At 42.0% G+C, this 576716-nt stretch overlaps 1 protein-coding gene across 1 annotated transcript; it reads right to left on the reverse strand.

The window, feature by feature from the left end:
* Positions 1-66176: 66176 nt before the first annotated feature.
* On the reverse strand, positions 66177-426847 carry SETBP1 (SET binding protein 1). Its single transcript, XM_055323892.1, is given in 7 exon segments — positions 66177-67038; positions 89832-90002; positions 166106-168925; positions 168928-169564; positions 243649-243702; positions 407400-408056; positions 426678-426847. Coding segments are annotated over 6 exon segments (4791 nt in total). The 5' UTR covers positions 407886-408056; positions 426678-426847; the 3' UTR covers positions 66177-66415.
* Positions 426848-576716: the final 149869 nt, after the last annotated feature.

Here is a 576716-nt window from a genome sequence, read left to right on the forward strand (position 1 = left end):
CTCCTGTACAACAGCAGACAGGACACATTACATGTGTGAGGCTGGTACTCTTCTACTTAGTGCACTCATGTACTTCAGTTCCTACCAGCATTCAAATGGCACAGTTCCCAAGAATCAACCATGTTCCTTCCCAAATTTGTTTATGGAAGTCAGGCTTTTCATTGTAATTATGCAATTCAATAATATATTATTTAAACTAATGGAATGTAAGTGTGAAATAAAAGGAGATATTGTTTCTATGAAAAGTCCGTTGGTTTAGAAAGACTTGATAAAAGCAAGTCAAATCAGGGGTGGGTGAAAAATTGTAAGAGTAGGGGCAAAAACATTAAAGTCTAGAAGTGTGCAAAACTCAGATTGTATCTATGTATTTTTAACTTTTCACTTCTTTAAAAACAAAAGCAAAATAAAATTGGAAATTGTATATAATGTATTTAGATGTAATTTATGTAAGAAGACCATGTGAAACTCCAATTAATGAACCCATAAAAAAAAGTCCTTGGACTTATATTAAAACTAGTTAATTATCATTTTAAGCAAAATGGATAGCATTTATAGTGTAAGTATTTTTCTTACAGTTCTTCTCTTTAACTAACTTTCTGAACATAGAAAACACAGGTTTGAATTACATTAGCTGAGGAGGCTTTTATTATGTTTTCTATTGAAACTTACCATTCAGAAAACCTTTTTGTTTACATGCTTTCTCACTAGATTGAGAGCTTCTTAATGTCAGGAACCTGGCATTTTGCCTGACACATCATGAGTACTCAATAAATTATTGTTGAATGAATGAAAAGAAATCTGTAAAGCAAATTTATAAAAATCAAAAGGAAATTGTATCTTATGATCTTCATGCAATTATTTAATCCAATTCATTCAAAGAAGTTATCAGTCTCAAATATAAATAGTCAGTTTAGAGTTCATTTTCTCTCCCTACACAACTACATATGCCCAACAGAATTTGGACCTCTTTAACACTGTTGGTTTAATACCTCTTTAATACATACATACTTGTGTGGGTGCATGTATATAAAACATGGTCCTATAAATTTAACTAAATCTCATTGTAATAAAAAATCAGTAGAAAAAAATCAGTCTTTCAGCATGGAGATATTCTGTCTTAACTATTACTATTTTCCTACATAGTTTCTGTAATATGGCTATGATACAGCCTACCATGACCTAGGTATCTAAAAAGACAAGCCCAGATTTAACCCTGTGAATTTCATGCACAGTACAGTATATTACTCATAAACCAAGTTTTTAACCTAGACATTTTATCTGGGAAGCATCCACAATATCCATGTGAAATCCAACATCCTAGGGAGAAGCAGGCTCCATGCACCGGGAGCCTGACGTGGGATTCGATCCCGGGTCTCCAGGATTGCGCCCTGGGCCAAAGGCAGGCGCCAAACCACTGCGCCACCCAGGGATCCCCAAAGGGGTCCTTTTACCACCATCCTTGTCCAGTTAAAACAGAATGAACAATTGAGAAGGACCTTCATAGTTCGACCTCTTCAGTTAAGTGATTTGACTGGTCAGTTATTTTTAGGGCCTCATCTAGCAATTATGAAAAGAAAAGAATAAAACACCTGCTGTATTGTTTATTACCTTTGGCTTCACTTCTGTCCCTACTCTCTCACTTTGGGGAACAGGTGACACAATCCATCTTGGTGCAAATGTCAACCATCTTGTCTCTCAACTGGAAAGCTAGAAGTGACAGCTTGGTATATTAAGAGGTCTCTGCCCGAATAAATTGATGTCAAGTTTTATTACACATAGACCAAGCTATGAGGCACAGGACAACCACTCAACGACTATACAGTGAACAAATAAATGGTATACAGCAGTATTGCCATTTCTTGAAATAAAGACAGAGGCAGGGAAAGTATGTGTTCTCTAGAATGCTGAGGTCTACCAAAGAAGACAATACACATAAATGAAGATATATGGTGGGGTCTTTGTGGTGTTAAAAGAAAGCACTTCCTTGTCCTTAAGGGCTGGAGCATGGGTGAGGTTCCCCAAAGAAATGCCTCCTGGTAGCACCAGGACTTCTGAAGATTTAAAGAAACAGAGAACTGGAATAGAGTAAGCAGCCTCAGGGAAGTGGCTCACACTCATAACTTAGTTTAAAAGAGAGAAAAATGGATAGGGAAAGATTTTTTAGTAAAAACCATTCCCAACAAGTAAAACAAACAAAAAGATATAAATCAATATCACCAGCATTTTAAATACTTATGTAAGTCTGTGCTAGATTTTAGAAGAGTACTTTTGAAACTAACAGTTTCAACCCAGTAGAGAATTGTAAGATCACCATTAAAAAAATAGAATAGAAAATACAAGAATACCTCACATATGGTAAAGGTAAGATATATACTTATTTCAGTTATGGATGTGTGGGATATTGAGTCACAGTGTAATAATGTATTACTGTGAATTACAGCAGAAGAAATTTAAAATACTGCTCTAGAAAGTTTTTTCCAAACTTGCTAACAATCAAAACCATCTAAGAGTTGTAAAAAACATACAAATTTCCAGGTCCTATCCTAAAAGGAGGGGTCCAAGAAGAGTCTGTGGAGGCTGCCCCAGAAAAACCTACAGTCCTGAATCACTAACTCTATTTAAAATGAACAGGTGAGAAACAGAAAATTAACAAAAGTGAGAGAGTGTGGTACAACCTAAGCATCAGGACCCACAAGCATACGTAAGGAGTGATGAGAATGGGAGAAGTTTATCATAGAAGACTATTAGAGAAGGTTCACTGAGCATCTACTCTGAGCAGGATGTAAACTTACGAAAGCCATTGATTGCAATTTGGGCAGGAAGAGGGAAAACCCTTACATACAAAAAGGTTGATGCTGACATAGGTACCAATAACTGAGAAAAAAATGAGATCTCGGGATGAAGTCCACCAGGAAGAGACTCATGATGGAGGTAAGACTTAACTTGGCTGAGCCTAGAGGATAATTCAACCAAAGGCTTCTGGAAGAAAGAGTGTTTTACTTGCATTGGGCCCCAATTGTTAAGAACATGATAGTCGTTAAACAAGTAGACAAAGTTAGTGGAGGGAAAAGTAAGAAGATGAGCCGAACAGGTAGTTTGGGATGGTAAGATTAGTTCCTGCCCTTTATATTGAGAAATGTAAAACAAGTAGAATGGGGCCCCCCGGGTTGGGAATAACCCTGACAGGGCGATTAAGTTTTTCCATTCGTTCTCCTGGCCTCTGCAGCAAAATTACACAGAAATGTAAAAGAAAGCATCCAGAGATATACTCTCTAAAATACTTGACCATGTTCTCCTGGCTGTAAAAGGCTGGATGCTCAGGTTTAAACAACAGATTTAGAAAGTGATTTTGTTTTAAGACCATAAGGAGAGGCACACACAGCACTAGTGTTAACTCCCTCCATCGTAGCTATGGTTCTTGACCCTTTGCTGCACATTAGAATAATCTGGGAGACTTCACAATTCTCAGGGCTTGGGCTCCTTCCTAAGGAAACCAAAGCAGAGTTTCCAGGGCTGGATCCAGAGCATTTGTGCCTTTGAATAGTGCCCCAGGTAACTTTAACGTGCAGCCAGCCTTGAGAACCATTGAAATGTGAGTCCTAAAATCCATACTGCTAAAGCAGAGCAGAGTTTATGCTCTCTTTTTTGCTTTTCAACAAAAGAAATCAGACTGACATCTATTTTTTTTCCAACCTTGCCTCAGGCTGTAGCTGCAGTAGAACTATGGACAGCAAAGATTCTTTTCCTTAACTCTGTAGGCAAAACCAAAGATGAGCTTTTAGGCTGAAGCTCCTGACAGCTGCTCCTGCTCAATGTCAATTATACTAACCTAGACATCCACCCCTTCCAGGCACACCTCCCCTGTGGCACACCATTGTCAGACTTTCATATTTAAAATCTTCAGTGGCCCTCAATTCTTTAATGGCAAAGCCCAAACTCTTCATCTAGGCATTCCTAGCCCTTCCTGATCTGGCTCTAAACTTGTATTCAAGATGTTGTCTCAATATTCTGGCTGCACAGGTTGCTGCATTGTTCTGTACTAAATGGAAACGCCATATTCTTGTTTCTACCTTTCCTCTCAGTTTTGCCACATCTGCAATGACAACAGTTCTGTTCTTACTCTCACTTCATCGTATGTCCCTACTCAAAGTCCAGTTTAAGTTTCTACTTGACTATCAATAGCCTAACACCCTACAACTTCTATGAAGCTTTTCCCCAGTACTCCAGCATTGGGAAAGATGTCAGATATAATGGCACAAAAAGAACTTCAATATGTTCAGTGAAGAAGCTTTATTGTATTTAGATCATTATTCCGTATAATTATGTGGTCTGGTTGCCTAGGACTGAACCCTACTTCTTCAACCAGTTTATCATTTGACTTCTTTAAGCTGCAGTTTTTCACACGTAAAATTGGGGAAATAACTTTTAGATTAAATCATATAATGCAAGAAAATTCTTTAGCACAGGACTCAGCCCCTAATTGAATATTAAGTGAATTCTGGTATTTTTGTTTGTCTGTTCATATATTCTTGTCTCTTTGGCAAAATTGTAAGATCATCTGAAGGTTAGCTCTATTTCCTAAATTTCACTGCCTGGATTACAATACTATACTAAAAACAGTATGCGATTTGAAATCAAAGCATCATGTATGATTTGGCCATTCTATTTGAACCTCAATTCTTTAATGTGTAAAATGGGAATTATAATAATAATAATGGTACTTCTCATGCTTAGGAGATTAAAGGAAATAATATACCAGGAAGTTCTTTGTAATCTTTTAAGTACTATTAAAAATATATATATATATATATAGTTGTAGTTATCTTAGGGAATCTATACATTTATTGAATGTGACATCTAAATTTGAGATTAAACATGAATAAATACATTTACTTATTGAAAATATAGTATCTTTGTGTGTTTACTTAAAAATAAAAAAGTAGATGCAAAATCCATGTCTTAATTTCTTCATGTGTAATATAACATTAAACAAAGGGATCGTTCATGTATTCTTATTTTGTGTGTGTGATTTCAAATTTTCTACAATGAAGTGTAGTATATTTAGATTTAAAAATTATTATCTAAAAAGAAGAGTCCTGCGGCGCCTGGGTGGCTCAGCAGTTGGGCATCTGCCTTCCACTCAGGGTGTGATCCCGGGGACCTGGGATCAAGTCCCACATCAGGCCCCTTGCGGGGAGCCTGCTTCTCTCTCTGCCTGTGTCTCTGGCTCTCTCTCTCTATGTCTCTCATGAGTAAATAAATAAAATATTTAATACATAAATAAATAAAAAGAAGAGTCCTAGGGGCATTTGGGTGGCCTAGCAGTTGAGTGTCTGTCTTTGGCTCAAGTCATGATCCCAGGTCCTGGGATCGAGTGGCACATCGGGGTCCCCACAGGGAGTCTGCTTCTCCCTCTGCCTGTGTCTCTGCCTCTCTTTCTGTGTCTCTCATGAATAAATAAATACAATCTTTAAAAGAAATAAAGAGTCCTAGAGACATAAAACTGTATCCCCCAAATGCACATATATGTATGTGTATGTATCTTTTGGGGTGAGTAACTGACAACATTCTATGACCATTTCTTGCCAAACATACATTTCTGTTCATTGCTCATCATATTTCGAAAACTGAAAGGACAGAATAAGTAGAATGGAGGCACACACATGAAGCCTTATTTGAGCTTTACAATGAGATTATTACCACCACATTAAAAAAATTGAAAATACAATTGAAAAAATACAAAGTTTACGAATGCTTTTCCTAGAGAAGCCTAGCACGTGACAGCAGCACTTACTGGCCTAATGTGGTACAGTAACCAAGCTCCCTCAGACATCATGACAGGTTAGGTGACTTTATAACTGTGTGTCAAGGAGGCTGAAAGGAGATCAAGGACAAAGAGCTTGGGGTCGCTTTTTGAAAGTACTGGAAAATATAAATCTTTGTCAAAAGTAATTACTGTGCTCTTACAGATAGTAAAATATTACACATATTTCCCTGAAAATCAACATATCTCCCTCTTTAAAATGCAAATTTAGAAAACAGGATTCTCTCCTGTTCATTCTCCTATAGATATGAGCTATATAGGCATATTAGTTGAAAGCTTATATAAGTTATGGAAAATAATAGCTATATATTGTTCTTCTTTAATTTGGGGAACTTTGAAGATCCTTTTAATCCTTTAATGTGGGCTATGAGTTACTGAAGGAGCAACACACTTAGATGGACATTAAATAATATGGGTTAGAGAGTCTTAGTGTATTGGACAAGCTAGAGGGGGTGAATATATATTACAACTTAAGGTAAAATTTTTTCTGTAGAAAGAAACTACAGTTTCCATCCTTTTTCCAAGGAGTCTGTGACCCCAAAGGGTATCCAGGACAGTCCTGGCTTATGCCTGTTTATTTGATACAGTTTTTTATTAGCATCCCCTTTCACTCTCAAAATTGTCACAACCCAGAAGATAAATATTTGGTCACTCTAGTTAAGGTCCATGGATCAAGGCATTGTTTTTGTCTTTTTTGAAATGAACTCATGACTTCTTTGTCAGGAGGGGCAGCTTTGAGAGAAGTTTCATGAAATTCTCTGAGCACAAATAATAAAATGCTTGATTTAAATTCCCTCATTGTATATCTTTCTTAAATTTTGAAACACAGCAGCTGAATCAACCTGCCCAGTGGTTTATCCACCACTCCAAAATATTTGTGTTCATCTTTTTCTTAGTTGTATTACATCTGGGTAAAGACTAGAAATGGTAGGTGAAGAAAATATTTGACTTTTGTTCTGTGCATTTGTTCAAGTAGCATTAATAATTACCCATTTAATAATAGTTCTCTGGTACTGGAGAGGGAAAAAAAGGAAAATATGCTCTAATTTGTCCCATGGCTTATAATCTATTTGAGGAAATAAGACACACACTTATTAAAAGACAATAAAATTCACGAGATACCACCATACACCTATTAGAATGGATAAAATCAGGAACACTGACAATACCAAATGCTGGCAAGAATATGGAGCAAGAGGAACTCTCATTCATTGCTGGTGGAAGTGCAAAATAGTACAGCCACTGTGGAAGAGAATTTGGTGGTTTCTTACAAAACTAAACATTCAGCAATTGTGCCCCTTTGTGTTTACCCAAAGGAATTGAAAACTTATCCACACAAATATCTGCACACAAATGTTCATGGCAAGTTTATTCATAATACCAAAACTTGGAAGCAACCAGATGTCTATCAGTAGGTAAATAAACTGGTACATCCAGGCAATGGAATATTATTCACTGCTAAAAAGAAATGAGCTACCAATACATGAAAAGACATATATGAAACTAAAATGAATATTACTGAGTATTGGAAGCCAGTCTGAAAGGGCTGTATACTGTGTGATTCCAATTATATGACATTATAAAACTATGGAGACAGTAAAAAGATCAGTGGTTGCTAGGGTTTGAGGGGACAGATGGATAGGTTCGGGACAGATGGATAGTTTCAGCACAGAGGATTTTGAGGGCAGTGCAGATATTCTATATGATACCTTAATGATGGATACTATCATTTGTCCAGACCAATAGAATGCACAATACTGAGATGTAACATGAACTGTAGACTTTGGGTGATTATGACACACCAGTATAGGTTCATCATTTGTAACAACTATACCCTTTGGTGGGGGTTGCAGATAATGGGGGAGGCTGTGCATGTGTGTGAGTAGGGGATATATGGGAGATCTGTATACCTTCTTAATTTTGCCATGAACCTAAAACTGCTCTAAAACAGTAAAGTCTTAATAATTTTTTAAAGACAGCTAATGAATGCTAGGTAGATAATTAGTGATCTAAGACTTTGAAGGGAGAGCTCACTGTAAATTAGAATAGTTAAAAGGACTGATTGTGATGAGTTTTTGAGAAACCTTGAATGCCAGCCAGGGCTATGGGGAGAGATTATCCTCTAGACAATGGAACGCCTTTGGACATTCTTAAGCAAAAGCTAGAATGTTATAACATAACTTGAGAAATAACTCTAAGGCATGACTTCCTGAAAATAAATTAATTCCTTAGTTTGCCCAAAGACAGTCACAATAATTTTTAGGCATTATAGATCCTTCCCAGCCCCATAGCACCTGTCTGATTGCTTAATCTTTCCATTTCGGCTTTCTGCAGGCAGTTACTTAAGTATATTTTGAATCCACATGGACTTGTTAGTGCTTCCCTTATCTTTCTTTCTAGAGGAACTCCTCAAGGCCAGGCACAATGTCTAATTCTATTGTGCTTCTCTGAATATTTCTCTATCTCTCCATCTCTCTCTCTCTCTCTCTCTCTCTCTCTCTCTCTCTCTCTCTCTCTCACACACACACACACACACACACACACATATACACACACACACCCTTATACATACCAAATAGAAGCTAGTCCAAGCCTTCATGCCAGTAGTAGATGTAGGGTTTTATTTCAGCTTAGAAGTCATTTCTCATATTCAAATTAGCAAGAGAGAAAGTCTATTGGTAGAAATCATAATTGTCTAGGAGGGAGAAAATCCACCAGTGTCACAGTGGGAACTCTAAGTAAAATCCCTTGTCCTACTGGATTTTCAAGCAGTATTTGACAGAGCTGTATCATTCTCTTACTATTCTTAGCTTTAAATATTAGAGAACTCAAAGACTTAGTTCTTGGTTGCCTTCTCTATTCTCTTTTCCCTAGTGAACTCATTCAATCCTATGGCTTTAAATACTATTTATACTGATAATGTCTGAATTTATATCTCTACCTTTGACCTCTCTCTCTGATCTCCAGACACATGTGTCCTCAACTACCTATTTCTTATTCCTACTTGGATATTTGATAAGCAATTCAAGTTTTATGTGTTTGAAATGAAACTCTTGTTTCAGAGCCTTCCACCAAAGTCCTTATGCTCTCACTCTATTCCCTGTCTCACACATGGCATCTCTGTTCTACCAGTTAGTTTCTCAGACTAGAAAAACTTAGAGTCATCCTGGTTATGAGTCATCCTTGACATCTGTCTTTCTCTGGTGCCACATATCCCATCCATCAGCAACTTCTGTAAGCTCAACCTTGGAAATATATTTAGATTCCAGACCACTTCTCTCCACTTCCATTACTGCTTCTCTAATCTGACAGCCATCCATTTTCTCCTGAATTATTTAAATTGCCTCCAAACTGGTCTCTGCTTCCATCCTTGCATTTGCACAATCTGCTCAACACAAAGCAGCAGAGTAATTCTTCTAAAATATAAGTCAGATTACAACACTCCTCCACTCAAAACCCTACAGTGGCTCCCATCTTGCTCAGAGTAAAAGCACAAGCACCTATCTTCCTATAATAAGACACTAATATCTGGCCCTGCCACTGCTCTGACCTCACTTCTACCACTCTCCTCATTGTTTTCTTGGCTCCAGCCACTAGTTCCTTAGTCATTTCTCAAACGTCCCAGCTAGATTGAAAATAGCACCCTACCCATTCCTGACTCTATACATTTTTATCCTACATCGTTCCTTTTTCACATTCTTAACCCTGCTTTACATATTATCTATCTATCTATCTATCTATCTATCTATCTATCTATCTATCATCTATTTAGTGTCTGCCCCTATTAGAGTATAGGGATATAGCTTCATGGAGGACAGGATCTTTTAGAAATCTATTTTGTATATAGCTATATCCCCAGGGCCTAAAAGATTACCTGGAACATATTGGATGTTCAATAAATACTTGTTGAAGAAGTTAATATGTGAATGAATGAACAAATACACAAGCAAACTTTATAAAAAAGTAAACATTTTGTTTTGCTCATGCACAGAGACACTAGCTTTGTTAGTGTTCTAAAAGTTGTCACACCAAAGACCTATGCTAACATGTAAGTAACTACCTAGGTTTTATTTGTTTGGTTTCCAAAAAAGATTGTAAGAATTGGCATGCCTACTTGACTGCTCCATACCCTCTTAGGACTTACTAATTTTATCTGTGATCTTTTCTACTGTGAAACACTAAATAGTAGAACAATAAGAGACACCAGGGATTATCTGGTCCAAATGAGCATTTCAGAAGAACAGAAACTGAGGCTTGGGCTCATAAAATAACTTCCTTGAGGTTACAGAGCTAGTTAAAAGCAGAGCTAGAATTAGATTTCCGATCTACGATGTTTATGCCTACTGCTTTTTTTTTCCTACCACCACAAGGATAAGGAATCTCTCTCTCTTTCTCTTTCTCTCATTGTCCTTGCTACCATTGTTGCTGATGAAAATTCAATTGCAACAGTCTTCAAAGAGAGCCAGATTCTCAAGTGCATTTGAAGCTCAGTGATGACTTTCTCAGAGAGCAAGAGGCTGTTGATGGGGTCCCTTCACTTTCAGAGAACAGAAGAGGCAGAGATTCATCTGTGGGCATTGGCAAAGCTGATGCTTACTGACGAGGCCCCAGAATGGAAATATCCTGCTTGTCCTTTTAACAGGATTTCAGCCAGAGATTTCAGGGAAAAGTACTGCAGCCTAGTGGGCTGTGAATATGAGTGGAAATGTCAGAGCTATGAATCAGTTAACACATTTTTATTTAGCATCTTCCTGTGAAAGAAGATGAGAAGACATGGCTCCTGCACTCAAATTTCTTACCATTTCAGAGCAGAGTCAAGAACAGTACAAGAACCTGTTAGATCTTAGAGGTTCTAGCACTTTAGACTTGGAGAGCATGACCTGGATAGCAAGAATGGGGGTGGTTTTCATGGAGGACAAAATTTTGTCATAAAGGGTAACTGGGATTTAAGTAGTTGAAGAGGAATTTGGTGCAATGCTTTCTTCTCTTCTCTTCGAATTTAAGAAATACATTAATATCCTTCAGCTCATGGGACCCTGAAACTCTAGGGTATATTTCCCATTCTGCCCAGAGAAATCAATGTTCCAACCTTTGAAGTAACCCATGTTCGCATGGCAGGTTAGATCCAAAGTCCGCAAGACTCCCTCCCAGGACACTTTCTAATAGAATGCTCTACTGGAAGACTGCTCCTGTGTATCTTCCTCTGCATTCTGAAGATGCAGAGACTAACTTAGTCTTGGAAATTTTCAAGGAGATCAAACTTGGTGCCTGTCCTAAGTTCTAAGACATAATTTAAAAAAAGAAAGTTTAAGGCATCCCAAGGTGTCAGTTTCCTCTTTGTTGTTTATAACCCAAATGTTTTAACAGCCCTGAGGTGCCCTCCACCTATGAGGCCCTAACTCTTTGAGGCCTATCTACGAAGGGTACACAGTTGACCTGGCCCTGCTGATGAGAAAAGCACAGATGTCTACCATCTGGTCAGGGGTCCTTGTGCATGTGCCAATTTCCTGTCACTGACAGCCAGCCCTTGATTGATGGAATTTGGTACTCCATCTTTTTTTTTTTTCTTAGTACAATATAACCTCATGAATTCAGATGGCACTTAGCCAAAATGAGAGAATTTGAACTTGGGCAGGGGTAAAGTTTACCATCAATGAAATGAGGGTCTGTTAAATAAATTACCAATGTAAACAGGATTGTAAAAAGGACAATTTAATCTACTTACAAGAATAAATTGTTTTCAAGCACTTAAGTTGCATAAATTTACATACAGTGTGCTAATTACAAATGATTGATAGCCAGTCATTCAAACACATCTGGTAAGAACCCTGTTCTCTAACACTTTACTAGACACTAGATTGCATTACTTAAAGTACTTGAAAATAGTTCAAATATATTTTATATATGCATATAGGTATTCATAGACACTTGTATAACACAGTCCTTGTTTTTCATCAAGCCATATTCCTGGAAACTACACCAGAAAGGATTATCAAACACAGATCACTGAGATCCAGATTGTATTTTCAGATAGGAACGATGTTATGATTGGAACTGGCGTGCCAGACCCAGGGATCACACCAAGTAAATCGTGTATTCAGTCAGCATTCGCTCATAACAATCTAAGCTACAGCATCTGCAACTAGAAAAGACAACTCATATTTACTGAGCAGCTGCTATATCCAAGTGCTTTACATGTGTAATCTCAGTACATGACCATTATGGAACTACTGCCTCCATTTTCTGGGAAACAACATTGAAACTCAAAGAGAATGAGTAAGTTATGCTTAATTGCATCATCATAATCAATAGAATTGGAAATTAAATCTAGGTCTGATTCCAAATTTAAGTGACCCTTTTCAAAATGTAGTATCTATAATCCTTAAAACTGTTACATTGCACATAGTTATGTAAAGTTTCTGTAACCTATAGGAAGTCAATAAATGTAATTGCTATTTTCTGGGGCATAGCTGGAATTCCAGTCCTCTATAAGGACACTGCTAAAACAAATCTGCCTCCTTTTATATATGCAAACATGTTTGCCAAACTTTAAAATGTATATAAATGTAAGATATTAATTTAAACATAGTTGAGGTATCTTCAACATGTTACTTTTTTCTCAGTTGTTGGTATCCATGTCTTATTTTCCCCAATAGACATTTTAAGCTCATTAAGAGTAAGGACTAATATCACTAATATCTTTGCACCTTACCACTGTTATTTATCTTACTACCTAGAATAAAATCTTGGCCAGTAATGGCTTAGATGTGTTCATGGCATGACTTAGTAAATGAATGAATTCTTTTTTTTATTATAAGTTATAATATACCATAAATTTAAAATCAATATGTAGCTACAATAAATATTTGAGTGCAGTCTTTAAGTTTACTTTAAATATTAGAAAGTTACTGATGGTGGTAATGGGGAGAGGGGGATTAGGAATGATATGGGTCTCTAAGGAATTTGGAAAACAAACTTCTCTTGAAAAAATTTTCTATAGCCAGTAAATCAATCAAAATTAATCCCTTGACTTCAGAGCTAACATTATAAGTAAATAATAGTAACAGAAACTTTATTGTAGTAAGATATATATAGAAACTGTCCATTTTAGCCATCTTAAAAAGTATTTATGTATTTATTTTAGAAAGGGAGAGAATGCATGTATACAAGTGCAGTGGGGATGGTAAGAGGAAGGCAGAGAGAGAGTCTCAAGCAGACTCTGCACTGATTATGGAGTCTGACCCGGGGCTCAACCTCATGACCCTGAGACCATGACATGAGCTGAAACCAAGAGTCAACACCCACCCAAGCACCCCCTGACATCCCCATTTTAGCCATTTTTAAGTGTACAGTTCAGTGGCATTAAATACATTTGCAGAGTTGTGCAACCATCATCATCCATATCCGGAATATTTTCATCCAAAACAGAAACAGTAATTCCCCATTCCCCTTCACCCAGCCCCTGCAACCTCTATTATACTTTGTGTCTCTAAGAATTTGCCTTTTCTATATACCTCATGTAAATACAATAATACAAATATTTCTTTAGAATTGTATTTGCTTCATCTAAATATTTGAAAACCTCATTATCAACTTTAAGATTGATAAATTAGAGGTCAAAAATATCTTGGCCCTGGTCCTCTTATTCTTTTGTTTATTAGTTTCATAGGTAGAATTCAGTGATTCATAAATTGAATATAATACATAGTGCTGATTGCATCAAGTGCCCTCCTTAATGCCCATCACCCAATTATCCCCATCCCTCCACCACCCCTCCAGCAAGCCTCAGTTTGTTTTGAGTTCAGTGTCTCTTATTATTTACCTCGATCTCAATTTTCATCTTATTTTATTTTCCTTCCCTTCCTGATCCTCTTATTTAATATTTGTTTTCTTCTCTCCATGTATTTGATAATATAAAAGCAGGCTGACTGGCACAGATTCAGTAAAGGGAACCAGAAAGAAGTCTAGATGTATAAACAGGAACAGTTGCCTTCATGCTTGTTGTTCTGAGTGATGTTCATATTCATCAGTTGATTATATGGGCATGAAAATCCGTTTAATATCATCCTTTCACCCTCCCCCCACTCCTCACATCACCTCTTGTCTTTTCCTTCTCTTATTATGTTATCACTGAGAACAATTGAATGAATAGATAAAATGGATAAATGGCATGTTCATTATGCCAGTGTTAAATAAGAAAAACAGCAAAAATGGGTGTCGGCATGCCGGGAATCATCAACATTTCTACTTATTCAGACTCTTCCTTTTACTAGTTCACTCAAACTTATTTAAAAGGTGCTGAACCAACCATTAAAATCACTCAATGTACTCTGAACAGGTCACCAGCCACAGGAACTTAAAATGGAACTAGCCATCAGCTCCTGCCATGAAGTGCCATCTTGTTTTAACTCTGCCAAGGAGCCTCCATTTTCAGCAGAGCTTTTGCATTACCTGTTCTCCCTATTGAAAAAATGCTCTCTTTGTTAATGTCATGCCATTACTCCTCATCACCTTTCCTTGTACTGGGGTGAATAATTCCTTTGCCTCCTTAGAAGTTAAACACTTCAAATATTTATAGGCTGTAACTTGAAAAGTTTTGGGCTAATGGATCATGTTTCTACCTGAGGGACTCCTTCATTTTCCAGAATTACTGTAGGCGCATAATCTTTAATCCTCCATTATTTCTGATTTCTCCAGGTTAAGCATCTGTGGGCGGTAGCGAATTTAACTGACACCTCCAACCTGCCTTTTTAAGATAAAGACTTTTCTCCCTTACATTTAATACTTGAGCTTTCAAGAGAACAAATTGGCTCAGTAGTTTCTGGTGTAGGAAATCTGATTTGGCCAAACAAAACATTAAGAGAGAGGAGATGCAGCTGCTGCTTGCACTGGACTACAGGTAACTCTTCTTACAAAATATTGTCAAGTTTTACACTATTCAGTGAATAAGCAGCTGTAAATCATCAAATGAGAGATTATCCATGAAAGGGGATTGCAAAATTTAAAAATGTTATAAAAATAAAAGTTTTATTAACATTGATATCAATTGTTCCAGGTTGTTTGGATATTTGAAGTTTTATTTACTTACACTAAAACTTAAAAAGAGTAATTGTGTTGGATATTCATAAAATTTATGGATAGAATTTATTCTTTTACTTATAACATAGGGCTATCCCAGTGATGAGTAGCTCACATTTATTGAAGTTCTCTTCCATGTCAGTATGTAGGGCTAAGTATTTTACAAAGATTATATCAATGCCTACAGTATCTCTCTGAACAGGACTTTATTTCCCTAATGTTCAAGTGAGCAATTTGGAGCTTACAAGGTTGTTACTTGAGTTACTCAACTAATGTGGACGTGAACCCTGTCCAGTTCAATGGCAATAGCTGGGTTTTCATTAGTGCTTTCCTTCTCTGTGATATTATAATACCCTTCGGATACTGAAGTGCACCTGTAACTTTTCCCTTACCTAAATGGGTGCAGCTTCCAAGTTTTGAGTTTTCATATGCGATCCAGGAAGTGTTATCTTCCTCTTCTACTGTCAAGCTGTGAGATCTCCTGTCTTCCTCCTGTTTCATGACAGTACCCTTTATTTCCTTCTGATTTGATTCTGCAGGTCTGCTAAGGACTTAGCATCCAGATGAACATGGGAAAATTGTGCAGTAAATAAAAGTCAACCTGCACTGAGTGAGGGACTAGGAAGACTGTCCTGAGTGAAACAAGCTACTGCATAAAATTGTTTAATGCACATGCAGCTCTCAAGAATGCTGTAGGGGGTGTGGAAGCTGCATTAAGTAGAAATTGGACCAGAGCTTTTCTGTGGGCTTCTCAGTTGTTGTTTTTTTTTTTTTTTAAGATTTTATTTATTTATTCATGAAAGACACAGAGAGGCAGAGACATAGGCAGAGGGAGAAGCAGGCACCTCAAGGGAAGCCTGATGTAGGACTTGATTCTGGGACCCCAGGGCCACGCATTGAGCCAAAAGCAGGTGCTCAACTACTGAGCCACCCGGGCATCCCAGCTTCTCAGTTTAGATGTTTTACGAATCTATGAGTGAAATTCTTGTAAACATGTCAGAGAAAACTGCTTGTTCATTGATTCATTAATTCTTTGCTCAACACCTTATTGGACACCTTCTCTGAGCCAATCACTCTATTCTGGAAGTCAAACATAGTGGGGAACAAAACAGAAATGGTCACTGTATTTAAAAAGAACATTTTCATGGGGACAGGGGGCTCAGGCCACAAACACATAAATAACCAAGATCATAGCTGAAGAAAGTACAACCTGGGAATGTAACAGTGTGATGGGTCTTGGAAGCCTCTCTCAGTAGGTAACATTGGAAATGAGTCTTGAATGACAAGAAGGAACAAAGACATGAGAGAAGACCTATTTAGGCACTGAAAACAAAAAGTAAAAAATTTCCAAGGCTGGAGTAAGCTGGCCTTTATGAAACAGAAGTTCAGTGCTTCTGGAGCTTGGAGAAGGAGAACACAGAAGCCAGATCACAGAAGGACTTATAGTTCAGCCTCCACACAATGGAAAACACTGGAGAGTTTTAAGTTGCAAGAAGACATGACATGATTTATATTTTTTAAGAGATAAGTTTGATTGCTGTATGGAAAATAGATTTGGTTACCATGTACAGCTTTCTAGGGGTTGTAAACAGCTTTGTGAAGCTAAACTTTGACCAGGACACTCATTTTATCTGCTTAAAACAAAACAAAACTACTCAAAAGAGTGAGTTCCATTTTACTTGACAAAGTCCCTAATCCACTCAGTCTGGGCATGGTAATATCCTCATGTCCAAGGTGCCTGAGGGCAGAAGTTTAAGATTTTAGCCATCTTGTATTCTCAGTCCCTCAGAAATCTAACTGTGGTGAATTACTCTGGAGTGCACAAGGACTCTTCTGCCTCACCCTGAGTCCTGGCCCAAACCTTTCCCACTTCCTCCCTGAGGCTGGAAATAGTACCTTTTACTTCATTAATGCAAGGTTTAGACCTCTTGTTAAAATGCACATGTCTCTAAGGGGAGTAACTTGGAATTTACCATCATTGGCCACTGTCATCTCAAATTGAGAATTAGGAATTGAGGACTAGAAAAGTGAAGGCAATGTGCATTGAGGACCTCTGGACCTACAATAATGGGACAAGACCAGATGTAGAGGACAGGGGACATCAAAATCAAAAGCCCCTGAAGAAACAAGTTGCCCATAACTGCCATTCGCTTTTGCTTTGTTCTAGCCTTTTCCTCTGTTTGAATGTTAGTTCTTCTCTTTTTCTTCACAGTGCTTGAGTGACTAATAGCCTCTTTTGTTTATGGGAAGAATTAAAGGGAAGATTGCTAAAGCTTGTACCTGAAACCAAAACACGAAGATAGAGTTGAGTCTCCTGAGAGCCACTCAGAACATCTCAGTTAGTAGCCAGTATGCAGTGCAGCAAAAAATCATATGTCTTGTGGAGTGAGGAATACCAGAAAAAGACTAATTCCTTTTAAAAATAGACAGTTTGATACAGTGGAAAGAGCACTGGGTGAGACACTGGAGACCTGTTTGGAAATGCCAATTCTAGTATTTACCCATGTGAGACTTTACCAGAAGGAGAGCTTATTTTAAGGAATTTACAGTAAAGTAATCAATATACAATGAATTAACCCTCAGAAAAATCCTCAATTTATCAAATAAATCTCCAGTAGATTATCTGGCAGTAGGAAAGCAAACCTCTAATCACCCAAAGCTAGCTACAGCTGTGTAAATTAAACCTCAGTCATGTATGTGTATGTATATATGTGTGCATAGTTATACATGTGAATGTGCACAAAGTTGTGTGCATGTGATATATAGATATATAGATACACACATTCACATGGGTACATATCTGCACACATAAGCAAGCCTGTTTTCCTATATACATCTGTATACATACATGTACATGTGAGTTTCAAATAAGCCTGTATGATATATATATATATATATATATATATATATATATATATAGGTTTGAACTTCTCTTTAGTAAGGAGACTCCAGCTGTGACAAAATAACTGGTACCAGACTCATGTACCCACCAAATAATTATAATATCAGGATAGATCATATCAAATTATTTGCAGACTTTGAGGAGTAATCAAATGAATGCCATGTTCCTTAAGAGAATACAGCCATGTTGCACTACTAGGTATTTACCCAAAGGATACAAAAATACAGATTTGAAGGAGTACACACACCCTAATGTTCACAACGGCATTATCAACAATAACTAAACTATGGAAAAAGCCCAAATATCCATCAACTGTGAATGTATGAAGAAGATGTGGTATATATACACAATGTAATATTACTCAGTAATCAAAAAGAATGAAATCTTGCCATTTGCAATGACATATATGGAGCTAGAGTGTATTATGCTAAGTGAAATAAGTCAGAGAAAGACAAATACCATAAGATTTCACTCATGTGGAATTTAAGAAATAAAACAGATGAACATATGGAAGGGGGAAAAACAAGAAAAAAGGGAGGGGAAAAAACATGAGACTCTTAGAGAACAAACTGAGAGGTGATGGAGGGAGGTGGGTGTGGAATGGACTCTATGGGTGATGGGTATTAAGGAGAGTACTTGATATAATCAGCACTGGGTGTTGTATGTAAGTGATGAATCACTGAATTCTACTGTTGAAACCAACATTGCACTGTATGTTAACTAACTAGAATTTCAATAAAAATTTGAAGGAAAAGAAAGGACCTGCCGTGAACACATTGGGTTTATTTGGGTCCTGAATCGTAGTTCTAGGAAAATGTCAGTTGATTGGCTTGGGTTGGATCAAGAACAGATACCTGGCCAATCATTTGTGATAGTGGGGGATGGGCTGTCATAGTACAGCATCCTGTGTAGAAAAAAAATGACTATTCTTTTTTAGAATGGGTAGTTTAGCAATGACTGCCTGCTGGCTAGAGGGCATGTACAATTTTTTCCCCCATAAATTAAACCTTTTTTAGCTACATAAAATTTGAAATGTTTAAACAGCAAAGAATATCCTAAACAGAATAATTATTAGGACTAAGAAACATTACAAAAGAAGTATCTGGAAAATGCCAACTCCTCTAAAATAATATGAATTTAGGATTAAGCTAATAAAAATAGAAGTTAAAAAAAGAGAAAGAATGAAGGCATAGAAGATGATACCCACAATCACTCAGATTTTTCTCCCTAAGGATGTTTTCTAGGCTCTCATGCAATAAAGAGAAGCCCAAACAATGAATAGTGACTTTAATAGGCAAAGGAAACATATTCAGAGTCTGGCCTACTAACCTAACTAGGATTTTGGAGCAGGGTAACAGAGAAAGGTAAACTTCAGGAAGAACATTTCAAAAATCTTTGTGGAAATAGCCCCCAGGTCCTGGGCCAAACACTGGCCTGTGCAGATGCAACATGAGACCATAGGAAGCCTGGGTGATAGCAGATACCAGGCAGTTGGGAACTAATCATAGATTACAGAGATCCCACAGGGGAGTGGAGGTACTTTGGGAAACACTTTGGACAATTAGAGATCCTAAAAGCCCTACTGTATAAGGCCCATGCCTTGAGAATAAGAAAAGGAAAAAAAAACTGAAATAGATCTGCTGTACCAGAGCTTTTACCAGGCTCTGAACAAAATCAAAGGGATTCACCAATAATTTAACCACCTACCAGAATAAAATTTAACTCCCTTTAACAGAAGATAATATAATCCAAAACTTCTGTGAAACATTATTTAAAATATCCAGCATATCGGGGATCCCTGGGTGGCTCAGCAGTTTGGCATCTGCCTTCAGCCTAGGGCGTGATCCTGGAGTCCCAGGATCAAGTCCCACATCGGGCTCCCTGTGTGGAGCCTGCTTCTCCCTTTGCCTGTGTCTCTGCCTCTCTCTCTATTTCTCTCTCTCTCTCTCATGAATAAATAAAACCTTTAAAAAAATATCCAGCATATCATCAAAATTTACTAGACATACAATGAAATAGAAAAAAGTACCTGATGATAGATATAAGACAATGAACAGAAACAAATACAGAGGTAATTAGATGTTGAAATTCACAGACAAGGATGTCAAAAAATATGTTAAATTTTCAAAAATAGAGGGGAAATGGATGGAATGGAAAAAGAAAAGCTAAAATATTTCAACAATCTATTAAAAAATAATTAAATGAACCCTCTACATGTACAAAAATAACAGTATCTGAAATTGGAGGGGGTTAATAACATCCAGGACACAATAGAAGATCAGATAATTGAATCTTAAGAGAGGTTGTTAGAAAATACCAAAGCTGAAGCACAAGAAGAAAAAAGCAATAAGAAAGAGCAGAAAAGAATGTATAAGATGAATTAAATTATCTAACATGTGTATTGTAATCATTGGAGAAGAAAAGAGAAGGAGAGTAAAGAACCTGTATTTGAAAGAAAATGGCCAAGAACTTTTTAATACCGATGAAAGATACCAACCCACAGATTAAAGAGCTCAGTGAGCCATAAATATGTAGGCATGATATACTCAAACTTTTAGAAACAAAATGAAGGAGACCATTTCTATAGAGACAAACACTGGAAGGAATGCAGAAGGGAGCTTAATTTCTTCAAATAACCTTTATATGCTACCTTGCTGAGAGCCTTTGGCAAATCCTTTTGACAATCTTTAAATGTTTGTTATGATAAAATAGGATAGTGGATTATGTGCTCCTTTGGAAGGTACTCAAGAGTTGCCTCAGTTTTACTTCTTTCATAAAGTCTTTAACCATTTCAGCATCCCTGATTACTAGAACACAACCAAGTATCTCTTATTTTCTTGATCTCTCTGATCATGCTTCTCAGTTCCAATGCTAGTTCCTTAAGGATGCATGAACATTTCACATAGTTCCTCAGGAATTCCGTATTTCCTTAAGGATGCACAAACATTTCATATAACTCATTAAAGGCTTAGCAATACTAGAGTAAATTATGCTCTCTATGAAATTTTGTTACATTGAATTAATTAAATGTATTAGTTCTCATAACAAAGAAATATAAAGTTTGCAGATATTTTTTTCACTTGTATAATCCACACATTCTTTCTACCAATATTTATTATGTTACTTCTATGTGTGAAGCACTTGTATCTAAAAAACAATGTGCCATTGTTCCATAAATTTTCAAAATGTACATAAAATAGGCCAAATAAATGCCAAATTCAGTATCCTGTTAAACATTATTATCCATTTACAATATCTATTAGCCTTTTAAAATTTCAATACCTAAGTCTTCTATAATCAATTGCAATTGCATGAATACACAATAACTTTTTTATTAAATCTAAGTTTAAATATTTGTTGTACAGCCTTAATTTAAAATCTGACCCTCTTTCAAATGGAATGCCTTTATGAAATTTAATAAAACATGAAGGTCATAAAATGTATTAAACTGTTGTACTTTCCATTTTTAATTCTGAACAGGCAAGATTAAAGAGAGTAGCTTGCTTTCTTAAAGCAAGGCAAGGCAGATTGGAAGAAAAGATGATTTCTCTTCTTCTGGGCCCTCACCCTCAGGAGGAGTCCTATCAACTATTGTAGGGAAGACTGAATACAAAACAACAGAGGAACATACAGATGACCTCCCCAGAATCTCCAAGCCTGAAGATTCCATAACACATTCTCCTGTTGTGCAAAATGAGTCCTAAGAAATTTTAACAAATAGTGAGATCCCAGCTGCTTGTAGTTAAAATATCATCAAAAACCATATGAAAGATCTGTAAGAAACGAATACTCCAACTAGAGCAAGACGACCTCCTCAAAGCAGGACTGACATGTTTATGAGACACTGGATTTTTTGGGGGGAGACTTGAGAAAAAAAAATTATTGTTGGTGTTAGCTATTAAACTATGTTTATTCATTCCTTAATGTCCTCTCTAGCTGATTGTTTATGGTATGAGGGCACTTGATAGACAGTTAATATGTACCAATTAAAGGAACAGATATACAGACCTCTGCCACATTTTCTCATGAATATGATTCAAATCAGAAATGCTTCTGACAATTTTGGTCCCTTGAAAAACCATGTTTTGTTTTCTTTTTTCAAAATCTTCTAAAGAAGTTCACTGAATAGCTTGGTTCTCAAACGTTGGTTATGACCCAAATTAAAGTTGCTGATGCTCTACAAAATGGCTTGGAAACCTCCCCAGAAAAAGAAACAGTCCACCCTCCCTATTCCCAGCCTCTTGGCTAACTGCAAAAGGGCAAGGAATGTGGAGTCTTTTATAAGAGGGAATCCTGCTCTAGAATATTCTCCACTCACACCACCCAAACTCTGGTGAGGGGTAGAGAAGTGCACAACACTTTCTCTTATTAGTTAATCACCAGCTGCCCATAGTGGGCTGGCAATGCCATTTTCACTTTTGGCCTGAGGGTTTGAGGACAAAAAGATTGACAGGAAAGGAAGGAAAAAATAATAATATATTCACTTGTTGATCATTTGTGATATGGCAGGCATTGTTCAGTAGAATATGAAGATGAGTAAGACACTGCTGTCACTGATTTGGAGAGATTACTCCTGGCAGAGAACTGTGCTGTTTAGCTTTCATTTGCTCCTCCTGATTCACCACCCACCCTCTTCAGTATCCCAGAAGACTGAGCAGTATAGACCACATCAACAGGTTCTCTTGCCTTCTGCCTTCTGATTAGTTCAGTTCACGCAGAACCTTACAAAAGACATTGGAGAGTGAGAGAAGTTGGGGAATATTTATTCCTTCAGCTCCCTACCTTCTTGGTCACTTAGGCTAGCTGTATTCCTCAACTTAAAGGCACAGCTTCCGTCAGCAGTGCTCCCAACATTCTCTCTCCTTATGCTTCTATAACCACAAGGCTTCCCTTGCTCCTTCAGGCTGACAGGTGGTAGCACCACCCCTGTTACTGGACCAGGGTATTGCACTATCCATTGTATTTCGCTGTACTCTGCCCACACCTTTGAAAATAGTTCTTTTATTTCACCGTCCTCAAATGTCCAATTTTATTGTGCTACTTGTGACTGATCCAAGGACTTTTGCTTACTTGTTCTGTGATCCTGGCCAAGTTATCTGCCCTCCCATCTTCTGGACCTAGTAATACATATCTTGTACAACTATTCTGAGGATTTAAGAAGTATACAGAGCATCCAATAACAACTGGTTGCTTCATTCAGGCATGGGAATTACTCATATTCAAATATGTATATTTGGCCAAAATAAAGAGGAGGCTGGAGGGAAGGAGAGAATGGAGGTGGGATGGGGAGAACATTCCGCTATATAATGTGGTGATTCTGTAGCCATTTCCCTTAATAAGTGTCTGTCTCACATTGGTCTCAGTTCTCATGTGACCCTTATTCTCTTTGTTGACTGGGATTTTGCTGTCTTAAAAGTTGTACTTTGTATTCCACATAACCCCTAAACAAAAGCCAACCACTTCTCTGGTGCCCAGCCAAGGAACAGTTCTCTGATGGAAAAAACTGGCTGAGTTGAACTTACTGAGAAGTTGTAAATTGGTCCTCAGTGTGGTGTTTCCTCAGGATTTCAAGATAATTTTTATTTTGAGTCATGTTTTCTAGCTCTAGAAACCACTTTTTAGATAGAATGCCTCTCAGTGTAAGCGTTCAGCCATAGGGAAGCTGTCATTCTACCCTTAACTATTTACATGTTGGACTCCACCACCAGACTGCTGTTCTTTCTTTGTCCTTGTAGATCCAATCAAAATAGATACTCCTTATAAATTGACTGAACAAACGAGTGAAAACATGAAAGAGTAGAGCCAGACCACAAAAGCTTTACAAAATCATCAATTCCTAGGAAATATTTGTTTTCTCTTTTTCTCCCTAATGGAGAGCTGGAATGCAAAGTGGGTCCAGGAAAGCCAGTGGCTTACTTGGCTGCTCACTTACGGCCAAAATATGGATGCTATAGTCCATTAGACCTAAAGGATGTGAGTTAGAGGTTTGGGGATGTGAATGAGCAGTTCTTCGATGGCTGCTCTCCTATATAAACTAGGCAAATTTCATAAAACTAAACTTTTGGCCCTTCCACATCCTTGATTTATTATTTTTTAAATGGAATACATCGTACTTGCTTACATATATCTCATCGCTTGCTTTATTGTTACTTTGATCTAAGATGGCTGCAGGTGGGTATTGTAGTGTTGGTACAACCGAGGTGATATGAAAGGCTAGCTGTGTAGCTTTTGTCTGTCTCCTTTTCCTCTATCTCCTTGATAGTAGACTTATAGTTTCTTGAGGTGTATGTAGCTCTATGTCCACATGCAGGAGTATTTTTCTTGGAATAGAGAGGTCTGAATATCAATTTCTACCATGTAGCAAAGTATACATTTTCTCAATATCCCTTTTGAATCTTTCTGGGCCCCAACTCCTAGGATGGCAAGCAGTTCTAAAGAGCCTGCAGTTTGTAAACAATACTAACAGGAAAACCCTTCTAGAAGAAATTTTTAATTCACTTTTTTGATTTATTTATAGAGTTCTTTTCCTGCCTGCATTTGTAGCTAGCTGGCTGATATATGTTAGCCAAGCATATCTGAATAAGCCCTTAGTGTTAAATGACCATGATTAAAGAGAATATTCTGCTCTGAAATTGAATAATTGTATCAATCCACTGGTCCTTCAGTAACCTCAAGACTTTGGGACATAAATCTTTGAGTATGTCAAACCCTTTGTCCTCAGTAAATTTATGTAACCTTGATCTATCTAGAAAATCAATTCACTTTATCTGGAAAATTAAATCTCATTTATTATTTAAATTACCTTTAGTTAAATTTCTGACTGTCATGTGTTATTCACTTAACCATTCATTTATTCAACAAATATTAATTGAATTCTGCTTCATAGTATTGTTCTAGGTACTGGGGACACGGTCATAAATAGAACAAACACAAAAGCAAGTGAAAGTCCCTGCCCTCGTAGAGTTTACATGCTAGGGAGAACTGATGAAAAATGAACAGTGCAAATATACGATCATGTGATATATTAAAAGATATGAAGTGCTATGGTGAAAAATAAACTGGGAAGGGGATAGGAATGACTTGAGTAGAAACTTCCAGTTAAAGACAACATGGGCAAAGTGCCCAAGGTGAGGTGTGCCTGGTATTTTCATTGCCAGTGTAGTATAAGGAGCAAGGCAGAGAGAGCAATATTAAAGGTGATGTCTGAGAGGAAATGGTGTCAGAATGATGTAGAGCCTTGCAGGTCTCTCTGAGGTAACTTTGTCTTTTACTCTGAATGTAATGAGAAGGCCCTGGAGGGTTTTGAGCAAATGAGTGACATGATTTGATTGATATTTTAACAGATTCATTCTGTTGAGGTTAAAATGAAGGTTCAAGGTTAGAAGTTGAGGAAGTTTGGAGAGCCCTACTATGATCTGACCAAAAGATGAAGAAATGATAGTGGTTTGAATCAAGAGGAAGTGGTAAAGGTAGTGAGAAGTGGTCATTTGAGCCAACAGAACTTGCTGATGCATAGGATTGGAGTTAGAGAGAGTGAGAGAGGAAGGATGACATTGATGTTTTAGGCCTGCATAATCACCAGGATGATGCTGTCACTGAGATGGAGACAACTTCAGAGGACACAGCTTGGGGAGAAGGGTCAGATGTTCAGTTTTTGACATACTAGGAACTTCCCAGTGGGTCCAATGTTGGGCTGAGAAGGGAGTCTTAGGAGGCTTGCACCTAAGGACTACAAACCGTGAATGGGCAGTCATTCCATCCATCAACCAATATTTTTAAATGATTAGCATGTGCCAGGCAGGGTTCTAGGCTTTGGGTCTGTAGCAGTGACTAAGGCGCAGACAAATCCTCTTTCCTTAAAGGCTTACATTATTGTGGGGGTATACAGAGGTGATGGATGGATGGATGGATGGATGGATGGATGGATGGACGGACAGTCAGATTGATACATATACACAGAATAAATTCCAAAAAGTGATAAGTTCTTTGAATAAAAATAAAATGGTTTAAAAGAGAGAGAGAGAGAAAGTTCCATTGCAGCCTTGCAGAAACTCTTTTAGCTGAAGTGACCCAAAGAAAATGACACATGAACTGAGTTCTGAATGATGAGAAAATGCCAGCCACACAAGATGTGAGAGAAGACATTCCAAGCAGAAAAGGTACTAAATCAAGATCCTGAGCTGATGGTGACCCTAAAGTATTGAGGGGGATAGGAAGAAGGCCAATGTGGCTGGAGGGTTATGAGTATGGGACAGAATAGTGGGGGATGTTGGGAAGAAAAATTTGGGAAAGATAGGAAGCGCCAGGTCAAGTATGACCTTACAGGCTACAGAAAAAGTTTAGAATTAAGTAAAAACACAGGAAAGTTTACACAGGAGCCCAAATCTGATTTGTGTTTTTAAAGATCTTTCCAGCAGCTCTGCAAAAAAAGACCTAATGGAGAGGCAAGAGAGGAAGAATGGAGATCCACTAGGTGGCTATAAGAGTGGTTATAAGGACAGCCAAGTATTAGGGTGTGGAAGCATATTTGACTATTTACATTTATATTTAAATCCATTAAGAATAAATACAATGAAAAATCCGGTTCCTTAACCACAGTAGCCATATTCCAAGTGTTCAATAGTTATATGTGGCTTCTGGGTTCCTTACTGTACAGCATAGCTATAGAACATTCCCATAATCACAGAAAGTTCTGTTGGACAATTCTGCTACAAAAATAAAGTTACAAGACTTGATATTCACAAGCTGGTATAGCTATAGATGAAGCCAGTGTGATGATTTGGTGCTAAATAAGTCCTTAGGGAAGCAGGAATGGACTAAATGCATTAGATTCAAATAGTCCAAGAACTAGAGCAAAAACTGCTATTAATGTGATACCTTTCCTTGTTTTGTTTGGAATATTGAATTTCCCCGACTAATGCATCCTGACCACATTCCACATTCCTTCTGTAAATATCCTCTTATCTCGACATATTCGTAATAAGGATCTAGACCTTTATTCTCCCTATATTAGTCAGTTATCCTTTAGATGCAGCTACTAGAAGTCCACCCAAACTAGCTTAAATTTAGAAATAGAGTCATAAAGGTAAATGTGTAACTCAGAACCCAAAAGGTGTCACAGGACCTAGAGGGTTGAGAGGTAGAGCTTCTCGTTGCTGCTTCATTTTTCTCAATCATAGATGAGCATCTGTGCTCATATATCTGTCACATAAACCATAACAACCCCCAAATTACAGGAACCCCCAAGGTTACACAGCCTTATCATTGAAACACTGAACACTGATTAATTTAATGTATTTAATGTTTGAGTCTTTTTTAAATTCTGAGAGACACTGATTATCCCAGCTTGTCCTGGTACCATCAGCTGTGGCTAGGTTTATGGAGCTCCTAATACTGGGATTGAATCTTTAGGAGGAGGCTCTCTAGGAGATGGGTATGAATGAGGAGGAAATGACAGGTGGAAGAGTGACAAGCACTTCTGCTAGCATCTCCTGTTTCTACTCTGTACTCCTGAAACCAATGAAGATTATACCAAAGCTATAACAAGTCAGATAGGCATCTATTAATTACACATTTATTTAGCAGTAAATTTGGCATTCTAGAAGACATGATTTCTATGCTCCAAGTGTTTACCAAATGCTAGGCATTACTGAAACAATACTTGATTAAGAGCCAGGAATCAACAGGAATGAATCAGATAAGCAGCCTCTGGCCAGTGTTGCAACAGATAAAGAAAGAAGGCCCAACAGAATTGTAACCTCACAAAAATATTGATGGAAATAGCTGTTCTTGTATCCATCATCAATCAGACCTTCTCTGTCTCATCAATAATACCTTGAACTGAATTCAAGTGGCCTCTTGTCATTCCTGGAGCATCTGGACAGGTGCTTAAAGACAGAGCATGATTTCTTCATCCTTCACTCTGTTGCACAGTTTCTGGCATATAGCAGCTGTTCCATACATGTAGTTGGATGCATGCATGGTGGACAGATGCATGGACACATGGGAGAATGGATTGTTATTGATACATCATTAAAAAAGTTTAGCATCACTATGAGTCCTGATTAATTGTTCCTAGAGAGGCCAGATCCTCCTCTTCATCCATGAATCATTCTCTCTTACCAGTCTCTTGCAAGAGCCAAGGACATGTATTGGTATTAGACTTTGACATTTGTATTACGTGGGTACCAACAAAAGGCTAGCAAAGAGATCATACCCACACTGGCCTGAGGAGCCAAATAGTTCTCAGTATTTTTTTTATGATAGTCACACAGAGAGAGAGAGGGGCAGAGACACAGGCAGAGGGAGAAGCAGGCTCCATGCACCGGGAGCCTGACATGGGATTCGATCCCGGGTCTCCAGGATCGCGCCCTGGGCCAAAGGCAGGCGCCATACCGCTGCACCACCCAGGGATCCCTAGTTCTCAGTATTTAAAGCAAAATGAAATATCTTCTTCTGGGGGTGTAAGTACACCTTTAATTTCAAAAATATACCTTTCCCGAAAGTTGAAGGAGTTAGATTGTTTATGAAAGGCAGGGATTCCTGGTTTCGGTTTCTCTGTTCAGTATTGGCCATTATGCAGGGTTTTGACCTGTGCTGGACTGTTGCTGAGTAGTAAGCATATCTTACCAAAGGCCAGGAAGCTGCTAATTAATCCTACAGGAGACCGTGGAGGCACATTTGCCATTCATCCAGCAAGTGCTATTTAAGTGCCTGTTGTGAGCATCTGAGTGTACTTGAGCTAAAGAGCTCATGGCCTAGGTAGAAGGAACACGACAGCAGGCCAGTACACCACCAGCCACACTCCGTGTGAAACTCACTCACCCTAACTCTACTGGTCAACTAGCTTTTAGCTAGGGGACCCTTTTGGAGGCATTGACACTGAGCTTAGAATGTGTTCAGTGCCTCCTGTGCAAGGCACCACGTATACCTTCAGCAGCTAAGCTGGCATTTGTTAAGGTAATGTGAGAGTGCAGCAAATAGACGGGAAGCACGCACTTCGGGTCATTGAATCCAAACCGTGCTCTCACAGCCTGTTTTCTGCACAGCAGGCTTTGGCTCTAATGACTCTGTTTCTCATTGAACTCCTAGGATAGCAGTAGTCTCTGTTTCCTTTAGTGTCTTGCCTGTCTCTCCTTGGGGGAAAATCAGCTACTTGTGCTTTTCTCATTCTAATGAGCCTCTAGGAGTTGGGAGCAAATGCATCTTAGAGACATGAAGAGGACAGAATAGAGCTACCTGCATGGGGAAGAGGTACAGAAATGTATGGTGGTGCTTAATGTAATGAGCTTCCATTCCATGGGCTTTTATGGAGTGCCTAGGCTTGGGACAAGGGAAAATGGGTGGGGTGGGTAGTACAATTCTCTGAGAGCTCGCCACATCCTCGGTACCAAGACAGGACCATTCTGTGAGCCAGCTGATTTTATTTTCCTCTCTCAGTGAGGACACACTCAGCCTGTGTTTTAGATACAAGAAATGGAGAAGTTAAGAAACTTGCCCAAGTCACCCAGCTAGAGATGACACTGAAGCCAGAGCCTTCTGTCTATACCAAAGCCTGAACCCATTTTCCACTTTTCTGTCTTCTGCTGCTGAAAAGGCAGAGCAATGATGCAAGTCAAACCTACAAGTGATGAGAGAGCACTGTGTAGTTTGACAGAAAGGAAGTAGCAGAGAATCCCAGTGGGGACCTAAAGAGGCAGGAAGATGGGCTACAAGAGACTTGAGTTCAAGGCTTAATTCTACTTTGTTGCCCTCTTACAAAGCAAGGCAGAGGTGGCACTGAGCACTCTGTGGACTGTCCTCTTCTGTATTCCCCACCACATGAGGCCAACTCCTCACTGCACTAAAGGCTTCACTTATCTGCCCCTCTCCCCTTAAAAGCTTCACCAATTTTTGTATTTGTCAGTTAATTCAGTAAGCATTTATTAAAGCCCTACTATGTGCATGCTATGCATGCGTCCTGCTTTAAGAAATTCACAACTAGGGCAGCCTGGGTGGCTTAGTGGTTTAGTGCCACCTTCAGCCCAGGGCCTGATCCTGGAGACCCAGATTGAGTCCCATGTCAGGCTCCCTGCATGGAGCCTGCTTCTCCCTCTGCCTGTGTCTCTGCCTTTCTATCTATTGGTCATGAATAAATAAATAAATCTTAAAAAAAAAACCCAGAAATTCACAACTATTCAATGTCAAGGATTTATTTTCATGTGTGAAATAAAATATATATCAGATTATTCACTGCAGCATTATCCGAATAGCAAAATAAAGAAATGGTTCAATAAATTATAATACCTTACATACAAATGACTGTTCTGTAGCTGTCTTTAAAACTGAGGGGGGAAATCCTCCATGCTATATTGTTAAATAAAAGAGTGAGTGGTAGAACATTTGGTGTGCTACCATATTATACCATGTGTATAATACATGCATATACATGTATGTTTGTGAACTGTGCAGGGACATACAAAAAGCAATAACATTTGTTGCCTGCAGGAGAGAGCTGGGTGGCTGAGGAATAATAGAATAGGAGGGAGACTTTTCACTATACAGGAGTGCTTTTCAAACTACCAATAGGGCAGGGGGAGCATCAATATTTTGCCCCTCATTCATCACAGTCGAGTATGCAGTCTTATTGTGCATATTTGCATACAGCTTGCTCTGCATGTAGCTTACCATGGGAGTTTAATGACATCTGACTGGTTTCTGGCCTTTTCCTGGACTGGAGTTCACTGTTTTTATGCTTGGTTGACAATGTCACATTGCTGTAAAAGTTCCTAACTTTCTAATTCTTACTCTGAATTTCTCTTATGTACCAGAAGCAAATAGTTCATGGGCCAGCACTGCCATATACCTTTCTGAACTTTGACTTTCGATATATCATCTATCCAAGGAAACCTTTTTTTTTTTTTTAATATCTAGTGACCTATCCTTAGCAGAACAACCTTGTAAGAAATAAGGATAGATTTGGTGATCTTGAATTCCTTTGGATTCTCTTTTCCAGCATTAGCTCTCTGCAAAACCGTGAGGCTGACCTAGGGTAAAGTTGGCTCTCTCACTATTCTCTGACAGATGAGCCTTGCAGCCACTCCCCTTCCTCTTTGAGTTCCTCCCTATCCCCTCTGTGACTCTTACTGTGGCTATCAACTCACTCTTACACAGATGTACAGTCCTAATACAGACATAAAGTATTTCCTTTCCCATGTAAACAGAGGAATTGAAAATACAGTTTTTCAAACTGAAGGAAAAAAGGCATCTGGATTGGATGACAGATATCATTCTTGAGTATTTTTAGCTGGCCACCACTTACCACTAGTCAGCCCCCAGGGAAAGTATATGAGGAGACATAAAAAGCCGGGAGAGATGAGGAGGTAGGGGGCAGGACCATTGATGACAGGTGTGGCATGGAGTTGATAGGCAGGAGACTCTAAAATAGGGAATAAAGGAAATGAGACTAGCCATTGTAGATTCACAGAATTCAATATATTGGTGATCACAACTAAACTGGGCAGAGTCCTCTTAAAAATCCATATAATCACCAGGTCAAAAGAAATCAGGCTGAATATTTTAACTTGTTTAGAGGGAGAATGCATCAGAAGTGTAGCAAAGTGGAGTCCCAGGGAAGATATTGGCAGTACCCATCCAATCCATAATCAAGGGAGAGATGTCTGGACTCAAGAACATAATCTACTAGGTCCTCCTGGTGGCCAGAGTGTCCCTACTGCAGAGATGGTAGCATCAGCCTTGACCTACCACTTACCACTGCAGAGCTCATCCCCTTTGAGCTCATGACATATGGATCAAGCAATCTGTTAATACAGTTTGCAATGCCATGTGTCTTTGCCCAGAGGGAGAGAATGTGTTGCCTTTTCTGTTGTATGGCTCATTATAAATCACTAAGCTGGCTCTGTGCTCTATATTCCAGACTCTTGTAAACCTGAATAAATGTGAATCTACTCTGGGGATGCAGACCCACTTTTGGTCAAGAGGAAAACTGAAGAGTATAAGCACATAAGGCTAAAGAACTGGCCATGAGCTGTGGTTATATCAACATGGTGCACACCAAGACCTCATAGCAGCCAGAGAGAAAAGGCTGAGGAATCAGCATCACAATGACTCTCTCAAATTTCTCATGTTCTTTTGGTCAAAGCAGAAGTTCTGGACATAATCCTCATCAGGCTTCTGTATCGGTTTTGATTTGGCACGGCTCAACAATGGAATGGAGTGTATCCAACATGTGATTACACAGTCACAAAAGCTATATATTTAAGGCCATGTTAAAAGGCCCCATGTCAAAACAGCCAAGACAGAAAGTCATATACTTTTTTTAAAACCTGTTTTAATTTTTTAAAAAATTTAAGAAGTAACCTATGTACATATTTAAAATATTAAAATGTATTTTTAAAGTACAGGCAGAAGTCTCCTACCCTTGATGTTTGCTCAGTTTCCATTTTTCCCCCAAAAGTAACTCTTGAAACTAATTTGCTGTTCATTCTTATAAATATTTTGGTATGTGTAAGCCAAAGAGAGGTATTTTTTTTCTTTCTTTCTTACACAAAATAGCATACTCTAGGCTTTTTTTCTGTATACCCTGATTATCTTTTTATTAGTATATCTTGGTGGTGTTTCCCTATCAGTACTAAAAGCTTTCTCTTTCAGTAATTCACATCATTCTCAGGGTGGATAAGGCAAGAACACAGGATTTGGCATCAGATAGACCAAAATTCATAACTTGCTATCTATGTGCCTTTGGTGGGTTTCTTGACTTTGTAAAATAGGGGCAAAAAAAATCAGTTTTTATGAAGCCTAAATATGTGTGGGCACCACATACCTGATTTCAAGCTACACTATAAAGCTTAGGAATCAAAACAGTATTGTATTAGCATAAAAACAGATACATAGATCAATGAAACATAATAGAGAGCCTGAAATAAACACATGCATGATCAATTAGTTTATGACAAAGGAGCCAAGAATATACCATGGTGGAAGGATGGTCTCTTTAATAAATAGTACTGGGAAAACATACAGCCACATGTCAAAGAATGAAACTGGACCACTTTCTTTCACCACACATGGGAATCAATTCAAAGTGAATTAAAAACTTGAACATAAGACCTGAAACTATAAAACTCTGAGAAGAAAACATGGTGGGTGAGCTCCTTGACATTGGTCTTGGCAGTGATTTTTTTGGATTTGAGGTCAAAAGCAAAGGCAACAAATGCAAAATAAACAAGAAGGATTACATCAAGCTAAAATGCTTCTTCACAACAAAGGAAGCCATAAACGCAATGAAAAAGCATTCTGTGGAATAAGAAAATATTTGCAAACCATATATCTGACAAAGTGTTGATACCTAAAATATATTTAAAAAACTCATACAACTTAATAGCAAACAATCTGACTAAAAACTGAACAAAGGAACTAAATAGGCTTTTTTTTTTTTCGAAGAAAAAATACAGATGGCCAACAGGTACATGAAAAGGTGCTCAACGTCACTGATCATCAAGAAAATGCAAATCAAAACACAATGAGTTATCACCTCACACCTGGTAGAATGGCTATCATCAAAAAGATAAGAAATAAGTGTTTGGAGAAAATGAGTTATCACCTCACACCTGGTAGAATGGCTATCATCAAAAAGATAAGAAATAAGGATATGGAGAAAAAGGAATCCTCGTATACTATTGCTGTAGCCACTGTGGGAAACAATATGGAGGTTTCTCCGAAAATTAAAAATAAAGCTAATATATGATCCTGCAGTCCCACTTCTGGATATACACCAGGAATTGCAGACAGGATATCAAAGAGATATCTGCATTCCCATATTCACTGCAGCATTATTCACAATGGCCAAGACATGGAAACAACCAAGCTATTCATCAGTAGATAAATGAATAAAGAAAATCTCTCTCTCTCTCTCTCTCTCTCTCTCTCTCTCTCTCTCTCACACACACACACACACAGAGACACCCCTACCAACATATACAATGGAATATTATTCAGCCATGAGAAAGAAGGAAACTCTACCGTTTGCAACTGCATGGATATACCTTGAGGGCATTATGCTAAGTGGAATAAGCCAGACAGAGAAAGGCAAATACTGCACACTATGTGTGTGGGGCTGGGAGGTGTAAAACAGAAAGGGAGAGTAGAAAAGTGGTTGCAAGGGCTGGGGGTGGGGGAAATAGGGATAGGTAGGTGAAGGGTACAAACTTTCAAAGGTAGGTAGGTAGGTAGGTAGATAGATGATAGATAGAACCCTTAGCACATCATCAGGGAAATTAACATTGAGAGGAAGGAAGAAAAGAAGTGGAAGGAAAGGTAGAAGAAGAGGAGAAAATATCCCATTTTAGCCTAATTTCCATGTTCCTGCAATTTAGCCAGTTGGGCACCAGATAGGTCCGTTATCGCCAATAAACTCCAGTTTCCTCACCTCTAAGTGAATTACTAGATAGTTTATAAAGTTTTTTTTTTACAATTAAGTTAGAATTTAGCTCTGAAAGAAATCATTAGACTTTGCAATTGTTAAATATTTATTTAACATGTTTTATTGTGAGTCTACTTGTACAACGTTATTAGGAAAATAAACATGAAACATATTTCCTTTCCTTAGAATAATCTACAGGTTAGATATAGACAGGGAAAATACAAAGAAGGGAGCCAAGAAGAGGAAAGGGAATACAAGTTTTCCCTCAATTCTAATTTGAAGAAGGCATTCAGAAGGTTCCCACTAGGAACAATGGGGTTCGCAATGAAACCTGTGCTAATGGTATGGTCAATGCCACTTAACTCCCATAGCTAGTATGTGCAGCTGGCAGCAAAGAAGGCCTGCCTAGTGAATGAGTTTTTAATTTTTATCTCAGTGATGTATCGGGTGGGAGGGATTATCTTGGATCCAAGGCAGTGCAAGTAGTAACACATATTCTGAGAAAATCTGGGTCATTCCATAGATTAATTCACAATTCAGTTCAATCTCAGTTGTTTCACATATATGAAGTACTTGCGCATACTCACTGTGTAAACTTGGGTTAAGCCTTTCACTTTCTTAATGCCTCCGTGTCCTTATCTATAAAATGGGAACAATAATAGAAACCTATTTGTTAGGACTATTGATAAGATTAAATTAGTTAATATATGCAAAGTATTTAGAATAGTACCCAGCACCTAGCAAGTCTTGTAAAAAATATTTACCATCATGGTTATTGTTAATTAAAGCCAAAAACTGTTCTAATTGCTAGAGGGCATATGAAAATCTAGAAGGTAGCATCCTTGCTCTCAGAGAGAAGAATCTATATGAAGGGTGAAGCCACTGTCCTTTAGACTTAACATTTGTCCTATTGGTCTGGGGTCCACTTATGTTCTCTAAGATAAAATACTTTTGATTTCTTCAGGAAACAACTGCTCCCAGGTGATTAGGCTCTCTATATCCTGACTTTAGATTAACTTAAATCTTTTATATTGTATGTCAATCAGCTATTGTCCACAGGAGGTAGAGAAAGCTGATCAGCACTTTCTTTCTTTTTTTTTTTTAAGATTTTATTTATTTATTCATGAGAGACACAGAGAGAAAGAGGCAGAGACACAGGCAGAAGGAGAAGCAGGCTCTGTGCAGGGAGCCCGACATGGGACTCAATCCTGGGCCTCCAGGATCCCACCCTGGGCTGAAGGCGGCGCTAAACCGCTGAGCCACCCTAGGCTGCCCTGCTCAGCACTTTCTAAATAGACTGAAGAAACCCTAGACAAAATGGGTTTCCAAACCATTGATGCCAAAATACTATTATTGCATCTTCACTTGGGAATCCAGGAAGATGAAACACTCAGTACATTCTTTCCAGGATGACACAATGCATACCAAGATGGGCACTGGCCCACTTCTGCAGTTTTGAGTAATCTGTAAATACCACCCCATGAGGTTGAAAAGAGTAGTGATTATTCTCCTCAGAAAAACATTTTTCTTTTTTCTTTTAATTATTTTTTTAAATTTTATTTCTTGGTTTCAGAGAGAGAGAGAGAGAGAGAGAGAGGGCAAGCAAGCATGAGCAGGGGGAGAAGCAGACTCCTCGCTGAGCAAGAAGCCTGATGTGGGGTTTGATCCCAGGACCCTGGGATCATGCTCTGAGCCAAAGGCAGACGCTTAACCAACTGAGCCACCCAGGTGGCCCCTCAGGCAAACATTTTTCAAGACTTTTTTTAGAGAGATATTAGATTCACAGCAAAATAAAGAGGTAGTTCGTGCAGAGATTTCCTGTATACTTCTACACATCGATAGCCTACCACATGATCAACATGCCAACCCACACCAAAGTGGTACATTTGTTAGAACTAATAAACTTACCTTATGATGACATCCAGAGTCCATAGTTTATATTAGAGTGCACTTTTGGTGTTGTACATTCTACAGATTGGGACAAATGTATAATGACATGTATCCATGTATCATTTTTACTGCCCTAAAAATCCTCTGTGCTCTGTTGGGCAAATTCTTGATGGGTCCTTTCATGTAGATGAAATAAAATTACTTATTTGATCAACCCTAAGATAAATTGCCAATATTCCAACTCATAAAGTTTTTTTCTTTCTTACTATTGTCAAGCATTTATTTTTCCTAAAAGGAAATAACAAGAAAAATGGATGATTCTACATGTTATACATTCTTCAGCCTCTTCCAACTTCTGCCCTCCCCCCCAAAACCATTAGAAATACAAAAAAAAAAAAAAGGATCAGGAGTCAACTAGAGCAAAACCAGCTGAAAGTGGTTGGTTTGCAGTAGGGTTTTTGGGACCAATTGCTATGATAAATGTTCTTTTAAGTAGCCAGTTCTGCAAAGGATATAGACTGTTTACATATGATTAATTAAGAAATAATTATCTTTGACTGGGGGAATATGAGACAATAAATGGACCATAAAAGCTAAATAAACACTCAGCTGCTGCCTTTAGTTTTAGTTGGTGCCAGGAATATTTATGACTTTTATAAAAGACATGATAAACTCTCCCCCCATCCACCCACCATTTCCAAAATGCAAAAGCATTGTGAAATCACTCTTGACACTTGTTTTTTCCATGTTTTCTGCCTGTGGATGTGTCAAATCAAGAGAGTGTACTATTTCACAATCATCATGATACTTTCATTTTCTTCTCTTGTTGAACACCATTGACTTAGAGGTCATCACCAGAGGTCATCACCTCCACCTCATCTTCATCTCTTACCTGGCCTATAGAAATGAGCCAGTAAAGATTACCCAATGCCTAGCTCTTCCCATTGCAGCTCATCTTGCACATTGCTGCCAGTTAAATCTGCTATGGGCATGGCATTCTCATGCTCAGAAACAAGCAAATGCCCCCAAAAGCTCAATCTTTTTTTCTTTTTCTTTTTTGTCTAGGGAATAAAATCCAGACTGTTTAGTCTGGCCTTGCATTTGATATCTTTCATGAATTCAAGCATTTATCATTGAATCCTCACATATGAGAGGCACTGTATTAAGAATGTAAATACAAGTAGTATGTGTTCATTGATCTATGGAACTTATAGTTCCAGTAGAATGGGGGGACATGTAAATAAATAAGTGCAGCAAAGTTGAGTTCCACCAAAAAATATGTACTGGGTGTGGTGGATGCACACATACAAAAGAGCATATAATTGTATTGTTTTGGAAAGCATAGAAAAGTTTCTATCAGGAGGTTGAAACTTCCAATGGGAATGTTGAGCTGACCCACATTGAATGGTGGTGGGTGATTCTCTAGAACACAAGGTAGAAAAGGGGACCCACGTGGGGGGTATAGTATGAAAGAAGAAAGCAAGTTTGAGGGTAGCTAGAAGCTTGTTGTGTGGACTAGATAGGATAAGACAAGAAAATAAGTTGGAAAAAAAAGCAGATCACACAGGAGACTATTTAAAGAGGTGATAATTTTCCTATTATGGCAAAGGCAATCCTTTGGTCTTAAGCTAGGAAGTAACATGATTGAATTTTCATTTTATATATGTTCTCTGATCACGGGTATGAAGGAGGAATTAACAGAGGACAAGGAAGATGGTAGGGAGACTGGTTAGAAAAACTTTCCAAGAGTCCATATGAAGGATGCTAAGAGCCCAAATAGTAAAATTGCAACAACACATTTGAGAGCATTGATTTAGGAACTTGATGGACCTGGGATGCTACTTAGAAACTATATGACCCATGACAAGTCATTTAGCCTAGTCATGCCTTAGGTATCCTCAGCTCTGAAAAGGAAATAATGTTATCTACCTACCAAGATTATTATGAAGATAAGCTGAAATAATTTTCAAAAAGTTTTTAACACAATGTCTCATGTACAAAGGGACTCAGTAAAACATAGCCAGTATAGATGCATAGCAATGATGATGAAGGATGCAAAGATGTGACAGGCACTAAAGAAGTAGAATCTACTGGATAGGACTTGGCCCCTGATTTCATGTTGAGAGTTAAAGAAAAAGGAATCAAATATTATACTTCTCTTTTTTACAAAAATTGACAGGTAACTAAGGGGAAGGGGAGATTTGGGGGAAAAGTGATGAATTCGAGTGGAAATACGTAGTGAGTGGTTTGATAAAAGCATATTGAATTCAACTCCAGCATTTAAAAAATTGGGTGGGCGAGAGAAGCCCAGGTATGGCCAGGGAGATGGGAGAAAGGTGGAAATGAGGAGGACATGGAAATCAGAGGATGAGAGCATTTGAGGAAGAAGGAAGGGCATCATGGATAATATGTAATATAAATGTAAAAACAGAGATTACATAAGAAAATCATGGGTTTGCATTCATTTGAGTTAGGAAATTAGGAAGTCATTAATGACATTTCCTTGGGTTGTTGTGGGCCAAAAGCCTTGCTTGTTTGTTTTTTTTAAATATATATTTTTTATTCATGAGAGACAGAGAGGCAGAGACATAGGCAGAGGAAGAAGCAGACTCCCTGCAGGAAACCCAATTCAGGACTTGATCCTAGGACGCCGGGGATCGTGACTTGAGCTGAAGGCAGATGCTCAACCGCTGAGCTACCCACGGGCCCCCAAAGCCTTGTTATGACAATTGAGAAGCCAGCAGATAAAGGAATGATACAAGACAAGTACAGAATATTATTTGGAGGAGAATGGGGAAAAAAAACAAAAAGATAAAGCATTGAGAGAGGGTTTTAAAAGATAGGAAGGGTAACTAGAAAATACTTATAGGTGTAGGAAATGAGCAGTGGGGAAACAGTTTAAAAATACATGCAAAAAAGGAAATAACTGATGAATGAAGGCAAGAGAAGAATTCAGAGCACACACAGGTGAAGGGATTAGCTCTGAGTAGGTGATGGAATAGCTCTTCTTGTTGATAAAAATATGCCGATATGCATGGCACCTGTGGTAGGCAGAATAATCTCCCCACAGAGGTCCATGTCTAATCCCTAGAACACGTGAGTGTATCATGATACGTGGCAAAAGGGACTTTACAGATGCAATTAAGGTTACGGACCTTCAGATAGGGAGATTATCCTGGATTATCCAGGTGAACACAGTCTAATTGCATGAGCCCTTAAAAGCAGAGAACTTTCTCTGGCTGAAGTGATAGAGAGATGGCAGAAAAAAGAAGTTGGGGAAATTCGAAGGATGAGAGGGGCCACATGGAAAGCATAAGAAAAAATGTAGGCAGGCTTCAGGATCAAAGACTAGCCCCTGGATGACCTCAGTCCCCAAATCACAGGGATCTGAATATGGCCAGAGCCTCAGAAGGAAACACAACCTTGCCAACACTTTAATTTCAGTCTAGTGAAACTATACTGAGGACCCAAATAATCCAAACAGACCCAGGCTCTCATACACAGAACTGACTGCTAAGGTTTTGATAGTTTGTTAAGGCAACACTAGAAAATTCATACACCAGCTGATAGCCTACAGGTAAGAGGGAGGGTGGAGGTGGAAATAAGTGCCCAAGGACAACCAGCCCCTTGTACCTGCTTTTCAGTTACTTAACCAGCAAGGCTTTTGACCTGCCCTGGTTGTTGGTTTTTGCTGATTTGTGGCACAAAGGTGTGGGCAATGATTGTCCAAAGTTATGCTAATGCTGAGAGAGCAAGAGCAGAATATAACCTTTCCCTCCAATTTTACCCCTCACTGCTCTCTATAGCTGAGTCACTCCCAATGTATCAGTCTCACGAGGCTTCCTCACTTGTGATTGTTATTAGTTCCTGGAATTCATTATCATTAGCTTTTCACATCTACAGCTCTTCAAGAGTTGATTCGCTGTGGGAGGGAGCCAAGAACTGCCCTATTTCTCTATCTTGGCAAAATGGAATCCTTGGATCTATTCTGTTTGCCAGGATCTTATGACCTCATCTAATCAGATACAAGCTTCACATGATAATATTTTACTATGGTTTAACAAAGAAGCAGACTAAATCATAATATATAAATAATTGCCTGAGGGAACACAGCTAGTAGGTGACACAGCCAGTTGGTCCTAGGTGTTCCTAAAATATGATACCTGTTCTCTTAGGGTAGCATGCTGCCACAGAAATATTTGCATTTTAAGTCTTCTCACTCAATACAGAAAGAGATGTTGATCTGAGGCAAAGGTATTTCAAGTATTGGAGGTCCAGAAGAATTGAGAAGGTCATCATATCTTGCTGACAGCTTCCATTGTGTGCAGAGAAAACACTGACAATCATGTTAGGAAAACCAAAGGTGACTACTTCTAGAACTTTCTTAAGCCCAGGGTAAAGAATTATTCATCGTTCCCTATAACAATAATCTTGGATGATTATGGATAAAAGTCAGAGGCAGCTCTCTTCTTAGGATGGAGCCCAACAAACTCAAATCTATCAGCTGCATGACTAACTGAAGTTTCTGTGCCTTAGTCTTCTCATCAGGAAATTTGGGATATAATGTTTTTGGATTTTTTTTCCTGGCAGATGTCTGAAAAAGATGATCCCTTAGGGGCCCTTTAGCCCCAAGATATGGAATTTTCTGAATTTCAGTTGAGTTTTACCAAGGCTGTGCTGTAGACAGTAGGGTCTGCCATGGAAGATCTTCCCAACTGGGAAGTGAGCTAACCCGCTTGCATTTTTCATTTGAGTAAATCTCACTTCTTAAACATTTCCCTTTACTTAATGCAGCTTGACAAGCAGCAATGAACTTCCAAGTTACCTCCCTGTGAATAATGTCCTATTGCCTATCTGCATTGTTGTTGCATGTCACAGAGGAACTCCATAAAGCTAACATATGACCCAGGTGTCAAAATACCATTTCAAGAAATAACTTGGAAATGAATTTTGATCACCAGGACACAGTCTATCCACTTAGCCCAGGGAGACTTAGTGCTTCCTGTGGCTCACTTGGATCTGAAAATAGCATCCTAAAGCAAATGTGGAGGAAGTAATTAATTGTGTAAAATAACACAGAGATTTTACCCTGAATTGCAGAATTGCCTACATCTCAACCCTGTTGGGACTTTTATAAGAGCGATCTTTTCCCGTGGTGAGAAAATCTAAGCCAGCCATGAAAATGACCACTGGCCAAACTGTCCCTGGCCTAAGGAAATGGAGGAGGCAAATCCTAATGAGACATTAAACATAATCTTTCTTCTTTTCTTCCCCCATGAGCTTTTAAGTCTAAGGAACTGTCTCCTTCTCTTCCTCTGTCTTGGCCTCTTTCTTTCCTTTCTTTTCATTTTTTTTTCTTCTCTAGGTTTAGGATCCTTATTCTACAACTTTTACCGTAAGGTTTTATTGACTTAGATCAGATCATCCCTAAGAGCAGGTTTGAATGGGGGAGACCTGGAAGAGGGTAGGAAGACGTTAGTTTTGCTTCAGTGAATGCCCTAGAGAAAACAGAATGGAAGAAGCTTATAAAATAGTAACTATGATAATGAAGTTAATAGGTAATTTGATATTATATTTGGTGAGAACTAGGTCCTTCTGACACCAAGACTCTAGGAGTCTATAAAGAGCACTACTATTCAGGTCACTACTACTGCTACTGCCAATACAAATGTTATTATTACTACTAACCATAATAATGAAAATCCATCTAAATTACTCCATTATTTTGTCAAAGTGCTTTTATATTTTTAATTTTATTTGACCCTTACAAGTATATAAGGCAGGTAGGTAAACTATGGTATTATTATCCTTCACTTTGTTGACACTGGAAGCAGCTGGCACTCAAAGAAGCCAGTGATGCCACTCAAATGCACAGTCCTGAGAATACTTAGGACTAAACCAAGCCTCTTGATTCACTGTTTGGGCTCACTGCATTATACATTACTGTAAGGCTTCATTCATAATAGGATCTTTTGGGGAAACAAATTTTGAGGATCAATGGTTAAAGAGGTAGAGGAGGGAAAAAGCATACAAGGGTTAATCTGTAATTGGAAAGGGGTTGAGTTTTCCCCACCAGAGGCTGCTTCTCCTGAGAGATACTTGGGGGCAAGGGAAGATGGGTAGCTGTTGGGAAGACCACAGGCCAAACTTTGCAACTATTTCTCCTGGCTCAGCATTCCTTCTGTGTGCTGTCAGCAAAAAAGGAACAGACAGAGGTGATGTTTTCATTGAAAATCAATTCGCCCAATGTGCACAAGATCGCCACAACAAGGCCCCCAAATGGGCCAATTCCCTGCGATTTTCCGCAGAATTACCCTCCATTCGTCTTCATGGTCAACTAAGCTTATCTCTTGGAGAGAACAGAGTCCAGGGTGACTGAGTTATACTCTGATGCCAACTGTAAAATTTCCTGTTGTCCTGACAGCTTGTGAGACATGCAGGGAAATGCGGCATGTGCTGGAGATGCTAACCAGAGTGTCTGACATCAAAGCATCTGAAGTCTGGTGCTAGGTAAAGAAAAGGATGAGTGTGTCAAGCCTAGATCAGTTCAACTATCAGACTGCCAAGAGAAGGTTAAAGACTTTGGGGAGGAAAATAAAACAGACAAAAACCAACAAAAAATTCCGTTCTCCCTTAGAAAGAAATTACACAGTTTTAGGATGGTGTTGGCTGAAAACCTAGATGTCCTGCTGCCCAAACGAAACAAGTAAGGATGTCTGAATAGTCCTTTAAAGTCTACAAAGAACTTGTACCTGCAGGATATTATTTGGGTTCTATAATATCCCTAGGAGTAAGTTATAAGACATTTTATCCCTGTCTTCCTTGTAAGTAAACTAAAACAGAGTCTAGAAGGTTTGTCCAAAGCCACAAATGAATTGGTTATGGAGTTAGGCCTTATACCAGGCCTCTTGACAGTTGTCTATTGGCTTTCACGCCCTTCCATGCCCTGGCTGTTTTGTGTCATGCAAACTAGTTCTTTCCTCCTAGTTCTGTAATATATGTAGTTAGTGACTTCTCATAGGGCATTGGATGAGGCATTGGCAGGAAGTCACAGTTCTTGATTTTCAGCCATTGACTGCCAGACTGCAGTGCAGGGAATGTGGCACTGTTTTAAGAATGCATTCTGATGGAAGTAGGGCCAGGAGCCATGAAGCATAAATCCTAACTATCCAAAGGCAACTCACTCTTTTATGTGTATTGGGGCCACATCTACTAGCCCCAGGCCTCTTCTCAGGACTGCAGGTCCTCCTATTTTTAGACATGGGCAACTCCGGAATTCCTGAATCATGAACTTACGCCCTTTGCAGCACTGCATTCTCTCCTCTCAATCTAGAACCTTATATCCAGTTTGATTTTTCCAGTTTCCCTGTCACTACATTAAATAATTTATTGTTACTTCTCTGACTTTTGATTGATTGACTCTGTCCAAGTACCTTCCTTGGACCAATATTTTTGGCTCTACCTTAGACCTACCACACAGTTTCTCTACTCCTATTTGCTCTGGTTCTTAGTAAGTGCTTGACTTTTAACTGGCTAGGCCCAAGAACTCTAATTTGTTCAACAAATCCTTGTGGGACACCTACCAGACATAAGCCCGTGCTGTCTCAGCAATATTTGGAGAGACTAGTGCCTTTATTCTTGGTCTTGCGAAGAGAGAAGACACTAAGGCATTTTATCTTAACATCTTGTCCTATTTCAGCAGTTCCAAAGCAGAATAAATGGAGCTGGATAGCATTCCCCACTTGGAAGGATGTTGGTATGACTGCTTAATAAGAGTTGGAAGGAGGGCTCTGTTGCAATTCTTCATTTCCTTTGTCTATTATTGCAGGTTTTCATTAACCTTTGAGGTTTCTTCATTTTGTGGTTTGCATTTTAAGCATTTTCTGGTTTTGCAACTACCTAGCAAATAATTCCTTTTGATCCAACTGTTTCCCTCAATTACTATTATATTTAACTCTTCTGTGAAATAGCAAACTCCACACCCCCTGGATATCTCAAACCATGGTTCCACCCATCTGTAGCCCTTATGGTTCAGGGTTTCATTTAGGAACTGAGCTCCATGTATTTGAGGAAATGGTCCAAGAATGCTAGATTCTGCTTCTCTCCCCAGCTGGACAGGTTCTCTTCCTTCTTCTAATCCTGACTGAAATGAAGAAGAAACAAGGACAAAAGGGGAAGGAAGGAAGGAACATATATCTCATAGTATATATCCTCCCCTCCACAAATCCTGCCTCACATGTGGATTTCTGCATTGTCCAATTTAGGATGATCTTTGACTCCCCTAGTCATTCAAATACTAGCACTTTGGGGCACCTGGGTGGCTTAGTTAAGTGTCTGCCTTCAGCTCAGATCATGATCCTGGGGTCCTGGGATTGAGCCCCACATTGGGCTCCCTGCTCAGTGGAGAATCTCCTTCTCCCTCTCCTACTGCTGTTCCCCCTACTTGTGCTCTCTTTTTGTTGGTCAAATATATAAGTAAGATCTTTAAAAAAACAAATACAAATATTAGCACTTTGTAAATTTTAGTCAAAGACAACCCTGGAAAAAAAAAAAAACAAAAGACAACCCTGAACAAAAATATAAATTAGGCAATTTTAATTTTGGATTATAGTATTGATAAAATAGCTAATACTTATGGAATACTAATTATGTCTTAGAAATTATTTAAAAATCATTCATTATCTCATTTAATTTTTACTGCAAAAGTTTGAATTAAGGGTATTATGTTTGTCTTACAGAAGAGGAAGCTGTGGTTTGAAAGATAATGTAAGTTGCCTTCTCAAGGTGGCACTGTTAGGAAATGGCAGAATGAGACTGAATCCAAGTCTTTCTTATTCTGAGGTCTTGGATTTCTCAGTATATTAATGCAAATAGATAGTCAGAGGGTGCCATTGCCAATTCCTGTGAGCCACCTCCTTACCTTGTAAATAGCTCAGGAGCCCTCAGTAACCCATGGCAATCAGACAAAAGGCCTGGATAAGGACCCTCTGTTGATCTATATGTTGCTTCTATCTAAAAATTATTTTTTCCTACTTTTTAGAGAAATATATCCATGGAAGTTAGAGTATTTCCTTCCCAGAGTCCTGGGGCATGTGTACCCCCCTTTAAAGACCATGGTCTCAGCCACAGGGAACCACTGAAGGTTATTCAGTGAGTGGCAGGCTGTGGAGAAGGACACTATCATGAAAGTTTCAAGAATGGGAGGGGTATGAGGGTTAATGGGGAGGGCAGAAGGCTATTGGAGCTGTTTAGGCAAGATGTGGAGAGGCAGAGGTGATCTGGAGAGAGAAGGAGATAGCCAGGTGAGATTTTTGGAGGGTGAAATTTAGGAACTGCTGGCTGCTTGAATGCAGGCAGTACAGTTTATTCCTGTCAAGAATATTTGCATTTTAAGAGAGGCTGCCTGGGGGAATTGTAGGCTACTTCCAGGGCAAGAGGAGATGTATTTTAGGTAAGGGTTACATCATCCTGTTAGCTGTCACCTTTGCCTGAGTGCACCCTTGCCTGAGTGCACCCTTGCTGCTCACCTTGCAGAAGCTTCTGAGGGGTTTTGGAGGCTTGTAAGTCCAGCTCCTTGGAGAGCCAATCCCTGAGACCCACTGGGAAAGCACAGACCATTCTCATCCTGAGCGCCACTCAGGGAAAAGGATTAGCAAAGAATTAGAGGCTGCTTCCATGACCCTTTCTCTACTGCCAGGGAATTCTCTGCCAGGCTGAAGGGAGAGTCTACATACAGGGCAAATCCAGGTTGATTGTCCCCTGTCTCTCCTGTTAATCGCACACTTGTGAAATTATAGTACTCTGGAAGCCTCAGAATGATAGAAGTGATAAGAAATGACAGCCATGAAGTAGCATCCAACCAACCTCTACCCATTGCTCTAATCTAATCTAATCTAATCTAATCTAATCTAATCTGTTATCTAAGAGAGCAAGAGGTGGTCCTGTTCACTGTGCTGCTTGTAGCACCTAAAGTAGTGCCTGCCCTTCAGTGGGCTACCCACAGAGATTACTACATAAGTAAATTAATGGACCAATGACAAAGTCTTTCTGTAGAGATGCTCACTTCTTCCCACCTCAACATTTCCAAAGGCAGTGTGTCCACTGTGTCCCAAGATGGTATTTTGCATTGTTCAATGATTATATTAAGAGCAAATTTTTCTTGTCCTTTAATAAAATATTTCTCCTTGTAATTCTCTGTGGTCTTGGGTTTGCACTGGAGGGACTCAGAACAAAGCTACCTCCTTTTCCACGTAGCACAGCTTCAAGTCCTTGAAGACAGCTATTTTCCCACTGAGATTCCTCCTTGGGCCAACTCCAGCTGGTTTATTCAACCATACCTCTCAGGTATGATGTGGTTTCCAGATTCTTCACCCTCATCATCCAGTCCTTCGACGAAAATCACTGGTGTATTAATAGGACAAGTCATCATAGTAGTAGCAAGTTTACCAGTAGCAACTTACATAATATTGCCAGGCATACTAATAATGTTTTCCACTTGTGGTTAATAAAGGACTTTCACAGCTATTGTCTTATTTTACTCTCATGGTAACACTGGGAGGTCAATACTACAGTCTCTCACTTTACAGAAGAGGGAACTGAATATATCGCTTGCCCAAGTTCTCATATCCAGCACTCTGCCTTCAAGCCAGTGTGCAATACTCTTTCTGCTACAACATGTCTTTTTTAATGTGTTGCCAAAGACTAAATACTCCAGATGTGGCCAGGAACACCACAAATCTTCATGGGAAAAGAAGAGAAGGCAGAAGCAAGAGCAAAGAGCTGCCTGGCATGGGAGGCAGGTGGTGTGTGAAGGGCTGCTGGGCAAGGCTGGTGCTGATGGCTGGTGGTGCCTGTGCATGCATGCGAGAACCCCAGGGAGTTTTCACTTCTCTCCTCCTTTCTCTCTCCTTCCATCTCCAGGCTAAGCACCCCTCTGAAGCTAGGGGGGAGCCCCCGAAGCAGGGCAGCTGAGGAGGTGCTCACCTGGGGCCTGCCGCAGATTCCTAGGCCCTCTCTGGGCACTGGGTCTTTCCCACTTCCCCTCTTGAGTCACCATGTTGTGTTAGCCCCTGGAGAACACTTTTCTGGATTTCCTCCCAGAAAATTTAATTTAACAAATTCATAATCCCTCTTTCAGTTCTCAAAACATACCACCGAACAGTGTTGGGCAACTGAATTTTCCTGCAAATTTCCAGCAGGTCAAAGCTTACGAAGCATAAAGCACATCTGACTGAACTGGACAGCCCAGCCTACCTGTGCCGGGAGAGATCAGCCCACCGTGGGCTGGATGTGCAGAAACACAATGTTCCCATTCAATGGGGGTTTCAAAGTGTTTGTTTCCTGGAATGGGGGCCAGCAGCCCAAGTGCTGTGGCTGGAAAAGGCCTTCAGGATTTATGAGCCTGCAGAAACTCTGTGTGCTGCTCATGTAATAAGAGGGAGACAGAACGTTCTGTCACCACGTCAGGTTCTCATGCACCAGGTCTTCTGGGAATGTTTCCCCAGTCTGAGAATTGAAGGCAGATGGAGGCAAGTTCTTTGGTTCACTTGCACCATCTTCTCTCCTCAGATGCTCCTCAAATCCAATGAACCAGGAGGTACTCGAAGAAGAAAGAGCACAAAGCAAACAAACACTGCCCAAGGCACAGCCTTCATACAAAGGCTATTCTGATGCTGGTTGCCCCAGGTTGACACCTCAATGGCTCAACTGCTTAATGGGTCAATCAACAAAGACACAGTGATCATCCAAAGGGGCTGGGACTGGCATTGGAGAGGACGGATAGAACAAAACCCTTAACAGAGGCTGTGCTTCTATGTATGTGCTTACCTTGGGCATGAGTAGACACCCGCAAGAGTGGAAACAGTAAGAGACAGTTAATTATTAATCAGGACTAGATCCCCTGGCGTTAGTGCCTACCTGCTCCAGGTGGGCAGAGGAGCAACTGCTTTCATCTGGTAGAACAAAGGATGGGATTCCAGAGGCCAGGGGGCTTTACCTGGATTGGAAAACTAGGCAGAATGGAAACATCCAGGGGCCAGGAAGAACAGTCCAGACAGTTGTCCCCTGCTTTTCAAAAGTTTGTTATATCACTTGGCTTCTATGAAAGCCCTATGTTAGTACCTGTTTTTGCTAGCCAAAAGAAATCCAAAGAGGATTTTCGCTTTTGTGAAAAAAGAAGTGAAATGCAAAAGTAATATTCATTGTTTTGCAGCCACCGGTTATGGTTGCAGAGGCAGCACACACCCCGAGGCGTGCAGGCGGCCCCAGCAAGCACTCTCAGCAATCTTGGCATCAACTGCCAAGGCTTTAAACTGTGTCCGGATGCTTTGTCTTGATTGATTTCTGTGCAGCCATTAGCAAGATGTGTCCTAAGTTATCAGAAAAGCCTCAGAGAGGTTATTTTTGGGGTCTGGGAACGCTCAAACATTTCTCTGTATAAATTAATGGTTAACAGCTTCTTCACTTTCAGCTGTTTAAACTTACGAACAATTTCACAGGAACACCTTGCTTTTAGATAGTGGGAGACCTGTAAATACAGCCTAATCAAGGAGCTAGAAGCCCCAGCGACTGAGGGCCCCTGAAGCATGGCATGAATGTGAATAGGGTAGGAAGTTATAAAAATGAGATGGGGATTATTGTTCCCTCTCAGGAGCTGAGTAAAATGCTACCAGGCAACTTTCCTAATGAGCTGAATCATGTGTACACAATCTGTGTTTTAACTTCCTGGTGACCAACAATTAAGTTAGTCTCTGCCAGGGGCCAGCACACTCTTTCTTTGAGGGTCAGGCAATAACCATTGCAGGCTTTGCGGGCTGTATGTTCTCTGTTGTAAGTACTCTGTGGCAGTGGGAATGCAGCCACAGACAATATGTTAATGAATGAGAGGGGCTGGGTTTAAATAAAACTTTATAGATGGATACTAAAATTTGAATTTCATGTAATTTTCATGGGACATGGAATATCATTCTTCTTTTGATTTTTTTTCCAACCCATTTGAAAATATAAAAGCCACTCTTAGCTTGTAGGCCACACAAAATAGGCAGCAGACTGGATTTGGCCCACTGCCATGGTTGCCAACTCCTGGTCTAGGGAGAAAGAGTATCGCGCTAGTGGCAAAAAAAAAAAAAAAAAAAAAAAAAAAGGAAGGAAGGAGAGGAAGATGGAGAAAAATGGTATTTATTAAGTACTGACATTTACCTCTCTGTGAGTTTAAAGTCATTTGCTCTTTGCTTGCTTCACATAGGTAAGTGGTTCTTAAAAAGAACATCTCTTAAAAATATTAAAAAGGAATGTATTTTTTTAATTAAGCCCTGCTGATGGTAATTCATAGCTACACTGGTTTGTGAATGTTTTATCTCAATTACGTTAGCCATCATTGGCTACACTTTCCCTGCGGGCCAGCACCTGTGCTATGGCCACTGTATTTATATTGGCTCCCACAGACTTTTTTATGGAGTGGGCCTATGGTAATTTATTATTGTGTTGAATCAGCAAATTTGAGAGTATTCTATGGGCACAGTACTAAGTATTAAAGGGAACACATAATGAAAATATAAGACTTGGACCATAAACCATAAACCAATCTCTCTGGAATTTTGAGTCCTGGTTTATTGTTTTTAAAATGTATCATAAAGCTCAGCAATTTTAGCCCCAATTTTCTTTCTTTTTAACATAATGATGCTTTCCTATTTATTCACTTCTATTCCCCACTGATCCTTTCTTCCTCTTTGGTGACACCTTCCCACACCAGCCAGTTTGATCTCTCTGTTCCATGATCATAGCACATGCATAACTTACAGCATGTTTGCTTGTATTTTCTTTCCCCTATTTGTGACACACACCAGAGGTTGCCTCTTCTTTGCCCTTTCCAGCAGTCTACATCCACACTCTTAAGGTCAGGCTTGGGTCCTATTTTCACTTAGATACATTCTTTTTCTCCTTTTAACTCCTCCAATACTTGGGTCCTGGCCTAGTCATTTTCTTTCATTTTGCATGTCAGATCCACAGATGAAGGTGGAGACAACCTTAACTTGTGAGCAGAGATGACTTCTTGGCCGGTAAGTTCTAGCCAGTAGTTAGCACGTGGCCACTGAGACTATACTTGAGAATATAATCATGCCAAACCCTTGTGTCATTAAAATGACAATTAGAGGGGCACCTGGCTGGCTCAGTCAGTGGAGCATGCAACTGTTGATCTTGGGGTTGTAAGCTCAAGCCCCACATTAGGTGTAGATATTACTTAAAAATGTTTTTTCATCTTTAAAAAACTAAAACAGTAAAAATTAAAAATAAAATGACTAGTACTAGAGAGAATAGGAATAATAGGATGGAGAGAGAAGATTCAGAGAAGAGTGGGTAAGGGAAATGGGCAGGAAATCTTAGAACACATACTAACATGTTTATTTATTTATTTTTAAAAAGATTTTATTTATGTATTCATGAGAGACACACACACAGAGAGAGAGAGAGAGAGAGAGAGAGAGAGAGGCAGAGACACAGGCAGAGGGAGAAGCAGGCTCCATGCAAGGAACCCTACATGGGACTCGATCCCAGGTCTCCAGGATCACACCCTGGGCTGCAGGCGGCACTAAACCGCTGCACCACCGGGGCTGCCCACTAACATGTTTAATACAACAACAAAACACAAGATGGAGTGATGTGGAATTAGAAAAGCTGTCTTCACCCTCATGTCTTTCTAGAAGTTCAGGGAAACTAATTTCAAATAAAAATTAGAAACGTAACAACTTTTAAATCTTTTAAAATCTGTTACAGTAAAAAAGAGAATTAAGAGATAAGAATGAAAATATGCCAGTAAAACATGCCCACAAAACAAAACTCCAGGCCGCTGTTTCAAAATGAGCTAAAAGAGAGGAAGAAAACATTACAAGATACAAAAAAAGAATAGCATGAATTAGAAACCCTGAGAAATGAAGAGACAGGACTCAGGGACAGATTTGAAATCAATAAAAACATGTCACAAATGAAAATGAAAGCAGAAGGAATACCTGTGTGAATGAACACAAACAAAAATACCTGAAGAGAAATCGAAGGTTAAGTGGAGAAAAACATTTAAAAGAAAAAAGGAGTAAAGCAAAGAGAGAAAAAAGGATGTGTGATAGCATGACTAAAATTGGAGCTACACAAAAGAAGATCCTGGAAGGTAACAGGAGTCATCGAAGAAGAAAACCAAAGCCAGGAAGCAGAATAAAGAATCCTAAAAGGTAGGGTTCAGAAAAGCTTTCCTCAAAAAAACATTTTAAGTCACATATTTAAGAGAATAGTGACCAACACCTAAACATATTCTAGTAAAATGATTGGATGTAAAGAAAAAGCAAAAGCAAGGGACTTAAAAGGAAAGAACATTAGATCATAATTTTCAAAAGTAGCATTTCATGTCCGAGGAGACAGAAGAGTGTCTTTGAAAGACTCAGGGAAAGAAGGTGCGAGACATGAATTTTATACACAACAAATGGACTTTCAAGTGTAAAGGGCACCACCAACCCATTGACCTGCAAGGACTCAGGAAATTATATTCCCAAGAATCTTTTCTTAGGAATTTGCTTGATTTTGAGCTTCAGACACCAAAACTGGCTGAATTCCAGTGATTAAGTATTAGATAGCTACTTTTAGAACTAAGATTAAATGTGTGCCAAAAGAGAACAAGTATATGTGTTATGTTCTGAAACTGTGGACAGAGAAGAGCAATAAAGATGGGAAGAAGAGAAAAGCTCAGGCCATTTTTTCCCACTTTTTAGAAAATCGTATTGATGATGGCATTACGTTGTTCTACTGAGACTGTGGTATACATGATGTCAATTAGAAAAAGATGAATAATTATGGTTCATAGATTTTGTTTGCCTTTACATCCTTAAGATTCTTTTTTTTTTAAAAAATTTTATTTATTTATCCATGAGAGACACACAGAGAGGCAGAGACATATGCAGAGGGAGAAGCAGGCTCCATGTAGGAAGTCTGATGTGGGACTCAATCCCAGGACCCTGGGATCAGGGCCTGGGCCAAAGGCAGGTGCTCAACCGCTGAGCCACCCAGGAATTCCTGTCCTTAAGATTCTTGATATGAAAGAAGAACGTAGATGTAAGTTTTAGTAAAAACTCTTCTGATTCAGATTCAGGAATTTGATTTAGAAGTATCAGCATGAACACACACACACACACACACACACACACACACCAAGTTCATACTGATATTTTCATTTCAAATCTATTTTAGATTATTTATCTATCTATGCCTAGTGCTCAGAATTTGGCCTTGAAATACCATTTCTCACTTAAAAATGAAGCAATGCAAAACAAGAGCTCTTAGAGAAATGGCTTAAGGTCTGGACAGAAAAAAATCACAAGATGAGCTTAGAACATCTCATCACATCAGAATGCCAAGAAGCTATCAAAGCCTACTAGGTTATATGAAACTGCTGGGGTTAGACAAAAAGGATTTAGGAGCCAACTTGAAGAGACTCCAACTGGCCACAGATGGGCCAATTTGAGCTTTAATAATGAAAATCATTGCAATGGAGTGAAACCCTTCAAATATGTTTAAATCCCTGAGTTCAAAATAATATTTAACAAGACCAGTTGGTCACTTTTGGAGGATGATAGGAAGGAAGTTATTATCCAGAAAATAAAAGGAAGAATCAAATACTTCTTTTGCTTTTCTTATATAAACTGTACCACCAGGTGACTGAAGAGGAGACAAGGGAAAGCACCTCTTTATAAAACCATGCCAACTCATCAGTGGAAAGTAATGATGTTATTAAAATGTCACCACTTTTCAATTCCTAATAAATTAATAGCTCTAGGCATTGAGCATCAATAGCTGTTAACATTGCAGAGAGACATACAGACATTGTGTGCCTCTTGATGAATGGATACAATTCCACCTACAATCTTTTCTAAGGGATTAGACCTGAGTCCAGCTATTTCTGGATATAGCTCTGGATCTATTGCCAATTTGCAGGGAATTATGAGGACAGAGGAACATGTTGAACTATACCAGGAGTATGCAGCACCCATATTGTGGCATCTCTGCAGGTCGGTAGCCAAGGTTCTTCAACAGGATCATGGAAAGAAGAGTAGGGATGAATGGGAAACATGTAGATTCAAAGAGATCTAAAAGATGTAACGAGTTGAAAAATTGGGGAAGACTAACTGTTCATGTCTAGGAAGGTACACTTAGCTGATGAAACCATAAAGAAGTTCATTGAATTGATTTCTATAAAAGTCAGGAGACTTTTGGAGGAGGGATGGGCTGAGTTGGGATGTGGATCATGGAGCACTTCTATGGTAGCTTAATAGTTTCTATTTTTTGACCTGGGTGGTGCTTATAGAGTGTTTACCTTACAATGATTCAAGAAACCATATTTGGTGTGGTTTCTGTATTAGTGTTTTATTTTACAATAAATAGTTTTAAAAAATAAAATGAAATGTCCCCAGAGACCTAAAGAGTTTAGAGAGCCTTTGGGAGCCTCATGGGTATTTCTGAACATGTACATTTCCTTGGTCACCATGAACACAACAGTGTATAACTGACATTCTTCTAAGCCAAAGGCTCTCACTTGGGCAGAAAAAGAAGCAGAGTCTCTTCCCCTAGCTGTGTGGGTCACCACCACTCCATGCCAGCCTCCATGAAGATGTTTGTGCCTGGATGGGTGTGAGAGGGTAGAAGGTGGTGATGGAAAAAGCAACAGAAGGTGTGTACATACGTTGCTGTACCGAGGAAAATTCACTTACTTAAGAGCAATACATTTTAGTGTTTTGAGTCAAGATAACAGTAAACTATTAGGCACAAACAGCTTCTATTCAGATTGTCACAGATATTGCAGGGAAATAAATATTGGTTTGGAGGTACAGTGATAACATTCACAGGCACCAGCAGCCCCCATTTATCCTCACCACTGGCTCTCCATGTGCCCACTTCAACTGGCTTTGTCTGTGGCACTTTGTCACTCTCCCTCACCCCTTCCAGGTGAAGAGTTCCTTTCTGAGCTCTCAAGTCATTATTCTTCCCTCCCCATAAGCTCTAGGACATGGGCATGCTAACCATGGTGAGACTTGAGGAACACCAAGGGCGTGTATGGTAGGGCCAGAAAAAGATCAGACTGGGACTCCAGGCTGGGTTCCATCATTAATTAGTAAGCATGTGAATATGGCTGATTCATTTCAGCTCCCTGTGCTCTGTTTTACCATTTGTAAATGGGGGGACTTGAGCTATGATCTTTCTAAGGTTTCTTCCAAAATAGCAGTCTATTATTAATTGAAACAGTCTTTGGCATCAAGAAAGAGAAACACATTACCAAGTGTGACATCACTAAGATTATGGTCCATTATAGAAAAGTACTTGGCTAAGAGCTAACATGTACAAGTTCTAATCCAAGCTATGCCTTTAATAACTGTGTATTTAAAAAACAAGTCCTTTATCTTGTTGAGCCTGTCTCCTCATGCTAAAATGTGAATAACACTTATGTTTTAAGACTTTAAATGTAAGTGAAAAGACAAATTACAGACTAGGAAAAAAATATTTGCCAGTCACATACCCAATAAAATCTTATGTTTAAGATATATAAAACATTCTCAAAATTCAGCATTAAAACAAATCTAATTAGAAAAGGGGCAAAATTCATGCATAGACATTTCACTGAAGAGGATATACAGATGGCAAACACATGAAAAGATGTTCAGCATTATTAGCCAATATAGAAATGCAAATTTAAACCACAATGATTATCATTGTACCTATCAGAATGGCTAAAATGGAAGGTAGTCAGGGATCCCTGGGTAGCTCAGTGGTTTAGTGCCTGCCTTTGGACCAGGGCACAGTCCTGGGGTTCCGGAATCGAGTCCCACATCGGGCTCCCTGCATGGAACCTGCTTCTCCCTCTGCCTGCCTCTCTGCTTCTGTGTGTGTGTGTGTGTCTCATGAATAAATAAATAAAATCTTTAAAAAAAATAAAATAAAATGGAACAAACAAACATCACATGTTAGCAAGGATGCAGAGAAACTGGATTATTCTTACATCATTGGTGGGAATGTAAAATGATATATCCTCTCAAAAAATCATTTATCAGTTCCATTCAAAACTAAAAATGGACTGACCATATATAGCCCATCAATCAGAGTTTGGGACAATTTTTCCAGATAAATTAAAATTTATTTTCACACAGTTACTTGTATATCAATGTTCATAGCAACTTTATTTGTAATAGCCCAATGTTCTTCATTAGAAATTACCCAAATGTCCTTCAATGGGTTCATAGTCAAAAAACCCCAGTATGCCCATTCTGTAGACCACTACTTAGCAATGAGGTGAAACCCACTACTGAACACATGCAACTTAGATAAGCCTCAAAAAAAAATTATGCTAAGTGGAAACAAAATGCCAATTCGAAAGCACGGGTATAAGTCAACTACTCGGATACTGTGGTATACTGGAATTAAACAATTGAGAAATGAATGGCAGATGATAAGAACCAGGTTTTTCTCTGTTGGAGTGGGAGGGTACATATAAGCAAGAGAAGAAGGCTAGAATGATCATGTGATAATTTATTACAGTTAGAGATATAGTTTAGACTCATGTTTAGCTTAATAGAGATACAGATGGTGGCTTATAAAAATATTTGTATATAGTGTACATACACAGGTTAGTATATACATATATATTTCCTTGCTTTGCCAGCTGAGAGGGCCAAGTAGTAATGGCACACCAATAGCGATATGAAAACCTAGTGCCCATATCTTGGCTTCTAATACCATTCTTGAATAAAAGAAACTTAGATTCTTAGAGAAACAATTAATTCTAGGACTGGTACAGGAAATATACGAGATGAGCCTGGAACATCTTATAATGCCAGGAAGTGAAAAAGTGCCACCAACTCCACCTTCCCCCACCAAAAAAGTTATGCACACACAATGATGAGGATATGTCAAAGTAATATAGGAGCCAATTAAAAGAACTCCCAATGGCGATAATTCTAATAATTTAAGCAACAAAATAAACCAGTTGGTATTAGAATATAACACAGAATATAAAATCAATATCCATGAGTCCATACCAATATAAATCAATCATTGAATAAATGGGTATAAAAGACAAATTCTATATAATTTCACTTACAGGAGATATCTAGAGTAGTCAAACTCAGAGAAACAGAAAGTAGAATGCCAGGAACTGTGGAGAGGGGGCCATGGGGACCTGCTGTGAATGCATAACAGCGTTTCCATTTTGCAAGATGAAAAAAGTTTTGGGGATGAGTTGCACAACAATGTGAATATACTTAACACTACTGAAGTGTGTGCACTTGAAACTGGTCAAGATGCTAAATTTTATGTCGTGTATTTTACCACAATTAAACTTTTTAAAAAGATTTTTAAAAAAAGACATTTTTGGAAAAACTGGTGGAAGCTGAAGCCTGTATTTCAGCTAATAACATTGTTCCAAAGTTAATTTCTTAATTTTGGTAATTGTACAATGGCTATGTAAGATGTTAACGTGAAGGGAAAGCTGGGTGGAGGCATTAAATAGAACCCTGTACTGTTTTAGTAACTTTTCTGTAAGCCTAAAATTATTTCAAAATCAAAAGTATAAAAAAACCACTCTGTGCATAAGAATTTCAAGTAATTTATGTAGATATGCAGCCCCAAAGGAGAGAAGGATAACTTCATTTCTTAAGTGTGGGTTCCATGTAGTAAGTTCCTTCCAAGGAACAAATTATGAAAAAGGATGAGGGGTGGAAGCAACTTGCCAGCCAGGTGGTCAAGGTTAAAATCAGCAGTGATGTCTTGACAGTATGTATACTTTACCTCCGTGGTCATCCTCTCAAGAACATATGACCCCAATCTAATGAGAAAAACACCAGATAAACCCAACTTAAGGACACCTTGGCCAATACTCCTCAAAATGGTCAAGGTTATTTAAAAGTAAGGACAGTCTGAGAACCTGTCACAGCTAAGAGGAGCCTAAGGAGACATGACTAAATGTAATGTGGTCTCCTGGAGAGGATTCCAGAACATAAAAATGTGCATTAGCTAAAAACTAAAGACATTTAAATAATGTATAGTTAATAATAATGTAATAATTTGTTTTATTAATTGTGACAGATGCCACACTATAAGTAATAATGTTACTAATAAGGGAAACTGGCCTTATTACAGGGTTTGCGGAAACTCTCTGTACTATCTTGGCAATTTTTTGTAAATCTACAACTGTTCTAAAAATAGACCCTATTTTTAAAAGGCTACATATTGTATAATTCCATTTATGTAATATTCTTGAAATGAGAAAATCGTTGAGCTGAAGTACACATTAGCAGTTGCCAGGGATTAGGATGGTGAGGGAGGGAGTGGTCAGCAGAGCGAAATCTTTGTGGTGATGGTTTACTGATTGTGGGGGTGATTACACAGGGCTATCCATGTGACAAAACTGCACAGATCTGTACGCGTGCGCACACACACACACAAGTGAGTTCATATATAACCGGTAAAACCTGAATAAGCTCAGTGAACTGTGCCAACGTCAATTTCTTGGTTTTGTTATCATACTGTGATTGTAGGGGATGTAGGGGATGGGGTTGGGGGGAGGCAGTTGGGAGAAGGTTGTTCTGGACTTCCGTGTACATACCTGGGCATCCTCCTGTGAATCCATAATTATTTCAAAATGAAAGTTCCTAAGGAGACCTTCTGAGGCATCAGATGTCTACCTGCTTAGCAAGTGATATTCACAGGGATGTGAATCTGAAACTACTTGATGTTTGCACAGGCTGGTGTCTGGTTGTATTAGGATTGTCCAGAGGAGGAATGGAACCAATAGATTATATTTATATACAGACAGAGAGAAAGAGAGACAGAAAGACAGATTGATTTTTTTATAGGAATTGGCTCACGTGGTAATGGAGACTGAGAGGTCCCACAGTCTGCCATCTGTAAGCTGGAGACCCAGGAAAGCCAGTGGTGTCCTTCAGTCCTCACTCGAAGGCCTGAGAACCAGGGGAGCCAATGGCATGAATCCCAGTCGGAGGGCAGAGGATGAAATGTTCCATCTCATCAGTAAGGCAGAAAAGGAGGTGAATTCCCCCTTCCTCCTCTTGTTCTATTCAGGCCCTGGTGGCACTGGATGAGGCCCACCCACAGCCGGGAGGGCAACCCACTTAACTCCGTCTACTGATTCAAACACTAATCTCACCTGGAAACACCCTCACAGACACACTCGAAAGAAGTGTTTCACCTGGGCATCCTGTGGCCCCTCAGGCTGACGCATAAAATTAACCATCACAACTGCTTTCATTGGTTTCTTACAACTGTCTAGTTTGGGGATGGATTTAGGGTCTTCTGGAGTAGTATTAATGAATGCAGTGAGGGAAAACTTGGGAGACAGGTCTTGGGGTTTCAGGGGCACGGGCAGCATGGATGGTCTGAGAAGCAGCAGCAGAGATCATCTCTACATTCCAGAGATACACAGATCTCATTTTTTTTTCCTAAGCTTTTGTTCTTACAAAAATGATTTTGCGAGAATGAGAAAAGGATGCCTATCTGGTACAGATGCCAGAGCAAGGGCACAGAGCTTGACAAGCAGTGTGCAGGCTGGATTTCAGTTCCAACTTACTTTCTCAGCCAGGGCTGCTTGTGCAGAACACAACCTCTACAACCAGACATGGTAGCTCTGGCTAAGGATTATACTGTGTCATAGGTGGTATTATTAAGAAAAGTAACCAAACGGATGGTTTGAGAATTTGTAGGTTGTGGTCATGAAACTTCCCAGAGGAGGTGGGGTTTGAACTTGAAAAGATGAGAAGTTGGGCAGATAGAGAATGGGAGCAGGGGGTTCATGATCTAGATTTGCTTGCATAAAACTGAGTGGTACTTTGTCTTCCTTACTCATCCTTGTATCTTGGAGGACTTGGCAGGGTGCAGATAGTGAAAGAAAGATGGAAAAAAAGGAAGGGAGAACTTGATTATAGGTCCTCATGATTCTTTTTTCCTACCACTGATTTCTTCTATACCCTCACATCCTTTGATCAGATCAGGATAGGATAGACTATGGTGAGGTGACAACCCCAACATGTCATTGGTTGTACACAATGATGGGGGATCAATGGAAACTCAAGGTGGGACCTGTTTGGAAGGCACCGAAGTGACAGCATTGGATACTCTATACTGCAGATACCCTTGAAAATTTAACCTCCCATTCGAGAGTAAGCAAGCGAAACTCCAGTAAGTTTTGCACGTGGGCATAGAACTCTTCAGTGACTGGGCAGAAATACATCCCAGGTCTCTTGATTCTTGTTTTATTGCTCTATCCACTAAAAACAGGAGAACGAGTTTTAAAATATCAGTTTTAAAATATCAAGCTTAGTAGTGACAGAAGATGTGTGGCTTCTGACTCTTTGGAGATTCTACTATTTCTAATTTGTTACTCTCCAATTTAGCATAGATGAATGTCAATAACACTTGGAACCAGTTTTTCCTTTAATTAATTCTGCAAACAAAAGCCCCCATGACACACTTAAGCCGAGTACGGCCACACTGTATAGCAATTAAAATCCTGAATGTGGGTATTTCCCATAAAAGTGAAGGTGTTACTAGCAACAGTGGGATGCATACCACTGTTTACCCCCTTCTTGACCCCTTTCGCACCGGGTCATTATCTCATCTAACCTATGAAGAGCCTTCTGTGACCTTGGGCAAATCCTTTAGCTATTCGTATCCCATTGTCTTCACTCCCTATCACATGTGTGACAGGTTAAAAATTTTGAAGTCATAACTGATTTCCAATATGCCCTCTCTGCTACTGGTGTCCTTCCCCAGTACAGGCAGTGTGGCTGGTTTGGGCTCAGCACCTCAGAGCATATATTCAACAGCAGAAAGCAGAAGGGGAAAAAAATGAAAAAGACTTTTTTCCCCCTGGCTTTTTAGTTTCAAATGCCTAAAAACTAGGGATGTAGAAAGGACTTGGGCACAGAGAAACAATTTGGATGGAAGGCGGAGCAAGGTTTTCCAAGTGAACCTTTCTTCCTCCCCCTCTAGATTAGAAAGTGGAACCTTTAGGCCTGAACTACAATTCTGCTCTGCTGGTGCAACAGGGGCTTAAAAATTAATAACGTTGAGTTGCAGAAAAATTTAACGATATCTATTCCTTCCACTCATCTGTTTGTAGACTGAGATTCATACCAGCCCCATGTGTGAACCCATCTGACTTTCCTGAGAATCTTTGTCAGCACATTGCCAATCTGTGGTCTGATTAAAAACCTCCAAAAGATGGGCCAATCCATTCCAAAGCAACAGCTTTGTCCCTGCTGGTGGGAAGAGATTAGGGGTACTCTGGGAAGTCATTGCTGATTTCAGAAATACCACTGGTCTAATGAACCCAAGTTAGAAAGAGGACTCTATAAGGTTTTAAATTTTCCTGGTTCAGTGCAAGATAGTTGGCAGAGAGGGAAAAGAGGGCAAATTCTACTTTGTTAGGAGTTGCTGACTAAATTCTCTGAGTCTTAGGAGGCTACCTAAAGCACTAGTGCTCTGACCATCCTGAGGCTGCCCTGATAATCTCTCCTGACGACTTTCATTCATTCCACCAGACTTCTGTTATTCCACTGTGAGTGCTACAAATACTGAATGTTTCAATAAATGTCACAGCAGGTCCAATTGATAGTTAGGGATCAGAGCTGCTCCTGGTATTTCCTATATGCCTTGTTGACTTTTGGAGTGGAACATCCGATTAGATAAAAAAAGAATGAAAAATAAATAACTATATATATATATATGTTTAACATACTCTCCAAGTGGAATGTGTAAATTATACTTTAAAAGGGCCTTAAGAAACAACTTGACTCTAAACACAAAATTTGAACAGAGTGGGAAGAGAAGAAAGTGCCAGCCCGGGGGCTCCCTGCTTCTTCTGAGACCCCATCACTCTTACCAGTTGCCACATTTCACTTAGAACTGCTAGTTCGCATTTCACACAGGCCTGTAAGTTCCTTCAGAACAAGGCCTTCTTGCTTCTGGCCCTTGCCCTCGGGGTCTTGTTCAGACTGGTAGACTTTGGCTAGGTGATCCATAACTGTCTGTGGTTGATTAAATAGCCTTTCCTATCACTGCAAACTTTAAATCCAGCCAGGGATCTATCCTTCAGATACCTGACATCTTGGGATATTTAGTAAGAAAGCATAATCCCCATCCATAATGTTCTAAAAATTTAGGACAGGATGGGTCTCCAACATTATACAACAAACTTTGATTGCTTTCAGCAGAGGTCTGACTGGTTCTTTGAATCAGCCGTTGGCTTTATGTCCAGGTGTAATATATTCCGAACAGTAACCCAGTAAATCAGACTCAAAATCTTACACCAAATGTACTTCCCAGATTCATGCAAAAGGTAGAGGTTTGGTTAGAATTTTCTCAATGATTCTATATCCAGTTTGTGTGAGCAAAGACCCCCCAAATACTATTAAACTCCTTAGTGATGTGAACCAGATGGAAAATAAAACAAAAGAATTCACAACTCATGTTAGACTGAATTGAATGTCTTTAATTTCACACAATGAATAACATATGAATAGGATTAACTTTTTTTTTTTTAATAGTTAAGTGCTCTATACTGTGCTAACCTGATCTGGTAGCGAAAAAGACTGAGCTTTCTTTTAGAAAAAATGTTTAAAACCCAACATCTAAGACCATGGAGGAGCATGACAGTAAAGCATGCCAGATGTATCTACGCCTCAAATAACAGCAAGTCCGTGTTCATTTTAAATGTACAAAAATGCTTTATGAATAAAAACTGTTACAAAAAGAACATTTCAAACAATGTACAATTTTCTTGCCTCTATATTCAATAAAATACAAATACATTTTTTGTTCTAAAATATGTTTACATACAATCAAAGTAGAACATGCAAATTACACTTTAAAAAAGGCTTTTAAAAACCACTTATGAATACAAACTAAAAATTAGCCAGCACGACTTGTAAGACAATCTTGTGCCCCATTTTTTCTTTTGAAATATATATATACATATTTAACACATCATGTGCATTTATTATTATTTAAGAAATAGAATTTTTTAAAAAAGGAAGAAAAGAAAGACACCAACCTAGGTTGGAACTGCCCTTCTGTGTGGACCGGTGGCAGCTCTTCTCAATCCTTCCCCCCCTGTAGTGTTTATTATACCTGGGGAAGTGGGCAATCGAAATCCAGGAAGTTTCTTCCTTGGTTGATATGTGCTTCTAAGACTGTTCCCCAAATGACCGAGTCCCATGGGAGAGAAGACTCATCAGTGGGGCGAACTCTCCAAGAAACAAGAGGCAGAGGGAGCCTTTTATTGTGGAAAGAAACTTTAAAAAACACCAAGAAAATGCTACGGTATATTACAGTTTGAGTTTCTAGGCACTGTGATGACATTATCTGTAAGCTCTGGCATTTGGACCATTGTGATACTATAGGGTAGTGTTGAGAATAATGTCTATATTTATCTACTTTTACATGATGAGAAGCACTGAAAATCCTGCAATGTAACACTTAAATGGCTTTTGAGGCATTTCGGCTTCTGCCACCCCGTCTCTCTCCATGCTACAGTTGGCATTTAAAGGCTTTGGAAATATATGTATGGACTTTAGACAGTTCCCAGGTAAATCTTCCTAGTGGTAGGGAAAAAATATTCTCCAAAAAACTCATTATCTGGATATTATTGGGTAATAAGCTGTAGGAGTGGGATTTTCTACTAAAGTACTAAAAACCAAATCCTTCATGATCTGCATGTAGTACATCACCTTATACTATAATTCTGTCACCACCTGCTTATCATATTTATAGAGCCAGCAATGTGCAGAACACAAATTCCGACTGCCATCGAACATGGCCTCCCACTCCGGACAGCAGCCAAGTTAGCATGCTAATCCTCTGTCAGCCCTTAGTCACCTACTCTGGGCTGTCAGTGGCTGTTGAGTCCCGGTCCTGCCAAGTCACACACCAGCTCCTGACATGCTCTCCTTTCTTTTGACCTATCTTCCTTGGGTTGTAGCCAGAGCCATGCTATTAGACGAAGTTAGACTTCGGTATCTTTCATTTGAGATGAGGGATTGAAAAGCAAGTGGCTCCTTGGCCACTTAGGAAGGTGGATCAGAGACCCATCATCACCTTCAGGGAGGCTTTTTCATCTCGATTTCATCCTTTGCTCACCCTCGATCAGACTCCCTAGAAGTGGGTTCATACCTGCTTGCTGAAGGAAAGTATTCCGGGGAGTGGGGGGACACAACAAAACCCAAGAGATTGCTCATGAAATAACTTGTGGGGGTGTTTATGGAGTCCCCTGCATCCCGAATGACTTCACCTCTAAATGAAAATAGAGCCCTGGATGGCAGTATTGACTGGCTAGAGACTCCTCGATCTGGGTCAAGATTGCTGGGTTCTCATCCTGGGTCTGAGCCACTGAGAGGTGAAACTAGACTGGCCCAGTGTTGAGCCTGGGCAGGAGAGGAGAGGCTGGTGGAAAGGCATTAGTTAGAGAATAAAGAAATGGTTGTACCAAGGAGATGAGGAATGGAAGGTATAAGAAAAAATAAATAACGTGACACTGAAGTGGAGCTGGGCAAGTGAGAGAGGAAGCTGGCAGGTGCCAGGACTTGCTTCCACCTGAATAGCTGGGCTATTCAGCAGGTCTCACTCTGGGTCCTCTGCAGTTTTCTAGTCTATTCTTAGGGGTCATAAGTATAGAGGATTTGAATTTAACTCACATGACAACTGTAGAACTGAATTTACATAGAAGCGACAAGCCTGCTGTATCCCTCCTGGAATACTTTACATTGGTTTGGAAATTCTAATGTATCCTTAAGTTATTTGAAATTTTTCTCCAAATAGAGGTTAACGTCAATTAGGGTTTGGGTCCTACATTAAGAAGCTTAGAGAGTGCCAGCTCATTCTCTTCTGCAGGGAAATTTCAACCACTCACAGACTTGGTTGGGGAAATGGTACTCCACCACCAGAAGGAGGAAGGGCAAAAGAAAGAATGAAGGACGTGATTTTCAAAGTCCGACAGGAGAGAAATCCCTTTATGGGTTTAATTGGAATGAAAATGGTTGCTCTTTCATAGCAATGGTGGGGTGAGCGGGGCTAATTTAAATCTTCCTCTCCGGTGACTTCGGAACCACTCAGACATGGCTTGGGAATGACAAATTGAAAGTGGCTGGTTTGATTTTGCTGTTCAACTTGTGTGAAATGCCAAAGGTCCACCTAGGTCACAAAGAGAAGTATCTATGATATAAGCTTTAAAGTACAGGAGAATGCATTTCTTTAAACTTACATATTGCTAGGATTAAATGTGACTGACCTAGTGGGTGGCAAACGATGTTAAGTCCAAGGTGACAGTGCAGAATAGGATGACTCTGTGGGTAATTCCAACCAATTGTTGGTGCCATGACAGAGCAGTGATGTTTGCGAGCATATTAACTTGGGATTTTAAAATTTACTCCCATAGATACCCCATCCCTTATTCTCCTGTGTTCCCAACAAAAATCCATCTCTCTCTAAGGAAAGGGGTGTTGTGTTCTGAAGTGGTAATACAATTTCCAGCCAGTCCCAACTTCCTGTAAAGCAACTTAATTTGGAGGTAAACCAGATACTCTAATTCCCATTAGAAAATTGAATTCTGTCTCTCAGTGTCTCTCTTTTTATAATCTACCATGCCAGGTGTTTGATGTCTTGGGGAAGGGAAGGGGAGGAGGAAGGGAGGAAATTGAAAATACTTATTTGAAATTTCCACATCTGACTTTTAGAAAAACATCTACGGCAATGGAATAACTTCATATTCATTCTGAGTCTTCTTAACATGTTTTACTTGAGTTGTGGAAATGGGTGATAGAGATGGAATATCTGTCCACGCTAAACCGATGGCTAGAGTACAACTTGGATGAGAAATGTACAGTTGAAATTGACCATTTAAAAGACGATTTGTCACACACAGTTTGCATCCATGCAGACTGATAGTTTTATAATTACATTATGTACAAAAATGTTTTAGTTTATTAAGGCAACCACAATTTGGATACTTTGTCCAAGGTGGCTTGATACAATTGGAGTGGCGATACCCTTTGAGCATTTTCTTTCCTTTCCTTCTTTTCTTTTTTCTTTTCTTTTTTTTTTTTCAGATAAGAACACTTACTCCTGTTTGCTTTTAAGAAATAATCATCAAGGGATAATGGACTTGTTTTATTGTCTTTTTGTTTGCTTTTTTTTCAACGACCTATGATAGTTATTTGTATGAGAATTCACATACCAAGGCATTGCTAGACGTTTGTCTTTCTGGTGGGTCTGGGGTTTCTATTTTTGGTGATTTGTCAGTTATTCCATTTGCTGTGGATTATTAAAACCATTTTCGTCTGCCTATTCTCTGCTGATATGTTTTAAGTATAAAAATAACCTGGTTGACACCCCGGCCAACATATCCTCGGCTGCTCGAAATCACTTATTAAAAAGGCTTTATCAATACTGAGTATCTGTCTTACAATGATTGGGATTCAAAGCCAAGTTCCTTGGGACAGCATGCCAAGGGTGAACATTAACAACACGCAAAAAGCCTACATTATTCCGGTGTGTACCAAGGAAAAGAAGGCAGCAAGTAAGTTAATGAAAAGGTATATGGAAGTACAACGGGACAAGGAAAACTAGGAGGAACAGACTACGCTAAGTATCCGTGTGTGGCACAGAGGAGGCATACGGAAGGATATGGACGCATGTCCAAGGTTGCCTATCACTAGAATTCCACCTTCTGATGACGAATCCATCTGAGCAACTGTATGGTTAACGGAAAGATTCAGGTCACCTGAAGATGATGTTGGTGCCCCAAAGCCTAGAGCCGAGCTCGGAAAACCAAACTAAAAGGCAAAAAGCAATGACACGGAAATGGGTTACAACAAAGCCAGTCGAGAAATCTGCAGCTTTTCCTCCCCTTGGAATGTTTCCTAATTGAGGATGCTTCCCTTTCCATTTTCCTGGCCAGCGCGCTCGGGGCGCGGGCGGGCGGGCGGGCGGGGGCCGGGGCCGGGCCCGGGGCCGGGGCCGGGGGCGCCGCCCGCTGTCTCCTCCCCCGCGGAGGGTCCAGCCGCCGCGCGCGCGGTCGGGGCCGCGGTGCGGCGGTGGGGCGCGGACGCGCGGCTCCGGCCGGCGGCCCCCTGCTCGGCCCTCCCGAGAGCACCGGAGGGCTCGACCCCGGGCGTCCCGAGAGGAGGGCGTCGGCGTCCCTGCGGCGCGGGGGGCGGCCCCCGCCCCGGCTCACGGCACCGCCGGCGTGTGGGCCCTCCCCACCCTAGGGGAGGCCCTCGCTCTCGCTCCCTCGGGACTTCCTCTGCCGCTTGGCCTTCACCTCGTCCTCCGGGGGCAGGGGCGGCTGCGGGGGCGGCTGCTGCGGGGGCTGCGCCGGAGGCGGGGGTTTGTGTTTCCGCTTGCCGCCTCCTCGGGGGGCCTTGGGCAGCGGCGGCGGCGGCGGCGGCGGCGGCGGGGGCGGCGGGGGCAGGGGCGGCGGCGGCGGCGGCGGCAGGGGCGGCGCCTCCCGGGCCATGTGGATGACCGCCTCGATGGTGGCCATGATCGTGTCCTGGGCGGCCGCCGGCTCCAGCGCGAGCGGGCTCAGGCTCGGCTTCTGCCCGCGCTTGCTGGGCAGGTCGATACATTTTTCCAGCACCGGCATTTGGTCCCTGGAGTCCTCGTCGAACGGGGTGGGCTGCTTGCGGGGACGGCCCCTCCTCTTCTTGACGAAGTTGTTGCCTGTCTTTGATTGTCTCTGCAGCCGCTTGGCCTTCAGGATCTTGTTCACGTGGTCCAGGTTCTTCTTGGTGGACAGGATCTTGGTGTAGTTGCACATCTTGCGCACCTCGCACTGGATGGCCTCGATCTCGCGCCGCTTGAATCGCTTCTTCAGGGAGGAGCTGGCTGCGGGAGGGGAAGAGAGGACAGTGAGCACCAGAGGCACGCTGCCCTAAACCCGGCCTGGGCCTGTGCGCCCGCACCCCGCGCTGCCCTGGTGTGAGGGCTCTGCAGGAGCCCTGCTACGGAGGGGACCCGCCGTCTACTCCTTCCCTTTTCGCCACGAAAGTGGAGAATGGTAAAAGACAAACACCGGTGGAATGACTTACGGGTTCGCGGCCTTGCTGGGTATGCCACTTTAATCTTCACAACGGTTCTGTGAAATACTCTGGTTTCCGTTTTTTAGGACTTAGAAACCCAGGCCGGCATCACGTAGGAAGATCTACCCTGGAGGTCAATGTCCGAATCAATGTTTCCATTACCTTTCCCTATTATAACTTTTATTTCTTATTCAGCCCTTTGACATTTGATCTGATTCAATTTAGGATTAGGTTATGCTTTCGCTTTTTGTAGAAGAAGCCAAATGGAGAAGAAAAAAAAAAAAAAAAGACAAACAGTCCTTTTTAACAGCAGTCCGGATCATTCGTGTGTACTACCAACCTCAAAAAAGAGATGCCTCGACCTCATCAGGAATATGTGGGTGAGTGAACCTACTTATCTCTAACCCTCCTCCACTGACGGAAGGGAGGGTTATTCTCTGGGACACTCTGTGTGGGATTACACCACCTAATTGTTGCCCCCGATGTTCTGGACTTGTCAAGTTTCCTGGTGGTGTCCAGCTGACCAACTTTTACCAGTTTAACCCCTGGAAACCTCAAGGGAAATCAGCTAGCCCTTTCTGAATCATTTACACTCCTGCTACTGGGCTGTTTGTTGTTTGCAAAAGAGCCTTTTTCACGTCCCAGTGGCCAGAGGCACCTGCATCATCAGAGTCAAACTTACAGTCTCTGGAAGTCCCCAGTCCTGCCACCACTAAATGGCCTTCAGAACTGCTTCATTGGGAAGTCTGGACATTTGGAAGCTCAAGACGTAGCAGACCTCCCCTCCGTTAGGTCATTCTTTCTCCCTGTGCTGTTCTTGAGTAGGCACATATGTACATCCACGTATATACACACACGTGCGAACACACACACACATACACACACACGGGCCCTCACACACACTCTGCTGCCCCATCTTCACACTGGCCCCTCCCTTTTTATGAACTTAAGAAATGTGTCCTTACTTCATTTTTTCCTGCTGTGATACATCCTGGATGCTCCACCCCAAAGATGCCCATGGAGAAGACGCTGGCTCTACTACACATTATGAGGCCACAAGGAAATGTGTTTCACTTTAGCATCATGGTGTGTTTGTTATTCCATGTTTTTTCAACCAGCAGAGAAGTGGAATAAATCTCTCAAGGGAAATAAGGAACAAAATACTGAAAACATGGATCCCACTCTCGCTTATTCTTGGGCACTCCCACTTTATTCCTTTCCCTTGCTTTCCCCTCTTCCTCTCCCAGGCTATGCCTGACACAGACCTCCAGGAGGGGATTATTTGAAGTTATTTACGCCACTAGCTTTATGGACTGGGAAGCTCTGAGTTCCACAGGACAGGTCAGAGTGTTACTGCTTTTGGCCCAAGGTCATTTAAGTCTTACTGAGCGATGAATAACTACCGAACAATCTTTAAAATAAGTTATAAAGATCAAAATAGAACAAAGCCAGAGTGAGCTTCTGAGTACAAAAATAAAATGTTTGTAGTTAGTGTTGTGAAAGAAAAACGTTGCTCGATTGTAAGTTCTCAGATGCAGGGACCAATTTTTGTCCATTTTTTACGTCCCTCACAGAGCACAGCAGGGTGCCTTTCACATGGACAAGATTTAAAAATTGTTTTTGGACTGATGAATCACACTAATCATTGCTGCCTTCTAGTCACAGTCTTCTCTAAAAGAGATCTAAGTTTGGATTTTTAGAGTAACCACTGCAGGTATAGTGACAGTAAGAGCTAGCAGGCCTCTGTGTCCGAGCTAGGCAATCTACCTCGTCCACACACTTGATGAGTAAATGAGAATGAGTCAAAAGTGCTCCGCAAGACCTCTGGCATTATTCCAAATACAAATTCCACTTGCAGCTTACCTTCCCGTTCTCTTATATCATCTTTGGGGGAAGAAAACGCGATGTGATGTATAATATAGCATACAGGTAGAAAGTAAGACATTTTAGGCAATTAGCTGGCAATATTTGACTGAGTAAACCTTGAGCTGGAAACTATGAGCTGCAGGTCATTGGAGATAGCCAGTGCTTGTCTCTCTCAGGGTTTTCTTTTGAGCATGAGGTGCCAAAAAACAAACCAAAAAAGGAACCTCATAGATAATACCATATTCGGTAATTTGTTATATGCTGCACAATATTGTATTAAACTTTGGCACTGAAAAGTGATTATGAAATAAGTTACCTCTGAGTAGTGTAAACGTACCAAATGGTACGAAAAATATCATTACCAACTCCTTTGCACCCACCATTCGCTTACACCATAGATACATTAATATTTTATTTTTATTTTATTTTTTAAGATTTTATTTATTTATTCATGAGAGACCCAGAGAGAGAGGCAGAGTCGCAGGCAGAGGGAGAAGCAGGCTCCCCGTGGGGAGCCTGATGTGGGTCTTGATCCCAGGACCCCGAGATCACAACTCGAGCCGAAGGCAGATGCTCAACCACTGAGCCACCCAGGTGCCCCCTAAACATTATTTTTTTAAAGAAAGAAAATATTACAGAGTCAGCTAAGTTAGTGCTCCCCTCTCCATTCCCATCCCGTCCCATGGTCGTATTTAGACTTTTACTGCATGTGAATGAAGCCATATTAGGAAAAATTACCAGGCTGAAACCACCTAATGCTGGCGACGCTGTAAGGAAATGGGGACCCTTGAATGCACTGTTGGTGGGAGGGAGTGTAGACTCATCTAACCCTATTGGAGGGCAGCTGGGCAGTGAGCACGAGACAAAAGATGGGCTTTGCTCAATGCCCCAGAGACTGCTGGCCAGGCTGCCTCCTTTACTCATTTGTAACAGGAGGCCAAGGATGTATAAGGATGTTCCTTGAAGCTCAGAAGCCTGAAAACAATCTCAATGTTAAAGAGATAATCAATCGTGATATTCAAACAATGGAATATTATACCTATGTCAAGAGGAAGAAGCCACACATAGTGTATCAATGTGGTTAAATCTTAAAAAAAAAAAAAGGTGTTGAATAACAAAAGTAAAAAAAAAAAGTACTTGTAAATATACTAGTTATAAAACTTTAAAAGCATACAGATCCCTTGAATTTTGATTTCAATTTCAATGTCCAGGTGTGGAGGTTTAAGAAACTATAATACAGAAGCTCAATTGTGAGCCAGAGACTAGCTGGATGAGATTTCATGCTTTCTTCTATCCAAAGCTACACCGTGGCACTTCAGTAAGCCTCTAGAGGAGTGCTGGCCAGTAGAATTTCCTATGGTGGTGGAAATGTTCTCTGTCTGTGCTGCCCCATTTGGTAGCCCCCAGCCACATGTGGCTACGAAGCACCTGAAGTGGCTAGTGTGACTGAGAAAATGCATTCTTAATTTAACTCGCTCCATGTGGCTATGGCTACTGTACCGTAGGGCAGCTCAGCTTTAGTCCCGGCCAGCACGAAACAGAGAGGTACACCAGGTTTATTCAGTAAAACACAGACGTACGTGGGAGACTCTGGGCAAAACTCCTGTGCCTTTAACAAATAAGATGCAAGGAGAGAAAGGCAGGGGAGGGAGTGGAACTGTAAATTAAAAGAGATGTAAGAGCTAAAATGATCTTATTTAACTACTGTTTATTTTCTTAGGTGTGATAATTGCATTATGATACTTTTTTTTTAAGCACCAATCTTTTAGAAAGATTTGCTGAAATATTATAGATGGAGTCACATGGTATCATCTGGGATCAGCTTCAGAATAACCAGGAAGGGAGGAATTAAGTAGAAGTACTGATGAAATAAGAGTGAATTGATATTGTTGAGGCTGAGTGACAGATACACAGAGGTTTATTATGCTATCCTGCCTACATTGGTGTATATTTGGTAATCCCATAATACATGGTTAAAAACCCATAAACGGTAGGCGGCAATAAAATGTCTGTCTTAGAATCTTAGGACTGTCGGGTGTTCTGGTTTTCACTCTCTTGGGCTCTATCACACCTAAATAATTTTTGATAAGGATAAGAAATGTCCTCAGTGAAAGGCATGCATCATCCCCTAGAAAATTCCTGCTGGGAGCTGCCCTCCTGGCTTAATGGGATGGGAGAAGGAATGAGAGATCTGGGTTTTATGCTGTGATCAACTGAATAAACATATCAGGACCCAATCTCCATTGAGGCCATCAGGTGTTAATACTTAATTTCCCTCTTTCTTTTTTACATTAATAACTTTGGGGGAGGGGTTCATAGCTACTGAATATCTGAATTTTATTTTGTCCTTATATGTATAATCCATATATTTCAGCTCAGGTTTGTTACCCCTGCGTATGGAACACAGAAGAGTGCAGGGCAGCTGGAAACCAGTTGGAACGAGGATGAACCTCTTAGCCCCTCCGGATCTCTTCTTCTTCATCTGTTGTGTTCAATGGCTCTCAAAATTCCCTTCTAGATTTAAAGATTGCTGTCATTCTTTCCTTTTCTCATTATCAATCGCCTCCCCAAATGTGAGGTGGCTTTCTACAACGTTTATTCCCTCTAATGATTTTGAAACCCTAGTGGTGGAGGGGGGAGGACTTTGGACTTGGCAGAGTATGATATTCACAAATCTGTCTCCTTATTGCTTATGATTTCATTGTCCCTCTAAATGTTTTCAGATTTTTCTCTCTTCAAATTGTTTCATTATTAGACAGTAATTTCTGGGCTCTTGCAGCAAAGATTGATTCCATATTTGCTCTCTTCTTCTAATGGTCCCATATCTTGCCTGTTCTTTGTTAGTTTTAGAAAATAATTATGAGTGGCCAGGGCAAAATGAAAATTCATGTCTTCATAACTGCAGAGCAAATCATCTTCTAGACCTTTCTCTGTATTTAAAATCATCATACAAATGGTTGATGTGGTTTTGGGGCCTAGATCTAGCTTTTCTGTCTTTCTCTTTCCATTATCAAAAGATTGGCTCATCAGCATTTGTTGATTTTGTTACATCTTTTATGATAATCAAAGGCTAGACTTAGCACTATGTTTTGCATTCTGACTTTGTGGACACAAGGCAGGCACTGTGAGGCAGACAAAGGTTAACAAGGCTTCAGTTATACAGAAAGGTCCCCTCAAATAAGTGCTAATGGTTTGCTACTTTGTGCAAAGTGCAACTTTGTTTTGCACGTGCAAGACACACCCTAGTTTACAAGAAAGTTTGGGGTACATCAGAGAGGGGAGTAAATTCATCTCTAGATTGATTAGAGTGTTTCTTGCTGTTGAAATATCCTGGCCAGGGGGTAGAGTGGGTAGTACTGGGGATTTATGAACTGTCTGGAGTTGCCTTCCAGGGTGGAAAGGACTGGAACACTATCTTCCCTCAGTTAAGGCAGAGAGCAGAATGAACCACACTGGATGGGGATCCAAGTTAAGATCCTTCCAAGGCAAAAGCCGCGTCTTTTCTTTGCACTCCCAGAGTCCCCAGTACAGGTCCATTCACACAGCGGTACATGATCTGGTATACGGTACATGCTCAGCAAATACAAACTGAAGGGAATTCACTTGTTTAATGCTCTCCCATGGAATCGTGTTTTTTTTTTTTTTAACTTTGTACTTAACTCAGTAATGATCTCTTGTTTTCCTAATGCTGCCTTTTATTTTTTTAATGGGATGTATGAAGCAACTTGCCTTGGCATGCACATGTTCTTCCTTTTTCCTTAGAATTTAACCTTATAGAATCCCAGCCTTAAAGGCTCTTTTAAAAAAAAGATGGCACATGGCCTCTGCTGGTGAGGCCTCTGCAAGGCAGGGCACATCTGAGTAGCTGCTGGTCATCAGCCTAAGTGCTAAAGTACTGCTTTCCAGTTTCAAAACTGTAATTTAGAATTAAGAGTTAGCAGATGTGGGAGATTTGTCACACTATAAAGGTGCTTCCATTCTGTTTTTCAAGTCATCTTAATACAGTTTGGGGTTTCTCCGGAAATATGACTAGCTTGTTGGAAGCACAGTACCTGCTTGATTCTTGCGGCACAGCTTCTACTTTGGGGCTTTATTGTGAAGGAACTTATCTTGGCAGCAATGGCTTGGGGGACTCTGGTTTTGTTTTGCTCTTACTTCACATTCTCCCCGGACCAGTGATGGTTGGAGGGGAAGTGCGCCTTTTGGCTGATGGAGAAATGAAGCATGTGGGGTGCATGTTTACATGGGGAGCTCTGAAGAGGCAAGAGCCACCAGGGTGCCTCCCCTAGATTTTCTGGGAGGCATTATTGGCATTAGGGGTCCAGGAACTTGCCTCACACTCTCCTGCCTCTGCAGCCCTGCCCTTACTGGCCATACCTTCTGTGCCTCTCCAGCCCCCATCACCTCTTCATTCAGCCACTTCCTAGTGGAGTGCACATTCCCCATGGAGGAGACTATCTCCTCGGCTATCGGAAAAACATATTAATAGTTTTTTAAAAATATTTTTATTTATAGTTTCTCTAAAAAATAAGAGCTAAGTTAAGTATTCTAATGCTTAATATTTGGAGCAACTGTGATGTCCTTATTTGGACTGTAAATCAGATGGTGTGTCACCTGTCACAGTTGGGCAGGAGGTACCCATGAGAAGGAGAGGCCACATTTATTTAAAGGGTTGACAGGCATCCCATCAGTTTATTACCTCTGGGTTGTTGCCATGTCCCACATTCAAAACGCTACGATAGGTCAGCCCTCCTGATTCATTTTAGGAAATCAAGGTCTTGAAAAAGAAAAAAAAAATACTTTGAAATAAGATCAGGAATATCCATTAAATAAATTATATGCCATGCAGAGTTTTACTGGTTTCCCTTAGCAAACTGTGTAAGAATTGCCATTTTCAGAGATGAATTTTGGCAATTTCTTGTATATAAAAGACAAGGGTTCTAAATGTTCTCACCTTTTCTGTGCTGTCAATGGGCTGTCAGTAAGAAACACAAACAAAAACTTAATGTCTCATTAGGGCAAAAGGCAAGAATGTAACTGCTTTTAGGAAGAAACTCATACTAGAGGCAGCATTTTTGAAAACTGATTGAAAATGTTTCCACTGTTTGGCAATTTTGTTGCTGAAACGATGTATTGTAACATATAAAATCCCTTACTTAGGTCTGCAAATTAAAAAATCCTGTAAACAGAGTAAACTTCCAAATGCAGAGTTTCAGAGATTTGAACTCATTAAAAAATGCAATGCCTTTTGATATGCAGGACCATCTGATTGTTAAGAAAGTTGGTTAGCCAAATTTCAACAGTAACTTTTGCTTAATTGATGAATGAGATTGAAAAAAAATAGTACTCTGATTTAAGCAAAATCCTTTTGCATGTATGTTTATGTGAAATATTCTTTTAACCTACAACATCTTCTAACAAGTATTGAAACAAAGAGATTTTGGAATCAGAGCTTCAAATTGCTCTATCACAAGTGTTAATAAAAGATCCAAGGTTTTCCAAAAGAAGTATTCGAACTCATTCAATTGGCTCTCCTAAAGCATTATTAGAAATATTAGAATGACTAAAATTTTGATGATAGTGAACGTATTTTCGTTTCATTAATAATACAAAGATGAAATTTAAAATCATTTTAACAATATGATTTCAGCTTTATCTCAACCTTTTAAGATGTATATTTTAAAAGATGAGTGCATATATTCTGAATATTTATTTGCATGGGGTAACTGTTCCAAATTATGTTACTGATATTACCACATGATCAAAAACTGGGGCTGCTTTGAAATTGTCCTTTCTTTTCCTAAACTCCCGAGGAGTTTATTGACCCAGTATTTAATACTCAGAGATTTTTAACTTTCTTTGAGGGCACAGTGGTGTAAGAAGCCTTAAAGCTTCTGGAAGACACACGGCATATGCTCCTCTTCATACCCCAACTGACAAAGAGCACAGTGCCTTTTTCATAATAGATGCTTGCTTAATATTTCTTGCTGGATTATTTCACATCATAAGCTCCTAGAGATCAAAGCCTGGATATCGTTAATCTTTATATTCCCTAGAGCAGCTTTAACTGAATCACATGTAATCCGAAGAGTGTCCTCTCCACGGAGAGCTTCTACAACGGAGCTTGTTGCAGGCCTTCTGAGGTCCTGCTGCCTAGGTTTTCAGAATCCTCAACTTCTCTAAGCACGGGAGAACTACGCCAGTCATTTCATGAGCTGAGTGTTGGGGAAACCACTTGTGGCTTTGGACAGATACAGTGGGTGGTCACTAATGTCCAGAGAGAACCTGCTCTGAGCAAGAACCCAGTGAGTTCGCTCAGGAAGCCTCTAGGAGAAGTAACCAGGAGGCCTGAGAGAGCTGGGTGAAGGGAGGGACTCGGAGATCAGGACAGCAGAGGCGCCTGGCTCTGTCCACTCAGGTGCACTGCGCCACGTATTCACTAGTAGAAACTATCCCCAGTGGGTCCACGGAAGAGTCTTTCAAAGCTGGGAGACTTTCTGGGGATGATGCTTGAGAAGGGCCACAGCGGCTTCTTGGTTTTTGGCACAGAGAGAATTGTGAGTGGTGGCAACTCTGAAACAGGAATCTGAGGGCCACTTAGGCCTACTCTGTTTCTTTCAATTAACTTTGGCTTTTGTCTGTTGCATGTGGCTCAAGCCCCAGCAGACTGACTAGACAAGTTGAGAGGCTGGAGAGAAATGCAGTTAACGCCAGAAAGTTTGACGCTACATCTGCTGAGTCTCACAGCACGCCAGGTGGTCACACGGCGGGGGTGGTCGCACCCTCTCAAAGGGCTCTTTATATTTCTTTTTTCTTTCCTCTCAAACGTGGCATAACTGTATCCTTAACCATAAATACCATCCCTTATATAATACACCAATTATTGTAGATGTGTGTTCGTACTTGATGGTGAGAGATTTTTCTCTTTTAAATTTTGAAAAAAAAAAAAAACAAAGAAAAGAAAAACAGGGAAGAACAAAGAATCTTGCAACAGACAGGATCTTATGGATCTTATGAAAATGTTCACATTTTTAATATTTAGGCTCAGATAAAATTTGCCCATGCTAGAGCTTTAAGAATTCCATCAAATGGTAGGTAATCCATGCTTTATTTTCTTTTTGCTTTTAATAATTGCATTTGTTTACTTAAATACTCAGGCTTGTTATTTACGACCTGATAGAAAACATATTGCCTGGGACATTTTGAGAATAAGGTTCTAGTCTAGACTTTTCACCCCTCAATTCTGTGCTTCCAGACAAATATCTTGACTTCTTGGCAAGACCCTTACTAAATAAATATAATCCTCTTTAAAAAAAAAAAAAAAAAAGCCATACACCTCCAAGTCTTCTCTGTTCCAGGTAAGACATCTCACTTCCTTCATCTGTGTTTCATATGAAATGAATTCTAGACTATATTCCATTTTGATCATGCTCCTCTGAAGATTTCAGCATCTGCCAAATCTCATCTTAAATATTGGTGCCTGGAATTGAACTGATTTTCCAAGTATGAAATGATTATGCAGAAAGATTGGGTTGATTAATTTCTGTGATCAAGGCACTATACTTCTGTTAATGAGAGCTAATAAATAAATAAATAAATAAATAAATAAATAAATAAAACCTGCAAAGCCACCCCCCCCCCCCAGCAACATCACACTGTTGGGTCCTATTAAATAGAAGCTCAATTAACTCCCCCAATAGCTTTCACATCAACTGCCACCAGACCTGGCCATTGCTATGTGGAATTGGTTTTTGAGCTTAAATACAAGCTTTCTATTTAAATTTGCAAAGTTTAATTTTATTGGTTTTAGTCCAGTGTTCTAGTCTGTTATGAAAAGTTTTGAATCTTAATTTTGTTTTCTCAAAGACTGCCCAGATTTGTAGAATTTCCAGAGGGTTTGAATACTCTCAAAGTTAAGGTTAAGTTAAGGTTAAGGAGTCCCTTTAACTCCTTCTGGGCAAGATTCAAGTGACTTAAAATGCATGCTATTGTTTTTCTCTTTATTGAGGTTTTTCAAGGAAAAAAATGGCAATTTACCCAAAAAAATAACCCTGTATTTTCATAAAAACAACAAGGGATATATACCCATTGCTTGAGACTTTCACATATTTTTGTGTCTGTCTGGTTAGCAGATGATGGATGTGTCACAGAAACAATGACTTTGCATTGCCTACAGGTGTGTGCCCAACTCTATTATTTCTGTCAGAGAGGATATTGCATCTGATGTTGGATTGGGGGAGGGAGGAGGGAGTCTTACATTTTTCTTTTATCCAGAGGCAATTCCCCTGCCTTAGTGAGAAGAGAAAAGGAAAGAAAAAAAAAAAAAAAAGACAAAACAATACTTGGTGTGTGTCTAGTGCTTTCCAATATCTGCTGGAATTCAGTTTAATTAGATACTCTTGTAAAAGCCACTGAGGACTCTCATTTCAATATTAATCTTTTTGGTCCCCTCTGCATTGCTTGTATCTTTCTGACAGCATCTCTTCTGACAGCATAGTCTGTCCTGTGTTAAGATTATGGGATTCATCTGCATTTCTCTCTCCTTTTACACTGTGTTTTAAGGAACAAGGACCATGCCTTATCCATTCTTATTCATTCTTGGAAGAAGCACTGGCTGAGCCTATCCCGTGCCAGGCTCTGTGCTAGACACTCAGTTTCATGCCTCCCGCCTCCCTGTGACCAGCACGGAGCTCAGCTGACTTACTTGAATTGAAATCAATCTACGTGACTTGACCTACACCAACACTTACTGTCTATTTTGTAAAGGCTGTGTGTGAAATATGAAAGGATTTATTGAAGGGGATCCAAATCACTGTAAATTAAATTAGATCTTCACATATTTCAGCTGTTCCCTACTGTCCTCAGAGCACCATTAACTGTTTGCAATACATAGCTATGACCCAAAACATGGAAATACTGTGAAGTATATAGATTGATATCCAAACCACTCCATAGGTGAAATGGAGATTCAATGCCAAAAATAAGTTTGGAATTTACTAAGTGCCTTTAAGAAAAGCAGCTTGAACATTTAAGCCAACAGGTTGACTAAACTATGGGGCCCCTGAAAAAGGGAGACATGTACACATTATATGTTACTTATTATCTAACATCAAAAACATTGGGGCAAGGGACAAAGAGACAGACAGACAGGAACAGAGAGGATAACTGGTCTTCTCATTCCTGAACATTTGGATCAGAATTACATGGTATAATGTGGGGGAGTGGTCATATGTTTTCTTGGCAAATATCTATACATTCAAGTTCTGAGTGCTATGCCTGTAGTGTGTGTGTGTGTGTGTGTGTGTGTGTTAAGTTTTTGAATTACCTTTTTTTTTTTTTAAATATAATCTTGGACAGACTCAAGGCAGCAAATACTTCTTCTTCAGTTTAAGATTTGACAATTTAAGAGGAAAAAGCTCATTCATCATCTTTCCCTTTTAGAGACCATAAATTATTGGCTCATATACCATGTGGCTTGGATTCTAGGAAAAGTTAGTGTAAACAAACCCAAGTTACAATGCGTGGAGTAAGAGAGTGAGTCATAAACAAAACATAGACATATGCTCTCATATAAATAAGGGCCTGGATCATCAGCTTCCCAAAGTCTGCTTCCCATTAATTACACAACAAAATGAACTTTCCATATGTAAAGCCCAAATCACTTAACTCTGGCATCACGCATGAGACAAAGACCAGGACTGTGGCTATTTAGGCACTAACCAACCTGGATTTCAAAGAAAGGAAAGTTCTCTCAAAATACCTTTGGGTATTGGAGGCCAAGAGAATACCTTGGAGGGGTGTTTTTGAGCTTTGGAACTATACCTAGCCACCTAGGAACGCTGCATGAGGCTGGCCCGCATCCCCTGCGGAACTGAAAGGTATTATCGGGCTTACTCTCTTTTGTTCTGAGCTCAGGTCTTCACAGGGCAAGCCTCAGGTCCAGGCCACACAGGATGTTCAGACATCACTGGGATCAATGAACGGTTGAAATCCCTCCATTAGTTAACATTCTCCCTGTCTTTGGAAACTGTGCATTGGTAGCAGAAATGTGTGTTTCTTCATTATTGCATGAAGGTTATCTGGTCTCTCTGAGTTGAAAGAGGTATCAAGGAAACATGAAACAATTGCTGGGGAAGAGGATTCAACAAGTGGAAGCTCTGAGAGAGGTGAAAGCAGCTGGAGTTCCCTCCCCGTGCTCCTTTCTAAAGCAGATCTCGTAAAACACACCAATAGAGTGAGTTACAAAGGACATTTAAGTAACCGCTGTCATGTTTTAGGAGTCCTGGGTAGGGGTGGAAGGTGGAGGTCAACAAGGACTTTCATTCTTTGCTGGGGGTGGGGGGTGGTGGGTGTGCTGGGTTGTGGATCATTCAACATTTACTTCAGTAACATCTACTTTGTATCACACCATAGACTACAGGTGAGACCATGCCAGGTAGCGTTCCTGCCATCATATGAAACTAAAGTAAAGGGGAAGAAACCCTTTTTTTGGAGCCCCTATGGCGGGCTGCAGTATGTCACGTTTCCTCATTTAATTGTAATTGCAACTGCATGAGGACATTACTACCTCTGTCATACAGAGATGAGAATGGGAACTTTGGAGGTTAAATGGTTTTCCCTGGGGGTGCCCATCTTTGAAGTGATGGACTTGGCCTTCAAGCAAGGGCTGTCCTACTTCCAAGCCACTTTCGTCCCAAAGTTCCTTTAGGAAGCAAAGAAGACAGGGAACTAAAGAGAGAGTAAGAAAGCCTGGGTTTCCCTGTTACTTTTCTACTGTTGACTGCATTATAGTGCCAAATTTCTCTCAATTTCACAATCTCAAAGGCCTCTTCCAACCTCCGAATTCCATAGTTAAATAACACAAGATGTTACTACAGACTACTCATGCTACTTCTGCTAGATTAGGCGTCCCTGTGCATTGTTTTGATCCTGTCACTCTAGTTCAGATGCCTTTGGTGATTCCCTATCGGGGGCCAGGCTGCCAGTATCATGAGTGAAGTTGGTCAGGACGCTGAGGGAGGATGGGGGGTGGCTGTGGGGTGGGATGAGAAATGAAAGAGAATACGGTGCTCCTAATGGGGCCGCTGTTATTCTCTATCAGTCAATCATTGCCGGGTAGGACTCTGAGCCCAAAGTCATCAGATGGTCTGAGTTTCAAAAAGCCTGAAATCTTAATTATCAGGCAAATCTTCTGATGTTTACAAATTAATTAAAAATTATTATCCACCACCACCAGCACCCCCCCCCCCCCGTAGGCCAATCTGCAGATAGCTATTGGCCATCACTGCCACTCACAAGGGTCACTGTGCCTCATTCTAGAATTTCAAGTACTCCATATTCTGATGCCCATCCTCTCTTCCAGGCTCACTGTCATCATCTCCACGTATGCTCCCAACTCGAGATGTTGTAAACCTACCCTTTCTGCTTATTTAATTCAATCCAGCCCCACGATGCTCTTTCAGCTCTTCTCTTCCCAGATCATTTTACTCTCTCCCTTGAGTTCCCCAGCATCATTTGGTTGGAAATTAATAACTTATCAATTACTCAATGATATCTCTGTTAGCATCTGAGATTATTATTCAGTCCATTCACTTGTTAATATTAGTTGGTCATCTCATGTTTTGGAATCAGGCCTTCCCAAATAGTATGAAGGTTCCTAGGGCAGGGGCTAATCTTATGCCTGTAGGTATCAGCGTGGCAGGTACTTAAACATTATTTGACAATTGTAATGAAGCCTTATAGAAGTTCCAGGAAGATGAACTTGATACAGCATTTAATATCCTCACAGGTCAGGGGGGCTTTGACTGTGCCCTGAGATAAGGCTATTTGGAGTAGGGAGTGAGTATAAAACTTCTAAAGATAGTTAACGGATGTTATGATCTGAGTCATAACACAACTAAATTATGACTTAACATGATTAAATCATGACACGGCATGACTTCATTCTTCGCAGGACAGGGGCCATGGCACAGTGATACATTGTTTTGAGTATGTGATTGGTGTTCTCATCTGCTCTTTCTTTCTTACCACTGCCTAGGAGGAAGAAATTACTTTTCCCATTTCAGGGATGGGGAAACTGAGACTCAGAAGTCTCAGGAAGACTCAGCGACTTACCTAAGGGAAGGAAGGAATTAAGCCCTGCAAAGCTGTACAAGAACCTGGCCCTTGAATTCCAAACCCACTTCCCACCACATAACTATGTGGTGGCTAGATTTCCTAAACTCCCCCACAGGTGAGGCTTGTAGTTCAGTTCATTTATCTGGACTCCATTTCCTCATCTCTGTCTGCCACGGAGGGGTTGGCAGAGGGCTCTTTGGGGCTAGTCTAACCCAGTCTCGTCTGGTCGACTCCAGTTTAAGCAACAAGAGAAGGAGATGCCCTGGGAGGATGATGTGGGTTTATTCAAGTAGCTCCCAGAGGTGGAATGGAGAGGGCTGATGGGTGAGTGATAGCTGGGCCTGCTGTCTGTCTGTCTGATCATCCTTACTCTGCTTTCTCTCACTGCCTCCTTTCTCCTTATCCCCCGACTCCCTCTGTCTCTGTTGTAGACTGACTATAGCCTGCCTGGACCACTAAAGATCATTCTTAATGACAGTCATTACACAGTTGTTCCTCATTGCCCGAGGCCATTTCCACAGCAACGAGCAGGAAAGACCTTGCCTCCTTTTCCAACAGCAGGGCACAGTATGCCAACTTCACTGGAACCAAGAAGTTTGTCAAAAAACTCTCCATTAATTACAGGAAACCCATCGCACTGTCTGCCCCCCACCCCCCCACATGAATACAGTTGCTTTTAGCGGCCACTAAATTATCTCGCCACCATTAAACCAACAATCTAATTAGACCCGTGGAAACGGAAAGAGCCAGCGAATGAGGCAGGCGCATCACTTTCATCTCAAAACTGATCATAAAATATTTGCGCCCTTTCGTTTCTGGTCACATAAAATCTCCCCCTAGTAGAATGTCTTTTCATTCTCTCCGATTTATAAAGAGAAGCTTGAATATTTGATATAAAATGAGTATCTTAATAGAAATCGCTTCACGTATGGGAGGTTTTCTTTCCCACATTTCGTGGAGCGTGGAGTCCTCATTACAATAATCGCACCTGACTCCCCCTGCGTGTGATGCCTCACAGCCAAACCTCCCACTGGGCTTCAATGAAGGTGGGAATGATACCATCACCGGGAAGAAGATAAAATGTATTATTATCATTACTCTATTTTTAAGAGGGTCTGACTGTGGCAAGAGGTGGTTGGGAGCGTAATCTGTACGAAGCTTTCAGAGAAGATAAATTGAGTTAAATTCCTCACAGACATAGCACTTTCAAACCTGTTATTACACCTTCTGTCTTTCCTAAAATCTCAACTCTGGAGGGGAAAAAAAGTTAAATCAAGTCCAGACATGTTTATTGAGGATTTACTATGCACCCAGCAACTGTACAAGGTTCTTGACACCCAAATATGATTATGAGTTGCTTAACAGCCTGGTTTTGCTTCCCTTATTTTCATCCTGCATAACACAAGGCTCTGGGAATTTATGAGAGACTCGATCCTCATCAAAGAGGACAAAACTGAAATAGGAAATACAATCGCCACTCTTGGGAAACCAATACTCTGGCCACAATGCAAGACTCTTATATATAAAATAATTAAATTACAGCCTAGCGTTCCATTGATGGAATGGGTGAGTGGGTGATAGCCGGGCTCATCCCCCACATACCAGAGAAGAGCCGAGTGAAGGGAGCCGCGTGCACAGATTCCTCCTTCTCTTCTCTGAATAAACACACACCCATGTACTGCACTTCTATGCCACAGAGGCTGATTCTTTGACTCAAAAATAACCTCCCCTCGAGAATATCCTGGTGGATTAGCTAGGAGCTGGTCTGCCATTACTGAACACAAGATTCTGGAGGCCCTGGAGTCTCTTGCAGGTAGCCACTTCTGGCTATGAATGTTGAACATTCGTAGGATGGTTTGCTGTTTCTGGTACTGATATGGGAAGTAAAGGCAACTCATTGCCTCTCAACTCGAAGGACTATAATGCTAACGTATGTGTTTTCCTACACCAGATGGTTTTATGCAGCAAACAAACGGTTGTTGTTCAGTTCATTTTGACTAATATTTAATGATTATCTATTGTTTACCCACCTGGGTACTAGGTGCTGGGGTTTTAAAGTTGAATAAGATCTGACAATAGGGAAAGGGATGGTCCAGCATGGGACACAGGCAGGAGCACAGACACCATATTAAGTGTAGGGCTAAATCATCAAGGGGCTTATAATAGGGAACTATGGAGGACAGAGGATGTGGCATCCAACTTGGCCAGGAGGTGGTTCTCCAAGTGGCCGGGAGGAAAGCCTTCTTAGAGTTGAAGGCACCATACTGAGTCTTGAAAGATAATCATGACTTAGCCACTTACATGCCTTGAAGGATGGGTGAGGGAGAGAGAACATTCCAGCAGAGAAAACACCTGATGGCAACAGCAATAGCAAACATAGCGGTGGTTACAACAGGGCTCATTTACTAACCTGTTGCTGTGCACCAGGCACTCTGCAGAGATGTTCACAAGGACTATCCCATCTATTCCTCACCACAATCCTCTGCACCAGGTAGTATGCTTTCCCCCATTTTACAGATATGAACACTGAGGACCAAGTTCAGGCAAAGCCTAAGTGCAGCCTTGAGATCTCAGTGTAGAGGATCTGAAGCAAGAACACATGCATTCAAGTACAGCAGTGCATGGCCTGGGTGTGGTGTGAAGAAAACTGGGTCAAAACGTAGAACCAAGGCAAATGTTAGGGTGCACGTCTTTTCAGGTTCCTAGGGTATCATTTTACCGGGCTGCCCCAGGATTAATTATCTGAGGCAATGCACTTTTGTTGGATTTGCTACCCACTACGGATGGCAGGCTCAGATTCTGCCAGGGAATATCTTAACTTGAAGATTTTTGCTCAGAAAATATGCAAATGATTTCTGACTGGTAGAAAAGCCCAGAGGTTATGGCTCATGGCCCATTAGGACATGAACTGAGCAATCTCGCTTGATGGTTTTTCTCCATTGCTTATGCTCCTACAACATCCTGTCCGACTAATTCTTCTTTGGATCAGCTTTACCACCATGTTGGTTTCTTTGTCAAAGAGTTGAATGAATTTTTGACGTGAGTTTTAAGGTTTTTTTTTTTTTTTTAAATCACACTCTGACCGTGGAATTCCATAGTCATCAACATTATTAACATTTCTGGTTATTAACATTTCTAAGGAGTTGTGGTTGGAGCAGAAGGCAGGGGCTAGATTCTGGAGTGTTTGGGGTTTCTCTGGGATATTTATAGCTGTGGCCATGGGACAGCTCAGTTGCTCTAGGATGTCCATATGCAATCAGAAAAGAGCTTATTTCCTCCTTTTTGGGCAAAAATAAAAAGAAGTTTGGGGGGTTTCTCAGAAGGCCTTTGATGTGATGAGAGCTTCAGGGAAGCACAGAAGCTTCCAACCCTACTGGGTCTCTTTGTGGCCCAGAGCCAAGGGGAGGGGAGCTCTCTAGGCAGAGTCATTCTGTGCTGCTTCTAACATGGGTTTGTAGGCAGCACATTTCAGGCAACTTCAACAATTCATTTTTAAACTAAAGCTTTATTTTTGCTAGATCTTTTCTGAAGGTTTTCTACTGTATATTTTAAGTGATTAATCTGGCCTTGTAGAAATTTATTTTACAATTTGAAGACTTCTTCAATTTCTACACTTACAGCCCTTGGATGTCCCAAATCCTACTAATTTGTACATTTATTTGCTCTATTTTGGTTTGAAAGACAAGACTTTTGGCTGAAATGGTACACTATTTTAGTTAGGAGCATCAAATGATGATTCCACATGAGCACAAAGCAAACAAATAATTTTTACAATTCTTATTGCAAAAGAATTCATTACTTTTTGCACCTGAATATGATTTCTTTATTCTGGGCCCCTCTCCATAAATGGCAGTTGGTTAATTGAAAAATCAGGCATGCTACAGTTTGGGGGCCAGAAGCAATTTTCATGATTATTTTGCTCCAGCTACTAGAATACTGGATTTCTTTCTAATTCCATTAGAATTAAGAATTTATTCTTTTATTTGGGAAGGTGATTTTTCAAGCTTATGGTATTGCATCTTGATTACAGGTATTTGTCAGTTTGACGGGGCTGAGTTTGGTTCACTATTAAATGGTTTACCTAATACCAGTCTCTGCCTTCAGAAGCCAAATGTCCAATATGCTTGTGAAATTTATTTAGTATTTTGTCCTTTATTTATTTTATTATTATTATTTCTTAAGCTTTTACTTAAATTCCAGTTAGTTAACATATGGTATAATATTAGTTTCAGTGGTACAAGTTAGTGATTCAACACTTCCATATATCACCAAGTGCTCATCACAGCAAGTGCACTGCTTAATCCCTTCACCTATTTTACCCATCCTTCCACCTAGTATTTCCACTTACCCATAGGCTCTGGTAGTTGTAGTCAAGGCAGATCATATAGTTTTAGAGAATAATGGATTAGCCTTGATACAAAACAGATACAAACTATGAGCTGTGCTTACCTGCCTCCTGCTGTTACCTCTCGCTGGGCCAGGCCTTGAGCAGTTGAGATTTGGTGATAGCAACCCTGATACATGTCTTTTTTTTCTCCTTGGATTTAAGATGAGAGGATATTGAGGGTGTGTGTGTGTGTGTGTGTGTGTTCTGATTTCCAGGTGCAGAACTGTAGAGGTTTTGTTTCCTTGAGGTTTTACTGAGTTCCTAAAGAATTTTTAATCTATTTAATAATGTAGCCTCATCTTAAACACAAAGGTAAGGGGCACATTTCAGTAATGAAATCACAAATTCTCTTCACTTTGCATGACCTTCCTGAGAAGTTAGTTCAATATGTAGGAGAGCAGAGAAATTAGCCTGACTTATTCAGGTATGGATTATCTGATATGGTTATTAAATCATGATTGGGACAGAGCAATAGAAGTTTCAATTTCAAATTATGCATCACTTTAAACAAACTTTATTGAAGCCTTTACTGCATTAGCCCTAATTATTCACAATGATGATGCAGTGCTCGCTTGAATCAGACCCAGCTCTGTGGCCAGGGACTGTGGCTGATCGATAGCTATTGAGCAGTTTGATCACGAAGGCTGACCTGCTTGAGCACCGGTGGCAGCCATGGCCATCCCTCCCTCCCAGTAGCTCACAAACTGACATGTTCTCCGTCTGGCCTCCCTCTCCTGCAGCTCATCCTCTGCCTCTTCCTCCAAATCAATAACTTTATAATCAGCATGCTTCCCAGACTCTGAGAAGCTAAAAAATTGCCTTAAACAAAACACACACACACACACACACACACACACACACACACACACCCTACCCACCCATCCACCTGCCCCTCCATATATCTACACTCAAGCTAGAAAAGACATGTTTTCAACCTCTGACCCACATCCATTTCTTCCATGTTATAATGTTTATAAAATAAGGTAGAGAATGTTTTGTTTGTTTTTTGAACAAAGATCACCTATTTAAAAAAATACTGTGAGGACTCTAGCCTGATTATTTGGCAAGTATTTACCAACAGCCTACCACATGTCCATCAAATGTTTCCCATTTGATGGTTAACTCCCATGATGAAGCATGTTTTTCTCAGATGTCTGCCACCATGTCTGGTGCTGTATAAGCACACAGCTACTGTTTCACCATGATTCATTACACTCAGTGATTAATTATTGAGCATCTACTATGTGTCAGGGGGCATACCAGATACATTAGCATTCATTACTTGAAAAGGAAAGGAATTTCTAATTACTTGAATTCTTTCAGTACATTTTGTATCTCTAGACATGACTTCTTAAAATAATTTTGCTTTCTAAGACACTTAGTTTTATGCTCTTTTCCTCTTTTCCCCCACTTTGCACTTGTCTGGGTCTTCAAAACCACTCTGTAGAAATGACCTATTGAAAACAGACCAGAAGTACTTCCAAATTACCTTGCTTATAGCGAAAGATGAAAAAGAGACCCTAAATAAAACAAAAATGAAGTGAATTGTCTCAGCAGAAATATCTATGACTAATGCACAAGCACACAATTGAATGACATCAAACCAAGATACTGCTTACTAACTTTCTACTGTGTGTCTGTGTATGGTTAAAGCATCAAAAGATGAGTTTCACTTGCTATTCCCTAAAAGAAGTAGGAATCCATAATTAGGGAGAAAGAAACCTGCCTTTGCTCATGTTGGGCCCATGACAGAAGGGAGAATCCACTGGAAATCAGGCAATAAATCAAGAAGTTTGGGTTCCAACCAAATTGCATGACCTCAGGGCAGTCTCTGAATCTCAGGAGCAATCATGTGTGAATCACATATGAAACAGGGTGTTGGACACGAGCCCAGACTGTGTGACCCTAACTCTCTTAGGTTTGTGGGAAGCCATGTATCTGTGGGGAGCAGAATCTAAGGAAGGTCTGGCCTCCAGCACCTGGAGAGATCTCTGGCTTGTGTTCTCCCAAAAGTTCTGCTTAGCAGCCTGAGACCCGGAAATGGACCAAATCTGAAATTCTCATGAGGGTCTCATTTTAGCACTGCCAAAAATAAACAGCCCATTCCTGCATCCTGAAACAGGAGAGCTTTGGCTCAGCTCTGATTACCAGAGAAGCAGGTTTAAAAGTTTAATACTCACCTGTTTCTAAGCCTGTTTGGCCTACTTGTAAATGACTGGGGATGCAAATTGAGGAGGGGAGCCTGTGAAAGCATGGGGTCCAAAGAATACACTCTCTCACTCTGAATAGAAAGAGCTGAGGGGAAGAAATGGGGGACCACCTGTCTTTTGCCCCTGGGAAATATCTGTGCTTGGCAAGCAAAGGCAGAAATATACAGGCTAATTTCTAAATCCATAAACGGAGCTCTCCAGAGCTTAACCAACAAGGTTGGATAAGTAATTATCTGGGTGGATAGCGTGGACTCCAACCCAAACCTTTCACTCCAGCCAAGTGGAGTTCTGGGCTTGGCACCCGCTCCCACATCCAGGACCATGTCCACTTTGCTCCCTCTGCCTGGACACCCTCTCGCAAAGGCTCTACCATCCTTGGGTCAAGTATCAGGGTAGCTTCTCCCTCACTCACCCACGACCTTCCCTCTGACCTCTCCCTGTTCTCATTGCAGGCACCGTTTACCTGGCATTTCCACCAAGAACTTCTCACTTCATGCCTAGCACATGAAAGATGGGTAGATTCACCATCACATCTGAGAGACTCTCCCATCCCTTCTAAGCAAGATTTCCCAAAAGGCTGAGGAGAGAATAGCATTTCCAAGAGATGTTAAGAGCTAGGGCCAGAAAAATGGGTTCTGTGGTCAGATACAATTGTAAAATTCTGTGTCTCTCTTTCCTGGAATGTCACAGTGCACACACTAGTCAATTCAAGGCTCTGAGAAGCCATGTGGGAGGGAAGCGGGTATAAAGCAGCATTCCCTGTACTCTCTTAACTATGCAAATACCTTTTATCACAAGACACCTACTAATGTCTTGCAGAACTCAGTTTGGGAAATGTCACTCCAAATATTTCCTTCTATAGTTTCAATCAGGCACATTTTCTAATTACCAGTAATTTCCATCAAGGAGGTAGGTATGAAGACCAGTTGAGTTCTTTGTTCAAAGCAACCTGCTTAGTGAGAAGATGAGTGTAGAGTGAATATCAATAATGAGTCTTTTCCTGGGGTTCCAATTGTAATAGGCATTTCTAAACACTACAACATGCTTAACATTTACCAGTGCATGAATTCCACAACGGACCCTCCTGTGTGCCACGAAAATAGCAAGCACCTAAATCATGGATTCCACCCCTGAGGTCTGTACAGTTTCGTTGTGAGAAGAAGTTAACAGGGGACAGTTCTGTAGTCTCTGGGTAGGTAGCAAACACCTACCCAGGTGAGACCCTGGGTGCTGTGTGCCTTCAGGGGATGCTGGACCTTGAAGTTCTGTAGGATGTGGGCAGGAGTCAAGGAAGGCTGTCCTCAAAGAAAGGTGTTAAGCCACGTCCAAGGCTTGCTTTCTTGCCAGGAGGGAGAGCATGCAGGGGTGTTGGTGCAGGCACTGGTGGGAGATTATGTGGGGAGCCAAGGAAGGCAGAGCATCTGGGATGTCTGAATAAGGAGTTTATATTTTATCAACTGCCAGTGAGGAGTCTGGTGACTATTGAAGAATTCGTGATATCATGGGGTAGATGAATCAAGGCTTCAGAGAAACTCTGATTATTGACTCCCAACCCCTGTGAGCCAGGGAGCTGATCAAATGCAGTGGCCCACAGCATGGGTGCTGGGCCTACGTTGGCATCCTCACTGTCCACAGGTTTGTGGGGCCAGGCTCTTGATGCCTGGCTTCCTCTTCTGAACTGAAGGCATAGGTAAACCTCACAGGCCTCTTTTAGAAGTCACCTAAAATAACATATTTAAAGCCCTCGATGCAAAGATTAATAAATACATCAAGCTCTCAATGCTTGGTGAGAAGTCATTAATACTGTTATCATTCAGTTGCTCCTCATGAGCTTTTGCCCCCAGGTCCTAAGCTTATCTCTTTCCTTTCTTCCCACTTGAAAACCCAGTAGGGACACAGGCTGAGTATCTATGGGAGGTTGGCTAAGCAGACAACCTAGATGGCACAGCATGTTCCCCGTGGGCCTTCTCTGTGCCCACCTTCATGGGGCTAAATCCGAAGCCTCTGCACAGTGCTCACCTGCATCAGACGTGGCTGCAGATGCAGCAAGGAGTGATAACACCGGGCTCGGTGGGATTGCCACGCTGTCCACTGTGGCTGGCTTCTTCCTGGTCATCATGGTGGACGCAGAGCCCTCGTTCTTACTATGTGGTGCCGTTTGGTCCACTTTTAGGTGGGGACTTGGCATCCCTATGAAAGAATAAACCCGAAGCTTACAGTTACTTGAAGGAATAGGAAAATAGACAATAGAAAACCTAAAAGTGAGCTGAGGAAATTGTTAGAATCACCTGACCTCCTTCTGGTACACCATGAATGAAATTTTAGAACATTTAAAGAGAAAAAAATAAATATTAGCAGCATGACTGGTTTGGGTTTCATGGCTGAGATTAGTGGTGACAACATTCCTTGGTTATGTGGAAGCAGGGGCACAGGCCCAATGGAGCAGGAGAGTCCAGCAGGTATTCCTTTGTCTTCGGTGGGTCAAGAAGCCCATCCCTCAGACATTGTGTCATGTGCAGCATGACGGGGACAAAGGGGCCCCATTCTAGCTTCTCATCTCATCTGACTGGGGACACAAGACTAACGGAGTAAGAAAAATTGGGTGACACATAAGGGCAGGCTTCACGTCCTAGGTGCTCGGGGACCACTAAGGCGTTCGGGATTCATGTGGGGACAAGTGAGGAAAGGCTTTCCAGAGCTCATGCTAAAGCAGCAAGGAAGAGGGAAAAGCTATTCTTAATCCCATGAAGAGAGTACACTAAATTCTGGGTGGGAAACGAAGATGATTCGGACGAGAGGCCAGGCTGCCGGAGCACAAGTTGCATCGTGGGGGCTGCTGTGTAACGATAGTCCCCATGGCCCAGTGAATGTTGATTTGGAGGCTTTTCAGTCTCTGGTCCTAATAAGCATCAGAAATCATGTCTTTGTGATGCCGAAGAGCACCTCTTGTGAAGCGCCTCTGTAAAGGCCTGGAAATGTGCTATGTAACAAATTACAGAGCGATTCTGGAACGTTGCTTTGTAGGCCAAGAAAATCCAGGCTCTCTTAATTTTTAGCTATGTGATCATAAGCAAGTAACTTAACGTCTCCAAGCTTTAAGATTCCTCGGCCTACAAATGGGGTGGAACAGTATAAGCTCACAGGGGTGGCTGAGAGTATCCCTCAATTGATTAATGTAAAGCACTTAGAGCGATGTCTGGCACACCGTCCATGACCTGTAAGTGTGTTCTGTTACTGTTACTCTTACTATTATCACTGTCTGCCCCTAGCCTGTTGCTTCATTGTGGCAACTGGAAGCAGCTGGCAAAGGCTCCCCTCTCTTCCCTGACCCGACCAAGGACCTCTGGGCCCCTCCTATGTCCCCAGCTGCAGAAAAGTGGCTCTCCAACTGGTCCAAGCCTCAGGCCAGAGGCTCAGGGTGTCTGAATCTGAATGTCAAATGGTCAGCCACACAGAATTCTTCATTTCTAGGCTACCCGCCACTGAGAGCAACAACAAAAAGGGCTTTATCACAATAGCCCTTGACCCTTGTTCTTCCAACCCAACCACTGTGAAGTGATTCAGTCCTCTCCCAGAGTAACGTTATGTTGCTGCCACCATGAAAGCAGCTCAGATGGGGCTGGTGGCAGCCCTGTGAAGTGGGTAGCACAGAGCGACTAGTTTCTTAATTTTACAGATGAGGAAAACACATTTCTGAGAGGTTATGAGATAACTAACTAAACTCACACAGCCCTAATGTTAGGGCTGGGAGTCTGCAAACAGCCAGATGCTAAATCCTTGGCCTGTGGATCATCCTGTCCTAGCTGGTCGTCTGTTAACACCTGTCTACCGCCCTTGTCTGCCGACAGCACCGTTCACATCAAGCATGCCTAGGCACTAGCCTCACACCTGGAAAAGGCACCTATAACCACCTAGGGAAGAAAGTCATATTGACATTTTCATTTACCTACTATGCCATCCCACCCTCTGAAACCATCGCCTCTTCTGTTGTGAATAATAATGCTGTTTATACTTTTTGGATTTTATATTTCATAGCATTTTGACAGTGGAGGTAGACAGACATCAAATTCGGTGACAGAAAGATTGCAAGGCATCAAGAAGCCAGGAAGGGCTGCGAATGTGGACAGCCTGCCCATTTGTGAAATATGCAGGTGTGTCAGGGATGGGCGAGGCACATCACTATAGTACATGTAAAATACACACAGAATCACCCACCAGGAGATACATCCAAACGGGTAACAGTTGCTATTCTCAGGAAGGAGGCAACAGGAAAGTTCGGTGAGGAAGAGAGAGTTTTTACCTTTACTCCCTTAGCCTTCTTTATTGTTAATTTTTTTATTGTTAATATTTTTATTGTTAATATTTTTAAAGCCACACACATATTAAACTTTGTTTCCTTTGAGAAAGTTAGCAGACTTGTGGGAAAATCAAGAAGTCTACGAGAGCACAGGCTTTGGGGCAGAATGCTATGCTTGGACAACTGGCTGCAAACAACCTCAACTGGGGACAGCAGGCCTGAGTCTGATGAGAGTCCCCCAGTTTGGTATGCCATGCCATTGGGGTCACGCTCCCCTTGAACGAAGGCAAGTGTGCCTTCATGGCACACCTCTGCAACTCCAAGCCACCACAGAGTTCTGTTGGATAACAGCTCCTCTGGAAAAACCCACTGATATGTCATCTTTGTACCTGTGGACACAGGTTGGGAAGGTAATTCTTTGCCCAGATTATGACACAGACCCATTTAGGGAACAAGCTGCAAACAGGATTAGCAGGAGGATATTTAACTCTCACTTGGGAACAAACTGATTTCAAGTCATTTTTGTTGTACCCATTTTCATGCAAATGTTCACAATCCAAATTAGTCTCAGTCCACATCATTTCATTAAAGTTCATTCGATCATACCTCTATTGGGCATACTTTGCTATTCAAGTGTTTATGTTAAAAGTAATAAAATGACACTTAAGAACTCTATAATTCAAATTGTCACTATTAGCTGTCTTGAAAACCCTCGATAATTTAGGATTTTCTAGATTATTGTACTGTTTGTCAGTTGCCATCCAATGAATTTGAAAAGCAATTAGGAAAAAAAGAAAAAAGAGCCCTGATGTTTTCTCAGACATTTTTGGGTTTTGAAAGGATTATGGAAACAATCCCAGAAATAGCATACATGAGCAAGTATATTAGATAAGCTTTCAACAAGGACTAATCTAACAGCACTTGGAATCCACAAAATCTGCCTGAGAGCAGAGGGCTTGGGGTACTGGAATGGGTGACTCCTCCCAGGGACACAGCACTGGGCAGGCTGGCCACCAGAAGTGTTTGTTTCCCTTCATTCCAGGCGGCAGCTGATGCTCCACGGAGAGGTGCCGAAATGATCGGACATAGTTCTCAGAGACCTGACATGAGGGCAGAATGCTGGGACATTTGGAAAGTTTCTTCCCAGCATGGCCCTAGCTTTCCATCTCTCCATGGGAGGGAGACGTGTGAAGCTGGAGGCCCACCAGGATGAGACCTAGAGATGGCGTTGTGCTGACTGGACCACGGAGCTATGTTACTTCAACTAACCCTGGGACCTGAGTCCAGATGAGCATAGCTTTGATGTGGGACAGGATCACTTCTCAACCTCACATAGCAGACTGTGGAGAGCACATACGGGGTGTGGGTCCAGCACATCCGTAAACCCCAACACGGAACAGATTGTACTCAGGCGTGCATATTTGGAGGCCAGTACATTTTTTAAAGGAGGAAATAACAATGCTAATAACTATGTGGATCCAACATCTGTTCACAATTAAAAGACAGAACCAAGAGGAAATATTTTTTAAAAGTTAAACCTATAGGAAAACATTCTGCTAATAACCTGTTGACCTCTATTGATACGTTTTTTAAAAAGCCTTTGAAACTGGGCTGTGGTGTATCGAGGGACAGTCACTCATTTTCAAAGGTAATTTCTCATAGACCACTTATCCCCTCAAACCTCTACCTGCACACCGTGTTTGCATTAGGGACTTGATTTATGGATTCCCACTCCTCCGATGCAGAAGCTGACTTCCTGTTGCCTTGGTTACTTGGAGCTTAGTTCAAGGTTAAAGTACTCCCAAATCAGTATCAGTGGCAGGCGCTGCATCTAGCGGCCAAGTTATTGACTGCCCCAGGATGCAAAAAGGTCAGAGACCAAAGCACTGTTTACTGCCTTAAGGGTGAGTCAATAGCTTCAATATTTTGATTCTGTTCCTTCCAAAGTAGTAGTTGCTGTTCAATTACCTCTTCCTGGGGTTGTTCAAGGTCACAGGGGTCATGGAGGAAAAGCAGGGTCTGTGTTGGCTGACTTTCCCAGGATCCCTTTAATGAGCTCTGTGACCTTGGATAATAAAAACCAGCCTCACCTTAGAGTAATTTGTATGTTGCTCTAGGTTTACAAAGCCACTTTATCTCATTTTCTTTAGGGGGAAAACAAACAGAAAATCTTTGTAAGATGAGTACTATGTATTCCCCTTTTCTAGATCAGAGAAAGGGGGTCTAGAGAGGGTGCATAACTTATGTAAAATCATACAGTTGGTAAGAGGTGGGGAGATCTAGATCCTGACTCCTTGATGGGTCCTCATGTCACAAGTTCTTTAATATAGAGAGGCTAATGGAATAGTCACCTAGGGATCATATGTAATTCATGTTGTAAGACCCACTATAGAGAGCAGTAGATCTAGAAAATACTATGTAATTAATATAGGCTTGTTGAACACCTTAATTAATATTTTAATTATATGATTTGCAAATGCAATTGTTTCCTGGTGACAAAGCTTAGACTGGAATAGTGGGAGAGCTTGACACCACTGAGATGGTGGTTGGGTTCATCAACCACCTCTCTGGCCCCCTTCACACTGCAGAATGCAGGGCTTGGCATGCACTGGGAGGTATATTATATTGAGCAGTCAGTGGCTTTTAATCTTCCAAAGAGCTTTGACATACATAATGCTATTTGCCCCTTGCAGCATCTCTGTGGATGACAAAAGGCAGATGGTAAAACTCCAAATACATAGATAAGGAAACTGAGCCACAGAGGACCAGATGATTTGCCCTAACTCACATATCATGTGTGCCGAAGTGGTGCAGAAATCCATGCTTCTTGACTCAATTCAATGTTCTTTTCTTTCCCTTTTGGGTCAACAGTAAATGCCATATTTTTGCACAAGACAAAACTCTTGAAAACTTGATAATAATTCCCATTCTCATAGCTTGTTGCTAGATTGATCCATTGCTCTTTTTTCTTGTTTGCAAATGAACTTCACTGACGGCACACAGGGGGATGTATATTACAGAAGAAAATGAATCAAGCACTAGGTAATACCTTTAGAACTTGGGGAAAAAATATTTTTCTGTGTTGAAGTCAATAAGAATGTTATTTTTGTTGCATTATCATATTCATTAATTCAACCAGTATTTATTGAATGTTTACTGTACCAGGGACACAGCATTGGTCCAAACCGCTAAAGTCCCTATTTTCTAAGAATTGCATTCTAATAACCTTGGCATAGCTTAAAGGTGGCTATTACTTTTTATAAGAACACAGAAAGATCCTAAGGGTTTTTTTAAAAGATTTTATTTATTTATTCATGAGAGACACAGAGAGAGTGAGAGGCAGAGACATAGAGGGAGAAGCAGGCTCCCTGTGGGGAGCCCAATGTGGGACTCGATCCCAGGACCCTGGGATCATGACCCGAGCAGAAGGCAGACGCTCAACCTCTGAGGGCACCCAGGTGCCCTCTTAAGGTGTTTTTTAATCATCCAAAGGCAGCGCCTCCACTACTCAACTCATATGGTGTCTGAAGGATAGAGGTCCAAGGACCCAGATCTCAGCAAAGAGAGGACACCACCATGAACATTAGAAAAAGACATTGGCTTCCTATGTGCACAGGCATCTCCACCACACCGGGTCCCAAGGGAGGAGCACCAGCTGGATTTCCACCCCACCCTCCCCTGGAGCCCAGTGTCGTGAACAGTGAACAGCCTGTTCAACCATAGTGACTCTTTCACCATGTGTTTTGTGTCAAATGAGTTTTACTACATTCTAGGACCTTGTGAGGTGAAATTCAGGCAAGGTTACTCTTGAATAGAATGCTATTCAGTGAGTGTAGATTTAATCATCTTAAAATCCACAAATATTTGAGTGCCCACTAGCACAACTTGGCAGATGTGAGTCCTGTATTTGCACAGAAAGTTTAGAAGTGCAGAGTGACATAGGACAGAAAGATTTACGAAATGGAAAACCAAATAAGACCGGAAGTCAAATGAGTCTCTCAGGAATTAGGAGGAAAATGAGATCTCAGTGGGATCTGAGGTGGTCTATGCTCATCTATTTATTCATTCAACATTCACTAAGGACTGTTGCGTGCCAGGCACCATTAAGCACAGGGAACGAGAATAGTCATCCACTCAGGAAGACAGAAGACAAAAGTACAGAAACCCTGGTCTCCATGGGCAGAATTCAATCACCAGGAGTGGAGGGAGGCTCTCTCTATCTCTACCAGGCCTGGGAAATGACAAGAGTAGAAGCAGGAATAACAAGCCTTCTTTGTGCAACTGAGACAAGAGTGCTTGGGAGGAATCATAAAAACCAAATACTGGGAGATATGGTTGGAAAGGCAGATGGGAAAAATGAAATGAAACCTACAGCTTGTTGTTGGGTAGAATTAGAGCCTCTCTTTCGTATGTCCTATCATCTTGGACAGACTTTTGGACATTCTTGGAGTCAACTGAAACATTGACTATAGGTCAGGAACTGTGTCTTACTTTGTTAGTGATTCCCCAACACTTAACTTGACAGATACTAGATGCTCAACGGTGTTGGACAGATGAATGGACAAAGAAAACACATCTATCCTAGGCCCAAACCTTCTGGGGGAAGCTGCCCCCACTACTTTAGTCCACAAACAGTCCTGTTTTCTAAATCTGCTATTTCCAAGTAGTAGAGAGTAGAGGTAAAGAATGCATTTTTGGAATAAGACTACCAGCTTCACCAGCTGTGTGATGTGGGACAGGTTATATCAACTCTCTGCCTCAGTGTTCTTATCTGTTAAATGAACCCGTTGTGAGGATTAAATGAGATTATACATTATAGTAGACAGAAAACAAAACCCCAGCTCCCCAGAGACGTCCATATCCTCATTCCTAGAAACTGTGAATGTAACATGGCAAAGGAGAACTGAAGATAGAACTAATGTGGCCAGGGGCACCTGGGTGGCTCAGTCGGTTAAGCATCTGCCCTCAAGTCATGATCTCTGAGTCCTGGGATGGAGTCCTACATCCGGCTCCCTGCTCAGTGGGGAGTCTGCTTCTCCCTCTGCTCCTCCCCCCGCACATGCTCACTCTCTAAATTAAATAAATAAAATCTTTTTTTTTTTTTAAGGAATTAATGTGGCCAATGAATGCCCTTACACAGGGAGAGTAGCCTTGATTACCAAATGGTTGAAATGGAATCAAAGGGTCTGTTAAAGTGGAAGAAGGAGGTGGAAGAGAAGAGTTCTAGAAAGAGATGTGATGTTGGCAGCAGGGTCAGTGAGATGCTACGTTGGTGGCTTTGAAAAAGTGGTGGCTTTGAAGAAGCTTTTTCCGGAAAAAGCAAGGAAATAGATTCTACTCTACAGATTCCAGAAAGGATACAGCCCTCCTGATACTTTGACTTTAACCCAGGGAAATCCATTTTGGACTTCTCACCTCCAGTAGTGTAGAGTAATATATTTGTGTTGTTTAAGTCACTAAGTTTGTGGAAACTTGTTATAGTAGTGACAGAAAACTAACACTCATGGTGCCTGGGTGTAATAAGCAGTCACCTGCGTCAACTATTATTATTATTATATTTTAGCACTATATTGTCTTAGTTTTCTAATTAGAAACTTATTTCATATGTTCAGGTTACATGTGTCCCCTATAAGATTTAAATTCTTTAGGAAGCAGACTTTATATGCTTTTCTCCCTATCTTCCTAGCATACAACTGACACAAATAAAGTAGTCAGTGGACACTGAGAGTCAATAAGTTGTATTAGACACAGATAATTTGTCAATAAGTTGTATTAGACACAGATAATTTGTTGATATGAGTCTTAAGAGACCAAGGTTCTAAGACACTGAATTATTGCAGGATTTGCCCCACTTCCTGGATCAACTTGAACAATCTCACTGAATTTCATATTCCCACTGGTCAGAATCTCTTCTAGCTCTACTATTCTGATTCCGAACTTTCTAGATTCAGAGAAAACACTAAACAATCTAATTAGTTCTTCCGTCTCTTAATTCAGGAGTGCAGAAATGGGCTGAGAGGATAATATTTTACCCATTGGAACCTCACAGAGCTTTATACCTTCACAGTTTTGGTGTAGTAAATTCTAATCATGTATACATAAGTCAGTCTCTCCTGATCCTAGAGTGAAACGTTCATGTCAGATGAAAGGTGTTTTCTAGAAGCACCCAATGGTATCATCCAGAATGGAAATATAGCAAATATCAAAACTGCAAAGACATACTGAGTATGAGGTTTTAAATCTTTCTGAATCTCAGACATCAGAACCTCTTCTTGGTATATATATATACACACACACACACATACATATGCACAGAGGACACATTTTGCAACCAGCTTAAAGTTCGTAGTTACTTCTAAGCTCAGGTTAGAACCCTTCCCTCTAGGTTGAATTCCTACACACACACACACACACACACACACACACACACACGCATGCACGCCATAGAAGGACAAAGGGCAGACAGAATCAAACAGAATGCTGATGTAACTGTGCTCCCATGTTTAAAAAAAAAATGTGGAGACAATAGAGTGGTAGCTGTTCTCTGAAAAATATAACAAAGGGACTTTCGAGATGTATTCACTAGGGAAGAAACAATGCATACATGTAATTAAAACCAATTTAATACTACAGTGCACCAAGTATGCTCTTGTTACGTCCTTGGAGATCAAGTGGCTTAGGAATTTGCTACTGTAATGTACTTAAGCACGTCACAGGCTTCATCAACAGATAAATACAAAGAAGCTTAAGTAAAGTAAAACTGAGGCAGTTAAGAGTTAGTCTGGTCCTTCCTGAGCAACTTATCCCCAAACAGGGGATAAGATTTGGCTTTCTCAAGCATCTCAGAGAGAGAATGACAGAGCCATGACTCTGACCCCCCGGCCTTACTTTTGGCCTGTCTCAGGCCAGCATGTTGGCACTGAGCTGCAAGGGTTCCATTCTGAGACTTCACAGTAGCCATCCTCTTGCTCTTCTGGTACACATCTCTTAGTCTACACTCACAGGGCAGCTTACAGACAGACCAAGCCAAAAACTAGAGATTTGATCCAAGCTATAAGACCACTGACTCTGGGAGATTCTCCTTAATATAAAGGGCTTAGTAGTCAAGGCTGGTTAATATAAGCATCTTTTGTAGGGTCTTCCTTTTTACCATTGCAGTGTGGAGTCGCAGAGCACATCTGCATGGTAATACAGATCTTGATGCTAACTGGGTCACCTTATTTGCATTTTGATTACTGCTTATTTAGAAGCCACATTGAGAAAAGAGCTTGATATCAGGAGCTTAAGTGCATGTGTGTCTATAAATACATGTATAAATAGATAAATGCATATTTACTGGTTTGTGAAAGATCAGTCTGATACGTACTCATTTCTCACGGACATATCTGTGGGAGCCTGACTATGTATGGATCTTAGGATTATAATGCAGTTATAGAATCAAATTACTCTTCTCAATGCAATATCATCCACTGTATAGACATCCTGTGTCAGCTAGAGATGTCAGTTTAACATATATCCAACTTGTTAAGTAGTCATCCCTTTATGTTTGGCAAAATTATATTGTTTTAAAACCTTTACCGGACCTCTTCCTCAAACAACCTACTTTGTTCCACTATTTAAATTCACCTTATAGAATGCAAACATAGTGTGACTGTGTGCAGGCATACACACGTGGACACAGAATGTGTACTTGAAAAGCTCTCTTCTTTGCAATAGAAGAAAAAAATCGCAGAAACTCAGACCCATCATTAGATAGATCTCCTAATCTTTATCTCTAGTAGTTCAGTCAGACGAGCTAATACCATGATGATGGCTTTGAAATCTCTTAGGAATTGGATGAGGAGAAGTGATAGTGATGAACTCCCAGCTAATAAACACAGAGTGCTTATTTCGGCAGAATGATCAATTTCTAGATGTCCGGAGGCTTGTCTGATACAGTTGATTTACTCATCCTCGCTTACCTCACTAATAAAGCCAAAGTCCGCCATCAGATTACAGAGGTGCCGAGGATTTCTTAAAGGGGCAGAAGAGAGAGCTAAGGTAGTATTCATCACATCCCTCTAAACATCACTCCCGCCCACCATCCTCGAAACTTCAGCTGCTTCTTCACTGATACTCTGCACTCAATAGACTTTGGGCTAGTACAGTAATACAGACAATTAATTTGTTACCTTGTTAGGGGAAATTTAATGCAATGATCTAAAAGGACTGTTACATATTGTGATAAACTTTAGTGCCTCCGGGCGGCTCCCCTCTCATTGGGCTCATTTCACATCTCATCCATTATGTAAATGAGATTTGGAAATAGTTGAGTTTCACTAATGTAGCTCAACTCTGATGGATTGGAGAGAGTCAGTCCTACTGAAACTAATGAGGTTAAATGCACCTCAACATTTCTTTCTACTAGGGTTGATTATGCAAGCCTCTATTCAAGAAATGGGATGTGGTGCACTTTTCCCCCCACCATCCTCTAAGGAAATCTCACTGTCACCAGACCCCAAAGTGGCCCAGAATATGTCTGGTTTGGATGATGTTTGTGTTGGTTCCAACCGGTGCATGGCTGCACAGACAGAGCTAATGGACAACATGTCATTACATGCAGCAGGATTGAGAATAGGATTTCAGATTTTTTAAAAGGGGGTATTTCAACAGTTAGTGCATCTGAGGAGATCCCTTGGTCATCTAAGGAAGAGTAGGGGGAAATTTACAGACATGGACAATGGGGATGAAAAGTCCTTGGTGGGGCTTGAAATCAGAGAAGGAAAGTCAGTCGTTGGGGAGGTCTGGAACTGATGAAGGGACTACTCCATTTGAATCAATCATTCATAGGGAATCTAGTCTTCAGACAGAGATGAAGAATAAGGACTTCACCCAATGCTAGCAAATTGAATTTAAATAAAATATTTTAAAAAAATGAACAAGGTCTTCTGCATTCTGGATTTCATTTGGAAGGCCAAGAAATGGGATTCCAAAGACTGAAGACTGTGAGATGCTATTTAAATTAAAAAAAAAAAAAAAGGAACAAGCATTTCAGGAGAGGCAGCTTCAAAATATCCAGAGTCATGGAAGCAGGAAGGTGAGGTTTGATTTTCAGAATAAAAAATATCTGTGGAATTTTTTAGTCATTCTTTAAAAAGGAAGGGAGATGTTGGATGAGGAAAGTAAAATGAAGACATGGAGGCAGAAACATTCTGTCGAAAAGGGAATCAGAATCCAAATGTGCAAGCCGGTAATTGCAGAATATACTACTTTCAAGGAAAGGAGTCTTAAGGTGGTGAATAAGGCTGTGACCTGGAAGTCAGAAGTCCCTTGGTTTAAATCCCAGCTCTGTTGCTTAACTAGGTATTTGACCTTGTTCAAGTTATTTAACCTCTCAAAGATTCGATTTCCTTATTAAAAAAAAAAAAAGTTTAATGAGCCACCTACCTCAGAGGGTTATCGTGGGGATTAAATGAGATAATACCTATAAGATGCTTTCTAGCACAGTGGCTGGCACTGAGAATGGGCTCAGAACAGGCCAGCCAGGAGCACAATCAGGAAGCGTGAGACATCTACAAGGTGATTAGGACGGAGGCCACCAGATGCCTGAATGAAGGACAGGCGCCTTGGAGGAGAGATTGCAAGCTAAGTTATCGCTCCATTTCCACCTCCTGACTAATGCTCAACTCTCTCAAAGCTGGGATCCCGGTGAGAAAGCTTCTCGACTCTTAAATATTCAACCTGATGACACATTCTCTTGTTAGTAGTTGATGATGAGGAAGCAGTTTTGTTCTTGTGTTAATTAGTTCAGCAAAAGTTTCAGTGCCTAGTGTGCGAACATAGCAACTCCAGGTCCTTTGGGGGACCCTTAAAATACAAGAAACAGTCCAGTCTTTGGGTCGTCAAATATTTAGTTAAAAAAAAAAAGATGCAGGAACAAGAAATTTAAACAAAAATAACAATCTCCCCTGAGCTGAAGAAGACCACCTGCATTACCTTCCCTGGCACCTGGGGCCACACTAGCATATATTCTAGAACAATATTTCAAGATGGAATTTATTACCTGTATAATCATATACAAATATACATAATTGATCTGATTAAGAATAAGAATATACATTAATATAGACACCACAACAAAAGTAACAAGGTTAACTGGTGTGATCATTTTTATGGAAAAAGAGCATTTCAAAATGGTTAAAAGGGTGAGCTGTGAGCCCACATTCCCTGTGTTCAAATCACAGTTCTACAAGCTACTGGTTGTCTGAACCTGGGCAGCTTATTTAACCTCACTGTGCTTCAGTTTTTTTGCCAATAATGAAATTCATAAGAGTTGCCATCCCCCAGTTCGGTGTGAGGACACAAAGATAAGTCTCCACCCTCAAAGAGCTAGAGGCAAATATATAAATATTAATTTCTAATACTTTCTGATAAGAACAGTGGCATCAGGTATAAGAGCCATGACTAAGAGGGGGGGATGAGTGGCTTCCCGGCTGGGTCAGGAAGGGGCTTCACTGGGAGGTGATCTTTGATTTGGGTTTTTAACGGTGTGGAAGTTTTGGCTGAAAGGGTACAAGAGGAAGCCCAGGAAAGAGGAGCAGCAGGTGCATAAAACAGGATGGCATCTCTGGGGAAAGGCAAGAGTTCTTGTGGGGCTACAGCATAGCTTCTAGAATGGGCAGATGATGTGACAGAGGAGAGGGGCCCAGAGCAGGCTGGGAATGGTGCCAGAAGTCTGGATTTCACTTGGGTCATGGGGGGTCATGAAGGATTTCCACGTTGGCACACAAACACCCAACCATGGAGAAAAGGTGGCTTATTCTCTACCCCAGCTTGGATTAGGAGGAAAGAGGCTGCCCCTGGAGTGTTTCTGATCAGAGAGCCAATGGAAGATATTTTAAAATCAAGGATGGAAATCGAACCTTTGATATGGAATGGTTAACCAGTGTGCCCTACTGTGGACAATTCCCATATTCTTGCCCTCTGCTTCTTTTTCCCTTCCTCAACCTTAACTAGGTAAATTCTGCATTAGACACTCCTCTCAAAGCCCTATGGGAGAGACACTGACAAGTAGGTGGTGAAGACATCCAAAGCCATGTTTAAATCCTCTTTTTTTGTAAATCAAATCTTGTTTTTTTCATTTGGACAGCTGGAGGTGGACTCTTTGGAAGTTATAATATATTTACCTGAAGATAAGTCCCCACCTAACGTTATGTGTTCTGCCAGTGTGGATTTTTCTACACCTGCATTGAGGTTTCACTTTTTCTTCCTGTCTTCACGGGCTGGGTATTTGCTATACTTTTTGAAGGAATTTATTCCCAACGCAAAATCTCCTTTTGATGCTCAGATCTCAGACCATTAAAGAAACTTTGAACACAGGAAAGAAAGTGAGAGGCTAGGGGAGAGTAAAGCAAGTAATAGCAACAAGAGGGAGTGGACATTTCATCAGCATCGGAGGACAGGCCAGCTGCTGGTCTCATCAGGAGAGCAGAGACAGCCAGCCAAAGGCACAGGTCTGCCCGGGCAACCAGGGTCAGTTCCCAAAGAGGTGAGTATCTCACAGCTTTAAACCAGGACATGCTAACAACTTGTTAAAAAAAATAGTCAAGGGGATCCCTGGGTGGCACAGCGGTTTAGCGCCTGCCTTTGGCCCAGGGCGCGATCCTGGAGACCCGGGATCGAGTCCCATGTCGGGCTCCCGGTGCATGGAGCCTACTTCCCCCTCTGCCTGTGTCTCTGCCTCTCTCTCTCTCTCTCTCTCTGTATGACTATCATAAATAAATAAAAAAAAATTAAAAAAATAGTCAAGATTATTATTAGCTGGCACAGAGGCCCCCCAAAATTCTTTTACTAAATTCAAATTTCATGGCTTGTTTAATTTGTAAACTGAAGTCAGTCTAGCAAGTTATAAATACCACTGGATTGATATGTGCCGGGAATATCCATGTGTTTATTCATTTATCCATTTGTTCATTCATTCAAAAAAAAAATCTACTGAGTCTCTACAATGAAGAAGGAACTTCTGAAGACCTTGGTAAAAATGCCAGTGCTGTACAACATAAAGGGCAAGAATTAGTCTAATAATTGAGAAAGGGCAGTGATTATTATCACCCTAACTAAAGGCAAGCCACACCAGGGTGAAGCTCTGAGCATGCAGACACAGGAATGGTAAGCCATGGGATGAGTTTAGCACAGGAACAGCCCACACTGATGGGTGAACGTGCAATAGATAATGAGCCATGTTGCATTGATATTGTCTGGAACAGTTTGCACACTGTCCCAGTGATTCATTTAGAACCACACTACGTGGGAGCTTTCCCAACAGGGGTGACTTCATGTGCTCACTGCAGGGTTTACGGTCACACAGGAAAGCTGGCCTCAGAGGTGGCATTCCCAGGTTCACGATCTTTAGCTCTATGACATTGGGCATGCTGCTCCTTTTTGTCCTGAGGTTTCTTTATGGCTTCTAAGTCCCTTCTGATTCTGCATCTTGGGTAGACAGAAGGGTTTCCTGTGATTTTTCAACAGGTGGGAGATCATCTGGCCATTGTAACAGAAGATCTAAGAGCCACTTCTATTTTTGAGAATCACTTTTATTTTTGAGAAGACAACAGAGCTCTCATTTCTATCAGATAAACCAAATAAAATGCAGTAGTAAATGGACATGAAAAGGCGTGGGAGCATAATCAGGTCTAGGCTCGTCAGGGTGCTTCTGTCATGTGTCCCCCACACAGGGTGTTAGGCGCCTCATGGTAACAATGACTCAGGAGGCCACACCTTAGAGCCGCCTTACAGGGAAGCTCTTTTTAATGAAGTCCTTTTGGTTACTTCAGGACTAACTGCCCTTGCTTGAAGATTAATTCCATGTGTCACTTTTGATCTAAACCTCCCCACAGCCTGATGAAGTAGATAATATTAACCACATTTTATATGAGAGGAAAATGAGGCCCAGAGATGTTAAGAAACATGCTGAGGGTCTCACAACAACTAAATGTTAGCAGGAATTTGAACCCATGTCTCTCTAAAGTGCTTTCCCTTAAACAGTCTTCCTTCCTCATGGCTATTAGGAATACAGAATGACACTTTAGGGTCTGGGCTCCCAAAAAGTGACAGAGTGAGAGGTTTCCTTTAGGCAAAGGTTTAAGAAAAGAACTCTTCTCGGCAAATTGCTTACTTCCTAATTTTGTCTAGCTAGCCCTGGGTACACGCAAATAATGGCCCAATGTAGGATTAAGAAGTCCTAGAACCTGTTGAAAAAAGTTTGCAATGAATGTGCCAGGAGACTCCAACTGTGGAAAATCTCCATGAACTCAGAGCTTAAAAAAAAAAAAAAAAAAAAAAAAAGCTTCTATGTTCAATATCAAGTGAGAATTAAGCTTCCTTAAGAAAACCCCATTCAGGGAGCAAATGGAATGGCCAAGAAGGGCCAATAAAGCAAATGCAAGACTTTACAAAAGTTTAAAAAAGAAAAATTCCCGGACTGTATTTCTCAAACTTGGAAATTATTACATTTCCCAACTAATAAAACTGACAGTAAAACATTATTTTTCCGGCCTTGGTTATATAATAAGTGGAATGTGTTTGTTTTTATAAGCACCATTTTAAAAATAATCAGTTATCTGAGGCAGTTCTTTGTCAAGCCAGGAATTTGCTTGAAGGATGTCCAGCGTACAGAGCGACTGGGGTCCAGGCTTGGGCAGGTGGAAGCTGTCTCTCTCCAATGGGCTCATCATAGGCTCGCCTGTCGTTTAAGAGGATTACAGGTGGCAAAGCAGTCGTCTTCCAGGCTTCCCTTTAACATCTACCAGGGGGCCATATTCTCCTTTTCATCTTTGGGCCGATGCCTCCTCCCCACTGCCCAGGGTTGGCTCCTGCTTCTACCTTCCAGTAGGAACTCAAGTGGCCAGTAACCTTCCTTTACTTCCATATCCCTGACCTTGCAGGAAGCACTCCACCTACACTATGGTTCTGCTGACCGTGCTTACACTCATTTTAACCCTTGGTTACATGACCTTTTGAATGCATAGAACCAACCAGTCAGATACATCTTCAATCTCTGCTCAGTTTTGAGCAAATGAATTAATTTAAGCCTTAGATTCCTTGTGGGTAAAATGGAAATAAAGACGAGATCCTTTATGGAAATTGCCGTGGCTTCCAGGGAGTAAAGATCCATCAAGAATCTAGCATACTGCCTGGCTCCTAACACGCACACTGTTGTTAACATCATCATCATCATCGTCGTCGTCATTATTGTTATGCGCAGTAATCCTGACCTTCCAATAAGATAATTAGTAAGTTGGGAAGAGTCTGTGTCTTGTATTTCTCAGATGTTTCTAATGGTGTTTACCCAGCAAAGGGCTAGTAAGAGATCACATGATCAATGAGTCTGTGTTTAACGGAGCTGCATCCGCACTTGCAAAGAGCGTGAGAAAGACACACAGAACCACACCACTAATACTACTGCTTGAAGTAGAAACAAGATGGTGTTTTTCCCCCATCTACATAAAAAACATTCTACAATTCTATGAATATTATAAATAAGAGGATGCAATTTTTATGATTTGAGGAATCACAGCAGAAATAAGAGCTATTTATTATTCCATTTCCAGAGAGTGAAACACAGAGAAGGAGGTGTTTAACTGTAAGTAAGTGTCTTTAATTCTCAAACACTATGAGGGTAAAAGATGTTAAGGGAAAACCACTTAAAGTCTGCAGTTGGGATGTCAGAATCACAGACTATCAGGGCTGAAAGATCACTTAATGGATTCTATCATTGCATTGATGAGGAAGTGGAGGCTCCCAGCAGTCATGCTGTGTACTGTTGGTGACACTCTCTCAGCCTGGACCTCTGCACCCTGGTCCTCGTCCCCAGTCATTAAGGGCAGCCAGGCCTTCTATGTTATTTGCCTGCCCAGGTGCTTGGCTTCCAAATTTCTTTGCTTGTTTTGCCTAATGACTGTGAAGGTCCCATTAGGGGATGAGATTAAATGAGATGGGGATGGAGTGAGGTGGGCAGACTTCTGCAAATTAATCTGTGATTTATTTTTGATAGTAACTTTGGGAGAGAAAAAGCTAACATAGGCTGTTGACATTAATAGAAGTCACATATTAATAGAAGACACCAGGCTATGGTCTATCCTTTGAAAGGAGAAATAGGTGGTGGTATCCTTAGCAATGAGGCAGCATCTGGCCACCATATTAATAGGTGATGTCTTTGGAGCCACTCTTTGTCTCTGTCACTACCGGGAAACTATGCCCAGAGTCTAAAGTCACCCCTCCCTACAGAAGACCCCTCCTTCTGAGGGGGTTCCTGGGTGCCTACCCATAACGGTATAAGTGTTCATTATGATACAAAACTTTGGGAGTTTCAGGTTTTTGAAGCTAAAGGAAATCTTAGTGATCATCGTCCTGCAAAGAGAGGAGCCTGGGGTCACCAAGTGGGATCCATTCTGCAGATCCTCCATTTTACCCTCCGTCAGTCGTATTTCCCAGCATGTGGGGTCTGGGAGATGTGTGCTCATGTCTGCTGCAGCCACCTCTCATTTTCCTCTCTGTCCTTCTAAAAAAGTGTGCCCTGCCTGGGACTATTCTGTGGGTGTGCCTCGTCCTGTTTCCTCCCACCTCTCGAAGCATGGTGCATTGACTGGTTGTGCTGAAAATCAACTCAGAGTCCTTTTATCTCCACATTAAGCCCCCATATCAAGCTCTTTTTACATGGAAGTTGTCATAGGCTGGACCTGGTCTAGTGACCATTTGTAAGGAAACAAAGGAAAAGAGACAAGGCTCATGATGGCAGCTTTTGGAGGTGGCTACAGTAATTCCTACAGAGGAGAAAAAAATTAAAAGATGGTATTTCCACGCAGCCGTGAAAGGAGAGGAAGGAATCCTTCCTCTCCTTGAACAATAAAGGCTCCTGATAATTTTAACCAGAGTCGGCTCTGAAAAACCTGTAGTTGACTGTGAGTCACCAGCCCTCCAGGGAATAGGAGGTGGGGACGTGTGTGCGCACGAGAGCACGCGGGCACGCACACCAGTGTGTATAATCTCACAGTGCCCAGAGCCCTGGAGATTCTGGAACACTTCAGTAGCACAGGCCAGATTCATTAAAAACCCTGGCTACAGGCCAGCAGTTAAAATTGAAGCAGCATATTTATTGCATTTTGTTCAAATAAATCTGAAAACGTGTGAATCATATTCCTTGGAGAGATAGGGAGAAGAAGTAAACAACATCAGGCTAATACTTACAAGCCGTGGCGGAGAGAGAACAAAGGTACAGGAGGCTCCTCCGCTCCAGGAACTCTGCAAGGTGCTCTGTGAGATGCCAGGTGGGGGCTGGAGGGGGGCAACCTGTCCGGCCACTTACTGCACTGGCTCTGCGCTGGCCTCGTTACCACTTTGGGGCAGGTGGCTCTGCCCTCTGCCCTGAGTTTCTCCCTTGCACCCGGCATATTTCGTCCTGCTCCGTGCACCTCTGTTGTTCCCCAGATGCCACTGCTGCTGCCATCCTGCTTTTTGAACGGCAGCTGCAGAAATTAGATTCAATTTGGGTTTTCCTAAAAGAGGATATGTAAGGGAAAATCTCCCCCGACCACACCAGCCCAGTTCGTAGGAAGCTCGGCAAGAGCTCAGGCTAATTATTTGCCTCTACAAGCAAAATAAGTAGCTGGTCAGCTTCATCACGCCTGGGCTGTTATTTTCTTTTGTTGTCTGGTATATTTTGGTAATGCTCTGAGGGACTGTCTGTGTTAGGGAGTAACTTCCTAGTGGGTGGACACTGTGGGTTGGATGGTGGGGCTCTGGTTCCTTAAGTATAAGTGATAATAATTCCTTTCATATGGTAATTATGAGGGCTGAATGAAAAAACACCGTATAAAGACATCTAACTCAACAATATAATATTCCCATGACCAAATGCCAAATCTCTTTACTTTCTCTCTGTTACAGAGATGATTTATGGGCATAAGTATGTGTATACACCAATCTATTTTTCTCTGTTCAACCCAAGATTGTTTTTAAAGCAGAATTTTGCAAACTGACTCCCTCTCTCATTGTCTTTCAGTCTATGTGTACTCATTGGTGGGCAACATTGATAAATGGAGATGAACAGGTGTAAACGTGGTCTAATACTCCTCTTTTACGTCACACAAACATGGCTGTTTATATATCTTCAAAAGCCCTCTGAGCCTTCTGGGGGCCTGGATGGGGTGGTTGGAAGCATGTCATGATCACCCAGAGAAAATCAGGTATATATCTGTTATATTTTAAGGCCTTGGGAAAGGCAAGAGTTCTTCTTGACACTGTGTAAGGGTAGGTTCTTCAGTAAAAATTTCATGGTGACAGTGGCAGAGGCAGCTCAAGACCCAGGCATCAGTTTCTAATATATACATGTGGGAAAGGGGCAGGCCCAAACAGAAGATGACCTGATACTCCTCCTTAAACATCCAATCTGACTCAGACCCTCAAGAGAGTGGAAATGACTCTTGAGAAGTTCATCTTATTCAAGCATTTTAATGCCTGCACCATCCTGGAATTGGAACCCATGTAGCTCCTTCTCTTCTGGTCTGGCCAGGTTCTGAGCCATTCCTTTCCACTCCCTCTCTGTTCCCTGCAGGGAAACCTGCAGGGAGGTGACTCAGCTTCCAGAAGCTTCCTTCCCATGCTCTAGAATGTTTGAGCACTGATCATGGAACCCTTGATGCCATGGCAAAGAGGCCAGAGAAGGCTTCCTCTAGTTGTTTGAGGCATGTGTTCCAGTTTCTGAAACTCTTTATCTCACAACTGCGCTAGTAACGGTAATAGCAAATACTTATTTGCTAATTACTATAACTATTACTATTACTAGAACACTCTCCAAGACCTTTACATGTATCAATTAATTTCATATTTACAACAAACCTATGTGGAAGGGTTATTATATTTATTCCCATTTTACAGAGGAGAAAACTGAGACACAGAAAGAGTGAGCAATTCATCCTGTTACCGGCACAACTAGCAGGTGGGCCGGGTCAGAATTTGAACACATGCAAGCTAGCTTCAAAGACTTAACTATTAAGTAATACCATACAATCCTGGCTTCCTGGATACTTGACCCTCTTAAGAACTAGACACTGTGTTTCCTTTATGTTTTGGTTTCCTGAGTGTGTTCAAGGAGAAAAATTCAGTAAGTAGCTAGTAAATCAGATGGTAATAGGAAGCTAAACCAACTCTGCCTGTTAAGTAAGAGCACTATTTATTAATTTATTCCTATCTATATCAACCATGCCTTTGCTTGGGTGGGCTTACGTTGAAATGTGCTGCCTTGGGCAGCCCCGGTGGCCCAGTGGTTTAGCGCCACCTTCAGCCCAGGGCATGATCCTGGAGACCCAGGATCAAGTCCCATGTCTCCCTGCATAGAGCCTGCTTCTCCCTCTGCCTGTGTCTTTGCCTCTCTCTCTGTGTGTTTCATGAATAAATAAATAAAAATTAAAAAAAAAAGAAATGTGCTGCCCCAAGCCAACAGCAGGAGGACGTACCCTGAATTACTTTTCCCGTGATGTGGTGGATGTACCCTGACTCATTAGCACATCCTCCTACTTTGCTCTTTTGGTGCAGAATGGTAGGTCAATGTGAGGGAAGGGGCAGCCAGTGAAGCCAACCAGAACAAACAGGGTGACATGGTAATGAAACTGATTACTTTGAGCCTCTGAACCTCCACCTCCTTTCCATGGACTGTATGAAGTCCAGTGGTTGCTTAATGCATGGCCACAGGCTGTATTCACTAATGCCCTCAGCCTCCATTTGGGCTGCTGATTGTACAGCAGACACCGGCTTTCCATGTGCCTCCAACTTTGGAGAATTTGAGTCCCAAAGCTCAGTGATTCATTTTGCTGTGCTGCCTGGGAATTCAGGGGGGAAAAAAAAACACAACAACTTCTGCCAAACATCGTTTACTTGTTGAATGAAAGAATGAATGGATTATTGAATTAAGGCAGAACCTAAGAGGAAACCAAGTTGTTTAAACACATCTGTGTATCCCCAAGTGTCTTGGACACCACATGCCTTTTTCTGAAAGCAAATTTAAAAACATAGCAGGGAGAAACCTGGTGGGTGAGTTGTCTGTCAACTACAACCATCACAGCTTTGGGCTACACGGCGTGACTGGGGATGCCCTCCTGACTGGCCAAGGGCCAAGGCTTGAGTGACTGCTACTCCTAATTAGATACTGTCCAAATAAGTTGTACCTCAGTGGATCCAGCTCTAGAAAAAAATCTTTTAAAATGCCCATTGGGCTGAGGCAACCAGATTTTCATAGAACACCTCATGAAATGAGTTATCAAAGGTAAAACAGATAGGTAGGTTTAAGTCCAGAGGGGTGAGCTCTTGGGGCTCCTCAAGCCATCTTGGCCAATGGAAATGGTAGTAGGGTTGGGCATCTACTCCCTACTGTGGAGATACCCATGGTATTCTTTAAACCAGAAGCTGTCTGAGTTGGTTGTGAACTTGACAGAAGCTATGATGAGTTAGCATGAGCCTTTCATAAATACCGACCCTAATGGCACTATCCAGGATCACAGTGCCACTTGTATTAATCATGTTTATTTTTTATTTTTTATTTTCCATCTCTGATGACATTTGGGGCTTCACTGATCCTGGAGAGAATGCCTCTCCCAGGGCTAGCCAATTCCCAGAGATAATAAATGACCTTCCCCACAGCATGCCTTTCATGTGCAAACCCATCAGTCCCAGAGCTGATATCCTCCAATTACATCCTTTATGGAGCTTTCACAGGGTGAGCCACTTTCCCCCTACCCTAATAGCACCCTGGGGCTAGGTACCAAACAAGTAGGGGCAATCTCTACACTCTAAACTCTGCTGAAGGGATCCCTGGGTGGCGCAGCGGTTTGGCGCCTGCCTTTGGCCCAGGGCGCGATCCTGGCGACCCGGGATCGAATCCCACGTCGGGCTCCCGATGCATGGAGCCTGCTTCTCCCTCTGCCTGTGTCTCTGCCTCTCTCTCTCTCGCTGTGACTATCATAAATAAATAAATAAATAAATAAATTAATTAATTAATTAATTAATTAAAAAAAAAGAATGCTTCTAAACTCTGCTGAAATCATTCAAACCAGCCAATACCAAGGCTGCCTATCCTGCCTTGACAGTTCCTTCCCATAAAGACCACAATAAAGGCTTTTGCCCTGGTGCTTGATACCATATGGTTCTTCATGCCACAGACATGGCATGATGTACTTCCTGTTTCTAAGATATATGTGAGTATAATCTTCCTCCTTCATGACAGTCATTTGCCTATCTGTGTGTCTTACCAAATCCAATGGAAACAAATCCTGAGTGCATTTTCACATACCAAGATTCACACCTGTCCCTCAACCTCTCAACTCCCCTGGATTAAGCTGGGGAATTCAAAAGAGGTTCCTTTTTTTTTTTTTTTTAACTATTCCTTAATAGACACTGGGATCTTTATTTTTTATTTTCTGCCAGGATATTTATTTCACTGGGAGCCTTTTTTTTTTAAAGTTTACAAGTGTTTCTAACAACATTATCTGAAGCCACAGCAACAAGAACTAACACGTATAAACCATGACTATGTGCTAGGCATTTTCCATGGATTACTTTCTTTAATTCTACAATCACCATCTGTGGTCTCCAGAGAATAACTGATTGCCCAAGATTACACAGCTAGACAGAAGTGGCACTCAGACTTCAGCAATCTGACTTCTGAGGCCACACACAGGGCGAATGCATGCTAAGGGGCATCTGTGCCTGGGAAGTGGAGTTTCAGGAAAGCGCTGGGACCTAAAAGGTATGGTCCTAGAATAGAGCTGAGCAAAGAACCAGCTGTTGGTCAGCAGGCTATCTGTTACCTGGTTCCTGAGAGAGAGAGATTGTTACCTGTATATAAATCAAGTATGACATTGAGCATACTGTTTGGTTCAGCATTTTTATTTATTTTTTTCCAAGTAAGACTTTGTGGATGAAGGCAGCAGAGTGGTGATTTTCCACCATGGTACCATTTCCTTGTCTTGCTGTCACGCATCAGCACTAGGGTTGAAGCTGTGAGTATTCCTGCACTAGAGAGACTCATCTATACAGTCTTGCTGGTTTGTATATTTAACCACTGACCGAATCATTTATCAGGTACCTGCCACCATGGTCCATGCAAAGGTCACAACCCATGTCCCTCCTCCACACTGGAACCCTGTATCTCTAACAACACATCACTGTTCCCACCAAATGAGAATCCTCCCTTGTGATTTATCTTTTCACATGTGCAGAGATTACCACCAGCAGATTATAGAACCTCTAAACTAGGCTGCATATTTCTGTGGCATCCCCACAGCATCCATCTCAGTAAAATGCTTGATTTGGTCACATGAAGTTCACATGTAATTCTTTAGCATCCAGTTATAAAATTAACATTTGCCTTTTCAAGTTACAGCCTTACCAACACTACTGTATTGTACACCTAAAATTTTCTAAGAAGGTAAACCTCATGGTAAATATACTTATAACAACAACAACAAAATAATAGTAAAGGAGGTGGGGGGGAACTTTGGGAGTCGTGAGTAAGTCTATGGCCTCGATGATCACAGTGCTTTCACTGGTATATATTTATCCCCACACGTAGCAAATTATAAACATTGCATTTGTACAGATTTTTACACGTATGTTATACCTGAATAAAGTGGTAAAAAGAAATAAATGAACAAAAGCTTGCTATAAAGCTTAAAAAAATAAATAAACTAGAGCTTTGCCTTCCTTTGGATTCTAGCCTGAGTCCACACCAGCTATGGCAGCCCTGACAGTTCTCATCTGTAGAAGTGAATGGGAGCCAACTCTGCAAGGTTGTCGTGAGGAATATGTAAGGCCATGCACTGGATTTAGCATAATGTCTGGCACGTGGCAAATGCTCTCCTAGCTTTTGCTAGTATTATTGCTCCGGTTGTCATTGTCAACAAACTCAGTAGTTCGTTGGCAACTAAGAGGAGGAGTCATCCCAGGAACAGCTCTCTTGGTAATGCCCATGAGAAGCATCAGAGATGTAAGCTGTCTCAGGACCTTGTTTTGATAAACTTCTGGGCTGCCTTCATGTGTACTTAGTTATTTGTTTAAGGAATGAAAACACATTTTAACATCTGCCTGATGCAAAGAATGTTCCGACACATACCGGTGTCGAGTTCCTAAAAAGTCACAGAAAAAAGTTACAAGAAGTGTGTGTGTGTGTGTGTGTGTGTGTGTGTTTACGTTTACACACAAACGTAATTTGGGGATTATCAGCCTTTATGAATTTACCAGATCCAGGCCTCCTCCCATATTGAGAAGAATTGGAAGTGAGCAGTCTAGAAGGATGTGAATCTACCAACATGCTGGGAACAAAAGCACCAGACAATCTTTAACCAAAGTGCTTTGGGACCCAGGTTAAGCCTCTCTGGGTGCTTCACTGAGCCCCAGTCTCCAGGAGGTACAGCAAGTCGTGACCAAACAAGTAGCCCGAAGCAGGGCAATGAGGGCCTGCCACACGTGCAGGGGGGAAGGCCCACGGAGAAGACGGGCACGGCGAGGGGGACAAGATGCCTTTTATAACTCGGGGTTTTTCCTTTCCTCCTCCTCCCACCGAGCTCAGCAACAGAGCCTCAGAGGCCGGTGAGTGCGGTTAACAGGCATTGATCTGTGTACCAAAGGAAAGACCACAACCGATCGGAGGAAAAAGACATGTGATTAAACAGTTCAGTGGCAACTGGAAACAGAAACACGGGGCCAGCAGGAGGCCAGAGCAGCGGGCCGGCTGGAAAGGATGCAGCTCGGACGGAGCCTCAGAAGACCTGAATGGGGGGCCCAGCTCCGCCTCGCAGGCACACAACCCGGCCAGTGACTCTCTGGGCCTTTGTCTTCACACCAACCAGACCAGGTTAGCCATTTCTAATCTACGTCACCCACCATTTCCAAGACAGCCCCACCGAAGATCCTGGATGTGGGCATTTCTGCGAAGCACACACACAGAACCTTGAATTATCATCACATGGCTGGAAGCAAAGCCCTCCCTGACTCATAAACATCATTAGCCAAGGGCCTGAGCGAAGCCGTGAATAATAATGAATGGGACCAAATAACGGCAACAGAAACAAGAAATCCCTCAAATGAGACACAGCAACAAGCGTGTTGCAATCTCCCACTGCCTCTAACCCCTGCTACCACAGAGCCACCCACCCAGGTTATGTGATGCCCCCCAGAAAGCAGCGCAATCACCGTCTTCGCACCACGGGGGGCGCAGCTCCAGTCCCCGGGGCGGGGCCACACGCCTGCAAGCCCGAGGCCGGCGAACCGCTAGCCTGGCACACACCTGGCCTGCCACGGGGAACCTGGCAGCCGACACCTGCTGCTGCAGCTACCACCAAGCCTCCTCGCTGGCAAATGCCAGAGAGCATTTTGTGAGGTTGGCTGTGGGGCCTGGAGCGGAAGCGGAGCTCCTTCTGGTGCCCCGTGGGAAGGCCTGGTGGCTGGGAGCGAGCACGGCCCTCCTCGCGTCCTCCCTTCAGAGAACATGACTTCCCGGGCGCCCTCATTAAAGAGTGTTGCTGTGGGATCCCCAGGGGCTCAGCAGTTGAGCGCCTGCCTTCGGCCCAGGGCATGATCCTGGAGTCCCGGGATGGAGTCCCATGTCAGGCTTCCTGCATGGGGCCTGCTTCTCCTTCTGTCTGTCTCTCTCTCTCTCTCTCTCTCTCTCTCTCTCTCTCTCTGTGTCTCTCATGAATGAATAAATCTTAAAAAAAAAAAAAAAAAGAGTGTTGCTGCTGCAGTGCAAGGTGGCAAATGCTTCCCTGGTCTCTTCCGGCCTCTGGTCTGGGCAGTGGGCTCTGGAGTCAGGCGGCACATCCCGCCCCACTAGCCTCAGGCTGCCTCGCCTTCCCCCCTCGGAGTCAGAGCTGCCGTGGGAGTGGATGAGCGCCCAACCCAAGCCAGCCGGTGAGGAGGGGAGGCGGGCCTGCTTTCCTGCTCCACACCTGGCTGACCGCAAAACCCACTCCAGATTGGGGGCTGATATTTCTGGCTTAGCGGGCTGTCAGAACCTTGCCTTGAGCTGGAAGAAAGAGAACCCTTTCGTTTTGCTTCCCTTTCCACGTCTTGAGGTGTGCATTGTTCCCCCCCCCCCCCCCCCCATTTCTCTGAGGAGGAAATTGAGGCTTGGCTATTTCAAATATTCTGTCTGAGGTCAGAGTCAGTAAACGGTTGGAGCCCAAGTCCGGTCAATCAAACTCCAAAGTCTTTGCTCTTTGAACCTCCTCAAGCTGGTCTTTGGGAGAGAAAGGGGTTTTGATTGATCTTCAGCATCATTGCCTCCCTGACAGCACACTCTGAGCTGCCTTTCCGGAAAGTACGTCTGGACTTAATCCTGACAGGTGGATGGGGGAGGAGAAGCAAACACACAAGGAAGAATTTCCATCAGACCCTGTATGACCATACTGGGTCCCTGATAAGGCTACACATCATTTTAGGACCGGCTTCAGGCCAGACTCATCAGGATCTCTGTGAATTATCACTGAGACCGTATACCTACACAACTGTTAAATTAATTTAACAATAAGGCCATTATACTGAGGTGGCTTTAATGCCCTAGTAGCCTATGTAAGCAAACCAAAACCTAACCCTAAAATGCCTCAAGGTGAAGAACAAATCAAAACCTACTGGCAACGGATCACCAACAGCCAAGTAGGCTTTCCCAAAAAAGGTAACCACTTAAGTTAGAGCCGTCAAATAATTTCCTTTCTTTGTTTCTGTTTCTTCTCTATAAAAGTGTTTCACAAGGTCCCGTCTGTGGAGTGCTCCCAACCACTTCTGGTTTGGTACTGCTCAATTCAAATTGATTTTCGCTCAAATTAACTCTTAAAAATTTAGTAAGCCTCAGTTTATCTTTTAACCTACTTTTTTTTTAAATTTTTTAAATTTATTTATGATAGTCGCACAGAGAGAGAGAGGCAGAGACACAGGCAGAGGGAGAAGCAGGCTCCATGCACCTGGAGCCCGATGTGGGATTCGATCCTGGGTCTCCAGGATCACGTCCTGGGCCAAAGGCAGGTGCTAAACCGCTGTGCCACCCAGGGATCCCATCTTTTAACCTACTTGACACCCAAGAGGTCAATGAAGAAAACTAGGGAAGAGACAGAATTTGGTTTATGTTGTTCAAATCACAAGAAAAAGGGGGAAAAACACAACACAATCAAATACTAATGCCCAGAGAGCTACCGTGAGCATTCCCTGAGCCTTCAAATGAAGAAATGGTGGGTTTCTCATGAGTTCATTGAGTGTTTCAAGGGCCAGTTTTGGGGGCAATGGGGAGTTTTGATAACTTAGGAGCTCTGAACAAACCCTAGACATGCCCTCAGGAAGCTTTGGATTGATTATTGGATCCTTCCTAGAGAAAGTCTTGCCTTTCAGGACTTATGAGCCCTGAATTGACAGATTTGCTCTGATCTTAGGAGGTCCAGCCATGGCTCAGCCTGGATGCCCTTTGAGTCCTCAGAATAGTTTCAAAGTCTACTGGATCATGTTGGATTCAAGCAATGGTTTGGCCTTACTAAAGACTTTATCACTAGCTGACTAACTTAGAAGACAAAATTTCTCATTTTTGGAAGTCATTAAGTACCAATATCTCCAAGTTAAATATATGAATAAATCCTAATAATGATAGGGAAAATGGAAGAAATTCATACCTGTGAGGTGGGAAAGACTAGATGGGAGAGATCAGGAGGTCATGCCCTGATGCAAAGGGTTTTTGTAAGGACATAAGGCAAGATGGCTGGAAAGGAGTGCAGAAACATCATCTTGATGTTCAAGCTAAGGAACATAGGCTTTGTCTGGCAGACTCTCTGGGGTTGATGTAAGTTCTTAAATGGGAGAAAAATAATCAAAGTGGAATTTTAAGCATTATTAGACACCGTTTTTTTTTCCATCTCATCATTCAGCCTTTAAAATGAGTATTATTTTCAGTAAGTATATTTAGAGGAAGGCAGAAGAAGACAAATGGAAAAGAACACTCACCTAATGTAGTATACATTATACAGGATAGACTAAAGAGATAATGACATCTGAACAAATCAAATGTGATCCATTGACTGGGGTCAGCTGGAACTAGAAATAGATTCCAGAAAAGATAATGTGGAGTGAGACAGATGTAGGCTCAGGAATGAGTTGACTGGGGATGGAAGGCTAACTGTTCTACTGATGGCATGGTCAAGTCACAGAGTTTTCTCAACTTTGCACTTTGTAAGTGAGGAGGTATATAAATGATGGAAGTAAGGCATATTTTGGCGAAACTTTTAAAATTATTTTCTCCCACAAAGAAGCCCTCTGCTAATCCTCTGGAGACCAGACCCTGGACAGACCATGTATTCGTGACTCATACTACATCTCTGGTTAACCAACAAGTTTGCTCTGTGCTGCACGGGTGGCCTCGTGTAATAGAACTACACAAATAGAAGACAATTCTTGTCCTCAAGACCTTAAGGTTTAGTTGTTAAAATAAGGAATAGTTGAATTGTGTTCTCCCCAGGAAATACATGTTGGAGTCCTAACTAAACTCAGTGTCCCAGAACATGACCTTATTTGAAGACAGAGTCTACACAGAGGTGATTAAGTAGAAATAAGGTCATTAGGGTGGACTCTAATCTATATGACTGAAGGCTGTATAAAAAGGAGAAATTTAGGGATCCCTGGGTGGCACAGTGGTTTGGCGCCTGCCTTTGGCCCGGGGCGCGATCCTGGAGACCCGGGATCGAGTCCCACGTCGGGCTCCCGGTGCATGGAGCCTGCTTCTCCCTCTGCCTGTGTCTCTGCCTCTCTCTCTCTCTGTGACTATCATAAATAATAAAAAAAAGGAGAAATTTAGGGACATCTGGGTAGCTCAGTGGTTAAGCATCTGCCTTTGGCTCAGGGCCTGATCCTGGAGTCCCGGATCAAGTCCCATATTGGGCTCCTTGCATGGAGATTGCTTCTCCTCTTTCTGCCTGTGTCTCTGCCTCTCTTTCTGTGTCTCTCATGAATAAATAAATAAATTTTTTAAAGGAGAAATTTAGACACAGATATGCACACACAGGCAGAATGCCATCTGAACATGAAGGCAGATATTGGGGTGAAAGGAATATAAGAGTTTTCCAAGAAACCACCAGAAGCCAGGGCAGCCATGGAGTAGATTCTCCCTTTTTGCCCTCAGAAGAAACCAATCCTGCCAACACCTTGGTCTTGGACTTGCATCCTTCAGGACCATGAGACAGTACATTCCTTCTGTTTAAGCCACTCAGCTTAAGTTCTCTGTTACAACAGGGCTGGCAGACCAGTGCAGGGGCAGAGACTGAACACACCTACAAAGAACAATGGAAGGGCAAGGTAGGAGGAGCAGATACATAGACATATACAAAATAATAATACATATATTAGGGGTGCTGAGCAGAAAGGGGGATATTCTGATTAAGAGATTTTATTTTTTAAAGATTTTATTTATTTATTTGAGAGAGAGTGTGTGAGTGAGAAAGCATAAGAAGGGGGGAGTGGCAGAGGGAGAAGCAGACCTCCTCTGAGCAAGAAGCCTGATGCAAGGCTTGATCCCAGGACCCTGGTATCCTGACCTGAGCTGAAGGCAGCCGCTTAACAGACTGAGCCACCCAGGCACCCGGTTAAGATACTTTTTAAAACTTCACAGAGGAGGGAGGGCTTGAGTCAGGCTCTGAATAGATGTTCAAGCTTATTCCCTGACTTGGTGAGTCTGCAAGTGGTTTTACTTGCTGTCCCCTCCAATCATGTTTAGGGTACCTGCACCCCCCATTCTTTGAGTTTTATTTCAGACTCCTTTTTTATATAAAGTCCTTAGCCCAGATCCAGTGTGCAGGTTCTGGCAGCTGGTTTGTGTGATCTGGAAGTTCTTTCTTAGTTTTAAGAGTCTATTGACACTATAACCAGAATTTTATGAGAGGCCTCCTCTTAAATCAGACCCATCTTTTGGTGGGTGGGCTGAAGATTCTTCTTCTTAGTTTTTCCATCAGAAATGCCATTATGATGCTTCCTTTCACTTACCTGAAGGCCTAAGAATGTTTTGACAACCCTTTGATTTTTACAGAGTTAACCATCAAGACTTTAGTTTTAGTGAATTTCAAAGAAAAAACTGTAATTAATTAGCATCCTGAAGTTGCATGCTCTTATTATAAAATTTTCCTTTGTGTAGTGATGGCGGTTGGTATCTGTCTTGTCACAACATTAGGTTTCATTCCTTTACTGAGATGTTGTGGCAAAACCCTTACAATACTTTGCAGATTACCAGCCTTCTGCTTATTTACCTTTAAAATAGTGATTGTAATCCATAAATTTCCTTTGTCCCACATTAGTTATATGCCTGTTGTGTTCCCTGGCTATAATGATGGAGAAGCTTATCAGGATCATTCCCACTATCAATTAATGATGTTTTAAAAATGACATGGGGGAGTGAGCTGAAGAAAGAAAGCCATTCTCTAAATCTCAGTAGAAAAGTCAGGGAATTGAGCTTTACAGTCCAGAGACTCTGCAGGGTCCAGCAGTGGAGAGAAATACGTTCTCACCCTTGAGTGGAGCCCGTGATTTCACTGCCTGGGCATGTAAAGAAATCTGTTACAAGCTGGGAACAATTGACTTGGGGCTGCTGCTCTTTATGCCTACAAGAAGGAAGCATGGTAAAAAATAAGGTGGTGAGATCCAGGTTGGATCTCAGGAGACCTGATCCTCATCTTGGCTCAGTTTCTATCTACCCCAAGAGTTGGCTGAATTCTCGAGATTTCTGTTTTCTCACAGGTAAGAAAACCAGAAGATATTTTTCAGTTCAAATATTCTTCGATCTGTAACAGGCATCTGGTTACACAATAGAGGGTAGAGATTATGAAAGCATGGGTCCTGTGTCTTCTGCACACTGCATGGAATAGGATGCATCATGCCTGGGGTAAAATGAGGGTGATGTTCACACCAAGCATAGGGGCAGAAAAGATGAATTCAGAACACAAAGGGCAACATCTACTTGGAACATTCTGATTTTCATGGTGTGAATGGAAGAGAATCACAGTAATTGGCCCCTGTACTTACATCTCACTCAAAGAAGGAGAGCATGTATGTGGGATTTTGCCAGGGTTATATTCACACTTATGCCATAGGCTGCTTTGATTCACCAGGTGAAACTCGTTCTAGTGTAGATTTCTCAACTTTATAACTCTTGATATTTGAGTCAAATAATTATTTTTCCCCCGTTTTTGGTGAAGGGAGATAGATAGTCCTGTGCTTTGCAGGATATTTAGCAGCATCCCTGGCCTCTACTCACTAGGTGTCAGCAGAAACCCTTCCCCATCATGTGACAATAAAAAATGTTTTCAGACATTGCCAAATGTTTCCTGGGGGACAAAATCCATACCAGGGTGAGAACCATTCCTCTAGTGAGATACACTCTTTCCCAAAGGCTGTCCATATCTAAATCAAAGAGCATGACTTTAAGAAAGGTCCCCTCTCCTGAATTTTAAAAGAGAGACCACTACATTAAACTCTTACCATCAACAGACATTTGAGTCCTTGTGCAAATAATCTTTTAAAAATATTTTTTTAAATATGACTTTCAGATTATTGCCGTTTTATTTTTCATGACATCACTATCCCTTAGGCGTCAGTATGGAAGGGGAAGCAGAACCTTTGGTGGACTCACATGAAGATGCTTTGTAAGGATGTGGGTGGTCTTCTTCACATATTTACAGGGGGAAGCACTTGCTCTGAAGCTGTGCCCAGGGCAGACACTGTCCATGTAGTGGGCTCATGACGGGGCTGGGTTGCAAAGATTGCCATGTTCCTTGAACAAGACAACCACCCACTGAGTAGACCTGGGCTAACATACATAAATAGGTTGTAAAGGAAGGGAGTCATCATGGAAAGCAAATAATGAATCTCAATGATACTGCCACTGTTCAAATGTTGCTCAAAGTTTGGAACCATTTGAACTAGACTGTGAGCCAACCAACAAAGTCAGTCTCAGGAAACTTAATAATCATGAATTGGGAACTGAAAAATACAATGACTCACTAGTGCTATGCATGGAGGATAGTGGTTGTCCCTGACCGACAATATGGAAAAGAAAATGCTAAGTCCCTAGAAGCAATTCCAGGAATATTCCAAAAATTCTTTGACTACTGGTAGCTTTGGAGTGTGATATATCCTCTTGAGACAAGGACCTAGTCAATTGGCTCAGTACATATTAGGGTATTTCTTAAATGGATTAATCTAATTACTTAACACTAGTATCTCATATATACTAAAGTACTCATCCCACCCCACCCAACAACCCAAGTCCTTAACTACCAACCAGTCTCCAAAGAAGTGGTGAGAATTAAGGCCCCTACTGTTCTGGTCTTCGGCCAAGTTTGTACAGTCCTCTGAGGATCACATTTCCAATCAACCCCTTACAACCAGCCCGAAAAGATGAAATGAACAAAAAGAAGGCAAAGAAAAGGGAAACTCAATAGTATCTGCTCAGGTGAGGTCCTTGCTGAGGTCTGTGTGCTTTGGAGAAGGAACCACAACATGACAACAAAAACCGGAGGATACAGGTACGAGGGTAAAACCACCCACACAACGTAATAACAAGCAGCACTTAAAATTTGGCAGTGCCCTTGGAAACGATTATAGGCTTACAAACATAATTATAAAAGATAGAGGGTGTGGAGGGAGAGAGGAGGGAAAAGAGGGGATGAATAAAAGAGGTGTTCCATTCCTGGCTGCCATTAATAGCAACGAATTATAATAAATCCCAAGGGATAGGAAGAACAGTATTGAGACAAACACTAAATTCCAGGGGAGACCAGACCTGTGTTTTGAAAACAGGGCCATGTGCTTTGGAAGGAATGCTGTGTGCTTAGTCTTGTTTATAACATGGCAAAGGATTCAAGAATGTAATGTTTCTCCTGACCAAAAAAAAAAAAAAAAAAAATCTCAACCCTCACCCTCCACCACCCTTTCCACCTCTTGCCATGTTCCGATCCCAGATCTGACAGATGGGATTCTATACTGAATTTCTGGAATGCTCAGTTTGGGCCTGTCTTTCATCAGCATAGCTAGATGATGGAGTGGCTTTGTTTTTTCAAAAAGAGATCAATGTGCGGAAGTGGGGATTTTCTGAGGGAGTTTTTCAGACTTGTTGGGCTTGAGGTATTTTTAGTCAAGTTCATTCGTTCCTTCATTCCTTCCTTCTTTCTTTCTTCCTTTCTTTTTTCGGATGCAGGGGCTTTGGATGATGCACATGATCTAGAGATGTGAGGGGGAGCATCACCCTCTAACTCTGTGGGGATAGCATCCCGCTCTGACTTCATTCTGTCCTTGACAACTTTCCTGAGTAGTCTCAGAATGAGTTAACTCAGAGTGAGTGTAGTGCAGTGAAAGAGCATGGGTCTGGGATCTAATGCCTTTTCTACTCTCCCCTGGTTGCACCGTCCTGGGCATGTTACCAGACTCTCCTAAGCCTCGGTTTCCCTAATGCAAAAGGAGAGTGGCAAGATCTTCACTGCAGGATTTTTGCAAGGCTTGGATTGGAACACAACTGTAGAGCAGCCAACGGTGGGCCAGCATACAGGGGGCAATCAGAAGCGTGACTTCCTTTCCCACTGCGGTTCCCTTGGAGAATGATGGGATCGGGAGAGCAAAGCCTGTAATGCACATCTGTCCCAACCTCCTCCTCAGACTGGAGTCCCTTCCACCACTTCCCTGACACATGGGAAATCCAAGCTCTGCTTGAATGCAGCCGAGGATCAAATGAGAGGCCCACCACCTACCCGAGTGGTCCATCCTGTGTGGAGAGCTCACTGCTGGAAAGCTCTTCCTGTGACACCAGCATTTGCCTCCCTCCACTTTCTACTCAGGATACTGACATTTATGGGACCAACAAGAACAAATAACAGTTCTTGTGTACCTCCTGCATATCATGCATTGGCCAAAGGGCTTGTCAGGCATCATCGGACTTAAACCCCCCCATGCCCAATGAAGCAGAAATTAATACTGCCCTCCTTTTGCAGATAAGGAAACCAGGGTTTGGAGGGGTGATGCCACTTGCCAGAGATGTCTTTACAACAAGTGGATGAGCTGAGACTCAAGTCGGTCTGCCTCCATGTTCACGCCGTGATCCCTCAGCTACACTGCTGTCCTCTGCAGCTAGAGGATTCAGTATCACGTTGGATTCAGAGGAAGAGCTCAGCAAATGCAGCATTAGGGAATGAGCGGAAAAAAATGAGCACATGCCAAAGACGCATCCTGTTGCAAAGTAGTCAGGACTGTGCTGTTGCCACCTTCACTCTGTTCAATCCTTCAGTACCTCCTGACCTCATCTTTGTTGCTCACGCTGTCTCTGGAACTTAGCAACACAGTTAAGCGGATAAAAATGTCAAGTATGCATTCTGTGCAGTGTAAAGTTTCTTGGGGTGTGTGTACGCACGTCTGTTGCATGGAGTTTCAGTGGTGTACCCTGGGTCTAGTTATATGGATTTTTAGTGGCTACTGCTTCAGGTCTTTATTATATTCCTCTACAACTTCTCTGCTTTTTCGTATTTTTTTTCAATGAGAAAAATCATAAGATGGAAAAGCTGTAGAACTCTGAGAGATTGTCTGATAAAGGCTAAAACATACATGCACATTTTTAATTTTAAAATTGTATTTAGTGGGCCAGCCCTGGTGGCTCAGTGGCTTAGTGCCGCCTTCGGCCCAGGTTGTGATCCTGGAGACCTGGGATCGGGTCCCATGTCAGGCTCCCTGCATGGAGCCTGCTTCTCCCTCTGCCTGTGTCTCTGCCTCTCTCTCGCTCTGTGTCTCTCATGAATAAATAAATAGAGCCTTCAAAAAATATTTAAAAAAATAAATAAAATCATATATAGTAAGATTTACACAGATACATTTTGAACTTTTTTTTTTTTTTTTTTTTTTTGGTGGGAGGGAGCTTTGAAATGATCCATAGGGCTCTCCAATCCTAATCCCATTCCCCTTTTCCCCACCCCAAACCCTTGCTCTGTTTCAGCCAGGAGCATGTACAGAAAACCTCTGGGTGACACATGGGCTGCCCAGCATCTTGGCTGCTTACTGCAGCCCCTGATTTGCCCCTGGGCCCAGTTCTCATCCCTGGCTTGTGACTATGCCTCTGCCTAGTGACTTAATTCTACAGACCTAAGTGTGTATTTTTCTGTCCAAGTCCAACATCTGCACTGGTTCCCTAATAACCAAGACCAACCTCCTGTTTCATCCTCTACCAGGGATGAGAGTTTTGTCTCAGAAGCCCGGTCTAGGCGTCCTTATGCCAAATCAGATCCCTGTTGTGTAAACACCATCTGAGACCCATTGTTGGCCTTCGCACCAGCAAGGAAGTCAGAATCGAGTGCTAGTAGGAGAGGCAGGCATGCAAATATACCATTGTGATATCATGTAACATTGGACTATGGACAAAAGAATACTGGCAACTATAATCTCTGGTTAAGTAAAGAAAGACTACAAGCCTTTTGTGTTTTGTTTGTTTTTTTTCTCTCTCTTGGTTAAGCCCTATAACTCAGCTATATTTAATTTCACTATGACCAAACACAAACTCTTGATAAGAAAACTTGTAGACTGTAAGCTTCTAGTGGCAGGGGCTAATAACTATTGCCTTATTCGTTTCATTGTTAATTATTTAGCATTTCATGATGTAGAATTACGTCCTCAAAAATACTTGTGTGTCATGTTGGTGGCTGTGCATATGCAGACAATTTGAATCTATGAAATGGATCAAAAAGGTCATCTAATTTTAGCGATGCAGGCCAACTCCTAACTATTATTTTCCCATTTACTATGGAGCATTGGTAAGAGGGTTTGTCATGAGTTAGGTCATCTAACTTTCTATCCCATTGTACTTAAGTGTAGAAAAAGCCTTACGTTCATAACCCATTAAGTCAGATAAATTAATGCAAGTCATATCAGTGTACACTGCACATGTCCCAGACTTCTTTCCAGCTATCATTTAGTAGATAATATCAGGACTACAGACTTCTCACATTCCCACCCACTCATAATACAAAACATACAAAATCCTGAGAATAAATATAATAATTAAAATTCTATTTTTGTACTTCCAAAGTGTCACTCTTATGCTGTGTTCTGGATGCTATTTAATTAATTAATTAAAATTAATTAAATTCTTTCTGGATGCTCTTTTAAATGGTCAAATCAATGAATCAGAACTTACTGGAAACTTTTGCTTCTCAGCTTAAGCTAGCCACTTTAGATTTCAAAAGCAGGATGGCACATGAGGACTCCTGCTTTTGAATAATTAATAGTCTGGTTATGGAGACCAAACTTGTCTGTAAGATTCTTATCAAACAACTTGGAACTGTGCATAAGTAGGTCCTATTGAAAATGAGAGCTATGCGAGTTAAAAAAAAAAAGGAATGATTTTTACAAGCTAGAATAAATAGTAGGAGCTGCTTTATTTAGGAGTAAAACTTGAATTGAGGCTAGATGGGTGCTTAGGATAATTAACTGTTTATTACATAAGAACCAAAAGATTCGATCCACAGGTATATAAGGTTGACATTAACAGCCTAAGCCATCATTAGCTCTGATTCAGCTGGGTACCTGGAGATCTGTCCTGTCTTCTTTCTCATCAAGCTACCAAGGCTGAGAAGTCCCATTTGTAGAGTAACAAGTGTTTTCTGTTAGGATTAATTTGGAACTACTTCTCATATGACAGCAATAAATAATACTGTTATGGCCTCCTAGAACTGTAGGTAGGTACACCATAACCGACATCCCTGTGTCCAGCCTTCCCAGAGTTGTCCCCGGGGCTTGACTTCAGATTGTGCCCAGCATGGAGAAGAGGGCGAGAGGCACACTGCGGGTGAGTATTTCTAAACATCTTTCCAGTGAGGCCTAGAGAGCTATCTACAGATCTAGCTGTATATGGAAAAGGAACGGCAGTCGCTTAGATCAGCGCTGGAAGCTGTGAATACAGTCAATATGTCTACTGAATGGTACATATGTTTGACTAGAAACAGACACATGGGTTTATGTGTATACAATTTCAGTCTGTGCAGGGCAAGTGAATTCTCTGGGGTCCCTTCATGCTCACCACTCAACCTTGAGGAGAAAAGCTCCATAGCCAGCCTAAAGTAAGGGAGAGGGCCACAGAGTAGTCAAGACTGGGGCAAGCTCCCGGAGTAACTAGACTCCCCTGTAGCTGGGCCACCAACCCCACATTTTTCTTACACGCTGGTACTGCTGGAGATGCCCCCAGTGACAGCTGAGGATAGCCTTGGATTCCATGTCCCCTCTCTGCCCCTGAAATACCCCACAAACTTGCTCACTACCGTGCCCACCCACTACTGGGCTGGCTTCTTCAAAGCCCCAAAGAACTGTAAAGATCCCAATCTTCCTTCCCTTTAACTAGAGCAGGGGCTGCTAAACGGCCTCTTGCTGCCTTTTGCGTGTGGTGCTAATTAACACGATCCAAGTTACAATATGTGTTAAAGATTCCAGTTTTGTTACTTATTTAATGAGCTTTGTGGGATTTGAACATGAGGCTCAAAGTAGCAGGGGAAACCTCATAATTAGTTTCAATTACAAGAAGTTCCTACGCATTAAGACTATTTGATGAACTGCAGAGGGAAGGAACTACCGACCAGATACAAATCACTAATTTTGTTGCATTTATTATTATACTTATTTTCTTCCTAATTAGTACTGATTGGCTTATGATCCTAATTAATGCAAAGGAATTTGGAATGGTATACAATGGTATGGATTAGAAGATGCCAGCATGCACAACTGCTACATTATTGCTAATTGTTATTTACATGAGGCCTGGAAGACTAAGTAATGCAATGCCTAATTAGCATTAAAGATATGGTATCCATTTCCAATTTACACTAAGGCAATGGAGATCAAATCGTTTGTTTAAAAAACTCAGTCTTTTGATCCTAAGAATTGTGCAATTGCATGGTGACCTCCATCTAAGGGGAGACTGTTTCTTCTTTTCTTCAGCTGCATCTTGCCAGGGCTTGGCTAGAACTTTGCAAAAAAGTTACACTGGAATCCTCAGCATCACACTGGCAATGGGCTGCAGTGCTTAAGGATTAGAGCCCAGAGCCAACTGGCAAAGAGGCCAAGCATAAGGCCTCTGTTTATTGCAAGCGGAAGGTGTGTGTGCTTGCCGGAGGGTGGGATCCTGAGATGGTAGGCTTCTGGGAAGACCCAAGCCCATCATGATGTCCTGGTGACTGTGAGTGATGCCCACGGAGTACTAGGGATGCCTATTCTGGAGAACTGGACCGTCAGCCAGTATCACCCAGGCAAATGCTCCTGGCGTGACAGGGCTTGCTGGGAACAAAGAGAACCTGGAATGGAGAGACGTAAATGTCAACTCTCAGTCCCAAACACACTCCAGCAGGCCTGCTCATCCCCTTTCTTCAATCAGTCCCTAATCTTTTCCCCTTTTTCCCTCTGTCTTCTCCTCTGCTTCTTCTGTCTTAACCAATCCTCCTTGGAATGAAAAGGAAGTTTTTTTTTTTTTTTTTTTTTAAGATTTATTTATTTATTTGAGAGAGAGAGAGAGAGAGAAAGGGTGTGTGGGGGGAGGGGCAGAGAGAGAATCTCAAGCAGATTCCGCACCAAGTCGGGAGCCCAACGAGGTGCTCAATCTCATGACCCTGAGATCATGACCTGAGCTGAAACCAAGAAAGTTGGTGCTTAACCTACAAAGCCACCCAGGTGCCCCTAAAAGGAAGAATATTGAGGGAGGGGCCAATCTGTCCTACTTGGCCTTACAAGAGTCACTTCACATCTCACCACTCGAGGTTCTCAGTTGTAGGAAGCGCAAGTGCTAACATCCATGCTTCCATTCCTACCTCATGGCAGAGCTGAGAAGTTTGAATGGGACGACATGCATGAAGGCCCTGTGTATACACGGGAAGGATTCTTAGAGTCAGTGCAACCACTTTATCTTCACAGGTGGAGCTATCAGTGCCCAATGGAGTGAAGGTTGAAGCAGCACTGTTTCTCTTTTCCACTTTGGCCCTAACACGCTACAGAGGCACTTCCTGGAGGAGGTGACTGTAGGGCTGAGTGAAGCCAAGAAGGGAAGGGAAGGCCCCACACAGGGCTCCACAAAGGCAGTTCCTGTGTTCCCCAAGTTCTGAGCATGTTGTCCACTGAGGGCTGGGTTTTACTGAAAATCTGGGCCAGTGTGGGTAGAGTCAACTCTCTGTAATTCTCTGAGAGATTGTTTTGAGAAGGGTTTTCATCTCTCAGGTAAAAATCCTTCCTGGCCATGAGGCTTTATGTAAAGATGCCATTCTCTGCAGCCTGGTGAGTATATTTCAGGAGAAGGGGATGGGGGAGAGAGAGACTAACAAGGACTAACTAGTAGCTTCTTGATGTTTATTTATTTTTATATTTTTTAAAGATTTTATTTATTTATTCATGAGAGACACAGAGAGAGGCAGAGACACATAGAGGGAGAAGCAGGCTCCCTGCGAGGAGCCCAAGGCGAGACTCGATTCCAGGACCCCATCACGACCTGAGCTGAAGGCAGACACTCAACCACTGAGCCACCCAGGCACCTCTTTTCTTGATGTTTAATAGAACGTAAGCTCTGTATTGGGTTTTTGGGATAGCTCATTGGAAGTTCACTCTGGACCCATTGAATTTTGATTTCTTAAAGGTAGGAAAAGATATTTTCCTGAGAAAGATCAATTCAAATCATTTGGCAAAGTTACATGTGTGATATAAGTATGCAATATAAAATATTCACCATTTGGCCATAGGAAATTCATTATTTACTCCTTTTTTAATTAGTTAATGAAAAAAAACATGTTTAGAAAACTTAATATCGGTATGCCTGGGTGGCTCAGGGGCTGAGCATCTATCTGCCTTTGGCTCAGGGCATGATCCCAGGTCCTGGGATCCAGTCCTCACATCAGGCTTCTCCCTCTGCCTGTCTCTGCCTTTCTCTGTGTGTCTCTCATGAATAAATAAATAAAATCTTTAAAGAAAACTTAATGTCACACACTTTGTACAAATTTTTAAAATAGGTCACACCTCATTCATACAAAGCATCTACCCATACAGTATGCAAATTTGAACTGCATACATTATATGTGTGATTATCCATGTATATTATGTATATGTATATCTATGTACATTTTAAGAATGTGTTCTTCATATGTTCACTTACAAAACAACAGTAACATAGCCAGGTATGTATTTATTAGCATCTAGCTTAAGACCCACAATATTGCCAAGGCCTGTGACACTTCCCCGAATGTTACCTCCACCTCCACGGTGCCTTTGAGTAAACTTGAAAAAGTGGCTCCTCCCTTTGAGTTGAGATGTATTGTTCACACTAGGGTAAAAGGCTTGGGAGGAGGTTTCAAAGGTCTAGATTTCAGCTTCAATCCCCCTCTTGGCTGGATATCCTTGTGTGATGTACAAAAATCCACAGGCAACCCTCCTCAACCTCCTCTTCCTTATAGTTTTATCATATATACATAGATTTATGGATCCATGAATATTATAGTGCCTCTTTTTTTTCATTCTTTTGAACTTCATAGAAAAAGTCATATGTTTTTCTTGGTCAACGTCTTATTTTAAACATTCATCCAGTCTGATATATGTAGCTGTGGCTGGGTTACTAATTATCTTTGCTCATTGCATTCCTTTGTATAAATAACTTACAATTTATTTTTTTAATAATTTTTTTTAAATTTTTATTTATTTATGATAGTCACAGCGAGAGAGAGAGAGGCAGAGACACAGGCAGAGGGAGAAGCAGGCTCCATGCACCGGGAGCCTGACGTGGGATTCGATCCCGGGTCTCCAGGATCGCGCCCTAGGCCAAAGGCAGGTGCCAAACCGCTGCGCCACCCAGGGATCCCATAACTTACAATTTATTGATCCATTTACCTCCAATGGATGCTCAAGTTGTGCCCAGTGTTTTGTTATTTTAAAAATAAGGTGCCCCCTGAGCACTCTGGCATTTTTTTCTCCTTGCATTTGTGCATGGGTTCCTCTAGAGGAACGGAGCTGCTGAGAGATACACATCTTTGATTTTACTAAATGATGCCAAATTGTTTTCCACAATGATTGTACCAATTGATACTCCTACCAGCAGGGTAGAAAGAATTCTCATTGCTGTAAAACTTCTCCAACCCTTGGTCTTATCAGATTTTAATTGTTGCCAATCTGGTGGATGTGGCTTTAATTTGCATTTTCCTGATTACAAATGAGGTTGACAATTTTTCTGGTGTCCCCGTATGTGAAATGCCTTTTCATGTCTTTCATCCAGGATGCTTTTTATCAGGTTGCTTGTCTTTTTCTTATTAAACTGTAGGAGTTCTATAAATATTCAAAATCCCCCTCCTTTGTTGGTTATATGCAACACAAATATTTTCCCAGTTGGTAGGTTATCACTATCTTTACAATGTCTTTTGATAAACATTTTTTATTAAGAGAGAGTTATCAATTCTTTGTGGTTTTCTTTCTTTCTTTTTTTTTTTTTTGCCTTAAGAAATATTTTCCCATCCTGAGGTCATAAACTGTTTTCTAAAATTTTAACATGTTATCTATCACATTTAAATTATGTAAGCCACCTGGAAGTATATTTTAATATATGGTGTTTTATGTATTTTTTAATAAATGGTGGGGTAAATCTCTCCATCTTTTCTTCTTTAGGAGGACTTCAGCTATTGTGGTATCTGCTATATAGGCTCTTCATATGAGTTTTAGATTTATTTTATAAAGTAAAAAAAAAATCTTGTTGATGATTAGAATTCCACTGAACCTACAGATCAATTTGGAGAGAACTGATATTGAGATTTTATGATAATGAGTCTACCCATCAATAAATAGCTTCCCAATTTCATGTTTAACGTACTTGAGTGTAAATCTCAGTTTTAAAAAATGAAATCAGGCACATATGCTTTTGGATTTATTTTATTTCTAGGTACCATATTATTTTTCTTATTATAAATCTGAATTTCTATATACCAGCAACAAATAGAAATACACACCAAAAAGGCTTTTCAATTTAGTAACTTTAATAAGATAAATAAGTATAATATAATAATACTTTTTGTTAATTTTTATAACTTGTACCTTTATTGTTTCTGGACACGTAATAATATCATAAGCTGTTTTATTTCTACTTTTCCAAACCTTATATCATTTATTTCTTTGAATTTCCTTATCGTGCTGGTTGGCAAACCTTTAACACAGCTTTGAACAGAAGTGGTTACAGTGGGCAACCCTGCCTTGTTCTGATATTAAAGGGAAGGCTTCTAAAGTTTCACTGTTAGATATGATGCCTACTGGAGGCTTTTCCCTTGATATCAGGATGAGGGAGTTTCTTTCGTAGATTGCAGAAAGCTTTTGTCACAAATGAATGTTGACTTTTATCGGATGACTTCTATATCAATTGAGGTAATCATTTGGCTTTTACCCTTTGTTCTGTTAATAGGGGGCATCACATTAATATATTTTCTAATGTTATATCAAAATTGTATTCCTGACTTAAATCAAACTTGATCTGAATACATCCTTTCAAATTTGTGGCTACATTAGGTTTGCTATTATTTTGTTTGGATGTTCGTATCTATGTTTATATGGGGGATTGACCATGTATTTATTTGTTTTTCCCATTCTGTGTGTGTCTGATAGTGATCTAGGCTGCGTTTTGGGGAGAGTTCCCTCTTCTGTGCTATGAGCAAGTTTGTGCAAGAATGGAATTTTTGGGAGCTCCGTTGCTTGGGCATCGGACTCTTGATTTTGGCTCACGTTGTGATCTCAGGATCCTGGGATTGAGTCCTGCATTGGGAGACTGCTCGGGATTTTCTCTCTCTCTCTCTCCCTCTCTCCAACTCCCCATGCTCCTGCCCCACTTGCATGTTCTTACTCTCAAAAAAAAAAAAAAAGTGGAATTCATGGTAAAACTACTACAATTCTTTTGGACTGGGTTTTATTGAGGGGATTTAAAACTCTGGATTTAAATTCTTTACTGATTAAAGGAAAATTTGATTTTTGATTTCTTCTTGAATCAATTTTGGTAAGTTATATTCTTTTCTAAAACTGCCTGTTTCATCTAGGTTTTCAAATATGTTGGCTCTAGTTGTTCATAACATATTAGTCTTTTCATCTTAAATGCTTTTGCAGCTGTTACACCTTCAGAACGCTGGTTTTCATCTTTCCTTCTTTCTCTATTATCTTTATTTGCCTTCTGTGCTTCCCATCCTCCCTCAATTTTCTTATCATACATTCATTAGTTTTATCAGTCTTTTTAAAAATGTCTGGCTTTGTTGACTCTCTCTGTTGTATCTGTGTTTTGTATTTTATTGATTTCTGCTTTTATATTTGTGATTTCCCTTCTACTTTCTTTGAGTATATTCATTTAAAAATAACTTCTAATTTCTTAAGTTGCATGGTAAGCTTTTCTTTTGTCTCTTATTGAGCCTTTTTTATTTGCTAAAATAAATCTTTAAACTTCGAAATTTCTAAGAACCAACATAGCTACACCCTACAAGTTTCAATATGCTGTATTTCCACTAATATTTAATTCTAAATATTTTGACCCACGAGTTAATTAGAAGTGTATTTTCTAATTCCTAGCAATTTGAGGTTTTAAAATTGCCTTTTCATTATTGGGTTTTAATCTAATTGCCTTTTGTTAGACAATATGAACTGTGACATGATTCTTTGAAATTTGTTAGCTGTGCTCTATGGCCTAGCATGTCATCAATTTTCACTATTGTTCTATGTGTGCTTTGTTGTATTTTCTAGTAATTGGATGTGGCATTTATGCATATTTATTAAAATAAGATTTGCAAGTTGTTTTCTCCAACATCCTATATCCTTTCTCAGTGTATTTTTGTTTGCTTGATCCATTACAGAGAACAATTGGTTGAAAAGTTCCATTCTGAGATCATTTTGTCAATTTCTTTCTGTCATCTTTACTTTTATATAGTTTTTACATGTGTTATTATGTACATACAAGTTTTTATTTTTTATTTTACTTTTTTAAGATTTTATTTATTTATTCATGAGATATATATATACACACATATATATGTATACATAAATAAATAAATAAAATCTTAAAAAATAAAATATATCTATATCTATATCTATATCTATATATATATAGAGAGAGGCAGAAACACAGGCAGTAGGAGAAGCAGGCTCCATGCAGGGAGCCCAATGTGGGACTTGATTCCGGATCTCCAGTATCACACCCTGGGCTGAAGGTGGCACTAAACCGCTGAGCCACCGGGCCTGCCCAAGTTTGAGTTTTTAAATATTCTTGGTTTTAACTAAACAATGTATCATTAAGGTTGTGTTATGACCCTTTTGACCATTACCCTTTTGCCTTTATTTAAGTCATTTTGGTTGATATTAATATATCAGCACATCAGCTTTCTATTACTATTTATCTGATATAATTTTCCCATACCTTTATTTTCAATCATATGCCTTCATATATTTTAGGCATATGTCTTATAACCAGTATATTTCTGGATTGTGAATTTGAGGATCCGTTCTGATCTTTTAAAAATTTTTATATTTGCAGTGATTGCTGATGTATTTGGATTTGTGCTTTATCCTATTTGTGCTTTATACAATTTTCAGTTTCTTATGTTTCTTCCCTTCTTAATCTTTTTTCATTCCTTCCCTCTCCTCCTCCCCTCCCTTACCAGTTTGTAAGTTATCCCTTTAATTCAGCCTGTTCATGGCTACCCTGAACATTCTGAAATCCATATTTAATGTAATAATGTTGAAAGTTAATTATCATTAGCTTTTTCCAAAACAATAAACTTTGAGCATTTTAATCTTATTACTCTTATTACTCCTAAGCATTTATGCTATAATTATTATTTTCACTTCTCTTTCTTAATATTTCTTAACATTTCTAACATATTTTTATTGTTTTATATAGACAATATTTATATTTTTAAATTTATCCACATTCCCCACCCCACCCCCTCGCCAATTCTTTTTGTTCACTATATTTTCTCACATCTCAGACCTTCTTTCTGGGAACATATATTTCTTTCCTCCCTCCCTTTTCTTTCCTTTCCTTTCCTTTTATTTTATTTTCTTTCCACTCTGGAAATCTCTTTAGGGAGAGTCTATCCATAGTAAACATTCTCAGTTTTGTCAGACTTAAAATATCTTTGTTTTTTTTAAAGATTATATTTATTTATTCATGAGAGACACACACACACAGAGAGGTAGAGACACAGGCAGAGGGAGAAGCAGGCTTCATTCAGGGAGCCTGATGTGGGACTCGATCCTGGGACTCCAGGATCATGCCTTGGGCCGAAGGGAGGTGCTAAACTGCTGAGCCACCCAGGGATCCCCTGTTTTTGTTTTTGAAAATATTGTATTGCTGTTAATATTTTTCCAGTCTGACAATTAGTATTTTTCTCTCTGTACTTGAAAAGTAGTTTGCAGCTGTCTACTGGATTTCATTATTCCTGTAGAGAAGTCAGCTAAAGGCTAATGGTTGTTTTTTTGAAGGTCATTTATCTTTTCTTCATTGCTGCTGTTTGATTACAGTGTGTCTACCTGGAAATTTTTTTTTTACACATATCCTGTTGCAATTTTTTGGGCTTTCTAATTTTGGGGTTCCATGCTTTTCATCAATGCTGGACACTTTTTAAAGATTTTATTTATTTGGGAGAGAGCATGAGAGAGAGAGAGAGAGAGAATCTGCAAGTGCACAAGAAGGGGGGCTGGGCAGAGGGAGAGAGAGAAGCAGCACCTCCCTGCAACCCCTGCTCAGCAGGGAGCCTGATGTAGGGCTTGATCCTAGGACCTATGCCAAAGGCGGACTCTTAATTGAGCCACCAGGAGTCCCAATCCTGGACTTTCATAAGGATGATTCTTTTCTCTACTCCTACTATCTTTTTTTTTGGAACTTCAATAAAATATGTGAAAAATGTACTCTTTAGTTTGTGATTCTCTAAACCTTTGTTTATTATTTCCCACTACTTTCTGTCTGTTATACATAATTTCTTTGGACCTATCTTCCAGTTCAATAATTCTCTCTTCAATTATGACTAATTTGATGTATCTTCTCCCACTGCATATCTAATTTAAATTATTACATATTTCATTTTTAGAATTTATATTGGGGTAGTTTTTAAATCTACCATAGTCTATGATACTTACTTCTTTGGATACCTTACTTTGTGTTTTTAAACATATTAAACTTGCTTAGTTTATATTTGAGGGTGATTCAGAGTTTTGCAGACTCAGTGGGTCTAATTGTACTCTTACTTGTTTCTGATGACTCTTATAAAAGCTTGCTCCTTCATGCATTTGGGATATTGTATTATAATTCATGTTTTTAGCATCTTATGTGTGAGAATTCTTTAAGTCATAGTTTATAAATGCATTTTTTTCAGAGACAACTCACACATCTGACCGGTGCCTACCTATCATTTCTATCAATCCAGGAGCATTTTAGACTAAAATTCTGGCAGGGTCATTTTCAGGTCACACATAAAAAAGTTATCTATTTTGCTTCTCATTCATGTGAGAAATGTTTTGAGGTTAAGATTTCTCAGAGGTAACTGGTCCCTCCAACTACTGCAGAGACAGGCAAGATTCTTTTCTTTCTTTGTAAGGTGGGTTATAATTTAGTTATTGTTTCACTGAGAGTTTTGCATTATAAAACCTAGCTTTTATTAAGAGATTTTGGATCATACGTCCTACATTGTGTGGGTACTACATTTGTCTTCTATTCCCTATAGGCAGCCTGATAAACCAAAAAGTTTGGACATCCAGGGATAGGCTGATGTCCCCAGAAAATCCATCAAATTTAAGACTATTAACCTCTTTGTGTTAGCATTTTCTAATCAATTTTAGCTTCTTAGACCACCCCCCACACACAAACATACAAACCTAGATATGCATTTAAACAGATGTCTTTTGCACTTTATCCAGCTTTTAAAGTTTTCACATCATAATATTTTAAAAGTATATTTTGTCTGTTATATCTTGAAAATATAAAAATGTTTGTGATTTTAATTTAAAATGTTAATATAAAGAGATCCACTAACTTCTCTCCTTCTTTATTATCATCACTTATTTTTTCTTAGCCTCATTCAATCTCAAATTCAATTACTTAAGTAAAGATGCCATGCAATAAATAAATTGCAGCTTCTTCTTGAAAAGTTATGTTTAACTTGTTTCTATAAATATATCCAATGATGTGGAATTTTAAGCTACTTTTCTTTCTAAGTCCTAAAACAAAACTTTGGAATGTGGCACCCAAATCTCCTTTCCAAATCTCCTGAATGTGGATATACTTCTATTTTTTCTACAAAAGAGTCTACACTTTTAGCAGAACCTAAATTAAGTATGTAACCTTAAAAAAAAGGTTAAGATTTGCTTATCTTAGAGGAATATCAACAATGAAAAAGGTTCACATTTATAGGAGAACTCTGGAAACTATGTCTGGGAAAAGGGAATAAAAAATATCTCATGAGAAACAGCATATATAGCTATATCTAGCTATACATGTGTGTTTGTTTGCCTAACTAGAGATTGATTTGCCCATTTACACAGAATCAACATACACACATACGCACACTCAAAATATGCCTGTATATGCTACTCTGCTAAAATGCAATATAGTAAATGCAAATAAAGAATAGAGTTACTGATAATAAATTTGCTTTATGTATATTTTCTTATCACAAACTTTAAGGATAATTAATTGCTTGATCTTCACGTGAGAGAATCAAACCAGTCATTGCTGAGAAAAGCTGGACAGCACTCCTAACTAAAATTGGTAATTCTAAACTAACATTACCCATCTTGACCTCCCAGCCAGGCTTGGCTCCAAGTGATTTGGCTGTTTCCATAAATCACATCTCCCTCCCAAAGACGAAGATATTTCAGATATTCAAAAGAATGTGGCAGAGCTTTGAAAGAATTTTGAAGAGAGCTCCAAAACATTTTGAGCAGAAGCAGCTGCCCGAGGAGTGTGTTATCTAGTCATTGCTGGGCAGGCAACAATCCTCATTCAGGCGTTTGGGTGCCAGTGGCTTCAAGAGTCTTAATGTTTTATGTCACCTTGATCCTATATATCTCAATATCATGTATGACTGGAGAGTGATCAACAAAGTAATTTGGAAGGCTGTTCTGCAGAAGGACCTTTAAATATTAGTCTGTGGATAAATCTCTGAGCTAAGACAGTGACATCTCGAGGGGCAGTGCCCATTGGGATGGGGAAGTTTGGTTATGCACACTAGCCGAAGCATTATCACTTTACAATTGTTCCTAAGATAGACCATGGCATAATGTGTGTTTCTCTTCTTCACATTAAAATCAAAAGCCTAGAAATTGCCTGTTCTTTTTCTCTGGCAACAAGACTCTAATGGGGTATTATATACTCTGGTTCTCTGCTCCAGATATTTTTCTTAAAAGAGAAAGTCTTACGTAGCTTCTCCTGCAGGATCTCCTTGGCCATCGTTGTAAATCTGGGAGGAAATCATGGTACTTATGACAATGTAGCTGGTTAAAGGCTGAACACTGAAAATGAACAGTAGTCCTAAAAGCTGATTAAAGTACCCTGGCAGATAATAAATGGTGGATTACAGAGTGATTACTGAACAACTGATAGGCTGGCACCTAGATACTGTAAAAACTGAACAATTATACTGTAGATTTAAATTAAGACTATTTAGAAAAGAGGAGGAATCAACATCACACAAGTCACTATGACCTTGTGTGAGGTTCATACAAAATAAAAACATGATTATGCTCCTTGATGGATTCTGTGGCTTAAAAAAATCAACATTAATAAATGCATAATAATAATATCCTTACGTGCAGGGTTATCTGGGCCACTTAAAGATTTTTATTTATTTATTTGAGAGAGAAAGCGAACATGAGCAGGATAAGGGTCAGAAGAAGCAGTTTCCCCTCTGAGTAGGGAGCCTAATGTGGGGCTCCATCCCAGGACCCTGGGATCATGACCTGAGCCAAAGGCAGACGCTTAACGCCCCAGGAATCCTTATCTGGGTCACTTAAAAGAGAGTCAGAGGAATAGCAAGCACAGCCCCAAAGAAGCAAAGTCTGGACACCGTGAGACTCTAAAAAGGTACAAGTTATCCGAGAGTGAACACAACTGTACCTGCTGCTTATCTCAGAGTTAGTGAATGTTCTCTGCAAATTGAGCATGGACGGAGCTTCATATGTAAACTTCAGCTCACTACAGGCTACATTAGTAATGACCACAATTAGTAACATAATCGCCCCCATGTCCCCAGTATGTGTCAGGCACTGTTACAGCAAAGTACTTTAGATGGAGGACCCCCTTAATCTACTCCACTCCCTAATGGTGTATGGTCATAATCATAGCCATGACCACAGCACCATCTTATCATCGTATACCATTTTGTAGTTATATCATATATGGTCTTGTGGTTCTGCACCTTTTTATAAGACAGGCAGGGCAGGAAACAATCATCTTTTGATAAGTGACACATCAGAAAAGATGTGTCCCCTGTGCAAAGAAGGGCAGTGACAGGGATGCACTGTTATGCTTTGTCCCACAGCTTTCCTACCATCATGATCCATTGTCAAAGGGTAACAAGTAGGGGGTTACCTAACCAGGCTGATGGCTTACAGGTGTCACTAAGCCCAGAAGAAGCCACTCAAGCTGGCCTGGGCTGATGGCCGTCTCTGGTGTTACTTGGCAAGAGGACAAAGGGCTGCTGTGGCCACTTGAGGGCATGAAATTACCCATGCAAACCTGCTCCCACTGGAAGGGCCATGGTATGGTGGGGAAGAGCATGGACTCTGCAGGCAGACTGGCTTAGGACGAATCTTTGTTCTACTCCTTGTGAGCTCTTTGTCTCTGGAAGACTATCCTACCTCTCTGGGGCCTCAGTTCCCTGATCTGTGTAATGGGGATAACTGTAATACCTATTTCTTATGGCCACTCAGAGGAAAATGAGATTATATTCATAAAGCACTTTAGAATAACACCTGACACTTAGTAAGCCCTTAACAATGACTTATTATTTAAAAAATTATTTCATACCTTTTTAATTCTCTACTCTTACTTTGATATGACAAGAGCATCCAATCCCTACGATTCTGTACAGTAAAATGGCTTTCTTCACATTCTCTCTCTCTTCATTTTACTGTGTTCCTAACTGGGCTTTATTCACCAAACCTAATCCTACCCCGTAAGTTCCCTGCAAGGCTTGGGAGCCTGGAGGCTGAGGGTCCACAGGAAATATGAGACAAGTGTTTCTAGTAACTCGTTAGAGAGCACACGTACTGTCACTGCAAGTATAGTTGTGATTCAAGTCAAGCCATCTTGTGACCTTCCCCAACTCCCTTAATTGCTCTGGAATTTGGTGTTGTCATCTATCAAATCAGGGGTGGAAACAAAAAAGGTGTCCTCAGGCCATGGACTGGATCTGCAGAGGACACTGTGACTGGAGCCCTTGATTCCTCACTACAGCTCGGATGCCCCTTCACCAACGATGTCATACTCACTTCCAAAGCCTTTACAAGTGGAGGTCACAGAAGTCTTTAACAGTAGCCTTCATAAGCTCACAGGGAATTATATGACATACTGGGAGCAGGAATAAAATAAGAGTTAGGGTCAAATATTCCGCTGGAGGGGAAATACATAACACGCAGTGCTTTCCATCTCTATAATTATCTCCACAGACCTATCTTATTGCTCAGCAAATTTGTTATTTTACTGATATGGATGCAACCAAAAACTTGCATTCTTACTTGGTTTAACAGGCTTTTCGACAATTCACACTAACTCGGAAGAGTTGATGGTTGGAGGTGGGGAAAACAAGGTAAACCAGGGCTGTGAATGAAGGAGAAAAAAAAAAAAAAGACTCCAGGCAGGGAATACCCTAAATGATATAATAATCACAGAATCATCCAAATTAGATGTGGAGGGATGGAGCCTGTGCTACACCCCCCTGAGGCGACTGTTCTAGAAAGCCAAGGTGTGTGAATCCACTAGCCGGAGTCCCCTGCCTCCCCAGCCGCTCCTTGCCATATGCTTGCTTCCCAGGCTTTTTGCTTTTATGCATTTCAATGATGCTACCATTTTCCTCACCCAATTTGTATATTTTACACCTGTATAGGAGAATGTTATTGGAAGTGTCATTTATTCCAGAGCTGTGAAGACACAAATGGCGATTCACTTCACCAGGAGCTTCACTTCACACAATCAAGCAATTGAGGGGCTTTTACTACCTTTAACTCCACCCTCCTTCCTCAAACTTCCACTTTATGGGGTGCTTTTTTTATGCTTCCTACAATAAGCCCGCTCTGAATATAAATGCACATTTCCGATGTATATGGCACTTTCCAACAGCGTGAATAGAAAATCTTGGAAAGATGCTACAGTGAAGCAATGGCAAACGTAATACCCTGTTGTTTTTATTGCTAATTAGAAACAAAACACAAGTTCGACCTCATTGCAGGCTAATCAGCTATTAAAACAAAGCACTTCTTTAAAAAAACAAAAATCAAATCTGGTTGCCTTCTTTAGAGGCATGAAAAGGAAAAGAAAAACAAAAAAGCAACCCAAAAGGGGCCTGTGCTTTCAAATTCTCTTCTTATTCTCTGTGCTGATGCAAATTCACGGAATGGTTCCTATGTACCATGTGAAACCTGGGTCATCAGTCGGTTGTCTCCAGGCAGAGACAGGGCTGCCGTCATAACCCCTGGCTGTTCTTCTCCTGGAAAGTCCTGCTATTGTCAGAAAGATGAATTCTAAAACAACTCTATATTGTGCAATCTGCAGATTTTATTGACAAAGGTGTCAAGTCCTGCAGAACTAAAAGTTGTTTCCCTTGTCATGAGATAAATAAGCAGGTTTGCTCGAGCTCTCAGTTTTATTCAATTTGCTTAGATACAAGGTGACTGTGAGCATTGATTCCATGGCAGACCGGATATAGATTTTTTTAAGGGAGGTGCCTGTCCTGAGAGTTAGATTCACCTCTTGAAGCTGATGGCTTTGCAGCTTGGCTCACAGATCTAAGAAGAGAGAGAGAGAGCAAAGCCACCGGAACTCCAGAGATGATGCTGGAACTGGGCAAGCGGGCTGGCCAGCTTTCATTGCTTGGCCCTGGGGATTCACAGCATGCTGCAGCTGGAATCGAAGTGCTCAAAGATTAGCCAGGACAGTGGTTCTCAAACTTGAGTGGGTGTTAGAATCTGGATTGGGGTGGGGAGCTTGTGAAGTCACCAGAGGTTCTCAATCAGCCAGTTGGGGAGGAGGCAGGACAGTCTGCATTTCAAACAAGTTCTCAAGTGAGACCTGGTCTCACACAATGCTCTCACTTTACCAGAGACTCTATCGAGGCCCAGAGAGAAGTATTGACTTGTCGAGGCCCACACAGTTCTAGAGAACCAGCCTTCATATTCAGGGCCCTTGCCACTTCCCTAAGCCTTGTTTTGTGGCCCTTCAACCTGCTGCACAGAAGCATAACCTTGATCTAGAGATGAGGAAGTAGTTTCTGAAGCTGGAGGCAGGAGTGGAATGTTTGTCTTTCTGCAGGAAACGTCTATGCATTCATTCAAGGTAATAGCCTCCATCCATGCTTGAGAAAAAGGAAAAGGTCTTCGGAAACTCCTCTTTGCACTCCTGCTTCTCAGAGGAGAAGAGGAGCCAGGGAGGCTGGGGGCTCTTCAGAAATGGGCTTAGTTGTCTTACACTGTAATGAGTTTTCAGAAACTAGAATTTTTTTCCTTAGCAGAAGAATATAGCATAAGGTATCCGTGAATCAGAAAAGCTACTTGAGGTTGACCTCTATGTTATCTTCTAACTTTGAGGAGCTACGATCTATGAAATTGGCTTTTTTAATACAGAGTGTAGTAAAATTTCCTCACTCCTACCTTATTAAACCATAGTCTATAATGAGATGCAAGTTGTAATGAAATAACGCTGAGCCCCAAACACAGCCGACTGTGCAAACTGCTATTTCCTGAGTCTTCTTTTGGCAATTTATAAAACATGTGTCCTGATAATTGTATCAGAACACACCTGGTCACTGTAGATCCTCCTAACTTAACCTACTTAATTGTCTTCTCAGCATTTCTCCATATCTGAGATTATATTATAGACATAATGCCTTGCTTATTGTCTGGGCCCATGGAAACCAGAATAGAAGCTCTGTGAGAATAAAACGTTCTGTCTCCTGGCCATTGCTCTAAATACAGTGCTCATATAGTTCTGGGCACACACTGACACTGGATCAGTATCTGCTCGGTGACTGAACCCTGAAGGTTCCTTACTTCCAAATTAGCATCTACAGAGGTTTTCAGAAATATGAATTTAGTAACCAGAAAAGAACTCCTATATCTACAAATTTATTAAATAAAGATCATGAATGGAGAAACAAGATGGTCTCATATTTCCTCCCGGGCAGTCTCTCTCTCTCTCTCTCTCTCTCTCTCTCTCTCTCTCTCTCTATATATATATATATATATATATATATATATATACACACACACACACACACACACACACCACATGCACAGTAGATGGTGTTAAGAAAAGAAGGAATATTGAATTGTATCAACTGAGTTTTTTTTAACCTAGACCATGTTTTGTTTTTCTCAGAGCCTCTTGATGTAAGAGCCATTCATGATTTTTTTATATTAGCATAGATTATTTGTTAGCACTAGAGTCTGGAACACTTTCTTCCCAAATTCTTATTGCAAAACCATCAGTTCTATCAATATGACTCAAAATTTCAGATTTGTTCAATACACATAAGAAATATCACCCCACTATATATAGTGGAATCATGTAGTGTTGTGATCATCTCCATGGACCAAACTTTACTAAATTGTCTTTCAAATTATAAAGATAATGGTATTCAGAAATTTTGACTGTCTACCATTTTGTTTCAAGATTGTGCACTAAGCCTCAGGCTGAGTCAAACTTCTAATGGTCACTGCCAATAGTATGCTGTATTTGATGAAAGTAAGGCAACTCCTTTGAAGTCATCCTAGAACAAAGGGCCAAGCAAATATGAAAGGCTTAGGGATAAAGTTAAAAACAAGCAGTTTTTAATACAGAATACAGTTCCAAACAGAAAAATACTGAACAGACTAGAGTTGACTTCTCAGACTGCAATGGGAGGCAAATGCCTTGGGTCTGTAAGGCCTGAATGCCCACTGTTTCCTGGAGCTGTTGAGGTAGTGTTCACCAGATGGGAGCCCAGCCCTGCTCTGTGCTCAACTTCTAGACCAGGAGACCAGATGTGAGAGGAAAAGCCCACCTCCAGGGTCCTAACAGGCAACACCAGTCAAAAATTGTGGAATAAATTAGTTGTTCAAATCAGTACCTTGGCAGGTGAAGAAAAGCACTAATTCTGAAGTCAGACACTTATTATATACCTGACCTTAGACAAGTCATTCATTTCTCGAAGCTCATTATCCTCACCTATAAAATTGGGATAGTTCTGGGGGATGTAAAGTACAGAACGGCAACTACAGTTAACAACACTGTATTGCATATTCAAAAGTTGCTAAGAGAGATTTCAAAACTTCTCATAAGAAAAAAAAATTATAGCTATATGAGATGATGGAAGATAACTAATCTTATTGTGGTTGTCATTTTGCAATACACACACATATCAAATCATTATGTTGTACACCTTAAACTAATACAAATTTGTATGTCAATAAAATATTGGGATCATAGTGCTTACTATCAAGAGATCTGGGATAATTAAGGGATATCTTATGAAAAATGTCAAATAGCACCGCATCCTAGAGCTTTAAACAAATGTCAGCCAATGGCTCTAATTCACTGCGTGCCATCATGGGCGGGCACATGGGACCGAGCCAGGCTTGGTAAACATGCATCGCCACATCCACCTACAAAGATTCACTATACTTGGTGTTGTTCCACCTTGTTCAGAATGACAGCAAGAGAACTTTTTCTGTTTTGACCTTCAATAATGGTCCTCCTTTGAAATTCGGTCTTCTCATCTGTCAAATGGGGATAATCATATTTAGCCCCACCTACCTCAGGGGGACATTGAAGGAGGTGAAGGACACTGTGAGCAGTGTAAATACTGAATGGTATGACACTACTAGGATTCGATTCCTAATGTTCATCCTTTTGGGCTTTGGTAGTTTGGGGCTTCCTGATTATTATCACTAAAAGATATCAGATAAAATGACATTGTTTCCTCTTCAGAGTTTCGGTTTCTCTCTTGCTCCCTTCTGCAGTGGGAACTGCAAAGAAGCTGGCTGGCAATAAACGTTGATATGGTGCTTCTTGAAATCAGGACCTCTGAGGGTGAAGTTTGTATTGACACTCTTAAAATATGAGCCTGTCTCAGTGTTTTATGTCATCAATTGTGACTGTCAGTTTCCTTTGCAAGGGAAGGAATAATGGAGCTATTTTGTCCATTGCTTTTTCCAAACCAGTGTTGGCCCACGGGCTTAGTGCTGCCCAGCCTGTGGTGGAAGGGGGGATCTATTTTAGGGATACGGAAGGTTTCTTGATACTGTGTACTTAAGCCCAGGCTCAAGAATAGGGAGAGCATATGACTCTTAGGCTGAAAGGTGTACCATGTCACTGAGCTTTTTGGTATTTGAAGACTGTCTTCTGGAATCTGGGGAAGATTTTTTCCCAGGTCATCGGCACTTCTTGTTTGCAGTGGCACTAAGTGGCTCTCTCAGACAGTCTCCTCTTAGCTGGGCAGGCATTAGGCTAAAGTGTCAGGGACACTAGTGTTTATAGGCCCAACTGGCCCCTGTGAATTGAGCTTGGCTGCCCTAAGATCTGCCCCAGGTTATAGGATCTTTCTGGGAAGCCAGGTTTAAACTTCTGTGCAGGGAACATAAAAAGCACAGCTATCTACTAATAAATCAGAAGACAATTAAAGTTAAAAAGTCAGTGTTCAGGAAACATCAAGGATCTGAATTAAATCAACATATCAGGGTAATTCAAAGGCTAGTGCCTGGAAGGCAGCATTTTATTCACAATCCAATCCATCTATCAAGCAGCATTTCCCCACTCGTGGCCCTTCTTCTACAGAATGATTTGGGACATTTGCCAGCTGCAGCCAGTTTTTCTGGCTGGTGCTCATTCTTGATTGAACATTGGCCAGAGTTTCTAACCAAACTTAGATTAAATTTATATGCTGTCCTCCCTTCCTTGCTTCCCCCCCCCTTCTTTCCTCAGATATCAGTTGTGTACACACGCTTCCTCTATTTCTTTTTCTATATCCAACCAAAATAGGCCAGAACATGTCCAAAAGATATGTCTGTGGGCTCTCTCTACCTGGGGTCAGAAAGAATATCTGACAGGACATCTTTTCTTTTCTAATATCTGCTTGAGGGAACAATTTTAGAACCATTTCACTTAATGGTCACAGGAGCCTTTCAATGCCCTGAGTCAGCCTCAAAGTGAAGGTTAAGGGATCATTTCAAGGCTTGACACAGGAAAAATCTCAGAGATAACAAAAAAATGCCTGTAGTGATGATTTACTACAGATTAGAAACTCTCATTCATTCTTCATACACATCAGCTCTTTTAATCCTGATGGTAAGTCCCAGCATAGACACTATATCCCCCCATCTTACAGATAAGAACACTGAGGCTCAGAGAGGTTCAGTTTTATGCGATGGTCTCAGAGGTGGTAAGTTACAGAGTAGGGAGTCAATTCTGTAAATTGAGGTTGCAGATATATCTGATTCCAACGGCTGTATTTTCTATCTTAACCTCAGGGTTCACGGGCCCCAGAATAAAATAACAACAAATACCGAAGTACTTTTTGAGCACTTGCTATATGGTAGGCTCTGTTTTAAGCATCTTACATGAGGTCACTCCTTTGACCCTCATAGCACATTTTGGTGCAGTGGATCATCACGCACATACTGAAGATGTCCGAGACAGGACATGAATTACCAGGAGGACACAACTCATCCGGACCACTCAGTTAGTGAGTGATAGAGCTGGGGTCCAAACTAGGCATTCTGCAGCTGGTACTCCTAGCATCTACTCATCATGCTGACAATGGATTGTTTCCCTACTTGTCCTGAACAGTAGACCTTGGCCCCGAGGACATGTACCCATGTCACCATGCTTAGTCCCCACACATGGGATGGTCCACCAGTGTTCTTTTGGATGCATTCTGGTGTCAGACTAGTCATAGAGGGGCAGGTAAAGGCCAGATGACTTCCCTGCAGCCTGGCTTTCTGGAGTTTACATCAGATCACTAACATTTTTTTTTTCAATACTGGCTTTTTGTGTGTGTGTGTGGTTTAATTATTTACTCACTCAGGATCATTTGCTTTGGAGCTTCTTGAATGTCAGAGCTTCAGATCTCAAATGCAAGCCAAGCTTTGGCCTTTGCAACAACCCAAGGTTAATGCGGACTGCAAACAAGGGACCTCCAGATCCACTGAGGCTATGGTCTGCTGTTCCCTGCACCTGCTTCCTGCTCCATTGAACTTCCTGGGTCTGTGTGAAAGGAGCCCTGATGCCCCTGATGTATGTGTAAATATATATACTTACACATGCTCCTTCCCCAAAGCTGATCTCACTGCTGATACCCATATCCAGCCTACTGAAGGTGGCAATAGGGACTTGGGGGAGTAATTCCTCAAGGCAGAAGCAAAGTGGAAAGAGCTCAGGCTTGGCATCAGTACACCTGTTCTAGTCTGAGCTTGGCTAGTACTGCTTGATCTCAGCCAGGACACTTGACCCCCCAGCTTTGATTCTGCCATTTTTAATTTTGGGTGATTAAACTAGATTAGTATTTTCCAAACTATTTCTGCAGGATTTTAGTATTCTCTATGAATAAGTGGATTTGGAAAAATAAGAGTTGGAAAGTCAGATGCATTGGGAAAAAGTGACTTTCCCTCTATGGATGGATTCACATTGTCCATAAAGTGTGTTAAAAGTTATGAGATGTTGTGTTGTAGATAATTATATATTTTTGTCTACTTTGATATTTAATAAACTTTATTGGATAATCAAACTCTTTTTCCACAGAATACTTATGACCATTTCTTGGGGTTCTGGTCAAAGCTAAGAATTAGTTTTAGGATATCACACAGTCTCAGGCACATCTTCAACATGCAAACTTTAGTAACTTAATAGTTGATGCATTTGTTAAATGATTGGATAGCTAACATGAGGAAAAACTGTAAATGGTATTTAAAAGTTAATCTATTTTCATGGAAGGCAATCAACTGACAAGATAGTGGAACTGAGTCTAAAATCCATCTCTATGGTAAATGGTAAATGAATGGTCCCCACAGGTGAAATGTTGACAGGTTCTTAATGATGGATTTCTTCTTTAGTATAGAAGGGTTCTGAAGCTCAGAGAATTTCACATATTTGAATGGAAGATAACTTCTCTCTTTGGATCTGAAGATTTCCAATCCTATTTTTGTGCACCTTATTAATTTTAATGCACCTTGTGACATTAATAACAGGGCTACACATCCAGAAGTTAATAAACGGGTATTGGTCAAATCAAATTTCAACAAGTGCCTTTAGTAATCCAATTTTTAAGAACAGCCCCTCACAAGCTTATTTAGTATTTCTACTTAAGTATCTTTGTCTTACTGGGGTTTTTTTTCTCCACATAGCATATTCTGTATTTGAATGGAAAATGAAATTTATAAAAGGTCTGTGTTATGCAGATGAAACTAATCTACTCTTGACTCATCTTTCTCTTGCTTGTGATAGTTTTTATTTTAAATTTTATTCTATTTTAATAAGATCATGAACTACCCTTCTCCTCTTCTATGTATTTGTTGTTGGGTTGGGTTTTGTTTAACCAGGCTCTGGTAGATCTAATCACCTCACCTGGGTGGGCTCATGAGGCCACATCAGTCCCTAGGAGCCATCTACTAATCTGAATTGGTGGAGAACTGCCCTGGGCCTTAGTTTAAAACCTCAAAGCCTTTTATGCAGTGAAAGCACCATGGTATACAAGGTGAAGAAATCTAGACACCTCACTCTTCCATCCTCTCTCTCTCTCTCTTTCTCTCTCTCTCTGCTTCTGGAGTCCTGCCGTCCTTGACCAAAGATAGTTTGAGTAGCCTGCTCCAAAGTACAACTCTGAGAATATCAATCACCCCATCCTCCACCCCCCTGCCAACTTAAAATCTTTGGTGGTATCCCAAAGAACAGAGTCAACAGTCCAAAGCCCTCTGCTCCTCTTTTCCAGTCTCTCTAGATCACCCCTGGCCTTCCATCACCTCTCAATCCATGGGCAGCCACCCTCCTGTCAGCATCCTCCTGTCCCTAACGAGGCAGGCTGAGTCATGACTCCAGTGTTATTTCTCACTGCTGCCAATGTTTGGATCTCCTCTTACTCTCTCTCCAGCTACCTGACCCTCAAAGCTTCATTTATTTATTTATTTTTTTAAATAGTAAGTATTTTTATTTATTTTTTTTTATAAATTTATTTATTTATGATAGTCATCAGAGAGAGAGAGAGAGAGAGAGGCAGAGACACAGGCACGGGGAGAAGCAGGCTCCATGCACCGGGAGCCCGACGTGGGATTCGATCCAGGGTCTCCAGGATCGCGCCCTGGGCCAAAGGCAGGCGCCAAACCGCTGCGCCACCCAGGGATCCCTCAAAGCTTCATTTAAATGCCACCTTTTCTGCCCTTTAGGATGTCCTGACAATTGTCTTCATTTGCCCTCACTGAACCCTGGGCACATACCATCTCAGCACCAAAAAAACCCCAATGGCCTTCTCTGTCTCCATGTGCATCTCTCTGTCTCAGAACAGAGATCCTTGAACACCAGAGACTGGGTTGTACAGGCCTTTATGTATTAAGAGTCTCTGACACAAAGTAGGTAGATGCTTAAAACATATTTGCTTAAAAACAGTCACAGTTATTTGAAATTATACCAACAGTGATGTAGTCTATGACTGAAGACCAACTGGAATCACTGTATACAAAATATGAAATAAAAGTTGGCATACCCTAAGTGCATAATACATGCTTACTAATAACAGTAATTATAATGACCAATATTGATTGCATGTAGACACTATGCAACAACTTTATAAGCAGACATAGCCTATGAGTTGGAATCTATGATTATCCCAGTTTGAACCTGAGAAATCAAAGATGGAGTTATCTCTTTGGCCAGCCTCTTTCTTTCCCCTGTTCCTTCCACCAATAGCTCACTGCTCTAAATCGGAAGGTGCCTGTCACCTTTTGGCTTGAGTTCCTAGGCAAATCCATTAGGCCTGTTCCTTGATGACATCATATGAGTTCTCAGCATATGAGACTGTGATGATCAAGGAGAGAAAGGGCACAAATGTACTTTGCAAACTCTACGTCACTACCCCAAAGTGCAAAATAACCAGGTGTGGAGAATTCGGATTCTCTGACTCAAGGCAGCAGCAGATTCAGGGCATCTGCTGGTCGCTATTTGGGATTTCTCCAGGTACAGCAACACCCCAGGCCACACAGATCTGTCTGCTGCAATGATGCTGAAGGAGCGTGTGTAGGCAGAATCAGGAGGCCAGCCACAAACAGAATACAGGGAACTGCAGGCAGCAGGCGGTGGGGTTACCTTCAGAGCAATTTCATTTTCTAAACAATCAAGAGGATGTTATGAAGGGTTGGGTAAGACTTCTTCTGGGCACAGAGCTATTAAATCACAGCTTCAGAGTAGGTCCTGGGTATAGGAGGGACAAATGGGATTTCATAAGTAAAGTCAAACCAAGGCCCCAGCCAGCTAAGTCTGCCTGCTTTTCTTGGGACCGTCTCTCCAGCAGGCGGCCAGCAGAAAGGATGCCAAGGGGCCCAACCTAAAGTCCATACTTTATTTGAATAAAAGAGTCTTTAAATGCTGAGATTTATAACTTCACAGGAAAGGTTTGAGAGTGGGGGGGGGTAAGCTTAAAAGAACATTTTGTGTAGTGTTCTGATACTGCCAACAGTTTGTGGGTTGGACAGGGCACTGCGTTCCTAAAGATTAGACATAACTGCGGGCTTCTTCTTCTTCTCATTTAATAGCAAGGAAATACAAATCCTCTCCTCATGTCAGGGTTGCAATTCTTCAGACTTTTTGTACAATTTTCCTCATTCAGGAGTAACATTTTCCTGAAGGGAAATCAGAAAAACTGTAGCTTTTCTTTTTTTTTTTTCTTCTTGAAACCAAAAGAATTTAAAGATATCAAGTTTAGCTTTTTAATTTAATTTCTGAACTTTCTTTTTTTAATGAGAGAAAGAATCTTAGTGGATATAAGGAGAAAACACACGTTTTTGTGATTACTAGAATTTTGGTGGTTGGTATTTTATGAAAATGCCACAGAGCTGTACTATGAGGAATAGTAAGCATTCAGAACACCCCCCTCCACCATACACACACACACTCCTGACCTCCACCAAAGAGAAATGTCAGCAAGAAATCCAAGTGAGAGAGCTATTTTCCTTTTCACATGGAATAAAACACAGAATCTGAACTGTGAAAAGAAATGAGGAGTGAGAAATAGTTTGATTTAATAAACATTCCGAACCACCTCCTCCTAGCAGGCAAGCTAGGCCTGGATTACAAACTGAGGTTCTGGTTGCCGATTAGCCCACCCGGGCACCCTCAAAGAGCAAGTCATTATAACTCAATCATTCAGGCAGGGATTAGTGGGAAAGCTACCATCGCCTGCTTGTGTGAAAGGGTTTGTTAAGCTATTCAGACGTATCACAGAATTGCAAGATGGCCTGGAACTGCTTAAATGATCAAGGTCAGTCATATCATGGCCAGGCTAATCTGCAGAAGGCACAGTGATCACCATGGCATTTCTTTGATCCTGGATGTGCCCTCTTGCTGGTGGCACCTAATTGAAACCTAGCATGAGACAAGAAGCTCTCTGATAAGGCCACACCTAGCCAGGCAGGCCTCCTTCCTAGCCTTCCCCATGGCTAGCCAATGAAATCAAGCTGACTGGGCCCTGTTAGTCATGCCAGGTCTCTCCAAACTTACCAGTTTGTGATTTAATTATTTTATTTGCTTTTTTTTTTTATTCCTCATCTACATCAACTAGTAGACTATAAACTTTATAAATACAGGAGCCTTATCTTTTTCATTTTTATATTCCCCAAAGTTTTAAAGTATATATGTAATGACTGCATGCAATGTTTTTTCAAAGAATACTACATATATATTCCTATTTTCTCCCAAGTTGCTCTTCTCTCTTCTCCACCTGGCTAAATCCAACCAATTCTTCTAGGCTCCAGTATGGCAACACCTCCTTCATGAAGCATTGTGCTACTCCAGTCTAAAAACAAATGGTTTTCCTTCAGAGTTCTTTGTCATTCAGTTTAGCAATGTGAAGTCTAATAATTGACTTTTCTAAAATTGTGTTTCAACAATGACCCATGAAGTAGACTTTCATCTACTGGATTGCAAGGAGAAATCTCCAAACAACATGGGTGGTCGGTCACGAAGCAAATGTTAGATCTCCCCCTTTGCAGGGTGTCCTGGGAGAAAGAAAGGGCATGTGTGAAGTCAGAAGGTATGGAAGCATTTGGTGCCCGTGTTCAAGGAGGGGCAGGATGCACAGGCATTCAGCACGGGGTATGTCAGCGGGGAGGCATGTCCAGGGCTCTGAGAGAGAAGGGAGAGTCAGAGAGACTGGACCTCTACTGATGGATGGGCCACACAGAAAGCATAAGGGATGTGGATAGCTTCTAGAAGCAAAGACCAGCCCCTGAAACAGTCAGCAGGGGCCATAGTGCTAAAAGCACAAGGAACTGAATGGGTCGGCAACCTGAATGAGAGGGAACCATAGAGCCCTCAGTAAAGGAGGCAGTAAGAGCCCTACCCACACTTTGATTTCATCCCCATGAGACTTTGAGCAGAGGACCCAGCTGAGCCCCCAAGACCAACAGCCCATAGAAACTGTGAGATAATAAATCTGTGTTGTTTCAACCTGCTAAATTTGTGATAAATTGTCACAGCAACAGTAGAAGACGAATACAAATCTCAGTCTCTCTCTTAAAATGCATTTTTACGTCTGGGGTTAGTAGATAAATTGGTCTGCAAAACAGGTGCTACTGAATAGCGCTAACAAACTCTTGCTGTGACAGACCAAATGCCAGAGGATTGAAATTGCCACCGCTTTCAAGAGAACTTTGAGTGAAATGTGTATTTTGTTACTTATTCACCATAACTGTATAATCCTGACACCTTATCTTTGTCATCAAATACAACCGTGGTCCGGCTGGTGTCTGCCCCTGTGTGTGTGTATGTGTGTTCAGAAAGGGATTTAAGAGATCCCAGTAAGAGCATAATTGGGAGGGAAAGCCTGCTGTTTAAAGAAGACTTCTATAGCAATCTGCTGGTTTGTATTTTCTGTGCTTGAATATATTATCCAAAGAGGAAGTGAAAAGAAATGAACATTATTAACAATCGTGTAGTAAGCAGTGTGCTGGATGCTCCTGTGTATATTCTGCTTTTATTTGACTCTCATAAAACTCTGCCAGGTAGGTATTAATAGCCTCATTTTTCAGATGACAAAAGGAGGATCAAAAAGGCTAAATTGCCCAAGGTCACACTACCAGTAAGTGGGGGATTTAGCATCCAAATTTACATCTGAGAGCCGTTAACTCCCGAGAGTTTTTTATTTTTTGTCTTTTTGGCTCTACTAGGCTACCTTAGAAGCTGTTGAATTTATTCTTAAGCTGGTGCTTCTCAAAGTGTATGCCAAGAACCTGTGGCGGTCTGCAAGATCAACCTGGCCAATTGGTCCCTTAGTAAGATCTTAATGTCGTGTAAGCTACGAACAGAGGAAGGCGCGATCCTGATCCCCCCATGACTTAAATTTCATTTCAGTGAGTCAAGACATCCTTACTTAAAATAAAGGTAAATAATTCAAGGCTATATATAAATAAGTGAAATAAAGCAAAGACTTTAGGGTTATATTAGAGAGATGCCAGAAAGGCTAAGAAAATGACTAGGTAAGATTGGAAGCCAGATGGAAAAGAAGAGGATGTTCTGTGTGAAAGAGGCAATGTGGTGGCTAAAGACTCAGATGAAGGGCTAATTATGGTGTTTTCTGTAGGATAAGAATGAGATTTAGCAGAACTCACGGCAAGGGAATAAGCTGAAAATGATCAGGAGACAAGGTGAGGCAGTGACGGTAGGTAATGTAGGCTCTTTGAAGCCAGATAAAGAATTTTGGATTTCCTGCAATAGGAATTTATATTTATACATCTGACATCATTATTCATTTACCTATGGCTGCCTTCCTAGGTAGTTCTTGAAAAACTACTCCATTCTTCTTTTTCTATTTCAATAATTAAGATATTTATTTAGTTAGAGCCGTAAGGGGAAGATAGATGCAATTAGAGTTTTGCTCTGGGTTGATTATTGCCAAAAGGATCAACAAAATGAAAAACGAAGTAGAGGTCCCCTTGCTAGGGACCAAGATGGTGCAACTATGGCCTAATGGAAAGTCAGCCCACATGAAGGAAGTATTTCTAGGGTCTGAGGAACTTCCCTATGCAGGTGGCTCTGACGTGCTGTGCTGGTAGACTTCCTGAAAGGAGTCATGGCTCAGAGTCCTCACCAGTAACAGGAGAAGAAACCCAGGAACAAGATTCTCCTCTCTAAGACTGCCAGGACAGATTTTACTCCATGATAATTAATACCAACTGGAACTAGAAAAATAATCTTGGAAAAGCCAATGAGGAAAGATCTTTCAGCTATTTTATTTGATAAAATAGAATTTTATTTGCAGTATCCAGCAGGACTTAGTAAGTCTCCTGGAAGATTTTGTCTTCTCTCTTGCCTGATACCCAGCTCACAGCACAGTAGACTCTGACTTCCCGGTTGAGGAAGAATCAAAGAAAAAAACAAGGAGGAGAGCTGCTTTTTGCAATGGCAACTATTGGCTTTACAGCAACTCTCACCTTAGGAATATCCATAGGTATGCCAGGAAGGAAAATAAGCAAGTACGAGGTAATCCTTTGTGTTCTAAACCTATAATTAATAGCTGTCTCCTTTCCTTTAAATATTCTCAGTATGAGTGACAGCAACACTGACCAATTGGAGCACTGCAACTAGACTTACTCTGTGTGTGGCTGCCTGTAAAGTGTGTGTGGCATTTGTAACCCACACTGACTGGTTGCATTCCCCCATTGTGGTGTGGAGCTGTGGATCTCAAGCTCTGGACAACTTATTGCATCCCCTCCCCTCTCCACCCACCTTGTCAGATTCTGATCTGAGAAGAAACACTCAACACTCAGCGATTCTTGGGAAAACATTTTGGCAACCAATTTCAGCCGTGACTAATTTGTCCCCTTCCCGGTTGTTGTCCTGGCACTTGGATTCTTGTGGAGATCTTAAATAGGACAGTGTGGAAATCTGGATGGTGTTCATGCCCAATTGCTGCTGCATTTCTTTAAAAAAAAAAAAAAACATAATCCCCTCTTAAGGCAATGACACCACAGAATGTAGAAGGAAAAGTTACTGTGGTCAATTCTGGGAAGGTACTTGAGAGGAAGTTGAAAAGATCAGGCAATCAAAGTGGTGGTGGGGAGAGCGGAGAGAGGAGGGAAAATGGGGGAAAGAAGCACGGGTTGGCTTTCTGTAGCTTCTCCTAGGGAGGGTTGGGGAGGAGGGCAGAAAGTCAGTCTACATTAGCATAATGGTTATTTAGTGGGATTATGGGTGATTTCGTTTTTACTTATACATGGTTTCCTAAATTTTCCAAGTTTTCTACACTAGCAGATATGTTTTTATTTAATAAAAGAAATAATAAATGTTTTTCAAAATGCTCATTTGCTTTATGTTATGCGTGGGGAATCCATTTTTATTACTGTTGTCGGGACGTCGAAGAGAAAAATAGTATCTAGCATGAAAGGGGTTCATAATGTCAGAGAAGACATATTAACACAGATTTCTAGGACCAAAACACCTCCCCTGAAGGACAAGGTGCCCCTATATACTTTAAGTCATAATATCACCCCGTAGTATGTCTTACACATTTTAGCCACTTGATACTTTTTTAATTGTGTAATTACAGTAAATGAATGAAATAAAAATATTACAGTATAAAAGGTATATCCTATAAGAGAATCCTGGTGGCCTCCTGGTCTTACTTGGAATACAAGACATGATAAAGTGATTTAGAACAATGGTTCTTCCAGCCCATGTCCCAAGTTCTCATGGACATTCGAAAGGGGATGAGGTCTTCTGTCTAACAACTTCCCAAACTTTTGAGATATAGCCCCAAACTCATGGGTTCCTTAATGACCTGTTCCCACTCTGTTTTCATTTTCAGCATATATTACTCTCCAGATGAAAGTTTCTGTATGTTTACTAGGCGATGTATAAAGTCCCTCCAACTGTGTAAAACTTTTCTTTAGAACAACAAAGTTTTAATATTAGTTTTGGTGTTTTGTGATTTAGTGTAAGAACATTCTTATTCCTCCTTTGTGTGTCCTTTGTGATTTTCAGGGTATCCCTGCTCCATCTGGGGAATCTATTGCCCAGGCTCTGCACACAGAATCAACCTCACACCCTGGGCTTGGCTGATCCTGGCTCCAAAGAGCTCCTTCTATATAAAAAAATGAATTTTAGCCAACACCAAGTTGCTAGTGCTTTATTCCGGGCTCCACCATTTAATCCACTGGCAAGGGTTCTTTAAGGATAACTTAGAAGCTGAGTCATATTATTGACCTTGTCAAAGAGATAGAAAATCTAGTGGAAAAAGGGAGTTGATGAGAAAAATATCTGGAAACCAGGAACCCAGTACTTTCTCTGTGCAAAACTGGCTCGGTGACTTTGGACAATGACTTTAACCCTCTGGGTTTCGATTTCCTTGCCTGTCAAGTGGGAGAGCAACATCTATCTGCAAACCTCAGTGGATTCTGAAGATCAAATAAAAGTAAGGAAATGCACTTTGAAGAGCATAGCACCCTGTTCAGATGTAAGGATGATGGAGATGCAGCCTCAGGGAAAGCTTTTCATCTCTCTGTGTCCTTAGATCCTCCATCAACGAGGGGAGCCCCATCTCTGCATGGACTCACTGCCCACCTTCCCAGTCTCCCCAACCCCTTCACAGAAGAATGTGAAAACCACAGCAGAAGCTGCGTGAGGGATGTGCTCCCTCTACCCTACTGATCCCCTCTTAATGCCCCCGACTTTCTCTGAATCCTTATATGAATAGGGCAAACATCAATAGCCACTTGCTTTTACAACATGCAACTTATTACTCTGAAAGTTATTTTATGGATCCTCTCTTCCTATAGAATGGGTTTTTATTTCTGGTGATTAAATGTACGGACTCTCACTATCCTAACTGCTTTGCATATGAGTATATATCCATCTCTTATCTCCTGCTAGCGTTACATGGGTCTCTGATGATAGTCATGTTTCCTGGTACTTCATCATTTCACCAGGCACCTAGCACCAAGCTCAACACCCTTCACACCCAGCACCCTTCCATGTCAGTGTGTCCCCCCTTCCTCTAGGACACAGTTCCATATCCTCTGTATGATATCTGTGCCTCTTAAAAACCCTTCCCCACCCAACTGCTAACTTCACCCACAAGCCAGGTGCCTTTGAGAAGCACTCACATATGCCCATCTGCACATTTTCATCCACCTGGGGCCACACTCATCCACTACACTGCCACTCTCTGAGGTTCAGCTCCAGGATTTTGTCTTTTGAACACTATTATCTTTCCTGATCCTAGATACCTATGGCCCGCATTTTTGGCTGCTGGGTTGGCATGGATTGAATTGAGTCTGCATTTATTCCCTGGTTGTTTTGTGTATGCTAAATTAGCCTCTTTTCAGTATAGGATAAGGAACTTGAAGTAGGAGCCCTTCCTTGCTTTTTCTTTTCTTCTGGTCTGACTGTCCCTGGCCCTGTGATATATGCTAAGTAACTAAAGTGCTCACAATAATTTTTGAGAATAGAGGCTCTTTATGAATCAGCATATATACTTCATTTCACAAAGTAGTGAAGACTTCTGGAAAAGTAACAGTTGGGCTTTAGTCTATAATGCTTTGCACATAGTAAATGTTCAATAAAAGATGCTTTCATCAGAACTTGTGATAACCAGGACTGTTCTTTCACACATTCTCAGGAGCAGAGCCAACAAGCACCCTATGTACCATAGGGAGGAGTTTTGGAAGTTTTCAAATAGCTATTACCATGATAAAAAATTAAGTGCCTGTGTGTCTGTGAAGCAGGAAAATGGGGAGCTGGTCTAGAATCTCTTACCTCTTTTCAAATACTATAACCTCTTTTTTTTCTATACATGGACTTCACAGAAGGCAGAGTCACAATACAAAAGGTTCAGGTATTGTTTTAATGCTCCCAGAATTGGGGGTATTAGACTTAAGATGTATTAAGATTGGCCACATCACCTCCCACCAAGGGCTGACTTAAGACATAAGATGTCCTCAGAGGCCAGAGCATGGCTAGAATCACAGCAAAGTTTCATTTTATGCACCTGGAGCCTCATTCTCTCATTACGTGTTTGTTCTTTAACTCCTTCTCATCTGGATTTGGCACACAGCCCACCAAGGCTTAACCATATGAGGCATTAAATACATAATATTTAGTTTTTCTGTTGCCTTGGTGCCACCAGTATGTTCATACATATTCTCATCTCCCTGAACTCTCTGCAGCTTCTGGTCCTGAGGGCCACCCCATTCTTAAAATTCATTTTTCCTTGACTCCTTGGCTTTTCTCCAACATTTTCCAACATTCCTTCTCTGTGTCTTTCCTGATCCCCTCTTATTCTGCTCTTCTCTTTGAGGTCGGCCCCTCCTTTCTGTATTCCCTATAATTTTCTCTTGCTCTGTATGGCACTGTCAACTGCTGCCTTCACAATTCATTCCTTACACACCAACCAGACTCTTTCTCTGATTTCTGTAATTCTGTTCATATGCTACAGTTACCTGGGGCCAACATATTGGAATCATCTTTGACTTGAGCTAGACAGGGAAAGAGATGAATCAAGAATGACTCATTACTATTTTTCACTCGAGTACCTGAGTAATGATCTCTTTATTATACTTATATTGTGGGTGCCAGGGTGGGGAAGGAAAGGCTGGGTGGTGGGTACAACCCAAACAAGAAATGGATAGTTACAATATCATATGAGTGCAAAGATGGAGCAAGTTCACCCAATGCAGACTACAGAGGAAGGGAGTGGTCAAGAAAGAAAAAGTATAATTTTGTCATTTCATGACTTTTGCCTATTTAAAAAATGACTCCCCACTGCCTACTTCATTAAGCACAATCTCATGGTATGTGGAAAAACCCTCTAATTCACGAGGACAACACTGTCTTCTGACCTTATCTGTCATGATCCCCAACCGCAGATCCTAACCTCAAGACTGGAAAAAAATACTATTTCTCAAATATTTCTTGGCTCCTTCTACCTAGATACCTTGTTTACCTGGTTTCCTTTCTACATTGCGTTTGTCTCCCCACCCTGCCTCCCTTCACCTCCCTACCATCTCCATTCCCCAAAAGCCTCTTCCATCCTTCAAGATCCATCTTGAATGGCAACTACTGCAAAGAAGCATGTCCTGATTCTGCTTCTCTACACCCACTGAAAACATAGAGGTGGCTTACTCTCATCTCGGCAGCTCTGGCACTTCTATGGCTTTCTGATGGCCCTTATCATCTGGTTTCTTCCTCTGCCTTAAAAGGAAAGACTTCTGGATTATAATCTCTTTGAGGGCAAAAACATCCAGTTACTAATCCCTGAAATCTTCCCCCAGGACTGCACCAGGCTGTGTGTGTGTGTGTGTGTGTGTGTGTGTGTGTTTATCAGTCACCAAAGAAATCTTTTTTACATTTTCCCTTGTCTTTATCACCCCCTCCCCTTGACTTCAGCCAGTTTGCACTAAGTATTATATTGGCACGAGCCTATGCTACAATCCTAGCAAGTATTCAGTCTCATCACTTGTTCATTTATAGAGTGAAAGAGATGGGTTTCTGGAGGGTTCTTCCGAAGGCACCACCATCCTCATCTCTGCCCAGTGACATGCTAGTCTATGGAAAGTGCTTTATTGATTTCTCTAGCCAGAAAATGCTCTATGTTGTATCAAAGCCAAGTCTGTCGAAACTGTAAGTTCTCTGCACCCACACCTGAATCTGCATAATTCCCTAAAGCCACAAAGGTATAAATAAAAACTTCCAACAGGACAGTGGAACGTTTGCCAACTGTAGGAAGATAAATGGCTTGGGGACTTCTTGCTCCAAAGGCAGAATGGCTTGATTTCTGATTTTAATGTGGAAAAAGAGATGCTGGGAGTCTAAGATGTTTTTCTTTCATTGCCAGAAAGTTATGGGTCACAACATTTAATTTGATTAATTCCTGGTTTCCAAGAGAAAACCTTAGGAAGAACCTTGGGAGGCCCGATAAAATAAGTATGTGCAATTGTTAAGACAGGAAAGGAAAAAAAATGACTTCCATCAGAGCCCACAAAGATTGTTTCCAGTCCCAAACATGGGTCCCCAGAGGCAGCCTGGAAACCAAATTATTGTCAAATAGATGCTTACCTTTTACAACAGCTCACAGCAAAAGAAAACATATAGCTTAACATCTCTCCCACAACTCACCTTTCTAGTTATCCCCACCCCCCTTTTATTCTGTCTCTGCCTTCCCCTCTCCCTGATGCTACGCTTCCAGGTCTGAGCTTTTCTACCAATTAGATATGTATCATCGGGTGAGTCACTTGACCTTCATAAGCCTCAGCGTGCTCATCAGCAAAATGAGGTGTTTATATTACATTGTTAAGATTCTTTTACTTCAGAGTCTAAACATAAATGCAAGCCTGCCGTGTCTGTTCCCATGCAATTGGTCGCACAAGTGCTCGAACCTTTTTTCTAAGGTGATAGCTATGGCTTCAATATACACAAGGAGTGAGCTAATTTGCTGATGGGGGTCAGGTATGGAGAGTGCCACCTTTTTTGAATGGTAAGATCAAATGGCTGGAGGAAGTAGCTGGAGCCGAAGATGAATGGGGTGAGTCACATAATTTAATACACGAACCAGAGGGATCTGTTTTGAAATTTTATTGCACAGCTAATTAATTGGCCAACTTGGCCAATAACTTGATCATTCTCTTCCGAACTGCCCAATCTGTGCATGGTGTGCATGTGTTTGCACTCAAATGGCATTGTATACATTTGAGACTTTTAGAATCTGAGACTGTCAGGTCTGATCAGAACTTTTCTTACCACAGTCTCACCTGGGAAAACAAAGAGTGAAAAAGATGAAGAGGTCTTTCAGCTAGTTAGTATAGGAGACAAGACTGGGCCAGGTGCTCATAATCCTGTTAAACCACACAGCAGCCATTAGCTATTTTATCTTTCATTTCCTCCCACAGGATGACCCAGAATTCAACTTGGATTAAGATTAAACAGATTACACTTCATCAGCTTTTTACTTTTCACTCTTCCTTTTTTCCTGCCCTTAACTTTCTCCTCCCATAAGTCCTCTTCCTCCTTCTATTCCATTTGTAGAAAATGTTCCCCACACATGGTTCTTTTGTATAGTTTTCACATCATTTCATCTATGTGGTTAATTCCCTCATCTGGATGCCTGCTTGGAGAAGAGTTTTGTGTTATTTTTGTCTTGGTCAACCATTTCCTGCCCATGAATGACAACAGAGACTGCTTCCCCAAATGCCCCATGGTGCTGATAAAAGGAGCTGGCAAAAGGCAAGACAGAAGCCACAGGGAAAGGTAGAGTCACCTATGCTCAAGGGAAACCAGCAGCTACATAGCAGGATTCTGATATCTGAGAGGTGAGCTCAGGATTCATTCTCAAAATCCATTCATCATGAAGAGAGTACCTGACATCTGGGGGCTCTGGATGGCCACCTTGACTAATAATGGCATCAGACTAAGAGGTAACATAGGTAAATTGACTTTTTACTGTTTCTCCAATATCTGATGGGACTCTGGATAGCAGTGGTCAAGATGTCTAAAGTTCCTGGCATAATATTAGATCAAAGTATGCAAAAATTATTCCTAAGTGGTCAATAGGAAAAACATCACTCACACTAGAAACCCCTTCTACACCTAAGGAGAAGCTGGCTTTGGGACCATATGGCATAACTCTGACTATGTATTGTCAAACTTGGACAGGTTTGCTCTTCTGGGAATCTGCAGGTCAGTACACAAGAGATGGTGATATCTGGAAGGAGAGAGGCACACGTGAGGGCCCATTAGGCTTCTTCCAACTTTGGGAGACTGTAGATGGCACCTTCCCATTACTTATCCATTAATTGGTCCCAGGCAGCATTTTTATAAGTGGAGATTTAGCAGATGGTATCCATTTAGAAAATAGGTCAAAAGAGTCACTGCCTTCTGAAACAAACAAAGCAGAAGGACTAAAACACAGAAAAATGGCAAAGAGTCTTTGTGACTTCTAAGCTCTAGGTGTGTTGTAAGGGGGCTAACAAGACACTGCATCCATCTGTGGGGCTGGTGGGTTGGAGAATGGGTTTTCCAAGCAGGAAGAGGAAATGGAGCGTGCAGCTAAATGAAATCTCTAATTTCTGTCTCCATAATGGTAATGACTTCTATATGGTGTCTTCTATCAGCTCTTATCTCAGGGAATGCTCAGTCTTCCCCTGACTTAGCTACTAAATCTGGTCCTCAATGGGCTAAGGGATGACATCTCTACATATGCTATATCTATTTCAGAGAAGATTAGCTCATGTGAAATAGGACATTGAGATGCAAAGGGAGTGAATCCAGAGTGAGAAGGAAGAGGTGGAGGGAGAGAAGTTGTGAGAAATACTAATGCTTTTCTTTGAGCAGGACCCTCAGCATTATCCATAGAAGAGACAACTTGACTCAGGTAAAGTCTCTGGAAGGTCTCCGGTAACCTCACTCCACTTGCCTCCCACCTTTGAATGGGATTTGGTGCACTTTGGAGTATGTCATATTAAGGTGTGAACACTCTTCAGGGAGACTTGACAAACTCTGATATTGAAGCACAAGTGCTACTAAAGATAGGTTTTCTCCCCTGATGCTTTGGAGGTTCAGAAATAGGGGGGGCATTTAGAGTATAGGCAAGAAGAGGCCAAAGCTTGGAAGGGAGGGGAGTGATCAAGATTCTGATCTGCTCCAGTAAGATATTCAACAAGATGTGCAGGGACAACAGACATAAGTCATATAGACATAGAAACCACCAACGATTATGATTCACTAAAATGTTGAAGAACAAATAAACTTACGTAACACAGAGATAGGCACAAAGCAGTAGTGAAAATAACTATGAGAACTGCACTGCAGTAAAAACACAGATGGAAGCCTGTCCCTGTAGATATTTCCAGGGGGATGGCTAGGAAAGGCTGGGCCATAAGGGGGTCCTTTTACAATGGTTGGAAATTGAATAAAGGGATGTCGTCTTTCCTTAATTACTCTCTCTGCAATCATCACGTCATCGCTGTGGAGATGCCTTAGGGAAAGGCATGTAATGGGACAATGGATGTGCATCTGAGAGGAAGAGCTATGGTGGAACATATGAGTACTGAGCTGAGAACCAGACCTCTGTGTTCTAGACCTGGCCCTTAGCTACTGGGTGGCATGTGGTCAAGCTGCAGTGCAGTGGCGAAAGCCCTGGGCTTATTAAAATCATAAGTAATGGCTTTCTAAACCTGAGCAGGTCACTTGATCTCTGAGCCTCAGTGTCCTGTGTGTAAAATAGGAATGAAAATACCTCTCTCCTAAGATTGCATGGTGTTACGAGGAAATGCATGTGAAATGGTTTGGAACTGAAAGACGCTATATGAAAGAGGTCTGGCTCTATCCTGTCAGTTACAGATGGCAGACAGCACCCTGAAGAAACAGAATGCCATGCCTAAGGGCACACATAACAGAGTTGGGCCCACATACCCAATTTTTAGGTTGAATCCAGTTTTCCTTTATGACACTGTTATGAAGCCTGTTTCTTTCCACCTGATGTGGCTGGATGAAGAATGGATGAAAAGATGGGGGGAGGAAAGGGAATTATGAAGAAAGTAGTGGCCACTATGTGAGTGCCAACCCCAAGAGAGCTGTTTGGCCAGAGGGTGGGCACCTTCAGAAACACGCACAGGGATCAGAGATGGATCTCCAGCTGGGAACCTTCATGAAGTCAACCAGCACTATGCGATCCAGTCCACCCACAGAAAAATCTTGCTAAGACTGCTGAGAAACCTAATGAGCAATAATGGAAAGAGATTTTGGCTTCTGAGATCTCACTTCTCAGGTCTGTTAAATTAGGATCCCTGCTGGTAGGTTCTTAGCAATAACATGTCATCATCACTTTTTTTTTCTTTTCTTTTCTTTTTTCTTCTTCTTTTTCTTTTCTTTTCTTTTTCTTTCCTTTCTTTCTTTCTTTCTTTCTTTCTTTCTTTCTTTTTTTTTTTTTTTTGGCTAACTAGTGCCAAGAAAATATAAAATGTAAGAAGACACTCTTGTCCATGGCTGGTTTTGGACCTGTGGATCAATGTCACCATACTGGAAGAGAAAGCAGTAGTTTTTCTCATGTAAAAGTTTTATCTAGCAACTCCTATCCAAGTGGCTTAATTTGAGCTTTGCATAAAAAACAAGTACCTTCAACAAAGTCTGATTATGAGGAACAGAGAAACCCCGATGAAAACATCCTCTTTGGGCAAACATGAAGTGTGGGCCATTTATCACCTTTGGCAGGAAACATGACTGTTAATTGGTCTCTTCATTAACCAAGGAGAATATCTACCACTATAGCAACTCACAAGCTAGTGGCAATTTGGGGGCAATCCTTAAGTGGTTTCTAACTCATAACCATATTTCTTCTGAAGTCTGCTGGCCTAGAGAAATGACTTTAATTCCTCATGAATAGACTGCCCTCATCCTCACTAATAACGGACTCCCCGGGAAGGAAGAGGACAAGTAAGGGGTACACATCACAAACAGAGGAGACACCCTATACCCAAACCTGAAACAGGGATGATTCATCTTTCAAAACCAGGCTACGTCCAGAGTGCTTTGTATTATCTGGGGGTGGGGGAGCAGGAGAAATCCTTTTAGCTTCTGCAGCTCCTAGGAAAGGAGCTTCTATTTTTTTCCTCCTCGAAACTGTTCTGTTCCAAAAGATTCTTATCAATTACGTGTGGACAGGGACAAAGGGATACTTACGCACAAGTGTCAAGTTCTGTGTCAAGGAAGGTCTGTGTGGGTGGGAAAGTTAGCAAGGAAATTCCACCAGCAACTGACAAGGAATGAGCTCTTTCTAGTAGCAACCAGTACTTCAAGTTTAGAGATTAGCGGGCAAAATCGCATTCCCAGTGGACATGCCAAGAGACACAGCAGTAAGGTCCCATGGGGGCAGGAGGCTTGCAACACCTTTCTGCCAGGCTCCCTCCCCTTCATGCAGGGAAATGATGAGCCAGGGTTTCACTCTGGGGGTCAAATGCCCAAGGACAATAAGAGGACAATATAGCCTGGAGCAATGGCTACCTCATTAGGTACACTTGAGGAGTCACTGGTCAGTAGCTTCCAATGGCTCTGTTATAGATGCCTCACCTAGGGTGTGTGACTTCTGGAGGTGGCATGCCAGATAAATTAGGTGTCACGCCCATCCAGTTTTGACATTCTTGGGATCTTGGCATTTTTTAGCGAGTTTCAGAGGTTTCTTTCCAACTAGCAAACTGCACCATCAGATGGGATGAGGGCCTAAGGATAGCACCTTTAATAAAAAGCATAAACACAGTGGGTGTGGTTGTAGTCTAGGTAGCTACTGGGGTTGTCTCTGGACCCACAGTGCCCAGGTGATGACTCAGAGAGGAAAGACAGTAAATACCAAATAAAAAATATGTATCCAGTGTGCGAGAATGCCCATTTTCATTCAGTTCCTACCTCTTTTCAAACTAGTGAATGTAATGTGCCAATGACAGCAGACAACTGGAGCAGAGAGCCCAGCAATTAAAAAATAAGACAGCCTGAGTTTGGAGAGAAATGAGGCCTTACCTGGAGACAGGGAGGAGTCGTAAGAACTTCTCTCCTTGCGGTTCATCTTGAAGGCCTGAATGTCCTTTTCCCTGTATGTCCCAAAGCCTTCGTAGCTCCTCCTTTTACTCCCGCTCATGTCACTGTCCCACTTGTCATTCGAAGGGTTCATGTCACTGAACACGTCCAGGCTCTCGGATCTGGTGCTGCCACCATCCCCACCACTGCCAGAGTACCTTTTTGTGCACGAGTCTGCAGGCTCACTGCTCAAGTCACCTTTGTCCTTGGCCTGTGTCCAATGCTGGGCATCAGAAAGTGACAGTGTAGACAGGGTGTCCACCTCAAAGTTGTTCTTAGAGGCTTTGTGGCCGGCTTCACTATGCTGGTGCTTCTGCTTCTCTTTATGCTTATTCTTCTCGCTCACTAACGGGAGCTCCTTGTCTGCACTACTCAGTCGCTCGCTCAGGATGTGGCTGGAGAAGCCTGTGGCTTTGCCTGCGAAGAGACCACTCAGGTTGTCATGGGTCCCTAAGATCCGGTCTTCCTTGTGCTTATGCTTGTGTTTGTGTTTTCTCTTGTGGAGCCGACCGCCGGACAGACTGGTACTGCCAGCCTTGGGAGGATTCAGGGATGGCTGTATGTCACCGAGGCCCATGGCGACAGGTCCCTGCAGGTGGACCCCATGCTTTGCTTTATGCTTAGCCGTACCAGACATCTTCACGTGGGAGCTTGTGTGGAACTGAGGTGGTGGCACCGTTGGCCTCATGAATGGGGATGCCGCTCCTAGTGTGTGCGACAGGTACAAGGGAGCTGGGTACTGACTGTAATAACCAAGGTTCATCATAGGCATTGATGTGTAAGGCATTCCATAGGGTGCATAGTAACTTCCACTGGGAATAGGGTAGCTGAACCCTTGTAAAAAAGGCACCTTTGTCATGGTGTCATTGGTTTTTGCAGGCCTACCACGCTTCTTCTTTGACTTCAAGTCTGAAGTCCTACGAAGATAGAGCAACGGGTCATACTGGATATATGGCACCGGGTAATAGTGATCAAAATTAATCCGAAAAATGCTGGGATACGGATTCTCGTGGTAGAAGGTGTAACTCCGGTGGGAGATCCTGAACACCTGGAACTTGGTGATGAGCTCTTCCAGGTCTGCCAGAAACTGGAGATCATCACGATTTTGCAGGCTTTTCCGTTTCCTCTTGTGCTTTGGCTTCTTGAGGCTCTCGTGGGCCAGGAAGTTGTCCACCATGAGATGCTTCTGCCGGTGGCCGTGCCGGGTCTTTGTGCTGGTGTCAGACGGAAGGGTCTCCGGGTTGTCCAGGGAGCAGAAATCAAAAGAGTACCTCCGTCGGGATTCTGAACTCTTCTCCGCTTGGTCAGACGTGCTGTTGTTGTCTGTCCCGATGCCGCTGTCACTCGGGATCGTCTCCTCGCTGTGCGACTCACTCACAGGTGACAGCGTGATTTCCTTGAGTGACCCAATCTCGCAAAGGTGGGAGGGTGAGTTGGCCATCAGCCTGGGCGGAGACAGCTTCCAGGCTCCACCATGGATTCCCTTCTGGGTTTTGGTTGGAAGAGCACTGATGGGCTGGAGATTTGGCATAGTTTTCAACTCGGAAAAGTTGGTTTCAGTGCTGGCGGGGCTCAGGTTGCCATTGGACCCACCTAACTGTGTGGCAAGTGGGTGCATGGCTGCTGGTGAAGATGCCACAAGAGACTGAAAGTTGGAAGGCACGGCTGGGACATCCGGCTGGCCAGGGACAGGCCTGGGGTGCTTGATGGCTGTTTTGGGTTCCTCGGACGCGGGTGGCAGCTCTGCTCTCGGCTTCCTACCCCGCTTCTTGCCAATGTAGATGGTTCCCCTCTTGCTGACATTAATCTGCTTGCCCAACTTGCTCTCAATTGCCGCTGCCCCAGGGCTGGTCTCAGGGGGAGCTTTAGCCTTCAGGGCAATGCTGCTGGAGCAGGACAAGATCTGGTTCAAGATATTTTTCCTCTTGAGTGTTTTCATCTTATTGATGGTTTTGATGGTCTTCTTATCCAACACCCCAAGCTTTCCAACTTTTTTGTGAAATTTCATCTCACTTATAGGCTTGTCCTCTCCCGGCACTAGTTGGGCCAACTTGGCTAGGCTGCGTCGCCTCTTTCTTTTCTTTGTGCCAGGGAACTCCCGGCTGATGGGGCTGACAGGACTGGTGGAAGTCCCCTCGTGAATCGTCTCAACCGTGAGCAGGGGCTGCTTCTTTGGCCGCCCCCGCTTCTTCTTGACCGGTGTGATCACAGTAAGACTGTCTGTGTTGGTGTACAGAGGGCTGGATGGGGTGATGGGGTAGGCAGACGGCGGTTCCACCATCAGTTTATCAGAGGTGGCCATGACTGCCTCCCGAAGCATACTGGTGGGCTTTGGTTTGCTGCATGTCCACCTCCGTTTTGCGGCAAATTTGGGATGCTGGATTTCCGGCAGCTTTCTCGAGGGAGAGTGATCCGTGCATGTCGGAGGCGTCATGATCATGGGTGGCTTCCTCTGCTTAGACACACCTCCAGGAATGACTTTCTCGGCATTTCCACCTGTTTCAAGGCCAACTGAGGGGGACTCGCTCTCCATCATTTTACTCAACTTAGGGACACGGGGATCTTTCTTGTTTCCCTCAGTGTTAGAAAGTATCCTGTTAACCACTTCACTGCTCATAGTGATTCCAGAAGCCAGGGCTTTCTCTGGCATGATCTTTTCCACCACTGCTTTGATGGACTGTCTCTTTTTCCTCTTATGGCTGGTTGGATCTAGACAGGGTGCTTTGATAGGGATAGTAATCCGGACATGACTCGAGTCATTTTCGGATTACTGATAGAACTCACACCCTGCCTGGCTGGTGATGCCTCTTGGGCGTTATCTGCGGGGTAGCCTTCCCTTTTCCCTTCTGTATTGTCAAATGCTTTCTGAGCATTCTTGACCCAGTCCAGGTCTGGATTTGATATGGTCTGACTTATCACATCTTTTTTACTGGACTTTTTCTTGCTGCCTAGAGTAGGTGGTTCTGGGGGCTCCTTTGCAACTCCTCCATCTTGATCTACCAAAGGTTGAAGCCCGTTGCACTCTGCAGAGCTGCTAGGTGCAGCTGGTGAGCTGTGGCTGCCCGGGGATGGGACCACACCTCCCAAGAGCAGATCTTTGCTGCTGTTGGACAACTGACTCCATGTGCTCCCTGCACTGCCTTTCTTACCCTGGGCCTTTGCAAAGGAAGCCATGGGCTCAAGAGCAGGGATCTTGCTGGTGCTTGCAGTTTCTCTGCCAGACTCTGGACTGATGAAACAATTCTGAGTGGCAGGTCCACTGTCAGAGTTGGTGGACCAGTCCATGTGGTTCTGGCTGCTGCTTTTTTGCTGGTGCTTTGGTTTTAAGGTGTCACTGGTGACGTCCTGTGGGAGGCCTGGGTCATAGTGGAGATTTGAATGTTTCTGTGGCCGCTCGTAAGCCTGGGGGGGGGGGCGGTGAGTGGAGAAGGAGAGAGGGAGAGAGAGAGAGAGAAACAAAGATGAGCATGTTAGAGCTCTTTAAAATTCAATGTCAAAAGGCTTAATTATTTGAAAGTTGGAAACAGCCACCTTTGATTCCAGAATGCTTTTAGAACTTTTCTCATTTGCACAAGCAAAAATATGTTGTACTGATTTGGAATATTATTAAGGATGCTTTAGTTGCTGTCTTCATTGCTCCTTCCTACCTCCCCCCACTCAAGCAACAGGAACTTTTACCTATTTTGGTTGAATGCAATGTTGGAATAAGAACTGTTTAGAAAGAGATCAGGCCCTGCAGGTCACTTAGCTCAGTGCTTAATTGTAGGCATGGAAAAGCCGAAACTTGTACAATAGCAAGTCCTGCTCATGGTGGCAGAGCCCAGGAGACTTTCTGACTCCCTGGTCCCTTCGCCTAACTCAAGCTGCCTCTGATTTCTGTCCCCCCTTCCCCTCCAACTCACGTCTTTCCCTTGCTTCCTCCTACTAAAGTTCATTTCTGTTTGCACTTTACCCGGGAGATACACATCTCTGTGCTAAAACAAGTAGCTCCTTGAGAACCACCGCAGCAAGGAAACACAGCGCGAGCTGGGGAACTGAGGGGGACGTCTGAAGAATGTGTGGGGCCACGGCAGCTGTTCATGGACACAGAGAAGAAGAAATGAAGCAGGAAAGAAACGCAAAAGACCTCTGATCCTTCTGACTCAAGGAGCAGCTTGGGGTTTGGGAGTTAGCACTCTGAGACACCCCAAAGCCTGGGTTAGGCACTGACTGCTCTCTTGACAAAACTAATGGACAGTCTCAAAAGGAACCTTGAGTCTCCTGGAAGAATGTGCCCCCAAAAAGCACATTCAAGCCTAAAAAGTCATTCAAGATCACGACCTTTTGAACTTTGTCAGCTGTGCTTTCCCTACATGAATTCTAAAGGAAAGTCTCCAGACTCTGGCACTTTCCTTAGGACTGACTCTTCAGTTGGGAAAGGCAGGATATGTGCTAGAGGCCTGACATAACCAGTGTCTACAAAATCACAAAGGCAGTGGATAGTGAACACATTGTTTTGAGACATTAAAACTTTTTTTTTTAATGATACATTCATTTGAGAGAGAGAGAGAGTGAAGGGGGGGGGAGAGAGAGAGAGAGAGAATGCACCAGTGGAGAGGGGTAGAGGGAGAGAGAGAGAAACTCAAGCAGACTCTATGCTGAGTGTAGACCAGACACAGGGCTCAATCCTACCACCCTGAGATCATGACCTGAGCTGAAACCAAGAGTTGGATGCTTAATGGACTGAGCTACCCAGATGCCCTGAGACATTAAAACTTTTTAATGTAGGTGTGCTAACATCATCTCAGATAGATTTTAAGCCATGCTACCATTACAAAGATGCATTCCTCAAAGTTTATTGTAAGTCCTGTTTTATACACCCAAATAGTAAACGTATAGGATGCATTATCCTAAGATTTGTTAAAGAAGGGAAATACTAGTAAAATGAAGAAAGTTTTGGATAGTATCTCTATTGAGAAGTAAATGATGATTGGCTTAGTGGATTTAGGAAGTTTTAACCTGTAACCTGTATCTGCCTTTATCTATGTATCTATCCATGAAGCTACCATCTATCTACACTGATCTATTTGCCATTGATGCCCTAGCATTTATGCTTCATTAGAGAACATTTTTCATAGTCCCTATTAAGAATCAAAGCAGAGGTGTCAGAAAGCATTATGGGTCAAATTCAATGCAGTAAAGCAAGCAGGGTTTCCTTCACTCTAGTTCCTCGAGTCCCTGGGGTTATTTTTTGCCTCCCTGATTTTGTGAAATCTGGTTTATACTTCTAGTATTGGACTCAGTTTTTTGTTTTTTAGATTTTATTTATTTTATTTTATTTTATTGTTTTTAGATTTTATTTATTTATTTATTTATTTATTTATTTATTTATTTATTTGACAGCAGGAGAGCACAAGCAGGCAGAACGGCAGGCAGGGGGAGAGGGGACACAGGCTCTCCGCAGAGCAGGGAGCCTGACATAGGGTTCCATCCCAGGACCCTGGGATCATGACCTGAGGTGAAGACACATGCTTAATTGACCAACCCACGCAGGCGCTCCATGGACTCTGTTTTTTAAGTATCATGAGAGAATCTTCCCAGGCTAAGCCTGTAAGTTCCCAGGAGAAAATTAAGACCAAAAAATGTATTTACTTTTTTCTTCATCTTGCAATGTTTATTTTTTATTTTTTTATTTTTTTATTCATGAGAGACACAGAGAGGGAGAGAGAGAGGCAGAGACACAGGCAGAGGGAGAAGTAGGCTCCATGCAGGGAGCCTGACGTGGGACTCGATCCTGGGTCTCTAGGATCACACCCTGGGCTGAAGGCAGCGCTAAACTGCTGAGCCACCCGGGCTGCCCTCATCTTGCAATGTTTAGTGGACACCACCATTACCAACATCTACAGAACTAATCCTGCCACTTCACTTTGCCGGCTAGGCATTACTGCTGTGGACGTAGGCTGCTGTCCCATTTTCAAAAAAAAAAAAAAAGAACACAAAACAGAAATCTTATTCACAGCATAAAATATTGAATGGCACTTATCTTTTATGAATCAGAACTTTGCCAATTTGTCATTTGTGCTTTAGATTTTAGTTGGCACTGTGTATATACTCATAGGATGACAAGTCCACAAAAAGGCCTAGAAACAAACTTTCCTACTCTTTAGGGCAACAGAATAATTGAACACTCATATTAGAACATTTGTGAGGGTTCATGGTGGCACTTATTCAATGTCACAGTGGGACAAAAAAAATCTGAGTTACTGTTCTGGATCCTGGCAAAGCAGGACTTTTAAGTCACCCTGTTTTTCCTGCTCCCTCAACCCCACTTTTCTAGATCTGGTCACTGGGGCTTTATAATGAACCTGAATTCTTGGTTCCTGGTTCTCACAGTTTTGTTGTTGTTGTTTTCTATTGCCCCCTCTTCTTCTTTTTGGTACCTAGAAGAATCCTTTATTACCTCTCTTCATGGTCAACTCAGCTTGATCATAGGGAGGCCCCCTACCTTACAGAAATACTCCTATTACAAGTTTTGATGAAATCACATAGGTCATCTTTGTTGTATTTTTAGCTTAGTTTTAATTTTATATTTGATTCATGCATTAATCAAATTAATGCTGGTTTCCCTTTCTAGCCTGTATACACCATCACAGAAGTACCAAGCACAGCACCTGGCAAATACAAGGCATTCAACAAGCGTTTATTGAACGAAGGAAGGAACACACAGTTCGCTACAGGTATTTCATTTTGTCAATAGTGAGATTAATCCCCTGTATATTACAACATATTGTCTGCAAACAGAGTTACCCCTCTGGCCTAATTTCTTATGTCATTCCTTCTGCATGCACCACTGTCTCTCATAAAGACATCCATCACACTCCTTCTAATGCCATGTGCCATTTATTTGTATACTTTTCTCCCTCTCCTAGACTGTAAGTATGTTGAGGTCAGAGACTCATTTACCTTATCCGGTGTGCCCACTCCAAAGCAAACCACCCAGAAAGTTCCCAGTCAATGTTTGTTGAGTGAATAAACAAAATCATGTTTGAGATGCCTTATTACCACAACAAAACATGTCGCTGCACACAGAAGACAATAAACTGCCAACCCTTCATTTGATAGTGGAGCACTCAAATGCATTAGGTGTTGAACAACAACAACAAATCCTCCCCTAATACTTAAGGACGAAAGGCATTTGCAAGGTAACTCCTCTTCAATGCAAGTTTTACTGTTAGTTCTCCTTCATCTCCTGTGAATTATTTCACTTTCCAATTAACCTGCCATTAGGGAAGGCCATGTGACTGTCAGAGGGGTGGGTTTCACTCCACAGCTGAAAGGTGGGGCCTGCTCACTTACACCCAGGGCAGACCAGCCGCAAGTAATGCAGTTAAGTGTGCCTGGTTCCATCTGGACACTGCCTGAGCTCATTGTTTCTACCATTTCAGCTGCAATTTGCCCTGCTGAGAGGGCTCCGCCATCAAAGGGCAGGGTGGACAAAAGGGAAGCACAACAAAGGATCAGGACTAATAGGGGGAAATGGTGCTTTAAACCCAGCACTGAGATGGAATGCAGAGAAGGGGCAAGGGGGTCTGAGAAGAAGTACTCTCTAAGGGGTCCAGGAGAACACGGTATTTTCTCCAGCCTTGGCTGATGGCTATATCCCGTTGCATTTCACGGAATCCCATTTCTTCATCTGTCAGCCATGACATATTATACACACAATGGTGAAGCTGTCAGTTCCAATATGTCCTTCACTGAGAATTGAGTACTTACTCCACAGAGACAGAGATGGACATGGCAAAACAGGCCCCTAGCTCAATGCTGGCTGGGGCCAGGAAGGAGAAGGGGGGTGTTCAGTCTCCCCTCTCCCTCCTTTCCAGTCCTCTGGGATGGGATTCCCCAAGGGGGTTATTGGCTGGGGGCTTTATTGACCCGCTTAGCACACATTTCCATTTTCCTCTTAGATTCTGTGTCTTTTTGCAGATAAGACCTTAATCTTTAAGGCCTCCATACTACCCTCTGTCCATAGCAAAGGTATTGTCTAATATGGTTACCAAATAAGGGAAGACCTGATGATATTCTACATTGGGCTGATTATTTTTGTAGAAAACTTTTAGTGCCAACTAAGCTCAGCATTATCTCTTGGCTATTCCCCTACTCCCATTAATTGTTTGTGAAACATACAGTCTTTTTTTTTTTTTTTTTGCTTCTTAAAGATTCATTTATATTTGAGAGAGAGAAAGAGAGGGAGAAAGCACATGAGTGGATGAGTGGGGGGGGTGGGCAGAGGGAGAGGGAAAAGCAGGCTCTCCATTGAGCTGGGAGCCTGATGTGGGGCTCAATCCTAGGACCCTGAGACTAGGACCTGAGCTGAGGGCAGACACTTAACCAACTGAGCCACCGAGGTGCCTCCACACAGTCATTTTGAAGGTGTGGCTTACTTTTATAAGAACAGTGCTTTCCATGCTCATTGAGCCTAGATGATAAATGTTCATCGGTGAACCACCATTTTGAAAACTAGACAGATTTCTTTCCTAAAGGATATGTTTATGGAAGCAAGTTCTTCTGGAATGTTAAGAATTATTTTGTAAAGTAGATAACTATCTTCTCCCCCACAACCAATGTACCATAAATCTTATACATTTAAATTTTCTACAAGTTAGATTTTTTTAAAAAGCACTTGATTTTTGTCTACTTTGAAAGCAAGCATTAGATCGCTGCATAAAAACTTGAAAAATCCATAAAAATGGGAAGAAAATGAGTCACCCAGCCTTATCTATGGCTTATCTAAAGTAAGGGTTGTCGCAATGAGAGAAGAGGGCTATTTGGGTCTGAGAAAAATCATATAACTCATCAAAAATCAAGCATGACTTTGTGGGAGATAAACTACTCTTTTGGGTTAGCTGTGTTTGTGCTACTTTCTGCTGACACTGATAATTTAAATTTACTGTTTGTGAGATATTTTGCTTTACAAGAGTAGGAAAATATGCCTGGGTATGAAGGAATGAGGGGAGCTTTAGCTCTTAATTTGGCAACTGGTGCTTCTCAAGATGTTATCCTGGATCACTGTATCAGAACCATCTAAGTTTATTAATACAGATTCCTGGGTCCCACAACAGATCTACTAATTGCAATCTTCCAAGGTGGGACCAAGAAATGTGCATTTTAAGCATGCTCTCCAGATAATTCTGATGCACAATGAAGTTTTAAAAACACTAATCTAATGTTTTAATACCATAATTCCTCTGGGGTGGGGCTCTTCTGCGGTTGCTATGACATCTGTAGCACTTTTTTGGTGGTAAATATGCAGAAAAAACCACCATAGGCCTGTTAGGATATGTAATTTGGCACCACTGAGCATTCTTGTTTTGCTCTCTGAACTCTGTAATTTACATAGTAAGAAACTCTAACATGGTATCCTCTTTAGGTGTTCCAAGTACACTACAAGGTGAGGTTGGCACCACTGAGCATTCTTGTTTTGCTCTCTGAACTCTGTAATTTACATAGTAAGAAACTCTAACATGGTATCCTCTTTAGGTGTTCCAAGTACACTACAAGGTGAGGTGGGTCAATGGTATGAGTGGATGAAAGTACTGTCCCCCAAGAAAGAATTTGGAATGCAAGTGTTCATGATCTCCCACCATGGGATTTCTATTTCCGCAACTCATGCAGGCTCTGGGGTATCCTGGCATTAATCTCTGAGGCTCAAAGCAAGTGCTCAAGCCTGTGTAAGAACTGAGCATGGGAGACAAGGAATGTAACCAGAAACTGTCTGATGAAAGGTCCGCAACATTGGCTGTACATTAGACTCATCCAGAAAGCTTCAGAAAGAACACCATGCCTAGAATCTGACCCAGATCAATTAAATCAGCATTCTAGAAGTGGGATGTGAACAGTGGTACTTTTTTCAAAGCTCTTGATTATCCCAATGAGCAACACAAAGTTGAGAACCCCTGGATTATATCAAAGACTGGGGGTCTGGGTTAGGAACTAAAGAGGTTCTGATATTATCAGATGTTCCACTTCAGTGGTTTTCAGATGTGTTCCACAGAGTCCTATGATTTTGTAAAGACTTTTCTGAACTACAGCCAGTGGATAGGGCAAGAGAGATACTTCACATCATTCTTTTGACCTTCAAATAAACAGAGTGATCTTACAAAGGATTTCATTTAAGATAGTGAGGTAGGGAAAGATGGTTCTATCATGTAAAGAACTTTGAAAATGAGCCTTTAGGCTCATGAACAGGAAGAATGCATATACCAGTTTCCATTGAACTTGACCCCAGAAGATTTCTCCTCAGCACAGTTCATTCCTGTACTTGCTAATGGTAGGTATAGAAGAATGGTGCTAACTACAGTATTTGAACCATGGCCTTATAATCCTTTGATTCCATGGACATTATGGACTGAATGTTTACATCCTTCCAAAATTCATATGTTGAAACCCGAAACCCCAAAGTGATGGTATTAGGCAATGGGGCCTAATACCATCTGGGAACACAATGTGATAAGGGTAGAGCTTTCATGAATGAGATTAATGCTTTTATATTAAAAGACACCCCAATGAGCTCTTTTGTCCTTCACTATGTGAGGACATAGAGAGAAGGCCATCTAGGCCATCTATGAACCAGGAAGCAAGCTCTCACCAGATGATGCATCTGCCAGCACCTTGATCTTGGACTTCCTAGCCACCAGAACTATGATAAATTTGTGTTGTTTGTAAACCACCCATTCATGGTACTTTGTTATAGCAGCCTGAACAGAAGCACTACCCAGCTCCTAAACAGACACAAAGTTTCCAATTGCATATATAAAGTGAATGTGTCCTCATTTCCTGTCATATGAATTGCCCTGGGAAGTCACCTTGATTTAGTTCCCATAGGAACCATTCCTGATTTACTATTTGGGGGCTGTTTTAAGTGATACTAATGCACTCCTTTTCCTGGGGGTGATAACAGCTGGTGCAAAGACAGAAGCCCCTAACATATGCCTGCTTGAGTACATGGTGATTCTGCATAATTTAAAATGATCATTGACTTCATTCCAGCCACAATGTTATAATAGGTATTAGGCTTACCCTTTCCATAGAAGCAAATATAAAACTGAACAAAATACATGAAGCAACTGTTTTCAGGCATAGGACAATAGATAACATGTGCTGTGATTCTGGAGAGAAGGAAACCCATGAGGCCCCTATATCCCTAGTTTTTTTTCACCTGGGAGCACTTTCTGAGACTGGGCACAGAAAAGTAGAAGCCAAAGATCTGTTATCTCATTAGGTGAAAGAAACAGAGATCAGAGTTTTAGGCTGAAGGAACTAGGATTTGAGAGACAGGGTACCTGAGAAGAGAGAGCCATATAGAAAAGAAATCCCAAAAACCTTTATAAAGTTCTTCTTATGTCTTTGGCCAATTTTTAATTGCACTTGAGGGCAAGACTCCATGAAGCCCAACAGAGTTCAGCTACTAGGGGGCCACAGTGGAACACAGAGTCCTGACATCACTAGTATCCCAGGATACTAGTGATGTCAGGACCTAGTATCAGGCAGTGTTGAATTTCTGCTTAGCCAGAGTGGGGCAACTTTAATGAATATTCTAGAAACTCAGTTGATATTCTAGAAATGGTACTCCTTAAGAGTAGGATCACTCTAGGTCCATAATAGGAACTGTGTTAGCTCCTCCCTAACAAAATCTGAAAAGAATCCTCAATAGGATAAAGTGAACTTGCCAGTAAATTAACTCCCTATCAGAACAAAAGTCAAACTCTTTAAAGGAAAACAACAAAATCCAGTATCTTTACAATATAGTATCTAAAATATCCAGGACACAATTCAAAATGTATTAGACAAGAAAAGAAATAGGCAAATGTGAATCACAATCAGGAGAGCAGAGATAGAGCCAAGGCTCCCAAAATAGTCATTGTGAAAATATTCAAGTATTGAAAGGAAAAGATGAACATAACTGATGAACATGGGGGATTTCAGCATAGAGATAGCAACTATACCAAAATAACCAAATGAAAATTCTAAATTAGGAAAATACAATATCTGAAATGAAAAATTCACTGGATGAACTTAACAGCCTATGGGACAATGCAGAAGAAGAGTTCAGTAAACATGATGGGGAGACAGTAGAAATGATCCAAACTGAAAGAAGGGAGAAAGATGTAAAAAACAAACAAAAAAACCAAGGCTTTAGTGTCCTGTGGAAGAGCACCAAGAAGTCTAACATATATAATTAGCATCCTGAAAGTAGAGAAGGAGAATAGTACGTGTAGATCCAATAGCTAAGAAGCTCAATAAACAGAACAAACACACATAAAAACCATGTCTAGGCACATTGTAAACAAATGGATGGAAACCAAAGATAAATATTTTAGAAGCAGCCAGAGAATTAAAACATAAAATCATAAGAAAACTATTACAAAAATAATGTCTTTCTCGTCAGTAAAAATCAAGCCAGAAGACAATGAAATAACATCTCCAAAGTGCTAAAATAAAGACAAAACAGTCAACTTACATTTCTATATCCAGTGAAAATGTTCTTCAAAAATGAAGGCAAAATAAAGATATTTTCAGATAAATAAAAGCTGAGGGAATCAACTGCCGACAGACAGAAATTGAAAGAAATGTAAAAGGAAGTTGCTCAGGGTAAAGGGAAATAACACCAGATGGAAACTCAGATCTACATGAACACATGAAGAACATGAAAATGGAAAATATGTGGGCACATATACAACTTAAAAGATGATTGCTTAAAACAGAAATAATATTATATCATGGAGCTTATGACATTTGTAGGAATAAAATGCACAACAATAAAACAAAAAGCAAGGTGGTATATGGAAGTATGCTTGACCATGGAAAAACGTGGGTGAGAACTGCGTGGGTCCACTTATATGAAAATTTGTTTCAATAAATACAATTTACCACTGTAAATGTATTTTCTCTGCCTTATGCTTTTCTTAATAACACTTTATTTTCTCTAGCCTACTCTATTGTGATTATACAGTATATAGTACTTATAACTCACATAATATGTGTTTATCAACTGTTTATGTTATTAGGCTGGCTTCTGATTAATAGTATGCTATCAGTAGCTAAGTTTTGGGAGGGGAATCAAGAGCTATATGCAGATTTTTTACTACAGAGGGGTAAATGCTTCTAACCCTTCTGTTGTTCTAGGGTCAATTGTACATGCTTGTTAAAATTCTTATATTTGAAGGGATGTAATAATAGTTCAAAGTAGTCTGTGATACTTGGTGCACATTGTCATCTCTAGAGCAACCACTAAAAATAAAAGTCATATATTGAAAATTCCAATAGATGGGATATTACTCAACCATTAGAAACGACAAATACCCACCATTTGCTTCGACGTGGATGGAACTGGAGGGTATTACGCTGAGTGAAATAAATCCATCGGAGAAGGACAAACATATGGTCTCATTCATTTGGGGAATATAAAAAATAGTGAAAGGAAATAAAAGGGAAAGGAGAGAAAATGAGTGGGAAATATCAGAAAGGGAGACAGAACACGAGAGACTCCTAACTCTGGGAAACGAACAAGGGGTGGTGGAAAGGGAGGTGGGTGGGGGTGGGGGTGACTGGGTGACAGGCACTGAGGGGGGCACTTGGTGGGATGAGCACTGGGTGTTATGCTATATGTTGGTAAACTGAACTCCAATAAAAAATGAATAAAATAAAAAAAAGAAAATTCCAATAGAAGGAAATTTATGGAATATTAAAGAGAGCTTGTTTAGCCCAAAAGAGGGCAGAAAAGGAGGAAAAAGAATGAAGAGAAATGGGACAAAGAGAAAACATAGTAATATGGTAGACAAACTCAACACTACTGGTAATTACATTTACTCAAGATATATTAAACACTCCAAAACAACACCACCACAGTGGATAATTGTCAGGCTGAAGGAAAATATAAGACTGAACTATAGATTATTTAGATGAGATACTCTCAAATATAAGAATGTAGACAGCTTAAAAGTAAAAGGAGAGAATAAGATAAAGCATATAAACATTATTTTAAGAATGCTGGAGACACTGCATACAATGCAAAATAGAACAAAAGGTATTACTGGAGATAATTAGGAGCACTTCAAACTAATAAAAAAAGTTAATTCATCAAGAAGAGACAATACTACTAAATATGTGTGCAACTCAAAACTTTAAATACTTGAGGGAAAAAGTAAGAGAATTAAAGAAAGAAAGAGATAATTCCACAATTAAAAGGATTTTAACACTCCTCTTTCAATAACTGTTAGAACAAACCGACCAAAGAAATCAGAAAAAAATACACAGAAGATTTGATCAACATGCAACCAACTGAACCTCACAAAAGCAAAATACCTTTGCCAAAATATTCTGAGCCACAAAAGAAGTAGGTATGGCAAGTGAGCACATGCCAAAGTCCTCAAAAATCATTTGTCATCAGGGATATGCCAATTAAAACCACAACAAGATACTACCATGTACTCAGTAGGATGGCTAATATTGAAAAGATTGTCAAGTGTTAACAAAGATATGGAGCAACTAAAACCCATTGCTAGAGAGGGTGCAAAATGGTACAAGCACTTTGGAACTTGATTTGGCCACATCTCTTAAGGCTAAATATATCCTATGACTCAGTAATTCTAGTCCTATGAATTTATCCAAGAGAGATGAAAATATTTATTCACAATTAGACTTTCATAGAAACTTCACAGCAACTTAATTTTGAGTAGAAAGCACCTGCAAACAGCCCAGGTGTTGATCAACAGGAGAATACAGAATTCATCAATAAAAAGAAAAGTGTAGATAAAATCCACAACATGCATAAATCATACACACACGCTGAGCTAAAGAAGTCAGAGCCCTCAAGAGTACATATTGTAGTATTCCATTTATATAAAGTTCTAGAACAGGCAAAACTAGTCTATTATGATAGAAATCAGAACAGTGGTTGTCTACAAGGTGGAGTGGGATGTGGTTGAGTTGTAAAGGGGCAGGAGGGAGGCTTCTACGGACAATGGACATATTTTAAATCATGATAGGAGTGCAAATTACACAGCTGTATACATTTGTCAAAACTCCTTGAGTGTATACTTAAGATCTGTATATTTCAGTATATGTAAATTATACCTCAAGTAAAAGAGAGAGAGAGAGAGAGAGAGAGAGAGAGAGAGAGAGAGAGAGATGGTACATCACTGATTATTAAAAATTCCTTGTATCCAACTCCCATGTGTATGCACACACTCCGCCCGAAGCCACTCTGTAGAACTTAGGTAGGGATTTTCCTCCAGGCAGCCAGCTACTCATTGTTTCCCCTTCCTAGAGTCCTCCCTCTCCCCTTTGCACAGGGACAGCTGAGGGAGTTGATCCCAAAACAATGGAGCCTGAATCAAGGAGGCAGGTGCTTGCGGCTTCTGCAGGCCCCATTCTCTCCTTTCCTCAACTTTGGCAACATCCCTGCCAGGGGCGGGGGGTGGGGGTGGGGCAAAAAGTAGAAAGGTGATGCCTGCCTCTGCCCCAGCTACAAATCCACCTTGTCTGAGGTAAGGAAGGAAGCCTGACAAGAACCTGCTCACAAATCAAAGTTAGCGCTGCCCCGCCTCCTCTGTAAATCATACGAGATCCATCTGGGTAATGACTCCTCCAGTGTAATTCCCTATTAAGAGGCTTTATCTGGAGAGATAAGCAGCTGGTTTCCGTGTCACTAATTGCTGTCTGCTGTGATTTTAAAACATCTGCACCATTGTGCTCTTCATTTTCATATTCTAATCACCCTGAAACTTGAAAAAGGTACATCATTGATTGTTTCTATGGGTTAATTAGTACACAGTCTCCTTGTAGAGACAATTTAGAGGCAGCCAGAACCTCAATCAGGAAGTTTGTTTTAAAAATTAATAACATCGGCTGTGGCTGGAGGGACTGTCACGTTCGGGGACTAATCGGGACTCTCCTGGTGGGGGAGCCACCTTTTGTTATACTCCGTGGAAGAGGGAAGCCTACAAGGGCAGGAGAGTGGGCAGTGGTGGCAGGCAGGACCTAGGGACCCAGGACAGGACTTGGTCCCAAGTGGACCTGACCACTCTGCTGCCTCCCTCCCTTTCCAACTAGTCTGGATCCTTTCCCAGTCAGTACAAATCAGGATTGAATGAGGACTGACCAAAATACCTGGAGGTGAGAGGAATTTGTCAAAGCAATGAAAGTACGGGCATTATTTCAGATTTTAGAGTCTGATCATTGTTCCCTCTGCCTCCCCATCTCAACTATGGGAAGGAGATCAAGGGGTAGGGCAGTTGGAGTACATATGAGAAAAACTAGACCAAACTAGTGAGTGACATTGGAGTTCAGAACTTCTCAAGTTTAAATTGAGTAAGAGTCACCTAGATACCCTGTGAAAAATGCAGATTCTGATTCAGGAGGTCTGGGTGGATCAGAAATCCTGCATTTCTAGCAACTTCCAAGGTGGTGGCCAAGGTCAACTATTTGAGGTGGTTTAGACCTTCTATTCCCAAGCCCTTGACTAGAATCCCTATTCCTGAGATCCAAGGGATAGCTGAGAGGTGACAGTAGGTTGAAGGGACCTGGGGCTCTTTGCTGGGGTCTCTTTCCCAACCTCACAATTGACAGGACAAATCACATGGTCTCTTGTGTCTCTTCCTCATCTAGCAACTAACAGCAGTGCCTTTTTCTCTCTTAAAAAATATTCAATTTATTTAACCCCAAACAAATGACAGCAGTGTACCCATTTCTACCCCCACTACTTCTTGCAATCTTCCAGCCAATGTGTTCTTTGTATCTGTGAGATTGTTTCCTTTATCCATCAGTGGACACTTAGATTGTTTCCATGTAAATAGTGCTGCAATGAACAGGGGGCTGTATATATCTTTCTGGAGCAAAGTTTTTGATTTCTTCGGATAGATATCCACAAAACTACTGGATCATATGGTAGTTCTATTTTTTAATTTTCTGAATTAAACTCTATATTGTTTTGCATGATGGCTGTACCAACTTACATTTCCCACTAACGGTGCTCAAAAGTTCCCTTTTCTCCACATCACAGGTGTGAGGTCATCTATCATTGTAGTTTTGATTTGCCCTCCTCTGATGATTAATGATGTTGAGCATCTTTCATGTACTCACTGGCCATCTGTATGTCTTCTTTGGGGAAATGTCTACTCAAATATATCACTCATTTTAAAATTGGATTATTTGGATTTTTGCTATTGAATTATATATACATGCATGTATCTTTTGTTCTTTATATATTTTGGATATTAAGGCCTTATCAGATATATGATTTGCAAATATTTTCATATCTTCTCCCATTCGGCAGGTTGTCTTTTCATTTTGTTGATGGTTTCCTTTGCTGTGCAGGAGCTTTTTAATTTGATGCAGCCCCATTTGTTTACATTTGCTCTTGCTGTTTTTGGTGTCAGATTCAACATATTGTCACTGATCAATGTCAAGGAGCTTCCTGCCCATTTCCTTCTAGGGGTTTTACACTTTCAGGTGTTACACTCAAGTCTATGATCTATTTGGGGTTAATTTGTGTGTGTGGTATAAGATGATGGTCCAATCTCATTCTTTTTTTTTTTTTAAGATTTTACCTATTTATTCATGAGAGACACAGAGAGAGAGAGGCAGAGATATGGAGAGAGGGAGAAGCAGGCTCCCTGTGGGGAACCCAAAGTGGAACTCGATCCCAGGATCCCAGCAGACTTGGCTGGATCACACCCTGGCTGGACTGAAGGCAGACGCTCAACCACTGAGCCACCCAGGGGCCTCTAATCTCATTCTTTAGCATGTAGCTATTCAGGTTTCTCAGCACCATTTCATGATGAGACTGTCCTTTTCCCATTGTATATTCTTGGTTCCTTTGTTGTCAATTCATTGACCATATACATGTGTGGTTGTTTCTGGGCTCTATTCTGTTCCATTGCTCTGTGTGTCTGTTTTTATGTCAATGTCATACTTTCTGATCACTACGATTTTGTAGTATAGTCTGAAATCACGGATTGTGATGCCTTCATCAGCTTTGTTCTTTCTCAAGATTGCTTTGCTTATACAGGGTCCTTTGTGGTCTCATACAAATTTTGGGATTGTTTGTTAGCAGTGCCTATCTCAAAAGGAAGTTGAAAGGATTAAAAGTTGGTGTCAAATATTTAGTCCGGTGCCCGGCCCACAGGAGATATTTTATATATATAGCTATCATATTTAACGTATTATTCAGTAAAATACTTTTCTGAAAAGCAACATCTGGTGGAAATGGGGGTTGTGGCAGAGACTTTAACCAGGGAGAGACTCATTTAATCTCTAGTGGTACTTTCTAGTGGTACTTTCACCCATTCTAGAGGCTCTCTTAGCCAAGTCTCTTGCCATCCCCTACCCCCCCCAACCTAAACCAATGTTCAGAATTCAAGATCTTTCTACGTGGCCTCCCTGGCAGCTACTTGACAATATGCAGTTACAGGGAGCTCACTTCTGCACAAAATACATGATTCTACTAGACTGCACTTTCCTATCCTGAGCAGAAGTCTGTCTGCTTGGATATTCTGGCAAGCCAACAAGATAAGCATCGCTTCATGTTTTGGCCTAAATCTGAAGGCCATGAACCTGCAACAGAAAGTAAATGCACCCCTGGAAGGGAGTTCTGGCCCCCGCCCCTCCCACGACTCCCTGACTTTAAGGGGAAGGCTACCTTCTTGGGCCTGAAAGTGTGCTACTGTGGGGGAGGAAAATGACAAAAACTGGGCTTTCAATTTGATTGACCTACAAATCAAGAACCAGTCTCTCGGTAGGAGAGCTCGAAGTGGACTTGGAAACTTTAGAGAAAGGGAGAAAGCAGTGGGGAACTGTAGGATGGCCACTTCAAAGGCAGTTGTGGAGCTGGCCTGGTGGGACTCATGGGCGAGCAGCAACGTGGTCGCATCCATCTGGAGGGGACCCAGAGGCCTCCTGACTGAGCCATTCAGGTACCAGGGACTTGCAGAATCAGAATCCTGCTGCCATCTCCACGGTCCACCTTGGTCCAGCAGCAGGCTCTGCCCTCCCTGTCCACACTTCTCTAGGCCTCCAACCAGGTCTTGGGAACCCTAGGCTGGGCTCCTGGGGAGAACAGAGCCAAAGTCCAGGCTCAGACATGGCCTGAGACACGTTCTGCAGTGAAGGCATGGAGCAACAATCACAGATTCATCCAAAAGAAGAATTTAGGAAACAACAGTAAGGTTTTAAAAAATTTGTTAGCTCTCCTCCCCCCTGTGGCTTTGTTCTTCATTCCACTCCTTCAAAGGATCGTGTTCTTGCCTCTTCCTTGAGAACCAGTAGCATGCGATTAAGTAGCAGAATTAGCAGGGTGACATATTAAAGTTTGAATGTCATATGTATTAGAGAGTATACGGCATCTTAAGTGCATCCAGAGGCAGAGCCAGAATGGCAAAGGAAGAAAAGTGCAAGAAAGTTAAATGCATAAGGGAAATAGGTAGTTAATCTGCCCCCCTAACTCCCCGAAAAATGTATTTCTCAAACTCACCAGTGGGTGAGAATCACCAGTGGCCTGTGTTAAATAACAGCTCACCAAGCCTCTCTCTTGCAAGTTCAGAGTCATGGTTCTGGGCTGGGGCCCAGAGATCCTTACTGCAGCCCAGTTTGGTAAACACAGTGACCTAAAGGTTTCTAGAAGGAAGGGAGGTTTGGAATGGTTCAGCGCTGTTCCAAAGGGTGGGGAGCAGAGGCAAGCCCAATGTGAGGTCGTCAGTGCCAGCAAGGGCAGGACAGGGCTCAAAAGAGGAAGCCCAAAGATGCTATCTTTTGCTTGTCAGAGGGAGGGAAAACAAGATGGGAGAGGGTGGAGGAAAAAAAGTATTTTTTTTTTCTCTTTACCTCATGTTTCCTTTTTCCCTTTTCATAAATGCTTTTTACTGCAAAACTGGTGCTTTTTGCCATTAGAGCTAAAATAACCGTTGATTATAAATTGAGTCTAAAATGTCATGAAGATGCTGAATTTGCCTGAAAATCCAGCTTTTAAAAATTCCTATAAACACTGCAAACTGCGGGCATTCGGCACATCATTCATGTAGCAAGCGTCTGGGAAGATGACACTACCTCTCAGGGGCCAGTGAGGCAGGGCAGGGATGAGGGAGCTGGCCTCATGGGCAGGGGCTGCCTTGGATGCATTCCTGCCCCTGTTGTGCTATGGGAACAAGGTTATGACCCGGGCTGGTAAGAATGGGCACAACAATGGTCCTGGTGTAACAGCTGCATGGGTCCCCATGTCAGCCCAGGTTGATGGCCCTCAGAATCTCCTATTCAATCTGTGCTCTTGAACTTTCTCTAGGAGGCTTTCTGCTGAAGGTAATGTGGCATCTGTCACTTGTGGATTGTCTTTTGTCTATTTTCTGAGAGGTAGGGGAGCACAATGGTGGAGCACTTAGGAGCATGGATTCATGAGCTGAGATGACTGGGTTCAAATCTCAGCTGAGTCCAAGTCTTACTAATTGTGTAACCTTGGGCAAGTGACTTAATCTCTGCACCCTCATTTCTCACCTGTAAAATGGAAATAATGATATATCTACTTCATAAGGTCAATAGGCAAAGCAATTATATCAATCTGTGTAGAGCATATCAAACAGTGCCTAATGCATAGTCAGGGCTATCTCCTGCTCACTATGTGGTGGAGGATCCTGAGTGTACACTAGGGCTCAGGAATCAGAAAGATCAAAGTTCAAATCCAGCTTTGCCTCCTACCACCTGTGTGACCTGAGGCTTATTTCTTCTCTACTTCTAAAATGGGGAAATGTGGAAGAAGTAACACAGCCCACCTAGTAGCATTGTTTGAAGAATTAAATAAGATGTTGGGAAACGTGTTATCACAGAACACATAGTGTTCAACAAATGCCAATTATTACTGACATTATGATGTTGTTGATTTTATGATTATTGCTATCACCACCAATCGAAAACACAGTTACCTTGTAAGTGGGGTCACAGGTCACCATACCCCTTTACCTGTTGTGATCCCCATAGTCTTTTTGACAAGAGTTTTAGCTAAAATTCCTGGGATGTGATGCAGGTCTGGGAGGGGGGTCTCTGATAACCACAGTGACACTAACTAGTTTGAAGAAGAGACCAGTCCAAAAGAACTCACTGGTCATGATTCTGTAGAGTTACTCTGGGCCAAATGGCTTACCTTGGCCTATCCAGGTACACCTGGTACCTCCTGGAGTACAAATATCTTACAGTGTTAGCCAATTGTCTAGGTGTTGTAAATTGGACACACATTTACCCACTTGACTTTGTCATGATTTAGCTTAATTGGGGTTTTCAGCTTCTCCTGCACCAAAGCAGAGAAAGCTGGACATTGTACAGAGTCCTCACTGGGGTCCTCTGGGGTAGAGGTGTTGCCAGCCTATAAAGTCATGGGGACAAGATGGACTACATATCATCTATGGTGCTGGTGCTTGTCTGTGGGCAGTTGGCATCATTGAATGGTGACAAGGAAGTTTGGGTGTGGGTTGAAAATCTACATTTGCCCCCCCTTAGGTAATAGTCTAATGCATCTGACTCGGTTCATCCTAGAATTATTCATTAAGCAAACATATCTTTGGTCTCACTACAGATGAGATACAGAATCTCAGAGTTGGAGGAATGTTGGAGACCCTCTTCTCCTTTTGCAGATGAAGACAGTAAATCTTAGAAGACAATGGATTGTTTAAACTCATACAGATAATCCGAGCCAGGATTGTTCTCCTGGCCCTGATCTCTAGCTGCTCTATTGCCCTCGTGAAAACCTCCCCTATAAGCAGATGAGGTGCAAGGCACTATCAAGAAACCATCTGGTCTAATGTTATGCTCTGCGCCTCCAACAAGCCCATGTACTTTGCTGAGCCTTTTTGCACCTGCTGGACTGTCCCCCCTTGCTCTGGATTCCTGAACCTGCCTCCAAGGTGAGGCCGACCTGGAGCTTCTGCAGACCCAACCTTGTTGCTGCATTACGTCCTTCGAACTTTGCCCCTGGCCTTTTTGTCAGCTCCTTGTCAACTCTGGTTAGAGAGCATGGCCTTGAACATTCCACTTGCTCCATAAGTGGGCCCCTTCTCAGACACCTGACTCACCAATAATTATTCTAGCAGCAGCTACCCCACTGGCTTACCTATTTCTCAGGCCAGGTAATTCCAGGCTGGTTTTCAGCAGTTCCCTGCACCCAAGAGGAGATGGGGGCTGAGAGAGCCAGGAGAGCCCCTTAGGGACCATGTTATTATTCAGTGAGACTACTGTATCCCAGTGAGCATAATCACCTTGTCCTGTGACTTCCTGACAATATGGCATTAACCATCAGGCAAAAATCTTATGGTGCAAAGCTTCCTCTGTGGGCTTCAGGGTACTTAGATATATTAGGTTTTTTACTCTCTGCCTTTGCTGCTGATGCACCAACACACAAGGCTTTTAAAGACAAAGGCAGATCTCACTGGCAGCTACAGGTCAACAGAAATCCACTTTCTATAACATCTTCATTCATCCTGATGTCTTAGCCCTACCCCTCCCTCATTCTAATACCCTGACAATTCCTTGCTTCCCGTAAAGATCTTATTTGATTTCCTTTTTATTTAGCCAATCTGAGTTTCAGTGTTTGCCTTAACTAGTGGTATGACATAAGTGAGTAACTTAACCCAATGGGCATCCTTCTTTCTTTCTCTTATTGAGAAATGATCACCCCAGGCCTGCTTGCCTCTTCAGGATGTCCTGGGGATCTAATGGATGTGAAAACATTTTGGAAACCATAAAGCCCTACATAAATGCAAGTTATTGCTATTGCTTGGTTGAGAACTCTTTTAATGATTTTGGAAAGTCAAGAATGTTGAACGTACTCCCTATAATATCAGCATGAGATGTAGGGATAAGTTAGGACAAGTTTTAGTAAAACTTCAAAAATCATATTATTCCTATGAATTTGCTGAGGACGTCTATCCTTCCCTGTCGTAGCTGAAAGGGAGAGAAGGGGAAAGGAAGGGAGGGAAACAGAAAAGAAAACAATAGCCCTCTCCACTCTGGCAATAAAATTCCAGCTCCAAAGCAGGTTTTATTTAGTGTGCTATAAAAACTGTCGTTTCTCCTATCATAAAAGGAGCCTGACTACCCAGCCTCATTTCTTTGCAGTGAGTCTCCCGGTTGAGTGGGTCCCAGTTCCGGAGCAGGCTACAGCTTGCCCTCTTCTCCTCACCCCTACCCTCCCTCTCCCTTGCAGCTCTGTATGTATTGGGAAATGAAAAGCATTTTTAAATATTTTATTATGTGTGAATTTACAGGGGGGGGAAAGTATTCATTCTGGAGATGGAACTAAGATTTAATTGTCCCTCCATTTTATGGTTACTGCCTCATGGGTATGTACCAGACAGCTTGGGTAGTGTGGTTTTGAAAATAAAAAATCCAGGCAAGACTGTAGCAACTTTCTCAGCCATTAAATAGGCCCTGGAAAGTTTAGGTCATTCTGGTGAAATTAAAAAAAAAAAAAGAAGAAAAGAAAAAAGAAAAAGAAAGAAAGAAAGAAAGAAAGAAAGAAAGAAAGAAAGAAAGAAAGAAAGAAAGAAAGAAAAAGAAAACCTCGCAAAGTCCCAAGAAGGAAAAAGAGATAAGCTGTGCTGCTCTATCTCTGAAGCTCTGTCCCTCTCTTCTCTCCTGGTTCTCAAGTGCTAACTGTGCTCTTCTGAACCACCTGGGAAAACATTTGATGTTTTCATGAGGTGACTTACTAAATGGCTACCTAGATGAACCAATTTTCCTCAAGAGGCACGAGCAAGGTATCTTGGGAGTCGTTTCTCAGCATATGAGCAAAGGAGTTGGCGCTGACACATCCCTGTGACGCTATGTGTGCACAGGTATCTCCAGAGTTAACCCATGTCCTGCTGACCTGGCAAAGTTGGCTGCTGGTAGGCAAGGGCAGCTCGAGACACAGGGGCATAAAGCAGTAGGGTGAGTGTTGGGAACCCTGGTTTCTAGTGCACACACTTGCCCGTCTGGGCTTCCATTTGCCCCTTCATGAAACAAAATGGCTAGTGTCACCAGAAGATGTTTCAGGTCCATGTAGGCTTCATCACTGTAAACCCTAAAACACAATTATTATTAATTTAGGATTAAAGATGTAAGAGAGACCTCATTCTTGAAAGCCCTAAAAACAGCTGAGGTGATTTTCTCTCTCCAACTTCTTATAGGGTTTGCCTGAGCTGACTCTACAAAAAAAAAAAAAAAAAAAAAAAAGACCCAGGCTGTGGATGGTGGATGACATTTGACTCCCTGATCCCAAAGCCTGTTTATCAGTGGGAAGGACAGAATGACAAGAGCCTGGGGAACTGGGAGCTCAGAGGTGCCTAACCTCCAACCTGGCATCATTTATTAACTAGATGGCAGTTGCCCTCTTAGCACAATAGAAAGGAGGCGACAGTCTCTGGGGTCCAACATATATGCCTGGGTCATCCTGAAGTTTTCCTGTCTGTGTCTATCTGCAACCAAATAAAAAGCAGGCTTACAGGGATTTCTTGAAAAGTAGATAATTTGGCAGGAGGTGGAAAAAAGGTCTGAAGTGGGTCTCTTCAGCAGATACAGGGCTTTTATAAACACAACTTGATACTTTAGTTGCCTAACCCTCAAACCATTATTTGAGGGTTACTGGCTTATTTCCCTAAGGGTATCAAAGATACTTCCTTTTATCTTCTATATTGCATTAGCTCTTCCAGGAGGCATTATGGCATGGTGGAGAGGCAGTGTGGGTTCTAACTTACTTGGTATCTCATCTTCAATAATGGCAAATTCTTGAAGCTTTGGCTAATCATAAGGGGAGGCTAAGGACTCAATCACGTCCATAGATGGAAGAGATGAAAGCGTGTGAGGAAAACTACTTACTTACTGTTCAATGCTGAGGATTCCACACTCTGTGGTGTGTTGACCAGTCAACTTTACTCAATTCTGCCTCCAAATGCAGTAACTCTGACTTGTCACCGAGCTTACAAATGCATAATTAATTTAAAGGGCATGTTTGACTCAGGACAAATGCATCCCAAGTAAATGCCCAAATGACTGTGAGTCAATGCCATGTAAAGACTCAATTGCACCAGGACATCTGCTCCTTGGTGCAGAATGCAAAGAGCTAAATCCTTAGTGATATGGGCACACCTATCTCTGAGCTCAGTCAGTTTGCCAGTTAAATAGGCATACTGCCCTTGCCTATTGAGTGCTCAGCCATATTGTGCAGGAGAAAAGGAATTAATGCCACACAAACAGTACTATCTGCAATCTACATGTTCAGGGGAAGTTACATGTCCTCTTGGAGCCTAGGGTGTCATAATCTTTGATTTTCAGTGACTCACTTCATTTTCCTTCAATATAAAACCATGTGATCAGATAAGATGATCTCTGAAGTTCTTCCCTGAACTGCCATCCTAGAAATCTGTAGCATTGTAACACCATAGTTCCTTGCTACACACTAACCAACATGGCAACTAGCTGATGCCAATTAGAAAAGTGGCTCTTTTCAAGGTTGGGATCATTCACGGTTTGATCAACCTGTGGAATCTCTGAGCTCTGGATCAATTACCCTCCAGATGGACCCCAAAACTCTTCTCATCACTCGGAGGACACTACCATCTCTGATAAGTACCTACCCTAATGCTTCTGCTTTTCCAACATTTTATAACTGGGGATATCCTAAGCTAGAATATGTGTCAGGTAATTAGATTTCCTACCTTATGGATACTGTGCCCCTTCAGCATGAGAGAAGAGAGACACTTTACCCAATTCCTTAGTTGCTAAGCAAAGCTGAGCTCCTGAGGGCTCACTTTACGTAGACAAGGAAAACTGTCATTAAAACAGGGCCTTTGGGGGCACCTGGGTGGCTCAGTCAGTGAAGTGAATATAAAAAATAAAAAAAAAATAAATAAATATAATATAAAATCTCAGGTCCTGGGATTGAGCCCAATGGCAGTGTTGGGCTTTGCAGGGAGTCTCCTTCTCCCTCTCCCTCTGCTCATTCCCCCCAACCGCTCATTCTCTCTCTCTCTCTCATTCTCTCTCACATAAATATATCTTTAAAAAAATAAAAATAAATAAAACAGGGCCTTTGTCCTTTCAGTAGCTGTTTCAAAGAACTGAGAGAGATTTTTAACTGGGCCACACAAAGCTAAGATTTTAGCCCCAGTGACTCAGGTGAGGGGAGGAACTGATAATTACTCTAGCTCTTTAGAAAGGTAATTTGCAACTTCAGCACCTCACATGCCAACAGTGGCTTAGGTTCACCTGGTAACACTTGACAGAGCAAAAAACATCTCTCTTCCTAGGACCTTGGTGGGGGTTCATGGACATGGCTAGTATATACTTTATTAGAAAGCCCATCAGTTTTGTGATCCTACAGGTTCAAGCCCTTGTTCTCTCTCTGTAATTAGTATGTGAGGGATTCTGGGCAAGTCGCTTACCAGACTCTCTCTCTCTCTCTCTCTCTCTTTCTCTCTATTTGCCCATATGTATACTATGGGCATGAGAATGCCTTCCACAGGGGTACGGTGAGGAACAAATGAGCTCCTGGGAGAGACATCTTTTCTTCATCTTTTCATATGTATGTGCTCCTTTCTATACTGAACTATAAGCACTCGGAAAACAAGGAAATTACTTTAAGTTTCTTTATTTTATTTTTACATAGCAATGTAACCACTTATGCTTAGTAAATCTTTTCTGGTTCCTCTTTGACTCATGAATAGAGTTCAAATTCCTCTGCCAGGCTAATCAATCCTTGCAAATGGACATCCTGAAACACACGCACCATAGCAGACCCCATCGTAAAGGACCCTTCATGTGTGACACAGGTGACATAGTTCTCTCTCCGCTGGAAAGCCATTCTCTGTTCCCCTTGCATGCCTGGTTTCCATCTGGCAGAAGTCAACTCTAATGCCACCTCCTTCATAAAGCCTCACAATGCCATTTAGCCCTCTGTCTGCTGGGCTCCCATGATATTCATTCTGCATATCCTATGGGACTTAGCATGGCCAGCCTCATGGTGTAGTTACTTGTTACCATGCTACCTCCTGGACTGCAAATCTTTTGAGGGGATCCCTTACAACATTTAGCACCTGCATGGACTATGATGATAAAAAAAAAAAAATTGCACTGGCATTTCAGAAGTTGTAAAGCACTACTGAAAGCAAAGCATTTTTGTGCTTTTGATCGTGGGCTTCCCCGAGTGCACAAACCTTAGCTTAGAAGTGCTCTATGTGCACCTACTACTCTTTCTTTAGCCACCTTACCACAGCTGCTCCAAGACCTGTCGCCTCTGAAACCTGCACTGCACCGCCCCCCACCCCCTGCCCCAGTCCCTTCAGATATGTCCTACTCCCTGCTCAAGGCTCACAAGCTAGCCTCCAAAGAATTTAGTTCCAGAAAAATGTAGCCCTTGACACCCACTAGCCAGTGATGTGGGGAGAGTCAACTACCTCTCACTTCAAATAGTGTGTGCAAGTTTTGTTCCCAGCTTGGGAACTTACCCATCCTTTAGTACATTTTAGGTAGATTCTTCATAACAGGCCTGATAGTAGAGTTTAGAAATTGTCTTTTTTTAAACAAAAGATTTTATTTATTTATTCACGAGAGACACATAGAGAGAGAGGTGGAGAAATAGGCAGAGGGATAAGCAGGCTCCCTGTGGGGAACCTGACACAGGACTCGATCCCAGGACCCTGGGATCATGCCCTGAGCCAAAGGCAGATGCTCAACCACTGAGCCATCCAGGTGTCCCTAGAAATTGCCTTCTTTTATAAGTCCAGGGTTTACTGTACAAGTTGAGGCTCGATTTGAGAATTAGAGTATCTTAAAATTATGTGGCCCTATCACCTCCCTTTATGAGTAAGGAAACAGAAAACTAGAAAGGTCATCCAGCTAGTTCATGATAGAGCAAGGACTGAAACATAGACCTTGGACTTGTCAGTTCAGCTCAGTTTCCTTGAGACCATACCCCTGTTATTAGTCATGTTTTAGTAGATATATCTGAGTATATACGAGAACAAAGGGATAATAAGTTGAGGAACAATGGTATGCAAGCGAGCCGTTTGCAAAAAGGTAAGTGACTCGTTCCATGCTGGGGACTAACTTCTAGCTAATCTATTAGGATGTTCTCAAGACCTAAAGTCTAGGGAAGCCTGAGGGGAGGAGTGGCTGTTGTCCTTGAGGGCTCCAACGCACACATCAGAGGCCTTCATGGCTGGGCCTGGCAGTAGCTGCAAACCACACTGAACTACTGCTGACAACTGTCAGCCACCCATAAGATAATAAATCAACATGGATATTATTTTTAAACCACTGGTTTATCGCTATGCTTCTTTTCATTAACCTGCTTTTGATCTTACCACCTCCCATCTATAGAATTCTCCTTCTCCTGTGGGCTTAGTCAAATTATAATCAGTTTTTATAAAGACTCAACCGAAGTCCATCTTGTCTCATAAACAATTCATTCATTCATTCATTCATTCATTCATTCATTCATTCAAGAGACACTTTTTGAGCAACTACTAGGTGCCAGGTTCCATTCTAGGATGTAGGAAGGGATGAAGCTTCTACTTGAGTGGGGAGAAGAGAGATAGAAAAATAAACAGAAAACTATATATACATACATATATGTGTATACTTACGTACATATACAAATACATATGCCTGATATATATATATACATATACACATGTATATTTCCATACAAGCACATGTAGTGTGTGTATATGCATGTATATTAAATAATCAGCTGACATTAATTATTAAGGCAAAAAGAAAACAAGATATGAAGACAAAGTTTAAAGATGGGAGGATGTGACTAAGGCAGGCTGGTCAGGGATGCCCTTTCTGAAGAAGTGACATGTAAGCAGAGACTTAACTGAAATGAACACTTCTTTCAACAGCCAGTACAGGTAAAGTCAGACTCCTAGTTCTTAATTCTCTTAGTATATTTTCTTCTTATTCAGTAAATACTTACCAAACATTAACTCTGTGTGAGATTCTTTTTTTTAAAGATTGTACTTACGTATCTAGGTATGTATGTATGTATTTGAGAAAGAACGAGACCAGAAGGAGAGGAAAAAGCAGACTGCATGCTGAGCGTGGAGCCTGATGCAGGCTTTGATCCCACAACCCTGAGATCATGATCTGAGCTGAAATGAAGAGTTGAACCTTAACCCACTGTGCCCCCCGGGCACCCCTCCCTGTGAGATTCTGTGGGCTAGATGATGGGCACACAAGTGGAGAATGAGGTGGGCATGGCTATGCCCATGTGGAGCTCATGGCCTAGTTCAGGGACATGTGTCATTAGACACATAGACAATAAGGGGGCTGGGACCAGCTATGGTGCCTCTACTGCTTCTTCATCTCTGACCAAATCCAAAGTGGGGCTGGCAGGTACCAGGCCCCAGGGGAGGAGTCCACTGATAGCTGCCATAATTTCAGATGATTGAGCCAGGAAGAGTGACATTTCCACTAAGATGGAACTGGGGCATCAGTGGGATGCACCTCAGACATCAAAAGTTGATAGCTGGTGCACACACTCTCGGATTCCCATGCCATGTTATTGTAGTCAGATATTTTGGAATGCATCATTTTGTTCATTCTAAAAATTCTGTGGATTAAGGAGAGTTGAGCAAAATGGCCAGCATGGGAGATGTTCAGTTGCGAAGAACTTTTGAGGTTATTTGGTCCAACCTGGGTTCCTTTCATTGGCATTTCTGAGCAGCAGTCAGCCATCCATGCTTCAGCCACACCGGTAACACAGCACCCATGGCTCTCTTTCCATTCTTGGCAGCCCATTGGCTCATTAATGGTCAGGTGGGATATATTTCATTTCTCCTGATTCCCAGTCCAGTGCTCTTCATATTGGGATCCTCTCACAGCAGGCTTTGTGTCAGGCCAGGGCTGAGAAGGCCTTCCATGGAGAAGCCCTGGCCTGGGATGAAGGTTGAAGGGAGAAGCTGAGCTCCAGGTCACTCCAGCTGAGCCTGAGCCCCTCCTCCTCAGATGGAGCCTCACACTCCACCCTGGTGAACCCTGCCCATAAGTGCGTGCCCCCAGGAAGCATAACCAGAGCACAATGACCAGATCCAAATGTAAACACACATTATGCAGAGGTACATGCTGTCCATGTTCATTTATTTTGAAATTGTATGTGGGGGTTCATTTAATCAAATCCTGACAACTGTTTATTGAGGGGAAAGTATAGATGGCTCAGCAGCACTGGGAAGGATTTTTGGCTTTCAAATGTCTCATCTACTTTACTGAGCTCTCCAAAAATACAAGCCGGGGGCAGAGTGCTCCAGGCAGGCTATGGTGAACAAGTCCATGTAAGGGCACGTGAGCACCATGAGGCCTTCTGGGTGAGATGCAAGCCCACGGCAGCAAGAGCTAACATGTTCAGGACTGTCTTTCCTCTCCTACTTCCTCTTCTATAATTGGCTCCAGGGAGTCCCAAAAGTCACCCTGAATGCTGCACTCTTCCTCTGGAAGCACAGCACCCCAGAGCCCTGGTGTATACTGGCTTTGAATGCAGACACAGAGCAGGGACACCAGGGCACCTCACAGCCTCCACGCAGGAGACAGATCCTGGCAGCCTTAGAAACAAGGAGAGGGTGTGGAGTATCCTGGAGGACTCAGAAATCCCTGCAGCTAGGAGTCAGGGCCCCAAATCTCCTGCAGGGAGTGGCTGGGGAGAAGTCAGAGCATTGAACCCCTTCACATACTCATGGCTGGGGTAAGGGGATGGAAGATATCTCACTCATAAACTGGAATTGTAAAGCCAGAGAGCTAGGCATTTAAGTATCATCTCACCCCATGCTCAATTTTTTTTTTTTTTTTTTAGTTTTGTAATCCTTAGTTTATATGAAATCTCAGCTGGAACATAAACAAATAAAGAAGATAAAGGCCTCAGCCACCCTGGGATCAGAGGGCTGGAAATGATCCCAATTATCCTGCACTAAACCATCTCTCCCCAGGCAATGGCTCTCAAGTGGATCCTACACACCCTTTGGAGAGCACCATTCAAGACCACCAAATCAGTTAATCATCTTTCATTTTACAAATAAGGAAACTGAGGCCTTAGACAGAAAGGGCAGGTTCAAAGCCACCCTGCCAGCTCAACTGGCTTACAGGTATCTTGGTCCAAGCTCTGTCCATTTCACAAAGCATCCTGAGGAGGGTGTCCTTCCCCTGATGTCCACTCAGAGGGACATTCAGGAGGTTCACTAGAGAATAGGGCTACCTCCAAGCCATTATATCTATTAGCTTCTTCCTTTGATGGGGTTCCCTAGAGTCAACTAATAGAGCATGGTGTAGTCAATGAGTTGGTAAGTTGGACAGCAGCCATGTGTTGATGAGGTCTGGGAATGAGGAAAGCAGCTCATTCGGCAAGTGTCACTGGGCCCAGTGTGGTCCACACTTTCTGGAACAGTTTTCACCCATACGTTATTTCTCATGCCCCCCAACACCCCTATGAAGTTCAGAAGGGAAGGAATTCTCAGTCCCATTTTATACTTGAAGAAATTGCAGCATAAAGGGCTCAAACTACTCTGAGATGGAGGGAAGTCACAGCAAAGTTGAGAGTTAAATATAGATTTCCTGACATAGTTTAGGGCTCATTCAACCCCATTATACTGCCTGCTCTGAAAATATGTTCTCTACGTCTGGGCTGTTTCTTGGACACTTTATCCCACATTCCCCAAATAGGGCAACATCAATTCATACTTCATCTGCAGACATGAGGTGGTGTCTCAGTATCTGATTCCCCTGTGACCTGGACTGGAACCATATTTACACAAATTATGTTTAGAAAATTTGAGGGTTTGAGAAGAACTTAATAAATATTTGTGGAATGAAAAAGAGAGGAGGAAAGAAAGAGAGAGGGGGAGAGAGAGAAAGAGAGAGAGAGAGATGGAGGAAGGAAGAAGGAAGGAAGGAAGGAAGGAAGGAAGGAAGGAAGGAAGGAAGGAAGGAAAGAAAGAAGTATCTGAGGGCAGTAGGCAGTAGATTTTTCTCTCTGAGAAAACCAGAAGAATGTTTCATTATGGAATCAGGATTCCTGGTCACATAAACTTCAGTCACTCTGGAAATGGGAAATCAGAAAAAGGATAGGTGTTTGTAAGAAATGAGAACAGCACTGATGGGATGACTGGGAAGGGAAAGAGCATGGCTGAAGGGAAACTTCTTGGAGTCATCTAGTAGGCTGGGATCTTAGTGGGGTGAGATGGGATGAATGTCTCATCTCCTTGGCCCATTTCCTCATCTCTAAAATGAGGATCACAATAGCTATCTTGTGGGCTTATCACCAGGACAGAAGGAGATGAAAGGAGTGAAGTGCCTTGCCCAGGGCACTCAGTAAGTGGAACAGGTGCTTGTGTATGACTCTACCCAAGCCTCCATTTCCTCTGATCTAACCACATTCCATTTAAGTAAAACCCAGCTCTGGTGTCTGCCAGAAGCTTGCCCTGGTTTCTTGCTCAACCATGTCTTATCTCAAATGTCTCAAATGTCTAGCATCTGATTGCTACAATTGGTTAATACTGAACATCTGAGCCCTCTGATGGTAAATTTTATGTGTCAACATGACTAGGCTAAGGGATGCCCAGGGAGCTGGTGAAACATCATTTCTGGATGTGTCTGTGAGGATATTTCTAGAAGAGATTAGCATTTGAATCTGTAGACTGAGTAAGACTTGCCCTCACCAATGCAGATAGGCCTCATCCAGTCTGTTGAGGGCTCCCCTAGAACAAAAAGACAAAGGAAGGGTGGATTTGCCCCCTGCTTGACCTAGAATATTCATCTTTTCCTGCCCTTAGACATTGGCACTCCTTGTTCTTGTACCTTTAGACTTGGACTAAAGGCCCCCCTAATTCCTGGGTCTTAGGTTTGGATTGGAACTTCCCCAGTTTTTTACCAGCCTCAGTCAATCATGTGAGACAACTGCATAGAATACATCTCCTTCTATATATTGATGTATATCTTACCAGTTCTATTCTCCAAGAACCCTAACAGAAACCCTTAATAATTTACTATTATATGTATGGGTTTATATCTTGTTTTCTTCTAAACAATGTTCTGACACCTTGAGGATCTGGGGTCACATTCACTCTCAAATTCCCATGGTGTTTAGCATAGGGTTGGGCACATTATTAAGTACCTAGGTATACTCATTAAATGACTCACTGGTTAGTTCAGTGTCTTGTATCCTCCACTTGATACTCTCCTTTTGACTGGAAAAAAAAAAAGTGGTTTTATAATGCTTCCCTGAGTCACTGAACGAAACCCCGTACATCCTTTGGGGACTAGTCCTTGAGTATATTTCTGAAATTGAGAGAACTGCTGGGATAGCAGTCATCTGGCTTATAATGGAGCGAGGGAAGAAACAGTGGGCAAATGTTTCCTGCATGCTCCTCGGAGGATCCCCCATTATATCAGGAATCTCTGGTTGCCAACTTAGGGATACAGCAGACAATATTTCTTCAACAGGTATTTTCACAATTATATTCAAATCATTTTAATGCACACATTTACAATGCCATAATGATACCAGTCACAACCTGAGCCATTTACTTAGTAAACTTTAATATATTTTTTAATGGACTCCTTTGCTATCTATGATCCATGAAGGAATTAAAATAGGCCTTGATTTTGAAAATCAGAGCTCACTCCATGAGCCAGGTGCTAAGGCATCTATTCTCAGAATGTGAGCCTGGGTAGTCTTGGCATAACAGTGCTCAGAGAAAGCTTACTGTCAAGATCACTAGATTGAGAACTGAATCCCAGTTTCAAGTCGTGTTTCTATCACTAAATTACTTTATCTATAACATGAAGGGATTGGTCATAATGAAATTTTAGGCTCCTTCCAGATTTAATGTTCTAAAAACAAAACAAAACAAAGAAGAAAAAAACCTTACTTCAGTCCCAAACAATAACATCTGATGGCATCCATTCTTATCTGTCCATATCACCGCTACATTATTTGATTACATAGACTCTTGGAAAAAGAAAAGTCTCTCCTTCTATTTGAATCTAGAAGGTGATAATCCACTCAAAGAACAAAGACAACGCCAAATCCATTCATTTACTGCCAACCTTTACCTGCCATATAGAGAAACTGTGACCCTGATCCTGCCCAGGAAAACTAAATCAAACGAAAAATCGAACTTCAAACCTGAGTGTTGAAATGGCAAAACAAAATATAATGCATGATTTCCCCAGTCACTCAAGTATACTCTGCTTTGCCTAAAAACAGAATATTTCCTAGAGGGGGGGCTTTGCTTTATTAGACAAATTCTGTCCTTGGCTAGTGTGTTCATAATCAACAGCTAATAGTGACAGTTAGGTCTTGAATGACAAATACTCTTATCTCAAGTAACTCATGATACTGCAGTTTACCTTGAATTGACATCTGTGCAAAGCATTTACAAGTAACCAAAGGAAACCACACACAAAACACACGAAAGTAAGGGATGTCTTGGGCAGCCCGGGTGGCTCAGTGGTTTAGCGCCACCTTCAGTCCAGGAACGTGATCCTGGAGACCCGGGATCGAGTCCCACATTGGGCTCCCTGCAAGGAGTCTGTTTCTCCCTCTGCCTGTGTCTCTGCTCTCTCTCTCTCTCTCTGCCTCTCATGAATAAATAAATAAAATCTTTAAAAAAGTTTAAAAATAGAAAAAAAAAAGAAAGGGATGTCTTGGGTTGGGGTAGGGGAGATGAGGATGGCTTCTGCAGCTCTAGACACTCTACTGCAAGCTTCGGCTCTGTCCCCCATCTAAGGAAAAAAGCTATAGATACCACAAGGCCAGGTCTGGGAACTGTCTTGGGTCCTACATTGTTTTGTTAAGCTCACCAGAATGGCATGCAAGTTCTGTACTGCAAAAGGCTGAGAAAGGAGTAGAGGGAGGGTGGAAACAGAAAATAAACCAATGAAACCACACCTCCTTAGTAACTAAAAATGGAATGGGTCCAGCCATAGTATTGTGTCACCCTGACCTTCACATGGCCAGCTGTGGTCTGGTCACTGTGGGCCATTCAAAGATGTCTGCGAGAGCACACTGGAAACAACATACTGGGTTGTTGACCATGGCAGAGACATATTCTAGATACTGCTTTAGTGGCACTAAAAGGCTCTAATTTGAATAGGTAGGGGTAGCCAGGGTGAGACCATAGTCAAGCTCTGACCTTGCTGGAGTGTAGAAAAACCACTTTCTTTCCAGCTCTAGTCCTTTCCAAAAGCATTCCTCTCTGTTTTCTGGGTCCTTCCTTCACTATGTGTCCCAGTCACACACATCACCCTTCAGTTCTAATCTACCTCTATCCTTGGTCTTCTATGAAGTTGACAGTACATACTCCACCCACTTCTCTCTTTTCTCAGGACATCTACAGTGCCAATGGTTTGAACTAGGAAGTATACACTCAAATCTAACCATAAGACAGCCTTGAGGGCAGGAGCCCCAAGAAGCTCAAGGCAGGGGCCTTGAGACTTGCCTATAAATCTGTGCCTCCAACATAGCTTCTGTTCCAGTCCATGCATATAGTTAAGCAATGTTAAATGTTGGTTCAATGTCTACTAGAGAAAAGATATGGGAAGCTGAACAACGTAGAACAGGTTCTTTATGATGAAGAATTTCACTGGAGAACTCAGAGAGGCTCATGGTAAGGTCTGGCTGTGCTGGTAGGATTTAAACAGGTGAAGCAGAGCCAGGAGAGCATTACCTAATGGTGGGAGGCCCAGAGGGTGGCATCATTTCTGCACCTTTGAGGAGAAGCTGTTTTCAACTTCTCTAGATTAAACAATGCAATTGCTTTGCCTTAGCATAAGGGAGATAAAGCTCTTTGTTTCTGAGCCCACTCATTGTAAGGAAAAGGACTGAGGGGAAGCTAGGTATCCAGAAGGAGCCATCGTCAGCCTGAATGAAGGTCTCCTTATCTTTTAAGAATCAAAACAAAACTCGCAGGTACTCTGCGAACAGTTGGTTGGCAGGCAGCAGAAACAGCTTCTGGGTTCTAACCTGGATTTTCTTGAGAGTCTTTGAAAGTCACTTTAATTTTCCCTCACTGGAGAACATCATTTGTAGGATGCAAGGGCAGAGCAATGGCTCTTTAAAGGCGCTTCAGCTCTCGATTCTCTGCCCCTTCTACCCTCCAAGACAAGTCCCACTTCAGGAGCTGGTGGGATTTCGGTAACTATAGACACAGGGAGCTAAAGATAATGGGAGCAACCATATTAGACCAATGTGCCTCTTGTCACAGATCCAAAGTTTCCCTCACCCTCACCTCAAATTCAGGGCCAGGCCCAGTGGTGGTTTGATTTTATGGAAACTCTCTCACTTTTCCTCTCTTTTCAAAAGAAATCACACCTTTGGACAGCCTGTGTTACAAAGCCGTAATGCAGGTACACACACAGTGATGGGGGGGGGGGGGGAGCCCAAGCACCACATCAATACCCACGACATTCCTGGACTTTGCTTTCTCCATAACTTCAAAAAGTGGCAGATGCCAATCGTGCAGAGTGGGTGGGAAGGGGGCAGGGGTGGGGGGCAACCCTGAGCCTGGAAACTCACATGAATCAGAGGTAGAATTCCCTGTGAAGAGGCACTAGATGGGATCTGACAGGAGAAATAACCCCTTCTGGCTACCAACAACATCACATCAAATCAGGGGCTCCTGTGTGTACTTACAGAACATAACAAACAAACAAAACCCTGATGGTTTTCAGTCAGCCAGGGCAAGAGACTGCATTTCCTCTGGGAGAAGAAGAGTTGCCAGTAAGGACAGGAAGGCTCCATTGTCACAGGTCCCTATGACACTGACCTTGGCAGGACGCATGCCTGCCTCCCTGATATCTGGGTATTACTCTGTCACAAACATGGGGCAGAATTTCAATTCAGTTCAGTTTACCTGGGGGGAAATCAGTCAATAGGTATATGCTTTGGATCATCCATGAAATAGCCCCTTTCATCTTCTCAACTCCATCAAAGACACAAAGGCCTGGGAAAAGTAGATTTGGCCTGCATGAAGCCTTGAGGAAAAATGCTCCAAGAGCTCTTCAGGGTGGCCTTCCCTTCCTCTCCTTATCCTGTCACTGGCTCTTGAATCAATCCTTCACTTGAGTCCCTGAATGATGTCCTGTTATTATAAAACTGTAGTGGTGTGGATGACTCCTAACTCTGGGAAACGAACTAGGGGTGGTGGAAGGGCAGGTAGGGGGGTGGGGGTGACTGGGTGATGGGCACTGAGGGGGGCACTGGATGGGATGAGCACTGGGTGTTATTCTATATGTTGGCAAATTGAACACCAATAAAAAATAAATTTATAATTTAAAAAAAATAAATAAAACTAGTGGTGTGGATGGCGGGGTCCATCATGAAGGCTGTAGAATGAAGTCAGTGCATCTTTGTTGACTTTGAGCTTACTGCTCAACATAGTAAACATTCTTGGAGAGGACGAGGCACTGTCTGGGCATTGTCCCTGATGCCAGCAACCCAGAAGGCAGGTGTGTCACAGCCTCTAGACAACCTCATGTAGTGGCAATGAGATCGGTGCTAACTTTCTATAAATACAACAGAAATTCAGAGAAAGGAGATTGTAGTGTGGTCTGGAGGAGACTTAGAACATGTTTCCTTGGAGCAATGGGATTCAGACCTTAAAGTCTTTTAATTTCTAAGAGCTGAAAGCTGATTCTATGATCATCGTGCATAGATAGTCGAGAAATTTCATTGGAACCAAAAGAGATAAGAAAAAGAATGCCTGGCAAACTATAACATAGGGTCTTTCAGATCAATCCTGGACATGCCTCCTTTAAATCTCTATAATTTTGACATAAGATATAACCTGTCTGTGCCTTAGTTTTGTATGCTGTAAGATGGGGATAATAATAACTGTGCTGACTTTGTAGGGCTGTGGTTATAATTAAACAGTATATTGCACACAAAGCACATAACGTAATGTCTTACCTCCCATAAACTTAGCTAATGTAACTGTGATGCTAACATTAGTTACTCTAAATAGTAGGAAGATGAAAGGAGAAGGAAGAGCTGTGGTTGGACTGCTCTCAGCTTCCAGCCACTCTGAGGCCAGTCCTACAACAGGAAAGCTGTGCCACTCTGTCCCAAGGTCAGAAGGGCAGCCTGCATGAGAAAACCTCACAGCCTTGGGCCTTGACCAAGATGCTCTCCCCTGTCTTAGTGCTCTGGGCTGCATTTGGAGTCTGCAGTCAAACTGAAAGGCAGCCAATCACACATCCACGAACTGTATCCCTGGATTCTGACCTATTCCAATAATGGGCTTTCCCACCAGAGGTGGAGTGGAGTCTGCAGGGAGCAGGGAAACGCCCTCCCCTTGCACCTGCTCTCCAGATACTAACCTCTCAGGAGATAGACCCACTTGTGGTCTAATTCCCTATGCATCACCAGCAGCCAAAGAAGCTCTCCATTTCCCCTTATTTTTCCTTCCCTCCAATTGTTCTTCCCTTCTCTCTTTTCTGATAGTAACCATATCCCACTTTCAGGTGGGTGAGGCCATTTCCCTGTATGGACTCAGAACTTTATTATTCTAACGTAGGGACCCAGCAGCATCCTGGCCCCTGTATAAACAGGAAAGAATCATCATTTCCAATGAGTTGAGAAGCAGGATAACAATAAAACAGTCATGACTTAATGCTATAGGAAAATAAAAAGGGCAAAAGCAGATTTTTCTGAAAATGAGGATTAAGATTAATTTAGTGTTTCTTTTTAATTAGTCTAGTATTTTTAAGATTTAAAGCAAGTTCATGTCCTTAGGGCTGCATAAGAACTCCACAGTGCACAGATAATCAATCTTTTTAAACAGATGAGAAAACAGAGGCCTAAAAGACCTAGGACAGCTTTTTTTTTTTTTTTTTTTTTTTGCAGAAGTTGACAAGCTGATCCTAAAATTCCTGTGGGAATGTCAGGTTCCGAGAATAGCTAAAACAGTCTTGAAAAATAACAAAGTTGGAAGTTTCATGCTTTCTGATTTCAAAATTTACTACAAACTCTACAGGAATCAAGAAAGCAGGGCATTGACATAAAGACAGACACAGATGAATAGAATAGAATTGATTGTCCAGGAATAAACTCTTACATTTATTGCCCATTGACTTTAGATAAAAGTGCTAAGATAATACAATGGAAAAGAAAAGTCTTTTTAACGAATGGTGCTGGGACAACTGTATATACTGCCCATACAGGGGGAGAAATAGTAGGATCCCTACTTCACACCATCTGTAGAAGTTACCTCAAAATTGACCATAGACCTAAATGTAACAGCAAAGCTGTAAAACTCTTAGAAGAAAACAGGAGTACATTTTCCTCATCTTTCGTTAAGCAAAGCCTTCTTAGGTATGGCACTAAAACACAAGCAACAACAAAAAAGGAAATAAATTGAATTTCATCAAAGAAAAAAACTTTAGTGCTTCAAAGGTTACCGCCAGGAAAATAAAAGGACACTCACAGAATGAGAGAAAAATCTTTGCAACTCATATATCTGAAAGGGACTTGTATTTCAGAATGTTTCCTACAAAATAATAAGACAAATAACTCAATTTATTTATTTATTATTTTTTTTCAAATAACTCAATTTAAAAATGAGTAAAGATTTGAATAGGCATTCCTCCCCCCCAAAATAGGCATATAACCAAAAGCAAGTGAAAAGATGCTCAACATTCTCTCTCTCAAATAAATAATTCTTTTAAAAAATGGGGCACCTGGGTGGCTCAGTCAAAGTGTCTGCCTTTGGCTCAGGTCATGATCTCGGGGTCCTGGGATCAAGCCCCGTATTGGGCTCTGCACTCAGTGGGGAGTCTGCTTGAGGATCTGTGTGCTCTTTCTCTCTCTCTTTCAAATAAATAAATAAATCTTTAAAAATCATGCTCAACATCATTAGCTATTAGGAAAATGCACATCAAGATCACAATGAGATGCCATATCATATCTATCAGGGTGCCTATAACAAAGAAGATGGACAAGAGCAAATGTTGGTGAGAATATGGAAATATGGAAATCCTCATATGTTCCTAGTGCTGTACCTGCTTTAGAAAACAATCTGGAACCTCTCCAAAAAGCTAAACACAGTTACCATATGATCTAGCAATTCCACTCCAGGGCATATATCCAAGAGAACTGAAACACAGGTTCACATAAAAACTTGTACATGACTGCTTATAGCAACATTTTTAACGAAAACCAAAAGTGAAAAGAACCCAAATATCTGTCAGCTGATGAGTGAATAAAATCTGATGTATCAATATCATGGAATATTGCTTAGTCATAAAAAAGAATGAAATAACAATACATACTATAGCACACACACACAAAAAAAAAACCTTGAAAACTTTATGCTAGTTGAAAGAAACTAGACCAAAAGGCCATGTATTATGTGCTTCCATTCATGCAAATTGTCCAGAATAGGCTAAACTAGAAACAGAAAGTAGGTTAGTAGTTGCTAGGGACTGGAGTTGGCAGAAAAGGAAAAGTAATGGTTTATGGATATAGGATATTTCCTGGGGGGGGGTGAGATTATGAAAATGTTCTGAAATTAGATAGTGGTGTTGACCACACAAATCTGCAAATATACTAACAATCACTGAATTATACACTTCAAAAGGGTGAATGTTATGGTGTATAATTATACTTCATTAAATCTGTTATTAAAAGCAAAATAAGAGCTTAAGAGAATTACCAGGGTCACAAAATCATTGACCCGACAACCCAAATAGGATTAGACTAGTCTAGTCACTTAAATTAATTTATATCCCCATTTTCATATTCTTTTTTGTCTTTTCATGTTTCCTATCTTGTTAAGTTTTGTCTATCTTTGAAGCTATTTAAAATCAAGTCTAGAATAAAAAGAGCTATAAATAAACATATAAAACTAATCTAGCCAAATTTTAGTTCCTAACACAACTTGAGACATTTTCTTATTATATTGCATTTCTTTGTTCTTATTTAAAAAGAAAGAAAAGGAGGCCATTTTTTCCTGTGCTCTGGCAGTCTCTCTCAATGAAAATGAGATATGAAGAGTAGTTTGTCTAAAATTTTATCTTTGTGGAAGTATTTTCTCCCTTCAAATCTCACCTGGTGAACTAACTCTGTAAAAAAAAAAAAACAAAAAACAAAACAAAACAAAAAAAGTCACTCAGAACGTGAAGAACACTGAGAAAAGAGTGGATGCTAGTCACTTTAGTTGTTGTGGAGGCCATTATCAGAAGAGGGAGAAGGTGGCCCCTCGCCACTTTCCTGGAGCCTTCTTAAGAGTACAATTCTGGTGCTTCAGGCTCCTCTGAAATAATTTCCAAGAATCACAACCAGTCTCCAGACTCAGCTGGAAAGGCAAAGACTTCCAGTGTCTCCTGGAATCTTGGTGCTAGTGACCCCTCTATACAAAGCCTGGATAGTTCCTAAGAAAGATTCAGAGGTTTCATTACACAGCCACTGACCTATCTGGTCTGCAGGATTGAAGCAAGGGCATGTGGAAAGGAAAGGGTGGTCAGCAACTGAGTCTGACCACTGGTTCTGAGCGTTCCTATGGTGAACACAGTCTACACAGCTCACAGTCTGGAGAGAGAAAATCCTAAACTGCAACTCATGGTAGCATCAACTCAGAGGTAAGGGGCTGGGAAGAGTTTTCCAAAAACATCTTCCAGTTATGAGAAACTCCTCTGTCACATCTCCAGGTCAATTCATTTCTGTGTGACTACTCCTGCTGTTGGTGAGTACTAGAACCTGCTGTAACATAGCACCTCTGAAAAGCTTGATGTGGGATGATGAGCCCTTGAAACAGAGCTGGAGGAACCCAGCGAGTGCATGCTGAACACGGTGAATGCTGAGTCTCATTGAGGGATCTCTGTTATATCAAGGCTGTAGCATTCCTGCTGTGCCCAGGAATTCTTCGTGCCTTTGGCATTAGAGCCTTTTACTTGTCAGAGAACTCTCTCAGGACCCAGCATGGGAATCTGGGTCCTGGTAATTAATTAACTAATTAATTCCATCCATACATATTTACTGAATGTCTAAGATGTGTTAGGCAATGTGACAGGACCTGGGGATACATATTTCCTACCCTCCTATATTCTGTAAGAGTGAATATTCAGGCTTCTGAAACTTCCTCTTCTAATAGAGCTTTAGCAATCACCAATGTGTTCCCCCACTTCTCCTGCTCAGGAGAAAGATCTCTAATTTCACTCATCCTTTCCTCTAGACAGGCTTCTTGGACTCCCACCATCTTGGCTTGTCCTCTCTGTTCCAGCACTGGTTTTTCAACATTCCCTTTAAAGTGGTACCTGGCCACTTCTGGACCCATGTACTTCCCTAAACTACTGTCTCTCTACCATGGAGCCTGAGATTTCTGTTCTGTTCCTTTTACCTTTTCATTTTGAAGTCACATAAAACTAAGTGTCAAAGATTGCTAGCTCTTCATTAAAAAAAAAAAATCCATCACTTTTTTGGGCATGCTGTTAGATTATAATTTCCAGGCTCCTTTTAGTTAGATGGCTCCCAGAATGAATTCTAGCAAGCGGTGTATGAGCAGAAGAGATATGTGCCATTTCTCAGACAAGTATCTGGAGAAGTTGATGTCCTCTGCCAGGCCCCTTTTTGTTTTTCTATTTTGATTCAAGGAGGTAAGACCTCAGCAGATGGCAGAGCCACAAGATGGGAGGAGCTTGGGCTCCTGAATCACTACATGGAGAGGTACTAATCACTGACCAGAAACATTTGGCTGTGAACTGTCACATATTTGTGAAGTCTGTCTAGCCTACCCTAACTAATATAAATAACCAGGTCTTCTTTCAGATTAACTGTCATCAACGCAGACTGATCCCAGCCTGTGCCTGTGTGCTTAGCTCATTTCAAATAATTATAGGATTTTGCATTGCTAAGTTTGTGCAAATGGATTTAAATTTTGTGAGGACTTTTTTTTTTCTTTTTGGTAATATAACCTTCAATTATAATTCAACTTGGCATCTTTCAACATGAGAAAAACGCTCTAAGGAGGCATTTAGACCAACAGTGTTACACCTGCAACAGCTGGGTATTTGAGGTAAAACGAACAGAAGCTACAAATGCCTAGACAAGAAGTGAGCCCTGACCTCCAGGGATAGAGTGACAGGTAGCTTTGTGTTTGTGTTGTGTTTTGCATACACATGTTGTCAGAATTCCAGAAATCTTATGCATAAATGAAAAAGTAGTCACAGACGGGCCATTCATTTCACCCATGTCTTTTAAAGAGAGGTAGTGTCATAGATTTTGTAGCATAGATCCACACTAAACTGGTCTCTAAAGTAATTATATTTCCTGTTTGTAAAATTCAATTCTGCTAATTCATTCATTTATTCACCCCATCCATTCATCCATTCACAAATATGTATGGATAGCCTCCTGTAGACTCAGCACTGTAGCAAGTTTTATGCAGAATAATAAGAATTAGAAGATATGGCTCCCAGCCCTACCACCTTATAATTTAATGTGGAGGCAAGCTATATATAATGAAAAATAAATGAAATGTCAAGGACTAAATAACAACTTTAGACCATCAAATGAGCAGTACAGGTATTAAGTGTCAAAGAGTTTTCAGAAAGGAGATTGATAAATCAATTCAATTTAAGTAATACAGTATTCATTGAGCACCCACCATGTGACATTAGATGAATCTGTTCTGATGGTTGTTTTAAGATTTTAATTTCAATAAGCATTTATTTTGTGGCTCATCTATGCTAAGCACTGGGGATAAGGATGGTGCAGGAAGCTGACTGAAGAGAAAAAGAGAGTGAATGACCGATGTTAGGATGATAATGGCAATGGTATTTGTCCACTTCAAAAGCTTGGCCTATTTCATAAAGTCTTTGAGGGCAAGTGCTGCTCCTTTACATTTCTTTGTTTCTCTCTCTCATCATCTGAGTCACATCCCTGAAGTCCCCCTTGGGCTCCCTGTAGCTTGGTTTACAAGCTCTCTCACAGGATGGCTGGTAAGCAAAGGGGATCCGCATTGTCAGCAATGTCAAATAGTGATGTATTTATACACCTTCTCCTTGACATCTAGGGGCAACAAAAGGAAGATAAAATCCTCTGGTCTCCTTGAGTGAGACAGCAGGTGTATACATATCAGATAGGCACTATCCAGAGTAGGAGGGAAACAAAATCCTTTTTTAAAAAAATTTTTATTTATTTATGATAGTCACACAGAGAGAGAGAAAGAGAGAGGCAGAGACATAGGCAGAGGGAGAAGCAGGCTCCATGCACCGGGAGCCTGACGTGGGATTTGATCCCAGGTCTCCAGGATCACGCCCTGGGCCAAAGGCAAGTGCCAAACCGCTGCGCCACCCAGGAATCCCTGGGAAACAAAATCCTCATCGTGCACCTAAAATTCATTTTTCACATGGGAAAGAATGGTTATATGGAAATATTTAGTGTGAATAAATGTTTAACTGGTGTGGAATTAGTGTTCATGTTGTATGTGTGGTAACAGTACCATGGTTATGTATGGGAATTCCCTTGCTATTTGGAGATATATGCCAAAATAGGTTGCAGTAAATGATCATGTTGCCTGCGATCTACTTTTCAAATAGGTCATCAAATTTGGTAAATTTTGATGGTAACAGTATATGGATGTTCATCATATTATTCTTTCAAATTTTCTGTAGTTTTCAACATTTTCAAAGGAAAATGGTGGTTAGAAAAGGCCTATTTACCATGTGTGATATGGGGCAACTCAAAGGCTATGTTGAATGCTCCCCACCCACCTCCACCCACCCCTAGTCCACTCTGCCCCTGCCTCTACTTTCTCTGCCTCCAACCCAATTTACCTGAAGAAACCGGTTTTATTCATATTAAAATGTACACACAGCAAATGGTGTTAGCAATTAGTCAGACTATATTATGCACAGATGAATACCTAATACACATGATGGTTAGAACTGATGTAAGGAAAGAACGTGAAAGTTTACATGGGACTCATGCGTCTCCATGTGCATGAGAGAGAGAGAGAGAGAGAGAGAGAGAGAGAGAGAGAGAGAGAGATGGAGGTGAGAGTAAAGCTTCAGAGAGAGAGAGATGGAGGTGAGAGTAGAGCTTCAGAGCAGTGTTGTTCAATGAACTTTTTGCAGTGATGTAAATATTGTGCATCTGTGCTATCCAATGTGGTAGCCATTAGCCATGTCTAACTACTGGGTATTTTAAACATGTCCAATGTGACTAAAGAACTGAACTATAGTTGACCCTTGAACATCAAGTTTTAACTGCATGGGTCCACTTATACACACATTTTTTCCAATAAATAGAGTACTGTATAGTAAATGTACTTTTTCTTCCTTATAGTTTTAACATTCTCTTTTCTCTAGCTTACTTTATTGTAAGAATATAGCATATAATACACAAAATATGTGTTAATCAACTGTTTATGTTATTGGTAAGACTTCTGGTCAACTGTAGGTTATTAGTACTTAAGTTTTGGGGAGTGAAAGATTATACGTGGATTTTTGACCATATGGGGACTCAGCACCCCTAACCCTTTATTGTTCAAAGTCAACTGAAACTTTATCTAATTTTGATTAATTCAAACTTAAATAGCCACATGTGGCTAGTGGCTACCATAGTGAACTATGGAGCTCCAGAGGGACATTAGCCCATGAAAAGGATATGAATCAGAATAACTAGCTTTTATAAACAAGTTAGTAACTGCAGAGTGAACATTTCCTAGGGAATTTAAAATTTAAAAGATATGTTAAGATGTAGGGGCACCTGGGTGGTTCAGTGGTATAGCATCTGCCTTTGGCTCAGCTTGTGATCCCGGGATACTGGGATCAATTCCTGCATCAGGCTCCTTGTGGGGACCAAAACTCAAAGATATGTTAAGATGTATAACTGGTTTGGAAAGAATGAAAGAGGAAAAGTGGTGGTTCTTAATGGTACATACTACTCAGCACACTTGTCCCTCGGTACTATTTCTGAGTGTTCAAGTCACATTTATTGCAGAGCATATCAGCCCAGCATCAAATCTCTCCTTATTGTTTATACATGCAGCATATTTATCCATGGAGTATAGTAAATGATGGGCTATTATGACAAAATAGGTGGATTATAGGTGGTGGGATACATCAATCCCCAGGATCTTTCCAGGCCCTTTGAGTGGGTTAAATGCCACAGGAAAGGGGTCATGTTACCCACTTCTCTTCCTTCCTCCCCCCCCACCCCATCTCCACCAAAAGCTTTAGCCAAGAGGAAAAAGCTGCCTCGCCCAGGTAACTGTGAAGTGCTGCCCCCCCCGCCCCCCCAGGGCACAGCAGTCACTTCCCTGCAGCAAAGATGATGCTAGAAACACAAAGGATCAGGAAAAGACTCTATTCCTGAGATGGGTCTGTTTGGCCTCAAAAGCTAGAATCTCCAAAGTCTATCTCCTGCTGACTTTATGTATTTATATTTTTTTCAACTTTTCAGTGTCATCGCTCCTGTCTGAACAAAGGATGAGAAAGTTCAGTCTCATCCCAGAACAGACAGAAGAGCACAGAATCATCAGTGCTGCACACCACTGCAGACTCCGCAATGAATCCTCATTCTGGGAAGGGTAAGGTGGGAGGGAGGGAACCTACCAAAGTGAGAGGCAGCTAATACCCCCCAAAGCAAGAGAATTAAACTAAAATAACATTATTAGCTCAAGTGAGGAAGGGGAATCTTCTTAGGGTGTCAGATTAAACAGTTTTGCTCAGTTTTATACATTTAAGACCTGTCTGTACTTTATGGCCTTTGTGGAGTTAAGTGGATTCATATGTTAAATTAAAAATTGGGAGCAGAAGCGAGATTCTGATTGTTTCTAGTATTACGTGGCAGGACACAAGGGGCCCTGGAATCACAATTGGAAGGCCTGGCCTCCAATCCACAACCCTTCCTTCTGGTACTGTCCAAATGCCTGGAGCAATCATTTCAATATTCACCCAATCTCCTACCCTGAGTGGTTGTGGCAGCCCTTTGTAAGCAGGGTAGAGAATGAAGCCTTAAGCTCCTAACCTAGCAGTTATCCAACTTGAGGAGTATGCTCAGAGTTACCTGAAGGGTCAGTTACAACTTCCACAGTTGGCTTGGAGTGGAACTTGAAGATGTGCATTTCTAACAAGTTCCCTGCTGCTGCTGGTCTGGGGACCACTCTTGGAAAACAAAGGCCCCATGCCATTCACTGTATGTAATATATTAATTGTTCTTCTATGCCTCTAGGATGGCCTTCGTTATGTATCATCCTTGGGAGAATAGAGAAAAGTCAGTCACTCAAATCATTTTCTCTAAGACTTTATTGTCTCATGGATCCCAGGCCGGTGGCTAGGATCAATGGAGAGGAACATTTGAGGTGCATTTAGCACCACAATGCAGCATCAAGATACATGCCTTTGTAATGATCAACAATCTATTGCTGGAGTCTTCTTACATTTGCTCTTTGCTGTTGAATTTCTTTGTTTTAGGAGAAGTGGCCTTAAACATGAGCGATGCATCCAAATCCTCTCCAAGTCTTGTTAAACACAGATTGCTGGCTTGCTGGGCCCCATTCCCACATGCAGCATCTGGGGTAAGACCTGAGAACAGGCATTTCTAACAGGTGGGAGAGATACTGCGTGTCCTGGGAACCACACTCTGAAAGGACTGGTCTATTCGTCTCAGCTTTCTTTGTCTCCTACTTCCATAGCCTCTAGTCCAGAGGTCAGCAAATTATGACCATCTGTTTTACTAAATAAAGTCTTATTGCAACACAGCTGCTCCCATTCATTTATGTATTGTCTGTGGCTGCTTTCAAACTACAATGATGGAGTTGAGTGCTTGCAACAGAGACAGAATAGCCTGCAAAGCCTAAAATATTTACTATCTGGCCCGTTATAGAAAAAGCTGGCCATCTCCAGCTCTAGTCTTCTTTCTTTCCTTTACACATAACATTTATTAAACATCTTCCATAAACAAGGCACTTAATATATATTTTTGCATTTTACCTTCACAATCATATAGATGGATTGTGGGCCCCTTCTGGATCACTGGGTCAAGTAATTTGCCCAAGGGTACACAGAATCTGAATCATGCATAATGAAATGGTGAGGCTCCTTATTTTCCAAAATTATGCCGAATTTCAAAATGATGAGAGCAGAGCATCCAACCAAGTGGGGGGGCATTCTCAGTGCAGGGCCCTGTGTGACCTCACAGGTCACACATCCGGACCTGAGCAAGTATCCGGTTCTGACCTGGCCGGCTCTGAGGTCTGGAACTCTTGCCTGCATGGCTGATCCACCAAGCTCATACACCGTGGCCAGCATGCATTGCCACAGCCAACTAATGCAGTTTTTTTTGGGGGAGATGGAATCTTCTTTTATGAGAAACAACACCAAGTCTATTACCGATATCCCTGAACCATGCTCTCCCTTAGACTTCATTATCTTCTTGGGGGAGAAATGTCATCTCTGTATTCCCAAAAAAGCTTGGCATGTGGAAGCTACTCAATAAACATAATTACTTATCTTTAAAAAAAAATTGCTCCCCTTGTCCTAGAAAGGCTTTTTTAAAAAAAGCTTTTCTGCAAATTATTGTTGAATTAGTAGGTATCAATAAAGGCTAGAGTGAAGCCAGACATGGCAGGCAATACTCTTGTAATTCTACCAAGGAGAAAGTGGAGCAATAAAGACATTATACCTTAACCTGCCACCACCCAAAATTTCGTGGAGGACCCCAAACTACAACCCATGATCTTCTAATGTGAAACCCATGGCTGTCTCCCCAGACTTGTGGCAGAGAGCATTTCCATTTGGGCATTCATCCCATCAGTATTGAGGAGTAAGTGACAGCAGTTCAACAACATGTGCAAAGCCAAGCGAGTGATCATTTTAAAGAATGCAGCATCTCATGTTATTTGATCACTATATTCTCTGAGCATTTAATCCTTTCAAATATTTTGCAATCACTTCCTCTAATTACAGAGAAAACACATTGGAGTGATGTGCGTGCTCCGGAGCATCCCCTCCTGTTTCCTTGTCTCTGTTTAATCAAGAATTTGAATCACCTTTCAGTTTCCTAATCCTATAATCCTAAAAGGAATTTACTCTGCTCCAAACTCTGCTCAGCGAGATTCTGTACAGTAGAACCTGGAGCCCATGCATGGACTGTGAGAAGGGAGGATGAATCCCAGAGGCAGGCTTCCTTCCAGAAACTCAGAAAATTTTGGCCCCTGGAGACATTCTCTTCTAGCTAACATTCTGAAGATGTGGACCTGGGATCCCTGCAGCAGATTTACCTGGAAAGCTCGTTAAAATTCTAAGTTTCTGGGTCTCATTCCAGCCATACTAAGTTCGAGTTTAGAGACAGGGCATCTATCATCTATCTACATTTAAATTTTCCTAAGTGATTCTCATGTGTACCAAAACTGAAAATCAAGTGGCTAGCCATCTCACTGTATGTTCACTGTATTTCCATGTTACACCTAGGAAATTCACCAGTGGTTAACATTATACCCCAGTTTAAAGATTACGATTTATAGGGGTGAGAGGGTGGCTCAGTCGGGTAAGCATCTGACTCTTGATCTCAGATCAGGTCTTGATTTCAGGGTTGTGAGTTCAAGCCTCATGTTGGGTCCCTTGCTGGGCATGGAGCCTACTCAGAAAGAAAATTTAAAAAAATAAGGATTGTGATTTATAAATAGATAGACCCCATTAATGGTGTAGCTAAAGAGGCCCTTGATTACTATGGATCATTGCTGTGGGACCCAGAAAGAATGGGAAGGGGCAATAAAATGGGCATCTCCATGCTTCTACCCAGGCTAGGTTACAGGCAAAGGTGACTTGAATTACTACTCATCTGAGTTTACAGTCAGGGTGTCTGCTTCTAGAAGTCTGGGCGCCATGACTACATTGCACCCACCAGCTTTTCTACAACAGCCCGTACTTCCAATATTCTCACTTACTCTCTCCATGTAACACTGCCGTGTCCTAGAAATCTCAACATTTTAATATCCAAGTTATACTAATTCAGCACATCCAGAAATACATTAAAATCCTTTCTCAGGCCATGGGTCTGTATTTCTTGTTCAGTGAATATGGTAACCATAACTCAGATGAAAAGCTCACAGTTCAGGACTAGACTGTCTTCCCACATTACCTCCATCTAAAAAGATGACCTCGTTTTACCACCACACATCTGCTCTTGTTCATCTGCCGCTAGTTACACGTCTGCTCGCTCTTTTCTATTTACCTATTCTCTGAGAGCAGGAACAGCGTTTCCTCGTTTTCTCCTTCTCACAGATGCACCTGCAGTGTTTCTCACACAACTCAATTAATGCCATAAACTGGTAAGAGATGATGGCCCCTGCTTGATTTGAGGAACTCATCAGTAAAATGAGCTGATGTGTCCCAGACCACATGCTGGGAGGAATACGGATTTGTAACACACCTTCTCATCAGCCCCGGGTCGCTAAATAGGGCAGACTTTTTTTTTTTTTTTCTCAGAGCCTCCATATGTTCAACTCACATGGATCAATAGAAACACCATATTGTCTCCACAAAAGCTTTAGATCTTCACCCTTTCTAATATACAGAAAGTCCCAGATTGTTTTTTCTCAAATGTAGTGATGCCCCGAAGCTTCGGCTTACAGTTTGGGAGAGGGAAGCAGCCCGTGGTGAGCTTCAGGGCCACAGACTGGGATATAACTCAACGTAGAACTTAAAAGCAGAGAAACGCACCAACTCGGGAGCTCAAACACAAGCTCAACCTCCGTAGTGCTCTTCGGCAAAAGGCAGAAAATCCAAAGTTAGAAGCACACAGCTGCCCAGCTAGAAGCAAAGCAGAGTCCCAACAGGAGTGAGCCAACATGCTCTGGGCGACAGCTGGGTAAACATTTCTGATAAAGCCTCACAGTTTTGATAGAAACTCGTGTGTGTGTGATGGTACAGTCGGGTGGATTGATAGCTGCTTAAATATCTGTAAGCAGAGTATCGGGTAAGGACACTGGCCAACTGGAGCAGAGGAATAGGAACACAAATAAAGATGGTGGTGAACGTGGTACGTGACTGCCAGGAAGAAGAACATGGACATTCAGCCTGGAGAATCGAACTGTGGATGGAGAGTGGGGAGATGGAGGATGGCAGTTCTCTTCCAATACATCAAAGACTAAGGTGTGGAAGAGGGACTGGGCTCAGACTGTTTGGTCCAGTGGGCAGAAATAAGCTAATGGGTGAAAGGTACCAGGAGACAGACTTCAGCTAAACATGAAGTGTTATACTGAAAATCAGAATGGTTCAGGAATGGAAGAAGCTACTGGAAATTTCCAAAGAGGTAAAATGTCCCTTTTGTCAGAGGTAGTTCTTCATTAGATGAGAAGTCAGAACAGTGGACCTCCCAGACACCTTTCAACTCCGATTCAAAGATTCTGTGTGCTGAGAGCCTGCTCCCATCATCTCCCCCGTACCACCCTGCTCATCCCACCTGCCAGGAGTAGTCAGTGAAGTAAGTAACAATCAGTCATGGTAAGAGGATCAAATGTTACAGGAATGTAGTACCCACAAAGCCCCGCTGTGAGGGTATGTTCCTCTCCAATGCTTTTACTGATGGAGTGATGGTGTTCTCATCAGGGAATGTGTGTAGGGAGGGTGGGGTGAACAGGGAGGAATGAAGAATTGACTTTTGCCCCCTTCCCCCATTATATTAAATATTATACCAAATCTCTTTAAAGAGGTCTTTGGACTTGCCACTTGATATTAACAAATAGCTTATAATGTTTCCCAAATGTTCTTTTCTCGTTGGCTGAAATAAATAAAACTAAATATTTTAATTTCCCTGGAGAGAAGTCACTTGGTCCTCAAATTATATGCTGAACACTACATTGCTAAGTTTATAAGTCATCCTAAAATCTTAGCCACTTACCCAATTAGAAGAAAAGATGGTGATTTATGGAGAGATTACAACTTAACACCACTGCCACCTTCCCACTTGGAGGCAGCGTGGGGTTGTGGAAAGAACCCTCATGTGTGAGTCCAACTACTTTCTCCAACAACTTGCTGTGGCACCTAGGGCAGCCATTTCACTTCCTCTGTGAAAGGCTACTGCTAATTCGTACCCCCACCATCATCATGGAGAAGACTGAATACCACTTGAATACCTAATTACATTTGAGGACCAAACTCAGAGAAGGAAAATAGATTCAAAATTCAAGGTACTTTCTGCTGGTCTTAATTTTTCAAAATTCTCCATGACTTGGATAAAGACTTCTATCCATGGTGTCTGATGTAAAATCATAATTTTTCACTTATGTTTTTAACAGTGGGTTGGGTCTAAATGATCTTCTGTTCTCAGTGGCTGAAATCCATTTAGATTCTCTTGATGGCCCTTTGTTGATTCATGGAGACTTGTATACCGCACTTGATTCGTTCCTATACATTATTTAATTGAATGAAATGGGAGAACGTGTTTTTCCAAAAGCCTTAGATGACTCTGGAAATAACCATGGAGAGTTAATATTTTTAAGTCTACAATCTACATATCACTGTGGACATAGCTGACAGAAATTCTATATGCCTATAATTAATCAACATAATAATTTTCTTTTCCTCCTTATGATTCCTAACTGAGCACCAAGGGGGTCTTTCCCGCATACAAATGAACTCCATGACTATCCAACAAGCTAAGTATTACTACCTCAATTAAGGCCAGTGCTACACTGAGGGGTAAAAAGAAAAAAAAAATGATCTGTGTAAGGTCACCAGGGACATGATCAGTCTAGGCATCCCCTGTTTACTAGGGAGGCAAACTGCAAGTCTCCTCTGGGAGGAATATGTAAAACACATTTATATTTACAATTGCTTCCTGCACGGCTGGCTAAATTAATGTCATTTTGCCAAGCTTCACAAAGGAAAAGAGAGTTGCATTTCCTGAATTCTCTGGCTGGTTCTGGCAAACAGCTTGCAGAGAAGAGCAGTGACTTATTTAAGAAGATGAGTTAGGATTCTATGCGGCTGCTGAACAGAAACTCAATTGTCATTAGAACAGCTCTTTATTTTTAATTTCAGTCCTCAATCACCTCCTTGCTCTTGAAGGTCCTTTGCTTCAACTTTCAGCTTACCTGCACCTTAGGTTCTCGCTGACTGCAGATCAAGAATGCAGATCTGAAATTTAGGTGTGCCCCACTGTCTGTTTAACCTTGGAGCAAAGACATGGATAGTCTGGCATGTCCAATACGTAAGGCAGAAACTCTCAAACTGCTTAGACCATAAAGGAACAAGAAAAACTGCATTTTTCATTGTAACTGTTCACACATAGCCATGCATATTATCTGTTTCACGTACAATAAAATAATAATTTTATGAAACAAAATTTGTTTAGTGTGATGCATTTTTATTTTCCCCACCCCCTCCCTCTTTCTTTTCATTCATTTATTTATTCATTCATTCATTCATTCATTCTTTTGCTAGTAGTAACCTACTACATTAAATTCACAATCTGCTAATGGATCATAAGTCTCCATTTGGAAAAAAAAAAAAATCCAGTATAAAGAACAAAAGTGAAAGACTTTTTTGCCACTACAGAAAGGCCACATTGGGGTGAAGAAAGTACATGGATCCAGCATCCAGCAACCAAGAGTTTATTCCCATTGACCACCAGTTTTGCACCAATTAGAAAGCAGGATGAATGGGATGCCTGGGTGGCTCAGCAATTGAGCATCTGCCTTTGGCTCAGGGTGTGATCCTGGGGTCCCGGGACTGAGTCCTGCATCAGGCTCCCTGCATGGAGCCTGCTTCTCCCTCTGCCTATGTCTCTGCCTCTGTCTCTTTCTCTGGAATAAATAAAAGAAAGAAAGAAAGAAAGAAAGAAAGAAAGAAAGAAAGAAAGAAAGAGAAGGAAGGAAGGAAGGAAGGAAGGAAGGAAGAAAGAAAGAAAGAAAGAAAGAAAGAAAGAAAGAAAGAAAGAAAGAAAAAAGATAGATGAAGGCTCTTGGCCAGTCTGCTTGAATCTCCCCTCCCACACTTACAGGTTGTATGTACTTGGGCAAATTACTGAACTTCTTTATGCTTTAGCTTCTTCATCTTGCAAGTGAAGCATTCACAGAATCTACTCTCAAGGGTTATTTTGAGGATTTGGTGAGTTAACATACAAAAAGTGCTTAGAACAGTGCCAATGCTTGGCCTTTAGTAAGCTGTCAGTAATGTTATCTGATATTTTTTAAATTGAAGTGATAGCATCTGTTCTAACTACCAAATTGTTCACTTAGGTTTTTTGTTTGTTTTTCAGAAGATGGAAGGAATTGAATGGGGAGAAATGACTCCAAGTTGTTCTGGGAACAAGACTGGTGATGTCATTTGACCACAAGCTCTTTCTGAGTTAGCAATGGTTTCTGAAATAGTCATTCTAATCCTAGATGGCAGAAGTTTCAAGTAGAAAATTTCAGTGGATATGGCTAACAATCACATAGCACTGATCACGGCTCATTTGAAATACTGTGCCAAATTCTGAGGACATTGTTTAGAATCACAGAGACCAGAAGATTCTATTCTAGGGAAAGGTGAACAGAACTGAGAAGGAGATGGAGACTGTATCATTTAAGGCTTGCCTGAGAAAACAAGAGGTATTTAGCTTGGAGATGGGAAGATTTAGGGGAACCTTGATAACTGCTTTCAAATGGTTGAAAAATTATTGTGTGGGTGAGGAAGACAAATTAGTGTGTAGGAGTTACGATAGAACCAGTAGATAGAAGTTTCAATGAAATAGATTTGAACTCTATATAGAGACTAATTTCCAAACAATAAAAGCTGTCTAGCCACAAAATAAGTTGCCTGGCCCAACAGGAAGCTCTCCGTCACTGGAAATAGTCCAGCAGAGATGAGATGACCTAGTAGGTGTGCCTAATTGAATTCTTAAATTAGTAGATCAAATCAGATAGAGCTTCTGTAGAGCTAAAATTCTACATGATGTCATAGACAAATGGGCTTTAAAAGGCCTAAAGCTATGCCCATATGCAAAGTGACATTATTTCAATGCTGGCTTGCACCTGCCTACTCCACCCAGAAAGTCTCCAGAAGTCTCCAGAAGACATTTCACTTCCCATCCTTAATTCCTATACAAGACCAGCCCTAAAGTTCCTGGAGAAATTAAAACTTGGGTAGCCATATGACTCTCTACTGACAAAACAGCTTGGTCTTTTGCAACAGAACTTCTTCTTGTCTACAGTGAAGAGCCAGGGGAGTTTTGTTTTGCTTTGTTTTGTTTCAGCCTTTTAATAGCAAACAAACACTTTGGAGATAATTTGGGCTCCGTGTAAACGGCTCACTCCCTCTCATGCCTAAAAACTGTCAAAACGTTTGAATATAAAAGGATTGTTCAGGATTCACTTTATGAGGCATTTGAGCTTAATTTCTGCTGTTTTTTTCTCACACTGAGAGGGACCCAAGGTTTCCTCCTCCCTTCAGCTTTTTTGTTTGTTCGTTTGTTTGTTTTTAATTTTTTTTTCTCCCTTCAGCTTTGAGTCTGGGTTTCTCAATTCGTAGGTGGGTTTGATTAATATGTCTTCGTTGATCATGTGCAAACTCTTTTGAGAAAGCGAAAAGCAATGTTCAAATGTTCAAAAATACTGTCTTTCACAGTTCGCATCTCAAGACATTTAAAACAAAAATCTCTGTGAAAAGACATGTGACCTGTAGAGCAAAAATGTGCCTCGGTTACACAGAACCAAGATCTTCTGGCATTTCTGAAGCAGGATGGTGAATTGGTCAGCTAAACAGGGAAAGGAAAAACAGAAGCCTAAGCAATAGCCCAGGAAATCTGATATTTATAGCCAGTTGGAATCACAGACACCTCAGACACATTGTTTTATATCAGGAACAGGACATTCACAGCCTGTGTTAAATGCAGAATTACTTGTTTCCCTTAAGTAGAATAGACCCAAACATGGCAAGTCTAGAAGCTGCAGCTGGAGCAAAACCCCATTATATGACTTCCTCTCAAGCCAAGGTTGAATTAAATTATAATGAGACCCTATCCCACTCCTATGGACAGGAAGGAGGAAAACAGGTGGGGAGAAAAGGATTACAATGAAAAGGATTAGAAAGTGCTTGGCAAGAAGTAGTGCACTTAACACTACATTTATACTTATTTAGATTTGCTTGTTTTGTGTCTGTTCTGCTCTAAGACACCAGGCATTGCACTGGAATATAATCAGTCCACCAGTGTCTGGACCAAAGTAGATATAATACACATTTGTTATAAGTTCTATCCTCCACCATTTTTTATCAAAATCCTGCTCTATCTTTAAGACCCAACTCATCCGGCTTTGCTTCTGCACACCTTTTTACCTGGCAGACCCAGGGGCATTGCCTATAGTGTAAGATTGTATCCATATCTGCAAAGAGAACAGGGTGGAACTGAGCATTTCCACCTGAACACTAGGTCTAAGGAAGGAAAACAAACAAATGAGGACTCCCATTAGACTGAAGGCCTATTTCTCAGTTTCCTCAAATGCTTCACCAACAGTAGGCACTTAATAAAATTTGCTGACTGAATATGTGTGAGAAAATGTAGATCAAACACGGATGACCAAATGAGTGAGTACATATAGTGCTTTTGTCTTATTTCATTTGGTCTGATGTGCTTCTCCTTCTTGTCAACATTTTGGCATTTTGTGTTTGCCAAGAACTCTAGACTTGGAACCAGAAGACTCATGTAAATTCCAAGCCAGTAGGGTCACTAACTAATATCTGGAGCTTGGGAGAATCTTTTAAGCTCTTGATTTTTAGTTCCTTAGTGTTAAAACTTGGATAAAAACAATTACCTGATTAGGCTACTGGTTTGATGTGAAAATTAAATGCAACAATTATTAGGAAATTGCCTTTTAAGCAACAAAGTACTATTAAACTTAAGGTGGATAAGCTATAGTCTAAAGGTCACCCCTTCACCTTTCTTCTGCTAGTTGCAGGCTTAGGTTACTTTGAGGGATCCCCTAAATTAAAGAACAGAGAAAAATGGGCATATTTGTCCTAATAACAACTTGATAATATATCATTTTGATAGGATATACACAAACATCTCAGAGTGCTCCAAGATTCCTCTGGAAATGGTTTCCCTATTTTGTTAAAATTTCCTCACCAGGCAGAGAGTAACAGCAACAAAAACTAGATGGCAGAAGATTCTAGTAACATACAGAATTAATTACCTCTCTATGTTTTATAAAGGTGTTCTTATCCTGCTTTTCACATAAGAACCCAAAGACAGATGCAATGAAACGCTGGGACACCTGCACCCATGTTTCTAGCAGCAATGTCCACAGTAGCCAAACTGTGGAAGGAGCCTTGGTGTCCATCGAAAGATGAATGGATAAAGAAGATGTGGTTTATGTATACAATGGAATATTACTCAGCCATTAGAAACGACAAATACCCACCATTTGCTTCGACGTGGATGGAACTGGAGGGTATTATGCTGAGTGAAATAGGTCAATCGGAGAAGGACAAACATTATATGGTCTCACTCATTTGGGGAATATAAAAAATAGTGAAAGGGAATAAAGGGGAAAGGAGAAAAAAATAAGTGGGAAATATCAGAAAGGGAGATGGAACATGAAAGACTCCTAACTCTGGGAAACAAACTAGGGGTGGTGGAAGGGGAGGTGGGCAGGGGGATTGGGGTGATTGGGTGACGGGCACTGAGGTGGGCACTTGATGGGATGAGTACTGGGTGTTGTTCTATATGTTGGCAAATTGAACACCAATAAAAAATAAATATATAAAAAATTACTGGAATAAGAATACATAAAACAACATATCCTCCATTAAATGCTGGGAGAAACTATACTATCCAATGAAGAGGGAGAAAATTCTCAGGAAAAGTTGGAATTTTGGAAGAATTTATCAAGGCCAGTTATTTATCAAAATCATGGAATGGAGCTTCTCCACATTAGAGGGCAGTGAATTCATGACATCTAAATTTAACAGGACTTTTATCTGTCCCTTCTATATATACCTGGATAAAATATATATATACACACACACACACACACACACACACACACACACACACATATCTCACAAGGCCTTACTTCAAGAGTTTAACGTAGCAATCTGCTGAGACCCAACAGAATGTAAAAAATGGGGATCTCAGTTTCAGCTCCTTAAGTGAAAAGCCAGTGCTTTCACATCCAGGAGTCACTCTTGCCACCCCTTAGCAATGCTCGAGGTCTCTGGGACAGATGATGACTTGAGCATTGCAAGATAGCATTTCTTATGTACACTTACCACATGACTGGGGCCCAACTGAGCTCTTCAGGGAATTAAAACAGTATAAATCAACTGATCAAGTCGTTTTTTGGTTGTTTATTGGTTTTTAGGACATGAGTAGGGATGATAAATAAGACTCTTAATGACAGCTCTTAAGCTCTTAAGGGAAGAATGAACATCTTGGTACAAAGTTAACTTCCCCTTTTGATTCTTTCCCTCCTAGTTTGGCAAGAAAATGGAACATTTTTAAAGCCTTTACAGGCCTATTGTGGCCTCTAGAGATTAATGAAAGAATCGGAGAAATCCTAAAAGCATCAGAAAAATTGTTTATCTCTGTTTTGAAATGCTAAGGGGAAAAAAAGGTGGGAAGGATGCAGCTTTACAGTCAGAGGAGGAAAAAATCAAAATTTGTTAGGGAAGATATTCAACTTTCAAGTCAATTAAGCCTACAGTTAAATGAAATCAGCTGGCTGTTATTCTTCCAGAATAAAAAAATTATGAGAGAGAGAAGCTTCCACTTACTGGTAAGTGGCCAGGGGTGTTATGTGGGACTCCTTACACCTCTGGGAGAGTATGAGTGGGCATCACTTGGGACATGGATCAAGCCATTTCTCTAGTCTCCAAGCAGAAGGTTTCAAGCCAAAGGCAGTCAGCTGACTTGATTCCCAGGAAGGACTGGCTGTCAACTCTTTCTAGACCCTCTTTCTTTGTACCTTTTTCTTGGACCTCCAATTTACTATCAATCGGTTTCTATGCTCCAAACCCCTGGGCAAGCTGTCACTGGCATCAATGTTATTAATCTTCAGTGGCCAAGTCAATGACAGTCACTGCTCATATAAGTCAACACAAGAGATAAACATAATAGAGGGGTATTAGGCCGTGAGTAGACAAGGTTAAGTCTGAGGAAATGAACAGACTGATTGTCACCGTTTTAATAAAAGCACAAAGCTCCTTTATCTGCTATATAACTTTTTATTTTTCACCAATGGGAAGCCTATTCCTTTTGGTATGAATTCAATTCATAAAGCTTTAGGGAAGATAAATCTTTAGCTAAAGAACAGAGAGAACTGTATCAGCTTCGAACACTATTTCAGAGGATCCTGTAAAAAGGTTCCTCTAAGCACTGATCCGAACAAAACAAAACCATTGAGTGTGCTCTGAAAGTGGCCTATATGTGACATCTGATGAGCTGCTAAGAACACACCTTCATGCAGGCAGAGCTAACTGCTTCGAAAAGGGATGTAATTCTTGGTTTGGGTTTCATTAGTTCTATTTCTCACCAACTAAAGTGCATGGCTGCATGCTCAACCCATACAATTCAACTCTCTGGAGGCTTGGTGTAGAAACTTATCATCTTCCAGGGTAGAGAATAGGACCACTCTGGACTTGTCATTGAAGGAAGGGGCTGGGACGCTGTCATCTAGGATGGAGACTGAATTCTCCTCTAATGCGTAAGTTCCTTATTGAGGCCAGAAAATGATTTCTTCTATTTGTTGGTTCAGATCTTTTCTAGTTTGTCTCTCCTTTGTTGGCCCCAAGAACCCTACCTTCTTCCAACTCAGCCCTTATTATTTTGGAGCCTGTGTTCCCAATACTTGCAATTGGATGTCCTGCCACTGCTCCTCTATGTGATCTTCATCTGACCACCTTGGATTAGGCCTTTGACATCCATCTGTTCTTTCCCGACTTGGATAAGTCCTGGGCATCCTGGGCAAAGCTGGCCACTGCCTCATTGTATTTTCTGCCTGTGCCTTCTCTTGTATTTAGTGGTCCAAGATTTCTATCCATCCTGGGTGTTCACTCTAGAATAACTGACCCTAGCCAGTGCTTGCTGCTGTCTTCTTATCCTGAAGACCTGCTACAGCCCTTGCCTCAGCCTTTGCACATTCCACCCTGCTTTCCCACACTTGAGCCCCAGTTGCAAAAGCCCTCTGCTCTGTCACCTTGTTACTGGAGCTGCTTTTTCTGCCATAAGAGTAAGAGTCTCTAGTCTTTTCAAGAAGGGAATTCCCAAGTAATCTTTTTCATGCTCAAAATAGACAGAGAGAGCTATAAACACCTGGTTGGCTGGACCAATGTGCCAACCAGGAGACTGGGGACTTCCCCGAATGAGAAAAGCAGCCCAGTTGATGAAGGATGTGTGACTGCTGTATGTCAGTGACTCATGGCCTCAGATGAATGGTGCAAGACTCTCTTCAGTCATCAAATACTTCCTAAGGGTTCACTGGGTGCCAGGCACTGCGCGAGGTAGGGGAGTTTAAAAAGCCTTCTTTTAAATGGTACCTCCCTTGTATCAGGCAGTTTACATTGGTCGTTTCTAATCCTTCTAGTAGCACTCAAAGGGAGTTCATGTCCCCATGTGACAAAGGAGCAACCCAAGGTTAAATAATTTTCTCAAGGTCATACACCTACTAAAAGGAAGAACAAAATTCAGACCGAATTCAATCTCACACCAGCTCCAAGGTCTTCCCAAATACCACATGGTGACCACTAATTACTCACTCACCAATTTATTCATTCAGTCAGCAAGTGTTCCTGAGAGTCTACTGCAAACCAGGGTCTTTGCTAAGTTCAGTGTGGAAGATCTCTCATCGGGAATTAGAGGGGTCACTTTGGAGGTGCATAATGGGAAACTCTTTGGGAGATTTAGAAAAGCTGTCACTTAGGTGGGGCATCAAACTGAATAGTTAGCATCCTTTTAATTAATAACAATAATAAATGTACAGCCCAATAATCTTTCAAAAGGAGAAGTGTTTTCTAAGTTACTGAAACTCCTGAAGATGAGGTTTCCTCCCTAGTTCTGATGGGTGCTGAAGCTTAAAGGGACTCAAATACACCTGAAAGGTGACAGGGCTCTTACCACAGACAGTGTCTGTGCAGACTCAAGGGCTACAGATTATAATTTTAAATCAAAAACACTTCTACATATGAATATAAAAGTACATATCCAACTGGGTAAATATGCAGGCATCCAAAAAGTGAAAGGCAAAGGTTTTCATCCAAGTGGGTCAAGGAACCTCTTGGACAGATTAAGAAATGATTCAAGGAGTCAGTGATCCCAAACAGTGAGCTATGGAAGATCTATACCTATCCAATAGAGACAGTGCTGGTGGGGTGACAGACAGAGCGAGAAGTTGAGAGAGAATCTTAAGCAGACTCCACACTGAGCATGAAGCCCAATGCAGGGCTCAAACTCATGATCCTGAGATCACAATCCTGAGTTAAGTCGGACACTGACTGGGACACCTAGATGCCCCAGAGCTGTACCTATTCCTAAAACCTTCATTTATATCCTTTATAGTCTCTGGAAGTCTGATCTCTAAGGAATGGGATGAGATGGGATGGGATGGCATGGGATGGGATGGCAATGGGATGGGATGGCATGAGATAGGATGGGATAGAATGGGATCGAATGGAAAAGGGTTAAAATACTAGAGATAGAGGAATATTTCTAAGGCATCACACTCCTCCATTTGGTAAGGAAACTGGGACATGTGACCTGCTGACAGCTGGAGGGGAAGCTGTATCTATGGTTGCTGGGTGTGCAGACAAAGAGCTAATGGCTTATTTGACTCCACTTGTGCTCAGCTTTCCTCTTGAGGCTACAAAGAAACTGAGACACTCACATAATCACTGAACTTGTAAGATACAGAGAGACTCAGATTACACATATTACCATATTTTTGGAAGGACCTCTTCAAGATGCCAGGAGGGTCTAGCATAATGGACTGGAAGAAGTTTATTAGAGCAAGAGTATCTTCACTAACACATTTTTCATGTATCATCTTTTGGCAAACATATAAACTATTTCCATCATGGTATACTTTGAATTACTCAGTTGCTAGGGATTCCAGTTCCAATTTTCCAATGGCCCTCTTCTGGTTTCTGAATTTAAAGTGAGTTTTAAAAAGTTCTGGGCCTCAATATCCAGGAGTAAGGACTGTGGCCCATTGGCTCTCAATGCTGCCACTGGACGGACGTCCTGGGGCTGACTTTCCTCACCTGTACAATGGGTGGCAGGGAAAGAGACACATAGAAGGTGCTGTCTTAGAGGAACACCAAGTTTGAGACGTCTCACAGTCACATGTATTAAGAAAAATGCTCTATCCCAGGAAAAATACTAGGTCCCTGACATGCATACTTAATCATTCTTAACATCGGATAAGGGGAGTATTGCTCCCTCCGTTGTACAGGTAAGAGATCTAAGGCTTAGAGAGGTCACCTAACTTAAACAAGATCACAAAGCTAGTAAGTGTTGAAGCTGAGATGCAGTCTCAGATCTCACATCTGGACCTGCACCTGCAGAACCCCCTCTGCTATACTGCCTTCCTTTCAGGTGCCACTCAAAAGCATCTGGAGATGGGGCACTGCCTAAGCACAGCAGGGTAAGTTCCATCCCTCACTAGGAAATTCTTCCTAACTGGAAAGATGTATCTTTCAACAAACACCCGTTGGTTTTAGTTTTCTGCTGGGGAACAAATTAGTTTAGCAGAGATTCTAAATGTCTTCTCTGTGTAAAACAGAAATGCACAGAAATGCATTTATGGGTCAACAGTACCAGCTATCCTGCCATTTTATGTCTGTGGACAAGGGAGCAAAGAACAAAAAGGGTTTCAGAATCTGAAGGTCATGGGTGAACCCTTGCTGTCACTTTACCACTAAACAGCTGAAGACTTTGAGCAAATCTCTTTGCCTCTGCCTCTACTTTTTCTTCTGTAAAATGGAGTTACCTCTTGCCTATTTCATGGGTTTCTGGTGCTCAAGAAGGCATATAAAACTTCTACATAAAAAAAGCTATTTTTATCATTCGCAGCCTATATATGGGGTTAGAGCCTAACTCCACTAATTTCACAAGTGCGAGGAATAAAATACCTTTTTAAAAAGTCTCTCTGGCCACAACTTTTGGTAGATGGTCCTCTACCTAGTGAAGATGAGTTCAAACATGAACAAACATTCTGAAGAGTTTTCCAAGACTGGTGGAAGTTTAAGGAAAAGTAGAATCACTACGACCAGCACGAAGGCCACATTCCTTAACATGCTGGATGGTTTGTGGCATTAAGAAAAAGATATAGAGGAAGATGGGAGATGGCTACTTGTTCCAAGAGGAGAGTTTAGTTTCATGGCTGAGGCATATTAGTGACTCTGAGACTGGCCCAGCCTTCAGGGGGCAGACACACGATCATACCCCACCGAGATTACTTTTGATGAATTTCATCTTGGAGCACCCCACTCCTGGCTGTGTCACCAAGTCAGAGCTGTCCTCTGAGTTCACCTGGGGATAAATGATCTCCCCAAAGACAGATCTCTGAATCCTTTCCAAGTCATGCTGACGAGGAGGCTGGATGTGGCAACTTCCTTTGCCATTGGTTGTCGAGTTGCTGATGCTGAATACACATGGCACAATTTGGTGCCCGCACCTCCATTTAATGCTTTGTATGTTATCTGGTGATTTCTGAGGACCACTGCTGTCCCCAAGGGTTTGCAGGAGACAAGCTCTGCCTCTTATCTGAGAGCCAGGGACGTTATCTAAATAGCTGCCACCTGCAGAAAGGCTGGTGTCAAACCAAATGCACTGGTTGAAGTACCTTTTTTAGAAGGGACAAGCATATATACACACATATGTGAATGTGTGTGCATACATACACCTACTCACACACACAAGACACTCCTGGAATGAATTATTTGCCAGGCTGCTAAAGCCCACAGCAGAAGCAGGGCATGTTAACCTGATATCCCAGGGACCTATCTCCTGTCCCTACCTGATTCCACATCTTCCTTCCTATTTAAAATGGGCCCTTCCCCAATTCTGGTCTTGTGGGCAGGAAGCCCTCAGCAGCAGCTGGGAGAGGTAGGGCTTGGTGAGCTCCCAGGGCCACTCTCTAGGAGTCACTGGCAGCTGTCTTTGAAGTCAGGAGAATCCTTACTTCCCCAGGCTAAGTAAGGGACCTTTATTGTAGTCAAGAAGGAGGAAGAGGCAGGTTAAAAAAAAAAAAAAAAAATATATATATATATATATATATATATATATATATATATGATGACACAAAGGTTGCTCTTCACAAAGTAGAGGGAAGAGAATGGCTTCCCATTCTCCTCCAGGCTCTGGCCTCAGATGACAGCTGAGCACAAGTGGAATCCAATTAGCCCTTAGCTCTTCGTCTGCACCCCCAGCAGCAACAGATCCAGCCTCCATTCCAGCTGTCAATCAGGCCAGAGCACTCAGTAAATGCCCATGATTAGCGCCTTCCTCAACTGGGAGTGTAAATGGAGAATCACAGCTCACTCCCCAAAGTAGCTGGAGCCACACACCCATTAATTTCTACAGAGCCAAATGTAACTAGAAAATGAATGCTCCTGTACACTCTCCAAATTTTATTTCCCTTGCTAAAATATTCGGGGGGAGGAGGGATATTTTTCTCTCTTACAATCTCTTCTCATATTTGAAATGATCTGTATGTTTGACATCCAACCAAATGATTCTCCAAGGGAGACGATGAAGGCCCCTGCACCCCCATTCGTCAGTATTTAAGGCTTAATGAACTCTTGGCGAGTTCTCGTCTCCCAGAGCTTCATGTTTGTTATTACTGTTTAATGGTGATCTGTCCAATGCTCCAACATGCCAAGAAGCCTTGCTTGTAATCAGGAAAAATATATTTATTTACTGGTTGTGTAATCTGGACAGGTTTTCTGGAGATCGCCGCATTCACTAAGAACTACCACACCCAGCTGTGCTGTTTGTATTTAAATCCGGGCATGTTCCAGTGAGGGGGGCACTGGGTCTGGCCTGCCCAGGCTGCTCCCGCCTCCATCTCACAGATAATCTCCCTCAGCTGTGTGTGAATCTGGACTGAGAGGGGGTATGTTCAGAGCTTGAAGCCTTTGGGTGCAAAAGATGCTCTACAAATGCACATTCAGAGTAAACAAAACCCATCAGGCCCCTGCAAGAGTCCGACGCCTGATTGCACTACACATATCACGGTGGAATCTGCAATCGGCAAAGTAATTGGTGTTATTACAGCTGATGGGGGATTTCTGATGCTGCCCGAGCTCTCCTTTGAAATAATACTCAGCCATTTAATTTGTCCAGCTCTCGTTTGGCTGATTGCTCTTTTCTGCTGGAGTTTATCAAGAATGAAACGCGCTGTCTCTCCAGACGCCTGCAGGCTGAGATTTCACAGGCATTTCTGTTTTCTCTACCCTCACCACTTCTCTTACGGACTCCATGCCTTACTCTCCTATCACAAGATGCCAATATTGCAGGCGGTGGGGGGCGGGGGGCGTGCGGCGGGTTGTCAAACTTTGATTTAATTCAAAGCCGCATACTTCTGGTCCCAACTCCAGAGCTACTTGAACACTCCAGTTAGACCATAAAACAACGAGAGATGAGTAAACCTCCAAAGATTTGGCTATACTAAAGAATGCTCATGCCATTTGGTAGCTCCAAAAATCAGACAAATAATAGAAGACATCTTCATTATAACCACAAGGCTAGAAGGCATTAGAGAAATACAAAGATTTGGATATATGCATTTTTGTTTGGGTGATCTCTTTACACCCTTGCTATACACACATGCGTGCCTAGAATGGGTTCTACAAACACTTACTGAGCACGTACTTTTTGTCGGAAGCATGTAGATTCTTTCCTTTATATGATGCTCATCCCCCCACCCCATTCCTCACTTTGGCATTTCTGCTGCTACCCAGAAGAAGGCCAGGAAAGCCAAATTTAGCCAGCTGTGTTTTCTTACAGTATTGACAAGGCTGGCATCTGGGCACAGACCTCTCATTTCCATCAGCAAGCTACTTGCCCAGTAAGTGATAAACTTTACTGGAGACAGGAGTTCTATGGCCAGGGTAGTTCTCCTCTACAGGTGCCATGTCAGTCTGACGGCCCACAAAATCTAGAACCCACATGCTCCTTGAACCACGCCTTGCCTCACTTTTAATACAGAAACAACTGAATTTATGGATCTGAAAGTCATCATATAAAATGCCCTCAAATCCCTGAGCCCTAACATAGTCTCTCTGAACAGCCCCCATCCAAATGCCCTTTAGTACAGTTCCTCACTGACTTTTCTGGGCAATAAGGCACTGTGCTTATGATTCTTCTACACAGTGCCAGGGTAGATATTCAGAATTATGCTGAGGATCACTGGACCCAAGAGGGTTGATTCAGATGAAGCAATACTCTGGTGGTTGGAAAAGCTCAAGATTTTTGTTCAAGACCATTTTTAAAAAATATTTATTTATTTATTTTAGAGGGGGTAGGGGCAGAAGGAGAGAGAAAGATAAGCCCAAGTGGACTCTGCATTGAGTGTGGAGCCTGACTCAGGGCTCAATTCCATGACCCTGAGATCAGGACCTGAGCTGAAACCCCAAGAGTCAGATGTTTAACTGACTGTGCCAGCCAGATGTACCTATTTAAAATCATTTTAATACTTACAGCTAGTTCTTCTCCATGGGGAAGAGAGATGTTAATTCAGAAAGTGCCATGGGTGCTAAGAGAAGGAAGCACTTCTGGATGTTCTTGTCTCCCAGCCAATGGTCCTTCTCTATCCATTATCCATTCCTGTCCATCTCTACCCTCCTCCCTCCCCTTTTAGGGTCATTCATTCAGGGCCAGAGTGTCTGCCATTGCTCCCTTTGACTGGCAAGCATCATAAAGTAATGAAAAGATTAGGAGAGGTCTAGATTTTTTGTTTGGTTTTCATGTAATTCTTTAGCAATTCCAAATTCTAGCCTAGAGTTGCAATTTGTGTTCAAATATTTTTTTCTTTTTTTATTTTTTTTCTTTATTTATTTATGATAGTCACAGAGAGAGAGAGAGAGAGAGAGGCAGAGACACAGGCAGAGGGAGAAGCAGGCTCCATGCACCGGGAGCCCGATGTGGGATTCGATCCCGGGTCTCCAGGACCGCGCCCTGGGCCAAAGGCAGGCGCCAAACCACTGCGCCACCCAGGGATCCCCCTGCAATTTGTGTTCAAACTGGACTTGAGCCATCCAGGGTCAGTTCCAATTATATAACTTGTAAGAGTAATAAGCACTGTTAGTGCACACTGATGAAGTGCTTACCAGATGCCAGACACTATCCTTTGGACCTATCTATTCAACCTTCCCCAAAACCCCATTGGATAGGTACCCTTATTTCACTAGTGAGGAATCTGGGCCACAGAAAAGTGAAATAGCTTGTGGAGGTCTGGCAGCTAGTAGAGGGCAGACCTACTAAATGGGCTAAATAGTAAGCATCCATTTTTTACTATTTACAGTAATAAATATGATAACAACATCACATCAAGCTTTTCTGTTTCATGCATCATTGGCTTGGGATACCTGTTGGTGGTTTTGCCAGAAGTTCTGACAAAGATTTCCAGGAAGGTGGGAGATGCAAAAGGAAACTCACGTGCAGAGCTAAAGTAGAGGAAGGAGACGAACAGTATTAGGGAAATACCTGAAAACCATGGTGGAGGTTGTTTCCAGGCTTAATACGGCTTCCAGACACAAGCCAGCAGATGGCTGGAAGGTGCTGTTTGAGGACTGCAAGCTGTTTCACTAGGACGGGCCCTTCTCCTGCCAGGGCAGGGGGTAGGGGGTCTCTTGACACCTCTCAATTGATCCCTTTTGTTTGGAACAAGGTGGTAGGAAATGGGTTGGGTAGATGGGTGACAGGACAAGAGGGCTGAAACATGAGCCAGACAGTATAGTTGGAAAGAATTTTAAAAGTGAGTTGGAGGTCTGGGCCTTCTTTCTCATGAGGCAGGCTTGAAAATATCCTGCTAACGGCAATATGAGGACGACACCTTCTTTCAAGTCCTAAGGTGGTCTGTGAATTTGCATTTCCTGCATGTGAGTCATTTCTAGATCTAAAAATATAAAGAACAAAATGATGCATTGTTTTAAAATCTAGACGGGGAAATCTGACACTGTCACTCAATATTCTAACAAACACATATTTGAGATACATCATCAAACATCAATGACCCCAGACCCCAGACTCTAAGCAGAGTGACAGGGCAATTTTTAAGAAGCTCTCATTGCAGCCCCTTAACCAAAAGGACTGGAGAGAAAAACAAGAATAGAAAACCAGAAACATGGAGACAGTGGAAGATGTCAGAAAGTAATTAATGTGTTGAGTCTCAAGGAAGGATGGAAATATCCAATCCTATACCTTTGTTGCTAAGTTTTTTATTTTGTTTTTGTTTTTGTTTTAGACACGAAGACTACAGTTGAAAGAAGAGAATCCTATTCAAAGTTAATCCCCACTGGTTGGCCTCACTTTGTTTATATTTCTATTCTGAGAAGTTGAGCCTAAATCAGATTTTGAAAGACTCAGTCATTTTTTGAATATGCTAGCAGGGATAACTTCGGCTGATTCCTTTGATAAAGTGGAAAAACTTTCTGTATAGAATAACCCCTCCTTTCCCAACACCCACCTGCCATCTATCAATTTTCCTGGTGTGAACTTCTGCACATTAGGTTTGTTTTAAGTTCGGCCCACCGGCACAAGGCCCTCAGATGGTCAGAGCATCTTGGGAGAAACAAAATACTCACTGAAGTCTAAAGAGATTTAGTATCCCAGGAGAACTTATTAAGACTTCAGAATATTCCACTGAAATGCCAGACACTCTGGAAACACCTGGAGAACTTCTTTCTCCAGGACCAAATGCCAATGCTGTGTGTGTGTGTGTGTGTGTGTGTGTGTGTGTGTGTGTGTGTGTTTAAACAAAACATTAAAAACACTGTCAAGGCAGAGAGTGCAAAAGTTATACCTGTTGTATGAATCTGGTGATTTCATGTAAGAAAAGTAACAGTGTCAGTTGAGTATGGGGTAGGTATATGCCCGTGAGCAAAACATTCTTGTTAAGGATGCTCTGTTATTGTCATAGATACCCATGTCTGGAAAGATAAGTAATTAAGTGGGTTGTCTTAGGAATTATGGGAAAAGATCCATGTTTTGTGTAGGTATCCTACAAACAGAAAGAAACCTTTATAGGTGGAGCCATTTTGAGGAAGGAGGGCAAAGGAGGGGGGAATATTATTTGTAATACACATATATTCACATGAGCTCACAGAAAAAAGGCAAAGAAAAATGAGTCTAGAGCCTACCCTTTTGATAAAAACTAGGAAACCACGTAATTAGAACGGAGCTTCTCAAATGATTATCGATGAATGACCAGATATTTTTACCCTGACCCATATTTTTGTAGGATTACTTTGGTAAAATACTATAAAGATAAATTAGTAGGAAAAGGATGCTTGGGTGTCATGGAAACATCAAGTGGCTATAAGGGTTTCTAAATATTCCATTTCTAGATGCATCTCATGATGGGCTGGTGACACACACTGGACAGGCCAGCATGAGTCTGCAGCCCACACTCTGAATAGTGCTGAGTCAAGGAGCAAAGGTTCACAGTGGCTGATAGAAAGCAAGCCAGAAGAAAGATCTTGAGAAAATCAACTCAGCTCCTGACATTCAAGGATGTGGTGTGGGGCCCAGCTAAATGCACTCTCAGGGTAGCGTTGTAAGACAGATCTTTAAGGTATATATCTTTTTGGGTCCAGAAAGAATGTCTAGGTAGCAGAGGAGACTAGAAACCCAACTCTATCACTTGCTGGGTTAAAGTCTTGGGCAAGTCTCAAGTGTTGAATGAAAACAGCAGAGGAAGGACATAGGCAGAGGCTTTATGGAATCCATGCTTAGCAGTGCTTCCTTTGCCTGGACGGCAGTTTCTTCCTGGCTAAAGTCCTGATGTGGGGCCATGGGAAGCCCATGGCACGTTTCTGACACTGGTGAGACAGTATTTGAATGTGAGGCCTCTACCTTCCCTCCCCTTTAAGACTTTCTCTGTGCTGCAGTCTTATCTAGAAAATGAGAAGGTTGATTTAGATCCTGAGGAGCTTCTGAAAATATCAATACCTGGGCCGAGACTAACTGAATGGGCTGAGACCCGGCTCCCGTAGTTTTTACAAGTCCTGCCAACTACTCCCACCTTCCCTCAAGGGGAGAAGCACTCCTCTAACTGCTCACTAGGGTCTCTTTCAGTTTTGAAATGGTAGGTCTAGAGAGTAAGGACCAGTTGTGGGACTTCCTTACATACTGTCTTGCTTCAGAATGATTCTTCTCCAAATGGCAAAGGAGCCATTGTGGTAAATTCAAAACAAGCCAACCTGTTTTCTCCTTGCTGTGTGTCTGAGACAAGAGATGACACTGTCTACCTCTGCCTCAACTCAGTTCCCTCCTCTGCAGAAGGGGCGACAACCTTCAAGATTCTGTATTTGGGCATTTGGGAAGGACGGGGATGAGAACAACAGAAATTCTTTGCCAGGATGGAAATCCATGCAATGCTCTGCAGCAATGCCCTCTACTACTCTGAGATGTGCCAACTGCCTGGAACCTGGCTAAGTTTGAGAAAACTCAACAGAACGTACATAGAGAAGATGAGGCTGTTTGCCCATGTATTGCCAGTGGTCAGTCTGGGCTTGGGGGTTTGACTGATCTTAGCAGCATGGATAAGCTCGGATTCAAGATGGCACAGCAGAAGTGGTTCAGGTCGCAGAAGCTTGATCCAGACTGCCCGGCTTCAAATCCCAGTTCTGCCACTTTAGGGCTTTATGACTTTATTTTCTCGGTGCTTGTAATGTAGGGATGATATTTTTGCTGGTTTCACAAAGATGTTGTAAAGATTAAATGCGATAACACACGTAAGGTTCAAAGAACACTTTCCGGCATGTAGCATATGCCTAGTAAGAACCTGTCACACATACACTCAACCAAAGGCAGGGTGAACGTGTATTCACACCAATTCCTATGGTGTCCAACAGGGGCTGGGTGCTCCAGAAAATCCAGAAGGACAAGCAACTTAGAAACCCAGGTATTAATGCTAACAAGAAAGTACCTGGGAGAGAACTCTAACTCTCCAACCTGCCCAGCTACTTCTCAGGATACGAGCACTGGTTTGCAGTAATCAAAAACATAGAACATCATGCAGCCCTAGGCCACTGCCATGGCCCCTTCTCTGGAAATGTGCTCATTTAGGATATCTTCCTCCTCAGAAACTCCATGGCCATCCCTTCCTAAGAAGCAGCTTCTCCTGATAAAATATTTGGGGTTCTTGCATTAAAAACTTCCAGGTTAGGACTCATGGAGCCCAGGATATTATGCAGAGGGTTCTACCCTCTGATGATGTATGAACAGAACTGACGGTAAGGCCTGGGGAAAATGGAGCAAGGTTTGTTTGAGGATGACAAAGCTCTCTTCCTATGAACATTGGACCATAATTATTCTTAATCCACTGGAGTTTCTAAGCCTGCACTTCTTTCCAGGCACCCCTTTTGTTTAATGGTATCCTTATTTCTCCAATCAGCCAGGTACTTGCCGGCTCCAATGAATGTCCCTCCAAAATTTCTTTGGCATTTGACCCCTCAGCAACAGTTTCACAGACCTACATCCCATGGCACAGTCTCATTACTGGGTTCCTTCTTCACTTCGCTCAACCTGCTACTCATGAGGTAATTCTCTCCCCGCATGGCACTGGCTCTTCTCCAGCCTCAAACCTTCACCAGCTCCCACCTTCAGATGGGTTATTAAATCTAAACTTTGGATCCTGATTCAAATGCATCAACTGTAAAATGACATATTAAGATAATCAAAGAAATCTGAGTAGGGACTGGCTATCAGAAAATGTTAAGGAATTACTGTTACTTTTGATAGGTGTGATAATGACACTATGACTATATATAATATATATTTCTAAAGCCCTTATTAGTTAGAGAAGCTTCCTGAAGTATTTATGAGTAGAATAACATGATGACTGGAATTTTTAAAAAATAATCCCCCCAAACTTAAAATTTTAATTATATACATATAAAATTATATAGATACATAGATAGATAGATGACAGATGGACCGACACTGGTTATCTATAGGCGTATACATAAAGTAGGACTGGCAAATGGCAATGGTAATTATTATTGAAGCTGGCCCAGCAGTGAGCTGGGAACCAATCATATCAGCCCCAGAAAGCTGACTGTCAGAATTAGTCATGGTGGGGATAATTATACCACAGAAATCAGCAAATGCTATAAGCCAGGGCTTTTGTAGTAACAAACCACTGAAGTTGGATAATAGATAATAGAAGTTGGGTAGTATACGGAGGTTTATTATACTTACTTTGGTATAAACTTGAAAACTTCAATAATAGTTCAATTTTGAAAAAATCCAACCATTTTCCCCAGACATTTAAGACCTTCTGCAATTTGGTTCCAACTTAATTTGCAACTTTTCTCTCTACTCCAGGTATCCAGAACACTCCCAAGCACCTCAGCAGCCTTCCCCAGCCCTGGAATAAGTTCACCACCTCACTAGCACTATCTTGGCCCAGGTACACAATTACACCTCTACCTGGAAGACTTCCTCGCTTGCTCTATAGAGAAACATTGTCTCCTTCTCCTGAATTTTTAAGTAATTTAACCCGTAGCTCTCTAATGGAAGAAAAAATTGAATTCACTGCATGTGGCAGGCATCACTCTAGGCTGCTTTCACAGCATTGTCCCATTTAATCCTTACAACTATCTGTGAGATAAAGCTACACAACTTTTTTGTTTGATAAGGAACACAAGGACTGAAGACACGAAGTAACTTTCCCAGGGTCACAAAGCTGGCATCAGTGGGAGAACATTACAGAACTGACAAATTCTGGGGCAGCGTCTGCACAGCAGGGAGCCCCACATAAAGGTCTCCATGGGTGCCTCTGAATAAAATGGCAATTCGGTGACAGAAAGCTGTTTCCTTGACACTGAAAAATGTCTTCCTGTGTGTCTTGATGTACTCTCTTCTCACCTTCCACGACAATATACCCTTGGCCATAAGAGCAATAGACATCTTGGAAATACCTTAAAAATTGGCTACCCTTGACAAGACAGCTAGCCCACTTGCCCCACAAAATCCTATAATGAGACATACTGGAAGTAAAACTCCATTTTTTCCTGGAAGAAGTATCCTCCTCTGGTCTGAGACAATGGGGAGTCTACAAGATAGGTGAGAGCCAAGTGCTTTAGTGGGCCCTCTCCTCTGCAGGGAATGCATCCTTTCAAGCTCATTTCCCAGCACTGAGGCTGGACATGTGAAACCCTGCATCTGAGTGTGTGGGCCCATGCCACGTTATTTTTTCTTGTTCTTTCAGCACATTCCCTACCTGGGCCCCTGTAAGTGTGTACACAAGTGTCCAAGGGTGCCTTCACATGGATACTCCACTGAAAACTTTAAGAAGCCTTCACTTCGGGGCACCTGGATGGCTCAATCAGTTGAGCGGCCATCTCTTGGTTTCAGCTCAGCTCATGATCTCAGAGTCCTGAGACTGAGCCCAGCATAAGGCTCCACGCTCAGTGGGGAGTCTGCTAGAGGATTCTCTCTCTCCCTCTGCCCCTCCCCCTACTCTCACCCTCTCTGTCAAATAAATAAATAAATCTTAAAAAAAGAAAAAAAAAAGCCTTCCCATCCCTGCAGGAGCTGAGAAACAAAGAATTAAGTGCCAAGAAGCCTTGGATGCCCCTTGTATCCTAGATGAGGATAGTAGAGTCAGCATTTGCCTGGGGTTGCTCCTGGAAATCTCAGCCTGCAAAAGTAATGTGACATCTAGCAAGGGGGAAGTGGTAAATATATGACAGGACCAGCAAGCAGACCAAAATAGCCAGCTGCTAGAAGAATCTTCAGTGCCATGGAAAGCATGCAAAGTGGAAGGTAACAAAAAACATATAAAATATGATACTACATTTTGAAAAATCTGATAGATGCATACATATCAATGAACAACAAAGACTGTAAGACCCCAAAATGTCATTACCTAGATTTCTGAGGTAGAGTAAGAGGAGATTTTTTATGTTTTTCTGTACTTCTCAGACTTCTTTTTTAAGTTATATTTTTAAATAATGTCCATCACTTGCACAGGTCACAAATTTTTTTCTCATGATAAGAACTTTTAAGACCTAGTCTCTTAGCAACTTTCAGATACACAGTGTTACTAATTACAGTCACCATGCCATACTTTACATCCCTAGGACTCATTTGTTTTATCACTGGAAGTTTGTACCTTTTGACTCCCTTCACACATTCCAAAATTTCTACAGTGAATACTTGACAGCTTTTATACTAGGCAAAAGAAGAAAGGAGAAGGAAGGAAGGAAGGAAAGAAGGAAGGAAGGAAGGAAGGAAGGAAGGAAGGAAGGAAGGAAGGAAGGAAGGAAGAAAGGAAGGAAGGAAGGAAGGAGAAAGCACACAATTGGTGGATTTTACAAATAGGAATAAGACACCTGCTTTTATTCTCATGGGGGATGGAGAGGGATGGTCCGGCAAAAGGGATGAGGATCCTCATTTCCAACCATCCAAAGACAAGAAGAAAAGGAGACTCACTGTATCTGTTCCTTCAAAAGGCAAAAGAACAGGATAATGGAAAATAAAGATGTGTTTGAGGTGGGAACCAAATGGAAGAGAAGGGTCTGGGGGGTTTAGATGTAAATTGCAGAAGCTTTTCCACCTGTGCCTTTAAAACTTGCTGAGAATGGTAGGTACCTGTCAGCCCAGGCCTGATGCTAGGGGACAGGTCTCCCCTGTGCGGCAGAGGACAAGCACACCAGCCCAGGAGAACATGCACTCCTATCCTACAAACCTTGAAACCTTAGCATCCACCATCAGGCTCTTCCTTGGAAGTAACGTCCTTATTCCCAGGCATGGCATGGTGTCTTTACAAACCAACAGTCATGGACAGAAAGACAGACAATTGCTTCCTGACCCTTTTCTTCTCCATCTGGACCCATAAAGTACAGAGTCCAGTATAGTTGCTGCTCCACACTTTCAAAGCTAAGAGCCGTCAAAGATCAGTGAGGAAACGATGTCCCTTTTCCCTAAGCAGTTGCAGCCTGAACAGGCACCAAGGAAAAGAAAACCCTTTACAGGCCCCTGATACATGTGAATTCGATGGGAGCTGACAGGCCCCACTGCAGTGACCCTGGGGGAGGTCAGGGGGTTGGGGGGTCTCGGGCATCTCAGTGAGGTCCCCTCCTGAACGTCTGCCACGGTTCCCAGAAGGGAACGTGTCCATGATTGCTGCAGACATCAAGATGCGTGGGGCTCAGTTTCAGCTGAAACCAAAAGCAGAAAATAACAACAGAAGCCGACAATTTGGTGCAGTGGGGCTGAGAGAAGGCAGCCTAAAGCATGTGGGCAGCATTCTGTTCCTGTTCGGAAAAGCACCCAAAAGGGTGGTGTTGACTCGAGACACATCCGGGCCTTTTTGATTTAGGAATAACACTGGAGAATTAACTTTGATCTGGGCATTACGTGCTGGCCACAAGATTCCCTGGGCTTCCTGGCCTCGGGAACACGCATCCTGAGGAGTGAAAAATATGCATTTATGTCTCCAGCCTCAGGGGAGTGACACACAAATGGAATAATGTGGAAAGGTCAGACAGAACCAGGGGAGTGAGCCATCTGCACCAGCTACTGTGGGGTTATCTGCACGAGTACAGGGGCTGCCTTTCCAGCATCATGGCCTCAAACGTCATTGAGGTACCTCAGATAAACCTAACTTTTCCTTCCCTTAACATTTCCCTTTAAATCTACTATCTAGAAATGCAGCTCAACAGACATGGAAAGAAATGTAACCACCTCAGAAAGAATTGATGCCAAAACCACACACACAGACACATCCACATGCCCCTTCCATAAAGTCAGTCTCTACTATGTGCCTTTTCAAGCCACAAAACATTGCACAAGCCTTATTTATTCTTTGTTTTTATACATTTTCAGGGAAAAATGAATCTTTAGCTGGGATGCCACTGAGTGTGAGCATGGCCATGGACAGGGTATGGGTAAATGTTGATTTTCTGATGCTTTCGTTTCACATTCCCTTCACTCCCCTGGAAGTTTGTGTGAATATGTGAGTAAGTGATTATCAGCTGTCAATAGTTGCCAAAAGGCTTGCTGGTTACCTATTTTTAAAACCTCATTGCATCAACAGAGGATCAACAAGGATCAACAGACGGACACCACACCCTGAACGGTGCGAGGATTCATCTCTGCCTCTCCCTCGGAGCCCTTTGTTTTGTGCATTCTCTCTCTCTCTCTAAGCCCTCGCTTTCCACTCTGTGTTCTTGTCCTTGGCTCCCTGTGTGGTCTGAGGCCGTTTCTTACCAGGACCCGGGTCCTCCGTGCCCCTGCAGCATAAGGGGACACACAGGGTATACCCCACATAGAAGTGTAGTGAGGGCATGGTGAGCTCACAGATATGAAACTGATTTAAAGAACAAAACATTACCAAATATAGGGAATGCTTGCTACTAGAGAATTACTTGCTCTGTCCCCAAAGTTGTGTGTCCTGAGCTATGGTATCTCCCCACAAAGGCAGAGAACAATGGGGTCCTTAGGGCAGGTGCCGGGTTGGAAAAGTGACAGCAAGGTTCCTATCCAAAGAGGGACAGGACCAGGGATGGAGGACCACAGCTGTCACTCTTGGGTTTACCTCTCTCTGTATATATGCTCAGTCTCCACTGGGGTGCCTAGAGAACACAAGGGTCTCTGTGTGTCTGCTGTGTATGTGTGTTGATGCTTCTACGTTCCTTCATTGACAGTAATCTCCTTCCAGAGATAGGAAGGGTAGAGTTGTTCCATCTTTACCACCGCCATGGAGGTTCTCTGAGACCCCTCGCCTGCTCCGTCCTGTGGTCTGCCCATGACAACCTCCAAACCACATTCTGGCCAGAGATAATGGTGGTCTCTTTCCTGCCCATGATCAGCAAAACACAACCATCTGCCTATGCAAGAGTCTGAGACTAACGTGGCTGCCATACCTTGACTCTAAGTCATTTGCACACGGAGAGTTCAGAAAGGTAAGTATCCTGTCCCCAAAAAGAGAAGTACCGGGGTGAACGCCAGCCCCACCCTGACCTCTACCTGCTTGGTTTAGCCTCTTCCTCTGGTAGGCTGCCCACCATCATGCATTCCAGCCATCTTGGCTTACATTCCACCCCTGCCCCTGCCATTATAAAACATAGAGAGACAGCAGAAAGAGGTTGTGTTTGCCATGACACGAGGGGTAGCTGCAGCCAGAGTACAAGCTACCAGGTCACTGTCAAGGTTGAAAGCGTCAGACTGTCAGAAAAACTGGAGATCCATTATGGGAGTTTCTGTCCTGGTTCCAATGTTGTTTGCTTACAACCAAACTATGGGGCATTTCAACTCTCCCAAGCTTCACAAAGGGACCCGGTGGACTTACCTGTGGCTGAAATCCTTTGAGGTCGCTGGCTGCAAGGTCACTGGCTGAGAGGAGCTGGAAAAGAACAAAGTTTTTCTGAGTGATACTTCTCTAGGCTTGTGCACAGTATCCACTGGACAACTCACAAGGAATGGACTCACCACCGCCCAGCTCCCAAGCTCGAGAAGCAGAATCACAAAAGGCAAATGTGGTACTTCTGGGCTAGGAACCTAGACCCAACAGCCTTCTCATCTTGTGTCCACCACATCTCTGACTTTTTCTCCCTCTGCGGCCCTCCATGTGCCACCAATTCTACTAAGGGTTGTAAATCACGGATCAGGGACTCTGTGTGGACACTGGGAGGTCCACAAACTTCTAAAATTGTGAGTATAATTATGCACAAATTTACAGATGTGTAACACTTACTTTGGGAGAAGGTCCCTGACTTTCTTTCTACTACCAAAGTAGTCTGTGATACCACGAGCTAAAGAGACAGTTACAGACCACCTCCTCTGGGAGGCCTGCTTCTTCCTCTTCCCCTGCTCTTTCCCCTCCCCTTTCTTCTCCTTCTCCTTCTCCTTCTTCTATCAGACCAGTAAAAATAACCCTTCTCTTTACCCACCTACACATGACTCAGCTTCCTGTCACTGTATATTACCTCTGATCTTATATACTATTCAGGTGTTCATAGCTTATGCCTCAAACTGCCATGTACAATATTGGAAAATAAGAGTCAGGTTTATATATTTTCTGTGCCTCTGTGTTTAATCGATATTAAAGGGTCAAGTTCATGTTTTGATATTTTTGCATCTTCTCCAGAAAGCACTAAATAGAAGCATACGATTAATTACTAAAATAATCACATACTTTATTGTTCAAAAATGCTGGGAAATTGTGGGATAAAGAGAAAAAGGGCAGATGCTTATTTTGATTCAAGGAGTGTGACTGCTAGCTTTGTTAGGCCTGGAGAGCGTTTGCAAAAAATAGGAAAGATTTCATGTTTGCTGTAACAATATTTTGTTTGGTTCAAGAAAGAGAGGGGGTCATGCTGCCTTCAGGAAAGCTCAACTGGGCTGTTTAGCTCCTCTAAATCATTTTGCCAAAAATGATACAGAAAGTGGTGTTAAGTCTGGGAAAGAGCAGAGATGAGGTGGGGAATGTACAGGCTGTCCCTTTGTCCCCACCCCAAGTCCTGAGGGTGAGGTTCCCCAGACTGAAGGTGCCCAGAGAAGGTGGCACTACTCCTGATGGACAGCCAGTTTGGATCCTCTGTTTGTTATGAAAGAGCCATGCAACAGGCCATTAGGATACCATTAGGATACCTGACAAGTCATGGAGGGCCACACCTAATCGTAAGACAGTCCCCACCATTAAGGAACTATAGGTTGGTCGAAGATTAGATATGTATATGTCATGTGAGCAGAGGGTAGTGGTGTGTAAGCACCAAACTGCGTGTGCATAGAGCAAGAAAGGTCGGGGTGGGGGGGATACTGAGATAAGATGCAGTTGGAACTGAGCCCCGTGTATGGAAAGGCAGCAGACAAGGAGGTTCAGGTGAGGCAGCTGCAAGAAGTGGACAAGGGATGCCCCTCCTGCCCCAGCTCCCCGTGCATCTGCTCCTGCCAGCCAAGGCATACATCCAGCACGATGGAGGGAGTTAGGAGACATTGTGCATCGAGGATTGCTTGGGTATCCAGCAAAGTGTTTGCTGCTTAAAACACTTTTTTCATTTTTAACCTTACAATTGCCACACGAGATAGAAAGCATCTCCACTTTATGGATGGGAAAATTGAGACTTAATGGAAGATAAACAACATTTTCTAGGTCACACAGGTGGTATATGTATTGGGATTTAAATCCAAAACTATATTTTCCCAAAACTCCTCCTCTTTCTGCTGTACAATGGTGCTTCTGGACAATAGCAGGCTGGAGATCATCTGTTGAGGTGCCATGGTGGAGGAAAAGAGATGAGTGCTACTTTCTGAGTCAATGAGCCATGGGCAGTAACATAAAGCATGTCCCTATGAATGACGCTTAACTACCCTTCTTCCACACATTCTTTCATTTAATTGGCAAGGACCATCTACTCTTTGGAGCTTATCAATGCAGTGTAGGCCTCTAACTTGAGTTGAGTAAAGACTAGGGTGGAGCTGGGGAGGACAGACAGAAAAGCTGGAGGGAGGCTTGAGCACGGCAGTGACCTTTGCAAGGGCAGAGGCACCAACACGTGTTAGCATATTGGACCAAATCTCTGAATTCTCCAGGCCTTGGGAATCCAGCAGGCAGGTGCCTTTCTTCCCCCACTTAACAGGGTTCACCAGATACGGAGAAGGCGTGAGACAAAACATCTACTTCCTCCTAGCTCTGAGATGCTTCATCTGGAAATCAACCACAGGCGTGTTCAAAGCATCTCAACATATGCACTGTTCCCTCATGTCAGCGGTTTGGGAATTGAGAAGTTGCCAGATCCATCTGCTTGGCTGGATATAGAGATATGGCATCGTTGGTTATTACTTGTTAGGTCTCTAGCTCAACAAAATTAGGATCTATCCCACCTTCCTAGAAGCCTCACATCCTCTTTCCTTCTCTTAAAAGGAAATCAGATGCATGCAATTTAGTTCTTAATTATTTAAGGGTCTGTTTTGTGCTGTCGTGCGTATTTTTTAAAATTATTTTTTCACCTAATAAGACCATGCCCAACAAGAACATGATTTCTATTTTATGTAGCTTCTGCATTCTTCAAAGTGATGAGAGGAGCCTAGACAGGTGATTAGTCAATAAATACCTGTTGGCCAAATGACTTAAAAGGAAAGTGGGGAACACTGTCAACCTCTAGGTAAGGGGAAGAATGACTAAACTGCTGAGCCTGGAGAACAGCGTGTGAATGTGAGAGATGGCTTATGACACCCTTCAAGTCAACAAGGGGAAATGGCACTCAGTATCTACAGCATTTCCTGCATGAAGGAGGCACTCGGATATTTGAATGAATTAATTAACTTACATGATGAGAACAAGTTCTTTTGTCCCCTCTGTAGGTTTTACAAGAGAATATTGGCTTATACTTCAGTGTAGGTGTCAAAGGTTAAACTGAAGGAAAGATAGGATGAAAGGGAAAGAGGTTGAGCAGTGAATGAACCCACTACCAGACAGAGAGGGGGAGCTCCCCTTCCTGGGGATGAAACGATACGATGGGCCCGAGGCTGCTTAGACATGTTAGCTTATCCGAGGTGGGTTTGGGGGAGGCAGCAAGGAGGTGTCAGTTATGGTTATCAGGTAACTTCAGGAACATCTGAATTCTTTACCTTGGAGACTCTGAATTATTTCCCTCACAATCTAGCACACGTTTCAGGTGTTATCTGACCAAAGGTGGACTTGTGACCTAGTCCCTAGGTGGTTCCTGAATTAACTAGAGCAGAAGTCTGCTTTTCCCAAACTTCCAGCCAGGACCCCCTGCATGCCTTGCTTCTGGCTTCCACTCTTGCTCTAACCAACTACATGAGCTCTAGAGCTGAACACAGATCCTGCTCCTTGACCACTCCCTTTTACAAAGCTGATTATTTCCTAAATGTCTACACATCATGCACTCAGGAAGAAGAGAAGGTTGGCTGAAGCATCTTGCTCAGATGCGGATTAGAAATACAGGACAGGAAGTCCTCCTGTATGGTGAAATTGCAGCCACCTAGATCTGGACCCCCAAAGAATATCAGGACCTGAAGGAGACAGTGGAAGTTCTCTGGGTGGATAAAAAAAACCACCATGTCCCCAGAGGGGTCAGGAGCCGCCTCTGCTGGGGAACCAGAGCAAAGGCACGTGGTAGAGTCAGAGAGTCCCTGTTGTGTCCTCTCTGCCCCACCCACCTGTCACCCAGAGCAGCTCTGCTCTTCTCTCTTTCATATACACAAATTAACTTGGAGTCAAATGTTTTGCCCCTAAAACAAATTCAAACCTTCCAGACTAAGTCCTTACTTTGCCTAAGTTGCTAAGTGACTTCTCAAGATCACATGGCTAGTTAACAACAAGCCTGGGTGAGTCTCGAACCCCCAGTCCCTCTGCAGACACCCCTAACCCCGACACAGCTGCTGCTTGCCTCTGTGCTGGATGTAAGATAGATGTGCTCAGAATACCAGGGAAACTGAGGCCCACGCATGAAGACACAAATGTGTCCCTCCCCAAAGCCATGGTTCTGAAAAGCACTGATCTAGACCCTCTCCAAGCCATTGCCCTACTCGAGGATGGCCTCATTCTGTCCCCCTGGAAAAGCCTTCACTGCCCAGAGCAGCCTGGCTGTGCGGGGAGGCAGCAAGGGAGGAAAATGCAATCTGCCGTGGCTCTGGGGACTTCAATCAGGCTGAAGTTAATGAAAAGGATCCTGCCTTTTCCCAGGACTGCTAACTGTCTGCACTGCTCCCAGCGAGAGGGTTGAGCGGGTGCTGGGGGAGCAGGGCAGACAGAATTACATTTAAAAGTCAAAGGAAAGAGAAAATTCTTTCATCTCCCTGGTGGAGTGGGCAGTATTCCTGGGGCCCTGTCTCAGACCATTCTCATTCCTGACACGTCTTGCTGTTCTCTGGAATGGTCCACGTTCAAAATATTAGGATGATGACCCTGCTTTCCATTTTTGAGGAGCTGCAATTTCTCTCTTGGCACAAGTTTTTGTTTATTTTATTTTATTTTATTTGTCTCTCCAAGCCTAAGGGGTGGGTTAAGGAGCAGGGGGAAGATGAAGGAAGCTCTGGGTCCCTGAGGGGGACAAGAGAAGAGTCTTCCACCTTCAGTTCTTCTGCTACCCAGCTCTCTGCATGGGGTCTCCCTTTGCTTCCCTCACCCAAAGTCACCTCCATCAAGCTGTGGTCAGCCTTATCTTGTGCCCTTTAGAACTGCCCCTCAAGCAGCTGCTCTCTCACTGCTAATTTCCAAATCTTCCCTCAGAGGAGGGGAGGAGGCTGCTCCCTTTCCCCCCTAAGCCCACCTGCTCCAAGAACATCATTTCCTGTCTCCTGGTCCCTGGCCAAAGGACACATCCCATCTGGGGAGAGTGGGACCTACACATCCCCATCGATTCCCCAGGCTGACCTAGGACACATGCATCAGGAAAGGGAGTCATTGATGCAAAAGGGGTGTTTGGGTCACCCTGGACATCTGTCCAGAAGGATCTCAACCTTGCAGACATACATCTGGACAAACTGAAGCCTTGTTACACTGAGGATTCTCTAGATCATTTGCTCTTCCCACATATCTCCTACCTTGTGGGGCAGAGAAATAAATGATGGGATGGGAGATGGATAGATGAATGGATGGATGGATAGATGGATGGACAGATGGATGCAGGCATGCATGCATGGGTAGGTAGCCAGGTATATAAAAGAACAGAGCAAAGATGGCTTTGGGGAAATATGTTCCATTTTTAAATGGTCTTTAAATATACCATCCTTTAATTATTTTTTAAATTATGGTTTTATTTATTTATTCATAAGACACACACACACACACACAGAGTGACAGAGAGAGACACAGGCAGAGGGAGAAGCAGGCTCCATGCAGGGAGCGTGATGTGGGAATGGATCCCGGGTCTCCAAGATCAGGTCCTGGGCTGAAGGTGGTGCTAAACCGCTGAGCCACCCGGGCTGCCCCTACCAGCCTTTAATTAAATAAAACTTCTACTTAGGGAGCACCTGTGTGGCTCAGTCAGTTAAGCATCTGACTCTTGATTTCAGCTCAGGTCATGATCTCAGGGCTGTGAGACTGAGCCCTGTGTCAGGCTCCACTCTCAGCAGGGAGTCTGCTTAAGGTTCTCTCTCCCTCTCCTTCTGCCCCTCCCCCCATTTGTCCTCACTCTCTCTCTAAAAAAAAGAAAAACCTTCCACTTAACCCCATACACACTCCTCCTACACACATTTAATCTGTTCCCCTTTCCTATTTTGTGGAAATGGATCTTTTTTTCCCTCTTTGCTTTGTGAAGTGTCACTTGGTTCTTCCTTGGGTTCCGGGATGGACTCTGAACCCCATTCCAACCCAGTCCCTCTGCCCCCAAAGTTCAGGACAGCATCTGTGAGAGGCAATGTCCCAGTAAGCTGAGACAAACATCTAATCAAATGTGTGACCGAGGTTGTTGGAAACCAACAAGTCCCACTCTGTAACTTAGCAAAAAGGAAACTGAGGTTCAGAAAGATTGTGAGTCACCCAATGGATAATCTAGAACAAAGCCAACCCTATGTATGCAACTGAGAGAAAGTTTCAGATGCCCTAACACAGAGGACCAGAAGACTGCAAAAGAGCCGGGGGAGAGCTACAAGATGAGTCAAGGATTAAGACAGAAGAAAGGGAAGAAGGTGAAGGTGATTTCCACCCAGCAGCAGGTCCTGGAAGGACCCACCAGCAGGTGGCCCCCTGCTCCACTAGGGTCACAGAAGGAAATGTGGAAAGTGGAATAGGGAGGTGAAATGGAACCATCTGGTCGCCATTCCCCACAGGGCCAGTACATGGCCATTGCTGTACAAAAGGGCCTTAGACTAGGAGGAAGAAGATGCATGTCCTAGCTTGGTTCCAGCTCAACTCACTATGGGATCTGTCATGGGCTCACTTTACCTGCCCGGGTCTTCTTTTACTGCCTATAGAATGAATTCTAGGTTCTTTCTGGCCCTGCACTTCTAGCTCTCCCAAGGGTTCCTTAGGTTAGGGATGGAAAAGAGATGGAACAGACTCTCTCTAGTTTCTTCTCTCTTTTCTTTTCCAGTAACTCTCTCTTCAAAACACACACACCTTTAAGAGGCTGTCTACATTGTCTGGAAGGATCCATAATCAGAAGGATGGAAGGGAGGGCAGCGGATGGTCCTATACTGCATCTCCATTACTGGACCAGTGTGCAAACAGGAACTTAGACAGATGGTCACTCACACTGCTACAGAGGTTCATCATCCCAGTGAGCCTGCAGTCACATCCACATCTGAGCTCACGGTAAACAACCTTACAATTCTGAAAGCATGAGTCTACCTGCCAAGACATTTAGGGTATCTGGTATAGAAGCCAAGCAGCTGGCTCTCCACCAGCCTAAGAAGCAAGTAACACACTTAAAGCTGCCATCCTGGTGTCCTGCATGCCCTTTTGCTAAATCCCCTCTGCCCTCATGGAATTTTAAAGGTTGAACCTGAAACCACTGACAGCTCCAGCCTTAGCTATGGAATCCCTTCCCAAAGACCAACAAGGATGACTAATAATAACTGAATATAACTCCAAGCAAGCCTGGTCTTGATTTCTTATTTATATTTTTAAATGATGGGGTTTTAATATTTACAGGTGAGATCTCTAACAAAATCCTCTAGGTATGCAGCCAGAAGAGTCTTCTTCTTTCTTCTTCTTCTTCTTTCTTCTTCTTCTTCTTCTTCTTCTTCTTTCTTCTTCTTCTTTTCTTCTTCTTCTTCTTCTTCTTCTTCTTCTTCTTCTTCTTCTTCTTTCTTCTCTTCTCCTTCTTCTTTTTTTTTTTTTAGTTCCATGCATAACCTCACACATATTGCCTATGTCCACATGGTGGTATATGTATTTGGTTGTTGTCCAAGTCACAACTATCTCTACTTCTGAGTGGGAATGTCTTTAATCCTTCTCCTTGTAGATTAGAGCTATAACCACAGAGACCTAATGACAGAAGAGGACTCTAATGGCCTAATCTAGAACTCACTGAGACAATGAGTCTTGTTTTATGTTACTTCAAACTCGTGAACTTGTGGAAGCCTGTCCCACTCTTTTTGAAATTCCCATTAGAATTATTTTTCCTTAGACCAAGAAAAACAGATTTCATGGAGAGCATCTTGTGTGGTGCTGGGTGGGAAGTTTACAAACTTAAATCTGGTATAAATTGGTGATGTGCAACATGGATAGTCACATCCCCATTTCTTAAGTATTTTGGTAAAGAAGGTTAAGTCATTTCTGAAGGTACACAACTGCTAAGTGGTAGAGTGGCATTGGAGCCCCATTCGGCTGACTCCTGCTCTTCCTCACTACATCATAATACTCCAGGATCCCTGCTATTTGGGGAATGTGTTTTATCAAAAGTTCTATCACATCCCCTGTGATGCTCTGGCACCTCAAAATGAGCCGTGCATAACACACTTAAAGAACAGTGGTTTTCAAGGCATGCCCTACAGAGCCCTGTGTTCCACAGAAGGGTCCTGGGGAGTATGAGCAGGGGGGAGATGGGAGCTGAGGTGGGGAGTCCCTACCTCCAACCCACTTTATCCAGGGCAGCACAACCTCTATTGGTATTTCATATTGTACTTCCATGTTGATAATGTAAAGCTTTGTAAAAGAGGAATTTTGAAAACTCCTATCTTAGGAGGCCCTTAGATTGGAAAACACACCATTCATGGTGCTAACAGAATATACCTGGGGAAAAGAAAATTAAACTTTAGAACTCATTTTAAGGACACATTAGACCTCATTTTAGGAACACAGCCTTTAATACTTGCCATGAGTTACTCATCAGGAAAATACTTTCTCTTCCTTTCTTTACGCTTTCTGCCGGCAGTGATGTCTGCTCTCTTCATCTGAAGTTCGGCAAGCTACATGCTTAAGAAAGCATAACTAATTTACCAGGAAAGGAAGGAGCTAAAGATATGTTGCTTCTCAGGAACACAATCTGGGCTGTAGGTCCCTTTCTTCAAACAAAATGAAGAAATCACATTGCAAGCATCTGTGGGCTGTTTCCAAAGTCCGTAAAAGGCCAATAAAGGAGGTTCCCCTCACTGAACATATGCCAAGCAGGGCTGGATACTGAGGCTTGTCTCCCTCTTCTAATCATTTGCTGAGTTTCTGTTAGAACTGACCAGATGATCTGCTCCCTTGGCTCTAAAACTAGTATTAAAGCTTTCAAATGCATCCCCTTGGCGAATCCTGGGAAATTGATTTACACCCCTAGGCTCACTTGCAGCAGAGAATGGAAAAGTCAGAAGGTGCTTGCTTCAGAGAGGGTGTGAGCACCAGAGTCAAAAGCTCTGCTCCTCAGTTCAGTGCAGCCAATTTGGCTGAGAATCCAGGTCCCTCAGGCCAAATCTGGAGCAATTAATCACAATTACAGGTGGATATCTAAAAGGAATAAAGTCAAGCTGGACCCACAGATGCAAGTAGACATAGTTTTCATAAGCCTCAGGTAAACTGAAGGATCTCCTCCAGAAAGCCTGCCCTGAACTCTTAGGAATTATAATATGAAAAATAATTTATTTTTCAGGACCCACTTTTACCTGTTCTTATACCAGGTAGATGCTTTAGCTTTATCATCCCTCTTAATGTTCACATTATCAATGCAGGGTAGTATGATTTTCAACAGTTTATAGTTGAGCAAACTGGTGAAATAATTTAGGGCTACAGAGGGAAAAAGTGGCAGAGCTGGAATGTGATCATGATGCTGAATCATGACAGTTCCAGTTCTCTGCCTAAGGCATCCATGACCCCCCTCAGGCATCCCTAAATAGACTGGTGCTTTCTCCCTTCCTACCATGCCAGGGAGTCAGCCCTGGCTTCAGGGGCATTTTTAGCACAGCCAGCTGTGCCCCAAATGACCTGCCATGCAGGTAGGAGCCAGGTTTCCTGTCAGCCCCAGGTAGCCCCACAGTGTAGGCATGTAAGGTAATGTCCTAGTGTCCTGATCTTCCCCTCAAATATCTCTGAACTCAAGATAACATTTTCAATGGAGCTCTGTTCACAAATTCTGGCTAACCAAGGACTCACTGGAGTCTGCACTGTATACTTACACTAATACAAGCACAGTTACTTATTATGTGTATCCTCTCTTCCTAACCGAGTTTATATCCTCTCCCCTAATTAGCTGTCCTCTCCAGCTAATAAGGACATACCAAGTTCCAGGCACCATCACAGATGCTGGGAATCCCCAAAAACTACTTGATGCTTTCCGGGGATCAGTTCATATCATTACACCTTCTCAAGAACCTCATGAGGCAGTACCATGAGTACACACATTTTACGAATGAGAAAGCAGACTTAGCCACATTAAATGACTTATTTAAAGTTGCAAGACAGTAATTGACAGATCCAGAGAGTATGCTCAATTCCATCTGATACCAAGGCCTATGTTCATTCTTAACTATTCCACATGTGTAGTGTTGCCAGCAATTGAAATACTCTCATGAGTCACCTCATTCCACCTAAAAAAGATCTTTTGTCTTTTGGAGACCTGGAGACAGGGATTTATTTAAAACAAAACAAAACAAAACAAAAAGGTAAGTAACCCAATAATAGGAAGGGGATAGTTGCATTTCAAGGTCCACGAAGAATAATATCATTATGATCACATAAGTGGGCACTTTCGATAATACACAAAAGTGGGAAATCCCAAGTACACCATTTCTGTTACTACAGATCTCTGTTTCATAAGGCATGAAACATGGCTTATGTCCTCCTTGAATTCAGCATACCATGAGGACCAGGAGGTAGAAGTAGTAAGTACAGTTTTGCACCTGACAGAATGATAGAGCTGGAGAGCAGCAGGTATAATCTTCAGGAGAGACAGACAACCATCTTTATCATAGATAAGAGAAGTGAAACTGGAGTTCTTCCTCCCATTTGCAAGAAACCACCTTCACAAACTAAAATTTGGAAGATGGTCTTTGTTTACCAAAACCACTGCTTCGGTTTTCATCAGAAAGATTGATTAGTTAAGTATTTTTAAAGAAGTAAGATCTGCTTATTTGCTTATTCACTTTAATTAACCAAGTGAAACTTGCTCGTCTATATGCTTTGCTTTGGGTTGAAATGAAAATCTCTCTGAGTTGCCATTTGAAAACTGCACAACCAGTGTGAAATCTCTTTCACAAATGACCCTGCATTTGCATTAGTGTTACAGGCCTTGCAAGTGTTGAGTACTCACTTGGGCTTGCCATTCCCTGGGATAGGAGTTCTTTGAGGACCAAGACACCTGGCTATTTCCAAAGTGGTTCTTCACCATTGAAGATATGCTACAGGGTCTGCCATAGCTTCTAAAGATGACCTCTGATACATTAAGGTAGCAAAACACCTTCATAAAATTGGACTAGAATCCCAGCATGATGACTTTGAAGGAGGGAGGCATGGCTCGGTGGCATATATACACCCCAGTACTTTGTTAAAAATCTGTCCCTCTTGTATGCTATACAGGACTTCTGGAAACAGTTGGTTTGGCTGTTTCCTGGGGTGGGGTGTGCATGTATCTGTTTGGATTTCATGCAGTTCTGCCCTGACTGCGGTTTGCTGAAAAATGATCTCTTGTGATTTCACTGTCAAGAACAAGAATATCATCTCACAGAGGTATCTAGAAAATGGAGGTCTCCTCTTCATCAAAGTGGCTCAGTTAGATGTGATTTCTATCTAGCTAGACTTCTCCAAATAAGGTATCCTTTCATTGTTCTCCTTGAAGTCTCATGTGTACCTGGCTCATAGTCCACCCATTTTTAGACAAACTTGCCCATAATTTCTGGCTGACTCAGTTGGAGATGCCTCTCTGTACATTGCCCACTGAGAATGAACAAAATGAATATACAACACAGATGCTGCATCAGCAGGACTGGATGTGGCTGCTAACTCAGTCTGAGACCCCTTAGTAATCATATGCCCAAGCCATTTATTTATAGCACAAACACAAAAGGCCTACCACAGGGACTGGTGATGTTCACTTCTGTAGCCATATTTGGCAATTCACTGGTATTTCACAATTAATTCACTTGCAACCTCGTGCAAGTCACATCGCCACCTGGCTCTTAGCATTCCCCACCTCTGACATGAGGAACTCTGCAAGATCACCTCATGATCTGACAGCCTGTGAGTCAGGAAAAGGCCAGGGGTGACCCCACAACTCCCCCAGGGCATGATCAGGCTTCATACACACCATCTCTTTAAAGGTACTTCGGGGTGGGATATCACAGAAAATCGTGGAACAGTAGGAGGAGAAGTAGGGCTGTTGGCAGAACTGGGGAGTTAGTTAGTGAAGCCAAAGTGTGTCTTAGGAAGAATCTGTGCCTCCATCTCTTACTGGTCTTTCAGCGAATAAGCGGTCTCTTGTTTCTCTCCACACCCCTTCCTATTTAAACCTGGTTTTAGGCAAGTATCCGCTCAATCAGTTGTATCATAATCACAATGTGACTCTTCTCAGGATAGCTGTTTGCTGTGATTTTGCTTTAACAGCAAGGAAAACTGGAGTCTGCATTTGATAAAAGGAAATTCCGGATCTAAGGAATTTGAGAGAGGCCCATAATTTGGAGGCAGAGGACTTGTTGCTGTATAGGAGCTATCTGAAGCAAGCCTGACTCTGGGAGAGAAGAGGGGCAAGAAGGGAGGGAAATCACAGCTAGTTGTGCACAGCTGCTCCCCTTTGCCACCAGGGAAGGTGCATCATGTCAGTGGCAGGGCTCGACCCCTCCAGTCACCCTACGGCTTTTCTTGACCTCTTGAGATATTAACAGGAATCTTAATTCTAAGACACAGAGCTTACTTCCACCTAAAATTTAAAAGTTTGACAACAGGACTGTCTTTAATTATTTACTCTATAATTGACTAGGTGAAAACTGGCTGGTGTTCTTCATAGCCAAGTCACAGGGAATGTTGCCCTATTTCTAGATAGAAAGTGTTTTTATTACAAGAAGGAAGTATGAGATGGACAAAATACTTTTACTCCCTAGACTTAAAAAGTTTCAAATGATGATCTCACTTCAAATGATGATCTCACAACAGCAATACAAAACAGAAAGGGACAGAGACTATCCTGCTTGTTTGACAGATGGAGGAAATGAGGCAAAGAAATCGGTCAGTGACTTGCCCAGGGCCATGTTCTGGCTATAGAAGTCTTAGTGTGGAAGTGATCCTGGGGGGTGATTATCCAGACCAGCCTCCCTCCAAAGCAGGAATCCCTTTCTCTAACTTCTCTGACAGATGGACACCCAGCTTGAACACTTGGGAGGAAGTGGCACTTGCTATTTTAGTGCCACAGCAAGTCTCTAGCAAGTTCTACCTTTATTCTGTTGAAATAAGCCTCACTGAAACTTGTCCCCAGAGTCCTGAGAACAGAAACTAACTGCTTGGTTTTTTTTAAAACCATCATGATCTTCCTATCAAGTCGGGAATGTGAACCCCGTTTTACAGATGAGGAAACAAATCTCATCAACTTGCTCCAGGCTGTACATCTCAAGTTAGAGCCACACACCGAACCCAGAGGATTTTAGACTCTTCTCCTTTCCCATGCATTCTCCATACAGGGTGCTCAGTCCTCCAGCCATGAGCCATCCTTGTTACTTTTCATTACAGGCATCAAATCTGTACATCCCCAGGTGGAATATCCCAAGTGCTTTCAATTCTTCTTCTCTGTGTATGGTACCCAGTGTCATCACCATGTAGCTTATAAATGCCTCCCTATGCACACCATGTCGGTGGGAGGAGTAATTGTTACTAATCAGTCTTGTGCTGACAAATCCTTAATAACTGGCTCTCGAGGGTAGCAAAACCTCAGGGTAGGGCATTTGCCAATGAACTCCCACAGTGTAAGCACTCCTGCAGTTTCAAGCTACCAACCTGAAGACGCCGATTGCAGAGTTGTGAGTAGATGTGCCTAGTTGACTCGTGCCACCATGAGCTGGCTCCATCCAGCACACTGCTGGTGTAGCCATGGGCCTATCTGCTAAAGACCACTGACAGCTGTACTGGGACTCAGGGAAAGTAACTGGTATGGAGTGGCACATCCCAACAAACTCAGGAATTAATACGTCCTCTCAGTATGCAGTAAGCTCAGCTACTGAATGGAGTAAAAGATGCTGATACTCACCCAATAAATTCATGCAATAAATATTAATTTTTCTAGGAACTGGGGACATAATAACAAATAAAAAACAAGTCCTTGCTTTCCACGAGACAGACAATAAAGCAAAATGATAGCAATAAGAAGACTAAGGATGGTGTAACCTGCGGATTGTAATAAAAGATAAAAAAGAAGGAAGGGCATGGGGGACAAAGAGTAGGGATGAAAGAGAGCCATGGGCTTTTTGGGAGAAGAGTAATCCAAACAAAGAAAACACAGTGTGCACGGTTGCTGACATGAATGTGTGCTCCCTGCATTGGTGGAACAGCAAGGAGACCAGTGTGGCTGGGGCAGAGCAAGCAAGGGGAACAGTGGAAGAGGGAGTGTGGAGTCAAGCTACATCACATAGAACCATTAAGTATTGATCTTAGGTCACAATACTTCACTCTAAAGAGCCTGGCAAAGTCACTGGAGAAGACCAGACACTGGACATGGTTAGTGCTCCCCTGTAAGAGGTCCCCTTGGCTGCCATGTGGAGAACAGCCTACAGTATTTGCTGATGACTTAGCCACGGTTTGAGAGGGAAAAACACAAAGACACAAGCAAAGGATGATGCCAAGGGTTTTGGCTGAAGAAGCTGGAAGAATGGAACTCTCATTTGTTAGGACCAGAATGACTGGCGTGGGTGGTGGTATAGGAAGGCTTAGTAGCCCGGGAGTATCTTGATGTGGCTGGGAGCCGAGGGCTTCAGTGCAGGGCGGGAAGCCCACCGTGGCTTTGGGACTGATGTGCAGCTTGTCCTGGGATGCCAGGCAAGACTCCTGGGCAAGGAGACTTGAGGGGGGCTGGGGTTTATCCGCATGGAGGTGACGCCGGAAAATCTGTACTATGGAGAATGCCAGATGTACTGGAGGCCATCCCAGATAAATGCCATAGACATCACTAACCTGGGAACTGTGGAGAGCCCTCAGGGGAGATGGAACATCAGGCTGAGAGGTCTCTCCAGAAGGAGGAGGGCTTGCAAATCGGGATGGCCCTACAATCTATAATGTGAAAAGAAAGCCAGACTGAGCTTAGGGCTCCTGAATTGGAAGCCGAGGCCTGCCATTGCTCAGTGCTATGACCTTGTTCCAGTCACGTGTCATCCCTAGAGCTCAGTGTATTCACCTGTGAGGTGGGAATGCGGATGAGGCAGGGTATCCTGTAAAGTCACGTGTGCCTGATGGTCAACCAGGGTCAAATTCAGCTACTAACTCCTCCAAGCAGCTTGCTCTTGAGCTTCCGTGTTCTTACCATACAAAGTGGTAACGTCAGCCACTTCCTAGGGATGTTTGGATGATGAAACATAGCTGTCAGGAGCACAGGGAGGCAGTGCTTCAGTAAAGTGAGTTGCCTCCCTCTTCCTTAGGTCCGCCCTTAGGAGCATGGTGAGCCTCAACATGGACCACTGACGTGGGAGAGTGAGGACAGTGTCCTGTGCCACATCAACAGACAGGAGAGCTGGCATTAAACTTTATACCCTTCCTCTCCCTTACCTGCCCTCAAGCCCATGACCCTCCAAAATCCTTTCACAGGGAGGGTGGTAGGCAGTGTGGAGGGGTTTGGCCATGGCTCCACTGTGCCTAGGTTTTCAGTGGCCACCTCAGCATAAGGTTGACAATGTGAGTTCCTGGGCTGAAGGCGAGGGTGGGCAAGAGGTGATTGGAAATACGGCCTCTTCTGTGGAAGCTTTTATTAGAAACAGGGGATTCCCCATTACTATTTCAAACTCTTTTGGCCGAACATGAAATGCCCCAAGGTCAAATTTATTAGTGCATCTTACAGCCCTGAGAACTCTTGGCTTTGGTGTCGAATCCCTCTTATCTCCCTTCTCTCCCTCGAGCCTTGTGATTTAGCCAAAGCAGCTGCTCATACCCCACCAGCTCCAGAGTGGGTCAATGTGTATATAAAAATAGACACACACAGGCGCTCACTGTGTTCATGGGCCCATCACCAGAAACTGGATGTACTCAGGACATTCTCGGGTGAGGGCAAGAGGGGATCATGTGGCAGAAAGACCAAGCTTGGGCTGGGCCCCCAAAGATCCAGAATACGTATACAAAGGCACCTGAAGAAAGGTCTGAATTTTACCTGTCTCAATTTGAGCTTCCTTATTTCTGAAAGAGGTCAAAAAAAATCCTGGCTAGCTCACAGGATTCATGGGAAAATAAAATGGAGTAGGGGTGTGTGTGATGGTCCATCACTGTCCTTCCTGTTCTACACATGAAAGGGACAACTGATGGCATCAGTATTTCTGATGATAGAAATAATACTCTGTCTTTCATTCACCACCCAGCAGATACTTTTTATAGGTCTCTATCCGAGGGGTGTGCTAGTCCCTGATAAACCAGGGACCACATACAGGGCACACTGAGGGGCGGGGGCAGGGAGGGAGGAAGCCACTGGCCCTTTTGTGGGTATCGCTGCTCCCGAGCTGGACTTGGGATTCTGCTCAGTAGAGCAGCTACCATGTCACTGTGGCTCCACACCTCGTTTGGTGGGCATGTGCGGGGAAAGGCTAGACTTCCCGCAGCAGGGGTGAGGAACATGGCTAAGCAAGTGGCAAGGGGCACAGCCTACGGGAGGCTGCGAGGGATACCTTGAATGAAGCCAAGGGCACCACGGAGGCTAGCTGAATGTCGGGCCTGCCTCGGTGTCCCCTGTGTCTCGGAGCAGTGCCCCCTGCCCAGAGGTGGCCCTGACGGTGGCAGGAGGGGGGTTGGGCAGGGCCCAGGGCCCCAGTCTCCCAGACTGTGCCTGTGCATCTCATTATTGAGCGGGCCTGAATCAAAGCGGCCCTCTGCAGCTGCTGTCCTGTTTAATCCATTTGTAATCAAAAGTGATTAGCATGGATGCCTCGGTGCTGAGGTTATTGTGTGTGTGATCAAAGCCACGGCTCCTGCCCGCTTCCCAGAGCTGCCTGCACCTGGGAGGGCACGGCCGGCCGCGAGCCTGGGCCATGGGGCAGGCAGCCCCCGGCAGTCTGAAAGGAGGCTGGGCACCCTGAGCAGAGCTGGGAGCAGCGAGGGCGGCCTCGCCCCTGTGAGGCTCAGCAGCCTTGAGGACGTCCCTGGGGTAGGCTCATGGTCCAGGTTTCCCCTTTGGAGGCTGGCATTCCCAGTCCAGAGACTCGGGGGAGCAGGTGGACCAGGGGCCAACCCAAGGGGAGGCAGGGCTCATTCAGCACTCGTTGGACTCATGAAGGATTCTTAAACTCCTTCACTTTACAGGAGAGGACATGGAGACCCAGAGCAAGGGACACAGGACATGCCTGCGGGCACTTGTATGCATGTGCGTGTGTGTGTGGGGGGCAATGAGACAGGGTAGAGGGAAGGGGCCAAGAGAGAGGACAGGACAAAGGAAGGTGCCCCAAATGCCGCACAGCTGGAAGGAGACCTAGCAGGCTGATGCCAACAGAAGGAAGAACACTACCTGCCGAGGAGACAAAGCAGGAAGAGCTAAGGAGCCAAGATGTTTGGGGCCTTTACTAATCCATGTATTCCTTCCCACACACCAACTCCGGCAACTTTCTGAGCCACGTCTCCCTAAAAACAGCAAAATCCCAGCCCAGCCCTTCCCTCTCTTTATAAATAGTGCGTGAGTAAACTTGATAGCCCACTTCTCTGGCAGTCCAGATCCTGAACGAACGCCTTTAAGATCCAAATGAAGATTCAACTATTTCAAGAAGCTTTCCCTGACCCCCCCACCCCCACCCGCTCTGAATTCTTCTACCATGTTCTCTGGGCCACTCATGTGACACTTAGCATGCACGGTCCTCATAGCTCCTGGGTTGACAGGGGACATAATTGCTTGAGTGTCAAAAGATGAGTGTTTGAGTTGTGCTCCATCAGCCAGACTGAAGCCTCCAAGGGCATCTATTGTGTGGCACACTTCAGGACACCCTTCCACACCTGCTCTGCGGTTGAACATTCCTGAATCTTTGAGTCAAGGAGACGGGGGAGGGGGGGCCTTGAAGAGAGAACTGGACCTTTATGATTTTGCATCTGTCTCCAAATCAAGCACAGTCCTTGGATAGAGACCTATAACAAATGTCTGCTGAAGGCTGAATGAAAGACACAGTGAGTTTTGCATCAACATGTCCTGTGATTTCATTTTGACCTGGTCAGTGAGGTTGCTTGGAGGTGCTCCATTTCCACCCCAATTTCAACAACATTTTCAAGGGACAGAAGAAAGTAAAAGACTAGGTACAGGGCAGAGTGGGCCAAGTGGGAAGAACAAGCCAAAGAGCTGCTTTTTTACAATAAAAGTTTTCCTAGAGCAAAGAAGTTGGGGGCTCCTCACTCCCATAAAAGATACAAGAAAATACGTGGCCCTATTAATGGTTTGCACATAGGACCTCGGTGCACGGCAATGCTGGGTGGGACTGGCACCTGGAGTCTTTGAGAGTTACATGCATTTTTTAAAGACCCCAGTGGTGCCCAGGATACAAATTCCATGGCATGTCACGAGTTAAGACCATGGTTTTCACCATTGATTTAGGGGCTAAAGGAACACCCTAGATCCAACCCGTGTACAACATTTTGGGGTTCTTCACACCAAGAATGATCAAGTTTGGAAGGTAAGTGCTACATGGGAGTATCTGCAGGCTATTTGGAAACATTTACAATAGACCCAAATACTAAGAGAGCAGATCTTTCTCTTGCCGAGTTCTTCATCATGCTGGAAGACGACCTCATTCTCCAAAAGGATAAATAACCAATAATTACACAGTACACAGGAGGTGACTGATGGTAATAGCCAGTGTTTATGTGATAAGCTCTGGTGTGTGCTGGGTGCTCCATACAAATCTCATTTGTTTCTTAACAATTTTTCTGAGTAGGCCACAGTTATCCTGTGTTGAAGATAAAGAATCTGAGGTTAAGTCATTTGCCCAAGACCACACACTGGAAAGAGACTAGGCTGAGAGCCGACTTGCCTCTCAATTCCTCTCTCTCTGACCCTGAGCCTGCGTACTCATCCCCATGCCTTCTGCACCGCAGGCTCAGCCCTGCTCTGGAGAGGCCATACCTGAGGTCCTGCAGGTGCACAACACAGGCAGAGCCCAGGCACCGCCATGCCCACCTCACCTCTTTGCCCACTTACACTTCAGTGCCTTGCCAGACAGGCAAACCATCTCAGACTCATGCTGTCGGGAGAAACATTAGAGCATGTTCAAATAGAATCCTCTCATTTTACAGATTGGTGAAGTGATGCTTTAAAAGGTTAATCACCTACTCACCACCACAATGCTAGCTTGTGATAGGTCCGGGCTTAAAAACCGGCTCTCTGACTACCTGTTCGGTGCCATTTTTGTTGAACTGTGGCATCTGAGAATAGACCGGTGGCCAGGGAATGGGGGCCTGGGACTGGCTGTCTTTTCGGCACTGGCATCACAAGGGGGGCAAAGCTCTACTTAAAATGCCCAGAGGTATTTTACTAATGTGTTGTCCACAGAGGCACTTGGGCCCCCTCCAATCTCTGTGCCCAACAATATATCAGGGTGGTTCTGGCACAGGCATCCCATCAGGACACAGTGTGCTGCATCCACGGGGCCTTCACAAAGCTGCAGAGACTTCAATGAATGCGGGAGACTAGGGAGAGCAGGTGGGGATCTTCTTCCCTGATTTTTGAAAATCCACAATTTCAGCTTAATTTGTAATAGATAGTGAGCGTAAAGAGACTGACAACAGGGCCATCAGCTATTTTGTTAGCAACACTTGAGGCCACGGCACTTCAATATGACTGGAGCCAGCTGTCCAATGCACAGAACGACCTTTGGCCCCATCCTTGGAGAAATGTAATTCTCTTCATGTCTCTTTCTGTCCGTGGGGAGTTAGGAACCAGAGCTGCCGGAATAATCAGAAGGCTTCCTAATGACAACGCTCAAACGAGCAGAGGTTACGCATTGTCAGAAACGTAATCTGCAACTCTTCTCATCTTGTTTCATTGTGTTTGCATTTTTTAAAGCCACCTCTTCGGAAAGAAATGAGGCAGTTGGAGTCCCTCCCTGCTTGTGCCCCTAGAGATGCATTTACCTTCTGCATCTTAAATGCCGGGGGGTTGGGGGGGATTAGAACATGGTGAGTTCAGGGGCCTTCTAGTTTTGCGACTTCTAGCCCATAATGTGGGTGATACATGTCTTTTCTAGACATATAACCAAACACAGATTAGCCGTGTGTACAGTTTCTATGAGCGAAGCCAGCTTCTCCGCATGCTACTTCCCGGCCTTCACGGAGACCCCAGTACAGAGAACACTGCCCACATGTGCGGATCTGCCCCAGGGCAGGCCTGACGCTCATTGTAAGCTCTGCTCCAACACTCTGGTGGCTTCCCATCATTTCTAATAACATCCCCAGTCCTTACCACGGCCTTCAGTGCTCTCCACCAACTGGCTGAGCTCTGTCTGCCTTTCCACGCTATCCTCCCATCCCCTACACTGCTGATTCTCTCAGCTCCTGCCACAAATGGCTTCCATGCTGCTCCTTTTGTACAGTAGTGCACAATTCCAGTTGTACTATAGAATCACTGGTGAGTTTTACATACACAGACACACAGATACACACACACACACACACACACACATACTGGAGATTTTAACATAATCTATTCAGGATAAGGTATGACTCTAGAGAATGTTTTAGAGTTGCCAGAGTTATTATGTTGAGCCTTGGTTGAGGACTAAGGCTTTTAGTACTTGCTCTTTGCTATTGTTGGAATTCTTTTCCCTGCTCCTAACTTCACGTGAGTCATGATGTGGCTCATCTCTCCACATCTCTCTCCTCCATCACTCTCTATCCTCTGGACCCTTATCTTTCTTTGTGTATTTATTGCTGACATTTTATTATGTATGCTAACTCATTTATTGTCTGTCTCCCTTCTCCCACCCTCATCCCATCCTCTTTCAGTGTAAACTCCCAAAGCATAGAGACTGGTCTTGTTTTATTCACCACTCTATCCCATCTGTGCCTGGCATGTTGTAGGGACTCAACAAGAATTTGCATAACAAATCACTGCATGGATATCTCTCTGGGCCACCACTAGGAGGGTTCAGCTTTGTGTTCCCAGCCCTGGAAATGGGTTTGCAGTAGATCATTCCCACTTTGTCACACAACTGAAGGCCACGTTTGGACTTTCAGCCAATGGCCTCGTGTACCTACTGGCAGATAACCCTGGACTAACTGGCTCAGTGCCCTCACTCACAAGGCACAGAGCAGACCATGGACATGCTAAGTGATAAATGACCATGCAGGCACCGTGGCAAAATCGAGTAAGGCTCTTGGCAAAGAAGAGTGGCCAGAGTGGCCTCTGGCTAGGGCTGGCTCCTTTGGAAAACAGGAAGTAGGGAAATGGGACTCAGCCTGCTGAAGAGTCCCTACAGACATCACGTAGACTGAGACCCTAACTGTGTCATACCCACTGTGGTGTTACACCTGTTCTTAACCTCCCTCCCCATGGTGCTCCCAGCTTCACCTCTCCTCTGGCCAATGTCCATCTAGCTTTCTTCTGAGGCACTCATGAGAACCCAGAATGGCCATTTCAGTTAAGTTGTTCTAAGTGATCAGGACTAACCCATCATTACAGAATTCTCTGGAAAGGACAGCCCCTTTCATGAGCTCCCAGCCACAGCCCCAGGCAAAAAGGTTCTACACTGGTTGGGGAGATAGCAACAGTCATTGAGAGCCATTCAACTTATTGGTTTATATTAAGTAGAGATGCGAGTGGATTCTGGCTGAGATTTCCATGCAGTATTGATGGAACTGCTCCTGGAGAAGTTAGGACTAACCAGTGTCTTTGGGGGAAGATATCCTAATCACACTAGATTGTGAGAGATTCCTCTAGAATGTGGGTGTGGTCATGCAACAACCATTTCTGGAGCAGTTACTGTTAGAGCCAGTGGTGTGAGGGCATGATACTTCACCCCGGAGTGCTCAACCCTGGGTGTGCCTCACCATCTGAGATTTTTGTTTGCTTGTTTTTAATAATAAGGCTCTGATATCCCCATTCACAAGGTTCAGAATGCGGCTGGGCACAATTTGTACAATTCTGCAGGAAATGTCTGGAATAGGGAAGTCCATAGGGACAGAAAATTGATTAGTGGTGTCTTAGTGCTAGGCCTGGTGGTGGTGGTTTGGGGGCAGAGAGTGACTGCTAATAGATATGAGTTTCTTTTTGGGGATGACGAAAATGTTTTGGGATTTGACAGTGGTGATGGTGTCACAACCTTGTAATATGCTAAAAAACCCACTGCACTGTATACTTTAAAAGGGTGAATTTTCTAGTATACAAATTATATATCAATTACTAAAAAGATGCTATGGGAACATTACACTTTTAGAAAATGAAGGAACAGGACTGGAATTCCACAAACCACTGGGAAGCATGGCTAGGGTTGAGAACCACTGTGCTCACCCCATGATCCATCTCAAAAGAGACTGCAGCAGATGAAGGGTTAAGCTCTCCCAGAGCCATAGGCAAGGCTGTCTTTCCGTAAGTCCTGAACCCAAGGAGCCCTGAGTTTCTAGGTAGAAGCTCAAAGAGGCTCATGCTCTCAGCCACCTGCAGGCAATCCCTCAGCTACGCACTGGGACACAAGGAAAGCCAAATTCAGATGGAGCTTTGCACAAAGCCGGATGCTGTCTAAATGAGCATTTAGCCTGGGAAGAAGTGTTGCTGCCAACAACAGGCTGTGCAACCTGAAGATCTTGATTGAATTTCTACATATATCCCCCACGCCCTCCCCCAAGCACGCTTTCCTCTTGAGTGTAGAGTGTAGACGGTAATTAATTAGAACTGGGCTCCCTGGTGAATATAGATAAATGAGAAAGCAGCGGTTGGGGGGCTGGCCTTGCCTGGAACAAGCCTTAGAGGGAGCAATGAGCCAGCTGCCCGTGGGGAAGGTCCCCAGAGTGCACCCCACTCCATACGGAGCTGGGGGTGTGAAATGGGCCATCCCCAAGGAGGCCTATGGTCCTGGAGCCCCCCAGCTGCAGTCTTCCTCCTCCATATTCAGCGCCTTGTACAAACCAACAGGGGAATTCATCATCCAGGGACCAGAACCTATCTGCTGAAGAACATCACACAGAACGTCTTAGGGCTTTGACTGGGAATTCAGCTCACGGGTGCCCATGTAGGTTAATGAGATGATGTGTGAAGCCTCCTGCTTCCTGGAAAGTTCTGTGGGTATAAATGACTGCAATCAGGCAGTTCTGAGGGGCCAAAGGTAATGAGGAGAGTATAAGAGGCTGCATGGCCGCCTGAGACTCCTAGAGATGTCCCACGCCTCGGAAAAACCATAGTCCAGAGGGGCTATTTTACTGTGGGTGGGAAAACCAACATAGTTAGAAGCAGCACCATGTAGTACAATAACCTCACTCAATCAAACCTCCTCACTTCTGAGTTTAAAAGAAAATGGGGTATTTATCTCCTCTCTAATCACTACAGCTGAACTCTCTGGCAGTTGCCCTAGAGTTAAAGAAAACAGCCAGGTATTAACTCCTTTTTTCCAGTTAGAAAAAAACCTCTCCCTCACATGATCAAATCTTATCAGTCACTGATGCATATCAAGCCCTTCTCTCCACAAAGCCTATCTCTTTCCTGGTCCCAGACATACGTGTATGTTATATAATGTTGGAAAGCAAACTTCCTAGGCTATATCCATCAGCTCCTCTGACAGCCCCTTAGTCCTCCACATAACCATTCCTGATTGTCTGGTTCTGGAAGCCTCCATGTGTCTTGTAATGCTTCTCCAGCCATCAAGACCCTCCAGCAACTGCCTCTTCTGAACATCAAAATTCCAATTACTGAGATCCTTATGGAAATACTCAGCGTACACTGCCTTGTTGAGTTGGTCAACTGAGTCATGTTTTTACCTGCCCCTCCAGCTAGATGATAAGAGCTTACAGGACAAAGCCCATGGTTTCTCTCCTCTTGCAGCATGATGAGTGCAGGGCCTTGGGGCAGATCTACCTGGCTACAAATCTCAGTTCTGGCCTTATTAACCGTGCGTGCTTGAGCAAGCTGTAAAACCTCTGGCAGCTTACCCTCTCCCACACACAATGAGGTTCCACACATCTCTACTCATGGTCTCCAGAAGCACAGACAACTGCAGGAGAAAGCAAGAAGCAGACAGTGTCTCACTAATTGAAGTGAGAGCAATGCAGTAGTGGCTTAATATTCTTTAGTGTGTGTGTGTGTGTGTGTGTGTATGTGTGTGAAAAAGAGAGAGAGAGAGTAAAGGGAAGGGCAAATTCAACAAAGAGGAGGGGACTATATTGGGCGGGGAGGGGGGGGTTGGCTGATATTCCTGACAGAACTTAGACAAACCATAAATCAAAGAGCACATAACTGCTGATATCAAATATACTTGCTTTCTGTACTACATCAAAAAGCTTTAATTAACAACTAATTTATTTGAGTGAGAAAATAAATTCCCTTATCGCGAATAAGTTTATTATAAGTCAAAGAATAGAATCCCCCTCACATACACGTGGGCTAAAAAAAAAATATAGGAGTGAAAATTGAACCTTTAGAAAGAGGATAAATAAGAATCTGGATCAAAGATGAAAAGTGTTTGTGGACTTGGGAGGTCAGCAAGGCCGAAATGGAGGCTTACTGTGTAGAAAAATAATATTCCATCCCTGTCTGCAGTGAGGGCACTCTGATAAAGGTGCTTGAGAAGATGAATTGTTCCTGAACTTATGGATGACAGTCCATGAGGATGCACTGAGCCTCTCCATGTGCAAACTGGCTCTGATTTCTGAAGTCCCACTGTGTGCCTGGACTCACACGAGGTGCCATGATAGATAAATAATCAGTCCTCCTCCCTGATCCCACAACGATACCCTTGAAGAGTTTGCCCTCTGCAGAGAGGCATGTGACCTTCAGTATACCACGATGGGAAGGCTAGGAGTGTGTGCTGAGCACTGTGGCTGGCCCACGTGGCAGTGTTTTCAAGCAGGATCTTAAAATAATGGTTATCAGGAGAATTCTGCTCTGGTCCCTGCTCTGCTACAAACCTTGTTTGTCCTCCATGGATAAGCCACTTCATCCCTCTGAGACTCAGTTTTCCCATGTGTAAAACGGGAGAGGCTACAAAGTCAAACGAGTCATGTGAGTGTAGTGGGTCACCTGAGGAGCTGGAGTGAACTAGAGGACCAAAGCCAGCCCTGCTTCATGCCAGAAGTCAAAATTCTAACATTGTAGTATGTGTGGATGTGCATGTCTGTGCATGTGAGAAATGGCCTTACTTTCAAATGTTGACAAATTTCGGTCAAACATTGCAAGGATCAGAAAAGAGATAGATGCCTGTGGGGTGAATATGTCCCTGCCCCCTATCTGTTTGAAGCCTTTGGACAAGATGTTGTCAGAAGCCCCTTTCATTTCTCCCACCGTGACTGCCTAGTGGGCTAACCTCCCACTTCTCTCCTTCTCGAATTCCTGATATGCACAGACCACTTCTGAATAAGAGAGGTGAACCAGCGAACAAAGGCTGAGCTTACCAGGGCTCCCAGGCTTACCAGGGCTCCCAGGCTTACCAGGGCTCCCGGCTGCTGTCTGTCTCCTTGGTAAGACCAGTTGGCAGACCATGGCTTTCTCATATATAGAATGAAGGGGTCTTCAGGGTCCCTGTGAACTCAAGGGTCATGGCTGGTGACTTTGGCATTTTCAGGAGGTTTTGACTAAATAGACAATGGGAATCCAAACAAGAGGTCAAGGCCTACCCTATAATGGTTCCTTCATTCAGAGAGGCAATGAGGGTAACGGATGAGCAGGGCAGCCAGACCAGAGCATACTCAGAATGGGGGTATGCTTATTTTGTGGTCTCTCCTTTCAGCTTCTTTTTGTACCCATCCTGTCTCTGCTACCCAAAAGGCATCCTCACCATTGGAGGCCTAAGCTCCACCATGCACGTGCTCATTTGGTAAACTGAAGACAATTTCCTTTTGGGAATTCATAGCCTGTGCAGTCTTCCCAACCAAAAAAGTTGGCTCTTAAATGATAACTTAGGTACCCTGAGGGTCATTGTGAGATACAGTTTGGGGAGTGCCCCGTGCTGTTGCCCTTCAGATCCTACGAGCAGGTGTAGTCACCTGCTCCACCTGGTAGTAAAGCTGTCCCCAGAGAGCAGTGTTGTGAGGAGTGAAGCTATAGGGCTTTCCTGTTCCAATAAAAATCGACAATTTACTGTAATTTGGTTGTGATTTAACAATGCTTTTAAAAGAGGAAGTAAATGGCTCATAAAGTCTGGTGACCTATCCACTCTGGTGTGCTTCATCAGGCTCTCTCTCCAAGCTGGTGCCCTCCTACCCCAGGCCTCCTAGGTGAGGAACAGGGTTGAGAGTGTTGGATCCATAGTCCAAGTGGTGACCTGCAACATTCTTCATCCCTCCCTCTCTTTCCGTCTCTCTCTTTCTTTCTTTTCCTTTCTCCCACTCCCTTGCTCTTTTCTTTCCTTTTCTTTTTCCTGAACAATGAAAGTTGAATGGCAATGCAAATCTCAGTCTCTCCTTAAAAACCCTGGCCAGGGAGGCAGCGTGTCACCCATATTTATGAGCTTAAATGGCTTTTATCAAAGTGAGGTCGCACTAAATCACGCCCGAGCTGTCATAAATACAAATGAGTCGACATAGGCTGCAACAAGCCTTCGGGGAAAATTATATGATGTGCTGTTGCAGTTATGGTATATCACACAGGGAGCTCATATATTTCCACTGGCAAGGTAATCCGATCCTCCAGAGGACTCTAATGGGTGAAAAGAGGCGGCAAGTAGGAGTGAATCTCACAAGGGGTGGGATGGTCACATGCCTGACAAGTGAGGGACCTTTCTCTGGATGATGTTTTAAAGAACCAGCCTGTTCATAGGAAGTAAGTAATGGATGGAATCTTAAATATTTTATGGGGATTTCCTTATTTAGAATCAACCAATTAATTATAAGACTAGTAGAGTGGGCAATGGACCAGCAGTCAAGAGACTTGTCGCTCTGGCACTAAACGTAGTTACATCACTTTGGCCCTGGGTCATTTTATAATACATCTGCAAATGCTTTGATACTCTTCCTTTTAAAATATAGAACCTAATTCCACTTCTCTTCAGTGTGGGCTGGCTTTCGTGGCTCATTTCTAATGAACGGACTGTAGCAGAAATGAGGTACATAGTTTCCAAGGCTAGGCCATAGAGGGTATTATGCCTTCCTCCTTGATTGACTTACTCTAAGAAAAGCCAGCCACCATGTTGTGAGGACACTCAAGCAGCTCAATGGAGAGGTCCACATGGTGAAGCGCTGAGGCCTCCTGCCAAGAGCCAGTGCTAGCTTGCCAGGCCTGTAAATGAGCCACCCTGGAAGAAGAACCAACATCCCCATCAAGCCATCAGATGACTACAGTCATGGCCAACATCCTTCTTGATTGCAATCCCATGAGGCAGAAGGATGTAGCGAGGCTGCTCTTAGAGTCTTGGCCTACAGAAAGTCTGAGCAGTAATAAATGTTTATTATTTTAAGCTACTAAATTTGGGGGTAATTTTTATATGGCAATTGATAACTACTACAAGGCAATAAACTTAAACCCTCTAGGTATCAGTTTCCTTATTTTTATATAAAGGATGAGCTAACTCGGAGGTTCTAAACCTTGGCTACACATCAGCTGTTTAAAAGCATTAGAAAAGAAATAAAATAAAAGCATTTGATGCTCAGGACCTACACCAGACCAATTGAAATCGAATCCCTGGGCATGGTGAGACCCAAGCATGGTATCTTATAAAGCTCTCCAGGTGATTCTAAATGTACTGCCAGGATTGGGTACCACTTAACTAGATGCAATTTTATGTTCTAAAATACTTTTTACAATTTTACAAAACTCTTGGCAGGTCTGAGAACTGGGATTGTGAGAGTTGGGCTATTTCTTCATTTCCAACTCCCTCCCATTACTCCAGATGCCTGGCCACCATTCAGGAGAGCCAAAGACAATTCCTTTACTCCAGCTGGTGAAGTCTGGCCTAGACAAGGAAGTATATTTTAAGATGTAAAATGTCATTACAATAAGAATGGATACTGGGGAATATGAAACAGCCCACATCTGAAGAGAGCTGGCATTGATCAATTCCTTCAGTCCACTGCACGAACAGAGTTAAAGGTGGGCCATGCTTGGCTTAGCAGAGTCCTTCTGCAAGAGAAGAGTGATGTCAAACGTGGATCCCTCTTGGGGGAGCACCATGTCACTGCTGGTTTAGCAAGAGTGGCTGTGGGGCTGGGCAGAAATAATGTACTAGAATTTGAGCCAAGAGACTTGCTGCTCATTGGCTGAGACCTTGGACAGGTCAGTTCATGTCTGTGACTCAGGGTCTGCATCTGTAAAGGTGGAAATTATATAGCTGCCATATGGACCTTGTCCTGGGGAGTATCGAGATGACAGAGTTGAAAAGCTTTCTGGATTATAGTGTACATGTGTCACAGTGCTATATTCCTGAATCAGAGATCCATGGGGAGAATTCCACACTATCAGCACAGGTCTCCTTCTGAGGAAAAATAAACACTAAATCCACACATAAAATAATGAACAATGTGGACCCAAAGGATAACATGCCCTCAAATGGTCAGAGACCTTCTCTTGGTCCATCAAAAGTCACATGTTATTATAACTGTTCTTCCCATGTTCTTCCTAAAGATGTTTCAGTCCAATCCTCTATGTCATTTCTGGATATCTAACAAATGTCAAGTCTGAGTACTTCCTTCATTCATCTCTCTCTTCATTCAGTAAGTATTTACAGGTACCCTAAAAGCCTTACAGGCAAGGAGTGCTTATCATGTCTACCTTTTATCTCAGATCCCCACTAATCTGGATGCTCCGCTTTGGTCCTCAAATCCCTGTTATGGCCTCAGACAGTCTGGCTATCCCGTAATACTACACATTTGCCTCAGCCTTGGTATTCTCCCTAGTGCTGGCAATGCATTTTGCAAATACAGGGCTGGGCTCCCATAAGAATGGATGATCCCTAAGGGCAGGACCACTTCCCACTTGTAACAGTAGCTGAGAGCCAGAAGGTGCTTGAGAAGCCAGTGTAGGCTGCTAGACAGTGCCATAGCAGCAGTGCCAGGTTTTGCCTGGTGTGGTGAATCAATCTCCTCTTTCCACATCTGCACATCAGTCTGCCCATCCCCTGAGGAGAGAGGGGATTGGACTTTGTGGTTGAGCAGGGCGTCTCCCACCTCCCTGGAAGCCTCCTCACCCTGGCTTCCCACTTCACGGAGCACAATTGCTGTGGCTCATTCACATGCCTAAAGATGCTGCCAGATGAGAATTTCAGGCTCCCCAGAAGTCCTTCCCAGGTCTCTCATTTGTCTACTCTGTAATGCTTAATTCTTTGTAAAGGAGCAAAGAGAAGCTTGAGGTTTTTTTTTTTAAGATATTAAGAAAATCATTCATTGCTGGGAAGTCACATCAGTGTCTCATCCTTCAAACCGACAGTTGAGTGTGTATCAGCCTGAGAGAGAGCCTGATTATTAGTTTTAAAGAGCTTATTTCATTCTCTTAAAAATGGGATCAGTTCATCTTCGTCACATCTGTCTGTGTGGCTCCCAAGTGCCACAACAACTGTCAGCTCCAGGCATTATGTTATTAAGGTGGAGGGGGGCGGGGTCTGCCTGGGGGTGTGTACTTTCCAAAGGAGCAAACAATGAGATTTAGAGTTGGAGTAATTAATGGGGTTGATCTGCTCACTTGCATTCAGGAAGGGGCTGGAAAGAGGATTACCATCCAGCTCAACCTGTACCACAGTGGCCAAGGGAAAAAGAGAAACCATAGACCATAGCTAGGGCCCGCTTATCTAAGCAGCAACAATAAGACCTTATAGTAAATCATCTTATTTAGGGATGTGGCAAAAGCAGTGCAACTGTTGTAAGCATGAGTCTCCTTCACTCTCCAAGGGCCTCCATGCTTCAGCCAGGTGACCCATCACACTACAGCAGAGGTTCCAGATATCCCCGACACTTGTTCAAAAGCTGTTTCATGGTGCCCAGACCCCATTTTGTCAGGGATGAAGGCAGGAGCTGAGCAGAAGTATCAGAAGCAAGAAAGGGTAGAATGTTCTAGTGTTTTGCTCTACACTGAAGTCCACCATTCTTATCAATGTCTGCAGTGAACGCAGCACAGTCTTAAATGTCAGTACAAAAGGAGGCGCTAAGCAGAAAATACTTGTACGTTGAAATACATGGCGGATAACATGGAGTAGATAATAAAATGCTACACTTAATGCAGCTGAGTGTTAAACATGGCTCACAAAATATGCTTCACAGATGACTAAGAAAGCCAAAGGGCACAGCCAGGCACAGGATGTTTCTGGCAGAGGGGACCTGAAAGAACCCTCTAGACTGGGAGCATCTTCACTACATAAGGGAGGAAGGAGGGCCCACCAGGAACAGGCCAGCAAGAGAAAAGAAGCACATGTAACAAAGAGACTTGAGGATTCTGGAAACAGGGGGCACACAGCCTGTAATGGGGAGCGGTGAGCAATTTAGCCAAACAGATACTATCTAGGCATGCCTTGAGAAAGAACTGTGTTTGCCTATGTCTCTGTGCACACTGCGGACTCCAGGGCAGATAATCTGAGTTGACAGATAATCAAAACATCATTTAGCATGTATCTATGTCTTGGAGTTGATATGGGTATGTGAGGAGATATAGGGCTTGCAACACTTTCCAGAAAACAATGAAATGCCTCAAAAGACGTGGGTCAGAAAGAGTTGAACAGCTGTCACCTGGTCGGTCCTATGAATGGATCTCTCTGTACCAGTTTCTGCCTCCAACAAATGGGCAGCATTACCTTTCAGACTGGGGCAAAATATCCACACTGCCCAGTGTGCTGAGGCCAGGCCTTCCCTCTACCTTGCCCGCTCAAGGCAAGGAAGCCAGTTAAGTTTTGATTATATACAAAAGGCACATTCTCTTAAGTTTCTGCAGAACTAGGATATATAACAACCCCATACTCATTATCAAATAAAAGATATGCTATATTGAATAAAAAATATTCTGTGTTAATAATGATTAACAATGAAATAAACTTGCTATGGATCACAATGCTGATAATTTACCTATAGGTAATTGAATTCCTGTGCAGGGAGAAGGCCTGCCTCCTCCAAGAAGCCTAGTTAACATTTTTCCAGCCAGAATAAAGCACTGCTGCTCTGTCCTCATCATGATCTGTCCTCATCATAGTTCCCTTGGGCAGTCGGGGTTAGTTGAAGGAAGGAGTGCATATCAAAGACTGCACAGGGTTGAACAGGGGCCTCTATCCAGGGCACTTGTGTAGTGACCCGCCAACACTGCTGGTTTCCAAGGTATCAAACAAGGTCCTTAGCCTGTAGAGTAGAGCCTGTCATACCCTCTGGCAATCCTTTGTAGGGGCTGGAGAGCACAAATAACTCAAAAATTAACATGGAAGGATCCTTAAGGAAGAAGTGAAAATGGACAGTAAGAACATCATGGCCACACAGAGTTACAAGAAATAGTAGGTAAGTGACAAGGCCTAACAAGTGGAAGTGGCTTGTTATATATCTAGGAACACAACAGAACTCCATGTCCTCACAGTCTGGTGTGACTAGAAACCTGCCAGAGACAGATCACTTGGACAGGAGCTGGAAGAGCCAAGGATGGTGCTACCCTTTCTTGGAAGTTCACAAACCTGGTTTTTCTTTTCTCATCTGCCAAATAAATAATTACAATCCGTATTAGCCCAGAACTACCCAGACTAATATTGAGAAGCAAGAAAAGAAAAAAAAAAAAAAAGCAATAAGAAACAGTGGGAAGTCATGGTGTCAAGTATTGTTCTAGAGCAGGAGGGACTAAAATGCTAAAGACTGGAGTGTTGAGGGGAGGGGGATGGGAATACAGTGTAGAGAAATGAAGTGGAGTGGAGTGGGATGGAATGGAGTGGAATGGAATAGAGTAGAATGGAGAGGAGTGGAATGGAATGGAGGAGAGTGGAGTAGAAGGGAGTGGAATCGAGTGGAGTGGAATGGAGTGGAGCAGAGCAGAGTGGAGTGGGATGGAATGAAGTGGGGTGGGATAGAGTAGGGTGGAATGGAATGGAGTGGAGTCAGGTAGAGTGGAGTGGGGTGGAAAGGAGAGGAGTGGAGTGAGGTGGAATGGAATGGAGTAGAACAGAGTAGAATGGAGGGGAGTGAAGTGTAGAGGAATGGAACAGACTGGAACCAAGTGGGGTAGAGAAGCCTGTGGACTCCACCTATGAGCCCCATTATCATGACCTGGCTGGGCCTGGCTGGGCCTAAGTGTACTCTCAACTCTTCCATTTTCTGGATTTGACAATACAATATCCTTTCTTGGACAGCAGAAGTCCTGAAGCTGACGTGTGCCAAACAGGACCAAAGGGAGGAGAAGCTATGGCATTCTTAAAAAAATGAAGGTTGGGGGGGGGGGTGGCAGGCAGAAGAAAAGAATGAAAATTTGGAGTGTGTTTATAAAAAGCTGATATGTAATTCAGTGTTTGTGGAAACTTTTCTGGTTTGTTTGGTGGCAAAACCAAATTGGAAACATGTAAATTACATAAATATCACTTACAATTAAAGAGGGAAATAAAAACCTATAAAGATTAAGCAAAATGATGTCTGTGAATGTGCTCTGGAAAGTGCGGGGTATTATTCCAATAGAAGAGATTGTTGTTCATGGCCAAATACTTCACATGGTTATTTGTTGGATCAGAGGCCACACAGGCTCCATGCGGGCTCCCCTGGCTACCAGAGCAGACAGTGAGAGGCACTCACTGAATTCCAAGAAGGGTCCAGGACCCAGAATGCCTTCCCACACATCTATTGTAAGACCTGCATTTACATTCTTAAAGATGCACACTCTTGGAGTTTTTTGCCCTAGGCCTTCTTTTAAAATGCAAATACCTCTGGGAAGGCTGACACTTTTAACTAATTCATTCCTAGGTGTGGAGAAGAGGTTGTAAAGTGGGTTGCTAGCTGCTCTAAAGTCACAGCTTTGGGACAGCTAAGGGAGGTAAGATCTTGGCAAATAAGCCACTTGACCTTTTAGGCCCTCAGCACCTTCAGATGAGAAAGGGACAACCGGGCAGGTAAAGAAGATGGACCTCTAAACCTTAAAATGAGATTACTTGAGGTATCAGATGTAGGGTTGCCAGGTAAAATACAGGGCCAGCAATTAAGTTTGAATTTTGGACACATGACAAATACTTTTCAGTGTAAGTATGCCCTATGTATACTTATACTAGAAAAATATTTGTGGGAGTCCTATATTTTTATCTTCTAAATCTGGCAACCTTAATTAGATGGGCTTTTCTCTCCAGAGGGGGAGAATCCTAGGGAGAGTAGGGGCAGGCAACAGGAAGCCATGGTCAGTAGGGAAGCAGTTCCAGGCACAAAGCTGTCCCCCCTCACCATTCTTTGAGGGCTGACCTAGTGTGATGACATTTCACAAAATGCTTCTCACCCCAGCGCTTCAGCAAGGTGCTCACACTGTCCCATCTTGGAAGGCAGAGGGCCCCGGGGAGAGCTGTCCTGAGCAATGAGTGGCCACTACTCCACTCGTCCTCCCAGTTCAGTGACCTTCCTAAAACACAACTTTCCTCATCTCCCTCTTCCACCGACACTCTTCCATGGCTGTTTTTCAGTTGCTGTCTGAAATCTAAGCTCCCTGGAAGCTCAGAGAAGGCTCTCATCTAATGGGCCATGGATGATGGCCCCCTAACTTCAACCCAGCCTGGTCTCTGGTCTCTATCCCCTCCTACTTGTTAAGCCTGCCATACCCCTTCCTCCCTCATCTGCCTGCAAAAGGGCTTATCTTTCCACAGATTGTACCCTTGCCAGGGGACTGGCCCTGGCTCCCAGCTCTCTCTGCTGAATTTAGCTCATTACTTCTAGCCTCCAGTCTCCCAGGTGGGCTCCTGGTAAGCAGGGTACTGCATGGTAATCCAGTTGATGCATTCCCAGTGTGGGCCACTCCTACACAACTCCCTGAGGTCAAGGCTTAATTCATCTCTGAAACTCTAGTCCCTGCCACAGCGCCTGGCATTTGATGAGTACAGTAATTATTTGATTGATTAATTATTACATTTGCTGGTCCCTACTGAATGAGGACACATGCCTAAGAAATGATTAGCCCCTTTCTTTCCACCTCTGTGCCTCTCCTATAACTCCTAGGGGCCACAAATCATCTCTGGGACTGGCCGCTTTCTAGCCCTCCCCATACACCCCACCTGCACTCTGGCAAGCAGTTGAGCAAACCCTCTTTTGAGCTGGCATTTACCATTTTATAACCTATGTTCTTGGTCTGGTTTGCATTTATTCAGCAACTAACCAGATATTTCCTTGTGCCACTTCTTGAATTATTTTCTCTATTGCCATTTCCATCAGCATGTATGTCCTCAGCATGTATGTTCTCTAAGCGAGGCTGTTATCATGTTCTTGGTGAAGAACGAAGTCAGGAAATGAGGCCCCAGCCTTCTGGGAGCTTCTATGTATAAAGTAAAATGGAAGGCAAACCATCCTAGACGACCACAGACAATGGATATACTCCCATCACCTTAGGTTCGGTGGAAAGTCTGATGCCTGTGCCCAGGTTTCTGCAAACTGCTGGAATCGGACCCAGTACTCTTACTTTTGATTTTCTATTCTGATACGAATCAAGATCTCTGTATCACACTCCAGCCATTCCACTTCCTACTCTGGTCTCCACTACACATTTTCTTTCTTTTTTTTTCTTTTTATTTCTTTTTTTTTTTGGGGGGGGGGGGGCGCAGAACCATTAGTTTCCTTCCCTGCCAAGGCTTGGAAGCCTCACCTTTCATATCCTACACTAAATATTTGTTAACCAAAATACCCCACTCACTGTCATGGAGGCAAACGTCATAATTTGAAAGAATCTTTACTCCCCCACCCCCCAACTGAAATAACTATTACACGGAGCATAAGCTAGAAGCCAGGGGCATGCAGCATTGGTAAACCATGCTCTATGGATTGAATGCGACTGGCCCACGTTTGCCCGTTTGCAAGTCAGCCTCAGGAGCAGGAAGGAGCAGGAAGGAGCAGGAAGGAGCAGGAAGGCAGGCTCACTTCCATCCTTCTCTCCCGGGAGCTGCCAGGTTGTTGCTGCCCAGGCTCTGCCAGCCCAGCCCTGTTCTCCTGCCCCGGAGTCCACGCCGGCCTCTGGCCCTCCTGACTCCGTCTGGCTTGCTCAGCCCTCCTGGCCCTCCCTCCAGCCACGGCACACTGCCACGCTCTCATTTCTCAGGACACTGGAGGAAAATGAACCTCTGCTCGGCTCTCCCCACTTCCCCTCTCTCCAGAAAGATGTTTCTAGCCTAAACCCAATGGCTAGAAACTTCTAAACTTCAAAGACTCTAGAAACAGAGGTGTTCAAACTGGATTATCAGAAATATTGGGGTGGCTGGGCCCCAAGTTCTTACAAGCCCCAGGTGACCACAGTGGCGCCCAAGCACTGGCCTGCACCCCGATCTCAGGCATGCTCTGCTTGACCGCTCTTAGACACACGGGCCACATCCCAGGCCCCTGATCACAGCAGACATTTCTGGTCTGCCTGAGGGGCTCCTTGGGGCAGTGAGTGATAGGGCAGGAAGGAGCCTGTGCTCCGAGGGGGCGGCCGGAGCCTGCTGCAGCCATTTGTCCGATGTGATTAAGAAACAAATATGACATGCTTCAGAGGCCAGAGAACTGGGAGAGCTGGGACCTGGCTTGCAGAACAGCGTGCATTTTGTGCAACCAGCCTCAACAGAATGGGGGAGGGGCGGGGCGACAGCTGTTTCTCATTCGGGGACCAGCAGGACCCAGGGAGTGGGAAGCCAAGCACAGCACTGTCCCACCAGGTCCCTGTAATCAGAACCTGGAGGGTACATCAGCAGTTCCTCAGAGGGGTGGGATGAGTGGAGGGAGGCCTTGGAGGGGGACCCTGAAGACACGGAGTTTAAGGACACAGGCTGAATCCAACAAATCTCCTGATGCTGAAAGGAGAGGGTGACTACAGATATCTAGTTCTGTCATGACTCATTTCCATCCTGGGATTCTGAGGAAATTTGGCCTTACCAGAGGAAGGGCTGGAGGGGGTGCTCCTCTGATGGGGCTAGTTCTGAGAGATTGGTCAGGACACCAGGAGCCTTAGGATCCCTTGAGCTCGTAGTGAATGTCCAAATTCCTAAGCCCCCTCTGGTCTGCAGAGTCAGAATCTCTGCGGATGGCTCCAGGCCTGGCCTGGGAGTCTGCGTGCCACACCACCTCCCCAAGTGAAGGTATGTTTCCTGGTGTTTGAGCAGAGCGACAACAAGCCTGGGCTTCACAGGTGCTGGAAGTGGAGGCTCTGTTCAGTTCTTTTTCTCCAAATCTGTTAGGTTGTGTGGAACCTCACCTGAAAGGCAATCAAGGACCCCCTGTACGGAAAGGAGGGTGGGCATTCTCCTATAAACTGTCCCCCAGAGACCACATTTCTTCAGAGCCAAGAGAAGCACTTGGCTCCTTGTTCTTGGCATTTTCTAACCCAATCTATTTACTAATCAATAAATACTTATCCAATACCAATTTTGTTCTTATCACTCCACCATGAAAATCTCAAGAATTATGAGCTACAGTCCCTGACAGCCAGAGAGGAAGTGCAGGGTGATCCAATGGGCCGGCTGGCCCCTCAGCTACAAAGATACCCTGAGGCAGAAAGCATATGGCACCCAGCACTGAAAGTGGATGGTGGGTGGGCCGGTGGGGGGACGGTTATTGTAAAATCTGTTATAACCGGTATCACAATCACCTAGATGTTATTAGTTTTAATTCTGAAAATCTATATGCCAGTGTAACCTAAAGCCAACAATAACAAGAGCTTCCATTTATGGAGTACTTACGTGGTAGCAGGCGCGGCACAAACTTAATCCTCTCCGAAACCTGATGAGGGAGGTACAATTATTTTTCACTTATAAATGAGGATTCTGAGCCTTGTGGTTATTAGCGACTTGCCCAAGTTCACGCAACTAGTAAAGGGTGGCGCTAGAACACAGGGGCAGGTCTGCCTGACTCCAATAATCCCTGTCAGCTTCCGGCACCACCATTGTGAATGGTCTCCACACAACGTAAGGAAGTGTCAGAAATGGGCACGACGATTCAAAGGCATAATGGCACCCCAAGAAAGAAAAGGTCAGAGATGTTGGGAAAACTTAGGAGTAAACTTCATGGAAAAGACAGACCTTTGGAAGGTAGACTCTGAAACTTTGTGAACTAAGAGATACTCCCATGCTTTTCTCCAGAGAGGAGAGGCTGGAAAGCCCAGGGGATCCCCTCCCCAGGGAGAGGCTAGATCTCAGAAGATCCTCCAAAACAAGTCCAATGGAGCTGGTTTTCCACTCCATATCATTCTGCAGCAGGTGAGGCCAGAATAAGAACAGTCCATCACTGGCGATGCTCACAAACAGGCCTCTGCTGGATTCAGAAAATGTGCAACTAGGCTTGTTCTTCATTTTTTTTTTTTTCCTTAAAGGAGGCTTGGGAATAAAAATAAAAAAGGAAAGACGACTCTATACAAGGCTTTACCAAATAAGCACTCTGGAAAGTCACTGAGCAGAAAATTGAATTTAAGTTTCTCCAAACGATACATATTCCCCATCCTCCCAATGCTTTGTGGGATGATCCACTCCCTTTTTAAGGAACTCCTGAAACCAAGGAAACACTTGGAGCTGGAGAAAACACAATGTACTGTTTTGTGAATCCAGACTCTTGGAATCAATTCAAATTCTCAATGTATAGGGTTTCTTCCCCTCCCCTCCCCTCAATGGTACACAGTAACCTTCAATCTTTTTGCAACAGTATGTTTTAAAACTTGTGTGTGGTTTTCTTGTATTCATTGTTTACAGAGGATGAGAATAAAATTGTAGTCGGGCCAGTAAAACAGAGTAGTATCCCCAGTAACTGGTCTCTGAGGGGCTGCTCCACCCAGCGTCCATCGGATCACATCCCAAAAGTTGGCAATGGACAAGATGATAAGCAGAAAACACCCTCTGTATAAGCAAAATGGAGGTGGGAAGCTTCAGTGTGATTGGAAACGCTCCAAACATCTTTACACATCTTCCCTTGATCTGAAATTCTCCCCTTAGACATGCCTCTAAGGGTTTTTTGTTTCTTTTTGTTGTTTTTTTTTTTTTTCTATCATAAGAGAGGTATAAAAATTACAATCTGGCAAAAGTCTTTGCGTCAGCTAGGCCAGTCCCCAAATTTTATGGTTGGGTAAAAGAGTACCTCCATAAGGTTACTGTCTTGCATAAGAATTTAGGTTTTAAATTGTAGCAGCATTTCCCAAATGTGAATTTGTTTTGTATAATGTTGATCCTTCCTGACCTTGGGTCAAAATAAATATCCCATGGTCAAATCAGTTTGGGAAATGCTACACACATTACATCACCTCCTCTCTCCTCCCTTTTAGATTCACAATGTGAACTAAAGTACTTGTATTAAAGATTCGGAGAGGTTTCTTCCATTAAGCGCCCAGCTGTTTTCCCCCCAAAACTGACTGAGCTATCTAAAATTTTTACCATATGATTTCTACTAACATGCAGAGGAACAGGGTCCTGGTGTAAGCCATATGAGGATATCCCATGATGTCACAGTGTGCTCCCTTATTTACAAGGAAAATAGCTCAGAGGTAGTATTTCATAATAATTTACATTCTGTTATTTAGGATGTGTCCAGTCAATTCCCTTTTGACAAGATGGGTTAATCAGTGGTGAAGAATCTGGATACGCAGAAGGATCTGAGACATTTTAAAACTTTGTCCAAAAAAGTGACCTTGGGCTTGGCCAAATTTCACAGGTGGGACTATGCCAGGCCAATGGGATCAAAGTCAAGGACTAAACCAACTGGCTGCCTTACTCCTCTATTGTAGAAATTCATTAATCTTTAGAACTCTTGTTTGCTCAAGACATCTACTTTCTACTACAATGCTAGGTTTCCACATTTCTGGAACTCTCCTCTCATAACAGTGGGAGACACACAGTAGGCGCCTAATGATGGCATGGGCTCAAAAATGGCATGTTGCCAAAACAGAAATCTGATCATGGTGATCCTTCTTTCAGCAGAATGGATATTGGGGTATGAGTAGCCCTAGGATTTCACTTTACTAATCATTTCTCCTAACCAATTAAAGAAAAGCTAAAATATTTTCACTTGTTTGATTGATTTAACATGTTTAAATAAACTCCGTTTAGATCCATTTTATCAGCAGAATTCAGTTTGATCAATAGAATTATACTTGACCAAAAAGGGGGAAAAAATCCAATAGAGTGAACTGGTAACATTCATATGATGTGCTGAATTAGCAATCAGGAGCAATGATAAGGTACACAGGAAACCAAGTTTGTAATAACACTTTAAAGTCTCATCCACAGCTTCAAAAATCCCAAATGGGGGATCCCTGGGTGGCACAGCGGTTTGGCACCTGCCTTTGGCCCAGGGCGTGATCCTTTGACCCGGGATCGGATCCCACATCGGGCTCCCGGTGCATGAAGCCTGCTTCTCCCTCTGCTATGTCTCTGCCTCTCTCTCTCTCTCTCTCTCTCTCTCTCTCTCTCTCTCTCTGTGACTATCATAAATAAATAAAAAAATAAAAATAAATTAAAAAAAATCCCAAATGGATCCATACACAGGCCTTGTACGGGGAGCCATTTCCATTCACTCCCTTGGCTAAATTAAGTGAAGATTCAGCCTTCTTCAAGGAGTTGGGAAAGAAACCTCTACTATCATTTAATTCTTTTTCACTTATCTGATAGATGTCACTAGATAAAGGGTTTGTCCCAGTCAGCTCCAGCTGCCATCCAAGATGACATCCACTGGGTGACGTCAATGACAGACATCTCCTTTCTCACAGTGTCGGAGACTCAAAAGTCCAACCCTCACACACCCCGGGAGGGTTCTGTGTCTGGTGCAAGTTCCCTTCCTGGCTTGCAGATGGCACCTTCTCACTGGGACTTCACATGATGGAGACAGCAAGCCAGCAAGCTCTCTAGTGTCTCCTTACTTAAGGAAACAATTTCCTATTGGCTCGGGGACTTACCCTCGTGACCACTTTTCAACCTTCAGTAGTTCCTCACTTCAAATATGGTTACTTCATGGGCTAGGGTTTTAATATATACAAATTCTGAGGGGACACAATTCAACCCACAGTGGGTCTGAAGATGCAAAGCACAAGTCAGTGGAGGCCTTTCTCTCATCCTCTCCTTGCTCCTTTCTGTCGAACCCTTCCCATTACACAGAATAGGAAGAGCACTCAGTGCTCGAGAAATAATTTTCAAAGGGGACTGAAAACCAATCAGAACAGAACAGCTTACCTCCTCGGCTACTGCTGGAATGACCATATGCAAGGACACTCCTAGCTCAGTGCTATCTATCTGAGTTCTCATCCGCTACTCTAGTGATGACTTCTGATTTGAGAGCCGGGTGTGACAAGTCAGGACTTGGGGCAGCTCACAGACTTTGAGCCCCACTGTTTTCACTGCTATGTTACAAGGCCATGCTCCACCACATTTCAGCGTAACGGAACTTCCTAACTGTAGATCCCTCGGGCCCTGTCGGGAAAAGTCAGCTATGGAAGTTACAAACTGCTGTGATGGTCTCTTTTTTTAAAACCAGTGACTTGAAGACAACAAAGAGATATTTCAAACATATCGTGAACAATGGCAATATTTAGTGCACAGCCTCTTTAGAAGAACACTTTGAGATGTGACTGACTACACTTACTTGGAAGTATAATAAGGCCCAGTTTGTGTTTTGAAAAGTTACTCTCTTACTGTTTCATGCGTTGGATGGCAGCATGCCCATCCTCCTTCATTTGGGGCCATTGAGAAAAGCTTAACTCGGGCTGAATTTGCACTGCTCTGTTGATTTTCGCTGTTTTTTCCTGCTCTTGGTCTCCCACCTATTGAACTACAAAGAAGGTGGTGCACTCATGGAGGAGCCAATTGGAGGCTGAGCGGGCTCACAGATACGGCACACAGAATGCATAATGCTCAACTCAAGGAGGTGTCATTCACATGAACCATATTGTGATGATAATGTTTGGTTCCCCCAAGGGCTCTATAAATTGTGCAGTTACTCTTTGTGGTATGAACTTGGTTGCCCAGGAGAGGAATGGTTTGTTAAGTCCTGCTGAAAATGCCAGCCGTCTATGTTTTGTTGGGCTAGGCTAAGGTCCAATATGCCTGTATCCTCCCAGGCCCTCATATAGGGCTAGGCCAAAGGGGACTTCAGTGGATAGTTGAGATACATATGTTGTAACAAAGAAATGGGTGAGAGAGCTACCCTGGAGCCCTCTGGGTGCCCAACCCTCACTGATTTATCTATTCCCAAATCCGATATGATCAGTTATTCGATTAGAAAGTCCCCCAATTTCCTACCATAGAATCCAGGCAAGATTTTCACAAGTTTCTTCACTTTAAAAAGAAAAAGACATTTGTCACCAAACAGAAGATGCCATCACCACCACTGAGCCCCATGCTTCTGTCCTCATGCTATTGTATCATGAACTGTGCCTTATCAGTAAGTATCTCCAAGGCCAATGAAGTAAGAGAGAGAAGCTCTCCCAAAAGCATTCTGAGCCGGGCACTGGATGTAAAAGAAGAAAGCTCAAGAAACTGTAGTTCCCCTCCATGGCTCTTTTGTGAGCCCAAAGCAGCTAGTAGGCAGAATTGATGTTCCTGGATTCTGCACTAAACAAACCAATATTTGAGCCACAGAAGGACCGGGCTAGGGCTGGTCTGGTCTACAGGGGCCTCCTTTGTCTGGGGGTTGGAATCATTCCTTGGTTCCTTTTCACCAGTCCTCCCCACCCCCAGCTCCTGCCCCTCTCCCAATTCACTCTTTAAGAATTTATCCTGCTGCTTCTTTAACTCAGCATGTGTCTGGGCAGATGTCCAAGAACGCTCGCTTCAACAACGACAACAACAGGACCAGGAAAAAAAAATCCTCTACTTCAATTCAATCCTCCCTGCTCTCCAAGCCCTCCCGCTCTCTCCTGGCTTTTCACAGCTCATGATTGATAACGTCCTCCTCTATCTCGCCCTGGGACTCCACATGCCTTTCTATTGGACAACACGGCCTCTGTGAGGCGACCTGGGAGTCCAGCCACTGGGCCCTGGGACCCCCTTGGGGTCTTTTGAAAGAAGAAAAAGGAAAGGCCAAAAGGGGCCCTGGGTGGGGGCAGGCCCAACAGGTACAAAGCAACCAGAGAGCTGCATGCAGCAAACCTTTGTGCCAGGGCCAGGGCCTGGCGGCTCGGGGTAGAGGGTGGCGAGGGGGTCTTTCCATACCTCCTTGCCACCCTTTTCTCTGCTCTTGAAAGAAAGGCGACAAGAACTGGGATTCCAAAGGACCAAGTGTGTTTTGAACCAGTGAAAATCCCTCTACCAGAACTTTCCTTTTGGACTCTACTGGCTTCCCTTGAAATTCGTTAAGAGAAGACATCACATATCCCATCATATTTTGCACAAAAAGATTCAGCTAACAAGTATTGAGCACCTACTATATTTCAGGTACTCTGCTAGTTGTTTGCTTGGGCATAAATCCATTTAATCCTTAGAATGAGGGAAAAGTGACTGTATTGGCAGGTGAAGAAACCAAGGCATGGAGAGATTAATTCCCTTGTTCTCGGTCACATAGCTAATACGTGGCAGTGTTGTGATTTGGGCTCAGGCCCTGTGATCCCTTGGGCCATGCTTTTCCTGTTCTGCTTTGCTGCTCCAACAAACTTTGAGAAATGAAAGAATGAATAAAAAAACTCCTAGAAAAAGCAGAGACATTATAATTATTCCTGTTTCTATTATTATTATTATTATTTTATTTTTATTATTATTATTTGCACCACCTATTAAATCTGCATCAAGAAATCTGCACCAGCCAGGAGATTATTTTTCTCCTTATGACTGCCTTGGGATGAACAGGTCAGATGAAGGTTGCCCCAGAGTTGATGAAGCATATTATCTTGGTCTACTTTGGAAATGTTTCCATGGATTTCCAATTTAACTTTATATCCTCTACATTTCAAGAAGGTCAGTTTGAAAGCCATCTGCTTGATTAGTGTTTGTCTTCTCTAAAACTGGACTTGAAAATATTGTCTACTATACAAGAAACAATTCTTGTTTTTTTTTTTTTTAGTTTTTTTTTTAATTTTTTTATTTTATGATAGTCACAGAGAGAGAGAGAGAGGCAGAGACACAGGCAGAGTGAGAAGCAGGCTCCATGCACCGGGAGCCCGATATGGGATTCGATCCCGGGTCTCCAGGATCGCGCCCTGGGCCAAAGGCAGGCGCCAAACCGCTGCGCCACCCAAGGATCCCAAGAAACAATTCTTGTTTAAAAATACTTTTAGAAATATTCTGCAGGCGAATGTGTGGCTTTTGTTAAATAAAAGTGGCCATATAAAATTTCCCCTTTTCTTCGTAGCTTGCCCATGTCAGTCCTCAAGCAAGATGACCAGATCCCTGAAGGAACCAGGTAGCTATCACTCTTTTAGATAACTTCTGCTTTGCTCTTCCCCTAACAGCTACATTTTGTATTAGACTTGTGAACTCCTGAAATTCCTCTGGAAATAAATGAGGTATAACTTCTTGATAAGTAAGCAATGGTGTACATGTCTATCCCAGGCTGTCGAATCATCTGAAACATCTTACCTAATGGCCACACTTGGGGATCAAGCAGAATATGACAGAGCAAGTACCCAAATAAGAGAAAAAAAAAAACACAACAACAGCTAACTCTGACTTGGTAAGCAATGTCCTGGAGAGTCTGTGCCCCTTTCCTGGGAGAAGAGCTGAGAAGCAGCTAACCCAAGTCCTTATAGGAGAGTGCAGTCCATGCAAAAGAGTGCAGTCCCCAGGGCTCCAGCCAAACCAAGATTCTTCTTTGCTACTTTCTCTCCTAGCACAGGGGCCAGACCCCTTCTCTACTGTCTATAGTTATCTACCTCTGGGTAGACCCAGACAGTATAGGATTCCCTAGCCACTGTCTTCCCTTATCTTTGCTCCCTCCTCTTTCCTCCTGCTTCTTCCTTCCTCCCTGCTTTTTGGGAACTGCCTCAAAAGCGTAATACCTTAGGGTAAAGAAAAAGGAGGGAGAGGAGACAGTCCAAAGTTACAACTTCTAATTCAGAAAAATATTTTGTAGGGCCCCTGGCAGCTCAGGGGTTGAGTGTCTGCCTTCAGTTCAGGTCATAATCCCAGGGTACTGGGATCAAGTCCTGCATCAAGCTCCCCACAGGGAGCCTGTTTCTCCCTCTGCCTGTGTCTCTGCCTCTCTCTGTGTGTCTCTCATGAATAAATAAGAAAAATCTTTAAAAAAAAAAGAAAAATATTTTGCTACTGTTAAATATGTAGTGGGTTCTTTAGAATAAAAGCTAAGGGCATGCCCATGGAAATGTTTTGTTGAACCTTCAGAAATATAGAAGAGCAACTGAGAAACCTGTCAACAAAAACACATGGAGCACTGTATTACAATGAAAAGCAAATGTTAATGGACAACCTTTCCTTAGAAAGAATACAATCTAGTGTACTTGCCACATTAAAAAGCCATATAAGGAAACGACACAAATCATACAAAACCCTTTACATGATGCTACATTAGCGAATGAGCAGGTTTCAAGGCAGAGTGTGCTAGAGATGAGACATGTACCAGGTCCTGGAGGCAGGATGCAATGTGAGGGGCTTAGGTTAGGAGAGACTTCAAGAATGAGTCAGTTCTAAGAGGAGCCAAGAGGCAGAGGGGGCTGTAGCCTTAGGATCCATCCCCCTCTCCCCTTGCCCCACCCATCACCTTTCAAGGCATTGCAACTAGTCTTAAGATTTGCACAGGGGTGTAGAGGTGGAATCTGGGTGAACTTTGGGATGACAGGGACATTGTTAGGACACTGGGGAGCCATCCTCTCAGCCGCTTGGAATTACTGCCATGGTTGTTCTGAAGTCAAGATACTTTTGCTCTAAAGATTCATCGAGCATTGTTTCCTTCTGAATTCAACCAATTCCATAGCCAAATGGTCTATTATAACCCCATTGCGCACCTCAAGAACATATAACAACTAAGCAGTACAATGAAAAGAAAAGTCAAATCATTTCTTATTTGTGAATCAAGGGGATTGGCTTCTAAGATCATTTTGGTTCTCATACTTATGTTATCCACACTTTCACTTCTCTGACACTTGGCTAATAAACATCTTTCCTATTTCCCTTTTGACAAAAGCCCCCATTCGAAACGCAAAGCATCTGTGTTGTTGCCAGGTTTTAACTTTCTTGACCTGTGAATGACCTCTCAGGTCCTGCTGTATTGCTGCTGTACATTCTAGAATGTCTTCCTGTCACTGTGGTACTGAAGCTTCCAACTCACAGGCCTTAATGGATGCAAGTAAGTCCTCATCACAGAGCAAATGTTTTCAGCACCAAATGATAGGGCTAGGCATAAAAAAATAAATGCCATCTATGTCTTGCTGAATAAAAGGTGTGTTCCTCATTATTTATTTTCTTAAAATATAACTGCTATTACTGGAACAGGGAGGGAGAACATATCATTGGTTTTTGTTTTGTTAGGTATTCTCCCCCAGATGGATGGAAGCAAGTATCTTTTTCATTAGTATCACCTGCAAGAAAACAAAGCCAGGAATGTTTATTTCTTTTTAGGCTATTAAATGCTAACAGCTTTCAAGTAACCAATATCTACTCTAGGATTTAGAGTCTGCTTGATATTTTGTGTAGGCAGCAATACATTCTAATGAATAACTCATAAGCAGCTAAGCACAGGTAAAGTCTCTTTTATTTCTATACTCAAACTGGAAACAATTGCACAGTTGGTGACTCTAGGCCATAGCCATGCACAGACCTGTGGGGAAGAGCACTGGAGGCACCTCAAGCAGAGACCTAGGTTTTCAATAGTGGACCAGCCACTGTCACACACTACCGCTGTTACAGTAGGGAGCAAGCTAGAGTCCCATTCTCTCACTGACGTCTACGAGATCTTCAGTGGGGGAAGCTGGAGGGTGAGGCTGGTTGGACATGAGGGTTATTAGCAAAATGGGTTGCAAAGAATCACATTCTAGCATCCTAACTATAACACCTACATGCTTTGTCCACAGTCAGTGGTAGATTCTACTACAAGGAATCATGGGATCAATAGCTAAAGGATTGCAACACCCATGACATCTTGATTAGAACTTGTCTGCTAGTCAATGGGTAAGTATCAACTGTCCACTATTTTAGAAGGCAAATTTAAATTGATAAATATTCATGTGAAAGACACTGAGAAGCTACAAAGACATGCTAGAGGATAAAGGAGGGAGTACAACATGAATACTATTCTCAGGAAGTTATAATTTCTCAGATTATAGTCCATCGCCTGGACTGCCTGGTGCTGAAGGAGTCAGGGATAAGTAATCCTACACAACTCTTCCCACACTTCCTGTAAGAAGGAAAGGGCTGCTAGACCAAACTAAAGGTCCACGAATGGATAAAGCAAACTTTCTCCCCAAATCAGTCATGCTCCAACTTGAATCACTCTATTCTGTGGACCATAGGTCACTGTGGTACTAATAAATGCACTTACTCAACAGTAATTGAACAGTTACAAGGAAATCAAAGCAAGAGAGGGAGAGATAGTGGGAATTTAATCCGTAGAGGTATATCCTTCAGACAGTGGCTCCAGAGAACCACAGTCTCTTCTGCCTTTCTGCTCTACACACAGTCACATCAGAATGTGGAGTATAGCTCCCCACGGCAGGTGTCCCTAGCTAGGGACAATGTGCAAGTCCCCCAATACACACATGGAATCCATGCCCTTGATGACTAGCTCTGATTCTGAGGACATTCTTTGGAATGCTCAATTAAAATCTGTTTCTTTGTTATTTCCACTCACGGTTCTTCTCCACTGTGAGCTGGACTATTCCGATTCACTCAACGATGCTAGTATAAGTGCCTACTGAACACAGCCATGTGTCAAGAATAGAGGATTGGGAGGGGACTCCAAAGCTTTTGGGAAACCAGAGGAGAAGAAAGACAGGTGTCTAAACAGGAAAAGGGCAAAGGGGACAAAAAGCTTTGTTAGAAGGATGTCTGAAGGAGCATGGGAGCAGGTACAGGTGAGGGAACAACTCTTCTTTTGGAGAAAACAAGGACAGCTGAGTTTGGAAAGTCTGGATAGGTCAATTCTGGAAGATCATTCTAAGAGATGGAGCTCTGCATACAGATGCATCAGAGCAGAGAAAGACAAAGAATGTTTGAGGAGATTCGGGATAATGGAAAGTGCAAAGGAAAGGGGTCAGATTATATAGAGCTTCAATTCTGCCTTGCAGAGTTTGGATTTTATTCTGTAGGTAATGGGGAGCCAGACGAGGCTTTAAGCAACACCCCTGGGAGGTAAATGTCTTGACTTTATATATGAAATCAATTGTAGCACAGAGAGATGATGCTTGAGGCCACTCAGCCAGTGAGGTCTTGAACACAGGTCTCCCAACCCCCCAAACAGACTGGTTTCCACCAACACGTGCTACTTCCAGAGTCAATGTATCTTTGTGGGGAGCAATAGATCTCTTTGGACATCCTGTGGGAAGCAGAATCCTCACCTGCCAATAAGAAATTGTAATCCTCTTACTTCTATGAAAGGAAATGTTAGTTTGATGGCTCCCAAGCTACCAGGTATACATTTCTATCAAGTCACTTGCCAGAATGTTATTGTGACAATATATCCATCTGCCTTTCGGCACTAAATTGCGAGCTCCCTGAAATCAGAGACTGTGTCTTCAATTGGTGCATGAGACAAGCCTTAATCGAACAATTAGCCTATCCCAGGCACTGTGCTAGACGTGGGGTATTTCCCTGTAAGTGAACGAGAGATGTGGCCTTGGCCCACGGTGGAGTCCACGCCATTCCACCCCTGCACTTGCAGTGCTTGGGCATGGGGTGGACACTCTGACAAAGGTGTGTGAGTGATGGATTGAGCAGAGCCAATAGTGTTACTTCCCTTAACATCCCAGGGATGCCCTGAAGTGGTGCCCTGTGCGTGCACAGCTTGCAAAGGGGAAAAGGAGCCCGAGTCACAAACCTGGCCTGCATCCTCACCTGCCCCCGCCCCTCACCATTCAAAAACACTAGACTTAGGACTCAGGACTTCACAGTTCCAGGTCAGAGAGAGGACAAGCAGATGCCAGGACTGTCAAGGCGCCCCATCAGAAGTTGCAAGAGTTAGGCAACTGAGGAGCGGATGCCTTCACTGCTTCTTTGGTCTTCCCATGGTCCCTTTATGATCTTTACCTTGTGTGATTGAGAAAGAAACTGCCACCTTGAAACAGGAAAACCACGAGGCTGTAGGTTCAGCTCTGGGCTCCAGAAGCCAAGTTCCCACCACATTACTGCCTACCTGCCACGTGGCACTCAGCTGGGTGTCTCCAAGCCCAGTCTGGGCTGGCCTGGTAAGGAATGTTCTCCTGCTGAGCAAGCCAGAAAGAGCCGCCAGGGACTGCTGTCACTCCCCCAGGAACCAGCCAGCCTCCTTAAGCCCCTGGACTAGCAGGCCTGGTATAGCTTCCAGCTGCCTACTCATTCCACCAGCAACAATGAGTGACAAGTACAAGAGGAGCACTGCTTGCCCTAACTTGGCTCTGGGTCCTCGCCTTTGGCTGTTGCTTGGGATCATGTCAATTTTCCCTGTGCTCGGGGTGTAGATATAGGATACATGCAGACCTACTTCATTCTGGGACAGTCTTCCTCAGTGGAAATTCTTAGTAGCCACTTCCTACCTGCTGGCTGTCTTTTAACCCAAGGACAGCATCATCACCTGAGCCAAAGCAGATCAAGATAGTTGCCCATTCTCTTTCATGTTTTGTATCCATATGAGATAATGGATGTTAACTAAACTCATTGCAAAAATCATTTCACAATATATGCAAATCAAATCATCATGTTGTGCTTATATGCTGACTCGATCTCAATAAAACTAGGGAAGAACAGAAAGACACTGGATACCCACTACAAGGTTCTAGATGTGAGTCTCATTTCTGCTGCCTTCCACAGGACCTTGAGTGTCCTACTGTAATATGGGGGGGTGCCCTCTGCTACCACTCAGGAGGTTGTACAGAGTGAGAGCAAGAGCATCCATTTCTGTTTGCACCTCCAACCTCCTTCCAAAAATGATTGTGTGACTGTCTGCAAAGAAGGAAACATAATATAGTAAGACTTACTATAAAAAGAAAGGATCCAATGCTATGTAGAGGAAGGATGAGAAGGGAAAATTTATACCCACACTCTCAGATGACGGAGTGGTGGGTAAGCACTCAGCAGTTCTCCTGGGAGAGGGCATGAGCTTTGAAGGTATCTGGTGCTTCGTCCTGCTGATCAAAGGAAACCAGGTGATCACCCGCCCCCAGCTAAAGGTGGCATTTCCATTCATCTTTGGAAAACCAACATGACATAAATATCAAGAGAAAAAGGGAAGTCTGTGCTCACTCTCAAGTGTCCTAATGAAACAATCCCAGAGACTAAAAAGCAGCATGCAAAATTATTCCACTGCTTTCAAAACTCCAGTAATAGCAGACTATTAAAACAAATGTGGTACATGCACATGCACACGTGTGTGTGTGTGTGTGTGTGTGTGTGTGTGTGTGTGGTGTGTACTCGAAATATTATCTGGTCACTCAAATCACTAAGATGTATTTGTGATGATATTAAGTAGAAGCAAATGCAGATGGATATAAACAAATGGATATAAAGTGTAGCCTGTTTTCACAGGGATAGATGGTTAGAAGGGCACGCTAACAACCGAACATAATCCTGTTAGGTGTATGTGTGTCTATGTGCGTGCGTGTTTCCTTTCTTTTCATGAAAAGAACTCTCACAATGTTTTCATAAATGCTTTTGTGAAGACAACAAACATCAAAGAAATAATAACTCATGCCCTGGAGCTCTCTGTAGGCCACCTTTAACTTTGCAAGAGGTAGGCAAGTATGATTTCCATCTTCTTAAAAATGGTTAGCATCAGCAGAAGATAAGAATAGGAGTTTAAGACACTAATGAAACCCCACTAAGGACACCTGTGACCTTGGCACCCTTGGGTCACTACCCCAGGGGCCACAGACACCAATTGTAAACCAAAGGAGTGCATGCATCAGGGTGGAAAACACACTCCTCTGAGAGTCTTGGGCTCATCTCTGCCTGACCTTGGCCAAAGCCACCTCATAGCTCTGGCCCCACTTCCTCATCTGCAAAACAAGGAGGCTGAAATCAACCAACTCTGAAGTCCTTCTTTTTTTAACGTTCAGTGATTTTATGATCCTCTGCATCTCCACCAGAATAAATTTCTTTTTATATACAAAACACTTTGTGATGAAATGTCTCTGTAATTAAAAACAAAACAAAACAAAACAAAAAAACCAATGCTTCTCAAAAGACAGCATAGACTAAGAGTATGTAACATGGAGGTAGACTAGGTTTCAAATCCTGGCCTGCCACTTCCTGTTTAGGAAATCACTTAATGCTGGGGTAAAAGAGGATTAAAAGTGCTAATTTACAAAACTCAACATGGATGCAGAGTAACCAAAATACCTGCTTAAAACATTTAAGCCATGTAGCAAATGTATAGCAAAATATGTGTCATATATTGGGACGCCTGGGTGGCTAGGGGTTGAGTGTCTGCCTTCGACTCAGAGTGTGATCCCGGGGTCCTGGATGGAGTCCCAAATTGGGCTCCCCACAGGGAGCCTACTATGCCCTCTGTTTCTCTGCCTCTCTCTGTGTGTCTCTCATGGATGAATAAATAAATCTTTAAAAAAATATGTGTCATATACAATAATCTGTCTATTCTTGGAAGATCTGAAGCTACTCTGAAACGTTATATATTTCCAAGAACTGTAAGTGGTGGATTTTTCCAGACAGTTCTGATTTCTCAGTTCATAATCTATTGCCTATTGTCCTGGGGCAACACATGCCCCAATTTCTGTTAGGAAAGTGTGGCTACCACAGTGCATCTCCTGGTTTCACTGAGACCCACAGCCATCCCACACCAAGATGACTCTCTCACTTTAAAGTATTTATAGTCACCTCACTTTTTCCCAAGCAGGTACAATGCTCAAGTGCAATGCTCCTTATTTGGCCAGATTCTTGCTTGAGTCCTGTATTAGAGTGGTCAAATGGAAGTGACAGAGACTGGACGTTGTATTGTTAAGGCCCCAATATTTAATCGTGGGACCCTAGGGAAGTCACTTGCCTAGACTGGGCTGTGGTTGCCTGGGGAGGGAGCTGGTCTGGAAAGTATCTAAACCTCCAGCTTTCAAATGCAATGCTTGGCTGTTAGCAGCCTATGCTCCTAGCAAAGTCTCTTAGGACTTGCTCTTGGCTCTCTACCCTCACCCCTGTGTTAAGAATCCACTGCCTCTTAGTTTACCCTCAAGGATGCAGCTGGGCTGCTGCTGATGTGCAGATCTGCGACTTGTCAATTGAGGGAATGCACAAGACGAACCTGGAGATCCCTATGTGCTATCTGGATTTAATCCAGGGGGCAATATTACCTTCTGACCCCAAACAGTACAAGTCCTGGAAGATGGTCAATTTCCTTGAGTGGCTGGATCCATGTTTAGTGTGTTCTTATCAAGTCAGAGCAAGACACACACACAGTATTCTAGGTCAGAAAGTGATGAAAGGACTCATCAGAGAGGAAGGGAGTGTGGAAAGTGATCAATTTAAGAGGCATTTTTAAAAAAAAATCCTAAGTGCTTTTTTGTTAAAACTGGGCAAATAAAAACTTAAAGGAGGGGACAACGTGGGGTGACAAACTGAGGTGTCCTATTCCACGGAACACCGGCATCTGAAGGTTGTAAAAGCAGGCAGCTGAGGACTCATTCATATAGAGGTTGTATTCCTTCTCTTTGTGATGCTCTGCTGCTCACAGAGGGGCTGTGTCCTGTCTTGATAACTGGACACCAATGGGAAATTTCCCATCTAGTAAGGACAGGCATAGAGGTATCGCTGAGGTACAAGACTCATCCCTGGCTTTTTCCCCAGCCCCTCCCCAGAGGGTTCCCTTCCCTTCCCCCGCCCCCAAACCTTCTCCCCTTAGCCAGCTGCAGACTGCTCTCTGTATTTCCCAAGATATGCTTCACAAGTGCCCCGGCAGCCTGGTCCCTTGGTCCTTCCCAAGCATTTGCATTGTAGCCTTGGCCTGCACCTGCTACGCAGCCCCTCCCCTTCTCTCCTCCTTCACGGGTCTGCCTCAACCCCTCTCCCACCCATTAGCAGATTCCCAGAATGAAAAAGGCCAGTGGAGGCTGCAATTTTCCCGCCTGCCCCCCTTGCCCTGCCTGCCTTGCTCTGGCTTTTGTAGGAAGCTCCCAGGGAGCCCTACCACCACTCCCCTCTCCCAGCCAGGCCTTCTCTCAATCTGTTGTCCCTTGGTTCCTAGGCGCTCTCTCTCTCGCTCTCTCGCTCTCTTTCTCCTGTTTCTCTAATTTGTTTATTGATTTGGGGAATCAAATCACTTTTGTTCAGCCAAGGAAATAGACTGGTGTTACAGAGAGCACATTAATTTGGAATCAGAAGCTGTATTAGACACAGACTCAGGCCGGTGGCCTGGAGGGTCCTCCCAGATTGTGTCTTTCAAGCCTGTCACTTCACAGATGAAGAAATAGAAGGCGCATAGAGGCTACGGCCCCATCACTAAGCATGTGTATGTCCTTAGATTGTCATTTTGCCCATGAGGGTCTCAGTATCCTCACCTGCCTGGTAACAGAAATATATGTTCCAATTACAAAGAAAATCTGGAAGGTTGCCACTATGTTGGTTGACCAAGCAGTCAATGTGTAATCCTGGCTCCATCTTCATCCTTAACACCAGGGTTCTACCCATCTCCCTGCTGATTCCACAAGCGTCTAACACAAGGATACAAGAGAGAGGCACAGTCGAGAAGGTGCCACATACGCAAATCACACAGGGATATTAAACACGGGCATTAGTAGCAATAAGTGGTGTCAACCATAACATCAGCAACACCAAAATGGTAATTATGGGAGGTAAAGGGTGTGTTACCTAACCTGATCGTGCTAAGCATTTCAGAGTATATATGGGCATCAAATCATCACACTGTACACCTTACATCTACATAACGTGTATATGTCAATTATATGTGAAGATAACAGAGGGGGAAGTCATCTCAAATTTCTGGAACCCCAGCTCTAAGAAAATGACCAAAGTAAACAGTGGCCATGAGTGTTAACTGGATAATCTGAATTTCTGCCACCCACTTCTCCCTTCCTTGACCCTAAGAAGTAGGTATGGAACCCCCTTTACAGCACACTTCAAATCCAACTCAGAGGGCCAAGGTCAATCCAAACCCTGCTAATAGTTCCCGTCTCTGAGCTCTCAAGTCCTGATGACTTTTCCCACACACCGACGTGTCAGATTGTGTGGTCTAACTTCTGTTTCCTCATTCAGACAGAGATGAATCCTTAAGGATTAGAACCACATCCTCCCCTCTTATCCCTCAGTACCTGACATGCACTGGGCACATGGTAAGAGCTTAGTATCAGTTGGTTGACTGATTCCTGAACCCTGGGGAGAGCAGGAACCCAAGTCTACACTGCGCTCCCAGCACAGTACACATCAAGCCCAAGAGCTCCACATCTTCCCACCCAGTTCTTCTCTGGCCAAAAATATGTTTCTGACACTAGTGGCAGGATACATAGCCCAATTTATGGGATTTCGACTGACAGTAAGTGCAGCTAAATAGGATTCAAGGACCCTAAATTCCACATACTTCTTGTTTGTAAGCCATCTCCACACACCTGTGCTCATGCTATTTTACCAGCCAGGTGAGCCTCTTCTACAAATATGATTATCAAATCCAATTCAATTTTTAGAAGTCTGCTCATGTTTTGACCTCCTGGAATGCCAGGCATAGCTGCACAAGTTGTACACTGTGCTTTGCCAATTCTGGGTGTGTAAGAAGCCATAGATCACTTTTACCCTATTTATTGTAATAAATTAACCTTTAAGGAACCAGAGGCATTTGACTTAGCCCTTGGACTTGGCCTTCTATTAAATTTTTTTCTGATTCCTTTAGGCCAAAGGTCCTCCTAATTGTATACAGCTACCTTGAGCCTGCAGAGAAAGGAAATCCTAGCCTCTTCCTCCAACCCTGCCTCCCATACTCACTACTTCAATCCAGCAAGAGGACAAATGCAATACTTACAGCTGAATAAAAAACAAGAAGCCTTCACCACACCTTGGAGACCCACACCAAAGAGTGTAAGTGGAGTGGACTGAGGAGCAAAGGGGAAGGAAGAGAGGACAAAGCTTGAAGTCGACTTCACGTTGGGCAAAGGTCTTACCTCCAGAGGGGGAACATTCTATCTTCAGTCCAGCATATCATCCAAGAAAAGACTTCCCCCATATTCTGAGGATGAAGGTCTGACTCATGGTGTGAGGAATCAAACCATCATCTATGCTGGAGACAAGAGCTGCTCCGATGAGCAGTCCTACCTCCACCTCCACATAGCGAGGACTCAATTCTCATAGCAACTTCAAGAAGCAGGAGTACCTCCCTCATTTTACACGTAAGGAGATGGAAGTTTGAAGACTTCCTGTCCTCAGCTAGAGACCACGGAGCAGAACTACTAAACTCAAGTCTCAGAGGCTCTAAAGTCATCTCCTTTTACCTCATTCTGTGGTCAGATGCTTCATTTTTCTGACCATCTGAAGAATTCACCGTCAAAGGCCCGTCATGCCTGTGCACATCCTCCATTTTGGATGGAGAACCTGCCTCGCCAATGAAAGGGTGTGATTCCTGAAGGCAGAAAATAGGGCACGGTTGCTATATTGTATGGGGGCCGGTCTGATTTCTCTGAGCCAGATCTCCTCTCCCCACAGAGAAACCTCCATTTCCACAATAACTATCTCGTATTTGGTGCAGGTTTAACATGAGGCAGGTTCTTGACATATTTTTATAGAACTCTGCCCAAATCAAAGAAGCTAGAGATAGCTTCTGAAAGATGTTATCCTCTGCTTTTGGGTGAGGTTCTATGATGACTTGTCCTGTTCCCCCTGCCCCTGTGTTCCCTATATTCCCACTGAGTAGGGTGCCCATTCCCTGCTCTTTCTGCCCTTGCCTCAACTATAGACTCCATCCTCAGGCCGCTTTCAGCCTTGATCTCCAGCTAAGTTGGGAGTTCCTGGAGGACAAGGAATCTGGCCCTTGCTTAGCATTGTACTTCCAGCCTGCGGGACTTGTATGCTTTATCACCTGATCAGTGGTATTTGTAAACTCAGTAAGGGAACTCGATCAAAGGACTTCTGAATCTGCTTGGCAGAGAGCACCACCAGCACTATTCTAATACCCCGGCAGATAGGGCTAGGGTAGGAGGAGGGAGGAGCAGCGTTATCTGTGAGCTCAAAACCCGCCAGCATCCCCATGGCCAGAAATATATGCAATCTATTAGGGTGTCAACTCTCAGATGACCCTGAGTTTATGACTCAAGTCTTGCAATCAAAGAACCCAGGACAGAGTGTCTGGCACAGTGTACAGAATTACTATGTATTTGTGGAATAAATTAATTACTAAATACACACTGGAGCACTCCCCACATACTCTCTCTTTCCTCAGAAGACAAAGCTGTATAATTTCCCATTTTAATGACTGGCAAAATCCTAGCCATGTAGAACCTGCTAGAGCTGGGGGCTGCTTCCAGTTTCTCATCTGCAGATGGGACCACAGACGTCTAAGACCTCACAGAAGGCTTTCGACTCTCCATCTAGTAACTGTTCAATGCAGCCACACTGTCACACTCTGCAGGAAATCCGAGAGCCTGTGAGGCCTATGGCTGAGCCCTGAAGCTCTTGGCTTCTTGCTTTCCATCTCTGTCCAGCACTTGTCTCTTGATAGAGAAGGCGAGCTTCCTCATAGAAAGAGAAGAAAAACCTTCCCTCTGCCCAGGCTTACATCCTCTGACATTCTAGGGGAGAAGCCATCATCATACAGTATCTTCTGGTGGTAATGCCTCTTCAAAGACAGTCTGAAAGGACACAGCCACAGAATGCACTGTTCAACTTGAGTTTTGTTTGACTATAGAACATCAGTGGGAAAGGATTCTCAGAGAAGGAACTTAGTGCTGTCCTCCCCATTTTAGAGCCCATCCTCTCTCTGTTCTCTGGGTATCTGATGCTCAAAATGAACACATCATTGACATGGGCCCAAAGAGAGTCCCGGAGTCACCCAGTGTTAATGCCACAGAAGTGACAATCTGAGTACCACCCCTGGCCAGTGGGGTTTTCACATTAAAGAAAATAGTCTCAAAACAGGCGTAGGCCTGCCAAGTACAGTATCCTCACACTCTGAGGCTCTCCTCCAGTTACAAATGTTTAGAAACACCACCCCATGACTTGTCATTTTCCAGCTCATGTGTTAGATGCATCACAACTCACCTCTGGAAACTTGTTTTTCAAGGTGCTGGCAGGAGGTGATTCAAAGTACAACTGGGGACAGGCATCAGTGTTGCCAAAGAAGATGCAACTGTCCTGAGTCCAAGAAAAGGTGCTCAACCAACCACCAACAGATCCCTCTGGGCTCCATACAAGTGGATGGCATACCATGCCAAACACAGTGATGGGGAGGATAAAAAGTAGTGCTCATTTAATACAACAATTCACCCCACAATGGCTTAAGAGACCATTTCTTCTTGCTTAACTGTTTTCTAAAGGAACCAAGAAGCACTAAAAATCAATCAGAATTCTAACCAAATCATAGATGTCCAAAAGGATCCTGTGTATCAATAAAAAATGATTGAATGTGGGGAAAAAATGAACTTACTCAAGCATTTTTAGGAATAAGACCGGTATCACTGTGATATAAGGCACAACCTCTGTAGAGGGGTGTGTGTGTGTGTGTGTGTGTGTGTGTGTGTCTGTCTGTCTGTCTGTTTGTATATATGTATTTTTCTGTCTGTCTATGTGTTTGTGTGCTGAGAAGGAAGGGGTTTGGGAATAAAAGCAAAGAGTGATGTCTGTAGAAGTTCACATAGAGACTTCCTATCATAACCCCCATGACAACACTGTCCTCCATTCTGTGCCTCCTACAGTCCTGAACCCCATAGCCCTGGGTACGCTGATGGCGCAGCTGCTCAGACTGCCCAGTCAAATACTCCCAGGCCTCCTGGAGCTCATTTCTATGGGGAACAAGATGAAGCTGTTATTCTCTACAGAGCTGGACAGCTATTCTGTTTAGAAAAGACATTACATCAGTCTTAAGGAGCATGAGAAGCCAATGCCTTCTCTACCTGTAAGGTCTTGGACCAGCCATCCCAAAAACGCCCATCCCTATTGAGACCCCCACCGACAGACTGTGACTGGAGGCCTCTTGCAGACACCAAGCCATGCCACATTTGTACCCCACTTGGGGGCATGAGCTGTGGTGGTGCTTTAATCCTCCTCATGATAGATAGAAGAAGACCAAGGCTAGTATTCAGTGTCAATGCAAAGATTTGATTGCAACTTCACATAAAATTACTTTGTGCCCCCATCTTCCCTCAGATCTGTTGGTATCTTCAGCAGTCATGGCAAGTTCTCTGCAAAAGACCTAAACAGAATGAGCGGAAAGTAGAAACTGATGCTTCAGTCCGGGCTCTGAGATGGACAGGAGCTGTGGGGGTGCTTCCCCTCTGCTGGAGGGTCTCACTTTTCTCATCTGTAAATGAGAAAGGTGGATCTTTGCTGGGGCTAAGAACCCGTTCAGGGTTTGTTTGTTTGTTTGTTTGTTTGTTGTTTGTTTGTTTTTTGAGAGGGGAGAAATTCATATGGCTTTCTCCAAGAATTGCACATATTCACATTTGAATACAAGGCTGCACAACATTCCAAGAGACTGATCACCTAAAGCCTCTCCTTGAATTAGGGGATACTGGTGTCCCTTCTGGCTTTAAAGAAATAGTTCTTTAGATTTCTGAGCAAAAAGAATCTGTGCCTATAGGCTTCCATTCCAACTTTTCTTTTACTCAATCCCTCAACACAATGACCTAATGGGCAAAGATGTATCAAATATTCTAACATTCTGTAAAACTGCTTCCCAAATCCAAATGAACATGACATGTTAGGAAGCAAAAGATACTACAATCAAGGCTTCCAATCCCTAAATCAAACATTATTCGCTTGGCTGTGAAAGCGATTGTCTGAAAATCACTTGGAAATTGGCATGTCCTCAGTTTGGGGGGGTAGGGAGTCTCTTAACTGAAATGCTGTTTGCATTGGACTGTGAATGGACACCAGGAAACCATGAAGACAGGGACACATTTCTTTCAGCCCGTTGTTATAAGGCGACTCCCTCCATCTTTGTTAAGGGGTTCTAGTATACTTTACATTTCCACCCTTTACAGCTACATAATTTTAGAAGTTGGAAGGCACCTTGGACATTATCTAGTTCACTATCTCCATGTCAGACGAAGGCTCAGAAAGGAGGACACTCACCAGCTAGAACTGGGGCTCAGACTCAATGCTATTGACTCTCAAATCTTGATTTTTTTTCCCCTCCCTTGTCCCTTGCTGCCTATCTCAGAGGCCTCACACAGGAAAATAAAGCAGGTTGAATATGTGTTGGGAGGAGAGGAAAGGTGGAGATATTTTGTGAAATGAAGAAAAGAGTACCCAGGATAAGAGCTCTCCTGCTGTTTTCTTTTCCAACAAATGCAGTGATAAAATCCATTAAATCCATGGGGACCTGTACAAATGGGGGAGAAAATAACCCTTTCAGGGAGGCTCGAAGGGCAATTTCCCTTTTGCACAGCAGATGGGAGCCTGGAGGACTGTGTCAGTCCCAACACTGGCTGTTCTCACAGGGCGTAGGGACTCTTGCTTTCTGCATTAGATTCTTTCCTGAAAAGGGTTATTCTGGGTGTTTCTATTTTATAACCTGCTTATTATCCACTGACCCACAGGCTCCAGAGATTCTCATGTCCATTTTGGCCAGATCTTTCATGAATCATGCCTCCTAACACTTGGGTTTGAGTTTCCTCTGCTCCACCCACCCCTCAAATTCTCCCCCAACTTCTGGACACTGGGGTGGTAATGAGCTGTGGCCAATGACAGACAAAGCTCTGTTTAAAGGAACAATATTATCTGTATGTGAGACTTCATTAAGGACAAATTGCTTGACAGAGCCTCTTCCCTAGATCCAGCAAAATGCTGGAGGCCATGAGTAACCCCTTGACCCAGTTTTATGGGCCGGTTCCCTTTATATCCATTTCCCTCCTAGATCCAAGGAGTCCTTCAGGATGGCAGATTAATTTCGCTTTTAAAGTCTGAGATTAGGCATCACACATACACATTACTCTTCCCTGAAACACGTTAAGTCCGGACTGGAAACACAAAGGTAATGTGTATTTATGGAATTCATTTTTTGAACTTTGTGTTTTTCCCGGAGCTGCCTGTGTAGGAGAATGAAGAGAGAGCTCATGATTCTAGGGTCATCTAATTGCAGTTTTGAAAGTCAGATTACCCAGAGTCTTCCCAACATTTCTTGCATACTCCTTCAATCTGGCTCCCCAAACTCCTGCTACATCCTCCCAAATGTCCCCATCTGACCCTTCCAGTGACTCAAAAGGAAAGCATAATATTCTCACTGGGGCCAGCAGAAACCTTCATGCCAAAAAGTGCCTTTCAGGATTCTGCTGCCAACAATTAAAACACAGAAGCAAGCAGCACTGCAGTTATGTACCACTGCAGAACACCTCATCCTTATGTACCATCCTTATGTACCATCCAGAACACCTCACTTTGCCTAGGATTTGCATCCTAGTGGTGTTTAGGATGGGGAAATAAAGGACTTGTACAGACTGTCATTTGCTCAAAAAAGCCGGTTAATGGCATTTGTTTTGTTTTGTTTTGAAAATGTTTCTTCTTTGGTCAGTTTCTGAAACTTCAGTCCTGGTCTTAACACAGTAAATGATCAGGGGTCGGCAAAATATCTTAAGATTAGTGTAGGTCCAAAGTAGTTAGAGAAATAACTTGGGAAGGGAAACACGGTTTTCCAAATGTACTGCCTGCTGCTTCTTCACACAGCCCATCATGTGTTCCAGGAAAGTCGATCTCCTCTAGAGTCCTGGGAAGGGTCTTTCCTGCTTTCCTGTTAATACACACTCTTATAGTCTTCTTGGAACCTGCCCTCAGTGTCTCTCCATACATCCCAACCAGCAGATCCTTATAGCCTCACTTTAAGTTTCCCCTTTGAAGGCTTCCTGAATGAACCTGTTTAAAACCTGACATTTTTGCCTCTGAAATCACTGTTCCACATAAAACTTAGTTGGCAAATTACAACTGGCCTGGGGAAAACCTAAAAATGAATGACACATGGTCACCCTCTGCATTTCAGATGCTCACAGGCTAGTGGGGAGATGAACACAGAAACAAATAATTATAAGGAAGTGTGAAGGGGGGTGTTATCAGCCAGAGAGTCTTCACAGGAAACAGATGGTATACCCAAACCAGGACAGTTAAGAGGAATTAATTTACAATGATGTGGATGGATGTAGGAGGAGCACAAAGAGTGATTAACGGGAGAAGCCTCTACTACCTCTACACTTAAGGTACAGAGAGGGAGGGGTTACTGAAACCACAAGAGCCTCCAGAGGGTTGGCGGGTTTTCAATGTCTTCTAGCTCCAATTTAGTATTCATTCTGTCACTGGAATGGACAGATCTGAGGATCCCATTGCCTCATTTTTAACCTTTGAAGGCTTCTGTTTGCCCTGAGGGTGAAGTCCAAACTCCTGGGCTTGCTTCTCCAGGCTCTTCAGCATCAAGACTCAGCAGCCATGGGGTAGCTTACCACTTCCCTGCTCCAGAGCCGACATCCTCCATCATGCCAGGCCCCAACTGGAGTGCCATCTTTAACTAGCCAATGCCTACTTGTCCCTCTTTCCCTTACATCTTGCCTAACCCGCCTGAGTGAAATTACTCATTTTCTCCAGACTCCTATATCTCTGATGAGTGCCAAAACAGTGAATGTCGAAGAGGGTCTGAGTTTAGGCAAAGACAGAGGAACAGGACCAACTAGACATGTATTCTGTGTCTTGATCTTGGACTTCTTCCACATTACCATGTGGTCACATCCCAAAGGACTCATTTCTTCTTTTTGTAATCAGAAGGTCAAGATAATTCAGGAAAGATTCAGAAATAACATTTGTTGCTGCCAGAAGTGGTTACATCCATACACAAAAAAATATGGAAAACAACTTAGTATTGTGAAGATAGCTCTGGGAGAAGAAATAATAATAACAATGACAGTTACTTAGAGTGCCCTGACCTTGTGCCCTCTGGTACTAGGAGCCCCTGAGGCTCCAGAGAATGTTAGGTTCCAGTAAGTATAGGATACCCTAAATCAGCAATATAAATCTTTTAGAAATGAGTGATCTCATTAGTTCCCCCAAATAGGGGATAATTGAAAAATTAAGCAAGAAAGTATAAACGGCCTTCAGCAAATAAATTCACAATGATAAAATGTTGACTGGCCCAGGGGATTCTATGTTATTACCATTTGGGGGTTTTTTTGGCTCTCAAAATGAAAGTGAAACTGCCAAGTACTCTTGGCTTGAAGTGTCTCAAAGGAAAAAAAAAAGCCACCAAATATGAATGGAAATGTCTCTATGATGGTGCATGGATAATTTAAGATAGGATGGAAAAGGTTCCATGATTCTAAATTGAGTAAAACAAATTTAAAATGCTTCTTGGTAGAGTAGCTACTAAGATCTTAACAGAAAACAACAAAAAATAAACTCTTAAGATGGAAAAATGAAATCCGTGGACATAAACTTTGGATCTACGATGTAAGTATACAATCAAGAAAGAAACTATATGTAGAAACTATAAAATGTGGTTTTAATCCATGTGCCCTGAGCCTTGATCAGTCTCAGCCCACATTATACTGCCAAGACCATGCTCTGCAAAGTTTTGTCACAGAATATATGCAAGGTTCCTATCCTTGCCTTGCAGAGCACGCAGTGTAATTAGGCAGTAAAAACTAACACACTTGAAATGGTTTTGTGCCCAGCTCTGCATGGGCTGCCCAGAGCTTACTGGAAGTGATAGTAGAATTCCTAGATGAAAGCTGTCAGTTTGGGCTGGGTAAAGCTGCAGGTAGGAATTAAGAAATAAAAAGATGGGAAGACATGGCCAAGGTGGCAAGGAGGAGGGAAACTGAGTCTCTCCACTGCAAGGTCACTTCATTAGAGCATTGCCACCAGAGAGGAAAACTTCCTGCCATGAAAACGGCAGAAAAACAAGATGTATTGGAAAGCTGTAGGCTTGTTTTCAGATGTTTAGAGTTTAAGTGTTACTAGTAGTCACATAGGTGGGAAAATCCAAGCAAACTGGGATATGTTTAGATAGCTATGCAGAGATGATTGTGGTACCAGTGAGAAAGACCCTTGAGACATACATGTGTGCATGCACACACACAAAACTCAGAAGTAACTTTTCCCCCAAAAGGAGCAGAAGATAACAGTGTTGCACGGAAGACTCAGACATGATGCCAGGGACAAGCTTTGTGATCATTCCTTCTGCTATAGTATGCCAGCGCCAGAAGACAGATTCACAGTTTAAAAAAAAAAAAAAAAAAAAGTGTTTGAAAGGTATCCATAAGGGAAAACAATTTTAAAAAATTAATGATGTTCTCTTGCTTTCCTCACAGGTACATCAGTATTCCTTCCACATTTTTATTTTTCTTCAGTTCCCTAATGTGGCATTTTTCTTTTCTTTTTCTTTTCTTTTTTTTTTTTTTTGGCATTTTTCTTGATTGACATTCTGCATGCATTTATATGTGTGGAAAGACATGATACATTACAGTCATGGAAATATCCAGAAGTGTGTAACAGGGGCAAAGAAGAAAGGAAAGTTTGAGGCATGATTTCAAGACTGCCCATTACATTCTCTGGACAAGTGTGGAGGACCTGCCAGCCTTCTGCTTGGACAGCTAGTTCAGATATATGAATTGTAGTGTAGAGGGGTAAGGCTGCATGAGCTGGTTCTCCTCCCAGCCCTATCAGTACCTTATCTGGTTGACCTTGGCAAGTAGAGTGGGTGTTCATTTAACTTATTTATTGAATGAACAAATCAGGCCAGTCCATTTCCTTTTGTACTCCCAAGATGGTCTACCCGACAATCTCAGAGCTGTGCGCAAGGCCTTGCTGAGACTGTGGGGAAATCCAGAAGGAGGACAGCTTATACCTCCAAGGAACAGGCAATCTTAGAAGAAAAAGTAAATGCCCAAATGTTCAACATGAAGACAGAACAGTTCAACAGGGCATGCAAATGAATAAAAGGTATAAGGATAACAAAACAGAATAAAAGTTGAAAGGAGATGTCTAGGCCAGAGGCACCTCTTGAAAAGGCTAAAATGACTCCAAAAGGAGGAGTGGATCTGAACAAGAAATGGAAGAACCAGTAGGAGAGGAGCAGGATGCTCACACACATGAGCACACACACACTCATATACATGGACCCACATCCATACCCACAAATATCTGGCAGCTGTTAGACACACAAAGCCCTGGGTACGTGGTTCGAGAGGCAAAGAGCAGGTTCTCCATCCAAGTTACTGATGCCAACTTTCAGTATGCTAAAAACACTTCTATTAATCTATTATTTCACTTCTTGAGGTCTTGAGGGATTTTGATGTTCAACATCATTCCATACGTTAAGATTTCTGGAGAGAGGAAATGTCTTACATTGGTTGTCCTCAAACTTCAGGTCTGTGGGCAGAGTGTGGGGACTTTAAACAGCTGAGATCTTTATGGGGGGAGGGGGTGACAGCACCCAGGGGTTAAAGCACGTCCAAGGGAGGCCAGGATTGCAGGGGAGCCTTGTGTCAAATGCTCACCAAGGGGATATCCAATCTTTAGCTATGTCTCACTACGTCTTCCCAGGAAAAGCAAGTCATGCAAATTGATAAGTTGCAAGGACTGGAGAAGCTCAGGCTGGGCCACATGAGAACATTCCATAATAGGACTCCACTGAGGGTGGAGTGGCTGACGCTAAGTCAGAGATCACCATTCCACGTTTAGCTCGTTGTCTTCACTTATAAAAAAGATTGAATTCCATGGTCCCCAAGGTCCCTTCTAAAACTCAAGTTCTGTGTTTCTGTGTTTGGGGCAAGCTGAGTCACACTCACGGGCTTTTGCTTTCCTCACCATGCAGGTTCTCTCACAGACCATGAGACTTACAAAAATATTTGGAGATCCATTAGTGAAAACATTAAGTTTTTTTAAGGTGCTCATCAAAAGGAGGGAAAATCCCAGACACAAAAAAACAGTCCTCACAAAATAAGTTAGCCACAGGACTGCTTTTAAGCAGCTGTCTTACCCCATTTTACATGTAACGGTCTGCCAGCACGTCCTTTCTCAGGTTCTCCCCTGACTCTGCAATTCAATGAACAAAAATTCACTTTATACATCTCTTCAGGAAAATATCTGCTGCTTGAAATGAAGTACACCAGATTTGAAGCAGCATATAATACCTCATGATGCAGGAACCTAGAACATTTTGGTGGCATCTGGTGGCCTAAGCCAACTTATTTATTCTCTGCTTTCTTACCCACAACGTGCTGCTTCCTAGACTCACATGAACATGTGCACATTACATCCTTCACTTAAGGCATATGAGGCTTAGCCATTCGATTCTGTACCAGCCTGGCCCCATTTCTTGTTTCAAGTGTCCCTATTTCTTCAGAATGGTGCGTATTTGAGAAAGTGGTTTGCCAAGAGATATGAATGGCTGAAGACAATCTACTTATCCCAGATTTTATCTCTTCTCTTTTCCAGAGAAACTGATTAGCCAAAAAAGTAGTGCGTGTCAAAGGAAAAGGAGGAAAAAAATTGTTCCAATAACACGACACCATTTTTCCACATTCTTCTCTGTCATTTCCAATAAACCGTGAGAAGACATCACGACTTAAGGAAAAAATGAGTAACTGTCTAAATCTGTGAAGGGTTTTCTCCCTGAAAACAGTAAATCATACCTAGGATGTAAGGAGGCTTCTTTTAGTGGATTGCTCTATTTAGACATGGATAAAACGAAGGAGTTCTGGAGAAAAATACAAGAATGTAAAGAATGAGAACAAGGATAGAGCAGAAGAGGTGAAGAAGAACAGACCAGAAGGAAACATAAGGGGCATGTAAGAGTCAGGAAAAAGCTGCCCCACTCTTTGTGTTCCCTATGGGGAACAAGCAAGAGGGGCAGGAATTGGGAAGTCACCAGAGGGAAGAAGGAAAGATAGAGAGGTGGACAGAGGAGGGAAGGGAGGGCATGAGTCTGGAAGCGGCCCCCGTGGAGACGTGGTCTAAGAAGTCGGCAGCCTTGAGGAGCACATTCCACCCTGGCTGTCACATGCGAGCACCGGCTATATTTAGTTCCAGGGTAACTCAAGTCTCTAGTGCTCCATTAGGGCAGCTGCCACGCAGGCCTGAGGAGATATTTTACTACTTACCCTGGAATAGCCATGCCAAGGGCCTGGGCCTTCACAGCTACATAACTCCGCTATGTTTATTTACAAGAAGGCAGCATTTTGAACATACCCGATATGACTGTTAATGCAGTTTGATGGGCTGCTTGTAACAGGACAGCACTTTCAGAAGACCAGAGTCATTACTCCTGGTTCCTAATGATGCCACTGACCCTTGACCCCTGCAAACAAATTGTGTTCCTTTATCTTTATTTTTTTTAAGATTATTTATTTATTTATTTATTCATGAGAGACACAGAGAGAGAGGGGCAGAGACACAGGCAGAGGGAGAAGCAGGCTCCATGCAGGAAGCCCGATGTGGGACTTGATCCCAGGACCTCGGGATCATGCCCTGAGCTAGAGGCAGACGCTCAACTGCGGAGCCACCCGGGTGCCCCTGTCCCTTTATCTTTTATGGTACATTCTCTCCTGAGAACTTCCCTCATCTTCCAGTCTTGTCTTTCTTTTGACTCCTCACAGGGCTCTGTGCTTTCGTAAAATAATCTGGTATCTACTTAAGCACACCCAGACCTAGCTGACCCATCAAAATACCTATAGACTTTCTCTGATGCTGGAGGAACATGACCAACTTCTACTGAAGAAAAAAAAAAAAAAAAAAGCTTGGCCACTGGACGGTTGGCAGGTTACCAACCTGTATACCTTATGGCTGAGAAATGAAAATCCTGGCACCACACAGGAGAAGTGCTAAGTCTGGGAAGAGTTTGGGAAGTCAACAGTGCTTGACCTGAAAACTAAGTAATTATAAATCATTGTTCTGGGCAGGGCATCCTGGTTAGATTGTATGGGACAAAATCACACGTAGCTATTCTCTTTCCTCTCCAGGAGATTCAGTTTGATTTGCGCATAACGGCAATCACACAAGGGGGCACAGGGAGTAGATGAATGGGTTCGAGATAAATACCTAAATACCGAGGGAAGAAGAGGCAGTTGGAATTTGGGGAACCATGAAGGGTTTGCAGAGGAGGAGACCCCTTTCCTGAAGAATGAGTAGAACATTGATAAGCAGAGAAGACAGAGCATTCCAGTTGGGAGAAAAAACAAATCAGCAAAGATGTTCCTTATTCTCCAGTTGTGCACAGTCGGGACACCTCTGCAAAGCTAAATTCCCAAACCTGTGCCTTAACAACCATCAGTAGATTCTCCATCATGAATGCCTGGAACAAAAGCCATGTGTGCAAAGATTTTTGCCAAGAAGCAGCATCCTTTTCTACAAACCAGAAGCTAAATGTCCCTCTTCCATGGAACACGACTAGGAAAGGTAAACAGAAACTAGCTGAGAGTAAGTCTGGGTCCTGGGAAGAATGATGCGCTTTGCTGCAGAAACAAATACAGGGCCAGTGACATTGATGGGGAAAATGATGGAAGTGCCTGCCTTGGTCTGAACCTTCCCAGGGGGACGGTGCACGCCAATCATTCCTGCCTGGTCAAGCAGCGCAAGTGAGGAGGCAAGTGCCAGGTGGGTTAAGGAACTCACTGTAACCAGAAGTCACCTACTAGCTGTCTAATTCCTTTAACCTGGACTGGACTGAAGGGCCAAGAGAACAGTATGAAATGGATCATCTCCATCTCTTTAGGGTATGAAATGGATCATTTCCAATGGCCAGATGGTCCCCATAAATACATTAATGACTTTTATATGCATGTCTGCCTGGAAAGGTAACAGTTTAACAACCATGCTGTGGGAAATGTTCCTTTTGGATTCTGTGTAAACTGAATAAAAGACCAAAAATCTATTAAAAAAAAAAGTATGTGTTAAATTATCCCCTTTCCACACCTCATTCTTTTTAGATGGTGAGCTCAATAAACAAGCCTAATATTTGGTGTAAAAAAAATAGAAGATATTCAGACCTTCAGGACCATTTGAACATGCAGGATCCCAGCATTGAGAAACTCAAGTACACACATGTATACACACATATGCACACACACACCTGAGTGGTAACAAAATCCAGTATCCTACAGAGCATATGCAGTGACAGGGCTCACATCATACTTCAGCTGGATGAACCCCGAAATGCAGTCATCTACCTGCAAGAAGTCCTTTTCTTCTGCCTCCAAAGCAGCTTTTGAACACCTGCGTGTGATGCTTGTCATCTAATCTCCCATCCCTATCCCTCACCCAAACTACCGCAATAGCCTCCTAAGTTATTTCTGGCGCCCTTCTGTCCCTTCTCCATTGAGGTTCTAGAAACACCCCTTTGCAAGCAGTGGCAGGTGAATACCTTCACCCTGCTAATGGCAGGTGCAGGTGCCCCCTCCCTTTCTAGTCACACCCCTTCCCATTGGCTAACTGCATCTTACTTCATCCTGTCATTGTGACACACATGATGTTACATCCTCTGCACTCTGACCTCCCAGCTCCTCAGCACTGCCTACGCCACCCTTGCTCCCTCTCAGGGTCTTGGCACGGAACCTCCCCTAGCCTTTTAGACCTTCATGGCACTTTTGTTTCACAGTCCTCATCGGGTTTGAAATTGTTTATTTACATTTTGATGGTCTGATTGATGCCTATCCCACCACTAGGGTTGCTATAAAGATCCACTCAGAGAACAGGTACAGAAATTCTTGCAGAATTGTAAGCAGGACCCCACTGCTTTCCCATCGCTACCATTCAAGAACTCCCTGCCCTCAAAACAAAATGTAAATGAAACAGCAGTGCATCACTTTCCCCAAACATCAAAAGGAAATGACTTCCTTAGCATGCTCTTTTTTTATGTTGGACCAAGACAGTAGCAGGCATGACACAGTGAATGATTAAACCTCAGGATCTCCTGGCATCAAACAGAAACCCACTTTCCTCAGGCTGGGGGAGCCACTGACAGAGGCCAGCCATAGCCTTAACCATTTCCCTGGCGCTGGAGCATGTCCCCTGGACCTGACACACCTGCGTCCTAAGGTTCCGGTGGCCAAAGCAGAGTAAATATTAACTGTGGTGGAGAATGATTAGTCCATTGTGTGCAGCTGTCTGTGGTCTGCAAGGTACTGACCTACACAGGAGCTGCAAGGAAAGAAGACAGAGCCGGCCATCTTGCACATGCCTCTCGGGGTCTGCTCCATATCTCCCCAAACCTTGCTGTCTGCCGGGATGCTGTACATTCATACTCCTTTGCCCTCAGGCTTCTGCCAAGGAGGGGCATCAGCAGGAGATGTAGGAAGGGAGGTGAAGGAGGTCAGGCATATTATTCTCCCGGCCTCCTCCCTGCTGGGTCACCAGGTGGGCTGTGCCCCTTGACCAAAGGCCCTGGCTCTTGTCAAGCATTCCCCCAGTACAGGCTGCTTCTCTAGCTTGCTCGCCTTCCCCAAAAGCCCCCTCATTCTGGAAACTGGTACCCTCCCATTTCAAGTCTGGGTGATCCTGATTCCCCTGGGCTATGACTCCTGGATACCACAGCTACTGTCCCTACACCGGGCTCACAGTGGGGGCAGACACACACCACTGCAAGGAGTGTCAGAGAACAACCAACAGGAGTCTGAGGAACTCAGGGATGTGTTTTTATGAGCACCTGCATTTCTGTCATCTGAGGTGGCTGAAGGATGACAGTCAGGATAGGCTTCTCTGGGAAGCAGGCGTAAGCTGACATCACCTCTAGGCGAGTCTGAGAGGGACATGAGCAGGGGGGTCAGTGGACAGAGCAGGGGAATCCCAGGAAGAGGGAACCAGCTGTGCAAAGGCCTGCCACGCCCTGCCTTCCCTCACACCTACTAAGTTTCACACAAGAGGTCTTAGGCCTTTTATTCACACTGAATTATTTAAGTGTTTAAATAAGCATGGTGAACAAATTTTGCCATTTTATTTTATTTTTTTTAAGAATGTGTATTTTATTTTATTTTATTTTTTTATGATAGTCACACACACACAGAGAGAGAGAGAGGCAGAGACACAGGCAGAGGGAGAAGCAGGCTCCATGCACCAGGAGCCCGACATGGGATTCGATCCCGGGTCTCAGGATCGCGCCCTGGGCCAAAGGCAGGCGCCAAACCGCTGCGCCACCCAGGATCCCAATTTTGCCATTTTAAAAGATAGAAGATGTTAATGATCATGTTTATAAAAATCCCGAGTGTCAGTTTTATCTCTTGAATACATCACTGCTTCTTGGCAGCCCAGACCTTGTCCACAGTGCCCAGCAAAACGGCAGCTATGTATGTGAAGTCCAAAGAGCACCCCGCAGTTGGCTAAATGTTTGCATTACCCTCCCCACACTGCCAACTCATACGTGAAAGTCCTAACCCCCAATGTGATGAGGAAAGGAGATGATAGGGCTTTGGGGAGGTGATTAGGTCATGTGGGTGGAGCCCTTGTGAATAAGATTAGTGCCCTGAGAAAAGGGACTTCAGAGAGCTCTCTTGCCATCCCACTGCATGAGGACACAGGAGAGGTCTGTGGTCTGCCCCCCAGAAGAGAGCCTTCCCAGGGTCTGGCCCATCAGGCACTCTGACATCAGACCTCCAGACTCCAGAATTGAGAAATACTTTTCTGCTGTTTTAAGATGCCCAGGCGATGGTAATTTATTGTAGCAGCCCGAACTAAGACCCATATGCAACGGGTTGACTGACCAAGACCCAGAGGAGGGCAAAACCTGGCAGCGACTGAGCACGGCCTCAGAGAGACCTCCTCAGCGCCCTGCAGAGGGCCCTGCAGGATGCGCAGGTGAGCTGACTTCGGGGAGTCTGAGGTTGACCTTGGGTAGATTACACTTATCTCCTGAGAGTGTTTACTAGGGTCTTAGGCCCCAGGATGGGAGATAAAGCGTGAGTTATTCTGGTCTCCTGAATGCCTGGAGAAGAGCTGGGCGTGCCCAGGGTGACCTGTTAAATTTGGCCTGGGTGTGGGGTTTCAGGCTGCCCAGTCCCCACCAACATGCAGCTCATCAAAGACCAGAGGTACCTTTGTTGAAAGCCCCACGTCTGAGAAATGATGCCTTTTCTCTGGAAGAGGAAGTGATATTTTAGATTAGCCTTTTCTTTTTTAATGACTTTGCACCTCAGGCTATAAGTTTAATTCCTGGCTATCTCCCTACACAGGCAGAGTGATAAAGAATCCCAAAAGGAGTCAAAAAGTCAACTTTCACTTTACCGGGAAGCAGTTTACTATGTCAGATAGAAAAAGTGAACTTGGGACAGGAACCCCCAGTACAGTCCCACTTCTGTAATGCACCATCACGTGGTCCCAGGTGGACACCATCCCTCTCTTTGGGCTCGATTTTCTCATCTGTAAAATGAATGACTTATATTATACGATCCATGAGATCCTTGGGTTTTATGATTTTGAGCTACATTTTCCCCTCCAGAAAATATGTCATAAAAGTCAATATGATATCAACCATCATTATTTCTTGGGGGATAACATATACCATTCATGCCCCCAAAGGATTCTTACTGTGTGGTTAATGGGCCTCCTAAAAGTGTCCATGAATCACTTGATATTGCACACCCCACTTTGTGCTTATGCATGTTTTCCCTGGCTTTTTGGTCCATATATGGGTCCTATGTGCTTTTAAAAGAAAAATACAGGTGTGAATGCTCAGATGTCAGGGCAAGTATTCATGGGAGACCAACCCCAGGAGCTGACACATCCATCCAACCACTGTGTGCTATAGGTTCAGAGGAAGAAAAACCCTTTCACAGTTAGGAAGATCTCAGGAAGAGTATGGCTACTGATTTGGGATGGGAGCAAGGGAGGTGGAACACCGAAGGGAAATTGAGATTGGGAGCCCAATGCAAAAATATAATTGCAGGTAAAATACGCCGAGTTCTCAACAAAAACAAGCACCCCTGGCTGCTGTGCTAACTTAGTGCATGCTCTCTCTCTAAAGCACATGAGAGTAGCACACTTGTCCCCACCTGTGTTCCATTAGCACCAGCCCCCAGAGTTCTGGGTTCAAGGGAAGAACAAGGCTTGGTTTTGCAGCTGGGAGTTGGGCCCAGCTAGAGCTGCTTCTCCTGCCAGAAGAACACTGGTTGATCGCAAGTCTGTATCTGCAGCTTGGCCTGGACTGGACGGGGAGGCCCCACAGCAGGGCACACGGCAGGCAGAGACAGGGGAGTTTCTGGGGTGTTTCCTCAGGGTAAGAGGGAACAGGCCAGCACAGCTCTGCGATTATGCAAAACGGATCTCACTCATTGATTTGAAGGACAATTTGAAACCTATAATGGCAGAGTGGAAGTCACACCATATACAGTTAGTTACACATGCGTGTGAGAAAACATAAACATGGTCATGTAGAAATAGAGGTTTGGGACTTCTAACATATAGTATACGCTATTATTCAAAAGTCTAAACATATGTGAGACAACGCATAGCAAATATGCTGACATATGGCATTGAAACCAATATGTCAACACTTATAAGAAAACATCTATAAAATAAAGTCAACCACGTCTCTCTTTACATTTAGGCCACAAATGAGGCCACGGCTGAGCATCTCTGGTTAAGCATTAACACACCCCAGGATCTGCCTGTAACCTGTTAAGATGCACTGCCCCAGCTAATTAATACATCACTGGCAGATCAAGTTCAGGGAACAGTATTGAGCAAGCGCATTCCTGAGGCCTCATTTAACCCTCTTTAAGGGGGGTGGAAACCCAGAAGGAAAGAACGGGGGAGCAGAAAGAGAGGCAATGAAAGAGATTTTCAGTATCATTTTGCCACCGTAGAACATCCCACAGTTTATAAAAGCAGCGTGTGTGTGTGCGTGCGTGTGTGTGTGTGTGTGTGTGTGGTGGGTATGTGTAATGCGTAAGTGTTGGCCAAATCCTGAAATCATGCCGCTTGGGGAACAGTTGAAGAGTAAGAGCTGTGTAGACCAGGAAAGACTACATGTAAAGAGGGCTACCAGGACAGCACTCTGCCATCTGCAGGACTGCTGGCCGACTCCGGGCAGAGACAACGCTGTCTCGCCTGCTCCTCCACTCCCTGGGACTTCTCTTCTTCATCTGTGCTGAGGGATGCCTGGTTCTCAACTCCTGCTGCAATTAGAATCACACGAAGAGCTTTTAACAGATCCAGATTTCAAGACCCACCCAGAGAAGAATCTCTTCAGGTGGAAAACAGGCACTGGCATCCCTAGCTCCCGGGGCATCCTAATTGCACACTCAGTCAGGGGGACTAGCACCTCGTCTAGATTATTCCCAGGTCTCCTCCAGCATGACAATCATCAACCTATTCAGCTCTGAAACTGTACTTAACTCTGGCATATAGAATGATCTTCCACGTCCTCTGTGGCCCTGGGAGGAATCTCAATCCTGAGGGAATCTCAATCCGTAAAATATTGATGTTCACTTTATGAATACTCCATAAGTGAGTTCACCGGAACGGATGGGATTGGGAAATCAGTGGAAGGGGAACCCCACTGTAGAGGGACTACTCAGGTCTTGGCTCTGGACCTGCTTGCTCTGGGACTTTTAGTACGTTTGTTACCAGCGTGGTTATGTTGTTTTCCATCCTTGGTAAATGAGAAGCACAAATAGGAAGGTTGGTTTGGTGAAAGAACTGGTTACGTTTATTAAACAGTGGAAAGAGGGAGAACTAGCAACCTGAGAGAGCAAAAACTAAAATACTGTAAAACATAGTACAGGTCTCACTAAAAATCACAGTCTGGGGACATTCGTTGTTAGGGACAAGTGTTCCACTTATCTTAAAAGATGCTGGTGATCATGCTGCATTACTAACAATTTGGGAGAGAAGAATTTATGTTCAGAGAACTCTATTGAACAAGACAAGGGTGTGTGTGTGTGTGTGTGTGTGTGTGTGCGCGTGCGCGCCCACGTGTGCATGTGGTGATTTTCTAAGCAATGATTTCAATCTTTCAAAATGTGTGGGTGCAGTGTATTCTTCTCAGGCATTTTATTTATTTTTCTTAAGATTTTATTTATTTATTTGAGAGGGAGAGTGAGAGAATGAGAGAGAGAAAGAGTGAGAGAGCAAGCACAGAAGGCGAGGGAAAAGCAGACTCCCCACTGAGCAGGGGGCCCAATGCAGGGCTCAATCCCAGGACTCAGGATCATGACCTGAGCTGAAGGCAGACGCTTCACCAACTGAGCCACTGCTTCTCAGGCATTTTAAAATAGACTTGCCATCTATAGCCTTTTCCACTTCAAAATCGCTCCCCAGGTTTTCATCAGGTGGTGCCATCCCTGGAGGTAACCAGTAAATGACTTCACTAACCCCAGAGCCTGCAGATGGGCAGACCGAGACAGAGAAAGGCGAAACCATTTCCCCTGCCCCTGTGAATCAACAAATCCTCTCTAAAATTATCCCACTGTTGACACTCTATCTCTAATAAAATCTGTAGTGAATAAAAGGAAGCCAGGCCAGGCCATGAGGAAAACTTGTTTTTTGTTTTTTTAATTTTTTTTTATGATAGTCATACAGAGAGAGAGAGAGAGACAGAGGCAGAGACACAGGCAGAGGGAGAAGCAGGCTCCATGCACCGGGAGCCTGACGTGGGATTCGATCCCGGGTCTCCAGGATGCGCCCTGGGCCAAAGGCAGGCGCCAAACCGCTGTGCCACCCAGGGATCCCGAAAACTTGGTTTGAAGGGTACTTAAGGAGCCACACATGAACGACAGAGCTTTAGGGACCTCTGACATCACAGGGCTCCAAGAAGAAACCGAGGCTGACCGACCGAGAAACCACACATGTTCCTTTAACAATCACAGTGACTGGTGGCACTTCAGCAAGCTGTGGTGTTCCAAGAAGGGAGAAATGAGCGGGAAAATAGTGATGAGGCTGTGACAAGATTCACTGCTATGGCAAGCAGCGATTTGCTCACAGCAACATCTCCTGATACAACACCACTCTCTTCCTTAGATGTATTGCACTTAAGCCTTGCTTTTCTGTGGCATGGGACTATATGCATATATACATATATATACACAAATACATATACAAATATATATATGCATATACATATATATATTTACATATATGCATATAGTAGGGTAGGGCCTCTGCTAAATCTGGAAAAGCCATGATCTTCCATGAGAGTTGAGACCTGCCTATCGCATCAGTTAGGAGATCTTGTGTCCATCGGTGTTTCCTTGTTTTACAAACCTAGAAGATTCAAGACAGGTAAATCTTGGATCCTAGGAAGTGTTTTGTGTCTTTAAGAACCTGAAACAGGATCCTAGGTCATGTCCCTCCTCAACACTGTCTACTTGTAAACAATGCCTGAGGTGGATGTGAAGCTAAGAAGACCAGCAAATCCTTTCCGTTGGTGACTTTAAAAACCAAGGTGGTGTGCCAGACAGAAAGAGCGAGGAATAGAATGGCTTCTCGAGGACTGGGATCCCATTTCAGCACCTGTGACCGCCAGAGCACATGGCATCTGGGCTCCCACATCTCTTTCTATAAAATGAGAGGAGCCCTGAAACATCTCTAAGGCTCCTTGCCTTCACCCCATTAGCCTGTGTCCCCCATCTCACTGCCTCCAGGATCCTCCCCAAATGTCTGTACCTTCCAAGTGCCCCAGACAGCCCTCTTCTCTTCCTAACCCCTACAGCTTTGGCCTGGGTGTGAGGAGACCAAGGCTTTAGTCCTGCTTCTGCCTCTTGTTGTAGAGTGCCACCAGCCAGCTCTTCATTAATCTCGAGGACAATCAGACAAAACTGTCTCTCAACACATCTCAAATGCAGCCCTAAAACTCACTCCAGACCCTACTTAAGAACACCTTTTTTATAACTGCTGGAGCCACTAGAGAGAGTGAGTTTCACAAAAATGCAAGTATAATGACTACAATCATAGATATTTTGGAAGAAGAGCTAGAAGAGTTACAGCTGTGTCCTCAGAAAAAGGTGCTGTGCCTTGGCCACTTCCCTTCCTGTTTACTGCTCCCCTCTTCACACTCGGCAGGCTGTGCTGTGATCTTGGTATTTACCTGCCAACCGACTCCAACAAAAACTGCCCGGGTTACAGAAGTTTCAGAAACCAATCAAATGGCCAATAATTTACAAATAGGCACCCCTTGCCACATGCCTGAGAATTAGAGACCTATTTTCTCTTAATGAGGGACATAGCCTGTGTTGCAGATACCCTGTGAGCTAAAAATAACATCTTCTCCACAAACCTGTGGAGCACCAGAAACTAAATGCAGAGGGAGGGAGACAGAAACAGAGAGACAGAGAGAAACATGCCATGAATCTTAAACATCTTCCTAATTGGATAATTAAAGGAGCTCTGGATGGTAATTGAAAAGCCTAGATTCCAGTAAGGGCTCCACCACCTATTTTGCGAGCTGTGTGGCCCTGGCTTGATCTCACACCCTATCTAGGCTGTTTATAGGATTATAGATTTTCAAACCTAGTAGGAACCCTTAAAAAAGTTATCCAATCTGCTGCTTTTTCAAACTTTTTCATGCATAAGAACTACGTGGAGAGCTTGACAACACATTGCTGGTCCCAGCGATCAGCGTCTAATTCAGAAAGTCCGGGGTGAGGTCCAAGAACACGCATCTCTAATGAGTTCCCAGCTGCTGCTGCTGCTCTCGGGGCTCTACTTTGAGAAGCACTTGACAGTGACTGTCAACCATAGCTGGAAATCTGAATTACCTGAGGAGGAGCACTGACAACACGCCAAGGTCCAATGTGCCCCAGACCTTGCAAATTTGAATCTCTGGTCTGAAGCAACAGTGGCATCTATATTCTTAGCAAACTCCTGAGGGGATCTCACGTGCAGAGAAGGTTCAGAGCATTAAGTCCAGTCCCCTCATTTTACAGATAACAAAACAGGTTCAGAGCATTCAGTGGTATCTGCTTTGATACGTGCATCTGCAAAAGGGAAGCTTTGGACACTAAATCATTTGGGGACCCCAGGCTTTAATTTTAAGGTTTAAACAGTCTAGAGCAACATGTCTGTTGATCTTCCAATCCTATGATACCCAAATAATGATAGCCAGATGGACACCACAGGCTAAGGGGGGCTTTCTTTATCTGGCCACCCCAAGTAAGCAGAAGGACTCAAAGAGGACCACTCATTGCTGGAAAGGCTCTAAGCATTCTTAAAGCTGGCCTCTGCGTAGTTTCTAAATATAACAGGCCGTCAGACACTCTGAATAACTCTTGGCTGATTTGGCTTCCCTGGGATAAACTTTTTTTTCCCCCCTCCTTACATTATGCTACACCAGGAATAGAGCCCTAAGGGGTGAAATTCCTCTTCAAAGTCAGAGGGAGATAACACTGTGTGTGGCATTCAGGTTGTTCTCCTTTGGAAAGAGGGAAAAAAAAGGTGGGAGGCAAACTTCTAACATCAGCCAACATCAAAAAGGATATTCGTACTTTCTATGTGTGGCGTCCACTGAGGGGAGGCGGCGCGGGGCTGGGGGACGGTGGTGGGGGCGCGGCGCGTGGTCCTGCAAATGACAACACAATCCCAGGGCCAGGTTGGCAGGGGGAAGGGACATGGGCAACAGGTTCAGGTGCTCCAGGTGGCAGTGGGCAATGTGAAAGTCCATTTGCCAGCAGGCACTGGCATCTGCCCCCATGTCGGCTTGACAGGGACACGCTCAGAGAACAAGCGGGGGGCCCAGCTTGCTTCCTGGGAGGGGGCTCAGGTATAGCTCCAGCCACGTCTCAGCCACACAGCAGACGCTCTACCTTGCCCCCTGGCTCTTGCTATGCCTTCCCGTGACGGGGTTGCGGGGGTTGGGGGGGTGGGGGTAATTCGATGTGACCTAAAAATTGCCTAGAACATATAGACATTTGTATCTTCTCTTTCCCACAAATAGGAAACATTTCCTCCTTATTTTAGTGCAAGCCAGGCCTCTCTATTTTACAACATGGCAATATATTTGAGTACTGGAGTTGGACAGGATCCTGGGATCACCCAGTCCCTATCCTCATCCTTTACAGATGACAACACTGTAAAAAACTACCATTTTATTAAGCACCTACTATGTACTAGGCGTATTATACACATTACATCTAACGTTCTCCAAGTGAACAGCATGTTATAGAAGATGGGGCAAGGTCAGGGATGAAATGATTTGCCCAAAACTGCACAGCTACGGGTGTCAGAGCTAGGATTCATATGCAGGTTTCTGGCTCAGAGCAGACGCTCTGTCCACCATCGGAGGAAGGAGCAATGGTGAATGGTTTCCTGCCTCCCCACCCCCCACCCCCTGCCCCACTGCATTAGGGCAACTGACCGATCTGCCTCAGCTGACATCAGCCTGGGCTTATTTTTAAGACTTGAGCCAAAACTTTATTTAGAAATTCTAAATTTCTAAACGTCCAGGAAGGGGTCTGTTAGCTCTTTCTTGCCACCGGGGGGTGGGGAGGGGGGAATCAACCTTCCAGTTTCAGCCTTAACCAGGGGGATGCCCAGCTACTGATAAAACAGGGCAGGAAAAAATGGGCCACCAAAGGGTACTTCTTCTCCATGTGTGCTGAAAGCTCAAGGAAACCATGTGCTATTTAGGGGAGGTGTGGAGACTTCTGACTGTGGCCCCCACCCCTGGAATATGCAAGTGTTTCCTAGGGCTAGTGGGGTACTTACAAGGCAAAGCACAGATGTGCATGTGAACAGGAGTATGTCATGGTGGGGGGAGGCATTGTGGAAGAAGAGTACCCACAGGATGTCTTTCTTCCATCTTTCTTCCGTATCTCTAAAACAGGGTTTCTCAACCACTTCAATTCTGACATTTGGGACTGTATTACTCTGTACATTGTAGGATGTTGAGCGGCATCCCTGGCCTCTAACCTTCCAATCATGACAATCAAGAACGACTCTGGACACTGCTGAAGCATCTCCTGGTGGGGAGGGGCAAAATCAACCCCTGAGAATCACTGTTCTAGAATGTATTACACTGCCACCACACATTTTTTTTTTATAAATATTTTTGTTTTTATTTTTTTTAATTTTTATTTATTTATGATAGTCACACACACACACACACACACACACAGAGAGAGAGAGAGAGAGAGAGAGAGAGGCAGAGACATAGGCAGAGGGAGAAGCAGGCTCCATGTACCGGGAGCCCGACGTGGGATTCGATTCCGGGTCTCCAGGATCACGCCCTGGGCCAAAGGCAGGCGCTAAACCGCTGCGCCACCCAGGGATCCCTGCCACCACACATTAATGGGAAAAGAAGGTCACTCAAGGGATGTGTCCTCTTTGAAGGAGCCAAAGATTCATAATCTTCATATTCTCATCAGAACTCGTGCATTTTCTACTGTGAAACTCATAAAAAACCAAGGTCATGACATTCTAGGCACCTCGGTAGTCTGATATGTGATGGCCAAATCTCCTATCTTCTTTCGAGCCCCAGCCAAGGGCCCCTCTACACCCTGTTTTTCTCTATCCATCATGCCAGGCCTGCCTCTACGGCCACCAGTTCCGGTAGCCCACTGGCAAGCCAGCAGTCCTTGAACTCCACGTGGGCAGATCCCTCACCAGCTCTGCTCTCTTTGTGTCCTCAGTGTCTGCTTGGCACATACTAGATGTTCAACCAATCTTTCTGAAAAAATACAGTAAGGAATAAGTAAATATGTTTGAGGAAACAAATGCTCTTTCAGTTTGTCCACATGACAAACTTCTTCAGAGTACTCTCTTCCGAGAGATGTTCATTTTATCTCACTCCACCCAACAAACTGTAAACTTCTCTGAAGCAAGAAGTTCTGGCCAAGCAGTTCTCAACGTGGGCTGCATACCTCTTAAAAACCTCAAGGTCCAGTTAGTACCCTCATGCCAACTAAACAGAATCTGGGGGGGGGGGGAGTAAGACCCAGACATCCTAGTACTTTCTTTTTTTTAAGATTTTATTTATTTGGGAGAGAGAGAGAGGGATCGTGAGCAGAGGAAGGGACAGAGGGAGAGGGAGGGAATCGCAAGCAGACTCCTCCCTCAGCGATGAACTTAACATGGGGCTCAACATAGGGTTTGATCCCAGGACCCTGAGATCATGACCTAAGCCGCAACCAAGAATCCATGCTTAACTGACTGAGCCACCCAGGTGCCCCCAGGCATCCTAGGTCTTAAAAGGGCCCCCAGGGTGATTCTGTTATGCAGCTAATGTGGAGAGCCTGGATCTTACTGTTCTGCAAATGGATCGTGGGGATCCACTTCAAACAGCACAGGAAAGGCTTACATGTACTAAAGATGAGGCTGCCCATGTCAACTAAAACAGCCAAATTCTCAGCTTGTATATGAGTTTATAGCATCTTAGATGATTACACTGGCTCTTAGGGATCAGAAGTTCTGGTTGACTCTAATTAATCAAAATGAGAAAATTAATGAACGATTATCTAATAAATAATCGTTTTATTCTGCTCAGGAAACTAAATCTTTGTAAATATAAGTTCATGTTAGGCTAATAAGTTGGATGCTTTCATACTTAGACTTGCTTTTCATGTTTCCAAGTGCCTAATAAATGGAAAGAAATGAGAAAACACTTGACAAACAGATTCAGCTGAGGATTTGTATTATTATTGTTGTAGTTGCGGTGGTGGTGGTGGTTGTGTTGCTGTTTAGGTTGAGCCCCAAGTACCCATATTCCCCTTTCTGGAGTAAAAATAATCATAAGAAAAAAATGACAGTGGGGTATGTGGCTATTTCTTCTACATAAAACACAGGCTGTTCTTCCTGCAGAGATCCTAGAACCATAATCCGCGCAGCAGCTACCAGGACTCAAAGAAGAAGGGAGAAAAATCACATAATGGGTGGAGATTTGGTTTGAAGAATAGATCTGAGTAAATTACATCATTCCTGGGTTGGTCTAGCGAATTGGATCACACAGCTTGCCACACAATGACTTCTGACTCTCCTGAGGCCAGCAAAGCAGCCCCAGGCAGGCCTTATCAGGAGGAATCAGTGTGGAAAAGTACTTTCTGAAATAAAACTAACATAAACCAGGCGTGTCAGACTTGGTTTTGCTAAATTTCAGGAATGTGGGAGGAGTCAGTTTACTATGCATACAGGTTGGGACAGACTCTGGCGGCTAAAAGCAGGGTGTCCATCCTCCTTCCTTCTCTGTTAACAGATAAGAACAGAATCACCAGAAAAATAAAATCTGCTGTTTGTTTTTGAAGGAGACAAGCAGAGACAAACAGGAGTGAGAGAGCAATGAGGTGATGGGCTGCGGCCGGGACAGGAGTCTCTGGGTGACAGTTGGGAGTCAAGTGAGCACAGCCTACAGACAGACTCCCCAGAGTGGCCCCCCCACCTACTTACTGTCTGGACCAACACTTAGATCCTGCCCTTTCCTCCCTCCATCCTCCAATAAACTGAATGAAGTCAGATGCAAGAAAGCATGCTTGTACTTGCTGAAACACACAGGAAGGAAATATCAGTTGGAGAGTTGGGTTTTACGTTTTCAAGTCTTAGAAATGTTGAACTGGAAAATGCACCTACAACCATTTTGTCCTTCATTTTACAGACAGAAAGTGGAGAAATCGGGTATTAAAAGATTTCTTTCGGGTCACAGAGCTATTTTTGGTAAGGCAGTGATAAACCCCACGTTCTTTTTCCTCTTAAACACTGTCGCTAAAAAAAAAAAAAAAAATTACGACTGATCACATTAGAGCCAGTGGATATAAGGAAGACTTGCTTAGTCAGCGACTGGTTTTAAACTATGGGGGGGGGGGGGACTATGGGGGAAATAAGTTTCTTGAATGGAGAGTTGTTCATATGTTTCAATGATCATTTTTATGACTGATAATTTCCCTAATTAAATTAGTGTGGAGTACTTGTATTTTCCATAAACAATTCCTCTCCCTTCTTAGGAGTGTTTCTAGCCGAACTAACAATATCATCAGAGAGCCAAAATACTGCAAAGGCAAGGTCTCAAAGCTCCGCAGAATATTATAAGAGTGAGGGCCCGTTCTGGGTGCTTGTTCTCCTCACTCAGCGAATGGCTCAGTCACCTAAAGTTGTACCTTGATGCCTTCCACAGGATCCTCATCAATAGGAAACACAGAGGGATGACTGGGTGGCTCAGTGGTTGGCTCAGGGCATGATCTCGGGGTCCTGGGATCGAGTCCCACATCAGGGTCCCTGCAGAGAGCCTGCTTCTCCCTCTGCCTATGTCTGCCTCTCTGTGCGTGTCTCTCATTAATAAATAAATAAAACCTTTAAAAAAATATAGACAGAAAAACACAGAGACCTGGCTTGAGCACCTCTGCCACTGAAGATGCTGCAGTGAACAAGCCAGCTGCTGTCCAGCGACAATGCATCAGAAAGTATATGTTACCCCCTAAAGTCATTGGGTAAGGCCCCAGAGATACACCTTTCCCTCTACCTCCAGGTTCTGCTGCTGGGGGAGGAGATTCCAAAAGGAGATAGTTTCCCCTTCCCTCTGCTCAATCCCTCTGCTAAGATTCTATACTCCTGAGGGTGAACTTCTTTCAGTAGCTGGAGGGGTTTTTCCCACCCGAAGACGTCTGGGAAATTATCCTCTGGGGATGCATTTTATCTTTGATCTTTAAAGCATAGCTCTGTTCCTGTCTTGAAAACAAACTCAAAAAACAAATGTATACAAGTCCAAATGAGTGAAACAGACAGATCAGAAGGTCTGTATTCACATTACAGGAAATGTTTTGTTTCTTTTTTTTTCTTTCCATTCCTTTCCTAAAGAAAGATTTTCCTGAACTTTCTTGAAGTGGCCAACACCTAAAGTATTAGTATTTACTTTTAAAGAACTAACTACCCGAAAAACCCAGTTTCTATGTATCTTTTCAGTAATTCACCTGTCTTATAAAGTGAAGGGCACCTGTCCCCACATCGTCTACCATGAGTCTACTCGGTTGTCTTTTTAGTCAGAGCTTCTGGGGCTTGTCTCAATTCCATCTTTGGTTCTGCGGCATTTTTCTGAGAGGGAAAGCAGTGCCTGTTTGTGAAGACTCTGAAAGTACTTCAGGCTGACAGGTGCTATATAAATGAAATATCCTTCCAATTATTGCTACTGTACTATATCGAATTAAGCTATATCACCATAACTAAGGAAACAAGCGTGCCTACACAGCAGTGCCCTTTCTCGTCCTGGCACTATTCAACTATTCATGCTCATCTCCTCATAAATAAAATCATTTTTAAAGAGAAATCTAAATTACCTTCAAAAGCATTATTGTTCCTTGTACATTACTGCACACCATCATGATTAAATTGACAGGGCTTCAAAGTCTGTAAACGGATTCCCAGGTAACAGCTCAACATGCTCTCCCTTCTTGGAACCCAAACTACCTTTCTTCTGCTCTCCTAGCAGATAGACAGCAAATTTGAGAGAAGGATCAGAAACTGAAAGCGATCGACAGCATGACATGAGCATTTCAGCATGACAGCTGATGGAGAAGATCACATTTCCCCCCGACAAACTCAATTGCTTGAGTAAATCAAGTGAAAGTCAATACATCCCCTCACTCCTCTGGTCCCATGTGGTCTACGTCTGTGCCACTAAACTTCTTATTGGTAGAAGGGGGAAAGGAGAAAGCCTCAAATCTTCAAGGGATACTTGGCTGATGCCAAAAAAAAAAAAAGTTTTCTTTCTTCCATGAATAGAAAAAAAAAAAATTGATGTTGTTTTAGAGCCGGAAACACATTCTCTCCTCCCCAGAGGCCCTACGTGGGGTCTTACCTTTCCTGCTTCCTCTGGTCTTTACCACAAAGTATTATTTGTCCAAAACTATGACCTCCAAGTTCCATATAGCATGTCCTTTGGCTTTGGCCAATGACTTCTGCTTATAACTGTAGAATAACACAGTAACGCCATAAACAAGTGGTACGGAAAAATATGTAATTCTAGGGGAAAAAGTCCAAAAGCCCCAAAATCACATGTTTGCATTTCTATGTGGTTAGCACTTAGGTCTAAATCTGGGCTGATATCAATATTAACACAAAAAGTTTAGGATGCATGTGTTCTTTATGAGTCAATAAGCATGTATACAGGGCAAATCAAGAATGTCAATTCTGTAGCTTTCTTTTTTTTTTTTTTTTTTTAAGATTTTATTTATAAACTCCAGCCTCGCGGGGCAGCGGAGGTTAAAAAAAAAAAAAAAGATTTTATTTATTTATTTATTTATTTATTTATTTATTTATTTATTCATTCATTCATGAGAGACAGAGAGAGAGAGAGGCGGAGACACAGGCAGAGGGAGAAGCAGGCTTCCTGCAAGGAGCCCGACATGGGACTTGATCCCGGATCCTGAGATCACGCCCTGAGCCAAAGGCAGATGCTCAACCACTGAGCCACCCAGGTGTCCCAACTCTGTAGCTTTCAAAACCTCTGGAAGAGACATCAACCAATAATTACTAAAATATTGCATTTCTAAGGAATAAAGAAGATGCTCTGTCACAGACTGGAAGTTGGCTTAAAGACCAGAAGTAAAGGGTGAAGTGAGCAGGCACATCTCTGCAAGCTTCATCAGTGAAAAATTAATAATGGGACAGATAGATAGCAATGATCCAGGGGAAGAAGTACCCTGTAAAACACAGGGCTATCTGAAATCATTTATAAAAACAGGGAAAAACTCTTGGGAGAGTGGTAAGAAAAAAGAAAGAACTAAAAAATGGTTAGCCTGCACAAAGAGAGGTAATACTTCGTGTTAGGGTGAGAGTTATTGGAGAATGCTTCTAGGATAATGACAATGCTCTTTCAGTTAGGTGTAGGTCATGCTGACAAAATCCAAGGTGGCAAAACTCTGGCATGTCACTAAAGACATAAAAGAAAAAGTCAATGCTGACCTGTCCTTTTATGAACACACTTACCCTTAACTGGAAATGTCATGTGCTGTTGGGGATGTTCTATCTCAATAAAGAGATAACAGAAGGGAAGAACCGCAAGTAAAATCAACAACAAGAGGGGACAATAGTCTTAAAATGATGGATTAATAACATGTGGTCTCTATAGAAAAGCAGAAGGCTGAATGAAGAGTCAAGAAAGTCCAGAGACTGGGAAGTCAATAAACAGCCTTGCTCACCAACCCTCAAAAATGTTCATCCATAGGGAATCTCCTTAATGCGAAAAAGAAAAAAATATAGAGCAAACAAAAGGTCATTTGCTTCCCACGGCAGTAAATAAACTATAAGGGTTAACCTTGGTGGTACCCAACTCCCCTGATCTCCAAAACAAGTTCCAGTAAACTAACAGATTCACAGTGGATGACCAAGGAAAGAAAACCGGGCCATCAAGGAAGTATGTGTAATGGAACCTCTGAGGCTAACTGTAGAGGGAACAGCCATGTCCCAGCAACTTCATGTGTTTAATGTCTCACGCATAAGCCTTTGAGCTTCTGTCAGAAAGAAAATCTCTGCAATTTGACCGGGAATCTAACCCATATGTCACTGTTTATGTTCTCTCGCAGTGCGTGTGCACGATGGTGTGTATATATGTGAAAATCCAAACGTCATCAATAAAAACTATTGAAAGTGCTCCTAAAATAAGCTTCCTTTAAAAATGAGTTAAACAACTATGGGATGATTGATGCTGAATATACAAAGCACACAGATTATAAAGTTCTGTTATTATAAGCCAAACGACATAAGCCTGAGGGATTTCCTCATTTCCCTTAAGAAATGCACACAGCTTCACACAAATGCCTCACAATCATTCTAAATTTTATCGAGAGTCATCACAGGAATCTCCAGGTATAAATATGCATATATTCTGGCTGCATGGTATCAAGTGGAAACAACTATATGGGAGTAGAGAGATGGAATTCTGGTCCTAGGTCAGTCACACCTTGACTATGTAATCTTGGGCAAGTTGCTAAATCTCCCAGAAGATGTTTATTTCAGGCAACAAAGATTAAGCTCCCAGCATGTGCTAAGCACTGTGCTACAATACCGACCAAGGAAAACGGCTCTACTGAAGCTGAAATCCCAGCATGGAGAGACAGATAATGATAATGTAAACAAAGAACATTCACAATTCAGGGCAAAAGTATTCTTCAGGAAATAAAATAGGTCAGCATGACAAGGAAGGACTGGGCCATAGGGACTTCACATGGGAGAACCTGCAAAGGCCCCTCTAAAGAAGTGACATGTGAGCCAAACTCAAGTTCGGAGCAGGTCACATAATACAATTCTGTTTGTATTCCAAACAGAAGCAATAGCAAGTCCAAGGCCCCTGATGAAGATCTGGGCTAGGGCTATTTAAGGAACAGAAAGGCAAGAATGGTCAGACAAAGTCGTAAAAATCATTCATTGGCCAGCCTCTCTAAAGAATATTGTGAGAATGAATGAAATGAGATGGACAAGCCCTTGAAAAAATTTAAAGCACTCTACAATATAAAATGAATTATTAGAACCAGCATACTATGAAGAAAAACTCCTATTCTCCATAATGTATCTTTAGGAAAGGTTAGAATTATAGTTTCTTTCATCCATGTATCTCAAAACATAATATTTAGAGCTAAAGAGAATAGTCCAGCCCATTCATCTTCCAGATAGGAGAACAAAGACCCTAACTTAGGCAAGACCATGCCTACGGCTTTCCAGAACATAGCCCATCAGGCAGGATGCCCTGCCCGACACCCCTACAGTAGGCTGCCTGAACAAAGCTGCCCACTTCTTTTCCAGGGTTGACTAAATATACTACAAGAAATCTACAATACAAGCAAAACAAACCAATTGCTCAAGGCTTAATATAAACAACTGGTGGCATCAGCACTGTGAAGACAGGAATTTGAAGTCTCAACACTCGAGACTCAACTCTAGACTCACCACTTACAGGTTTTATGACTTTGGACAAGTTATTTAAACTCCCCAAGGCTCTAGGTCCTGCATTTCAAATTGGAGGGTAATAGAAATGTCTTTTCTCCATATATTATGGAATTCTCTGAAAGGATCAAATATTCTACTATATAAGAAAGTCCAAAGGAACTATAAAGCACAATCGAATATCATTGCCTTTGTCATTTGTACATAGCCCCTCCTTAGGACACTGACCAGGCACTGCCAGTGACATTCTAACACGTAGCACAATCGCCCCTACCTTGGTTGGGCTGTGGAATACCCTTCTATTTTGTGAATTAAAAAAAAAAATGTATCTGAGGACCTCCATGAACACTTGATGGTTTATGAAATCTACCTCGTGAATAACACTTCTCACTGATTTCCTTTTCATTTGAACTCCCATAGTGGGAGAGGTTACTAGAAATACCTCTTCCTGGATGAAGACCCAGGATTCTGCTGAAGACAAGCCACAGGACCTTGTGTAAGTCTCTGAACTTTAGGCTACCATTAACATAGTGTGTTCTCCTTCCCAGAATGTGCAGAACACTTATTATCTGCCCACCACAACGTGCAAGATATCTCATACTTGTCGAGTTTCCCAGAGTTCATGGGACAATTTCAAATCCAGCATTTTATTTGATCCTTTTAATAATCCTGGGAAGAGTGAGAACAGGGATAAGGAAAGCAAATCTTCAGAGGATAAAATGGAGGCTTTTTGTGGTTATGTGCCTCATGGAAGATCCCAGAAGTCTACGCATTCTGACTCTAAGTCTGGCACTCTTTGAAGTGTACTGAGACTCTTTCAGGTAAGGATCTAATAAGATCAGATGGGGTCACACATATGAAAGCCTCTAGGGTTTCTCAGATGTAATTATCCTGAGGACAAAGTGGTTGTAACATGCCACCTCCCTTTGTCTGTTGTGGACCCCTGCCCACCTAGCAGAAGAGGAGGACCTGGTCCACGGCATTTCTGCCTCCCCTAGGACATCTGGAAAAGCACACAGTATGTCTCTATCCATCCCCTTTGATTGACTGTCTGAGTTTAGCCCAAAAGATTATCTAGCTCTCTCCACTGGAACCATACCAGTCCTTTAAGAAAGGAGTCCCCTCTGGAGTCCTGGCAGGCATAAAAACACCACACCCAAACTAGGCAATTTCCATACAGCCATGAAACTTTATTTGAGTTAGCACTCTTGACACGGCTTCCTTTCTGTTTCTTCCTGCCTTTTCTCTCCTTCCCCTGTGAGGGAAACAAATATTTTAAAAAGAAAGAAAATTGTGTGCTCTTTTGTTCCATCTGATTTACATATTGGAACCAAAAGGCCATATTTTTCCCCAAAAAACAGTCATGTTGGCCAAGTAGCAAAAATGCATGTCTTTAAAAAAAAAAAAAGTTTATTTTACATGTTGTAAATACCAGGAAATTCTTATCAGGATGTGAAAGTTCAGGTCTTGTTTTTCTTTTATCCCCTTTCTTTCTCTTTAAGGAAGAGAAAGAAGAAAACAAATCTCCCTCTCCATAATGGAATCCCTTCTCTCTGCCTCTGCCCTGCTGGAAGCGGCCTGCCTCTAAGTGGCTTCTAATGTTCTGGTTGAGGTCTTCCTGCATTCCTAACAGTTACTTCATTTTCCCTAATCCCTCAGACTAGAAGGGAATAGGGCAATACCCCAAGATAAAGTAGTCCTGGTTTTCTGACATCCCTCTAGCAAAGGACATTTTACGACAAACTCAAAATGCTGAGGGTTGCCAATAGTAAGGGTTGTGTTTAATTTAAGCAGTATTACAGTGTCTTAAGTCATAGAATTACCCAAACTGGGTGATTAATAGGCTTTCTCTAGTCCAACTCCTTCATGTTACACTTGGAGAACCAGCGTGTCAAGAAGCCACAATTTGGCCCCACTTGCTCATTTCTCAGAGGCAGAGGTGGGATGAGAACCCAGACTCTTGGTTCAGTTTTTTTTGCACTATTTCCTCCTCCCTTGCATGCTGTCATGTACATCATTTGGACATCAAGAGAAACCATAGTGGGAATATTCCTTCAAAAGGGTGTCTAATGAGGAATTATGTATTTCTTCATTCATTCATCAATTTGGCAAACATTAAGTGTGCACAGCTTATGCCAGAAATTATGCTAGGCAGTGGGGGATCCATAAATGAAAATGTGGGCCCTTCCCACTGTGTGTGTGTGTGTGTGTGTGTGTGCGCGCACGCGCACGCGCACGTGCCCATGTGCGCTTGTCTCAAGAAGCACACCTTAACATTGTGGCTTTAGAGGTTTAAGAAAGGGATACATTAAAAAAAAATCAGGGGATCCCTGGGTGGTGCAGCGGTTTGGCACCTGCCTTTGGCCCAGGGCACGATCCTGGAGACCCGAGATCAAATCCCACGTCAGGCTCCCGGTGCATGGAGCCTGCTTCTCCCTCTGCCTCTGTCTCTGCCTCTCTCTCTCTCTCTCTCTCTCTCTCTCTGCCTATCATAAATAAATAAAAAAAATTAAAAAAAATCAGAGTGGAAGTGGTGCCAATTAGAACACTGTGGGCCAATTCTTTCGTGTCTCTATGAATTTCATTTAGGTGGGCGTATCTCTCATACGCACCCTTATTAACTACAACCCATTCTACACATAGTACACAGAATAATCATTGAAATAATTATCTAAGGTCATGTTGTTCCTCTGCTTAAATTCTTCAATGACTGCCCACTGCCCCTGGGATGAGGTCCTGGAAGACCCCTACTGTGAACCCCTTTCCTCTTCCCATCCTGCCCCTGCTCCCTCTCCAGTCTTGGCAGTACACTCCCCTTGCTTGCCCCAGGCTTGCCATACTGACACTAATCAGCTCCTCCAAACCACCAGATTTATTCCTCCCTCAGGGGCATTTGAACAAACCACCCTCTTCCTTTGGAACTCCTTCTCTTGACCCAGCCAGATTGTCCCTTCCCACCTAGTCCCCCCCTTCACCTAGCTGACTCCTTACTCTTCAGCTCTCACCTTGGACACCACTTCTTTAGGGAGACCTCTGTGCCTCTCATCACTAGGGAAGAGCCGTCTCTGGGCTGCCACAGCACATTATTTCCTCTGTCCTACATTCAACAGCTTTATCACATTTCCTTGTTAAAACCTCTCTTCTCCAACAAACTATAACCCATTGAGGGCCAGTATTAGTTTTGTCTTGCTCACTGTGAGGCCTAGGTCTAGAGCAGCACTCAACAGACATGTAGCCAGTGTTATAAAAACACTCATTTTTAGATAGTGAGATGAATGAATGGATGAGTAGATGAATGAACAGGCAGATCAATGACTATATGAAGGCGTGAACACGGACATTTCAAATGAGCAATGCCACGAAATCACAAATGGAATGAAAAGTTCCAGCCTGGACTTGTCAGTCAATTCTGGAACTCAAAAACAAGGAGATATGTCCCGAAGTATTAAAAAAAAAAAAAAATAGGACCTTTGGAAAAAACAAACATTAAAGATTCATTATCCTAAAAAGTGATGGGGATAATATAAAATTCTAAGTACCCAAAGGATGAAGGGGAGAAAGAAATGACAGTTCTAAAATGAGAAACACAATTCAGAGAGGCAAGAATGGGATGGGTTGGCAGGGACATGGGGCTCCTCACCTCTCAGCTGTGTGTCCTCTTTCTCTGTAGGTAATTAGGAAAGGTAACTGAAGGAAGGAAGAGGAACAAATGCCTATTTTCTGGAGCCTTGGGAGGATCATCCTCATAGAGCACAACCGGGTCCCCTGCAATATGTGCCTCCCCAGGAGAGTTAGAACTCTGCTTGCCTGAGTGTTCCTTGTTTCTGAATAACAATAACGAGATGACTGCACACCTGGGCACAGTCATGCTGGGAGCAGACAGGCTATGGGTTCCCCACTCGAGCAAGGAGGGAGCTCGCTTCTGCAGTCCCAAAGTGTGTTAGGAAAGTATGGGGTCACAACGTGTGTGTGTGTGTGTGTGTGTGTGTGTGTGTGTGTGTGTGTGTGAGAGAGAGAGAGAGAGAGAGAGAGAGAGTGTTGGTTGGTAGGATCTTTAGAAGCTACGATTTAAATTTTACTTTGTTAGACTATTAGACAAGGAGAGAATAAAACATAACCACAGAGAGAAATAAAAGGCAGTAGGAGAGAAACGGAGTATGTTGGGAGCCTGATGCACAAGAGCAGAGAGGTGAGATGCTAGTAAAGGCAGGTAATTAGGTGACCACCCTTAGTGAGGGCTGGAGACGCTCACACGCAGACTCCAAGCGTGTTTTTGGATTCTTCCTCAAAGCCTACCTCTTTACAAAGTCTCCCTGCAGTCAGCGGTGGGCAGCCTGGACAAGTGAACTTCTCTCTCTCCCTCCCCCCTTCGTTCTCTCTCCCCCTCCTTCTCCTGGTCTGTCCTCTCCCACCAACTTTGTCCCCAAAGTAACCAATGGCAGGCCATTATTATAAAAGAAAAAGGAACTGCCAGAGTCGCCTTAGTCACACAGGGAAACTAATCCACACCAAGGCAGTTTATGTATTTTGACATCTGTGATGCATGAGGTGTTTCTTGCACCCGGGGAACTGATACTCCTGGTTTTGGGGGTGTGCTATGCTGTGCTCCATCCAAGGCGAGCTTTCCCCAGCTCGAAGCACTTGGCAGGGGGCTTTGTGCACGCCCATCACCTCCCCACATCCCGCCAAGCGTGAGACGAGGCTCTGATGACGATGACATCGTGCACATTTCCAGAGAACAGAAGCTTTACACATCCCCCCACTCTGACAGGGCTGGGCTTTTCTCTTGATGGAATTCTGGAAACCCGGCCTCTTCTAACATGTCCAGTGACTCTCTGAAGTCACAAAAGCAACATTGTCCAGCCCTGTCTTAAGGAAGATTAAACTGCATTTAACAACCCAGGAAAGGTAATGATCTCACTACAAAATCAACACACGGCGGTGGCCGGGAGGTTGCTCCAGCCACTGCTCAGAGGCCACCCAACACCTCAGGCCTCAACCAGCCATTCATCCTGCTTCTTCCACTCGGCTGCCCAGCTCCAAGGCTCTGACCCAGTGACATCACCCCACACTGAACAGGATTAAATGCTCTGGGGCTAAGTAAATAGACCTCAGCAGGCAGCTCAGTCCTTGCAGGGGCTCCAGAGGAGGGATCCCAGGGCTGCCCCAGGCTTTGGGCAGCAATGACCACCGTTTTGCCCCCGGCCCTTCTCTGTGGCACCTAGATAGTGATGGTGGGTGGTGAGCACAAAACCTAGAGTAGACCTTTGGAGACTGAACGAAAGCGAGTCACTTCATGGAAAGTATAGTGTCTCACCAGTGGAGTTGCCAACTTAAAAAAAAATTATATTTTTGACCTCAGAACCAAAAAAAAAAGGCTTTCTTAGGAGTTTGCCTTCTTAGTAAAAACTCACGAGATGAGATCAAGAAAAAAACAAATGCTAACAGGAGCGAATATTTGGGATTCCATCCCTGAGAGTTCTGTACAGGTAATGCCCAAGCAAGGGACACTAAATTCTCACTGGTAAATTCTGATGAACTTTCCTACACTGAGCCCATTTACAAAATGCCCAGAATAAAACTTGAGGCAGGAGGGGCTGGTGAGTGATTAGGGGACCCCTTCTAGCTTGAACAGTTTGCTGAGTGGGTCTCTGGGTCTTGGGGACCTCTGCACCCCGCAGGCTGAGTCTGACAGGGATGGAAATGAGGAATGCTGCTCTGTCCCCCAGAGGCTATTACACTTTCCACTTTGGGACGAAAGGAATCAGCAAGTGGGTTTCATACAAGGCCAGCTCAGTATCAATGCCTCCTAACTCGGCCAAACTAAACAGCTCGGGTCTTGGCACTGTCTCCTTCAGGGAGAAGGGAAGGCGCCCCACCCCCGCCCAGGCAGATAAAGCACCTCAGGGCATGCCAGCCTGCCCCTCAGCCCCCGTGCACACAAGGAACTTGATTTCCATGCCCCAGGGAATCTGTCGGTGAAATTCCAGAAATTTGCTCAGAGATTGTAAATATAAGTCAAGTTCAGAAACGGGAAGGCTGTTCCCCACTTCTGTTTTTCCATGGAAAGTAGTAATCAGCGCCATTCTGATCCAACAGACAAATAAAGTGCTTGAGAAATCAGATTTTTATCACCGGCCCCAAAATGTGCCTATTTCAGCTTGTCACAAGCCCCTGCTTTCTTCCTGCCTGGGATCCAGGAGCTTCCCGTGTCCTCAGTTTACCTGCCCAGAAGCCTGGGGGAAGAGGTGGCAATGCCTGCTCTGAGGGAGAGAGTAGACCAGCACGGGGCAAATCAGTAGAACGTTCCCAATGCCGCAAAGACACACACTGGGTGGTACTGGTGTGGGGAGCAAGGTCAGGTTCACAAGCAAATGCAGCATAACCATGAGGATGACCCTAACAGCTATGGCATAATGGTCCATGCAGATGGGATGATTACTAAGTACCAGGTACTGGGCTGAGTGTATGACCCAGTTCTGGCACTTACAAGTAGGGGGTGGATATTGGGCAAGTTATTTCACATTTTGATCCTTGTTTCTCCTCCTGTATTTGGGAAGAAAAAGAAAGCAGTGCTCCCTGCTGAAAAGACATCAAATCACACATCAGGGAGATGCTGGCACTGAGGAGACACCATACTTATATCTGACTTTTTTTAAAAAAAAGATTTTATTTATTCATGAGAGACACAGAGAGAGAGAGAGAGAGGCAGAGACACAGGCAGAGGGAGAAGCAAGCTCCATGTAAGGAGCCCAATGTGGGACTCGATCCCAGGATCATGATGTGAGCCAAAGGCAGATACTCAACCCCTGAGCCACCCAGGTGTCCCTTATATCTGACTTTTACTGTCCAACTTTGACCTGCAAAGTACCCCTTTCTGCCTTGTTTAATTGTTATCTTTTGGGCCTCCAGGGAGACAGCCTAAGGAAAAACCTTTCTTCCTCACTTAGCCAGTGTGGAAACAGAAGCACAAGAAGACGAAGTATTAGCAGAATGCCCAAGACTAGCCCCCAAGCCCTGCTGACCATATATCGAGAATCTTCTTCTATGAAGCTGGCCAGCAGCAGAGATGGGTATCTGTGCATGCATTTGTGCAGTTAGAGACCTGAATGCTAAACGTCCCCTCAGGGATAGGATCTCCCTGTGGCATTATTTAGGGTATCCTATATTTCTTTACATTTTTTTTCCTGACTAACAGGTTAAAAGGCAAGACTTCTTTAGGCATAAAGGATAAACCCAAATGGCACAGCTCAAGTGATGAATACAGGGAATTAGAGGGAAAGAGGAAAGCTTCTTAACACACACTTTCCAATTGCCCTGGAGCCCAGGAGCTTAAATATTTACCATGAAATTTCCTGTCCCTCTGGCTTTGGGAGTTTCCAACTTGCTAGATAGAGTCTTATCCTGACAGTTCCACCTCACAGTTCCACAGTGCCGCTAAATAAAATGAGCATAGATTCTGTAGGTTGGAAATCATATTTTCTTTGGCCTTTTAGGAAAAATCAATCAAGGTAGGGTCTGAAAGGTTATCCTCATGGAAAGCAGGGGCTATGCCATGGAGTGAATCAGAAACAGGTAAATGCGAGTACTAAACACTGGGCATCCAACAGAGCCAGGGAAAGAGATGGGGTTGGGGGGACAAGGAGAAAATGTCGGTGGCAAAAGTGCCCTAAAAAAAGTCTGTAACTTAATGTCCCAGCCTGGACGGCCTGTCCACACAGCACCCTCAGTGTCCATCGAAAGTTGAATGGATAAAGAAGATGTGGTTTATGTATACACTGGAATATTACTCAGCCATTAGAAATGACAAATATCCACCATTTGCTTCAACATGGATGGAACTGGAGGGTATTATGCTGAGTGAAGTAAGTCAATCGGAGAAGGACAAACATTATGTGGTCTCATTCATTTGGGGAATATAAATAATAGTGAAAGGGAATAGAAGGGAAGGGAGAAGAAATGTGTGGGAAATATCAAAAAGGGATACAGAACATAAAGACTCCTAACTCTGGGAAACGAACTAGGGGTGGTGGAAGGGGAGGAGGGTGGGGGGTGGGGGTGAATGGGTCACGGGCACTGAGGGGGGCACTTGACGGGATGAGCACTGGGTGTTATTCTGTATGTTGGCAAATGGAACACCAATAAAAATAAATTTATTATAAAAAAAAAAAAGGAGGCGGTAGCTGTTCACAATAACACCCCCCCCATCCCTTACCCGCCAGGACAGTTCCATGTAGATGGCCAGAGCTCACCACCCCACATGAGATAAAAGAGAAATACAAGTAAACACCAATAAAGTTAAAATGTCCTTGTTCATTGAAGGTTGGAGGGCAATTAAGAGGCAGAAGCAGGATGGGGTCATTCTAGAGGTGATCTGAGATGGCAGAGATCAAAGTTCAAAGAAAGAAGTCTGAGCAAAGATCCCCCCAAGTCTACCTGGCTGGGTGGTTGAGAAAAACACTGGCCTGCCTGGGTTACAGGTGCACCAGGTACAACATGCAGGCTGTCAGTGAGGTGACTTTCAATGTCCCTTCCAAAACAGGTCATCTTTATTTCCATCATTCTAAACCCAGTCTCTAGGCCTCACTCTTTTTCGGTTTAGGATAGCAAAGAAATGACCAAAAATGGTGCTTTCCCAGGTTGGGAATTCCTAAACTGACCTAAACTTGAAAATTATGCTCCATCTTAATTCCTTGGATTGAGTGAAGGAACTAGGAAGTAAAAGAAAACCATAGGCACACCTCAGAGATGTTGCCGGTTAGGTTCCAGATCACCGCAACAAAAACAATTTTGCAATAAAGTAAGCCAAGTGAATTTGCTGATTTCCCAATGCATAGGAAAGTAATGTTGACACTGTCCTGCAGCCTATTAAGTGTGTAATAGTTTTGGATCTAAAACAAAAACAAACAAACAAAAAAAAAAAAAACAGTGCATGTTCCTTGATTAAAAAATGTTTTAATGCTAAAAAATGCCAACTATCACCTGGGCTTTCAGTGAGCCATAATCAGTGATCATAGATCACCATTACACACATAACAATATGAAAAGTTTTGAAATACTGCAAGGATTACCAAAATGTGACACGGAGACAGGAAGTGAGCAAATGCCTTTGGAAAAATGGTGCCGACACAACCTCTGCAGAGCTCAATAAAGCGAAGCACAGTAAAACAAGGTATGCCTCTACTAGAAAAAGAAATTTCAGAAACTGGGGTGGACAAAAGTTATATTTAATTCATTTGTTGGAAACAAGGCTATAGAAGAAGTCATGGCAGAAAAAAAATGTAAGCAAAACTTTAGCAGTGAATTCTTGCAGGCACACAGTGAGAAAGAGAGAGGAGTCCAGACATCATAACCTTATATTACCTCTTCTGGAAACCGTCTTGACTTCCCCAGCTATGTTACCATAGCACCTTCTGCATCCTGCTAACTGCATTTGTCACACAGAAATATCCACATGTTGATTCACTTGTCTGTCTCTCCCAGAAGAGGGTGGGTTCTTTGAGCATAGGGAGAGCATCTTATTCAAATTTGTATATGTAGGACCTTGTTCAGAGCCCTTATAAAATAATCGGTCAAAAAAAATTGAATGAATAAGCTTTGAACTTTTTTCCTCATAGCCGTTAAAAGGGGGAAAAAAAATAGATCCAGGCCACTCGCTGAAGGTTTTAATTTCTGGCGAGACCTTCATGGCAAGGCACGGGACACTGATTTGAAAGTATCAGTGTTCTCAAGGTTTTCATTAGCATTTTCAGGAAAGTTAAAAAAAATCTAAATTTACCTCCCGGGACCTTGTCATTATCCTTTCTGCAAAGCATTATACCAACTTTGAAGTGATTTGACTTAGAATAAACCCCAAGTAAAAATGTAGAATCCCATGAATCTATTGTTCAGTATCTAGAGACTTGTGACTCACTCAAATAGCGAGGTTATGTCATTTGTCTGGATGCCTAAGTGTCAGGAGGATGTGCTCTGGGATCAGATGACACAGGTTCAAATTCTAGCTTCCAGACTGTATGACATTTTCAATCTGGGTGAAGAGTATCTTCCAGAGCATCCGTAAAGGAGTTAGGTTAGAAGACCCTCGATTTAACCCCAACTCAAAGTTCCCAAAATCCGAGGTATTCCCACCCTCTCCACAAATAGGCTACTGCCAAGTCACATTCTGTGACAGCTCTTGCTAATCTCCAATACATGTCATAGCTGGTGACAATCATTCATAACAGCGCTGTCTAACGCTCAGGTTGGTATGGGGTGAGGATCAGGACACACACTCTCACACACACACTCCTGAAGGATATTCCATGGATATAGGTCAGGAATGTATGTTTCCATAAAGTTCTGTGCCCTCAGCCCATGCCCTCAGCCCTCACTCTGGTTGGGACTGACCCCACCTGACTGTTCTGAGACCCACACCTACGTTCAAAGAGGCAGTAAGACTATCATCATTTTAAGAACATCTTCAGAACCATAGCTGCAGCCCATAGCAAACCAGGAATTAGTGCATAAATCTTGGGCCTCCCTTCCTCCTTCTCATATTACCCTTCAATCACTATGATCTACAACTGGCTCAAACTTTTGTTTTTCATCTGATTCAATGGCCATATTGTCCCAAGATACCTCTAAGTGGTTGTGGTAGGAGACAGGAGTATGTTAACAAGTCATCTAGGAGCTACACCTTGCCATGCCAGACCATGCCAAGAAAGAAAGGAACACACACCCTCAGAGAAGGGGGGAGGGGGCAGTGGAAGAGAGAGCAATTAATACTTACTTGGGATCTGACCACATGTTCTTCAGCTATCCTGAGTTACCCCACAGGGCCCTAATGGTTGGATTGGGTATATTTGTTTCCTTGTTTATGGTTCTGGTTTGGGTTTCCATTAATCGGGAGTGAGCACTTAAAGAGTGAGACTCCAAACATCCCAACTACCACTTCTCTACATTCTGGGAGAAAGAAGAAAGCAAATTTCTGTTGACGTAGCAAAGATGTACTAAAACAAAACCTCAGAGTGCTGCCTGCTGTGAAGCAGCGGGCAAGAGACCTGCAGACCCTGGTCCTGCCAAGCTGGCACTATAGTGTCTGCTGGAGCTTCCTCCTTACCTCTTTCTCTGTGCTTGACTGTGGGCCAACCTTGCATGAGGCCTTTGGCGGCGTATCTGCAACGAAGACTCACTGGTTAGAGTCATGGCTATTGAGGATCCCGTCCATGGATGTCCTTGCTCTAAAACGGAGTGGTGAAGGGAGTTTGCTCATAGCACAAGTACACCTGCAGGGAAAAGTTTTGCAAGTCTACTCCATAGGTGGGAGGTCTAGGGGCAGCCTCTACAGCTATCTTGTATAAATTGCCATAGGTCATAGATGGACAATGATGGACCCTTATGCAGTAGGAGTAGGTATGGAAAGAGAGTGAGGGACTATAACAATCCATTCCATGGAGCTGCATGGAGAAAACATCCTGGTCTTTAACAGATACCAAGAAAGTAAAAGGAGCAAAGAACACATGAACCTCTTCTGGATATTTTTACACAAAAGGGTACAGGTCACCTCCAAAAGTCCAATTTCTGAAAATACCAATGGAATTGAAGATTCCTTCTGGTAGGAAATACTTAAGGGAAAGTCGTAACATTTTGGGGGTGTCTAACATCTTTCGAGTGTCTATGTAATGCCAGGTATTGTTCTAGGCATTTTCATATGTTTTATCACATTTAATTGTCAACATGCCCCCACAGGTTCCATTAAACAGGTGAGAAAACTGAGGTGAAGAAGCATGAAGTAGACTAGCTAAGGCTGTCCAGCAGTGTCCCATGGAGCTGGATCCAAAGCTGGTCAGGCTGAGGGCAAAACCTGAAAGCTCGAGCACAGCACTCAACAGCTGGGGAGGATGACCAAGAACAGAAATATCAGGCTGCCCAAGAGTGGAAGTTTCCTTTAGACCTGGGGTTACTCTCTTATGAAAATATCCCCAGGACCTGAAGGAGCCTCAGAGCCAAGAGTGTTCACTTTCCCCGACAAGCACCAGCATTCCCAGGGATGGGCTCGCCATCCCTGCTGGGCCCAGGGCAGGACTCCAGAGGAGGAGCCCGCCTTCTCCAGCCAAGGCAGGAGGCCCAACCCTGCGCTCCCCGGGCAGATGTGGATCTCGGAGGTGTTTTCTTTTCCTTTTCTTATTTAAAGAAAAAACAAAACTCTCCATACTCCCCACATGTGAAATGCCTCTCGTGCTGCCACCAGACAATAATTTTACAGCCACACCATGACCCTTGCACAGAGAAAAGAGGAAAAGCCTGCACCCCACCCAATCCAGGCCTGGGAGAGTCAACCTCTGGAAAAGCCCAGGTCGCTGAAGATCAAACTCACTCACTGAGGAACAACAGGAGGTGGGGAGGCAGGCGGGGGAGAGGATGGCAAAGGAGGAAGCATAAAGTTTAAAGGTCAAAACAAATGTCAGCCTAACACCAGTACTGTATGAACAGCACACAGCCTCACTGCTAGACAAATAAAGGCTGCCGGGGAGGCAAGGTATCAAGAGGTTTTATTAACTCTCTTCCTGGAATCATACACATAGGAAGTCTGTTCCATCATATAAGCTGCAAAGCACAATATTTATCCCTTGGGGGGGAAATCACAGAGCTGATATTGAATCCACAATACAGAGTTTCTCCTCCATTCCCTTCCCAGCCGGCCTCTGTTCCTGCTGCACCTCCAGGGGCCTGTCAGCAGGAAATACCCACGCAGATTTTGATAAGACTGGAAAGGGTCACATGCTGATGAAAACACAGGGCACAACCCTGGCTCCGCCTTCTGCTGACTTTCCCTAGCCGTGATGAGGTCCCACTGGGAGGGCCCCAGGGGAGGCCTGAGACGGATGGCATCCCCTGCACCCTCTGCACTATGGGGGGCTCCAAGTGCCATTCCCGAGCCTCGTTCTGTGACGATCCAGATCCCAATCCTCTGTCTGCGGGGGGTGGGGGCGCTCCACATGAAAAATCTCCCTTTGCAGAGCAGTAAAGGAGTTACGGCAGTAAAGGAGACGGCTGGTCTATGGTTTGGTTCACTTGCCAAGGCTCAGCTCTGTTTCCTCTGGGCTTCCCATGCCAATCACTCAGCTGGGGCACCTGGGGAGCTTAATCATGTGTGCATGAGGGTGTGAGCTCACGCGCATGTCTGAGTCTGCTCCCAGACCCACCCTCAGAGGTGGGCTCCAGTGGATCTTGAGAATCTGTATTTTTAAAAAGCTGCCACCCAATTCTGACGCAGTCAGTGACCCTGGAGCAGTCTGCAGGTGAGTGTTATTATAGGAAGGGATCCAGGACGGGCACCCAGTGTGTAGCAGGTCACTGGGATGCTCACTGGGAGCCACCAGCGACTCAGCTGTCCAAAGTGCCATGCAGTTCTCTGCATTGCATTCAAGTGACAACTGAGAGTCTGGAGGCACACTTAGGTCCTCACACCCTCCCTGAGTGCCGAGAACTCCAATCCATCTTTTTCCATCACCACTCTCCTGTTAGGTGAAACATGTGACTGCCTGTTCTATAGCCTATTCTATGATGTCTCCTTTACTTTCTGACAAGATGTGGTTTACTGAATGCCCTGACATCTATATAGTTATCATCTGTAAGTTATCACCGAAACTTTTGAAGGAATGACTCAAAGTATTTTGTGAGCTGTTCGTGAACAATTGAGCCTGGGCAGTGTTTTGTTCTGGCAAGCACTAAAAAACAAAAGCTAAAATACTTTGCACGTATCATCCAAGCACAAAAGACAAAAACGATGAACCCACTGGCAATCCCAAGGATGCTACAAAAAATACCAAATTCTAGAATACAAGGATAAAACAAAGGCAAGTACCAGATGAAAAATAGGTAAATGAAAACAAATTAAACAAAACAGGTAAACTCAGAACATGCTGGATACCAAACTGATCGAGAGCCAAGGGAGGATGTTACTTCACCATCTCACGGCCAGGCTCAGGCAAACCAAGGAGATGCTATATTTCCAGGCTCCTGGCCTTCACCCAGCAGTCTTGACTTCCAGTTCTGTGCTATCATCTAAACACGCTGGACACCAGGCCCTCCTACTCTCGTCTTCCTAAGATACTTCTACCAAAACTTTTCTCATGGACACACTGGTTACCAGTCACCGAAAGCTCAGTATGAATACAAAGCAGTGGTCTCTCTCCCCTAGAATTTACACTTTTTGTGTCTTATTTCTTCACTGAGCTGTGGGCAGCGGAAAGAGGAAGCAGGGAGAGCATTTTCCTTTTTCTTTTGAAAAAAATGCAGGACCCCCATGAGCAGTGAGGAATACTCAAGGGTTTCCTTCTGATGGTGGGGTTGAGAGTGAAGATTCTGGAATTTCTGCAATTAAACATCCATCCAGAGCTCACAGAGGCTGGTGTGCCTTCACTTATGCTGCCTAGAAAGTGTACAGGCATGTAGGTAGTATCAGGTCCCAGTGCTGAAAGAGGATCCTCACGGCTGCTGTGTACAGATATGAGTATCTGAAAGGCTGCCAGTGAGCCCCCAGCCTTTTCCATTCCATGACAACAGAAAAATGGCCCTATGTGAACTTCTGTGACATAATAGTGGGGAGCAAATTGGGTTTCATGTGTGATTTCTTTTTGGGTTGTTTGTACTAGATTTCTTCATAAGAATAGTCATGGGGAAGAATAAGCATTTTCATCTTGTATTCACTATTTTCACTTTTATCCCCACACCTACTTCCAGACACTGACTTCCATGCAGGTGGAAGGAAAGGAGGAAGCACTTAGAAAATTAGAATCTCCAGAATAACTTGACTTGAGCCAAAGCCATCTAGGTGAGTCTCTTCCAATTAACACATGTCTAAGAAATATCCACCCACTAAGCGCAGAGATAAAGAACATACTTTAAAAAGACCTTCTTATGTGGTTGGAAGAGCATATCAGAACTTCTTTCTTTTTTTGTGCCCAAGGGACTTGTGGTTTTTAGAAACAGTACCAAATAGTACAGATCAGTTCCAGGCTAAGTGAAAAGTATCTAGAGGCTGAGCTACCATGGAAAGATAAATAAAAATTGTAAAGACCCCCCACACACACACACACACATGCACACACACGCGCGTGCACACGAAAAGGGGGTTGGAGATGTGTTAAGTGGAAGGGACCTATCCATGTTCCACGGGAAGTGTCCACCTGTGTGGCCCCCTGAACTCTTCATAGGTAAGAATTCCCTTTCTGGACCAGCCACCTCACCAAATCCTAAGCCCAGCACCTTCAGGCTCCCTGGCACAGCTCTGACCATTCAGCTGACCCTCTGGCTTGTTTCTTTTCCTTTTCTGCACTCCTCATGCACCTCATTCTTCTGCCCCTTAAAGAAGTCAGCAGCAGGTATATTATACCTCACAGTTCACAGTGCCCATCTGTCTTCAGACAGCCCTTTACAGACATGAAAGAATCTATTAGCTTACCACTGCATCACCCCTGTGAGTCTGAAGAATGACAGACATGGGGATTTTCTTGAATCAGAAGCAACTGTCAACATTACAGTCCTTGGTGAAATACATTTCACTATATACTTGATGGGGTTTGGAACAATCCAGAAACTATAGGTTTCTTGTGGAATTCACAGCCTGATGTAGTTAAGCAGTGATCAGTATAAATCCACTAATGGGAAGTTCAAATCTCCTTAGAAGGAAAAGGACAAAACACTTGGTAATCACCAAAAACCTCGGTAAATATGAACAAAATCCTTAGCTAGTCTCGACAGATCCCTAATGGAACAATTTGTATTGTGACCAGCCCAATTCCTTCAAATGAGAAAAGCAATTTAATGGAGAGTTAAACTGAGTAAAGAAACTTGAAAACATTATACCTTATCCCGAGCTCTGCAACATACGCCATGCCACACAGGTGCACACATACACATATACTATGAAAGCATCTCCCAATGTTTAGGTACTTGTCCATGTGTATTTTTCAGAATATTCTTAAGAGAAAACTTGACATGGTATCCTAATATGTAAAACAGACAAAGTAAAGTTTGTCTGGTTAGGTTCAGTACCCTCTTGGCTCCCAACATTGGCCCCCAGTGCATTAGAGCTCCTGAAATCACATCTGAAATACGACCACCGACCCGGTTACAAAAAACAGGGATGGTTTCTCTCCATAGGGGATGATTATAGATTTTCACTATTCATTCCAAGGTTCATTTACTGAATACCTACTGTACTTCCATATAGAGATACCAAGGTGAAGGAGACACAAATCCTGATCTCAAGGAGCTCAGAGTCTGCTATGGGAAAGATAAACATCAGAATATTCCAAAACATTAGGATAAGTAATATGATAAAGGTAGTCACAGTATGCTATGAAATTTCAATTTCATCTCACCAAAAGTTTTCAGGGCACTGAGCCTATTTCAGAATGAACTGACTCTGACTTTAATTATCAGCTCATTAACTTTGGGAAGGAAGACTAGCCAGCCCAAGAAATGAGTATATCAAAGGCTTATTTCAGACTTTATACAAGGAAGTTTTTTCATTGTCTCCCAAAGAATAATATAAAAAGCACCTGTTATCAACACTGTAATAAGTGATGCTGCCAAATTTTTAAAGACAGAAGAATAACAAAATTTTCACACTGTCTCAAACAGCACACCTCTAGCTCAGAATTATGATGCTGCAGCTGATATGGTGGCCTTCATTGGCACTAATCACAAAGATTAACGTTATAAGCGTGTATAACACTTACTGCAATTTAGTAACTGATTTAATCTTTTTCTTACAGGCAGTTAATATGGCCATTTTAAGGAGGTAAAGCGTTCCTAAGCTTAAATCCCATTTGGTGAGTTGACTTTGCTGATTTCCTTCCCTTTACTGAATTGGAGACCCTTAAGTTCGAGGTCCAAGTCACAGTTGGTGACTCCTCCGAGAACAAAACAGTTTCTTACAAGCGGATTTGATCTGTCTCTAGATAATTCAATTTACTCCCACGTAACCTGCAGAGTTCTTAATAACTCCAGAGTTGTTTTTCTCTTTTGTAGTAATAGATGCTGTTGTTTAGAGGAATGAAAGGAAACACTCATGTCAATGACAAGGGGAAGAAGAAGAGGACTACAAAGTGTTGGAAAGGAACGCAATTTAGAGTTATGTCATCCAGCATCCCACGAGAGTAGGAAGGACTCTGCACATGACCACAGCATTTGCTCAGACACCCCTGTGAGAGGGAGCTGACTACTTCCTGGGGAAGCTCAATTCTCTTGGACAGCCTTTTTATTTATTTATTTTTTTTTAAAGAAAAATTTTCCTACCCTGATACAAGTTTCTGCCTCCCTGTCACTCCTACTTATTGTTTCTAAATCTGCTCTGTGGAAATGTATGCAACTCCCTCTCAGAGACAGGCCTTCAAATACACATCCTGATGGAAGTGTGGGGCTCATTTCCAAATCTGTTGGGATCCTATAGGTTGGCCTTCAATGCTTTCTTCATTTTATGGACCTCTCACACTCTGAGGAACCATAATAGATTACAAACTCAAAGACATAATTTTTAGAGATTATTATTATTCCACTTTTAATCTTTTAAAAAACGCTTGGCAAAATATACATACCACAAAATTTACCTTCTTAACCATTTTTAAGGGTGGCATCAAGTGCATTCATTCACACTGGTGTGCCACCATGACCACCATCCATCCACAGAACTCTGCATCTTGTAAAATTGAAACCCTGTACCCATGGAACACTGGTTCTTCATTTCCTCCTGCCCCCCACTTCCTGGCAACTGCCATTCTATTGTCTGTTTCTGTGAACCTGAGGCACTCTACGTGCCTCACTGGAGTGGAATCCCATAGCATCTGTCTATGACTGGCTTATTTCACTGAAAAAAATGTTCATAAGGTTCATCCATGTTGTAGCATATGTCAGAACGTCCTTCATTCTTAAGGCTAAATAATATTCTCTATTACCATTCCATTTTACAGAGGCTCCAGGAGGTTAAGAGCTTTCCGAAGGTCTTGCAAGCAGAACTGAAGCCACATCCCCTGACTCCCTGTCCACTGCCTGCTCACATTGTCCTTCTCTACTTTCCAAATGAAAATGCTCTCTATTTCCATTTGGACTGAAGCTGAAGAGGAGGCTTCTTCATCAAGGCTCCCAGGCAATGAGTTTGCCTTATTCTTCAAAGCCAATCCACACTCACACACCACAGAGCGGGGAAGTACCTTTCAGATGGAAAGGAGCATAGAGGTTTAGTGACTGCTGTCCCCAAGATGCAAGTGTTGACAAGGGAACCAGGATAGAAAGCCTGTGGATTTAGTGCCACTCTAATAAAACACCACTTCCCTAAGGTTTGCTTTAATTACTACTATAATTATTAATTGTGTTCTCTTTGAGGGAGTGGGGAAGCAAACTGCAAAGCCTCTTTTCTTTTTCTTTTCTTTTTAATACTGGAATTTGAATTTCTATGGTGGGCAATAGGAGCAGGGAGAGAGATGCTTCATGGGAGGTTTTGTTTGTTTGTTTGTTTGTTTGTTTGTTTTAATCTGGATGGAGTCAAATCTGGATTTAATCTCTCTTGCCAAGATACGGGGAAAGCCACAGTATAGTGTAACCAGAGTGGGGCTTAGACATCCCTCACAGCTATTACTTCTTAATAAAGAGGAGCTTTTCTACAAGGGGATGAGGTTACTGTCAGAGAAGGCATGACTAATCATGATTAATTTGATCTGTGCCAATATAAACTGGATCCACCATTCACTAAATAATTATTCTGTAGCCTGGATACCATTTCCACAGGGTTCAGGGAAGTTGCTGGCCATTTATCACATTACAACAAAACAAAAAAACCTACATAAACAAGAGAGGATAAAATAAGAAACTATCCTCAAAATAAAGCCAAATGTCTTCACATCCACCCACAAAATGCCTGCTTAAAGCTAGAAACAACAACAATAACAACAAAAAACCCTACATTGCTCTCTTGTGCCAAAGAAAGACAAACAGGATTGACTGGACACATATCCTTCTCCAAGAAAAGAATGGGAGCCAAGTCTGGTTCCTTTTTCAGGGCGAGAGAAGGATCAACCGCCTAACTGGCAGAAGTACATCCATGCCCTCAATTGATCTTTACTCTTATCTTGTTAGCAAGATATTAGCACCCATTCAACATAAGAGGAAACTGTGGTTTGGTAGATGTATTCCCAGATTACCTAAACAGAGCATGGTTTACAGCAAAACCTGGTCTCAACCTAAGACTTCCACCTTAAGGACCATCCTTGGCAGCAACCTTTGACCAAGTTCATCCTGGGCCAGATCCTAACCCAGACTGTCTCTTCTTAGTTCTATATCTAAAAGAGATAATTTTATGAATCATTTTACAAATATTTATTGAACAAACGTGTACCTCTGTACCAAATACTGTCTTATGCCCAAGGACACATCAGTGAGCAAAAGGAGTTTTTTTATTCTGGCAGAGAATGACAGTTAATAAATAAATAAGCTAGTAAAATGCACAGCACATAGGGTAGAGACAAATGTGAGGTATAAAAATAACATAGGTTAGGAGGAACAGGGAAGGTCAGAAGGGGTGGGGTCTGTTATTTTATATAGAGTGGTTAAGAAAGGCATCATGGATAACTGATATTTAAGCAGAGAGGTCAAGAGCAAGCACTGCAGATGTTTGGGGGAGTAAATAGCAAAAACCAAGCACTTGAAGTTGATTGGTGCTTAGAGTCTTTTGGAAGGTAGAGCACAGTAAGATGAGGCCAGGCAGGTGGGATGAGGCCAGCTCACTTATAACTCTGGAAGCCATTGCAAAGAGTTGATTTTTGCACAGAATTAAATGGGGAACCATTGCGGGCTTGGGATAAAGGAACACCTACTGTGGAAAACAGAATGGATATACGGGTTTGGAGTTTCCGCTGGTAAGTCCAGGCTAGAGAGAGACATTTGAATGTTTTATGTGTATAGATAATAATCCGTGTCCTATGAGCTTATAAGAGAGAGAAGACTAGAACGGGGGACTGAGTCCCAAGGCACTCCAATGTTTAGAGGCCAGGGAGATGCAGAGGACCAGCAAGAGATTCAGAAAAGCAGCCAGCAGAACTCAGAGGAAAATAGAGTGCTACCCCAGAAGCCAAGGGAAAAGAGGTTCACAGAAGAAAGGATCAATCATGACAAATGTGGCTAAGAGGGCAGATAGTAATTAATGTTATCAGAAGCTTAGGAGCATCTCTCCAAAGATTATTTAATTTCTGGCTTTCAGCATACATGGGAAGAAAATGAGAGAAAGGATTTCACAGCTCTAAATGACCATTGTCACTTACCATCCCTCTTGGGTTTGCAAATTGTTCACAGTGAGAGTTCAGAGAGTCAATATGATAACTATCAGCCTCAAGTAACCCAGCACCATGCTATATTTGCTGGTGATGTTTGCTTCCACCTAAGGGATGCAGATGCCTTGATGCTAATTGCTTCCCTGTTCCTCACCACAAGCAGGGTGTGTAGAGGGAGCAATCCATTTACCTGGCCTCATTTTAGATGGGAAGAGACTGAAATACCGATTTGGGCGCTATGCCACGTTGTATTATCCCTCCTGTCCATCAAAGTTTGACTTCGGTGACGTGGCATTCGATGTCCTCTGCGACTCACTGTTTCATAATCCCAACTATTTATTCCAACACATGCAGTTACTCACTGTTCCCTCAACACCTGGAACACTTCCCTACTTTTGGACTGGGATGCTTCCCTCCCTACCTCTGCCTATTTAAGACAGGTTTTCAGCCCAGTTAAATTCATCAGTGAGTATTTCTGTAAATGAGGCTTCTTGCGAGTCTAGAATAATTTCTCCCTTCTCCCTTTGTCTTGCCCAAATGCACTTATTATATACATGTTATCATTTGTGCCTGGCTAACTTGATATATTTTTGGTGACAGGCACCATATCTTCCTGATTTCTGTTTATCACTTAACACTGTGCCTTGTTCCAAATAATTACTCAACAATTATTCAGAGGATGAGTGAATTACTCTTAACAAGGAATGATGAGGCTTAAGAGTTAAAAGCAATAGTTGAGTTCAATGCAAGACCTGTCTAAAATTCAGACACCTGGATCTACTCTTTAGCCATACTAGTTCCTGCTTCTGCCCATGCCGATTGTTGATGGTAACAGAACTGTTTAATATGCTCTGAAGGCCTTGGCTCAGCCACCCCAGAAATGGGCTTGCTAATGCTTTCCTTCACTGGGGCCACTCCCATACTCCCAGATTCAATGTGAAACGCCTGACCCATTCAGGTTTTTTAAATAATTACTTCATTCCTTCCCTGCCCCTCCCCCCCAAAATACCCAGGTAGACATTGAGATAATACTATATGGTCCACCAGAGAAAAGCAAATGGTATGTATCTCTTAGGGCCCAGAGGGTACATAAAACCACACTAGGAACTCCTACCCCCATGTCTGTCTCCATACTCCGCTCATAGAAAAGAATAGACAAATATTTCTAGCTTTCCATACACTTCAGGATCTGAATGAAACTCAGACCTCTGTGTTCTCAGTGCTAAATGAGTTGCATTGCCTGGATAATATCTTAGGAGCTCAGGACCTGAGATATCAAGAACTGGCTATAATTAAGGAAGAGATCCAAGGTGTGGGGTTCTGGAACTGAAAGGGTTTGTACGAGGGTGACAGGACAAGAGTATTTCGGGAGTGAGAAAAGAACTTAGCAGATCTTGAAGCAGGAAAAACAAGACAAAAAAAAAAAAAAGTTTGCAGAAGCTTGGTGGAATTGTGAATTGGCTAGGGTGAGAGATGAAGCTGGAAAGACCAGTCTGGCTAGCTAGTCCAGTTTGTTACCTAATGGTTCTAATATAGCTGCCTCTGTGCCTTTGACCTGGGTCAGCCAGGGCATAACAATGAGGCCATGCTGTGCACAGAGACCTTCCATCAGTCACAAGTGATGGAAAGAGCACTCTACCAGGAGTCAGAAGGCCTGTGTCCCAGCCCCGGCTCTGCCACTGAAAAAACTTGTAAATATAAACAAGGCAATGCACTTCTCCTTGCTTTGGTCTTCCTCCTCCGGGGAATAAAAGGGTAAAGCAATGGCACCGCCCACCTCATAGCTTTACCATGAAGCTTATATACAGTAATGATCATGAAAACTCTAATCAAAGTCAATATGCATATGAAATGAATCTCTAACAAAATACGGTGGGTTGTCTTAAGAAATACATGGTCAAAAAAAAAAAAAAAAGAAATACATGAGCAGAGCTTAGCATAGACCCAATGAGAGCACTGTGCCCCATCGCCGCCCTCATTCAAAGAGTGCATCCTCTTGATGAGGGACCACATAGTCAGTTCTGAATCAGCGGGTGTCGGAGGAACACCAGCACCAGCACCATGACCGACTTGGACTGACTCCTGGCTCTTATTTGCTAGCTTGTGCAACCTGGGGCAAGTTTTGTAAACTAGCTAAGCCTTGGTTTTTGCTTTGTTTTATTTATCGGGAGAATTAAAATGACGTTGCCTACTGGGAGGTGAAGATTGGGGATGATTCCGTGTGAAGTTTCTAAATCGGTTCCTGGCACACTGCAGATACTCACAAATGTTGTGGCCATTTTCATAATTAGCTTCAACATCAAAGACCTCACATATGATAGATACCGTATCAAATTCATCAGCCATTTGCAAAGGATTGAAACTGATATCATAAACATAATTTAAGTCTTATTTGAGACTTTCTGCTTCTTTCTGTCTGTCCTTTATTTGTCGAACTGAGAATGGTAACATGGAAATCAGCTTACAATGTCATTTAAATGCACTTTGTATTAGAAGATCTTCTAAAGGCTTCTCCCTGTTTCCTCACTCATCTTTGGAAAAAGAAAACCTAACAGAACAAAAGAAGTCTATTTTTACTGACTGACACCTAAAAAATATATTGTTATTCCACACCACACTTATAATTTGGATTAGATTTTGTACTTCTCTCACGTTTGGGCTAGCAAGGGGCTGAAGAGGAGGAAGAAGGGGAGGGAAAGAGGAGGTATGTAAACCAGAATGGCCCAGAATAAGTATTTAGGCATTTAAAGTTAATGAAACCCACTGGGGTTCAGTCAGTCAGAGCCTCCCTCCATCCTTCGATGGTAGAAATGAGGTCAGTTGACTAAGATTTAGAATTTAGCTTTGTAGGCCATTACTGTGTTGCTAAGCTTGGGTTAGCAAGGAGAGGCAGGCTTCTGGTCAGGCCCTGGGTGATCATTTAGAGGCTAGGCCGAGCCGCCTGGAGCACAGACACCGAGTCAGCGCTCTGCAGAGCCCCCACTCAGACAGGCTTCCTTTCCTCCCTTCCTGGGAGAGCTGTGTGAGACCCCGATGAGGGAGGGAGAGGCCCCCTCCCTCTATCACAACAAGGAAGTAGTAAGACGTTTAAGGTGAAACATTCTGGATGATTACCTTTAAAACAAACACTATTTCAGAAACAGTATTTACCAAGCCAGGAGAAGGGGACTGACGGGAGACACATGACACCTGTTCTGTTGCTGCTGCTATAACAAAGCTGCCGCCAGCACAGTAATCCTGACAAGCGTTCAGCCAAGAAGGTGCCAAGGTCCTCAGCAAGCATCCAGGCCTGGGGTTCCCAATCTGGCTGCACATCAACATCACCTACCTGGGGAACTTGAAACATTACTGCCTGGAACTCATTTCTAGATGTTCTAGTTATATGGTATGGGATCAAGGAGAGACATCAGCATTTGTTTGTTTGTTTGTTTGTTTTTATAAAAATTCCCAGTGATTCCAACATGCAGCCAGAGTTAAGAAGTATGAGAACTACGATCTACTTCACTCCCATTAGGTAAGAGAGGAGAAATATGAAGGTCGAAGAATCTGAATGAGTGATGTGTTCTTAAATTGCCTTCCCCTTATTGTCCAATATTTTGGACATAATTTCAGGGAAATCTTATTTTTAGACTTAACTATGAAGCACCGCCACCCCCAGCCCACCACCCTGGGGTGCACCCTGTATGGGGAAATGAAACTCTACCAGGCTGAGGTAGAAGAAGGGAACCGAAAGGTGAAACTGACTTTAAATAGGAATGAAACTGACAAGAGTCAGCTCAAAGGCCAAAAGCGGAGAAATGAAGCAAATGAAAACAAACCACCTCACTGAGAAAAGCTAGTTAAACCCTGAAAGTTCTTTCAGTTTGGATAATTTAAGGTTTTAGTGAGGGATTATGTTCTACATGTTGCAAGTATTCCCCCCACGCGGTAAAGCTTAGCAGACCCGGCATTTCTTGGGGGCAGCTGCAGAGCCGTAAACAGTCTGCTGATTGAAAACACACCTCCTGAGATAAAACAGTGGAAGGCAGTGATCACTGCTCGTGGACCACCACAGATAAGATCGAAGGGCTGCCACCTTTCTATTGCCCTATGAACAGCACTACCTCTATGCCTAGTCCCATTTGATAGTTAAAATAAATATCAACCCCGTTCCACATCACAAAAGGGCCCCGAAAGACCTAATTCACCAATTCTAAACGAAATGAAAGAAAGATGATGTTCTCCAGTTTAGAAAGGCCTTAGTTTAGATTTTTGATGGTGGTTGTTACTTTGAGAAACTGGTTACAGAGTTTGAGTTTAGACCCTGAACTGACATCACACAAATACAGCATCTATGATGGTCCCTGGCAGGCATCTCAGGGACCCATAGGTGCCTTTCAACAGCAGACAATGGAAGAAATGCCCCTTAGCCCAAGTCTATATTTTCTCACATAGAAAACATGGATGGGAGCCCAGATCCATAGTTTCCCAAAGATATGATATGATCAAATCAGGGGAACAGAGAGAACAGAGGCAGTCAGAAAGACTGGGTTGTCATATGCAGTGCCTCATTGATGCAAGTTTTTAAACGCAAGATCTTTAAAAACATCTATTTTAGCCCTTTGACTTTTATAGTCTCAGGATTTGGGTCCTGAGATCTCTCCTCAGCTACTGCTTGCTTTTTTGCCCTAAGGAAAATGCTGGTTAGTCAAGGGAATGATCTGAGGTCTGATTTATTAGGTCATCTCCTTAACCTAGCTGAAGCTCAGGAGTATGCCCTGTCCAGTCCCTGTGCTTTGTGGTGTGTCCCTGATGCTAACGGCGTCTTCTACCTCAGTAGTCTGTCCCCAGACTATCCTCCCTTGGCTGAGAGACCAAATTTAGACAGGACTCTAAGAGAGTAACAGATGAGACAGGACGAGAGCTGGAACTTCCCAGTACTTTCTTGATAAAGTGGAGAGTGACACGAAGGTTCCCCTACTCCGCAAACTTGGGACTTTGGAGACATGTGCAGCAGACCAATCTCCAACCAGGAACGGAGTGGTGAGAAACAGGTTTCAAAAGCAGACATAGGCGATGTGGCTGGAGCACTTGCCACTTTGATTATCCTCATCGCCCTTTGGCACACTTTGAATTGTGGGAGGGTTAGCAGCCACAGGATAGGTTCCTGACCTGCAGAGCATGTTATGATTTATAAATGGCTTCCCTTATTTTATAACAGAGTAGAGAGGCTGGACTCTGGAGTCAGGGTTTAAATCCCAGTGGTAAAAAATCAATCAATCAATCAATCAATCAATCAATCCCAGTGGTACAGCCTCGGCCCAGCTGTTTTACCTCTCCAGACCTCAGTTCCATCATCTGCTCAATATTTCCCTCAGGGCTAGAGGGCAGATTAGATGAGGTGGTACAGATGAAGCTTACAGTAAAGGAGCAAAAAGTAAATGTTGACTAGACGTTAGCTATTATTATTAGCAGTGTGTTGTTTAAATCTCAGACTAATAACAACTCCATCAACCATGGTGGAGCCCGGCAGGAGACAAAGAGCATGGAGGCTCACACATACCTGGGTGCATATGTGCATGCACGTACCCACGGATGGCTGGTGGGCAGTGGAGATGTGTCTAGAGAACTGGTGTCAGCAAGGAAGGAGGCTCCAGATAAGGCCATGCTCCATGTGTCCTAGCAGGAGTATAAGTGTATTGTGGACTACAGATGGTTGAAACACAACTAACAGAGACTAAAGTATTTCATTCAGATCATACCTCATTGACAGAAATGATCAGAGACTGAGTGTCTGGTCCAGGATCACCCAACTTGTTAGCAAGCAGCAGGACTGATCTGTCAACCCAACCTGTCTAGCCCTAAACCCAAACTCAAAGCAGAGGGGAGAGGGGGGCATGGATTTCAAAAATGAGCCCAAATCCTCTCTCCCACTGCCTATATCACCTGGTTCTTCTGAATCAAGTCAAAAGGCTTATCCTAATAACTATTTCTTATGTTGGATGGTTCAGGACTCAGATGTGCGACTCCCCCAAAAAAAGAATTTAAAAAATATGAAATCTGCCTTTTGTCAAATGGATTCACACCAAATCAATCTGCAGGGCACCAAAATGTCACACTGGTGCATCAGTAAAGTCATTCTGGTAATTCAAGAAATCCATAAAACTGCCCCCTTGGCACCCTCCTGAGCATGTCCACAAGCCAGAGATACAAGAGCCATGAGTGAAAGCTCTCCTCCCGAGAAGCTCTGAGTTGCAAATTTTCAGGACCTAGGTTTATATGGAAAAAAATATATTGCATCATTAAAGAGGTTAATGAGCTTCAAAAGGCAGATGCCCTGAATGCTGGGGAGGGGACAGCAGAGGAGCAGAGGGGATGGTGGGAGAGACATGTGCAGGGAATCGCTCCATTCTTCAATGTCAGGCATGGTCAGGAGGTGCCCTCCTCATGGTAATAATTGCAGCAGAAGGACAAGCTCTCCTGGTGGGCACTGGAGCCTGGCTGATGGCTGGGCAGTGACCTGCCCTTCACATCCAGCCCTGGGCTCTCTGAGTGAAGAATGCACTTGTCAGCACAGGGATCCCTAAAGATTCTGCCAAAACCAGCTAGCTCACTGTTTTTCAAAAGAATATTTGTCTCAACTGAAAGAGTTCCCTAATCAAATGGTGTTTAGGGGGAAACTGCATATGACATATCACTCTTGGAGCTTCATAAGGCACATTAACATGAGAGAGGCTCTGAGAAATGCTTTATAAAGAAACTTGTTAATTTCTTTTTTAATCAAACTTTTACAAAACTTATTTAATCACTGAAGTTTCTGCCTCTCCTCGGTTTGTTGTTGTTTTGGTTTGGTTTGGTTTTGGTTTTAACCTGACACCTAGCTACATCCCATTTGGGAAAACATTTTCAGAATAGCTGTTCTAGCCCAAGATCCCTCATTTTACAAAATATCAAACAATAGTACACTGATGTCTTAGTGACCTACTAAGGGTCACAAACAAGTTAGTGGTTCTTCTTTTTCAGTAAGCTAAGGGCGTGTGACATTCTGTGGATAGGTTCAAGAAAATCAGCCAAGATGCCAGAATAAAATATTGATCAACAGATCAATATCAACCTATTGATCACATTCTCCAATCAACAGTAGGGCTGAAGAAGGAATGACCTTGACTCTTTATGATGAGGTTTGGGACATGGTAAATTCCAGAATCATGCCTGAGGGATAATTTTGAGTTTGAACAGGAAGAGCTTGTCTAAAATTGGTCATTAAGGTCAATGATGTCTTCGTGAAGTTGAGATGCAGAGTCCAACAGGAAATGAGAGAACCAAGGAGAACCACAGTGACAAAGTTAGCAGTGGCGTGGGTGACTGGGTCTAGATAAATTCTTGAGATGGAGTTCTATGCACTGGGCTGGGCTGGGTATTTATATGTTCTAATTACTCTGAGCATATGGTGCTCATTTTAAAAGGTCAAGACCACAGACATAAAGGGACTTCTCTATCAGAATGCCCAGCATTCTTAACTAAACCCTGCTCTCTTCAATTTCGCTATCCATTTAATTGAAGTCATAGAATGTTGTCCTCTTTTTTTGAAAGTCAACTCCACTCATGACATAAATTCCAAAAGAATAACCAAAGTAATGAATGACAGAGGACACACCTGAAATCATCTTCATAGATGCTTTGGACGTTGATTCCAATTTGACGTAGCACTGATCAAGCTAGTTAGGTTTAAGTTACAAGCACAGCATAAGGAGTCAAGGTGGCTATTAAAGTTCCCTTCACAAATCCCACTGTGTTCTGCACTGACCAGACTGCACCTGGAGGAATGGATTCCACTTTACTCACACTTGAGTTATATTTAAATAAGGCATTCATAGAGGGAGTGTCCCTCACTGAGGAAGTGATACCAGGAATGACCTGCAGAGTGAGCAGAAACTAGAGAAACTAAGGTTGTTTACGATCCAAAAGACTATGGCTCCGCATGACAGGTCTCTTGTGGAAGAAAGAAAAGATCTGTTTTATAGGATTTTTAAGAAACTGCACAGAGGCATCTATGAAGAGTGCAAGAAGACAATATAGTGTGTAATATAAGCACTAACTCTGTAAGAGTTTGAGCCATCCATGAGTGGTGGGTAGCCAGATGTCTATCATCCTTCAAACAGTCACCTGTTTGTTTTCAAACCAGACTTCACTTGCCATAATTAAGTGGGATGGTCTCAAAGTGCTCCCAGGGTTCTGTCGTGTTTCTTTGCCTCCTGTCTCCCCCACAGCCTTGACTTCTTTCCCATTCATGACTACAATTTGGCTCCCTTCCTCCCTCACCTCCCTGGTCCACCACACACCATCCTCAGTGTCACACTCTTCTTTTTCCAGATGTTTGACCCTGACTTCTACACAGGGCATGTGCTTTGCCAACACCACATGTCTTGCCTCCAACACAAAGCTCATGCTCACCTAAAGCATTAGTGCCTTGGTCACACCAGTTACTGGGTAGGAAGCCAATGTCCATGTGTCAGGGACCTGAGGGAGAGATTGCCTTAGTTATGGGCAACTAAAGCAATAGATGGGAAGGGCTTGATAATGGTGTGATTCTATTATATTTGAGGTAGTGCTCATTCTAATGTACAAGATTCTCACAGGCAAGGCAAAGGCATTTCTATGACATTAGGCAAGTCAGACTAGGTTTCTATTCCCTAGTCTCATGTCCCCATCCCTGGGAGTAAGGTTCCTTAAAACTATATTCACCAAGAGTGGAGGAATATTTTCACACCTGCTTTCTAGGATCTGTCCAGATCATCCTTCCAGGGTTCTGTGATTCATTGCACAAAATCCCTATTCTTCTGTGGTGAGCTCGTGGCAGGCTCATGTTGGTTCCAACACAAGAGTAGCCTTGGTGGATTAGAGGCCCTGGCAGGAAATCAATCTCTAATCTCTTTTTAGTGGCTCATCCTTCTCAGTAGGATTTTGGAAATAATCCACAGGCAAAGGTGACTTCTTGAACTGTCAGAGAGGAATAGCGGAGAGAACACTTTGCTGCCAGACACAAAAGCCTGCATGATTGTCCCAGCTCTGATGGACCTTGAGAAAGTCAATAACCCTCCTTAAGACTTGGTTTCCTCATCTGGAGATCTGAAGAGTTTGAATTTGCAGTAGCTCCTAACATTTCTGGGTCACAGATGATCTTAAGAATCTGATAAAAGCTGTGGATTCCCTTCTCAGAAAATGCTTAAATTCACATACAGACAAAACTGCATCTAGTTCCAGAAAGTGAGGAGAAAAGCTCAAAACCACCTACAGGATTCCACAGTAACCCAGGACCCTAGAGTAAAAACTCCACGGGCCAGTCATTTATAATATTCTCTATTGTTTCTCTATCTAGCTCTCCATCACATCTTCTCTGTAAATATTAATTTCATTAAGTATTTTTCTCCTTTTTAGCTCCCAGTAGTTGCATACAGTTCTCCTGACACACCTCGGGCCCTTAAAGTAATATATAAAATGTGTCACATGAACTCATTTTAACAGACAACATAGAACCAGCACAAATAAAGTTTGCAGTTGCCACTACTGGAATACAATCTCTCTACTCAACTAAAAACTTAAATACCCACCAGCACTCCACTTAGATCATTCCCCAAGAACAGCCACATTCTTCAGAAGTATGTCTATTGTTTGCCTATGTCTCTCATTATGACATCCACTTTGCATCTTATGATTCCAGAGACAGCTGTCCCGCTCTCTGTCCATGAAAAAGATGGTGGGCCCACTCAAGCATTGACCACCAGTCTATGTTCCAATGATCCAGGCATTCAAGTGCCACTGGGGTCCTGAAGGGTTTCATACTGTGACTGGTAAATCAGCTGCAGTGGGAAGGTCACTCGTCAAATAAACCCAAATCACATAAAGAGATGTGAATTCTATATATTTTTTCTTCTCTCTTTTACTTAAAAATTGTATCCTATCTATTTGCCTAAAGTATCAAAGTCAATATTATTGAGTATTTACTAAGAAAATATAACCCAATACTTTGAGAAATACAGAAAGACGGTTCCAGCTTTCAAGGACCTGGTATTGTAATTGGAGAGAAAGAAATGAAAAACATAACAATAAATTTTTAAAAAGCAAGTAAGAGATAAGTCAAATAACAATATCCCCTGCAAATAACTATAAATGGCAATAAAATAGAGACCACAGCCCTATGAGATGAATTGTCAAACAATGGTAGAGGACAAGAAGTGGCACAGAAAGCAAGGATGAGCACTAACCCAAGTAAATGCTGGATGATGCTCATCTGGCTACACCCTCTTAATGACCCCAAATACCTGGTTCCTCCACGTTCATGTATATTCCCCTATTCCTTTCTGTACTCCACCAGCTCTATTCAATAAGCCCCACCACCTGCAAGGTTCCACACAAATCCCATCTGCCCCAGGAAACCCTGTCCTACTGAACTAGCCCACGATGATTTCCTATGTGTTCACAATTTATAGCAGATTGTCAGTATTCCACACATCTTCCATCTTACCTGGCCTTATTCTGAAAATCTTTCATAACTTTAAATTTTGTACATCCTAAACTTTGTAGCTAAACCTCCTGAGAGCCGAGGCCATGTGTTCCCTTGCCTCACATTCTCTGTAGAGCAGAACTCTGTGACAGCTGTACAGAACGAAGATATGAAACCCAGAAGAATCCCAGTGGCATTTGGTTTGATTAAAGCAGATGTCCATAGCTCCTCACATCTACCTGATAATGCTACCCTACTTAGACTCTCAAAATTCATGTTAAAGCCCTAACTCCCCACGTGATGGCATTTGGAGATGGGGATTTTGAGAAGTAATGAGGTTTAGCTGAGATCATGGAGTACCCATGATGGGATTAGTGCCCTTATAGGAGCAAGAGACACCAGAGCTGCTCTCTCTGTCCTCACATGAGGACACAGTGAGAAGGGAACCATCTACAAGCCATGAAGAGGCATGTTACCAGGAGCCAAATCAGCCAACACCTTGATCTTGGACTTCCCAGCCTCCAAAACTGTGGGAGATAAATGTCTATTGCTGAAGTCAGCCAGTATGTGCCATTTTGCTACAGCAGCCTGAGCTGACTAATAACTTTAATTCACTTATGAATAAATCAGTGTCTCCATGACCTACTTTGGCAACGTACCCCCAGAATCTGTTACCCCCAGAACATCCACCACACCTTCTTCCTCTCTGCTCATTTGACATCTTTCCTGTTCTTCAAAGCCTCATCCAGTGTCACATCATCCACGAATCCTTCCTTTAGTACTGGGTCCCACTCCCACCCCAGGGAGCCTTCCTCACTGTGAACTCACAGCAAGGACTATCTGCACCATCCCTCAGCTACTTCATCGTGCATTGGCATGGCATCAAGAAACAACTGGTGAATGAGCACAGACAGCATCAGACAACTCTGGATAATCAACGTTTATTTCTATTTATCTTTTGTATCGCTACCATATTCCATTGATTGTAGGATGCACAATTTTTTCTTTCTAACATCTCTGAAATTGTCTGACAGTCTGTGGCATCTTACATTTGATGATATATGGCATTTCAGTTTTCACAGTATGTCCTTAACTCCTCCACAGACTGCAAGCTCTTTTAGGAAAAGACTCACACATTATGTATCAGTTTTCCTTCACTTGCCCAGCAAAGACCCTGTGGACAGCATAGAGCTCCATACTTTCTTGCTAAAGGAGGAAACTATCTCCCTGAAATCCAGTAAGAAACTCAGCCTCCTGGGGTCTGGGATCTCCAATTGTCCCTTCCCTCCTGAAAAAGGAGGAGAGCAGCCAGAGATATGGGCACATTGGATGGTGAGGGGGCTTAATTCTTGATCATCTCTTTCCCACATCACAGAATTTGGGAAGTGGAAACACACACTGACTCCACTGTGGCTTCTCTCTCTGAATCCCAGGGTCACACTTGTTTCCTTGTGTCTCGTTCTTCTCTTTTGTAAAATGGGTCCCATTACACTTACCTCCTCAGAAAGGGATAATGATTGGAACAGAACCGAATGACCAGATCTTATAAATGCTGCAGATGAGTATTATTAAGTGCCTGCCCTGAGGACCTGTTGCTTCCAAGCAAGGAAAGGGGAAAGAAAGGACGCCGGAAGGTCCCAAGGTGGCTGTTCTGTATATCCACAGTGCACTACTGTGAGAACTCCCTCTGAGCTCACCCACTTTCTCTCCATACTGCCCACCCCAGCAAACACTGCTGATGAACACAGAAGACTTGGTAGTGACAAAGAGAATGAGGAGAAATGGATGGTGAGAAGAGCCAGCAGGGGGTTCCATACCAGCCCTTGGGAGACACTTGCTCACCACCTTCTTTCAACAGTCTGTGTCTACTTGTGTGTCCTCCCACATGCCCAGGCAGCAAGTGCAAATATGTCTTGTTACATGATCCATCCTGTGTTGCCCAATAAATAACAGACACAATCTAAGTTGCCAAGAGCAGCTTATCGGAGGCTGATCTTTATGTCTGGATCCGAGGTCCTGGAATACCAGCCCAATTAGGTGGAAGCTAAATGAGCTCTATACACAATTCCCTTTACCCACGCTGCTCCATCGAGGTGCACGCATGGACATGCATACCATGCCAGCACACAGACAGTCTTCCTTCTGAGAGGCATCTTAAAGAGTTTTAGATTGAGCTCATGCTACCAGATGACTTTTTACAAAGCCATGGACTCTTCAGCTACTTGAGGTTTCTTAATAAAAGACCCTGATGTTTTCTTAATAAAAGCAACGAGGCCAGAGTCACTAAAACTAGCATGCTCAGATATCCCCCTGGTTTTTCCTCCTCTGGAAACATAAACCAATGCTCTGGTTTGTTCCCTCTTTCCTTTTCCCTCCATTACTAAACTATGTTCTCCCTGAATGACGAGGAGACCAAGAGATCATCTTTTGTCCTAACTCAAAGAGAGATACACATGCCCCTCTTCTTCATGTCAGTGGTCTGGCACTCCTTTCCTTGTTTCCTTCCTCTCTCTTTTGGTGATGGGGGTGGAGGGCTGATAGTGACAATTAATGGAACTAGTGTTCCATGAAGCTTCCTTCTCCAGAATCTTTGCCTTGGGTCTCCCAAACCCATCCAGCCTCCTGAGGCAGAAAAAAGTGTAACCCATCTTTACAAAGACCCACTGACCCAGACATTTCTGCCTTCCTGCCAAGGAGGCTGTCTCTACACAAGAATCAGAGTTGGGAGTGGTCCAGGATAGCTGGTCTAGTAGGCATCAGTTTGTGATCTAATGAGTTTGTGAAACACCATAAACTGGACCACACTTGGAGATCCGTGATGCTCATTAACATATTAAAGGCTTTGAGACATCCTACTGCAAAGACATCTGTTTAGCTCTGTTCGGCCAGGTGTTTCCCAATCTTTTTTGCTAACGGAATCTTTGTTGGCCTCTAACACCTCTTAATGTTCTGAGTCGGTGTGTGCCACAGGCTACATATTGTACAACTCGGACCTAGTCCAATAGTTCATTTTTCTCCTGGGAAAAGGAAGAAACAGAGAGGGGCCTTAACTCACTTAATCTCATACATGAATAGCAATATGAAGCAGCACGTAAGAAGTAGAGCAAGCCCAGGACCGGGAGGTCAGGATGTCTGGGTAAAATCCTCTCCCTGCTTGCCTGCCATCCCTTAGCTGTGTGGCTTGGACCCGCACCTCTCCTCTCTAGAGTTATTTCCATTCTCAGTAAAAGGAGGACTTTTTTCTTCCAAGGATTTCTAAGGCTCTTTTTGGTTCCCTTTTCTGGGATACCGAGACTCTAGTACTTGCTGTAACACCTTCTGGAGCAGGTCCCAGAAGTGGGAGCCTATAGTTGTTCTAAATTTAAGCTTTAAAAAGCTCATGAGGATGTCAAGCCACATGCAAGAGAAAACAGCAAACTCCCCTATGGGTCATGAAGATACCTCTAAGAGTAAGCATGAGGGAGATACAGGCCCTGCACAGGTCACCACCTGTACCTGGAAGCAGTCAGAGATGATATGGTCCATGCAGGAGTCATCAGGAACTGGGAAGCCCCACCCACCTGCGGCTTCCCTAAGCTAGGAGCCCAGCTTTAGACAGCAGCCAAGGCTGGGGCTGGCTTGTGACTAGCCACTGTGCCAAGATCCAGCGCTGGCCACTAAGCAATAGACAAAAGCATGAGGATATTTCAGCACAACAGGATGCCTGCTGCATCCATGGCATGCTGTACCTGTCTCTCATCCCTACTCCAAGATAATGCATAGACAGCCAAGAACATTTATAGTCCTCTTCAGTCACATAAGCATGCGGCATCTCTGTCATCCTTACATCCATATCAGATGACAATATCTGTGTTGGCACATACCCACCTGCTTATGCCTCACTCTGTCCCCAGTGCCTGGTACTGACTGCTACTCTTTAATATCTACAGAATAAATGGTAGTTCCTGATTGTTAAGACTCAGAATATACATTAATCTATAAATTCATCAAATATCCTCAATGTGCCTTGCATATCGTGAACAGTAAGCTACACATTATGAGGGAACCAAGAGGTGATTTCAACCCAGACTCTGCTCCCCAAGAAATTCCACTAGATAACACCTGTGAAGGCTTAACTATGCCACAGACTTACCATCTCAGTCATCCTACCATTCCCACCACCCCCTCCCCAGATCTGTTTCTTTTCCCATGTTCCCCATTTGGAGACATGGACTGGAAGCAACTACTCAGTCACCTAAAAAGGCAATAATAATTATCATCATTAGAGATGACATTTATTGAGTGTTTATTATGTGCCAGGCTGGCAATTGCTGTGAATTTTATACTATTATTTGCCCTCTTTTACAGAGATGTGGGTACTATCGCAGACCCATGCTTTTCTCTCCAGCCCTGTACATCTAACCAGTCTTGAGGTCAGTTGCACACCATAACTATCTCCTCTCCTGTCTTAGTCACCACTTCCATGTTGTGCCAAGCCTTAATTGCTGCTCTTGCCTGAACCATTAGAGTCCCCTTTTAAATGACATCTGGCTGATGGACAACCTATCTACCCTCAAATCACCCAAAACAGAAACGGCAGAGCAGCTGATCATGCCTCCACCCCTTCAAACCCTCTTCAGGCTCCTCGGTGTGCAGGAGCCTCTGAGATCAGGAAAGGCTGCCCAGAGAGGGGTGGCCACTGAGGCTTCATGGAAGAACTTTCTCAGCCCCTTCTCAGACAGACTGCCTTGAACTTCAAAATAATTCTGCACCACCTCCTCCGGGAGCCTTCCCTAAGCACTACCGCCCCTACCCCCTTCCCCGGCCGCCAAGGCATCCTCCTGTGGCCCTCTACGATGTTCACTTAGCACTTCTAACAGAGCCTGGCCCAGTCTGCTTACTGACCCTGGACTCTCAGATCTCAGGGCAGCTGATCCAGATGCTGCTTCCTCAGCATATCACCTGGCAGGGTTAAGAGACCTTGGTTGTTTAGCACAACTCCCTGCTCCTGCTGCCTGGTGGCTGTATTTTTTGACGAATAATGCTTTACAAAAATGTCAGAGTAATAGGACACCCTCCTTTCTTTTTCCTCAGGGCTTTCAGCTATGTTAATATTTCAAGAAATATACCCATACTCTCTTCCTATCAAAAAGAATGCTCTTACTTTTTTCTGATGAATAAACTGAGGCTCTGACACATCCAGTGACTTGCCCAAGGTCACACAGATAATGAGGGACAGAGCTCACAGTCCAGCAGCTTTCTCACAGCCTCGGTCCCCCAGCCCCCTATTAAAAAAACAAACCCAGGAGAGAATGTTACACATCTAGCTGCATACGCATATGTATTTATACACATACACAAATCTGTAACACGAACAGATACACACATATATGAATGTGAATACAGCTGAGTGTTTAAAGAAAGGGGTGGGGGCTCCGAGAGCTTCAGAAGAAGCTGAAGTCCCCCAGGAGGGGGCCAGCAGGGCGGGGCGGCAGAGGCAGCAGCACAACAGACAGCTGGTGTTTGGGTGGTAGTAAATCACCCTGAAATGAGCCTCTTCCGTGGACTCAATGAGGCCCCCACAACAAAGGGAGGCCCAGCTTGCAGCCGGACAGCCTGCCCGCCAGCCCCAGACGCATATAACAGCTTCATTCAGGAGCCCCACGTCCACACAAAGGCCCCGAAATCAATCCGACATCCCGCCACCCTGGACAATGCTCCGAATCTTCTCAGAATCGAAGGCTCAAACGAGGGGACAGCATTCAGGGGAGATCAAACCACCGGCCTGCCACGAAAAGCAGGCACGCCGGAGACCTTTTAAAGAGGAGGCCTGGGTGAGGCAGGAGGGTGCTTGCTGGTGCTCTGGCTCACGCAGCTGGGCACGGCCGGGTGAAGGCTGTGTCTGGCTCCGTCTCGGGCAGCCGTGGCCACCGTGCTGCTGCGAGGGTCCGGGTGTGTGCCACTCGCCAGCGAGGGCCACCGCACTGCTGCCTGGCCTCGGGCTTTGTGCAGCAGTGGCCCGTGTGAACCTCCACCGCAGGCGTTTCCCACTGGCCATGGCCTACAGTAGGGCACACACATGCAAATGCCCCGCCGGAGGCGGCAGCTTAGGGTGTTGACAGTGGCAGCGCCCCACGCCAGGCCCAGGCCAGGGAGCCCCTGTTCCCAGGCAGGGCCCCTCGGGGTACTCATCTGCCCCATTCGACTGCCTAATCCGGTTATCAGCTGCCGAGCAATTGGGCTGCCTGGTGGAGCTGGGGAGCCTCCTGCCGGGAAGGGGGGCAGGCCAACGAGCCTGGGTTGGACTCCCCCTTCCTTCCTAGGGTCATTGTTAAGACACCTCGGTCTCTCGCAGTCCCCAGGAGCCCTCACCTCCCTGGAGGGTAGGACTTGATCTGCTCCTGGCAATGGCAGAGTGGCAGTATGCTGGGAGTCACAGAGGAATGTGGCCCGGTGTGTGGGAGCGTGTGCGCTGCAGTGACCAAGGCCCGGGCCCCGATCTGGGCACCCACTCCAGGCACAGAAGTGTCTGCAACATTCTAGGGGTTCACCACGAAGGTCAAATAAGTTGTGATGAGAAACGAGGGGCTTCTGCTGAAGGGCCATTTGTTGTGGCACCTGTACCCTGTTCTCTGAGAGCCTGCCTTGACTTTCCCACGCAGGTGCAGGGAGTGCACAAGGTCGGCGGGGCGAGGTGCGGTTGTGTGGGCAGCTGCCCATGAAGAGCTGAACCAAACTGAGAAGGCGCAGGAGGCTCAGAGCAGGAGAAAAAACCAGGGTGTTAAGGGGCCAGTCTTCCCTTGACCCCTCCTCTGTGGGCGCAGACACCTCTATTTTTTGCTCTCTCTCTAAACTGCTGGCCACACTTATGCCTGGAGCTGACATCCAAAGGGCCAACCTGCACATTATCTAAGCCATCCCGCTGCGGCCCCCCTCAGAGCAGCCCCCCAGGGTCAGGGCCCTGGGGGAGGGGGACCGGAGAGGTGCGGGGGTGGGGGTTTGAGTGGAGGAGCCGGCCAGACCTGGGAGAGGCACAAAGGGTATTTTCTGCTTTAGATTCACTTCATTCTCAACTGCCTTCACCAGCCAACAATAGTAAATTGAATCCAATTTCCCCCTTGGAAGGGTCAGTTGTTGTGGTGGTGGTTTTTTGTTTTTCGTTGTGTGTGTGTGTGTGTGTGTGTGTGTGTGTGTGTGTGTGTGTGTGTGTGTGTGTTTTTACCCTTCTTTCCATTTTCTGCTTTTTAGCTCACCTCCTCCAATCTACTTCCCTACAGGAGCCGAAATTAAACAAGCTCCCCATATGCCATGCCTCACTTGTTGTCTGTTCCCCTCACTGCCATCTGGCCTATTTGCTCAGCCAAAAAGAGAAAGAGAGAGAGAGAGACAGAGAGAGAGGGGGAGAGAGAGAGAGGGAACAAGAGAGAGCAAGAGAGAGCAGAGAGGGAGGAGGAGGGGAAGAGGGGAACGAAGGGAAGGCAGGGAATGGGGGAGGGAGGGAGGAGAATCAGGGAGGGAGGGAGACAGAGAGAGGGAAGGAGGGAGAGCCAGACACAATGAGGAGGCAGGGGTGAGGATGCAGCCTCTCCCATCTGCTCCTTGGCCAGAGTCCCGGATGGAGCAGTAATGGAGAGCAACAGAACCAGTGATAATTAACCCAAACACAGACCTGTTTATTTAACCTGCTCAGATAGATCAACTCCGAGGCGGCGCTCTAGCAAAGGGCCCTGGGACACACTTAGGGAGCCAGCCTGAAGGCTACTAAGGACACAGAGGCAGCCCAGCCCTCCCCACAGACATCCCGGGCGAGCATGAGCTCGAAGAGCAGGGAGGAAGAAGAGATAGGGGCTGCCGAAAGAATCACTCAAACCCACCCACTCAAATCTTCTGGTAAGAAATCCTTTTGTCATCTTGCCTTTACCTCTGCCCATTAGCCTATGTGATCATAGTAGCTGCTTCTGGATGGCCAAATGTTGCCAAGCAAAAGCTAGCCAGGATACACTTGTTTCCTGCATCTCCCTGCCCCCCTGTTCCCTCTGGACCACTCCACGTCTTGGCATAAGGACCCGGGGCCAGGAGACAAAAAGCTAACTAGAGGACACAGAGGCTGGAGCATAATCACCTCAGCCTCCGACTAAGATGGTCAGTAGCCAAGGACAAAAGCCAGAGGCATAGGGTGAAAGAAGCCTGAGGTTCAAGACCTACAACAGCCACTGTTGCTGGATACATGGATCTGATTACTTCTTCTCCCTGGGCTTCAAGTTATCTATACTTCCTGGGGGCAGCAAAGCCGACCTCTTAAGATGTTTCAGTCTTCAAAAATTAAAATGGAAAAAAGGTCATTGTCATAGATCCGCATTTCCTTCCCCAAGTTAGGGAGGAGACGACAAGCTTTGAGCAAGACCCCCAGACGCTATGACCTGTTTGCCATGGGCAACGAGGACTGCACGGGGCGGGGTGGGGGGGGGGCCACGGGCACACTGCTGTGTGCTGCAACCCCCTCCAACCCCACCCCTGCGGGCCCCAGAAATCAAGGGCAAGAACATTTCCAGGACTGAATAGCAGCAGACAGGAGTTGCAAGTCTGGGAACTGGAACCCCAGGAAGCTCTTGGCTGAGCACTGAGGGTTAGTGAAAGTGTGCACTAGCTGGGTTGAAAATAGGAAGCGTCAGGGGTGGGTGAGGAGTTGGCAGGCACCGGATTCCAAGTGGCTTCACGCTCCTCAGTGGAAGAAATGCAGAGATAATTTGAACATGGCTATTTTCAAGCTCCACAGCTGAGCTCCCTTGCTCTCCCACCCCACACCTCCCACCCAGCCCTGCAATTTGGCAAACCCTTTCTGCTGGCTGCTCTTATACCCAATATGTTGGGTTGCCTTAGCAACTAAGGCAATTATCTCCTTGGAGCAGTTAAAACAATGACCGTCATAAATAATAACAATAAGAAGGATGATGGTACAAAATAGATCTTAGGTTTCCAGGGTCATAGGTTGGCAAAGAACTGAGAAGGAAAAGAGGTCCTGATGGGGCAGGCAGTGAAAGCTAGTCCCTTAAGGACCCATCTTATTTATCTAGAGAGAGAGATAGGAAATACTTAGCCTTTCCTTACTGCCCCACCCCCACCCCCAGGCAACCTTAGAGACAGTTCCTATTTGTTGTTGGTTTATCCTGCAGAGCCTCCTAAGAGCCAGACCCAGCACGAGCGAGCACTGAACACTAATTGTTTAATGCTCATCTCCTCTCTGGACCAAGGACTTCTTACAGGCAGGCATGGAGTCTGTCATCTTGGTGTGTTTAGCACTTAGCTCAAGGCCTGGCACAGAACAAGTACTCAAAAACATTCATTGATTGAATGAAAATATTATATTATAGTGAAAGAATGCCCAACTTTTGCCATAACGTTTTTTTTTTTTCTTTTTTAAAACCCCTCTGGGCCAGACCATTTTGAAGCTACTTCCATTTCTAACATTTTATGCTCCTAGAATCTACTGGCCTCCAGTCCACATTCACAAGAATATAAAGAAATCAAGATGTAAGGTTACTTATCCAAGTACAGGCTTCTTTTTCCTATAGAGCCATCCAATAATGTTTTGTGAATGCAGAGCATCATTTGAGATAAAATACAAAATAAAAACAATTAAAACAGAAATAAACGGATAACAGATCCCACAGCTTATGCTTACTTGCTCACAAACATGTTTGTATGTATGCCTTCCATTTAACACTCCACGACCCCCATCCCATGAAAGATGTTCCACCAATTGATGGAACATCAATTAAAGTACAGGGTTTGGGATCCCTGGGTGGCGCAGTGGTTTGGCGCCTGCCTTTGGCTCAGGGCGCGATCCTGGAGACCCGGGATCGAATCCCACGTCAGGCTCCCGGTGCATGGAGCCTGCTTCTCCCTCTGCCTGTGTCTCTACCTCTCTCGTTCTCTCTCTCTCTGTGACTATCGTAAATAAATAATAATAAAAAAAATAAAATAAAGTACAGGGTTTGTGACTCAAAACAGAAGACAACCTACCTTTTTCCATTGTCCATGGGAGATGTGGTTAAAAACAATAACAACAAAACCCAACACAGGATCAGAGAATCGAATTGGACTGTCTCACCTCTACCCTTCCCTTTCTGTTCCCCTCTCCTTTGAAGTGTTGGAAATTCAATACTTGACACTTTCAAAGTACATTCACATCATATGTGGTCTTTATAATAATTCTTGAGATAAACTGGGCAGGACTCTTTATTGCCATTCCAAACATGAGGGAATGGAGAAATTGATCACAAGTGTTCAACAGTGACAATCCTCAGCTCTCCTGATACCAGTTTTCTTGCTCTTTCCTTTACTTGTGTAATGGTCACAGTGTGTAATATAAATGTGGCCATTTAGTGTAAAGGTGAAATATAAAATCTGTCTAAGCTGTCAGCAAAACCCTAAGCAGATGCCTATTCTCACTTCGAAATGCCAAAAGGAGTTGATGTAACTCTACTACCATCAAGGCCTTGCAGCCCCAACAGCCATGGCCCCTGCTCTAGAATAATAACCAAAACTTTAGTACCTCCAGACTCGAGGCCAGCAAAACCTGTAAATGCTTAACCTTGGCAAGTTTCTTTGGAGGGTTCCCTGGCAGGGACAGGTAAGATGAGGTCTGGGGAATCGTGACAACTCTCAGTAGATAGGAGTACCTTCTCCTCTGGTATTCCAGAGCAACTCTAGACTGACTCCCTGTTTTTCTGACCAAAGTCTATTCTTCAAACTCCCTATTCTTTAGATCATGTAAGACCACCAGGCCACTCCCTCACTCCCTATGTGTGCACCTGCAACTCTAAGAGTTCAGAGTCAAGTCTTTTGCTCAGTACCCAGAATCACTCCTATCTGGGCTTTAGACACCTGGCGAGATCTGGCACACACTTACTGGACTATAACCCAGTATACTGGTTTTGGGAATTTAATAAACACACCGCCAATCTCTTCTGTATCCTCTGCCCATTTGATTAAAGTAGCACAGCCAAATTATCCTTTTCAGAGTACTTCAAATGTGAAGGACCTGAATCTAAATTCAGATATCACTAACAGTGAAAAGCAGATTTTCCAGAACTTCTGATGAATGGAAACATTTAGCCAGACTCGTACAAATATACAAATGTCTTATTACTAAAATATATTTTAAAGGTGTTATGATGCCAATAGTTCTATAAATTATGGCAAATTTGATTAAACAAAAAGTAATTAATTTCATTTCCAATGAGACAGGATTGTGCTTTGGGGAGTACTCACTGATCAAAGAGGTAAAGGCAAGATAGGACTTTTTAAATGTTTTCTTAATCCCAATTATCATCACTGCTAAAGTAGGTGTGGTAAAGAGAATAATGAATGGCCCCTCAAAGATATTCCATATCCTAAGCCTCAGAACCTGTGAATATGTTATGTTACACTGCAAAGGCAATTGACACTGTAGATGGACTTCAGGTTGCTCATCAGTGGACAATCAAAAAGGGAGACTGTCCTGGATTAACCAGGTGGGCTCAATGTATTCACAAATCTCCATAAAAGTGGAAGATAAAGCAGAAAAGGTAGAAAGAGAGTGAGAGCAGAGTGAAAAAGATTCAGCATGAGTCCCTGGCTTTAAGACAGAAGAATGAAAAAAAAAATAAAAAAATAAAATAAGACAGAAGAATGGAGCCATTAGCCAAAGCATGCCGGCAGCTTCTAAAAGCTGTAAAATAAAAGGAACCAAGAGTCTCCTCTAGACCTTCAGAAGGAATACAGCTCTGTCAACACTGGTTTTAGCTCAGTGCAATGCATTTCAGATTTCTGACCTCTAAAACTATAAGATAATAAATCTGGGTTGTTTTAAGACACTAAATTTGTGGTAATTTGTTATAGGGGCAACAGGAAGCTAATACAGAAGTTGTGGCCATTTCCAAGTGTCCGTGTCTATGTATGTTCTCCATAAATCACAAATATTTATTTAAAAATGTGAAAATGGGTCCCCTTATGACTTCAGGAAAATGAAATTAAATAAAATGGAGGTGACATAATTCTCTCAGGACTGTGAAGCTTCAGAAGAATTTTCATGTTAATAAAGATCTCTAGCAGCATAGACACTGGGACAGGATTACACAAGGTGAGTGGGAAGAGATACTGACACAGGACACACACGACCACAGGTGCAAGTCATTCTCCAAACAACAGGAACTGGACCATCAGGTGTTGCCAGAGCCTCCCGCAGAAGGGACACAGCCAGTGCAGGGCACCCTGAGCTCCAGCAGTTTACATGGCAAGTCCTAAGGGACTCCAGGTGCCAGGTTCTCAATACAGGAAGAGAAAGGGCATGAGCCTATGAGCAGATGCCCAACAAACAGCAGGTCTGAAAAAAAGATCCAAAATGGTGAGCAAGGAGGATGACATGGTCACCATCAAAATAGCCACAGCAGGTGAATTAAGTTGTGGGTTGTACATGAAGAGTGTAATCCCTCTCTCTCCCCTGACAGTTTGGCCCATGCTGATGTGATTCCAAATCAGCTGAAAGTTGCCCCATCAGAGTCTCAGGCTGGAAAGATGCTCTAACATCTTACAAAACCAAAACAAAATCTCCAAAGCCCAGAATTCCTGCTATAGAACACTCACTGCCACAAAGGCAATTCACTCTATCTTTGAAAATTCCTAGCTTTGGTCCCTGAGATAATGAAGTCCAGTGCATGCATCCTACAGACAGAAGCTGAGAATGGTCAAGTGGCTGTTCTAAGGTTACACACTCAGGGGAGGCCAGAGTTAGAAGTAGAATCTGTGTCTTCCAATTTTGGATCCAGTGGATTTTATACTATATCATGTGGCCTCTCATAAATAAGTCCAAAGTACTCTCAAGGCGAAGCATTAGTGTGTGTGTGTGTGTGTGTGTGTGTGTGTGTACAGCCCATGAGTCTACATACCATGGAAAAACCAGGCTACCCATTTTGCCCTTCCTAGAGCAGCTAACCGAGGGCTGATCATTTATGTCCAAGTGGGCTGTACCCACCTCAGCCACCCGTCTACTCACATTTCTGGAGACTAACACATCACTTTGCTGGCAGTAAGCCAAGAAGGGCAAACCCTAGAGTGCAGTGGAAGCTGTATTTGCTGGTTCACAAAACTGGGCCTTCCCAGAAGGGAAGGACAAATGCAATACTGGGTTCCAGTAAGCCAGGCCTGCTGGCCAGTACCCACCAAGCAACGTGACAGATTTGCAACCTCATTTGCTTCTCCTCCTCGTCTTGATCTATCACATCTGAGTTCAATACTCATTCATTACTTCATTAGGCACTCATTCATCTATAGGGATCCAATAAGTGTCTACTGGGTGCCAGGCCCTACTTCCTGAACTGGAAATATAATTAAGGAGGTAAACACTTAGAGAGGGAGGACAACCAAGGGTGTAGGTGGTACAGTGGCCCCATCTGCCTAGGGCACAGTGAGGGTCAGAGAGGCTTTATGAGATTGTCCAGAGAAACCTCTCAGTCACACTGGTCCTGTCTACCCCAGCAATGTCACCCCTTTGGAGAACTAACTGCACACCATGCAAACTCCACGAGAAACAGAATCATGGTGGTGACGAATCAATCAAAAAATTCCTGGTCAGCACTGTGTCTGCATCTTATTCTAAATGTGCTGTGGGTCATAAGAAAAATAGAAGTCAAGACCTCTGCTTTGGTAAATCTCCAGAGTTACTGAAGTGACAAAACATAAACATGTAATGCACAACATTACATATAATTGAAATACATGCTAATTTGAAAGGAGCATGCAAAATAGAAAAAGTGAGATGTGATAGAATCTATATTACCAATGATAAATTACAGACCATGTAGAATCAGAAAAGGGAACTATGCAGTGGGTTGATGTCATCAGGGAAGATTTCGGGACACAAATGGCAGTAGACCCCCAACTTAGGGTAACAGCATTCTTAGATCTATAAGCCTGGTCTCTCCAACAGTCGTGTCAGTTTTGGGCTGTTGAGCACCATGTCTTGTGTTCTTCTGTATAGTTTAAAGGGCCTCGGTAAACACAAAGGAGACAATTTATAGAGAGGGAAGAAGAAATTGTTCCCAACTCTCTTAAGGAACATGGCATTTTCTTTGCCATCCCAGAAGACCAGCGGGGTGATCTGCTTTTGGAGGTAAAGTGGCAGCTACCAGAACAGGATCTAAGAAATATGATCTTTCCTCCCAGCCACAGTGTCCAAGGATGGCAGTATACATTCCTCATATTGAATTCAGCCCAGATGTTTTATAGGAAAGGGCCCCATGAAGAGCCAGCCAAGACATCTTTCTGGAGGCTCCTTGAACCCAAGAGCAGCAGGCATGGGATACCACACAGCATTCTGTTCTCTGTGGAGCTTGGGCACATAGGTGAGGCTTTGATGAGAAAAGAAGGACCATGCTACCCTACAGGTTTTATCCAGAATCTCTCCCAAAGGTGTCTATGATCCTTCTCTTTCTCTTCCTAGGAAAATGTGGCCACTCCAGTATTTGACTCTCACTATGCCCATTGCACCGTATCATGGCCACTTCTATCACGGCCATCGTCTGTCTGCCTTCTTTCAGATATCTGGCATTAGTTTCTGCAATGTCAGTTCAGGTGAACTTTTATTTGCTAAAATGTATTGTGTGATGGCAAGCAAGGTTAATCTTATTAAATAGTGGAGTCAAAGAATTTAGATATATATAAAGGAAAGTTAATGGATTTAATAGAGGTTCTGACCTCTAACCTCAGGCAGTTAATAGAACTTTAATTGTAAGGAAGAAGCAAGTGAGCTAGGAAATAACATGACTTGCCTGAGGCCAAGCTGCCAGCAGGTGGAAGAAGAGGAACCAGAAGTCAGGTCTCCCACTTCCTAACCCAGAGCCTCTTCTCTACATCCTTGCTATGCACCAATGCACCGTTCAGATTCAGCTGACCCCTGTTACAAAGTGCTCCATACTTCAGAGATCATCTTTTAGAAATAGGATAAACTGTGTATTATCTCTAAATCAAAACTTACATTCAGCAAACCCCAGATTGTGCGCCTACAACAATTATTATTATTCTGGCTCCCTGGTTCAAGGCTTGGTAAAGAGTTTGATGCTATTATATATGGAGGCATAAAAAGACTTTTAAAGGTCTTCAAATCAATCCCCCTGCTGCTAAGAAACCATCTACCTGAACCCATATAAAAAGATGGTCATGTCCCCTTCGCTCATGGCCTGAAACAGATGCTTGAAATCAGTTACCAACATGCAATTCCAGTCCCACCAGGACCACTCCTGGGCTTTGGCATTGATGATTTCACCAGAGGCCACTCTGCCTCTCCTGCTTCTCTGCAACCTGTCCCACAACTTTCCAGGTAGCTGCTGAAGTCATTTTTTCTTCTACTGGAAGATCTGTGTATCTGACAGATGTCACCACTTGGGTCATATTCCTGAATTTCAACATTTTCTTTCCAATTAATTAAATTCTTCGTTTTCTACAAAGGAGCGGATTCTCCCAGGGAAACTGCAGAATGCCTGGGGAGAGCACTGTGGAATCCAGTCCCCCAGGAAGTCGGATCACCTTGATGTCCAAATTCAATCTGTAATCTCTCGAGTGCTCACAACCATAGGTGAACCTTCAAGCACATTTTCAATAGGATTTAGGACTGCATACTAAATCATTTGCCCTTATGCCAAATTCCCTTTCTCTGGTGCTCTTCTCTGATGAATATTGAGAAATTTAGCATCGGTTCTCCAACTCTAAAGTGTTGAACTAGAGAAGATCTCTATGTGGGATTTCTATGTAGATACAGGTGACCTCACCGCCTCACACTAAATGGATAGCAAAATTCCTCTGGAGAGCAGAAATAGAAGAGAATATATTTCTAGAAGGGTGTCTGGGTGGCTTAGTTGGTTAAGCATCCAACTCTTGATTTTGGCTCAAGTCATGATCTCAGGGTCATGGGATTGTGTCCTGCATCAGGCTCTGCACTCAGCACGGAGTCTGCTTAAGATTCTCTCTCTCCCTCTCCCCCAGCCCCTTCTCTTCCTCATTCATGAGCTCTCTAAATCAATAAAGGAAATCTTTAAAAAAGAAGAGAGCATATATTTCTATATATTGTCCAGATATTAATCATATAAAGATAACCAGCATTTACTGAGTACTCACTATGGGCAAGCTGCTATGCTAAGTGCCAAGGGTGGGGGGGGGGATGCCAATAAATTAAATCCTTCATTCCTAAAAGAGATTTCTAATCTAAATGCAAGAAAACATAAAAAGCAAACAAATAAATAAAATGTAAATAGCCCCAAAGAAGAAATGGGACCATGGGGACATATTCGTTACCAAGTAACTGGTAGTAGAAGTTCAGGGGAGACCAGGAAGGGAGGGGATTTTTCATGGAGAGGTGATAACTGGCTCAATGTGGGGCATCTAAGGTCACAGCAATGTGAACAGAGGAAAAAAAGTGGGACAATGGAAGCTTGGTCAGGGAGTGAACAGGCCACTCAGAAAGTGGTGAGAGAGGAGTCTTTAAATAGCAGTTTGGATGAAATTGGAAGCATCTTTGAATGCCATACTGAGACATTTCACTGTCTTTTTATGTCTGGTAAGAGCAAGGTCATTTACCAAGGCCTAAGTCCATCCACCTACACTCTCAAAGCCCACAAGAGAGTTCACACAGCAGATAGCTAGTAGGACGCACACGGGGTCTTTGGCAAGGCCAGGGAGGAAGTTGAAACAAGCACAGAGCAGGTATTTAATGACCGGTTTATAAATGACACATCTAGATGCACAAAAGGGGAAAGAAACTCTCAGCTCTCTCAAGCATAAGCATCACGTCTCAAGTATCATATCACGTTTATGGTTTACAAGTTCTTACAGTTTTTGTCCGATTTTGTTCTGTGAACTCCTAGAAATGATCTCAACTTAGTGTGCTAGAAAGCCCCCTGGACTAGGCCTCAAGAGACCCTCTGATTTCTGGTCCTGGCTTTTGTCCCCATTTGCTGCAATCTGGGATTTGCATCCCACATCACTCACTCCTTCTGCCAACTCCGGGGAGGCCTCAGGCTGTGGTGGGGGTGAGGGAACTCTCTGCCCCAGCTGGTCCTGCGGTGGATGCCTTGAGGGCCTCTCAGCCACACATCTGTGGATTCGCAGAGCATTCATGGGCCAATCAATTTCTTCATCTACACATGAAGTTGGCAGTGAGGTCAGAAGGAATAGAAGTGGAGACCACTCATTCCCCAGTGGACAGGGGGCAGGGGCCAGCCTGGCCACTCCATCCAAAAGCCGATTAATCTTTGAAATTTCCAAGGACACCATATAATTCAAAGGCCACAGTCCCGCTGATGAAGTGCTGAAAGAGGGTTTTGTTTTCCACAAAAAGGGAAATTGAGGTTTTTGCGGTGAAAAAGAAGGATGTAGAATCAGCCACGTAATGGTTTATTCACGGCCTGACCCTCCCCAAACCCACAGAGATATTGGAACCGAGACTCATCTCTCTCATGAGTCATGCAGACTTGCATGGGCCTGGTGGACTTAGGAAAGAAAACACCAGTCTACCCAATGTGCACAAGCATTTGGGGACAAAGATGTGATTCAAAGATGGACAGATACAGTTCCTTGACTTTAATGTGGAGAGACAGGCTGGAAGACAGGACTGTCCTGGTCTAATAGAGCCGGCAGGTCTTCTCTCAGAGGGCCAGAGAGTGGCTATCACATTTGGGGCTTGTTATGTGAGCTCGTCACAGCTGACTTTTCCACTGACATCCCCAACTTCCAAATTAATTATTTACTGACCCGAGTTTCAGCTTGGCTATGTCGGATGGAAACAGCAGGCGTGTTGTGTAGCTCATGTGGGCTGGCCTCGAAATAGAGAGGACACCCATCAGCCCACATGCCCAGCCCTGGGAGAGAAGGAAGCCCCTCATGAGTCTGAAGTATCTTTGCGATCCCCACATCTTTTCTCCTCATCTGGGTCTGGAAATAGAAATGGAGGGATGTGCTGGGCCTTTGACTTCCCCTGGGAGTTGTTTTTCTAATTAAATATTTTCTTGGCCTAAAATCAGAATCCTGGGGGGAAGTGTATTCTCTGGTTCTGGTTTGTCAGGATTTGAAATCATAGGTGAAAGGGTGCAGAGCTGCTGTAGGGCTGGGGCAGGAGGGGGCTCGGCCATCACTGCGCGCTCTGTTTGCCTCTATTTGCCGGCAGAAGGACAGGTGTTAAGTTACATGCTTGGGGAATGTGAGCGCCAGGGAGGGACCCGGTGGGTGCCAGCCAAAGTAGCCAGGTCAATACCTCCTTCTGTCCCAGCTCTTCCTGGAGACCAAAAAAACAAACCATCCCTTGGCTTCAGGTTCCTGAAAAGACCTGAACTGTTCTTGTTTACTGTTCTGAGAGGCTGCACAGCACTTCTTTTTAAAGTAATTTATTTCATTGAATTAAAGACCTCAGAAAAGCAGCAGTATATGCCGTGAGGGCTAAATAGGGCATGTTTGCAGAGCACTTATCCTCAGCAGTGAGGGTCTAAATAAATGCAACATACAATATGGTTGCTCCTGTCAAAAGCGCAAGGGTGAGAAATAGCACTCTATGCATTTTGACAAACATCCTTACTTATGTATCCTTGGGGACCCAGGCTTTGGGTTTCCTCCGTCCTCGGATGCCTGCTCTGCACACCATGTTCCCATAGCTCGGAGTTTGTGATTGTACATGTGGAAGACAGCAGGGGCTGCAGGGCAGGCAGGCAGCCTCTGCAGTCAAGTGGCAGCGCGTTAGGGAAAATAGAATCTCATAGCCCTGTTCATCTTCGGGGAGTGGTAAGATAAACTCCTAGAATATCATATTCAGATATAAATTTCAACCAATTCAAGGCTCACAATGAGGGTATGTGATCATCTACTTGAGTGGTAATTAAATTTCTTAGGCCAGCTTTGATTGTAAATCCTTCATGCAGAGTCCAACACAGTCATACACTTGTATGGGCACATCATTCATCAAATAGGTATAGACAGCCCAGACACAAAACCTGAGAACCCACACCACCACCACTACCACCACCACACACACACACACACACACACGCAGCCACGGGTATTTCATTATAAAGAGTCCAGCCAGGCATTATGAGAATTCTGACCCTTATCAGTGCAAGTAATCAGAATGACTATGATGATTCTTATGGAGAGGCTACTCTCTCAACAGACATGGAATATTTTATTTCATATTGGTTACCCACTGATTAGGGAGTAATATTATTCCCATTTGACAGGTAAAGAAAATGAAGTTGGAAGATCATGTCTTTATGAAGTGGCAGAAACAGGAACTGATCAAAAAGTCTGGGTGATTAGTCAGCCATTCAACCCTTTGTCCAGTTTAGAGAGAATATAGGAATTGTGTGTGTCTGGTATGTATGTATGTGTGTGTGAGAGAGAGAGAGAGAAGACTATTCCCTAATTCCTATAATCAACCTCACTCTGTTCAATCCAGGGTCTTGATCTAGTAGTATAAACTATAAAAGCTATACGACCAGGATTTTTATTCACAAGTCAAAGTTATTCTAGGGTTGGTTAGATAGAGATGAAGCAAGAACTAGAACCCACATCTCTTGGCTTCTAATTCAGGGCTCTTTCAACTACTGGACAAATGCCTCCCCAAATCAGATTTCTGACAATCTTATAAACTTCTCTATGGATACTTGTGTACTGTCAGGAGCACATCATTTGAATAAGTGGTGCCTTCCTCTCTTCTGGCCATGTAGAAAAGGCAGGACTTTTACAGAGTCTAGTAATCTAGACTAGCCTTAGTGACTTGCTGGACCGATAGAATGTGACAGAAATAACATCTGGAAATTCCGAGGCTGGTACAGAAGCTGTGCAACCGTTGCCTAATTCTTTCAGAAGAATATCATGTAAGAAGTCCAACTACCCTTAGAATGCCATGCTGCAAAGAAACTCAAGCCAGCCATATTGAGAGGTTGTGTGGAGAGAGAGATACCCAAGCAGCCCCAACTATTCTAACTATCCCAGCCCAGGACCCAGACATGCCCAGCAGACACAGCATGCAGAAGGGTAAAGCCTCCCATCCTCCACCCCAAGCAGCTAAGGCCAAGGCCATGGTCACATATCTGGCAAATTCATGCTGTCCCAGACACTCCAGCTGAGTTACTAGTCCTAAGGAGCAGAGATGAGCCATCCCCAATGCACCTTATTACAAGTTTGACAGCATAATAGCATAGATCTTATGCCACTACGTTTGGAGTGGTTGTTACATGGCAGTAGATAATTAGAAGAATGCCTCCTCTGTAAAGGGCTGCCAGCATTATCCAGGCATGAACTCCTCTGTCCCTGATCCTCACCCACAACTTTTCTTGCCATTCCCTTTGATACATCCCTCTCGGACCACTGGGAAATGCTGAAATTAAGAAAGATCTGTTGGAGAACTAAGAAAAGAACAAGCAGCTAGCAGACATCAGAAAGCCTCCCCCTCAGTAGGCAGAAGTGATACGAGGGAACCTCTGAGATGGAGAGACCAAGCAACACAAGTTGTGAGCAATGGTAGGTTCCTGAAGGAGTCTGGACAAAGGCCTACAGTCAAGGAGACTACTGGAAGAGAAAAGCTGAAGTCTGAGAGGCATGAGCTGGGCTCCTCACTGCCTCCCTCCCCAGACCGCACATACCACGCCATGCATCTCTGCATCAAAGCCCATGCCATGTCCCCTGATCCTTCCTGGCTCCATCCTTTAGGATAGGGTTCACCCTTGGATCCCCAAGGACTCCAGCAAATGACCATTCCCCTCTCAGACAGCTTACTGATTGGCCGCTTAGCAAGTTTTTCTCTTACTTTCACATGTTTGTCTTATCCCTACAATGAGAATAAAAATTATTGAGGGGCAGAAATACACTATATAATTTTCCCTCATAGGCCATAATATCAGGTCCAGAACACAATAAGACAAATCCTGTTCAATACGTGTTTAGGGATGGAAATTCCATACTACCCATACACCAAGGGCAGACGGGCCCAGCCTCCCTACTCCAGGCATCTCCATGATGCATTTTCGAGAAATTGGCTTACATTGGCACAGGGCTACACTTAACTTCACAGGCCAGCTTCTGGGAGGATTGGTCTACACGGTAGTTTCTGCCTTCCCTTCTTCACTGGCTTCTGATCCTACCACAATTCCACTGAAAACACTCTCCCAAAAATCACAGTGACCAGTCTTGACAAAGCCTATGATACATGAACACACACTACTTTGGATTTCTTGGGGTTTCTCCTGCTGTAGCCAGATCAGTCTTTGAAAACATTTTTATTTTTTCCCCTCCACTTACCATTTAAATGCCTGTGATCCCCAAGTCTCTCCCCACAGTCCTCAGACTCTACGTGTTACACCAGGCAAACTGAGCCACACCCATGTTTTTGGCTATTAACAGATGCCAAGCCCACAACATTCTGCAGAACTCAAATATTTTCAGCTGCCCTATGGGGCCCGCCACACAGGTGTCCCATGGGCCCTTGAAACAATAGGAATCACACTGAATCACCTTAGCATCCTTTCTCCAAGCCTGCCCTTCTTTGTGAATGGTGGTATCCATTTACCTAGGGGATAACTTAAATTCCACCTTCTCATTCAACACCCAAATCCCATTAGCCACTGAGTCCTGCAGATCCTACCTGCTTAATGCCTTTTGAATCAATTCGCTTCTGATGATGTCTCCTGTCACCAGTGTGTTTCAGGTTTTTATCACTTCTCACATAGATGATGTCAAAGACCTCCACCTGGCCTCCTTCCTCCAGCCCCTCTCCCCTATGATCTGCTGCCCATATGGCTCCCCATGTGACCTTTCCAGAACATAATTCTGTCCATGCCATTCCTGTATCTAAAATAAACTCAAGTTTTTGAGATAGCATCCAATCTCCTCACACACAAAGCCCAACAGTGATTCAGAGTGAAACTTTACAGCCAGACTTCATGGGTTCAAATCCAAACTCAACCTCTTGTTAGCTCAGTGACACAAACGGCTTCAGGTTTCTGTCCTTCGTTCCCTCATTTGTGAGGTAGGGATAATAATGTTAGCTATCTCCTGGTATTTTTATGGGGATTGAATGATATATACATGTGAAGGGCTTAGAATTCCCTCTGGTGCATAGCAAAGACCCAATAAATACCAGTTATTTCTTATCTGCATTCTTCCCATGGCTTGCCCTCGTATGAGCTCCCAACACACTCTCTGTGTCATTAACTTGAGAAGAACAACTTGTGTTTCCCATAATCCAATCAATCTGTTGCTTTACCACCCATTCTTCTACACAGGCTATCCCTTTTTTTCTGGAATGATGGTTCTCCTTCTTACTCCAGCTGACTCTTCTTGCTCCTGAAAACTTTCAAGGGTTACCTCACTTCCATCCCTGAAGCTGTCTCTCCCTGACTGCAATGAGACTTAGAGGAGCATCCTTTCTGCTCACTGTATTTAGTACATTATTTTGTAATTTCCACTTTGCCTATCTCATTCAAGTTTGTGTGATACTTTGCAGAAGATGACATTATCTTATTTGATCTTATATTCTTAATGTGGAGGGCCATGACTACCTCAGAATCCACACTCATAAAATGTTAGTAGAATAAATAAATGATCACTATGGGACATTAATAACAGGTACCCAGATGCACCTTACATTCTATACTTGCACTCGAAGCAAAACATCAACTTTTTTTTCCCAAACATGCGTGCTTTCTGTGATTTTTAACAGATTGTAAATAAATATAGTAGAGGGATGTTATGATACCGAGGGAGATGGCCAGTTCTGAGAACCACCAGTTTCTAATAGTGCACAGTCACTAAACACCACCAGGCCTTCTACTCCCTATTTCCTGTCTGCCCTGCCTTCTGGAATAAATCAGACAGTACAACACAAGAATTCGAATAAAGTAGCCAAGCTGCACTAAAGTGATCACAATAGAGAATAAGTACATTATTAAGTCTCTCAGAATTAGAATATTTCTAAGCAATGAGTCTTAAATGAGGGACTTTGCTTTTCTTTCCAAGAGACCCTTCATTAATTCTTTAAAGTGAACCTAATATGTGATAGCAGAACAAACATGGGGATGCATGAATGGTACTGCTAAGGACTTCCCTTCAAATCAAACCTGACCTGGGTTTTAGTTTGGGGTCTTAGAAAATGGTCACCAACTTTCTAGCATAGCCTCTGTGTTTTAGGGTTAAACGGGACTAAAAGTAGGCTTAAAAGAAGAATACTTTGACCTCGTAAGGAAAGCAGCCTCTATGCCCAGAATTGTCCAACAATGGAAAGGCCACTCAAAATATACAGATGAGACTGGCTAAGCATCTACAATACTGGGTATGGGTCCCTTTCACAAATAGTTTTTTGAGAGTGGTAGAGATTTCACATTTAAGGTATTTTGAGAGCTTGGTGAAGACACAGCCGGGGTTGCTTAAGTCATTCCTGTTCTAGTTGAGGTTGGAGGGAACATGCTGGATACCTCAAATCACATGGTGGGTGGTTCATGTAGAGAGAGAGTCTGCCTACTTCCCACTCTCCTGGACTGAAAGGTGACACTGGCCATTCAGCATAGGCTGCCTTTAGAACAGCAAGCTTAGAATCTCAGCTGAAAGCATCTTTCGGGAACCACACAAGATACTTGGCAACAATATCTTGTTGGAAAGGATGCGAAGGTCTTGAAAACAGAAACCTCCACAGATATCGTTTATCATAATCTCTTACCCCAAAGTGGGCGACAGGAATAAGGACACTGACAGTAAAGCCAGAAAATATGGTTTTGTTTGGGTATCAGAATACGCACACACAAACACACACATTCCTACGCACGTCCTGACCAAATATTTGAGTCAAGTATATATAACTCTTCCTGAGAACCAGAACACTGAGCTACCCAAACCTTCCAACTAAAATAGGCTTTATTCTAGTTACCCAAGTGAACATTCTAGAAAAGGATCTCAAAGAGAAGGGTCTGGAATATGAGACTAAAGTTTGTTTAGTGTGTTAACAAAATAGAGTAAAATAAAATAAAAGCTGTGAACATATTCTCTTCTCATATTTGGATAATGCTTTAAACCTCCCAAGATCCTTTGATGGCCAGCATCTCCACAGTCCTTCCTCCTGCCCATTAAGACCCACAGCAAAGGGATTTATCTCCCTGTGGACCCCAGAATGTGAAAAGAGCAACCAAAGTCTGAACGTAGCTGATACAAAACAATTTAGCCAGTTTCTTTCATCTTGGGCTCTTCTCCACATAATATTCTAAAAACAAATTATATAACAGAGCACACAGTTGTGTGGCTTAAGGCATTTGTTAAAAACAAGGCCTCATGAGGTCTTTGTGTACTTTACAAATTTAATAAACTTCAAGCACACGCCATTTGGACTCAAACACTTAATGAAATTTAAAAGCTATATTATTGCAGTGTATGACCTCCCCAACTGCAAATGGGAGGTCTTACATAGCTTCGTGATTAAGAATATGAATGTTAAAATCAGATTGACCTGACTTCAAGTACTAACTCTCTTCTATGCTTGCTATATGCCACTTGGCAAGCTAGCTGAGCCCCCAGGGACCACAGTTTACTCATCAGCAAAGTAAGAATAGTAAGACATACCTCTCAGGGATGTTGTATACATTTGTATGTAAAGGGCTTAGCTTGGAGCCTAACATACAAAATGGTAGAGATAGCAATTATTACTAGATTATTCACAATCTCTTTCAATGATTTCCAACTCTCAGCTCTGCAACAAAGTAAAGTTTTTACCTTCTTGGGGAAAAAAAAAAGTAATATGTATCTAAGACTACCTGAACTAAAATCTAGAAGCCTGGAATGTCACTTATAAATTATTTGTATCTACTCATATGAGTTAGTTGGTTAAAGTTTAAAACTTACATTAAGAATTTTATTTAGTTTTAGGAATGGGGCCTGAATTGGCAGGGGTGCGGGAAAGACTCCCTTCTGAACTTAACAGCCCAAGACTTCAGAGTGGACGAATCTTTCAGAGACCTACTCAAGTTTCCACGAAGGTATCCAGTTCTGACTTCCTCCAGGAGACCTGACCACCAGGAGAAGCCCATCCCCTCTGAAGCTCATGCGTCTTTCCTCCAGCCACCATCACCCCTCAGTAACCATAGATTTCTAAGTAAAAAAGGAAATTGCCTAAAATTGAAACTGCTTTGGTCTATTATTGGCTTTGGTGGCTGTGGGAAGAAAATGGAGGGGGGCAGGGGTGAGAGATGTTGATGAAAATAATCTGAGTCATCACTTCCTGGAAGAGGCAGTAGCGTACCCAGAGCTGGCTGGGGCGTCAGGGGGGGTGGGGTAGGGGCCCTGCTCTGCCACAATTTCACAAGTCACGGTGGGGACATCACTCAACTTCTGTGGGCTCCCCTCTGCATAGGGACCCTCCGAGCCTTCCTGGGCCCAAGCTCTTGCAATTCATAAATGCCCCAGCGAAGAGACCACCAGTGTTTCCTACTACCAAGAGGGAAACTCAAACATGCTTGTGCTCCTAAAACACTGCACCCATTTCTTAAAAGAAAGAGCAAGGCAGGACATAGAAGGAGGAGGAGTGGCTGGCCCTGGTTGAGTCAAGAGACAACTGCTTCACTTCCTAACCATCGGCCCAGGCCCAGCCTCCCCCAGCCATACACACACACTCACACACACAAACACAGAGCACCATAGCCCCGTTACCCAGTTCCTCGGGCAGCCAGAGCAACCCCGCTAAGCACCAACTCCCATGATGTCATCTCTTACATATAAGATTATATAAACCTAGTCACTAAGCTGTGCATAGACCCAGTTGACCTACGATTTTAGGTTTTCAGGAAATGAGTAAGTAGTAAGATTATCCAGTCCAAGACCCAGATTGTGGTGGAACTATGTGTGTACATACCTGCCTCACCTTGAAGGGAGGCCAGGCCTCCACGTCGTTTGCCTAACACTGTCCTCTGGGCAGCCGCCAGCCCCTGCAACTGAAGGAGGGCCTCGGGGGCCACATGCTGACCGGGCCGTCGAGGAAACGAAGGCTGAGGATGGCCCGTTTGCACAACCCCTTGGACCCTGTAGGCACGTCGGTAAGGGGGTAATATTCCCTCTAGCTCCTGCACCCCTCTCCATCTCCGGCCTCCGCCTCCACTCATTATGCAGTCTGCCTGAATACCACTCAAAATATTTTCTCAATCAGAGGAGAAAATAGGAATTTGCCTCTTGTCTGCCTCTATTCTATCACCTGTCAGCCTTCAGCAAATATTTCAATCCCGGGGCTTCGCCTGCTGCTAACCTCTCCCCTTTACCCTTTGGCCCTGCCCCCTTCAGGCCCCGCCACTCCGTTCCAGAGCCGACTTCTCTGGCTGCTGGGTTTCACCAGGGGACATATGGCAACACCCTCTAAGCAACTACAGTCGGAGGCAGGCTGCTGGGATTCACCTGTAGCTCAAAAGAGGATTCAAAGCCTGTGCGGGTCACACTGGACGGGACACCCATAACCAGACCCCTTTCTCACTGGCCTACCCTACCTGCCACTCCAGCTCCCCACCCCCACATCACAACTACCACGGGGGGGGGCACATGGTGGAGGTCAGAGGTCCCTGTGGACCACCAGATGCACACAGGGGATGGAAATCACGTCCACCAGGGCAGCGAAAACAGAGAGCTCCCGGTGGACCCTTCATACTTGGCCAAATCCCATGAATCCCATGGAGGGGTTCCCTTCCAAACCCCTGCCCCTGACCCCCTCCCCATCACTGCAGCCTCCCTGGCTCCAGGTGATCCCCCATTCTGCTCACATCCTATGCCGGGACCCCTGGCACCCATCATCTCTCCATCCTTGCCTCCATACTGGTGTCCACCGGTTTGGGAGCTATGCTATTTCTGTGCATTTCTGATGGGTTTTGAGGAAGGTAGGGAATATTGAAGGACCTTCTCTTTCTCAATGACTAGTTTGCTGTCTGAGAGCACTCCTTCCCACGTAATTAATTGTGCTGTCTCTTGGCTCGTTAGAAACAAGACCCCCAGGTCCCAGGCAGGATAATGCAGGGTAAATTATGTTTAAGTAACCGCAATAACTAGTGGGTCAGTTTTATCTTTTGTCTTGGTTGTGGCCATTATTTAGCTGGGTTCTCAAAGTGCCCGTCACTGAGGCTTTCATGTCAGGCCAGTACTGAAAGACAAATGTTTTCTCCCCACCCCGCTTCCACTGCCAGGCCCTCTTCTCTGAATGCTGCAAGCATATGGAAGCTGGGAAATAAAAGGCTCCTTTATCTGATTCTCCTGGGTGAAGCCCTGGTGGGTTCAGGAGGGTTCAAGAGAGAAGGGCCAAACTGTCATAAGAAGGGCCAAACAAACAGGCAGGATAGAACCGCATGCAGTGGCAATTAAGTGGCCACAGCAATCGGGTGTCCCGTCTCATTTTTAGCACCCAGTGTTGTGATGACTACAAAGAATGGTCTTTTTTTCCAGACTGTCACTGACTGGCTATATGATCTTGGACAAATCATGCAACATCACTGATCTGGGCTGTTTCCTCATCTGTAAAGGAGAGAGTGCTCTGATGGGCTTCAAGGTTTCCTTCATCTTTACTATTCTTGGAGTGTAGCCATCAAGCCACAAGAGGCAGCATGACCCTCCCAGATAGCTATGGAGAATGCCACCCTAAGAAGTAGACATGCCAAAAGAGGTCTTCCCCAGAGATGAAAGCACCAAGTTTCTTTATTGTCAGAGTTTTCTGAGGATAAAGGAAAGTGAGAGGAAAAGAAGGAGAAGGAAAGAGCATGATACCTCTTCTTCAAAGGACAAAATAAGCTACAGTGCGGCCAAGTAAGTTGCCGTCATGACAGAGAGAATAAATTACCAAGAACTCTGACTCTTATCTCAGACTCTTATCCTATTATATCATCCTTCCCATAGGACAGCTTGATGATAAGCAGAAGGAGCATTTTTGTTTGATTTTTGCAGATTGCATTTGCCATTTTCTTTGGTCAGCCTGGACATCTTAGAGGTATAGCGTGCAGCCTTCCTGAAACCATTCACCCCACACAATCCTCTTGCACAGGCTCCTTGATGCAATGCCTTCCATGGCCATTGGACCATAATGACTGATCCCTTCACTCATGACCTTCAGAACTGTGTCCGTGCCATCCACAGAGCACATACTGCTTATCATGCATCACTCTTACCCCATGGAAGACAGGGGTAATAAAGGTCATGCAGCCCTCAGACCTCCACAGCATTTGGAATACCACTCCACTATAGAAGGTCCACTGTAAACACATCTAAAATGAATGGAGGTAAAATAGCAGTATCTTTGACACCGGATGATTCAGCCATACTGGTGGCATACAATACCCTATGGCATCTCTCTTAGCTTATGACTAAGATGGTAAGCCACCCTACACATGTTCTGCTTCTTACAGAACACACATCACCAATTAAGAACTTAGAAACTGAGGCAAAGATGGGAGAGGAATCAGGACAACAAGGGACTCGGGGGAGGAGTGAGGGATGGACACACAAAGGCAGTTGGAGATGTTGTCTAGAAATGTTTAAAAATAATATAAACAGGATCCCCCAAGACTCCTTCCTCTCCTCCTAAGCCCAGAGCTCAGTCAAAGCCAGCCCCCCAGACATTTACTTCAACAGCATGCCAACAGTGGGTTCTTTTCAGCACACACATACATGTCCACACAGATGCCCCCTCATATACACATGTCCAGACACCCTCCAGTTGGCAAACAAGTGACAGTATGCAAATTATCAGAAGCCACAAAGATTTGCTTCGGTGGGGAGCCTGAACAAACAAGGAACAATTTTGCAAGTGGCCACAGATGGCTTAGCTTCTCTGCTTACAATGGACACTAACAAGATTTGCCATAACTAATTCATTCTTTCACACCATTGCCCTGTTCCCCCATCTTCTGAGGGTGGGGGAAATCCCCCCATCATAGCCATATGCATTTTTGTTCCTTTCGAACACAGCAAAAGTGCAATTTGTTCCTCTACATTGTGTAGGGATAGGTCGCATTTAAAGTGGTTAAAAAAAGGTCTGAGGAGAGATGGTGGTGGAGGCAAACATATGCTGGCTTTTTCCCCCCATTTTCCTGAAAGCTTTGTGGAAAAGAAGAGATTTACTGAGCCCAGTGCCGAGCTGGGGAACTCGGCAGTAGCAGAGGAACGGGTGGCAAAGCAGAGCAGAAAACAGAACGGACCAGAAACAGGGAACCTTCCAGATGAAACCCAAACTCCCCACACCATGAGCGACCACCCTGAACATACAGGACATACACCTTGAGTTTATAAGTGGACAAGAAGATTGAACTGATGGCTGCCTCCCATTTGGTGTTCCTGTACTCTGCACTGCTCATGGAAACCAAACCCCACAGCAAGGAGGCTGGATTTGGAACCTGTGCATAAGCCTTAAGCTCTTTTGCTAAGTGTCAGGAAGACACTTTCAAATTCTTTAGAAAACCAATCAATGAAGTCTTAAGAAGATGACCGAGCTTCCCTTTCACCCGCCTGATGGCTCTCCGGGCCCCTTCAGTGTAATAGCAAAAACCAAGGGCCCTTCCTCACCTCACTGGGTGCTACAGTTCACCTCTGTTTCCTGTCCACCTCTGGACTCACTTCCCTCCTACGCTGGCTGTAGTATCATTTCCTAAAGAGATGCCTGCACAGTCATACTAGGCTCTTCTCCCCAGCGCCCAACTGGGCAACCATTTCTTTCTGATTGCACTCAGGATAAAGTCAGATCTCCCTAATCTGTGCCTCCATAGCTTCTCTGCATTCCAGATTTTCCAGGTCAATTTTGCAGGCCAGCCAGTCAGCCGGTCAGCCGGTCAGCCTGAAGGCACGAGCACTCCGCCCTCCATCAACAGGGCTCAAGCAATGTCCCAGGTTACTTTTCCTTCTTGTCTCAATCCTACCTATGCTTCCTTCAAGGTCCATTCAAGCCTCCCCTCTTCCTCCATCCTTTCCCAGGCTGCGCACATACCTCAGCATCTGGTAGAATGTGGGCATCACTCTCAGGCCTCCCCACCAACACAGGAAGGTTGGAGGTTTCTCTCAGGCCAGACAAGTCCATATAAATTGGGAGCAATGGCTCTGCACTCGTTCACTTGTCTAGATGCCTAACAACTGCCCTCCCTTTTCATTCCTGGTCATCTTTCATAGTAGGTGTGGCTGGATATGTCTGCTTTTCCTCCAATAAATATGTATTTGATGTTTATCGGCAGCTATTCCCAAAAAAAAGCTATGTACATCATTACACTGGTGAAGAGATAAAAATCACATCTATGTATTAATAGGTCTCCTAGTTATATGCATTAATACCTAGCTATATGGATCAGTATTTATATGGGGGTTTCTTGGAATATAAGAGTTGAAAAAGACTTTGAGATCTCCTGCTTCATTATCTTCATTTCAAGATGGGACCCTTAGGGAAAAAAAAAAAAAAAAGATGGGACTCTTAGGAACAAGAGGCATATGAGGAAACACAGGTTTAGGGTTTAGGTTGAGGTCAGAGACTTAACCTCTTGCTTCTGGGGCCAGGGCTCTATTACATCATGCGCAATTATCTTCCCAGATGCTGTGTACACTCACACACACACACACATACACACACGTATGTGCATATAGCACCAAACTCCCACTCAGAGGCACAAAACACAGTCAGGCTCAGACAGAAAGGAATCTGCTAGAGGCCTAAAATTGGGAGCAAAGGTCAGCTGTCATTCGGGAATGAGCCCAGAAGGAGAGCTTGGGATCCTGAGGTTCAGGACCTGCTCCTCCCCGGATGCGGAGGGGACCCAGCTAGCCTGGCCTACAGCAGGCCCTCCAGACCTAACTATACTGCTGCCCCTTGAAGGCTGTCAGCACTGGCGTCTATGTCCATAGAAACCTCCCAGTACCTTGGGTGAAGCTCCAAACAATTTTGAGAAAGTCTAGGACCACACGCCAGGCTGCTCCCAGGAGTACCCTGTCTGCACTATGGCCTCCCTCCCCTGCAACAGTCACCTGGACCGAGGATGGAGCCTTTCAGGGACAGCCCTGTCCCTCAGACTTTGACATGCTGACATGGCCCATAAGCAAATGTGATTTCCCACCCTTCTTCCCCTTGCATGCCTCTCCTCCCAGAAGGTGTCCTTTCCTTTCTCCCCTGGGAGTGGCCAGCTGTCTGGCGGCCTCCACCCTTGCCCTTGCACCAGATTCACTCCAATACACTAGCCCTTTCCACTCCTATCCCCCCCCCCCCACCACCACCACCACTACTTTCCTGGATTCTGTTTCCTGTACCAAAATGTGTGACATGTGATTTTTTAGGTTTTCAGACAACCTTGCTATTCTCTCCTTGTCTTTCTATTCTGGCCATCCCAAGGACATCCCATTGATTAAATATGTCAATACCATAAAGCCACATGTGTCTATCAGAGTGGCCACCTTCAACTCGCATCTCATCTCATACAGTGCTTCTTGTTTTCCTTATAAATTAGTCACAGACTGTCCCTATCACTCCATCAAAGAACCAATCAACCACAAGGCACTTTTTTTGAGAATGTTGGCATCCTTCTTCCTAGTGGAGATACTACGGAGAAGCTTATCTGTCTTATTTTCTATTTAAAGTTTACATATCAAGCACACAACATTATCCCATTTGGGATATTTAAGAAATAATGCCCAGTTATGTCTCCATGATAGCACCTGGCACACAATAAATAGTTACTGAAGACATACCTAGGATAAAATGAATGCATACATCAACAAGTAGCTCAGTGACACAGGAGGAAGAGTGTGGTAAATGGGACAGTCACACTGGCAGGAGCACTCATGTTCCACTCATCTCAGCTCTGTGACTCTCTCTGTTAGGGCATCTTTTTCAAGTCTGGGAGAGCCCAATCTGAAGTCCATATTTTCCCTTTCCTACTTCTCCCTGCCCCTTTTGCTCTTGGGACCCTTCAATCTGCAGTTCTCAGGTGACACCAAACTAGAAAGAGACCCAGGTTAATCCCCAGCACAGCCGGAGTCTTGAGCCCAGGCCCACTGTCTGCCCAGTGTGTGGGCTTACAACCTCTTGTGCCTGGTCTCCCACCTCTCAATAATTCCTTCAGCTGAGATTTGTGTTCACTCCTGGGCTGTCGTGGAAATAAAGGAGAGAACGTTTAATAAAAATTACCTCATTTCATAGAGTAAGCTGCTGAGCAAGGAGTCTATTAGTTTCCGGAGCCCAGAAGAGTATATTGCTCAGTTAACTTGCCACATGTCATATAATCTACATTAATAGGAGCCTATGATATATTTTAAGATATTAAAATCGATATCGATGCATACACATATTTTAAGTTATCTAGGAAAATTCTTCATCCTCGGGAGGAAGCAAAAGAGAAACCTTTAACTTTCCTCTCTTTCTCTCTCGTTTGTTTTATTTTATACTCCATTCCAGGGAAACGCGGAGGCCCCTCCGAGGCTCTGGGTCACAGTCCCAGCTCAACAGGGAGAAAGAGGGAAGAGATGGTATGTTTCAAAACTGCTTTAGGGATTTTATGGATTTTCACCAATTTATGGAATCCATTATGTGTTCACTTGCTCTTCTTACCACCGTAAAGGAGCAAAACACGGCCTTGTGTTTGTAAAGGGCCAGTGCCTAGCAGAGGCCCATGAGTGAAGCAGAGAGTGAGTACAAGGAAGGCGGGCACCAAAGTTGCAGGATAATTTTGAGAGGATGTATCAGAGCATCTCCTAAATCTGCTGAGGGGAGGTTTACCCATTTTGTGGAATGGGATAGAAAAAGAGGATAAAAGCAAACCCTAGCTCCAGAGATCGAAGAACTTAGAAAAATTTCTTTCATGAGACTTGTCCAACTCTCTGTGGGTTCCCTGGCATCTAGTTTTCGTGGTCCCAGTGCTAGACGGAGAAATGGAAGCATCAGAAAGCACCTCACCCGCAGGTGTTCTGGAAGGTAGGCTCTTAAGGCAAGGACCTCAGGCTCCCATGCTAAGTTCAACCTGCCCGAGCACTGGGTGAGCAACCACGGGTCAGCTGCCTTGGAGCTCAGAGAGTGGGCATGCTGAGATCGCAGCTTCCTGACTCAGACCTGAGGCGAGTAACTAGAGGCCTCTGGCTCATTTTATACATCTGTAAAATGGGGAGAATAACATCTCCATAGCGGTTGTGGGGAGCATTTAGTAGACAATATGTGTCAAATGCTTGGCAAAGTTCCCAGCCACTCTAAGTACCAAAACAGTAGGAAAGCAGCCTGCACCACCAATGGCCTTTCCCTGTGATTCACGTTTTCCAGAAAAGAATGACTCTCCTATGCCGCTAATGGGTAGTTCATATTCTTCAGAAATCAGAAAACAGAAGAGGCTAGATGCTATAAACTCCTCAAGAAAACCTCAAGGACAGTGAAGCCTGAGGTTAAGCACCTAGTAGGATCTTGTGTGACTTACAGGATAAGACAGGAACAGGAAGAAAGACTTCGATTAGCACTGGTTTTCATTTTTTTTGTCTGTTTTGTTATTGTTTTTGTTGTTTTTTTTTTCTCCCCCTGCCAAAGGATTAACGTGTAGGTTCTTAAACAAGGGGGTCCCCTATTTACAGCTGACGGCGGCAGCTGCAGCCCCTGACTCCCCTACAGAATGGCAGGGAATCGAATCAAAAAGAAAAGCAAGTGGACAACCTTTCCTCCGGGAGCACGAAACACAATACCAGCCTTTCGCCAAACCCAGCAGACCCGGCTCTGATTGGAGGTTGCCTCGGAACAAAGGGAAATTGGTATTTAAAAAAAAAAAATCTTCTGAAAGCCAACTCAGCAGATGGTTTTTTCCTGGGCTCCAGGAGAGGGGGGGGAGGGGGTCGGGGAAGGGTACTGGGATAACACAACTGCCACCAGGATACAGATGACTGAGAAGTGACAAAGATGGGCAAAGAGGGCTGACCTCTTACCCCGGAATTTCACAAAGGGCAATTACACCATGTGGCGGGTATCTGGACTGGGCTGCTGACCGCGTCCAACCTGCAGCTGCTGCTCATCATGGCCACGTCTGGGGGCTTTATTCAGAGCAGGGGAAGAAAGAGGCCAGGCAATGGCGGGATATGGGAGGAAGCAATGGAAAAAGTTTAATTAGAGACTATAGTTTGTTAGGAATCGGCTATAGGGCAGTCCCACAGAAGAGCACCTCATATTTCCACTGCACTTTTAACGTGGCAGAAGCATTTGCTCAGATTATCTTCAAAGTGATGTGGAAGGAAGTGAGACAGTATTAATCCCTTTTTAAATATGAAAAAACAGGGATTCATTCATTAAAGGCTGAAGAGGCCTTTGGGCCCAGGACCAAGAACCCCTGGAGTGGGGTAGCCACCCTCCTCTCCTTTCTCAGACCAGACAGTGCTCCCAGAGACTTGCTTTGGAGGGGCTCTTTATGCATCACACATTTTCATTCTGATCCAGGATACTTTAGAGTACACTGTAAATAGCTTCTAGATTGAGTCATAGTGAGCCTATTAGCCTGTAGCCCTGTGCTGTGCTGCCAGCCATCACTCTCTACCACACCTCATCACTGTGGTGCCTGGCTGAGTATCTTCCAGCAGGGGGACCGCTGTGGGCAGTAGAGGAAAGGGCTGTGAGTCTCTGGGAAGATAGTACAATGTCCAGGTTCACCCACAGCCTAGGCAGGGGCCGTGCCGCAGGTACAAGCATGGTATAAGACTCAGTGATTTTCACCTGGAGGATGTCTCCGCAGGATCAGAGAGAGTGCATCTTTCAATGATCGCTTCCTGCTGCTGGAAACCAGGAGACCTGAGGGTCCAATGAGGGGTTGAAGCTCCCCTCAGCCCCACTCCCCTCTGGTAATTACCTGTAACCTCGGGGTAAGCCATTTAAAAACCCTTGGAGGGGCACCTGGGTGGCTCAGCGGTTGAGCCGATGCCTTTGGCTCAGGAGGTGACCCCAGGGTCCTGGGATCAAGTCCCGCACCAGGATCCCGGCAGGGAGCCTGCTTCTCTCTCTGCCTATGTCCCTGTCTCTCATAAATAAAGAAAATCATTTTTAAAAAATTAAAATTAAAAACACTTCAAGTCCCTTCTTCAATCTACAAAACAGGGAGGAACAACAGCAACAGCTACTTCACGGAGCTAGCTGTCCTAAGAACAAACCAGAAAGAGGCAACAGTTGGGCAGATATGAAGACTTGATAAAGATGCTGGGCAGGTGTGATGGTTGATACCAATTTTTCATGCTATATAGTATCTGTAACACATGTTTGACAGTTTATTATAGTGCCCTGGGTTTTTCCCTAAAAGCCCTGAGAGTGCTGCTTTCTAGTATGGTCTTTCTACACCCCACACAGCATTTAGGCTAAATACACCATACAACTCTGCAGACTACTGTAGAATTTAGAGGCCTCATCTCTGCTACAGTATATCTGGATGAGTGCGCCAAAAAAGGCAGCATGATGAATTCCAGATGTTTCCAAGGAACCGATGCAAAATACACAGGGCTAACTAGGGAGGTGTTTTGATAGAGAAGAGGGTCTTCCACAGATTTATCTTCATTGGCACAGAGCTAACATGAATGTGTGTAACATCCAGGCTGGGGAAATAAGTGAGTATTATGTTAAAAGATATAATGCCTGTCCTCAGAGAGCTTACACATGGCCAAGAAGAAAACGCTTTACTTTTGACAGCACACTTTCAACAACCCTTTCTATTAGATCCAAGAAGACCATTCACAGATGGTGGAGAGCGATCTAGAGATACCACAACTAGAAAAGGCATAGAAAAGGAATTCAGAGTGAGATGGCCAACTACACTTCGGAGCTGCCTTATTTCTGTGCCTTCTATGGAGTCCACAGACCCACATAAAATCATCTGATTTTCATTTGTTTATTTTTTTTTAAGATTTTATTTATTTATTCCTGAGAATACACAGAGAGGAGAGAGAGAGGCAGAGACACAGGCAGAGGAAGGAACAGGCTCCATGCAGGGAGCCTGACATGGGACTTGATCCCAGGTCCCCAGGATCATGCCCTGGGCCGCCAAAGGCGGCGCTAAACCACTGAGCCATCCGGGCTGCCTTTTTTTTTTTTTTTTTAAGCTGATTTTCATTTGATTCACATCTCTGTCTAGAACTCTGCAAAAAGAGATGAGAATAAAAATAATGCCAACACCTGAATTGTCGTCCAAAAAATCCACTGAATGTAAGATGTGATGATTTAGACCAGCAAGAGTCGCAAAAGACAAAATTCACTCAGAGAGCTTCCTTGACCTTGAGTTCATTGTACACCAACAATAATATAGCTGCCAAAAAGCTGGGGCCGCCTAGGGTCCTGTTAATAGAGGTAATGTGCTTAGAGCAGAGGAGGTCACAATCTCCTGGTGCTCTGCAAGGCCAGACAACCTTCTGGTCCGGGGTCCTGTACTCTCTTCTGTGCATACCCACTTCCCCATCTATGCCTTTTAGGAGAAACAATAACAAACCAGCATTCCCAGCATAGGAACCAAGATGGTTTGGCACCAGGAAACCGTGGACTCCCCAGGAACAGTTTCAGGAACTGGAAATATTTGAGCTTTGAAAGGATGACTTTAGTGCAATGGAAGAAAAAGCTCTCCTAAACCCAGGACTGCCTCAAGAGATACCAAGTCTCCTCCCTGAGGGCCACTGAGCAACTGCCAAGTAACTGTCCATGAGGGATTTCAGATGCGATCTTTTGTTTGTTTAGGAGGGATGTTGAATGGAAATATTCACAGGCTCTTCTGACTCTCAGTGAATTTTGTGATTCTGAAAGTGTGACCCAACTGTGCAGCCCTTTTCTTCTGACCTACAACTATTGTGGTCAGCCTTCTGTGGTCACCCTGCTCCCTGAGCTGGTGCCTGATTCCAGCCTATGTCTTCCTCAATGGGTTTAACCTCTTGTCTCAGACAGTTTCCAGATATCCCAATCTTGGTTTCCTTCATGACGTGCCAGTATCCTAATCCCAGCATGATGCTGACCTGCCGTCCATTCAGTGGTAGCAATCCAGGAAGAAGACGGGGAAGTTCAGAACCTAATGGTATCAGGAAGAGCCACACACCCAGAGAAACTGGTTTTCACCTCCTTGATCCCTAAAAAAGGCAGGGATGGAAAAATGGAAATTCTTATCATATGTTAAAAATGGATTCCTTGTAACTACATCCATGATCCCCATGAGAAGCAACTCCCTTACGGTAGTTCTCTGGGGGTCCAATCTCTTAGGAAAAACACGCAAATCCTGAGCTGAATTCTCATTCACAATACTAAGCAAATGAAGCAACCGGCTCAGCATAAGAAGCTGCCCACACTCTGGGGCACATTTGTATTTGCAAATGAAGGCTTCTTATTGGCAAAGCGTGGTGGTACACCTTTGAGGGACAGAGCTGCTGTCTGTCTCTCTTCTAGTGTTCTCTCTTCCTTCCCTACTCCTGATCCCCCACTGTGAGGCTGGCTAGAAACTTGTGGGAGGCAAAGAAGATAGTCTGGGGAAAAACTCAATAAACAAGGTCTAGAAAATACACTGAAGCAACCTGCATTTGATACTAATGATGATTATCAAGTGGCCTCCCGGGCCAGGTAGCAAGATGGGAACTGCCTGGACTTTTCAGAGTAAATAAAGGCTTCCATTGTTTCCCTTGGTGAGGTCATAGACTGGTGGGGAGGTGAGGGAAGTCAGCCCAGGGAGGGAGGGGTAGGCAGGAAGAAAAAAAAACAAGCCTGGGACTTCAGAGAGAAAAGTACACTTAAGGTGTACCAGGAGGCCCCTTGCCTTCAGAGGGCAAGTTCCCTGGAATACAATGGAAAGCTGGAAGGAGCCCTAGAACTCTTTGTAGCCTGAACCTGCCCACGATGCAGAGCTCTGCTTGCCATGTTCTGACATGCTCAGTGGCCTCAACTTGCACAGAGGCCTCACTGCTTCACCAGCCAGTACATATAATTCAGACTCTGGCACATGCTGGGTACAGCTATGAGTCCATGTGGGTGTTTGCATACTGTGTCTGTCTGTAGGCCTCCTGGGGACCTGGCTCCACTGAACTTCTGCCCTCCCCTCTGGCAGCCTCTCCCTCTGGCCCCTGGTTCCTCCAAGGGGGTGCAGGGCCGGGTGTGTGTGTGTGTGGGGGGGTGATTCCCAGAGCCTCAAAAGTCACCCTCCAATCAGGTCACCCTGAAGACCATCCCAGTTGAATCCTCTTCCTCAAAGCAGTTTGGCCATATGCAAATTCTCACACCAAATGTTTAGTTTATGTGAATGAAGAAACCCCCTAAAAGGACAAGACTTCATTGTCTCATGCTGCTTGTCTTCTATCCATACTGGAGTCAGGAGCCGGAACCAAGGCCTGGACCCAGGCTCTGAGAACCTCCCTGCCACATCCCTGTGCTCTCGGCCTCTGCCCTTGCCCAGGCCCAGTGACTTCCTGACCAAAGCCACTCGTGTCTCACGCACAAGGAAGGCAGGCAGGGGACATCCTGGGATGTCCTGGGACGTCCTGCATGGTAGTGCTTTGAAGGCAGGACGTTTGAACTTAAAGTTGCAGGAATCAGAAGAATCAAAGGATGGGGTGCAGCAGGGCAGAAAGGGATTGTTTCTCTCGCCTTTTATTAAAAATAAAAAAGGCAATGTGGCCGAAGATCAACCGGAAATGCAGCTCTGAGAGAACTTTTTGAGGATGTGAAATTGCAATGATGGAGAAGGGGGGAGGCTCTACAAGGGCTGGACACATGGGCAGGGGAGAAGGTAGCACCCATTGAACCCCACTCGGTCGTTCATATGACACTGCTTTAACACTTTCATTTTGAGTCAAGCTTTGAGCTCAGCAGCAATCCTGGTTCAGCAGATAAATGACCACAGAGATGAAAGACCTTTGAACCATCTCTAAATAAATCCCCACAGCAATCCCCACCACCAGCAAAAAATAAAATAAAATAATAAAATAATAAAATAAAATAAAATAAAATAAAATAAAATAAAATAAAATAAAATAAAATAAAATAAAAAATAAAAACCAACCCACTAGTGATCTGCTCTATTAGTCAATGCTTGTGCAGGCATCACAAATGAGACAGTGACACTGCCGGCCAGCTAACACAATTCAACACAGCCTGTAGCAATATGAAAGCAGGATCAGCCAAAAGAAACAGAGGGTTCTGAGCCAACCCATACCCACCCTCCAGCCCCAGGAGCCCAGCATCCCTGCGGGTCACTGTGGGCCAGCTGTGCCTGCACAGAGGAAGGTCCTGTGGGTGGCCCAAACGAGGTGGATGCTAGCTCAGTAAGAGTAAGGCTTATAGAGTGAAAGGCTGTGCTAAGTGCCCACAGGATCCTTCCAACCCCACAAGACACCCACAAGGAATTGGGCTGTTATAATCCTTGATTTTCATACAAGAGGGGCATAGTTTCAAGATGTTAAGTAACTTGCCTCAGGCCATACAGAGCCCTGGTTCTATTCCTCCAAAGACAGAGAGAACCCCATCCAGAATACAGGGGATCTGACTTCCAATCCACTCTCAGAGCAGGGACTCTTCTGAACAGAACACTTATTCCTTACTTTAGATAATGAACGGCTCTTCATCAGGACACAGTTTCCCTGCTTGATTACTCTGCCAAGTTATCTTTTTTTTTTTAATAAATTAATTTTTATTGGTGTTCAATTTACCAACATACAGAATAACACCCAGTGCTCATCCCGTCAAGTGTCCCCCTCAGTGCCCGTCACCCATTCACCCCCACCCCCCCTCCTCCCCCTCCACCACCCCTAGTTCATTTCCCAGAGTTAGAAGTCTTTATGCTCTGGCTCCCTTTCTGATATTTCCCACACATTTCTTCTCCCTTCCCTTATATTCCCTTTCACTATTATTCATATTCCCCAAATGAATGAGAACATACACTGTTTGTCCTTCTCCGATTGACTAACTTCACTCAGCATAATACCCTCCAGTTCCATCCACATTGAAGCAAATGGTGGGTATTTGTCGTTTTTAATGGCTGAGTAATATTCCATTGTATTCCAATATTCCATTGTATACATAAACCACATCTTCTTTATCCATTCATCTTTCGATGGGCAGCGAGGCTTCTTCCACAGTTTGGCTATTGTAGACATGGCTGCTAGAAACATCAGGGTGCAGGTGTCCCGGCGTTTCATTGCATCTGAATCTTTGGGGTAAATCCCTAACAGTGCAATTGCTGGGTCATAGGGCAGGTCTATTTTTAACTCTTTGAGGAACCTTACCAGAGTGGCTGCACCAATTCACATTCCCACCAACAGTGTAAGAGGGTTCCCTTCTCTCCGCATCCTCTCCAACATTTGTTGTTTCCTGCCTTGTTAATTTTCCCCATTCTCACTGGTGTGAGGTGGTATCTCATTGTGGTTTTGATTTGTATTTCCCTGATGTCTGCCAAGTTATCTGTAATTGCATGGCGTTCACCAGAGAACGTTCCTTGGGGATGTCCAAAGTGAAACCAACTACCAAGAGAATGTCACAACCAAAAGGAAGAGAGCCAGCATGGTGCTTTAAAGCCCCAGAGAATCCCAAAAACAGAGGGGAAAAGGAAAAAAAAAAAAAAAAGGAAAAATACAAGAAAGGAAGGAAGAACCAAACTTTCCCAGAATATCGTCATGGAACACAAGTTTGGTAAATCTCACAACTCTCTAAACTCAACTCCGACACTTGCTCCCACGATCAGGGGCCTTTTGACATTGGAACAGAAAGGAAATATTCTGATGATGGAACAGCAGGCCCAAAGAGAGTTCAAAACTTTTGTTTATAGTAACTAGTTTTGTTAAAGAGAAAGACTTGCCCCATGTGGCAGAATGGCTCTTGAAGTTTTCAGTTTTTAAAACAGAAATAAAGCAGCAGGGGTCAAACCCAGTTTGGGTTCATTCTTTTTTTTTTTTTTTTTAACATGCAGAAACTGAGACCCAGGAAAGTGAATCGATCTTGTAGAAATTGTTAGTGACAGAGACAGAGCTGGTGTCCAGGGCTCCCATCGCCAAGTCCAATGTTCTGTCCCTCACACCTTTAGCTCCAGATGTCAAATGTTACCTGTTGGCCCCCTGGAGACAAATCTTTGTAGAGAGGGACATTCTCCACCCTTCGTGCAGCTTTAGCTATAAAATAACTAGGGAGAAACCTATCAGGAAACAAAATTTTCAGGCACACTGATGAATAAATAGAAATGTGCTGCTTAAAAAAAAATTGAGAAAGAGAAAATATAAAATTAAATGAGAAGAGAAAGCCTCCTGTGAAGAAAAGCTGGTGAGACCTGCTCTCCTACCAGGCTGAAGGTGCAGTGGGGTAAAGAAGCTCCTACTCCCAGGAGCTAAAAATACCACATTCCCACTCCTGGAAGGAGGGAGGGCAAGCCCACAGTCAAGTGATGTATGTAGGAGTGACCAGAGAGGCTGTTGGGCAAAATGATGGTGAGGGAAGGACACCTGAGCCATAAAGAGGGTGGAAGGCTTTCTGCCCGATGCCCAGGGCCATCACCAGAGTGCAGGAGCAGGGGTGGGGAGTACACAAACAGATATCAGGCATTCGTCCCCTGCCCCACACCCCCTTCCAACTACCTGATACACCAAAGTGTTATCACCGTAGAGGGTCGAGAGAGAAATGTGCTCTGAACACCCTATGGAAACATGGAGAACCCTAGTGTGGTCCTCCTCACTGCCATCTGTATTACCTAAAAGCTCCCCTTTTAAGTTTCTCTGCTTGGCCTCACTCTCATTATGTTCCCTGGGCGCATAACCCTTTCCTTTTCCTTTTCAGTTCAAAGCCCACTGAGCATTCCCATTACTTAGCGAATTAAATGCAAAACTATTTATTTATTTGAGGTTCATCACTCCCTGCAATCTGATGCCAACCTTGCTTCCCATCTACATCCATACTTTGTGTTTGGCCCAAAAAAGGATGCTATTTTAAGAATGAGTAAATGAATGCCTGACCCGTTGAACTTCCTAAGAGAGGGTCAGGAGTGCTCAGAGTAGAATGCTTTGGAATGCTATGGAAATGTCTTTCCATAGACGTGTGAAGATGGTGTAGGGGGAACTGCCAAGAACAAATCTCGAGCATGTTTCTAGGACCACAGCAGGCCACCGGCAAATAGAAGGGTAAAGTCTTTGCTGTTGGAGGAGAAAGGTTCTTCTGATGAAGCTGGGAAAGGGGAAAACTAAATTGAAAGAAATGAAATAGAAGTTGTATTTTGGTCTAAAGCAAATAAAAGTTCATAAGCAATACAAAGGGAAAAAGTAAGACTTGAACTCATGGGACTTTGAGTTTTCTCTCAAACGTCCTAAAATGCTTGGGATTAAGGGCAAAATGCCAGATTATGATCCTGTCACCCTAACATGGAAGGTGTGGCAGAAATGTCCCAATGCTTCAACCCTTACCTTCCAGCAGTCTTTTAGAGTGTGATCACTTTGAATCTTGAATACAGCATTAGCTCTGGAGTATAGAAGAAATGGGTTCCACCACCAACCCTGCCCATTTGTGTTCCTGCTTTTTTGAAGCAAATGAGCCTCAATCTAATATCTGCCTGTAGGACTGTTATAAGGACTAACAGTGAAAGTGAATACATATAAAATAGCAAAAGGAAGGCCTGCCACATAGCTCCACAAATCCGAACTGTTTATTACAATGTATGCTCTGTAAATCACCCATTTTTCCTAAAATTTTCCATTAAATTATATCAGGTGGAAATTATCACCTCTGTTTGGCAGATAAAGAAACTGGGGCTTTAATAAGGTTATACTCCAGATGCAAAGCCATCAAGCCAGTTGGTGTAGACTGCCACCCCGCATCTCCCAGCCAGGGTCACTGAAGGGAGCCAGTCTAAGAGTCCCCTCTCCTCATGCTGTTGAACCTGCATGGGAGTTCCTGACTCCCATGGAAAGTCCTCAGGAAAGAGGAGAGCTGCTAAGCTCTGCCCAGCTGAGAGCCTCTCAAAAACCTGTCACTGTTGGAATATTCTATGTTCGTGTGCTGGACTTGAACTTGCTTCTAGAGATTCAGTCTCATGTTTTCTACTGTTTTGATGGAGTGACCTAGAAGGGAACCACATGAAGCTTATGTTATTTCATCACTTGCCTGGGTAAGTCTCAAGTGCAACAATGCTGGTGCCATGGTAAGAAGCAATTTGCCTTTACTGAGGCCATCTGTAAAGCAGGTCCATCCATCCAAAGGATACTTCTGAGGCCCTGGAATACATTCTGAATTTTCTTCCCGGGCTCTACTCACCAAATGCTGCTCTTATACCTCACATAAATTCATTCATCATAAACCCACTTCCATATAGCATTTCAGTTGCCATTCTAATTTCATATGGAAGAGAGGTGACCTGACCCCTGGTTAGAAAGAGTCCATGCATCCTTGAGCCAGTGAAAGGGTATATCCATGGGTCCCCTCCTACCATTCTACCACTCAAGGAGCCATGTTGCTCGAACATCTATAATGCCTCTCTGGTTTGGAGGATTGGTGTTAGGTTTGAAACTTGAAATAAAGCTCTTGAGGATGCCACACATAATATGTCTTCACCTCAAACTAGTAGAACATGCAGAAATACAGTTAGCCTAGCAAAAACTAGCTGTGATATCACACAGGAATGCTATCATTATCCAAAAGAGTGTTCTTTTTACAAAAACCAATGAAAAAGAAAATCATTTGGGATCTAATACGAGCTGTCTTTGCCTAAGGCTGTCAAACAATGACTTGAACAAAATTAATTGGTCGGTAAAAAAAAAAGAAAGAAAAAAGAAAGAAAGAAAGAAAGAAAAGAAAAGGAATAAGAAAAAAAAAAGAAAAGCACGTAATGATGTAACACCCAGTTGCTCCCAGCCTCCAAGTTTGGACACTGAATCATTAAAAACAAAACAAAACAAAATCGTTGTTATCCTGAAACTCTATGTCCTTTCCCTAAATCAAGAGTTTATATATATATATATATATATATATATATATATTATATATATATATATATATATAATATCTATCTATCTATGTTTCCTTTTGGTATGAACCAGATAGTACATAGTTTAAGCTTTGTGGGACATACAGTCTCTGTCACAACCACTCCACTCTGCCGTTTTAGTGCAAAAGCAGTCACAGACAAAATGTAAACAAATGGATGTGGCTCCGGTCCAATAAAACTGTATTTATGGACACTGAAATTTGAATTTCATATAATTTTCACATGTTACAAAATATTATTCTTTGTTTGATTTTTTTCCAACCATTCTTTGCTTGTGGGCTGTATAAAAATAGGCAAGGAGCTGGATTTGGCCAGAGTATAGTTTGCCGACCCCTGCTCTAAGTCAGCACACACATTCAGGTGACTCCCAAGTGGGCCTCTCTACCAACTCAAGGATCAGCTCAACAGAGCCTCCCTCCTGGCTCCCAATCTAGGACCTGAGTCCCAGGGGCCACTCCATGCACACATCTTCAGTGAGTATCTTGCCTCATTAAAGAACAACAACAACAAAAAAAAGCAGGAGAGGGCACCAAGCTGGCTCAATAAAGCATGAGACTTGATCTCAGGGTCATGAGTTCGAGCCCTACACTGGGAGTAGAGTTTACTTAAAAAAAAAAAAAATCCAGAATACTAGATTTTAGAGACAGACACTGATCTATTGCTTACCAAATGCCATCCTCATCCTTTCCCCATCCCAAGTTACCAATCATATATTTCACATTCGTATAAATAAGTAACTTCTGCAAGTTCATGGTGCTAAAATGGTAAGTGAGGTTTCTATCTCTCTACCTCAAGTTCTGCTTTTGCTAATTCCCTCTTTTCAAACCAACTAGAAGTCTGGAGAATCATAAAGTTAACACTCTAATCTGATAAAGATCAGAGAATGTTCCTATCATCTATCAAATAATTAAAACTCAGTACTGATAACTTCATTCATTCATTTCTGGAAAGGAACAGCTCCAGGAATAAATAAAGGCAGGAAGAGTGGAGAAGTACAGTGTAAAGCAAGCTCTTAAGAATTTAACATTTTGTAGATCCTCCCATTACAGTGTCAGCATAATGCAGCACTGGGAGCTAAATTTTGGTCCTTCCCCTTTCTTTTTCTCCCTTCCAATTTCTAAGACTTAGAAACACTTACTTGGTAAGTCACACATTTCCTCTCTTTCCAATAAAGCATAGAAAGGGCATCCAGCTTTTTGGGTGAGGATGATGAGCCTGAGAATTTCAGATATGAGAATGGAAGCCCATTGTGCATTGCAACTTCAAAATCATCCCCATGTCACAAAATCCATTCTGGGGCATTCCAAGGGGCAGAAGACTATCTTTGGGAATGGACCTGTGGCTGTAATGAATTTGACTTTGCATACCCCAAACTATGGGGCTGTTACTCAAATCCTGGCAGTGATGGGGACAGAGGGAAAACAGTTACTGCAGTTTTCAAGACTGTCCACCCATACAAAAATCCAACAATAAACAAAGATAGACCATCTCAGTGGCCAGAGACAAAGATACTCATTTTCAAAGCTGAGAAGACCCAACTCCAAAGGAAAGTCTCACTTTCCAGGTCTAAACTGTTGCATTTTCTTGCAAGAATTTCAAAAAATTTCCCAAGCATCTAAATAATCTTTCGCTTTACAACAGAGACCCCAGAAATCACTGTACCTTGTAATGGGGGTGGGGGAGGGAAAGCACTACCTCTGTGCTCTATAAAAACAAGCCAACTTCTAAAAATTATTGTGTGTTCCAAAAGTTAAAATGAGACGACCAACTGTCCTGGCTTGTCCAATACTGAAGGGATTCCTGGCTGTAGGACTTTTGGTTTTAAGATTGGGATAGTCTGAGCAAACTGGAAGGCACTGGTCACACTAGGAAATCTCTTCTCATCCAAGTCTTTGGATTTTTTTTTTTTTTTTTTTTTTTTTTTTTAGTCTTTGGATTTTAAATGCAACATATCAGCCAGAACACTTAGCATGAGGAAGGAAGAACACAAGCCCTACACCAAAGAAAGAACATGATTCCTAGTAGTTCAATTGAAAGTGACTACTGAGAAGCTCAAAACCCACGAGTAACAGAAACACTACAGATTATCTCTGAGTCATAAAGGAGAGAGGGTCATTCACATGTGCTATTTTTAGCTAATCCATCATTTCTAGAGCTCAAATAAATAAGATGTGGGGGGAAATTACAAAGACTCTAATGAATTCCTACCACCCTGAACCCAAAACCCTTCTGAAAACAACAGGGCTCCTTTCAGAGGCATATACAAGCCCCAGAGTTTTGGAGACAAACACTTCCCAGACTAGGGCAGTTCTCTGTCATCATAGCTGAGTGCCATACCCCTGCCAAGAAGAGACGTCACTGTAACCTCCCGTGATATAAATACAATTGAACCTGGACCCATCCATTCCCAACCAAATGACACCACCAATCACCTAGAGCACTGCATTCTACCGGTTTGACTTTGAGAAGAAAAGGACAACCAACCAAATATCAAACAAAGATCTGGGTCAGTCACCCACCCCTTTTTTCTTTCTCCAGCTTGAGCTCCAGGGCTCACCACTGGTTTTCAGAGCAATGATCTCTTACCCTTCTAACAGCCTAAATTACTATGAAGACGGCTTCCGTAGTCCAGTGAGTGACTTGCCTATTTTAGAAAGGCTTCGGGCAATGACTGAAACCAAAAGGAGGTTATATAGGCTCTTGACTGTCACAATTGCCCCAAAATTCTTAACATCCCACTCTTAACTATACGAAGAGATGCAAATATTTTGTCCCAGCTTAGCCAGGTCTGACCCAGTCAATTGGGTGCTCCACAATAAACAGGAATGCTCCAGAATTATAATTCTAGTAACTATTGATTTTCATGTGGGGAGAAGATATAATAAATTAGGCGCTATAGCAAGGTATCAAAGACATTTCTCCTGGAGGGCGTTAAGTGTTCCATCAAAGAGATTGAGAATTCCAAAGTAACTAAGGAATAAGCAAATGGACCTTTAACAGTTGGAAGGAGAATGGCCCAAATGAACAAACAAAAAACCTACAAAACAGGGCTCCCTACCTTCTTTTTGGAGTGGCTTCTTTCCTCCTCCTTCGTGGCTTTGCTATTTTTCCCAGCACGGGACACCTTCTGGTCGCCAGATTGCTTAATGGTGATCTTGATCTCAGGTGGGCATATATAGTTCTCCAGATTCTTTGGGGGTTTCTTAGCCCGCTTGGTGGTCTGAATCTTCAGCTTCAGACTTCCCTCTGTGAAGTTTGCCTCCTTGATAGAGAATTCTTGTTCTTCCAGGCCATCTCCTGCAACCCATTTCTCGCTGTCTGCATTTGAGTTGGAATCCACATCCCGCCCTGAGCCCAGTTCATCCTCCTCCTCTGGCTCCATGCGTTCTCCGCCCACTGGGATCCCCTTCCCAGTTCCTGGAGCAGAGAGCAAAGGTTCTCCTGCACAGCCAGGAGCAGTTGGGGGCTTGGCCGAGGAGACAGGCAGAAATTCGGATTCGTCCCCCCTTTGCCGGGAGCTGCTTAAGATTTCCCTGGACTCCATGACAATCCTACAGTCTTCAGGAGTTCTCAGGAGGTAGGAGGGAAGAGGGGACAAGGGAAAGGTGAGAAGAGAGGACACCCAAAATCCCAAGGACAAAGTGGTCCAGCTGCTGGGTTCAGAGTCCCAGGGATGGAGACACGGCCACGTGTTCAGAAGAGGTCAGATCTGCAACTGAGAAGCAGAGAGATAATTAGTCGTGACAGGAAGGAAAATGACCTCAAAAGTAAATCAATCTAAGTCCCAGAAGCCCCTGCCATCTAATCTATGGCCATCAGGGAAAAAAAAAGAAAAAAAAAAGTGATGGGAAAAAAATCAAACATATCCCCAAACTGGCTTCTATTGGCAGTGAGGGAAAACACACACATACACACACATAGCCCTTCATTGAATTGTTAATTTTTATGGCTGTGGGTCCAAGAATAAAGATAAGAGAAGCCAGTTCTCCAGTCCAATAACAAGCTAGAAGTTTCCTATACTGAAGCCACAGCTAGCTGAGTCACCATCAACCATGACAAAAGGGAAGTCTGAAGTGTTGAGGCAGGTCTGTGGGAACTGCACAGGGCTGGCTTCTTGCACGACTTCCCTCTCACACGTGAAGAACAGTTTGCAAAGCTGAACACAACCCCTGGAGCTGCCAGGGTGAAGTCCTCCATCATCTTGGTGGAAGGACACTTAACTAACCTCCTGACCATTCTTTCCTTATCATCTTTTTGTGGGAGACTATTTCAATTACACAAAATTATCTTTATTTCTTAAAACAAACGCAAAGCTTAGATGCAGATTTGAAAGAGGAAGACATAAAGAATTCAGTGGAAAATCACTTCTGATGCTGTGATTAATGCAAAACAATCGCTAAAAATGTTTCTGCCCACACAAAAGATATTTAATCATTATCAATTATTTAGATAAAAATATCCATTTGAGACAGTTTTAATTCCCCTTGTGCGAATTCCCCTTCTGGTCCTTAAGCAAAGGGGCATTCTGTCTACATGGCAACAAAAAAGGGAAAAAGAGAGAAGGAGCATTTCACAAGCTTTTAGAAATGTCAGGAACAGCTCTCCCTGTACTCCCCTTCCCCACCCGTCCCCAGACTCAGGATCTTTGATTCTGGCTTCCTCCAAGAGGAAACCAGAAACACCAATCAGGTTCTCTTCAGACCATCATTGGATCAGCTAACCTATTCCTCACCCTTATTCACTGCATGTCCCATTATTCCCAATTTCAAACTCACTATTTTCAAAGCCCCAAAGGAAGCCCGATGCTCATCCTCAAGGGCAAACTGAGAGCCCTGGGGCCACACAAAACTTCAAGACATCATTTCCTTCCACCCTGAGGCTGTAGGTGAGATAATACTCAAGCCTTCTTAAATGGCTCCAAATGCTGAGGTTTCCCCAGCAGAAGACATTACTATAAGCCTTCAGTTTCTGCCTTGGAGCCTAGCAATGTAAGGTATGAGCCAGCAAATGTGCCCGCCAGAAAATGACCAACAACAACTGCAAAGACACATTCAGAACAGCCAGAAATGAAGCCTGGAGACCGGACACGTATTTTCTCCCTCTGGAATCCGTACATTTTCAGCTGACATCCTGTGAGGAAGCTAGCCAGCAAGGCAGCCAGGGCTCCAACATGAACCTGCTCCCCAGAGAAGCCCAGGCGCACACTCGGCTCCTGAAAACTGCTCGGCCCTACAGAAAGACACATTTACAACTGCTTCCTCTTAGGGGAAAACCCAATGAACGCAGCATTTCTAGAAGAGAAGAGGCTGTCGGAGTGAGAGTCAGAGCATCTTCACGGAATCTGTCTCATAATGACTGAACAGCCACCTGTGCCCCAGGCTGCAAAAGGGGCACACTTAGGAGGGCAGATAGACCAGACAACACTTGATGGGTTTTTTTTTACATAGAAGATTATTTGTCTCATCTAGACTGATCTGCCAAACTCCCCAAAACTTTATATAACTTTTTAAAAAAGTCGTATTCAAGTCAACATTCATTTTGGCATTGAGTGCCACACTAGCTGGGGGAGGAGACATCCAAATGCCTTACAACGTGTTCCTGTTTGTCAAGCAGCAATTGTCCAACGGACCCTTCTCAGCTTGTACCCCAAATCCATCCAAACTGCACGCCATGTTTTTTGTGTGGTGGTAGTGTCCAGCAGTTTACTTCCTCTGGCAGGAACCTTCAAGGTTACATTTTAATTCCCTGCTACATACCTACGAAGTTATCCTTGTGTCGGGGGAAAAAGTGAGGCAAGTTCTCCACTAAAAGTTCCTAAACTAAATCCATTTGGTCCTGCGATGACATAAAATAAGGTGAAATCTAACTTTAGAGTAATGGCCAGCAGTGTGAAATGGGTGTCTTATGAAGACAGTGTCTTCCATTAAAAAGAAGATTCCCTTCAGAGTTCCTTATGTTTGATGATGTAAATCATTAAGTAATTGACGTAGAAGACTATACAACATAAACCTCAAGTCGTAAGAAGTCTATAAAAAATGAAAACCCAACGGATTGTCAAGACCCTGGGGAGGGGGGGGCAATGGAAATACAATCTTCATCCTCAGGGAGCTTATACTTTTGAAAAGAGATTTAGAAAATAACCAAAACAGAGCAGATATATACATGTCCTCTAGTAGAGGAGAGAAACGAAAGAGAGAGAGAAAATGTTTCCCACTAGGGCAAGGTGGACTTAAAAAGATGGGAAAGTACCAAGGACGGCTTCAAGGAGAGCACAGAATGCTGCTCTGACCTTCAGGGGCTTTGACAGAGAAAGTGGGAAGAAGGAGGAGAGAAGGGACCGCATGAGGCCTGGGGCAGGAGCTTGCAGGGTCATGCTCAGGAAGACAATGCTGATGTTCAGCCAGGAGGTGCAATAGGAGATGGGGCCTAGTGAGAGGTAAAGCCAGAGACAAAAGGTGACAGCCGGATCACGAACACCCTTGCAGGAGATGCTAATGAGCTGGATTTTATCGTACAGGTAATGGGAAGCCATTTAAGGGATGCCAGTAGGAGAGGGGCACTACCAAAGCTGTGCTGCAGGAAGATAATCTCGGCATGTAGTGTAAGGGATGAATTAATGGAACCTGATATTAGAGGCAGGAGAACCATGAGGACGCTCAGCTGAAATTCAGTTCTCGTTGCATGAGGACCTGAACCAGGGCGGGCTGAGTATGACATGATAAATACCAGAGATCAAACAGTAATGCAGTTTCATATCAGCCCTGTGCTCAGGAACAACCTCACTTCCAGAGTCTGCGCACTGGTCTCATGTTAAGAATCCAGTCTTAGGGCTCATCAGCCACCAACTCTCATTCCCTGTTCAAGTCAAACCTATCTCCACAGTGGAATTACACACACGGAAATTGTTTCCAATTCTATGTTTACAGAATCTTTTCTTATATCCCCCGCCACCAACCCATGCGATGACCAGCATACGGCTGGCCCTCTCCAAATGTTTGTTGCATGAAGGAATGAACAAACAAACAAACAAACAGATCCCAAGCCTTCCCATATTTCAAGGTTGTGCCCAAGCCCAACCTTGGAGTTGTGTGCACAGCAACATTTTATAAACTCTGGACTGCAGCATCCATGCCCTGGCCTGCCTGACACTGCACCCGGCTGTATAGCTTGCCCCTAAGTACTAGTCTTGCATCGTCTTCTTGCTGTTTCGAGTACACATAGCTTATTTTCCTTACTCGATTGCAGGTCAGTTGTGGGCTGAGCCCGACTGTGGCTATACAGCTCTTACATTTGCTTCAGCACACAGTGCAGGATTGGGCCCTTGAAGGACTTCAAGTTTCTTTCTGAATGGAAATGAATCGGCCCCCTGACAGCTATTCCAAGTCCTGCGGTTCCAACTACTCCACCCGCAGCGCAGCCCATCCGAGTGCCCCTCTGCAAGATTCCTGGCCTAGGCTGAGGATTTTGTGATCCAGCCCCCCAGCATCCAGTCCACATGCACCCCTCACCTTAAAAAAACCAAAAGCAGCTTTCAAAAGTGAAGAGCAAAGAAACCTAACCTGTCTGTTTACTTCACCAGCACACAAAGCTGTTGTTCTCCTTTGGTCTTCTCCGGGCACGTACTTGCCACCCCCAAACTCACAGTTCACTTTTTTGGTGAGTCTGGAGACAAGTGAGAGCTCTCCTGAGGGGCCACCCCTGCCAACATGTGAGCGTGAGCACACGCACCCACACGCACGCTCAACAGAGGAGGGAAGCCAAGGCAAGGTGAAAACCTTTTGCCTTGTCACATTCCAGAAGTCAGTGACTCCTCCGGAGGGGGCGGAGGGGCGGGTGCACAATGGACACTCTGTACTTGGCTCAGGCTCCTGGTCCAACTCCAGTTAACCCTTTCGTGGCTGCCTGTAGGACCTGGGGGCGGGGGCTAGGAGTAATATAACTTGCTGAGGAAATAACTGCTCAGCAGGCCCCACGGAAATGGGGGCAAGAAGCAGGGTGGTGAGGTTGGCAATGAACCCTAGATGAGGAGTCCCGGAACTTGCCCTCTCCTCCTGGCTCTGCCATTCATGGTGACTGTCACACAGGCCACCAGGAGTCCCTTGCTCCATACTTACCTCAGCAATGAATGGAGCAAGGACTCTTCCAGACTCAAGACTCTAATTTTACACTGAAAAAGCCACGGACCTGTGGGGACACTCCAGATTAGACAGTGTGGACCTTTGGGATGATTTCTCCAAGGGACCAGGGGAAACCGGCTTGGCAAGATGTGTCTCATAACCTAAATGAGTCCCAAGGAATACGTCCTCTGTACCCTCCAAATCTGCAAGATGGAAGAATTTTTCCTAATCCCGAAGTCTCAGGGAATTCTTACTAATCCCAGAGTTTGGCGGTGGAAGTGCAATTTCTTGAGCCCCACCTACTGAATCAGAGCTCCAGGAGTGGGGTCCAGCCTTCTGGCTTTCCCCAAAGCCCTCCAGATAGTTCTGATAGGCTTAGGCTTTGCCTAATGTATGCGCCTACCCCTACCTCCTGCCTTGACCAGTGAGAACTACTAGTCTGTGTTTAAAGATATTTCTCCCTGACAGCAGTGTTCTGAGTCGCTGAAGAACACACGTAGGTGGCACTTGATTCATGCCTGCAATTCCAATGCCTAGCAGAGTGTCATAAGCACTCTCTCAGCCTCAATGTCTCATCAATAAGATGGAACAAATGTCTTCTGGACCTACCTTATTAGGTTACAGTTTTTATCTTTTTTTAATAAAATTTTTTTAAAAACAATAAAAAAGATTAAAAATATATTTTTTTACAGAAGTAAAAATACATGCACCCCATACAGTCTTAAAAGCAAACAATCACAAATATAGGAAGAATCCTCTGCCTCATTCCTGACCTTCCCCAATGCCCCAGAACTCTTTCCCTGCAGGCCCACCTCGGCTCTGTGCTCTGCAAAGCCCCATGAGGCACTTCTTCCATCTTTACCTGTAAAAGCATAATCCTCAGTTCTGGACTTTTCCCCCTCAAAACTCTGAAGACTGTATTCTAACATTTGAAGTAACAGAAGTGAAAATGGAGGCCAGCCTGGTTTGTTTCCTTTGTAGGCAACTTGTTTTATGCTCTTAGAGTCAAAGATTATCCCTCCATTATGTTAGAGTTTTATTAATGACAAAGTGAGTGTAGCTACACTACACTCAAAAACACTCAAAGGTGTCTTTCCTTTTATTTTTCCCATAACACACTGAGCCTTTTGGATAGACAGAGGCAGGTTCTTTCTCATTTGGGAATATCCCCTTCAATCATTCCTTTAGATATTTTTTCTATTCAATGGTTCAGGCTTCTTTTTCAGTTTTTCCCTATAATCTTCACTTGAGAGCTCCCATCTCTGTCCTCCATTGCCCTCATTTTTTCTCTCACTGTTTTTATTTTTTGATTTCACATTGTGGGAGAGCAAACCCTAAACTACCTTCTATAATAGCAACTTAATTCTATTTTCCATAGATGTCTCACTGTGCTCTTCCACAGCTTGTCTCTAGGCCCTCTTTTTCTACGGGATTCATCATCCTCCTTCCAGCTAACTGATGCCTTCTCCTCTGGGCCCCCTCTCTTCCCTGTTCCTTTGCTCCTAGCCCACAGGGGTCAAGCTTCTTCACATTGCAAACAGCTTCCTAGAAATTCTTATTTTGCAGGTGCAGTAACTAACTTTCATGATACTGTTCCTTTTACCTTACTTGGGTGTTTTTCCCTCCAAAGCCTCATGTTGGTTCTCTTTGCTCATGCTTCTCTGAGGAGAGTGTTGTACTGAGTTGTCATGACCTACACAGAAAGCGCGGGGCAGCTTTTGACTCTCCGTTCTGTCCACCTGGAAGGCAGTCAAACCCTCACCTCAGGCCACTGTGGTTATCAGTGATCCCATCATCTCGGATTCTCTGTGAACAGTAAGGTTGGTGTGCTACAGCCAGCCTCTAGGGGCTCCTGGGAGCCCATCCACTGTCTCTCTCTTCCCAGCTCCACAGGCAATGGGGTCAGGCTGGTAGCTTGAAAATCAGTTATTCTGTATGTTGGTAAATTGAACACCAATAAAAATTAATTTATTAAAAAAAAAAGAAATATTCCAGGAGAAAAAAAAAAGAAAATCAGCTATGGTAGGAGTGTTTACACCACGATCAGCAAACTCCACAGATCACAGCTTAAACACAAATCTGGAGAACGGGGTATAAGCATTTACTAGAACACCACTGACAGTAGACACCTACCTGCTACTGTTTTGCTAGACTCTGAGGACTTCTTCTGCCAGATTCTTTGAAGCTCTAAAGAGCAGAAATCCCCACTATGCACCGTGACACGTGCTCTTTGTGTGTCCCTCAGAGCAGACTCGAGGAGCCATCTCTGCCCAGAATTCAATGCCCTGCTTCCACTCCTCCCAAATCTCCCTCCTTCTATCTTTTCCATTTGTTTCCTGAAAGCTACAGGCTTTGAAACTATGGAGAATGATGGTAGGGAGGAGACTATCTTTGGTTGTCTTCTTAAAGTTGCCCATACAGGAGACTGGATGACTGCCGATTTTTCTAATTGACAGAAATTAGGAGGTTCTGACCTTAGAAGGCAAATGGTGTAAAAGGATGGAGTGTAATCCTACCTAACTACGGATAGGGAAGCTAATGTATTTCAACCTAGGCTCACTGGCCTAACGTTGTAAGAATCCCTTCTCATATTCTTTTAAGAGATTGACAGTCTGACTTTGGTTTTGGGGGTGAAGGATTGTTCATATTTATGTCACCTAAGGTATTTACATGGGGAGTCAGAGGAGGCCTTTCCCATTTGGGAGACTTAGCATTAGCCTGGGAACCTCCTCCTGCCTCCCTGAGTTAAGATCTTCATTACTCAGGCCCTAGTCAAATGGCACTTCCCTGAGCTTCACAACCAGATCAGGACTCCCTACATTGTGCCTTTAAAGCATTGAGCTTTTCTTCACTGGCATTTATTATATTTTATAAACATGTGTGCCACTCTTGGTTGCAGCTCTGCACCCTGTCTCCTCCCACACTAGACCATAAACCCCTGAGGGTAAAAGCTATGTCTGTTTGGCTCATCATGGAATCCCCAGAGCCTGGCACAGCCTCTGATCCATGGGGCAACACTCCAAATTATTCACTGAGTAAATGTTGAATGAGAGACTGTGTCAGCAGCCACCAAAAGCCATTTGATTCAGGTGCCTGTGACTAGAGTGATGTGTCCCTGAAATCCTTCCTCCCACACAAACACCTAGAGTAAATGCTCCACAAACACTGATAAATTGATCAAGTGACCCAAGCCTTCCCTGGCTCTGTACCGAGCTCTCCCTACAAACACACTGTTGGTCCACAGCAAAGAATGAAAGTCAGACTCAGTGGCTTTTTTATACCATGTACCTGGATGGTACCTTCCTGGTCATGATCACTGCCTCCAAGTAGCGTTCCCTGAGTGCTGCGCTCACCACATTCTCCAATGGTGTCTGCTGAGCAGTGGCTCCCTGACACCCCCTGATTTGCGTGGCTTCATGGGATTCCCTACCAATTCCTCCCACTGTCCTTCCTCCTTTCTCTACATTGTCACCTCTAAGTCATCCTTCAGGATTTGGGTCAAGTTTCACATCCTTCATAAAGACCAGCTAAACCTTCCTCTTCCATTCCTTTTCCTTTATGTACACACACACACACACACACACACACACACACACACACATTCACTCACTCACAGATGGTCTTGCTCTCACTCCCCTGGGCGTTCTGTTATCAAAGCATTTGGCAAACTGTATTATAATATTCTCTGTACTTATTTCTCTCTCCCTTCAGACCAGGAACCCCAGGTAGGGGCTGGGCTTTGCACAGATCTCCCACACAGTTCAGAGTGCAAGGAGCACACACAGTAAGGATCCGACAGCGAGAGTCAAGCCATGTTTCCTCTTGAAAAGAAGAATGGAAGTAGCACCGATCTGATGTCACATGTTTAGTTTACTTAGCCTCTCTTTCCCACTTAGTAACCGTTCCTAGAAAATATGTTTACACTGCTCAAGTCTCATTTGGAAATTGGGTTATAATCCTACCTCAAGGGTTGTTTTGAGAAGTAATTGAAGATTAAATAAGATATTTATGAAAGAACATGCTGGGATCACCTTGGTGGACGCTCAAATTTTTTGGTAAATTTGATTTCCTCCTATGGTCTGTGTCATCTAAGCTAGTATTTGGCTAATTGCTGCTTCTCTTCACAGATCCCAAGGAAAGCCTGAGGGACAGGGGTTGGAGGCCAACCTCCCCAATCTCCCTATACAATGGGAAGCACATACAAATAGTTTAATTTGCACCTGCTAACCTGAGTGTTTGATGTTGTTTGAGTGTTGCTTTCTTCTTCTTCCCAGTTTGTCTTATAGAGGAAAATGACTGACTTCAGTCACAAATTACAGGCTCAATTCCCTGTTCTGCCAACTGGAGCCAGTGGCCTTGGGCACGTTCCTTTTTCTCCCTGGGACTCCCCAGCCTTATTTGTAGAACAAAGGGGTGCAATAAGGTAAACTCTGTGCCCTCCCTCCACCTCTGACATGCTCAGGTGCTAAGCCTCAAATCCTCAACTCGACAAGCAGAGCTCTCCAAAGGCTGGGCTGGTACCTTCCACCTCCTTCTAGATCCTGCTGGGTCTGCGGCTCGGTCTGCCTGAGACTAATGCAAAACTAAGGATCGGTCCCTGTGTTCAGGGATCTCCAGGGTAGGGAGAGAAGCAGAATCAAACTGTGAGGCCTAAAGCCGCACATTATGCATTAACCAACATGTCTAGCTCTAGCTTCAAAAACAGTGCCTCCCCTGGGAACCAATAACACAACACAACAGCATGAGACTGGGGGTCCCTGGGGAGACATCTCTAAAGCTCTGCTGGGCCAACCCCCAAGTTCGTAGGGCAAGCTCTACCTCTGGCATATCACCTGTTGCCTATGTTTCTCCATGGAGTCCAGGAAAGTACGCACTTACAGCAAGTGAGGGGAGTAAATACAACCAAGGATCTCAACAGGCATTAGGAGTTTAATCGAAGCAGCATCCCTGCTCTACAGAAGGCCTGTCCTCATTTTAAATAATAGCCAAGAGAGAGTAATAATTTGCTCAAGGGCCTACACTATTTCTACTAGATCCACAATCAAATTCAGGGTCTATGTGATTCCCAAGCTTGTACTCTTACTTTTACATGATAATTTCTCTAAAACACAAAGTGATGCCACCTTTTAATCAAGCACCCCTGGCAACTTCTACAGATGTGAGCTCCAAGACCAGTCTGCCACCTGACTTGCCATATCACTTCTAACCCTGGGCATCAGTTCTCTCACCCGCCCTCCTCGTCTTTTCACAGAACTGTGCAAGGACTACAGTAAATAACATATGCAGAATAGCACCCAGGCAGCTGAAAAATGGTAGACCTATAAGAAGTAACTATGATCATAATAGTTCCTGTCCAAGCAGAATAGAGAGAACCACCTGGCAAAGAAAATGATCCTAAGTTTTTATACACATCTAGTATATAATGGGTGCTTTAAGTTTTTTATTTGATTTAACCCTGAGATGTGTCCATTTTAAAGATAAGAAATGAGTTGACAATTTAAATCACTGAGATAGTGCTCTTTGACTCCAAATGTCATTTACTTCCCACTGATTCATAATGCCACCAGTCTTCAAATACCCAGAGTTAGTGGTCACTTAACCTCTGGTCCTCCACCAAGCCATTTGTAAATTGGGGATTAAAGTGATAGACTTAGCTAAAGGCAAAGGGTATAAACTAAACAATCCAACAAACAATAAATTCCAAGGTCTTTCTCTCAAGGGCCCTGGATTTTGACCCCACTACCTGTTCACTCCTAATTCAAGTTTCTCAACTTCTCAACCATCTGATTATTCCACAATTGCTTTTCTCACTATCATTTGAATATAAAGTATAATCTGATACCTACATGTTTATGCTTCTGCCACAGAGGGGATGCAAGGCCTACCAGAGCTAAACAAATTTTAGCCCCCTTTCCCTTCCTTAATGATAGTTCTCCTTGGACAATCTTGCACTGCCATTTAAATATTGCACTGTTATGACAACTTGTATGTCTTTTTCCAATTATACATTAAACTCCTGTTGATAAATACTAGTATCAGAGCATTTTTGTTCCCCAGAGTGGCTGATCCCATTCTGAATGCTTTGATATAGTTTATTTTTTATTCTAAAGATGCCTCTTTTGAACCCCAGACTGAAGAGTTGGTGGCTGACAAGACCAGTGGTGGATGGGACAGTCAGCTGTCAGGGTTCTCTCTTGTGTGGTATCTATGAACGTTCTCTGACTGACATGTCCTTCTCCTCCTCACATCTATTCCTCTTGCATTCTGAAAACTGGTCATGGCCCGCATCTCAACATGCAGCCTTGGCCTTTTTCTCACAGGATCCCATTTCATCTGTCTTGCCACCTGACATTCCATAAAACCCTGGTCTCTGGGAAGTAGTCTTCTTTCTGCTTCTACATTCCCATGTTGAGTATCTTCTGCTGCTCTGAACCTACGCAAGAATGTCCCATTGTTCAGGACTCAGTTCCTGTCCCACCTACTCCCCCAAGATTCTGGCCTTCTCTGTGCTCCCACCACACTTCAGTTAGCCCTAGGTGACCATCCTCTGCTATTCCTCCACTGGTTCTCATGAGTTCTTACGAAGTCTCCCAGCAGACTGAGGGCACATACAATGTCCTCTCCATTCCCTTGGTAGCTTGCAGAACTTCCTCTTCTTCAATATTCAATCAGCATGCTCCTCGGTGAGTAAGAATTTCTGCTGAACTTTCACAGGGCCTCAGATCAAAGCCCAACCACTCCAACCCAAATCACAGAGGCTTCTGGCTTTGGACAAACTAGGCATCATCACTCCCTTACTAGGCATCATCACTCCCTTTGACCTCAGAATGCACAAAAACCAGCTCACTGAGGACCCCACGAGTACAGGCATGGCTTCAGCCTTCATGTCCAACAGAATCACACAAAACAGTAACACCCAGACCCTCAGATCCAGGAAATCCAAGGAGCAGCCACAGCAGGGATTCCAGAAGCCTGCTTGGCACAGGAGGCAATAGTAAAGCCCAGACAAGGAATATACTTTAGGTTTTCTAAGCTGTCTACACTATCTCCCTTGTCTCAGTGGAGCTATCTCACCAAAGGGGGCTAGCATTCAAAAAAGATGTAGAGAACCCATCCTTTTTTTCCTTCCACATATTTTCTGTTGTATTCTTTAGGGTATTTCTTCACCTTAACACACCATCTATCTCCTCCTCTCCCCATCCCGCCCTCCAAATCTGGCTCTCTGGTTCTAACTGAGGAGCTTCCGCTGACCCTATTTCCCTTTCTAGAACTTGTCCATTGTGGCAAGCACTCCACAAAGTGCACAACATCTCAGTGGGATTGGTTAGGTTGGTTGTTGGGATGCCATTAAATGGGTCTAAGGAGCTCTGAGCTTTAGGGGTGGGGGGTGAGGAAAGCTTCAAAATTCCTGGGACCCTTTTAGCTATACAATCACAGATTTTCAGAATGGTCCCTCTTTCCACAGCGATCAGACTCTCTCAGTTCAAGACACCTCAGCCTAGGGAGTAGAAAGCCTAATGGGTGGCCATCATAGCCTAACAGGTGGCCAGCCCAGCCTGCAGCCTGCCTCTCAGGAGCCTTACCCCGGACCTGTCCCCACCAAGAGCATTTCTCTGCTCCAGCTTCCTTTCCATCATGGCCAGGCTTGCTCAGTCATCGAGGAGCTGGGAAGCACTTGGACTAAAGTAACAAAGAAGATTGCGTGGTTAAGTGCCAAAATGAGTGTGGTGGACAAAAAATGCAACTGGAATTTTCAGAGAAAGTCAAGAGCTGGGTGCACTAGTGTGGCGATGGGGCTCTAGTAGGCACTTCATAAATAGTTGCTGATTGAATGAATGAGTGAATCAGTGACTGTTAGGACGTACATGTGGTAAAACATCATTACCTCTTAGGCTTGGAGGGAGAGACAGAGTGGGTGATTGCCCCTGAAAGATAGCCAAAAGTATAAAAAGCCATTAACATAAGTGGTTCTTATTCACTCAGTTTAAGAGGCGCGTGCACTGTGTTGCTTCACAGTACAGAGCTCTGGTACACCTTAAACAACATTTACTTTAATATTCTATCTCTGCATAAATTCTGTGATTCATTCATACAACAGAAATCACTCCAAAGGAGGGGCACGGCTTTGTGGGGCCAACCTGGCCCCTTTCTTTAAGGACTCACAGCCTTGGGCGGTAGTGACAACAAACAGCAAAGCAGCATGAGCCGGTTGCCAGGCAAGTGCTTTAGACCTGAAGTGCTCTGGAGACCAGGGTGCAGAGCTGAGAGCTGGTCTGATGTCCTAAGAGGTAAAGGCTCTGGCTAAAAGGGACCAATTGGGGCACCTTCCAGAGAGAAGGTCCAGGTGCAGAGGTGGATACATGTACAGAGGGCCCAGGGGGCAGCGAGGAAACCAGTCTGATGGGAGCAGAGGCCAGCAAGTGTTGTATAAAATGAGGTTCACTGGAGAACACTGCCAGGTGCATGGTGTAGGCTGCTGGACAGGGCGAGCCAGGAATCATGGGAAAGAGAAAGAGGAGCAATCCAGAGGAGGCAGAGAGAAAACGGACTGTGAAGAACTTTCCTGATTCTAGACAACATACTAGGTTTGCTGGGACAGAAGCAATTCTGCTAGGAGTTCTTTTCTTAAGGGAGGCTAAACATTCTGCTCAGCCACTGGGGCTCCCTAAGGAGAACCTCCCTCTCACTTTCTCTCCCCCTTGCCCTGAGTCTCTGTGCATTTCCATGCCTTTCCTTTCCTTCTTTCCTAGCAAAGAGCATTTCCTGAGCCCCAATACATCTGTGAATCCAAACTGGATATTCTCTGAGACTTTGAGTCTTAGATACACGTGGCATATACAGGGCATCTTATAATTCAACTGATTTTAAAACAGATACATACACGTTTTTCTTATGAGTCAACTCAGGAGCAGAAAACAAGTATTCCCTGACTGTCTTGGAACACAAAGGCCCCTGTAGGCATTTCTGGTCACACCAGAGGGTTATTAATCTCCAGGGTATGGTGACAATAATCCCAGGCACCAGTTTCCAAGAGGCAGCATGGAAATCCTCTCAGAGTTCAATTACAGAAATTAGCTGGTATTATTTAATCCTCCCAACCCCTGTGAAGTAGGCAGGGTAAGCATCTTTATCCCTATCTTCCTGATTAGGTTACTGAGGCTCAAAGAGGTTAAACAACCTGCCAGGGGTCATTAAGCTGGGAGGTGGTGAAGACAGGATCCAAAGCAGATCTTGTCACTTCAGGTGTGATGCTGTTCACACTCCCACACAGCCTTCTGGTCCCAGGTGAGCCAGCACCTTGTGTCACTTGAGCAAGTCAGCCTGTCAGTTTCATCTTCTGAATGGGGAGACACTTCTTATCCGGCCTCCCGCCTGAAGGAGCATCAAGGGGGCCAATCTGATATGAAGATATCTTGAAAAGAACAAAGAGCCATGCATATGAAAGGGAGTACTTTCAATGGGGTAAGTTGGGTCAGGGAAACATTTTTCCAAGTTCAAAGTTCTGAAATTCTTATCTGCTCACCATTCATCCTTATCCCTCCCCAGCACTTGGAAAGGTGGAAGCCTCAGCCTGCCTGGGGTCAGCTCAGCTGGCTTTGCCTACAGGGATTTCGCAAGGCTCTGCTGATCACAATCCATCATCAGGGCTGCCTGCTTCCTCAAAAGGTGTCCTGTGGATTTCAGGGCTGCTCTTGCTCTCCATCTGACCCTGGCATCATCTGCTCTGAACTGGACAGGAGGTCAACTGTGAGTTTCTAAGCCAAAGACCACTTAAAACAAAAAATTCCCTCAATCCTGGAGGGCACCCTCTAAGGATATAAGAAAACCAATTCTGAGAGGGACTCTGCTCTGACGGGAAACTTTGAAAGACCTTTGAAAATTCCCAGTGAGAACTCTTAGGCCCCAGTAACTTGCGTGCAATCCTTTGAGGTCACCCGTTCCCCCCAAACTTCACATTGCCCCAACTTGGAATGTCTAAGTGGACATGAGACTCTAGTCAAAGACTGTGAAAATGGAAATAAAAATCCAAAGTGAAACAAGACTGTAGGGTGGTATTCATGAGGCAGTACACTCTGAGGACACATTGGTGATTATCTGCATTTATCAGGTGCTAGGGTACCCAAAGTGTCTGCAATTTGATGAAGAGTTTGTGAAATACCAGGGCATCTGAAATAGGTCTGAAAGAAACTCAGACCTATGACAGTATGTAGGATGGTGGCGTTCTTCACCTAATCCTGACTTAAACCATTTTAAGAAGCTCCCCAGGTTTCAAAACAGACCACAGAATGGGAGTGGACTTGGATGGCTTTGTCCTCTTCATCACAGGAACCCAAAGAACAAGCGCAGTGATGTGTGGCAAGGACTCTACGAGTCTTCCTCTTCTGCAGGGAAGGGCTGCCCTGCTCCCCAACAAGAGCAGTCCTCTCCCCCCAAGACCTCTCCCACATAGAGGGGTCCACATAGAGTAAACTCAATAACACCATCTCATTTTGTTAAGGCACTGCAACTCCTGACAATGCCTATGTGTTAATAATAATTTACCCCATTCTTCTGGCAGGAGCAGAACTGAAGCAACTTGAAATGCCATCAGCAAAAAATTATTTATTTCCCATTCCTGAGCAGCAGAGAAAACAAGGTTTCATTGGCTGGGTCTGCCTTCAATAGCTTTCTGGTTTCAATTAAAACTTCAAGTCTCCAAGGGAAAAACTGGCATTCTGGGAGGCTGAGGCCCAGCCAAGTTTCTGTTGTCTCTGCAAGAATCCAGAAAGGACGTCCCATCCAGCCACTCTCATCTACCTCCTTTTGCATATTATGGAGAAGCTTTGGAGCAGAGTTTGAAGTACAACTCAAAATAATGACTGGCTTGAAAGAACTCTCCTAGAGGTACATTTTTGTGCCAGAGAAGTATCGATTCAGCCCCTAATGGAATTGAAAGTCAAGATAACAGCAGAAACGGAATCAGGAATCCAGGGCAAATGTCTACCTATTTATTTCTTCTTCAGCAAACTCCTGCCTCCTGCCCCTCCCCACCTACCGTTTTCCACGGAATTCTACAAATATTCCAAAGCACTGTTTTCTCTTTCTGGCAGCCCTCCTTCAGGTCAGGTGATTTACAAAGCAACTTACTTGCTGTAAATAGCATGAGTGCAGGAGCAGAAGCCCTCCTGGCATCAAAGAGGCTCCCTGGTTCACTCAGGGATACCCCTAGGATTCCCCAGCGTGAAGTCCAAAACTGGGCCTGCCAGCGGCGCCTTCCTATGTAACGTTATGATGTTAACATACAAAAGATCAGATTACACTCCTTGACTTGCCTAGCCCATTTATGAACATATAAGGCAGTTGATATTTTCTCCCAAGCCAGAAGTGGCCCCTTCCTACCGCACCGCTGCCTCTCGGCCACTCCCCCTAATGTTCACTACACGCTGTCCCCTCCCCCACCTCTAGTTTGTTTATTCCAGTGACACGTCTATTTGCCCTGCTCCGGGAGACAAGTCCAGTTTCCCTCCTCTGGCTCCCGACTGCATTCCCTCACCACCTCCTCCCCCAGCCCAGCTCAGGTTACTGAGAGTGGCGAGCAGCGCCCACAGCCCAGCTTTTGCACCAATCCAACTTCCCAAGACTACCGATTTTTTCTCTTACTGGGGGAGGGGGCATAAGGGGCAAAGGCGCATTTTCGGAGTACCGGAGTACCTGGTCTCCTTCTCTGCTCAGGCTACCTTCCCTGCAGTTTGCAAATACTCTTATGTTGGACCATACCCTTCCCATCTGTCCTAACGCCCTTCTCTGGTAGCACAGTTGCATTAAGGACAGAGGAGAACACAACATCTTCAACTTCGCTCTGAACCCTTGGCCTCCCGTGTTAGGGCTGGAGATCAAGCCTCCCTCCGGGTGTCTCCGGATGGTGGAAGTCACTGAAAGGGGGGCGGTGGGGGGAGTGACCAGGAATTGTAAACTGGCTACATTTTAAAGTGCTACAAACTTTCTCCTCCCTCACACGCCCCTGACCAGTTTGGCCCCGCCTCCCCATCCCAGCCAGACAACATCTAACTGGGGTGAGCAAAGGAAACTCTCCCAGACGGTCCAGGTCCGGCCTCAGTGTTGCAGATGTGGCCTGCAAAGAACACCACCCTTCCTCTCCACGTTCCTCTTCTAGACTCCACTCCTGTCCCCACCTCCCAAGACACACACACACACACACACACACACACACACACGCACACGATTTGCCAATGGAGAGGAGTTTGAATGGGGCTAATGAGATTTACCTGTGTGAAAGGAGGGTAGGAGGTGGGTCCCCCCACACACACACCGCAAGATAGTTTTAGTGACAGCTACTTTGTGAAACTAGTTTTTTTGTACGAATCGACAGGAAAAGAAGAAAAACAGGATAAAGAGCAAAGGAATGAAAAGGAAGAGAACAAAAAATAATGTAAGAAGAAAACAAGTAGTATTAGATTTCCTTAAAGACCACAGACTCCAGCCAAACTTTGGGGGGGGGGGAGGTGTGGATAGTGGAGGGTAGGAGGTGGGGGCTCGGAAGGAAACGTAGCTGTTGTAGAATTTGAGAATAAACCGCCCTTTTGGAAGAGTTTCTGAGGCGATAAAGAGACACACAAATTGGCCTTTTAGCATTAGACGCCAACCATGAGATTATCAGGACAGTTTATTTGAAGCGGAAACAAATCGGAAATCCTTCCCTCAACAGTCCTTTTAGATGGATATACACAGCCTTAGAACCCACACAGACACACATAAAGAATAAATGCAGCATGGGGAGGGGGGGCAGTAAGAACCCCCTCCCCACACACCCCAGGTACCTCTAGCCTCTACTTCCAATTGCACAACTTTCCGATCTCCAAAGAAAATATTTCCAGTTGGATCCGATTTCAGAATTGTAAGCGCGTGGGTCACGGGAGGAGGGGTGTTTGCAGCGTGTAGGGGAAGGGGACTGGAAGACAGCATTTAGGCAGTCACTTATTTTTTTAGAACCAGCATGCTCTACCGATCAGAAATTGCTATTACCCAGCAATGCTTCCATCACAAACAGACAACCAAAACAGCATCACCGTTATCACCATCTTGCTAAAGATCTGCCCGGTCCAGTTTACCTGACTCCGTCTCTGTGGAACTTCGCAGACAGTATTTTAGCCAAAGAGATAATGGTTTGAAAGACAAAAACAATAAATCGATACTGAAGGGCTCCCTTTCCGGAGTGATTTCCCACTGGAAACCACCGAACGGGGAAGCCTGCCGTTAATTCTCAAGCCCAGGGCTCGTCTAGAAACACACACAATGCGTGGTTTGAAAAAAAAAAAAAAAAAACAAGGCAGTCGTCTGCTTTTAAGGGAATTCCTGTCTTTTCAGAGTCCCAAAACCGGAGAGAGCACGAGAGAGAGAGAGAGAGAGAGAGAGAGAGAGAGAGAGGAGAGAGAGAGAGAGAGAGACTGAGATCCATTGATTAAGATTTTAAGAGAAAGGCTAACACAGAGCCACAACACGAGCACGCACCAACCTTGGCCGGCTGGACCACTTCTTCCCTGTTCTTCTTTCTATTAACGACACGTTAGATTCTGATACGTCCCCCCACAGACACACACACACACACACACACACACACCCCATCCAACTAGGATACAATGTAGCTCTCTAGCTCCACTTAACCTGCAAGTTACAAAGAGACCCCCCAAAATAATCTATCTATACATCCTGCCGCCTTCCCACCCCTTTCCCTGCCCCCTCCCCCTCCCGAGTCCACTCCACCGACGCCAAACCTGCCAGCCCCGGCAGCAGGCGGCTGGACCGAGGGAGGGTGCAGAAGGCGGGGGTGGGGGGGGCTGGAGTGGGGGGGATCAGATTAGGCGAAACTCAATAAGCTCCCAGCCCTCCCGCCCGACGCTTCCACCATCGCCGCCACCAGCGGGCCACTCCAAACGAGCCAGCATCGCTGCCCAGCCGCGGGCGGGCCGGAATCGCGCCCATCCTCCGCAGCCTGGCGGGGACCGGCATCCCGCCCCCTCGGCCCCCGTCTCCCCCTTCCCGCCCGGTGCAAAGTCAAAGCCCCGGCGAGGCGACGTTAACTTTTGCATACGGGGCGCACACACACGCACACGCACACGCACACACACACACACACCGCCCCCGGCCCCGGGCGTGCGGGGGCCCCCGCGGGAGGCCGGGCGCCGGGCTCCCGGGCCAAGGTCGCCGCCGCGCGTGCTCACCCATGTCCCGGCGGCTCCGGCTCCGCTGGCCCCGGCGCTCGCTCAGATCCCGGCTCCCGTCGCTCGCCCGAGCCCCCAGAGGTGCTGCTGCGGCAACTCCATGGCGATGAGCATCTGTCAAACGGCGAGCCGCGGGCGGGCCGCCCTCGCTCGGGGGGCGCCGGGGCCCCCGGGCGCGCGGAGGCGGCGGCGAGCGGCGGGCGCCCCGGCCGGCCCCGCGCTTCCCGCCCGGCGCGGCCGCCTCCGCCTCCGCCGCGCCACCGATTTATGGAGAGAGATATCAAGGGGGAAAATGGCGTCTCCGGAGCCCGAGGAGTCCTGGAGTAATCACATTCACACACACACACACACACACACACGCCCGCACGCACACACACTCGCACACACTCGCACACAGGCGCGCGGAGAGCCCGGCTAATTTTAGCAGGAGCCAAAAAAAAAGATCATATATATATACATCTCTCTCTCTCTCTCTCTCCCCCCCCGTCTCTCCGATCAATGCTGTTTTCCCCCCTTTTCTTCAAAGGATGGATTGGAGCTTTAAAAGACGTTGCCGGGTTTGGGCTCGCAGGAGGCGGCGCGCGGAGGGCGAGGGCGCTTTTGCTGAGCTGTGCAGTTCGGTCCGCGGCGCCCGGCGGCCCTGCCCGCCCGCCCGCGGTCGCTAGTGCTGCCGCCGCCGCCGCCGCCGCCGCCGCTCCATGGCCGCGCCCGCCCCGCGCCCCCGCCGCGTCCCCTCGCCGCCCGCCCGCCCGCCCGCCCGCGTCCCCGGCGAGCGCTGGAGTGGGGTCGGGCCCGTGTGCCTGCCTCCCGCGCCCTCTCCCGAGTCCCGGAGTCCTAGTGAAAGGAAGGGGGAGGGCGCGGGCGGGGGAGGGGGAGGATCGGAGCGGCCGCGCGGCGAGCCGAGCGGGGACCGCCACCCCGCGAGGCGCCTCGGAGGGGGCGCGGGCGCCCGCCACTGCTCGCCCCGCGGGCCGGGGGAGCTTCCCGGCTGCAGCCCCGGGAGGCGCCGCCGCCGCGCCAGCGGGCGACCTCTCCCTACACCCTCGCTCTCGCGGAGAATTTCGGTGAATTTCGGTCGATTGGAGGGAGTGCGGTCTTGCTGGGGGAGGAGGAGAACAGTTGGTGGAGGCCGACCGGCGACCCCCCGCCGCCGCCCGCGCCCCGCGCCCCGCGCCCCGCGCCCCCACCCCGCTCCCCAGCGCCCTCGCGGCCCAGCGGCTCCTGCGCGCCGGAGTCCGACGCGGGGACTGGGCGGCCGCGGGGAGCGCCGCGGGCTCGGCGCGGGTTCCCGGGCTCAACACTGCCACTATCCGACACAACGGGAGCAGTGTTGGGGGGAGCCGCGCGACGAGCCGCGAGATGTGATAGGCTCTGGAAACCGGCTGCATTTTTTTTTTTCTTTTTCCTTTTCTTCTTCCACCTGGTAATTGCGTTTCGCTTTCAGGGGCTTGTTTTATTTCATTTTACTTTATTTTGTTTGTTTTGTTAAGCGACGTACGCGCCCTCCGTTGCTTCGGTGCACGTTCCTGTTACGCGCAGAAACTGGACACCTGATGGGGGCGGGTGGGGGGGGCGGGGAGGCGGCGGAAAGGCGCCGAGAGATGCAAAGGCACGTTGGCGTGCAGTTCCCTCTTCAGGGTGGTGGGAAGAATGAGGTTTCGTCAGGTCGTACAAAATATGGTGGTGTTTTCATCCTTTTGCATGTTTGCATTTTGGGGTTGCAAAGGGGGAGCTTTTCCCAGCCAACTCACTTGCCACCGAGGAATGGTGCTCCTTAGAGCCATCTATATTACGTAGGACAATATAGAACAGATGGGATTCGGGAAGATTTGCGAATGGTTTTGCCTAAAGACCTCGAGTAAAGTGTACTCGAAACTCAGATTCCGGGAGGACTCTGACTACCCCCTTCTATATGAGAGTCTGGGGACATTGGGACTGAGGAATGATTTGGTAGTGATTGGGGATACCCCCCTCTCAACCACCTCGGCCACAGACTACTTGGGTCAGCAGCTGGTTTGAGTTTTGCCACCAAGCATCTTCATTCTTCTTCACTCTGCTCACGGTAATGCTGCAGTGAAGTGGGGCGAGGGAGACTGTCCCCAACTCCCATCCCGGTCCAAGTCCCTGGATGAGGTTCAGTCTGGTTCCGAAAAGATAGTCGACCCCCCACCCCACCCCACCCCACCCCACCCAAGTGCCCTTGCCATCTCCTTTTTTTCAGAGCAATGTTCTGATTGGTCCCACGCTTGTTCTCTGTTGCTCATCACACGGCAAGACCTCTGTTGTGGCCATGTTTCAATAGGTCTTCGGCTCTCCATTACGTTGGAACATTGTTGTTGGTGGGCAAGTAATTCTTGATTAGAAAAAAATCCATCGGGGCAAAATGAGCTGCTGACAGAAGTAGAGATCAAGGAACAAAATAGAAAGTCAAAACAACCACTCTCTGTAATCAGATGACATTTGCCCATTTCCTTGTGCACCCAGATTTCTGAAATCCTGTACTCAAGCCCGCCCACAGAGGACTAAGATAGCATGTGGGTCAATTCCTACACTTTCCAAATGGAGGAAGTGAGCCCCAGAAATCAGGAGGGTTTGCCCATGAGCATATATATATATATATATATATATATATATATATATATATATGCCTTTGGGCATCCTCTGAGCTAGCATTAAAGCTTGTTGCCCAAGTCTCTGCACTTCTGTAACCCAGGCATATTTATAGGGTCTTCCTTCCTGTGTTGTGACCTTTGAAGAGCAGCTCAAAGAAGCACAGGCCTCATTAAACATTTACTATAATAGGTGCTAAGTAAGTCTACAGAATTATAATGCAGTAAAAGTTCGCCTGATGAGTTCTCACCTGGGAGATTACCTAGTCAGACTTCGTCATCTTAAAGCTGAGAAAACAGGGATAGAGATGCAATGGACTATCCAGAGTCACTATGTTAAGACAAAGCCATGAGTAGATTCTATGTCCCTTGACTTCTCATCCAATGTTCCTTCCTTGCATGTTGGTCATCTTTTCAATTCTGAGAGATGAGAGGAAAGGAAAGAAAAGGGAACCCTCTTACTCTTTGTTTCATCTATCTATATATAAAATACATACATATATACGTAAGTGTATATGTGCATCTACACATAGTATATATTACATGTATTTTGGATATATTTTAATGTTTAATAGATAATATATAATAGTAAAGGCTTCCTAAAAACAAAAAACCCAACCTTGAATGATAGGTTTATTGATATAACAGGACCTGTATTCAAATCCTAGCTAAATATCATAGCAATTCTTATCTTCTTTCCTATTCAGCCATTTTTTGATTATCTGAGAACTGGACCGTAAAACACACAAAAAAGTCTGAGGCTGGTAAGGAAGTCGGTCTGCAACTTACTATTGTGCAATTTTAAGAAATCTTCCCAGGGCCCCAGGATCCTGGAGAACATAATGGGACAATCTGAGCAGCAGATGGGCATGCACATGACACACATCTCTCAGTTCTTTTTTTCTTTTTTTTTAAGATTTTATTCATTTTTATTCATTGGAGACACACACACAGAGAGAGAGAGAGAGAGAGAGAGAGAGAGAGAGAGACGGAGGGAGAAGCAGGCTCCATGCAAGGAGCCCGATGTGGGACTCGATCCCGGGACTCCAGGATCACGCCCTAGGCCAAAGGCAGGGGCCAAACCACTGAGCCACCCAGGGATCCCCCACATCTGTTAGTTCTACACAGTCTCCAATGATAGCATTTGGAGCATTTGTCAAATAATTATGTAGTATGGACTCTGCAGGACATAATGGCAGCACGACTAGAGATTCCAACTCAGAGTTTACAACCTAGTGAGGAAAATTGGCATGCAAGCTTATAACTTACATTTATGTATGGAGATACCAGAAAGGAGACATTTAGAAAGATCATGGAACATAGATGCAGAAGTAGTAGGGTGAGATCAGAAATCATATCCTCCTTAAAATTCCTGCACATTTATTTTCTATTTAATGTACAAGTTTCCTTTTCCCCTTTGTCCACATAGACTTTTTTCCCCCCTGTAACCTGTTTTTCCAACCAAAGATAAAACTGTTGAGGACTGAACCATGTCTTGCATGGACAATGTCAATAAGTATGGATATGAATAAATGTTTCTCTAATATCACCAAAGAGCTGACTTGCTGTTGCTTTCTGCTGTAGGCATCCAGGTGCCTAACCTGTAAAATAACCATCATGAAACCCTCCCTCCTTACCGCCCCCCCCCCCATCATACATACTGCAAGGATCTGCAAGATACTGCAAGATAATTGTTCCCTATATGACTTGAGAACCAGATAAAGGGCATACATTCAAGTAAGATATGGCTCAAAGTACAAGGGTAGATTTTGTCATTTTCTCATCTCTGAAGCTAAAGGTAGAAAGAAGAGTCAAACACTCTTCCTTTATAAGAAATTGAGGTCAAGAAGTATAATCACTCAGAGCTAGTCACTTCCACTTTTTGAGTTCACATACAGTATTGAGTCTCACTTTTTTTTTTTTTTTTGGAAAATGAGGTAGTATTTTCTAATGTCATGCTTCTCAACACTTACTGTAAATAAGAATTACCTAGGAGACTAAGAGATGCTTGGGACACATGTTGATTTAACTAGTCTTGATAATAAATGCCCCATGAGCATCTAACATGCAACCAACTTTGAGAATCACTGATCCAATAGAAAGGACACCCCCAGAATATGATCTGGTTACTTAGAAAGCTCCTAACCTCTTAAGTTAGGTGAGTGAATAGACGGTGCACCTAACCAAAGGAAGTGACAGTCACCATGAACTGTAGAGTGATGGAGCCATATTTGGAGTTTGGGGGCAATTCTGGAAATGTAGAAATGGTGGTTATGTTTGGGGATAAAGCCAGCTATAGAATTTTCTATATATTTGATTCCAGGACATGGGAGAGTCCCAGCAGGACAGTGAGAACATATCAGGAGCAACTAAATTAGGATGTGAAAGCTGTCCTTAAAAGTAAGGAAGGTTCAAGAAAGACAGGAATTAATTTGCTTGACTCTGCTCTGGAGGGTATAACAAGTCCCAATCAACTCATGCAATGGGGAGGCAGATATTAGCTCGAGATCTAACGTAAGACTCTGTGATTGGATCTAAGATGAGAACAGATTGTCTAAACTAGTAATGAATTCTCTGCCATGAGAGGTTTTCCAGAAGGTATTGTGTGCCCTTATTGTTCACTTTCCTCTAGCCACCATCTGTGAACTGCTTGAGGTCAAGGGCTTTGCATTATACCTCATACCTTCACAGGATACAGTTGTTCTTGGAGACTGGTGTATGTCAGTAAGGGTTTGTGGAATCTCAAAAACACTTAACAATTGGTATGACATAAGGCTAATTAGTCAGAATGAACACAGACACATGGTCTTATTCATCCAGGTGATATCTCTTTAGTTATTGGATCATGTAGAGGTTCACGCAACAGCGTGAAGGGCATGAGGGGGAGTTTGGAGCAGTGATTATTCAAAAATTCTAATTTTTTCAAGTCATCATGCCTCTCTATGCATGTTGGGTAAACATCGGTCCTATGTCATGAATGAATGAGTGAATCAATCAATCAATCAGTCAAAGCTACAGTGGAGAGACAGAAGCGGTGGATTTGGATATTAGATCTGCTCTATCACTAACTGGATAGATGAAGCTGAGCACATTATTTCAGTACCCTCTATCTTAGTTTCCTCCTGGGTAAACGGAGAACTGTAGTCTTGTCCTAAGGCATCAATCATCATAAGGCTTACAGGAAATACCAGATATAAAGTTACGTTGCAAAGTTAGATAATTCTGTTCAAATACTGGTTTTGATTATTCAATGTGATGTGGATATTTAAATGACTCTCTCCAGATGCAGCCTAATTCACCCCTTCTGAAGTCCACATTGTATCTTTTTCTCCCTAGGAAATGAGAAGTTAATTTCCACTCCTGATTACTCCCACCCCAGCCCCACTTTGGAAAGGGATCTTCTCTCCAGTGGCTTCCCTGATGCTACTGCAGTTGCTAAGCAACATGGAGCTAAGCAGAAGCAAAATGTAATTGTCCCAGGAAGGGAATTCCAGGTCTACAAAGGCTGGATTGTAGTTTGGGAAACTGCCTTCCTGGCTGCAAGAAATTCAGTAAAAGAAGCATTCTTGGCATGTGGTTCCTCATGGATGCTCCAAGAGAGTGGTTTTTGATACTTGAAAGGCAACAAGGTGGGGGAGGAGCCTTCTTCTGGGTTTTCATTTTCTGGCTCCCTGGCAGACTTTTTGTCACTGTGACTTCAGAGTGCCCCAAATCTGCAACAAGATTTTGAATGCCCCCGGTTCCTAACTGAGCCTTAGGAGCCCAGCTCTAAAGAGTTTACATTTATACCACACAGAAGCCAAAAGGAGATCCCGGAGAAATACCACAAGGAGGTGCCGGTTCTTCATTCCCCTCTAAGAATCTACCTACTTGGGCCATACCAGGCAGAGGTAAGCACAGAAAGGTGTTATAGAGACAGCTTGTTTAAATTGAGGGGAACTTATTGAGAGGATACAGGGGAACCTCATGGAAGGCAGATATAGGAAGTATGGCAAGGCCTCTTGGGAACTGGGAAGTTGCCAGGCAGCTCCTCTCTCTCCCTCTCTGGGGTCACAATGACTCTTACCTGTGCTTTTTTTCTCTATCTGTTTCATCCTTACAGGGACAAATTTTCTCTGTAAGATGCTTGGCTTTGCTCCTTCACAACTTTGGCATATGTCTGACTTTGATTTCTTTTATACTCTATGACAAGCCTCAACTGCAACCTTTTTTGTGATTCCATTTTTCTCATAGAAAAATACCTGATCACCTCCCGTGCATCTACGGTGCATTCCTGGTACCTATGACTGAGGCCAAGGGGCTGACACATGCATGACTCTCCAGCCTTGAGAGTTTCTTCAGGAGGACCACAGGAAATGTGGTTACAATGGGGAATGGGCGGGGCTGGCACTCCAGGTGTGTTTAGAATAAAGAGCTAAAACTCTCAGCAAACGTATATATTTCCAGTACTAAGGTCATCTTGTCACATGGGAAGAACTTGAGCTTTGAAGTTAGGCAGGCTTGGGTGTAACTCATCCTGAGAAAAATCTCTCTGAGCTCCAGCTTCTTCATCTGAAAAACAGACCTACTGATAGTAGCAACTTCACCTCTTTAGGGCACTAGTGAGGAGTAAGGGAGGCTAAATGAGATAATGTATGATGAGCACCTGTATGGTCAAGATTATGCTAGATGCTGAAAGAGTACAGGAGGTACATTGTATATTTGTCAGTAAACTTTCATTTGGAACCTACTATATTTGACCTACACTTAGTACTATGCATACAAAAACTGTTAAGAATGTCCTTTACCTTGAGAACTTTCAGGCTACTAAAAGAGATCCATATGATGTTAGAATCAGGATGATCTTTCTCTCTTAATTTCTTAGTGATTGAACCTGAAAAACATTGTGATTTATTCTTAACCTCTTACCTGCGGCGAGCTATAGCTCTTAATAGCAGAAGAGTCCTCTGTACACAGCTTTATCCCGCCTTCATGCATTTGAAATCAATTTTAACAGACAAGATTATATGTGAACCAGTAAATTTGAAATATAAGAGATGATACAAACTGTACTTGTTACCCACAAATATGAAGATGCGGAAGGGATTCCGTCATAGGAAAGAGACCGAGATGATCTTTAATGTGCCGTCTGTCCATACGATGCTATGAAACTAAGAGCTGAGAAGAGAAATCCAAGTGAACTACAGTTTAAATTAAAACTTTTGGCCCTGAACTGGCCAAAAAAAAAAAAAAAAAAAAAAAAAACATGTGACATAAATAGAAAGCTGGGGTGTCCAACCATGGACTATTTTATAAACATGTGGGATTGTCAGCCCATTATTGCTGATTGGAGTTGGTTCTTTTTTTTTCTTTTTTTTTTAATTAATTTTTATTGGTGTTCAATTTGCCAACATACAGAATAACACCCAGTGCTCATCCTGTCAAGTGTCCCCCTCCGTGCCCGTCACCCATTCACCCCACCCCCACCCTTCTCCCTTCCACCACCCCTAGTTCATTTCCCAGAGTTAGAAGTCTTTATGTTCTGTCTCCCTTTCTGATATCTCCCACACATTTCTTCTCCCTTCCCTTATATTCTCCTTCACTATTATTCATATTCCCCAAATGAATGAGAACATACACTGTTTGTCCTTCTCCGATTGACTTACTTCACTCAGCATAATACCCTCCAGTTCCATCCACGTTGAAGCAAATGGTGGGTATTTGTCGTTTCTAATGGCTGAGCAATATTCCATTGTATACATAAACCACATCTTCTTTATCCATTCATCTTTCTTTTTTTTATTTTATTTTATTTTTATTTATGATAATCACAGAGAGAGAGAGAGAGAGGCAGAGACATAGGCAGAGGGAGAAGCAGGCTCCATGCATCGGGAGCCCGATGTGGGATTCGATCCTGGGTCTCCAGGATCGCGCCCTTGGCCAAAGGCAGGCGCCAAACCACTGCGCCACCCAGGGATCCCTATCCATTCATCTTTCGATGGGCAGCGAGGCTCCTTCCACAGTTTGGCTATTGTGGACATGGCTGCTATAAACATCAGGGTGCAGGTGTCCCGGCGTTTCATTGCATCTGAATCTTTGGGGTAAATCCCTAACAGTGCAATTGCTGGGTCGTAGGGCAGGTCTCTTTTTAACTCTTTGAGGAACCTCCACACAGTTTTCCAGAGTGGCTGCACTAGTTCACATTCCCACCAACAGTGTAAGAGGGTTCCCTTTTCTCCGCATCCTCTCCAACATTTGTTGTTTCCTGCCTTGTTAATTTTCCCCATTCTCACTGGTGTGAGGTGGTATCTCATTGTGGTTTTGATTTGTATTTCCCTGAAGACAGATTAAGGGAATTAAATGACAGCCTAAGGAAGAAAAACCTACCTTTAATTGGGGTTCCCGAGGGCGCCGAAAGGGACAGAGGGCCAGAATATGTATTTGAACAAATCCTAGCTGAAAACTTTCCCAATCTGGGAAGGGAAACAGGCATTCAGATCCAGGAAATAGAGAGATCCCCCCCTAAAATCAATAAAAACCGTTCAACACCTCGACATTTAATAGTGAAGCTTGCAAATTCCAAAGATAAAGAGAAGATCCTTAAAGCAGCAAGAGACAAGAAGTCCCTGACTTTCATGGGGAGGAATATTAGGGTAACAGCAGACCTCTCCACAGAGACGTGGCAGGCCAGAAAGGGCTGGCAGGATATATTCAGGGTCCTAAATGAGAAGAACATGCAACCAAGAATACTTTATCCAGCAAGGCTCTCATTCAAAATGGAAAGAGAGATAAAGAGCTTCCAAGACAGGCAGGAACTGAAAGAATATGTGACCTCCAAACCAGCTCTGCAAGAAATTTTAAGGGGGACTCTTAAAATTCCCCTTTAAGAAGAAGTTCAGTGGAACAATCCACAAAAACAAGGACTAAATAGATATCATGATGACACTAAACTCATATCTGTCAATGGAGTTGGTTCTTGGCTCGACCATAGTCATATGAGCATTAGAAAGACCTCATGGTTATAGGGGGAGGACAGCTTTTAGAATGGTAGGAGGATGGCCACAACCAAACATTAATTTGAGCCCCAGCTTGTTGGCTAATGGGCTTATTCCAGACTCTCGTATTAGAATCCACAGAGTCACTCTTGCTCTCTTGATAGTTAACCTATTCATATCAAAAATAGTACTATGGATACTGAAACTAGGTAGACACTCAGAAATGCTTTTGTATCAAATCAGTTACAAATGATTGCACACAAGGGCCACAAAACAAAACCAGCTGAGGAAACTGAGACAAATGGCTCAAAGTTACAGAGCCAGTAGTTTGTGGATTTAGGCTTCTAGGCCCAGGAGCCTGACTCCAAAGGCCACCCTTCTAACCATGGCTCCGTACAAATTGCTCTATTGCAGTATTACCTAGCTAGTAAATGGCACAGAGACACCTGGATGTTCCTTATATCACCTCTTTAGAATGTATTGAATGAGCCTGTTGATTTCACTCTTCTCAACTAAATGAATCACAGTAACATTGAGACTTCAAATTATAGAGCTGGCAGGTTCATTAGAAATCATTTGGACCAAGCAATTCATTTTAAAGATGAGAGAAAACTGAGAACGAGAAAGATAAACTGACTTTCCCAAATTTTCCTGCAGGTGACAAAGCCAGGTTTAGAAACCACTTTGGATTGCAATCACAGAGCCCTTCCCATTATACGTAGCTGCCAGGGCTTGGTTGCTCCCTCTGTAGACCAACTCAGACTAGAAAAAAGAGAACCAAGAACTAGAAGGCTCAGCAACCAAGCACCTCTCTGACCCTTCAAAACAGAGAAATTTGGAGATGTTCTCTTTAAGAAAATAATTTGGTATACATTTTTGTGATTGTCCATTTTTATTTTGAATTGTAGCCCAAAGGAAAGAAAATAAGGTTGACTGCTTCACAATTAGGCTGCTATTATCTCAGCAATTACTTTAATTTTTATCCTCCAATAATTGATAGTAAGAAGATATATTGGAGAAAAAAAGTAAAAGGAAATATTTTGAGAGGTTAGGAATAAGCTGTAAGTATGAACTTGCATATGGGGTACTTCTGAAAATAGTTGGTGAAATTTTTTGTATAGCAAAATCAGTTATTGTAATGGCATATATTCATAATGAAAGATGTTGGACTCATTTATCTATCCAGCCATCCATCCATTCAGCCACCCATCCATCCCTCTATCTTGGAAGCTACTTGGTACATAATGATAGGCACCAGAAGTGTAAAGAAAGGTAAGATACCATCCTAGCCTGGGAAAAACTCTTAATCCAGACAAGAGCTCACAACCTTTAGTTTCCAGTCTGCAGGGAAGTTGAATGTAGAGAATTCTAAGTTCAGTCAGAAACGGTGACAAAGGACAACTTGTAGATTTGCTTACGTAGACCCTTAGTTAATTTTACCAAAGTCACCAGCTTCTGGACATCTCACATAGTATTATAAGTAAATGAGTTCCCTTGTATACAATATACAATACCCATAGTATAGTATATTTATTGTATATGTATTGTATTATTTATTATATGTAAATATACAAAGCCCATAGTATTGTATTTATTTATTTATTATATAATTGTACAATATACAATACTATGGGTATTGTTTATGTAACATATATGTATTGTATTATTATTGATTATATTGTCTTTAATCAATCTGTACCACTTGCACTTAAAATTAGAAAAAATTGATATGCAGAAAGGATGCCCATCAGCTCCTGAAACTTTCTTCCATCAATTAAACTATGTGCCTGTACATATATTTGCATCCTTGTTCTCAGTTTCTCAACAGTCAATTCCTTCTCTCTAAATGATGAGATGATGTGTGTAAGGTAATGAACACAGTGGTTGATACACAGAATGGCAAGTAGACAAATGGAAGAAGTTTTCACATTATCTTCCTCACCTAGATTTTTTTTCTCTCCTCTGTATGAATTATCATTTCTTCTTGTCACTCAAAATTCTGCTCAGGGTGACAAATCATCCTTTGAAGATTATTACTATCTGTGTTTAATGCTTTAACCACTGGAGCAACCTGTATATGGTTGCAGAGTTGTCATGCATAATGCAATGATCTCAAACCAATATACCCAAGTTTGAAAGAACAAAGGAGAAATGAAGTTAATAAATTAATAAAATTTAATTTTGCTTAACCTTTGTGCATAAAACATTGGCTTGTTGATGTAATGCTATTCTTTAAATAAGTGTGTCTCCCTATGAAAGTGGTGACCAAATCTTTTCACTCATGTGAAACAAAAGACTAATAAAAGGCAATTATATTTCTTATCTCAAGAGATATATATGTATTAGTTGTACCCGGTATAAAAAGGATCAAATCTTAATACTATTTCTGTTATGAAGGTATGGCAGGGTTTGGGGGAAAACACCATAAAAGCAGTGATTCAAGCATATAAGGCAGGGCAAGCTTCCAACAGTGATATTGATATTTAGTCACCACTTCAGTAAAGGGGCCAAAGATAAAGTTTTGGGTGTGCCCATAGGTAGGCAAAGATTGGTGGTAGTGAAGCCAGGGTAGTGAAACTGTGCGGGTAACAACTGTAAGATCTATTCATGGCCTGGAAGAAAGAAGAGATTGTCAGAGTAAGACAGAAACCCAGAGCTGGCAAAGGGGTACAATGCAAGTCAGGTCCTTAGAAATGGTGGTCATAACAGAGATTAAAGCAAAAGTGTAGTCTTCTGAGCCCCTTATAGAGTGGTGATGTCCAAGAAGGTATCTTTGACTCTGAAACTCAAGTAGAGTGTCACTGGTGGTCAGAATGGAGCTCTGGTGGGGCAGGTGAGTCATGTCCAATAATCAGTACAGGCATAGACATCCTGGCAGGAAATAAAATAAAAATAAAATAAATAAAATGTTTAGCACCAGGGCATGTCAAGTTGCTCCAGCATTACTTACACAATGACCAGGCTCATTGTCAAATGACAATTTCATTTATGTTCAAAGCTAGCTTCTACTTAAGGTCCAGCTTTTAGTTGGGTTAAAGAGTAAATGATGGATAAATGGTTCACTTAAATAATATATCACTTGTGTGAATACAGGTGTTCTATCTTCCCCAGTGGATTTTAAGCAAGTCAGGAAGAGAAACAAGCACTTCGCTTCAGTGAGTTCAAACTATGTATTGGCTACCAACTACTGCTAGATATTTTGCTTACCATATATTTCTCTCTTGCTGCAACTCTTCCCTAGTAAATGATACCTCCCTCTGCAAACTTCTGCATAAGCTATTTTCTGTGTTTTTTTTTTTTTTTTTTTTTTTACCAATTCATTTCTATGGTGCCTAGATAAGATAAACTTGTCTACCTAGCTCTTACCACTCTGAAGAAGGGATGCCAGAAACATGGGGTCCTACCTGGCCACATACATTAAAAGTCAGGATATTCTGCCTTTGGTGAGAAGGAAGAGTCAAGAAAAAGATGGCAGGCCATCTCGGAACATTCAAGAGTTTTGGCCATGGGAGGAAATAGCTGCTTGACTCACCATCTACAGTTGTAGGTAACAGATTATTTGCAACCTATAGCCAGGTGCCTCTCCACCTCTATCCTCCTCTACTCTGTTATTGATATTCCTAAGCTCTCTCTACGCTTCTACACATCTACTGATGAAGGAGAACTTAAGGCTAAGATTTAGGATGCCTTGCAGTAGGCTTTTAGTTACATGGCAGGATAAATAAACTTCTACTTTCGGCTGTAATGAGATGGCTTTTATCATACCTACCCATCCACTGAGAACAAAGCACATTTGTTTGAAGGCATTTAAGAGCAACCAAGAAAGCCAAAACATGAAGTGCCAGCATCCCCCAAAGAAAGAAAATGTATTGAGGAAAGACTTAAATTCTGCAGTATTTCTTCCCTCAAAACACTTGCTGATTTAGAAGCCCCACATGGAGCAGAAGTCTGAGAAACCAAGTAGAAAGTAGAAGCTAAAATGTAGAAATGTTGAGTAGGGTGTGACAATATTATGAGGCTGGGAAAACAAAAATGTAGTTTACAACTTCCAAGACAGCCAGTACTTGAAGGGCCAGAGTCCCAGAGAGAGGTACAACACAGACAAGTAACTCCTGTACTGCTTTTTGTCTTGAGGAATGTGATGATTCCTAAGCAGTATAGAGCAAAGGGTTGAGAGGTCAAGAAGAAAACACATGAAGAAACAGAGAAGCTAAACAGAGCTTTCTGAAGCCAAACTTATGAGAAGAAAATATTATGGCTCACATGAGAAGAAAATATTATGGCTCATGCCATACCAATAATGAGGGGTCTGGTAAATATTCCCAGGCTTTCTTTTGGAATCCTGGAAGGTTCTCATTTTAGGAGGAGTAAAGGTAAATTAAAAACAGACTAGGCTTCACAATAATAGAAGCCCAGCTCCAAATTGATTCAATGTCTGATTAGATTAAATTGAACTGCACATAAGAATCAAAAATGCATGCTACCTGTAAAAAAGTACCATCAGTCAGAACTTCTGTAATTTTTATGCACAATGTCTGGCATTCAATCAAAAGTTACTATGCCTCTAAGGAGATGGATAAAAGAAAAAAGAGACAATAAAGACTGAGTAAAAGTTGATCCAGAGTTTGAAATTGTCAGACATGAACTGTAAAATATTTGCAATTAACATGTTAGTTTAAGAAAAGTTGCAGAATTTCACCAGATCCATTTTTTTTCATTTTTTAAAAAAGAGAAAGAAATAGAAATTTTAGAAGAAAAGAAACCTCAGTGACAGAGAGTTAGTCTCAATAAGTGGATTTAATGGCACATTATATACAATTGAAGAAAGAATTGGTAAACTGGAAGTGAGCTCAATAACAGATATCCAGACTAAAGCATTAATAATTAGAAAATACAGAAAATACATGTATGTAACATCAACTATATAGCATGATTTAACATATTTCAAAAGATTAAAACACTTTAAATTTCAGAGAATCATCTATGACAAAATGAAATTAAATTGAAATTTATAACAAAGAGATAACCAGAAATAACATAAAATCCCAAATGTTGAAGATGAAATAATATGCTTCAGAATAACTCATGAGTCAAAGAAGGAATCACAATGATAGACTAGACCTAAGTAATAACTAAAATACAATATATTGAAACTTTGGAACTAAAGTCAAGTTTGGAGTGAAATTTACATAAATTTACACAAATTTAATTTGTGTGTAATAGAAAATAATAGAACCTAAAAGATTACTGATCTCATCATTTGTCTATAGAAATGAGGAAAAAGAACAGTAAAATAAACCTATACAGGTAGAAGGAAGGAAATAATAAAGAAAAATCATAGCAGAAATTAATAAAAAAGATAACGAACATATAGAAAATTAATAAGCCCAAAGATGGTATTTTGAAAAGGGGTAAGTAGCCTTTCATGCACTCACATGTAGGCTCATGATTCATAAATTGTAGATAATTTTACCAGGTATAATATACTAGGTCTTCTTACCACTGACCGGCATGCATACATACATTTCTGAGTTGCTTTGAGTCACTATTTAAATGGGGAAAAAGTAGCATTGGGTTTTGCAAAATAATTTGATGAGTTTATTTTAAATTACATATGTTTTGGCTTGTATATATGTATGTTATATAAATAATATTCTTTAATTCATGTATACGTATTAATGAATAAAGCTTCAATTCAATTCAACAAATAGTTTTTGCATTTTTAAGTGTGTTGTACCCTGGAAGTAGAGCAGCAAAGAAGATATATATAATCCTGGATTTTCTCAAATTTATAGTGTAATGGTGATACTTATACAGAGAAAGAAAGTAACAAAAGAAGAGGGGGAAGGCAAGAAGGATATTGTTTTTTATATATCAGATATAGAGGCAAGAGGAAATAATTATCTAAATTAATCAGACCTTGGGCAGCCCCGGTGGCGCAGCGGTTTAGCGCCGCCTGCAGCCCGGGGTGTGATCCTGGAGATCAGGGATTGAGTCCCATGTCGGGCTCCCTGCATGGAGCCTGCTTCTCTCTGCCTGTGTCTCTGCCTCTCTTTCGCTCTCTCTAAATAAATAAATAAATAAATAAATAAATAAATCTTAAAAAATTAATTAATCAGACCTTTATCATTTATTTTAACCTTGTAACCCTTTTCTTTCTTTTATCTGATTAATTCAGATTGATTACCAATTTTGATTTTGTTTGGACTATATTTCTCAGCTCTTTTTTTATCCTTATTTTACCTGATTTTATAAATGAAACATTATTATATTATATTATATTATATTATATTATATTATATTATATTATATATATTGTCCTATACTGTCCCAAGACATGTACATGTCTTCTCCTAACTGGAAACCCTTCAGTGAGGAAACATGTATACCAGATTCTATGGAAAACACAAACAAAACACGTACCCTTCTACCCATTCACATACACAAGTGAAACTCTGATGGCTTCTGGTCTGGTTGTTGCCTAATTCTTAATAGGACTCATGGTAGATACTGCTAGTTGTGCCCCGATATGAGTTCACTCATTAGTCCCCAGGATAATAATATCTTCACATTTTTGATGAACTGGGTATAAAGATTGTACCTTCCTTTGCAGCCAGGTGCAGTCAGGTGATTCTAGCCAATATGATGGTACCAAAAATGGAATATGAAATTTCAAGAAATGTCTTTACTGACTTTCTTTTTCTCTTTCTTTCTTTCTTTCTTTCTTTCTTTCTTTCTTTCTTTCTTTCTTCTTTCTGTCTTTCTTTCTTTCTTTTCTTCTTTCTCTCTTCCTTTCTTCCTTTCTTCTTCCTTTCTTTTCTATTCTGATACCTAGAATGCAGATGCTGCCATCTTGGACCATGAGTTTGAGACTACCCACTATAAAGCAGCAAGGTAGAAGAGCCTGACCAGTCTGGAGCACTATACCAGTCCAGAATACCAGTCCAGAAACTACTGTTGTGCAGTTTCTGTTAAATTAGGATTTCCTTTACTCACTGCCTAACCTACTTCTAACTAATCAGGGCTCTTCAGGATGCCATGCTAATATTCTTGTACTTCAATAAGCTCATAGCATAGTAGTAATGACTTAGTATTTTAATGACCACATTAGACAGTGCCAAAATTTCATTGTGTTGAATTCCGAAGTCAGTATACATTTCTTACTTTTGATTGGTTCTTTAGGAAGGAAGAATTTATATCATTAAAGGGACCTTCGTAGCCCTTTATGTGCCTCACCAAATGAAAGTTATGTGTCTCATCAAAGGAAATGACATGACTATCCATAGACTGATTTAGTTGTGTGAAGATATTGCCATCAAAGATCTCCTCTTAAAATATTAGTTTGTGCCTTAAGGGATATCTAACACTTACACTTTAGGTTAATGTCCCAAAGGATCTAAAGTTGGCAAATTGGGAATATAAATTTTAGTTTTACTTCTAAAATAAAGTTTTAGTTCTAGAGTAAAGATAACCAATAGTCAGCTGAAGACTTACCTCTTCTGACAAAGTTTTATGGAGCAAATCATGAGTTAATCTCTAGGGTTCTGGCCAGAATTGAAAATAAGATTTTTAAGCAACACAAGACACACTACAGAGAACACCCACAGCTGCCTCATGCTCCACACCCACTCCCAGCCTCTTTGTTCAGTTAATATTTTCCTATTTTCTGTTATGATCCCTGAGCTCACATTTTTCAAGAAAAAAACTAGTGATTGTATTAATTAATTCATTTTATACTGTGAGGGACTGCTCTTTATTCATCTAACAGTGTTAATTCCTTCCTCTCCTTGCATGCCTCTTATAGTGGGGGTGCCAGAACACATCCAGCTCTATTCTGGTTAGTAGGGAAAGTGAATTACATGAGAGTATTTCTTGGAACAATCTCTGGACTCCCTACACAGAGCACTTTTCTTATGTCTTGATAGCATTCTTTTTAGGTGGACTCCTTGGGAAAACCAACATTGGGAGGGAAAGGGAAGGGGCAAAACTGAATCCAGATAAAACTAAGGCATCTGGCCTCGCCATTCAGGAAACACATTGATTTTCATCAACTGTAGGAAGAGAAACAATAATTGGAAGTGATCCAACCTTAGTTCTCAATAGGGCAAAAAAAAAAAAAAAAAAAAAAAAAGGCCTCTGGAGACCCCTGGCTGACATGAATTTGTCATTTAACAAAAAACTCAAAGTCTTGGGTGGAGGATAAATAGTTATTGGAAGTGATGGGGAACTAGGAGTTTGTGCTGAACCACCTTTAACATTTATGTTTTAAGCTTTAAATTCACAGATTTTTAAAAAAAATTACTTAAAAAATGTATTTCTTTGAAAGAAAGAAAACATGCACACAGGAGCAGAAGAAGCAGACTTCCCACCTTGCAGGGAGCCTGGCAGGGGGCTCGATCTCAGGACCCCGAGATCGTGACCTGAGCTAAAGGTAGACATTTAACTGCCTGAGCCACTGAGGCATCCCTAAACTCACAGATATTTTTAAGAGTGAATAAAATAAAAAGTGGGAGAAATTCTGAGAGTGGATGGATTATTGAAGGCAATGATGAATTGCCATTCCATCCGTGTGTTGTCTTTTTTTTTAATTTTTATTTACTTACGATAGTCAGAGAGAGAGAGAGAGGCAGAGACACAGGCAGAGGGAGAAGCAGGCTCCATGGACCAGGAGCCCGACGTGGGGTTTGATCCCGGGTCTCCAGGATCCTGCCCTGGGCCAAAGGCAGGCACCAAACCGCTGCACCACTCAGGGATCCCAGTCTTTAGGTGAATATCATATGCATAATATGATCTTTATAGAGATTGACCTAAAGAAAAACATCTGTGAATTTCCCTGATTCATTTGCATCTCAGTGACAACTTGGTGCAATAGCAAGTTCTTCAGGGCTTTGTAGGTCCAAATTTCAATTTTGTCTGTGACCCTTTGCGAGTTGCATGACCACAGGCCTATTACTCTACATTTTTGAGATTCAATTTCCTTTTCGGTAAATATATCTGCTTTCATCATACCCATGAAATTTAAATATTAAAGTATAGGCCAAAAACATGTCTAGTACATTGTTCATTTCTAATCCTGTTACAACTTGTCTCAATGGGAAGCCATTTGGAGCAGGTGTAGAGCTACCCCTTTATTCTGTTACCAGCTCACTAGCCAGGAACATACAGAAGCACCAGGGATGATGTCAGGAGTTTTCACCACAGTTCTGAGGCTGGGACATCCAAGACCATCATCTTTAAACCTAGCATTGTGGCAAGGCAGATGTCTCTCTGGGCACATCTAAGCCTTGGCTTGGCGAGGGATGGAGTAGATGGTCTCATGAGGTTTCATGTGTCCTATAATTCTTCGCACAGCAAACTTTTGTCTTTGTTATTTTGTTCAAGCCACTGCAGCAGATCTGACCCAATTTAGCTGTTACCATTTCCTCCTTGAAAAAGAAGAAGAAGAAGAAGAAGAAGAAGAAGAAGAAGCAGCAGCTCAGAGAAGACCAGGGCTGTTGTGCTACTTCCATAACTTCCTTAATGTTTGCCTGCCTTCTCCCATTTCCTAAGCACCTTAGACCTAGCACCACCTAGGCCCTCTCTGTAGGTGGTTTGAGTCGGATCTCAGGGCTTGTTAATCTCTGCTTGTCACTCTCTGGCCAACAAGCTGTTTCAGTGTCAGCTGCAACAAGTGATTGCCTACTCTGTGTGGTATGCAGGTCCTGACCCTCACCCCGACAGTTCCCTCCCTACCTCTACAGTGACCTATATTCTTATTTGAGTCAAGTCTCTGAGCCTGCAGATGGCACATCACAGCTGAAGCATACAGATCACACAGGAGAGACTAAAGGGTGGGGCTATTTGCACAGGAGCATCCATTAATCAGCATATTTGGCAGAAGGGTTATCAGATTAGCAGTTGTATCTTTGGAAATCTGAGGGGAAGGAGTAGGATACAAGGCTGGCATGGTTAGATGATGGAATGAGGGAAGGAAGACATCTGGATTTTGAAGTTGTGTCCCAGGTGAGTTTCTATCCTTCTGAGGGACATGTAGAAAGAAGAGCCAAGATCAGCATAAGTCAGGTGGTTTCTGGAGGAAAGGACCCTAAAGATACCAAGTTAGTGATTAATTATGGGTGGTAAGAATATAGACAAATGCTCCATTCGTTTTTCTACTTTTCAAATTCTCTAAAAATAAATGATGTGACAAATATCATAAGATAATAACTACACTCCTTACCAGTTTTTACAATTTTTTATTTATTTATTTTAAAGATTTTTTATTTACTTGAGACACAGAAAGGGAGAGCATGAGCAGGGGGAAGGGCAGAGTGAGAGGGAAAGTGAGAAGCAGCTGACGTAGGGCTTGATCCTAGGACCCTGGGGTCATGACCTGACCAGAGCTGAAGTCAGATGCTTAACCATCTGAGCCACCCAGGTGTCATTTGTAGGAATTTTAAAGATTGAATTTCTATGATTCCATGGTTGACCTTTTGTGTGAAGGGGAGGAACAGAGTGACTGCCACAGGTATGGTTATAGTGTATGCAGGCTTTAGTGCTTTCTTCATGGTTTCCTTATACTAGAGTCACATGTATTTGTTTGCCTCTGTGACATATGTATGTCTATCATTCCATTTTCACCCCTTGAGCTGCTTTTCACTCCTAGAGATGCCTCTACTTGAGCATGACACCTTCATTTCACCTTCTTTAGCATCATCCCTAATATAGCCATGGTTATTTAATTAAAAGACTATTTTAAAAAAAGACTGTAAAACATTCTTTTTTCTGTACATGTGGGGAGAGTATCCCCACATTCATAGATTGAAGTAGAGCCTTGGCCAAGTTTTAGTGGTTCAATGCAGGTACGACCCTCAACCAGAAATCTACAGTTAACCAATTCAGTTCCTCACTATCTTTTTGTTCTATATAGACACATGTTGTCTGAACCACTTTGATCAGATAATTCTAATAATAAATACACATGAGCAGACATGACTAGTGTAGCTATCTACCTGGATCCAAAGCTCCTTGTCTTTTCTGCAACAATTGCCTGAAGCCATGAGTTTCCCACTGACTATGATTTGGTCAACCATGTTATTTCAGCCATCTTAAGACTGAATCTAGGCAGCCCGAAGCCAAAATAATCAATTAAACAAGGAGGCCCAAGACATGGGCTGGGGTTCTACATTGAATACCAAATATCTAGACCTCTCCCAACCATAGTTAACAAAAAAATGAAGGTGAAGATTCCTCTTTAATTACTCAACTTATTGTCTGGATAAAATTAGGCTGTGAATGTTGCAGTCCTCTGAAATTTAAAGTGTAGTGTATATGGATGAGACAATTATCAACTGACTGGCAATTGCACTGCTTAATCATATCAGTTAATATCAATCAGATCAACCAAGCCTCAGAAGGAGAGAGCTGGTTACTATGTAAAAACAGCCTGCCTAAGTGCCAATCCCTGGTGCCCAATTTGCCACTTTTCCCCATTTTTACTCCTGTTTAGCCTTGGAAACATTGCAAGTGATTTCCATCTGATTTAGGAAAGTAATGGAGCAAAGAGACTATCTGTAAACATAAAGAATACAATGGGAAACATTATGTGTGTATATAAAGAAAGAGAAATAAAACCAGGCAAAAAAACTTTATAGCTTCTCTCAAAAGAATTATAAAATTAGTGGATGAAGGGTATGTTGTTACATTTTTATATTTGCATTTTGCCAATAGAAGGCCTCATAATATTTTTACTGTACTTGTAGATTTGGCTCTTCTGCCTGTCACATGAATTGAAAGCTGAGTCTCTGGAATTGGGGGCTGCTGGAAGGTGAGCTGATTTCAGGGATGAGAGAAAGTCTGAAGTGATGATGGGCAGCCTCCTTCAGCATCTTTGCCTGGAGTGGAGCTGAGCAGGTGCATGCCATCACGTCTGATAGTGCTGTTCACGGCAAAGCTTTAATCACACTCTCTTAAAGTTGCTTTTCTTGGGAACACATTATTCATTCTCTATCCTACTCATTTGTACACCATCTCAAGATACCAAACCAAACCAAACCAAAATGAAGCAAAAGTTAATTAAGAGAGGGCCTTATGATTCCAATCTTGGTGCTTATGTTTTATTGCTCTGATACTGCCATTCTGATGTTTTTGGAGCATTGATTTCTCAGTGTTTAGTTTATATCTGAAGAAATTTCCTTCTGTCTTGCAAAGTTAGTTGATTTTTTTATCCAGTTTGCTATGGATTGGACTATGTACTTCCAGTTTTCATACTTGAAGCCCTAAAGCCCTAACTCCCAATGGGACTGTTTTTCTGGAGATAGGGCTTTTAGAAAGTAACTACAGTTAAATGAGGTCATAAGTGTAAAGTCCTAATCTGATAAGTTTGGTGTCCCTATAAGAAGAGGGAGATCTCTCTCTCTCTCTCTCTCTCTCTCTCTCTCTCTCTCTCTCTCTTCTCTTTGCCATATGAGGACACAGTAAGAAGGGAACTGTCTTCCAGCCAAGAAGAGAGCTCTCACCAGGAACCAAATTGGCTGGCACCTTGATCTGGGACTTTCCACCTTCCAGAACTGTGAGAAAATGAGTTTCTGTTGCTTAAACCACCCAGTCTATGATACTTTGTTATGGCAGCCCAAGCTGCCTGATGCACAGTTAAATGGCTTAGGCTTATTTATTCTTAATCAATGAACAAGAATTAACTTGGCTATTCAACTATGAAGCCATTTTTGTTTCTCAAATAAGCTGCTTACACCTTCAAAAAACAAGAGGGTTTTAGTTGATTCTATAGCTTGATACCCAAAGAAGGTTGCACAACTTTACAATGCTTGCCCAGTGATGAGTGTCAGGTAGACCTAGTACCTGAACCTTCTGAGTCCTATTCTAGTATGTTTTACTCTACACCACAAACTTAGAAATCATCAAATCCAGAGCTTGGTCTAAAGTACCAAAATAATCAATCAAAATCCAGAAACCATTCAGAGGGAATTGATATCTTTTTTTTTTTACTATGTTAAAACAAAAGAAAGAAAAAGATTTCTATACAGCAAAAACAGAGCAAAACCAACCTCTACCATATATAAAGTCATAAGACAAATGGCAGACTATAAAAAAGCACTAGGCAACTCATCATAGACCAAAAACCTGGTAGGAAAATGGTCAAAGCAAATTAACAGACAATTCACAGTTAAAGAAATGTAAAAATCTTTTACATATATGAAAATATTTTTACATCCCTCATAATAAGAGAAATGCAAATTTAAATGTCACTGAGATGTTATTTTTCATGTATCAGATGGGCAAAATTCCAAAAGCTTAATACTACACCCTATTACAAGGAGAAACAGGCACCCCATTCACGAGGAAGAACAAATAAGCACGGGCCTTTTGGACAATAAGTAAAAAATATCTAAAATAACAAGTGTTTGTCCTTTCTTTATAATAAATTTATTTTTTATTGGTGTTCAATTTACCAACATACAGAATAACACCCAGTGCTCATCCCATCACGTGCCCCCTCATGCCGTCACCATTCACCCCCACCCCCAGCCCTCCTCCCCTTCCACCACCCCTAGTTCGTTTCCCAGTTAGGAGTCTTTATGTTCTGTCTCCCTTTCTGATATTTCCCACACATTTCTTCTCCCTTCTCTTATATTCCCTTTCACTATTATTTATATTCCCCAAATGAATGAGAACATACAATGTTTGTCCTTCTCGGATTGACTTACTTCACTCAGCATAATACCCTCCAGTTCTATCCACGTTGAAGCAAATGGTGGGTATTTGTCGTTTCTAATGGCTGAGTAATATTCCATTGTACACATAAACCACATCTTCTTTATCCATTCATCTTTCGATGGACACCGAGGCTCCTTCCACAGTTTGGCTATTGTGGCCATTGCTGCTATAAACATCGGGGTGCAGGTGTCCCGGCGTTTCATTGCATCTGCATCTCTGGGGTAAATCCCCAACAGTGCAATTGCTGGGTCGCAGGGCAGGTCTATTTTTAACTCTTTGAGGAACCTCCACACAGTTTTCCAGAGTGGCTGCACTAGTTCACATTCCCACCAACAGTGTAAGAGGGTTCCCTTTTCTCCGCATCCTCTCCAACATTTGTGGTTTCCTGCCTTGTTAATTTTCCCCATTCTCACTGGTGTGAGGTGGTATCTCATTGTGGTTTTGATTTGTATTTCCCTGATGGCAAGTGATGCAGAGCATTTTCTCATGTGCATGTTGGTTGGACATCCACATGCAGAAGAATGAAACTAGACCACTCTCTTTCACCATACACAAAGATAAACTCAAAATGGATGAAAGATCTAAATGTGAGACAAGATTCCATAAAAATCCTAGAGGAGAACACAGGCAACACCCTTTTTGAACTCAGTCACAGTAACTTCTTGCAAGATACATCCACGAAGGCAAAAGAAACAAAAGCAAAAATGAACTATTGGGACTTCATCAAGATAAGAAGCTTTTGCACAGCAAAGGATACAGTCAACAAAACTAAAAGACAACCTACAGAATGGGAGAAGATATTTGCAAATGACCCATCAGATAAAGGTCTACTTTCCAAGATCTATAAAGAACTTATTAAACTCAACAGCAAAGAAACAAACAATCCAATCATGAAATGGGCAAAAGACATGAGCAGAAATCTCACAGAGGAAGACACAGACGTGTTTGTCCTTTTTGATCCAGATTTTCTTTTCTGAGAATGGATCCTATAGCATGCACAAGTGCAAAATGACCTTTGTCCAGAGTTATGCATTTCATTACTGCTTGTAAGAATAAACAAATGGAAAGACCTTAAAAGTCCATCAATGGGAGACTGAATGAACTGTGGAGAAAATAGAGAAGAATGAGGGCTCTCCCTACCTCGTTTAATGGAAAGGTCTCCAAGGTGTAGCATTAGCTGAAAAAAAAACAAAGAATGAATTTTATGCTAACTTTCAAAAATGAAATACATAGACCTAAATAAAGATCATAAGATATATAATAAGCTTGTCAATGGCCTATGGAGATGGGTGGAGATGGGACCAAAGAAGGATAAGGAAGGCAGTGAGACTTTCGATTCTATATATTTTCTTAGAATAATTTTTGTTTTTTGAACCATGTGAATTCATTACCTATCCATAGTTAAATTTTAAAATAAACCAAACAACAGAGAGAGAGGAAGAGAATGGGAGAGGAGGAAAAATCCATGAGGACAATTATGAATTTCCCTCAGAAATCTGTGCCATTTTGTTCTATTTCCTGATGTGAAGAAATTTTTTATAATGGATATTTTCAGTACATCCTGAGTAATAACTGACAGTTTTACAAAAAACCCATATAGAATGGTTGGTCACCACATATTCTAAAAGCACAACATTTAAAAGAAGTTTGGCAAAGAATCAGGAAAATACAATCTTAGAATAATCTTACCACAGTTTAATGTTTTCAATTACTGACTATCTGTGGCAAGGTTAATGGAAATAACACAGACCTTAGAGACAAACCGCATTTAGGTTCAAAGTTCATTTCTACCACTAAGAAACTCTGTGTTCTTGAATGAATATCTTCACTTCTAAGACTTCACTTACTTCTCTTAAGATTGTCATAGTAATATCCCTAGTTGTAGTAGTGACAATCCAGCAGGATCATTCAAGTTAAAGATCTAGCACTGGTGGGCATGTCATAGATGGTAGCTATTATTAGATAATTTCTGTCTTGTCATTGTGGAAATTCCATAAAGCCAGTAGGTATTTGCAAAATAAATGCAGTCTAGAGAGATCAGTAACATCTTGCCTATCTCACTCATCACCAAAAAACAGAACACAGAAACAGAAAGAAGCAAACAATGGCTCTCAGTAGCAAAATAGATTCCACAAATATCTATATGTACATTTGAGTATTTGCCTCTTCAAACAGCCAGCCCCCTTTGAAGGCCCCCTGTAGAGCCAATATGGCTTGGATTTCATGGCAGTGGTAAGAACAGAAATAGAGAAGGGACTGATACAGTCAGATATGCTGCCCAGGGAAAAGTGACAGATCATGGCCTGAGATAAGAATTGTATAAACTGTAACAAATACAAGAACCTCAGAGCTTTTTATCCAAGCTTTTTATCTAAGAACACATCTACATACCCCAATAAGTTGTGAAGACCCTGCTTTTTCATGCCAGGTCTGTGGCAGGTACTACAATAGGTTTGAAAGGGTTGGAAAGAATAAAGACTTTTATTAAAAATAGTTAAAATAAAAATAAATGTTGATCCTTAATATCTACTTGTATAGATAACTCAACTTTCTTGAATTGTTGGTTCTCTGCATTTTTTTCACAAATAGCTATAATTTTACTTCGTGCAGTACCTAAAGGCTCGTTAGAAATAGAAACTCTGATGGAAAAGTATGGGTTGAGATGAATAAAAACATTTAAATATAACTCGAAACATGAAAGCTGCACAATAAATGGGATATTGTTCTTATGTGCTCATGGAAACTCCAGTAAACAAATAGAACCAAGTTACCTGTCCTGCCTTTGATTTAAGGCTTATGCATGCATAGAGTGAAGCCTGTAATATTTTCCACCAGGCTCTCAACTTTAGTTATTCCTACTTGTTTAAATTTGGGGAAATCTAAGAATTGAACAATGACTTTTGCAAGTTGCAAATTGCTTTAAGGGGAAACACTTCAGCTGTTGTGTGTGTAACTTGGTAAATGATACCCTCTCTTAGAGCCATGAAACAGAGATCTTAATTCCTGTTGAGCTTTTGTTTATAGAGACACAGGCATGATGGGGAGGCTTGCCCCCAACACTTTGCTGATACCCACTTGGGATAACTACAACTCTCCTCAGCAGCGGAACCACAAGAAATCCTGCCACATTTTCCAAACAAGCAGCAATCAAACTGCCAGTGGACCCTCTGCATCACATATTTTGTGGATGACATATGTGGCTATGTTCTTCTGGGTCAACATTCTTCCTTTATTATGTGGAGTCCCCCAGTCACTCTGCAGACAATCATGCCACTGCTGTGACTGCTAACCGGAGAAATTATGAGACCAGATCTAAAGAGTGTCCTGATGATGGAAAGTGGCAAGTCACTTTTATTATTTTGTCATCATTGTATGAATAAAATAATAATGAATAATCAATTCGTGGGGTGCCTGGGTGGCTCAGTGGTTGAGCATCTTGCCTTCAGCTCAGGGCATGGTCCTGGAGTACTGGGATTGAGTCCCGTATCGGGCTCTTTGCAGGGAGCCTGCTTCTCCCTCTGCCTAGGTCTCTGCCTCTCTCTCTGTGTCTCTTATGAATAAATAAATAAAATCTTAAAAAAAGAATCAATTCATGCTTGTTAACCAAATTCTACTTCAGGAACAGAGTAAGAGTCAATGGTAAGAGGTGTGTGTGTGTGTGTGTGTGTGTGTGTGTGTGGTGTGTGTGTGTGTTTGTGTGTGTGTGTGTGTGTATGAAGGGTTAGTACGGAGTGGGCAAGAGAGATACATCAGAATCATCTGGGAATTTATTCGAAGTGTTCTTGTGCATCTCTATGCCTTTTTCCTCACCCCAATTCATTTGAATATATCATTGAAAGGAAGTTCTGTGAATTTAGGGAGGAAAATATGATTCTGATATAATAATAATATAATAATAATAAAACTTTGTACAGTGATGATATAATTGCCAATGAGGTTTATCGGAGGCATGATTAATGCTAAGAATAATAAGAAATAGGTATAATGATAATAATAATAGTAAAGATACCAAGTAGTAAACAGTTATTGAATGTATTCTATGAGCTGGACATTCTTCTAAACTCTACCCTTTCCTGTGGTTGAGATCTTTTCTCTGTGATTAATACACTGAGTTGCTATTACGGTTTGGAAATTAACTGTGTGAGGTCACCCACATTCTTTTCCTTATCTCCTTATTTTATTTTTTCATGAGAAAAAAATGGTGCACTAAAGAACACTTTCCTGTGTGCTATACATGGCTTTAGGTAAGTAAGCCACCCGAGCCTTAGTTTTCTTATTTGTGGTACATGGGGATAACGAACACTTTTTGTCTATATTGATACATAACAATAGTTATTACAGTGAGATGGTTAATTAGGTTCAGAGTATGGTTAAAAAAGCAGGAAATTTAAGGCTCCCCTCAAAAATCAAATTTTATATGCCAAGAGGTTTTAGCTGTACTTAATCTGGACTAAATACCATGAAGTGCAAAGAAATGTACAGTATGCCCTTCTTCCTATAGTTTTCAGGGATAAACTGCATGAGACAATCAGTCAAAAGTACACTTTTGTATTACCTATATAGTGCAAAAATTCTGGGTTAAAGATTCGGGAATAGAGTATGCTAGAACAGTAGGAGTCCAAAGTGTAAAAGGAAGGAAAAGGGTGACAAACACTAGATCAATAAAGGAGGTATGACTGAGTCAGGTCTAGAGGGCATTCACATGGAGAGGAAGGGAAACCCTTTCAGGAATAGCACTGGTGGAGGTGGCATGGTGAACCTGTAGTCCTAAGTAATCCTTGTATTATGCTAACTGCTCCAAGAGTGAACCCTTTATACAAAACATAGAGAAAATAAATTCATAGCTACATTATGCAGTGAATATCTTTGTGCAAGTTTACAGCATTAGTAAAGTATGTGCTTCTGCATAATTTGTGTCTCCAGGGAATTCCCTGAGGGAAAGGATCAGTGTTCTGTGTCATAATTCTCGTGCCCTTACCACATCCAACATCATTCCAAGTACACTGGGAAGAACTCAATTCACATTTACAGGTGGGTTGGAAACATAAAGTACTTTGATAGTCTTGGCAGGCGAGATGAGGTGATAGACCAGGAACTTCAGGCTTTGCTGGGGCTGGTCAGAAGCAGAACTATGGGTCAGAGCCATAGAAGGAAGAGAGCTATTGGGAAGAGGAGTAGGGACCATCACAGAAAACCAGGTCTAAGCTATCTTTTCAAAGCATGTCCCCATCATTACTGCATTGCCATGATCTACCCGCCTCAAAACTGAAACCTGGGAAGCCTTCATCTTTCCCATCCACCCCTCCCCTAGCCCCAAATGCCTCTTCTTAAAAGTAGACGAAAGTTGAGGCTGGGGTGTTGTGATTAATGCCAACACGTCTAGAATGTACCTCCATCAACCCACGGTCTTCCCATTTTTCTTAGATGCTGAGAAAATGCTTTTCACAGCTATGATGACACAGCCAGAAATATCACCTTTTGAAGACATCATAACTGTGAGATATGACACTCTTTTGGCCGTTAGAAGGTTATTTGCTGTAGCCATTAAATACAGCCCTGTCACTCCCACTCACCTGAGCCATATTTCCTCCTTCAATAGATTATCCATAAATATAGGCTCAGGTACAAATAGAAATAATGAACATTCACAGCTAAAGAAGACATGCACAGCCAAATGCTGCTAAAGTGTAAGGTTTTCTCATAGGAAGGAAGCAATCCTTCCCTGGAGCAGGCTAGCAAAGCCCAGAGACCAGGTCTTCTGGAGGACTGTCTGAGGCTCAGGTCAATGTGACTTCTCCAATATCCCTGTAATGCAGAGCCTGACCTCCTAAATGCCAGAAATGTGCCTGACTGCCAACTTGGGGCCCAACCTACTTTGCTGACATTTGGTAATTAGAATGAGTTAGTAGTAGTAGCTTGTGTATTTGTCTACTATTTAACTTTAGTGAATATTAATATAGGAAACAATGCATTGCATTTGTGTGGATTCTACAATTTCCAAAGCAGATCACAGTAGCATATTCATTTAATTGAATATATGTGCATGTATACATATATAATTAGTAATATTAATATATATAATCTAACATATGTATATATTTGTTGTTGCTATTGTTTTCCTGATCCAGATGCTTTATTATCTTATATGTAATTAGCAATTTATTAATAACCTGATAAAATACTGAAAAATGGGGGATCTCTGGGTGGCTCAGAGGTTTAGTGCCTGCCTTTGGCCCAGGGTGCGATCCTGGAGTCCTGGGATCAAGTTCCACGTCCGGCTCCAAGCATGGAACCTGCTTCTCCCTCCTCCCGTGTCTCTGCCCCCCCCCCGTGTGTGTCTATCATAAATAAATAAATAAATAAATCTTTAAAAAATACAGAAAAATGTAAAAAATACATAGCAACTGAGCATCAAACTAGGGCCAAAACTTTTACCTTATGCAAGAAAGAAAAAATTGTATAATTAAATGTGAAATTACAGAGCATAGGTGACTAATTCTGAGGTATTGGAGAAAGGGTGACCAACAGTCCTCTGGGATTGACAGGACTCTAGCTTGGCTCAGAATAGAAAGTCTGCAAAATGCTTTTATCTGGATTGTAAAATATAGGATCCTAGCAGAGAATTTGGTAGGTCATCCCTAAGAGTGAGTAGAAAGATGATAAAGGTAGGAATACTCTTGACATATATGGGAGTGTGTTCTGGAAGATAGTATAACACCTGAATTGTTCATGAGACTTCCCACATTTAGGGAAATAACTCTGAAGAATTAGGCTTTAGAAATAATTTGTAGGGGCACCTGGCTGCCTCAGTCAGAAGAGCATTAACTCTGGATCTTGGGGTCTTGCATTTGAGCCCCACATTAGGTGTAAAGATTACTTAAACTTTAAAAAAGAAATAAATTGTAGTAATACCGTGTTATAGTGATTTTCAAAGATGAAAATATTTTCATGAGTGAAATGGGACTTATTGTCATTTCATGGCTCAAGATAGATCTGCCCACCACAGAGCAAAAAAATATTAGCTTACCTGTGAGTTGTATTTTTGTCTGCATGCCTATACACGAAGTTGATGTTGTAGTTGATTAACCAGGAGGATGTACCTCATGTGGATGCTCTTAGTCAATAAAAGAAAATTGTATGTCACAAATGTGTTATTTTCACAAGTTCATACTTTCAAAAGTCAAAATTTTCATGGGGGGAATGCTCTGTTTGTAGAATTAATCATTATTAAATTCTATTGACACTAGAAGTACATGACACATACATGTAGGCTAAATATCTTATGCACTTCATCAGCTTCCATATCTTCAGTGTATTATCTTTCGAAGGTATAATATAAACATAAAATACATATAGATATGCTTATAAATGTTCATACACATATGGAGACACCTGCTTATACACATATACAAGCAATTTTATTTTGAGATCTGGCCATTAGCATGTCAAGATTAGAGGAGAAATGCACACAGCAGTAAGTGAAGGGATTTGGTTTTGCTTAATTTTGACCGTAAACAGTATGTTCACCACACAGTGGACAGGAAGATCCTTCTGAAAGGTGAAGAAGTTCTTGTCAGTTCCCTGCTCAAAGCCTTCCAACGACTTCCCATTACAGCTAAAATAAGATGCAAAGTCCTTACCACAGTCTAGAGAGTGCTTCCTGTTTGGGCTCTAGGTCCTCTTGTTAATTCCTATCATTTTTGTTTATCCCACCAATGTTGCCCTTTCACTGTTCTGTGAGGATGACTAGCACATCTCTGACTTAGAGTTTTTCCGCTTGATGCTTCCTCTGCCTGGAGCACACATCTCTCAGATCTTCATATGGCTCTTTCCTTCATGTTATTAAGGTCTCTCCTTAATGGCCTCCTCCTCAGGGAGGTCTTCCCTGATTAACCCACCTAAGGTTGCTTCCTTGGCCCTCTCTGTCCCACTGTCTTATTTTATTTTGCTGGTAAGTCTTAGTACAACTGACATTTTATAATACGTCTTTTTGTTATTCATTTAACTTCTATATCTCCCAAATGGAGATGTCAATCCCCAAAGAATGCTCTGTTTTGTTTTCTTCTGTATCTCTGGCACATGGCAGACATCCATTAAATGCTTGCTTGCTGAATAAAATAAAATAGTAGGATAGTATTAGTATTAGGTTTATTTATTTGCATACTTACTTGTTAACTGAATTATAATTACCACCATAAATCTATTATCAAACCTAATAACTGGACATTATCAGAATCTGCCTGTGTTGGCCCCTCCCTCACACAGTTTTCCCACAAGAGGTAATGCTTATCCTGAATTTTGTGTTATTATTTCCTACCTTTTGAAACACAGTTTTACTCTATATGTGTGTGTGTATCTAAAAGTATATATTGTTCAGAATATATTGTTTCATTTCATCTGTAACTGAATGTCATTTATGTCATTTTAAAAAGTATCATTCTTAAATGGGAAAAAAATATCATTCTACATGTAGCCTGGAACTTCTTTTTCACTCAGTTTTATATTCTTTAGATTTATCAATGTTATTTTCTTTTGATATTATACTATTTTGATAAGTGTCTGTGGCCCATTCATTCTCACGGTTGTATAAAAGTATTCCATTCTGTGAGTGTGCCATGATTTATTTTCATGTCATCCTCTAATGAGTCTCCCAGTACTACATTTTCCCTCAATGGTTGAGGAAATTTGGCAGTCTTAAGCAATTAGTACAGGACCCCTGAAGTAGTTAGTGGGGATCTGGGCTTAGTCTCTATTAAGGATCCTTTCCAATGTGTAGAGATGTGCCAGGGACATCCTGAGTGAGGTGCCCTATATTCAGTTACAAACAATGTGTTCTGCTCTCTCACCTGTTTTCTTTGGAGGCTGCTCCTAGCTCTTCAGAACTGGGCTCTTATCTGTAGGCTGAGTTGTAGGCTCAGTCCTGTTTAGGTTTCCAAAATAAATATGGTAGAAGGAAGAAAAGTTTAATGATTTCAGCTGATGGGATTTTATATTAAGTCTTCTCAGGACCCAAAGGAAGCCTTTGTGTTGCCAGACAGATGTAGAAGTTAGTGTTCCACTCCCTGGTTCCAGTATTGCTATTGCCAACTTCTCGCTTCCTTTTCTTCCATATTGGCTTGAATTCATAGTCATAGTTCATCCTTGACTCCTTGACATGGTTTCATCTTCACTTTCCTCCTGTCCAGGATTCTGGTTTTGTTGTTGTTGTTGTTTTTCTTTAGAAATAGTCTTCTCTCATGAAATGCAGTCAAATCTTGCAGTCTTGTCTTAACCTTCCCAGTGTTGTTTCTAAAATTCTGTGAGTTAGGACAATCTTCCCTCAATATGACTAGTAAGACCTGAACAGCATCTGGATCCATCACTCGGGAGTCCTGCTTGCTTGATCAGAACACCAGTGAAGATCATTCTTGGATTTATGACAGAAACCATTGTATTTACAGACATCAAACTTCCATTTAAACTGCAAATCAGGAATTCATCTATATAGCCAGACAGAGTCACTGAATTTGTTAATGGCTGAAATTAAGGGTGGGATCGGTGACCAAGAACCAGAGAGGCTGTAATTGGTCTTGATGGGTATAAAACACAAGAGAGATCACCCCAAAATGATCATAGGCAATATTAACATAACTTTGTGATACAGAGTAATACATTGTTAGAGAGTGTGCACATTGGTATAATGCTTTGGAGAGCAATTTTACAGTATGCATTCTTAAGGTGTTCATGGATTTTGGCCCTCAACAGTCCCTTTAGAAACATGCTGGGAAGATAATTTTAAACACAGAAAAACTATGCACAAAGATGTTCATAGCAGCATTACATAGCTACAAAAAGAAAGGTAACAAACAAAACTCCATTAGGATAATAATTAAACTAATTAAATTAAAATAAATATTATTTCCATTAGAAGAATAGCATAAATCTTAAATCTCATATACTAATAGGAAAAATATCAGCATTATAATATCATACATAAATTGAAATAATATATATAGTATAATCACAAATGTACAAAACAATCCTCTCTCCCCACAAGCTATGTCAGGAAATAAGACTGGTTGGAAATGTTCCAAAATACTGAAAGTGGTGGAATGATAGCTATCTTTTAGTTTGCTGGGTTTTCTGTATCTTCCTTAGAAATATGTATCACTTTTATAGGGAGGAAAAAATAACCAAACTAAAATAAATCAAACAGGACACCTTGTCAATTATGAACACAAATAAAAGATACACAGTAGAGAGTGAAAAAAAAAGTAGCCTCAAAGAGCTTTAAACTGCATCCTTCCCTGCATAGATCTCTCACCCTGTTGAGATCAGAGGACGTAAGCCCTTTCTAGCTGCCTGTGTAACATCTGCTTTAGAGATCAAATTCTAGAGAAGAAATAGACTCAAGACATAAAATCATTTACTGGATGGTAAAAGTAGACTTTCAAATCAGATGAAATCAGAGGGATCAGTTAATGTGTGTAAATGTATTTAGAACAATATCTGGCACACTGTAAATGCTGGGGGGAAAGTAGCTACTATTATTATTATTGTCATTATTCAATACATGACATTGAAAATATTGATAACATTTTAAGCATTAGATTTTATATAAAAATAAATTCCAGGTAGATTAGAAATTCAAATGCTAAAAAATGAATCCATTAGCAAACTAAAAGAAAATTCAAGAGAACCAATTGAAGATTAGAAGGACAATTACTTTAACAGTAAGCAATGAATTTTTGTGTGTGTGGGAATAGAAGTTAAGGGAAATAACAATTGCTATTTACAAAATAGCTACTTTATTGTTTCATGGTTTTTAAGATATCATGCTTATTTTCATTTTTTCTCATTACAAAAGAGTTAACTTTATTATGAAAAAGCTCTTTAAAATCTATTAGAAAAGAGGAAGTTACTTCAATAAAGAAAATAAAGCAAAGGCACCCATGATGGTAGCAACATGGCTGAATAAGATGCCCCTCATGTGTAGCCTTCCTTCAACAGCAATAATTTGGCATTCATCCATGGACAAAAGTACCTTCCTGGGAACTTTGAAATCCAGGAAGATTGTGAAACTCCAGTGTACTCCAAGACTAAGAGAGTTGTTTTTAGAAGGCAGGCTTGCAACCAGGCAGCTGACTCATTGACTGTGGTCTTGGCTACAGACACAGAAAACGACTCTGTATCCCTGAGGATTCAGTCAGTTACAGCCCTGTTTGGCTTTGGGTCTAAAGTAGATACACAAAAGATAAAGAGAAAGGAATTAAAGCATGATACCACAAAAGTAAATCACAAAAGGGGACAATAAGAGAGGAAGAAAGAACAAAGTAACTTAAAAAATAGCCAGAAAACAATGGATGCAATGACAATAGTAAGTCCTTATCTACCAATAATTACTTTAAATGTAAATGGATAAAATTCCCTAATCAAAGGACACAGAGTAGCTTAATGTATATAATAAAAAGCAAGCTGTAACAATATGCTGTCTACAAGAACTAACTTTAGCTTAGGGAAACATATAAGTTGAAAGTGAAGGGATGGGAAAAGGTATTTCATGGAAATGGGTACCAAAATAGAGTAAGAGTGTCCATACTTATATCAGGTAAAATAGACTTTTAGTAAAATTAACCACAACAAACAAGGAAGGTCACTATGTAGTGATAAAGGAGTCATTTCATGGAAAGGATATAATAATTATAAATGTATATGCACCCAACACTGGAGCAGCTAAATATTTAAAGCAAATATTAACAGAACTGAAGGGAAAAATAAGCAACAATAAAATAATAGGTGGGAACTTCAATACTTCACTTGAAATATTGGATAGATCACCAAGACAGAAAATTCAAAAAGAAACAGCAGACCTGAATAACACTATTAGACCAAATGGACCTAACAGACATATACAGAATACTCCATCCAACAGCAGCAGAATCACATTAAAGCCTACTATGAACAATTACATATTAGCAAATTGGATAACACAGAAGAAATGGATAATTTCTTAGAAACATACAATCTACTAAGACTGAATCATACAAATAGAAAATATTAACAAACCAATAATGAGTTAAGAATTTGAATCCATAATCAAAAGATTTACAACAAAGAAAAGTCCAAGACCAGATGGTTTCTCCTGGTGAACTCTACCAAACATTTAAAGAATTAATAACAGTCCTTCTCAAATTTTCCAAAAATTTTGAAGAGAAGGGAATGCTCCCAAACTCATTTGAGGTCAGCATTAGCTTGATACCAAAGTCAGATAATGACACTGCAAAGAAAGAAAACTACAGACTAGTACCTCTGATAAATATAGATGCAAAACTACAGACTAGTACCTCTGATAAATGACACTGCAAAGAAAGAAAACTACAGACTAGTACCTCTTGATACCAAAGTCAGATAATGACACTGCAAAGAAAGAAAACTACAGACTAGTACCTCAAATTCTCAACAAGATTCTACTACACTGAATTCAAAAGCACCTTAAAAGGATTATGCACTAAGATCAAGTGGGATTTGTCCCTGGGATGCAGGGATGATTCAATATATTCAAATCAATAAATATGATACATTATATTAATAGAATGAAATATAAATACCATATGAACATCTTAATAGATGCAGAAAAAGCATTTGACAATATTCAACACCTTTTCATAATAAAATCTCTCAACAAGTTAGATACAGAGGAAACATAACTAACATAATAAAGGAGATTATGACAAAGCCCATAGCTAACATCACACTCAACCGTGAAAAGCCAAAGCTTTTCATCTAAAATTAGGAACAAGATTGTTCAACACAGTATTGTAAGTGCTAGCCAAAGGAATGAGACCAGAGAAAGAAATAAAAGGCACCTAAATTAGAAAGGAAGAATTGTCTCTGTCTGCAGATGACATGATTTTCTATATAGAAAACCCTAAAGACTCTACCAAAAAATTGTTAGAACTAACAAACAAATTTAGTGAGATTGCAGGGCACAAAATCAACATATGAAAATAAGTTGCATTTCTATACATTAACAACAATATATCTGAAAGAGAACTAAGGAAGACAGTTCTGTTTACAATAGCATCAAAATCAATAAAATACTTAGGAATAAATTTAACTAAAAAGCTAAAAGATTTGTATACTTAAAACTATAAGACACTGATAGAAGAATCAGAAGACACAAATTCATATAAAGATATTCTGTGTGCATGGATAGGAAGAAATTATATTGTTAAAATGTCCTTACACCCAAAATCATCTATAAATTCAATGCAATCTCTATCAAAATTTCAGTGGCATTTTAAAAAAGATTTTATTTATTTATTCATGAGTGACACAGAGAGACAGGTAGAGACATAGGCAGAGGGAGAAGCAGGCTCCGTGCAAGAAGCCAGATGTGGGAATCAATCCTGGAACTCTGGGATCACATCCTGAGACAAAGGCAGACATCTACTCAACTGCTGAGTCACCCAGGCATCCCTTTCAGTGGCATTTTTAACAGAAATAGAAAAAATAATCTTAAAATTTTTATGGAACCACAAGAGAGCCCAGATAACCAAAACAATCTTGAGGAAAAAGAACAAAGCTGAATGCCTCATACTTCCTGATTTCAAACTATACTACAAAGCTATAGTAATCAGAAGAGTATGGTACTGGCATAAAAACAAGAAACAGACATCCCAGAAATAAACCCATGCACATAGGGTCAATTATATTGATAATATAAGGGAACCAAAAATTCACAGTGGGAAAAAGATAATCCTTTCAATAAAAGGTGTTGGGGAAACTGGATATTTACATGCAAAAGGATGAAATTGGGCTCTTGTTTATATAATCACAAAAATTGATTCAAAGAGGATTGAAGACCTAAATACAAACCTGAAACTGTAAAACTAGAGGACAGTTTAGGAAAAAAAGCCCTTGATGTTAATCTTGGCTATATGTGTGTGTGTGTATATATACATACATACATACATATATATATATATATATATATATAGAGAGAGAGAGAGAGAGAGATTGCATATATATAAAGTACAAAGTACAAAAGTAGAAGTAAGCAAGTGGGATTGCATCAAACTAAAAGCTTTAGCACAGGAAAAGAAAGAATCAGAAAAATAAAAAGGCAACTTACAGAATCAGAGAAAATATTTACAAACCATATATTAGATAATAAGTTAATATCCAAAATATATAAGGAGTTCATACAACTGAATAACAAAATCAAAAGAAAATAATTCATTAAAATAAAAACTTAAAAAATAAAAAAATAAATAGTCCAATTAAAAATGAGCCAAGGACCCAAACTGATCCTCAATATCGCTAATCATCAGGGATATGCGAATGAAAAGCACAAATGAGATGTCACTTCATACCCGTTAAATTTACTATCAAAAAGATAAGAGAACAAGTGTTGGTAAGGATATGGAAAAAAGGGAACGTGACTGCACTGTTGGTAGAAATGTAAACTGGTGTAATCACTATGGAAAACAATGTGGAAGTTCCTCAAAATATTAAAAATAGAGTTACTATATGATCTTGTAATCCAATTTCTAGGTATATATATCTGAAGGTAATGTAATCACCATCCTAAAGACATATCTCTACCCTCTCTACCCTCATGGTCACTGCAGTATTGTTTGCAACAGTCAAGACATGAAAATGACCTAAGTGTCCATCAACTTATGAAAAATTGAAGAAAATGTGGAAACATTCATCAACTTTTGAAAGGATAAGAGAAATATCTGTATACATATATACGTATAGTATGTGTATGTATGCATTATATATGTACATTATGCATATGTGTGTATGTATGTATATATAAAATGGAATATTATTCGGCCATTAAAGGAAGGAAATGCTGCTAATTGCAACCATATGGATGGTCCTTGAGGGTTTTTACACCAAATGAAAAGTCAGACAGAGAAAGATTAAAAACTGTATGATCTCACATATGGCATATAAAACAAAAAAATTGATAAAAAATCATAGAAACAGAGTAGAATGGAAGTTTCCAGGAGTTGGGGACAGGGAAATGTTGGTTGAAGAGTACAAACTTCCACTTGTAAAATGAATAAATTCTGGAGATCTAATACTCAGCATGGTGATAGTTAATAATACAATGTTATAAGCTTAGAGTTGTTAACAGTAGATCTTAAAGTTATTAAGAATAGGTCTTTTTTACATATGTGGTGAGATTTCACCACATATGTAAAAAATTGTAGTTAATTTAGGAAATGGATTTGTTGAATAGACGTCTGCCTTTGTTTCAGTGTGTGATCCCAGAGTTCCGGGATTGATTCCCACATCGGGCTTCTTGCACAGAGCCTGCTTCTCCTTCTGCCTATGTCTCTACCTCTCTCTCTGTGTCGCTCATGAATAAATAAATAAAATCTTTTAAAAATGCCACTGAAATTTTGATAGAGATTGCATTGAATTTAGATGACTTTGGGTGTATGGACATTTTAACAATATCATTTCTTCCTATCCATGCACACAGAATATCTTTATATGTATTTGTGTCTTCCATTTCTTCCATCAGTGTCTTATAGTTTTAAGTATACAGATCTTTTAGCTCTTTAGTTAAATTTTGTTGTGGGAATCGTGTCACAAATATATCAAATTATCATGTTGTACATTTTAAACCTTCACAATATTGCATGTCAATGATCTCTCAGTAAAATTGGGGGGGTGGAACAAAAGATAAAACATTAACACAAAGTGTGCATGTGTATATATATGTATATATATATATACACACACATATATAATTTATATATGTTCTATATTCATTAGTAATTATAGAAATGTGAATTAAAACAATGTGAAACACCAGGTGTTTTTTTTTTCCTCAAAGGATAGGCAAAAATAAACATAGAAGTAATGTTATTTTGAGATCAGGATTTGTGTATTGTTTGTGTGGAATTTAGTAGATTACACTTTTGGAAAATTTTTTTTAATAAATTAATTTTTATTGGTGTTCAATTTACCAACATACAGAATAACACCCAGTGCCCATCCGTCAAGTGTCCCCCTCAGTGCCCGTCACCCATTCACCCCCACCTCCCGCCCTGCTCCCCCTCCACCACCCCTAGTTCGTTTCCCAGAGTTAGGAGTAGCTACACTTTCTCATGTATCAAGAAAACTGTCACGACCTCATCCTCCCGCCCTGCTCCCCCTCCACCACCCCTAGTTCGTTTTCCCAGAGATAGGAGGTCTTTATGTTCTGTGTCCCTTTCTGATATTTCCCACACATTTCTTCTCCCTTCCCTTATATTACCTTTCACTATTATTCATATTCCCCAAATGAAAATTTTTGTTGCTCAGAATTATGGACGCCACTTTGGCCTACCTCATGCCTATATGAGAAATGTATAATTTCTTTTATCAAAGAATACAGGGAACCAGGAACATGGATTCTAATGAAAAAATGGTGCAATGGTTTTGTTAGGTAATATTTTTGTTTTATTTTCCAGAAAAAATATTATTTTAAAAATAGTTTATGTTTTAAGATGCTCATAAATCACCGAAGAATCTTTCAATTAATTAAATGCTAGTAAATTGATAGGTTCTAAAAATTAAGCATCAAATAAAATGAAAATAAAATAATTAATAGGAACATAGATGGATTTTAGTGAACTCCAGAATCAATCTCTCTCTCTCTCTCTCTCTCTCTCTCTCTCTTCTCTCTCCCTCCCTTCAAAAGTGCATTAGGGTATTTCTCTTGATTAAAGAGAAACACACTCTCATAGGAATGTAAATTAGAAAAAGCTTGTGGCAGAATTTGGCAATATATAAAGTACTTAAAATTATAAACATGCTCTCATAGACAAATCTCATTTTCAGAATTTATCCTAAAGAAATAATCTGACAAATGTTCAAAGATGTTTGTACAAGGGTGTTCATTGAAGTGTTGTTAATAGTATTGAGAAATTGGAAATAAATAAAATATTTGAGAGTGGGGAATTAGTTTAAAATTTATGCTACATGAAGTAGAATATTCTACGTAGAGTAATTTTTAAGTATTTGAATTTATAAGAATATGCATTGAATTTCCTGAAAAACAGTATGTTGATAATATATTAAATGAGAAATCAGCTAAAACCTAGAATGTTCAGTATGATTCTTTTCCTGTAAAAATTAAACACACTCACATATAAACATATCCAAGTAGACTCACTCAACTGCTAGGAATAATATGTATCAAAAGGCTGACTATACTACTTCTAAATGTGGAATTACAGATAATCTTTTTCTCTTTTGTTTTTTATTTTTCTACAATACACACACATTACTTACTCACTTTCAAATAGACTACTTCTCACCTGAACTACCACTCCCATTTAGAGCACTGTCACTTTTTCACTTGGATCTCCCTGAAAATAGTGTGGGAGAGAACTGGAGGACAGGTAACTGGGTTTGGAATTGACCTGGAAACAGAAAGACCAGAAAGAAGAAAACCCAGTAAAGCACATTAGTAAACTGACTCACTGCGTGCAAATGGGGTGCAATCCCACCATGGTCTGTGTGAATGAGCCTCAGAGCTGCATCTCTCCTCCGTAGAGGGTTACTCCAGGGTGCTAAATTTCTAGTCATTGGCACTTTTTAAAAAAATGGCTATTTATTTATTTATATTTTTAAAAAATTTTGTTTTATTTAAATTCAGTTAATTAACATATAGTGTATTTTAAGTTTCATAGGTAGAGTTCAGTGTGATTCATCACTTGCATATAACACACAGTATTCATTACATCAGGTGCCCTCCTTAAGGCCCATCACCTGGTTACCCCATCCTCCCACCCATCTCCCCTCCGGCCACCCTCAGTTTATTTCCTATAGAGTCTTTTACAGTTTGTCTCCCTCTCTGATTTTGTCTTATTTTATTTTCCTCACCCTTCCCCTATGATTCTCTGTTTTGTTTCTTAAATTCCAAATATGAGTGAGATCATATAATTGTCTTTCTCTGAATGACTTATTTTACTCAGCATAGCAACCCTGTGGATGGGCTGAGCCTACTCCCCTAGCTCCAGAGGACATCCTCAGGCAGAGAAGCAGAGCTGAACATGTTTTAGTCTAAGTAAAATAGCAATTCTTGGATTCTATTGACCTCTCTTCTTACTTTATTTTTCTCCATTTTCTCTGCAAGCCGGATCTTTTTCTTTATTTTTACAAAAAAGTTATTTCTGTTTGTCTCCCTGCTAACCATGGCCTGCGAGCTCTATTAGGTCAGAGCTATGTCTGTGTTTTTGTTTTGTTTTTAGTGTTAGTTCTCTGGTGTCTGGACTATTGCAGGCACATAATAGGTGCTTAATATTGAATGATGTGCGAACCAATGGGTGAGTAAATAAGTCTAGGACTCATCAGCTTCCAAGGGAAGGACAGAACAAGGTAGAGAACATTTCACTAGGATCATATTCCTCCTGTGATATTTTCTGCTTAGCAGGGTCACTTTTGCTAACCCTTCATGACCTTACTAATTCTGTGTAGGCCTACCAATTGCCTTGCAGCTGACGTCCTAAAATGCAGCCTATTGCCTGCCTGAGTATGTGGTATCTGCCAGTGTGCACTTGGTTAATCAGATCCTCAGCTCTCCAGGGTTCCTGTTCCCATGAAGGTCCACACCCTGGGCTTCCAGGTCAACTCCTGTCTTGATGACCTGCCCTACACAATCAGTTCTCAGATGACAGAGTCAGTGTTCTCAGTGCATTCCTGGAGCAAGTTTTGATCAACTCTGTGCTTGTCTCCTTGTCAAGCCAAGAGAAAGAACCTGGAATGCTGGCACTTAGCCTTGCAGCCCAGACTTCCTTGACAACACACCCTCCCATAAGCCAAGGCAGAATCATGTCTCCATCACCACCTTTCCCAGCCTTCCTGGTCCTGGATCCATGCCTGACCTCCACCCTGCATCACTGCTGTGGCTGCTCAAGAAATATGAGGCCCACCCACAACTTTCTTCTCCTATGATTCACTGAATTAATAACAAGGCTCTATACTGAGAAGTGATAATATCTTCTCTCCAAAGAATGTGCAATGTTTGGAAATGTGCTTGGGCAACCCCTCCCCAACATCCAGAGACACCAAAGATCATTTATTTATTTACCCTGGAGAACAAGATGAGGCTGATATTGAAAGTACCCACTGTCCCTCATGGTAGAGAACAGCAGAATTGAAATTTTTGCTGAAATCAGTGACATTTAAATCCTTTTGGTAACATGCACTGTTACTTGGATCTGTTCCATTGCATCTTATCCCATTGCATAGGTAATAAATGCAAATTTAGGTATTCATAGCATTAAGGACACATAGCATTTTCTGATCTATTGTAATATACTCTTATTTTGAAGTTTTGAGACTGAATTTTCAAGAGATAGCTAGTGTAATTTGCTTTTCTCTCTACCTTTCACAACTAAATTATTTTTAACATGAATTATATGAAAATATTAGAAAAAAAAAACAATTATTTCTACAGGTGTTACTTAACTCTGCTTAAATGCCCATAAAGAAGATCTTAGGTGCTTGAGATGGGTGTTGAGATGCCTTTCTAATGCTCCCAAGTAGGAAATGTTCAGTGATGCCTAGGTAGGTTTATCCTCAAAACATTTTTTTTAAATATTTTATTTATTTATTCATGAGAGACACACAGAGAGAGGCAGAGACATAGGCAGGGGGAGAAGCAGGCTTCCTGCGGGGGAGCCTGATGCCGGACCCTGGGATCACGACCTGAGCCAAAGGCAGATGCTCAAGCATGGAACCACTCAGGTGCCCCTCCTCAAAACTTTTTTGTATAAAAGATTTCATTTACTTATTTGAGAGAGTGCAAGAAAGTGGACAAGTGGGAGGAGAAGCAGAGGGATCAATATACTCTCCCTTGAGTGGGGACCCCCATGCAGACCCAGAGATAATGACCTTAACTGAAGTCAGATGCTTAATTGACTGTGCCACCCAAGTGCCCTGGAATTTGAGGTTTGAATGAATGTTGTTCTATGGATTTTTATTATATCCTTGACCTTAAGAGATTTCATTACAGCAATATTAACTTTTTACAATTCTATGCTAAGTTTTTGACAATTACAATAAAATGTGAATTTATATCTATGGGCATAAACATTTTCTTAATGTTGATTCAAAACCACAACACTCTATTTCACAGAAATAATAAATCAATATGGTTATTTATTAGTATTATCTACATTCTCACCCCTGAGTTACTTCTTAATATAATTCAAATAATTTCTCTTCTTCCTTGCCCTTCCCACAGAAGGCAATTCACCCTTACCTAAAATTCTCTGTGTAAGATTGTGCTTGAGTCTTTGGAATAATAATGATGTAAATGAGATGCAGATTTTAATTTTGAGAGAACTACTTCCTCTCTGTTCTGAGAGACATAGTTTGTTGTATATAAGAAACCACTTTAGGGATCCCTGGGTGGCGCAACGGTTTGGAGCCTACCTTTGGCCCAGGGCGCAATCCTGGAGACCCGGGATCGAATCCCACGTCGGGCTCCCGGTGCATGGAGCCTGCTTCTCCCTCTGCCTGTGTGTCTGCCTCTCTCTCTCTCTCTCTCTCTCTCTCTCTGTGTGACTATCATAAATAAATAAATTTAAAAAAATTAAAAAAAAAGAAACCACTTTATGTAGAGTTCATAGTTCACGGTAGAACACCATACTACTTATTAAATGCTCATTTTGTGCTCAGAATTGTGCTCAGTACTTTACATCTGTGTCATATCATTTTATCCTCAGAACATCTCTACGAAGTAGGTAATAACCCCCTTGAGCAGATGAAAGAACTAAGGAGTCTCCCCTATTTGATTTGATTGAAAGAACTAAGGGGTCTCCCCTATTTAATTTAGTTATGAAAGGTAGAGGGAAAAGCAAATGTTCATTTGATACAATGAAAATATTCTCATTCTATCCTTCTACATTCTGATGTGTCTGTCTTCACTCATTTCTTTGTGTATTTATTGAAAACCTATTTCTTTTCATCTCCTGCTTTGTGCAAAAGGTATATCAAGGAGCTGTGCTAGGAGTTGCAAGAAACAGAGAGGAATAAAATTTAAACCCTTTACCCAGGATTCAAAATAAAGTCGTATGTATTATTGGGGTCACAAACTACTGAACAGTGACAACCTAAAATCTTAGTGGCTTAACACAATAAAAGTTAATTTCTTATGGGTCCACATTACTTTCATCTGGTGGTTTTGCCATCTTTTGTACTTTAGAATATTTTACTTCTAGCTGATAGGTGTGGGGTGGGGGGAGATACAAGATGGTCCAAGCCAGGTCATGATATACATCAGTCTATTCTGTTGACCAGAATTCAAAATGTGGCTCTGTGCATCTCAAGGGTGGCTGGAATATGTAGTCTCACTGTGTGCACAGATAGGAAAGGAATAGATAATGATGTGCATGGAATAATTGCTCAATAAGCACACTCCTCTGGGTGTCAAATATCCCTTCACTTCTCCAGAGAACACTTGTCCCTGCCTCATGGAAGTCAAATTGACCCAAAGATCCATCCATTCAGTGCATCTAGCTCAATTTGCAGGAACTCTGATCACACATGTCCTATCCATGAAGTCCCTGTGTGACTCCCTACAATCTGGTAAAATATGCACTCTAAGGACGAGTTTTTTGTCCTCTCACCCCATTGACACACCCCACTCTATCCTCCATCGCCAATGTACATTGTAAAGGAGGAACAGGATAACACCTATAAAAGCTCCCATCTGCAAAGTTGTCTAACAATGATGAAGTCTTGCTGGGCAGTCCTTGTAAAGGATCCTTATGTAAGGGGGTAGAGAAGTTCTGGATGAGACCCTGATTAGGCCTCTGGGAGAGATTCCTTTGTGCTCTGTTTTTGGTGGCCCTTTTTTGAACATTTTCTTTATGATCATACATGAGGTCACTTTGGGGAGTATGCTCTCCTTGAGGGCTGCCCATCATTTATTGCCTATTACCCACCAATTTGGGGACTCAAAGTTTGCTTTAAGTCCTAAGTAGCCAGTTTTCTTTTTCACAATACATTTCCTTCAAAAACATGATAATCTTCTGGTCCATTTGCTTCTAGTCACTTCCATGTGTTAGTAGCCAATCCTCAATCTCTTTTTCTAGGGATGATTCCAAACCCAAATTCTTTCTTCTTCCTATCAGTGATTTTCTTTGTAAAGTAAATGGACAGTAAGGTTTAGGGTAAAGTAGGAGAGAGGACCTACTATCCTTAATCTGATCTTTAGTAGTTGTCTGAGATTCTTTGAGTTACAAATAAAAAGACAAAAAATAAGTAAAAGGCATATTGGGCCTTGCTCATTAGCAAGCTCTCCTTAAACAAAACAAAACAAAACAAAACAAAACATATGAGAATAAAACTCAAATCAACAAATAAAAAGAGAGTTTAAAGCAAGGGCATTCTCCTGTGCACGAAGTGATCATTCTAGACCAAATGTCTCTTACCTGCAGCGGGAATGGTGAAACCCACCTTGTCTCAGTTAAACATTAGAAGCCATATGAAATAAATGAACTTGTGGGAAGCAGGAAGACATTAATTGAATAATTTTAGAAGCCATTCATTCTCATTTATTATCATATTACAGCATCTTGCAGGCCTATGAGTAAAAAGTTAAGCATTCATATTTTGCAGGAATGAGCGAAGGAACTAATTTTTATTGAAAGCTTCTGGAAAATTCATTCCTTTGGGTTAGTAATTCATGAACAGGAGCTTACCATTTTTCAGTCTTGCTTTCAATTGCTCTCCCTGCTAAATTTCCTAAATTATGCCATATTTTTGTGTAATATTGCATTTTGGCAAACAACAGAATTTGGAAGATGGCACTTGAGAGATTGTCATCTAAAAGTACATTATAAAAGAAAAAGATTCTTACCAGATGACCTCTAAACCACATACACATTCTTTGAAAGTGAATGTGATCAAGTTCATGGGCTACACGTTACCAGTTACTAGGTTGGGGCCCTGTTCAGAAAGATGGGGAAACCTGATAGTATGTGGGCTCAAGGAGGTATAGACAGAGGTGATGAAGATGATGGAGAATTCTACATTTCTCTGGAAATGATACCAGAGATGACTCTCCTATTTTTGGAGGATAACACCACACAATAGAAGGAACACTGATTTTAAAGTTGGTAGATTTTGTTTGCAGACTAGATCTAATGTTTATGAGCTATATAATCCTGAGCAGGTTACCTAATCTCTCTCCAGCTCTTTTTCCTCATCTGTAAAATGTGGGATAATGATGATACATTCTCCAGAGCATTATTAGAAGGAACAAATGGACTAATGGATGGGAAAGTGCTTTTGAAGTGGCAAATCAGTTTCAAATGTGAGTAGTAATTACAATTGGCCCTGTATAAATGGTCTTTGATAATAATGGTCAGTTTCTTATCCCATTCTTCCGTGAGGGATTGTGGATAAAAAGTGTCAGTCCTACAGGAACAGGGCTTGTTGTTTGCACCTTCGCCTACCCAACTCAGAGAGTTTTGGAGAAGTGGGAGTGGGACTCACCTTACTCTGGCATTCTTTCTCCAGGTAGTATGTTACCAGGTTAGAACTGTATTCTGATACAGAATATAGTATCAGTATGACCAAGTACAAAGAACACTGGGCTGAGAGTTCCAACACATGCTTTCATTTCTTCATTATTTCATTCAATCATGCATTAATTTAGCTAATATTATTGAGGGTCCATGATGTATCAGGCACTTGCTAATCTACCCTGAGTATTTACTGAGCCCCCCTTTCATATTAATAGGAAACCAAGAGTCACTTAAACTATTCATGTGTTGGTTAACTCAACTGCCCGCAGTGGTGAGCCTTGCCCTGTCTTTCTTATATAGTTTTTATGAGAGAATAGCTTGGAGACTGCTTTGCAGAAATAAAAAGACTAGACAGTTCTGAGGTGTTAGTGTCTTATTGGCATATCTTGAATAATCATTGGCATATAGCCTGGTTACTGTGTTCAGGTAGGGCAGCCACAAATGAAAGCTGACCATAAAGAAAGAGAGAAACTGGTTATGGTTTAATGACATTTTGTGGAATGTTGATGACTGAACCAAAAATTATTTCATAATTGGATATGATGTGAAGCTAAGGCCATGGAAAAAGATGAGACAGTGAATTCAAGGAGAACAGGAATAGGTGTGGGAAAATGGATGTGGTGATGTGTTAGGGTTTTTAACATGCTGCTTTACAAAGATGGTGGGAGAGGCAAGGCATGTCTGATGAACACTCTGAGAACTTTAATACAAGAAAGAAACATCAAGCTGGCTTTGGTAGTAGTATTAATGAGCATTTATACCACATTTTGTTTTCTAAGTACTTTACAAAGGTTAATTGGGTAATTGCAACCCCATGAAGGTTCAGCATTATTATTTCTCTTTCATGCCAATAATCCCCTCTTTTTCTAGCTAGCTGAGACCCTCAGGCACTGAGTCAAAGGTTCAGCTTTCAGTCAGGTGTATCCCTATGAAATAATGAATTGCTCTTAGAGGGCAGACATAAGGAACAGGCCAGTGATATTCTAACATCTTCTCCTTTTCAATGATAGGTGCAGTCTTACTTATCAAACCTTAGCCTGTGAAGAAACTATTTCATGCCTCTTCTTTGCTTCTAAAAAGAGATTAACCAGTTATTTTCATACTACATGGACTATTAGAAAAAACCTTGGATGCATGACCCAGAGAGGTATGTTTTGGTGTGGTTTCTGCCACATATTTGTTTATTGGTAGTGATCATTTCAACAAGTTATCCACAATTCAAACTTTGAAGATTTCTAAGCTTCAGGGTTCACCTTTGCAAAAGATAAATAATAATACCTGGCCTATTTTCCTCCCTGGTGATTTGTGAGAATGTCATAAACATCATAACTTTGGGAAGGCTATATGGCCAGATGTGTTAAGTTTTATTAGTTAGCATGGTTTTTATAACACTAGTCAAAGATGGCAACCATACAGTGTTACCATCTCTGCTCCTGGCCTGTGGGCTGATATTACTAATTGATCATGACATTTTTCTCCCCTGAGTGAGGCTCTAGCGTGAGAATCCTTCTCAACATGGCTCTCTTAGCTACCACTCCTGATTGACTGGAATTGGTACAGACAAGAAAAACATTTGCCAAATCGAAACCTAAGTCTCTTCTGCTATTTGTATTTATTTTGTTATATTCAGTATGCTATATTTACACCTGGTTATACAAGTATTTTTTAAAAAGTAAACAGTCTTTCTTAGTTGTCTTCTGCCATTTCTAAAATGAAAATTTTCTTCTCTGATGTAAGTATATGCTCTGATAAATATTATCTCAGGAAAAAGAGAAAAGTACAGTCAGATCAGGAGGTGTGAAGTTCTGAATCAAGGCATTCATTTTGTTGTAATCTCTTGCCTTGGAGATATAATCTGCAAAAATCTAATCATTTAGCCTATATCCCATAATAGGTGAACTCTGTGTAAATAAAAAATGCCCTTGAGTCCAGTTGAATCAAATCTAGGCTCTCATGTGACTTGACTATGTTCCAAATATAGGTTCTATTTTCAGCTTCTGGATGCCTTTCCAGTTTGAACTGAACAATGAAAAAAATAATAGATATAGTATCAACATCACTCATACCTGGGATGATTAAAAACACTTAAAGCATTAAAAATAATTTTTAATAGACTTTTTTGCAATCCTGTACTGAAAAGAAAAGTAACTAAGGTGAGTGGTTGTGAAAAATTCCCATGTTCAGTGGGGATACCTTGTCAGATTTAGACAGATGAAGCAGAGTCAATGAAAACTGTGGGATACAGAGATCTGGTTTTTAACTCCTAATTTAAAGGTATATCATATGAAAATGAGAGAACACTGCCAGACTATCTGTGGAAAACTTGATATTATGGTATCTTCTGCATTGCAGAGGGGAAATGAGAGACTTCTTTTTCCAGAAATTCCTTCCTCTACAGTTTCAAGTTAGAGTTTGTCAATGAGAGATGTTCACATGTTATTTGGAAGCAGGAAGTCACTATTCTTTGGAGGTAATTGCATTCATGGACAGATGAATGATTCATGATTAGGTCTTGGTGAGGTCAAGAGAATTCACTTGGTTTGACCCTGAGAACTGAGAGATGTGGTACAAATTTCTGAGGGCTTTATGAGAATTGAAACAGTTTTCCAGAGAGCTCTTCAAACTCTGCTTTGGTGCTTCAGATAAGATCTTTAGGGTCAGCTTCCTCTGTTCTTCTGATAGACAAGTCCCTATTTCCGGACTTATGCTCTTCATACTTGGAATAGTTAGAGAGGCTTATATATATATATTTTTCTTTTTAGAGAGAGGTAGAAAGGGCAGAGGGAAGAGGAGAGAGAGAATCTTAAGCAGTCTCCACACCCAGCACAGAGTCCAACACAGGCTCAATCTCATGATACTGAGATCATGACCTGAGCCAAAAAAAAGTCAGATGCTTAACCTACTGAATCACCCAGATACTCCTAGAGTGGCTTGTATTTCTTGACTGAACTCTAACTAATAGACTTATTTTAAACTGTAAGTTTAAATTAAACTTGGGATAATTAAACTTTAATAATGAAGCTGTCATATTGATTCTCTGATAGGATTATAATTGAACGCAGTAACAATTTCAGTGCCAGTGCAAGGTGGGTCACAGATAGTCCATAGTATGTAGTAATAAAACAGTTATTTACATTTTCACTTCTAATTTCCTGGAGTTATGTATCTACAGAAGGTAAGACTTTGAGAGGCAAAGTAGTTGTAGTAGTAATAAAACTTTATGGTGAAAATAAATAGTAGAAGATATTCAGAGTGGGGCTAGCTCCTGTTGAGTGCAATGTAAAGCTTGGAAAAAGAAGCACAATACCATGGTTTTAAATTTGTTATTCAAGGAATGGGATAAGAAACAAAGACTGTGACTTTAGTTATAGTCTTGAATGAATTCCTTATTTCTTATAGCCACTGGCCAATATTTCTAAAACCCAACCAAAAGTATAATCCTGAGAGTGGGTAAATTGAAATGCAAAGTGAACGTATAGACTTATCAGGTCTCTTATATTAAAGTTGGATCATTTACCAAGAAAAAGTGGAAACTTAAAAATCATGAGGAGATATTTGGACAGATTTCAATGGATTTAAGTACCTTAAACACCAAACCTGCTGTGCCTTCTTTGCCAGCAGAAGCAGCACTGTCTCTTTTCCTGCTTGACAATACCATAAAGATTTTAATTCAGACATTCACCCTGCAAAAATGTGAGTTCTCTTTTAGACCTCTGGACCGCCTTTCTTTGCCTCCAGAACCATAACTAGACTTAACTCCTAGTAAAAACCAGGAGAATAAGAATAAAACATAAATTATGATTGGGAAGGAAGTTCCATACAACAAAGAAGAACTCCAGTATTTTGTCATCTTTTAGTTGTTTGTGTGTGGAAATGTTATATGTGTTAGACCAGGGAATAAAGGGTTTAATGTTGAATCCTAGTAATTATAGTAGAAAGTCATAGCCCATGACTTGATTCTCAGAATTAACTCCATGGATCCTATGATTCTTAAGGGAAAGTTGTAACCACAATAAAGAGAGACTCTGCTCCACTACCAACATTTATGTCATATATTTTCCTCCTGCTCTTCCTCAGATTGAGTCATGGTCATTAATGTAGATGAGGATACACTGAGGAATACCTAGAATTCTGAGTGATTACTAGACATCTAAATCGATGCCAATTCCAGGGGACTCAAAATGTCCTTTTATTCTACAAATGTAGAGTAAAAGTTTATAAAGGTCAAATGATGAATGGAGTTTGGGCCTAAATTCTATCTCAAAATGTGTACAGTGATACCCCAAACACCGCTAGTTATTTTCCCAGCTTCTGAATTTATAGTTGGAATAAGCACACTTTGAAAGTGGCAAAACCTTGCATGTTGGCTTCCTGACCTGTGGAAAGATAGGTACAATGGTAAGAAGAACCAAGTGGTAGTTTATCTCTACAAAAGTAAAAAAACAAAAAAAACATGATCAACATAACATACTAGGGGAAATTTCAAAGATTAGTGATATGATCAAAGATTTGGAATATGCATACCCACCTTGCCTGAAAGCAAGACCAGACCAATTAAATTCCTGATATCTGGTACTCTACTATTGCTTTTGTGCCTGTTAGCAAAACAAAACAAAATTGTAGAAATGGTTTGCTTTTACTTGGGAAAGATAGAAGTATAACTTCACTGTCTTACCTCAAATTATAAACTCTTCATCACAATTTAGCAAGCAGAAAGTTGATTGTCTCACCAATATACAGAGAATGATCTGAATCCGTAACACAAACGACATGATGGTGCTTGGAAATGATGATCATGGTGCAGCAAATACCCTAAATGCCTTGGTAAATGATATAGATAGAGGTCACAAAGGTAGAAAATTAAGCTCATAAAAATTCAGATATCTCCCATTTTAGGAAGTTTTTAGGTATTGAATGGTCTGGGGTATATTGAGATTTCCCTGCAAAGTGAAGTGAAGAACTACTTGTTGTATCTTGTATCTATTACTTCTCAGAAAGGGGCTCAGTACCTGTGAGCCTCTGAATTCTAGAGATAACAGATACATATGAGGGTATGCTAATCCGACTCATTTATCTGTTACCAGTTCTGAGTTGTGCCCAGATAAAGATAAAGCTTTCTAGAAGGCATAAGGTGCTCTGCATCTTGAGCTATAGGACCAAGCAGATCCAGTGCTTGGTCAAAGTATCTCTAGGGTACTGTGTAACATCTATAGGAGAATCATAGCCCAAATCCTTAGGATTGTGGAGCAAGGTTATGCTGGGCTTTTAAATTAATTAATTATTTGTGGTCTGAGTCAACTTCACTGATCTCTGCTGGGTTTACTCAAATGTCGTTCTGTCACCTGACAGATCAGCAGAGAGCTGGATGATGTAGGATGTCCTTGCTCACCTGTGGGCTCACCTGTGTGGCTGTTAACGGGTCATCAGCTAGGACATTGGAAGTGACTGTACTATGTATCTCTGATCACTCAGAAGGCTAGTCCAGGACTTTTCACATGGAGACTACAGAGTTCCAAGAAATGCAAAGACTTCTGTGAAGATTCTGGAGGCCTATGTTCAGAACTCAAACTTATTCTGCCACATTCTATTTGATAGCAAGGATATTAAGATAGCCCAGATTCAAGAGATGGAAAATAGATTCCACCTTTTGGTATTAGGAGCTTCAATGTGTCATTGTAATTTTGACAATGTATATAGATTTTCATGGCATCTATTTTTGTCACATTGATAACTCTTTCTCCATCAATATGTGTTGCTCCCTGGGAAGTTCTCTATTTCTGGCCAACTAAGGAAGAAAAAAATTGGACCTGTTTTATAGATAATTCCGCACTATATGGTAGCACCACCCAAAAGTGTATGAGTATGTACAGTGGCCAGTTTCAGAAAAGCAGTTGAGGATAGTGGTGAAGAGAAATTCTACACGTGGGCAGACCTGAGTATTGCAGTTCTTTGTTCACTTTTCCTGGAGGAACTTTTCCTCCAGGAAAAGTGAGCAAGATACACATTTATTCAGTCATGATTAGGCCAGGTTGTTATGGACTCAGTAGGAACAAGGTTAGAATGTTGGTAATAACAAAGTCTGTGGAGAAGCTTGTGGAAGAGTCTCACAGAATGTACAGAAAATATGGGGATATTTACATCTCATTGATGCTCACCAAATACTACTGGTGAGCGCTTCCCAAAGTTCAGGTGGCTTAGAAGACCTATGCTTCTCTGTCAATTAGCCTCCATCCCAACACTTTAGTCATTGTTCAGTGAATTCATGAACAAAATCTGGGCTCATGGTGGCAGAGGGGAGTTATATATTAATTCAATATCATGACTTCTATTCATTAAGACTTATCTGGCTGGTATATAGCTGAATGCCAAAACTGTCTATAGAAAAGATCAACAATGAAACCCTTATGTGATTTTGGACAGGTGATTAAATTGAATCTTCTCCCATATGAAGAGTAATAATGTATCTTCACTAAAAGAGATGAAGTTTAGATTTATATTTGATTTCTCTGCCCTCAGTGGTACCTCTATAGCCATCATTTGTTGACATCCACTCATGGAGTACCCAGCCAGGTAAAGATTCATTACCAGCTGAGGCGCTGAATGAGGACAAAGAAAACATGGAAAGTGTAGTATAAAAAGGAAATTATTGTCAACCCTGGCTGTGTGATTAGTGGCAAAAATAACTTTGTGGTTATGCATATTTTCTCCCTTGCTTTTATATGCTTTACATGTTTACCTATTCTTTTCTCTCACTTTCCCAATCTCCTGTGTCTAATATAAGATGTGTTAATTATAGGTTACCCTGTAATTCAGGACTAAAATTACAAGATACCAATGGAAATTTGGTCTGAGCTTAAAGATGAAGGGCATTATTGAAAGATGAAATGACATGAGGCCCTTGGGTGGCTCAGTAAGTTAAACATCTGACTCTTGATTTCAGCTCAGGTCATGATCTCAGGGATCATGAGGTTGGGCCTTATATTAGGCTCCATGCTGGGTATGGAGCCTATGGAGCCTGCTTAGTATTCTCTCTCTCTGCCCCTCCTCCTGCTTGTCAGCTTGTGCTCACATACACTCACTCTCTCTCTCTCTCTCTCTCTCTCTCATCTCTAAAAAAAAAAAGGAAATGACATATAGGGCTTTGTGTTTACTTTTGGAGAAAAAAGTGAGTATAAGTCTTTGGATGTATGAGATATGATTGCACCACAGTAGGTCAAAATGATGTTTATATCCTGTTTGAAGGTTAAAATGGGCAAAATGGGCATGTAGGGATGCTGGGTTGACAAATAGTGTCCTCTCTCTGTAGTGTTGGACTATCTATTGTCAATTTGGCACCAATACCACATTCTTCTGAGGTCTCTTTTGCAGTGCAGAGGAAAATACAAAGTTTACATTTCCAAGAATCTTCTTTCATATATAGTTTTACTTTAGCATTTGCCACTTACATAGATTTGGAAGACAAAAAAGCAGTCACTGTTCTCTGGAGGTCGTTGCTGCCAGATATAGGAGTAAATGTGAGATCTGCAGGAGTTTTCTGGTGAGTTCTTGAGAACCCACTGTTTGGTGCTACAGATTGAGATTGTTGGTGGGAACTCTGATGGATTGAATGGAGTTCTGGCAAGCTGTTATGAATTGTTGGCTTCGGGGTTCAGGCTGAAATCTTCAGCTTTGGATTCAGCAAATTTTGTTCTCCAGGTTCTTCCAAAAGCTGGATAAGCCCATAATTCTTATATAAAACTCTGTATATCCAGAGAAACTTCTATTTTCTTCCATGAAACAACTGGAAGGATCTATAGTGGCTCTTCAGACTGGTGATCCCCAATATTGATGAATAAGTGTCTGTTAGTATAGTCTATATCCTGTGAGGGAGAACATGCATAACAGCAAATACTTTAAATTCAGTAAGGTTTTCTTTAAAAGAATTTGTATGTAATAAGTCATAACAGAATCTATATACATTAAAATATATTGTTGAGATGTTACTCATTCAATTTACTGGAACACATGTGGATTCAATGAGTTCTTGTAGTGATGCCTACTCTCTCTTGGCTGTCCCATGTAACACCCTATTCCAGAGAAGAGAAATGGAAGATAGTATTTGAAAACTAATGCTATGGCTCAATACTGTCACTTTTTCAATAAGAAGTTTGAAATTTAAAGAAAATAATTGCCTTTGATCATCCAGCGAGGACCAAAACAAGGGCATTCTCAGTTATAATAGAGGGCAATTTCCAATAAAAACCATATCTAGTCATAGAGATGATAAAAATGTCATAAGTCTATAATTCTTTACTGCTATTTTCCCATCTCTGAAGATTTCTTTTGGGCTAAGAAATGTTTTTGAAAATGCAGACACTTTTGGGTGTCTGTGCGGCACAGTAGGTTAAGCATCTGATTCTTGGTTTCAGCTCAGGTCATGATCTCAGAGTTGTGAGATCAAGCCCTGTGTGGGGCTCTGTGCTCAGCAAGGTGTCTGCTTGAGATTCTCTCTTCCTCTCCCTCTGCCTCTCCTGCTCATGCTCTCTCTCTCTCAAATAAATAAATAAAATTAAATAAATCTTTAAATTTTTAAAAAAGAAAAGAAAATACAGATGCTTTGTGAAATAGAGTAGAGGCCTGTTAGTTATGCATGTTTCTTGTAATTATTTTCTCTCCAAAACATGACTGAACTGAGCCAGTGCGTGTGGTACACCTCATTGGGATGAAAGGGGAAAATAGAGTGTCTTTTTTGGAGTAGTGATCTCTTGTTTAAAGTGATACTTTGTAGGGTAACATCAGTCTTATGTAGGGAATGAGTTTATATAGCCAGATTTAATTGCTGGAATATAGATACTGGGCTTTTAAGAAAAAGTACAGAAAGGAAACTTGGAGAACCTTCCCAACGGTATATTTAGCCTAAACTGGAGGTTTGTCCATGATTGGTTTTGAAAATAGACACGAATCATTATAAATTATCAAGTCAAAACAATTTTAAACACTGAAGAGTAAAACTACATCCTCCTGCTACTACCTTCATATATAACAAATGTTCATTTGCGTCTGTCACATTTCAGGAAGTGTTTTATGTGCCAAAAGAAACATAAGAAGACCTTGCAGGGAATAAAACAGCCAGTCCCTTTGTCTCAGAGTTCACATTCCAGTTGCTATGCTAGATGTATGAGAAGCAAAAGATAGAGCCCCCATTTCAAGAAGCTTATAATTTTGGGGAGTGACAAGGATAATATATCTGACCAAAAGAAAATACAAGATTATATAGTCAGTCACTAAATTTAATGATTCAGGTGACATGAGAAAGACAAAGGCTTGTTTTTCCAGGAAGAAGGCTATAGAATAGTTCTGAAGAAAAGCCTGCATGAGTACATGAAGCAGTTGTACAACTGCTATCAGCAGGTTGCTTTGGTTTTCATATTTGCCACAGCAGTTCTCAACATATTGCAGAAAACTGTTTCAAAGTGGAAATTTGAGTACCTTGTCCATGAAATAAGTATACTGTCAACGCATTCTACGTAGATGCTCAAGGTCAGTTATTTCTCTGGTGGCAGCTTGGAGGCTCTGCCAGATATGGAGATCATGCCTAGAGTCTAACTTGACAGCCTGGTCAAGGTTTGCCAGGTAAGAGACTGCTTTCAGAGGGACCAGGGAGGTTGAGTATTCCATCCACATTCCATAGGCAAACATAGGAGAGAGATCAAGTTCAATATAGAAAGTAAGGACATTAGAGGCCAAGAAGGTATCATCTGGCTGTCCAGATCAGATCTAGAGTCCAGGAGGCCAGAGAATTTGTGAGACCATCTCCAGAATGCAGGAGATATCGAAATTGAGTTGGTATCCTTGGGCTGCATTTATTTCTTACATTTGTTCATTCCTTCTTCCAGCTACTCAAAACACACTGGGCACTGTACATACTACTGCACCATCTGTTGGGGGAAAATGAAGACGAACAGATACATTGCCCTACACCTTGGTAAGCACCTGCAATGTGTGTGCAGGCTGCTGTAGGAGTGCACTGAAGGAGCTTTCATTCTTACTGCTGCGTGGGTGGGCGAGGAAGCACAGGTGTGAGCATTTGCCAACAGAGGCACCCATAGAGCCCCCAGGTGTGCATGCTCCTGCTTAATGTCAGGGCCAAGGAGAGGCCTTTTGGGATTTTCTTTTGGTAAGTAATTAATATATGTTTCAAGTTAAATGCCAAGAGCATGAAAAGACCTCGCAGGTGCTAAGTGTTATTATAACATATTAAAATAATGAGAGCCTTGCTCATCTTGCTTTGCCTAGCTTAGTGGTTATTCTCAACACTGCCTGCAGATTAGAATCACCTAGGGAACTCTGAAAAAAAAATTCCAGTGCCCAGGCCTCATCTCTAGAGATTGGATTTGATGGATTTGGGGTGATGCTTGAGCAGGGGGAAAGCAAAACAACTCCCCCGGTGATTCTAATACACAGGCAGAGCTGTGATCCAGTGTAGGGAGCTCAAAAAACTCTTCATTTCTCCTTATCCTGATAGTTTTCTGAGACTTAGTTCAATTCCCATCTCCTCTAGGAAGTCTTCTCTGCTTTGTTCATCTGTTTGTGAACTACTGAACTTTTGTCATCTGTAATACTCAAGTACTTCCTGACCAACACACTGAGCTATTATAAGATCAGGGGCTATAACTTTTATTGCTCTTACATCCTAGAAATCTGACCCTCAGATTTGGCTAAATTATCCAGACTGTGGATCAAAAGTATAATTGTTTTTAATGTATGTTAATGTTTTACACAGAAATTGGAATGTTTCGTAGAATATTAGTGCTGCATGGAAATGTAATGAGCCCTAATCAGATCCCCCTCGTTTTATAAATGAAAATATTGAAAGACAAATCACTTCTCTAAGTTCATAGCATTGCTGTATGCCTGGTCGTAAATTCTCTGAACACATTCCCTCTGACACCTTAGACGTTCTCAGATTGCACTTTGCAGCATTAGAAGGAGAAGACTGGCACACATTTATACTTTTCCTAGAGTCCTAACGGTGATAAAAACAGAACAGGAATTGGACTAAGGCTCAATATTTATGTGGATTGGGTATTTGAGTCCCTAGAAAAGGGAGTAAAATGAGGAAGCTGATGTTTGGTTTAAATAGTTCACAGCCAGGGGCAATTTTGTACCCAGAGGGGCATTTGGAAATGTATACAGACATAATTTGTTTCATAACTAGAAGGGGTGCTACCTGTATCCAGCGAGTAGAAATCAAAGATCCTGCTAAACATCCTGCAATATGTAGGATAGTCCCTCACAACAAAGAATTCTCCAGCTCCAAATGTTAACAGTGCCGAGGTTGAGAAGCTGTACAGTAGATGTTCCTTGGGCTCAGGAGAGGGTGCAGAGCCAAAGCCAAAGGACAGAGAGCTACTGTTACCTCCAAACAGAATGGTTTGCCAGGGTGATATGGTGGGGAGATGCCTGAGACAAACATTCCACAATGAGATGGAAGTCTTGATGAATGCAGTGATATATGTGCATCGTGTTAGTAAGAATTCTTACGAGGAGGCTCTGAGTCTGTCACTCAGATGAACTCATTGTCTTATGCCCAAAGTTCTCTGCAGATATCTTGTGATTCTTTGGAGTCTGAGAGCCATCTTCTTGGCCTGAAGCTCCAGCATGAAGCTCAGTGTTATGGACTGAATGTTTGGATTTCTCCCAAATTCATATGTTGAGACCCCAACCCTCAGTGTGACTGCATTTGTAAATGAGGCCTTAACACAAGTAATTAAGGTTAAATGAGGTCATAAGGGTGGGGCCTTGATCCATAGGATTAGTGTTCTTATAAGAAGAGACACCGGAGCTCCATCTCCCTGTGCACTCTGAGGAAAGGCCACATGAAAGTTGCTGTCTACAAGCCAGGAAGAGAGGCTTCATTAGATGTGGAATGCTTCCAAATCCAGTTTTGGGACTTGCAGCGTCCAGGCCTGTGAGAAATAAACTTCTGTTGTTTAAGACCCTCCCTGATCCCTGCCCTCCCATCTGTGGTATTTGGTTACAGCAGCCTGAACAGACTAAGACAGTCAGGAAGTTTAAACAATTAGAAGAAGAACAGGATGTAATAATCATCTCCAAAGTTGGAGAAAATATCTTATGGGGGAAACAGCAAGAGAGTAGAAACCTGGACCATCCTCCAGTGAATCCCATCAGTGTGGGACATCTCCTCCCTGCTCCCCTGCACTCAGCACTATCTCCTAATGACCTCTTTCCATTAACACCTGGTTTCAACTGATTGAGGTGTTTGGATGCTAGTTCTCTTGGAAGCTCAAGATTGTTTCAACAGAAGTACAACATTGAATAATACAATTAGAAGATATTTAAACAAAAGGAGGGTGAACTATTTTCATGGTATAAGGATTAGGTAACAGGGACCAACCATTAATAAAATTATTTTTTTTCCTTAAAGCCTTTAGTGTAGTGCTTTTTTTAATTAAAGATTTTTATTTATTTATTCATGAGAGACACAGAGAGAGAGAGGCAGAGACACTGGCAGAGGGAGATGCATGCTCCTCACGGGGAGCCCGATGCAGTACTTGATCCCAGGACCCTAGGATCATGACCAGAGCTCATCATGATCAGTTAGCCGACCCCTAGTGCAATGATTTTAAAAACTGGATTGGCGTAAGAATTATTTAGAGTGCTTGTTAGAGATTCAGATTTGTGGACCAATCTGGTTTAGTAGGCTTGAACTGGGGCCCAGAGTCTGTTTACAAAATCATGGGGATTTCAAAACAGGTGATTCACTGGTCACACTAAGAAACACTGCATCCATACTTCACAAGGGTTTTTTTGTGTTTTTTTTTTAAGAGTTATGTATTTTTGAAATGAAAAGGAAAAGGAAAAGATGAGGGGTTAGGAGAGAATGAAATGGATGGTAAGACTGGGAAATAAAAGGGAAAAAGAGATATAATGAAGCAATGTGGGCAATCATGGGGCAGAAGTGCATTTTACAGCAAGTCATAGTGAGAAGGGTTGGAGCCTGCTAGAACTTTGTACCAAGAAAGTCTAGTTTATTTGGTCTTACCACAACTTGCTCCTGAATTCTGCCCTTGGCATTTGCAATTGTTGGCAGGGACAGCAATCAGTTCACTCTGTCCCTCAGTTTAAAACTTGGCATCAGCAGAGAGTCCTCTATAGAGCCTGTCTTTGGTTCACTAGGAGTATTCAGGAGAAGAAATTCAGGAAACTTAAGTGCAAATGAGAAGATGGGGATCAGGTCAGATAAAGATATGTTGGCAGTCATATTCCACAGACATATCCCATGGGATATCCTATGGGCATAGCCCACAGACTTATACAGCCAGATTGTGCCAAGAGAATGAACTTCTCAAGAAAAACTACACCATATACTCACACATTCTGTGCTAACCCTTAAGATTTATTTAACTTAGATGAAGTCTAGGTTTAAACAAATGCCAATAACAAAAGGGAGATGTTGTGTTTAGCTCTGGGAGGGCTATGGATCTCTAGGGAAAACCATTTTCTGCCTCACTAAAGGCGGTGATGGGATAGCGGAGGGGGGCTACAGATTAGATACAAGTATACTGGATTTCTATTGCTAATTTTTTTTTTATACCAGAAACTAGATATTCCAGAATCTTGAGGGAATGCCTGAGGTTTTTCTGGGTTGGGCTCAAAAGTGAGGTTACATGAGATTTGGGAAGTGGATATGTAGCAGCAGTTGAAGATAGGTGTCAAAGAAAAGTGATGAAACAGACACAGAGGTGCAGATGGGTTCCAATTTGATCTTGATCTCAACTGGTGGGCTTGCTGACCAACAGCATCCATGGTCTGCCATCTCACCCTTTCTGGCAATCTCATAGAGGCAGTAGTTACATAGATCCAGATGCCTTCTGCAGACTTCCGCAGCCAGAATTCTCCCCAGTTGGACTGTAGCAGCTAGGTGCTCCTAGCTTCCAGATGCCCCTGAAAGTTCCAATTCATTCAGGAATGCTATGCTAGTTAGTGACATTTCTCTGACCTTTCCACTCAAAACCTTTACTTCCCCAGTGACTCCCTCAAAAACACAAGGTCTGATTCTTATAGGAAATTCCTTCTTCCATGATACTTGTGATGATACTACTTCCCTCACTAAACCCTGATTAATACAACTCCAAATCACCTCCCTTCCCCAACCCTCCCACTGTGCACCAGTTTCATAGGCCTTCAAAGCACAGAGACCACTGAGGAAGTGCCAATTCTCCATATATCTTAAAGAGAGCTTTTCCTGTAATTATTAGTGTCTGAATCTGAGACCATATCTTAGTGAGTGCTAGAGAAAGGTATGTTGTGTGGAGCTATTACTTTGTAATAATATGAAATGAGAGGCATCCCTTTGTTTATAAAGAATTTGGATTGAAAAACATGGCCATCAGAGATCATTGTAAGAGCTGCTGAGCTGAGCCCATGAGACTGTCAGTGACCCTAACCCTGGTTATAAACTTGGAACACTAGGTGAGGAAACCTAGTGACAGACAGGTGGAGGTATTCTAGACACGGCACCCAGACAGAGAAAATTGCTTTACAGGAGTTATTGCAAATGCAGAAATCAAAGAGACTACGAGGGGGTGAGAAAGTGGCAACTTAAAAGATAATTCAAGATGTTCCAAAGACAAAGAGATATCTTCTGCAGGGCAGGTAACACATTACTTTCCTGGGACTGTAGATTTCAAATACAGTGTACTCATGGCCAGAGGGATCTATGGGAATTCACGTTCTGGGTTATATATAATGCCGGTGGTTCTGGTACTGTGTCCCATCATTCTCAGGGGCAGAGCCAACCAAACTCTGCTTTGGATTGGTGGTCTGAGGGGCTTGCCACAATTCAGTATCCTTCCCAGATGGAAGCCACACCTATGGCTTGAGCGAAGAGTATAGGGACAACCACACCTATGACTAAACTTTAGTTAGCAAAATGTCTTTCTTTGTTAACAAAGGTGTTTCTATTCTTTTATTTTTCCACTTGTTTTATAGAAAATGCTCAATGTAAGGATTTTGAACTATACTGAGGTGAGGCTAGGCTAATAAGGGAATGTAATGTATTTTTCCAGTTTCAGACCAATGGGTAGACCAGGATCTATCTGGTTCCTTCTTGAAGTTCTGTGGTGATAGCATCGGTTGCTCCTCGCATCATGGTGGGCATCATGATTGCAAGACATGCACATAGAGGGATGGATATTCAAGCTCAGCAAAGGGCAGATGAGAGTTCTCCTTCTTCCCAACTGGTGAGCACATCACAGCTTTTTTTTTTTTCTCTGCCCTGCTTTGGAGACTCATATAGGAAAACTCTCTCCCTTCTCTTCCAGCCACAGAAAAAAAAATCACTGTCAGTTCAAAGGATCTCAAGGATTAGCCTGAGGTCCAAACCTGTGTGCTGGCCTTGCCTTCAACTGCAATCACCTTCCACCCTGCTGCCTCACTTAATTATCTCCAAGCCTGAAAATGTCTCCCACCTTTACCCCAAATGAGATAGTCCTCTGAGCAGCTGGCTAGCTGAGGGCAACAGCTGGATGAGCCTAGTAGCTGCTCTGGAGGGATAATATTATCCTGTGATTATCATACCTTCCTCTCCCAGGGGCACTGGGACTTGTAACTGTTGTGCTTCTTTCTGCTTTACATGTAAATAAAGGGAGGGAAATGCCTTGATTCCCTTAAGCTGGCAGTTGAAATCATGTTCCAACTGGGAGACTGAAGCTTCCAGGCCTCCTTAAAATGCTAATGAGCTCTGAGGTACACACTGGCAGGGGCTTCCAGGTGGATTCTGCTGGTGCCCAGGGCTGCTGTGGATGGTACAGCGCTCTTTCCCTATGATCCTGTGTCTGCTTCTTCTTCTTTTTTTTTTTATAAATTTATTTTTTATTGGTGTTCAATTTGCTTCTTTAGCCCTTTCATTTTACCTGAAGACTGGAACTGCTCTTTGTATTAGAGATTCTGGTGCCACCACCTGCCCAGTCCTCCAGCTCCCCAGCTCCCAGGATAATCCTATATAAATCATGGTGGCGTGAAAACTTCAAGACAAACAAAGCTGGTTGTTGGTGCATTCCCACTGGAGCTGATAGAGGAAGACCTTTACAGGGGATGGGACTAGCAAAAGAAAAATTAGGAAGTGGCAAATACTGGATGGTGGAACTTGGGCAAGAAGCCAAAATTTAGCCTACAAAGACAAAGCAGGAGTGGGAACTCAGTTTGAGTCAGACCCTGTTTAGCATAAGAGAAGACCCTGATTCCAATGAGAATTGGCATATCTGGGGTCACTGGGCCAGAAATAGACTGGAGTTTATGAGAAGAAAGTCATGGGAACTAGTGCTAGTGACCTTCTGAAACCATAGTCCTGATTTTTCCTAAAGGCAGGACTTCTCCGAAAGGCCTATGCTCTCTCTTACCTCAAGGATGCATCTCTATCAGTCTTAAAGGGCCAGGACTCAGAATTTTCACAATTTTCCCCTCACAGACTTTGTTGCCCTTGTTGTCGTCGTTGTCGTTGTTGTCCTCTATTCTGAGTGTTTTCTCATCCCAAAGCTGGATTACTGAGACTAGAGTACTGGATGCTAAGCTTTTGCTGGCTTCAGACAGATCTGTTCTTCTCTTGAAATTATTTTCACACTCTCCCCTTTCAACAGTAACAACCTTGGTTTGTTACTGGGCGTAACATTTAGGGAGTACGCCCTAACATTTAGGGCTGGGCGTACTCTCTAACCCAATGTTCAGAGCTGACTGACACTCACTAAAAGATGCTAAGAGCAGGTAAGCAGTCATCACTGCATTTTGATACAGAATTGACTTTCCTCAAAACCTCCCCTTTGTGCCACCTCTCAAATCCTGTCCAGTTGGTGTTATCTATTTCACCTACTGGCCCAAAGACAATACGGAAGTACAGAACAGAGCAGCACTCAGCTTAAAGAACTTTTCCCAGGCCACTGGAATCAGGCAGTTGGCAATTCCCAAATCTGTTTGCAGACAGTGCTGAAAGTTGAGATTAGCCTAGCTGCAGGATTGGATACAGCCTTTGGATTGCTTTGCCAAATATGGGGTAAAATGACTTTGGCTGCTGTAAACTCCAGCTTCAATGCAGACAGAAGAAGTCTCTCTTTCTCACATCTTTTCTGAGCTCCTGGGGCCTAACAGTCAGTGTTTGGCTTAGAGAGGGATTCGGTATCCTTTTATTATAATTTTGATGTCAACCCCAATGCCACATGGGAAGGCTTCTTATGTTCAAGGGGCAGCCACAGCAAGAAAGACAAATCTGTGCTTTTCTATTTTTTTGGTCCCTGAGATAATTTTGAAGGAGGTGATGTTTGTGTTTCCAACTTACCCTTCCACTCTTCAATTTCTGTATCTCCTATGTAAGCACCCATACATCATTCTCATGGACTTGTGATCTTAGGATATTGTTCCTTCTAGAAGAAAGCAATCTGAGAATGAAACTTACATTAAGTATTCATAACTGGGTATATTATTCCTTTAAAGGCTGTCTAGATTTTAAAAGAGGTTACAGGAAGAGGGCAATACTTAAACCATATTTGTCCTACATACAAAAACATTCTTTGACCCAAATAGAATGTAAGGATCCATTTCCACAAGCCAAGAAAACTTAGATCTCTTTAAAGATTCAGCCCCTTCTTGGCTGAAACATTAGTTCCCTGTAGCTTCAATTCATACTGTTGGTATTCGTGATAAAGCTATAGCTTCTGTGGATCATTATTATTAATTACTATTTTTTGATAATACAGAAGATCATGGAATTTTGGTGGGAAGTTAAGATGGGAAAAGGAAAAGAGCAGAGCATCAGGAGGCCCAGAAGATAGACATGCATTGTTTATATAGGTCATTGGTTACCCTTGCTGAGTGGTGTTAAGGTATGATCATCTGTGATCTCCACTAATACCCTGAAGTCTTGGATAATAGTTAGACAGCTATGCTCTTTAAAAGATAAACTCACAAAGATAACAACCAGGATATTTTATAAAGTTTAATAATTTTGTTGGATTATTAATATTAGTATGGACATTTGGGACACTATCATAGAATAGAACAATTTTAGTTATTTGTGACATAGAACATTGGTGGGATACATGGACGCTAGATGAGATATATTCTATGTACATTGTTAAAAAGCAAAAATATTTCCACTGCAAGCATTTATTCCTGGCAGATAGAAATCTGTTGAGAAAATGTTTTCTGTCAATAACACATATCATAATGGTGGTTGACATTTTGAGCTGGAAGACAGAACCCCAGGGATGTGTGCAGCATGGGAGATAAACACATGAATACTAAGAATGCTGCTTTTTTGCTCAGTTGGCATTGGAAAAACTTGATTCATACATATATAAATATTTGGATTTTTTAGGTGATTGTGTGCTAAAGCACATCAAAGTTGTAATAATATCTTGTGTTAAAAATAAAATGAGTCATTTAAAAAATGTGAATTTACTTACTTAGCAATCAGTGTTCTTTTCCTGAACTTTGTGTACCTGTTAGCTGTAGCAGATAGGGTGTCTATTAATAATTCACACTTCCATCAGTGCTGCATGAGAGTTCCACTCATTATCATTCATTTTAGTCATTCTGTATTGTGTCTTATTTTGGTTTTAATTTACAATATCCTGATATCTAATAAACTTGAGCACCTTTTCATATGGTAATTTATCATTTTGACATTTGGATTTTAAGAAGTTCCTCCTTCAAATCTTTTGCTCATTATCCTTCTGGCTTCCTTCCTTTCTTTCTTTATTTTAAAGATTTTATTTTTAAGTAATCTCTACAACCCAACATGGGGCTCAAACTTACAACTTTGGGATCAAGAGTCACATGCACTACCAACTGAACTGGCCAGGCACCGTACCTCTACCTGCTGTCTTATTGATTCAAAAAAATTCTTTATATGTGCTAGGCATGAGTCTTTTTTATTTTTTATTTTGGCTTGAGTCTTTTATAGATTGATGTATTAAAAATATTTTCTCATTCTGTAACTCTCCTTTTAAATTTTATTGATTTCTCTTTATAGCCAGAAATTCTTAAATTTAATAAAATCCAATTTATCACCACTCTTTTGATTTTAGCTCCTTTTGTGTCATATTTAAGCAATCTTTGCCTACTTCAAAGTCATAAAGATATCCCACTGTGATTTCCTCTAAAATAATTACTGGTTTTCTGTTCACATTGAGATATATACATCTATCTGATATTGATATTTTATTTGTAATAGATTTTTTAAAAGATTTTATTCTTTATTCATCATAGACACACAGAGAGAAGCAGAGACATAGGAGAGACAGAAGCAGACTCCATGCAGGGAGTCCAATGTGGGTCTCGATCCCTGGACTCCAGGATCACGCCCTGAGCTGAAGGTAGGTGCTCAAACACAGGGCCACCCAGGCATCCCCTATAATAGATTTTTTTTTGTCTGCAAATACCATTTATTGAAAGGCCTATCTCTTTCCTAAGGAACTATACTGCTATCTTTCTCATAAATTAGATGATTTTTCTAGGTATGGGTCAGTTTATACATTCTCCATTCTGTTCTACTCCTTTTTGTCTGTTTTACTACTCTTGCCAGAAGTGCACTTTCATGAGTATTATATTTTGCATCTGGAAGTATAAACTCTTCAGCTGAAGACCAAGAAGAGGATTTATTTATACTTCTTCAAGATTACTTGAGCTATCCTTAGTCCTTCTATGACCAAAAAGAATTAGGACAAGCTTCTTGATTTACACTCAAACAGACCATGTTGTAATTTATTTGGATTGATGTGAATCTCTAGGCAATTTGGGAGAATTAATGCCTCATTTGGTTCTCCCTATCCATGATAATGGTATAGTCTTTGATTTATATAGTTTTTCTTTTATTTCTCTTATTTTTTAAAAATAATAAGTTTATTTATTTATTTTTTATTTATTTACGATAGTCATACAGAGAGAGAGAGAGAGGCAGAGACACAGGCAGAGGGAGAAGCAGGCTCCATGCACTGGGAGCCCGACGTGGGATTCGATCCTGGGTCTCCAGGATCCCGCCCTGGGCCAAAGGCAGGCGCCAAACCGCTGCGCCACCCAGGGATCCCCAATAAGTTTATTTTTTATTGGTGTTCAATTTACCAACATACAGAATAACACCCAGTGCTCATCCCGTCACGTGCCCCCCTCAGTGCCCATTACCCACCCCAGCCCTCCTCCCCTTCCATCACCCCTAGTTCGTTTCCCAGAGTTAGGAGTCTTTATGTTCTGTCTCCCTTTCTGATATTTCCCACACATTTCTTCTCCCTTCTCTTATATTCCCTTTCACTATTATTTATATTCCCCAAATGAATGAGAACATACAATGTTTGTCCTTCTCCGATTGACTTACTTCCACTCAGCATAATACCTTCCAGTTCCATCCACGTTGAAGCAAATGGTGGGTATTTGTCGTTTCTAATGGCTGAGTAATATTCCATTGTATATATAAACCACATCTTCTTTATCCATTCATCTTTCCATGGACACCGAGGCTCCTTCCACAGTTTGGCTATTGTGGCCATTGCTGCTATAAACATCAGGGTGCAGGTGTCCCGGCGTTTCATTGCATCTGTATCTTTGGGGTAAATCCCCAACAGTGCAATTGCTGGGTCGTAGGGCAGGTCTATTTTTAATTCTTTGAGGAACCTCCACACAGTTTTCCAGAGTGGCTGCACCAGTTCACCTTCCCACCAACAGTGTAAGAGGGTTCCCTTTTCTCCGCATCCTCTCCAACATTTGTGATTTCCTGCCTTGTTAATGTTTCCCATTCTCACTGGTGTGAGGTGGTATCTCATTGTGGTTTTGATTTGTATTTCCCTGATGGCAAGTGATGCAGAGCATTTTCTCATGTGCTTGTTGGCCATGTCTATGTCTTCCTCTGTGAGATTTCTCTTCATGTCTTTTGCCCATTTCATGATTGGATTGTTTGTTTCTTTGGTGTTGAGTTTAATAAGTTCTTTATAGATCTTGGAAACTAGCCCTTCTCTTATTAACATAGTTTTCAGTGTTCCTGTCTTACATACGTTCTGTTAGATTTATTACTAGGTATTTGATATGTTTGATGCCATAATGATGTTAAGTGACACATTAATTTTTTTTATTTGTTTGCTATAGAAGTAGAGTGTACAATTCCTTCAAATGCTGTTTTTCTCTTTATTTTACTCTTTTCCTTAGGGTATCCAATTATATTTGTTCTTACTGTGTTCACGTGCTTCATTGCATTTTTCTGTGTATTCCATTCTTATTTTCTGTGCTTCAGTTTGATGATTGACTTACTTCCACTCAGCATAATACCTTCCAGTTCCATCTTTATCCACATCTTTATATAGTTTATTTTAATCTTTATCCACATCTCTATATAGTTATACCTAATTTATCTGATTCAGTGTCTGTGACTTAATGATTTTTTAACTTATCACTTGGATTCTTATCTTCAGATACTTTAAATTCTGGAATTTCTATTGATTCTTTTTCTAGATATATAACTTCTGGAGATTTTTTTCTACTTTCAATCCATTTTATGCATATCTTTGACTATTTAAAAATCATATTTATCATTTTAACATCAAATTTTTTATTCTTCTAAAGGCATTACTAGATCATCTGTCAGTTTATTATTATGTTTTTTTCCCATTGTCCTCAATGATATCTATTTTTAGCATGCTTAGTAATTTTTTATTGAATGCCTGATATTGTGTTTAAACATTGTTAGTGACTCCATATGATATCTTCTTTCTGAGAGTATTCAACCTTTACTCTGCTAGGCTGATTCAGTGGTAGCTGATCATCTTTATTCCAATCAGGGACTGAGTTCAACTGATGCTGGGCTGCAGTTTTTGGAAAGTCCAATCTGCCTTGTTTCACTCTTCTAGGGTGTGCCCTTGAAAAACTGTCAGCTAAGATGTAGTTCCTGAACTCTAATCTTTCTGTCATTAGGTCAGACACAAACTGCCCTACTACCAAGAATTTTGCTCTCCTTTTCAGAGGTTCCAGTTTACTTCTTAACTTCCCATGAATGTTGCCTCAGAATTTAGAGAATATCTTGAGGGAAAAATCAGATATGTATGAACTTTCTCAAATCTCTAATATAGTCTCTTCAACCCTGTAAGACCACCAAATCGGCTAAGACTACCAGTAGTCCCCAGTAGTGGTCTTCTGACTAGGCAAAGCCTGGCCTGAATCTTTCTCCTCTTTTCCTGTTTCCAGAATCAGCTAATGTTCCTAGGGAAAGAGTAGCTACAGCTCACCAGCCCATCTTTCTGTAGTTCTCACTCTCTGTAATCTTGGTTCATCTAATCATCATTGAATCAGTGCTCACTTCGGGAGCACATATACTAATCATCATTGAATCAACAGCTTCCTGATAGCTTTAAATATGTGCTTTTAATGTTTATAAGTCTTTTCTATTTATTCTTTGGGAAATCCCACAAAGTACTCTATCCTGCTTAAAGAAGTCCCTCCACTTGTTCTTTTTTTGTCTTTTCCTCCACTAGTTCTTAAATGAATCTATTTATCAATATTGCTCATTTGGCAAGTATGACTATTGATCTTCTTTCATTCCTTATCTCTCTCTTCTAAAGCATGTAACCCCATGCTTCAAGATATGCTGATCACAGTCTGTTTCATTATTTTATTTGGAGCATCTCAGCAGTCAGTGGTCAGTTTGGGTTACTTTCATAAATCTTTTCTGAAATACACACACACACACACACACACACACACACACACACAATTTCACTCTTGATTTTCCTTAACTATTCTTCACATTATGAGTTAGTTCATGTGCATAAACCTCCTGAATGTCAGAATATACTGGGCACATTTATAATAGAGTTTTTTTTTTTACTATTACACAATATCTACCATGGCTCTGATGAGCAGTGCATCTTTATTTCATACATTAAAAAAAAAAGAACTTTCGTAGTTTCCTTCCTCTGGAAGTGGAAAAGTGAATTAATGATTGTAAACTTTTTCTTAAAGGAGTGAATTTAGAATGAAAAATAGGATGAATGCAAGAGAATCTGAAGTGTGTGTGTGTGTTTAATAAATGGAAAGAGGCTGTTTATTATTTATGACCTCTATGATTTTATGTCATACTTGTTACATTCCCATTGAGTGCATAATGGCCTCTCTGGCTATCTTTGAACTACCATAGCAGTTTTTCTCTAGAATGAAATACAAACTCAGAAAGGGCCCTAGAGACAATGTAGTATAGTTTACCACTCAATTTACGTATGATGAATCTTAATGAATAAATGTTACTTTCCCAAGGAACATGATATATTAAAAGCAGTTAGGGTAAAAATGCACTTCTTTCTACACATTTCTCTTATCTTTTAGTGCTTTCAAGTCTTCTTGGTTTTATTTGAAGTGATTCCCAAAATCTGACAGGTGAAACTTAGTAGTGATGCAGAAGTACAAACCTTAACCTTACACATATACCTGTTCTGGGGATGAGATTATCCAATGGTCAAGAATTATTTCTCAGAGAGGATCCCTTGTTTTTGCTTATTCATTAGTTCTATTTAGGTGTATAAATTAGTGTGTGTGTGTGTGTGTGTGTGTAAAATCTCTACATGGTAGTAATTTTGCTAATTATATTAGGAGTGAAGAGAAAGCTATCCAATAACATAATGATTTTTAGAAAAGAGTAATTTGAATAAATTTAAGAATGAGATGTGGAACCATTAATGATCTAAAGGGTATAATTTGAAAATTTCAGTTATAGTTTGCAGCATATTAAAGGGGAAATTATGTGCTATTCTGGCATTCTAGAATTTGGGGTTTCATATTCCTTCTGATTGTAAATGGTCTTCACTACTAGTTAACTTTTGTAACTTTTCTGAATGTTCTGTTTCCCCCAAAAGGTTGCTGTCTCTTAGAAGGCAAAGATCAAATTGTATTCCCCTCCAATCCCCCCCTCCTTGGTGTTAAGTTTAAGTTCATAATAAGTTTAAGTTCATCTTAAGTCTAATAAGTTTAAGTTCATCTTTAAGTTCATAATAAGTTTAAGTTCATCTTTGCCAATGGAAGGAGTTCATAGTGGGATATTTGCACTATTTCTTTCTGCCTTTGAGGCACACATGAAAGTTAAACTTATTGGCAATCTCATAGTTAGATGGGGTCATGTGACTAATTCTGGCCAATGAATTGTAGGAGGAATTGTATGTCACTTCTAGGAAAAATGAGAGCCACTAGAGAACACTCTCCCAAAGCTATAGAAGCTGTCAACATCCAGGTAATGGTTGTTCTGTCAGCCTGGGGCCTGAAGTAGACATGTAATGGAGTATAGCTCTCAGATCATCCAGGATGGACATGTAGTATGAACAAGAAATGAAACTGTTGCTCTCAGAGACTGAGATTTTTGGGGATGTTTGTTATCCTAGCACTACTAATCCATTATGACTGATACACTAATAGACTGATTACTTTTGAGGTTTCAGTTGCCAAGTGGTTCTAAGAAAAACCAAAACATATGGGGATAACCACATCACTAGCTTATTTTCCTGGCTCTGGCTAGCCAGGCAACATGGACATTTGGTCCTTTCCTCTCGAGGGAATGTGGTTCTACCAACATGTGGTAGACAGATGTGGGGCCATGAACACATGGAAAATAAGAATCTTTTATTAGTGTCTTCAAGACTGTGTGCCTTAAGATACTCAAGTATCTTTACCATGGACTTAGAGGCATATATTATTAATGATATAACACCTGAGATCATACCGGCATATATTTTAATGCTCTCCTCAGGCATCAGGTATGCTTTCCAGAGGCTATCTATAAGCTCATTTTTCTCCTCTGCATTCTAAAAATATTTTTCCTAACATCACTCTGTGCTCTCACATTGCATGTAATAAGTACCTTTTACAGGAGAGAAACAATCAATTTTCAGGCAGAAAATCATGATGTTGAATATCTTGATCACTTCCTCTCTTGATATTTATTCTGTTGTGTTTAACATTCCTGTAGTTTGCAATGTCTTCACCTTTTCAGTTACTCTCAGCCTTGGCACCAATGTGTCTCTAGGGCTGTGATGAAGCCCAAAGATTTCCTGTTTGTTTTTTATTTTAATGTCTTTTTGGATTGAGGCCACATAGTAGAGGCACTGTAGGAGGTTTCCCACATGCAAGTGCTGGTGATAGGTCTGTAAGGTCTAAGAGGTCTCTTCTGGAGTCATTCCTGGGGGTTTCCTGTTGAGTAAAAATATGCTGGTGGGATACAGGCAACTCCAGAGAGAAGATAGACAATACAAGGAACCTAAAAATTGTATAGGAGAGAAGGGAACATGTTATTTTTTAGATTCCTGTTATCAGTCGTCATTTTCCTTAGTTAAAGTCATAGAAATTTGAGGCCAACCAAGAAAAATTATGCATTGGCTGCTTGGCGCACACACACACACACCACACACACACACACACACGTGTGTGTGTGTTTATCCCATATATATATATTGCATATATAATATATATATTGCATGTGTGTTTATCCCATATTTATTGAGAAGCAAAAAATATTTGCAGCATTATGAGGCCTGTGGAGGAGACATGCAAATTAGGAAAAATCTTAATATTGTGGAACTTCTGTTTAAGGAAAGAAATTCACACTTCTAAAACAATTTTGAGGGGCACCTGGGTGGCTTAGTGGCTGAGCATCTGCCTTTGGCTCGGGTCATGGTCACAGGTTCCTGAGATCCAGTCCCATATCAGGTTCCTCACAGGGAGCCTGCTACGCCCTCTGCCTATGTCTCTGCCTCTCTCTGTGTGTCTCTCATGAATAAATAAATTAAATCTTTTTTTTAAAAACCAATAATTTGGAGATAACAGACAAAAGACATCATCTATTCACTCAATTATTTCTTAATTTAACCACCAAGCAAATGGATATGGAGGACAATAAGTGGTGTTAGAAGTTTTTGGAAAATAGAAAATTTATAATAATAATGATAATAATTCCTAATGCTAACATTTATTAGATACTTTCATGTGAAAGATAACCTTGTTCAAAGTATGTTATAAGAATTAGCTCATTAAATTTTAGCACCTCAGTTTCCTTTTCATTCCTCCAGCAAGGAGAAATTGTGGGCCAAAAAGACCTTGTAGAATGCCCAAGATCAACACAGCAGATCAATGGTAGGGTTGTGAGTTGGATATAGACCATCTGGCCCCTAAGCCTGTGCCCCAAACCTCTGCACTGTGCCATTTTCCCTTGTCCTCTATGGAATTATCATTAAGAAAATGAGAAGATCCATGTAATGGGCCTATGCCTTGAAAGAGTTTCGAGACTTTGAGGATACAGATGGAGGAAGTAAGAGTCTGTCTTCATCTAAACTTCTCACTTTCATTTGTGTCTCAGGTGTTGCCATGTGGATCTTGGAAGATAGCATCTTCCCTACATTTTTTAATCCATGAAACTACAAAGAGGCAGCTAAGACCCTTGATAGGAAGAAATTGAGAGTCCTGCTACTTCCGTTTGAGTTCAGAATTATTAGACCATGTCTGATAGTCTAGGGTGGTCTAGACCATAGTCAGAGGAAAAGAGAAATCCTACAAGGTCCCAAAAGAGAAAATTTGTCAGAGCTAAGGAAGAAGTGGTAGTGACATAGTGAAGAGCAGGACTAATTATTGGAGAAAATTTCTGGTTCTAGATTTTCTTGATGTCTTCTGACCTTGCTCTTCTGGGACTGTGTACAAAAATGTGGATGTCAATAATTCAACATGTTAAATTGTTACAAAGCTGCAGCATTTCTTATAGGATGTTTGTGGCCGAGATCTGTGGCAGTGGTGGTATTGATGTAAACACTGGATTTGAGCCTGTAGCATTGGGTTACCCAATCAACTTCCATTTCTGTGGGACATTAGTTATTTGGTACTACCATCATCACCAGCATTTCTCCACCAATGCACTATCCAGAGTCCCTTGGTGTGGGAATCACGTCTCCATGGCAGTGGTCTCTGAATTCTGTAATTGTGCATCTCTATTCATAAAAAGAAACAAATAAAATAAAAGTATAAGATGTGAATATTCATTTATAAACTATAAAAGACACTAGTATTGGTAGATTGTGAAATATACTTAAAATATTGGGGTACCTGGGTGGCTCAGTTGGTTAAGCATCTGCCTTTGGTTAGGTAATGATCCCAAGGTCCTTAGATCAAGCCCCAAGTTGGGCTCCCCAGCTCAGCAGGGAGTCTGCTTCTCCCTTTTCCTTGACCCCTGCCCCTCTCTGCCTCCACGCCTGCTCTGTCTCTCACTTTCTCTTTCTCAAATATATAAATAAAATCTTTAAAATAATAAATATACTTAAAATAGAATTTTTAAGTGATGTAAGATAAAATATACAATATTATAAAATGTACCCCAAATATAATGACATCATAACTATAATAGCTATATCTTAAGCTCTATTTTACTAGGATGAAGTTAAAAGTCTATGTTGCCATGATTCTCATTATATGACCCATTGTTTTTGTCTCATAATATTCCTGATAGTTTATTCTGCACAGAGATATTTCAGTTCTGCCATTTTCTTATAATCATTTGTGCTTGTATTACTATTATTAACTTTAAATTATTTCCTCCAAATAACTTTGAAATAAATATTTTAAACTAGTTTGCTTTGTTTTCAAGGTAGTGTAGTTAATAATAGACAACCTTACCAGTAAATCCGCTTGATTAATCACAAATTAACTGCAACACCTGGCCTTTATTGGAAAACAAATGGAAGAATGAGGCACACACTGTCCACATTTTGGATTCAAGAATTTTTTTGCTGTTTTCTGAGAAATCCTATGCATTGCATGGGACATGAGACCTTTTCACACAAGGTTCAATGCAGGCAACTTGCATATCAATTTCCTAATTTTAAGATAGATTTGAATAGAAAATTTAATGTTTTGTCTCTAAGATCATCTCACACAACTTTAGAGACAGGTCCCCTTAAACACCTTTTTCATTTATTGAACTGAGGCAAAGATATTTCAAAAAAGGCATTTTTATGGACATCACACAGAACACTGGTTTTTAGATATTTGAGTAACAATTAGAATTACAATACGTTTTAGAAGTTCAAAAGTGATTGAGATCCTTTTTAGCTAAAGAGGTCATGAGTCTGCATCAAAAAGACAGAAATCAGGCCAGTCATTGAAAAATGGAAGGGGTTTTGATAGAAATCGAGGTATTCTGGGTAACAGAATTAGAATGAGTACAGCAAGTACTGTTAGAGGACCTAAGGAAGGAGAGTTCAGGGGACACAATTGTGAATTTAATTTTAGGTATAATGAGTTTGCATTGGCGGTTAGACACACAGGTGGCACTGTCTCTTAAGCAGATGGCTCCTTAGGGCTAGTGTTTGGAAGCAATCTTGGGACTAAAGGAATTGATTTAGGAATCATCTTCATAAGGATATTTTCTACAGTCATGGAAGTGATTCATCAAATGAGAGTGGTGAGAACATAAGGACTGCTTTTATGCATGATGAATATATTGAATGCCCTTTGGAAAGCCTTTTTTATCTACTTTTTAGGTTCCCTTCTCTTTCTGGAGAGTTGTGGCTGTTGGAATAGTGACCACCAGATTTGTGAATCTTTGGAGCAAAATGGAGGTTGTTAAAATTCCAGGGCTGGATATGTACATTCACAGGTGTTCCTCCTTCTCATTGGAAGGGATAGACTGGCCATGTAGGTGGCAGAGCTAGAACAGGATTGGAACTTGAATTTGAGAAGATAGATTGAGTGAGGAATAATTAAATACATTCAGTCATGAAAGGAATGGCTTATGTATTAATATCAAAGTATGAGATCAAGGGGACACACCTTGAAGCATTAAGGAAGTGATTTAAAAAATTAAAGCCAGTCCTACATAATTGACAAATCATATACTGACGGCATTCCCACCTTCAGCTATAGTAACAAGAGATGATGACACAGTTCTTTCCCTAGAAAACGCTATTTGTAGGGGAAGAATAGGTGGAATTATTTCTCAGTGAGATAACAAATGTAGGATTGGATAATTAATTAATTGTCTTTGTGATGTGAGGGCAATAATGGCTAGAAGTATTTTTGGAATGATTTGTTCTCAAATGTGATTTTCAATGTGTTGATGAGGGATGTAGGCTGAAACTTGATGAATTCCATTTCCTGTATCAAATTAAGTGTATATTATTCCAGGATGACATTTTAATATGTACACACAAGGTATCTATTGTTCAGTTTTAATATTTAGAGTATAAATGACATATCAGATGAAGGGCTAGTATCCAAGAACTATAAGAACTTATTAAACTCAACACCCAAGAAATAAACAATCCGACCATGAAATGGGCAGAAGACATGCATAGACATTTCTCCAAAGAAGACATACACATGGCCAGGAAGCACATGAGAAAATGCTCCACATCACTTGCCATCAGGGAAATACAAATCCAAACCACAATGAGATGCCACTTTACGCAGATGCTAATGGCTAAAATTAACAAGACAGGAAGCAAAAAATTTTGGAGAGGATATGGAGAAAGGGAAGCCGTCTTGCACTGTTGATGGGAATGCAAGCTCTGGAAAACAGTGTGGAGGTTCCACAAGAAGTTAAAAATAGAGCTAACCTATGACCCAGCAATCCACTACTGAGTATTTACCCCAAAGATACAGATTTGGTTAAGTGACAGGACACCTGCACCTCAATGGTCATAGCAGCAATGTCCACAATCACCAAACTGAAATACATAATATTAAGGTTTCTTCATTACACTTTTGAAAAATGTCCCCCATGAAACTTAAAAAAATGTACATGAGGTAGAAATAACATGCACAGATAAATTCTTAGAGGAATGGCTTAATTGATGCAATGGAATGAACACTGAACTTAAAATCAAACTTTTATTTATGTCATTTTCTACTCTTTGAACAAGTAACCTAACATCTTGGAAAAGAATCTTCATCTTCAAAGTAGAGATCTTAATATCTGCCTGGACTACATCTCAGAGCTTTTAACAAGCTCCAGCAAGCTCCAGCATATGCTACTATGAAAACCGAAAAATGCTAAACCAACACCAGGCAAGATATCAATTTATATACATCTTCCCTTACATATAAACTTTTATGCATATTTTTCTCTCAAGAAATTTTTTTTATTAAACTAAATATTGTTTCTAGCAAGAAAAGCCTTTCAAGTAAGGTTGATATTATTATTCCTTACAAGTTTCATCTTGATTCATAAACATTTTATGCCAAGAATAATGCTGTTTTAAAGACAATAAGTGCCTGGTTTTGCCTGGGGCCACTGGAAGCCCTGCAAAAGAGGCAGGAGGAATTAAAGGCCCTTAATCATATTTCCCCATTTTTAACTGTTAGTTTTTACACTCTTGAGCCATTTCTCTCCTCTTGCTGGGCCCTACCGAGGCCCATAAATCTTAATTAAAGATGCAATTTTTTTTCCTTATGAAATCTGAACTGCAAGAAACCATTCTTATTTTTTATTTTTAAGACTAGCTCCATGTGTCGGCTCATAAAACAAGTAAGACTTTTGCACTCAAAGGATTTTGAAAGCTGTTATTGCTGCTGTCATGTGGCACTGGTCCCATAATTACTATTATTGTTACTTTATTTTATTTTTTTTTTTACACATGAGCTTCTGCTTTTCTTGTATAGAGTATGATGCAAAAAAAAAAAATAGAACTTACAACAGGCTGGTCTTGGTTTAGAAAGCCAGGGTTATGGTTCATAAAATGTAAAAGAAATATGAATCCAAGATTCCAGCGGGGACAAGAACACTCTCTGAATGCTACTGGGTATAGAGACTTCCTGTTCGGGTCCCCACCAAGGAACCGTTATTTATAGAGAATATTCTTTATATTCTCTTGACTGGAGTCTGATAGGTAAGACAAGAAGGCTATCTGCAACTACATTCCTAGACTAGAAGAATGAGCTTAACACCTTTAGACCTCCGGACCTAGTGTCCTGAGGACAGACAGCAAAGGAGTTTAATCACAGATAACAGAAGTAGCCTGGGAAGACCTAAACCTGTTTTAGATGATGACATTTCTCAAGAATAAGATAATTCTGATAATATCCTAAAAGCATCTAATGAGGCATTAGGCAGTCCCAGGCACTAGGACCAGAGACCAGACTACTTATCTATCAACTTGTCTGTCTTCTGCCATTCCTTCAAAACATCAGTGGGTCTCCCCTTGTTCACATGGTTACATTAAAACTCTCAAGACCACTTTTAATGTAGCCTCAACCTATCTTTGAAACCACATCTCCAACTGTCATATTTCACTAACTGCTCTTCTTCTGTTTAAACAGAGAAAGCAAAGACAGTACTCTTCAAATCTTATTCTTCTGTAACTCTGTGGTTTTGCATGTGTTGAGAAGTGTGGTGGGAAAGAAGAAATTGCACAATGGACTTAGGGTATGTTTTGAAGTTAGGTTTTAAACTTGGGAGCCATGTAACCATAGGCAAATTACTTAGACTCTCTGAGCCTCTTTTTCCTCATTTGTGAGATGGGGATAGTAATTACTTTCTGGTTGTGGTGTGCAGTTCCTAGGAGAGGTATGCTATGCTTCTAGCACCGTATCTGCAACAGAAAAGGTGCTTCATGAAATAGATGCTTTCTGTCCTTCCTTTTGCTTGGAGTTCAATGGCCCTGTGAGTTTCTACTCATCTCCTAAGACTGTCAAATTATACCCCATTTACAAAGGCTTTCATAAGATCCCCCAGGCATATTTGGGTGAATTAGGATGAATAATTTGGCAATGAGTGCAAGATAGTTGGGAGGAAGGAGGGACCTGGAATAAGCAGGCCAGCCAAAACCTTCTACTTCTTGTGGCCAAAGTACATTCTTTTGCAAAAGGGGCTTCCTGGCCCCTTGCCTGGTTCCTTCTCCTCAGGCAACTCAAATTTCTTTGAAGTTTTGCTCGCCTTCATCTCCCTCTCTCACACTCCTCACTGTACTCCCTCCACCAAATCTACTGATTTCATCTAGAGCTCCTTCTGTTGGCTGGTTGACAAGTCTTTAAGCCTCTGGTTCATACCTTGACAAATGACAGATGTCATTAACCCTTTTACCATCTTAGATTCCTCATGCCATTTTTGTTCCTTTATTGGGTTGTGTGTGATTTTGTTCTTTGACACGATTTGGCCCAAAACTGCAAGGCCCCTTTGCATTATGGTCTCATAAGATTGTGAAGATTGATCCACCATATCTTCATCATTTTTGTTCTGTACATGAAGAATAGGAAGCTCATAGAGTTAAAAGGTTTTATTGAGTCAACACCTAGATGTTGATTAAGGTTGTAACCCATGTCTCCCTCATCCTGGCCAGTGCTCGTCTCCAGTCTCATACTGACTCTTCTGATCATATGGCACTTGAAACGTCAGAGAAATCCATCTGGGAATTAGAATGATAAAGTAATGTGCTGTAGCTGTATAGAATCCAGCCCTAAACAAAAGGATTCCCTTCCTATAATGCTAAGCAACAGGGTCTTTTAATCAAGCCAATAAAGTGATGCATACCAAGGGCACCCATGACTAGGTGGATAGAAGGAAGTGAATATTTTGAGATAGGTTGCCCCTGAAGAGATCTGCAGATGAAGCGAGCTGTCTCATGGAGTTGGGGCAGGACAAAGTTCAGAGAAATTTCAGAACTTCCCAGCAGACCACCTCATCCCACTGAGTTTCCTACCCAAAATGGTTTCCCAACTTAATATCTTCCTAGTTCCAGATGGATACTGATTGTGGTTTTGCTAGCGGTTCATCTTCAAAGGGACTGTGATGGTGTGAATGGGGCTTTCTGGAAATAATAAAAGGGAATGGAAAATAATGAATATTTATTGAGCACTTATATAATGTCTGATCATTTTATATACCTTAATGAAGTTGCAATGAATTTTCTCATTTTATAGATGAGAAAACTGAGATTTAGGAGTGATGACTAATTGGATTCAGGTTACTCAGAAATCTGAAGCCAGATTGAAATTTTGGCTCATTTGATTTAGAAAAGGTGAGGTTATAAAAATTCCTGAGTAGGGAGCCTGATGTGAGGCTCAATGTGGGGTTCAATCCCAGGACTCTGGGATATGATCTGAGTCTAAGGCAGACACATAAGCAACAGCCACCCAGGCACCCCTCCACTCTAATTTTCTCTTCAGGCTGATTTTGCCAAGCCTTGTGACTCCTGCCTGTAATTCTTTTCTTTCACTTTATTTATTTATTTATTTATTTATTTATTTATTTATTTATTTATATTTTATTTATTCATGAGAAACACACACACACACACACACACACACACAGAGAGAGAGAGAGAGAGAGAGAGAGAGAGAGAGAGAGAGAGAGGCAGAGACACAGGCAGAGGGAGAAGCAGGCTCCATGCAGGGAGCCTGACACGAGACTCGATCCCAGGTCTCCAGGATCAGGCCCTGACTGAAGGTGGTGCTAAACTGCTGAGCCACCCGGGCTGCCCCTCTTTCACTTTATTTATTCTTTTTCCTCTTTCACTTTAAAACCAGGTGTTAATTCTACTTTACTTTCTTACAGTGATGCTGAAAAGTCCAGGCAAAACAATGGATTTGACAGTCTTTGAAAATTATGAAGTACTGTAAAAACACAAGTCAGTATCATTGCATTACAAAGTAAATATTGAGGAGAGGAAGAAAACTTAAGGAGTGTACAAATTTCTACATTGATTTTCAAATTATTTTGGAAGCAAACCAAAACCCAGAAGGTCTCTTGCAATGTATTCTATTCTTCTAGTAGATTAATTATATATCCCAACACCATTAACTGTTCTTCAACTATGAATTAGAATGTGATTGCTAAATCTGAAGCTCTCGTACTTATCTTAGTATTCAGAATAATCTGACCTCTTACTATTCTATATTTAATGGTTTGCGGGAGGCGAACAAAATTCTAACACTTTTCTGACAATTGCTTTATGTATATTCTTTATATTACATTAATAGTGACTGGCATTTTCATACCATGTACAAATCTTTTCTTTCAGACTTTGGAAAATAAAATAGTATCAATAGTACCAATTTGGAAATCAATCATATGGGGAGGGCAAAGTGTTGGTGGTTAGAATCTCATACTGTAGATAAAGCTAATTTTCTCTTTATCATGATGGAATAAACAATACACTCCTAATGAATAAACCTGGAAGAAAAACTTTCCTTTCTGACTTCTGTTTCCCCTTGGTTAATGATCTCTTCTTCAATATGTGGAGGTTCAGTGATATTCTTAAATATAGGCACATACATAAATAAGTATGCATTATTTTTCTTAAGAATAAAAATAAGGATGATTGAAAGATAAAAGTAATATTTATATGTAACTTGCAGAAAGTCCTATTATTATATAACCCCAGTTCGTATCTATTATTTGTTACTATGTAGGTGTGCAATGGAGTACTTACCAACTTATCTTGACTGTACCCATACTAGGGCTTAGGTGCAGCCAAAGTAATGAGAACAAAGTGACATTTCTCTCCCATGTGGTCATTTGCATGAACGAGTGGGCACAGGGATTGAGGAACCTCCTGTGAACAAGTCTCTGGAAATGGAAGTTCTGAATATAGCTCCGCAGCTGAAGCTGGGAGTTGGTCTGACCCTTCTCCTCTGGGAAAATGTATATTTTCCAGACTGGGTATATGTATGAACTGAGAGTTGTAGCACTAAAAGTGTTTACTTTTCTGGGTTCATGACTCTTTTTTGTACTTACTCCTTCCCAGCCTCCAACTCCAGAAGTAGGAAACGTCATTTTCTGTCAGATGAGCAGCCACATGAGTTTCTTGAAGGTGTAGCAGATCTGTTCTAGCTATAAAAGCATGGGATTTGGGTCCATTCTTATTTCTTCTGGCAGCATCCGGCACAGAAGCCTAATCGAGCTAAGAGCTGCTGCTCTGGGGAACTACTGGGGACTAGAAGCTGTGGATGATCCTGATTTGGCTGGCTGATTCTTGATATATATAAACCTCTCCAGTGATTGCAAGAACGACTTGAGGGAGAGGAAATCTGGGAAAACCTGGGCTTCTAGCCATCACGATTTAGTTACAACTGTCAGTTGTGCCACATTGTGTTTGCTTAAGAAAGCTGCTCAGATTACTAGTAAATAATTAAAAATCCACAAACAAGCAGATATAGAAGTAAATGCACACTTATTTCTACAAATTGCTTATACATTGAGAAAATTTCAAAATCACATTCTACAGATTTTTTTTTAATGCAGCCAAATCATACAATTTACTTGAATACTGCTTTTACTGCTTGGTGCCATTGATGAACCTGGGGATGAACCTGGGAGCGCTAGGAGAATAAGGGAAGTCACCGCACAATATAACATGAGTGAAGGGGACAGTGGGAAGAGTGAAGTTAGGGATGAGTATGGCTATGCCATCGAGATCATGCATGGCAACTTTAGTTTTGGGGTGTGGTTGTTTTTTAGTTGCTTTTCACTATCAGGTACAACTTGGTAAACTTACCCAGGTCTGGAGGCACAAAAGAGGGACAGATAGGGAACCCTATGTTTTGTTGCATGGTTGAAGCTAGAAAATCTGTCTGGTTAAACCACAGCTCATAACTGTCCTCAGGCCTGGTAAGCCAATACTACACCAAAAGCTCAATCAGTTTCACCCAGTGTGAAGGAGAACGTTTCTACATGACTGGACACTTTGGTTACCTTGGACAACTGCTTGCCAGGCTTTTCTCATCTGTCCTTCTGGGGATTATAGACCTAAAGAGATAAATTAGATTTCAGATGATTTGGGCCATGATGAGAGGGAAATTACCAAACCAATCAAACCCCAAATAAAAATTATTCAAAATAGAGGATGTGATGTGGAAGAGTTTTAAAGCATCACTAGAGATAGGTAGGACCCTGTGCTGACACTGATTACTAGATTCATCCGAGCAAAAAGGATAATGGGATCCCTAATGTGTTCCTGATATCTGCACTTCATCTTTTGTGTACAGGAACATACTTGCACTGTCCCGTGAAGAGGGAAAATGTCTGTCATCATATTTTTCAAAGGAATCTGTATTAGCCAACTTTTCCAGCTGCTGTAACAAACAACTCCAAAAATGTCTGTGGCTTAAATATTGGTTTCTCACTTATGGCCAGCTCAGTTCAGTTGGGGAGGTTGGGAAAGTATGTTCTGTTCCACATGGATAATTAACGACTTTTTAAAAACTGAGGTTATGGGTATTTGGGAGGCAGATTACAGAAGAAAAGTACCATTTTCATTGCATCATATCAATGATGCATTTCATCAACATGGCTTACAATTGTTGGTGATTACCTTAATCACTTGGCTGAAGTAGTTGATGCTGTGATTTTCCACCGTAAAGTTACTCTTCCCTTCCTAACCCCTAACCCTATACTGAGCTACTGTGCTCTTTGAAAGAAAGTTACTATGTGCCACCCAAACACTACTTTTGAAGGTGCAGTATCTTTATAAATTATTTGTAATTCTTCTTCAAGGGAGGTTTGTCGCTGTCTCCTATTTATTAATTTATTCATACTCCTTTCATTGAGATGGTTGTCTTTATTTTTTTATTTTTGGTTTATTTGTTTTTAGTACCTCCCTACTGGTACTACGTGATGCTCCAGGTTCATATTGTGTATTTCCTGGAGGAGCCCTAGAATCAGCCACTTCTCCAAGAGACTCTGGGCCTCTTGCTGAACAATGATAATAGAAGATAACATCTGGGTGTTGGGTATGCTGTTGCTATGGGATCATTGACAGAGCAAAGAAATATATGCATCTATACATAAACATATACATTTTTCTTTATGTCACCATCTGCATCTTACACTAAACATAAATTCTTACTGATGGCTTGAACACTAATCCATTACCACATGGATCAGTCTAGGCTCTTGTTTATCTGTAAGCTTCCACTTCAACATGAGAAACCTGGCACCTCCAACTGCCATTCATTTTCTTCTTAACTGTGCCATTATGCATAGTGGCGTCAGAATTGTTAATGTATGTGTGCCTGTTCGTGTGTATCCCCAGGGGAGACTGCTTTATTAGCAAAAGTTCATTACTGATGTCTTTTTTTTATTTTTTTTTTTTATTTTTTTTTTATTTTTTTTTTATAAATTAATTTTTATTGGTGTTCAATTTACCAACATACAGAATAACACCCAGTGCTCATCCCGTCAAGTGTACCCCTCAGTGCCCGTCACCCATTCACCCCCACCCCCCACCCTCCTCCCCCTCCACCACCCCTAGTTCATTTCCCAGAGTTAGAAGTCTTTATGTTCTGTCTCCCTTTCTGATATTTCTCACACATTTCTTCTCCCTTCCCTTATATTCCCTTTCGCTATTATTCATATTCCCCAAATGAATGAGAACATACACCGTTTGTCCTTCTCCGGTTACTGTGGCCAAGTTCAAAAAGGGTGTTGCCTGAGTTCTCCTCTGGGATTTTGATGGAATCTTGTCTCACATTTAGATCTTTCATCTATTTTGAGTTTATCTTTGTGTATGGTGCAAGAGAGTGGTCCAGTTTCATTCTTCTGCATGTGGATGTCCAATTTTCCCAGCACCATTTATTGAAGAGACTGTCTTTCTTCTAGTGGATCGTCTTTCCTCCTTTATCGCATATTAGTTGAGCATAAAGTTCAGGGTCCACTTCTGGGTTCTCTATTCTGTTCCATTGATCTATATGTCTGTTTTTGTGCCAGTACCACACTGTCTTGATGAACACAGCTTTGTAGTACAACCTGAAATCTGGCATTGTGATGCCCCCAGATATGGTTTTCTTTTTTTAAAATTCCCCTGACTGTTTGGGGTCTTTTCTGATTCCACACAAATCTTAAAATAATTTGTTCTAAGTCTCTGAAGAAAGTCCATGGTATTTTGATAGGGATTGCATTATACGTGTAAATTGCCCTGGGTAACATTGACATTTTCACAATATTAATTCTGCCAATCCATGAGCATGGAATATTTTTCCATCTCTTTGTGTCTTCCTCAATTTCTTTCAGAAGTGTTCTGTAGTTTTTAGGGTATATTTTGAGAACCATTTGAATGGTAAATGGTTCTCCAACCTTTTATTTTCAGGTTGTAGGTGTCCTTCTGTCTAAAATGAGTCTCTTGTAGACAGCAAATAGATGGGTCCTGTTTTTTTTTATCCAGTCTGAAACTCTGCGCCTTTTGAGAGAGATCCCCCCCTAAAATCAATAAAAACCGTTCAACACCTCGACATCTAATAGTGAAGCTTGCAAATTCCAAAGATAAAGAGAAGATCCTTAAAGCAGCAAGAGACAAGAAGTCCCTGACTTTCATGGGGAGGAATATTAGGGTAACAGCAGACCTCTCCACAGAGACGTGGCAGGCCAGAAAGGGCTGGCAGGATATATTCAGGGTCCTAAATGAGAAGAACATGCAACCAAGAATACTTTATCCAGCAAGGCTCTCATTCAAAATGGAAGGAGAGATAAAGAGCTTCCAAGACAGGCAGGAACTGAAAGAATATGTGACCTCCAAACCAGCTCTGCAAGAAATTTTAAGGGGGACTCTTAAAACTCCCCTTTAAGAAGAAGTTCAAGTAACTCTGAACGTGAATGGGCTTAATGACCCCATCAAAAGGCGCAGAGTTTCAGACTGATGTCTTTTTTTTAAACTTGGTTTTGCATATTCTTTTCATTTGTACTTATTTAGGTCAGTACCTTTTTGCCCCTGTTCTCTTCTGCGGAGTTGTTTCAGATAGTTGTAATACAGTTTGTTTTGCCACATTCCACATTTCATCCATCCAGCAACAATGGTTTCAGTGCCACAGAATATCCCCTGGAGCTTCACTTATTCAACACTTTATCCTTCCATAACCACTGATCTTACTAACATTAAACCAACTCTGTGTTTTCTAAAATGTGGTAAAATTGGAACCATAGAGTAAGCAGTAGCCCATGACCCTCAGTAATTTCTTTCACCTAGCAACATGCATCCAAGACTGACATATGTCTTCTCATAATTCCATAGATCACATCCTTTTTAAAATCATCAAGTAACATTTCATTATATGGATATATCATAGTTTAGTCATCCATTCACCTGTTGGAGAACTTCCCAGCTATCTCTAGTTTTTGGTGGTTATGAATTCAGCTGCTATAAACTTTCATGTGCAGGTTCTAGTGTGAACATACATTTTCAATTAGGTAAATACCTAGGAGTGCAATTATTGAATCATATGGTAAATTTAGGTTTGGCTTGGTCAGAAGCTGCCAAAATGACTTCCAAAGTAGCTGTAATCACCAGCAATGAATGAGAGTTTCTGTTTTTTACATTTGTTGTTTACAATTGGTATTGTCAGTTTATTTTTTATTTTATTTTTTATGTTTACATAAGCTTTCTTCATAACTACCCAAACATGGAAGCAATTGAGATATTCCTCAACAGGCGAAAAGTTATATAAAATGGGGTATATCGGGGTAACGGAATGCTATTCTGTGACAAAAAGAAATGAACTATTGAGCCATGATGAGACATGTGGAAGCCTCAAATGCATACTACCAACTGAAATAAGCCATCCAAAAAGGTCATGCAACATATGTCACCAACCGTGTAGACTGAAAACTATGGATGTGGCAAAAAGATTGGTGGGCTACCAGGGATCCAGGTGGAGAGAAGGAAGGACCAGGTGTTTCTCATTTTAGGATTCCCCTGCTGGCCCTCACAAAAATCTGAGATCCTGTGAGAAAAATAGTTTCCAAGGCAGTGTCTCAGTCCTGATTTCACCTGTTCTGAGCTGTCCCTGAAACGCAAGTTTTTTGGATTTTAACCACTCTAATATGTATGTAAAAGTATTGCATTTTTGTTTTAATTCATAAGTATCTAATGACAAATGATTTTGAGGATCTTTTCATGTATTTATTTGCCATCTTTGGTGAAGTATCTGTTCAGATCTTTTGTTCTGTTTTTAGTTGGGCTGTTTGTTTCCCTATTGTTGATTTTTAAGGGTTCTTTGTATATTTTGTATATAAGTCCCCTATCAGATATGTATCTTGTAAGAGTTTTCTACTAGTCCATTGCTTATTTTTTTCATTGTCTTAACAGTGTCTCTTCCAGAGCACTTTTTTATTTTAATCAAAATACCTTACCAATTTCTCCTTTCATGAGTTGTGACTCTGTCTTTTATTTAATGCTCTGTTTGTCCTCAGATCTTTCTAAAATTCTCCAGTGGATACTCTGCATCTAGTCAGGTAATGATAAAAGATAAAGAGTAAGGATGATTCTGTAGGCTTGAAAGTGGCTTACATCACTTTTTTGAACATTCTACTGGATAGAACTTGTCACATAGCTTCAATTAGATTCAAAAAGAGTTGAGAAATGTAGTATACTTAAGAAATGTTATATTTAAGCAAAATGTTTTGGTGATCATTCAGAATGATTTCTGCTATGGGGTTTATGACTTATAAACGGTTAGGAAACATCGTCTTGGACATTCATTTGTGAAAGGTTATGTTTTGCAGGGTACCACGATTTAGGTTGCCAGGACTGCTTGGTCACAGGGAAATTGTTAGAATGGAATCAGGGTGGTAGTATATTTCTCCAAAGTAATCTCAAAAGATTCTGGTGTATCTGAGTGTCTGCAGAGATTTGTGGGGCTTACCTCATGATGGTCCCTATTTAGTCTATTTAGGATACAATAACAAAAAAATACCATAGATTTAGGTGCCTTAAGCAACAAAGATTTCTCCCAGTTATGAAAGCTGGGAAGTGCAGGATCAGGGCACTGGCACATTTGGTGTCTGGTGAGAGCCTGCTTCCTTTTAATGGATGGCCATCTTCCCACTGCATCCGCACAGGGATGGAGAGGCAAGGAAGCTCTCTGGGGTCTCCAATAAGGGCACTGATTCCATTCACGAAGACTGCACTCTCATGAACTATTTCCAAAGTGCCCACCTTCTAATACCATCACATTGGGGGCTGGGTTTCAAGATATGCATTTGTGTGGAGGCCACATTCATCACTAAACACCAGGGGAGGTAAAAAGAACTGCAAATGAAAAAGAAAATTCTCTGAAAGTTCCCCAGATACCTGTCAATCCCTAGAAATGATTAACTATGCTGAAAAGTGGGGAGAAGTCCTCTTTCACAGTTTGCCTCCTCAGTTTTGGAGGAGGGGCCATGCATTTAAAACTGTCTCAGACTTGAAAGTAAGAACTGAACCATGCTTATGACCAAATAGCCTAAAGATAAGTGAGATATAACTTAGTTACCTGGCACTTGGTATTTGTCTCCGTTTGTTACGCGAAAATTTGTGAAAAGAATTGACTAAGATCCCATCTACTGCTATTAAAAAAGGGTGTCAAGATCTTCACTGGACTTGTGGTTTGGTTTTCCATCAGCTCTTAGGAAAGTTTCCTTTGAATGTTGGTAGCATATTCCACCCATTTTTCTATACAATGATTGTGATAAACATGAATTAGGTTTTATAAAGAAGTAGAGGGTAGAGATTTAGGCAACTGAACTAACTTTATCAGATTTCAAATTCATACTGAGAACAGTAAAATGGCAACACTAATTTATAAATAGGCATATCGGATAGGCGGGGCAACACGGCAGAGGAGGAGGCTCCCCAAGTCACCCGGCCCCACCAACTTAGCTAGATAACCTTCAAAACACCCTGAACACCTACGGATTCGACCTGAGATTTAAAGCGAGAACAGCCCGAACGCTAGAGAGAGAAGGGTTTTCGCTCCTAACAAGGTAGGATGGCGGGAGGAAAAAAATAAGGAAGAATCAGGTGGGGGAGGGCCCGCGAGGAGCCGGGCTGAGGCCGCGGCCAGAGCCTCCAGCCGGAGAGCCCAGCCCGGAGACGCGGGAACGTTAAAGATCCGCCCGGATTCCTCCCGGATGGAAAGGCGCTCGCAGGGAGCTCGGGCGGGATCCCAGGAGGGGCAGCGGGGCCCCCAGTCTCCCGGGGTCACTAACAGGAGATGCGCCCGGGGACAGCGCCCCACACCCCGCGGCCGAGCTCGGGAAAGGGCTGGAGCGCCCCGGCGGGGCCTCGGGAGAAGCTCCGGGGGAGGGGGCTGCGCCCTGCGCCTTCGGGAGCCGAGGCCCGGGAGCGCGAGTCCAGCGGCGCAGGCCCCAGACCCAGGGCGCGGGGGACACAGCCCAGGGTCCTGCGCTCCCCCCGGGACAGGTGGAGGCGGGGAGGGCCCAGGACAGCGAGGACGCTCCTGCCAGGGGCCCCGAGCTGTGCAGATCGGCGCCCCCGCCCCGGGAGCATCCAGACCCGTGCGGACTAGGACTAGGAGCAGCGGGAGTTACTGCGGGAGCTGACTCCAGGGCTGGGGAGCTGGCCACCGCCAGTGTGGTCGTTCCTCCTGGTGTCCCCTTGTGCTTGGGATGGGGCAGGGCCCTAGGGAACAGGGGCCTCACGGGGTCAGCAGCTCCCACTGAGCCCGGCACCTGGCAGGGGGTGCAGGGAAGCTCCCCCAGGTGCACACACCTGAGAATCAGCACAGCAGGCCGCTCCCCCAGAAGACCAGCTGGAAGGACAGGGGAAGAGCAAGTTCTGGACCCAGCAGCGCTGGAAAGCTCCAGGGAAAGTCGAGGGATTTACAGTGTATAGAGCTAGAGGGTACTCATCCCCCCCCTTTTTTTCTTTTTCCAGTACAACTTGTTTTTTATATCAGACTATAAATTTCCAATAGTTTCTCTTTTCCCACCTTAACTACAATATTTTACCACCTCTTCACTTTTAAGTTTCTTCCTTTTTGACTTTCATATTTCTACAATTACAGGTCTTAGATATATTGTCCACTTGTAGATTCCCTTTTACATACTCAACTTAATTCTGGGAGATATACAATATATGTTTTTTGTTTTGTGTTTGTTTTCTCTGCCTCATGTTGTTCTACAATGGCAGAAGTTAATACCTTCTAAAACACGACCAGCATGCATGCAGAAACAAGTGGTAAACCGTGCTGGTTCATTCTGTGACATTATATTCTCTCTTCATTCCCATTCTGCCCCCCTCCTTTATCTCATCTACATTTTGGTGCTCAATGATGGGGCCCTCTACAAGTATTGTTTTTATAAACTTGGGACTGAGCATCTTCTAACATTCAGAACTTAATATACTCAGAACCAAGAAGATTACCCTCTAGGACCCCTCAGGTAGACTACATTCTCCCTTCACTACAACTTCATCACCACCACCATCTCCCAGTCCCCTCCCTTTATTTTTCTTCTCCTTTTTTCTTTTTTTCCTCTTTTTCTTCTTTGGGATTTCTGGCCTTTTATTTTTTACTACTTTGTTTTAAAATTTGTTTTTCATTTTAGTGGTCCTTTTGTTTTATTTTGTTCTGATCTTTGTTTTCAGTTTCTGGTCTCTGACCTCATCAGAATCATCTAGGGTGAAATTTACTTAGGTCGTGGTTGATATTCTTGACTCAGCCCGCTCATACAGCCACTCTGCACTGAACAAAATGACTAGAAGGAAGAACTCACCACAAAAGAAAGATTCAGAAACAGTACTCACTGCCACAGAGTTATAGAATTTCGACTACAATTCCATGTCAGAAAGCCAATTCAGAAAAACAATTATAAAGCTGCTGGTGAGGAATCCCTGGGTGGCTCAGTAGTTTAGTGCCTGCCTTCGGCCCAGCGTGTGATCCTGAAGTCCTGGGATCGAGTCCCACATCAGGCTCCTTGAGTGGAACCTACTTCTCCCTCTGCCTGTGTCTCTGCCTCTCTCTCTCTCTCTCTCTCTCTCTCTGTGTGTGTGTGTGTCTTTCATGAATGAATAAATAAAATCTTAAAAAAAAGCTACTGGTGTATTTGGAAAAAAGCATAAAGGATTCAAGAGACTTCATGACTGCAGAATTTAGATCTAATCAGGCCAAAATTAAAAATGAGACGCAATCCAAACCGGAGGTCCTAACGATGAGGGTTAATGAGGTGGAGGAAAGAGTGACATAGAAGACAAATTGATGGCAAGGAAGGAAACTGAGGAAAAACAATTAAGAGACCGTGAGGAAAGGTTAAGGGAAATAAATGATAGCCTCAGAAGGAAAAATCTACATATAATTGGGGTTCCAGAGAGCACCGAGAGGGCCAGAAAGCATATTTGAACAAATCATAGCTGAGAGCTTCCCTAATTTGTGGAGAGAAACAGGCATTCAGATCCAGGAGATAGAGAGGTCTCCCCCCAAAAATCAATAAAAACCGTCAACACCTTGACATTTTATAGTGAAACTTGCAAATTCCAAAGATAAAGAGAAAATCCTTAAAGCAGTGAGAGACAAGAGATTCCTAACTTATACAGGGAGAAATATTAGATTGACAGCAGATCTCTCCACAGAGACCTGGAAGGCTAGAAAGGGCTAGCAGGATATATATAGGGCACTAAATGAGAAGAACACGCAGCCAAGAATACTCTATCCAGCAAGGCTCTCATTCAGAATAGAAGGAGAGATAAAGAGCTTTCAAGATAGGCAGAAACTGAAAGAATAGGTGACCACCAAACCAGCTCTGCAAGAAATATTACAGGGGCCCTGTAAAAGAAAGAGGAAGCCCAAAGAAATAATCCACAAAAACAAGAACTGAATAGGTATTATGATGACACTAAATTCATATCTTTCAATAGTAACTCTGAATATAAATGGGCTAAATGACCATCAAAAGACGCAGGGTTTTGGACTGGATTAAAAAGCAAGACCCATCTATTTTCTGTCTACAAGAGACTCATTTTAGACACAAGGACACCTCCAGCCTGAAAATGAAAGGGTGGAGAACCATTTACCATCAAATGGTTCTCAAAAGAATGGTGTTGTAGCAATCCTCCTATCAGATAAATTAAAGTTTATCCCAAAGACTATAGTAAGAGATGAAGAGGGTCACTATATCATACTTAAAGGGTCTATCCAACAAGAAGACATATGATCATAAATATTATGCCCCTAATGTGGGAGCTGCCAAGTATATCAATCCATTAATAACCAAAGTAAAGACATACTTAGATAATAATACACTAATACTAGGAGACTTCAACACGGCACTTTCTGCAAATGACAGATCTTCTAAACATAACATCACCAAGGAAACAAGAACTTTCAATGATACACTGGACCAGATGGATTTCATAGATATATATGGAATGTTGCATCCAAACACAACTGAATACAATTCTAAAGTACACGTGGAACTTTCTCCAGAATAGACTACATACTGGGTCACAAATCAGGTCTCAACCAATACTAAAAGATTGGGATTGTCTCCTGCATATTTCAGACTACAATGCTTTCAACTAGAACTCAATCACAAGAAGAAATTTGGAAGAAACTAAAACACGTGGAGGTTTAAGAGCATACTACTAAAAGATGAATGGGTCAACTAGGAAATTACAGAAGAATTAAAAAGATTCATGAAACTAATGAAAATGAAGACACAACTGTTCAAAATCTTTGGGATACAGCAAAAGCAGTCCTAAGAGTGAAATACACCACAATACAAGCATCCCTCAAAAAATTGGAAAAAACTCAAATACACAAGCTAACCTCCCACCTAAAGGAACTGGATAAAGAACAGCAAATAAACTGTACACCAAGCAGAAGAAGAGTTAATAAAGATCCGAGCAGAACTCAATGAAATAGAGACCAGAAGAACTGTAGAACAGATCAACAAAACCAGGAGTTGGTTCTTTGAAAGAATTAATAAGATAGAGAAACCATTAGCCAGCCTTATTAAAGACAGAAGAAAAAGACCCTAATTAATAAAATCATGAATGAAAAGGAGAGATCACAAACAATACCAAGGAAATACAAACGATTTTAAAAACATATTATGAGCAGCTATACACCAATAAATTAGGCAATCTACAAGAAATGGATGCATTTCTGGAAAACTGTAAATTACCAAAACTGGAACAGGAATAAATAGAAAACCTGAACAGGCCAATAACCAGGGAGGAAATTGAAGTAGTCATTAAAAACCTCCCAAGACACAAAAGTCTAGGGCCAGATGGCTTCCCAGGGGAATTCTATCAAACATTTAAAGAAGAAACAATACCTATTCTACTAAAGCTGTTCCAAAAGATAGAAAGGGAAGGAATACTTCCAAACTCGTTTTATGAGGCCAGCATCACCTTAACATCAAAACCAGACAAAGACCCCACCAAAAGAGAGAATTATAGACCAATATCCCTGATGAACACAGATGCAAAAATTCTCAACAAGATACCACCCAATAGGATCCAACAGGACACTAAGAAGATTATTCACCATGACCAAGTGGGATTTATCCCCAGGATGCAAGGCTGGTTCAACACTCATAAAGCAATCAACGTGATAGATCATATCAACAAGAGAAAAAACAAGAGCCATATGATCCTCTCAAAAGATGCAGAGAAAGCATTTGACAAAACACAGCATCCATTCCTGATCAAAACTCTTCAGAGTGTAGGGATAGAGGGAACATTCCTCAGCATCTTAAAAGCCATCTACAAAAAGCCCACAGCAAATATCATTCTCAATGGGGAAGCACTGTGAGCCTTTCCCCTAAGATCAGGAACACAACAGGGATGTCCACTCTCACCACTGCTATTCAACATAGTATTAGAAGTCCTAGCCTCAGCAATCAGGCAACAAAAAGAAATAAAAGGCATTCAAATTCGCCAAGAAGAAGTCAAACTCTCCCTCTTTTCAGATGACATGATACTCTACATAGAAAACCCAAAAGAGTCCACCCCAGGATTGCTAGAACTCATACAGCAATTTGGCAGTGTGGCAGGATACAAAAACAATGCCCAGAAATCAATGGCATTTCTATACACTAACAATGAGACTGAAGAAAGAGAAATTAAGGAGTCAATCCCATTTACAATTGCACCCAAAAGCATAAGATACCTATGAATAAACCTAACCAAAGAGGTAACAGATCTATACCCTAAAAACTACAGAACACTTCTGAAAGAAATTGAGGAAGATACAAAGAGATGGAAAAATATTCCATGCTCATGGATTGGAAGAATTAATATTGTGAAAATGTTTATGCTACCCAGAGCAATTTACACATTCAATGCAATCTCTATCAAAATACCATGGACTTTCTGATTTGTGTGGAATCAGAAAAGACCCTCCAAAACCAAGGGAATATTGAAAAGAAAACCAGAGCCAGGGGCATCACAATGCCAGATTTCAAATTGTACTACAACGGTGTCATCATCAAGACAGTGTGGCACCGGTACAAAAACAGACACATATGTTTTTGATCAAATAGAACAGAATAGAGAACCCAGAAATGGGCCCTCAACTCTATGGTTCATTAATATTTGACAAAGGAGAAAAGGCTATCCACTGGATAAAGGACAGTCTCTTCAATAAATGTTGCTGGGAAAATTGGACAGCCACATGCAGGAGAATGAAACTAGACCATTCTCTTATACCATACACAAAGATAAACTCAAAATGGATGAAAGATCTAAATGTGAGACAAGACGCCATCAAAATTAGAGGAGACCACAGGCAACACTCTTTTTGAATTTGGCCACACAACTTCTTGCAAGATACATCTATGAAGGCAAGGGAAACAAAAGCAAAATTGAACTATTGGGACTTCATCAAGGTAAAAAGCTTCTGCACAGCAAAAGAAATAGTCAACAAAACTAAAAGACAACCTACAGAATGGGAGAAGATATTTGCAAATGACAGATCAGATAAAGCGGCTAGTATCAGAGATTCATAAAGAACTTATTAAACTCAACAGCAAAGAAACAATCAAATCACGAAATGGGCAACACACATGAACAGAAATTTCACAGAGGAAGACATAGACATGGCCAACAAGCACATGAGAAAATGCTCCGCATCACTGGCCTTCAGAGAAATACAAATCAAAACCACAGTGAGATACCACCTCACACCAGTGAGAATGGTGAAAAGAAACAAGACAGGAAATAACAAATGTTGGAGAGGATGTGGAGAAAGGGGAACCCTCTTGCACTGTTGGTGGGAATGTGAACTGGTGCAGCCACTCTGGAAAACTGTGTGGAGGTTCCTCAAAGAGTCAAAAATAGAACTACCTTACAACCCAGAAATTGCACTACAGGAGATTTACCCCAAAGATACAGATGCCTTGAAATGCCGGGACACCTGCACCCCAATGTTTATATCAGCAGTGTCCACAATAGCCAAACTCTGGAAGGAGCCTCATTGTCCATCGAAAGATGAATGGATAAAGAATATGTGGTCTATGCATACAATGGAATATCGCTTAGCCATTAGAAATGATGAATACCTACCATTTGCTTCAACCTGGATGGAACTGGGGGGTATTATGCTGAGTGAAGTAAGTCAATCGGAGGACAATCATTATATGGTTTTATTCATTTGGGAAATATAAAAAATAGTGAAAGGGATTAAAGGGGAAAGGAGAGAAAAATGAGTAGGAAATATCAGTGAGGGTGACAGAACCTGAGAGACTCCTAACTCTGGGCAAAAACAAGAGGTAGTGGAAGGGGAGATGTGCAGGGGGGGTAGGTGGGGTGGGGTAATTGGGTGATGGGCACTGACGGGGCACTGGACAGGATTAGCACTGGGTGTTATACTATATGTTGGCAAATCGAACTCTATTAGAAAACTATACAAAAAAATTAAATCGACATTTCTATTTTTGTGAATAATCATGAAGATTTTGACATAGGAACTTTTTGAACATCTGCTAATCTCAGGATTTCTATAAACCATTGATTTCAAAACCTTTTTGAGTACATGCCTTACCTATAAATATTATGATCACAGTCCCCAAATATACGTAAATTTACTAAGAAACTGTGTACATGTTCAACTGTAGTAATATATTATGGATTTTAAATACCCATAAAGATAAAAGTCATAGAAGAGATTGCATTAATACACAAGTTCAGATTCCAATAGTTTTTGTACATTCCAATGGATGATCTTGTCCACATTCTGGGTCACACTCGAAGGGTTTAACATAAGTAAGATTCTTCATGTAGTATGCTTCAAATCAGAGTTAATTGTCACTGTAAAACTTTATTTTACAAGAATTTCATCTACATGTTCAGGAATTTGGATGTCACACAGTTATTATTATGCTATTGTAATGGCAAGTTGCCAAATAGGTTTCTTTCAGATTCTGGAAGAAAAAAAATCCAGCTTTCTGGAAAGGCTTTGTCTTTGACTCAGCTGTTGTCAATTCATCACATTGCTAAGTCTCTATGATGCAGAGAAAGATTAAACCAACAATTTCCACTCCAACAAGGATGACTTAGAGAATCATGAAAATGGATTTCCCCGAGTCACCTGAAACAGTGAAAGAATCTGAAACAAAAAGATGCAAGTGACTGGGGAGAATCCAGAAAAAAGCAAATCAGAAACACAAGTAGGCTAATGAAAATTATAGTAGTAAGAGTAATAAGTAAAAACTCCCGTTTATTGAATATTTATTATGTGCCAGGAATTGTCCTTGCAAAGTACTTCATACATATTATCTATTTTCATCCTTATAAAAATCTGCAGAATATATGTTAATTATTTTCTTTTTGTACAATGAGTAAACTGGCTCCCGAGATGAAAGATGAAGGGGAAAGCATTTTATTCCTGGAAAATACAGAGTATTTAAGTGTTTGCCAGCTGTTATGTGTACCCTCTATCAGACAGGTTTCCTTAAGTACGTAGGAAGATGGAATTGTTTACCCTTTAGACCCTTTCCAGCACTGTATTTCTGTAAATATTTTTGAACTTGTGCTTAGCATTATTCTAGAAGTTTACCAAGTATAATCTTAAGCAAGTCACTTAACCTCAATGAATCTCAGTTTAACCATCTGAAAATTGGTGGCTATCGTATCTGATTGGCCTTTCTGAAGTTTTCTTAAAAATCCAACAGGTGTATGTTTTGAGGACTCTATGATGTTCTATCTACATAAGGCATCCTTATGATTATGAAAATATGATATAATCAGGAGTTTCAGTTCATGAAGGAGTTTTAGTTAATGAAGAAATCTTGCTTATAAAAGCCTGTTCATAAACAAGAATCAGATTGCTTTTTTTTTATCATAGGTCTTCAGAAATCATACAGTGATCAGAAGAGGTAATTCTAATTCCTTCACAGTGGGGATAGAGCCCTTAATAATCCTTCGCATTCAGAGGACATTTGAAACTTTCAAAATACTTGTACATGAACGATCTTGCATGGTCCTCCCAAGACTTCAGATGAGGATGCTGAAGCCTAGCACATGGTATCTGGCCCTGCGTTCGGCAGTTACTGCGTGATGGGGTCAGAAGTAAGACCAAAGGCCCTTTAATTCTTTGTTCTAGGACCAGTTTTTCCTTCAGCTTTATCGACCCTGCAGACACTGAATTCTGCTATTATTGCTTTTTGGGGATTTTGGTCAACAGCTTTGTTGCACCATTGTTCCCTCAGTCAATACATGGCTCACTTTCATCAGAATAGTCACCTGTGCCTCCTTCCCTCCATAAGCATTTAAGGATTTAATGGTATTTCATATGCTAGACACTATAGATGGATAATCAAATAGAAACTCTCGGTCTCAAAGAATCTTATCTAGGAGGTAAATAAGAAAAGAAGCAGTTACAATATGCTATGAAGGTGATATAATAGTGGAAAGTGAGCAAAATTTTGAAGAGGGACAGCATAGGGGCTAGATCCCAATAGACAGAAAGGAGTCCAGGAAAAGCTTCCTAGAGGAGGCAAACCCTGGGATAAGTAGTAGTCAGCCCAGCATCGATCATGGGGATAAGCAAAGGGGACAGTGTGGATGATGATCAGAAAACCCCAGCAGCTCTTGGTTGACTTAGGGTAAAGGAAAAAGTTCAGTGCTTTTAGATGGAACATTCCTGACCCTAAGATTAGGGATTATTTAGGGTTCTGGCCTGAAAAGTCAAGGCTTAGTTCCTATGAATTCTCAGTGACTGACACTCTAAGCTTTCTAGACCATTCTTCTCCTTCAGGCAGGCCTGGAGTGCTGATTGAACCACTGGACCTCTCTATATCCCAGAGTTTGCCAGTGATTAAAGGCATTTTTGTCTGAGTGCCTAAGTACCAGGGCAAACTGCCCAGCTGAAATGAATCGATGGACTAAAAATTGTCTTCCCAGCAGGAACTGCCAAGCAGACTCCAGCCAACACTCCAGGTAACTGAGAAAAGATCCATTGAGCTCAGCTGGAGGCTCTGTTCTGGCTGACTCAGCACCCTGGAAGCACTTCTCCAGTCATTTCCATCTCTATTTTTCTTCTCCAACCTCTGCTCTCGGTCTCTACTCTTGATGATGTCTGCTTTGTGCCAAGGTGGGGGATGCTGAGGTTTCAAATGATGGCACCTTATCAACATCTCTGTGTGCTTCTGAGATGTCCATAAAGTAGACCCAGCTCAATAGTCCATTTTTATTATCTATTAGTTTAATTCACATTTGGGTTTGGCCCAAGTAATAAAAGTTTTAGTTCAAGAGAAACATTTTAAAAAATGATGAATGAGATTAATCTTGCAAAGATCATGGAAAATAAAATATTTGCATTTGAATCTGGAGAGTTAAAGAAACTTGTAAAAGGTCATACAATTAGCTTGTGGAGGAACTAGCCCTAGAACCTATGACTTTGTCTAATTCCAATATTCTCTAAAAATAAGTAAAACAATGATTTTTAGAGTACTTAAAAATATTTCTATTGTAAGTAGAATAAAGTAAGTTGGGCACATGCCGTTACTATAGTTGTATAGATGAGGGAAATTGGGCAGACTTGTCAAAGGTCACCCACCCAATGATAAGCAATAGACCTAGGAATGGAATTATTTCTCTCTTAGGACTTTTCCTGGTGTGCCACATTGTACAAAGTCCTAGTTCCATAAATCCCAAAGTAGGAGTAGGGAGATTCTAGATTGGGACCATTTCTGTGTCTAGTAAGCCATGGGTTTTGAGCAAGTATCTTGTCTTTTGTTTGTTTCTTTTGTTACCCTGGATTCTTGGATGTTCCTCATCTGTAAAATGTGCAGATTGCACTGTAGCAGGCTTGCAAACTGGAATATCTATCTGTAAGAACCAGGCCAGGGGTGCCAATGAGTAATCAGGCCAGATTGGGCTGCCTTCAGCAGGGGAGACTATGATTCATCTGCAGCTGATTGCCACCATGTTGGTATGTTGGTCCACAACAGAAGCATTTCTGATTGTTGAAAAGAAGTTAGAGATAAATAATTTAATATAAAATCTTTCCATTTTTAATTGTTGGTGGAGGATCAAAGTAATAAAACAAAAAAACAATGTTGAGCTAAATAACAATGCCTGTGGCCTAGAAATAGCTCATAAGCTATCAGTTTGCAATGTCTGAATGACAAAACTCTTTGAAGAACTGGTGAGTGTTAACATTCTATGGCTCCATAAGCCTTCCTATAACTCCATTGTATAAATGTATGGTAAGCTTCCATAGACCTCATCATTATCAAAATCTATATCATAAACACCTCATAAATAGCTTCATAGGAGCTCAAGTAATAGGCTTTAAAAGAATGGAGAAATAGTAGAAACCTTAAATTGTGCCTTTTTGTTCATCACTGCAGTTGGATAGATATTTTGCCTTTAAGATGGTATTGCTTCTGAATTGCTCTTAAATTGTTCTGTGACTATGTTCTATCCTCAATGAGATGATAGCTTGTTTTAGACCAGAAATTCTATTTCTTTATATTTTCTTTTCCTCCTTGGCCACCGTGATATAGAATTACAATTTGGTGCCTAATAGTCAATCCTTTCCTTCCTTTCATTTCTATACTATATGATAGTTTTTTCTAGGTGATGGTTTTTTGTCTCTCCTGATGGGATCACTATTTCACATGCTGCTCTCTGTATTCTCCTGAGTTCTCTTCTTGATCTTCCCTTTTGCTGCCTCAAATATCACTTGCAAGGAGATAATACCCATAGCTTCTTCCTTTATTCCACTACTATAACTACCTGTGAGCCCTTCAGAAAAGCCATCTGTGGTTATCACTACATCTTTACTGTCTCACCATGGAAAGGAGAGGGGAGACAGGAGATGAGAGAGGGACTGTTGAAATAAAATGTATAGGATTTGGAGCCTGAAGCAATGATGGAGAGTAAGACGGAGGGAGACGGCAAAAATAATTATAAGTTTCAGGTCTAGGTGACTTGGAACAAGAGAATACCAGCAACAGAAATGAATAACACATCAAACTGTGATTTGGTAAGGGCTAGTGAGTTTGAATCTAAATCATTTGTAATTAGGATAAAACTAAAGATACCTTAAAAGATTTATTTATTTTACAGTATGTGCATCCTCAAGTGGGGAGTGGGATAGAGGGAGAGTATCTTCAAGCAGACTCTGTGCTAAGTGTGTAGCCTGACTCAAGGCTCCATCTCATGACCCATCAGATCATGACCTGAGGTGAAACCAAGAGTCAGAGGCTTACCAAATGAGGCACCCCTAAAACAAAATATACTTTTAAACTTGAACTAAACTGGAAGTTGAGGCTAGGCCTGGGAAAGTTTCCATTGAAGCTATTATGGGTTATTTTTAATGATTCCTCTGGTACTCCTTGGCGTTGTATTTTTAGCATCCTCTTCTTAATCAGGAGCAAATTTATCCTGCTTTACTCTGACATTTTCAATAAGAGGAATTTCTTCATCTTCTAATGCCAAACCATCCTGTCTACCATAGCTGTGGATTCATTCCATTTGTCTCCAGCTCCTCAACCTTTTCTCCAAATAAAAGGCCATGGATACGGCAAAGTGTTAAATAGATAAATGAAAAGCTGCTTTGTTGAATTTCATTCAGATGGGAGTCCTCAGGGCCGCCGCCATCCCAACTCTCAAAGGGCTCTGTAGAGGCACCATTACAACTACAGAGTAGGCTACCTTTCTAACAGACTAAAGAATAAGCACAACATTTTTGTTTTGTTTGTTTGTTGTTTTTTTTTTTTTTTTGTATTCTGTGTCTCAGCAATGCCATCCCCACCCCCTACACAGTGTTTCTTGCCAAAGGAAATAGCTAAACCTTCTGTTAAGTAGTTAGGTCCAAGCAACTTAATACAATTCATGTCCTAACAACTTAATACCCATTTAAGAAACTACTATATATATATATATATATATATATATATATATATATATATATGAAAACTACTATTAGAAACTACTATATATATATATATATATATATATATATATATATATATATATATAATATTTTAATTTTGTTCCTAAATAACTATAATCACTTGCTGATGGCATATGTATGCTAGCTGGGCTTTGTAAAAATTCTCAAACCTTGGAATCAGATGCTGTCACCTTTATTTCCTGTTTCACATTGACTTCATGTGCTACTTGCTATTAATCACAGGAACAGATGAAGATCCAGCTTCGCTAAGATACAGTGCCATCAAGAAGAGTAAGACGCATGAAACTATGAACTGCCTTGAGCCTGAGATGGTGTAGTTTCTGACAGATGTCAGCAATTCCCTTAAGAATTTGAAATGTCTGCCAGCAACACTGTGAGGTCACCATGGCACTTTGAATTCCCTCCCCTAATACAGTCAAAGAATCATGGGAATAGGGCAAAGAAGCAACTGTAAGTCCTGCTCCAAGCGCAGTTAACTAGTTGTTTGAGCACTCTTCACCACAGTTCCCTTGTTGCAATCAGTGGAGGATGTCTGGATTTGTTGACCTCTCACAGTTCCTTCTAGCTTTCAATGTCTATAATTGAATGCATTCTTATTTTACAAGTGCCACTAAGGAAGCTTGGAAAGAATTTGCTACCTTAAATAGAAATCAGTCACTTCTTCCCGCATCCTTGTTTTGAAAGTGAGGACAAAACTGGTCTTAAATTCAGCCATTTTTCTCCTGCCAACATACCCTAACCTCTGTCAGTTCTGCGAGCTCAGAATTCCTTCAGAGGAACTATCTAAGGAATTCCATGCATGCTTAGTATCAGGCCTGAGACAGAAGGGGAAGAAATGAGTTTATGTGTTCTGATGCTTTGAAATAAGTAAAATATCTCCATGCACACATTCTTGCTTAATACATGAGGAAACTCTCCAAGACTCCCTTTTCCCTTTTGAGGCTACTAGTTGGGTTAGATTGAAAAGATAAGACGTTTCAATAGATATCTTTAAAACCATGCAGAGCTTGGAGAGAATGAAGGCTAACCTATTCATTAATTTTGAACAGAAGGGGTGAATGAGTATTCTTTGGACTTTGGAGTAGGTCAAGTGAAAAGAAGAAATAACAATTTCTTACTACCCAATTGGTAAATTCAAATTTTGCTTGGTCATTTGGGGTTTTCATTGAACAGAAGTCCTTAATTATTTATAAACCACATTTTTTGTCTTACATTTCCAGTTTTTTGAGATTTTCTTTTAAAAGGGTTTTCCTAAGACATAAAGTTACTCATATTTCCATATTAGAACTTTATGGTTTTAACCTGTCACAATGAGGCCTTTAATTCATCTATGGTCCATCTTGAGTGTGGTGTTAAATGCCCAGTTATTTCTACATATATAGTGAGCAAGGTTTCCCACCATCACCTCTTCAACCATCTCCCTTTACCCCATTGTTTATAGTGTGCTCCTTATGATATAGTATACATCTCTATATATGTAGGCATTTGTCTCTTGGCTTTCTATTGATCTATTTGTTCTTGATCCCTAAATGCACTTTACTTTTATTATTATTATGGCTTTGTAGTATGTCTTAATATCTGAAAAAAATCATCATTCTTTAGTTTTTCTTTTGAAAGGCAGAGTCAATCATTTCTGGACTTGGGCAACATAGAGCATTTGAGATATAAGAACTGGTAGATAGAAGTAATATACCACATGTACATAAAATGTCATAAATGGACCTTAAAAATACAGTGAGGAAAAAGGCAAGCAGAGCTATGTAGTTTAATAAATTATAGAAAATTTAAAATACATGTATTTATATAAAATATACCTATTTTTAAGAACACATAAAAATAAAAAACAAGCTTATTAAATACATTAGAGTAGTTACCCTTTTTGGGGAGAGTAATGGTTGTGGATTTTGAAAAGAAAATAGTACAAAAATTGCATAGAATAAAAATATATTTATAATAGAATAAACCACATTTGAGATAATAGTATAGTATAATAATAGTTTTTTTTTTTTTTGAAGCGCCATCAATTTTCTGACTCTTCAGATTAGAATCAGGGAGAAAGCTGGTTCTTTCTATAGCACGGCCTTTGGATCGAGGGAGACAAGCTGGACTTTATGAGACTAACGGGATGGGCTGGCCGGCACGGGCAGCCACTACTCACTTCAGCAGGCGGGCGGGAGGGGTGCAGGGCAGGGTGGCCACTGTGTTTCTCTTCTCCTTGTTTCAAATAGTTAATGCTCTTGGAGGGGAGGACTAGACACAGGTGTAGAAATTTCGGCCAAAGTCTCATGTGAAGGACGTGACCCCAAGTGGGTGGGTGGTGAAAACAAAAACTGGGGTCATATGTGGGTTCAACTCTGCAAGTCAGTTCCTATAAACCAGCACAAGGGAGGAAAAGTTAGAAATCATCACTTGAAGGAGTTAGAACTATTTGATCTTGTCCTTTAGGAGTCATCGATATTATTTGAAACCAGTTGGTAGGGAAATCTGTCCCAGAAAGCTCAAGTCCTTGACTCTGGTAGGCTCTAAGTGTAAACACACAGATTGCTGCCTGAGTCACTCAGCACTCCACCCTGCCTCAAAGAAAAGAGCACTTTGTCCAGGAGCGCAGTGCCCTGACCAAGAGCTAAAAGTGTCCTCTTTTCTAATTGTCAATTATCTCTACACTCCAAGATAAACATTTCTCTTTTAACATCAGACCGGCCTGGAAGGTTCATTTAGGACAGAGCTATTTGAAGGGCTGGAGGAAGACAGAGAAGGCAAAGAGACAAAGTTTGAAAACAAGACCTACAGTCTACTTTTTCTGCTACATTCGTGCATATTCTAAATTAGAGAATGTCCATGCAGTAGTCTGAGGCTTTAGGGAGGAAGAAGTTAGATGAAACAAGGAACTAAGTTTTCACTTTCAAGGACTGCTCTGGGGAATTTTTTTCTCTAACAAAGCTCCTTTTTATTTGTTGGGGACTGGAAGCATTTCATATCTCTATATGTATACATTTATGTACATATGTATATATACATATATATGTATGTATACCTATGTGTATTATATATGTTTATATGCATGCATGTATATACATATTACATGTGTATATATACATCTATGTATACTTTAAACATATGGTAGTGTTCTATTTGTTGCTACAAGTGCAAAACTTAGCTCTGAAACTTTTCAAAGACTTACATTTTCTGGTTCATTTATGTAATGAATAGAATTGCAATTGACTTGACTGCAGTTGATAGCAAAGCCAGAGATAATTTAATTCAGTACCTACCCAAACCTGTTGTGTTTCCATGATCCAGAAGAAGAAGAAAAGAGGATCTAATAAGAAAGAATGAGAATATTTATTCCTGTGTAACAAATAAGGATAATAGTAAAGGATTTTCCCTGAAGCTAATCCTCCCTAGGGTATCAGCTTTGGAGAATAAAACAATGTCACTCAAATTCTTTTTGCCCACGCTCCTTCCCTTCCATTTTCTCCCCTGAATAACCCTTTCCTCTTCCTTCTGTCTCTACCTTACATCTCCCTTTGCCTGGCATACTTAAAATCCAGAAATCTATGTGCTAATTAGTGTGGTTATGATTTGCAACCTGTCCAATGATGCCAGGAAGTGAGACGCAACCTTTTCAAGTTCAGTAGCGACCATCTAATGCAAGTCAAAACAGAGAGATGTGTTCTGCTAATTTGGGGGAGGGGATGGTTGGGATTTGTATATTCAAAGTTCAATGATGACAGGTCACATTGGAGGGGGACAGTCTGTGTGTTAAAATGCACCAATAAAGTCAGAAACTTTCTAGGCCAAGCAGAGAGAAGGGAGATTGTTTTTGTGGAATGTGCTGTTGAACGTGGAAGCCCAAGAGAATCAGGAAACCTGTTTTCAATCAGACACAAAGATTATTTCTATTTCTTTCCAGCACTAGCAATGAGACTTTTAAAAAGAGTTTGAGTTGGGGAAAATAGTGAATACTTAGTTGTCCAATTATTAGCCTAGATAGACTGTTTGTTTTGGGATAGTTTTTGTTGTTGTTGTTGGTAAAGGAAGAAAGAAAATATGTGGATTTTTGTTCTTGGAGCCACTGGGTGAGTTTTGTCTCCAGTGCTCCAACACTTTTGGCATGAGCCTTTGCCCACCAATGCCCAGCTAGCATTTCATAGGACTCTTTGGAGTTTGGACTGTCATTTTACCCAACATGTGGGTGTAAATAAGGGGAAAGTTCTTTGCTTATTCTGGCTTAGTGAAGAGGAAAGAACAGATTCACGTGGCTGGCAGAGACTAATTCTAGGGTTAACACCCAAATGGCAGTAGCATTTCAAGAATCAGAATCTTTGACCTTAAAACTCCAGTTACCATTAAGTTTCTGGGCTGTCACAGAGAAACTCATCAGGCTTAATGATTCTTAATAAAATAGTCCTTTGATGAGTGTTTGAACTATGATTATTCACTAGAAAGAAATGTTTAGACATATCTTTTTTATAACATACACTGTTTCTGAACAGTCCATCAACTAATAAAGAGGTAGTTCAGCTTTTTTGATATTAGCTCTGAATATTGGGTAAGCCATTGAACCTGTCTGATGATATCCACAATGCAGAGTTGTTAAGAAGATCAAATAAGCTGTGTGTGATGCAGGAGACACAGAGGGTGTCCTTAGTTACCATTCTTTCCAGGTTTCTTTATAGGTTGAAAGTTCTTCAAAGGGATGGTCTATGTCTTAATAGATTTTCTTCATTTTATCACAACATCTGGCTTCACACAATGTTTATGGAATTTGCCATATAACTCAGCTGGCTCAGAGTTCAGATTTTTCCACAGGCTTTGAATCACTTGCATGCCTCATTCAGTTTTTGTGTTTTCTGTCATTTTAATCTAGTGGACACCCAACTCCCTTTTTTTCTTCATGGGTTTTTGTTCTGTTCATGCTCTTTGTTAAGTCAACAACCAGCCTCTGAGCTGGTCATGATTTTGTCTTTATTAACTCTTCTTGGCTCTGAGAATCCATAATGACCATATCATCTGGCGTTGACTTAACAGGCAATGATCATTGATCCACCTGTCAATATCATATTAATAAAATAATAGCAGAAGGCTAAAGGTTCCTTTACTTTGTTTCCAACTTAAGGACAGCCTTATGTAGGCAGTTCACTGCTTGATCCTGCTGTAGCTCCGTTGTCAGGAGATCTCATGCCAGTCAACAAAGGAAGTATTTGGGGCAGGTAAAAAAAAATTGAATACTTTTCCTTCCTCTGCCCCCAACACTCAAACATAAATGCAAAGAAACATGCATGCACATACACACACACAGCTGATCTTCGTTGCCAATTACGGCATAGTTTTGGTCTGGTGGAACAAAAAATGCCAGCCAGGTGAGTCATATTCTGATTTATTGCATAAACATTTTCCATGTGAAAAGTAGAAAGAAAAATGAAACCATTGCCTGTTCAAGCTGGAAAAGGCTAGTGTTTCCATGATACTGGACTGTAGTTCTGGGCTGGGCTGGGCCGGGTGCTTCAGGATCACCTGGGGGAACTTTATAAAGAAAGAAACTGACTTTTAGGTCCACTCTTGGAGTTTTTCAGCCAAAGCTCTCTTGATGTTGCTTGAGTTTGACCAATTTGGGGGAACACTTAGTTTTATAGCAGAGAGCATGAAGGTTCTGGAAGAAGTGATTTGTCCAAATTTCTTCAGGGAGCAAGAGGAAGAGCTGAGAAGGAAATGGGAAGAAATGAGCATTTAGTGAATGTGAGAGTTTGGGAGTTGTATTCAGTTTTCTATACATTTGTCTTATGGCCTTTGGAAAGAGGTATTAGCTTCTCCATTACAAAAGAGGGAATTCAAGTGCAGAGAGGCTAAAAAATTTTCCCAAACTCCCGTAGAAAGTGGTAGAGATAAGCAATGGATCTAAATTTGCCTCACCCCAAAGCCTCCCAGTTTATATCTTGTCTCCTGATTCCTAGTCTGTGATAACACAGTAGGAGCTTACTTATTATAAAATAAATGAACAGCTCAAAAGTTGCAGATTATTATTTTATTGACATGCCACTCTTCAGTCTCCTGAGCCTGAGTTCTCTTCTGTTCAGGATTTGTGCTGGTTCTGCCTAACTCTATGATTCAATATTCTAAATCTTTGGGTTGAATGATAGCACCAACCTAGCCCCCTGCAACAAGATTCACTTCAAAATATTTTGACAAATATTTACTGAGAATCTACTATGTATAAGATGCAACGTTAGGAACTTAGAGGTAAATGTGAAGGAACAAATTTTGATATTAATAGAGCCTACAGTTGAGGGAGCCATGAGAAAAGAAGTTATGCCAATAAAATGTGATGAGAGTTATACCAGGGGAATGGGCATGTAGCAGGAAAATTTAACCCATACTTAAGGCCAAGGTAAGCCTTCCTGAAGTTGACAGCTAAAAGATGAACAGGAGTTAGCTAAGTGGAAGGTTTTGGAGCAAGTGTGTATGGTAGAGGGGGAGATGTTTCAGATGAGGAATATCTGTGTGAATTCCAAGAATCTAGACATTGTGTAAAGAGTTTGCATCTGACCAGTTCACCAAACTGAAAGAAGCTTATTTCTGGAAAGAGAGGGAGAGAGGTGAGATGTTAGGAGGGAACGTAGGAAATCCCCAGATGCAGCAAAGCTATGAAAACCCCATTAAAGTCTTTGGATTTTATTCTAAAGTGTGGTTAGGCCACTGAAGTTTCACAACCTTCTAAAAATGACTGGGGGGATTAAAAGCAGGGTGTAACATAAACAGGTTTATTGTTTGGAGGATACTTTGACAGTAGTGATAGATTGGGGTGGGTTGAACTTGGAGGCAGGGAAGCCAGATAGGAGTCTATTTCACTTAGAGATCAAAGTTGTGTTTTATTCTTGCTGTACTTTCAGCATGTCACACACTGTCAGGTACTAATATGCATCAAGTAAATATTACTTGAATGAAGGATGTGGAAATAGCTGTAAGGATAACACTCTTCTTCCCCACTGCCAATATTTCTGCTTGTTTTGCCTTCTTTGTCTAAGTTTCTTGCCCCCCCTCCAGGTATGCATATATTTTTTCTATCTATCTGAAGAAATATTTTAGGTTCAGCTTAAGACTAGGTGCTTCTTGAAGCCTTTCCCCCCTGACTATTCTTAGTTTCATTGATTTTTTTTCCCTATCCTTCTCAATTCCAATATCACTTAGAATCTGTTTAAAGCTTTATGGCATTTTTCCATGAATGATATTGTTCCATGTGGATGAATCTTCAACTACTTCTAATTTTAGCTTAAGATTTTAAAAAAATATATGAAGCCAACAAACATCTATGCCTACCTATTACTAAGGCTATGAGGCTAGGAAGAGCTAATCTCTTTCACAGAGTTGTAGAAATATAAAATTCCTTCCTGAAAAAGGAATACAAAAACATGGAAATACATACATACCTGTTACATACATATTTGTTTAAAATAGTCATTCTGTTTGAATCAAAATTTTCTACTAGAAATCTATGTAATCAAATAGGCAGAAATTACAATAAATATTTATGTTCAAATATATTTCTTTGCGTTTTCCAATTTTAAGAAATTAGAAGCAATCTAATCATTCAATCATTGGGAGCAGAGGTTAAATAACATTATCATCTTAGGTAACATATGACATAGAAAAATATTTGGGGAAAATAACTTATTCAATGGCAATTGAAAAAAGTGAAGTTATAAGTCAAGATTATAAATATTTTTATTTTTTATGTATTCTAGATTTTTTCACAATGACAATATGGTTAAACTGACAATATAAATATTATGTTGAAGCACTACAATAATATTTCCTGCTTTCTTACTACAAACTCCCGAAGTTGGCCAATAGGGCTACCATTCAGCATTCAGAAAACCCCTCGCATATCTCCCTGGCAGTGATGCAGAAGGAGAAGCAAGCTTCCAAGCTGGGTCTTTCAGGAGGGGAGATGGCTCTCCTTCCCTCTCTCCCTCCAGAGGTCAGCCTTTGGTTGGTTGCCATGATCACATTTGCAGAAACCAAGTCTGCAACTCACCTGTTCCGTTGGATTGATCTCTTCTGGTTTGCCTCCTATGGATGTTCACTGAGAGGTGAAATACTGACAAGCTATGGCCGTGACAGAGCTGGATGACACAGCAACCTGGGAATATATCCTAGTGGGATTCCAGAGCCCAGACCTGCCACACAGTCTGTCCTTTTCATCCCATGATTGCTTATGCTCTAGAAACAATTATTGCAGGTCAGACTCACATCATCTCTCCTTTTATAGAGAATTATTGGTTCTTGTCCTGTTCAACAGTGGCAGGACATTTCCATAAAGATCTACCTAGGGATGGCCTAACCTATGTCGGCGGGGGAACAAATGCTAGGAGAGTTGTCATCATATCCCACAATGTCCCAGATGAAAAGACTTTGACATGTGAAATATATCATGTTATCCCTTGAGTGTGGGGGATAAAAACCTCTAATGCAAAACAGGAGAAGCACAACAGCCAGGCAGCAGGAATCAGTCAGGAACCAGTGCCCTCATCTCAGTGGGAGCCAATAGCCAATTCTTGATAGACATCTCGACATATTAAAAGCTGCAATGTTTGATGTTGGCTTTTGTGACTTCCATCTGCAACATTTTGTAGGTCCTGCAGGTACATTCTGACTGGCCCCCTACAGCAAAAATAGCCTACATGTACTGAGCTTACACTGGGTGCCAGACAGTGCTTTAAGATTTAGGCATGTAGTACTTGCTTTATGTCCCACAGCAACCTTGTGAGGCAGGTATGATTATGATCATCACCTCAAATACGTAACCATTGAGGTACAGAGAGGTTGTCTGCCCAAGGTCAAATAGGTAGTAATTAAAAAGCAAGGATTTGAGTTATGGCACTCTGACCCAGGCATCCACATAAACCACCATGCTATACTAAAAAGTAACACATGCAAATTGCTTACAGCAATGCCAGGCACACTGAAAGTACAAAATAAGCATCAACTACTATCAGCTCTCTTTAGTAATTCTGGGCAGTGACCAATTTTCTGTTTCAACTTGATATCTGTGGGGAATTGAAAAAACTCCAACAATCCAGAAAGAAATGCTTGCTAAGCATCCTTAGGCTGAAACCTCGGGGGCTATATAACAGAAGGAAGTTGACACAGCCCTGGACTTCACAGACCGTGGGTATTTGAGATAAGGCAAAGTGGGGTCACCATCCTCTACTCCATATTTTATTGGGCCTTAAAATGCATTTGGTCCATCTCAAGTCAAGGAGATTATAAACAGGGGAGCATGAGGTGGCCTGTGGTGAACGAATAAATAGTGAGTAGTTTTTGAGTCTCTTAGCCTTCTCTCACCCATGCATACTTACTTCTTAGGCTGCACATGCTTTTACTTGTAGTTTTATGAGATTAACTTTCTTTCAATAATTTCATTGCTATTAATTTAACCAAATTCCATCTGGACAGATATGGGTTTGGGTGGGTCTGCGGGAGAAGGACAGAGAGCAATAAGACATACGTGGGTATATTCAAGTCAAAGAGCTTATGGTAAGTATGGGAGATGCACATATATTTATAGCTTAACAATGTGGGGCAGCCTATCGATTTACATGCCAAATGAGTACAAATAATTATACATGTTTTTGTAGTTCTATGGAGTGGCTACTTAATATGCCACTGATCTCATTCATTGAGAAGCATTTTTCCTTAGTGGAAGTAGAGAACGCAGAGTACATAATAAAATGGCTTAGTTTTTTAAAAAAATCACCTTGTAAAGGATTTTAGTCCATCCTTGAAGAAGGATAGTGTATTGTTTAGGAAAGATTATAGTAATCTCAAAATCTTAGTTGCTTAAGACAATGGTTCTTGCTCACTTTGCATTGCAGGAAGATCTGCTCAATCTCTCCCTCACTCTTGGATCCAGGATGCTGGTACAACCACTCTCTGGAGTATAACTAGTTGCTGTACCAAGAGAAAGACAGACTTTCAGAAGGTCCAAAACTGGCAAATAATTGACACCAGTAACTTACACCTAAATATCATGGGCCAGATCCTCACATGATCCTTAGAAAAGAAATTCTGTCTTGCATTGGAGGAGTAGAGAAGTAGAAATATATAGTAATACCACAAATGACTACCACAGATGTACAGCATTTAGATAAGAGACATGAGAGAGCAAGATGGGAAGACCTAAGACCTAATTAAAGAATGAGAAAACTCAACTTGAAGAGAAAGAAAATGAATTATAATCGAACAGCTGTGTGGGGCTAGACTGGGATAGTCTTACATGCCAGGCTAAGGAATGTTGCCTTTTACACATTGGCCATTGATTCCTAACTTGTTTTTTCCAGTAGATAAAATTTTAAAGCAAACTCATGTAGGTCCCAACACGTAAAATAGAAGAAAAAATATCCTCTCTGGTGGGGAAGAAGAGATGAATGAGTCCTGAAGCCTTTCTACTTGACTTCCCACTCTGTCTCTCTAAATTACTACATATAAATACATTGAAGTATTAGGGAAATGAGAAGTCCAGTATTATTATTCAGTAAGGGAAGTGGGAAGTCTGCTGTCAAAACCATGGATGGCAACTATAGATTTAAAAGATTGATTAAAGAAAATGTAGGGGGAAACAGAATAGGGAGTTCAATAAAGAGGCATAAAATAATAAGATCCCTGAATGGGTGTTGACAAAAGTAGATGTGTCTCAAAGAAATATTTGACAAACTGGTGACTGATTGGATTTGAGGGTTCGTGGAAAGGGCAGAGTCAAAGAAAAGGACTTGCATGAGGCTTGTGAACTGAGGGAATGATGAAACAACAAATGTTAATATCAAGTTCAAAAGGAAGATTTTTTTTTTATGGATTTAGCCAACAAGGGTCTACGTAGTGCCTAATGTAAGACATAACATGAAAGACTACTAACTCTGGGAAACGAACTAGGGGGTGGTGGAAGGGGAGATGGGTGGGTGGGGGGTAGGGGTGACTGGGTGATGGGCACTGAGGGGGGCACTTGATGGGATGAGCATTGGGTGTTATTCTATATGTTGGCAAATTGAACTCCCATAAAAATAAATTTATAAAAAAAGACATAAAGTGATTTGGAAAATAAAATAAAATTTAATATTAAATATATTAGTTTGAAGTGACAACAGATTATCCTCAATGGCTTAATGCACAATTGTAAATAGGACATTGGCACTCAAGAAAACCCAACACTGCAGAGGTGGGTTAGGAGACATTCACATAGAAATGAAGTGTGGTTCATTGGAATTGATCGTTGTAAGCATAGGCTCCTGTATGTCTGATTCAGAAAGAGATACAATGAATGGTATTAATCTTATTTTTAGAGTCATTGAACCAGATACTAATCTCTGCAAAGCTTGGATTAATGAGGACAGTGAGACTTCATTAATTCACAAACCAAGATATACTGAAAAACAATATTTTTATCTTTGAGTGGTTTGGATGGCAAGTTCATATTTATAGTGTTTCAGTAAGTAATTCAGAATTCAAATGGCTTAATTGTCTTTCCTATTTGAGACCCAAAACCATTCCTATTTTGAAGCTTGACATAAAGGAGGGATAGCCTTTGTTAGGTAGAGTCAGTATGGTTATAGGACTTCTGTGGGAGAATAAGTTGGCAAACAACTGGAGCCATCCCATGATCCAAGGTATTAGACTATCATAAATTCTTCGGATGTTGAACCTCTCCCTCCTCTGAGGGTGGAACTGTTCTCCTTCCTTTGCCTGCCCAGCTCCTCAGCTTGGCTCAGAGCACAGAGTTCTTGAAACTTCAGTCACCTGGTCCCATAAATGTAGAAGGGACAAGTACCCAAATCCTCAGGCATTCCTCTCAATTAAAATTTCCTATTCTTTGGACATTTACCTGGTGGGACATAACCCATGTGACCATTCCCAACCCATCTCTTATCTCAATAAAAACAGGTTCACAAGAAAAAGAATTAAAAAAATTCCTACTTCGATTCTAATTCAACAATTTCTATTGACTCATCCAAGCTCCCGGATTAATTAATCCATTGATACATGTCTTAGGTGTGTGATACAGAATGTGCAGGGCTATCTTCACATGGTTCTATCATTTCATGATCATAAGCTTGATGGGACTAGAGATTAAAAGCCTTTGTTATTAATACTAGAAAAGATAACATCGATAGATAAATATGAGAGTACTCACCCTAAGTTGTACTGAATGACCAGGGTTTGTCTGTAGGAAATAAGAGAAAGCTTAAGGTAGAGCATACACATTTGTTCTTAGGGGTCAAATGATGTAACAGGTTAAGAGTCTGATCCCAGAATCTTGGAAAATTAGAATTTACTCTTCACAGAATTCTTATTCTATGGAGTGGTAGCACAGTTTTGGAATTTGTTCCTTTAGGGAAAGAATTAAACTATGGGAATAGATCCATAGGAAAATAAAGGATATTTAAGATGTGTAAGTAACCCCAATATATGTGAGGATGGTGCCTAAAAAAGAACACTGGCCTCTAAAAAAAAAAAAAAAAGAAAAGAACACTGGCCTGAAATTAGAATACTTACAATCCTGTCTCTGAGACTTCTTAGCCTTGTCTTTTTTTAAATTTGCTTTTTATTGACATATAATTTATTTTCAGGTATACAATATGATTCAATATTTATATGCATTACAGAATGGTCAACAATATATCTAGTCAACATTCCTTACATAGTTACCCATTTTTCATAAGAACTTTTAAAATCTACTCTTTTAACAACTTTCAAATATGTAATACAGTATTAATTATAGTTATCATGCTGTACATCTCCTAACTTATTTATTTTATAACTGAAAGTTGGTACATTTTGTTGCCTTTTACTCATTTTGCTCACTGCTCCCTGGCAACCACCAATCTGTTCTCTGTATTTATGAGCATGTTTTTTTTTTGGGGGGTGTTGTTTTTTTAGATCCTATATATGAGAACACACGGTATTTGTCTTTATCTAGCTTATTTTATTTAGCATAATATCCTTGAGTTCCATCCATGTAGTTGCAAATGGCAAGATTTCATTCTTTTTATGGCTTAATAATATTCCATTGCATATACACACTTGCATAAATATATCTACATTGCATACACACACATATATACACACATTTTTTTAAAGATTTTATTTATTTATTCATGAGACACACACACACACACACACACAGAGAGAGAGATAGAGATAGAGAGAGGCAGAGACACAGTCAGAGGGAGAAGTAGGCCCAAAGAAGGGAACCCGATGTGGGACTTGATCCCAGGACTCCAGGATCACGCCCTAGGCCGGATGCAGGTGCTAAACCACTGAGCCACCCACGCATTCCCACATATGTTCTTTTTGAGGCCATTTATCTACTTATGGGCACCTAGGTTGTTTCTGTTCTATATCTTGGCTATGGTAAATAATGCTGCGATAAACATAGGGGTTCATATATCTTTTCAAGTTAGAGTTTTTGTATTCTTTGGATAAAAACCTAGAAAAGTGGAATTGCTACATTGTATGGTAATTCTATTTCTAATTTTTTGAGGAACCTCTTTACTATTTTCCATAATGACTTCACCAATTTACATTCCCATGAACAGTACGTGAGGATTCCCTTTTCTCCACATCCTTACTAATACTTACATCTTGTCTTTTTGATAAGTCATTTTAACAGGTGTCAGATACCTCATTTTGGCTTTGATTTGCATTTCCTTGATGAGTAGTGAGGTTGAGCATTTTTCATGTACCAGTTGGTCATCTGTAAGTCTTCTTTGGAAAAAAAATGTCTATTCTATTGCCCATTTTTAAATCAGCTTTGTGTGTGTATGTATGTGTATGTGTTTAACCATTGAGTTGTATGAGTTCTTTGTATGTTTTGAATATTAATCCCTTATCAGATATATGATTTGCAAATATTTTCTCCCATCCAGGAAGTTGTTTTTTCATTTGGTTGATTCTTTCCTTTGCTGTGTTAGCTATGTCATCTTGAACTAGTTGTTTTCTTTTAATCATGGGTTTGTTCATGTGTAAGAGGTTTGAATAAAATAAAATTGTTTTCTATATTATTATTATTTCAAATTAATGTAAAATCTAGATCTGGATTTATAATAAGTAGCTACATTTATGCTAAGAGTTCTGCATATATTATCTCACTTTATCTTACAACAATATTCTGAAGAATTTATTGATTTCTTATAAAAATGAGGAAACTAAGCCTCAGAGAGATTCAATGACACAAGGGTACACAGATAATAGGGAGTTATGATGGGTTTTAAACTCAGTTTTGATTCCAAATCTCATGCTCTTAACCTCCACGTAATATGAATTCCTGTAGGAAACTCTGAATTGTTCAAAAGCACAAACATGAGAAGCATGTTCCTTGGTTCTTGTCCTGGTCAGAGATTAGCTGGAGAAGTTTTGTTCTTTTGAGCCCAAATATCCTTAATGATTGAAGCTATGTCCTTTAAACTTGTGCCTATTCTTTGGATCATCAAAATTTAGATTACCTCTCAACCAGCTCTTAGGTTGTCATGCCACTAAGCCTTTTTAAAAAGTTTCCTCCAGTGAATAGTCACAGGAAGATCATTGTCCAGTCAGCTTTAAAATTGTCCCATGTCTTTATTTCGTCTCTGTCCAAAGCCCAAATGGGTCAGGGGAGGCTATTGATGTCCTTCCCTCTCTCCTGCCCCCTACTAGAGGAGAGTGGTGTTCTCTAAGGACTCAGTCTTTTCTCAAGGGTTTAGCATTAGTTTTCCTGTGATAACTGCTTCAATATTTTTTTGTGTATATCTGTATCCTATAAGTTGAGGCTTAGAGAAGGCTTTGAAGATTTAAGTAAAATGGTTTGCTAACCTGTATATTTGTTTGCCTTATAAACTCTTCCTCTGAACTAAAAGACAACACTGTTGGGGTGCCTGGTAAGCTCAGATGGTTAAGCATCTACCTTAAGCTCAGATCATGATCTCCAGGTCTTGGGATCAAGCCCCATGTCAAGCTCCTTGCTCAGTGGGGAGTCTACTTTTCTCTCTCCCTTCACTTGTGCACTCTACCTCTTTCTCAACTGAATAAATAAAATCTTTTAAAAAAGAGACAATACTATTTTATTTCTTGAGCTCTAGACCAAACCTACCATTGATTGCCTGCTTTACAAAACCTGAAGTTGGAAATGAGAACACTTGGCTTCCATTCACAGACTAGCTAGGATGTCTGCTACATTTCATGAGGAAAAAGTCTCCAAGAATGATGGAATCTGGGATTGGAAAGAGGCTTCATGGTCTTCTACTCCAGCTTTCTGTCTATTGATTGAATAGCTTCTACTTTAGAGGTGTTCTTTTTGAGGCTTGCTATAAATAGAACCTAACCTACCTCACCCTCCCAGGGGGAACTCTTCGATTTGAGTGGGGTGGCTGTTGAGCAATGGTGGCTGTGCCCACTAGTATCCGATTGGGGAGGAAATAGATGTGATTCAGCTGTGAAAATCACAAATTAGAGTTTGGCTTTTAGAACACTGCATATTTTTAGAACCAGAGGAGAATAAAATAAACTTAGGTCTAGTAAATATTATTAATATTATGTTCAGGAGGAAAATGCCTTCCTAGTGATTGGTTGGAAAAACTTCTAATATACATTTTTCTAATAATTTGATTTTATGCAAGATAATATTTTTATTCATGAACCACTCCCTCCTTTTAAAAGATTTCTCAGATTAGGGAGCTCAGTGGGCTCACTTTGTTAAAGCTACGGGACCTAGTTTTGCCAACTGAAAGCTGCTTGAGAGTAGGAACATTTTCTTGTTGTTACATCATTCATCTCCTCCATAGCATGGTAGCTGGTGCCTAGTAGGAGCACAGAACATGTTTGTAGAGTGAGTGGGTAATCAGAAAATAAATAAACAGAAGATAAAATAGGTGCTGCCTTGCTGTGTGCTCACGTGGCCTTTCCTGGGTGTGTATATATGGAGAGCAAGCTTGGTGTCTTTTCCTCTTCTTCATTCCATCATAAGGGTTCTATTCTCAGGAGTTCACCTGAACTAATTGTCTCCCAACAACACCACCTTCATCACATTGGAGGTTAGGATTTCAACATACAGATTTTTGTGGGACATAAACATTCACCCCATAATAGAGGTGGCAAGGCTAAATAGCTTTTCTAAAGCTACTTGGATAGCATTTAGAGATTAAGGATCCAAGGCTTTCTCTGAACCATGACCCAGGCTCCCAGCAACACATTCCAGGGACTCTTGAAGGGTGATGTTGGCTTCCCCTGTGGTATTTTCTTTTCTGGCTAATGGATGTCCAGGCAGAGAGCAGAATCTATGGGAAGATCCCTTCCTTGTTTCTAGGGAAACTGCCACCTGTCCACATTTTCTCATTGTCCCAGTTCTTTCTCCATGTTCTGGGATTTCAGTGAACAAGACAAAACAGAGTAATTCTCAAGTCATTAAACTTTTGTTTCTAGGAAATAGACTCATTATATTAAAAATTCCTTACTTGATCAAATAATTTCAATAAAAAGGCAATTTTTTCCTCTATAAAAATGCAGGGGGGGTGCTTGTTGACAACTGAATATTTGGTTGATAGTGTTTCCTTGAACATTTAAGTATTGAGCTGGGGAATGAGAATGACAGACGATAATTTCTCATTAAGTTGCCTGGCCATTACCTGCCAATAGGGTTGAAACAGATGTTTTGCTAGCATCCTCTTTTTTGAAATCAGTTCCTGAGTTTTACTTCATGTTATTTGATGTATTTTGCCTCATACCCAGGCCTGGGTACTATGAACATTTCTTTTAAACTGAGAAATTCCTCCTTGTATTCTCATTAGAGAATAATTGGTGGTGGGAAGAAAAAAATACGAGAGTTGAGAGTGTTCAGATATTTGCCTTGGTCTGATAGGCCATGGCATCTGAGTAGTTCTAGCCTGAAGCAAAATGGGAATTAGGGGAATGTTATTCTTTCTTTTCAAATCACATCTCCTTTTCTCCTGGCTCCTACATGCTCATTTACACCTTTCATATTCCAGAAAACTTTACATCCCATCAAAACTTTCCTGTCCCATCAGGACCTCACTGTCTATTGGGTGACAAAAACTGCTAATGAAAAAAAAAAAACTGCTAATGAATAATTCAATTTTACTTGTTTAAGGTTAAAGTATGTAAATTGTTATTGCCTATCCAACAATGGATTTTTACTGTTTATTATTATTTGCACAGAACTGTGCCACAGAATTGAAATGGAAGTGAGGGTTGGGCAAAAATATGGGAAAAATAGTCTTTGTCCTCAGTTGCCTCTTGTTGCAAAGACAAAGCATACCTTTACGAACTTTAGTAGAAATAAGTAGTACATACCACAGTCATGTATACTGAATGTGTAGCTAAAAGCTGGAAGAGAGGAAAAGTCCTACTATGATGTTATCAAAAGAGCATAAAATCTGTAGAAGTCCTCAAGAAGTAATGTTAAAGGTAACTATCTATTTGATGGCTCCTTCAGCACTTGCTGTAGGTATAAAAAGGTAGGAATGATTTTGGACAGAGTGGCCTTTTGGTGATCCTGTAATCTCATCATAAGACTGACAGCTAACTCACCATTCATACACCATCTTCTGAGCTGAGAATGCTGGGGATGTTGAGTGAGGTTTGTCAGAATGTCCCCCACACTGTTGTCAACAAGAAGGCAGTGGGGAGGCAAGCAACAGGCAATGAAGTAAATGGCAGCAATTAACATCAGCACAGAAAGAGAACCCCTAGTGGGCTAAGCCAGTTAATGCATTTTCCTGACTTGCTATTAGTAAAACCTAATTAAATCAGATGCTACTAATTTGAAACTCTTGCTCATTTGGACCGGCCTGAGCTAAATGTTGCTTCTACTCTAGCTATGAAAGAAAGGGTTTTCTTAGCAAATTACTGGGGTAAACAAGATTGCAGAGAATTAAAATGCTTAATAGAATAGTAGAGAATCAATTTGCAAGAAAACAATCATTGTGCTAATTTTAAACTGTTTTTTACCTGTTCATTAAAGCAGCCTATTGAGGACCTCAGCCTCTTAACACTTTGTTATAGTAGTTTGAGTTGTTATATTCCTTGGCAGTAAAGAGAAAATTTCATTTCGACTTCAGTAATTCATACTAGCATCTTCATAGCCCAGTTAGCCTGAATTAATGAAATTTGTTTATGATTAGGGCATCCTCCAAGAGTCAATTGGGGAGATGACCAGACTTTATTCCTTTCCTTCTGAAAGTTAAATTTTGAGTTTGCAGAACTCATACAGCACTTTCAGTTGTACACAGATTTCTACATTAAATTGAAAGTTCATGGACATGATCCCGTAACTAGGGACAAGTGTCTGATTGAGCATCACCTTCATGCATATGTTTGACTTCTGGGTCGCTAGGAAGAGAATGACAGCAAAGAACAGAGCTGATCTCTGTTGAAGGAGTTTGAGGTTGTTGGGAGAGAACCACAAGCGTCTATGGTTAGCACTTTTAAATTAGACTCAAAGGAATTAGATCTGCAAACAATTTCAGGTTTGCAAGTTCTTCATTGTATTTGTTTACTATACTACATTTGTTTTCCATATATACTATACTATGTATTTTTTACTATATATGTATAAAAGTAAATATTTAGAGAGAATAAACATATACATGTGTATATGTGGATAGATTTTTCTATCCTAGTCTAACGATAATAACCGAAAGAAAAGACTGACACTCTGGATCTTTTGGGTGGCTACTTTATAATCTACTCATAGTTTTTTTAACTGTGTTATTTGTGCTTATTATTGCATTTATATGAAGGAGAACTATCTAATGCTTACCAGTAATAAGGACAAAGATATAAGAAATATATAAGTGGTGTGTTCCCATAATAAAAAGTTAAATGACATCACTGGCAGCTGTGTAAGTACAGCATTTCTGGAATTTGCATAGGAAAAAATGGGTGGAAGGATGAGATCACCTGTGGCAGGTTCTAATAGATTTGGTGATGTACACCAGAACAGAACATTCTACATGTGCATTGTAAGCAGTGATATAATTCCAGGAAAATAATATCATGTTAAATTGATGTTGTAAATTTTGACTTCATTGGTTTTGAAATTAGTTTTTTATATTTGTTTGGGTTTTATAGTTCTTTAAGAGTCAGAAGCATAAGGGATTTATAGGTAGTTTTCTTTTAATTCATATTTAAGTAACATCATAATAAATATAATTTAAACCAACACTGGTAGTCCAAGAGGAATTTATTTTTTAAAAGGAAGTTGAAGAAATAATGATTTTTTTTTTATTTATTTATGATAGTCACAGAGAGAGAGAGAGAGAGAGAGAGAGAGGCAGAGACACAGGCAGAGGGAGAAGCAGGCTCCATGCACCGGGAGCCTGACGTGGGATTCGATCCCGGGTCTCCAGGATCGCGCCCCGGGCCAAAGGCAGGCGCCAAACCGCTGCGCCACCCAGGGATCCCAGAAATAATGATTGATAAAATCACAGATTATTGGAAATTGAAGATTCCTTGGAGATTATGTCTGGTGTTTCTGAGATTGGATTCCAGGGAACTCTGTGTTGGGAGTGTTGTACTGTCCATATTTTTTTTTTGAGGAACCTCCATACTTTTTCCACAGTTCCAGTACCAGTTTACATTCTCACCAACAATCCACGAGAATTCCATTTTCTCCATATTCCCACCAACATGTGTTATTTCTTAACTTTTTGAAACTAGCCAATCTGACAGGTATGAGGTGATTTCTCATTGTTGTTTTGATTTACATTTCCCTGATGATGAGTGATAGTGAACATCTTTTCATGTGTCTGTTGGCCATCTGTATGTCTTCTTTGGAAAAATATCTTCTCATGTTATCTGTCATCTTTTATATGGATTACTTGGGGGATTTTTATTGGTGTTGAGTGCATATGTTTTTTTCTTTATATACTTTGGATATTAACTCTTTATCAGATGTATCATTTGTAAATATCATTTCCTATTAGGTAGGTAGCCTTTTTTTTTGTTGTTGTTGATGGCTTATTTACTGTGCAAAGTTTTTTTTTTTTTTTGGTGTAATCCTAATAGTTTATTTTTGCTTTTGTTTCCTTTGCCTGAGTAGATATCTTAGATATGTAGAAAAAATATTTCTACAGTTAATTTCAAAGTAAATACTTCCTATATTTTCTTATAGGAGTTTTATGGTTTTAGGTCTCACATTTAGGTCTTTAATCTATTTTGAGAGTTTATTTTTGTGTATGGTATAGGAAAGTGGTTCAGTTATCCCAGTACCATTTATTGAAGAGACTGACTTTTCCCCATTGTATATTATTATTCCTTTGTTGTAGATTAACCATATAAGTCTGAGCTTATTTCTGGGTTCTCTGCCCTGTTCCATTGATCTATATGTCTATTTTTATGCCAGCACCATCTTGTTTTGATTATTACAGTTTTGTAGTATATTTTCAAATCTAGGATTGTGATACCTTCAGCTTTGTTCTTTCTCATGATGCTTTGGAGATTGGGGGTCTTTTGAGATTCCATACAAATCTTAGGATTATTTGTTCTAGTTCTGTGAAAAATGCTATTGATATTTTGTTAGGGTTTGCATCAAATCTGTAGATTGCTTTGAGTAGTATGGACATTTTAACAGTATCAGTTCTCCCAATGAGCATGGAATATCTCCCCATTTATTTATGTCCTCTTCAATTTCTTCATCAATATTTTATATCTTTTCAGAGTACAGGTCTTTCACTTCCTTGGTTAAATTCATTCTTAGGTATTTTATTATTTTTGGTGCAATTATAAATGAGATTGTTTTCTTAATTTCTCTTTCTGATACTTTGTTATTGCATAGAAATGCAACAGATTTCTGTATATTTTATAAAATGAAACTTTACTGAATTCATTTATCAGTTCTAGTAGTTTCTTGGAGGAATCTTTGGGGTTTTCTATATATAGTTATGTCATCTGCAAATAGTGACAGTTTTACTTCTTCTTCACTAATATGGAGAATTTTATTTCTTTTTCTTGTCTGATTGCTGTGGTTAAGGCTTTTAGTACTATGTTGAATAAAAGTAGTGAGAGTGGACATCCTTGATTCTGATACTAGAGGAAAAGCTCTCAGTTTTTAACCATTGAATGTGATGTTAGCTGTGGGGTTTTCATAGATGGCCTTTATTATATTGATGTATATTCTCTCTAAACTTACTTTTTTGAGAGTTCTTATTATAAACAGATATTGTACATTATCAAATACTTTTTCTGCATCTACTAACCTGATCATGTGGCATTCGTCCTTTGTCTTGTTGATGGTATCACTTTGATTTGTAAATATTGAACCACCCTTGCATCCCTTGAACAAATTCAACTTGATTTCATGGTAAATGATTCTTTTTAATATATTGTTGGATTTGGTTTGCAAATATTTGGTGAAAATTTTTGCATCTATGTTCATCAGAGATACTGATCTGTAGTTTCCTTTTTTTTTTTTTTTACAGTGTCTTTATCTGGTTTCAGTATCAGGGTAATAATGCTGGCTTCATAGAATCATTTTGGAAGCTTTCCTTCCTCTTCTATTTTATGGAATAGTTTCAGAAAAATAGGTATTAACTCTTCTTTAAATGTTTGGTAGAATTCATCTGTGAAGGCATCTGGTCCTGGACTTTTGATTTTGGGAGTTTTTGATTACTGATTCAATTTCATTGCTAGTAATTAGTCTGTTCAAATTTTCTATTTCTTTCTGATTCACTTTTAGAAGGTTATATGTTTCTATGAATTTATCCATTTCATCTAGGTATTGGCATATATTTTTTTATGATAGCCTTATCACATTTTTTCCCCTAAAGTCTGCTTTGTCTTACTGTTACCACTTTTTAATCTGTGTTCAATCTGTCTGCTTTGAGATTTTTCTCTTTAGTTTTCTGCAGTTTTACTGTGATGTATCAAATACTATGGGTTGAATTGTGTCCCCCAATAAAGATATGTTGAAGTCCCAACCCCTAGCACCTCAGAATGTGACCTCATTTGGAAATAGGGTCTTTACTGAGGTAATCAAGTTAAAATGAGGTCATTATATAGGGCCTAATCCAATATGGCTAGTATCCTCCTAAAAAATAGAAATTTAGACACAGAAATAGGTACATGCAAGGGACAGATGATGTTAAAACACGCAGAGAGAATTCCATGTGAAGACAGAGGATTGGAATGATGCATCTATATGCCAAGGAGTAACTAAAGATACCAGGAGATAAAGAAGCATGAAATAGATCCTTCCCTACTAACATCTTGATTTCAGATTCATGGATCCCAGAAGGGTAAGACAATACCTTATTATTGTCTTAAGTCATCCAACCTGTGGTACTTTGTTACAGGACCCCTTGGAAACTAATACACCAAGATATGGCTTTCATTACATTTTTCTCACCTATTACTCTGGCCAAAACTGTCAGTGCATCATTAGTGCAAACTAATTATCTCACCTGGGGAATTTAGCATTTTGGAAACTAGGACTTACTGTCTAAAAATTTCCCCAAATTTGCTAAAGACATCATTTTTTCACATATTTCTTCTCTTTTCTCTTCTGAGATGCAAGCATATAGTAGACCTCTTCATCATGACACATCTATCTCATATTTTCTTCTGTATTTTTCTTCTCTGTGTGGTTCAGCCTGGATATTTTCTAATAGCTATTTCTAGTTCGCTATTTTTTTAGAAAAAGAAAAAGAAACAAGGTTAAATGGTAACTTGATTGAATGCTGTATATATCTTATAAAAGATTTTAGTGACTCTATATAATGTTATCTTTCTTCAAATAGAGTATTAACATACAAGCTTGATCCAGTTAGGACTCACCTATTTCAGATTAGCCTTTACTTCTTGAGTCAAGTCTTTTCAGGTATCTCATCATAAATCTTGGAGTGTTCGCCCGAATGGCTCTTATTTGATGGGCTCTGATCCCCCAATCTCAGGAAGCTGCCAAATTTCTGCTAAATTTTTGGCCTCTTAAGCAGCAGCTTTTGCATGCTTTTTGAAAGTACTACCCCCACATGCACTACTTTAGAGTAAGCAAGTGTCTTCAGGGGAAATTTCTCAAAAAGATTCAGGTTCACCTCATCTTCATTTCTTTCTCCATGGTATTTTCTCCCTCAAAATATGGCTGTCTTGATAACTGTGGACTCCATGTTTTGTCTCTCTCACCCAGTGAGGCTGCCAACAACTCTAGGCTGTTGGCCTTGGCGCCATGATCTCTGAATCAGCAAAGGCCCTGAGTCGGGGGAAAGCAGCCATAAACATCAGGCTCACTTCAGTGCAATTCATTCTTCTCCATAATCTTGGACTTTAATGCCTAGTTGCCCTAGTTCTTTTCTAATGCTTTCAAAGAGCTACTTTGCTCACCTCCCCCACACACACACACCCATGCCCAAATCTAAGTCATAAATTTCTTAGAAGATTTCATCTGATACTACTAATAACATCTTAGGCAGAAATAGAAGTTTCCTTTTTTGTTGTTGTTTCAATATTATAACAAAGGAGATAATTTCTGCCTTGCTCACCCCATGGGAATATTTGAAGTTAATTTAGCCTAGAGTAAGGAAAAATAGTAAGAAAGTAAATTAGTTTTGTAACTTATTCACCATATCTTCGTTGAGTGCCCAAATTACACCAGGCATCCTTAATCAGAAAAGAAAGCTACTCTCATGAAACTTTCATTCTATAAATTTAAATAGATTGATACACGAGTAACACGTTATCAGAGAATGGTAACTGCTATGCAGAGAATTAAAATGGGAAAATGACTACTTTAGACTAAGGGGTCAGGAAAAGGCTTTTGTTTGTGTGTGTGTGTTTGTGTGTATGTGTGGATAATATTGAAATAGAGATCTGAATGACAAGAAGATAGCAGTCATCTGAAGACCAAAGGGAGTAACATTCCAAGCAAAAGGAACCGCTTACACAAAGGTAAGCCCCAAAGCAGAAATGAGTAAACAAATATTAATACCAACATTCTTGTATGCAACTTCTCTCTTTCTCTACTTTTGGATCTTCCCACTGTCATTCCTACTAGAGAGCCTAAGAGGAGTCTAGCAGGCCATGGAGACTACAAAATGTGGTTTGCAGATTCTCATTCCTAACAGTAAAGAGCAGAATATCAAAAGGTACGCTTTGGCTGAGAAACAGTTTGAAACTAGTGCAGTCCATCTTTTTGATTACTGAGCCTCTTCTACACATGTTAAAACTTCTAAATAGTGACAATAACAACATTTACACTCTATGAGATGCAGCCATTCTTTACACAAATGAAGATAATCCCCCCTCACCCCCACACACAAAAAGATTGACACAAAGTGCCACAAGGCATTGTTCTTATCTTCAGTGATATTCTATTTATAGTTAAGTAACAACAATCCTACCTTTCTCTGTAGTCTAAAGATTACATTTAAAAATTAACCATAATCAATGCTTCCTACACAAAAGAGTAGGAAGAGAGAAGAAAAAGATATTTAATGTATACAGAACCAGCAAAGACAAGAATATGTTTAACTGTAACTAGTTATTTAGCCATACTCAATATCCCAACTTTATGGTTTACTACCCATCTCTGTTTTCTTTGCCTTAACTAGCACTTCAGTTAATTGGGGTTCTTTGTTTGAGGATAAACCAACTGTCATTTCTGAAGGGTCTGAATGTCACCTGTATTTAGTGGTTGAAGGTTTCATCAACATTTGGGTGTGAAAACACAAAACTCATATCTGAGTTTCAAATATAGTCCCCTCTCTCTTACTACAGGGAAGCAATTATTTCCTCCTTGGTAATCAGAATCAAATTAATCAGTAAAATAACCTTATTTCTTTGCCTATTGGTTCTGTGACATAAATGCCAGGTGTCAGTCTTACCCTCCAGTTTAGTCAAATTATCGTTTTCTCTAGCAAAGACAGCCTTCCATTGAGAAACAAGGCGTCTAAATCAGTACAAACCAAAGTTATAGAATCAGAAAATACAAGTTTTACATCATACACTATCTGAATGCCCATTTTCTACTAACTGTGTGCCCCAGTGGGTCCAGAACAGACATAAAGGAATGTATAAAAGGGAGGGGACACAGCCATCCTGGAATAGCTCTGTGATGTTTGTCCTCTGTAGGTCAGGGATGATGCTGGACATGTTGCCAATGAATGGGCCCTGTTTCAGTTGGAATGATGGGATCTCAGAAAGGCAGGGTCTACATGCTAACTCTTCTTGGGACAATGTGGGCACAATTATCATAGTGGGTAAAAGCAACAATATTTACCCAGAGTGTGGTACACAATTGCCGGAGGATCATTGGGGTGACTAATTAATCATGCTTTAGAAATAAATGGACAACTTACTGTTAGGAGTGCTTTGTATGTATCTTACAGTGTTTATAAACAATTCCTGAACCCTAAATGGGAATTCATTATTTAAAGAGAGGTATAAGGAAACCTGAATGGAAGAAAAGTAATAAGGATAGCTGAATTTAACTGTGACTAAACTATTGAATCTGGCATGATTATGGGCAGGAGACTTCTCTTGGGATCTCATCTTTTGTAATTTTTAAATGAGAATAATAAAATGATTTGAATTATAAGAGCTAGTATATATGGAGAACTTACAAAGTACCACACTATTTTAAACAATTAACATGCCTTATCTCATTCACTCCTATTATGAAATGGGTCATTATTATTAAACCCATCTTGCAGATAAGGCAATGGAAACACAGAGAGGCAAATGATTCATCCAAGCTTCAACAGTTAGTAAGCAGCAGGCTAGGGTCTTAAACCCACACTTCAACTGCCATTAAGTCATGGATGAAGCCCCCTGAACCTTGGTTTCAATCTCAGTGGTTTTCTTTTCCAAGTCTGCTGTATGATCTCATAATGGCCCAAGCTGATCCTCAGGAATGACCAATATCAGGGAAACAGAAACCAGCTTTCTGCAATTAGGCTGATTGTGTAACTTAACTCAGGTGGACTAAATTGGCTATAAATTCTTTTACCAGACATCCATGCCCCACAGGCTTCTGGGCACTAGAACAAAAATAACTAAGTGCATAATGATCACAACAGGGACAACTTGCCCAAACATATCCATGTGTCAGAGCACACGGGAGAAGAAGAGAAATAATTTCCTGTCAACACCCCTAATCATTCTGGGAGACTACTTCATAATGATTGCCAAAACAGAAACAGGGTGGTGGGTGGGTGGGTGGGAAGGCTGGGGGTGACATGGCATCTCAGAACAGGTAGGCCTCATGGGCATAGCATTGGCTTAGATATAGTTGGTGGCTTAGCTCACCAACTAGTCCTACTTTGGACTTTAAACTACTGTACAACATCGAATGTCTTGTCATCATCATGGAATATTACTAGTGCTAAAGGAATCATCATTGAGTTCAAACTCCTGATCTTACAGAGAAGAATATGGAGGCCTAAAGAAGTATAGCCAAATCGGAACTCAACCACTCTGAATCCCTGGATTTCCCTTCTGTCCACACTATACCCCATTGCAAGAGCAAGCCCCCCACCTTTCTGAATATCAGAATATCTGATACTGAGTATCTGAGTATTACCTGTAGAATGTATATAACCTCAGATGCTCTAAATACCCATTATAGGTGTTTAATAAGATCAAATATATGGGAAATTTTTTTTTAAAGTATATACTATGAAAGTACCAGTGTTCTGAGGGTTTTGGGATATAACATTTTCCTTCTCACTGGCTCACCATTTCCACAGCCTTCAGCATGAGTGCCCTAAGGATCTCCCAAAACGGACCTTGAGTTCAAAGATGGGCACATATCACTTAAGGTCAATCAATGGGTTAGAATTAAGAAGGATGGAATGGAAGCATGGGAACTTTTAAGTAGATGGTGGTGGAGGTGGGGGAAACTTTTAGAAAGCCATTCGGTAAAAACCACAAAATATTCTCCTCCTCAATGACAGATTTACTACTTCACTGCTTGCATCATTTAAATCCACACCAGACCAAGCATTTAGGGATGCACCACAGAGGGTAATGTAGCTTAGCCAGGGAAGCAAGCAAAGGTGTCCTAGGTAGGCTTTGTTTGTCTTTGCTTTTTTTTTTTTTTTTTTTTTAAGCTTGGGCACAGTTGCTCCTATAAGGCCTGGTCATCCTTCACGGCTCAGTTAGACATATTTTAAATAATGGTATGTTTTGCACAAATGTTCCCATTTACTGTGTGGCTAATTTTCTCTCTGCTTTCAATCAAAATCTATTATCTACCAGAGACCACACCAGTGCTTTTTGTGTATTATCTCATTTAACCTTTGGAAAAGCATGATGAAGTAGATGTTATTGTAATCTTCACTTAATAAATGAAAAGCCTGAGGCCCAGGGAAGAGCCAGTTAAGTGCAGGAGCAAAGAATGAAACCAAGACGGTCAGAACTAGAGTCTGCACTTTGAACGCCGGGTCACATTGCCTTCCTATGTTCTACCTGCTATTTCATTGTCTTAAGCAATGATTTCAAGCCACATGTTCCAGAGAATGACTCTTTCAAGTTACTTGCCAAGTGTGCAGTACTATTTTTACAAATATTTAAGAAACTCTTGTGTTGATGAGAAATCAAGCTTGCTCTATATGGCTTTGGAAGGGAAAACTAGGCTCAATGGCTGAAAAATATACAGAGCCAGATCTCAGATTAATGTGGGAAAGAATTTTGTTTTCAGTGGAGTGGTCAAATGAATGAACTAGTTATTCTGTTAGTATGGAAAGCAGAAGTTATTGTTCATACAGAGGTCATCGTGGACCATCTGTCATGTATTGCTGCCATGGAGAGGGAGCTTTCTGTCCTGAAGCCTCTTAAATTATGGCTATTCTGAAATTTTACAATTTGATAACCAATAGATATGAGTAAAGAATAAAGTGAGAAAGAACATCTTTTATCAAGTGTGGCCTTGCGTGGTCATTCCATGCTGATTGTGACCTAGCCAATTTTCTGTAACTATAGTTCAGAAACATGAAAATTCTCATGCCTTGAGGAAATGAGTTCCTCTTGGGCTTGTCCTTTCTTAAAACCATCATTGCTTTCCCCTATCTGAATTCTTCAAGATGACCACATTCAACTGCCCCTTCCTGATGGTCCATCTCTAATCTTACCTTCACAAAGGCTTCTCAGGGCTGTCTCAGGCCTTGACAATCCCCACTCTTTAAACTCCTGCCACGCCCTTTTCTCTGACAATACAGTACTGGTTGCAAGGCAATAATAGAGTAATCTGATTGCAGAAGAGTCAATGACTGCCAGTCCCAGAGGGATGGAAATACGGACATCTAATCATCTGATGGAACTCTGGCAGTTAGCACAGAGGCTCCTGGCATACTGTAGATGCTAAAAACATTTATCAAAAGAAAGAAGGAGGAAGGAAAGCAGGGATGGGCAGAGGAAGGGTTAGTAGAAAGGAAGGAAGGAAGCCAAAGTGAGCCAGGCATGTTTGTGTAGCAGTCAAGAGACCAGGCTCATGACAACAATGTGTATCCGTGTTAACCAGTGGGTATGAGGACAGATGAGCAGTGTAGGCTGAGATTACGAAGAGCCTAGAAAGCCTGGGTTAGAACTGGAGGCTGGTTACAGAGACATTTATAACATTCTGAATATCATTAATGCTTTTTGTGGCTTCTCTAGTAGACTGCAAGTCTTGTGAGAGCACAGTTCTCCACTTATTCTTGATATCCTCAGCTTATTTAGCTGTCCATATGTGCATTAATTGTGTGAAAAATAAATAAGCAAATGAATAAACCACCCTCTGCTTCAGTCATTCCAGAGACAAATTGATGTTTTTGCACTTGCCGGCATGCTGGTGTTAGTTAGCCACACTGTTGGCCTTTCTCTTGTGTAGAGGATCCAAGAGAATGTGAACATTTCTCCAACTTGGGCACTACAAAGTTAAATTTAATGAACTTTCCCCTCCTGAGGGTGTTTATCATTAGATCAATCTCACCTCTCCAGTGCTATTCCAAAACCCCCACTATCAGGCTACACTGTAGCCAATTTCCAAGACTGAGTCATGTTCTTGGATGTGAAATGAAATGGAAAGCTTAATAATTGGAGAATTTTTAAATGTACCCAGTCTCTGACAAATCAGATTATTAACAATGTTTCAGTTCCTTTTTTTTTCTAACCAGAATATCCTTAAATGATTATAATGTTCCTTCAGAAGATTTTATATATATATATATATATATATATATATATATATATATATATATATATATATTGAATTTAAGTTCTGGAGAAGAGTAAAAAGGAGTAAAGAGAAAGATCTCATCAACAAGCCTGATCTCAGACATTATCGCTGCTACTAACTGACCCTGCAATTTTAGACAAATTGCTCCTAAGTCTATTCCTTCATCTGTAAAATTATAACAACTATGCCTACTCTACACTTCTGTACACTATAGTGGTAACATTTTTCTACATTACTTTTGGCCATATATGTATACATATTTTAACCTAAATATTAGATTTTTAAAAAAGATTTTATTTATTCATGAGAGAGAGAGAGAGATACAGAGGCAGAGACATAGGCAGAGGGAGAAGCAGGGTCCTTGCAGGGAGCCTGATGTGGGACTCGATCCCCAGACACAGGATCATGCCCTGAGCCAAAAGCAGACACCCAACTGCTGAGCCACCCAGGCGTCCCAATTTTAGTAGATTTTGATCTAATAACAACATGAGATTTTTCCCTGAGGAAAATAGACCTACCTTCCCCAGGAAAGCCTCTATCTAGCTCTGAACCTTTCTAATTATATTCTTCCATTAAAAATTTCTCCTTTGCCATCCTTTCAGGGTCCAGCATTTGGCTAAGATAACTTTTCAGACTAATGTCCTGATAGAACACTCCTTTGTGATGGAATATTTCTATTTTTAACTACCAAATTCTGGATATCTTACCCTTTAGAGTATATTTAATCTTAATATTCTTAAACATTATTAAATTGGTAAATCTAGGCTGTTAGAAAGCTAGGAAGAGATTGTTTGCACTTGAAAGTGTTTGGAAGTAGCTTTAAATTCCTTAAAATTTCTATTGCATAAGTAACTAACTGTATGATGAGCTGATAGTGACCTTGTCTTTGGGGCTAACGCCAGTGAGATGCTTTTCAGCAGAACAAGCATGAAGTCCTACTGAAGTCATTTTTAAGTTCAAAATATGAATTTTACAAATTGAGGATGGTGCTTGTTTTGGCAATACCCACCTGCAAAAGATGTGACAGTGTTATGTCATCCTAAGATAGAGGTATTTAAAGTGCTAACAAAATTAGGTTATTTACATTTATACATCTATGAAGCCAATAATGTGATATAATCCAAGCTGACTCTGCTATGATGACTAGACCTATCTGGAGTAAGGGTAGACTTTAGGATGCCCTGACTGCCGAAACAAGACAGTGAAAGGTCTAAATATTGTGTCAAATGAGACCCACCTGATGCAAACAGGGATTTATAGTGTGGGGGATAGAAGTTATAGAAAGACACACATAATATAGCTCTTATAAGAAAAAGAGCGAAGCAAGTTGTCTATGACTCCAAAGGATGTAACTAACTTTACTTGTTAGAAACTGTGGACATGCCCATTTTGCTATATGCAAGAAAGAACTTTCTAATAAATAGAGCTATACAAAAATGGAATTACTAATTTCATGAAGAAATGACTTATTTCACAAGATCAAGGTCTAGTTCTTGTTTTTGGTACATGATGGAAGGAAGGAAGGAAGGAATAACATTAGTTGTTCTCTCAGCTGACAGATGGAGTTGGTTCTTCCACTCTAAATTGATCAGGATTTCTTATCAAAACCACATAATCTGGGATCCCTGGGTGGCACAGCGATTTGGCGCCTGCCTTTGGCCCAGGGCGAGATCCTGGAGACCCGGGATCAAATCCCACATCGGGCTCCCGGTGCATGGAGCCTGTTTCTCCCTCTGCCTGTGTCTCTGCCTCTCTCTCTCTCTCTCTCTCTCTCTCTCTCTCTCTCTTTCTGTGACTATCATAAATAAATAAAAATTAAAAAAAACCCCCACATAATCTGCCCTTTTCCCCAGGAAGTTTCTTCAGTCACCACCTGGCCCACATCTGTTTTAAACAGACTCTTTCACAGTCAAATTCCATTTAGAATTTATCCTATGTCTGGAGAATAGGCCATCACAAAGTGCTCATTTTCCTTATTGGAAAGAAAAGTTTGAGATTTCTCATGTACATTATATTTCATATTTTTTTTCTAATAGTAATGTTAGATGTAGCAGAGTTTCAGTTTCTGGTATATAAATACACACACACACATATATATACATATACATACATACACACACACACACACACACACACACACACATATATATACTCACACATGCACACACACATGCACACAGTCACCAGTCTCCCATAAAATTTAGCCAAAATAAGAAAAGTTGGAGCCATGAAACATAAGAATTTTTAATAGAGCCATATTTTCTTAAACCTTAAATTCCCCTTAGTTTCCAGTATTTGATATACCTCTGTTGAGTAAGATGCTGGGTTTGTGTTTTGAATTTTTACATGGTATGGTTCTAAGTCTAATAAGAGTTTCTGTTACATTTAAAAGAGTTTTCATGGTATTTACCTATTTTTAATATTTTAACCAACTCAAAACACAAAGTGGCCATTCTATAATGGTCTCTTATTTCAAGTTGGAAGATAATAAATTGGTCTTATTATCCAATTTCCCTTTTTGGTGGGCCTGTTTGGTTGATTTCTGTTTGCCTTACCTAGCTACGGATTTAAGAACAACTGGGAACCTGGCATCAGGAAATCTGGGTTTGAATCCCAGATCCACTGATTTGTGAAGATGTGAACTTGAACAATTCACACAGCTTCTCTGAGCCTCAGTTTCCTCCTATCTAAAATGAGATGAAATTGTTTGCTTACCTCTGTGGCTTGTTGCAAAGTTACCCAAGAAACCCTATATTAACATGCTTCATGAACTCTAAGTATTTCTAAATAGGTGTAGAGCACCATTATCCTTGCACAACTTCACAACAAACAAAAACATCCTCATTCTGTTGTTAAAGGAGCAACCTGGGGTTAGGTTCCTTCCCAAATTCACAAGGGCTCCGAAGAAACAATTACTGCTGTGACTGCTGAGTAGCCAGGGACATCACAAGAGATGGCAGTACGACCATGCTCCATTGTTTTGAGTAACTAAAGCAGTCATCATTAATGAATTGAAGTAATTCCCAATCTGCAATAATCTATTTCATACACTTCTGCTTACTATATTTTAAATTACTCTTCCCAGCTGGAAGTGCAATTTGTTAATATTTTTCCTATGTGTGCTTTGTACACACTAGAAATCTGAGAAAGACCCTGAACTGCAAGGCCAATTTTATGAGACCGTGCATTGTGGCATCACAGATGAGCCAGTGGCATGGGAGTCATGCCACTCAGAGTTCTAACCAGACTATCTATAGTAACTTTAATAATGACTACCTAAAGACATCCACATCCTAATCTCTAGAACCTATGAATGTTACCTTTTCTGTAAGTGGAGTTTTGCAGACATGATAGCATTAAGGATTTTGAGATAGGGATATTGTCCTGGATTTTCCAGGTGAGCCCAAGGTAACCATCAAGGTATTTTTAAGAAGGAGGCAGGAGAATCAGAGGTGTAATGGAGATGACAGAAGTAGAGGTCAAAGGGATGCAGGGCAAGGAGCCAAGGAATGTGGACAGCTTCTGGAAGCTGGAAAAGGCAAAGAAAAACTCTCCCCTGGAGCCTCCAGAAGGAGCACAGCCAGTTTTGCTGACACCTTGATTTTGCCTCACTGAGCCTAATTTTGGACTTCTGACCTCCAGAACTATAAGAAAATAAATTTGTGTTGTTGTTTTTAAACCACTAAATGTGTGTTAATCTTTGGCAATAGGAAAGACTAGCTTTAGAAAAATGTATCTCTAAAATAAAATTATTGAGGGGATCCCTGGATGGCTCAGCAGTTTGACACCTGTCTTTGGCCCAGGCACAATCCTGGAGTCCCTGGATCGAGTCCTGAGTCGGGCTCCCGGGATGGAGCCTGCTTCTCCCTCCTCCTGTGTCTCTGCCTCTCTCTCTCTCTCTCTCTCTCTCTCTCTATATATATATATATATATATATATATATCATGAATAAATAAATACATAAATCTTAAAAAACAAAAAAAATAAAATGATTGAGTTAGATGTTCTCAAAGGTACTCTTCAATGCTGACATCTTACAGATAGATACTGTCTTATACTTGGGAAAATCCAAGTTTGTTTTTTATAGTAATATAGTTAGCAATTACATAGATAATTAGTGTCATGCTGTTTCTAGAAATGGGCTTTTGTCTTTAAGTTGTCTGTTTTGCTTCTGATTTGTTGTATTTGTATATGGAGGAAAATAATACATGCTTATGTTTCTTTCTGGGACAAGACAAGGATGGAAATAAATGAATAAATGAAAGAAAAGAGAGATGGCTTCAAAGTCAGACCTTTGATCTCTAGAATTGCTTTTGCTAGACAGGAGGTCATTTCATGCTTCTCTTTCTCTCTCTCCATTAGTTTCCTAGCCTGCCATAAATTCGGAGCTTCAAACAATAGAAATTTATTCTGCCACAACTCAGGGTACTAGAAGTCCAAAATCAAGGTGCCAGCAATTCCAGTTCCTTTTGGAATCTTGGGAGGAGAATCTGTTCCATTCCTCTTTCTAGCCTCTGGTGGTTGCCAGCAATCCTTGGCATTCCTTGGCTTGTTGATGCATCATTCTGGTCTCTGCCTCTGTCATCACATGGCCTTTTCCTTATTTGTTTTCTCTAAGTCTCTGTTTTCTCTTCTTAGAAGGACAGTAGTTATTATATTTAAGGCCTGCCTTAATCCACTGTAACCTCCATACTCGTCAGGATTCTCCAGAGAAATAGAATCAGCAGGTTGTGTATAAATATAGAAAGAGATTTGTTATAAGGAGCTGGTTTATGTGATTATGGACACTCACAAGCTCCAAGATCTGTAGATGGCAAGCTGAAGACCTATGAAAACTATTTGCTATAGTTCTAGTCCAAAGGCTGGCAGGCTACAGATCCAGGAAAAGTCAAAGTTTCAGTTCAAGTCTGAGGCAGGAAAAAAAAATATGCCAAAGTTAGAATATAGTCAGGTAGAAGGAATTCTTCCTTATGCAGGGGACAGCCATCAGTAGTCAATGGAATTGTTTTCTTAATTTTTCTTTCTGCGACTTTGTTATTAGTGTGTAGAAACACAAGAGATTTCTGTATATTAAGACAAGGCTCTTCTTTACAGTAGAAAGCCAATCTTGAAATGTAGAGAAAAAATTTAGAAAATCACTATTTGTCAGCCAGTATCATAAAATTGATTGAGGCTAGAATTATGGATGACAATGGATGACTAAAATAGAGGGTTAAACATTTAGGATTAGCAGGAGTTTTACATAGTCTCCAATTCCATTAGATATTTATGAATTACAAACGGAAAGATAACTTTACAATAGAATAGCCTGGCAGACAACACCTTAGTCAAGTGATTGAAGTTAACATTACTTGTAGCATCTTGTACCTTCTTATATAATGTAGTGAACTCAATGTGATTTTTTGGGGTATTCTTTCCAAAAAGCAAACTCAATTTAATAAAAAAGAGACCCCAGACAACCCAAAATGGGGAGTGTTTTGTTCTGCAGTAGTCAAAAGATACCAGAAAAAAACTAAGATTCATGATATATCAAGAGATAAGGATGCCTTCTATTAACATTTTGATTCAACATTTTGCTGACAGTCCTAGCCAGTGTGATAAGGAAAGAAAAAGAAATAAAACACTAGAAAAGAAGATATAAAATTGCCCTTATTTGCAGTTGCTGTGATGTTGCATGAAAAAAAAAATCTATCACCTATGCTTTTGGAACTCTGCTATTGCTGTAGCTCTCTGGCTATTGGGAGCTGTAATTAGAAGCCCCCTTCCCACCTCAGACATAGAATGAAAATATGGAAACCAGTATTGACAAACCCAATAAGATGCTCAAACATTGTTGAATTCAATAAAATCTATCCTCAATGATTATTATGGAGAGCATGAATTAAAAAGCAATATTTTTAAGGCATCTGAATATGAACAATTTAAATAATAGATAATGTTATTTACTAGGAAGTTCTTTTGTGTCATTCTATTTGAGTCTCTAGAAACTTTTTAAGGTCAATATGAAATACACTACTAATCTTTGCAAATGAAAAATTGTCACTCAGAGTTTGAGCTGTTTTTCCCAAATCACACAGTTAATAAGTTGTGCCATTGGGGGCACAACCATAGATCATGGGTCAAGTGATTTTTTCCAAATTTCCACTTATTTGCTTCATAAGTCAGTACCACTTTCTCCTACCTCTCCTGAAATGTGAAAGTTAGCTAGATAATGTGCACAAAGGAAGAATTTTGCTGATTTTCTTTGTCTAAATTATCTTATGCAGGACCCAACAGAATGTTATTTATGGATATGTGAGTCCTTGAAATAAAATATGAAATTTTAGAAGCCACTCAAAGAATGTTTTGTATATAAATAAATATATATAAATATATATATATATATATATATATAGAGAGAGAGAGAGAGAGAGAGACAAATATATATTATATTTTGGTATAAATTATTATATAAATAAATAATATATAAATAAATAATATATACAAATGTATCTATGTAAATCTAAGACTCAGTATTCCCCATCCCCTTTTAAAAATTACTTCAGTTTCCTAAAGCTATCTGGGGACTGGGGAGAGTTTTCATCATTCAGTATACCAAAACTGAGAATTTTATAGGTATTTTAAATGTTATATTTCACATATAACATCAATTTTACATTCCTAAAGTTGCCAAATGACTATATTAAGACATATAAAAATAGAAACAATTGCTTATTTCTCATTTTCTTCACAGCTTTCAAGTTTATAAATTTTATTTCTACATCCTCGCAGTTTTTTTTAAATTTTATACATATAGGCATATTTTGTATATAAGCTGCTTAGCTACTGCTTGAAGATGCTCTTTGATCAAAAGCCCAGCTGGGAGAATCTGGCTCAGGGAAGAAATACTATGATTTGTGTTATGAGGAAATAGTGGTTAGAGCCCTGGACCAAGCCTCACATCCCTTCAGAGTCCATTGCTGTCAGACACTGATACAAGGGTGTGGCTTGTTTGGACACTGGGGCAGGGATCTTCTCTTGTAGAATAAGGCTGGAACTGGGCTGCTGAAGGAATGTCTGAGCTATCCCTGAGCAAAGAGCCCAAGGCACCTAGGAGGGATCCAGGGGCTGCTAAATCCACTGTTCCAGATTCTAATCTTGTTTTCTGACTGATTCTTATCTTGGAGTTTGTGTGATCTGACTTTTATTTTCCATGTGTTTGAGTAATTTTCAGTGAGAGTTTTTCAATAACAATATCGACAAATGTAAAACCACTTTTTATATTTTACCCCAAATGACTTAACTACTCATGAAAATTTACACAAAAAGAATTGAGGTATTGTCACAACATGTGTGCATGTAGTAGATCTTTGACCAGTCTTAAACCATATAGATGATAGTTGTTATTGTAACTGTAGACTGCACAGCTGGAGCTAGGAGGCTGACATTAAGTTAAGCAGAATATTTTTTTTTTGTCTTTTATAACTCCTGGATAAAGGGCAAGATATTTTGAGAAATATCCTATTTGCACCTCAGCTGTGAAGATAAATGTTATATTTTCTGGCACCAATGCATACTGTTAAGACTTGAACAGTAATGGGGAGATGAATTTAATGGCAAAGGAAATACTAAATTGGAATTCAGTGAATCTCTGGATTAATGTAAACTCTGGGGACATGCAGTTCAATAAATAAGTGAAATAAAGAACGTTTGGCAGAAGAGTGAGGAACTGACTTAACAGAGAGATTCCCATTCTCAATTGCTTTAGGAAGGAAGGAACAAGGAGCCAAAAAGTAGAGACAAGGTGAATGAATGTGAAAGAAATTTGGGAAGATATCAAGAAGTCTTTTGCTGGCAATGTGAACTGACAGAATGAGGACTGATTATTGTTTTGTGCTTGTGATGAAAAGCTCTATAAACAAACACTTTAATTGTATACACAATTGGGCTAGGGTAATGTTTAAGGCTGAGATAAGGTTAAAATGTGGGCAGCTTAGGGAGACTAAATAGGTACTATGTCAGACTCTTGGAAGAACAAATATTTTGGAACAAAATATGTCAGGAGAAAACATAAAGACCATCTAGAAGCTCCTGATTTCCTCTTCTTTCCTCACATGTGTGGATAAACTGGTTTTCAATGAGAAACATAAAAGAACAGGTTGCCTTCTTTGAAGTGTGAGGGAGATAATTTAGAACAAATTAAAGGGAAGCCCTTAGCATGAGGTACCATCCTTTGTATGCAAAGAACGGCATTCACTGGGACCCTATGTTCATTATTTTTTCCGTAATAGTGTGACATGAAGCCATTCCTTGGCAGACATTTATTGGTTGACTGGGGTTGGGTGTTTAATCTCCAGCAAAATAATCTTTTCTACATGTAGTAACTGATTTCATGATTTTCCCTTATACGGTCACTGCTTGTCACTCAGGCAGGATGAGGAGAAATAAACAATACATTTTTAATACTTTGGAAGACTTGTGTTTTCTACTGAGGGGAGTGTAAAGTGAGAAGTTGCCCTCAGGGATCTTAGAAAGAATGATAAAATGATAAATACACCTGAAATGGGCAGTGCATTAGTTATTAGTTAATTAATACTAATTCCAATACTGGGCCAGGCACTGAGGTTATAGATAAGATAAATTTCCCTGCATGATGCCTAGAATTGCTGGCTGATTCCCAGTTCTGCTGTTGGTTATGAAGTTGGCCAAGGAATTATACCTTTTCCAGCTGATTTATCTCACCTATGAACTTGAGCATGTGTATCTGAAAACCAAAATGCTCCTATAGAGTGCTTAAAGAAATGGCCAGCCCCATATGGCTCCTCAAAAAATGGTAACTGAGTCTAGGTGAGGTAAGATTTCAGTATGTGTGACAACATTCTAATTGTGGGGATTGTGGAGGACTTAGCAGACTCTCTTGCTGTAATGCATGTGACAGGTAGGATGTTTGGGTCTCTGTAGTGTCCCAGACCTATTCTTTTCACATGGGTCTGTTTAGGAAGAAAATCTAATTCTTTTAGGTTGAACAGGCATTGCTACCTAGAGAGAAAAATCACAGGATGGAGCTCAAGATTACTAGGCTCTGATACATGTGCAATGGGAACAGGATTGGCTATTAAATGACACTGGAAGCAAATAAGTGGGAAAAAGACAGGATGTCTGGCTCTGTGATCTCCCTCAAAAGGAAATGTTCATCTCCTCAAAGTTGGTAAAGGTATCATCAAAAAAAGAGAAAGGAGAAGTTTGAAGAAATCTTACCTTACAAATCTGGTCCTGAGGCTAAACAACATTAACAGTGGTGGTGGTAGTGGTAGTGGTAGTAGTGGTAGTAGCAGTAGTAGTAGTAGTAGTAGTAGTAGTAGTAGTAGAAATAATAATGATAAAATGTAACTTTGGGGCACCTGGGTGTCTCAGTTGGTTGGGTGTCTGACTTTTTTTTTAATTTTTATTTACTTATGATAGTCACAGAGAGAGACAGAGACAGAGACACAGTCAGAGGGAGAAGCAGGCTCCATGCATCGGGAGCCCGATGTGGGACTCGATCCCGGGTCTCCAGGATCGTGCCCTGGGCCAAAGGCAGGCGCTAAACCGCTGCGCCACCCAGGGATCCCCCGGTGTCTGACTCTTGATTTTGGCTCGGGTCATGATCTTGGGGTCATGAGATTTTAGACAGGGAGGGGTGAGGGAGGGACAGAAGGAGCGGGAAAGAGAGTATCTCAAGCAGACTCTCCTGTCTAAAATAAATAACTTTAAAAAATAATGGTAAAATGTAACTTTGAACAGCCATAATTTTATGCTTTTTAAGGCATTTTTACTTTTTTCATTGCTTTGGTTTATCACAGATATCTGTTTAGGGGGAAAGGCTGCCCAGAAATTACTAATCCCATTTTATACATGTAGATACTGAAGCAGCCTGCTGTAGTGGAAAAAGCACCAACCCGACACTGAAAAGATCTGAGTCCTAGATTTCAATATGGAAATTAGATAATTCCTAAAATTCTTCTAGATTGAAGATCCTGTGGTTTTTGTTAATAGTATGATTGCCTGCTGCTTAAGTGCTCTCAAGTGAGCCCCACTTTTTGCTTTTCACGCTCTTCTGTAATCCCTTCCCTAGTGACTTGCTTCTGACAAATAGAAGATGGCAAATGTTGTAGACACCATTTCTGAGGTTAGGTTATAACTACTGTGATTTTCCTTTGCACTTCTCCTTTTGGCTCTTCTCATATGCTTGCTATAGTAAACCAAACTTCATAGGTCCACATGACAAAGAATTAGGGGCAGATTTTGGCCAACAGATGGAGAAGCTGAGGTCTTGAGTTCAACAGCCCAAAGGAACTCACTAGGAAGAGATTCTTCCCCAGTCATACCTTGAGATGACTGCATCCCTGGCCAACACCTTGGTTGCAGCCTTGGGAAACTCAGACCCATACCCTCCAACTGAGGTACACTTGAATTTCTAATCTACACAAAAACCGCAAGGTGAGAAATGCTGTTTTAGGCCAATACATGTTAGGTAATTTGTTACATAGCAATAGGTAACTAAGGTCAGACATTGAATAAGTCTTAGAGCCAGAACTGGTTACAGAATTTCTTTTCCCTGATTTTTGTTTAAGCATTTTCTAAAATATTCGTAACACATTAATGAAAGGAATGCTCTGTGTGAGATGAATTCTGTGGTCAAAATACACTTGAGAAGTGCTTCACTTCTTGAAAATATATAATGTATATTACATAGTAAAGATTCAATGATAAGGAACATTTAATTTTGTTAAACCTAGCACTTCCCAAACTTGTTGGACCACATCACACTATTAACATGAAGCCTTTTAAAATAAACATTCCATGGAAGTCATAAATCACAGAGCACTATGAACACACTTTAAGAAAAACTGACCTGGTTATTTTATTATCTCTGAGCATCTTTTTAAGATCTATCCCTACCACCAAGATAATGGTACTCAATGGAGCAGTTTGCATGTGGTGCGTATAGTTTGTGTACTATTAGGAGAAACATACACCTGGAAGACACTTCTGGTGTATCATAAGGGTACTTTTCATAGTATAGGGTATGGGGAAAGTATGAGGTAGAGGCAGGTGGAGGCATTGGGATGAAGCATAAGGCAAGATATAAACCTGGCTGCAGGTACCACTTCTGTCTAGGTAGGTGCATGCCTGATTGTCCTGGGTGAGTTTTAAGCTCTTCTAGAGGTTACTCTTTGCACCTACCCACAGGAGCATTAAAAAGGAATAAGCAAATATTTCCTGTGAGTGACATGGCCTTACTGTGGCCATTTCTTCAGGAGAGGCTGGTCTTTAGGTCTGACCCATCTATTCCAGCCCCTGCTTATCCTCTCCCTGCCAGAGCCAAGCTATTAGACCTATGTGTTCATGGGCTCCTTCAGGCCTGAACCAGGTCCTTGCTCTTCCTCTTCCATGAAGTAACAAGAAAGACTTTCCTGTATCCTGAATCTTCAGGTACAGAGAGGAAGGGAAAGATGAGAAAAGAAGTTGTTCTCTTGCTCAAGTACATCCTGCAGCCCTTTCATGAGAGACTCTAAACTGTGGGGAAACAAGTTAGAGGAAGTCATGTGACATGGAATCTCAAGAGCATGGGCTTGATACCTCTTCTGGGGTGAGGTTTCTGAGGGTGCTTTAGAGAAGCTTCTTCAAAGTCTGGATCACTGCTGAGCAAAGTCTGAGTTACAAGCCACTCTGAGCCCACAGCCAAGCTGTGACAACAGGACAGTTAATCTTGAGGGCTCTCTGCTTTCCTGTTAAGACTTGGCTCCCCTCCCTTCACCCACTACTTCAACAAGGGCTGAACCACTTTGTATCCATCATCCCATCCTGTATCTTTTCATTACTTTACACTATTTTTTCAAAAATCAAGGACCTGATAAGGAATGTGATGAAAGGGGAGGCCTTTTCTCCAGAAAAGCACACTTGCATTAGTTACAATGTCTCCTATCAGTCCCCACAGAGACAAAATTGAGGAGTCTGGTATAAACACAGAAGTTTTGGGGCTATTTCCAGAGTCCACAGTCCCTGGAAGTCCTTCAGCTAATTAAAGTTCCTTGAATCTCTGAATTACAATCTTTTGTCATACAGCACAGGTCCCAGCTGAAGGTTTGGATAGAACATGGTCTATTGAAGATGTGGATCAGAAATAGCTTCATGTTTTACCTGGTTTGTCTTAATAGAGAGATAGTGAACTTAAAGACTCAAGAAAATGAATCTTGAGTGGTAGGGTTTACAGGCTTTGAGACATGCAGTTGGTAGAAGAAGTCTTTTTTTTTTTTTTAAAAAAGATTTTATTTATTTATTCATGACAGACACACAGAGAGAGAAAGGCACAGAGACACAGGCAGAGGGAGAAATAGGCCCCATGCAGGGAGCCTGACATGGGACTCGATCGCGGGTCTCTAGGATCACATCCTGGGCTGAAGGCAGGTGCTAAACTGTTGAGCCACCCAGGCTGCCCAGAAGAAGTCTTAATTAAAGGACAGTATCCTCCTCCCACTCCTCCCCATTACAGACTAAACTCCCTGTGTGGATAAGGCCAGTGGCTCTTAGAATCTTTGTCTTCTTTTACAGAAGGCTAAGTAATAGGTGCCCAAATCCATGGCAATAGATCCCGTGTCAGGCTTAAATGGTATGGTGCTGAGTCTAAATTCAATGGCCCTTCTAGAGCATGGAAGCCTTAAGTTAGCTGAGTTTTCATTATAAGGAAGTTGACTGATATCAATATTAAGAGTGAAATGTCTTGGCTTTTACAAGAAAATATTTTATAAGATGCTTTTCTTATGTGGATATCACACATTTTTTTAAAACCATGCATTCTGTGTTTAAAGAGTACAAACCAAAGTTCACAGTGTCTTCTTCTAAAATATCTCCCATCAAAAAAATAAAAAAATAAATAAAAAATAAAATAAAATAAAATACCTCCCATCCCAGCTGCAATGATGTCCCAATCTCTGTCCCTGTCACTCTTTGATTTAAAGCTTTGAAGGCTGCTAAGTAAAAAAGTAAATGCTATTGGAGAAAGAGGTTAGCTTTTTGCAACTAATATCATTCAGGAACTTCTTAATCTAGCTTATTTTATTAGATTAGCTACAGCCAGAGATAGAAGACAAGCTGAAAAGCCAGGAAGCCAGAGGAAGAAGGACAAGAACTTTCATACCATATCATGTTTCTGAGATTATGTAGTATCTTATGGGCATGTCAAGGACTCTCCTGGGACTGGTGATCAGAAGGGGGAGTTTGCTTTCACTATTATCCAAAGATTTCTTCTTGATTTAGGTGTTATTGTTTTAAAATTTCTAGGTGAATTTTCAAACTTGGGCAAGTTTAATATCTTTGACTGGTCTCATATTAATTTTTAGTAATGTCAGAAATGGAAATAAAGGGACAGACCATTGTTTTATATGTTCTTTTCTCTTTAAATTACACTTTAGGAATTCCTAGATAAGATGGAAAAAGTAATGCTAATCTAGGACTCTGGGATTTCTGGAAGGACCTTTGGAGAGAGCTGGTAGTCTAGGTATTTGTAGATCTGAAGCATCACAGGAAGCCTAAAATGAGGTGCTAGGCCATGATTGTGATTGCCTCTGGCCAGATCATGTTGTTCTTTTTATTCTATGTGGTAGATTATTTTCAAAGATGGTTGCAGCAGTTCTTCCCAAGCTCCTTTGCAGCATGACTTTGCCATCCTCCCATCCAGAGATAGAATATATTTTCCCTCCCTTTTAAACTTGGGCTGACCTTATGTTTTGTTTTGACTGATAAGTGGAACACGGTATAGTAATGACTTCTGAGGCTATATGAGATTAGCTACAGCCAGAGATAGAAGGCTTCCAGTTCCCCAATTGGAGCCCTAAGATCCCCACATTCTGAAGAGGTCCAGTCCTTCCTACAGCAGGGTAAGAAGTCCAATGGAAGAGACATGACAGATGGCAGCTGGCACCAACTTGCAGGCAAGCCATCAGATATTGTAGCCATATGACTGATTGCAACCAGCAAAAATAAAACCACCTAGATTGCCAACCCACAGATTTGAGAGAGATACTAAAGCTTTGTTGGTGTAAGACTCTAAATTCTGGGGTGGTTTGTTCAGAAACAGAGAACTAAAACATTATGCAGCACTTATATAACAATACTACAAGTGAGCATGTGTAGAATGTTTTATAGTTGGAATAGGTTTTTCACATGCAATCTTGTTTGCCCAGATCCACAAGAAAACCTTATTTTCCAGCTCTGTAGAGTAGCTGTGGGAGTTTCATCCATATTATAAAGGAGGGACCTGAGGTGTAGAAATATTCCAGGCTTCACCCACCATCACAGGGATGGGAAGTGAGCAGGAGGGGCTCAAACAGAAGTTGCCTCCTTCCAGATCTGCTCTTTGCTTTGTACCATGTTGAGAACATTCTCTTGAGAACACACGTGGATGGCTGGTAAAAGCCAGGGGAACAGTCTCAGCTCGACAGTTCTTGGAACATACAGCTGAGATCCGTGCCTGTGTTAACAAGGGAAGCAGCTTGCCATGGATGTAGGCCACTGAGGACTCCACTGTGGGACCAGAGACCTCCCTTTAGCTGCCATGCCGACAGATCTCCTATCGCCTCTAATAAAATCTCAGCCCAGCCTGCAGGGGTTCATTAATTGGTGTGCAGCTCTGACATGTTTTTGTAACTGCTAGTTTAAAAAATAAATAACGTAAAATATACCCTAAGTTACCACAATCCTAAATTAGCACAGGCGAACTGTGCCGCCCTGTGGAAATAGTGGTGGAGGTTCTTGTCGGTGATTTCTCAGGTAATGGCTACGCCAAGCAAAATAATCCCTTCTTCATACCCACCTCACTGCCTTGCAGTATAGTCCCTCATCATTTCTCACCTAGATCCCTGTGACAGCTTCCCAGCTGGTATTCCTGCTTTAACACAAACCACTTTCCCCCTCTAACCACATTGAGCATTGGCGCCAATTCTGTGTCCTAGAGCCATCAGGAGCTTCTATGCTTGTGAATGTAATGGCCTTTGCATTACTTAAAACAATCTTGAAAAATAGAAAAACTTACCATTTGTTGACTAAATATAAGAGAAACCACGTCACGGGCAGTGCTTAATTATATAACTACTGCTGTATCTCCTAGTTTATATGCAAGGTAAGTTGAGCAGCACCCATTTCTATAAAAGCATTGTGATTTCTCTCATCTTTATGCCATTGCTAATAATTCTGTCTCTGTCTGAGACCTCCCTCTTTTTTCTCTAGTTCTTCACTGGTTTAACATCTGTCCAGAGTCTAACTATTAAAGTTAGGTATCAACATCACTGGGATGTGTTGCCTGTACTCTTCACTTCTTTGAGATAAGATCATCTCATAATAGATTTGAGCCTATAGGCCAGATGAGTCTCAAGTTCGATACTTGAAGGCTATAGAAGTAAAGATTCTGTAATAATGAAGGCCAATTTAGGTGTATCATCAGAAGTTCGTCAAACCCAAATGTAAACTTATTGGCTTAAGCTTTTTATTCACAAATGATAACATTGAGGCTAGAAGTGAGAAATGAGTTAAAGTGGTGAGGAGAGGAGGTGAGGTGTGAGATTGAAATACATTCAAGGTCAAACTGGTAATGGTAGATGTATGACAATGACAGTACAGATTTCTTGCCTGCTAAGCCAATGTATTTTTATATCAGCCTAGACCAATTATTTGTGTGAAGGTGAATAAAACATTATTTTCAAGTAAAGAAATACATATTTTCTGTACAAAAATACTGAAAGAATCTGTCTCCATAGCATTATTGGATCAACCAATCGAAGTTCATTAACCATTCCATTCCATTAGACAACCAGAAATTCAGTCAAGCAATTGATACTTGCCACTGAATCAGTGACTTATTTGGCTACATAGACTAAATAGCATAGTCATGTGGGTGTTGTGTAGACAGACACAGCCTGGCTTTCTCTGAGGTGGTAATCCAGCAAACAAACAAACCCAAGGGAACTATGTACACACAGGCTGGTTCCCTCACATTGCCCACCAACTGAAGCAGATTAAATTAATAACTTTGCTATGTTTATGGACATGCTGGTTATAAGCAATGTAGGCGTCTCGGCTGACAATCAGCCAGGCAGAGAAACCAATTAACTAGTGGATCTAAATCACAAGAAAGAGGAGCCATTTCCTAAATGACCTGGATACATTCTTGGTATAAATTACCAAATTAATTAATGAATAAATCCTAAGTCTTTGCTGGTTTGCAACTTCATTCATTCATCAAATTTTACTAAACAGCACCTCTTTCTGTGTTAGACATTGAGAAACAATGAAAATTAAAATGTATTTCTTCTAGCAGAAAAGAGATATAGAGTGGCTCCAAGTAGATATTTTCAGGTTGATTTTTCTGAGCATTACTTAGACCCAAAATCCTGGAAGGTGAAAGAGAAAGAAAGGTGGAAGAGAACCATCTCTAATCATGCCTGATTACACCTACTTGGTGATTTTACATGCAGAAGCTTTGCTCTGGGTGAAGGAGGGTTACACATCTTCAGAGAGCTGTGTCCTCTTTCAAGGTAGCAGCCAAATTAGATTATGATTCCTTACATTTGTTCCAGTGCTCTTTCACAGTATTTCATATATATTACCTCATCTATCCTGGATCTTCAACTTCACCCTCAGGCAGAGAAGCATCATTATTTCAATTTTAAAGATGAAGAAATTGAGGCCTAGAAAGTTTAACTGATTTTCCAAAGCCACTTAACTTAGTGTCATTTTCAGAATTGCTTTTGAGGACCCAGGAATCCTTACTTTGAAACACTTGTACCAAATGGAGAACATTTCTTGATTGCTCATAGATGTTATCTGGATTTATTTAGGGTAGTGATGAGTGGAATAGACTTCAGCCCCTTTGTTGATGCCTACCAGAGATCTGGTCAAGTTCTCTGCTTGGATGGTCCTCTGTGCTGCACTCCCCACTTCTCCCTTCTCCCTCCTGCATCTTTTACTCATCCACTGAAGTCTATGGCAGGTCCCTCGTTAGCCATGAAGCTTTGTCTGGCTTCTCAAATCCACATTGCTCAGCACCTTCCCTGACTTCCTTTAGCATTGCAAAGGGGAACAATTTTTGAGCAGCTAAGTGATTTTTGGATTTATTAAGATGCTATTCTAGGTCTTGAGGCAAAGGAAGAAGAGTAATACCTGTTTACTCCTTAATTGGAGCCCACTGTCTGCTGAGGCAGGGAGAGTTGGTGCAGCTCACTGCTGCAGAGCAGGGGCATATTCTATTGGAATTCCCTCTAGTACAAAGGTGAGGGGGGTTGTAAGGAGGAAAGACCCATTCTGCAACAGTGAGTGAAAACAATTTGATGATCTACTTCTTTGGACTACTCTCTACTATTTCATGTGCCTCACCTTTATAATCCTGACTAGAATGCTTCAAGCTACAAGAAGGATTTACAACCAAGTGTGCCTGGTTAGGGGCAAACATAGGACAGGACAAATTAGTCAACAATGAATAAAGTAAGCATCGGCTTTCTCACCCTTAAGGAAACACCTACCTGGGAAGGAAGCAATCCTCAAAGGCAGCAATATGCTGAGCTTTCTATGAGAACTGTCTTGAAGGGAAAGCATTTGGTTGGATGGATAAGTTACAATATATTAATAAAAACCATTCACATTGTCATTTCTCACATGACTTTAATCTTGTGTCTGGTCCTCATATTGGTTGAAGATGAGGATGGTGTAAGAAGGAGAGTAGGGGATAAGCAGAAATACAAAAAAAGAAAATTCATAATCCCTAGCCTTTTTAAAAAATATTTTATTTTATTTTATTTTTTTAAGAGAGAGAGAGTAAGAAAGATCATGAGCCAGAGGGGCAGAGAGAGGAAGAAGTAGGCTCCCTGCTGAGCAGGGGGCCCTATGCAGGGCTTGATCCCAGGACCCCAGGATCCTTACCTGAGCTGAAGGTAGATGCTTAACTGACTGAGCCATCCAGGCACCTTATCTCTGACCTTTTTAATTAGGAGATATATATAGATGCAAGGGACATAACTAAATCATAGCGAAAGATAGGACATGAATTAAGGCTAAAACGTCATTCATAGTCTAAGGGACTCCACTGAAATGGGAATTGGACTTGGCATAACCAGGAAAAACTTCATGGAGAAGGTGGAAAGTGGAACCTTGAATAATAGACTGAATGTGGCCGGTTAGGAAATCAAGAAAAAAAATGTTAAGGAACATCCACACTTATCCAGTAGCACTTGTAAATAAGAACCCTGGGCAGATTCCAGTAGAGATAGTTTCCTCCCTTTCTGTGACCCTGAATGACACCCTTGTGCTCATTAGCACCAATTGAGCCAATCAGTCTAGTTATGTGGGACACAGAAGACCTGTCCCTGCCCTCACAGTATTTACCATATAATTAGTCAGAAAATGTGAGGGTAAGAGAAGGAAAAAAAATGGTTCTAAGGACAAAATGATTTGAGGGGTTTAGGGAGAGAGTCCATCTACAGGGATTAACATCATAGGTAATTACCCAATCCCCTCTTCCATTTGTCACAGCAGATGTGGGTCTGGCCACAAGTTGTAAATTGCCTGAAAGATGCTTCCTGTTGTCCTCTGTGGTTGTGCTCTTGTTCCTCCTTAAGGTTAAGAACAGCTGTTCACTACCCTAGCCATGTACTTGGAAAACAGCTGTAATTAATGTAGATAGCTTTAGCTGAGAAAAATATTAGTCCAGCCTCAGAGGTTGCCTGTTTTAGGAGAAAGAAGATGGATGGGCAGTATATGTGGAGACCTGATTTGCCAATACCCAGTTGTGTGCTTTTAGGCAAGGTCCTTGAACTTGGAACTTATCTGTGCATGATGGGGATAGAAATACTTGCCTACTTATCTCCTGGGGCTACTATAAGGGCAAAATGTGGTCATAGATAAGAAACCATATAGGAACATATAAAACACTATACATGCTTCAGGGAAATTTAACATCAGTTGGATAAAGCATGAACAACTAGAAGCACTTGTTTTCTCTCTTGGCCATGCACTTAAGAAAGAAGAGTGATTTAGAGGGTGGATGGATAGGAGTAAAATAACAAGATTTTTATTTCCCATCCTTAACTACATATTTGAGACACAGTAAAGTGTGTTTGTTTCCAACCATGCATTGATTATTTTGACATTTTCTGTTTATAAGATGAGAGTGGTCATTAAGAGGCTATGACTCTTCTTGAGGAAAAAGTAATATTGCATTTATAAACTGAAGTAAAAATTCTCCAAAAGCAGCAGTGATGAGTACTTATTAAGCACATACTAGGTTCCCCGAGTTACGTTACAAACTGAAATGTATACAAAAAAAAAAAGTTTTTAAAAATGATAAAGAACAAGATTGAGCTATAAATTAACCTCTAAACTTGTAATCACTTTTGCAAAAACAATAAAATAATAATCTTACAAACTCTGGGCAATGCCTATAATTCTTTTTGTTCCTTGTACTAAATTATGTATACTAAAATTTTGTAACTTGAGTTTGCTAACCAAACTCTCCATGAATATTCAACTTGAAAAGAAAAAAAAAAGACAATGATTTATTCTCAGTAGTGGCAAATTATTGTTTTTGGAGGATACATTAGATATACATAAACAATTATCATTTGGAGAAAAATATAGTAAAATTTGTTGAGTATAGAAGGAATATTATTAGAATGGTAGTTCTCCAGAAAATTAATGTAGGATGTGTAATAAATAAGGGGAGAATAGACTCCATTTTACTAGCTTTAGCTCTCACTCATAAATGGCAACTCTCTAACTTCTAATATCACAGAATTAAAAACTTGCAAGGATTTTTAGCTTCTCTTGGATCCTTATATTCAAAGACTAATTCTTATACTCACGTCTTTGACACACACTAATATTCTTTTTAT

The sequence above is a fragment of the Nyctereutes procyonoides genome, unplaced genomic scaffold, assembly GCF_905146905.1.
Source record: "Nyctereutes procyonoides isolate TBG_1078 unplaced genomic scaffold, NYPRO_anot_genome, whole genome shotgun sequence".
NCBI classification, from domain to species: domain Eukaryota; kingdom Metazoa; phylum Chordata; class Mammalia; order Carnivora; family Canidae; genus Nyctereutes; species Nyctereutes procyonoides.